The sequence below is a fragment of the Sus scrofa genome, chromosome 16 (assembly GCF_000003025.6).
Source record: "Sus scrofa isolate TJ Tabasco breed Duroc chromosome 16, Sscrofa11.1, whole genome shotgun sequence".
Lineage (NCBI taxonomy): Eukaryota > Metazoa > Chordata > Mammalia > Artiodactyla > Suidae > Sus > Sus scrofa.
In genome coordinates, this window is record NC_010458.4 from 20,173,632 (window position 1) to 20,750,347 (window position 576,716).

Genomic DNA, 576,716 nt, shown 5'->3' on the forward strand with positions numbered 1-576,716 from the left:
CTCTGTAGGATCTCGAGGCTTCCCAAAGTCAGCAGCCCAGCCTGACTTACCCATCACCAAACTGCCCCTTCAATCACATGTTTTCTCTTTGCACACCTTGAGTTAGTGCTCAGGGCTATGACTTTAGAGGTTATCTAAGAAACGGGGGAAAAAAAAGTGCAAAGCCTTCTATTTCACCCCCACAGGAATTCTAAAATGTGTCCCTAATTGCAAAAGGTATGGATGGTTTGCTGGTCAGATAATTTTGAGAAACTCAGAGAACTAAATACTTTCCTTGGGTGGAGCAATTTAGCCTGTTAATGGTTCTGAAAATTCCCAAAGAAAAAGAGACCTCGGTTCTTTCATATCACAGCTAAACAAAGTATGTGTGCTGATGGTGATCACCCATCCCGCCCTCAGGAAAAGTGATCCCTAATGATATTCTGAGAAGCACTAGCTCCTTCTCGGAGCTGTGATTTAACGATGGCATCTCGGCAACTGGCGGTCTCCGTGCAGACACCCCGGCCCCATCTCACCAAGTCTGTAAGTGCCGGGTCTGAGAACGAAATGCTAAAGGCTGGCACAGGCAGGAAATAACACTGATTTGAGGAGAATTCAAATCCAGTACCTAAGCCTCTATAGCATTTTTCAGCTTACTAAGCATTTAAATGTGTATTACTTGCTTCCAATACATTATCTCAGTTTATCCCTCAAAAAGCCTTATGAAGCCGTCAAGATGTGGTTATCTCCCTTTCTAGCTTATGAAGCTGGGGCTCAAAGAGGTGAAATGGTCCGCCTAGCCCCTCAGTCAGGAAATCTCCAGGCTGACACTAAGTGCAGACTCTGGCTGGACCCCTGGGCCAGTGATGCACCTGAGGGACCAGAGAAGAAACAAAATATGGGGGAAGGAAACTGGGGAAAAGAAGGCAGAAAGGACAAAGGCAAGCAGTTCTGTGGGTCACCAAGCCTACTCATGTTACTGTGCCCACACGTCTGTCTACCTCAGCACCTGCTCTTCTCTGGGAAGACCCAGAGCCCCAGGAAGCAAAAGCCTGGACTCAAAAACTTTCTTGCCAAGTCGGAGTTCCTGTTGTGGAACCCAACATGGTGACCATGAGGATGCAGGTTCAATCCCTGGCTTCGCTCAGTGGGTTAAGGATCCAGCGTTTCCACAAGCTGCGGTACAGGTTACAGACGAGCCTCGGGTCTTTCATTGCTGTGGCTGTGACACAGGACAGCAACTGAAGCTCCAATCCAACCCCTAGCCTGGGAATTTCCATATGCTGCAGGTGTAGCCCTAAAAAGAGAAAAAAGAAAGAACTGTCAAGTTCCTGCCAAACATGAATCATGATGGCAGCTCTAGGACATTGAAGGAAGAGACGCCCCTTCCACACCATCCCAGCTGCTGGTCTGGCAGTGAGAAGGCACCTCTCATGCACAAACCAACTCCAAACCAGCCCTCTTCCTCCTCCCTGGACAGCATGTCCCCAGCCTCGCAGTGGATGTCAGTCAGGACTTTGAATCCAGGACTTCCGACCCAGGGTCTCTCATGAAAAGGTTAGGCATCCCCTTCTGGGTCAGCCACGCTCTTCCTAGAAGCCAGGAGAGGAGGAGGAGAAGAGCGAGAAGGAGCAAAGAGGATGAAAATGAGGAGCAGTGATGACTTGACTGGATTCATTTTCCTCTTGAGCTCAAGGGCGTTTTGAGGATTTTGTAAACCCTGGATGCCAACAGCTCAATGATGTCATCTTCTGCTCCAAATGCTTTATGTCAGTTAGTTGTCATAAAGATGAAATTGCCCCTCTGTCCTTAGCGGTCTCTGGAATGCTTTCACCTGTTGGAACAAACTATGATGAATGTAATGAAGACACAGAATGCATCACAAACATGGAAACTCTGACTTGTGCTATCTCTGAAGATGAAACAATACCGGTCATGGCACTGCTGCGCTTGTGCGCTTGTCCAGAAACTTCCATTCCCTGGAGGAAAGATCTCCCAATAAAATTCATCATCCTTTTTGTGTTGAACAACAGCAGGATTTTGCTTCCCGGTCCTCTGACAAGAACCTTCTGGGTTTCTTCCCAAAGAAGCCAGGGTTAAAACAGAAAGATTTGGGAAAGTTATCAGCACGGCTCAAAGCTCACGTTTTTAGGAGGCAGAGAATGACTATTTCTTTGGGATACATCGGCAGTTTCCTACAAGATAGTTAATAAACGGTATTTCTTACTAGAGAAGCAAATCAGATGCGTGCATTAATCAAAAAATGTCTGGAGTTAGGAATGCTGAAAAATGATTAGTTGCTAATCACCCTCCCTACTGCGAATTTTTTTAAAATCTTCACTGTACAAAATTTCCATTCCCTTTTTATAGCCTAATATATCTATTTCACATGTGGAAGACATTTGCTTTGAAATCAAAGAAATGTATTTTTATTTGATTTGTTAGCTCCATGGATGGGGCTAATGACATGACAGAGAGCTGAAGTAGGTGAGATTTTTTTTTTTTTCCTTTTTATGGCTGCACCTGTGGCATACAGACGTTCCCGTGCTAGGGCTTGAATCCGAGCTGCAGCTGCCAGCCTCCACCACTGCCACATCAGTGCCAGATCTGACTCCAGCAACGCCAGATCCTTAACTCACTGAACAAGCCCAGGGATCAAACGCGCATCCTCATGGACACTATGTCAGGTTCTTAACCCACTGAGCCACAATAGGAACTCGTGAAGTTTTTTATCTTTGTTTTTGTTTTTCCTTTTTTCCTCCTCAATTTTTTAATAAAGAATTATATTAGTTTGCTGGAGCTGCGGTAACAAAGAACCATGGATTAGATGGCTTAAAGAGAAATTCATGTTCTCGCAGTCCTGGCAGCTAGAAGTTCAAGATCTAGACATCTGCAGGGCTGATTTCCTCTGGAGACTTGCTCTTTGATGTGTCGATAGCATCTGCTCCATGCGTCTTCACATGGTCTTCTGTCTGTGCATTTGTGTCCTAATTTCCTCTTCTTATGAGGAACTTTTTTTTTTTTTTTTTTTTTGTCTTTTTAGGGCTGCACCCACGGCATATGGAGGTTCCCAGGCTAGGGGTCCAATCAGAGCTGCAGCGCCGGCCTACGCCACAGCCACAGCAACGCGGGATCCGAGCCAAGTCTGTGACCTACACCACAGCTCACCGCAACGCCAGATCCTTAACCCACTGAGCAAGGCCAGGGATGGAACATGCAACCTCATGGTTCCTTGTCAGATTCGTTTCCACTGCACCAGGATGGGAACTCCCCTAATGAACTTATTTTGAATTAATTCCTCTTCGTAGACTCTACCTCCTAACACAGTCATATTCTGAGGTATGTGGGCTAAAACTTCAACACAAGAATTTGGGGGGAACACTGTTCATCTCATAACAGGAATCATCCATCATAAGAGGTCTGTGGGTGACAGTGTGATGGAATGAGAAATCCAATGAGGAATGGCAGAAGCAACTAGATGAGGAATTGTAAGAACAGGCTTCCAGCCCCCGCACGGTTATGTGCTGGTATAGGACCTTGGGCCATTTCCTTACCGTGTCTGGCTAGCTGATCCTTCAAAGTCAAATGAAGAGAGAGAAAATGCCCTCACTGATTTCTTAGGCACTGGGCAAATCCATCAATTTGTCTTGATTGGGTAGACTTCCCAGTTTGTCACGCTTGGATAAAAATCCAGAGAGGGGCAGAAGGAATTACACTGCACTGCTTCCTCGGGGGCTGGTGGGCGAAGTCTGCTCCTGAACCAAAGGTCCCGTGAGAAACCAGTTCCCTGTTTCTTCCACAAGAGCACCAGAGAAAAGGCAGTGCAGTGCTTTGCATGAAGTCTCAGTCACAGCAAGCTCTGCAACAAAGCATGCAAGATCCAATTTTGCACATCCTGCGGTATCTCAACAATGACAAAGGACATGGAACATTTTTAAGACGCAAAGAAAATGCATTTCATTCACCTTTAAGTGAAAAATCAGTAAGTATGGCACCATGAAAGCAAATAAACTGACAGGAAACAGCAACTCCAAGGGAATCCCTATGAAGGCTTGACTCCTATATATACTTCATTTAAAAAATGTAAATCCCAGAGTTCCAGTTGTGGCTCAGTGGGTTAAGACATGTTGCCAGTGAGGATGAGGGTTCGATCCCTGGCCTGGCTCAGTGGGTTAAGGATTCAGTGTTGCTGCAAGCTGCAGTGTCGGTTGAAGATGCAGCTCAGATCTGGCGTTGCTGTGGCTGTGGTGTAGGCTTATTCCAATTCCGATTCCAATTCCAATTCCAGCCCAGGACTTCCATGTGCCACAGATGCAGCCCTACGAAAAGGGGAGGGGGGCAAACGAACAAATGTAAATCCCTAGATGGCTTGAAGCACTGCTTAAAAGTGGGAGATCAGAGTTCCCATTGTGGCGCAGTGGTTAAAGAATCCGACTAGGAATCATAAGGTTGCGGGTTCGATCCCTGGCCTTGCTCAGTGGTTGGACCGGCGTTCGTGAGCTGTGGTGTAGTTCAGACGTGGCCGATCCCGAGTTGCTGTGGCTCTGGCATAGGCTGGTGGCTATAGCTCCGATTCGACCCCTAGCCTGGGAACCTCCATATGCCAGAGAAGCGGCCCTAGAAAAGGCAAAAAGACAAAAAAAAAAAAAAAAGTGGGAGATCTATGGAGTTAGTGAATGTAGCTCCCAGAGGGCCCCTCTTCCCAGACACCTGCCCTGTGCACAGATGACACCTTGAGAGTGGAGCGCTTGACAGCGCAGAGAACTTTCAGCTGACTAACTCCACTGACCCTCACACCAAGCCACCAAGACAAGCTTTACAGCTTACACCACCACCCATATCAGAAACAAAACCAAGCCCTGTGTCCACTACAGCCACACTGCCCAGCAGGACAAGATCCCAGGTATAAACACTGTGTGTGGGTCAAGACCATGGCATTCTGTGAAAAGGAAGGGGCCTTTGCACTACCAACCACCTTGGTTTTCCCGGATGCTGCTCCCAGCTGCCCAGAGTTGGGACTCTCTAATCTGGCTGGCAGTGCTCTATTTTCCAGACCTGGCCCTCTTCTCTGCCCCACTTCGCCAATATTTGCTGAATACTCAAATATGCCAGGTTCTCGGCTAGGCACCACAGATAGAAATAAAAACAGATCCAGATGCAATTGTTGCAAGAGCTCACAGTGGTGAGAGACAAATCAGCAAATCACATCCCTGTTCAGTCCCAGGAATGCCTCCTGGGCTGGGTCCTGAGAGCTACGGAAGCACAGGGAAGGTAGATGGATGCACAGGAAGAGAGGTTGGGGGCGGGGCAGGGCAGGGATGGACGCCTCCAGCAGGAGGTGGTGCTTGAGCTGAGATTTGAAGACCTCCTGAAGGAAGCTGATGATCCAGGTCACACTTAGGAAACATCAGGTCGAGAGGTGGGGGTGGAGGGTGGCCTTAAGGTTGGTCTCAACGTAGGTCTAGGCAAAGATAAGCCAGAGGCTGAAGACTGAGTCCCAACTATACAAGAGCGAATTTAAACTAACTGTGAAGGCCATGGAGTCAAATGAGACTGCCCCGTCTGCTCATTGTAGTGGCACCACCTTAGATGAATTGATTAACTTCACCCTACATCACCTTTCTCACTGTGAAATCAGACTTATAATATGCCTACCTCACAGGGCAGTTGTGTAGATGGAATAACATGAATGCAAAATCCGTAGCGCATGAGTCTTAAGCAATGCCATTCATTAGCATTATTTTTATTGTCGTTATTATTACTACTTTTTATTTCCACATTATAGAATTTTATTTTATTTTATTATTTATTTATTTATTTTTGATCATTTCTTGGGCCACTCCCACGGCATATGGGAGGTTCCCAGGCTAGGGGTTAATCCGAGCTGTAGCTGCCAGCCTACGCCAGAGCCACAGCAACTCGGGATCCGAGCCGCGTCTGCAACCTACACCACAGCTCATGGCAACGCTGGATCCCTCAACCCACTGAGCAAGGGCAAGGATCTAACCCGCAACCTCATGGTTCCTAGTCGGATTTGTTAACCACTGCGCCACGACGGGAACTCCCTATTTTTATTTTTTTAATTTGTACAATGATTTTGATTTTTTTCCATTGTAGCTGGTTTACACTCTTCTGTCAATTTTCTACTGTACGGCATGCTGACCCAGTTACATATACATGTATACTTTCTTTTATCTCACATTACCATGCTGCATCATAAGTGACCAGACATAGTTCCCAGTGCTACATAGCAGGACCTCATTGCTAATCCAACAGTCTGCATCTATTAACCCCAAGCTCCCAATCCATCCCCACTCCCTCCCCCTCCCTCTCTCCCTTGGCAATCACAAGTCTATTCTCCAAACTCATGATTTCCTTTTCTGTGGAAATGTTCATTTGTGCCATATATTAGATTCCAGACATAGGTGATGTCATATGGTATTTGTCTTTCTCTTTCTGACTTACTTCACTCATTATGAGAGTCTCTAGTTCCATCCATGTTGCTGCAAAAGGCATTATTTTGTTCTTTTTAATGGCTGAGTAGTATTCCATTGTGTATATATACCACATCTTCCTAATCCAGTCATCTGTCAACGGACATTTGGGTTGTTTCCATGTCTTAGCTATTTGTGAATAGTGCTGCAATGAACATATGGGTGCATGTGTCTTTTTCAAGGAAAGTTTTGTCTGGATAGATGCCCAAGAGTGGGATTGCTGGGTCATATGATAGTTCTATGTATAGTTTTCTAAGGAACCTCCATACTGTTCTCCCAAGTGGTTGTACCACTACTATCATTAAAGGAGTGACATGGCAAGCTTTGCATTTAAAAAAAAAAAAAATTCACTGATTATTCTTTGCTGGCCTCACCAGATCCATTTTCTTCCTTTCTCTGCCCTGCTATGTCCTGGAAGGCTAATCTGGGCCTCCTTGTGGATGGAGCCAATAGGAGACACCAGCAGGAGTGTGCAGAAGAGAAGAGAGAGAGGTTGGGGTATTTCTTCCCCCAGCTCTTCCTGACTCAGGGCAGCTCTTCCCACTGTGGCTGTGACTCTCCATGTCTTAGATGAGCTCCAGGGCAAGCAGAGCCTGAAGCAAGGACTCAGGTACCCGAAATTTATTTGGAAGGAGATACCAGGACCAAAGGAGCAGGGAGGGTCAGACAGGGGAGGGAGAAAAACAAACGAAGAATGTGACGGAGATCACCACTCCCAGTGACTGCCACGAGCCTCTGCAGGTGCCTCTCACAAGGGTACACGATGCCTCTGGGATGGCGGTCAGAGGGTGGAGACTCCTGTGACCCACCCGGTTTGCTGGGTGCCCCCTGGACTTTCCAGCTGCACGGTCAGGCAAAGTGCAGCTGCAGAGAAGGCCCTTAGAAATAAATCAGAAGGACATGTGCCTCGCTTCTGGTGCAAAGCTGTCAGGCTGAGACACAGCTCCAACTGAAGTTTCAGGGAAGCTGAGGGGATGTGACAGGGACACAAAAGCATTTGCTGTACATGCCAAACACGGCTTCTGCAGGGCCACTTTCTCCTCTGCAACTTCAGGGCCTCCCTTTTTTCTTACTTTTCCTTTTAGGAGTAAAAGAAATACCCCTCCCATGCTAATCTCTGTGCCCACAACTCCTGCCATGCCCTGGGCCCCAATTCTGCTTCCATAAATACTTTGGTTACCAAAGTCCTTCTGTTGGATCATCACAGTGGGCCTCTGCTTCCTGCCAGCATCCTCACAAATACAGACAGATTGTTCGGGCTGCAAAAGCAAGGTGGCCCGGGTGTGGGATGGCAAACGGGAGCATCCGTGAGGGCATTCTTTCAGTCACCCCAGCTGAAGAGGATGAAGGCGTGAAACTCACCCAGGGCAGAAGGAAAGGGCTGGACTGGAGCTGACATTTAAATAAGGCCTCCTGAGGAGTTGCTGGAGGCTTGGCCACCGGGGAAACACAGCCTCGCCCTAACAAGGAAACTTTCCCTGGGACTGGCCCACCAACCAAAGCTTTGGAGCAAACCTGTAATAGTGGATTTTCAGAAATAATGAGATCAAAAGCAGGAAAGTCTCAGGTGTGGGGACAGCATCCAGTCCAGCTTTGCATCATTTCTCCTCAAATCCCCTCCGCCAGCCTCCCACCCTCTGTTGCTATAGGCAGACAACAGATGTTTGCTGAATAAAACTCCATTGCTAGTGTTACTGTCATTCTCATATTTGCCAATAATTGCCTTATAATATAAAGATTCTGTCATGGGCTGAATGTTTGTAACCTGTCCCAAACTCAAATGGTGCAGACTTAACCCCCAGCATGATGGTATTTGGAGGTGGGGCCTTTGGGAATTAATTAGGTTCAATAAGGTCACGAGGTTGGGGCCCCCATGATGGGGTTAGTGCCTTTTAAAGGAACAGGAAGAGACACCAGCACTCACTCTTTCTCCTCTCTCTCTGTCTCCATCTCTCGTGCTCTCTCACTCTCTCACTCTCTCAGATGCAGGGAGAGGATGGCTGTCCAGGTCAGGAAGGAGCAGCAGAATCTGCTGGGACTTGTAATCTCCAGAACTGTGAGAAAATAAATTCCAGTTGTTTTAAGTCACCAAATTTGTGGTAATTTGTTCCAGTGACCATGAGACACTAATACATGGGGGTGGGGGGTGGGGAGAAGATGTTCTAAACTATGTGAAATTTTGGAGTTCCCGTCATGGCTCAGTGGTCAATGAATCCGAGTAGGAACCATGAGGTTGCTGGTTCAATCCCTGGCCTTGCTCAGTGGGTTAAGGATCTAGCGTTGCCGTGAACTGTGGTGAAGGTAGCAGACACAGCTGGGATCCCGAATTGCTGTGGCTGTGGCTGTGTCATAGGGCAGCAGCTGTAGCTCCGATTGGACCCCTAGCCTGGGAACATCCATATGCCGCGGGAGCAGCCCTAGACAAGGCAAAAAAGACAAGAAAAAAAAAAAAAAACTATATGAAATTTAGAGTTTCCAGGTAACACTGGATTTCACTTTTTGATATCTAAAGTTTTCTGGAAGAGCAATGAGTGCTGCTTGAGATTTCCTCTGGGGTAGAAAACACGCTATTCAAGTTTCCCAAGGAGGAAAAGGAAGAATGAAGCTGTTTTTTCTTGTCCTCTTCCAAACTGTGCTCATTTCACGAACTGGTTTCACTTATTCTCAGGATTTCATTCTAGGGCATCTTCCTTCCTTCCACTCCCACTGTTGCCTTGGTTGGTAGTTCTTTTTCTTTTGCTTTTGCTTTTTTGTCCTTTTAGGGCTGCACCCGCAGCACATGGAGGTTCCCAGGCTAGGAGTCAAATAGGAGCCGTAGCCTCTGGCCTACGCCACAGCCACAGCAACGCCAGATCCAAGCCTTGTCTGCAACCTACACCGCAGCTCACAGCAATGCCAGATCCTTAACCCACTGAGCGAGGCCAGGGATGGAATCTGCAATCTCATGGTTCCTAGCTGGATTCATTTCTGCTGAGCCACGACAGGAACTCCTTGGCTGGTAGTCCTGCCAATAGTCCAGGAACCATCCCAGGGCTCCATCAGGTCGCTTGTCCCAACCCCATCCCTCCCCCCAACCCCCACAGTTTTGGAGCTATAGGCCACCCCCAGCTCCACCCCCCACAAGTTCCCTGTGTCTCACTTTACTCTTCCATAAAATAAAATTCTTCTTCTTCTTTTTTTTTTTTTTTTTTTTGTCTTTTGTCCTTTTAGGGCCGCACCTGTGGCATATGAGGTTCCCAGGCTAGGGGTCTAATGGGAGCTGCAGCCGCCAGCCTACACTGGAGCCACAGCAGCTCGGGATCCGAGCCGTGTCTGCGAGCCACACCACAGTTCACGGCAACACCAGATCCTTAACCCACTGAGCGAGGCCAGGGATGGAACCCGCAACCGCATGGTTCCCAGTCAGATTATTTCCTCTGCACCACAACAGGAACTCCAGTAAGATAAACTTCTGATAGTCCCTGTCTCATGGAGCTGCATGGTTCACACAACAAGCACCATGAAGGTGTGGTTTCTGCAGCCGGGTGAGTAACCCTGGTCCTCATTCCTGCCCCAGCCCCAAGGTCCCAGCAGCCAGGAAATGCTGACAGAGCCCAGTCTCTCCCTCTGCAAAAAAGGGACCCTCCACTCCCCGCACTTCTAGGAGTTCCTCCTCAGAAAAGAGGTGCTGGGATTTGGGGCTTATCTTCCCCTCCCTCTATTTGAAGAAAAAGCTCTGTTTCCTTCCAACTAATAATAGCCGTGCTGTGTGGGAGGGAGGGGATATGGAAACAGAAAGTCTGCTGACAGAGTTTGAAATCAGTCTCCTAAGGGGGCTACAGGCTGCGCAGATGCAAAGAAGCCGAGGTGCACCTCGGATAACACGGAGTTTACAGATGACAAGGGGACACCATTGCAGCCAGGGGGTTCAGGGCCAGCACAGCGCCGTACAATTGTGTCAGGCCAAGTGGAGTTGGCGGAGAGAGACGTTCCATGGGGCCTGAAGTGACCTGGAGGCCACATCCCGGCTATGACACATCCCACCTAGTCAAGGACACCAAGAATGCCCTGATGGGGGTTTTGTCTTTCCCAGAGGATGTAGATCCCGGGCATGTCCAGTCATTGGTCTGACGCACATCTTTTGGCAGAGGAATCACCAAATTGTCAAAGTCCGTGACTCAGACCCTGACCAGCTTGGATAACACAGGGGTGTTGCCTTCTGATCGTGCCCCCTTGTCACAGCCGCCCCTCCCCCAGCCCAACCTGGTGCCTCTTTGAGGTCCCCGGGTGGACAGCCTGGAGGAAGCCTTTGCCTTGGTATCCTTGGCGGGGACCTGCTTGCGCGGCAGCAGGGCTGTTCAGAGCGTGGGGAGGGGCAGTCCTGCCAGAGCTCCCTCGTGTCTCCTCTTCCTTCCTCTGCTAGAGTTTGCGCTTTGGAGCATTAATGTAGCCACAGGGACCTCATCATATGCCAGAAGTGTTCCCCCCAGAGGAAATGCAAGTGTTTAACCTGGCGGCTTGCCATAGCGTTCAGCTGGAAGGGGGAGTGGTTCCCTTTGGCCACGCCACCACGTGCTGCCTGAGGCCTTCTGCAGGGCCCAGCACGCACTTTCCCAACTGCAGGGAGTTGTCTGGCTACTGACAGCTCACAGCCAAGTCCGGCTTCAGGAACTGCCTCCACCCAAGGATGCCGTCTCTCTTCGGGGGACAGCACGCATGCAAAGACTGATCGACAGTAGCATATATAAAATAGATACCCAACAAGTTCCTACTGCATAACACAGGCAACTATACTCGCTATTTTGTAATAACCTATAAAGGAAAAGAACCTGAAAAAAATGTGTAAATAGGGCACACACACAGGTATATCAATGTGCTGTACACCTGACACCAGCACGACACAGGAAATCTATTATATTTCAATAAAAAGTTAAAATTAAGAAAAAATGAAGACTGGCCGGTATGGACTACAAACCCCATCCCTCCAGCCTCAGGAGGGTTCGGAGGGTTCTGAGTGTTCTCCAGGGCCGTCCCTGCAGATGTTCTAGAACTCTCTGTAGGACCACTGAGGCCTCTGTCGCAGCTCAGCTTCTCCTTTTGCCCAATGTGAGTCCTCTCCCCCCACCCCACCCCCAACAGAAGCCATTCCCAAAGCTCTTCAGTAGACCCACAGGCAAAGGTCAGAGGCTCAAGGGTCTGTTTCTTGGAGACCCCAGCCTGTACCAGTGTTTCTGCCTGGAGCCTCTCTGATGCCCTCTGAAGCTGGGCTTGACTCAAGTGATGATGAGGTTATGTCCCAGGGGTGGCACCAGAAGGACCGTTTTCTACTTCTGTATTCACAAGACCTCAGCAGGACTGATTCCGGGGCGGCAACTCCCACCCCTCCCCTGCACCCATGTGCAGTGTCCAGGCCAGTTCCTTCCCACTGATCAATGCCAGTGGTATCATGTTTTGATATCACTCCTGCTTAAGCATCTTTCTGATGGCCTGAAGCCTTTCTGGGCAGCTTCCTTAATTTCCATCACAAAAATCTACACAGCTTGGGAATCCAGGTGTTGGAAACAAAGTGCGAGATTCGGCAAAGTCCAAACTCCAAAGTCCCCGCAGTGCTCAAAGGGCTAACCTACATCCTCAAAGGTTTGCAACATCATTCTGGCCTGACTCCATCCACCTTCCAGCCCTACCTTGGCATCGGACCAGCTACGAGAGCCTGGACACCTCACCTTGCTTCACCAACCCTTGGTTTCCTCGTGTGTAAAACAGAAGTAATGAAAAGCACGCTATCACTAAGCCCTTTCCAGAGTCATCTAATCCAATACCTACTGAAGGGGGAGTTCCCCCTGAACAGCCTGGCAGCCAGTTTCTCGGAGACGCCACCCTTTCATGAGGCCTCCCAGTTTATTGCTGGAGGCTCTAGTTCTTAGAAAGTTCTTCTTTATCACAAACTGTAATTTGCCTCTCTGACTTTCTACCATTGGACCTAGGTCTACCTTAAAAAAATAAAAATACATTAAAAATTACATTTAGGAGTTCCCATCGTGGCTCAGAGGTTAACAAACCCGACCACTGTCCATGAGGACTTGAGTACGATCCCTGGCCCCGATCAGTGGATTGGGGATCCAGTGTGGCCATGAGCTGTGGTGTGGATCGCAGATGTGGCTCGGATCCTGAGTTGCTGTGGCTATGGTGTAGGGCGGCAGCTGTAGCTCCGATTAGACCCCTAGCCTGGGAACCTCCATATGCCACAGGTGCGGCCCTAAAAGGACAAAAGACAAAAAAAAAAAAAAAAACAAAACAAACAAAAAAAAAAACCGTTTAAGCTTTGCTCTTCATTGAAAACCTTCAGATACCGCTCTCTTCCCCCACCAACCACCAGACACCAGGTTTCTCTTTTCACGCTCACCTTTCCTTGTTCCTTTTTCACATAAGTTCCAAATTCCCCATCATTCTGATTGTTTTCCTCCAGGAAACATGTAACTTCAGCTTTAAATACAGGACCTAGAATGGAGCCCACTATTCAATTCCACTCGTGCATTCGAAGTAACATTCAACTTACATCAGCCTCTTTACATCCATCTGTTCAGCAAGATGTCTGTATGTTAAATATATCATGCCACCCCAAACGAGACATCTTCGTAGACTCATAGGGTTTAATTGGGTTAGCGTGCATCTGGCTGCAGTGCTAGACACCTAACGAACAGTGGCTCAAGAAACAGATATTTAATTATCTCACAAAATGAAATGTGTAATCAGAGCTTGGTGATTTGGGTTGGATGACAGGCTCAACAACGTTCATCACGGACACTGGTTTCGGTCTGCATGGTGGTGAGACTGCTGTGCACTTCTGAGCACAACATTCTTATATACATTCATATATATATATATTCTGGAGATCCCTTTGTGACTCGGCAGGTTAAGAACCTGACTAGTATCCATGAGGAAGCAGGTTCGATCCCTGGCCTTGCTCAGTGGGTTAAGGATCTGACGTTGCCATGAGCTGCTGTGTAGGTAGCATTGCTGTGGCTGTGGTGTAGGATGGCAGCTACAACTCCAATTCTACCTCTAGCCTGGGAACTGTGGGTGTGGCCCTAAAAAGAAAAAAAAAATATATATATATATAGTGTGTGTATGTGTGCGTGTGTGTGTATATGTGTGTGTGTGTGTGTATGTGTGTGTATATATGCATTCTTGTGTGTGTGTGTGTGTATTCTTGTATAATCACATTAAAGAAAACAAAAAGAGGCAGGCCTCCCTACCCTCCCTCTCTTTATCATGGAGCAAAATCCTCAGAAATTACCCCAGCTGACTTCCTCATATGTCTTATTAACCATAACTAGTGCCTAAAACTAAACCAATCACTGGAAACAGGAATTAGGATTATATACTCAACTGAGTCCAGTCAGGTGTATCCTCCTCTGATAGCCACCCCTCCCCCAACCCCCTGAGTTAGGGGTAAGTCTTTCTGCCCTGAACACGCTGCCAAAGAAGGGAATATACTCAGCTGTGTCTGCCAGAGAAGTTTAGGATATGCAGTCACTGTAAGTTAATGTAACCCCATTGTTCCCATCCTGGCTCAGCAGTAACGAAGCTGACTTGTATCCATGAGGACTGTGGTTCAATCCCCGGCCTCTCTCAGTGGGTTAAGGATCCAGCGTTGTCGTGAGCTGCAGTGTAGGTCACAGATGCGGCTCGGATCTGGCGTTGCTGTGGCTGTGGTGTAGGCCAGCAGCTGCAGCTCTGATTTGACCCCTAGCCTGGGAACTTCCACATGTGGCAGGTGCAGCTCTAAAAAGACCAAAAAAAAAAAAAAAAAGTTAATGTAACCTAATCACATTTCCAGTGATCAGTTTCAATGCTCTACTTAAATGGGGACAGGATTCTCGAAGAAACAATTAGAAAGTTGATCCTTTAAATCATTCTATAATTTTCTAAAGTCTTCTCTGTGTTGCTTGGGTCATGTAGGATAGGTGGATTTTTCTCTTCCAAAAAATAGCCATTCCAATAATTAAAACACTTTTTTCTCCCAGGTTAAATACAGCCAACCCTTTCCCAGTCTTCATTGTATGGTTTTGAAAGCTTGCATAGTACTAGCCATTCTTCTGCAAATGTCCTCAAATATTTCTGCCTGGTGCCCACTAAATTCAGGCTTCCAGTATGGTTGACCAGTATAGCCTAGAACCAACCATCACTTCCCTTGTTTTAAGTTATTCTAGATTTGGTTACAAAGATACTGTATATTTGCTATAGACATATTTTAACAACGTGGCAATGCTTTTAAAGATCACTCTGAGATATGATCCTCTTTCGAATATTTTCCTCCCCAGTCTATCCTGGATTCACCCATATCTTCAGTTTTATTTTCAGCTTCCCACCAGCACTATTCCTCTTCAAAACCAGCTGCCTGAAACCATTATGAGATCTCATATGTGTTTCCAGAAACAGTGCTAACTCCAGACTTGAGAACAATCTCCAAAAGCAGTGGATCTGCCCACTCAATTAATGGGTTCTCCCATTGGCAATTTTGGAATTATCTTCCCTATTTTAGATCCTATTTTTCTATGAATATAGCCCAAGGTCACACGGGCTTTTTAGGTGTCACATTTTTCTAAATCCCCCTCCTCACGTTCTCCTGTGTCGGTATGAGCTTATTGCTAATAACAATAGTTACATGTGCTGCAATTCAGCCACGTCTCCTCCTTCCTGCATTCAATCTGGCTCTGTGGACCTTTAATTTATGCCCATAACATTTCATCTTCTTGGATTCGACCCACTGCTCTAATAATAAAGGTCTTTGCATACTGATTCTGTCATCCAGCAGAGTCAGTATCTATCTCTTAACAGAGTCTAGAAACTGCTGTGAAGAATGTTCTGTAAATGTCAGACAGTCATATGTGAGTCATGTCTGCTGCCAGGAATTTCAGACAATTTCACATTACATTTGTGTCTAAGCCTTTCAAATTCATGACCAAAGAAAGTTGCTTTTTCTGCATCTTCCTCTCTATTTTGCATGCGTGTGCCTTGTGAAATTGGCAAGGAATGTAAAGAAAACAGCTCTTCTAGGAATTCGGAAAAGGTAGGATGACCACAGTTCCCGGTACCTGGAGGCTGGCCTGTGCCATGCTGCCTACCTGTGTCTTCATCTACAGTCCCTTGGGAAGGTTTTGTTTCAGTGGCTTCCCCTCCACCTAGATACCAAGGTCAGCTGCTTTCTCTGCCTTTTTTGCCTGGCCTTCATGTTCCTGCTCCCCCTGCCTCAAAAGACCCTGTAATAGGCTTAATAATGACCCCAGAGATATCAGGTTCTAATCGCTGGTATCTATAAATGTTAACATACCTGGCCAAAAAATCTGACATTATTCTGGATTATCTGTGTGGGACTTAAATGAGATCACAAATATCCCAAGAGGGAGGCAGAGGGAGGTTTTATTTTATTTAAAAGAAACATTTTTTTTAATCTTTTTGGCCACCCTGCACACATGTTAATTTTTTTTTTTTTTTTTTTTTTTTTGGTGTTTTTAGGGCCGCACCCAGGGCATATAGAAGTTCTCAGGCTAGGGGTTGAATCGGAGTTGTAGCTGCCAGCCTACACCACAGCCACAGACAGCAATGCCAGATCTGAGCCATGTCTGCAAACTACACCACAGCTCAGGGCAATGCCGGATCCTTAACCCACTGAGCAAGTCCAGGGATCGAACCTACGTCCTCATGGATGCTAGTCAGGTTCGTTTCTGCTGCGCCACAAGGGCAACTCCAAAAAAATTTTCTTTTAATTATAGTTGATGTATAATGTTATGTTAGTTTCAGGTGTTCAGATATATATACATATATGTAAATGAATTTATACACATATATCTATTTAAGTATATTTTTTCAGATTCTTTTCCCTTCTAGATTATTACAAAATATTGTGTATAGTTCCCTGTGCTCTGCAGTAGATCCTTGCTGGTTATCTATTTAATATGTAGCAGTGTGTATATCTTAATCCCAAACTCCTAATTTACCCCTCCCGCCTCCCTTTCCCCCTGGTAACCATAAATTTGTTTTCAATTTCTGTGGGTCTATTTCTGTTTTGTATTTAAGTTCATTTGTATCATTATTTTTTAGATTCCACATATAAGTGAGATCATATGTATTTGTCTTTGTCTGACTTACTTCACTTAGTGTGATAATATCTACGTCTATCCATGTTGCTGCAAATGGCAGTATTTCATTCTTTTTGTCGCTGAGTAATATTTCATTTTATATGTGTACCACCTCTTCCTTATTCATTCACCTATGGATGGACATTTACATTGCCTCCATGTCTTGGTTATTATAAAGAGTGCTGCAAAGAACATTGAGGTGCATGTATCTTTTTGAATTTTGATTTTCTCTGGATGTATGCCCAGGAATGAAATAACTGGATCATATATGGTTGCTCTATTTTTCTTTCTTTTTTTTTCTGTATTATACATTTTACTTCATACAAATATTTTTAATTTTTTTATTTAAAAAAAGATTTTTTTCTGTGCCCAGTAATATCTTTTTTTTTTCCTCTGTACAGCATGGGGACCAAGTTACACATACATGTATACATAATTTTTCCTCCCATTGTTGTGTTGTGATGTAAGTATCTCGACATAGTTCTCAATGCTACACAGCAGGATCTCATTGTAAATCCATTCCAAGAGCAATAGTTTGCATCCATTACCCCCAAGCTCCCAATCCCTCCCACTCCATCCCTCTCCCCCCGGGCAGCCACAGGTCTATTTTCTAAGTCTATTATTTTCTTTTCTGTGGAAATGTTCATTTGTGCTGTATATTGGATTCCAGTTATAAGTGATATTATATAGTGTTTATCTTTCTCTTTCTGGCTTATTTCACTCAGTATGAGAGTCTCTAGTTCCATCCATGTTGCTGCAAAAGGCATTATGTTGTTCTTTTTTATGGCTGAGTAGTATTCCATTGTGTATATATACCACATCTTCCTAATCCAGTCGTCTGTCGATGGACATTTGGGTGGTTTCCATGTCTTGGCTATTGTGAATAGAGCTTCAATGAACATGCAGTGCATGTGTCTTTTTCAAGGAAAGTTTTGTCTGGATATACGCCCAAGAGTGGGGTTGTTGGGTCATAGGGTAGTTCTATGTATAGATTTCTAAGGAACCTCCATACTGTTCTCCACAGTGGCTGTGCCTGCACTACACACAGACAGAATAGGAGGAGGCAATGAGGTCTTGGAGGCAGAGACTGGAGGGATGTAGTCACAAGCCAAGGGATGCTGGCAGCCACAAGAAGCCATAAGAGGCAAAGAACAGATTCCTCCCTTAGAGCTTCCAGAGGGAGCATGACCTGCTGATAGCATGATCTCAGCCCAATGAAACTGATTTTGTTCTTCCTGACTCTAGAAGAGTAAAAAAGTACATTTCTGTTGTGGGAGCCAACAAGCTATGTTTGTGGTAATTTGTCATAGCAGCCTTAGGAAACTAGTACAGACCCTGAGGACCCCTCTAGGAAATGCTCCAGTCCTGACACTTCTCTCCCCACTGCAGGTTTGTCGGAGTTCCTCCTGCCTCCTCCCATTTGGGGTTGCTTTTATTTGCTGTTATTTTTATCATCCCCCTCTTTTTCTCACAAATACTTTTGCTGCTCCTCATGTTGCCAGCCCACCACATCACTGCTCCTTCACTGCTTTACCGGGAAGGGCAGAATGGCAAGACTTGAACTCCCTCAGGTATCTCTCTCTGCACCTTTTGATTAGGATCAGGCACTACACTTGGAAGAGAACTGCTTAGAGCACAACTCCAGGGGGCACCATTCACATTACAGCCTATGTGAGCAGTGTGCTCTGAGGCCCACCTGGAAGGACACACACACACACACACACACACACACACACACACACTCCTCTACTCTACCTGTCTGAATTTTAGCTTATAAATCTCACTTTGCTTCCTCCATCACTCGGGCTGGAAGTGCTGTTTCTTTTAGGGCGGCACCTGTGGTGTATGGAAGTTCCCAGGCTGGGGGGTCAAATTGGAGCTGCAGCTGCCAGCCTATGCCACACCCACAGCAATGCTGGATCCAAGCCGCATCTGTGACCTACACCACAGCTCAAGGCAACAGCGGTGAGCAAAGCCAGGGATCAAACCCACTTCCTCATGGATACTAGTCAGGTTCTTAACCCGCTGAGCCACAATGGGAACTCCATACAAGTTCTCTTTTCTTATCTTTCTCTCCATTCTTTCTGAAGCTGTGAAGCTCCTTGTTTGTTCTCCTATTAAGGCCTTCCTACTATTGTTCATCTTGACATCACCTCTTAGTGCTGTCAGCTCTTGGGAGATATGTTAGGTCCTATGAGCCTTTGTCCCCCCAGTTAATTTTCCCAGTTGGCCCTCAGTACAGGTGAGACTACATGGCAGTAGCCTGACAATGGGTTTCCAAGACCCCTGGCTTGCTGGCCTTTAAGAGTTATTCAACGTGGACTTAAACTCCAAGTTCACGACGTGTGGGAAGGGATGAAGGTAGGAAAGTCTTAGGTTTCGTGGCTCCTCTGAATTCTGCTCTTTCTTCCCTGTTTCTTCTCCCGCTCACTTCTTTTCTGTGTGACATCTCCCATCGGGCCTCTAAGGACACTGCCTTCTTTCCTCAAAGGACAATGAATACAGGGCTGCATATTCGGGAAAACTTTTCTGATGGTTTGATGCAACCAGAGTGGGCAGTTACATCGTATCTCACACAGCTCAACTTAAAATTGACCATCAGTGCTACCTCTTCTTCAAAGCCCCTTGGTCATGCTCACTGTCCAAGCAAGGCCTTTGGCAGGGTGGCCTTTCTGGGTAGAGTCTGGGCCTCTCCTTCTCTCATGCTCCACTCTCTCTGCCCCTCAGCAATCTTAAAACAGAATTTTTTACTCTCAGTCATGCCAAGAAACTGAGCAACTGCCAGCCTCTTCCGAAGCCCACTCCCCAGCTCCATCGCTTTGCTAACAGTCAGTCAAAGGCTTTGCCGAACAGGCCATTCGAGCCAGGACTCCACCTCTATGCATCAGAGCAGACGTTTGAAATTACAGTTCTTTTTTCACAGACCAATTCCGATTCTTAGTCTGGGATGACCTCCCTCTAACCCCTACTCATTCCCCCGCCCCCGGCCCCCAAAAGAGGCAAAAGGAAGGGCACGTTTGCACTTTGCAACCTTATTAGTTGACTAATGAAGATGAGCCATCCAAACAGTCCATCTTTTGGGACTGGATTTACTTTACCAAGAGATAATGGCCCATGGGACAAGCTCATGCTTTCTTAATCTGAGTGGGCTGGTTTTCTGGGAGGTTTAATCAGAGAAAGAGGAAATGAGCTAATGCAAAACTGACACACACACCCCCCCCCCAAGCCTCAGATGCTTAGGTTCTTGAGTCATCTATGCAATGATTGCCTTGATTTCACCAGAAAGCAGAGAACAGGGAAGAAGAGGGTGTATTGGGTTCCTAGGGCTGCTATAACAAAGGATCACAGATTGGGTGGCTTCAAACAAGTGAAATTTATTTTTCGGGTTCCAGAGGCCAGAGGTCTGAAATCAAGGTGCCAGCCCCAGTTGATTCCTTCTGTGGGCTCTGAGGGAGACTCTGTCGCAAGACCCTCTCCTAGCTCCCTGTGGTTCGCTTGCAATCCTTGACATTCCCAGGCTTGTGGAGGCTCCACTCCAGCCTCTGCCCCCATCTTCACATGCCTTCTTCCTGAGTACATGTCTGTGTCCAAATTTCCCTCTTCTAAGAACACAAAGCATATTGGGTTTAAGGCCCACACTAATCCAGTATGACCTCATCTTAACTAATTACATCTGTAAAGATCCTATTTCCACTCTGGGGTTCTGGGTGTTCGGGAATTTGATGGGGGCGACGATGATATTCAACCCAGCACAGAAAGGGAAAGGAGTATGGTTGGTGGGCTGCAAAATCCCCTCTTCTTTCTCATTAGTTGATGCCCATCCTGAAGCTGCATTAAAAAGCAACATGGCAGATTTCCCCTGGGGTGCATTGGGTTACGGATCTGATGTTGTCACTGCAGATGGCCAAAAAAAAAAAAAAAAAAGAAAAGAAAGAAAAAAAAAAAAAGAAAGAAAAGTCAGCACAGCAGATTCCAGGCTCTCGGTCAGGGTCTGAATGGGTGTGTCAACTCCCACCTTCACTTTGTAGAAGCATCTTTTTCTTTGCCTCTGTCTCCTCACCTATAAAATCGGGATAATAACTGTCCTTATTTCAACGGCTTGTTGTGAAGATCATGTGCATTAATCATGTGGAGTATTTGGACCAGTTCCTGGCACATGGTTTGTGCTCAATAAATGTTACCAGCTGCCTATATTTTCTGAGTGCTTTTTGCTTGCAGGAACCATTGGAGGAGGCATTAGGGACAAAAAAAAAAAAAAAAAAAAAAAAAAGACTTAACCAAAGCTTCAGTCCCAAAGCCATCTAATAGGAGATTTGAACAAGTTAAATGATGCAAATTTGTATATGCAAATGCTAAGCAGTGGGTGGCTTTGCTGGTAATTGAGAAGGAAGGAAGCCTGTGTCTCTGCAGCCTGTGTCGCCTCTGAGGAGAGAATTTGTAGAAGCTCTTTCTATAAGGAGCAAAGCTCTTCAGGCCTCACAAGGATATTCAAACATTATAAAACATTTACACAGGAACGAGCGCCTCCCCACAGATCATCTCAAGCCATCCTCACAACGACTTCAGACAGTGCTGGTCTCATTTTACTATTGGAGAAAAAGGACAAACAGGTTAATAAGTGATTTCTCCAAGGGTGCTCAGCTGATCGTGGTCTCAAAGCCAGGGCTCTTTGCCTGTTGCAGCAAATTCTCAGCTAGACAAGCCCTGGGCCAATGAACCAGACAGCTGCCTTAAAGGAGGAGACATCAACTGCTCCAGGAACGCTGCACAGGATAAGAACAATGACAACAAAGATGACAAAAATGATGACCCGCCTCAATTGATGTCCACCCTGGGATTTTAAAAGTGGTTTGGGAATCTCTGAGAAAACTTTAAAACTTTAAAAATGGGCTTCCAGAGTTCCCGTTGTGACTCAGCGGTAACGAACCCGACTAGTATCCATGGGGGGGGGGTTCGATCCCTGGCCTCATTCAGTGGGTTAAGGATCGGCATTGCCATGAGCTGTGGTGTAGATTGCAAACTGTCTTCCTAAGAAATTCTTCCTCCAGATTTGAGGACCATCCTTGAAATTTTAACTTTAAGCTCCTTTATAGGAGTTCCCATTGTGGCTCCGTGGTAACGAACCCAACTAATTCAATCCCTGTCCTTGCTCAGTGGGTTGAGGATTCAGCACCTAGCCTGGGAACTTCCATATGCCAAGGGCACAGCCCTATAAAGAAAAAGAGGAGAGAGAGATTGCAGAAATATATTTTTAAAAAGCTTTATATTCAGCCTTTCTAGTCATTCATGATCTATAAACAAGTTACTAAAATACAAGGGACATTGCTGTTTATGTAAAGAAAGGAAGGTTGTTGTGTAAATGTCAGAATCCTTCCATAATACACTAACCCTGACTACATAGGTTCAAGTTCCAGCTTCTTCACTTTGGCAATTTACTTTTTTTTTTTTGGTCTTTTGTCTTTTTAGGGCCACACCCACAGCATATGGAGGTTCCCGGGCTAGGGGTCTAATTGGAGCTGTTGCTGCCGGCCTACACCACAGCCACAGCAATGCCAGATCCGAGCCACATCTGCGATCTACACCACAGCTCAGGGCGACGCTGGATCCTTAACCCACTGAGCGAGGCCAGGGATTGAACCTGCAACCTCATGGTTCCTAGTCAGGTTCGTTTCTGCTGCACCACAGCAGGAACTCCCACTTTGGCAATTTATGTAAATTTTCCTCTATGTATAAAATGGAAATAATAATATCCACCTCTTTGATCTTAAATAAAGGATTAAATGAGGCAATATATTAAGGCTTAGAACACTGCTTTATTTGTAGCCCCTCAAATATTAGATTTTATTATAGGTGCACTGATTCTAAAATTTATATGGAACCACGAAAGACCCAAAATAGTCAAAACAATCCCGAAAAAGAACAAGAGCCAGTAGCGTAACACTTCCTGATTTCAAACTATATTACAAAGCTATAGTAATCAAAACAGTTTGCTACTGGCATAAAAAGCAAATAGATCAGTGGAACAGAATCGAGAGCCTCCAAATAAACCCTGGCATATATGGTCAATTAATATTTGACAAGGGGGCCAAGAACACTCAATAAAGAAAAGACATTTAAAAAGAAAGGAGGAGTTCCCGACGTGGTGCAGTGGTTAACGAATCCGACTAGGAACCATGAGGTTGCGGGTTCGGTCCCTGCCCTTGCTCAGTGGGTTAACGATCTGGCGTTGCCATGAGCTGTGGTGTAGGTTGCAGACGTGGCTCGGATCCAGTGTTGCTGTGGCTCTGGCATAGGCCAGTGGCTAAAGCTCTGATTCAACCCCTAGCCTGGGAACCTCCATATGCCGTGGGAGCGGCCCAAAGAAATAGCAAAAAGACAAAAAAAAAAAAAAAAAAAAAAAAAAAAAAGTAAAAAGAAAGGAAAAGACAATCTCTTCAATAAATGATGCTGGGAAAATTAGATATCCACACGCAAAAGAATGAAACAGGACCCCTTTCTTACACCTCGCACAAAAATTAACTCAAAATGGGAATTCCCATCGTGGCACAGCAGAAATGAATCTGACTAGGAACCATGAGGTTGTGGGTTTGATCCCTGGCCTTGCTCAGTGGGTTAAGGATCTGGCATTGCTGTGAGCTGTGGTGTAGGTCGCAGAGTGACTCTCATCCTGCATTGCTGTGGCTGTGGTGTAGGCTGGCAGCTGTAGCTCTGATTGGACCCCTAGCTTGGGAACTTCCATATGCTTCGGGTGAGGTCCTAAAAAGCAAACAAACAAACAAACAAAAAACTCAAAATGGTTTAAAAGACATATGCAAGACCCGAGACCATAAAACCCCCAGAAGAAAACAGGAGAAAAGCTCCTTGACAGCAGTCTTGGCAATGATGTTTTAGAAATGACACCTAAAGCACAAGCAACAAAAGTAAAAATCAATGAGTGGGACTACATCAAACTAAAAAGCTTCGGCACAGCAAAAAAGAAATAACCGACAAAATGAAAAGGCAACCTACAGCCTGAGAGAAAAATATCTACAAGCCACATATATAATACAGGGTTAATATCCAAAATGTATAAGGAACTCATTCAACTCAATAGGTTCTGGAGATTTTTTTTTTTTTTAAAGGAGACAACACGTCTCCTTTCTCCATCCTCTTTGCTGCCACCAGTGCTGTCAGCAGAAGCAAGTTGCCTTGGCAACTTTGGAGCAATGGTTGTTGACTTCAGGACTTTTGTACCCAGCAGAACACTGTCTGGCTCCACACCCTTCCTGGTATCATTTATAGGCACGTGGAATCAGGTGGTTTGCAGAGCTGACTTGAGACTCGTTTAAAAACTGAAAGACCCAAACCAGAGGAGCAAAAACAATGAGCAGAGAAAATCATCCCAATACGAGCTTTTTGCCCTTGAAGGTTGTTTGGCTACCACCCCTTCCACGTCCACAGGGAAGCAACATCCTGATGAAACACTCCTGGAGCGCTGCCAATATCCAAACATCCGTCTCCAAGGCGGCTGGGGCTGAGCTCAATGAGACCCACTTAAGGAGCAGCGGCCTCATCTACTGAACAACGCGCAGATGCGCCCAGGACGGCCCCCATTCCCATTCTTTAGCAGCTTCTTAATTAACCATCCTTTTAGTGAATTCAGCTGTGTGTAGTCCATGAGGCACAGGCATGCTTTAATGAACTTTAAATAATAATTGTTATAAAACCAGCGTCAGAAATTGAGAGACCTCAGCTGAGCCTTTCACGTACAGCCATCAACAAACATCAGCCAAGCTGCCTGTATGATTTACAGAGTTTAAGGACCTGATCCTTTTTTCTCCTTCCTGAGTTTGCCCAGGGAATTTGGGATATCTGCAGAGACTGTCTACATCTGGGGCCCACAGACCCACAAACATGCTGTAGAGAATCAGCACGTTCATCATAGTGGATGGGAAAAATTACAGCTTTATTTTCATTAACCTCAAATGGATTTAGCATTTCCTTTCATTATAAAGGTGGGCAATAGCCCTTATAGAAGTCCCTATAAGCTTTTTCTTAACCAGTAAAAATCAAAGATATTTTCAAATCAACTGAAAGTTGTTGCAGCTATCTTGAAATAACATTTGCTAACGTCACTATGTCTAAAATAAGATATTTATGGGCCCACCCCTAGATCTTATTTAATGCATTCTCCAAAAAAAGCCCATGTATTGTTATATCACAAATGATGAAGCATTGTGATGATAACTGCGTTTCAACCTGATGGCAGTTTGCTTTGTAATCCCTAGGAATTTTATACATTTTATTTATTTATTTACTTACTTTTTAGGGCCGTACCCACAGCGTATGGAGGTTCCCAGGCTAGGGGTCAAATCAGAGCTACAGCTGCCAGCCTACACCACAGCCACAGCCAAGCAACAGGCGATCCAAGCCACGTCTGCAACCTCCACCACAGCTCACAGCAACGCTGGCTCCCCGACCCACTGAGCCAGGCCAGGGACTGAACCCAAATCCTCGTAGATACTAGTCAGAGTTGTTTCCACTGCACCACAATGGGAATGCTGGAATTTTATACATTTTAAATCACTATTCTGAGAAAGGACCCATGGACTTCACCAGGCTACCAAAGGTTCCAGGCCACGAATGCGGTCAAAGACCACCCCCCCCAGCAGGACCTCCTGGTGGGCCTCGTAGCTGGCCCTTCTGCCCATCATCAGCACAGCTTTCTTCTCTCATTTCTTCCTTCTGGTAAGTCTTCCTAAAATACAAACTCATATTGTAAGCATTGGTTAATAAGCTGGTAAGATGTGGCCCCTCAGAGGGCTGTGAGAATGTTAATTTCAAGCTCTTAAAATTACCAAAAAATGCCTTCTCAGTGCAAAAGAATGAAGCCATGCTGGTGACAGCAGGCAGGGGGTTCATTTGAGGGCAGCAGCCAGCTACTCCTCCAGATGCGCCTCCACCAGCCTGAAAGGCCTGGGTCTACTTAAGTCAGCCACAGAGCCTCCAGGCAAGCCACACTCCTTCACTGCCACCCTGGAATTAAGCCCCCATGGGAGGCCTTTCAATTAGCTTTCAACATGAGCTCCCTGGACCTTTGATTGCAGAAATGACACCTGACCAGATTTTTAAAATGAATGCCCAAAAATACATTGCCTTTATGGTCAAAGAGAGGCTGATTCATCAAAAAAGCTCATAGGGCGATAATTCTTTAAAGGCTCCTTGGTATGAAAATTAAGCTCCTGCTTCCCATTTTGCCTTTCTTTTTTTCTCCTCTCTCTCCCTTTCCTCCACCCCTCAATAGCTCTCTCTCTAAGGTGGTGATTTAAGGAACTTTCTTTTTTTTCCTTTTTTTTTTTTTTTTTTTGTCTTTTTGTCTTTTCTAGGGCTGCACCCGCACTGAGGGAGGCCTGGAATCGAACCTGCAACCTCATGGTTCCTGGTCAGTTTCGCTAACCACTGAGCCACGACAGGAACTCCTTAAGGAACTTTCTTGAGTTTCATCAAAGAATGAGTTTGGGGGGATGGTCTGGGCCCGGACTTTGTGGATTAGTGAATAGGAGCCACTTGACTAAAAAGCCCAGGGATAAAAAGTGCAATAAACACAACCACATGCTCTGGGATTGAGGCGACATGTCTAGTAGCACTTAGGGCTGGAGACCAGCCCTCTAAACATTTATGAGGAGGGGGCCTGGCATCCTAGGATTCTTGTGTGCCCTTGAGTGGTGCTGCCTTGGACAGAAATCAGCTGTTGCCTGAAGACCAACAGATCTGACTTTTTCATCTCACATTTATACCTTTTATTTATATTTACAAATAAATATTTATTTATACCTTTTTATTTATATTTTTTCTTCCAATTTCTTAAGATATATTTGACATATAGCACTCTATAAGTTTCAGCTTTACAGGGTAATGATTTGCCTTACATCATGAAGTGATTACTTCAAGAAGTTTAGTGACCATCCATCAACTCATAGATAGAAAAGAAAAGAAAAAGAAAAAATACCTTTTTCTTGCCATGAGCACTCAGGATTTATTTACTCTTCTAACAACTTTTTGGGAGTTCCCATCATGGCACAGTGGAAACGAATCCGACTAGGAACCACAAGGTTTGCAGGTTCAACCCCTGGCCTCACTCAGTGGGTTAAGGATCTGGGATCCAGCATTGCTGTGGCTGTGGTGTAGGATGGCAGCTGTAGCTCCGATTAGACCCCTAGCCTAGGAGCCTCCCTATGCCATGGGCGTGGTCCTTTCTTTTCTTTCTTTTATCTTTTTTTTAAATGGCCCCATCCGCAGCATGTGGAAATTCCCAGGCTAGGGGTCAAATCAGAGCTGCAGCTGCTGGCCGGCACCACAGCCACAGCAGTGCTGGATCTGAGCCACATCGGTGACCTATGCTACAGCTTGAGGCAACACTGGATCCTCAGCCCACTAAGCAAAGCCAGAGATGAAACACACATCCTCACAGAGACAACCTGGGGTCTTTAACCTGCTGAGCCACAACTGGAGCTCCTTTTTTTTTCTCTTTAATTAACTTTTATATGTAACTTAGAGCAGCATTCATTGTGTTGCTCATGTTGCATCCCTAGTACTTATTTATTTCGTAACTGGAAGTTTTACCTTTTGACTGCCTCCATCCAATTCCCCTCCACCTACCACCACTTCTGGTAATCACCCATCTGAGGTCTTTCTCTGTGAGTTTGTTTTTGAAGTATAATTGACCCAGGACACTGTTAGTTCCTGGTACACAACATGTGATTCAATATTTCTGTATATTACAAAATGATCACCACTCATCTCACTCACATTTTAATGACAGAAAAGGCCTTATAGGGACAGACAGGCCATGCTGGTGAGAACCACCAAGTGCTCTGTGCTTGTGTGAAGAAAGAGCACTGATCAGAGTCTAGGGCAGTGGGTCCTGCTCCCTTCTCTGTCCCTCCATACTGGAATGCCTCAGCAAGCCTCAGCCTCATTTGGAAAGAAAAAGAAAAAAAAGAAAGAGAGAGAGACAGAGAGGAAGAAAGAAGGAAAGAAAGAAAGAAGGAAGGAAAGAAAGAAAGAAAGAAAGAAAGAGAGAGAAAGAAAGAAGAGAGAAAGGAAGGAAGAGAGAGAGAAAGAAAGAAAGAAAAAGAAAGAGAGAGAGACAGAGAGGAAGAAAGAAGGAAAGAAAGAAAAGAAAGAAAGAAAGAAAGGGAGAGAAAGAAAGAAGAAAGGAAGGAAGAGAGAGAGAAAGAAAGAGAAAGAAAGAAAAAAGAAGGAAGGAAGGAAAGAAAAGAAAAGAAACTATCCACAGTTACTAGGAGGCTGTGAAGAAATAATGGAGGTGGAAAAGAAGGTAGTTGCAAAAGTAGAATTTTTCTGCTCAAGTGGGTTGCACTTTTATTATATTTTGAAAACATACGTTCTTCATGTTTGGCAAAGCCCTTTTGAAAACCAGCGTTCTTCACAGTTTCTCAGTGATGGGCTTGTAACAGTAAAAGTCCTAAAACACACAAAGATCATGACTCATTTCTTAGGAACACGACACTCTCCTCACTGTTACCACTCTTATAATGTGGAAAGAAATCACTGGGTGAAATTTCCCTTGACTCTGAGATTCTATCAACAGAGTCCAAAAATTAAGCTACGTCAGAGCTACATTATTTTAAAAGATAATCTGGATTATGAACTTTGTCCAATAGGTAAAAAGGGTCATTGTATATTCTTGAGCAGGAGCGTGACATGAAGTACCGTTTAGGAGAGTAAAACTGGCAAGAATGGGCAAGCTGAATGGAAGGGACACGAAAAGGTGATCAAAGAAGTTCAGCAGGGACTCCAACACTCCTGCTGCAAGGAGCTTCCTCTCCGTTGCCTGAGAGCAGAGCCAGCCAAGATAGACTTTCCACGGAGGTGGAAATTTTTATTTCCAACATCGTTATCTCCCAGCCTCTGAGCCTCAGGGTATCCAGCATCTCATGCTACCCTAAGACCTTCCCTAAGCACCCATCGACACGGCTCCCACATTATATAAGAACCCCCTTCCACTCCGCCCCCTCTCCCTCCCCCCATCAGAGCCCTTCCTCTCCAGCAGCTCATCCCTGCTGAGTCAGATGAGCTCAATCCCCGTGTCTTCAACCTATGACTGACAGAGACAGTTACCCCCGCCCAGAAGACGTGTGCTTTCAAAAAGAGAATCCAAGTGCGAACAAACAGATCTGCAATCTGTGAACTCCTGTGCTGGGTGACCTCGTACATGACAGCCGAGCGCATTCTTGGCAGACAGCCTTGGGGGGAGGGGATACCTCCGCAAGATGCTGCCCCGAGCTCCTCCTGCGTGTCAGGGCTCCTTCTCTTCCTCTCCCGGAATTCCCGGTCTAACAGCGCAGACATTCAGATCAGGGGCAGCCAGTTACTCAGAGAAGGCTGGTGCCCCATTTGCCGTCATGGAAGCCAGGCTTCCCTGGGAGAGGCGGTCCAGGTCCTGGGCCAGGCCAGCGTGGGCTGTGGCCAGCGGCTGACATCATGGCCTCGCAGAGGCATAAAGGCAAGGAGGAAGAGGCCACCATGAGCGACAACTTCCCCAGGCCAGGAAGATCCTTGCCACCAGCTAGAACCCTTTCCTCATCAGGGAAAAGGAAGCCCTTCAGCCTTACTATTCTAGGAATCACTGAATTCCTTAAGGTAAGCCAGCAAGGCACCATCTCTGGGTCATTGCAGGTCACCTCCCATTACAGCTAAAAGTGAAAGTGGCCAATTAAGCTGTGACTTCTTAGCAGTTGTCCCAAGGGGCCATTGATTAGCCAACTGATTAACAGATTTCAAGTCTCTCTTCTACTGACTGGTGGATTTTTACCAAAAAGAGAACTCAAAGCTCAGCTCCCAGCCCATCAGGCATTCCGTCTGCTCGAGATGCCAGAATCAGGGATGCAGAACAACTTGTCTAAAGGCAAGTGCTGTGGAATAGAGTCCTGAGTCCAGGACATGCAGAAACATCAGGTTGATCTGGAAAGTTCTTGTGAAGCAGGAGCTGCTTCCCTTTTCGTTCCATCTACCAGTGGGCAGCATAAGTTTTGGGGAGAAAGGGACAGTAAGCAGGCTTGGGGCCAGCCACAGCAGAAGCCACTTAAAATGATATGTCCTGTGGTTGCAGGGGCAGCCTCTCGGGTCCCCTGGGGATCACCCATCCCGCCCCCCAGTCTGAGAAGTATCCTAGCCCTGCCTCAGGGCCCTGGGCCACTGGGGAGCTGCAGGAAAGCATTACAGAGCTTCTCTCAAATGACACTCTCTGTCCCGTGGCTGATGCTGTGGCTGGGGATTTTTAATGGGCCCATAAATTATCTTTACAGCTGTCTCTGTTTGTTTGGAAAACACTGGAGTTATCAGCTGGATCCTGAAAGAGTTTCATTTCACTCTTGAGGCAGGCCTTATTTTTGGCCTGGCAATTTGGAGAGCAGCACCTCCTCATGAAAGGGAAAAGGAGCCAAAAAGACTTGACTTTTCTAAGAAGTTTCACAGACTGCAGAGAGAAAAAATGATGCTGGAGGCGAAAGTCCACCTAACAAGGAAACGCAGGCCAAAGGCAGGAGGCCCCTTTCATGGGTCTCACACTCAGAGGCGAACCCCTAGTTAACATATGGTTGTTCTTTAAAAGTTTGGAAGAAGGGCCTCTGCAGGTTCCTTTTGCACTAGACTTCACAAACGATGCAGCCGGTTCTGTCAAGCCGGTCTGTTTTCTAAGTTCCTCCTTGTATTCTCGAAGGACTCAGGGGAGAAAATGGCCATCTCAGATGTAAGGCTACGAGCCAAAGGCCCCCTGGACACATCAGGCTCCAGGCTCACCCCCAGGTCCATCTGGAACTGGCTGGGCCTCATCTGAGAGCACACATCTGTCCTAGAGCAAAGTCCCTTGTTTGACCTGAGATGTCCTTGCTGGTTCCACACACTCCCCAGCCACATCCTGAATGCCTTTGGACTCTCAGGTAACAGGAGCCTCCTTAGAGGACCCAGAATTAGGGTGAACAGAGGAGTTGTGGTCATTTCCTACAGCTGTTGTAACCCCTTCCCACACACAGGGGAGCTTACAGCAACACAGATTTATTCGCTTACGATCTGGGATACCGGAAGTCTGAACTCAGCCTTAGAGCCTCCTTCATCGAGTGTCTGCCGGCTCCAGGAGAGGAGTCCATCCCTGTCTCTTCCAACTTCCAGGGCTGCCCCCATCCGGGCTCATCGTGTGTCTTCCTTGCTCTCGCCAAGGACTCGATGGTCACATCTCCCACGTTTCTATATGAAACTCCCCTCTGCCTCCCTCAGTAAGGATGCACAATGGGTGCTTTCTGTTGTAGGTTGGTTTGTTTTTTTTTTTTTTTTTTTTGTAATCGTATTTTTTAACATAATAAAGTAGGTCTTTGCTCACATTTCCCCTCGATGAGGCTCCCTGAGACCCTTACACCCACCTTCACGACTCACCCCCTTCCTCTGCGCTTTATCTTTCTCCACGACTTATCGCCAACCAATAATTGTTTTAGTGATTTTCTGTCTCTCCTCTAGAATGTAAATTCTCCTCCAGAACGTAAATTCCATGAGGGCAAGACGGTCGCCTGTTTTCTTCAGTCCTATATTCCTAGAGCCTAGAACAGATAACGCATCACAAGCACTCCGTTTGCTGACTGAATGAATGAAAGCGTTGAAAGAAAGGAAAAAGCATGTCATTTTTACAAGCAAACATCAGAGGCATCCTGTTCTCCTAAGGCAGACCCAGAGGATGCTGACAGTGACACTCCTGTGGCTCAGGTGTCCCTATCAGCTTGGGACAAGGTGTTTGCTATCTCAGTGCCCCAAGGGGGTATTGCTGCCAGAGGGCAGCCAGCCCTTTGCTTGGGCGGTGGGTTTGCGGTGTTACCTGCCCATCCTAATGCTTTAGGCTGTGTGTACAGAGCCTGCAGCCCCTGGAGATTTGCCTCACAACCAGCTTCCCATAACTGCTCACCGCATTGGTGGAAGTGGGCCAGATCTCCTCCCAGCTACAGGGGAACAGCTGGTCAGGGAGCCGTAAACAAAGCCAGGTGCTAACTACTTCCTGCCCAGTAGCGACGTTCAGAAGCTTAGCTCAACCTTCAGCCTCAAGAGTCTGCTGTGCAATCTGTAGCCCTCCTTCCAGAGACGTGAGAGAGAAAGACAATCCCCAGAGCCACCGCATTCCGGATAATCCAAGAGCTGAAACTTTCCCTCTTGCAAAACAGTGTGGGGACTTTCCTGGCCCCAACCACAACTTGGTGTTACAACCAACTGGGGGAAAACCTAAAGATTTTTTGCTTTTGAATCTCTAGGGAAAATGTTGTTGTGTTTATGAGTGTTTTTAATTCAATTTTTTTGGTAAATTGTTAAAATACTATTATGAAACCACCAAACAAAATCCATCAAGCATCATCTCACCACCCCAACATTACAGTTCTCTTTTTCTGAGGTCTACTTCCTGTCCGTGCTGGTACATGCATAAATTATCACATCATTATCATCATGCTGCATACACTGGTTTGCACTCTGGATCTAAAAAAAATTTTTTTTACTAAAAGATGTTTTTAGGAGTTCCTGTTGTGAAACAGTGAAAACAAATCCGACCAGTATCCAGGAGGACGAAGGTTCGATCCCTGGCCTCTCAGTGGGTCAGGGATCGGCATTGCCCTATGGTGTGAGAGAACATGGAAGAGAATCTCTAAAGTCTCAACCGGCCATGCATTGCTGCCACCGCCACCCCTTCTGTGCTCAACCAAATGCCACAGCACAGCAGTTCTCAGACCTTTGGTTGTGTGACCTCATCACTCTCTTAAAAATTATTGAGTACTTCAAAGAGCTTTTGTGGGGGGAGGGGGTGTTATATGTACCAATATTTGCTGAAGTAGAAGTTAAGACTGTGAAATTAAAAAAAAAATATGTATGTATTCATTAAAAAGTAATAATCCTGTGATATGTCATCATAAAGACATTTCCATGAAAAAGTAACCATACTTTTCAAAACAAAGGAAATTTTGGTGACAAGACTGGCATTGTTTTGCACTTTTACAAATTTCTTTAAAGTCAGCCTTAATACAGGACATCTGGATCCTTCATAACTGCTTCTGCATTCAGTCTTTGTAATACATTGTTTTGGTTGAAGTATATGAAGAAAATCCAGCCTCATCCAGATGTGTAGTTGGAAAAGGGAGGAGTATTTTAATAGCCTGTTCAAATAATTGTGGATGTTCTTCTTTGTTCCTCCCCAAATCTTGACAAGTGGGAGTTTATTAAAGATTCGTTGTAATGTGGAACGTGAAGTGATATCAATAAACTTTTTATATCTGTTACATGGAAACGCATTTGTCTGTCTTGCACTTGGGATGGCTCTCTTCCTCATGCATGATGTGGAAACATCAGACATTGGGTACATTGGTCGTTTGGAAGAAAGCGGCTCACTGAGTTAGAGTTTTCTACTGCTGACACATTTCATTATAAAGAATTTTAAAAATCACATTTGTTCATATCACCACTGAGCTCATCAGAAAAATCTTTAAATATTGGGACGCATTCAAGCTCATAGTAAGAACACAAGTTTTCCCCCCCAAAAAAATTTTTTTGCTTAAAACTTGAATTTTCTCATTAGTAACACATGCTATCAGTTGTTTTCCTTGAACTGAGACTCAGTATTCATTTTCCAAAAGATATCTGCCAGATACTCTAATCTCAATAGCCATAGTTTGTCAGTCATTCTGTCAAGTAAAAATGGTGCTCCGTGAAAAATGCAATTAGTTCAGCTTGTAACTCAATCAATTGCACAAGGGCTTTTCCTTAGGACCACCAGTGTCTTTAGGTTTTCAGCAGAACTGCTTTAGACTTGCCATTTCAACACACAGGATATTAAAAAGATGTTCTTGTGTGATCTTGACTCTTAAAAAAATATATATGAGTATGTCATGACAAAAAAATATAATTTTAATACCACACTGTATTAGGGCATAAAGCCAGTGCTTTAATTGATGTTGTGGTGTCAACAGTTTAATCCACCATTGCTTTTGCACCATTCAGTAAGAAATGCAAATAGCACCATGGTGTTATTATGAAGATAATTTGAGTTTACAAACTGAAAGTGTCTCAGAGGACTCCCACCCCCTGCCAGCAAGGGTCTATAAATCAGAACTTGAGAACTGCTGCTCTAGGAAGGCTTTGAGATAACCACTCTGAACAAAAGAATCCTTAACTACTATAGCATTAGCCTCAGACTCTTATCTGGAGAGAGATGAGTGGGGCATATGTGAGTTATAAGGACCCTTTCGATCCCGCTACAACTATTCTAAAAGAGAACTGAGGATCCTTGGCAACTTTTTCCTAAGTCACACCCTTTTCCTCAGCCTTCTGGGTCTTATCAATCTGACGGTAAAAAGAAGCACCTAAAGATATCCCAGAGTGACATCACCAAGACGGCGACATGAGTTGTCTTGACTTTGCTCCCTCTCCCAAGAACTAACAACTATTCAAGAACAAGACACCATTGAGAGAATACTAAACCAGGGTGAGGGGGGGGGTGCTGAGCCTGAAGCAACCCACCCCACACACAACACACACACACACACACACACACACACACACCCAGCACCAGAGAGACCAAGACAGATTGCATTGGAAAGAAAGAGAAAGGGCTACACACTGAGTGCCTTGCCCCTCCCTCAGCATTGTGGGTGGCTTTACAGATACCTCTACTCTGATTTTGCCCCATGGGGACTTCAGGAGAATCTGTGGGGCTCAACCACCACGAATCTAACTGTGATGGAGCAGGGGGGAGGGACTTGCAACAACAAGCATGGGGACCTTGGGATGTGAGTCAACCTAAGTTAAGACAGCAAAGAGCTTGACCAGTTTTAGAACTGCTTCTCCCACTACACCCAGGTATGGAATCTAATTTATATTGCTCCTCCTTGCTGAATACGTCCTTCAGCCTCTGACTAGGGAACCTAGCCAGAGCACACAGGAAGCTGCATAGCTCAATCAACAGCCCTGTGTACAGTGGCATTTGAACAGAGAATGCAGCCCATGGCTCCCCGACCTGCAGAGCAAAACTGGTGAGCTCATCTGACCAGGGAATTCAGTGGACACTCTGGTCTGATTCAGGATCCCAAACAATGAGCTGTCCAGGCCCTAGGTCTCATCCCATTATCCTGCCAGAGCAGGGCAACTAATTCATAGCCCAGCCTAACTGAGAATATAGTGCGCAGTCCTGACCATCTAGTTAAGCCCAACCAGAGACTCAAGCTACTGCAGAGACTCACTTGGTAGTGAAACAAGGCAGCAGTCTCATCCAGCTGTTTTCAGCCAGTGGCAGACACCCCTATCCTCATCCCTCAGAGCTCAAACAGTTGCCTTGCTCCCAAACATACAATTATAGCAGGACACACCTGCCCAAGGACTTTACCAGCAAGCACACTCAGAAGCCCAAACTGAGCCAGTGGAAGAGAACTACCTCTGCCAAAGCAAACCTGTAAAGTTAGGAAGACGAGGCCAGCTACTCAAGTGTGTGGATATCCAATGTAGGGAATCAGAGATCATGAAAAATCAGGTACATAGGACACCAGCAAAGGAAATTAATAAAGTTCCAATAACTGACCATAAAGAATAGAGATCTGTGATATGTCAGACAAAGAATTCAGCATAATCCTCTTAAGGAAGTTTAGTGAACTGCAAGTAGGCACAGACAGACAACTAAACAAAATCAGGGAAACAACACATGAACAAAACAAGTTCAGCAAGGAAATAGCAACCACTAAAAAAGAAAAAAAAAAAAACCAAAGAAATCCTAGATTTGAAAAATATAATAACTGAGCTGAAAAAAGAGGTAGACTTGACCATGCAGAAGAAAGAATTAGTGACCTAGAAAATAGCACATTACCCAGCCAGAGGAGATTTAAAAAAAAAAAAAAAAAAAAAAAGAATAAAAAAGAGTGAAGAATTGCTATGGGACACAATGAAAAGAAACAGTATTTGTATTATGGGATTTCAAGGTGAAAAGAAAGAGAAAATGAAAGAAAGTATATTCAATAATAATGGCTGAAAACTTCTCAAATCTGGAGAGAGAAATGGAAATCCAGATCCATGAGGCCCAAAGGACCCCAAATAGGTTGAATCTTAATAAGGCTACACTGAGACACATCACAATTAAATTGTCAATAGTCAAAGACAAAGAAAGAATTTTAAGAGTATCAAGAGAAAAGAGAGAAGTTACATACAAGGGAACCCGCATAAGACTATAAGCAGATCTTCCAACAGAAATCTTTCAGGCCAAGAGAGAATGGGAAGATATATTCAAAATACTGAGGGAAAATAACCACATCCCAAGTATTGCATACCCTGCAAAGGTGTCCTTCAGAAATGAAGGAGGGATAAAGCTTTTCCCAAACAAACAAAAGCTAAGAGAGTTTATTACCAGCTGACCTGCCTTATAAGACATGCTAAAGGGAGTTCTTTGAGTGGACATTAAAGGACATGAATTAACATCATAAAAACATAAAAAGATGGATGTTAGCGGAACCTACTAGGGTAATCATTTCACAGTACATGTAAGTCAAACCACCACACTGTATACCCTAAACTTACACAGGGGTGTATGTCCATATTTATCAATAAAGCTGGGGAAAATGCTAAAAAAAAAAAAAATTCCATATATTCCCAAGCAAAGACTTTTTCCCTCACCCTCAGCAGAGTTGCCCAAACCACTTACCCCTTCCTCTGAGCTGCACTTTGGTATGTTTAAACTTTCCCAGGGCAGGAAATCCCCACAAGAGAGAACAGCTCCCAGCTTGCCTAATCCCCACCTACCCAACACCATAAATATGAACAAGAGTTGTCAACTCTGGAATGGATAAGCAAGGAGATTCGGCTGTATAGCCCAAGGAACTATATCTGATCACTTGTGATGGAGCATGATGGAGGACAATGTGAAAAAAAGGAGATTATATATATACATATACATATATGTATAAAACTGAGTCACTTTGCTGTACAGCAGAAATTGACAGAACATTGTAAATCAACTATAATAAAAAGAATTTTTTGAAGACATTAACTCTTTGTCCCTTCTTACCAAAAATGAATCCCCTAAGAATTTTATCCAGAAATATGCCCCCAGCTTTTATCAGCATGCAGAAATAGGCAGGAGGAAGCTTAACGCTCTCCCCACACAGTATCTGATGAAGGACGCTCAGTACTAGCAATTGTCCTTCATTGGACACTTGCACTGCTTCTGATAACTCACCATTATAAATAAATATGACAAGGCATATCTTCAAGTATATTTTTATCTTTGAAATATTTTTCTTGAGGTTAATCATTCTACCTGTTGATTTTAGTCAGCAGACTGCCAGCATCCAGCAGGACAACACTTTCATATTATGACATTTGGTTGGCCACTTGGAAATCCTGTGATGTGTGGGCCACACCCTGGAATCCAAAGAGAACTTTCCCCTTTCCACAAAAAGCGTCAGTTACACAAGTCGTGTTAAAGGGTGACCAGAAACTCAGTTACTAAGGCAGGGAGAACCAAGGTAATACTGGGGGCCAGGATCCAAACAATAGGAAATAGTCACAAGATGTAGATGGGAGTTCCCATCATGGTTCAGTGGTTAATGAACTCAACTAGCATCCGTGAGGGTGAGGGTTCGATCCCTGGCCTCGCTCAGTGGGTCAAGGATCCGGTGTTGCCGTGAGCTGTGGTGTAGGTCACAGATGTGGTTCGGATCCCATGTTGCTGTGGCTGTGACATAGACCAGCTATTACAGCTCTGATTCGACCCCTAGCCTGGGAACTTCCATATGCCAAGAGGGTGGCCCTAAAAAGACAAAAGACAAAACAATCAAACAAACAAACAAACAAACAAACAAACCCTCTTCAAATTATCCTCCTTTCCTCCCTGTGCCTATCTGATTCCTGTTGCGACCTACACAAATACAAAGCCCTTCCCCTGCTCTTCTCCGTACCACTGGGAACTATACTCCCCAGGCCCTCTGGCTTCCACCTGAGTTCAGCCAATAAGGACAGTGATGCATATTGGATGGCGGGAGGCAGGGACTGGCTGGTGGGTGTCCCTCTCTGCCTTCAGCAGTGCCCCTGTGGTTCCAGCTTCAACCTGTGACTGGCCTCTGAGCTTTTGCAGCTCGACTCTTTTCCTTTTGCTTCCTGCTTTTGCCAATCTCAGTTGTCTCACCACGGCTCTTCCTTCACCTGCAGAACCAATTCCCTATTTTAAATATTCTTGTCTTAAATCCTCAGAGGGTTTTTGTTTCCTGTTTGGGCCCTGATTGATGTATTCTCTAAGTCTTAGTTTCCTCATCTGTAAAACAGAGGTAATAAAGAGTAGCCAAGTCTGAAGGATATTGTGAGACTATTAATGTGTGAAAACTACACGTAGTGGAGTTCCCATCGTGGCTCAGGGGTTAATGAACCTGATTAGCATCCACGAGGATGCAGGTTCGATCCCTGGCCTCACTCAGTGGGTCAAGGATCCAGCGTTGCTGTGAGCTGTGGTGTACGTTGCAGACATGGCTCAGATCTGGTGTTGCTGTGGTTGTGGTGTAGGCCAGCAGCAACAGCTCTGATTTGACCCCTAGCCTGGGAACCTCCATATGCCTAGAGTGTGGCCCTAAAAGACAAAAAAAAAAAAAAAAACCCTACACGTAGTGTATATAGTAACTACCGAATAGATATTAACCAGTATTTGTTTTCTCAAAGTTTCTGGTGGTCTTTGGGATAAAGTGCATCCTCTGTAATACACCTTATAAAATCTGACCTCTGTCTTCCTTCCAGCTTCCTCTCTACCTCTCTCTGTCTCACATAGACATCCTTGCCCTAAAGAACTTTCAGTTTCTCAAAGTCTTGCATTGCTTTCCATACAAATCCTGACAGAACATTTATCTTACTTGATTATAACTATTTTTTTCTATCCATTTTCTCTGCTAATGCCGTGGAGTCCCCAGTACTTGCTTACCACTGGCACATACTAAATGCTCAATAAACAAACATGTGAAGAAGGAAGGGAAGAAAAAGAGGAGGGAGGAGCAGGGGGGAGAAAAGGTGAGAGGGACAGGAGGGCAGGGGGCAAGAAGAAGCACACTGTCCCAGAGATGCAGCCAACACAGTGGGTCGGGAACCCAAGCCAGTAAGTCACAGGAAGGGCACACAGAATATCCACTTGCCGAGAAGAAGCAAAGGGCAGCAATCTGGATGGAAAACCGTGCAAAACTACACCAACAAAGCAACACACAGTGAGTAGGAAACTGAGATTCGTTCCCAGTCCTGCTAGAAGGTCTTGATTCATTGACTGCAGGAAGAGGAAGCCATTCTGCACAGTAGGAAAGGCAAATGGTATCTGGTTGGAAAAGGCGAGAAGGGGAGCACAGGTTAACTAATGCTAACAGAAAGGTTATAGGGCACTGGGTGTGTTCCCTGAGTTAAGTGCTTTGGGTGGCTTTCATATGTCCGAGTGCACAGGGAAAAGGCACAGCCCTCTTGTGTTGCCCCTTTCACCCTGGAGCGGAATTTCTTGACTGGGCTATTGACACCATCAAGCCAACCAGGTACCTAATCTTCCCTCGCCTTCCCTCCCACAGGAGGGAAGCTGGTGGGCTCCCCCTTCTCCCCAAAGCTGGTAAGGACTGCGCGGGTTCGCTTCACGCTCCTGTTGTGAAAAGGAATGTACAAACAGGGGATGTGATTCATGTCTGTAGACACAGAGTACTCCTGACAGCTAATCAGGAAATGCCTTATGTCTGATCTCGTAAAGTCTCTTCCAAGTTTGGTGGAGGCTTAGGTGGAGCCATCATTTTAAAGTGAGGACTTGTTATCTCTACAAGAACTGATGGTACACGCCCACCACCCCCTGAGGAAACTCCCCCCCCGACCCCCTCCTCCTCCTCTGCCCCACTCCCACCCCCATCTCACCTCCAACACACACACGCACACCCCACACCACACCACACATTCTTTGGAAGAAACCTCACACAACATGAAGTATACTTTAGATGGATGGATGTTGTTTGTTTTCAAGGCAGAATAACAATTCCCTTAATTTATATGAAGTAGAGAGAGAGTGATTTAAAAGGCTTGTAAGAACAAATAAATCCAGTTCTCATCTGGTGCTCAGTAAAAGGGGAAAGGGAAACAGGTAGGGAGAAGAGTCATCCATGAATCAAGGGCATTTTACAACTTGAATTGTGGTTTCCCCAAAAGGAAGTGAAAACCACTCCTCTGATCAGAGAAGCAGAGTTAATTCATTAATAAATGTGTTTTGCAGGGAGGCACCTAAATTAACCAAAAGGGCTAGATGTCAAGGAAATATAAGATCTTCTTGGAACGATGATGGAATCCACAATTTACTGGTGGCAACAGTTTATTGGAAACAATTCCTTCAACAGCTTAACAAAAATGGACATATGCATTTTAAATGAACTTCAGCCAAGGGATTCTATGAGTATAAAACCTTTTCAGGGTCAGGACTTTTGTTCCATAAATAAATAGTGTTTGGTGGATTAAAAAGCATATATTTTTAATTCCTTGAGATTTCACAAGACACCAAATTGGGCTTGTGTACATTTCTCCTTTGGACCAGCAAGAACACTTTGACACACCTCCCCCACTGGGAGAAGGATGGTGACCCCTGCACCCATTCCCAGACTCCTGAGCCCCTCAACCCTGAGGTCACCCACAGCTCAGGATATACAGAAGGGACCTTTAGGAGTTCCCTCTGTGGCTCAGTGGTTAAGGAACCCGACTAGGATCCATGAGGTTGTGGGTTCGATCCCTGGCCTTGCTCATTGGGTTAAGGATCTGGCATTGCCATGAGCTGTGGTGTAGGTCGCAGACATGGCTCGGATCCCACGTTGCTGTGGCTCTGGTGTAGGCCGGTGGCTACAGCTCCGATTGGACCCCAGCCTGGGAATCTCCATGTGCCTCAAGTGTGGCCCTAAAATAGCAAAGCAAAAAAACAAAAAATGAAAAACCAGAAGGGACTTTTAAGTCGAGAGATATTAAATATTTTATTCAAAGCCTTCTCTAAACCACAGATGGAGAATCTAGGAGCTTATTGTAAAACGGGATAGCCTCCTCCCCAGAAAAGAAAGAAAGAAAGAAAGAAAAGATCAGATAAATTTTGCTTCTCTGATCAGAGGGGCGGTTACCACCGCCTCTTGAGGAAGCCTCTCATCAACGGGGTGTATGGATGACGCGCCTCCTGTCCACGCCCCATCCCCATTGTGGAGCGCGATGTAAACAAATGAAGTCATCTTACTCTCGTCCACTCTGGCCAGTCCTTTGGAAGGGTGGCTCCAGCTTTCTCTTATCTCGGCCCTTGTTCCTTTGCACAAGCAGGTCGTAATAGCCCCTCTTCTCCCTCTTTGCTCCTGAAGTCAAAGTCTTCCTGATGCTCTTCTCTCTTTTGCCACGGCCCCCCCCGCAATGACCAGGGCCTCCTTTTGCTTCCACACTGAGGCAAAACTCCTCTTCAGAGGCTCAGGGACGTCCTCGTCTTCCTCAACCTGCTCCCCTCTTACCCCCTCTCCCCCGCCCCTCCTCTAGTTGCATAGGTTTCCTCTCCCTCTGGCTCACTTCTTTCTTCCTCCTCTTTCTCCACTGTCCTCGCCCTCCACGGACGTTCCTTCCCCTCTCTCTGCACAGCATCCCTCCCCATCCAAGCCCGACCTCTCCCTCACCCTCTTCCCCTTTCTCACAGCTTCCTTCAGCAGCTAGAGGTTGTGTGCCTGGTTCAGCACCTGATTTGACACACGGATGGATCATCTTCAAACGGCTCCGTTTGTGTGCGTCTGGCCTTCCACCGTTACGAGAAGGTTTTCAAGGACAGAAATCCATTTCCTCTGCTTTCCTGTGTTGGACTGTAGAAAAAGTTCAGAAGAGAACGCGTAATTCAGGATGGATCCTTCGACAGCATCCCGTGGCGGAAAGGCCTTTGTGATCAGACAGATTAATCTCAAAGCTGCCACCTCCTCATCGTGTAGATGAGATCTTTGAGTCTCCGTTTCCTCACCTAAAATGGAGACACTAATACTTGGCAGAATGGCTATGAGTATTAAATGATGTGAAATATGTAAGGCTTCCTACAGACCATGTGGCCCATAATTAGATGCCCAGTGGATAGCAACAATGTCTGTTATTATGGAACTCTGGAGGAAGGAGGTGGTAAGATTCAATTCTGGAAGTGAGTGCAACTCATGGCACAAGACCCTTGAGCTTTGATCCCTAGCTACTGGGGAGAAAGGAAGCAATGCAGGTTTCCTATCTGCTCAGTGCCAGATGTGGTTGACTCGCATCTGGCTGTGTGAAGATTTACTTTATAAGGTGAGAATGCAAGTCTTGCCAGATGACACCAGCATACCAGCGGCTCATTCTCTGAGCCCAACTCCAAAGCTCCTTGGCTCGGACATAATGCAGGGCCCATTGCAGAGGTCAATGCTGTCATCCTAGAGCAATGCCCCAGAGACAAGAAGCAGACATTTGGCCTTGGCAGAGAGAGATTCTCCAGGCAACAGGGACTAGGCTGGCCCTAGACACATAAGGAAGGGCTCCGTCAATCATGCAATAACCTGGATGCTAAAGGCACATGTGAGAAATAAACAGTAACGGACTCTAACACAGTGCTTCCCATGTGGCTGCATAGCTCTGAGAATCTCTGCACAGCACCTTATTTAATCTTCACAACCACCCTATGAAGTAGCTGCTGGTATTAAGCAGAGTTGTCTCTGTCTACCTACCTGCCAGTCTCTGCCCTTCTGCTCTGCAGCCCAGAGGCTGGTTTGTAATGGATGGCCTCCGCCTGGCTCTTTTGCCCTCTGCATTCTAGTTCAGTTCAGCCACTGGGGGCTCCAGCAGGAGGCACCAACATCCAAGGATGAGAATAATAACCTCAGGGCTGTTGGATGGCAGTGGCAGCGTTCTTGACAAAAAGCCACAGCTACTGTCACACAATCCTCTCCGATGGGCAAATCCACTCTGGTAACATCCCATGGCTGGGGGGCAGGGGTGGGGGGGTAGTACTGGCTCCCTGACTTTGGCAGCCCTGGGGTGCTTCATTGCCCCTTGTGGTTTTCTGCAATCCTGCCCACTTTGGGTTAGAGGTCTCTTGATCAATCTCTTCTCAGTTAGAATCCATCTGTTTCTTGCTGGGACCTTGCCTAATGTAATCATTATCCCTCTTGTACAGGTGATGACACTGAATCCAGGCAAGTTGAGGAATACCAAGTAAATGGTGGGGCTGGGACACAACTCCAGGCACCCAGGCAACCTGGTCCCAGAGTCAGACTCTACATTTAGCTGCCAATGTAGCTTCTGGAGATAATAACCAAGAGGTGACCAGGGAAAGACCCACGATGGCAGCTTGGAATACTCATGGCCTCCCAGGGCCACCTCCCCAGATCAGTCTGGCCAGTTCTCAGGACCCCAAGCTACTAGGGTCACCCTCTGGATGTAGTACCTCACTGGCCATTGCTTCCTTCTCTAAGAAATGTACAAACCCCTGCCCAGTCCATTGTCTGTTCAGGGTGGTTTTGCTTACACCACTTCTGACTCCACATTGGACTGAAGGCTGTGGAAAGACGTGGAGAGGAAGAATCCTGCAGGCTCCCCAGGCCTCTGGCAGAGATAGGGTTTGCGATCCTTCTCTGTTTCTTTCAACTCTCTTTCCCTCCCCTTGAGGATGAGGGTAATTCACAAGGATCCTAATGAAAATTTGGATATGGAAGAAGCCAAGACTTTTGCCCTGTATCTAGGGCAATGTTGACTCAGTTGGTAGGAGCCACTAAAAAGTATGTACACCATTTTGCTTCACATGCGTGTCATTTTTTTTTTTTTTTTTTGGCACGGTAGGGGGCTCCTCTCTGAGTATCCTGCAATCGCATTTTCCTCAAATGCAAAAAACGAAATAAAGTGTTAAATGGATAGACTCACATCTCACTGGAAAAGAAAAGAGACATCCAGATGAATGGCCACTAACTTCCCCTCAGACAGTGATACCAAGCCAAATACTATTCTGCTAAAAATCAAGGAATTCCCATCGTGGCTCAGTGGTTAACAAATCTGACTAGCATCCATGAGGACGCAGGTTCCATCCCTGGCCTTGCTCAGTGGGTTAAGGATCCGGGGTTGTCGTGAGTGATGGTGTAGGTCACAGATGCAGCTTGCATCCTGTGTTGCTGTGGCTCTGGCGTAGGCCGGCAACTACAGCTCTGATTGGACCGCTAGCCTGGGAACCTCCATATGCTGCAGGTGTGACCCTAAAAAGCAAAAAAAAAAAAATCAAAACTTGGTGATGAGAGCTTACAAACTAGACTCATTTGATTTTGAGACTGCCTTTGAAGATATCTGGATCCTGTTTCTCCCCTTTGGCATCCATTACACTGGTGGGATAATTCTTGAATTCACTGTTAATGGTTCAAATCACGGACTCTGAAACCAAACTACCTGGACTCATATTTTGCATCGGCCACTCTCAGAACTTGGATTCACCCAGAAGCTGGACCTGAGATAAGGATTTGGGAACAAGTGGCTTATTGGAGAGGTAAGGCCAGGGAACACCAGTAAAGGAGTGGGGAAGTGGCTCAGGGAACAAAAGACAGACAACACAGTGCAGCAAGGGGCAGGCTACTTAGGGGTGTCCAAGATTCTAGTCCAAGAGCATTCCCTGGAAAAATGTGGAGAATGCACTTTAGAGGCATCCCAGCCAAGGGACAAGGAAGCCAAGCCTTCATCTTCCATCCTTCACTGGCTGAGGGCTACCCCCTGGCAGGTGAATCCCCTGGGATTTCTGGCCTTCTGCCTTGCAAGCCAAGCTTACTCCTGTGGCCATAGAAGCCCTCTGGCAAGAGTGGGGACCTGCTTGCCCACATGGGACCAATGTGAACCAAGGGATGTGGGGGAAGGACCAAGAGCATCTGCTAAGTCACTCCTGTCATTCACACAGATCTACTCATGCACCTGACTTGTCACTGAGCTTTGAAGGTGGCTGGTCACAATTTCTAAGGGGGAAAAAAACAATTTATAAGAGGCACATTAGCCAGATAAGCTATAGTTCCTTCTGCTGAAGTTAGTGCTAAGGCTTTAATTCTGTTATTCATTATCCGGTTCTTCTGCACCACACTCAGAATTCCCTAACCCTCAGCCCAACCTTCTGCAGGTCTAGGTTGTGTGCCTGATGGGATAGGCTCCACCCCCATCCCTGAGGGGTTTGAGCGCCAGGTTTCCATGTCTCCATCAGGGTGTGGTGGCTGCATTGCCCATCTTCACTCTAGAAGCATCAGAGGGGACCCGGGATGTCCTCTGAGATCCAGACACATTTCTTCCTGTTCCTTGGGTAGAAATAAGCCTGCTTCCTTGGGATAATCAGGGTCAATTATTCCTGCCAGTACAAAATTCTTTTTTTTTCCTTTTCTTTCTTTTTTTTTTCCTTTCTTTCTTTTTTTTTCTTTTTTTATTTTCTTACTAAACTACTGACCCTGGAGTTTTGTTTTTTCCTTAATTTTTTATTATAGTTGATTTACAATGTTCTGTCAATTTCTGCTGTACAGCAAAGTGACCCAGCCACGGAGTCTTAAAACATCATGTGACAGACATAACTTTAAATTTAGTGAAGCCCTGATTAAATTTGCATAGACATTCCTCCCACCCCCGTTGACCTCAAGAACCAGGATCTTTAGGAGAAACTGAAGCTGCAGAAACAGGAAGCACAATCTCTCCAAGTAGGGCACCAGGCATGATGTGAGAGGGGGCACTTCCTATTTCTGTTTCCTGGGTCTGTGGCTTCTCCCTCAGGGACACAAGCACTGGGCAATGATTAATGCACACACTGCACCTTGAAGACCCGTGTCCCAAGCCCACAGCATAACGTCCCCAGCTGGTGCCGTAGCTAAGTCTGTACGAGGCCATCCCCAGACTCTATTCAGCCAGCAGCCTCCAGAAGCTGTGGTGTGGGATAGGATCAGGAGATCCTGGGGTTGTGTGACCACTGTCTCAACCTCACTGTGAAGTGGCTCCTTTGGTCTGAGGTGATGGTATGTGGAGTCCCATGCCCATAAACCAGACCTTCTGTGAATCCTTGGTAGAGGCACTGTGGACAGGGATAGTAAATCCTTTCCCACTAAGCATGAGTCTGTCTCCTTCCAAGTGGGATGGGCCTAATATAATCAACTTTCAACCAGGAGTAAGTTTCCTCCCTCAGGGTTGGTACAAAACTGAGAGCTCAGCCTCGGTCTGCATCGTTAACAGGTCAGGCATTTAGAAGGACAGTAACTTGCCCAGTCTATGGAGGGTGTCAGTCAATCAACCCATCTGAAACCCAAGCTTTCAGATGCTGTGTTGGTACTCTTTTCACTGACATGTGCAGGATGCCCCTCAAGTCTTTGTACACCCACCAGACTATCTAGACTCAAGTTGGCCTGGACTGGATACTTCCACACTTTGAAACTCTGCCATGTGTAAAACTATCCCCAAGCCCCTCAACATGATACCTGAGGGTCGGAGTTCCCGTCGTGGCGCAGTGGTTAACGAATCCGACTAGGAACCATGAGGTTGCGGGTTCGGTCCCTGCCCCTTGCTCAGTGGGTTAAGGATCCGGCGTTGCCGTGAGCTGTGGTGTAGGTTGCAGATGCGGCTCGGATCCCGCGTTGCTGTGGCTCTGGCATAGGCTGGCGGCTACAGCTCCGATTCAACCCCTAGCCTGGGAACCTCCATATGCCGTGGGAGCGGCCCAAGAAATCACAAAAAGACAAAAAAAAAAAAATTGTCGGAGTTCCCATCATGGTGTAGTGGAAACAAATCTGATTAGGGCCCGTGAGGTTGTGGGTTTGATCCCTGGCCTCGCTCAGTGGGTTAAGGATCTGATGTTGCTGTGGCTGTGGTGTAGGCTGGCTGTAGCTCTGATTCGACCTCTGATCTGGGAACCTCCATACACCAGTGCAGCCCTAAAAAGCAAAAGCAAAATAATAATAATAATTGTCAACTCTGCAGGAGGTGGAACCGGAACCTTTGAATGCAGCTTTTGGAGACATGCATGTGTAAGAATCATCTCCTGCACTAGCCTCTCGCTTTCACTGTGGTCCACGAAACCTGGTCTGGTTAACCTCATGTCTTTCTCTCCCTTTCAGCTGCCTCTCTGGGCTCTGTCAAGGTCTTCATCCCCTCACTCTGGCCCCTCTTCGCATTCCCACATTTGTACCCTGCATTTGGTGTAACACCCGAGAGCATCTTGTGTCTCGTTCTGACACTGCTTCTCCTCTAAGGCTCTGACTTTGCCCTCTGATTTGAGTTTGAATATCCTCTCTTCCTGCCTCAATTTTCCTCCCTTTGCCCAGCCTCCCACACAAGGGCAATAACTCTGCAGTCATCCATTTTTTATCAGTATAGATCCTAGATGAGGGGGAGGGTATGATTTGTAACCAGCCTACCTGAACCACCAGAGTCTAATTCTCAGGCTACACAGAAGTAGTAATTCAATTGAAAGAAGGCTTGGGGTATAGTTTGTACATCTCATTCCACCAGCCACAACTGGTAGGACCTCCTTTATCTTTCAGGGCCTCTGCACACACTGCACAAAGGGAGCCCACACCTCAAGGTAGTTAAACTGAAATCACAGTAGAAACTCACTAACTGGAAATTGATTCTGAATCAGTAAATCATAGAATCCAGGGCAGAAGGCGTGAGACTGGGTGCCTGGCACATATGAGGGCCCAATAATATTTGTTGAATGACAAAATGAGAGTCACAATGTGTGAATTTTTTGACCCAAGTTTCATTGGTAATTATTCACAATATCGCTCTTGATAAAGGACTTAACACCCCACCACCACCACCACACACACACACATTTTCTTCATGAATAGAGCACAAACATCTCTGTGGTCCCTTCCAGATCTAAAATCCTCTTCTGGAGTTACCTGATGGCTCAGTGGGTTCAGAAGCCAGCATTGTCACTGCTGAGAATCAGCTCATTACTGTGGCACGGGTTCCATTCCTGGCCCGGGAACCTCCAGTAGGCTGTGGGTACAACCAAATTAATTAATTATTTAATTAACACAATTAAAATTAAAATAATAAAATAAAATCCTCTTCTACATAACGGGGCTAAATTTACTTTTGCTGCATCAATGAAACAGCTGTTTCCTTCAGGACACCGTTTCTGTCAGAGAGAGCTTTCTTGATAATTCTTTGTTAAATAGCATCTCTCTCCTTTCCCTGTCACCTCTGTTCTCTTACCCTGTTTGATTCTTCTTCACAGCACTATCAGATATTTTTTTCACTATTTGTTTATCATCTGCCTCCGGCCACTAGAGTTTAAGTGTCTTCAGAGCAGAGATTTCATTTGTTGTGTCTGTAGCTGTGTCTCAGCACCTAGAACAACGTCAGACACGTAGGAGGCTCTGAATACAGAGCCCTTGAATTAATGCATGATCTCAACAAGCTACAAAGAATATAAATTGGGAAGAAAATGTACCCTATTAAGAAATCAAATGTTGGGAGTGCTCTTGACACCATTTTAGAATTATTCATTTGCTTTGAAATTAATGCCATTTTCGGCAAACCACCCCTCTCTGTTCTCAAACCAAGACCCCCAAAACCACCTCCCAGGCAATGTTTTGCAATCCTAGTCCTAATTATTCTTCATCTGGAGGGTAACCCAATGGCACACATTTTGAATCATCAAAATTCAGTCGTATTTGTTCAGGCTGGATTTCCCTGATTACAATGTTTCAAACCAACATGTTTGGTAGAAGAGAGCTGACTGCTACAGGCTGGGCTTCTGCACCATTTGAGGACCTGTTTTAAAACGTAATATCGAGGGCTCCAGGTCTGTGTTGAGACTCCCAAGTTCTATCCTGGCCTTGCTAGTTGTTATCTGAGTGATTGGAGCAAGTGCCTTGGCCTTTTGTCTGTGCTTCCATTTCATCTGTAAAAAGGAGATGATGATTAATTCTGTTTTTCTCCAGTCTCCATCTCCATTCTCTATCCTGATTCATGTTCCAGAAGGTAAACTCTACAGACTGCAGCCCTGGGCTCTCTTGGGCAGGGCTTGGGGAGGCTCTTGGGCAGGCGATTTGAGGGCGACGGGAAAGGGGATCGAAACATCTATATTCCACACCCCACTCCTTGGCGATGGCTGTCTCCCTTGACCACAGCATCTAGCGAGTAGCCGGTCTGCCATGACGAAGGCTGTAACTCCGTCTGCTGACTCTGTTCTCGCCCCTTTTCCTTCCAGCCCGAACTGCTAAGCGTTGCCTGTGTTTGCTAGTTCCAGATACACCTATATTCCTCAAAGATCCCCTTCACCCTATTTGCACCTTTGTAAGTAGCCCCTTTGTTAAAATCTCCTCAGTTCATCTTTTGAGTTGTGCCTTCTGCTTTCTGCCAAATTCTGAGCGAAACAGCGTGAATGCCCAACTAGGCATCAAAAGAGTGAGGGCATGGAAAGCAACAAGAACATTGCCTGACACCTGTAAGTTCTCAGTTCGTGTTAATAATTACTATCTACATAACAAGATGAGAAATTGTACCAGACACCATGTGTGAAAATGCATTGTTCAGAATTGATGTACATTCTGTCTGGTGGCAAAAAAAACTGCCATTGTATATGGTCTTCTATGTAGCGCCATGAGTAAGTTACGAGTTTCCCAGACTCAGATTTCCCGTCGTGGTGCAGTGGTTAACTGAATCCAACTAGGAACCATGAGGTTTCGGGTTCGATCCCTGGCTTTGCTCAGTGGGTTGAGGATCCGCCGTTGCCGTGAGCTGTGGTGTAGGTTGTAGGACGCGGCTCAGACCCCTCGTTGCTGTGGCTGTGGTGTAGGCCGGTGGCTACAGCTCTGATTAGACCCCTAGCCTGGGAACCTTCATATGCCGTGGGAGTGGCCCTAGAGAAACAAAAAAAAGACAAAAAAAAAAAAAAAAAGAATTTCCCAGACTCATGTGGTTGCCCTCAGAATGATAGACGATGATATATATGTCAAAGATAAACACAATACCTGATAACTGTAGGAATTTATACATGTCAATCAAGAGGGGTCGGGGGTGGGACACTTCACAGTGTGTGATCTGTACTTAGTAGGGACACCACACTTGGTTTAATGCTCTGAAGTTGCCATTTTGAAATTCTTAGTAATTTTTGAGCAGAGGAGTCTTGCATCTTCATTTCATTTAGGGCTTCACAATTTACGCAGCCAGCGTGAGAGGGAGGGTTAACTTTATTTTTCGAATCATTGATGTAACTCTGTAATTGACAGTTTCTGCCTTTGTATCAAATATGAACTCATCAACATCTAGCTAAAGGAAAATGAAACTCTCAAAAAATGACATCTGGTGTTAAGACTTATTAACCAATTAACAAATATCTGACAAAGAGCTGGTATGCATTAGGCGTTGTGCCAGTATCTCCCTGAACCTAAAATTTCCTGCTTTGCCGTTTCAGAGCTGAGTTGATCAACATGTGACGGGATTGGAACTGGCCTTTCTGTGAACCTCTCAGTCATATCTGTGGTATCTGAGTCTTGGGGAAAAAAATCCTTTTCTTATTTCATCACAGATCTGTGACTTGGATTTGGACAGTGAATCATATAAACTCAATTAGATGAACTGGCAGCTAAAATCCTCTAATTAAAGGATTTTAAAGTCCAGGGACAAATACCAAATTTGGTCTGGCTTGAGGGATGAGGCGTGACTTTGCTAGGATACCACGTCTACAAAATTAAAAATGCCAAGAAGCACCCAGAATGATTACCTCCTCCAGGTAACAATTTATACCCAGTAGGGGCTCTGTGACCTTGACAGAGGGTGAAAACGTAAAAACAGAATATGGATTTGTCCACTGAAGAAAAAGTGACTTTGCCAGGCATCAGGAAAGCAGGACTGTTCCCAGCACACCCTGATGGTGGCCTAATCTACGCGTGGCCCTTGCAGATATGTCTTGCTCATTCCTCAAGGAGACAGTCATTCTGAATGAAAGATGCTTCCCAAACAACAGGCAGCATGTGCTAACTTCTCAGGTGAAGGAAGGCTAAGAAATGGGCCTTATAGGTTTGGCTGGAATCTAAAGGGTGGAATGGAGAAAAATCTAAAGGATAGAGTGGAGCAGAATCTCAGAGCATGACTCTGGGCTAAGGGATAGGCTTCCTTAAAAAATGAACATTGAATTAGAGCTCTTCTCTCTTGTTTACACATTATAAGAGAAACAGACAAACACACACACACACACACACACACACTCACACACAGAGGCAGTATGCCCACCTTTATAACACTAGTTAATGCCATCTCTAAGATACAATGAAGTTAAAAGATTTAGAACAGATATGGAGGGTGGGGGTGGAAATAGGAAGCTGATAGAGAAGGCTGCTCTCTACTTGCTCAAGTAGTTCTAAAAACGAAGAGACTCATCTAGATCATGAATAAGTTCTCTGGGTTGTTTTTCCATCAGGCTATGTCAACACTTGGTATAGAGTTGATCTCCACCTGGGTTTAGAATGGAAGAAAGAATAAATGAAATACAGTGATCTTGACAACCTCTCATGGATGGGGCTGAAACCAGTGTAGGACATCTCTTCCCCTTCAGAGTCTTTGATATTCTGATACGACTAAGAAAGATGTTGGGAGAGGGCAAAGAGAAACAAAAGTATGATAGGTTCTGGGCTTCGCACTCCCTAGTGTGTTGTCTGTAGATGCAACCATGGGATAAGCCTAAGCAAGCTCATACCATTGGCTGTCTTAAATACCTTTTTTGTCTTTTTGGCCCCACCCACAATATGCAGAATTTCCTGGGCCAGGAATCGAACCCATGTCACAGCAGTGACAACGCTGAATCCTTAACCCCTAGGCTACCCGAGAACTCCTTTAAACAACTTTTTTTTGAAATATGATTTTTTTTTTTTTTTTTTTTTTTTGCTTTTTAGGGCCATGCCCATGGCACATGGAGGTTCCCAGGCTAGGGGTCAAATCAGAGCTGTAGCCACCAGCCTACACCACAGCCACAGCAACATCAGATCCAAGCCTTATCTGCAAACTACACCACAGCTCATGGCAATGCCAGATCCTTAACCCACTGAGCAAGGCCAGAGATTGAACCAGCAACCTCATGGTTCCTAGTTGGATTCGTTTCCGCTGAGCCACGATGGGAACTCCTCCTTAAACAACTTTTGAAAGCACATATAGGGAGAAGAAAAGACCCAAGCCCAGCTGCAAGTCAGGGAGCATCAGCTTGGGAAAACCCCAGAGGCGGCCAGGGGTGGGAAGCTCTCCTGGACCGAAGGTCGATGGTGAGTCAAAAAGGCAGCCTCATAGCTTCAAGACGCCTATGTCTGCGTGAGGTTTTACTGCCAGTGTCATCAGACTTTGTGGCTTTCCATAACTTGCAGCGGGAGATGGTGTGACTAAGGCATATGTTAATGAACCATCTGATAATAGAGGGTACAATAAATATTTGTTGCATGAATGTTGTTGAGTGGGCAGGGCTCTAAGGATTCACATATTCATTATTAAAAATATAAGTGTGTAATTACAGGTTAATTCTTGTCATGAAGACTGGAATATCCTGCCCTGGGTCAGAGGAGAGGGATTCTAAGTTTACCTTGTCTGGGAGAAGCAGTAGTCCTGGTCCTGGATGTCACCCTCCTGTTGCTTATTTACTTCGCCTTTGTGAGGTCTATCCCTTCTCCTCCCTGAGAGAGGACAAACTGTCAAAGAAGCAGAGTTAACGGTGATCTTACCTAAAAGGAGGAGGGAGGACCCAGCACCATCTCCTCGCCTTTTTTTTTTTTTTTTTTTTTTTTTGTCTTTTTGCCATTTCTAGGGCCACTCCCGCGGCATATGGAGGTTCCCAGGCCAGGGGTCCAATCTGAGCTGTAGCCACCGGCCTACGCCAGAGCCACAGCAACACGGGATCCAGCCGAGTCTGCAACCTACACCACAGCTCACAGCAACGCCGGATCCTTAACCCACTGAGCAAGGGCAGGGATCGAACCCGAAACCTCATGTTCCTAGTCGGATTCGTTAACCACTGCACCACGACGGGAACTTTTCTCCTCACCTCTTTTTTCTCCCTCCATCCTGTCCCTTCCTCTCCGCACCCTCTCCCTTCTCCAGCACCACCGTGCCCATCTTCTCTTTCCATCCTCTTAGTTTTCCACTTCTAATCTCCTCTCATGGAATTGTTTTATCATGCTCCTCATAGGTGTTGTGGAGTCAGCTAAATGAGAAAAGTCATAGGAACATGCACAGTCATGTTTTCTGACACATTGGATATTCACGTAATATTTAAATACACTTTTACCACCACCCATCTGTTCCAACATCCTGGGATATATTCCTTGGTCCCTCACATTATTTGCAAATTCCGATGTTAGAGTTTCTGTCATCAAGGTGTTTCTCTGAAATCAACTTCTTGTTCTCCATTATTATCAGCTATTGTTACATTAAAACTGTTGTTAACAGAAAAAAAACAAATGGAAGTTTAAAGAATAAGTTTAAAAAGAAGGAGGAATTTCTGTGGGCAGGGAGGCTTGTAGAAGACTGTATGTAGAATAGGAGTCCCCATTGCGGCTCCGTGGAACGAATCTGACTAGTTATCCATAAGGATGCAGGTTCGATCCCTGGCCTCACTCAGTGGGTTAAGGATCCAGCATTGCCGTGAGCTGTGGTGTAGGCTGCAGCTGTAGTGCAGGCTGCAGACGCAGCTTGGATCTCGTGTTGCTGTGGCTGTGGCGTAGGCCAGCCAGCAGCTACAGCTCCGATTTGACCCTTGGCCTGGGATCCTCCATGTGCTGCGGGCTCAGATCTAAAAAAAAAAAAGGGCAAACTTGAGCTGACTTTTTGAAAAGGTAGAGGGTTCAAGTAGGCCAAGAAGAGGAGGAGAGCATTTTAGGTAGAGGAAATGATGTGAAAGCAGGAATGAGCCAGAAATATAAGAAATATAAGGTGTGAGAGGAGGAAAGCAGGTAGGCTGGGGTAAATGAGGCTCCGGGTAGGAGAGCAGGGGTTATGAAGACAAACACAGTACATGACAGACAACCTGGGGGTGTGTTTTAGTATCAAGACAAGGGTTTGAACTTTTGCTTTGCCTTGGCCAAAGGGCTTTGGGGTACAAATAACAGAAAACCACTCAAATTAGTATAAACAGAGAACATGAGGTAACTTAAAAAAAGGGAGTGGGGGGGTCTGGAGCTGGAGGACCTCAAAGGCAGACTGGGCAGCTGGTCTCCCCAGGGCCTGGAACAGGAATGAAAAGCTCTCAAGGGTTAGTGCTGCAAGTTTCCTAGTGTCGAGCCCTCAATCTACCTCCAGGCAGGCACTTCTTACCTGGGCTTCTCTCTGCATATCTGCCTCATCCTTTTCTCTCTGCACAATGGATTTGTCTGTTCTCTACAAATGTGGTACAGACAACTCATGTGCATATATATATATATATATATGCGCATATATATATATATACTGTCTTTTGTCTTTTTAGGGACACACCCGCGGCACATGGAGATTCCCAAGCTAGGGGTCGAATCAGAGCTACAGCTGCCGGCCTTCGCCACAGCCACAGCAATGCCAGATCCGAGCCACATCTGCAACCTACACCGCAGTTCATGGCAATGCTGAATTCTTAACCCACTGAGCGAGGCCAGGGATCAAACCCCCAATCTCATGGTTCCTAGTCAGATTCGTTTCCACTGTGCCACGACAGGAACTCCTGATGTGCTTATATTTCTTAATTCAAATGACCAGCATCTTCAACTTCCATTTCGCATTTCCAAAAAGCGAATCGGATTATCGATACCTATGCAACAATAGAAGGCATGTCATATTGAATAAGTATTGCCTCTGGGGCCCACCTCCAGGATGAAGCAGCACTCAGAGAAGGAATATGGACAGCAGTGTAGACAGATGCCCCAAAGGATGTCTTCAGTGGTTTCAGAGCAGAATGAATATTTTGGATGTGCACGAAGAAGAAATGGAAGTGATCTTAAGAAGTTCTCAGAGAATGGCTTCCAAGTGAATATTCCTGAGACAGGAAGACCAAAGAGGAGCTATTTGAATCTAAGCATTGAAAACTTGAAATAATGTGGTTATGGTCAACTATTCTCTAGAAAAGTACACTGGGTGCAGCAATTGCAACTTTGTATTTAGTATGAGAGGAACATTTCTTATTCACAGCTCAGAGCTGAACTTGAGCTATTTGATCATATGTATAAACACTATTATATGCTGGCAGTTGATCTCTCTTTATCCAGTGGTTGCCCAACTTCCTGCTTTGAAGTTAGAAGTTGGGATAACCTAAATTAGTAGGGGGAAACCCATAAAATGAATTTGGTTCCATGCTGTCCTATGCTAACTACTGCATAGGACTTTGTGAATTCTTTCTCTGAAGCTGGCCAAATTTGTTTTTCAGCCGTTGCCAGTTAATTTGATTGGTGAGCTGAAGTCATAGTCATCAGTCTAAGCCCACGCATGGGACTGTCAGCTTCGTTCTGTCCCTTGGCCACAAATCATATCCTCATGAGGTTCCATCTTCAGTCCATTTATGGGACAGCTGGGAGAGCAGAGAGCAATGCCCTGGTGTTTGGGAAAAAATTAAAATGCAGGAGTGCCCATTCTGGCTCACTGGGTTAAGAAGCCGACATAGTGTCCATGAGAATGCAGGTTCGATCCCTGGCCTTGCTCAGTGGATCCATCATTGCTGTGAGTTGTGGTGTAGGTCGCAGACACAGCTCAGATCTGGCGTGGCTGTGATGTAGGCTGTCAGCTACAGCTCTGATTCAACCCCTAGCCTGGAAACCTCCATTTGCCCTGGGTATGGCCCTAAAAATACAAAAAAAAAAAAAAAAAAGAAAGAAAGAAAAAAAAGACATAGTCCAATTGGATTAGGGCCCAACCACATGACTTCATTTGACTTTAATTCCCCTTTAAAGGCCCTATCTCCAAATACAGCCATATTTTAAAACCCTGACAGGTAAGACTTTAACATATGCCTTTGGGAGAGATGCAGTTCCGTCCATAACAGGCAGCTCTGTGGTTGGTTAACTCAGGGTTTCAGGTATAGCCTCAGGCCCCCAGAGGTTGCCATCTCTCTGCTCAGTCATCTACCTGTGGGTTTGATTCTCAAGCCACTCCCTCATCTTGGACAGCAGCTGCTACATCCAGATGTGCTCAGCCTAGGAGAATAATCAACTCTCTTCCTGGGTGTCTCTCCATGCAGTCCTATTCAAAAGGACTCAGTGTAAACTTCTCTTTTCTTACCGGCCAGAATCTTTTCATGTGCCCTTGCATAAAATAATTACCAGCAAGGGAGAGAGTGAGAGGGAGAGAGACTGCTGCGATTAGCTTGGGCGAGTCACAATTCATCCCCAGCCTCCCTTGCTTTTTTTTTAAAAGGGGGAAAAAGAAGGTACCTGCACAAAATCAAAGTCCTATGAGGAACAAAGAAAGTGGAGGAATGGAAACCAATATTGTCTGCTCCAACAGTTCACCCTTTTGCTTCTCATGGACCATGTGCCTGAATTTCGCCATGGCTATAGGCCCTGGTGACTTTCAGTCTAGATGCTGCTTATAGAGTCAATCTTTGCACCTGCAATAAAGAGCCCTATTAAGAAATAGCCATTTCCCAGGCTGACTCAGCTGCAATGGGCAGAGTCCTCCAGCTTGTGACTCCTCATCCCCAAACCCGTGACCCCACCCCATGTTTCGCTGCATCCCTTTGACACAACCAGCATCTTCTATTCAACTAGCAACCCCGATCTCAGTTTCCGTGTGGAAGATCAAAGTGCCCTCTCCGTAGCTAGTCACTGTGCAAATACGTATCACTGAGAACAAGAGGAGCTGGATGAGAGAATAAGGATCACTCAGTGAAAACTCATCACCAATATTAAGAAAATAACTTGAAAACTGGGTCATACAAATGGCAGGAACATCATTTACATGTGTTGGTTAACACAGGGCTCATTACCAATAGCATTTAAAACTATTTATTGTTGATAATTAATTCAGTTGAGAAAGACTTTTTTATTGATTTTGTTCTTGTATTACTTGCATAAAAAGAAGCAAATGAGGCGGGGGATAGGAAAGATGTTGTTTAAAGGTACAAACTTGGAGTTCCCGTCGTGGCACAGTGGTTAACGAATCCGACTAAGAACCATGCAGTTGCAGGTTCGATCCCTGCCCTTGCTCAGCGGGTTAAGGATTTAGCGTTGCCATGAGCTGTGGTGTAGGTTGCAGACATGGCTCAGATCCCACATTGCTGTGGCTCTGGTGCAGGCCGGCGGCTACAGCTCCAATTAGACCTCTGGCCTGGGAACCTCCATATGCCTCGGGAGCGGCCCAAGAAATGGCAAAAAAACGAAAAAGATAAAAATAAAAATAAATAAAGGTACGAACTTAAAACCAATAGTAAATAAACCCTAGAGAGCTAATGCACAGTATAGGGAATACAGACAACAATATTGTATTATAATCATCAAGCTTGTTAAGAGCCTAGAACTTAATTTTTCCAACCACTGAAAAAAAATATGCAATGTGATAGAGGTGTTCAATGTTTCAATCATATTATAATATATAAATGCATCAAGTTAACATGTACACCTTAAAATTACGTAATGTTATATGTCAGGTATATTTCAACAAAAATTCAAAGCCATACAAAATGAAAAAGAAATAGAGTTGTATCTTACCACATATTAAAATAGGTTATGACTATATTTATAAATACTTGTGATATTGAAATGCATTTAATACGGTAGCTAATATGAAAATATATACATTTATATAATTTTTTATTTTTTTATTTTACTTTTTTTTTTTGGTCTTTTTGCCATTTCTTGGGCCGCTCCCGCAGCATATGGAGGTTCCAGGCTAGGGATCCAATCGGAGCTGTATCCTCCAGCCTACACCAGAGCCACAGCAACGTGGGATCCGAGCCATGTCTGCAACCTACACCACAGCTCACGGCAACGCCAGATCCATAACCCACTGAGCGAGGCCAGGGATCGAACCCGCAACCTCATGGTTCCTAGTCGGATTCGTTAACCACTGTGCCACGACAGGAACTCCTACATAATTTTTTAAAAAGGAGATTCTTCTGCTCTGTTCTGCCCCACCCAGACCATCCAAGGTTTTTTTTTTTTTTTTTTTTTTTTGGCTGTGGCCATGGCAATGTGGAAATTTTCAGACTAGGGATTAAACCCATGCCACAGCAGCAACCCGAGCCACTGCAGTGGCAATGCTGGATCTTTAACCGGCTGTGCCACAAGGAAACTCCCCCGTAATCTATTTTTAATCTTCCACAAGTCTCTCATTCTCTGACAACTCAATTTATTTATTGAGCTCCAAATGGCTTTGCTTCCAAGAAAAAAAAAGATTATTTTGTTTTGCCCTTTGATGAGCAAACAGCAATGTGTGAGTAAATAATACAGAAATTTTGCTCTCTTCTATATTTCTGCTTAATATTATCAAATTCTTTCTAAACATGAGCTTGCTGTGTCCCTGATCACTTATCTTAAAACTTTCCCTTCCCCAGCTCCTTTGGCAAATGAATGCCATACGGGATTGGATACTTATGTGCTCATATATATTTTTCACCCACATCAACCAATTACAACTTCAGCTTTTGCCTTGGGCATTTGTCTGATAAGCATAAAGCAGAGGGATGAAAGGGGCCGTTTTCTGGCAGGAATTGAGCCAGAAAATGTCAAAGAAGCACTGCTCAGGCACTAGTGAGCCTCGAGGCAAGGAAGAGAGGGGCCAGGAGGGTCAGGGATCTGGGACCCAAGTCTTGAGGTTTAAGCCACCAGGGGAATTAGCCTTGAAGAGGGATAGAAAACTTGATAACTACCTTTAGGTCTTTTTCATGAAGAAACAAAAGAAAATGATAATAAAAATAATAACAGCCAACTTTTACTGAGATCTTATTCAGATGACGATTTCAAAGAAGCATATTCCGCCTAATCAGGAAAGACAAACAGAGCCATCTGAGACTAGCAAGGACTCCCAGTAAATAGTTGCCCCTGGGGTTTTCTAATGCAAGCCACCTGCTCCTCTGTCAATAATGCCCTAGAAGGGATTTCTCTCTCGAAGTGGAATGTTGGACCAGATGATTTCTAATTTTCCTTCACGCTGAATCTATGATCCCTTAAAAGCCAGAAAAAGCTATTTGATGAATGGTATTTTCTTAGAAAACATTTAGTCCACGCTCTGCCACGACACAGAAACACACCCACTCCACCCCCATGGCATCACTGAATGCTCTGCCTCCTCCATTCCTAAACCAAACGGTCCTCTTGTCTCATTCATTCACTCATTCATTCACTCTACGTAAGCGTCATGAGCTCCTCCTCTGTGCCGTGCTAGGTTCTATGCTAGGCACAGCAGACACAAATATGAATAAAGATAAAGGTTTGTGCTTAGGAAGTTCCTAGTCCATTAGAAGAAGCAGACCAAAAAAAAAAAAAAATCAAGTAGATAAATAAATTACACAGCTTTGGATAAGTAAAACAATAGTAGCGTGCACTTGGCAGGGAGTTATGGACTCTGTTTCTGGGGTCATTAAAAGCTTCCCCAAAAAAGTGAGCACGAAGCAAGTTTGATAAAAACATATTCAAATATTCCCTTCAGCAGTATAAGAGGGTTCCCTTTTTTCCACACCGTCTCCAGCATTTATTGTTGGTAGACTTTTTTGATGATGGCCATTCTGGCTGGTGTAAGGTGGTACCTCAAAATAGTTTTGATTTGCATTTCTCTAATAAGTAGTGGTGTTGAACATCTTTTCATGGTTTTTTTGGCCATCTGTATGTCTTCTTTGGAGAACTGTCTGTTTAGATCTTCTGTTCATTTTTTGATGGTTTTTTTGGTTTTTTTGGTATTCAGATATTCCAAGTAGACAAGGGAAGAGGGTATTCCAGAAAGAGAAAGCAGAATGGTCAAGGAATCAGGAATGAAGCAAACACTGAAGTTGAGTAGAACCTTGATGGCCATACTTTTGCCAGACTACGAGATTTGGATATCATCTTGGGGGGGGGGAGCCATAGGCTGACCTGCATTTCAAGAACTGATGATCAGTTGCATCTGTCTACTCTGCCCGATCCACCTCCCCAGGTCTCCTTTCCTGGCTGCTTCTAGTCTTCCCATGCTCGGCACTGACAGCTGGCAGGGAAAAGAGGGTTCAGTGGGCAGTCTTTGCCTTTAGACATATAGACCTCTCTCCGCTGCCCTAGGCACAATGCCTGGACAAATTCCATCCCATGATAAACCTTGCTACTCCACACCCAGACACAGACAGGACTGGACGTCATGAATAACTTCCTTAATCAACCCATAGGTTTTCCTGGGAGTTTTTGTGGGCTGGTCTCCAATTTCTTATTTCTTTGGAAAATAAATGCTACTTCATCTCAGGAGCCATGCTCTGCTTCTTTTTTTTTTTTTTTTTTTTTCATGCTTTGCTTCTTAGTGCTATGTTCCCTCGTTTTGCAGCTAGTTAGGATAGACATTTGACATATTAATGATAAGAGCTGTTGCATGACCAAAGGTTATAAAACTAAGTTGAAAGAGTAAAAGAAAAAAATAGCCCAGAGAGGACTCTTCCCCTGGCCCAGAATAGCTAGGTCAGGATGACTTCATGGGTATTTCGCTTCTAATTTCTAGATTGCAGGATCATTTCAATAAAGATAATGCGGGGTGGTTACTGAGTCAGCCGCACACTTGAGTTACTGCCTGTAGGACTTTGACAATGGGATGAAGAGGTGAGTCACATTTTATTACAGAGCCCTTGTGTCTGATAGACCTTCAATCCATCAGCCCATGAAGAAGTTGAACAAAAGAAAATCTACCCCAGGGAAGCCACGATACAGGGAAAATGATAGAGGGAATATTCCCTTTATCTCCAAGCACTGTTACATCCCCCAAAAGTTATTCTTACCTCATCTATGAATGTTTTAAAAGGCAAAGATGATCTCAAAATGTGAAACATATTGCCAGCCTAATTTAATAGACTCTAGTAAGGCATTTCCCCCCCCTCCCCCGCTTTAAACTGGCAGATTGCGTTGCTGAAATCTTGTGTTAGATCTCTCAGTTGTGAGCAAATGCATAAAAATAGCTTTCCATTCTGTAGCTGGGTCTAAGCCAATTAATAAAAATAAGGAAATGACTCAGTGGAGAGTCTGAGATACTCTATGTTTTAAAGTTCACATTATCCCCCCACATACTCGTTCAAGGATGGCCTTGAGCAAGACCTTAAGGAGGTATAAGATGTTCCCCTCACATGGGTGCCTATGTCCCAGAGAGCCTCCAAAAGAGACACACCCGTCCAGCGAGAAAGACTCATAGGCAGAGTGCACTGTTCCCCATCAAACCACATCTCAGAACCATTCACTGCTCCAGAATTCCTTTTCAACAGCCCTTCAAGTTCTTCTTATTCCACACATGAGAGAACCTCTCAGGATGACCATTTGAATTTAACACCTACCTTTAAACATCTTTTGCATTCTGATTCATGAACTTAGGGCACCCAAGTTCCCCTTTGACAAGAAGGATGCATTCCAGCTTAAAATGTCCACAAAGAGCAGAAGCAATGAGAGAGAAAAAGGGGGTGAAGCTGGGGATAAGACTGCTCCATAGTGCTTAAGAAAGTACCACTGAGAATTCAGAAACACCAGTTGTGAACTTACATGTCCCTGGTGTGTTCTATACAGAGCATCAGCTGTGCCTTAACTGGGTTTATGAAAGAAAGAGCTGAGAATCCTAGGCAGGAGAGGCAGTGATCTAGGATAAACTGAAACTATATAAGCTGAAACTATAATTTCTTTCTTGAGCATAAGAGAGAAGATTTCCTTTCAGCCTAACCATGCAGCAAAACTTAATTAAATGTGACAGGCACAGAAAAAAATTAGACCGTTGGGAAAAAAACGAAAATAAACAAGGTTTGGTAGAAAAAACAAGGGAGAAAAAGCTCAGCAACCATCACCAATGTAAAAAGAAATGTGTTGGAGTTGTGACAAAGGCAACTAAAAAGAGATGTGTGAGTAAGCTCTAAAAGCAATGAAAATGAACGTAGGCAAGGAGCTGGAAACAGAAAATAGGACTACGTGGAAGAGAAAGGGAAAGAGACAGGAGCGAGAAAATAATGTATGCTATTATTCATGAAAAGTGGTTAATTCATATTTAATGCATTTTTTTTTAAAGAATGAGCCATTGTACCATGGGGATTCCAAGGCTGCCCACTTCAGAGGTTATCTAATCCATTGCATTTTGAGATAGGAAAACAAACACACCGCAGACCCAAACCACTAGTCCCTGAAAAGGACTCCCAGCATCTTGGTGGGTGATGGTTCTTCCTGACATTAGAATGTATTCCCGGAGCATCATCCATCACCCACAGGGGAGATTTATCTTCAGAGAATGTTGTACATCACACTCCCACTCACTAGAAAGACTCTGTGGCGCTTATAATAATTTCTAAGAAGTCGATTCTATTCTCTATCACCCCTACAGTACAATAAGAAAATCTTTGTTGATTAAAACTAAATAAATAGGGAGTTCTCATCAGGGCTCAGAGAAAACAAATCTGACGAGTGTCCATGAGGATGCAGGTTTGATCCCTGGCTGTGCTCAGGGGGTTAAGGATCCAGCGTTGCCATGAGCTGTGGTGTAAGCCACAGACCTGGCTCAGATCAAGCATTGCTGTGGCTCTGGCGTAGGCTGGCAGCTGCAGCTCTGATTTGACCCCTAACCTGGGAACCTCCATATGGCACGGCTGCAGCTCTAAAAAGACAAACGAATAAATAAATAAATATGAAGATTCCTATGATTGACCCAGCCTCTAAATTCCAGCTGCACTTCTGGTAGATTAACTTGTGTTTCCCTTTAATTGATTTTTTTTTCCAGAAGCAGGCCTGCTTTGTGGAGAAGGATTACCAATGGCTTCCCTAAAGAGAAATCTGATACCAAAAGGGACTTGGGGATTATGAAGCCTGGTGTTTATAAATCCAAAAGAGATTTGAGCTGAAATTTTTATTTAAAAGGAAGCCAAAGACTATGGAACTGACTTAGGAATAGTCAGACATGGTAGATGACCTCTGCTTCTCTAAGTGACAAAAAGAAAAATCTTAACAAAGAAAAAGTAGGGAGTTCCCATCATGGTGCAGCAGAAGCAAACCTGACTAGGAACCATGAGGTTTTGGGTTCGATCCCTGACCTCACTCAGTGGGTTAAGGATCCAGGGCTGCCATGAGCTGTGGCATAGGTTGCAGTTATGACTTGGATCCTGCATTGTCGTGGTTGTGGTGTAGACTGGCAGCTATAGCTCCCATTCGACCCCTCGCCTGGGAACCTGCGAATGCCACAAGTGCGGCCCTAAAAACCAAAAAAAGAAAAAAAGAAAAATCTTAGAGGTAGCTGGAAGAGAAGAGGGGCAGGGAATGCAAACAAACCAAAAATACTAATGATTGAATAAGGAACAAAAAAGCCAAAGTCTTGCTCTATTTTGTTTTTTCAAACTACAGACTACGAGTTTAGTGCAATTTTTATAAATCCTTGATTCAACACCATGTGATGACACTGTACATATAATTGGAAGGTGCAATCAGGCAAATAGAATACCTGGGCTACCTCTTGGCAATAATCTCTAGGATAATTTTCACCCGTGCTGGTTGCTTAGATGACAAGTTATAAAAACTACCCTCGTTTGTACTCCTATCTTATTAACCATTTGCAATTCTAGAAATTCCATGAGAGTTAGGAAGGAGCCTCTTTTAGATGTGACTCACCACCTCCTACCCATCCACAAAACTGAGTCTCCTCGGGACTCTAAGAACACATCCCCAACTCCAACTCGTCTACACTGTTACTGGAAATGGAGATTTTTTTTTTTTTCCAACAGTTCTCTGAGGCAGTTGGACAAGGATTTCTCAATATGTTCACATCTTTAACTCAGACTACTCACTTCTAAAAAATTATTCTGAAACAGTAGTCATGAACAATTGCAAAAAATAGCTGCATCACAGCACCGTTTAAAATAGCAAGGCGTGAGAGTCAATCTAAATATCAAACCACAGAGTTTAGTTCAATAAACTACAAACTGGGTTAAAATCATGGTAGATTTAATGTGATGCAGTAGTAAAATATATAATGACACAAGAGCATGTTTTCAGAACGTTAAATGAAAAAAGTAACTTAATGCTTCCATATATTGTATAAAATCTCATGATATTTTTTTAAAATATATGTCTGGATACAGTCTATTAAAATATTAATAATGATCATCTCTGGGAGTGGGGCTGTAGGTGATATTGACTTTTTTTTTCTGGTCCTCAGTAATGAAACACTGTTTCTCAATTAATAGTACTCTTTTATAAGTAAAAGCATTAACATCTAAAAAATTAAAATGATTTCAAAGATAAAAAGAGTTGAAAAAAAAATCCAAAATCTTGTAGCCTGTTGGATATGGAAACTGTTTCCCACCTGACCGTGCCCAACACTCTGTTAAGTAGATTAAGCACATATGTGGGAAAAGGGCCCATACCAGAGATTAATATTATTCTCAGGGGCATTCCATATCTTCTTGGCATTTGCGGTTTGGAGCCAGGCCTCCGCCTCATTGGCTTCACCTATGATGGGAACTTCTGCCAGTTGGTGGCACTGCCCTCTGTACCCTGCTGAAGACTGGAGGCTACCTGGCCCCTGTTCACTCCTGACCCCACATTCTGGATCTGCTAGCAATGTGTTGGCCTATCCCCAAGCTCTCTCAGGAGACCTAAAATCTTGGCAGTGCTCTGCCCTGGCGAGATCACTGTCTCTGAGGCTAATATCCTGAGACACCAAGCAGGACCGGCTGCATAATTGGCAGGACTCAGTGCAAAATGAAAACGCAGAGCCCCATGTTCAAAACCTAGTAAAAATTCCAAGAGGGGAGTTCCCACTGTAGCACAACAGGATTGGCAGCGTCTTGGGGGGCACTGGGGTACAAGTTCGATCCCCGGCCGGCACAGTGGGTTAAGGATCCATAGCTGTGCCTTTGGTTGCAACTATGACTCGGATCCAATCCCTGTCCTGGGAGCTCCATATGCCTTGGGGCAACCCAAAATGAAAGGAAAAAAAAAAAAAGATTCCAAGATGGCGACACCAGAGCCTTAACCAAGAACACAGGAGCCCTGAGTGACACTGGGGATCACTCATCCGTGGAACCCCCTGGCACCAGTCTCCTTCTTGTTTCTTATCAAGTCTGTTCAAGTGTAAAGTGTGGGCAGGTTAGGTTGTTCTTGACCCTGAAACAGAGGCAAGAGGACTGTCAAGTGAACTTACTTTCTCTCCTAACACCCAAGAAGCAAATTCCACATCATCATGTTGTAATAATGGTCACACTGTTTCAGAGTATGTCTGTGTCCAAAGGGAAGGGACGAAGGGAAAAGGAAAACCAGGAATTCCCGTCGTGGCGCAGTGGTTAACGAATCCGACTAGGAACCATGAGGTTGTGGGTTCGGTCCCTGCCCTTGCTCAATGGGTTAACGATCCGGCACGTGAGCTGTGGTGTAGGTTGCAGACGCGGCTGGATCCCGCGTTGCTGTGGCTCTGGCGTAGGCCGGTGGCTACAGCTCCGATTCAACCCCTAGCCTGGGAACCTCCATATGCCTCGGGAGCGGCCCAAGAAATAGCAGCAACAACAACAACAACAAAAGACAAAAAAAAAAAAAGGAAAACCATACAACCATCAAACCAGCTTCCTTCCCCTGCCCAGAATGGCCAGACATAGATTTCACACACCCTTGAATTGTTAAACAACTAATTACCAATTATTTAGCAGATCCTTATCTAATGGGGGGGGGGTATCTTGGCCAATTCATTAACAAGTCAAATTAGGAATGTGTTACCAGGAAAGTAATTTTCTGTGATTAGCACTTTCCCTTCCTCCTACTTGAACATTTCAGAAAACTCCACCGCAAGGATCTCACAATGTGGACCGAGCCTCGGGGGGAGGCCAGTGCAAGACTCCATGGGAGGCAGGCTGCAGAGCCTGAGAGCAGGATTTGAGTTCTTTCTCTGTTACTGATACGCTGGGTAGTCTGTGACCAAAGCCTTTATTGCTCTCTGCCTCAGTCTCCTCAATTATAAGCAAAGACACTACTCACAGAGCTGTTGGGAAAATAACGTAAAATAATATAAAGAACCCTGTATGCTTTTTTAAAAAGCCTATACATATATCATAATTATTAGTGAGTTATTATGCCCAAATGACAGCCATTGGGATAGACCACAAAAGGGGAGTGATTGGGTACAAAATAGATATCCTGTTTGCTTTCAGAAGGAAATACTTAGTTTTCCTGTATCTAGGTTCACAGTGTACCTCGGTACGGAATGTTTCTTAAAAAAGGAAAATATCCCTTGTGTTCTTCAGCCAAAGGTATATGAATGCCTTTTGTTCTGGAAATTGGACAAGTCCAATAACCATCCAATCTCAATGTCATTAAAATAGATGATGGGAAAGAATATAATATACATACACATATGTATGTATGTATAACTGGGTCACTTTGCTGTATAGAAGAAATTGGGACAACATTGTAAATCAGTTATAATCGAAGGTGTATTTATGGAGGGGGCCTTGGCTATTGTCAACATTTTAAAACTTATGGGAGAAAATAACTAAATCTGCCCAGGACAAGGCTACTCATGAGTGATACACAAAAACGCACAGTTTTTAACTGAACTCAGATGAATGCCACATAAAAATGCGAGTTATCTAAAAAGGACCAAAACCTGATTAGGCCCCTAGACCCTCGATGTCTGGGGAATCCACACTATTTAAAAAAAAGGAGAGAGAGAGAGAGAGGTCTTTGTGAGGAAAATCTCAGAAACCACTGTTCTAGATGAAAAGATGTCCATTCTTCAGCCTCTTGTAAACTGTACTTATTCATATACAACATGATTTAATCAGCCTTTTGAAGATCCTGTCTTAAGTGTTTCTCAATTTCATTATGAAAACCACATTGTGACAATGAGAAGGTGAGGGCTGAGGGCAGCCAACCAGGACACAGCTTGAGCTTCTCAATCGCTCTGAGCTGGTTGCCTCTCTGTAAAATGGGGGTCACTTCTTCTTTAACGATTCCACAGGTTGTGAATGAGATCAGTAATTCAGATGTGTTCTCCAAATTACAAATACAAGCAAATAGACCAGAGGAGGAAGGAAAAGAGACTCCTATTTGATGGTTTCCAAAGCATCAAGGGAGTAAAAGCAATTTAAATTCCTCTTAAGGTGACCTATAGTCCTAAAACCCAGGGTTTCTAGTCTTAAGTATCAGAGGGACATTATTTTGGAATCATGGACTATTTTGCCTTGAGAACTGAAAGAGAAGCCAGAGAAAGAGTAGTGAACTTGAGTTGTACTTGATGTCAGCTATCCAAAAAAAAAAAAAAAAGTCTACAAAAAATATGAAGAGAGATCTAAATACACACTTCTACTAGTGACGTGGCTGAATAGCAACATATGGATGTCACGACTGGCCTTAAAAATGCCAACCCCCCCAGCAATAAAATTTTCCATTGTTTCACATTTATCATTTGACATTTGGAAGTTCTCAGAACGTGTTAGGTCATAATGTATTAGAACACACTCCTCGCAAGAAGGCTGGGACGCATTTAGAGAGGGATGGGGGGACAATGGGGCTGTCAGTGGGAGGTCTCCTCAGGAGGCATGGATTTCAAGTCAGGTCTGAAGGAGAGGAAGCAAGCTTTCCTAAGCCCTAAACGACAGAGAGCTACATAATTTAACAGACTCAGAGACTCAACAAATATTTACAGGGAGTTCTCTGATGGCTTAGTGGGTTAAGGATCTGGCGTTGTCACGGCTGTGGCTCATATTCAATCCCTGCCTTGGGAGCTTTTGCAGGCCATGGATGTGGCCTGTGTCACTAAGGACCCAGGGCAGATCAAAAAAAAGTCCCCATCCTCACGACCTTTCATTCTACTAGGGGAGATAGGACACTAAACCAGGAAAAATAAATAAGTAAATGAGAGGACTGCAGTTAGTGATTCGTGCTACAAGGAAATGATGAGGAATGTTGGTAGCAAGTGATTGGGAGAGGGAGGCTCTCCTGGGGTGGCCTGGGAAGAGCTACCTGAGGACAGCTGAGACCTGAAGGATGAAAAGAATGAAGATGCAGGGAATGCTACTCCAGGTAGAGGGATCAGCCAGTGCCAGGGCCCTGAGGAGGGCTTGACATGTTCAGAGAAGAGAGAGAAGATAACTCTGGCTGGAGCCCAGGAAACAAGGAAGAGACTGGGATGAGGTGAGGTGGAGGGAAGAGAGCAGCCAGATGGTACAGGGTCCTGCAGGCTGGGGTGAGGAGCTTGGGTTTGAATCTGAGCAGGATGGGAGGCCCCTGAAATATTCAAAGCAGGAAACTGATTACTTTGGCTTTGGTGGTGGCAGGGGAGAGGCGAGCACAGGGAGGAGGAGAGGCAGAGAGACTGGTGGGAGGTTTTGCAGTGACCCAGGTGAGAGTGGAAGTGGAGGGTAGAATTCCTTAGAAGCTCTGCCCTGAAGCTGTTAGCCTATGTGAATCTACTGTGAGCCAAAGACTCCTCTGCAAGAATATCCAACCTTTTCCTGATAATGTCCCTCGAACCGGACCACGTTGGCCATGTGGAACTGGAAGAGAAGGCTGATGGCTAAGGAAGGCCATTTACAGTGGACAAAGTGTGGCTACAGTGGGAGCACCTCCTCAGGCTGGAAATTCTAGAAGCCCCAGGAGCCAGGGAGTGGACCAGGGTGAGGTCCCCAGCTGGGTGATTCACAGTGAGGTTCTTGAGGTCAAAGTGTAGATCAGAGTCAACACAGGGGCCTCTGCAGAAGATCCTGAGGTTGGGGGGTGGAGCTGGCTGGATCTGTAGACAGAGGTGATGCGAACCCATGTGAAAGCGACTACGTCCTACCAATACCTTCCGTTGTCTAATTCACTCAAATTTATTTTTAGTGGTTGGTAGACTCCCCAGAGACACTATATACAGTAAGTTCTAAACCAATAAAAACAACAAAGTGGTAAAATCTCATCCCTTCCTCTATTTCCAATATACTTTCTAAGTCCTTACTCCAGCATGAGCTGACAAGTTTACTTGGCTGCAGAGTACAGTGGAGAGAAAGGAAGTTTTGGTGTCAGAGAGGAAAGTGGTCAAAGCCTGGCTCCACCATAGTCTGGCTCAGTTGCCTTGGTTAAGTCATTTGAACCTCCTTAGTCTTAGTTTTCACATCTGTGTAATGGGAGTTAGTTGTAAGGATTATGAAGACAAGTTGATAAATATCAGTGTTCAATGATAGGGCCAAGGACCCCGATTTCTCTCTCATATGAAATAGATATCTTGTTTAAAAAAAATAATAATCTGGAATTCCCGTTGTGGCGCAGTGGTTAACAAATCCGCCTAGGAACCATGAGGTTGCAGGTTTGATCCCTGGCCTTGCTCAGTGGGATAAGGATCCGGCATTGCTGGGCTCTGGCGTAGGTCAGTATCTACAGCTCTGATTAGCCCCCTAACCTGGGAACCTCCATATGCTGCAAGAGTGGGCCTAGAAAAGGCAAAAAGACAAAAAACAAACAAAGAAACAAAATCTACCTCCACAGATTGTATCCAGCCCTGGTGTACACAAGCATTTACACAAAAGAGGTTCTGGGTGAGAGGATGAGTAGCCAAAGACCTCCCACCCCCAACACTCCAGCCCTGTCGTTGGCATCACTCAACATTGACAAAGACTTAAGGGCAACACCCGCATCACACCCATTTGTTATTTTTTTACCTTCCTTTTTGAGGTTTTGGATGGAAACTATTAGAGTTAGGGAAATGACTGAAATATTTTCCCCCAGTCATGAAATTATTGTCCATATGAAAGTTCCAAGAACATTCAGCAGCCTCAAAGCTCACCAGGGTGGCGAGCCGGCACTTATTTGCTTTTGAAACCTGAACAAGGATGGTTCTTTAAATTTAGCTTCTCACTGTGCCCAGAAATGAAAAATTCCAGCTTGTCACTGATCTCTTACGAAATCTGGAAGAAGCTGCTCCTTTTGTAGGCAGGATTCACATAAAACAGTCCAACTCGGCCTTCATTCCTTTGTTTGTTCCATGTTTGGTTATAATTAAGTGTTTCATTCTTGAAGTTCCATATCCACAGAGCCTTCCTGTAGAAGGAAAGTTATCAGAGGCTTATTTCTGTCTTTGCGAAGCAGGGGAGAGGTCCCCCCACCCACCTCTGTCTGAACATTAAATCAACAGGCGCTAGAAGTTGGATGGGGCCCCATTTTCCAATCCTTTGATATTCCTTCCAATATTCCAGCGTGCGAGACACCGAACCCAAGAAAACAGTATGTAATTTTTTGAATTGCTCTTTCTTTAATGGATACCTGTAACCAGTATTTCCTTGTTCAACTTTCCTCATTAGGTTAGACACTGGAAGGTAAAAGAATGTGTGAAGAAAGAGTGTTTTGAGAAAATTAAATCAAAGTAACTTTTCTTTCTTTCTTTTTTTTAAGGTCCACACCTTTGGCAAATGGAAGTTCCCAGGCTAAGGGTCGAGTCAGAGCAGTAGTCTCTGACCTACACCACAGCTCACCTCAATGCCGGATCCTTAACCCACTGAGCAAGGCCAGGAATCAAACCGAGTCCTCATGGATACTAGTCAGGTTCATTACCCCTGAGTCACAAGATGAACTCCAAAAAGTAACTTTTGTTTGGGGAGTTTTGCAAATAAATAGAGGGGAACGAGATGCACTCAGGAAGGAGAACAAGAAGAAAGATCTGGAAGAGACTGAAGATGTTCCTCTTTTGAGGAGAGCAGAGTCCCATAGTGACTTGAGTTGGGTGTTGTGACTCGGCTGGGAACTGATGGAATGTGGGCGCATCAGTTAGAGCAGGTGGGTCACCCTGCTGAGAAGAGGAAACTTGATTTCTTCCCATGGCCTCCCTTACAGGTGGGGGTGGATCACCTAAGCCCTCAGGAGTGCTGATCCCCTGCCCAACCCAATCCCATAAAAATGGAAGAAAGAGTCCCAGAACGGGAGACTGGAAGGCCCCGGTGATAGCAGCTTTCCTCACCCTTTGAATGATTGCACCATGGCCCCAAATTACAAAGTCAACTCAGGCACCAGTTAAGAGGTATGATTTTAGGGACTTGGAAGAGCCGTCGATCCTCGCATCAACCTGACATTCTTATCAAGAGTCTCTTCTGCGAGTTCCTCATTCTAACTTCCTGACAAAAGGTCTTGAGCTGTCTGGAGGACTAAACACAGGGCTATTACTGCCCATTGGAATTCGAGTATGACTTGGTTTCCCATGTCAAGGACATGAGGAGAGTGTAAACAAGAGGGACGGTGGACTCTGGCGTTTTGGTTTTTTCGTTGTTGTTGTTTTTTTTTGCCTTTTCTAGGGCCACTTCCGCAGCATATGGAGGTTCCCAGGCCAGGGGTCGAATTGGGGCTGTAGCCACCGGCCTACACCAGAGCCACAGCAACGCGGGATCTGAGCCGCGTCTGCAAACTACACCACAACTCACGGCAACGCCGGATCCTTAACCCACTGAGCAAGGGCAGGGATTGAACCCGCAACTTCATGGTTCTTAGTCGGATTCATTAACCACTGTGCCACAACGGGAACTCCAACTCTGGCATTTTGATAATGACCGGTGGGGATGGTCGGGGGTGGATTGCTGCAGGAGCGGACCTAGAAGAGACAGGGGCTGTCCTGCTCAGAACTCTGCTTGCTGCTGGCCTGAAAGACAAGCCCTGTCTTCTAGCATCCGCAAATCAGTCCCTAAGCACTTACTGAGGTCCTGTTATGTGTCAGACACTCTACTGGGTCCTGTGAACGCAAAAGTTATCAGAGCTTCATTCCTCGGATTAACAGATAATTAGGACACCAGATGTTTGCCCAACCCTGCATTTAGTGGCGTCATGATAGGCACAGAGTAATACAGGAACACAAGCCCAGCTCTGAGAGAGAAGTAGAAAATGGTTAGAAAGGCTTCCTGGAGGAGGTGAGAGCTGGCCTTGCTCAGTGGGTTAAGGATCCAGTGTTGCCATGAGCTGTGGTGTAAGGTGCAGACGTGGCTCGGATCCCACGTTGCTGTGGCTGTAGTGTAGGCCAGAGTTATAGCTCCGATTAGACCCCGAGCCTGGGAACCTCCGTATGCCACAGGTGCAGCCCTAAAAAGCAAAAATAAATAAATAAATAAAAATCTAGAAATCACATATGATTTGGTATTACAGCAAAAAGTTATTGTCTACACAGAAAAGTACGGGAACATTCTTTTCCCAACATTAAGAAGGGGTGTTCCTGTCGTGGCTCAGCAGTTAATGAACCCGGCTAGCATCCATGAGAACTTGGTTCAATCCCTGGCCTTGCTCAGTGGGTTAAGGATCTGGCATTGCCGTGAGCTGTGGTGTGGGTCGCAGACGTGGCTCAAATCCCTCGTTGCTGTGGCTGTGGCATAGTTCTGACGGCTACATCTCCGATTGGACCCCTAGCCTGGGAACCTCCATGTGCCGACGGCGCAACCCTAAAAAGACAAAAAGGCAAAAGAACAAACAAACAAAAACCCTTACGAAGGCAGGTATTTATCCCTGGAAGAATGACTAAAGTTCCATATTTTCTCCCAAAATAACAAGTGTTGTACTAGACTCAAGAAAAAGAGATAGGAGTAAATGAAGCTCTGTTACATTTTGTTACTAAGATACCAAACAAAGAATTGTCTACACACACTAATCAAAGCAGCTAAAGGCAGAATAAATTACTAAACCAGAGGAATAGATACAAGAAAATGTCAAAGAGCAAAAGCTGTTGGTCCTGATTCATGCATGGCACAGGACTGCCCTGAAAGCATTACCGCATAGTTTTAAAAGTAGAGTGTTCTTGGGGTTCCCACTGTGGCACAGCAGGTTAAGGATCCAGTATTTTTTCTGTGGCAATGCAGGTTCCATCCCCGCCCAGCACAGTGGGTTAAGATCCAACATAGCTGCAGCTGTGGTGAAGATCACGGCTGCAGATCAAATTCGATCCCTGGCCCAGGAACTTCCATATGCTATGGGTGCAGACAAAAAATAAAAATAAAAAATACAACAACAAAAATTAAAAATACAACAACAAAAATAAAAAATAAAAGTACAGTTCTTTTCTTTATTGATGATCAATTAATTAGCCAACCAATGGTATCTTTGATATAATATAGTATTTGGTTGCAAGGAACAGGTACCCACTCACTTTAGCTTGAGCCCAAGGCAATGTGGTGTTTTGTTTTGTTTTGTCTTTTGTCTTTCTAGATCCGCACCCATAGCATATGGAGGTTCCCAGCTAGGGGTTGAATCGAGCTGTAGCTGCAGGCCTACACCACAGCGCAGCAACACGGATCCAAACCAAGTCTGTGACCTACATCCCAGCTCCCGGCAACGCCAGATCCTTAACCCACTGAGAAAGGCCAGGGATGAACTCTCTCCTCATGGATACTAGTCGGGTTCGTTAACCACTGAGGCACAACAGGAACTCCAGCCCAAGACAATAGTGAATCAGAGCCAAACAAGCTCACAAAAGACAAATGCTTGTGCACATCTCCTTGCCCTGCATTCACTGACATCATGATACCTTGAAATAGTCCATGGTAGGAGTATTTATACTTTGGAAATTGGCAATTGCCATAAATCAGGGCTTTGTTGATTGTTTTCCAAGAGCTGGTTTACCAGCATCTCACAGCCAAAGTGAGGATTTGTGGATTCTACAAGAATGTCCCATGGAAGCCTTGCTAGGGTTTGGAATGAGGTATTACAAATTTATCAAGAATAGAGATAACTTCTTTCTATGTTTTCATCAGTCTCTCCGGAGCTACATGGTCTCTTATCTTTTCTTATGTTCACACATCCCTTCTGTGTCTCTCTCCAGATTTCACGGCCAACTCTGGAACGATCAGGTTGAAGTAAATTCAGGTAATGTGTAACCTGCCTTTTCAAGAACTATGGCTGGGTAGGTTCTCAGGAAGAGGATGTAGGGACTGGACAAAAATGATGAGTATCTCAGGCTCATTCCTAAAGGACGTTTGTTTAGGTAAACAAACAAACAAACAAAAAAATCCCTAAGCTGGAAGGATATAAGCAGAAGTGACTGTTTTTAGAGTTGCTAGAACAAAAAGTGGAGCCCAGATGTGGTAGAAGATGAGGCTGAAGAGATGAGCAAAGGCCTGGCATGGGAGGGTGTGGGCGATGGGACCCTCAGGTATCATTTTTTTTCTTTTTTTTTTTTAAGAGTTTTCCCTTTCTCCACACCCTCTCCAGCCTTTATTGTTTGTAGACCTTTTTTTTTTTTTGCTATTTCTTGGGCCGCTCCCGCAGCATATGGAGGTTCCCAGGCTAGGGGTCAAATCGGAGCTGTAGCCACCAGCCTACGCCAGAGCCACAGCAACACAGGATCCGAGCCACGTCTGCAACCTACACCACAGCTCACGGCAACGCCGGATCGTTAACCCACTGAGCCAGGGCAGGGACCGAACCCGCAACCTCATGGTTCCTAGTCGGATTCGTTAACCACTGCGCCACGACGGGAACTCCGACCCTCAGGTATCATGTTGAGGGGCTTGGGGATAGTTTTACACATGGCAGAGTTTCAAAGTGCGGAAGTATCCAGTCCAGGCCAACTTGAGTCTAGATAGTCTGGTGGGTGTACAAAGACTTGAGGGGCATCCTGCACATGTCAGTGAAAAGAGTACCAACACAGCGTCTGAAAGCTTGGGTTTCAGATGGGTTGATTGACTGACACCCTCCATAGACTGGGCAAGTTACTGTCCTTCCAAAGTCTCCGTTTCTTCATCTACAAAGTGGAGATAAATACACCTACCCTCTGACTACCTCAAAGGGTTGTTAGGAAATGATATAACTATATGGGAACCCTTTTAGGACTGTAAAACAAGATTCAAGCATATGGTATTTACTCATCTGTAAAATGAGGGGGTTGGCCTAGATGCGATCTAATGTTCTAGTTTTAAAGTTCTACAACTCTATTATTATCCTTATTATCTGATGATTATGCTAAAATTATGGGTTTTATGGACATGAAACACCCACCTCTCATCTTGCCAAGAAAACTTAAGGCGAAGCTCGTAGACTTAGAAATACCACTTTCTAGGCAGCCGTTTCCACAGAAACACCAATAACCATAAAGTGATGCAGGAATGTGAATTGTTTGGCTTTAAATAGGAAAAGGAAATTGATTTATAAACCAGGAATAGAACCAAACCCCTAAAAAAGAATACAGTTTCTTTCTGTACATTACACGTAAATATGTAACTTAATCTCCCATTTTTAAAATATTGCTCTTTCAATATCTGCTTTTTAAATCTTGCATATTATGCTACCACTGAATTGCCAACTGATTTAAAAGCGGTTTTAGAAAACTGTGGATAAAACTTGTGGTTTAAAATGATGAGGTCTAGAGATTTTTTTCATGCCTAAATTGCCTGTCGGCCACAGTGTTTAGTGTTCGGGAACTCTCCTGTGCTTTAGAAAAGAAAGAGGAAACACAACCTTCTTTCTAGAAATATATCATCAAAAGTAATGCAGTTAGTGACAGATAATAGCTGGGAACTACCATTGACACTCACAGAGGGCTTCCCATGTGTCAAACACTGAGCTGACTTTACTTGCATCTTTTCATGTAATCCTCACAAAATCTCTAGTGAGGCAGGCACTCTTATTGGTCCCATTATACAGATGAGAACTAGGCTCAGGGAGACTCATTGACTTGCTCAGGGTCCCCCAGTCAGCAAGTGATGGTGCTGGGATTCAAAGTCTAGCTCTAGCCTTCATCCTTGCTATCACTTGTGCAAGCTTGCCTTGAGCTACTTAATATGATTCCCTAAAAACCGTTTTTCCAAAGCAAAAGATTACCTCATGACATAGATTGAGGGGTGGTTAGAAAGGGACCTTATTGGAAATAGAGGCTCTGGGTCTCTTGACTTACAACAGTTAAGAATGAGTAGTGGCAGCCATAAAAAAAAAAAAAAAGAATGAAATTTTGCCATTTACAGCAACACAGACAGACTTGGAAGGCATTATGCTAAGTGAAATTAGTCAGAGAAAGATAAATACTGTATGATATCGCCGATATGTGGAATTTAAAAAATGCGACAAGCGAGCAAATATAAAAGAAACAGACTCACGGAAATAAAGAGCACACTAGTGGTTACCAGTGGGTAGTGGGGAGGGAAAATATAGGGGCAGGGGAGTGAGAGGTACAAATTATTGGATGAAAGATAGGCTCTGGGATCCCTAGTGGCCCAGTGGGTTAAGGATCTGGCATTGTCACTGCTCTGACTCCAGTCACTGCTGTGGCTGTGGCCCAGGTTCAATCCCTGGCTCTGGAAGTTCCACATGCAAAAAAAAGAAAAAAGAAAAAAAGAAAAGAAAAGAAAGAAAAAACAAAGATAGGCTCAAGTTTTATACAACATGGGGAGTATAGCCAATATTTGGTAACAACTGTAAATGGAAAGTAACTTTTAAAAATTGTATCAAAATATTTTTTTAAAAAATAATGAGTGATATGGTCAGTGTTCTCAGCACATTAGAAACAGTCCATGTTTTCCGGAATGGCCAGACTAAAGCATAAGAGGTTTACATGTCTCAAAAAGGCTCAGACCTTCAAAATGCCTTTTGTCCCATAAATAAATGGGGGGCATCCTTATCTCAGCTAGCAGGAATTTGGAGAGAAGGCAGGAAATTGCCGTCCAAAACTTGGCCTCTCCTTAACATTTAACCAAAAAGCATCGATTGCAGCTCTTTCTTCCTATGGTTCAGAATTGGTAAAACTTATGGAAAATGAATGAGACCCTGTGGAAAAGATTCTCTCCCCATTTTCCAAGCAAACTTTTTAAATCAAATATCTTTTTTTTTTCACGTGTATTCAGACACACTTTAAAAATATGCTTGGAGAAAACCAAAAAGTTACATTTGATTCTCCTTTTCTTAGGTTAACCGTAAATGTTGGTGAGGCACAAAAGCCTGTAGTGGAGAAGAAAATAATAATCCAACTCAGTAATAGAGCTCTATTTCTAGAACATAATTACCAAGGAGAGTGATCAAGGGGCAGGCATTTATTGAGCATTTACTAATGCGTGGGATAGAAAATAAGAGCAGTAAGATCTTAAAGATCTCTGGGAACTAAACATTGTAAAAACAAAAAGCACACAAAATTCCTATATAAACTGTGCAAGCAAAGCTGCCTAAGGGAAGGAAAAAACATCAAAGGGATGAGGAATTATGAAGTTGGTCCTTTTGTGCCAAGTCTTTGGGGGTCCTTTCCCCAGGAAGAAATATCCTCTCTAACATCTCTTCACATTCTCTTCCCCTCAACAGATTGGTGAGTTCCCTGCATCTCCAGGTAGAAGATGAGGATGCAAAGAGGAACTAGATCCCACTGGGAAGCTACAACTCCAGCCAGAATTGACACAAAGCCTATCACCTTCCTCTGCATCCCACTCTCCTGTCCAAACAGAACATGACAATGATTCACATGGATATACTGATTGGTCAATGACAGCGCAAACAAAGCTCACTCATACTCAAATGTGACCTCCACCATGCTTTTGCATTTTAAGTCTGTTTCTTCCAACCAGGGATAAGGAGTTTCAGATACCACTGCACAGGTTTTAAGAGGAAGAAGGGGAGCCTAGAGCCACCTCTGTACTGCTTGTCTACCTGGCTCTGAAAGTCTCAGCTCAATGTTACCTCTTCAGAGAACCATTGCAAGACACTGGATTGAGAGTTGGTGTTCTATTGACTACATTCACTGTTTTCTTTTATTCACAGCACTTAGCATTACCATAAATTCTCTCATTCACTTCTTTATTGTATGTTTCCCTGTACTTTTCTCTAAGAATTGTGAGAGCAGAGATCTTGTCAGTTTTGCTTTCTACTCTCTCTCCAGGGCCTAACACACTGACTAGATCATAAATGTTTATCACAATATCATGTTGAATGGATTAATGAGTAAGTGAGTGAGTAAGCAAATGAGTGAATGAATATATAGTTGACCACTTGATTTAGTTCCTCAAGAGTGGTTCCTGAGTAGAGTTCTCATCACCAAAAAAATTATTTTTCCATTTTTTTCTGCATATATATGAGATGATGGATGTTCACTAAACTTCTTACATTATGCTCTACTCCTTAAACTTACACAGTGCTGTATGTCAATTATATCTCAATAAACTGGAAGAAAAAAATAAATTTAAATAATTTTTTAGTAGAATGGTTAGCAGAACACATATGGTCAACTACTCTTTGACAAGGGAGCAAAGAATACTCAATGAAGAAAGGCTCATCTTCTCGATAAATGGTCCTGGAAAAACTGGATAACCACATGCAGAAGAAAGAAATTGGATCCCTATCTACACCACTCACAAAGCTTAACTTAAAATGGATTAAAGTGGAGTTCCCATTGTGGCTTATGTTAAGAATCCGACTGGTAGCCATGAAGATGTGGGTTCAATCCCTGGAATCACAATGAGCTATCACCTCACACCTGTCAGAATGGCTATCATCAAAAAGACTAGAGATAACAAGTGTTGGTGAGGATGAGGAGAAAAAGGAACCCTTGTGCTCTGTTGGTGGGAATGTAAATTAGTGCAGCTACTATGGAAAACAGTATGGAAGCACATCAAGTAATTAAAATAGAATTGCCAGAGTTCCCGTCGTGGCGCAGTGGTTAACGAATCCGACTAGGAACCATGAGGTTGCGGGTTCGGTCCCTGCCCTTGCTCAGTGGGTTAACGATCCGGCGTTGCCGTGAGCTGTGGTGTAGGTTGCAGACGCAGCTCGGATCCCGCATTGCTATGGCTCTGGTGTAGGCCGTGCTACAGCTCCGATTTACCCCTAGCCTGGGAACCTCCATATGCCGCAGGAGCGGCCCAAAGAAATAGCAAAAAGACCAAAAAAAAAAAAAAAAAAAAAAAAAAAGAATTGCCATATGATTCAGCAAGCCCACAGCTGGGTATATAGCCAAAGGAAATGAGAAAAGCTTCTGGAAAAAATATCTGCATCCCATGTTTTATGCAGCATTATCCACAATAGCCAAGATAGAGAAATAACCTGAGTCTCTGTCAACAGATGAATAGGTAAAGAAGAGGTGGTGTATACACATACAAAAGGAAATCCTGCCTTTGCTTGGATGAAACTTGAGGACATTATGCTAAGTGAGATAAGCCAGACAGAAAAAGACAAGTACAAGATGATATCACTTATATGTAGAAGGTAAAAAAAGCTGAACTCAGCAACAGAGAAGGGAATAGAGGGGATTGGGAGCTGGAGATACGGAAAAGTGTTAGTCAAAGGGTAAAAGTTTTAGGGTGAATAAGTTCTTGGGATCTAATATATATAGCATTTTATTTATATGATGGATACTGTTAATAACACAGAATCATATACTTGCAATTTGCTAAGGGAATAGATCTTAAGTGTGCTTCCTATGGGGGAAAAATGGTAATTATGTGACATGATGGAGGTGTTAGCTAATACTACAATGATAATCATAATATTTATTTAAGTGTATCAGATCAAGACATCATGGCCCACACTTTAAACTACACAGTATTGTACATCAATTATATCTCAACAAAGCTGAAAGGAAAAAAAAAAAAAAAGAGTAGTTGGCAGCGGTTTGGAGGTGTCAAGGATTACGTGTTGGTCTCTATGTCCTCGACCACAGGTAGACAAATGATGGGAGACCCTCCTGTTTCACAAAGTAAAGTTTTATTGGAACACAGACACATCCATGAGTTTCCTCATATCCTAAGGCCACTTTTGCATTCCAATGGCAGAGTTGAGTAGCTGCAACAGAGACCATGTGGTCTGCAGTCTGAAAATATTTACCATCTCGTCATTTCAGAAAATATTTACTGACCCTCCACCAAGGTCACTCCAAGAGAGTTGAAACTATTAGGTGCCCAATTTATGAGCTGTTGGAAGTGAAGGAATTCATGCCTCTTCCTCATTAAAAAATGTGTGTCCTCCTTCATTAATGCCCACTACTGTGACAGAGAATAAATCTGACTCCATATTGAATCTATTTTACCTTAAACTTTGTAGTCTATTGCTTTCGCTACAAGTTAAGAATGTTGCCTATAGCCTGAAATATACAGGCTAGCCCATTGCCAAGGCTCTGAGCTTTAAAGGTATAACACTTTTCCATTCACACAGAGATAAAAAGTTGCAGAACAGAAAATAACATTTGTCTTGTCTGAGGTTTACAGGAACATCATGACCTGACCTATGTGGGGTGCAAGAACAAAGGATTCTGACACCAAGAAGTTTGTAATCACCAATCACATCCCCTCCTCTTTCTGTATAAAAGAAGCCTCAATTTTAACTCAGGCAAGATGGTTCTTTGGGGCATGAATCCCCTTTTCTCTCTGCTGGATTTCCAAGTAAATTTGCTGTTTCTTACCCCCCCCACTCATCTCTGCATTGGCCTGTTGTGGGGCGAGCCGTATGAGCTTGGACTCGGTGTCACCATCTTTCAGAATACAATTTTAAATAAAAAACCTTTTTTACTTAAAAATTTTAAAAGTTGAATGGCCTAGAGATAACCTAATGTAATAAATATATGGATTATATTGTGCTGCTGCAACCAACCACCTGAAAAATCTCAGTAGCTTAAAACCGTCCAGTTCATCCCTTGCTCACATTATATGTGCCAGGTGGGTGGGCGGGGCTCTTCGCAATGTTGTCACTTTGGAACTGCAGGCTGATGGAAGCCCAACTCCACTCTCCTGCTACATCTCCCCTAAATGGGGCGGGGGAGAGAAGACCGCACTGAATCACACACAGGATTTTGACATTTCTACCTGGAAGTGACACTACACTTCCTCTCACATTTTATTGCCCAAAGGAAGACTTATGGTCACGTCTCAATTCATCAAGATGAGGATGTATGAGCCCCTGACAGGAACAGGTACACAATACTTGTGGGAACTTTATAATTATCTATAATTATTCTCTAAGTACTTGAGTTAAGAAGAAAAGTAATGGATTAGGATCAGGCTCATGGGTACAAATCCCAAGTAGAACTGGATCCATAGGAATTAAAGCAAGAATGAGGGGCTCCTTTCCTGAGTTCCAGCCCCTGAGGGATCCTGAGAAACCACCAGCTCCAAGTACCATTGTTTTCTTTTTTCTTTAAAAAAACAGAAAAAAACCACTGGCATTTGAGATAAGCTGCAATATTCTATCAGCTATGTTACTAATTTTAACATTTAAAACTCTACTGAGATTGAAATAATCTAGCAAATAATATCAAAACAACACTCAGGAATTTAGAACTCTTTGAATTGCTTTACATGTGTCTATAACTCTCAAGGCTAAGAATGCTCTTCCCATATCCAGCTGCAGTGGGAGTCTCTGCATTCCTTCACAGACTGTAGCATGCCTCTGGTGCAGAGCATAAGAAATATTTGCCTCCCAGAGTTTCCATATCTGGGGTGGGGAACTGTCTGGCCTGGGCTTTCAACATCTTATTCATCTCACTTCTAGAAATCAGTGCAAGCCCTGGAGCCAACAAAGTGAGCATTTGGGGTATGGATGGTGTGGGGATCAGGGGTCAGGCCATAGCTGGGGAAAATCTATCTTTTGCTCTTTGGGAGTCCTGGGTGAGAAAAAGAGCACAAGGAGGAATTCTCTGGAAAGAGAGGAGGAAGATCTTCTTTAATGATCTCACTCGGGCCCAGAACTGAACCAGTTGCTGGCTCAGAGCCGTCCATGAGCGCCCAGGAGAAGTCAGACACTGTAAGTCACTTACTCAGAAGATGAATTTTGACCCAGAAAAGTGAAAGCTTCATGTCCAGTGACAAAAAGCAGAGCCTGTGGATGAGGCTTGCCAATGGAGGGAAGGCATGGACTGAAAAGGGAAAAGTGAGTTGTCATAGTTTGCCAGGGCTGTCATAACAAAATTCTACAGACTGGGTGACTTAAACAACAGAAATTTGTTTTCCTGTAGTCCTGGAGGCTAGAAGTCCAGATTCAAGGTGTTGGCAAGATTGGTTTAGCAAATCCCACAGCAACGCCGGATCAAGCGCAGCTTGAGGCAAGGCCTGATCCTTAACCCAATGAGGGAGGCCAGGGATCGAACCCGCATCCTCTGGAGGCCCCTCTCCTTAGCATGCAGAGTCACCATCTTCCTGCTCCTCACATGGCTGTCCCCGAGTGCACACACACTCTTGCTCTTCTCTGTGTGTCCTCATCTCCTCCTCCTACAGGCACACCAGTCAACGTGGACTAGGGCTCACCCCAGTGGCTCTATTTCAACTTAATGACCCCTTTAAAGTCTCTCTCTCCAAAACAGTCACATTGTGAGGAGCTAGGGGGTTAGGGCTTCAACATATGAATTTAGGGGAGACACAGTTCTGTCCATAATGTGGACTCTTAGCAGGTACATTAAAAATACCTGGGAGTTCCCGTCATGGCGCAGTGGTTAATGACTCTAACTAGGAACCAAGAGGTTATGGGTTCGATCCCTGCCTTGCTCAGTAGGTTAAAGATCCAGTGTTGCGGGAGCTGGGGTGTAGGCTCTGACTGGACCCCTAGCCTGGGAACCTCCATATGCCGCAGGAGCGGCCCTGGAAAAGGCATAAAAAAAAAGAAAAAAATTAAAAAAAAAAACACCTGAAACTCCTCACCCCTGTTCAAATCAATAATGGATTACAATGACTGCCCTAAACAACATCCCGCTTTTCACAAAATCTCCTTTGGCAGAACCTCCCCAACGCAACGCTGTATGTGTGTGTGTGGTGTGTGTGTGCGTGCGCACTTGTGCAACTGGGGTTTTTTTTTCCAAAAGCAAAACAACAAAGACGGGTGAGCAAAATGAATGCGTAGAATCTAGAAATAAGCACAGTGTCATCTAACGTAAGGAATGAATACTTTTTTTTTTTTAAGGGCCACACCTGTGACATATGGAGGCTCCCAGACTAGGGGTCGTATCTGAGCTACAGCTGCCACCCTATGCCACAGCCACAGCAAGGCAGGATCCAAGTGCAGCTTGAAGCAAGACCAGATCCTTAACCCACCGTGTGAGGCCAGATATTGAACCTGCATCCTCATAGCTAATTTTTTTTTTCTTTTAGGGCTGCACCTGTGGCATATGGAAGTTCCTAGGCTGGAGGTCAATTTGGAGCTGGAGCTGCTGCCTATGCTACAGCCACAGCAACACCAGATCTGAGCTGCTTCTTCGACCTATGCCGCACCTTACAGCAATGCCAGAACTTTAACCAACTGAGTGAGGCCAGGGATCCAACCTAGATCCTCACAGAGACAACCTGGGTTCTGAACACACTGAGTCACAATGGAAACTCCTAGACGTACTTTTATTTTTTTTTATTTTTTATTTTATTTATTTTTTTGCTATTTCTTGGGCCGTTCCCACGCATATGGAGATTCCCAGGCTGGGGATATAATCGGAGCTGTAGCCACTCGCGGCAACGCCGGATCGTTAACCCGCGGAGCAAGGGCAGGGAACTCCCTAGATGTACTTTTAAAATAGTTTTTCTGGGAGTTCCCGTTGTGGCGCAGTGGTTAATGAATGTGACTAGGAACCATGAGGTTGCGGGTTCGATCCCTGCCCTTGCTCAATGGGTTAATGATCCAGCGTTGCCTTGAGCTGTGGTGTAGGTCGCAGACTCGGCTCGGATCCTGCGTTGCTGTGGCTCTGGTGTAGGCTGGCAGCTACAGCTCCGATTAGACCCCTAGCCTGGGAACCTCCCATATGCCTCGGGAGTGGCCCAAGAAATGGCAAAAAGACAAAAAATAAAATAAAATAAAATAATTTTTCTACCTGGAGTTTCCTGGATGATGCAAGTAGAAGAAACACAAAACATCCATGATGTCAGACTCAGGATTATAAATTCTCAGGAAAGATCTTTTTTAGTCTTCATTTTTCATGCCTTTGACCAAGACAGAAATAAACACATTTCCTTTTGGCTTCCTTTTGCCAGATGATATGGATATAGATATAGATTTTTTTTTCCCTATTTCAGCTTTTTGCTTGAGACTATAGATGTATGAGACCCCTAGCTTCTTCCAGGATCTCAGTTCTCATCCCATCAGGCCTTTAATCTCCCCCACAGAGAACCAAGTTCCCCAGGTCAGTGGATGCACCTCAAGCAGCCCTATGCTGCAAGGTATTCGGACCACTCTGGTTTCAACCTTTTTTCTTTTTTTTTTGTCTTTGGTCTTTTGTCTTTTTAGGGCTGCACTTTCGGCATATGGAGGTTCCCTGGCTAGGGGTCTAATTGGAGCTGTAGCTGCCAGCCTACACCACAGCCACAGCAACGCAGGATCCAAGCCGAGTCTGAACCTACACCACAGCTCACGGCAATGCCAGATCCTTAACCCACTGAGCGAGGCCAGGGATCGAACCTGCAACCTCATGGTTCCTAGTCAGATTCGTTGCTGCTGTGTCACAATAGGAACTCCTGGTTTCAACCTTTTTTCTTCTTGCTGCCTGTGAATGTGATGTTCTTAAAAGTTTAACTGTGTTTTTATTAACTAAATGTTTGATGTATATTACCTGGTGTTTCTATGTGTTTGCAGGAATTTTTTTTTTTTTTCTTTTCAGAATTTCCAATAAGCCATGTTGCTGGAGGCCAAAGTCCATTCCTAGGCTCTGTAACCTGGGGCTTCTTCAAATGCTTAAGCCTTCTTCAGTTATGCTTGAAGCAATGCGCTCTTGCTTCGGTTTCGTGGAACAGAGCGCCTTCTTTCCTTTGTGCATCTGAGATTCCAATATCCATAGAAAAATTGTAGTGTAGCAAACAGATGCAAGGACTAGGCCTCAGAAAACTGGGGTTCTAGCTTTGAGTCTGCTCCTTAGATCCCTAAAACCCTTTGCAACTTAGTGATTCATCTGCAAAATAGGATAGTAATTATTACCTTACCTTTCTTTTCTTTTTCTTTTTACAGCCTTACCCACGGCCTATGGAAGTTCCCAGGTCAGGGGTTGAATCGGAGCTGCAGCTGCCGGCCTACACCACAGCCACAGCAATGCAGGATCCGAGCCTCGTCTGCAACCTACACCACAGCTCACAGCAACTCTGGATCCTTAATCCACTGAGCAAGGCCAGGGATCAAACTTGCAACCTCATGGTTCCTAGTCAGGTTCCTTAACCACTGTGTCACAACAGGAACTCCTCCTCCTTCTGCTTATAAACAACAAAAAATCAGAGCAAAAAGCAAGGATCGAAAAAGAAAAACAAACTCAAGTACAAATTGCATATTTTTGCACATTAGGAGTTCAGCCCATCTAAAATATTTGAGGTCATTCAGTTCCATTGACTTTGCTCTGTCGCACTCTTTTGAGTTTCTTCAAACTCTTTAAAGATGGTCTGAGCTCCTCAGGCCAGTTTCATCAGAAAAGCATCTTCCTAATTATTCCCTGTTCATCTACCCGTCAGTCTCGCCTTGACCGGGGGAGCCCACCCTGGACATCTCTATGCTCCCTCTTTTGCTACCATGTCTGTCTTTTATCAGTGACCTGTCCCTTTGGAAAGGGCAGTGACATTCTGTCTCAATGGTGGATATGCAGCGGGCACCCCACCTCCACTCCCATTGTGTTTTTCTGCTTCTCTAATTTACAACCCCAAAGGGTTGTTGTTGTTGTTTTTCCTCCAAGGCTTTAATGGGTGGCTACGTGGTGTGGGGCATAGTTCTTTAGATGTGCATCAGGGCTGGGAACCTGTCCCAAATGCAAAATATCAAGCCCTTCTTCAGAGTCGCTGAATCAGGAGCTTTTTAAAGAGATCCTAGGCGATTGAGATGCACATTGAAGTTTGAAAAGCACCATTTAAAAACCATCTTCTTAAAAGAACTTTTTTAACCCAGTAATTTGCAAATATGTTGTGTGTAAGTCCCTTGGGGTGCTCCTTAAACATGCAGATTTTCTGATCCACCCCATGGAGAGCCTGAGTCAGTATTTTTGTGGACAGACTAGTGCAGAGGCTACACTTGGAGAAATGCATTTTTCAACAGAAACCGCAATGGCATATTCCCTGTGTTTTCCATCAACTGAAGTGTTTCTAGCATGTTGTGATTCAGTTCTGACACACTTATCCAGCTATAAGGTCAGTATATTTCATTTTGTCTCCCTTTCAGAAACCTTCTCTAAGGATGCCCTTTTCCCCTTTTTTTTTTCACTTATAAGAGTTGTATTGAAGTACAGTTGATTTACAAGGTTGTGATAACTTCTTATGTACAAGAAAGTAATTCAGTTATACATGTACACACATCCATTCTCTTTCAGATCCTACAGAATAGTGGGTAGAGGTCTCTGTGCTATACAGCCAGTCCCCATTGGCCAGTCATTCCATATACTTCCGTGTGCATATGCCAATCCCGAGCCCCTGGTCCATCCCTTCCTCCCCCCACCTGTCCCCTTTGGTAACCTTAAGTTTTTCAGTCTGTGAGTCTGTTTTTGTCCTGAAAATAAGTTCATTTGATCCTTTCTTTTTATAGATTCCACATGTAAGTGATACCATATGATGTTTATCTCTCCTGTCTGACTAACTTCACTTAGTATGATAATCCCTAGGTCCATCCATCTTGTTGCAAATGGCATTGTTTCATTTTTTATGGCTGAGTAATATTCCATTGTATATTTATACCACATCTTCTTTATCCATTCCTCTCTTAATGGATATTTATGTTGCTTCCACGTCTTGGCTATCATAAATAATGCTGCAACGAACGTTGGGGTTGTGTGTCTTTTTGAATTGTGATTTTCTCAGAATAGATGCCCTGGAGTGGGATTGCTGGCTCACATGGTAGTTTTATGATTAGTTTTTTTTGAGGAACCATACTATTTTCCACAGTGGTTGTACCAATTTACTTTCCCACCAACAGCATAAGAGGGTTCTCTTTTCTCCACAACCTCATCAGCATTTATTGTTTATAGACTTATTGATGATGGCCATTTTGGTTGGTATAATGTGGCACCTCATGGTAGTTTTGATTTAAGTTTCTCTAATAATTAGCAATGTTAGCATCTTTTTTTTTTTTTTTTGGCCGTCTGTACGTTTTCTTTGGAGAAAATCTATTGAGATCTTCCATCCATTTTTTTATTGGGTTGTTTTGCTTTTGGGGTTTATTTTTTTAATATATATATATTGAGCTGCAGCAGGTATTTGTATATTTTCCTCCAAGGATTCCTTAATAAAATCTCCTGGATGTTCAAATCTCTTCAGCAGATTTTCCCAGGGGCAAGGGTACCAGCTCAGCTCTAACTGGTTCATGTTCCTCTTCACCCCTGCCTCCCAGCTCTGTGCACTTGGGGAAGAGGGGCCCAGCGGGCATTCAAGCACCCGCCATGAAAGAAGTGAGCACCCTTTCAATAGAGTCTCTCTGCCTCGACACTGATGGGCAGGGGTGTCTCACTTTTCTCTCTGCACCTGCTGCAGGAGGGGGAGGAAAGAGAATGGTGTCATTAAAAACACGGGGAAAATCTTTTTTAAATGGCCATCTTATTAGATCCCCTCTCACTAGATCCCATCTTCCTGGAACCAGAATGCGCTCACAAACCCCCATCCAAGCTGAATATTCAGTTTGAGTTCAAGTTCTAGTCCTAGTGTTTTCTTGTTAGGTGACCTCGAGCAACTTAAGCATCCCTGATCTATTTCCTCTAAATGGAAATAATAAGAGCATCTACCCCATAAGATTGTTGGGAGAATTCTCAGAGTTAACGCTTGCGAAATATTGCTCTATATTTGCTGCAAAATAAGCACTGATAAATTTTAACATATTATCAAAAGAAAAAAAAAAAGAGGCTTTGGTAGAGAGAGATAGATGCTTCCCCATGGTGGAGTGGTGCTTCGCTGGTCTCCAAACCATGGCACTCATGCCTTTGTATAATTGCTTCCCACTTTGACTTTGGACGTGGCCATGCCATTAGCTTTGGCTAATGGGACCATGGCAGCATGGTATAAGTGGAGGATTGATCAGCACTTGCTCAAGGAAGTGCATCTTCTTGGAATATTCCTTCTTGGAGGCCAGCCACTAGTCTATGAGGAAGCCCAAGAAAGCACATGAAGAAGAACCAACATCCCAGCCAACAATCCCAGCTGAACTCCAACTAGAGACCAACACTCACTTCTGACTTGAGAAGGGAGGCCATTTCAGATCATGTGGCCGTTTTAGAAGCTCGGCATATACCACGGGAGACAGAATAACCACCTGGTTAACCCATAGGACCATGAGAAACTATAGAATATATTGTTCCTCTTTTAAGCCACTAAGTTTTCAGGTTGTTTGTTTTACAGCAACAGCAACCCAATATCCATTCTCCCAATTTTCGTAATAGCAGAACTCCAATCTTACTTGGTATACCCAGCAACTGCTCCCCCCTTAATTTCCTTTCCTTCCTTTCAGAGGGAGGCAGCCATGTAATACAGTTTTGACCAATAGAATTAAGACGTTGGGTGGGGCTTTCAGAAAATGTCCCTAAGAGGGGCAGACCACACTGGCTGTCCACTCTTCCCCTTCTGCCTTCCTGGGATTCAGAACTGATGCTGTAGGTAGGTAAGCTGTTCTAATGATGAGGAAGAAATCTAGAGTATCACAAAGACCTCAGACTGACAACCTTGAGCCACTGGCCTAAACCAAGCAACTTATCAGAATATGAGAAAAGCAAGCCCCTGTTTGGATAAGCTATATTATAACAGACATCGTTATCCCTGTAACAGGCAGCTGATTCCAATGCTCTTGATGTTTCAATCATGGCATCAGTTGCTAGCAGAGGAGCTGCATAGTATCATCAGCCTCAACCCATGCTGCACCTTAGAATGGGATTCCTGTGGGTGGAGATGAGTTGACTTATATTTTGGTTCCCATAGCACACTGTTTCATAATATTTCAGCAGAATAGTATGCCTCGCGTTTTCAAGGGCATGGCTCGCCTGGCAACATGGCTTGGCAAAGGCACAGAATAGTGCTAAAGAAAAAGAAAGCAACATGAAGGCACCTGCTGTCTTCTTTGGGTGACTCTTTTTCCATGGATGTCTAAGGTCATCTCTCCAAATAGGTGGGAAGCTCCTTGCAGGTCAAGGACATGTCATATTTCTTCTTTCTATGTGGATTCAATGTTGTACCTTATATATCAGTTGATAAAGTTTCCATAAAGACTTAGCAAACTGTACCCTAGAAATATTTAGACTATATCCTATGAACATTTTTTTTTTAATCTTTTTGCCATTTCTTGGGCCATTCCCGCGGCATATGGAGGTTCCCAGGCTAGAGGCTGAATTGGAGCTGTAGCTGCCAGCCTACGCCAGAGCCACAGCAACACAGGATCCGAGCTGCGTCTGCGACCCACACCACAGCTCACGGCAACGGCGGATCCTTAACCCACTGAGCAAGGGCAGGGATTGAACCCGCAACCTCATGGTTCCTAGTCGGATTCGTTAACCACTGCGCAACGACGGGAACTCCCCTATGAACTTTTTAAAAACAGTTGTTTTTCTGTATTAGTAATTAAATGTTTTTCTGTATTAGTAATACTTATTGATATTACCTATTTCATTCTTACTCTGTGCCAGAGCCTATTGTACATACTTCATTTGTATTAATTATTTAATCTCCCAAACAACTCAAGAGCAGGTAATAATATTACTCCCATTTTGCAGAAGAAGAAACTGAAACCAAGAGACATTGGATCCCATGTTTCTGTGGCTGTGGCGTGGGCCAGTGGCTACAGCTCCAATTAGACCCCTAGCCTGGGAACCTCCATATGCCCGGGAGCGGCCCTAGAAAAGGCAAAAAGACAAAAAAGAAAAAGAAAAAAAGAGAGAGAGAAAGAAGGAAGGAAGGAAAGAGAGAGAGAAAGTAGGAAGGAAGGAACGAGGGAGAGAAAGAAAGAGAAGGAAGGAAGAAAGAGAGAAATCATTCTGGAGCATCAGTTTCGTAAGGCCCATTGCAGAACGACGACACCTTCTTCACCTAATCTCACTGCTCGAAATGCTGAATCCAGAACCAGGTGCTCCAGGCATGGCTGGAACAGCCAAGAAAGCTGTGGCTCCACTTGATGGTAGTCAAGGGAGAGAGTGTAAAATATCAATGGCTGGGCCCCACGTCAGGCCTCTTCAACCAGTATTCTAGGGGATGGGCCAAAGTAGTTGGTGATTTTGTTTATTTGTTTGTTTGTTTTGTTTTTAGTGCTTGGGGCCAAAGTAATTGGTGATTTTTTTTCTTCTTCTTTTTAGGGCCACACCCATAGCATATGGAAGTTCCCAGGCTAGGGGTTGAATCAAAGCTGCAGCTGCCTGACACAGCCACAGCCATAGCAATGCTGGATCCTTAACTCACTGAGTGAGGCCAGGGATCAAACCTGCATCCCCATGGATGCTAGTCAGGTTCATGCCCTGCTGAGCCACAATGGTAACTCCCATTTGGTGATTTTTAAAAGCAGCTGATTCTAAGGGGCTGCCAAGATTTTGACCCACTGCAGAGGAAGCCAGAAAAGCCACACCTGGCACATTCGTGGAATGACATGCCATGTTATTGCTTCTGACTGTAGAGCTTTGTGAAAGCCCCCTGCTCTTAGTCTTTTGATAATCAGTTACCTTCCTGATGTTTCTGAACTTCTCAAAATGACCTCCCCCCCATACCCTTTCATTGGCAGATATTTTCTGGAATTTCTTTTCTTTTCTATCTTGCTTGCTTTTTTGTCTTTTTAGGGCCGCACCCGTGGCATATGGAGGTTCCCAGGCTGGGGGTCTAATCCAAGCTGTAGCTGCTGGCCTACGCCACAGCCACAGCAATGCCAGATCCTAGCTGCATCTGTGACCAACGCCACAGCTTTGCAGTGACGCTGGATCCTTAACCCACTGAGTGAGGCCAGGGATCGAACCTCATCCCCATGGATACTAGTCAGATTTGTTTCCCCTAAGCCACAATGGGAACTCCAGGAATTTCTGACATGCATAGCAGAACAACATGTCATCATGGATGGGTCTTTGGATTATCTTAAAATGCTCCTTCTGAAAAAGGAGAGGCCAACAAGACTGAAACATTTATTGCCTGTTTCAAGGTGATGACACTGGGGTTCTGGTCGTGGCTTCTCTAAGTCCTCTGCCAGAACTGGGAGAAATAAGGAGAAAAATATGAGAGCTGTTGATAAGCAAAGGTGGTGTGAAAACAAGAGAAGTGGTGGTTAAGATCACTTGGGAGGTGGACATCCCAAACCCTGATTCTTGGCTCCACTCTTTCTAGTTCTAGTATTTGGACAAGTTGCTGGATCTATTTAAAACTCGGTTTCTGACTGTAAAAACAGAATAAGACTGTGCAAGTTGCTGTGAGCATTAAGAAAAATGGCATCTACTAAATGTTCCATCCATATTAGCTCTTAAGCAGATAGTGGTCCATAGCAGTTAGGGGTGAAGGCCCTAGAGCCAAACTACCCTAGTTTGAATCCCTCCACTGCCACTTCCCAGCTGTGTGACTTTAGGCTAGTTACTTAATCTCTCTGTTCCCCAGTTCCCTCATATGCCCAAAGGGGATAATAATGGTACTTACAGGTTTGATGTAAGGATTAAGTTGACCTGAGACTAAGGTGACATGACATCTCCGTTTGCTCAGGACAGCCCCAGTTTATGGCATTTGTCCTAGTATCCTGGCTGGTTTAGTATTTGCCTGCCCTACTTCACTCTCAGAAGTGTCCCAGATTGGATAATAAAGTATACGGCCACAGTAGTTCATGTATATGTCCCTTAAAGAGTGCTTGGTATACACTAGATGCTAAATGTGTGCTAGCTGCTAATATTAGCCCCCACAGCAGTGCTATCCAATAGCAGTACAATGTAAGGCATTTTAATTTTTAATTTGCTAGTTAGCCACATTTTTAAAAATAAAAAGAATCAAATGAAATGAGTGTCAGGAATATAAAACCTAATATATCCAGAAAATCAGCATTTCAACATATAATTAACAGAAAAATTATTTGCGAGATATTTTTCTTTGAAATTTGGTACGCATTTTGGATTTACTGCACATCTCAGTGTGGACTAGTGACATTTCAGGTGCTCTCATGAGGCTAATGGCTTGCATACTGGACAGCACAGTTCTACAGACTCTTCCTATCCTTCATATGACATGTTGGGCCAGGCACCTTAAGACACTCTCAGGCCTGTAGTGTCAAGGTTCAGCTGTAGCTTCTCTGCCTGACTCCTACAAGCAGAGCCCTGATGCAGGGCTTTGGAATGTGTTTTTACCAAGCATCTTAGCCTGACCTCCCAAGAAGGAGCCCAAGTTCACGTAGAAGGAAAGGGTAGAAACCTACCCTTGGAGAAATTTCTGTTGGCTTCCTAGTACGTGGAAAAACCATGGGCTGATCAGTGTTTTCAGACGACTTTATTACTGTGGTCTCATTAAATTATGAAATGCAATGCCGAAGTTATTTTATTAATTTCTCCCATGTCGTAGTTTCTTCCTATTTGGAAACACGGCCAAGAAAACACAAAAGGTGGTTCTTGTACGAATATTTGGGCTTTTCCCCATAGATGATCTGCCTTCAACCTTCTGATTGTGTTTTTGTTCTGTTCCCTGGATTGGGTCCAATATCACCACGTTCCTCCAAATCATGCTGCCTCTAACTAGTCCCAGAAGTGCAGTCAGATCCTGACCAAACACCAAATAAAGGAGAGGGGTACTTTTTGGCTCTAGTACTTTTTGGCCATCTCTATTTCCTCCTTTAGGGACAGCTACTTTTTATTCCAATGCATCTGAGCTTTGGGGTTCCTCAAACGTAAGAAGTTTCTAATCTGGAGAGAACTGATATTTTCCAGAGATGGAGCAAGAAAGAAGGGATGTGATAGTATGTAATTCCAAAAATGAAACCTGAGCCCAACCACTCAATGAGCGTCACTTACGTCTCCTGCTAAATCCTGGATGGCAACTCTCCTAGGAGTTTTCAATCTTGTGGGTACAAGACTAACCTGCTAGAACAGATGCTGTGCTATAATGGGGTCAATATTGCTTGTGAAGGCTCTTCAAACTAAGAGAATGGTTTTAGGATGTTAGAAGCCACTGTAATCCAATGTTCTCTTTCACTGACTGGGAAAGTCGGTCAGGAGAGATCCAAACACCTGGTGAAGTTCAAAGGTCAAGTTAGTCAAACTGGTTCCCTTGCTCTTATTGCTCCTAATACAACACATCATACTTTGGTGTGTGGGTTATTTTGATGTGGGGGTTATTCTCCTATTGAAATTCAACGTGCTGTTCATCCCCAAAAGGCTTTGCTAACTTCATGTGGTTTAGATGCTCAGTTTCCTTGCTGCCACCTCTCAAACCCTTTCACTGGGTCAGGTCTCCAACAAAGGGTGACCTCAATTAGCATTTTCTGAAAGGTCTGGGCAAAAAACAAAGTAAAACAATGAGAAGACAATATCAATCCCCTACTTGACCATCAATCTCCCAGCAAGTGGCAGAACTTCGGCTGTGGTCTGAGGTATGTAGTTTGGCTTTCAGCGGTGGGGGGGATTTAGAAAAGGGTCTTGGAACATTGGATTAACCACAAGATCTCTTAAATAACCATCTCTCGCCCAGAGTTGGATTTGCTGATGTAGAAAGTGGGACTACAGATTCAGGAGAATACAGAAGCCACCTATGGGAGAGACAGGGCTGACAGAGGCAGGTAGGCTCCTAGGCAGGTGGCTGGGACAGGGCCTAGCTATGTAAAAGAGGAAAAAAAAAAAAAAAAAAAAAAAGGCAGCAGCTGCAGCAGCAGCAGACAGGGTTTCTATGAATGAAAGGCTAATGACCCTGCCTGGCACAATTACTGTTTGATATTTTAACTCCTTCAACTATATTAGATGCACAGGTTAACTTTCTAAGGCATCATAGTGCCTACCACACTCCAACACCCACCTTTCCAGTTGCTCCGGCTGGAAGGAAACTGTCCTGCTAAAAGGGGAACAGAAACTTGCACGTGGCAGTATTGTTCCCCAATAAATATCCCACAGTACACCATTCATGTGAACCGCAGTGAAAATCTGTATTGTGGACACTGCCAGCATTAAACCAAAAAGAAGTTTACCAGTTCACATGTCTTTTAGAGGGTGATTTTATTTGAGAGAGATGAAAGGAAGAGTGTACATCTTGCTTTAAATCGACTGTTCATCACTTCTTTAAAGAACCTCTGACCTATGATTTAGAAAGGGAAGGCCATGCAACTAGTCACACACCTTCTGCTCTCTGCTAAGTCACCTGTTAAAGCTAAGACAGGCTGTCCCCTTGGCTTGGTGGTGGGTGGGTGATGAGGGGGTACAGATAACGTCTGTCTCCAAGTCCTAAAGATCTGGCCGAGACATTGTAAATTGACCTCTGGCAAGGAGAATTTCATTTTTGTTGGAATTGCTTTTTTAAAGAAGTTCAATTGATTTAGAGTGGATCTCACCAGAAAAGGTCTCATACTGCTTATTTATTCAAGAAGCTGTCTGCCCTCAGCAAAGGATGTAGAGTTAACAGGGAAAGCACAGGGGTTTTGGAGAAAAAAGACTTTTTAAGCCATAGCTGGTTAGCTTGACCAATGAGTGGCAAAGCTGATCCAAATTAAGTGAGAGGTAGAGAGGTTTGCAATCCCTGGAATTAAAGGAGGAGTCTGTCACCATTCAAACGCCAGGCTCAGCAGCTGGGGAAAGAAGAAACTCTCGAGGGATGTGTGTGTGTAAGAAACTCTCGAGGGGCGTGTGTGTGTGTGTGTGTGTGTGTGTAAAGAAGAAACTCTGGAGGTGTGTGTGTGTGTGGCCAGCCCCCTTTGCATCCCAGACCTCGCAGGGCGGGCATTCCCAGAGGTGTCGCTCAGTTCAGGCTGTCGGTTTCTCCTTCCCAGCGCCTGGGCAACACAACGCTGGGAGTCTTCTCCTGCCACCTGAGGAGTGTTTGGAACAGTCACTCCAACCAACTGGTTCAGTCCAGAGAATATGAGCGTATTCTAGTTTACTTTCTGTTCAAGAATTTTGGAGAAAACAACCGACTTAAAGGAGCTCGGATGAGTGACTTTACAACACCCCCACGACCACAAACGACTTTGGACATTAACCAGAAAGGAAGACTATTCAGGATCTCATCCGTCTTAAACCCGGTGGTTTCCATTAACTTCAGGTGATGAGGCTCAAACAGATCCACGGGGGAGGGTCCCACGATCTGGGGAAAACTGAAAGCAAGCCGCGGACGCCACGGCGCGCGGGCCTGAGGAGGGGGCGGCCGCCGGGCGGGAGCACCTCCAGCAGGTCCCGGCCGGAGCGCGGGGCCGGATCACCTGACTCGCGGAATTTGGGGCCGCGCGGGGGGGAAGGGGAGGGGAATGGTTAGCACCTCCCTCCCCGCTCCCGCGGGATCCGGGTCGGCGGGGGCCGGCGCCGGGCGGCCACGTGGTGGTGCTGCCGCTGCCCCCGCCCCGCCGGCCCAGCCCGGGAGCCGCGGCGCCCACTGACCCCCGCAGCGGGGGAGGAGGAGGAGGGACCGAGGCGCAGGAAGCCGAGCAGGAAGCGAGCCCGGCGGCCGCGTTTTCCTGGGGAAGCGGCGGGCGGGGTGGCGCAGCCAGCGGGGCCCGGGAGCCGCCGCCGTCTCGATGGGGTGAGTTCGCGGCGCTGAGAGTTGGGAAGCTCCCGGGAGCGGGGTCCTCGGCTACGGTCCCCGCCTTTGTGTCTGGGACTCGGATGAGGGAGGCGGCGAGGAGGCGCGGACGGCGCGCCGGGCAGAGGGGCTTGGCGGGGTGGCTGCGAGGGTCCCGTCACCGCTCTCTTGTCCCCGCCGGCCGCCAACTGTCTGCCGAGGACAGATTGAGAAACAGAGGAAGAGGAGGATGGTGGGGGGTCAGAGTAGAGAGGGAGGACGAGCCAAGTTGGGAGAGGGGTCCTCTCCTACCGGCCCCCGCGACTCGTAGGCCGGCTGAGGCAAGGGTGGTTGCGGAGGGAGCGCGGGTGGGAATGAATGACCAGCCCCCGGCAGGGCGTTCTGGCTGCGCCCAGTCAGCTCCCTGTCCCACCTGCCTGGCCGGTCCGGCGCCTGACTCCCCCGGGTCCCCGCTTCTGGACTCGACGCGCCTCCGCGCTGAACTTGGAGGAGGTGGGAGGAAGGCGCGAGCGGGAGACTCGGCGGGCTGGGGCGGCCGAGGGTCCGCTATTGTTCCTTTTCTGACTTCAGGAGCCCTCAGCTGGTGCAAGGGTGCAGGCGACGCCGCTCCGGGCGCGGGACTGACCCCCGCTCCCGGTTCTTCTTGTCCTTTTCCCTAGCGCAGCTCCGAGAAGGGCTGGGAGGAAAGATGCTGGAGTTCGGGCCGACTCCGAGTAGCTGGGACTTGGGGAGGAGGGAGGATGTGGAGCCGAGAGAAGGGCTCCCGCCCGCCATCCACTCCAACCTCTGCTCTGCAGGGTGGGTACCCTCCCTAACCCACCCTCTCTTCAGTGCTGGCTTGGGCAGGTTTTTGTGTCTGTTGTTTAGTTTCTGCAGTTTGCAGAGTTCATCTGCTAACCCCTAGCTGACGCTTTCCTTTGCGTTTGGACCTCGTACCCCGCTTTTGTGAAGAGGGGTAGGCTCAGAGCCGGGAGAGGCTGCAGACAGACTCCATCCAGGCAGACGGAGCCCACGGTAAAGTGGAGACGTTACAAGTGACCTCGCAGCACCTGGGCTGTATAGCCAAGCTTGCGCTTCTCCAAGGAGCCCAGCTCAGGGAAACTTTGTTTCCAACGATTGGGGCAAATCTGCGGACTCAAGGCCGCTCACCTGGACCTCGCGGGTTCCTTTGGCCGCAGGGTCACAGGTGATTTAGTTTGGTCTCTGTTTTCCTTCCAAGGGAGGAGACTATTAAGCGCCCTGGGATGATGGGACCATTGCCAGTTCTCTGGAGAATGTGATCTCAAGACCTGCAGGGCCTGGCAGAGGGAGGAATTGCCTTTATGGATCAGTAAGACAGAAGCTCATCTTAGCCATTAGAGTCTCACCTCTAAGGTTTGAACATAGTTGGAGAAGAGTACATCACAGGGAGGCTGCATTTTGATTGCTCTGACCCCAGCCTGAAGAGTCCTGTTTACAGGTGTGGCTGGGAATTTTATTACTGATGGGTGTAGTCTCATCATGTTTCTTAGTGATGCTTAACCAGTGTCATATCCCCCCCCCCCCGTTGGACTTGTAAGGCAATAGATTTCATGTGAGGAAATTTATCCAGTTGTTGTAATTTTTGACCAGTGCCTGCACAACTTCAATTGGGACAGGTGGTCCCATTTTGAGCTGTATCCATTCATTGAGTGCTTCATTAATGAATTTACGGTATCATTTGCATGCCTTAAATTTGTTCTATGGCTTTTTTTTGGTGGGGTGGTGGGAGTTATAACCCTGTTGAAAGATCTTGTGGCTGTTATCTGTGAAATTGAATGAAAAGAATGGATGCTGGTTCCTGGAGATTGAATGGGAGCATGATGTAGTGCCCCCCGTCTGCTAGTAGTGTACTGACAATGGTTCTGTCTCTGGACTGTCACTTCCATGGCCTCTTTGAGGCAGGCACACCTAGTGTCACTCATGTTCTAAAGGTGAAGATACTGAGCTTTGGAAGTTAGGGAGACTTGACCTTGGAGTTACTGGAATGTGATGGAAGAGCTTTGTCTGTCTGCCCCTCTCGCCTTCCTTTTATCCTTTCTTTTTTTTCCCCCAAATATTTCAAACACACATAAGGAGAACATAGTAAGACTTCCACTTTTTCCATTCTCATGTTTAAGTTGCTAATCTTTCCATATTTGCTTCATATTCCCCCCCAACTGAATAAACTGCAGTTGAAATAGTTTATCCATCCCTCTGCCTCTGTTTCCATCCTCAGGTCACCTTTAATGGGAGGTGCGTATACAAAGTATCCAGAACATGTTTTGGTCCTTCTGTATTACATAGCCACAAAAAAAATCTGCTAGCTTGTGTATTTAACATTTTACCTAAGTGGCAGAATTCTACATCCAGATGACTTGCATTTTTAAGTTTGTCATTATGTGTATGTGTTTGAGGTACATGTAGATCTTCTTTAGCTGCAAGGGAGAATTCTATGTATGAGTAAACTATAGCATACTCATCCTTCCAAGAGAAAATTAGAGTATTTCCAGGTTTTCACTGTTCATACCTTTTCTGCTGAGGATAGTTGATCTTTTTACACTTAAAAAAAAAAAAACAAAAAACAAAACCGTAACAGTGCTGCAGTCAACATCTGAGATGTGTCTCATGCAGTCGTTTCTCTGTTCCACAGTTGTGCAATTGATTGCTGAGCAGTGGCACTCTTAAGTAATGATGCATTTATTCTTTCATTCCTCACCAAAAAGGGTGTGCGTAGGGTCTCGGTTATTTGTTGAATGAAAAGTGAAATTGATCAATTTTTAGCTCTAAGATTATATTAGATGGATTCTTTCATTTTTTTCCCCCCAATTAAAAAAATAAGAGTATCTCTTGTAAAGTTGGAGCATGAGATAAAAGTGTGGTGATGAGTTTGAGATAACTGGCGCTGAAGCTTTCTCTTGGCCGGTTAGCTGGCAGCATAACCGCCTTGGATTACTCACTCAGCCTTCTCTTCTTTATTTCTTCCAGCTTGGAAAGAATAAGGGGCTTGAGTAAGCATTTTCAAAGGCATGTTCCCGCTCTAAGTGTGTGAGAAAACATGGCTGTGTTCATGACATTTTGCCCCCAATTGTAACCCCTTAATCTGGAAGCAGTTGAAGGCGTTTAAACACATTGGCTTCCTCGTTATTCATTCAACTTGCCAGGCATACTCCTGCCTCAGAGCCGTTGTGCATTTACTGTTTCCGCTGTTTGGACGGCTCTTCCCCCGAGATGTCTCCAGGGCTGTGCCCCTTAACCCTTCAGCTCCTTAATCAGACATCACCTTCTCTGCCCACCATCCCCAGCCACCCTCTGCGGTGTGGCCTGCTCCTCTTTTCTCCTTTATTTTCCCCCATGGCACTTGTCTATCACCTTCTAACTTGATAGACATTTATAGCTTCATTTATATCATAGTCTGTTCCTACTAGAATATATGCACCATCGAAGACGGGGTTTTGTCTCTTGTTTACTGTTGGATCCCTAATGTCTAGAACAGTGTTGACCCATAGTAACTACTCATGTTGCATTGGATGCGTGAATTTCATGCTTTCTGTTGTGATTTTCTACTTAGAATGTCTCTTGTAGCACATATGGGATATCCTCAATGGTGCTGGCTGTTCCCCAAGCTGTAATTGAGTGCCCCCCATGCCCTGTTTACAGGTTCCATCAGGATAAAAACCCACGTTCTGATAAACAAAGCACTCTAAATCTGTGCCGTCTACCCCACAAGGCACTTGTGTCTTCAGCTTTTCTGCCAATGTTTGCCAGAGCCTGAATTCAGAGGAAAATGTAAGTAACGTGATGCTCAGAAGCACACCCATCTCTCTTACTTGGTATCTTAGCTTTCCAACATTTTGAATGGGGAAGGTGCAGAACCAAGTGATACTCACTCTCCATTTCAGATAGGATCCAAATAGACTGCAGTGGTCTTGATTAATGCCAGCCACTGAATTTCTAAGAACAGAAAGTGTATTTCTCTAAATTGCTGCAGAGGGTTTACTCATCATTGTTGTGATTTTGTGCATTTATCATGAGGGGTGTGTCTGTGTGTGTGTGTGGTTGGGGGGATGGTGACCTTAATCTGAAGAGCAGGAGCAACCAATATATATAGTAGTATACCCAGAAATACTTCAAGTCATATTCTAAAATTCATCACTTAGGGTATCGGAAACATTTGGTGTCAGTACTGTGTGTTACTTTGCTAGAAGTCAGCTGAATTTTCTCTATGTAGGAGAAATGATGGGTATAGGACTTGACAGAACAAAGCTAAATATATCCAAGGCCTCTTGGGTGTATTTTAAGTGGGTGATAGGGAAAAGGATTCTAGATTGTTACCTCCATTAACTATTTATATAGGTGTATGATACAGATGGTATCCTTTTTAAAAAAAAAAAATCCTTAAGATGCTGAATGATTTAGATTTCTTTTTTTTTTTTTTTTTTAGGGCCACACCCATGCCATATGGAGGTTCCCAGGCTAGGGGTCGAATCAGAGATACAACTGCAGGCCTACACCACAGGCACAGCAACGCCAGATCCGAGCCGCATCTGTGATGCACACCACAGCTCACAGCAATGCCAGATCCTTAACCCACTGATCGAGGCCAGGGATCGAACCCACAACCTCGTGGTTCCTAGTCAGATTCATTAACCACTGCGCCACGACGGGAACTCCAGATTTCTTTATTGCTAACTGTGAGCTGAACAGCGCAGGTGGTTTAATGAAAGATTTTTTTAATCAAATGTCAGTTTCCCAACTCCAGCCATCTACAGTGAACAGACTGTTCTAGCCTTTAACATTAGACTCACTAATGGGTCTCAGTAAATTTAGTCAATATTTTAATAAGTAACTTTGCAGACTTAACCCTGTGTTTTAAAACAAAACATTTTTCTCTTTGAATGAAGTATGACTCACTCTTCCCTTTTCTATTCGGTGTCCAGCAGAGTGTCTGTCACATAGTTGGTGGTTAACATTGAACTACTCATCCCCACCCCCATCCCGGGTCATATAAGCCCTTCATGGTGGTCATCAGATACTAAACTTCTCTAGCCCAGAGGAGAATTTTTTTTTTTTTTTTTGGTCTTTTTTGTATTTTCTAGGGCCGCACCTGTGACATACGGAGGTTCCCAGGCTAGGGGTCTAATCGGAGCTGTAGCCGCCAGCCTACACCAGAGCCACAGCAATGCCAGGTTGGAGTTGGGTCTGCCACCTACACCACAGCTCACGGCAACACCAGATCCTTAACCCGCTGAGTGAGGCCAGGGATGGAACCCGCCACCTCATGGTTCCTAGTTGGATTCGTTAACCACTGAGCCACGCTGGGAACTCCCAGAGGAGAATTTAAACATAATCAAAAGGCAGAGGAGTGGAGATAGTTAGCAAAATGCAGGTTGAAGTTCAGAAGTTGTAGTTTTCCTTTCTCCTCAGGCAATCACATGACCTCTCTAGCCCTTGGTTTTCTAACCTATAGTTAAGAACCGTCTTTCTGCCCTGTCCACCCTTTGGAGCAGTCAGTGTGTCTTGACTGCTTCACCAGTCTTACCAGTTGGGTCAACAGCTCTGGCAGAGTTCACTGATGGGGAGTAAAAGGCCAAGCAGCTTCCTTTGCTGTGTGTCTTGACTGCTTCACCACCTGGTTTTGTGTGATGGGTCAAGACACAGTGCTTCAAGAGTTCCCGTTGTGGCTCAGTGGTAACGAACCCAACTAGCGTCCATAGGATGCTGGTTCGATCTGTGGCCTCAGTGGGTTAAGGATCCAGTGTTGCCGTGAGCTGAGGTGTGACTTGCAGATGCAGCTTGGATCCCATGTGGCTGTGGCATAGGTTGGCAGCTGTAGCTCCTATTCAACCCCTAGCCTGGAGCCTCCACATGCTTCAGGTACGCCCTAAAAGAGCCAAAAAAAAAAAAAAAAAAAAAAAAGACACACTGCTTCACCCACTCTTACCAACTACAGTACCTAATGGGTCCCAGGAAAGTCTAGTTCTTTTGGTAGTTGGTGTTCACTGGAAATATAGTGTCTTGCCTTAAATCCATGACCATCCATGACCCCTAGGGAAGGGGCCTTTGGGGGTTCATGACATTTCATCCCTGCTCTAGATGAACAGAATCCAGGTGTGAGAAGTTGCGGGTAGTCCAAGAAGTTTATTGTGCAGTGGAAGAAAATACACAGTCTCTTATTTTCATTTTTCTTAAATTGATATTTAGTGACCCCCCCCAAAGTTGATCAAGTAACCTAACACAAGCAATTCATCCTGTATTGTATCCGTTTCCCTCACAATTATTACATTACTTGTTTAAACCTCAGTTCAGCTTTTCTTATCCCTGGGAGGTACTGCAGTTGGTAAGAGCAGTATTGGCCTTCTAGGGTTTTTTTTCCTTTGCTTTCTAGATGAATTGAGTTTGCTTTAATCCAGAATGCCTTCTTTTTAAAGAGCTAAATGACTCTACAATTAAGAGCCACTGCAGTATCTCCTGCTTTTCCCTTTCACTGCATCTGTCTGGTTGCTTTGGCTAGCTGAAGTGACAGAAACCCAGCCAGAAAAGAAAGCTCTGGCAGAGCTCACTGATGGGGAATAAAAGGCTGAGCAGCTTCTTTTGCTGTAGGGCAGCCCAGAGTCAAGTGTTCTCCAAGAGCCAGGCCATCTAGCAGGGATTCTCAACATTTTTTCTTTTTAAAGCAGCACCCGAGGCATATGGACGTTCCTGGGCGAGGGGTCAAATCGAAGCTGAAGCGGCTGTACTCTGGCACAGCAGCACCAGATCCCGGCTGCCTCTATGACCTGTGTCACAGCTTGCGGCACCATTGGATCCTTAACCCACTGAGCAAGGCCAGGGATTGAACCTTCATCCTTATGGAAACTATGTCAGGTTCTCAACCCACTGAGCCATGATGGGAGCTCTGGTTGTTAAATATTTTTGAGGAGTTCCTGGTAACAAACCTAACTAGTATCCATGAGGATGTGGGTTCGATCCTGGCCTCGCTCGGTGGGTTAAGGTCTTGTGTTGCTGTGGCTGTAGTGTAGGCTGGCAGCTACAGCTCCAATTCAGCCCCTAGCCTGGGAACTTCTATATGCCCCAGAGCAGCCCTAAGAAGCCAAAAAAAAAAAAGAAAAACAACTTTTTTTGAGTCACAGGTGGACACTTTTGCAAATCAGATACAGTTGTTGGACCATTTTTCCTAGGGTGAAATTCACTGTTATGCAATGATGCTATACATTTGTAATCTTTATCAATTTCAAGAAGTTCACAGAGCTCACTGAGTTAAAAGCACATTTATGAACCTCTTTGGAATGCCCAGCTTAACTCAAGATCTACTGAATGTATCTAGAAAATCTTGTTGCACTGGACCTGTTTGCCTTTTATCTCATAAGGATCAAGAGTACAATGGCAGGAGATCTGTCTTCTCTCATGTGCTCCTGTTCCCCAGACCTGATGACCTCTCTCCTATGTGAGTGAAAAGTAATAATTGTGGGTTTTATACCCTCAATCAGAAAACCAGTCACTAGTTGCTATACCAACCAGTCTGCATACCACTGACCATTTTTAAGGACTGTTTCTATTGGATGCAGCAAGATGCTGTTTAGAGTAATGAAAAGTGAACCTGTAGTATGACTACTTCTCAGAGATGTGGTGAGTTCTAAGCACAAGTCTGGAGGTCCTTACCCCAGGGACAGTATTTCTTGATCTAGTGCTGGACCTGGGCCAAAAGGGATGTGGACCTGCCTGTGACAGAGGGCGACTGGTGCAGGCTCTTTCCACAAAGTGGTTTAATTGAATCGAGTACCTTCTCTGCACCAGTCGCCTTGCTCCTAGGCTGGCAGCTTCTGGAGTTGTGGGCCATCATCTCTTCAGTGTCAGAGTCCTTGTGTGCATGGCAGTGGGATCATTGAGTGATATATGGAAGATGCATGGAGCAACAGCAGTGCCTGCCTTGATGGAGCCTAGAGTTTTCCCCAAGGCTAACACACTTTTATTCCACTGGAGCACAAGGTTGCACTGGGGTGGTGGGGTAGCTCATTTTACAGCTGAGATTGAGTCTAGAGAAGAGAAATGACCCCCTCAGAAAGTAGCCAGTTAGTGAGGGGCAGAGCCAGATATGAACATTAATTTGGCTGCTCTTGGCCCAGGGCTCTACATGTCCTTTGCTGTTTCTTTTGGATGCAGACAGTGACCTTGGGAGTCTCCCGTGTAGCTCGTTAGAATGGTTATCAATGAAGAAGAGGTATAGACCAGGACAAGCTGTATTGGAGGCCGGTGGGGAGTCCCTGGTGAGGCCTGTGACATTGAGCAGCCACAGGAAGGTGTGAAAAGGCCCTTAGCATCCTACTGTGTGAGACCCCCACAAACAAATCTGCCAAGCTTTTTCAGCTGAGCCTCTTAATTTGACAAGAATGCTCACATAACTTGACCGTCTCCTCCCATGAGTTGACCTGTTGGTGATTGATCACTCTGCAAAAATGAAAGGGAGTAGATGATTTTGACCTATAGTCCTTTCCCTGTTGGGAGAAGCAGCCTGTTCACAGTGGCCTCTTCAAGCCACCCCAGAGGGTGTGGGAACGTGTGAGCCAGAAGGTTCGTGGACTGTGGGTTGTATTTTCTTTCTTCCTTGGCTAAGCTCTTATGGGGTTAGGGAGACGCCCCCTACCATGAAGCTAAAAATCTATGTATAACTTTTGACTCCTCCAGAACTTTACTATAAGCCTGCTGTTGGCTGGAAGCCTCACTGATAATATAAATAGTTGATTCGCACATTTTAAATGTTATATGTATTATATATTGTAGTCTTACAACGAAATAAGTTAGAAAAAGAATGTTAAGAAACTAGTGTAAGGAAAAGAAAATACATTTATAGTACCGTGCTGTATGTATTGATACTCTAGGTTTACCTTGCCTCTGAGATGAATTGCCTGTCAGTTGCTGCATCACCGTTGTCTTGTGATTCAAAATACTGTAGCTGTTATAGTATTACTAACACTAGACATCAGAAACGGAAAAGATGTGAAAAAATTCATATTTATAGGTATAATGAGTCACAATAACGAAGACACAGCAGTGTGATTGTTTCATCATAGCCTAGCCTGTGAGTATTGAATGAATCTTTATAAAATTTTTCTGGCATAGTATTATGGTCATATTCATCCAATGTATTGGAAACATTGTTACATTTTTATTTTTTATTTATTTTTTTTTTTTTTTTTTTTGGCTGCACTGCAGCATTTGATGTAGGTCATTGACTGTACTGCCTACGCCCAACTTTTTTATTTATTTTTTGTCTTTTTGTTACATTTTTAAAAACCACTTAGTGTGATAATAGGCCAGTAGGCAGTTTCTCCATTTATTTATTTATTTATTTATGCTTTTTAGGGCCCCACCCATGGAATAGAGAAGTTCCCGGGCTAGGGGTCAAATTGGAGCTACAGCTGCTGGCCTCCACCACAGCCACAGCAACGCAGGATCTGAGCCTCGTCTGCCACCTACATCACAGCTCGTGGCAACGCCAGATCCTTAACCTACTGAGTGAGGTCAGGGATCATAACCACATCCTCATGGGTCCTAGTCGGGTTCATTACCACTGAGCCATGATGGGAACTCCCGTTTCTCCATTTGTGAGAGGCCTACTATATGGTAATATAATTCTTGGCTTTCCTACTATACGGTAATATAATTCTTTGAAAGCAATGTTGCAAAACAGTAAGAAAACGTTAACACATTAATTTTATATTAAATATCATTTACCTTATGTAAGGATAGACTATATCTAAATATATTTATGCACTCATGACATACTCTTTAAAATTTATTATGTTTCTAGGCTACACTGTTCATTGGCGAGATTTTTTCAAATTGTTGCAAATCTCCAAAAAATTTTCCATTATCTATTGAAAAATATCTGCATATAAGTGGACTTGCGCAGTTCAAACCTTTGTTGTTCAAGGGCCACAAACATATGCACTCTGAGGCCCTACATTGCACCATGTCGAGAAGCCTCACGCAGGGCTGGGTGGTGAGTAGCCTATTCTCTCCCCAAGTGAATCTCATTTTGGACCTAATCCACATTCATCACGGATGCAAGTTGCTTCAAATGCGCCCAGAACCTTCTTGAATCTTTGTTTAAAAAAAAAAAAAAAATCCTTGAGTTCCCGTCGTAGCTCAGCATAAAAAAAAATCCTTGAGTTCCCGTTGTAGCTCAGCAAGTTAAGGAGCTGATACTGTCTCTGTGAGGATGTGGGTTCAACTCCTGGCCTCTCTCAGTGGTTAAGGATCTGGGGTTGCCATGAGCTGTGATGTAGGTCACAGACACAGCTCAGATCCAGTGTGGCTATGGCTGTGGTGTAGGCTGGCAGCTGTAGCTCTGATTTGACCCCCTAGCCTAGAAACTTCCATATGCCGCAGGCGTGGCCCTGAAAAGAAAAAGACAATTATTGATTTTTTTTTTGGAGGGGGTGTGGGCTGTACCATTTTTCTCTTTTGAGGAAAAACGTTCCACATGTCTTCCTGTGAGCTTTATTTAAATTGGAAGAAACTTGAAAATAACAGGCATAGATATTACCCAATATCTTTATACCATCCAGGATCTCCTAGGAGTTGTTGGGGTTCTTTGTTTTAAGGAAAAACTCATTTCTGCCACTTGCCTTATGTATCCATCTAGTCAGCAATCTTGATCAGCTCCTTGGCAGTGAGGTTCCTTCTATGCTACACAACTTTAGACCATGTCCGGTGTGCTGTCTGTTGCCTTTTTCTATTGCTTTTCCTCCAAACTCTCTCAAAGCTAGAAAGCAATTTCCTCAGAATGACTCCTGTCCCGGCCTGTCGCCTGGCCAATCTGTTGATGGCTCTGTTACTGTTTGTGCCTTGTTTGGCAACAAGCTTGCTTTTCTTCTTCTCCTTTAAAACAACCCCAGATTACTTTAAATGCTTACCCCTTAGAACAAAGCGGCGTTTGATTCTCATTGCTTTGAAAGGGTGTGTTTATATCCACGGTGGCAAAAGAAACAAAGAATAGCAGCTCACCCTATCCTGGTGGTATCTGATTCAGGCCGAGGTGGCAGCCTGCTGGCAGTGGGTGCTTCTGTGTGTGGCTTCCAGAACAAATTTCACCTGCATCCCTGCCCCCATTCCTGTCTGGATGGTGATTGTTTTAGGATATGTTTTTATTATGATATAGGTACTTTTAGTTGCCCTGACGTAGTATTTCATTTTTTTTTTTTTTTATAGCTTGACGGAGGTATTATATACCACATTAGAATAATTTCTTTTTTTTTCTTTTCTTTTTTTTTTTTTTGTCTTTTTAAGGCTGCACCCACGGCATATAGAGGTTCCCAGGCTAGGGGTCCAATCGGAGCTACAGCTGCCAGCCTACACCACAGACACAGCAGTGCCAGATCTGAGCTACGTCTGGGACCTACACCACAGCTCATGGTAATGCCGGCTCCTTAACCCACTGCTCGAGGCCAGGGATTGAACCTGGGTCCTTATGGATACTAGTCAGATTCATTTCTGCTGAGCCACAACGGGAACTCCAGAGTAATTTCCTAAGGAGTAGAAATGGCCTAATGATGGGGAAGCATCTAAGTATCTAGAAGTTCTGCTTTTCCATATTGTGGCCCAACCTTGGAAACCTCCACCCCAGTCTGTAGTTTGCCAGCTCAGCTAAGTATAAAAATAGCCACTTCACTTGTCTGTAATTATCTTGACATTTTCTGTTATTGACTTGGTATCTTTAGCAAAGCTATATGGAAGAGGATTTTTTTCTGCTTTTGACTGGTAGTTCATTAGATTTTCTTCATTATGTATATGCTGCACATGTTAAATGGACAAAGGAGTAAAAATACTGAAAGAACCACCCTCCCCCGGAATGTTGTGCGGGCACACAGCCAGAAGGAATGCCCTTTCAAATTGGTTCATGCAGACTTCCTCTGTATGTGCCAGGAGTCGATCTGAGGACTGTTCCATCTTTAAAGGCAGCTAATTTTTTAAGTTGTAAGAAGATTGGTCTGTTGGCCAGGGCTTTTTTGTTCTTGTTATTAAAAAAAGCAGACAAAAAAAAACTAGTGTTGTATTTGGGGCTTGGGAGCTGAACTTGAGTTCAGCCTCCTCCATTTATAAATTGTGTCACTTTGGCCATGTAAACTACAATTTCACAGTCTGGAAAACGGGAATAAAAACAATAGCATCTAATTTTGAAGTGGTAGGAGCACTGAATGAGATAATATTCATTTATAATCAAATAGTAAAAAAATTTTTACAAAGGAACATAAAATTTTGCAGAGTAAGTAATGGTAGCTATAGTGGCTATTATTACTATGGCTTATGTTTTTTTTTTTTTTTTTTGCTGTTTAGGGCCACATGTGAGCATATGGAAGTTCCCAGGCTAGGGGCTGAATTGTGCAGTTGTAGCCTATGCCACAGCCATAGCAATGCTAGATCTGAGCCGCATCTGTGACCTATACCATGACTCACAGCAGTGCTGGATCCTTTACTCACTGAGTAGGGCCAGGTATCAAACCTGTGTTCTTATGGATGCTAGTTGGGTTTGTGACTACTTAACAACCCTGGGAGTTCCCGTTGCGGCTATGTTCTGTATCACCTACCTTTAGAGAACTGCTGATAGATTGGCCAGTATGATGGTACCTGCCATTAGAATCTTTAGGAGTAAAGAGAGGTTGCTTTCCATATGTCATTGAAACACGTCTGCTATGACTCTTCTGCGTCGTTCAGAGCCAGGTTTCCCTGTGTTACTCCATCATTAGTCTTTCTTTATGTCACTGGGTGATGTGCACAATGTAAAGACATATTTCCTTCAGCTGTGACCAATCCCATTCCCAATTGTGTTAACAAATTCTTCGGTCCCACAAGACGAGTTGTCCTAGTTCAGTCATAATCTCGGCATAGAGTTAAATGAAGATGGTGATAGTTTGAATGAGGTGATGGGGAAGGTAATTCCCTGTTGAGTCCTTTAGAAACTTGTACAACTGTTGACAGAGAAAAACAGACGTTTTCTGAACCATATATAACAGAGTAATAGTTTCCATAGACGTTTACGTAGTGTCTTGAGTGAAACAGAATCGTTGATTAATCGTTCCTTCTTTATGTGGCAGGGTGAATCTTTTAAACTAACTTTCAACTGTTATATTATCAACTTGCAGGATTTCCTAGATCTAAGCTTTATGATTTGATAGAAAGCGAATGTTAAACATGGTAACATACACATTATTTGCTCTATTTTGTGCCTGCCGTGTAAGTAATAATAAGATGCTGTTATTGCTAATTGTGTGCTGTCATCAGTCTCTGAAGGGAAAAATCTAAATCACCTCTGTCTTAATAGAATATAAAGGAGCCACAAATACAAGCCACCGTAAGTCATCTAAGTTTCTAGTAGGCACAAAATGGAAGATGGAGCAAATGAAATGAATTTTAATAATCTATTTTATCTAATCTATCTAAAATACTGTCGACATGTATTCAATCAATAATATAGTTGACATTCTTTTTTCATAGTAAGTCTTTGAAGTCCGTTGTGTATTTTCCACGTACAGTGCATGTGGTTTGCATGAGTCACATTTCAGGTGCTCAGTGGCCACCTGTGGCTAATGACTACAGCATTGGACAGCACTGGTCTAAGTAATAAGTCATTTTGAAGGTCCTGTACCCCTAGAACCACCTGACACCTAGGACGCCTCAAGAGATGCATGTTTGATTCAGCTTCTCTGTGTCTTTATCCAGTTATCTGGGATTTTGCCCTTAGCTTTGAGCATTTCCTTAGAGAAGGATGGTGGCTCAGTAACTTTATCGCAAACTGATTACACATGGTGTAATGGACGTTTGTGCTCTTGGTTTATAAATCTGTATCTCTCTGCTTTCATGCAGGTGCCACTCTAAGTAGACCTTTTGATTTTGGCTGCACCTGCAACATGCGGAAGTTCTTGGGCCAGGGATCGAACCTGTGCCACAGTAGCAATCAGAGCCACAACAGTGACAATGCTGGACCCACTGTGCCAAAAAGAACTTTGGACCTTTTTTTTTTTCTTTCTTCTAGGCAGGGATTGTCCATATTGGTCCATATTTTTACATCACCTGTATATTTGGCCCGTAGTTGATTTTCAGTGTAGATTAGTAAAACAGCATTAGTTTCTCTTTCCTCTTAAATTACAAGTTCTTAAGTGGCCATGGTATTTTTACTCTGTAAACCCTTGTAGGATCAGGTGCAAGGTATGTGAGTTTGTGGATATGTGTGGGGCATGGGGTGGGAGGGCGTGTGTTTGAAATCTTCATATGGCTGATAGAAGCATTCCCCATCCTTCATGGTTTGTTTTTGTCTTTGCCTTTTAGGGTCACACTCATGGCATATGGCAGTTCCCTGGGTAGGGGTCAAATCAGAGCCGCAGCTGGCACAGCGACAGCAACTCCGGATCCAAGCTGTGTCTGTAACCAACACCGCAACTCGTAGCAACACTGGATCCTTTAACCCACTGAGCAAGGCCAGGGATTGAACCCGCATCCTCATGGATACCAGTCGGAGTCTTTATCCTGCTGAGCCACAACAGGAACTCCTCCCCATCCTTTATGTTAATGCTGGTTTCTCCTTATCCCTAAACACAGAACATGGTTGAAAATTGAAAGATGGGAGGGTCAGGATATCAAATTCAGTCATCAGGAGTTTGTGTTCACTGGGCGGGCAGTTCTGGACTCCCTCACATAGCATAAGCGTGGAGCCGTCTGGGGCTTTTTTTTTTTTTTTTTTTTTCCCACTGTACAGCAAGGGGGTCAGGTTATCCTTACATGTATACATTGCAGTTACAGTTTTTTCCCCCACCCTTTCTTCTGTTGCAACATGAGTATCTAGACATAGTTCTCAATGCTATTCAGCAGGATCTCCTTGTAAATCTATTTTAGGTTGTGTCTGATAAGCCCAAGCTCCCGATCCCTCCCACTCCCTCCCCCTCCCTTCAGGCAACCACAAGTCTCTTCTCCAAGTCCATGATTTTCTTTTCTGAGGAGATGTTCATTTGTGCTGGATATTAGATTCCAGTTATAAGTGATATCATATGGTATTTGTCTTTGTCTTTCTGGCTCATTTCACTCAGGATGAGATTCTCTAGTTCCATCCATGTTGCTGCAAATGGCATGATGTCATCCTTTTTTATGGCTGAGTAGTATTCCATTGTGTATATATACCACCTCTTCCGAATCCAATCATCTGTGGATGGACATTTGGGTTGTTTCCATGTCCTGGCTATTGTGAATAGTGCTGCAATGAACATGCGGGTGCATGTGTCTCTTTTAAGCAGAGCTTTGTCCGGATAGATGCCCAAGAGCGGGATTGCAGGGTCATATGGCAGTTCTATGTATAGATTTCTAAGGTATCTCCAAACTGTTCTCCATAGTGGCTGTACCAGTTTACATTCCCACCAGCAGTGCAGGAGGGTTCGTCTGGGGCTTCTAAAGGGAAAGGATCTGAAAGGCTTTTCCATTAGCGTTGCCAGGACAGTGGTGTGGCAAATCCAGGCTGGCATAGCCCTTGGGGAGTGTGGCCTTGATGACTGAGCCACTGTGTTGGGCTTCGCCTCCAGGTGGCTCATGTCAAATAAGTTTAGGGTGAATGAGAGCGTGTTTGCAAGTCATGTATGTTCAGTGATAGTCAGGAATTAACAGCTCCAAGAATTGTCCTCGGGCCCTGAAGTCTTCTGGTCCAGCTGTACCCCAGCATTCCACCCCCTACTCCAGGGTGGCTTCCCCCACTGTCTGCCCCTCTCTCCTGGTCCCCACCCACCCCCAAGTTTTCCTTAACAGCAGCACAGAGGCTCTCCAGGACCCAGCTGTTATTTTTTGAGGGCTTTGAAAAGTCTAATGCTCTTCATTTCCAGTTACGGCTGGTTGTTTTCCTTGTTGGCTGGCTCCTGGTAGGAGAGCCAAAGGGCCGTGTATACTTTCAGAATGGAAATAGCCCAGAAGGTGGTGCTTGCTGGCCGGGTCTTTCATGGTGAATAAAAGCGAGCTTGGAGGTGGTGCTGGGCGAGCGTGTACTGCCTGGGGCAGAACAGAGCAGGGAGCAGCTAATAGCCAAACTGAATGATAGATATGCGCCCCCGCCCCTAACCTGTGGGTTCGAAGGGGACTTTGCTGGTCACCCCCTGGTATTCAGCCCAGCTCTAGAGGGTGTGTATTTCACTTTTATAGGTTCATAGAGTGCATTTCGCTTGTGACTTCAGAAATGAGCAGATTGGAGAGAAATGCAAGCTTCAGCAGTGCGGCTTAGGTTCTAGGCCCCTCTTTTACTGTGGCATCTGCGGTGACAGCCTGAGCCCGATTGACTAGGTGAGAAGGCAACCAAGGATTTGTCAGTACTTGCAGATTGCAAGCGATGGAAACTCAGCCTGCCCTAGCTTAGAGTAGGAGGAAGAAGTGCCTTGGCTCTTAGGACACCAAATCCTGTGCTAAAAGGATGTCGGCCTCTGGGATCTCTGGATTCAGGGTCATCCCTGGTTCCCTCCCCAAAAGTGCTCTGCACTGGGCTAGGACTGGGTCTTGGGCAGCTGCCAGGCTCACATTTTCCACCTCTCCACCCACCCGAGAGGAAGGTCTTCCCTTCCCTTCCTCTCCCTCTTCCACTCCCTTCCTTTTCTACACCCTCATTCCTTTCACCCTGTTTCTCCCCTCCCCCAGCCCCCAAAAGCCCAGGGAGTGTCTCTGACTAGCTTTGCTAAAGACTCAGTCCCATCTCTCCAAATGGCTACAGTGTCAGACATACCCTGGTTGGAGTGGTGGGGGGGAAGAGGAGGTAGGGGGACAGTTTTCTAGAAGAAGAGGAATGCAGGTGTCAGAGGAGGCCGGGCACTGAGCATCCAGGTCAGCAGTGTGCCTGGTGGCATGTTATGTGAGAGAAAAATGCAGAGACGGGCCTTCGGGTGAGCAGGTGCCCCTTCTCTGTTGGGCTGGAGATGAAAACAGGTGATTTGAATTCATCATGTTCGAATGACATCCAAGTAGCTGGGGGTAGCAGAAATAATTCCTATGCGCTCCATCCTCACTCCTGCTCCTCGGGCATCACAGTTCACAGAATCCAGGTGATTAATGTATTATTATCCCTTGTTCAGAAAAGTATTCGAGGCCCTGGATGACTGGGTAAAGATCCATCAGAACCATTGTGGTCGTCGTAAGTGACATGTCCTCCATTCCAGAATGTGGAGAGTCCACGGTACCCCATTTAAAACCAAGTCAAAGAACCAGTGACATCACAGTAAGCCAGCAGTTGGTGATTTCATCTTTCTAGAGTAAAGCCAAGAATTGAATAAAGCCATCAAGGGAGCTACCCTCTTACTCTAAAGATGTTTCTCATTACCTAACAACTTTGCATATGGACCTCCTTGATCTTTTTAAAAGCATCTTCATCAAGGTATGGTTTACATTCCACAAAATTTGCCCATTTAAGTATGCGATATTGTTCCAATAGTTTTATGTAAATTTATGAAGTTGTAGAATCATCATCACAACTGAATTTTTTTTTCCTTTTTTGGGCACCCTGTGGCACATGGAGTTCCCAGGCCAGGATTATATCTAAGGTATACCCGTGGCAATGCCGGATCCTTTACCCACTGTGCCAGGCCCCACTGTGCCAGGCTGAGGATCAAGCCTGTGTCCTGGTGCCGCTGCCGAGACGTCGCCAGTCCTGTTGTGCCACAGCAGGAACTCCCGCAATTGAGTTGTAAAACATCTCCTTCTCCCCACAAAGAGCTCTCATGCTCATTCGCAGTCCCTTTCTGTTATCATTCCCAGCGCTAGACAACTGCTAATCTACTTCCTGTCTGTGATTTTGCTTGTTCCAGACATGTCCTACACATGGCATCTTGCAGTGTGTGGTCTCTGTGTCTGGGCCTCAGCACGATGGTCTTGCACCGCATGCGGGTTGCCGAGTGTGTCAGTATTAACTTCCTTTTACTGCTCAGTAGCATGTAGTCTCCTGTATGGAAATGCTGCGTTCTGTTTACCTAGTTGATGGATATTGCAGTAGTTCCCACTTTTTCATGATTATGAATCCTGCTGCTGTAAACATTCATGTACACCTCTTTCTGTGTCCTTGTGTTTTCATTTCTCCTGGCAAGATGTGCAAGAGTGGAATTGCCAGATTGAATGGTAAATTTATATTTAACTTCTTAAGAAACTACCCAGTGGCTTGCCACGGTGACTTTTTTGCTTTCCGCATTTTAAATTTTCATCAGTAACATTTGAGGGTTGGCCCTGTTGTTTTAAACTTGGTGGATTCTTTTGGATTTTAAGAGGAAGGAAAGCCAAAGAATGGACTTGAGACGAAGACAGTAAGACCCCTTGCCAGTTGGGGTTGATTGCTAGGTATGTGCAGGGCAGCTTTTTGCTTGAGCGATGAACCTGGTGGTATGTTTAGAGGAAGCTGTTGACAGTGGCATCAAAGATTTGGAAACACATGCCAGAGCAGCATTTTAAGAGATCATCTTAAAAATACCCTCAATGTGAGGGAGAACCACATGGCGTTTCTTAGTCCTAGAGTGATTTTTCTATTCCAGAGGTAGCTTGTTTTGCTTCAGCCCCTGCTTTTCAAATTGGATGGATTTAGGGCGTGAAGTAACCTTGGGGCTTTTCTTTGGTAGGTTTATCAGAGCACATGAGTAGCAAGGTTGACAGCCCAGGTAGTAGCATTACCAGAGCCGCCGCCAGTTTCATATCAGTGCTGGTGGCTGTGACTAATTCGTGGACCAAGGTCGGTCCTGGTTGATGGCGGGTTTCATTTTTAAAGAAGAATGATGTATTTGTTTCTCAAAAGAAATGTCATCCCCTAGATAAAGGCAAGTTGTGAACATAGGGAGGGAGATTGAGATTCTTAGGAGTTTTACTGCATGATTATTATGATACAATGTTTGGTGGCATTTATGATTTTAAAAGAATGTAGTTGTTTTTGAGGGGTGGAAGGATTTGATATATTAAGCGTATTTTAGAAAGGATTCATTGCCAGAATAAAACTGTTGCTTACATCTTTTTCCCTCTTCTGTAGGTTCCCCCCTTCTTTATTATCTGGGCAGTCTTTTAACAAACCTGCACCTTAGTTAATGCATGAGAGAGATGACATAGATGAAAGCGTCCAGCCCATGATGTAATTTGCATGTTTGTTTACTCCTGCCTTTTTTACATTTATCTGGTTTGTTGAATAAATAAGGTACCTAAGATGCAATCATAAAGCAGCTTTGGTTTGTGTCCCACTGACTCTTTAAAATTTATGCAGTGATGTCAGTCTGTCTTGCCTCTGGATGAAACCTATAACTTGCAATTATTCTTAGCTTTAAAAAAAATTCTAGGAGTTCCCGCCGTGGCTCAGTGGTTAACGAACCCGACTAGCATCCATGAGGACTCGGGTTCAGTTCCTGGCTTCGCTCAGTGGGTTAAGGATCCGGCGTTACTGTGAGCTGTGGTGTAGGTTGCAGATGCGGCTCGGATCCCACATTGCTGTGGCTGTGGTATAGGCCAGCAGCCACAGCTCCAATTGGACCCCTAGCCTGGGAACCTCCATATGCCATAGGTGTGGCCCTAAAAAGACCTCCCCCTCAAAAAAATTCTATAGTCAATTTCAATTGCTGCTTCCCAGGCTAGGGGTCTAATTGGAGCTGCAGCTGCCGGCCTACGCTCCAGCTCACAGCAACGCCAGATCCTTAACTCACTGAACGAGGCCAGGGCTCAAACCCACAACCTCATGGTTCCTAGTCGGGTTTTTCCACTGTGCCATGATGGGAACTCCCTAAACACTCTTAAATTTAGTTCTTGGGATGTCCGATTTCAAATAAAAATAGAAATTTTAAATTTGATTTAAAATATCTTTCCTTTTCTCTCTTTCCCCACTTTTCTCCTGCTATCCCACCATCTTCTTCTGTCTTGGTTTGTGTCCTTCCCCCAGGGTTGTGTTGGTGAAACTGGTGGTAGGATCGGGGAGATGACACATAATAGGAACAAGAAAGTTCATACGAACGGTGAGATGTGGAGCAGTGCTCTCTGGGCCTGACAGATGTTTTGATCTCATTCTCACTCTTGGGCTCCTTTGGGGGGTGTTCTGGGCTGGACTTTGTCCTCCTAAAATTCGTATGTTGAAGTCTTAGCCCCAGTCCTCAGAATATGACTGTATTTGTCAGTAGGGCCTTTGAGGATGAAGTTAAGGTAAATAAGGGTATATGGTATCCTTATAAGAAGACATCAGGACACAGAAGCATACAGAGGAAGACCACATGCAAACAAAGGGAGAGGACAGCCATCTGCGGCCGGGGAGAGAGGCCTCAGGATAAAGATCAAAATCAACCCTGCTCTTAGCCTGATCTTGGACGTCTCTCCTCCAGAACCATGAGGATGTAAATTTCTGTTGCCAAAGCAGCCAGATGGTGATGCTTTGTCCTGGCAGCCCTAGCAAACCGGTGCAGGAGGCCTCTGGAGATCCTTCCCTTTCCTTGTTCCATGGCTAGACCATGGCTGGGGACCCCTCTGAGTCCCTGATGGAGGTGATGGACTCACCTCTGCTTTGTTGCTTCTCTGGGAATCCCCCGCTTTCTAGCGCCCACTCCCCCCCTGCAGCCTGCTCCGTGGGATGGGGTCCAAGACAGCTTCCTGCCCTCCCCTGTGAAGCGTCTCTGTCTGGTCTACGGGAAACGTACATCTCTGCTCAGATAAACTCAGCGTTCAGGCTGATCACAGCCTGCACCACTGCTTCTCCTTTCCCGTCTCCACCGCATAGGCCACCTTCTCTGTACCTTTTTAGATTTGTCCAGGTAAGGATCAGTCACCTGTCCAATCCTCCAAGTGGTCCTAAGACCCTTCTCATGAGGCTGATTCGATGTGGAGGGAATCATTGCCTGGTTCTCTGCAGAGGAAAATCCTCCCCATTCTCCCGTGCTCTGACCCTTCAAGACCTTGGGTGTGAGCGAGGGCTCAAGAGTCCTGTTCCCAGTTTGCAGCTAAAGCCTTTGAAGTTGTGCATCTTGGACCGGCTGCTTACTTTGCAAAGATGGGTCTGTGTATCTTTGTGCTTCCACCTTCACCTGTAGTGCTTGTTCGTTCCTCTGTTCTCTCTGCCATCGTGAACTTGAACTTCTCTGAGTGTGGACTCTGGAGAGAGTCCCACTGAAATTAGAGGTAAAGACCTGGCCCGTCTTTTCCTTGTTGAGAAGCTCCTTGACCAGAAGCGGCAGAATCTCATGCAAAATAACAGGTTGGCATGTAGAGGGGAGTCTCTGGCCTGCTGGTATCAGGCCGATAAAATCTCTCTCCTAAGCACCTGCCCCCAGGGTTCTAGCTGGTGGTCCTTGTGGGCTGTTGACTCTTACATTCCATTATTGGAAGGGTCAGCTCCCATGGCTAAGCTCAGCGTGTGGTTGGGAGAGGCTGCAGAAGGGGCACAGTCCTGAGGGGAGAGGGAGGCAGGAGGGAAAGAGGAGGGCAGCCTCATAAGATTCTTAAGGGCACCTGAGTTGATGGTTTGGGTTTTTTTTTTTAAAAAAAAAAAAACTTCTTAGTGCTTTCAAGTACCTGTGAAACCTGAGCATGCTGCCTGTACTCAAATCCCCGTGCAGCTCACCCAGTCCATTTGGGGCCAAAGAGAACCTTGCTGAGGTCAAAGGTGAAGTCTAAAGACTATTTAGGCCCTAACCTGTGTCTTTGTCCTACACGTTCCTTTAGGAAACATTTCCTGATTTTTGGCTTTTTTCTTTTTAGGGCCACACCTGTGGCATATGGAAGTTCCCAGGCTAGGGAATCAAAGCCGCCGCTGCAGGTCACAGCCACAGCAGTGCCAGATCTGAGCCCCATCTTTGAGCTACACTGCAGCTTGCAGCAACTCCAGATCCTTAACCCACTGAGCAAGGCCAGAGATTGAACCTGCATCCTCACGGACACTATATGTTGGGTTTTTAACGCTCTGAGCCACAAGGGGAACAGCAATATTTACTGATTTTTGTGCCATTGGCCGGCACCCGAGGGATAAGCAAAATGAAAATTCTACCTTGAAAAATTTCCATTCCAAAGTAAACAGCCTGAGATGTACATTTTCAAATTTCCCCAAAACTGGTATGGAGACGCTTGAACCCCTCCCTCACGTCCAAGGTCTCAAAGGGTCAGGGCGTGTGGGGACTGGGGGAGGATCTTTCTTCAGAGAGAACTATGCATTGATTCCCACCACACCCACTCAACCTTCGGAGAGAAGCTTCTAGGACTGCTGGCAGAGATCAGACCAGTGTCTGGCCTAGGCCTGGGAAACTTGGGTGGGTGTGCCCAGCTGGTGGGAAAAGCCTGACAAGGTGCCCTTTCCTCATCGACTGGCCCCAATCCTGAGATCCTTTAGAGCCACTCAGACCCCTGCCCCAGTGGTGAAGACATCTCTGATTTTTTCCAGTCCTCAAGGATTTCCACTCTTGGAATTCCTCCAGTAGTTGACCCTTAATAATAGAGGATTTTGTGCCATTCTCATGGTTCCTTTTTTTTTTTTTTTTTGCTTCTTAGGGCTACACCCATGGCATGCGGAAGTTCCCAGGCTAGAGGTCTAATCGGATCTGTAGCTGCCAGCCTATGCCTTGGTCACAACAACTCCGAGCTGCATCTGCGACCTGCACTACAGCTTGTGGCAACGCCGGATTCTTAACCCACTGAATGAGGCCAGGGATGGAACCCGCATCCTCATGGATACTAGTGGGGTTTGTTACTGCTGAGCCACAACAGGAACTCCTGTGCCGTTCTCTGCTGGTACTCTTGGTCAGTTCTGAATCCTCTGTAGTGTCTGCTCAAGAGTCCCCACAAGCTAAATGTCTTGTGTTTAAAAGCTAAGACCAGACCTGCTGTGGATAAAGTAAGTTGAGCGAGGGCAATGGTGCTCCCTGGCCTCTGCTTCCCATTTTATATTCTTTATTCCAGAGACAGTGACCTCGTCATAGGCACAGCCCTTTCTGAGGAGCCCTTGGGCTGGCACAGCTCACTGTGTTGGCCGGGACATCTTTATCAGGAAGGCTGGTCTGGAGAGACCTTTCACAGCAGGGATCTGTTTTGCCAGATTGAGAGCATTGAGTGTTTATACAGCTTTGGGTTAAAAGTCCATGTTTGTTGGCCAGAGATGATTGGCTGGGGAAACAAGTGCTTGAGGGAGAAGAGAGAGATGCTGACGAGGAGAGAAGTGTTTTAATTTTCGTTTTGAACTTTGTTGCATGTCTTCTCCAAGTGCTTTTGGTTTTAAGTCCGATGTTCTTTTGACTTGGAAGAAAAAATCCTGACGTCTGTCTGGCGTGTGCATTCGTGTTCTGGGGTTGCCGAGGATGGAGGATTAGAGGGAGGATGTTGTTATTTACTCTTGCTCCTCTCAGGCTGCAGTGATGCAGAGGGAATTATTTGAAACCACTGCCCTTGAATCCTGGGGTATGGCATCTTGGATGCTAGTGTCTTCTTGTCACTCAGGCAAACGTACACACATACAGCTGCCGTCTGCCTTTGCAGGCTAATATTGTTTCTTAGTGGCCATGGGCAACCTGGTCTTTTCTCTCTTAGATTGTAGCATCGAGGGCTCCCTGCTCACCCCCCACAAGATTTTGAAAGATTCAGTCAATGCTTGAAAGTATTGATCTGTCATAATCTACTTATATCTCTAGGTGATTTTTCATGAAGGTGTCAGGGATGGTATGACTGAGTCGAGAACAGTGGTTTTCCATCTAGTTGAGCATCCAAATCACCTCGTGAGTTAAAAAAAATAAAATAAAATGACAGGTTTCTGAGCCTCACCTCTGATTACCTGGCTAGGGCTCCAAGAGGAGCCTTATGCTCTGATGGAATTGGCAATATTGTCTTATGAAATAATCTTTGGGGAGTTCCCGTCGTGGCGCAGTGGTTAACGAATCCAACTAGGAACCATGAGGTTGCGGGTTCGATCCCTGGCCTCACTCAGTGGGTTAACGATCCAGTATTGCCGTGAGCTGTGGTGTAGGTCGCAGACGCGGCTCAGATCCCGCATTGCTGTGGCTCTGACGTAGGCCAGTGGCTACAGCTCTGACTTGACCCCTAGCCTGGGAATGTCCATATGCCGCAGGAGCGGCCCAAGAAATAGCAAAAAGACCAAAAAAAAAAAAAAAAGAAATAATCTTTGGGTGGTATGTAGGGAGTGGTGGGGGTAGGTGGGAGAAGGAGTGGTTTGAAGACAGAAGACAGGGACTTTTTTTCTAACCCTCTCAGCCGGGGGGGCTCATGGTAGAGAAATTGCTAAATAAAGAGAATTTAGGAGAAATCACATTTTAGTACTAAGGGCATGGCTTGTTAGCTTTTGTTCCTTCTGAGTTCTTTTTCAGTCAGCCCAGAGGTTTCTAACCTGGAATTTTCCTAGTTTTCTTAGGATTGAAGAAGGTAATGGAGGTGATTAGCCTATTAAGAAAAATAAGTCTTAAGTCCCATCCTGTTCAATCTGCCCATGTGAAGCGTACAGTTGAATGATTTTTGGTATGTTCACGGGTGGCGGAGCCATCATGACAATAAATTTAGAACCTTGCCAAAGGAAACTCTGTATCCATTATAATTTTTTTTTTTTTTTTTTGGTCTTTTGTCTTTTTTTTAGGGCCGCACCCACGGCATATGGAAGTTCTCAGGCTAGGGGTCCAATTGGAGCTGCAGCTGCTGGCCTGCACCACAGCCACAGCAATGCAGGATCTACGCCACGTCTGCAACCTGCACCACAGTTCACGGCAACGCCAGATCCTTAACCCGCTGAGTGAGGCCAGAGATCGAACCCGCAACCTCATTGTTCCTAGTTGGATTTATTTCTGCTGCGCCATGATGGGAACTCCTGTTATAAGTTATTTTTAATACTCAAAGAAGTCTAACTTATTAGTTCATAATAAATCTTCTAGGCTAATATCAAGGTTTTTGGATTCAGGATAGAATTAGATAAGGGTAGCTCATGTTAAGCTTTGAGAGTTGCATTATTTTTAAAGAGAGCATGGATTACTAAATCAACCGTGTTTGGATCTAGTCTTTCAGAGGAGAGGACAACAAGCCCATGCATCTCTCTGCCCTGTTCCTTCCTCACTGATGGAGTCACACAATGACTGGTGACCAGTGATGCCAGCTCTGTTTCAGTGACTTATTTTGAATTGAGCAGGGAGTAAACTGACTGACATGACATTTCTGTCCAGTGGGTAGATATGCTTTATTCCACTTGAAGTGCGAGAACTCCATTCAAATGCCGTTTCTCATCTCTGTGAAACCGTTCCTCCTCTTTTTCTGCCATCCAAATTAGACTGCTGGTACAGTTAATTCAGCTTTCACTGCAGCTCTTTTGAACCAAGCATCTTGATTAAGTGACTTTTCCAAGGATTGCTGTTAGCGTAGCCTCGCTAAGTGGATAGATGTCACTTTATCCAGCCCTGGGCTTTGGATTTGGGAATTGGAGCTGTAGGATTCCCGCTGGCCCAAGGAAGGCAAGTCTCTGATGGCCTCACGGTCCTCTTGGGAGGAGGAGGTACTGAGGCGGGGAGCCCAGCATCATTTCAGAGGCAGGTGACTTTTCACTAGTCAGACTCCCAAGGGTTGTGTCCTTTTACGAATACTGGGAAAGCAGTGAGCTATTACTAATTTTAATTACCCCCAGCTACAGTTCTCTGAAGTGACTCTTCCGTGGGTTTCCAGAATGTCTTCATCCTTGACCCCCTATCATCCTGGAGTTAGATGCACGGACCACCCAGCTTTCACACACCCAGAGCCCCAGGAAGACATTCACTTCACAGCTAATACCTCCCTCTGGGAAGTTTTGGAATTAGTTGCTATATTTACTTAATCCTTTTAAAATGAGAGTTTGCATACTTCTCACTGCCAGGCTGGGTGGGAGTGGGTTGGGGTGGGGAGAAAGAATGCCAAAGACAAACACACCACAAAACTAGCACCACACCCACAAACCCCCCCCAGGACCTCAAACAAAAATTGCAACCACCTTTGCCTTGACTGAAGGGACACTTTGGGTGGTTCCCCCTTGGTGGGCTACACGGTTTGGGGTGATCCAAGCCTGAGTCTCTTGTTTCTACCTTTCTACTGCATGGATTTGGCCTCTCTTTTTGGTTATTAACACTTCATCAGAGGGTGGAAGGAACCGAACTCGCAGGATGGTTTCCATTTTCTAGCATCACTTGGGGGAGAACCATGAGGCAATGACATGTTGGGAACATCCGATTGTCATTGTTCCTCCTTGGAGTCATCAAATGAGGAATGTTTTGATGTGAAAAAGAGCTGTTTTATAAACGAGTGCAACTTGGACAAGGATGTTGCCTGTTGCATGTAATGCATTTCTAGGTTCTCAAACCTGTATGCCAAAACTCAACCAAGGGGGATCCTGGGCCCTGCTCCCAAGATTCAGTCTCCATAGGCTGTGACCTAGGATTTTTGCATTTAGCAAACTGTGCCCAGGTCTTTTGGATTCAGATTAAGGAGGGGCCAACTTCGAGAAACAGTGGCTCGGAGTTTGCACTTTGCCGTTTGGGTACCAGCCCAGCCTTCTCTGTGGTTAAGTATGTGGCAATTAACAAGGTGTAATTACAGTGTGTGCGGTTTCCAAGGCAACACGCATTCTGTCACTCCTGCAGAGGCTGGGAAGATTGAAAGGGACCACAGGGAGGCCGCAGTAATGGTGTGGCCTCCAGGGTAATGTCACTGACCGCTGATGTGCTTTATGATGATGGGTTTTTGTACCAATTCATCCAAGGGCCCTGCTTAATGGCAGCAGTAATAATGAAGGTAAACAAATCAGAAGCCAGGGGTCACCGGACACCTTCTGGAGGCGGTGACAGAGGCCTGGGAAGGGATGAGTCCAGCCCTTCAGTTTATATTTCTCCCTGGCTCTGTCTCCTCAGATCAGGTTGAGACGAATGATGGAGGAACAAGCCGACCTCAGAAGGCTTATGAAAAATAATGGTCAATTGTGGTGACTATCTGACCACTCTTCCTTAGCTCTTGCATGGATGGGTCTGTGACTGTCCCTTATGCTCACTTCTGTAAGGCTTGAAGTGACAGTTCTTGAGCACTTACCATGTGATGGAACTTGAACGTAGATTTTTTTTTTTTTTTTTTTTTTTTTGGCCTTGTTGACCTAAATGCAGGAGATCCACACTTGGTACCTTTTCCAAGTTTAAAGGTGGAAATGATCAAGTTTGTACCATATTTTTGCATAGCGTTTTTACTTCGGGGTTATGGTTTTCAAGCTGTAGGACGGTGGAAAAGACATTCAACCATCAGGCAGACCTTGGGGTCTGGTTCTGACTCTTTTTTCCTGCAGAGGTTTTGCAAATGCAAACAGGTTTCTTCACTTCTCTGAGGCTCCATCTCTACCTCTGGAAAATAAAGGGCTTCGACTAGATCAATAGTCTTAACTTTAGAAGGATGACAACCCTCGCGCAGACGCTGATGAAAATAGGAAATTTCTTCCCTGAAAAAAAGTACCTGTATATGGACGTTCAAAACAGTCACCTTCGCTTTCTCAAGGGACCACAGAGCCTTCCCAAGGGAGGTGGTTTCTTAAAGACTTTTCCAGCTCCAGCTCAGAATGGCTGGGTCCCACGAGAAGCTGGGGGAGTCTTTCACTGTTTTGAGTGAAATACCTAAGGAATGAGGTATTTGATGAGGGAGGCTTTGTTGTTTCTTGCATTTTTTCGCTCATCCGCCTTGTGCATCTTCGGGGGTGGGGGGTGGGAGGGGGGAGAAAGCATCCTGAGAAAAATAAATAGGGAATGAATGGCATCTGGTGTCTGACCTGTTTTCCTTATCATGGTTCCCTATGCTGGCCCTTCAAGAGGAGGTGAAGGCTGTAACTATAATGTGTGGAGAGGCGTGAGTTCATGCAGGGATATTGCATCTTGTATGGTGACAGTTCAGCAGTTACTTCAGCTTATTCTACTTTTAATGTTTGGGAAGGTGGGATAAAATGTAAAGTTTTGGTGAATTTGAAGGGTCTGGGGAGTATCATGAACGGAAATAACATATTTTTAGGGCCGCATTCGCAGCACATGGAGGTTCCCAGGCTGGGGTCTAATCAGAGCTACGGCTGCCGGCCTACACCACAGCAATGCCAGATCGAGCCGCGTCTGTGACCTATACCACAGCTCACGGCAAGGCCAGATCCTTAACCCACTGAGCGAGGCCAGGGATCGAACCCACACCCTCATGGTTCCTAGTTGGATTTGTTTCCGCTGCGCCATGATGGGAACTCTGGGAATAACATATTCTTGATCCTTCACAGTCCTTGACCTTCCTAACTCAGCCCCAGTTGTGCCTGAGGCTCCAAGTCTAAGCAGGAGGTGTTCGTTTGGAAACCTAGGTAATTTCCTTTCATTCTCTGCTTAGGTGCTGAAGGAATCTTCTAGATCTTCTAGAGCGTGGGAAGGCTGAATGGGCTCAACATGAAGAGCCTGAAAGCGAAGTTCAGGAAGAGTGACGTAAGTATCCATGACTCGCGTCTGGCTGTTCTCTGCACGTTCCTAGGGCTGCGGGAACCTCCCTCCCACCTTGATAAGGTCCTGGGTTAATTAACTACAGAAACCAGAAGCTCCCCGAGCCCGGCTCAGGGTGGCTTTTGTGAAAGGTGTGCTTTAGGTTCTTTGCTGTTGGTGTTTATGGCTTCCAAAGGTGACTTTTTTTTTTTTTTAAACTCCTAGCATCTGTGCCTTGAAGGGAACAGTCAAATGAAGCATCTTAACAAAAAAAAAATCAGCAAAAATATCTCAGCATTTCTTCTTTTTTTTTTTTTTGTCTTTTTAGGGCTGCACCCATAGCATATGGAGGTTCCCAGGCTAGGGGATGAATCAGAGCTGTAGCTGCAGGCCTACACCATAGCCACAGCAACGCCAGATCTGAGCTGTGTCTGTGACCTACACCACAGCTCATGGCAACGCCAGATCCTTAACCCACTGAGCGGAGGCCAGGGTCGAACCTGCAACCTCAGGGTTCCTAGTCAGATTCGTTTCCGCTGTGCCACGATGGTAACTCCTATCTCAGCATTTCTAATATCCTCCAGGTCTGAGGCAGAGTGTCATTTTTAGAGGGACCTTGTCTCATGAGAATGGCTAAGGAATTTTGTGTTAGCACAGTTGTCTTTGACGTTTAGAAAATGTTAAATTCTGTTAAAGCTTTTGTGATAAAACAGCAATATCTATTGCTGCATGTACTGGAATTCCTGGGGTTCTTCCTCATTTGTTGTTCATTATAATAGACAGGATTTGAGGAACCAGTTATGATGTCAGAATTATGAAACAAAGTCTCCCAGAAGAGAAAAATGGAGAAAAATAACAGCAGCAGGATTATGCATCATGTTGTGGTAACAGAAGGTCACCTCGTGAACCCTGCTGAGATTACATGCCTGTGCTAGCTGCATTCTGGATGCTTGGAGCAGAATTGTTGAATGGGAGATATTCATGGAAGGGTATTAAATGGAAGCCCAGATATGTCACCCTTCTAATGGGCTTGCCTGGCTGTCATTTAACATTAGGTAATTCAAGGTGAACCTGGATCTTATTGCTTTGCTGTGAATAATATGACAGCGTGACACAACCACATTTTTGTAATAAGTGGAAGCTGCGTCTTTTATGGCAACACAAGACACACACACACACCCCCACCCACCCCACTCCCTCTGTCCTTTTGGCTGAAGCTTATCTCCCGAGGCTGCGTCAGGACATGTAACTTACTGCCCTGATAAGGCCCAGACCAGAGGAGATGCTTGTGGAATGACTGCAGAATCTTGTCTTGCTGAGAGGAAGTTAAAGCTAGAAATGCTTTTTTTTTTAGGAAAAAGTGGGCCCTACCTTCTCATTCTTTAGGTAAGTGAGCCAAAATTCAGAGATTGTAAAGTGACCTGGCCTAAGTCATCCAGCTAGCCTTTAGCCAGAGTGAGAGCCTTGGCCCTCTGACTTCCTTAACTTCTTACTTCTACCACTGTCCCAAGAAAGCCCTGCAGCCTCCTCGTTTGCAGGCCCAAGATATGCTGCAAAGATGTGATAGGAATCTGGGTTCTTGTTCATGGAGCCGAAGAATGAACTTCGAGAACACACAGGTAGCAGGCCGAACCCACAGCATATGGAGGTTCCCAGGCTAGGGGTCAAATTGAAGCTAAAGCTTCCAGCCTACACCACAGCCACAGCAATGCAGTATCTGAGCCATGTCTGTGACCTATACCACAGCTCACGCAACACCAGATCCTTAACCCACTGAGCAAGGCCAGGGATTGAACCCACAAACTCATGGTTCCTAGCCAGATTCGTTTCCACTTTGCCACAATGGGAACTCCAACAAGCACTGTCTTTATTACCAAAAAGCAAATAGCTCCCAGGACAGCTGGGTGGGGGAAGAAGAGTCCCCCTCTCTATTGTCCTATAAGGGTTTTTATCCCTTAAAGATGGGGTTTACCAATGTGGGGTCCGGAAAGATGTGGTTTTCTCCCACTGGCCTTGCCCAGTTACCTGTATCAGTCCTTGTCCCATAGGGGTCTCAGGGTGGAAATCTCCAGTAAGTCTCACAGTTTCTTTGCCCTTTTCTTCCTGTAAACTGAGTCACAGGGGGTTAGGGATTAATGTGCATCTGGGCGAAGATACACTCCTAAGTAAACAAGGCCTGTGGGGATGTTACTCCCTGGAGCCCTTAAGCCACAAATGTTAATCAACGGCCATATCAAAGAATGCATCGAAGCCCAGGCTCCTGCACTGACTGCCTGCGTTAGCATTCTGCCTCACAAGGATGCTACAGCCTGCAGACCTCATTTGACTTTCAGTTAAGAAAGAAAACGCAATTAAATGGAAAATGTTGCCCAGTTGAGCAGAGGCGGGTTTGTATGCTATGTGAAGAGGGTAGCAAATATGCTTTCCATTCTAAGGGAGTACAGGTCAAGTTTCTTTTAGCAAAATGTAATCAGTCTAAAGGTCTGTGATATATGAATACGGGCAGGAGAAGTGATGGGAACGTACACTTTTGGTTTAAAAGTTTTAAATTGGTGGCTAAGTAGGAAAGGTGTTGTTGGAATCTAGGTTTTTTTTTTTTTATTTTGGCTTTTTAGGGCTGTACCTGTGGCATAATGAAGTTCCCAGGCTAGGGGTTGAATCAGAGCTACAGCTGCCAGCCTACGCCACAGCCACAGCAATGTGGGATCTGAGTCATGTCTGCAGCTTACACCACAGCTCACCTACACCAGATCCTTAACCCACTGAGCGAGGCCAGGGATCAAACAAACACACATCCTCATGGGTCCTAGTCGGGTTCATTACTGCTGAGCCATAATGGGAACTCCTGGAATCCAGTTGTTAAATAAAAACAAATATTTCCATGAGATAGAAAAAAAATCCCAGTAGTAACACTATTCAAAGCTTTCAGGAATTGGCAGCAGAAAGGCTGGTTTTGGGAGTTCGTGCAAAGGGAAGAAATGTTAGAGGAGGAAGTTGGGGGAGAGGAGGAGAAGAAATTGGTACGATGGGGCCAGCCAGGGTTGGGTGGCTCCCCACATCCATCCCCAAGTGATTCCCAACGCTGCACCACTGTACTGCTAGATGGAGGGGATAAAAGCAGAAAAGAAAACCATCTCAGAGCCCAGCTTGTTCGCCAGCCAAAGAAGCATAAGAGCTCACCAGTAAGACCTATTTACCATACGTCAGGCGCCACGCCAAGCTCGTTACTTGAACTTCATTTAATCTTGCCACAACCCTTATGTGGTAGGTTTTATTGTTGGGCTCATTTTCCAGATGAAGAAAAGGGAGCTCCAGGTCCCTGCCTGGGTTCCTCATGCTTCAAGGTGGACAGTCAGTTCTTGTGCCCGAGTCGCCTGCTCCCAGGGCCCATGTGGCCTGAAGGAGCAAATGAAGGATGGAGGCTTGATTTTATGAAACAGCCGTCCAGGCAGTAGCTTGGAAAAGCGATTTTGGACCTCGGTGTGTAGCCTCGGGCAAATCTCTTTCCTTCTCTGAAGCCCCAGTTTCCTCACCCTGTAAGGCACACACCTTCGGCCTGGCACTCGGGATGCTTGGTAAATATTTATTCCTCTCTTACTCAGAAACCCATGATACACTTCAGAGGACTTCAGCTTTGTGGTGGGCAGACAGGTGCAGACTCGCTCCAGGCTTCCTTTGGGAGGATGGCGACCCCCTGCTTGGGCATCATGAGTGGTCCTCAGAGCTCAGGCCTGGGCACTTAGGGCCTTCTCTCCCTCTGACAACACCTGTTTCTCCCTTTAAGCAGTGGGTTTGAGATGAAGATGATCCCAGGGTGATTCCAACAAGGAAGAAACAACTTGAGTTCTTACAATTCTGCTGTTCTGCGTGACCACTGGGAGTGTTTATTTCTGTGTAAAATGTAAAATAGGGGAGTAGCTTCAGTGCCGCAACGGGCAGCACCAAGACGCAGGTTCATTCCCCAGCCTGGCACCGTGGGTTAACGGATCCGGCATTGCCACAGCTGAGGCATAGGTTGCAATTGCGACTCTGATCTGCTCCCTGGCCTTGGGACTCCACATGCAGTAGGGCAGCCAAAAAGAGAAAAGAAGTGCAATAGGGCAACTGCAAAGTAATATTTTTTGTTTTGTTGATGCAGATGATTTTTATTTCATGTGTGAAATATGTTACTGACTTGAATATTTATTTACTTATTTACTACTTTTTGGGGCCACACCTGCAGCATATGGAGGTTCCCAGGCTAGGAGTCGAATCGGAGCTATAGCTGCCAGCCTACACCACAGCTCCTGGCAACGCCGGATCCTTAACCCACTGAGCAAGGTCAGGGATCGAACTGCATCCTCATGGATCCTAGTTGGGAGTTGGGTGTGTTAGCCACTGTGCCATGAAGGGAACTCCCAAATATTTTTACAATTGAAAATTATTTAAAAATTGCTAATTTAATGGCTAGTTAAAAGTAAAAAGTCAATAATTTTTTTTTTTTTTAAAGGAAATCCATGATAAAGAAGTAGGTGGAAAAGTGTGTATGGTCCGAAGGGCAGAATAATCAGCTAGCAGTTGCTGCCTCTGAGGAGGAACATTAAGAGCTGGGGCAGGGAGGTGGTTGCGGGGGGAGGTTGGCTTTCGCTCTGTGCCTCTGGGGTTTGCATTTTTGGTACGTGTGTATGCATCTACACATATCTCTTGTTACAAGAAACCCAAGTGTTAAACTGTTTATATTCTGTTAAATGAGCCAAACTTATAATCTTCTTTACCCGAAGTAAGTGGTGTCTCTCAAAGAACAGCCCTAAACCCTCAGCCCTCATGCCTTTGTGTGAGGCTGAAAGGAGGAGGGGAAAGAAAGAGTTCTTTGTGTTTCTGGAGGGCGGGTAGGAAGAAGAGGGACAGCAGATCACGTTCGTGCTTTCATAAAGAGAAGGCAGGTGACCTGCTGGCGTGATCACATTTCAGCCAGCCTGTGTCTGGGAGGTCTGCAACCAGATCATTTTGTGGCCAATGGGAACAAAACCCGGGAGTGAGAAAGGATGAGGGTGGCCCAAAGGAGCCCCCCATGGATGGCCTTAAGGTCCTCGGGCTGCTCCAGGACCATCAGATTTCAACTGAGGAGTGTCCTGTCTGGAACGCTTGACTCAGACTGCTCCCGAGTCAAGGGTGGGCTTATCTGTGTGTCCTTGGGGAATGAGCTCAGTGCTCTGGGTTGTGGTTAGATACTGTCCTTGTCTAATTGCTTTCATCCCTAAACGTATGTGGGGAGCCTGCAGGTGACCCACTGAGAGCAAAGAAAGGGAGCTGAAAGCATGTCCTAATGTTGATGACATTTTTCAGTTCCCTTTTCTCACTTTACCTTTTTTTTTTTTTGTCTTTTTGCCATTGCTTGGGCCGCTTCCGAGACATATGGAGGTTCCCAGGCTAGGGGTCCAATTGGAGCTGTAGTCGCCGGCCTACACCAGAGCCACAGCAACGTGGGATCCGAGCCGCGTCTGCAACCTACACCACAGCTCACGGCAACACCGGATCCTTAACCCACTGAGCAAGGCCAGGGATGGAACCCGCAACCTCATGGTTCCTAGTCGGATTCGTTAACCACTGAGCCATGACGGGAACTCCTTTCTCACTTTACTTTGGCCATTCTTAAACTTGGGTTAGATATGGAAAGGGTACAGGAAAAGCATGAAGGATGCTCCTTGTCTTGAAGACCCTCGTAAACTTGGGAGGAGAACACCTATGTGCAGAAAAGAATTGTGGCAAAACACGAATCGTGTAGAATGTAGATATGAAAGGCTCTCCAGGATGTTATAACTGGTTAGGAAATTGTGGGGCTGATACATGCTGCAGGTTTTCAAAGAGGGGTGAATCACTGGAAATGGGGAGGTTGGAGGGAGGTTTAGGGAAGGGAAGCTGCTTCCAGGCCTTGGGGATGGGTAGGATTGGGGATGGTGGTTAGGAGAGGAGGAAGAAACAGACAGGGGAGGCTCGCTGTCCAAAAACCGCCCGTCATATGAGAGTCCAGGAGAATGCCCATGGCATGGCTCCCTGTGTCTTTTAATAAGAACACTATAAATCACTCATTCCAGTGTTAAAAATGGATGTCCTCGACTTTTTGTGCTTATGGAGCAAGCCCAGAGTTCTAAATCGTCATTATTTATTTCTCTTATGACTGCAGTTTGAAAGTAGCTTCTTTACCTCTTTAAATATTTGCAGCAACTAGCGCGCGGTTCCACATGGAAAAATGAGCTGTCATCATGAGGAACGAGGCCAAGAAGGTTGGGATTTCCCTTTGCTAATAAAATGCTCAGGCTTCTGGAATTTCTTTGTAAATGCCAATTTTTAGTGCCTTGAGTGAAATGGGTGGAGGTTGAAGGATGGGAAAGAGGGCTGACAGATCATTGTAACAAAACCTTTCAAACTGCCTCTCTCCTGTGATGGAGGCTCTCAGAGTTTACTTTGTGGGTGTGTGTTTACTTTTATGAAAGATTTGTTCCCAATTATGTTTTCCATTGTGATAGGGAAGCAGTGGACATTCCATTTGAAAGAAGAAAAAAAGGGGCAGCTAGTTCAAAATGGCTGGCTCCGTGAGAGATTAAATTGATGTATTTCTTTATGGAGCAGCTACTAATGATTGCAGCTTTCAGCCAAAGAATGCACACACCCCGTGAATCTTGAGGCACAGACACATCCTGCTAGACAGGAGTTTGAATTTGTTGCCTATTGAGAGAACAGCTCTCATGAAGGTTGATAATCGACATCTCTACCCAGGTGTTTTTAGTCATTTATAATACGTTTTTACAGGAGTTCCCGTCGGGGCTCAGCGGTTAATGAACCCGACTAGTATCCATGAGGATTCGGGTTCCATCCCTGGCCTCACTCAGTGGGTTAAGGAGCTGGTGTTGCTGTGAGCTGTGGTATAGATCGCAGACCAGCTCAGATCCTGTATTGCTGTGGCTGTGGTGTAGGCTGGCGGCTACAGCTCCGATTCGATCCCTAGCCTGGGTCCATATGCTGCAAGTGTGGCCCTAAAAAGACAAAAGACCAAAAAAAAAAAAAAACCAGGTGAGTTTTTATAGATCCCAAGCCTCCCTCCTCTACCACACATGCAGGAAAAAAAAAAGGGGGGAAGGATTTAAAATCCAAGCCTCTTTTGACAGAGGAGTTTTGGCCAAATCTGTTGTAAAGCTAACCTCTTTTTCTTTTCCGTAGACCTGATTTTAAAATACATCAGAAATGACCTTTGAGGGTGGAGGGATGAGATTCTTATAAACTTCTGCAAAGGATTTGCTCAGGTTTGTGTCATGCTACATACTTTCCAGGTCTTGTCACCCTGTCTTAAGTATGGAATCTTCTTGCTGCCTGGTTTCACCTTGTATTAGTTTCCTAGGGCTGCTGTCAACACACATGGAGAGGCTGAAACAATAGCAAGGTCTCGTCTCAGTTCTGTGACTAGAAGTTGGAGACCAGGGTGTTGGCAGGGCTGCTTGCTCGTGGAGGTGAATCTGGTCCATGCTTTGTCTGGTGGTTTCCTTGGCTTTAAGGTGCGTCACCCTGACCCCTGCCTTCATCTCCCATGCTGATCTCTGCGTGTGTCTCCCTTCAAATTACTTTTTTTTTTTTTTTTCTGCTCTAATGACCTCATTTTAACTTGATTACCCAGGTAAAAACCTTATCTCATGAGTTCCCATTGTGGCGCAGCAGAAGTGAATCCGACTAGGGTCCATGAGGATGCAGGCTCAGTCCTGGGCCTCGCTCAGGGGGTCAGGGATCTGGCGTTGCTCTGAGCTGTGGTGTAGGTCACAGAGGTGGCTCAGGATCCCGCATTGCTGTGGCTGTGGTGTAGGCCAGCAGCTGCAGCTCTGATTGGACCCCTAGCCTGGGAACCTCCATATGCTGTAGGTACAGCCCTAAAAAGCAAAACTAAAAAGACCTTATCTCCGGATCAGGGCATATTCTGAGGTACTCAAGACTTCAACTATTCAATTTTGCAGGGTGTGTGTCGAGTGAGGGGGGCTAACACTTCAGCCTCAGGCATACGTACCTCCAGTCCTTTTCTATCCTAGAGCAGCTTCTCTGAAGCCCTGGCATATCACTCCCTCCCCCAAACCCGACATGTGCGCTCATAGATTTTAGCTCCGCAATTTATTCATCTTTTGGGCTATGTTCATGTCTAATAGGGTGAGACTAGAGCATTCCAGTTTTTTGGTGGGTGTCAGTGACACATAACACGAATCACAAGAGTAAACACGTATTGATCACTGACCTACTATGACAGAAGTTAGAAGAGTTTGCATTGATCGAATGCTTACCGCGTGCCAGGCGACACAGCAAATGCTTTCCTTGGATTGCTTACAAAACTGGATCCAGTAAAGACCACTGCTATAAGAGCAGTTTACAGAGGGAGAAGTTAAGGTTGAGGGAAGTTAAGTAACTTGGCCAATGTTGCCCATATGATAAATGGCAGAGAGATCTGAACCCCGGTGTTTCTTCATGCCAGAGCTGGTACTGGCAACAGCTCTAAGTGCTCATTGACACGGGCATTCACCTGCCTAAGTTCCAGAGCGTCAAACTGCACGAAGTGAACTCTGCTCTGTTGCCCGAAGCGTGCAGACCTGCAGAATGACTTCATCAGCGCTATCCACAGTGCCAAAGCTCACCAATCTCAGTGTCATTCCCCCAGGCAGGCGTTGGGGGGGCGCTGGGAAAATCTTGGGTTGCTTCCTGAGAGGCACATGCCCTTCACTGAGCTTTTAAAGCAAGAGCGAAGAGATGCTACTTCTTTCTACTTTTCTGCTGCAGTTCAGGAAACTAATTCTGATTCTCAATGGAGTCCCCTTGCTGGCTCATGCGACCACAGCTTTATTGTTGTTACCCGAGACCGTGATTCTAGGCATTCTTGGTTAAACCTGATACCATTCCACCTGCAGTTGGAGACCAATATGGAACTCAGAGTCTGGCCCCCTAAACTTGGGGAAATTGGATCATCTAATCATCTACCCGAGCAGCACATCATCTAGGTTATGACTTTTGAGCTCTTTATTTGAAATTCATTACTGAATCATTTTGAACTGTTTTTGACCTGGATATTTTCCTTTTGACGAATTCTTTTTTTTTTTTTTTTTTTTTTTGCCATTTCTTGGGCTGCTCCCATGGCATATGGTTGTTCCCAGGCTAGAGGTCTAATCGGAGCTGTAGCCACCGGCTTACGCCAGAGCCACAGCAATGTGGGATCCGAGCCGCGTCTGCAACCTACACCACAGCTCATGGCAACACTGGTCCTTAACCCACTGAGCAAGGCCAGGGACCGAACCCGCAACCTCGTGGTTCCTAGTCGGATTCGTTAACCACTGCGCCACGACAGGAACTCCCCGTTCGACGAATTCTTGTATTTAACTTCTCCTTTGGAGTGATGTAGGAATTACTCCTGGATTCATTCTGCTGAGATTTGCAGGTGAGTTTCTATCCACAGATCTTTGCTGTAAGAGGTGGTGGTTTTCATTTCTATGGCAATAGGTGTCCGTATGAATCAAAGGTCAGTGTCAATAAAGATGACTTTAGTGACTGGCCTTGACTGTCCTTTTGAGTCCCAACCACCTTTTTTTTTTTAATCTTATTGGAATATAGTTGACTTACAATGTTGTAGTAATTTCAGGTGTACAGCAAGGTGAATCGCTTATACATATACACATTCTTTTTTTTCCCATATAGGTTATTACAAACTATTGAGTAGATTTTTCCTATGCTATACTGTAGGTTCTTATTAATCGTCTATTTTATACTGTAGTGTATGTAATTCCCACCCTTCCAATTCCTTCCTCCCCCCAACAGTTTCTCCGATGGTAAGAGTAACCTTAGTTTTAAAATCTCTGAGTTTGCTTCTGTTTTATAAATAGGTTCTTTTGTATCATTTTAAATTATAGTCCACATACAAGTGATATCATGTGCTATTTGTCTTTCTCCCTACCTCTTTTTATTTTATGTTGTCTTTTTGTCTATTTTGAAGGCTGCACCAGTGGCATATGGAGGTTCTCAGGCTAGGGGTTGAATTGGAGCTATAGCTGCCGGCCTATGCCACAGCCACAGCACAGCAATGCCTGGTCCCAGCCACATCTACAACCTACACCACAGCTCATGGCAACGCTGGATCCTTACCCCACTGAGCGAGGACAGGGATCAAACCCAAATCCTCATGGATGCTAGTTGGGTGCATTAACCACCGAGCCACAATGGGAACTCCCCACCTCTTTTTAAACAGGGAAAGTCAGCAGGTTCTGATCAACTTGATTATCCAATTATTAGTTGTTATCATGTGACAATATTTTCACTTTCAGGAAGCACTGCCTGAAAGGGTTTCATGTTTTATTTTCTCAGGGGGCTGAGTGATGTGGTCTCTCTCCCCCTCCTTCCTCCTGGGCTGTCCAGTGGGCTAAGTGACTGGGAGGTGTTGAGATTTATGATGTGGGAAAAGAACAAAAAGTCTGAGGAACCACGTGGTCTCCTGGGATGGGTTTATTTTGAAATATATTTCTCAACGCTGAGAATGTTTCTATGGTAATTTTTCAAACTTGGACTGCGTTTTTGGAGGGTTCCCTCCCCACCCCATGGGAGTCAATGTCCATTCTTTGAAGGGTTGTTTCATAACTGAGAAGCAACAGCATCCTTCTGTGAGATCCCAAAGGACATTATTTATTATGATACAGGGTAAGCTGTGGTAACAAAATACCCTGAAATCAAATGAGACAGAAGTCGTTTTCTTAACAATTTGAGCACTCCAGAGCCAGCAGGATACAGGTCTGCTCCATGGATTCATCCAGGGACTCTGGTTCTTCTCTCATGTCCTGCTGCTGCCCTTCTGAGCTGTGTTGGGCATGGCAGTAGCTTGATGCCATATGGGGCCCTGGAGCATTTGAAATGTGGCCAGTCCGGATTGAGATGTCCCTTAAGTGTGAAATGCACACTAGATTTCAAAGACTTAGTACCAAAGACTGTAAAATGCCTTAGTAATACTTTTTTGTTTGTTTGTTTTGGTGGTGTTTTTTTTTTTTTTTTTTGGTTTTTAGGGCCACACCCGAGGCATACAGAGGTTCTCAGGTTAGGGCCTGAATCAGAGCTATAGCTACTGGCCTACGCCACCGCCACAGCAATGCAGGATCTGAGCTGTGTCTGTGACCTACACCACAGCTCACAGCAACGCCGGATCCTTAACCCACTGAGCAAGGCCAGGGGTCGAACCCGCAACCTCATGGTTCCTAGTCAGATTCACTAACCACTGAGCCACGGCAGGAACTCCAGTAATAATTTTTTTTTAAATAATTATACATTGAAATGCTACTATTCTGGGCATAATGGACTAAAGAAACTTAGAATTCATCCCACCTCTTCTTTTTAAATTTTTTAACGTGGCTACTAGAAACTTTACAGTGATTTGAGTTTTGTATTACGATTCCTTTGGATAGTGCTGGTCTAGGGTGTTCCTTGGGTGTTCTGCCTTTGAGTCTTAAGGAACCAGAAAGGAGGAGACTGAACCTCACGCATCTTCCTTATGAAAGGATGTGATCCTGAACATACATGAATCCTTGCCCTCCCATGGGACTGACAAGGAGCTGAGTCACCCGCCCCTCCCTAGCTGCAAGGGAGGCAGGAAAACACTTTTGCTAGACGGCAGCCTCCAAACCAGCTAAACCTCAGGAGGCAAGAGGAATGGCTACTGGAGAAAATTGACTCAATCAAGTTGAATTGCTACCTGTCCCCCAAAAGACATTGCAGTCCTAACCCCCCTAGTACCTCAGAATGTGCCCTTATTGGAAATGGGGTCTTTATAATCAAGTTAGAAGGAGGCCATTAGGGTGACCACTAATCCAGTACGATAAGGGGAAACGTGGACACAGACCCACACAGGGGAGACCACGTAGTAGACAGAGATAAGGCCAGTGAAGGTGAAGGCAGAGACCAGGGTGATGCACCTGTAAGCCAAGGAAACACCCAAGGTTGCCTTCAGAGCACTAGGAGTGAGGACAGAGGTGTGAAACCAGTGTACCCTCACAGCCTCAGAGGGAACCAACCCTGCCAACACCTGGCTCTTGAGTTTCTAGCGTCCAGAGCTACAAGACAATAAGCTTGTTATTTAAGGCTCCCAGTGAGTGGCACTTTAGGGTGGCAGCCCTGGGAAATGGATGCCCTCGGCGACAAACCAAGGCAGTTTCCACGGTGAGGTGTGCCAGATGTTCTTTGTTTTGATTACTTTTGCCCCAGATGTGAATCTTGGCTGCCATTTGCCCATTGTTTCTTTTCTTCTGTCAGTGGACGTCTGTTGGAACAGGTTGTTCAGGTGATGTTAAGTGCCTTGTCCATGTTCGAAATGAAAACTGCTGAGTGTTGTCAGCTGATGACATGAGGGTGTCCATCAGGCTTTTCCTTTGCGTCCAGTAATACACTGGGTGACCTATTTAATGAGATGTATGATCTACAGGATGCGTGCTAAGTACACTGCTTGCCGTCATCACTTTGGGATTGCTTACACAGATGGGAACTGTCACAATCTGATCCCACACCTTCACAGGAAAATTTGGGAATGATGTCACCAATTATTAACATTATCAATTTAGTTTTAGGTCACACCGAGTGCATGCATTCATTCAGTCAACATGCAATTCATACAACTGTGAAATATGAGGATTCTTAATTCTATCAGTTAATTGCATTTGAACATATATGCCAGTTTGACTTGCTTGAAAATTGGGGCTTAGAATTCTGAGCAAAATGTTAGATTTGTTGCAAAAGAACTTAAAATTGTGGCACTTCCACTTCCTAGATATATAGCTTTATTACTGTAACCTGAGAATGTATTAATTTTTTAAAACCCACATTGACCTCTTCATTTGTACTTAATTTACTGCGGGTTATTTCCTACCGCTATTGCTTGCCAAGCCCTGTCTTTCTCTTTGTGTGCTTGCCCTGTTGGGTATTTGAACCCAAATGCAGGACACTGTATTATCCCAGTTAAATTTTATTTTCTTTGTTAAGTTTGTTCAGTTTCATTTTCTATAAATCTGTTGCTCTGGTTTTTGCATCAAATTCTGACTCTTAACATAATCACACTGAGTTATGCACAAACTTAGTAGGCATGCCTATTTTTTAGTATTGAAATATAGTTGATTTGTAGTGTTGTTTCAGGTATACAGCACAGTGATTCACATATATATATGTGTATGTGTGTATTTTTTCAGATTCTTTTCCCTTATAGGTTATTAAAAATATTGAATGTAGTTCCCCTGTGTTCTACAGTAGGTCCTTGTTGCTTATCTATTTTATACATAGTAGCATGTCTATTAATCCCAAATTCCTAATTTATTCCTTTCTCTTCCGACATGCCTATTTGATCTAAGTCACCAATTTAATAGTTAAGTCACTAATCTTTAGATATGGATATGTAACCAGACCTCAAATAATGTGAATTTAGGCATTGCCCATTTGGAAGATAGCAGTAGCTGTTATGTATATGGCATTGCCATATGTTGTCTGTATCATTTACAGGCATAGTTCATTTTATTGTACTTTCCAGATACCGCATTTTTTACAAATTGAAGATTGCTGACAACCCCGCATCCAGCAAGTCTATTGGCACCGCTTTTCCAAAAGCATTTGCTCACTTCGTGTCTCTGTCACATTTTGCTAATTCTCAGTTATTGCAGACATTTTCATTATTGCTATAGTCATTGTCATGATTTGTGATCAGTGATCTTTTATGATGCTATTGTAATTGTTTTTTGTTTTATAATTTTAAGTTACGTACCTTGTTTTCCAAGACATAATGCTATTATAAGGCCACAGTACTGTGTAAACAGACTTTTATATGTACTGGGAAACTAAAAATTCTTGACTCACTTTATTGCCATATTTTATTGCAGTAGTCTGGAACTGAACCCACATTATCTTTGACATATGCCTGTATGTGATAATTATTGACCTCCTTCCAAATGGGCAATGCCGTAATCCACATTTTTGGAGGTCTGGTTACAGCTGGTCCATTATATTATTTCTCATCTCCGTTCTTCCGTCTTGGCCCAGTTTTATCCCTTACTATCTGTGTGATACCGGGTAAGTTATGTAATCTCTCATCTGCGGTTTTCTTGTTTGTAAACCAGAGTGATACCAGCACCTCCCTTCCAGCATCATTGCAAGGATTAGGGTAATATCTGGCACATGGTAAATCCTCAAGAAATGGTAGCTAATGAGACCTGTTACCCTGATGCCTCACCCAGTACCTGGAATTTGTAGATCTTCAGTGGTGTGTGATTCATGAATGGGTTCAAAGTTTACCAGTTGACTATGATGGACATGCATGAGCCAGTTCCAGCAGTACAAGGCTTGTGGCATTCAAAACAAAACCAGGAGTCCAGGGGACAAGAACATAGGAGTTTAGAGAGGGCTGCATTGCAAAGATGAGCTTGGGACTGGACTTCCTTGATTGGGCAGTTAGGATTAATGGAGGGAAACTGGTACTGGCGACGGAACGTCAAGAGCAGAGGTGGTAGGAGGAGACTCAGGGAAGAGGGAGGTGTACAGAGTAGTCAGGTTGCGTGGGAGGGAGGGGCTTCTGCACAGCATGGAAAGCAGGGGGCAGGGGGTGTAGGTAGAACTGAAGAGTGAGGCTTGAAGCTGATGGCATTTTGGACATTAGGATAATCTGGGGGTTTTGTGTGACCCACTAGGGAAGAGGGCCAGGCCCAGGGCCAAGGCTCGGGTGGTGGCTGCCCTGGGAGGGAAAGGATGTGGTGCCTTGAGTGGGTGTGGGATGAAGAGCAAGGAGGAAACCGCAATTCCTGTTGCTACACAAAGGCCACACCCCACCCTGGGCGTGCGAGCCAAGCGCCAGCGCCCCTCATCTCCTGAGAAATCTGGCGTGGGCTGTTATCACGCTTGCCTTTTACTAGCAGCTTGGTGGGAAGAGACATTAGGAAACTTCAGAGGTTTTAAAAAAAAAAAAAAAAAAAGAATCTCCTTGATTAAAAAAAAAAAAATGTGTAGAGGAGTTCCCTTGTGGGTTAAGGATGCGGTGTTGTCACTGCAGCAAGTTGCTGCCATGGCAAGGATTGGATCCCTGGCACCTGGAACTTCCACATGTTGTGGGCACGACCCCCTCCCCCAAAAAAAGAACAGTGGAGTTCTCTGGTGGCTCAGTGGGTTAAGGATCCAGCATTGCCACTTTAGCAGCTCAGGTTTGATATCCAGGCCCAGAACTTCCCCATGCTGTGGGTATGGCAAAAACAAACAAAAAACAAAAAACCTTTGGAAAATATTAACATTCAGATGCACTTCTGTGCCAGAGATTCATCTAAACAACCGACTGTAATGTGTTTACTCCTCTAACTCCTCTGTTAGAGGAGTACCATTTTAAGACCCATTTTACAGATGAGAACACTATGACATAGTAACTTTCGGTGTGAATTTGCTTTCATGGCTGTAACAAAGTGGTATACGTGGAGTGGCTTAACAGAAGTTCATTGCTTCGCATTCTGGAGGTTGGGAGTCTGAGATGGAGCTGGCAGCAGTTTGGAGGGCTCTGAGGGTAAAGTCTGTTCTAGCCCCACTCCCACTTCAGGTGGTTTTCTGGCCATTTCCTTGGCTCATACACTGCATCACCCAGATCTCTGCCACCTTCTTCGAAAGGCATTCTCGTGCGTGGATCGCTGTCTGAATTTCCCCTTTTTACAAGGACACGTATTATTGGATTAGGGACCTACCTTTCTTCAGAATGACTTCATTGTAACTACTCACATCTGCTGCCACCCTATTTCTAAATAAGGCACCGGGGGTTAGGACTTGAACATAGGACTTCTGATAGCATGCAGTTCAGCATAACACTTGTCCGAATCACCCGGGCAAAGCAGGAACCAGGGCTGGTGCCTGGGGACTCTGGCTCCAGAAGCCACGCCTTCGGCACAGCGTCTGTGATTGCTGCTGTGCACAAGTGTTTGCTGTCAGATACAAAATGATTGCAGCCAGCCAGGGAAAAGTCCGGAATTGGATTTCAAATTCTTCTTTCCATTGTTCAGTGGTAGCTGACCAAAAATAATAATTAAGGATAAACCATGACCAGAACGTGTTTCGGTGAGGCCCACTAGCCAGATTCATGCTGATTGCTTTGCAAGCCTTCGCGCCAGAGATAAGGCAGGGGCGGGGGAGGGGGGTGGGGAATATGGAAAGCAAAGCAGTTAGACCTGTTTTCTGGAAGGATGGGCGGTCTAAAGAGGACCTAAATGCAAAGTGGGACCTGAGACTTGAGGAATGTGTGGGCTGTGTTCTGTTTCTAAAATAACAATGGGTAAGATGTAGACTGGGCCTGGCTGTGCTTGTGACTGGGACACAGTTGTCCCCTGAGTGGTGGTTATGGTGCTGGGACGGGTCTTAGGGCATCAGCTGTGCCCTGTGCATAGCTGGAAGATGGGTTGTTTGGTAAGTTCTGGTGAGCGCTGGGTGAGAAGTCCCACAGTCCCAAGACTCTGGTACCATAGATTCCTGCCTTTTCCAGTGCATTTGGAAAGCCACCTCCACCCTTCCGCCACAGTGAACCCGTGGAGTTAGATAACAGGAGGCAGCCTGAGTTCCAGCGGGCAAGACAAGATCATTGTCCCTGGGAGTTCCCGTCGTGGCTCAGTGGTTGACGAATCCGACTAGGAACCATGAGGTTGCGGGTTCGATCCCTGGCCTTGCTCAGTGGGTTAAGGATCTGGCGTTGCCATGAGCTGTGGTGTAGGTTGCAGACACAGTTTGGATCCTGCATTGCTGTGGCTCTGACGTAGGCAGGTGGCTACAGCTCCGACTCGACCCCTAGCCTGGAAACCTCCATATGCCACGAGAGCGGCCCTAGAAAAGGCAAAAAGACCAAAAAAAAAAAAAGATCATTGTCCTGATTTGTCTGCAGGCAACCAACCCAGCTCCCTGCTCCAGGAGGCAGTGTGAGGAGTGAAATGAATGTCAGAAACTCTGACAGGTCACTGTCACCCTCTCATTCCTCTGGCTCCTCTTTGCCCAGTATTTAGTGCTTTCCCCATGTTGTGGATGGAAACCCAAGGGCAGAGGAGTTTCCTGGGTGGGTTTCCCCTAAGATGGCCTGAACATCCTCTTGGCCACTTCCAGTTGTGTTAAGTGATGTTAACAAGTGTCATCAGAGGGCCCGGCTTGTTAGGGACAGTCCACCTGGGTGCTGGTTTTGTACGTAGGCTGAGAAATTATTTGCTATCTGCAGCTTATTTGCTGAAGTGGTTGAAGAACTACACCAGCAAGACCAGTCATGCACTTGGACCTGATGGAGCCTAACTCACTTGCTTGTGTCCCATGGGTAAAAATTATCTAAATTTAGACCCAGTTTACTGACTAGCATCTGTGCCTCTTTGGTCACGAGAGAGCCTGAATGTTACTAAGAACACAGCCACTCAGGAAGTTCCCGTTATGGCTCAGCGCTAATGAACTTGACTAGTGTCCACGAGGACTTGGGTTTGATCCCTGGCCTTGATCAGGCGTTGCTGTGAATCCGGCGTTGCTGTGAGCTGCGGTGTAGGTGGGACTTGGCTCTGATCCTGTGTTGCTGTGGCTACAGCTCGGATTCAACCTCTAGCCTGGGAACTTCCATGTGTTGTGGGTGCAGCCCTGAAAAGACAAGAAAAACGAGGAGTTCCCATCGTGGTGCAGTGGTTAACGAATCCGACTAGGAACCCTGAGGATGCTGGTTTGATCCCTGGCCTTGCTCAGTGGGTTAAGGATCCAGCGTTGCCGTGAGCTGTGGTGTAGGTTGCAGACTCGGCTCGGATCCCACGTTGCTGTTGCTGTGGCATAGGCCGGTGGCTACAGCTCCAATTTGACCCCTAGCCTGGGAACCTCCATATGCCGAGGGAGTGGCCCTAGAAAAGCAAAAAGACAAAAAAAAAAAAAAAAAAAACACAGCTCCTCAGTACCAGAAACAAAACAGTGCTTAGATCCTAGTTTTGATAGGGCAGCTGTTCCAACTTCATTTAAAGGAGGCTATAACATTGTTATTCCATTTTTTATACATTTGTGAGTCATTGAGCCAAAGTTTGTTCAAAAGAGTCTGAACAACTTGCTTCTTGCTGGGGAAGAATTCTCCAGAATAGTCAGGTAAACTCTCAAGAGAGACACACATCTGTCTTTTTGGCCTTAAAGGAAGGTATGTGGAGGAAAGAACGGCAAGCTGGAGATGGGCACTTGCCATCTGCCTCTACATGGATTAAATCATGAGCCACGGCAGCTGCTGACCCACCCGCAGAGCAGAGCTCAGGGTGGAGACCAGGAGTGAGGCTCTCTGAGCTCGGGGAAAACTGGCAGAGCAGGTCTTCAGATAGTTCGGTATTTTTAGGAGACGATTTTATGAGCCCAATTCTTGCATCTCCTGGTATCTAGAAAAGTACTAGAATCCTTCATGGTGATGTCTGCTCCTTGTGACCAGTCGTAACCTTCATGAGACCAGCAGCAAACCTCTGTAAACTGTGTGCCTGGTTGCATGTACCTCCCCCTTCACCAAAATCACACATATACTGACATATCCCCCTACCTCTTTAGGGCAGCATTTCAGTCTGAAATGCTCCCTCCTGGGCTCTAGTCCTCGTTTTGCCCCAAATAAAACTTAACTCTCAACTTTTATGTTGTACATATTTCTTAAGTTGACAGAATCTGAGACATGGAGTTTTTGTTGTATGATTTCTATTAATAAGAAATGGTGAATAACTCGTATTTTGGAGGAGTGGGCAATTAAATTATGTGACATCCACAGAGAGGAATGTTCCAGAGTTCTTAAAAATACTAAGTTAGGAAGTTCCCATCGTGGGGCAGCAGTAACGAATCCGACTAGGAACCCTGAGGATGCAGGTTGATCCCCGGCCTCACTCAGCAGGTTAAGGATCCGGCATTGCCATGAGCTGTGGTGTAGGTCGCAGACTCGGCTCAGATCTGGTGTTGCTATGGCTGTGGTGTAGGCTGGCAGCTGCAGCTCTGATTCAACCCCTAGCCTGGGAACCTCCATATGCCACGGGTGAGGCCCTAAAAAGCCAAAAACAAACAAACAACTAAGCTATTAGGAGTTCCTGCTGTGGCACAGTGGGTTAAGGATCCGACTGCAGTGGTGTGGCTCGGGTTTGCAGGGGAGGTGAGTGTTCAATCCCTGGCTGGCACAGTGGGTTAAAGGATCCAGTGTAGGTCACAGTCGAGGCTTGGTTTCAGTCCCTGGCCTGGGAACCTCTGTATGCTACTGGTTCGGTCATTTAAATAAAAAAACCAAAAAATACTAAGCTTAAAAAATTATGCAGCAACTGAGAACGTGCATTTGATAATTAAGCGAAGAGAGGTTCAAGTCACAAAATTATTTTACATTTTAATTGCAACAGATGAAAAGCAAATGCATATGACATATCAGCACTTAGAGGGATACTTAGGAAGTAAGGACAGACAAAAATATTTAGCTGTAAGGATATTCACCATGGTAATACTCTCAAATATGTAAATACTATAAACCACTTAAGTATTATAATAAAATTTGGCTGAGTGCATTTTTTGGGGTACATATTACAAAGTCATTAGACATGTTGCAGAAATCTGTTAATGAAAGCTATTTCACATGCTGTTATTAAGGGATAAAAGCAAGTTCTTAAACATATTTGTGATGTTTTAAATTTTTTAATGTTTTTCTATTCCTAGAAAAAAAATTCTGGAAGATATGAATAGGATAAGAGGCCTCCAAGGACAGATCCAAGTTGGGTGGAGCCTGCGGGTTACACAGAAATATAGGGGATTCCTCCTTTTTAAGAAATACCAAAAGATTTTACTTTACAAATTTTACAAAAACAAAACCCCCAAATATATATGTATGTACTCAGTGAGCATATTGCCAGGCCTTGGAAAGGACCCATACAAGTGAGGGGTCCCTAAGGCTTAAGCTTTAGTATCTTCTGGGTAGAGCAGCCTTGGGCCTCGTCTGCATGTTTGCATCATCTTCTTCTTCTTCTTTTTTTTTTTTTTTTTTTTTGGTTTTTAGGGCCACACCCGAGGCATATGGAGGTTCCCAGGCTAGGGGTCCAATCGCAGCTACAGCTGCCGGCCTACACCACAGCCACAGCAATGCCAGATCCTTAACCCACTGAGCAAGACCAGGGATCAAACCCAAAACCTCATGGTCCCTAGTCGGATTCATTTCTGCTGCGCCATGACAGGAACTCCCATGTTTGCATCTTCTGAGCTGAAAGTAGGAGGCAGTTCCAATGTGTGGCATCCAGTGCATCCCAGAGTCCACCCATTAGCTCCTAGGCTCTCTCTTTTTTTTTTTTTTTTTTTGGGTCTTTTTGCTATTTATTGGGCTGCTCCCGCTTGGCATATGGAAGTTCCCAGGCTAGGGGTCGAATTGGAGCTGTAGCTGCCGGCCTACGCCAGAGCCACAGCAACGCAGGATCCGAGCCGCGTCTGCAACCTACACCACAGCTCACGGCAACGCCGGATCGTTAACCCACTGAGCAAGGCCAGGGATGGAACCTGCAACCTCATAGTTCCTAGTCGGATTCGTTAACCACTGCGCCACGGCGGGAACTCCCAGAAGAAGGTTCTTAAGAGAATTTGTGGTGGTTCTTTAATTTACCTTGTTTTAAGTGCATTTCTTATGGTTCAGTCATCCTCCAAGTGCGAGGCCTAGCTCATCAGCATTCCTGGGGAACTTGTTAGAGATGCAAATTCTTGGCCTACCTAACTAGAAATTCTGGGAGTGGAGCCCAGCCAAGCCCCATCCCACGCAATTCTGATGCAAACTAAAATTTGAGGTCCAATCTGATTTAGTAACTGTCAACCCTCACTGTACCTGACAGCCACCTGGAAAACTTTTGCAACTGATAGTTTTTAGGACTCATCCGGGAGCTTCTTTGTCCTACGAGAGAGAACATTGCATCACCACTAAAAGTGAAAGATTTATAGTTTCATGGCAGAGAAATGGAAAGCTGTATATACAGGAATACCTCCATCAGCGTGCTTTGTCCTGTCTTTCCTAAACTCTGCAGGGGATCTGTATCCCTAATTTCTGGACTGGTTGGCTGGTGTTTTGTGTATAGACTCCAGAAAGTTACCTCCTAAGAGTTCATTTCATTCATTAGTGAAGCCCAGGTTCTGTGTGCTCCACTCACTATCTCTAACCTCTCTGAGCCTCTGTTTCCTATTCCGTAAAATGGGAATGTGAGAAAACATTGTGAAGATTAAATAATAAATAAGATCAAAATGCTCAAGATATCCAAATCCCTTTTCCAAATACTTTCTAATTCTATCCCCAGTAATAAAATCATCCATCAAATCTTTTTTTTTTTTTTTTTTTTTTCCCCTGCTTCCACAGCATATAGAAGTTCCTGGGCTAGGGATTGAATCCAAGTTGCAGCTGCAACCTTTGCCACAGCTGTGGCAAGGCCATATCCTTAACTCACTGCTATGGGCTGGGAGCCAACCCATGCTGAAGCAGTGACCCAAGCCACTGTAGAGACAGAGCCAGATCTTTAACCTGCTGTGCCACTGCGGGAACTTCCCAAATTTTTTTTTTTTTTTTTTTTTTTGTCTTTTCAGGGCTGCATCTGAGGCATATGGAAATTCCCAGGCTAGGGGTCTAATTGGAGTTGTAGCTACTGGCCTAGCCACAGCAACACAGGATCCTTAACCCACTGAGCGAGTCTGGGGATCGAACCCGCAACCTCATGGTTCTTAGTCGGGTTTGTTTCTGCTGCGCCACAACGGGAACTCCCCAAATCTGTTTTTAAAAATTTTTATCGAAATACAGTTGATTTACAATGTTGTAGTTTTAGATACACAGTAAAGTGATTTAGTTACACATACACACACAAGTATAGTCTTTTTTTTACATTCTCTTCCATTATAGGTTATTACAAGATATTCAATATAGTTCCCTGTGCTGTACAGTAGGACCTAGTTTTTTAAATCTGTTTTTTAATGTCTAGTAATATGTATATTTTAATCCTAATCTCCTAATTTATCCCTCTCTTCCCCACCCCACCCTTTGGCAACCTTAAGTTTGCTTTCTATGTCTGTGAGTAGTCTATTTATGTTTCTAAATAAGTTTATTTGTATCCTTTTTTTAGATTCCACATATAAGTGATACCATAAATTTGTCTCTGGTTTACTTCGCTTAGTATGATAATCTCTAGGTCCATCCATGTTGCTGCAAATGGCATTTCATTCTTTTTTGTGGCTGAGTAATATTCCATTGCATATATGTATATACCACATCTTTATTCATCTGTTAATGGACCCTTAGGTTGCTTCCATGTCTTGCCTTTTATCAAGTATATTATCACATTTTTAAAAATTGCTTTTTAGGGCCACGCCTGCAGCATATGGAGCTCCCCAGGCTAGGGGTCGAATTGGAGCTGTAGCTGCCAGCCTACACCACAGCCACAGCAACACCAGATCCTTAACCCACTGAGTGTGGCCAAGGATCGAACCCACATCCTTATGGTTCCTAGTTGGATTTGTTTCTGCTGTTCCACGATGGGAACTCCCATCAAATGTATTTTTTAAAAAGTATATTTCTTATATTTCCATATTCCGTAAGCTGAATTTCATGAAGTTTTTAGGTAATGAAGGAATTGTTTTTATCTCCCTATGGATTGACCTCAAGTTTTGTTGATGGCCTGGCTTTTATACGCCATAGGAAGTTGGAAAGAGAAAAGACTCCTGTGAGGGTGGGATAGGGATATTTCTTTGAGACCTGTGTTGTCCCCTCCTGTAGTCACATGAAATGTAGCTAGAGCAACTAAGGGATGGAATTTGAATTTTAAAATGATTGCTCAATTCCGATTCTGGGAACTTTTCAGTTTGGAACAACTTCAGTATGTGAATTGACTTGTCTGAGTGTAAAGTTCGTGACATCTAAATGTACACCAAGTATTTCCGATAAAAATGTGGAATCAGAGAGAGTTCCCATTATGGCTCAGTGTGTTATGAATTTGACTAGTATCCATGGGGATGCGGGTTTGATCCCTGGCCTCTGTCAGAAGGTTAAGGATCCGGTGTTACTGTGAGTTGTGGGTGTAGGTTGCAGATGTGGCTCAGATCTGGCCTTATTGTTTGTGGCTGTGGTGTAGACGGGCAGCTGCAGCTCCGTTTCGACCCCTAGCCTGGGAACTTCCGTATGCTACAGGTGCAGCCCTGAAAAGAAAAAAAAAAAAATGAAGCATCAGAATTGAGATGTGCTATACATGTATAGGATGTTGAAGACTTAGTATGAAAGAAAAAATAAATATAAGAATATAAAATATCCCTTTGATAGTTTTCATGTTGGTTTCATGTTGAAATGCTATGATACTATTTTGGTTATATTGGGTTGTATGAAACATGGATTTTGTCTGTTTCTCTTTATATTTTAAAGGTGGTTATCGGGAAATATAAAATGTGGCTTGCAGTATGTTTCTCTTGAACAGTGCTCTAATAGTGCTAATGACATTAGTGTCTGATGACACTAGCAAGAAATAGCAAAATTGAAAAAGCAAGCCACACACCTGTAGGACAAGTAAAATGATGAAACTGTGGTCCCCCAAGTCATTTCTTTACATTAGCACAACCAGCTCTGTCTTCATGTGTGGGAAGCCTGTTAAATTCGTCTTCGTGAGACCAATTTATAGCCCTTCTCCTTTTTTGCTTTTGATGTGTGCTAAGAACCTCTGTGTTTGAAAAAGTGATAGCCTACCATTTGCTCCCTGAACTTAAGAGGAATTGAGCTGTGGCCGCTGGTTTAGCCCCACTGATTTCAATATGGAGCATCTCCATGAAATGCATTTTTTAAATACTGTGATTTTGGCCTTTGTATGTTTTTCTGTTAAGTGTCCTGTTAGCAGAGGAATGTAATTGTTCTGCCCCAGCGTTTTTTTCCTCTGTCCATACAAGGGAGTTACCAGTCTTGGAATTCAGATTTATAACCACTTCCTTGTTGTTCTAATGCCTCCTAATATACTTTTAAAAAGGACTTGACCTTCACATAATTCATCCTTTTCCTTGAAATGGCAAGTCGCCCACTTTGGCAGCCTTGGCTTTGAATGACCTATGGAACTCTTGTATCTTCCCATATTGAAAGTTGCTTTTTAAACTGAGCACAGTGAAAATTTCTTATATGGAAACGTAAATACAGTATCATGCAAAGATTATTTTCTGCCTTTATACAGCTTTGTCATATTTGGGGGGTCCTTACTCAGAATACCTCTGGCTGAGTAATGGGTTTGAGGCTGATACTTAGACACTTACGTCGACATTTTATTTACCTTATTTATTCATTTGTGTCTTTTTAGGGCCACACCCGAGGCATATGGAGGTTCCCAGGCTAGGGGTCGAATCGGAGCTGTAGCTACTGGCCTACACCACAGCCCCAGCAACAGCAACACAGGATCCTAGCCGTGTCTGTGACCTGCACCACAGCTCACGGCAATGCCAGATTCTTAACCCACTGAGTGAGGCCAGGGATGGAACCTGCATCCTCATGGATCCTAGTCGGGTTTGTTAACCACTGAGCCGTGAAGGGAACTCCCCTAGGTTGACATTTTAAAGACACTTGAGCCATGGAGTTTTGAGCTTGTGGAGGAAATTTTTTTCATTTCAGAGCATCATTCTCGGAGTTCCCATTGTGGCTCAGTAGCTTAAGAACCCGACTGGTATCCTTGAGGACTCGGGTCTGATCCATGGTCTCCCTCAGTGGGTTAAGGATCTGGTATTGCCGAGAGCTATGGGTGTAGGTCACAGACTCGGCTTGGATCCCATGTTGTCGTGGCTGTGGCATAGACCGGCAGCTATAGCTCTGATTCGGCACCTAGCCTGGGAAGCTCCATATGCAGCAGGTGCACCCCTGAAAAGAAAGAAAAACAAAAGAACATCATTTGTGTTGGTGTTTTGCCTGTTGTATCAAGCCTGAGGTACCTCAGGCTTTTTAGATCTGTGTAGTGCACGCTTTGTCCATGGTTCTTATTACAGCAGAAACGCCAGGTTATCTGCTCCATCTTATGGGTGCAGGGGTAATGCTTGTGCCCCTCTGGATATGCAACACATGGTTCTTTGACCTTGAACTGGGTGCTGCGAGTTACGTGTCATGAGACATATCCTCTTTCCACTCCAGGAAAGCTTTTTATCATCTTAACAAGAGGCAGTAACTCAACACTTCCAGCTCTCACTGCCCCCCTCCCCAATTATAGCATATTAAGAGATGATAAATATGCAAAACTTGAGGCCAGAGAGGCAAAGAGGTTGGCTCAGTGTTTTACTGTTTCTTGTGAATGGCGTCAGGACTTGGCAGCCAATTTTGTGGACAGAACTGCGGGCTCTGTTTCCTGATCTCAACTCTGCCAGTTCCATGCGTGAGGCTCCTGCAAGTCCGTTCACCCGCTTGGCTTTCCACATGGGTAAAATAAGATGCTCTCAAAAGTCTCATTAAGCTTTAAAGTTCTGTATTTCCTGTTCAGGTCTCTTTCCAACCCCCTGTGCTCGCATTCATCTCTTCATCCGCTGGTAATTGCTTCTGTAAGAGAGTCGGAATGCAGTACATTTATTTTTTACTGGAGTGGTGCAAGGTCCCACGGGCTTCTGGAAGAAAGGGATATACCTCTTAATTGAAGTGTGTTCAGGTCTCTCACAGAACCTCGTCAGAATGTACCTTCTTCTTACTCTTACCCATGGCATTTCTTGTAATCGCTACTAATTAAGAACAAACAGAAGGGAAAGAATGTGATCCTATTATATAGAGAGATTATAATGACCTTCTTTTGAAATATGCAGGTCTTTTTTTTCCACATTTCCTTAAGCACAGAGCAGAGCTGTAGACAGGAAATCTCTGTCTCTGACCTCTCCAAGGGGAAAATCAAAGCTTTGAAAAAGTGAAAGAAGAAAATAATTGAGGTAGGAAGAGAAAGAGAAAGGAAGAGAAAGGCTCTTTATAGGTCTGCTGTATTTATGAATTTGTTTTATTTCTCAAGTGGAGTAAGGAAAGGTTATCTGGTCAAGAAATTAGGTAGTATAAAAGCTAATCTCCTCCTGAGTTTTATCTAGATATACTTAAAGATATAATTTACTGTACTCTTTAGAAGCACATTTAAAGTAATAAAACAGCTAAGTAGAAAGCAATTTAAATATTTTTAAGAAGTCTGCAGAGTCCTGATTGATCGAATAAACATACCAGCTGTTAAACAGTTGTTAACTAATTACCTTGCATTCTTCATCCAAACAAGACCAAAAAAAACTTTTCTTAAATTTATTCAGAACATATTTCACAGATGGTGGGCAGCTTTGGATTTAGATATTTAGATATTTTGCCAATTTGCAATAGTGGGAATATCAGTAGCTTAACAATAACAACAGCAGCAACAATAAAACTAAGATAAAATTTTATTTTCTGTTAAAACTATGGAGGGTGGGATTTGAATATGAAAGACTGTTACACCGCAGATAAAATTGGATGTCTGAGAGTCTGCCTGGAGCCATTTAGTTAAAACATTGCTAATCAAATCATGATGGAACACTTATTTAGACGGAAATTTGATTTTTCTGAAGTCAGCTTTAGAAAGTCTGTGGCTACTTAATGTCAGTTTCACACAGGATGGGTTCCTATTATTACCAAATTTTGAAGCCCCCTGCCAGTGTTTGCCAAAAAAAAAAAAAAGCTTCACCCATGTAATCTGGCGCAGCTCTTAACTCCTACTGTACATTAAAATTACTTGGGGAGCTTACCAAAAAAAAAAAAAAAAAAAGACCCAAACTGTTTCTTCTCCTTAACCGCAAACCAATTGAATCGGAATCTCTGGAGAGGAGCCTGGGCTGGGTGAATGTCCTGAGCAGAAAGTGTTTAAAACCGCTGATCCAGGAGAGCAAACAGTCATGCAGCAGGAAAGTGGTTTTCTGGATGTTCCTGATCAGAGAGGCATCAGAATGAATGCTCCCATCTTCATTTCCCCCCACCATGTTAAGCAGAAAAACCTCGCTTTCAAAACATCCTGGAGAAAGCAAATGCAGTTTAAAACCTACGTGTTTTTTTGGTTTTGTTTTGTTTTTTTCTTTTTGCCTTTTCTAGAGCTGCACCCATGGCATATGGAGGTTCCCAGACTAGGGGTCTGATTGGAGCTGTTGCTGCCAGCCTACACCGCAGCCACAGCAACGCGGGATCCAAACTGTGTCTGCAACCTACACCACAGCTCATGGCAACGCCAGATCCTTAACCCACTGAGCAAGGCCAGGGATCGAACCTGCAACCTCATGGTTCCTAGTCAGATTAGTGCCACTGAGCCACGATGGGAACTCCAGAACCTACGTTTAAATGCAATTTAATGTCTGTGATTTTCTTTTCTGTGGAAAGGTTCATTTGTGCCATATATTAGATTCCAGATATAAGTGATATCATATGGTATTTGTCTTTCTCATTTGACTTCACTTAGAATGAGAGTCTCTGGTTCCATCCATGTTGTTGCAAATGGCATTATTTTGTTCTTTCTATGGCTGAGTAGTATTCCATTGTGTATATATACCACATCTTAATCCATTAATCTGTCGATGGACATTTAGGTTGTTTCCATGTCTTGGCTATTGTGCCAAGGGGGAGGGGGAGAAGTGGGACGGATTGGGAATTTGGGGTTAATAGATGCAAACTATTGCCTTTGGAATAGGTAAGTAATGAGATCCTGCTGTATAGCACTGAGGGCTATGTCTAGTTACTTATGATGGAGGATGATAATGGGAGGAAAAAGAATATATACATGTATGTGTGACTGGGTCACCTTGCTATACAGTAGAAAAGTGACAGGACACTGTAAACCAACTATAATAGAAAAAATAAAAATATTATAAAAAATAAAAATGCAGTGAGAGAAAAAAATGCAATTTAAATTTTTTTCCAGTGGACTTTTGCAGTTTCTTTGTTCTGCTTTCACACTGAGCTGTGCAGGCAGATTGCTTCAGTCTTAGATCAGGGACCTTGAATTTGACCTTCGTGAAAACATACATTCTCACTAACCAGTTGCATTCGTTTGCTAGGGCTGCCATAACAAAAGTACCATAAACAGAGTGACTTAGAACAACAAAAATTTATTGTCTCATGGTTCTGGAGGCTGGAGGTCTGAAATCAAGGTTATGGTCCCTCTGAAACTTGTCTTCCTCGCTTCTTTGTGGTGGTTTGCAGGCAATCTTTTTCATTCTTTGGCTTGTAGATTAAGTCCAGTCCTCCGTATTCCCTCCAGGTGTCTGTCTCTGTTCAAATTTTCCCTTTTTGTAAGGACACCAGTCCAGTGGATTAGGGTTCACTCCTGTTGACCCCAGTTTAACTTATTTACCCCTCTGGAAAGACCATATGTCTAAATATGGTCACATTTTGAGGTTCTGAAAGTTAGGACTTAAATTTATTTTTTTTCTGGAGAACATGATTCAATCTATAACACCAATATATGAAAAAGAATTTTCCTTTAAAAAAATGTTTATTTCATTCTTCTATTCATTCTGAAGGTATAATTCTTTGCTCAAAGAAACGTCAGGAGTTTCCATTGTGGCTCAGCAGGTTAAGAACCTAACATGGTGTCCCTGAGGATGCCAGTTTGATCCCTGGTCTCGCTCAGTGGGTTTAGGATCTGGCATTGTCATGAGCTATGGTGTAGGTTGTGGATGCGGTTTGGATCCATGTTGCTGTGGCATAGGCTGGCAGCTGTGGCTTTGATTCGACCCCTAGCCCTGAGAACTTCCACATGCCGCAGGTGCAGCTATAAAGAGAAAAAGAGGAGTTCCTGTCATGGTGCAATGGAAACAAATCTGACTAGGAACCATGAGGTTGTGAGTTTGATCCCTGGCCTTGCTCAGTGGATTAAAGATCTGGCGTTGCCATGAGCTGGGGGTGGGGGGTGTAGGTTGCAGATGCGGCTCGGATCTGGTGTTGCTGTGGCTCTGGCATAGTCTGGCAGCAACAGCTCCAATTAGATCCCTGGCCTGGGAACCTCCATATGCTGTGGGTTCGGCCCTAAAAAGACCAAAAAAAAAAAAAAAAAAAAAAATCAGACAAAATTTCCCTCTGTGGAAAGGTCATGGCAGATAGAAGCAGTTTCTGGTATCATTTGGGTCCTTCCACCTCAGCAGATTTTTTTCGTCATTAGCCCAGGCTAGATGGCAAATGAAATGAGAATGCCCTATCAGTTCCAGGGTTTGTTCATCACAGCAAGTTTGTCCTTGGGGCCCTCTTAGTTCCAGAACTGCTAGGATGGTAGAATACATGGTCCTCATACATTAATTTGAAGGAAATAAGTGTTACTGGACAGGATACAGGAGTACAAAGTCAGAAGCAGTTGACTTCTAAGTGTTACAGAGTGCATTAAACCTTTGATCTGTAACTTACTCCCCCCCCTTTATTGGCCACCCCACAGCATATGGGGTTCCTGGGCCAGGGATCAGATTGGAGCCACAGTCGTGACCAGTGCCACAGCTGTGGCATTGCTGGATCTCTTAACCTACCGTGCCAGGCCAGGGAGTGAACCTGCGTCTTGGTGCTGCAGAGACGCCAACGATCCTGTTGCGGGAACTCTGATCTGTAGCTTTACCTTAATCCTCAAAGAGAAACCCCTCCACCCATAGGCTAAAGGCCTTCAGCCAACATCATACAACCTTACTGGATTCTCCCTGACACGCCACAGGGCACCCCAGAGCCTGGGGACTCTGCCGCTTGTCAGACTTGCATCCCAGTGGGTGAAGTGCCACTGACAACATTAGAAAACAGTTGTTCTAAAGCTTTCTATAAGGAAATGGGCTGATTTTGTCTGATCATGTTAAGAATCATAATTCAACCCAGGGCATTTGAAGATCTAATAGGCTTTTTTAAGGTGATTCATGAATGGGGGGCGTCCCATCCAGCCAAAAGTGCATTCGGAGGGATTGTCCAAAATGGAAGGTTTTTATAGGAAGAAGGGGCATGGGCCTGTTAGCCAAAGGAAGAGAGGATGGTTTTTCAGGCCAGGACATCATCATCTTGGGAGAGAGAAGGCACGGGCAGTGGTGACTCTTATGCAAATGACTTGTCTTCCTTTGGGGCAGGGGCTGATGGAAGGACCAGGTGGTCCACGTTACCTCATTGATGCTGATCAGAAAATTCCAGACTGGTTGATTAAGATTACATGTCTGATGAAGGTCAGAATTGCTGTTAAATATTCAGTCTAGGTTTGGTAGCACAGGTGATGCCATTTTGGGTCTGTGGATTTTTTTCTTCACCAATCCTATTTGTGTGATGGAGCTGGTTGGCTAAAGCACTTGGTTGCCTCATTGCTTTGGTATCATTCCTTAACGCTGAGGCCCCCTTGGTCTCGTCGTCCCTGTGGGCTGGGCTCTCGGAGGGAAACCGTGTCAGGATGAGGAAGAACGTCCTTGTCTGTTGCTGCTTGAGCTTGGACAGACTGCCTCTGGGGCCCCAAGGCTCAGGAACTTGCCGAGACTGCCAAGTGGGTGGAAGATTAGATTTCAGTGTTTCTCAAACTTGCTGATGAAAAGAATCACCCAAGGTGCTTGTTAAAAACAGGGATCCCTAGGTCCTTTCCCTGGAGATTCTGGTTCAGTAGGCTGGGTGGAGCCTGGGAATCTGTATTTCATTTTCTTTTCTTTCTTTCTTTGTTGGCCATCCTGTGGCATAGGGATTTTCCAGGCCAGGGATCAGATCGAAGCCACAGTTGCAACCTTTGCTGTAGCTGCAGCAACGCCAGATCCTTTAACCCACTGTGCCTGGGATCAAAGGGTCCTGGTGCTGCAGAGATGCCGCCGATCCCTTTGCACCACAGCAGGAACTCCAGAGCCTCTCTCTGTCAATGAGGAGCTTCTCTCTCACCCTCCACCACTCACACATGCACATGATTCTTGTCAATGAACTTGAAAAAATACTGAATTAAATGGCCTCTGACCAATATCCTAAGATAAGAAGACCGTCTTATTCCTTCTTCTTGGCAGAGATTTCTAGATTTCCCAAGATCCACTTTCTTCTTCCTTCTTAGTAATAGACATTCATTTTTTAAATTTGGGATTCGGTGTGCTCAGCTCAAAGACCACATTTCCCAGGCTTCTTTGGGCTGGTTTGGCTCTGTGACCAGATATGGTCCATGAGACGTTGATGTGAAGAACTGGGCAAAGTCTCCATAAGGCATCTGATCACTCTGCTACTGAAAGCTCCGTGGTTTTTTTGCCTCTTCAAGCATCACCATCTTTTGTTTTCCTGCCTGGGATGAGGACTCGATGGCTAGCATTCTTGCTGCCATTTTGGGCCCCATGACCTTAAAGATGGTAGCCTTGTATTAAGTTGAAGGAACAGAGAGAGAGAGCCCTAGTCTCAACTGTCTGTGGGGCTGTCTTGTCCGCTCTGGACTGACTTCTCTCAGCCTCTGTTTATATAGAGAGACTTCTATCTCGTTTAAGCCACTGTTATTTTGGCTTTCCTTTCCTCCACAGCCGAACCTAATCCTGACCGATGTATCTATAAATTTGGACCTTTTGAGTTTCCTCTAATGCGGGGCCAGCTCAGCAGGATGGGGCTGAAGAACGGGTGCTGTGGAACTAAGGAAAAATAGTTAACATAAAACAAGACACAGAGACATTTATCTTAAGTAGAGGTGGGAGCCGGGGGACTCAAGATCTCAGGGACCAAGAGCGCCGCCTCAAGAAACCACACTGCTTTTATTGTGCTCTTTAGATGAGATCAAGTGAGGAGTGGCTATGGGTGGAGGATACAGGGCTTGTTTACTATTATATAAGTTCTTTTACTATTTAAAAAGCCACTTAGGTGGTAAAAGGTTAAGCTCTTACTCTGACCTCTAGGCACATAACAGTTCTTAAGCTTAAGTCACTTATGCCTTTAGGTCTTTGTTCTTAAGCTTAAGTCTTTTACCAGTACTGTGACTGTCTTTCCAAGCAGGAAGATGGGATAAAGTAAGACAAGAAGATGGGATAAAGTAAAGAAGGACAAGATGGAGTTTTCAAGGAAACATGTCTTGCAACACTCTAAGCTAAAATCACCTTACTTACCAAATCACCTAATTGCTCTGTGTCTCTGCAATGGATTTCCTGAAACTAAAACCTGCCTTTCCCCCTCTCCCCCATCCCAAAAGGGTTAAGGGAACAATTTGGAGTTTATATTTAAGGACCCTCCGAGTTCCAAGAGGCAGGAACAAGGTCCTTGATGGGGAAATGAGTGACAGCTGTATCCTTAGTGACTCAGGGTCTCAAAGAAAAGTTTTCAGTTGACAGGTGCGTGAAGGAAGGTATACAGGTGAGAAGTAGAGGGGATTGGAGGGAATGAAGACAGAGCTTCCCTTCTTTCTGATTTGCCATTTTACAAGTCTATCTATAGAAGGAGGTCAGTCCTCAACAGTTTACATGCAAGTGCCGTGTAAACTGTCAAATGTCCTGCATATGTTATTTACTGAGCCGTTGTTATATACGGGATGTCGTTGCAGATACTTTAGGACAGTTCCCCAGGTGGCCCTGCTAAACTTTAATAGGTGTTATAAGTGAGAAAAATATCCTTGTGTCAGATAAGTTTGGAAAATGTCCTGTTAGGAAAAGAACTAGGTTCTTTATTACAGGCCTGCTTGGTGTACCTGAAGCTGTGAATGTACACTGTAAATGCCTAAGAAAGGGGCTGGGTGTGTGTGTGTGGCGGGGGGGTAGGCCACATGGTAATATTCTTTATACCCCTGGGTGTTCATCTTGAAGTCAAAATAGGCTTGGGGAAATGCAGCTTTATAGGGGGAACCACATAATATAGAAAAGTGCTCATTTAGTACCTGCCAGATGCAAGTTCCTGGATCCCTACATAAAATGGGAGGCCTGGGAGTTCCTGTTGTGGCCCAGCAGTTAACGAACCCAGCTAGTATCCATAAGGACGTGAGTTCAACCCCTGGCCTCACTCAGTGGGTTAAGGATCTGGCGTGGCTGTGGCTGTGGCGTAGGCTGGAAGCTACAGCTCCAATTGGACCCCTTGCCTGGGAACCTCCATATGCTGCAGGTGTGGCCCTAGAAAGACCAAAAAAATAAAAGGGGAGGCATGGTTCTTGCTGCCTTTGGGGAACCTGCACTTTCCATGGGAGGCAGGAACTTTACATGTAGAGAAGAAAGAGTGAGTGAGTGATATATATTAAAAAAAAAAAAAAAAAGTAGGCTTTAAAAGTTCAGAGGAAGGTACAGTCTTCGCCAGATGAAATTTATGGTAAATTTAACAAACATTTCTGAGCACCTCCAGTGAGATGTGAAGATGCTCTATTTGAATTTTATTTTCTTGTTTGAATAATGAGTTTTTAGTTCTGTTAAAACTGTGTTGGGAGTTCCCTGGTGGCCTGGTAGTTAAGGATTTGGCGTTGTCACTGCTGTGGCTCAGGTTTGATCCTAAGCCTGGGAACTTTTGTTTGCCTTGGGTGTAGCCCAATAATAACAACAGCTGTGTTAAAATCCTTCAGATGACAACTGTAAATGTAATAAAATCCACTGAGTAATTATAAATAAATAAAAAAAAATTCTAAATCCTTCAGATAGATTTTTAAGGTTCAACTGTAAAGACTCCATTACCAGATTTCTCTCTCTCTCTTTTTTTTTTTTTTGGACTGTGAACAAAGCATGTGGAAGTTCCTGGGCCAGGGGTCAAACCTGCACCACAGCTGCAGCAACGCCAAGTCTTAACCTGCTGTACCGCAGGGAACTTCCTCTTTATCATTTTTAAGCGTCCATTAATAAATCCTCCTCTCCTTGATGGTTTCTGTTCCTCAACCTGTGATTTTTAAAAACTTTTTAAATTATAGTTGATTGACAATGTTGTACCAATTTCTGCTGTACAGCAAATTGAGCCAGTCATTCATGCGTCCGCACACACGCGCACACACACACACACTTCTTTTCTTATACTGTCTTCCATGCTGCGCTGTCCCAAGAGATTGGATAGTTCCCTGTGCTACACAGTAGGACCTCATTGCTTATCCATTCTAAGTGTAATAGTTTCATCTACTAACTCCAGACTTTCAGTCCATCCCACTCCCTGCCCTGTGTTCTTTAGGATAGCTTTGAAAGTCACATTAAACACAAGTGAGATTTGTAAAATTGTTGCGCATTTTTAGCAAGGCAGTCGTGTAAACGTGGCATTGAGTTCACTGGAATAGGAAAGTGGAGGGAACCAAAATTAAGTTTATGTACTTTCTAGTGAACATTCCAGCCAGGAAGCCCAAAGAATGATTTTCTATTTGATTTTCAGGGCTGAGTGGTTTCACTCTTTTCTGAAGTCAAAGTCATAGAATTGTGATCATATGTTGCCATAAGTAAGAAATATTGGCCCAACTAATTATTGGACAGGAAAGGAGGCAAGAGCTCCTCGCTTTAAAAATCTAGTAACATATAATAATAATTAACCCTCTTTTGTTGAGTACAGGAGCCAGGAGTGTTTAATATGCAGTTAGCAATGCCATGTCCACATACCTTCCTGGCATTGTCAGAAATTCTTAGCCTTAGGATTCTGTTTTTCATTGACTATTTCTGTTCACCTCTCGGATAAGGGGCATGGATGGTGTTTGCTGATTCTATTAAGATTAGAACTGCAATAAACCAACCTTGAAAACAACACACATGTAATGAAAGTCACCCCCGCTATCAAAGAAAAGGTGAGCTCTGAAAATTCTCCTGACATCCCCCTACAGGAATGTTGTTTTGTTGGGGCTTGGGGGATATTGGGTTAGCCAAAGATAAAAGGATTTTTGAAAGCACCTGCTATTGCACTAGTTGATTATATATCATGTTTCTACCTTTGCAGTGAAGGTGATATTATGCCATTTTACAGAAGCAGCTGAGACTCAGAGAAGTTCAAACTTTTCCCAGGAGGTGGCAGGGCCGGGGATCTGACTGCAGGACTATCTAATGTAAATGCCGTCATCTCTGTCTCAGCAAAGCACAGTAGCTGCATCTTCAAAAACAGATCTGAAAATTGTCTGCCTCTCATCATGCTGACTGCTGCTACCTGGTCCAGGCGACAACTGTGTCTTAACCAAATTGGTCTCCAATGATCCTTTTTGTCACCCCTGTGCTCAGAGTTCTTTTGGTGGCTTCCCATCCCACTCCAGAAAAGCAGTCCTTTCTAGCAGCCCCCCTCTTGTTTATTCTGCTCTGGGCTCCTGAGCCCACCCTCTCTGCCCCAGCCTTTCACTTGCTGCTCCCAGCCTGGAAGACTTCTCCCCAGGCCTCCTCAAGGGTACTGTCCTTCGGGTCTCTGCTCCAGTGTCACCTAGAGAGCTCTTTCCACCTCCCCTCAGATCACACCTTCCTGTCACTTCCTATCCTCATTTCCACCTTTTTTTTTTTTTTTTGTCATTTTGCCTTTTCTGGAGCCACTTCTGCAGCATATGGAGGTTCCCAGGCTATGGGTCTAATTGGAGCTGTAGCCACCGGCCTACACCAGAGCCACAGCAATGCGGGATTCGAGCCGCGTCTGCGACCTACACCACAGCTCATGGCAACGCCAGATCCTTAACCCACTGAGCAAGGCCAGGGATTGAACCTGCAACTTCATGGTTCCTAGTCAGATTCGTTAACCACTGTGTCACGACGGGAACTCCCATTTCCACTTTTTAAACATTTATCACCCGCGTTACCTGCTTATCTGTGATCACCTTCTTTTGGACCTGTTTCTTACCCCAGAGCAGCAGCCCTATGAGGACGTAGGCTCTGGCTAGTTCACTGCTGGATCCCCAGCCTGGCGTGTAAGAGGTCCTCCATCAATCTCTGTTGAATGACTGAATAAATGGATGAATGAATCACAGTTACCTCAGTGATAAATTAAGGCTGTTATTATCTGCCTTCCCAGAATTATTACAAAGCCAGACACTTTGAAGGAAATGAGGAAAAAAAAAAAAAAGAGAGAACTTCCTGGCAAAGATGTATGTCTTTGTATGCAATATTTGGGTAGTTGCAGTACAGTACAAGAAAAACAGCCATATTTCCTGTCTCTAGGGATTTGTAATCTGTAAAGTACTCTGACCCTGGAAATGCCTGATAGTACACATCTGGAATTGTTTGTGGCAGAGGATGAGGCACATAGACAAATATTCTGTATTATGGGAAAGGCACAGGCTTTACCGGATATATATGGACGGAGTCAAGTGCTCACATCCTTTGGATAAGTGGGAATGTGGACATGATAATCCAGGTGAAGCAGAAGCTCTCTGGCTGTGACCAGTTCCACAGCGGGACCAGTACCTCCTGGGTCAGCAGCTCTGCCTCCATTCAGAAAATAAACATTGTAAAGTCAGAAGGTCCGTGGCTTTTGTCATGTGGGAAGCTAATTATGAATCTGGGTTCATTTCTTAAAATATCTTCCCTCCCACGTCTTCTGTCCTTCCACTCCCTCCTCTTGTTTTCTAGTTCTTTTTCTTAGAAGGAGAGGGAGAGAGCCTAGGTAGACCAGATATCTGTCTGCGAGACTGTCTTCCTCTTCTGCCTTCCGCTAAAGTTGGGAGGTTGGTGAGGCTCTAGTAGAGAACGAAGGACTCTTGGAGCTAAAGCTTCATCTCTCTGGTTGGGAGAAATGTCTTCTGGCTGCTGGTGGCCAAGATGTGAATTTTAAAGTTGTACACTGTGTGTGTTTGTAGGTGTGTGTGTTTAATGGATCATAGTTGTGCACTTAGATGAAAGGCATACCTGGCTTTGATTTATGAATTAAACAGTGGTCAGTTGGTAGTTCATTTTAAGACTTGATTTTGAAGAGTGACCACACACACAACAAAATCTTTAAATTGTTCACATACCTAAAGTTAATAAGACTCAGGATTTTTGACAGCACATTTCTCATTTTCTTCTTTCTGCATTTAACCAGGGCTAAACTGCTCACAAAGAGAAAATCACAGGTTTTGGGAAATAGGCAGCAGATAGTTTTCCCAAAAAAAAAAAAATCAACAGTTTTAATAAAACCTGGTTTCATGAATTGGAATTTCTTAGTTGTTTTGGCCCCAACTTCCTTAGATATTGTAATTCCCCTCCTTTATCTCCCCCATTTGGGGAAGAAAGAAATCCGTGTGGAATGCAGTGATTTAAGAGCTTAGGGCAGTGGAGAGTAGCCTGGGGGTGATCACATGGTAGGACTTGCCTCCCAAAGCCAGGCCTTCTGGAGGGTCTGAATGCCGATTACTGCAGCTAAAGAAAAGAGCCCTGGGAAGAAAGTGCTTCCCACCGGCCCCAGGCCTGCCCGGTTCTCACAGGCTAGAGGTGGCCCCGTGCATTTTACTCAGCATCCCCTGTGAATGTGACAGCAAAGGATTCTGGTGAAGTTGTCTGTCTTTCCTGAAAGAAGGCTTTCTAAGGCGCATCAAGTACCCGCATTCTTGCCTCTTGAGCACTGATGTGAGTGGAGCGGGGCCCCTATTTCTCAGGGAGGCAGTGAACTTGCTCCACCTTCCCTGACTGGCAATACAGTTGTTCCCCATCTATCACCACCACCCGCTCCCAGCCCTAAGGGGAGCAGCATGCTTGCTCAGTAGGCTGTCCTGGAGGACAGAGACAAGGCGGGACCAAGAAAGGTCCATTCTTCTCTGCTCGCCACCCCTGTCACTGGCTTGGGTGTGGAAAGTGAGAAGGTGCATACATCATCATTAGCTGAAGACGGCAAGGACAATTAGCAAGTTAATGAATTGTGGTGGGGGGCGGGGGGGACCCTCTCCTCTCCTCTCAGTGCCCACTATTTAAGAATGATGCCTTGGTCACCAACATTGATGGAATAGTGGTCATTCCCACCTCTGCGTTTTCCTTTGATAACCCACTTGTCCAACTCACCTGGCATGAATGTTAATTCCACACATGGAAGTGTATGGTTTGTGGCTCCCAGCATTTTTAAGCATTAAAAACCTGTTCTGGTACGTGTATAGAAAGTGTATTGAGGGAGTTCCCATTATAGTGCAGTGGAAACCAATCCGACTAGTATCCTTGATGCTGGGTCAATCCCTGGCCTTGCTCAGTGGGTTAAGGATCCAGCATTGCGGTGAGCTGTGGTGTAGGTTGTAGACACGGTTGGGATCTGGTGTTGCTGTGACTGTGGTGTAGGCTGGCAGCTATAGCTCCAATTTGATCCCCGGTCTCAGAACTTCCCTAGGCCACTAGTGTGTGCGGCCCTGGGGGGAAAAAAAGGAAAAAGAAAGTATATTGACTGTTAACATCTAGTAGTTGTTCTGTTATCCATTAGTTGAGAAGATACATAGTCAATACCAAAATCAGTGGAAACCAAGACCCATAATGTGTGAAATGAATTTAAATTGTAATAGTTATGGAATTTGCTATACTTGAAAAGCGTGTGTGTGATGGGGGGTAAGAGGGCATGTTCCATATAGTGCCTAGTGTTCATGGATTAATGGAACTTGTTCCTTGTCACCAGTTGAGCCCTCCAGTCTCAACCCAGGGACCAACACCCCCAGTTTGGGCTCTACTGGGAGAGTAAAAAAGATGGTGTGTTTTTGAGTCAGACAGATATGGGATCAAACGTCAACTCTATCACTGCCTTTGTGATCTACAAAAGGTACTCAACATTTCTGTGCCTCAGCTTCCTTGTCATTCGATGGAGATCACACTGAAACCTCACAGGGTTGTGGAGGAGTTTTCCAAACCCAGTTTGGAGCTCCTCCCTTCCAGTTTTGGAGGCATTCAAGTTTTAACCTTTTCGCCTACGTGACCCGGTGCCTGGCACAGGGAAGGTGGCACTTAAAATGTTTGTGTTTCTGCTTCCTGCCCACTCTCTCCTACGTACAAGACAGACCCAAAGCCAGACATGTCTAAAATCAAATTAATCACTTAATTTTTTCCGCCCCTGGGTATTAATGTTCATTCCAGTTACTAGAGCTGTTTAACAAATGACACTACATTTAGCAGCGTAAAACAACACTTACGACACTCATAATTCTCTGGACAGGGTACACGGGGCGGCTCATTCCTCTGATCCATGATGTGGGACTTGGCTGGAAAGACTCAAGGGCTGGGGGTGGGGATTACCCGGTGGCTCATCCACTCATTGGCTGGAGGCTGGGGCGGCCTCCTACAGAAGACCTTGGTGGAAACTTTTGGCCTAAATATTTCTGTCCCCTCCACGTGGACTGGGCTTCCTCACAGTATGGTAGCTGGGTTCTAAGAGAAGCATCCTGAGAGAAAGCCAGACAGGAGGCACATCACCCTTTATGGCCCAGCCCCGAAAGTCACGTGGTGACACTTCTGCCACATTCCAGCAATTGAAACATCATGTGTCCTGCCCAGATTCAAGGGGGAGAGAAATAAGACTCTGCCTGTTGATGAAGGTGGCAAGGTTTTGGAAGAGCATATGGGACCAGAAATCTTGCAGTGCCTTTTTTTTTTTTTTTTTTTTTTGGTCTTTTGTCCTTTTAGGGCTGCACTCGCAGCATATGGAGGTTCCCAGGCTAGGGGTCGAATCAGAGCTGTTGCTGCTGGCCTACGCCACAGCCACAGCAACACCAGATCCGAGCCGTGTCTGCAAACTACACCACAGTTCACGGCAATGCCGGATCCTTAACCCACTGAGTGAGGCCATGGATTGAACCCGTGACCTCATGGTTCCTAGTCGATTCGTTTCCACTTCACCACAGTGGGAACCCCTTGCAGTGCCATTTTTGAAAAATGTAATCTGCCACAGGAGATGACCAGTTTATAAATTTCCAGGTGGAGGAGCTCCCAGAAAGTTCTAGCACTGGTTTTCCTTGTGTTACTGCAATAGCACGCCAGCAGGTGCACTTTCAAGAGCTGAGACCTGAACATAAGGGCCTGGCGTGTAGGACTTTGAACTCTGTCCCAGGACGGGGATTACCTTCTAGCATCGACCTGAGCCTGGGTTTTCATCTAAAAGCTGCTGAAATGTCCAGTTGTCAACGACGTGTTGGTACCTGAACTTGAAAGCGTAAGACACACCTGGGAAACCAGAGAGTGACCCTTTTCTTCTCCTACTGCCATAACCTTACTTATTTTCCTGAGAAGAGCAGAGTTATCTCTCCCTACCTTGTCTCTGTTGATTATAGGTCGTCAACTTTTTTTTTCCCCCTGAGATTTACTTTAAACTCATTTAGATTGTTCTAGAAAAGTTGTAATATTTGGAAGGCACCTCTGGAGGAGAAGGGTTGACTTCTACCCAGGGATAAGTGTTCTTTTGGATATTATCACTCTCGTTTTTTCCAGTAAACAATCATTCATCTCTCCCTTTCCTCTCAGAACTTATTTGCAAGTGAGATATCCTTAAATCTAAACAAACTAAGCTCTCAGGATTATGAAGCCAAAAAGAAATCTTGTAGAGAAAGAGTAAACACAGAATTTAAAAAATACGTAGAGATTTCATAGTTTGATTATGTACAAACCAGAGAGTTGAAGGGCAGGGATGAGGGGGTGAAAAAAGTTGTAGGTGTTTATCATTTCTATGGAGTAGAGTTAGTCTATAAAATGTCCCATTGCTTCCAGACTCTGCAAGTCAAAGCTGACTCAGTCTCAGATTTTTAAAAATTTGTCAAATGAAAATAATAGTTATGTCGACTGAAAAAAAAAAAAAAAAAAGCACAACCTAAAAGCTGAGAATCCTATTTTATTCAATGGCTCTTCTGAGCTCCTCCAGCCCAGGAGACAGCCTCTCAGCTCCAAGAAATTGCTCTGAAGAGGTAAGTGAGGAGCCAGGATTTATAGGAGATTTTTTGACCAAAACCAGGTGGTCTGATATCAAAAGATCATGGTTAATTAAAGAAAAACAGATTATCTCAAGGTAATGAATTGAGAAATTTTCTATGTATGGGCAGGTGCAAGACTCTGGGCCCATTGCAGTCCTTCCTTTGATGTGCACCTCAGCTATCCAGGGCCACATCCTGTGCTTTCCCGCCTGAGTCCCCTCAGGGTGGCTGCAGTGGCTGAGGGCTTGGCAGTAGGCAGCCCTTTTGTCTCCATCCTGAGTTCCCTCAGGGTTCACTGTGTTTGGGGTTGGGGGGGCTCTGTCATGGCTTGATGGCTGAAACATCCTTTGTTTACTGATATGACAGGTAGCATTTTTTCTTTCATAGCTCTATGAGGTCTCTCTGGGTTCTGTGGGGGTACACAAGGGATAACAGGTGGGGTCTTTGGAAGTGTACACGTGCTCTTCACGTGTGAAGTTCTGGCATTTTTTTCCTACTAATCAGAGGTGGGACCCTGACGTGGTCCAGTGCTACTGAGAGAAGCGGGACAACCCTGCCTCCCCAGGCATTTCCCTCCCATTTCTTGCCCTCTTCCTCTTTTCTTCCTTCCACCTTTTTTTATTTTATTTTATTTTTTGTCTTTTTGCCATTTCTTGGGCCTCTCCGGCGGCATATGGAGGTTCCCAGGCTAGGGGTCTAATCGGAGCTGCAGCTGTCAGCCTACGCCAGAGCCACAGCAACGCAGGATCCGAGCCACGTCTGCGACCTACACCACAGCTCACGGCAACGCCGGATCGTTAACCCACTGAGCAAGGGCAGGGATCGAACCCGCAACCTCATGGTTCCTAGTCGGATTCGTTAACCACTGCGCCACGAGGGGAACTCCCGAATTTTTTAAATTATCATTTCCCCAATGCATTTTTTTTCCTACTCTACAGCATGGTGACCCAGTTACACATACATGTACACATTCTGTTTTCTCCCATTATCATGCTCCATCATAAGTGACTAGACAGAGTTCCCAGTGCTACACAGCAGGATCTCATTGCTAATCCATTCCAAAGGCAATAGTCTGCATCTATTAACCCCAAGCGCCCCATCCATCCCACTCCCTCCCTCTCCCCCTTGGCAACCACAAGTCTATTCTCCAAGTCAATGAGTTTCTTTTCTGTGGAAAGGTTCATGTGTGCCATATATTAGATTCCAGATATAAGTGATATCATGTGATATTTCCACCCCCTTCCTTACCTCTTTTCTTCTTTCACGTCCTACTACCATTTTTTTCTTCCTCTCTCTTCTCTAAGGCCTTCAGTCTCCATTGATGCCTGCAGTTATTGCCTGTTGGATTGAGCCCAGCTTGCGGTCAAAACTCTGCCTTTAATATATATTTACAAAGATTACACATCGTGCCTAACACATCATGCCTGGCCCCAGGCTTAAGAAGGTTTGGTAACTGATTTTATGATTACTGTCTAGCCTGTGGGGAGCCTTGCCCACGAGTCAGGCTCAAATGACTAAGCCCTTTCCACTTTCTACACCTGAGCAAGGTGCAAGATACTGTCCGTGTGGAAAATCAGTGCCTAAAATTCAGAGTGTCTGCCTTGAGGCCTTGGACTTGGGGCTCTTATATAAAATCATCTCTTTATTTCCTCTGCCAACCAGTGTCAAAATATATTTGCGTGCTTTCCTTTTCTAAAATTTTTGGCTGCCCCGAGGCATATGGAGTTCCCCAGGTCCAGGGTTCAGATCTGAGGAACAGTTGCAACGCCAGATCCATTAACCCACTGTGCTGGGCTGGGGATCGAACCTGCATCCTGGTGATGCAGCGACACCACCAATTCCAATGCACCACAGTGGCAACTCCTTTGCATGTTTTTCTTGATTGGACACTCTTGACTGAGCCAAAGAAAAGCTATCCCTTAGTTACTTTCCCCTCAAAGTGAGTTCTATATATGCTGTGTAGCCTAGTGTTAAATCAGATTTTTTTTTTTTTTCAGATAGGCACTCTGTTAAGGGCTGAACTGTGCCCACCATCCCATTGTATGTCGGAGCCTTAGAACTTCAGAATGTGGAGTTCCCATTGTGGCGCAGAAGAAACTAATCTGACTAGTATCCATGAGGACACAGGTTCAATCCCTGGCCTCGATCAGTGGGTTAAGGATCCAGCGTTGTGGTGAGCTGTGGTGTAGGTCACAGACATGGCTCGGATCTGACGTTGCTGTGGCTCTGGTGTAGGCCAGCAGCTGCAGCTCCGCTGCAGCTCTGATTTGGCCCCTAGCCTGGGAACCTCCATATGTTGCTAGTGTGGCCTCAAAAAAAAGAACTTCCGAATGTGACTGTAGTGTGAGATAGGCATTTAAGGAGGTGATTGAGTTAAAGTGAAGGCATGGGGGGCCCTAACCCAGTCTCCCCCTGTCAAATATATGTGGACCCACAAGGGACGGCAATGACGTCGCACCTAGAGGAAAGCCTGCATGAGGACACTGCAAGAAGGCGGCCACCTGCCGGCCAACAAGAGAGACCTCAGCGGAAAGCAGACCTGCCAGCACCTGCATCTCTGGCTTCCCAGCCTCCAAAATTGTGAGAAGATACATTGCTGTTGGTTAAGCCTCGCTCGTCTATGGCATTTTGTTGTTATAGCAGCCCTAACGAACTAACATGCCCTCTGATTTTCGTGAAAATTTGCAAGGCCATGCTTGTATACTGTGGAACCAACCTGATAAATATAAACTAAATTCCACTTTTGTAGCACAATGGTAGAGCTCCAGCTGCCGGCCTACACCACAGCCACATCAACGCTTTGTAAATATATATTAAAGGCAGAGTTTTGACCACAATGAAGTGGTGATGGCATGTATTAATCAGGGTTTTTCAAAGAACCAGAACTGAAAGCTCTCTGTGTGTGTGTGGATATAAATGTGTAAATGTGTGTGTACGTGCGTATCTGTTGGTCTCTATCTAGAAATACTAAGGAATGGGCTCACAGAGTTGTGAGACTGGCAAGTCTGAAATCTGCAGCTCAGGCCAGAGACCCACTGCTATTGCAGTACCACGTCTGAAGCCAGTCAGAAGGCTGAGTTCCCTTTGCAGGAGAATCTCAGTCTTTTATGATCTTCAGCTGTTTGGATGAGGCTTCCTGGATCCTTACACAAAATCCACTGATTTAAATGTTAATCACAGCTTTTAAAAATACCTTTAAAAATGTTGGTCATAGCGCTTAAAAAAATACCTTCACAGCAACATCTAGACTGGTGTTGACCAAGCAGCTGGGCACTGGAGCCTAGCAAGTTGACATGTCCGGTTACCCATCATCTGGTGATAATGCAGAAGTAGCAACCTAGGGAGTTCCCATTGTGGCTCAGTGGTAACGAACCCAACTAGGATCCATGACAATGAGGGTTTGATCCCTGGCCTCCATCAGTGGGTTGAGGATCTGGCATTGCCATGAGCCGTGGTGTAGGTTGCAGACGCGTCTTAGATCCAGCATTGCTTGGCTCCGGTGTAGGCCGGCAGCTGCTGCTCCTATTTGACACCTAGGCTGGGACCCTCTATGTGCCAAGGGTGCGGCCCTAAAAAGACAAAAAGAAAAAAAAGTAGTAACCTAGTTCACCTTAGCAGAAAATTGAGATTTCAGAGGTTGATTTAATAAAAGCTAACTTTCAAATAGGTTTTTTTTTTTTTTTTTTCCCTGCCACCCCGTACCCTTCGGTATGCAGAAGTTCTCAGGCCAGGGATCAGTCCTTGAGCCACAGCAGTGACAACACTGAGTCCTTAATGGCTAGGCCTCTAGGGAACTCCTTGAAGAGTATCATAAGCAATGATGTGCTTTGGCCATGTATTGACTTCATTTGATCCTTTCAACTATACTTACTTTCCCTTCCAGCTTTATTGAGATATAATTGACATACAGCCATGTTCAGTTGAAGGTACCCAGCATAATGATTTGATTTACATACATATTAAAATGATACCCACATTTATGTTTAGTCAACATCTATCATCTGACCTCTTGATTTAATGCATGAGTGCATGTGTTAACCACACATTCAATCACGATGGACTCATTACCCCTCAACTTCGGTTGATGATACTGACATCAAGTGTGATGTTGCCTGTGGGCTGGTACTGACACAATACTTCAGAATTTCAACACTCTTGCTACACTTGTTTTATAAATCACTTGGTCTACACTCTTTTTTTCTTTTTTTTTTTGTTTTTTTTTTTTTTTTTTTTTTTGGTCCTTGGTGTCTTAAGCAGAGTAGAGGAAACTGGTGAGACTGGTAGTTTAATATTCCATGGAACTTTGTAGATAACCCTACTTTGCTACCGTGGGAATTCCTGCTTTCAAAAAAAAAAAAAAAGCAAGCTGTATTTGAGGAATATTGAGTTTTACTTTTCTTCTGTACTCCTACTGTCCATTCGATTGAGGCTTAGAAAAGGAGCCATCTATTAAGTGAGGCCGCTTTTTTGAGACTGGCTTTGGTAGAAGGAGAGGTGGGGTCTCCTAGGCAACCAAACGTGTGAAGCATAAATGCTCTCCTTTTAAAAGGGCCTGGGTCTATTTAAATGTGTTGGTAACTGTTAAAGAAGAAATCATTAAATCCCACTACCACCAATTTCATTGTGATTTAAATTCATCCCAGCCTTTCATTCTGGCAGAGAACTAATTAACACCCTAATTAGTTAAGAGTGCTTTAAAACCAGGTCACAGGACACCCCTTGCCCTAGAAGGGATTGGAAGTTTTCTTTGGGAGCAAGTAGAAATAAATCTATGGGTAGTTTACCAAAGGATTCAAATCATTTAGAAATATACCTCTGTTGGAGTTCCCGTTGTGGCGCAGTGGTTAACGAATCCGACTAGGAACCATGAAGTTGGGGTTTGATCCCTGGCCTTGCTCAGTGGGTTAAGGATCTGGCGTTGCCATGAGCTGTGGTGTAGGTTGCAGACGTGGCTCGGATCCCGAGTTGCTGTGACTCTGGTGTAGGCCGGCGACTACAGCTCGATTGACCCCTAGCCTGGGAACCTCCATATGCCACGGTAGCGGCCCAAGAAATGGCAAAAAGACGAAAAAAGAAATATACCTCTGTTATAAAGCCTCCATTTTTCTTTCAGGGTCTGTGATGTAGGGGTCATGGAGATAAATTTTAAGCTTTATATAACTTAAATAGCTTTCTAAGTCTGTGACCTGAATGTATTTCACAATGCAGATTCCTGAGAGATGCTAGAAAAAGATATTGAATACTCACTATATCTTTGAAGGAAGGTGGGGGGGGGGCAATTCTGAGCTTAGGAGCATTAGAAGTGTCCCAAGATATACTTAAATTAGAAAGTTTAGGAGTTCCTGACATGGCTCAGTGGTTAACAAACCCAACTAGTATCCGTGAGGACACAGGTTCCATCCCTGGCTTGGCTCAGTGGGTTAAGGATCCGGCGTTGCCATGAGCGTGGTGTAGGTTGCAGATGTGGCTCCGATCTGGCATTGCTGTGGCGTAGACCAGCAGCTACAGCTCCGATTGGACCCCTAGCCTGGGAACCTCCTTACACCATGGGTGTGGCCCTAAAAAGACAAAAGACCAAAAAGAAAAAAAGAAAAAGTTTTAAGTTCCCTGGGTAGTAAATGGACATAAGGGCAGACTGCCTCACTCCACCTCCCGTTTAGTTGGCAACTTACAGACTGGGAAAATACTTCTAGCAAAAAATGGTCATCAGTCTTTATTATTGTCAACCTGTCAACTTGGTTCCAAATAAGCAATACCAGCAGGTAGTTCATAGCCAGCAACTTAACACAGCAGAAGTGTTCTCACTCACCAATAATCAAATGCTGAAATTAAAATCAAATGCCAAAAATGTGTTGTAATACAATGGCGGACATTTGAATACGGACCAGATCTTTGAGAGGAAGGAATTATTGTTAAAAGTCTTAGGTGTTAAAATGTCTTTTTTTTTTTTAATTAAATCACTTTCAGTTAGAGATATACACTGAAATAGCTGAGAGATGAGATTATATGATGTCTGAGATTTGCTTCCAGGTAGTCTAGGTTGGGAAGGGAGGGAGTAAATAAAAGCGTGGGAGAGGAAACAGAACGAGGGAGAGGAAAGCGGTATTTGTTAAAGCTGGGTGATAGGTACATGGGGATTCTTTATATTCTTTTTTCCTCGAATTAAAGAAAATAAAATATTTTAAGTATTTATAATAAGTTAAAAACCCCAAACTCCATTTAACTTCGAAAAAGAGGCCACCAGACATTTTGGTGCCTTCCGAAGGCAGTGCATAGCACCTTCTGTGACGTATTTATTGTGGCCAAAATGTTGAACTTGAATCTGATCAAGACTTGAGATCCTCCTGCCCATTGACAGACAATAAGGGGACAGGGGAACATGTGCTAAATGTCATTGTGAGATGCAGTCAGTACAGACGCTGTGGCACAGTCGACCTCATTTCTTCAACAAGTACATTAAAGAAAAAGGGGGGCTTGGAAGGGAGGGGAACCTACTGATGAAGAGTCTGAAGAGATGGAGCCACCATTTACAACGTCAGGACCTTATTTGCAACCGCGTCTCAACAAACCAAGAAAAATGTATGAGATGATAGGGAGAATTTGGATTTTGTCTGGATATTTGATGTATTAAAGCATTAGTGTGATTTTTTTTTTTTTCTAAGACTTGATGTGGTGGCATGCTAGTGTTCCAAAAAAAAAAAGGAGTTTTTATCAGTTGGAGACATATACTGAAATATTTATGGAAGCTGGGCTCTGTGGTCTGGGACAACTTCAGATGATCTGGTGAGGGAGGTATTTAAAATGGGAATGTAAGTAAAACGAGACAGACCCCAGCTGATAGTCACAGAGGAGGAATATAAATTATTTTCTCTACTCTTGGATCTATTTAAATATTTCCTCTTAAAAATACCATTTCGCTCATTGTTCTGTCATTGTAAACATTTTCTACATTGATGATACCCAGCGCCATCGTACTCTGCCGGTGTCCTAATTTACAGAAAGCAGTTTTATCTAAGATTATTTTGAAAACTGTACGCATAGGTATGTTTCTGGCTGTGTTCTGTTATGTCACTTCCCTGAAAATAACCTAAATATTCTGCAACAAAGGAATGTTTGGTTAATTAAGTTTTTCAAAATAATTTACGGGATTTCCTGTATCCTATAAAATAGCAATGTATTGCCCTATAAGGTTGGCTTTTGATACATTAGAATAAAAGAAAGCAGGACAAAAATCAGTTACGCTAGAAAGGAGATACTTAGGAAAATTGAAAGGAGATGAAGCTGAATGTTTAACTTCATTTTTAGCAGAGTATCAAATTATGGGTGTGGATGTTTTTCTTGGGGGTCTGTAATTTTCTGTTATGAGGTTATATTTTGTTTTTAAAGCCTTAAGATAAACAGATTAAAATGTGTAATGTGAATTTCGAAAGTGTACTCCCCAACATGTATTTAAACTTCATAATTTATCTTCGCCTAAGACAAAGATACTGTCTTTACTTAAAGAAAGTAATGTCTTGGGGGTTTATTTTATAGTTTAAGTGAATGGTAAGTTAATTTGCAGTTATACGCTCTAGAAAACTCTTCTGTAAGATGTTCATTTGCATATTTGTATGTGTACTTAATTTGTTTGGGATGAGCAAGAGTAAGTAGCCTTGGTACTTCTGACCTGTAGGGGCTTTTTGCATTTTCTAACCCGGTACGTGGAAGCTGTTGGCAAAGTTATCTTACAGATTGCTTTTCCATTTTCTAGTTTGTTGGCACTCAGCTGCCTAACTGCTTCCCTTTTGCAAGACCAAAAAGAAGAAAAAGAAAAAAAGGAAATAGCACATGGCATCTTGTGAATAGTTTGCGGAAAAAAAGAATTTAAGGAAATGACTAGTCAAGTCGCTGATAATCTCGCAGCCTTTCTTTGTAAAAATGTGGTCATCTCGGCTCCTGTTTTGAGAAAAGACAGTTCAAAGCACTGGGATGGCATCAGCTGGGTGAAGTTTGCCTGGCTTCAAGGCAGAAAAGTTGAAGATTAACCAAATGACGGGTGATCTGACCTTCCTGAAGCCCAGACAGGGCCAGGGTGCAGGTGGGGCTGAAGGTTGAGGATGGGGAAAGCACTGCTTCACCCTCCCGCTGTTTCTGGCAAGGAGTGAATCACAGGCCCCGGGTGGAAGTGGCCCCTGCAGATGACTGCGTAAGAAAAAGCAGCAGAGTTTCCCTCGTGGCGCAGTGGTAACGTCCGATAGGCCTGAGGGGGGGGTTGCCTGCCAGGGGCGTGGGGCCGGAGGGGTGAGGTTGCAGACGGATCGGACCGCTGCGTGGCTCTGGAGGGTGGCACAGCTCGATTCCCTAGCTGGACCTCCTATGCGCAGGAAGAAAAAAAAAAAAAAAAAAAAAAAGAAAAAAAAGAAAAAGCAGCAGCCCAGCTCTCCAGATTGCCCGAGCCTGGGGCCGAAGGTGCAGCTCTGGAGCTGCCCTGCTGCAGGAAGGTGGCATTTGGCCATGTGCTGAGTTCTCTCCTGCTCTGCAGTGATGCTGAGCTGCCACCCATAGACCAGTGCCCAGGAGGGGCCTGATTCTCTCCAAGCACCCAGATCAATTTGGCTCATTAATTTGTAGTGTGTGTCGAATTACTAGGGTGAATTTTACTAAGACAGTCCTGAGTTTCTCTGACTTTAGGAAAGTACTAGTGTTTACCATTAATTTTGCAAAGTATTTATCCTGCTGTTGTAATTTAAAATTGTTCATATAGATTTTTCAGTACTTAGAGGATTCCCCCCACCCCCCACCCCGTCCCCATATCTAGAAACAATGATAATGAGGCTAGAATTGACCCACACAAGTCATTCCTGGCTTCTTCCTGTAGCCACCCGCCCTCTGCTGTGCTGTGTGCTGTCACTTCTCTGTGTTTAATAGGCCCCATGGGCCTTGTGCCTGGGTTTCTTGAAACACCAGCTCTTCATCTCAGTTTAATTGTCAAAAGTGTGTGTGTGTGTGTGTGTTGCTAAAATTTAAGGGAGAAAAAAAAGATTGTTTCATCGTACTTAATTTCCAGAATTCTCAGAAATGCATCAAGGAGGCAGGTGGAATAAAACAAGATTCTCTGATAAATCCAAGGCCCAAGGAAGTTGAAAGAGTTCCCTGGAACCGCACATGCTCCCAGAATCTCACTTCCCACAGTGCAGGGCCTTGGTGGGTCTTGTTCGCAGCTCTGTCCAGTGCGCCAGAGGTGCGCAGGCAATACCTGCTGAATAAATGAACCAACAAATGAATGAATGCATGGGCCAAGCCAGCATCTGAACCCAGGCCTGGGTCAGTGCTGCGGTGCCCCTGCTGAATATGTGCATCTTCCTGGGCTTGAGCTGTAACTGATCTATTGACCTCTCTCAAGTCCATGAGGTCTAACGCCAAAAGGGTCTAGTTCCCTCCAGCCATTGCCATCAGTCATGCCCCTTGCATCTCCCTTTCCTGTCCCTTCCCGGAGTGCACCCTCCATAAACTTCCAGAGAGAAACCAGTTTGAAAACAATCCATCTCAAACAATTTAAATCATCTCAAAGCACTGGAAATGAGGGAGGGAGTCTGGGGTATTCTCCCCTTTCCCTCTGCTCATTGGGGTCCAGCCCCCAATCCCTCGCCTGCCCCTGCCGGACTGGGGACAGAGAAGAGGCACAGGGCATGGGAGGGGGATGAACATCTCTGGACTTACTCAGTGCAGCTTTTGTAGCCTTCTTGATGGTCAAGGCTGTTTCTCTGGCCAACAGCTGCCCTAGAGCATGCCCCAGGTTTCAGTGCCCTGTAGTAGCCTCTCTCCGTCAGGGTACCAGCAAGATGGCTCCAGTAAGGCTTGAGCCTTGCTTATATAATGTGGCATCCATTTGCGCCCTGAGAAACTCAGTGGTCCTTGCCTCTCCAAACTCTGGGTGTGTCGGCTACTTCCCTGGTTCTGCTTCCATCTGCCCCCCTCGCCTTTCCCTTCTCTGTTCTTCCCTCCCTCAGGATGCAGGGCAATCAGCTAATCCACTCCTTCGGTAGATGGATGGCCAGTGAAAGGGATGTTGGTTTTTCCTTCTGGAAGGCATCCCCCATCTCTACATGATTTTCATTTTTTTTTTTTTTGGTCTTTTCATCTTTTCTAGGGCTGCACCTGAGGCATATAGGGGTTCCCAGGCTAGGGGTCTAATCGGAGCTGTAGCTGCCGGCTTATGCCACAGCCACAGCCACAGCAATGCGGGATCCGAGCTGAGTCTGCAACCTATACCACAGCTCATGGCAATGCCAGATCCTTAACCCACTGAGCAAGGCCAGGGATCGAACCTGAAACCTCATGGTTCCTAGTCAGATTCGTTAACCGCTGTGCCACGACAGGAACTCCATCTACATGATTTTCTTGATACCCACCAGTTGTTGGGGATGGGGAGGGAGCTGGGCAGCTGGGGTGTCTGGAAGCATGAGTGCTGCCCTCCCCTCCCGCCTAGTTCTGATAGAGACTGGGAAGCTAGGATTAATGGGCTGCCTCTGTTACCTTTTAGTAACTTCTGGAAGAAGTATACAACCCCAGTTGTTCTTGAAGATGGATCATTTAGTGTTTTTTTTGTCCTCAGAAGTGGGCTTTGTCTCTCATGCTAAGACAATAGAGAAAATCCTATTGAGATTTTATCATAGGTAGTTCCCATCATGACTCAGTGGTTAACAAACCCGACTAATATCCATGAGGCGTGGGTTCGATCCCTGGCCTCAGTGGGCGAAGGATCTGGTGTTGCTGTGGGCTGTGGTGTCGGTCACAGACGTGGCTCAGATCTGGCATTGCTGTGGCTTGTGGTACCGGCCCAAGACTGTAGCCCTGATTCGACCCCTAGCCTAGGAACCTGCATATGCTGCAGGTGTGGCCCTAAAAAGACAAAAAGACAAAAAATACATAAATTTTATCCTAGACACTTAGGTGTCAAAGACATTTTGGTAGAAGGTGAAGCACTTAATGTCGAGTGATGTCATGGATGGTCTGAAGGGTTAAAAAGAATTGGGCCATTGACTGGCAGGCCAGGAAAATTCCAGCAGGATTTGTGCCTTATTTCATTTACTCTTGAAATCACACATACTATAGAGATATGAGTGTTCAAAGATGTTCAAGGCAGAGCTGTTTATAGCCATGAAAACCTGGTGACAGGGAGTTCCCATCGTGGCTCGGCAGTTAGCGAACCCGACTAGCATCCATGAGGATGCGGGTTTGATCCCTGGCCTCGATGAGTGGGTTAAGGATAAGGTGTGGCTGTGGCTGTGGCGTAGGCCGGCGGCAACAGCTCCAATTGGACCCCTAGCCTGGGAACCTCCATGTGCCTCGGGTGCAGCCCTAAAAGGATCAAAAAAAAGAAAACCTGGTAACAACCTAGGCAGTCATTACCATTTTGGTGGTACAAAACTTTTGCTGTAGTTTGCTATGGATATGGGAAAGTGTTCAATTTATATTACCCTGGTAAGAAAAGCAGGTCATAGAACAAAATATTTGTTTTATGTATTAAAAAAGAATAAGGAACAGGTATAAAGATTTAACAGGTTTATTATTCTTGAATGATAGAATTCAAAGTGAGTATAAATTCTTTTAAATTCTCTGTAGTTTAACTTTTCTGCAGTGAATCTTGCTTACATGTATTCAAATGTTTTTAAAGGAATTGTACTCTTAGCTTAATGAGAAACTAAAATATGCGCTTGTATCAGCTCTTTTTATCTTTTACGTGGCCTACACCCATCATTACTGAAGAATTTATATAGTTCTTATAATTTCAGAACTTTAAGGCTTCAGAAAAAAATGGACTAACATTTTTTTTCTCTTTCTTGGCCTGATAACGATTACTTCATTCCATGATCTGGCTTATATTTCAACAACTCAATGTCCTAAATATTATTTGGCATTCATGAAGGCATATGGTGATTTGGAAAAATGCCTTTCTTACAATATAAATTGTACAAGTAACTTTAAAAATTATGTTGTAGCTTTCATTTTGAAGACAGGAAAATGTGAACACTCTTAACTCGTAGAAAGAGCCTCCAAATGCTATTTGTCTTCTATCGTGACTGTTGTGTAATTTATTGGAATCACTGGAGTGTTTCAGGGAAATTAATTCCACTGGGTTTATTTCAGTGCCTAGGGCTTAATAAATTAGAATGGGGCTTTAGCATGCAGAGGAGTGTTGCATCACAGGTCTGCATCTCTTGATGCAGGTCTCCTTGGGCATCAGCCTGTAAGCTCTGTGGGTTAGGAACCCGGCTCTGGGTCCGATTTCCTGCGGGCCCCCCCCCCAAGCCCAGCACCGTACATGGTACATGATACAGATGGTCGTGACAACAGCAGACATTTGCTCAGCACTTAATATGTGCAAAGCACATCTACTGTGTGTTTTCAGGCATATCCTATTTAGCCCTCAAAGCAACTCTCTGAAGAAGGTGATTTTTAACCTTTTCTGCAGGTGAGAGGAGGTGCAGAGCTGGAGTATAAGTATATTGATATCTGAGAAAAAGGCAGGTATTTTGGATGCTAAACTGGCCTAATGTGCCATTGTATGGACACACCTTGGAAAGGCTTTGGATTAAGTAGATTGAAATTCAGGTGAAATGACAGCATTTTCATAAAAGACTCTCCAGTGTGGGTTTGAATACATTGAGATGACAGAAAAGGCACAGAAATTCATTGGTGTTACAAGAAAACTTTGTAAGAATGGTCTTTAATGGTCACCATATTTTACTTTATTATCTAAAGTAAACCCATAGAATCCTCTCTATCTATGTCTTAGTACTATAATTGGTATGGTCAGGATTCTAATAGCACAATTCAGAGGTAAGAGAGGCACACACGTAATTCTAATACTAGTGCAGGATGTGCTGGGGGTAAAAGTGGTGGCATTTAAGCTGGGCTTGAAAGATTTTTGACGAGGAAAGTAGTACTAATTAGCATAAAATTTTGGAGGCAGATCTGGAGAAAGGTTTGTTTTTTTATTTTATTTATTTACTTATTTATTTGGTCTTTTCTGTCTTTTAAGGGCGCACCCGAGGCATATGAAGATACCCAGGCCAGGGGTCAAATTGGAGCTGTAGCTGCCAGCCTACGCCACAGCCACAGCAACTTGGAATCTGCACCTCGTCTGCGACCTACACCGCAGCTCACGGCAACCCCAGATCCTTAACCCACTGAGTGAGGCCAGGGATCGAACTCAAGTCCTCATGGATACTAGTCGGGTTTGTTAACCACTGAGCCATGATGGGAACTCGGGTTTGGTTTTTAGAAGCACTGTGGGGAATCATGCGGTTACCTGAATGAATATCTGTTCCTTCCAAGATCACCATCTCCAGCAGCTATTTAGGTAAAGAGTATATTGGAGGAAAAGATGGTGTCTTGAACTTTGTCCAGTCCAAAGGTTTGCTGTTGAGTGATGGCAATCAACATTGCAACCTCGCTTTCAAGTTCAAAGATGATTGACATCTGCATTGTTTTATAGCCACAGTAGCAGTTTTCTTCCTTTTGCTACACAACATTTATGTTAATTAAATCTTCTAGATTTGGGGTTTCTTATTTCGGTTCATTTCTTGCTCACGTGGACCATGGCTTTGAAAACTCTGAGCATTTGTAAGGGTGCCCTGCCACTCTGGGTATCTGAGAATGAGTTTCTGTTTTCCGCACAGCAGAAGGACTGTTTGTCAGACCTGCGGTGTGATGCTTGGTTCCTCTTGAAAAACTGGTGATGGCCACTGCCGCTGGTGTTTAGAGTTTTGAGAAAGCTGAGCCAGCCTGATTTGGGGAGACTTTGAAAATAACCTGTTTTCTACTTGGGACACCAGGAGCATTTTTTTTTCTTTCTACCTACCTACCTATCGAGCTATGTTAAAGTATAGTTGATTTAGGAGTTCCCATCATGGCACAGCAGAAATGAATCCAACTAAGAACCATGAGGTTGTGGGTTCGATCCCTGGCCTCGCTAAGTGGGTTAAGGATCCGGCGTTGCCATGCACTGTGTTGTAGGTCACAGATGTGGCTCGCATCTGGCATTGCTGTGGCTAAAGTGTAGGCTGGCAGCTCTGATTGAGCCCTAGCCTGGGAATCTCCATATGCCACGGGTGCAGCTGTAAAAAGACAAAAAGACCCCAAAAAAAAAAAAAAGTATAGTTGATTTTACAGTGTTGTATGGAATGGTTTTTCTTCATCCTTTAAATTAAAATTTCAACAAAATGTGTTTCAAGATACTGGTGGTCTCTTTCCGCCTACTCTCCTCTCACTAATTCTAGCTATAACTTTGAGAGTCACTTAAATTTATAGAAAAGCTTTTCTTTAGCTCAGGTTTTTTTCTTTTTCTCACTCCCATGGCATGCAAAAGTTCTCAGGCCAGGGTTCAAGCCTATTCCTCAGCAGTGACCTGAACCACAGCAGTGACAGCGCCAGATCCCAGATCCATAACCCACTGAGCCACCAGGGAGCTCCAACCTTCTTTTAAATTTATTTTTAAGAGCTCTTTTTTGGGGGGCTGCATCCGTGGCATATGGATGTTTCCAACTTAGGGGGTGAATCAGAGCTGTAGCTGCTGGCTACACCACAGCCACAGTGGGATCCTTAACCCAATGAGCGAGACCAGGGATCAAACCCGCATCCTTACTGGATACTAGTTGGGTTTGTTAACTGCTGAGCCACAACAGGAACTCCCCAACTTTTTTTAAATTAATTTTTTGTCTTAATTTTGCTTAGATTTCTATATCATATATTGCCTTGATCCATTTTTCACCTCTTTCTTCCTCTCCTTTGTATTGTCTTTTTTCTTGTCCTTTCAAAACTCAATGTGTCTTTTACTTTAAATTTCCTAGACTCCTCAGTCTACACTTCACTGTTTCCAACACATTGTAAATTTGGCATCTCCATGCTGTCATCTTTGATTCCAGATTGTTCTGTGGAGCAGCTTCGTAGACATGTTTTTCTCCTGATTTTAGTTAAAAGCGCACATTAGAAAACCTCTCCGGTTTCTTAGAGAGTAATTCTTTCTCACAGGAACAAATGTGCTCTGATTTCTCAAAGAAATTCACCTCTTTGGGGCTTGCTGGAGCTGTTCCTGGGACCTGTGCAGTTTCCGGCAGCTATTAGCTCTAGAAGGAGGGCTCTGATCCTCTAGAATTGAGGGAAGAGAGGGGTCCTAACGGATGTTATAGGATTCCTGTTCATATAGTTTGATCTGAAAAACAAGTAGAAAGGAATCTCCAGATGTCATTCTGCTCTTGGCGGTTTCAGAAGCCCAGCAGCCTGAGGAGTGAATGAATCTGAGGCGACTGCGTGAAGAAGCTCTGGTCAGTGCCAGGGTTCAGTGTCAGGGGCAGCCTGGAATCCACTCAGGCAGCGCCCCCTTCTGGGCTGAGCGCGGTTGTCTGCCTTCAGCACTGGCCACATGTGCCTGCCACTGGTGGCCTCCCATGTTTTTTAAGTGTCCTGTTGGCCTGTGGTGCACTTTGTGGTGACACTGCGTGGTCACCCTATCACACTTTCTCCCTCTGAATTAGGCACCGTGAATGGAGTTTGTTGGGGTCTCTTCTAGGCATCTTCCTGGCAGGCAAGAGGGCAGCTTGTTGTCCTCATGGGTCAGGTGGCCTTTCTTCAGACTTGTCCCATCTGACCTAAAACTCCAAGAAATTCCCTGACATTTCTGGCTTATGGGTATCATCTTTCTATAGTTTCCTGTGCAGGAACAAGTTTTCCCCTAAGTTATTTTTTTTATTTTAAAATTTTTTTAGGGCTCACCTGCACCTTATGGAGGTTCCCAGGCTAGGGGTGGGATTGGAGCTGCAGCTTCTGGCCCACGCCACAGCCACCCCAGTCCCGAGCTGTGTCTGCAGCGTACACCACAGCTCATGGCAACACCAGATTCATAATCCACTGAGCAAGGCCAGGATCAAACCTTCACGGATACCAGTAGGGTTTGTTACTGCCGAGCCACAATGGGAACTCCCTAGTTTTCCCTTAATTCTGGCTTCTGCAGTTCATTGTAATGGGCCTCCGATAACTCCTTCAAGGTATTTTAAGACATTGATGAATTTTCCTGAGGTCCAGACCACTTTAGGAACTTAGCTGAGAGTTGCAGCTGGAGCTTCGAGCCTTGGGGACCATCTGCAGAGGATCTCATCTGTGCTTTAGCCAGCTATCAATCCGGGATTGGCCATGGGAATGTAATGTGCATGTGAACACCAGCCAGTAATCCTAGAGGAGAGAACTGTTCCAACTAACAGGGCATTCCCTTAGGAGTGTGACTAAGAACCGCATTAGCTGACACGAACCGAATGCTTACTCTGCGCCAGACCCTGTTCCGAATGTCTTGCAAATATTTGATTCACTTAATTCTCATAACTACGCTCTGGTAGAAGTGACTCTTATTTTATTTATTTTACAATCGAGGCACACTGGAGTTCAGGAACTTGGCCAAGGTCGCGGTGCCAGAACTGGTCTGTGACCCCAGCTAGTCTGGCTTCTGTTTGTTTGCCTCTCCCCCACCCCCCAGCACATGGAAATTCCTGGGCCAGAGATCGAACCCAAGCTGCAAGTGCGAGTTATGCCAATCCTTAACCCACTGTACTTGGCCAGGGACCGTAACCCATTGTGCCACAGCAGGAACTCCTGGGTCCATGCTTTAAAGCACTACATCAGTTCCAATAACAGGGCATGAAATTGGTGGTCTGATAGTGTGAGGAGTTTGGAGTTATTAGCATAAATAAAAGGGAGTCCGTTGATGCCAGGCAGAGCAGGGAAAATGTCAGAAATGTTAACATTTACATAATAGCAGTGACGACAAAAGATTGTCTTAGGAGAATCATGAGAGCTGGCTGCTTCCTCAGTATTTTTAGTAGCCACATTATTGTCTTTTAAAAAGCCCAGTGCTTAGCTGGAGTCTTTTACTCATGCAAATATTCATTCACTTGAGCAGCGTTTATTCATCACTGCATATGTCATCCTGGCGCCAGGTTCCTGGGATACAGGTGTAAAAGCTGCAGCCCCTGCCCTTGAACTTACCGATCTATGGGACCCCAGCAGATGAATACCAAGTGACTTTCAGTAGACGTGGACCGTGAGTGATAATAAATTGCGTGTAACATGCCTCGGAAAATGGACCTTCAGAATTTCAAGAGCATCCGTGTTGTTTATTTTTGATGTCAATGTTTTATCCGTCGACGCCTGCATTTCCAATGTGTATGTTCAAACCGCAGGTTCCTGACATCTCAATTAGGACCCAAGACCATACACGAGACTTGCAGTATTGCATAACTGTTTCCCCTCGTTTGGTGATTCTGGCATCAAGATGCAAATGTCAAGATAATAACGTTTGAATAGTTGCGGTGAAGGCGAGAGAGTGTCTTGGGAGAATTGTGAGGGCTGGTCACTTCCTCAGTGTCTGTAGTAACAACATCATCTTCTGGTGATTTTCCCTCTTTTGGTGATCTTGGTCTGTTTACTTGGCACTTGGCATCTTAGCTGAATCATAAAACTTGAAGATAAGCCCTTTTTCCTGGGACTCCCTTGTGGGCTCTAAAAGGATAATGAATGAGGCTTTGCAGATGGGAACCTCCATGAGTTTTCCAGGGTCCTCGGTAGCTGTCAGTGTCCTTGGTTTTGGCTTGTAGCTCTTGTTAAAAAACATGCAGTTTAGGGTTAGGTCTTGTCAGGCTTCCCTTTGGGGGGGCCTTTGGTCTTGAGGGGCGAGGGAGCCAGTGGAGCAGGAGAGCTGTCTGGAAGCCTCAGCAAGAGCGAATGCATGATGAATATCACGGCGCCTCGTCTTGTGCTCTTAAAACACTGCTCTCTGCCTTTAGACGTCAGGGAGAAATCATTTCTTGGAGCCAGATTTTTCCCCTGTGGGTGGATATTGGAGTTTATTTGGGGTTGGCTATTATTGGAGTGTAGAAAGGCTATAACAGATATGCCCTTTCTTGAGAACTACAGGAATTTCGGTATAAATAAATCAGTGGTATCTCTTGCCTCCAATATATTAAAATGTCCAGACGGTTTAAAATTAACCTCTGATAACATGAGACCACATGCTTATGTGTGTGTAGGGTTTTGATTATTTAAGTCACTTTCTGGCTTTTGAGGCTTCCAAACCCAGTTGCAGGCTAGCTAGAAATTTGGAATGGTAGCTATGAGTTGGAGCACTGGAATGTTCCCTCCAAACTGGAGAAGGTTTATTTTAGTGTATTGATTCATTAAAAAATATCTGGTTAACTGCCAGAAGGGGCACTATGGAAGAATACAAAGCTTTCCGCCATCAGGTACAATCTGCTTGGGGAGTCAAGTATTTTTCAGTGTGCCTTTAGTTTCCTCATTTATAAACTAGAAGATGAGACAGAGGGAGTTAAAAGACTTTTCCAGGCCACACAGTTTTGTAAGTGGCAGAGCCAGAGTTTGGACCCAGGAACCCGGAATCCAAGCTCTTAGCCTACGCTGTATCGTCTCTCTCTGTAAGACATGAAATGGGAAAACCATATACTTTGAATGCTGGTGTGAAACTTCATTCCAAGGAAGGCAGGGAGCAGCTCTGTGCCTCCTTGGCAGAAAGAGATGGTAAGATAAAAATAAGAGAGGAAAATTACTTGAGTGGTTTCATATAGAAGGGGAAAGAATAACTTGGATTCTGGAGCCCAAGAGCTCGGCGAGAGCAGAGAGTCCTTAGAAAATTCCAAGGACTTTAGGAGCTCTGTAACAGAAACAGGGGTGGAAATCAGATACATATTTCTCATTATAAATCACAATATCACAGGTGAACTTCCCACTAACCAAGGCCTAGGAATCAAGACAAGGGTCTCATCCGAAGGAGGGGAGTGATTGGATTCAGGTCATTTTCTCTCTGGGGGGTGGCAGAGGCCAGAGGGAGAGCTGGGCAAAGTGGAACTGACAGTCTGAAACTGGATTCAGAAATGGGTATGTGTATTTGGAAGGGCGCTTTAGCTTATGGGGTCCCTTGTTGGTTTTGGCAGCCATGGACATTGTGTATAAAGAAGTGGGTAGGAGCGGTAGGCAAAAACATGTAACCATCAGAGAAGTTGGCCTGGAAGAAGGGAGGACCGGGGGTGGGTGAGGGACTGGACTGGCAGTAGAGAGGCCAGTTAAGGGCAATTGGAGTGTCCCAGATAAACAGCCAGCAGTGTCAGAACCCCCTGGTTCTCTGAGTGTCTGTACCTGACAGTGTGCCCAGGAACTTGGCAAAGAGGGCCCATCTAAAGTGTCCAGCATGATGCCTGGCAAAAGCAGGAACCAGAAAGGTGTTTGTTGAACTGAACTGGATAAATTAAAGGCATTGATAGAGTTGCCTGGTGGCTCTGTGGGTTGAGGATCTGGCATCGTCACAGCTGTGGCTCAGGTCACTGCTGTGTGCAGGTTCAATCCTTGGTCTTGGAGCTTCTGTGTGCCGTGGGTGCAGCCTCCCCTTCACCACCTCCCACCCCAAGAAAAAGGCCTTGACTGTAGGATGGAAAAGAAGTCAATGCAAGGGAAACTGTAGAAGCAGTTCGCCGGAGAGGTGGAGGGAGAGAAGAGCCAGGGTCTCTGGCCTGACTGGTAATATGATTCTAGTACCATGTATAAAATATGGGGTTTTCCACACCCTTTCCAGCAGTCCTCCGACGCCAGCAGGGTGTCCTGTTGTTCCACCCAGTTTTGACAGAATCTACCCGGAGATAACAGATTCCGCAGATTAAGGACTCTGTCCCACCAGCCTGACCCCACTTGAGATGCCATTCCCAAGTCCCAGTCGTCACCTGTACTTTTGACCACCTGACCATGAATCAGAGGTTCCTGTGACCTCCGCTTTGGGTTTGATGATCTTGCTGGAGCAGCTCATAGAACTCAGAGACATTCTATTTCCTAGATTTCTGGTTTCTTATAAAAGGATGTAACTTAGAATCAGCCAGATGGAAGGCACACATAGGGTAAGGTATGGGGTACAGGCCTGGAGCGTGCATGCCCTCTCTGCATATACGCATGTTCACTAACCTGGGGGCTCTCCAACCCTACCCTTTCAGGGCTTGTGGAGGCCTCTTTATATAGGCATGCCTGGTGAAACCATTTGCCCTTGGCAGGTGATTAAACTTCCAGCCCTTTCCCCCTCCCCTGAGGTCAGGGAGGTGGAACTGAAAGTTCCAGCTCTCTAATCTCAGGGTTGTTTCTCCTGGCACCCAGCCCCCATCCTTAGCTGTGGTCCAAAAGTCACCTCATTAATATAGCGAAAGACACTTTTTTTTGTGTGTGTGTGCTTTCACTACTTAGAAAATTCCAAGGACTTTAGGAGCTCTGTAACAGAAACAGGGGTGGAAATCAGATACATATTTCTCATTATAAATCACAATATCACAGGTGAACTTCCCACTAACCAAGGCCTAGGAATCAAGACAAGGGCCTCATCGAAAGGAGGGGGAGTGATTGGATTCAGGTCATTTTCTCTCTGGGGGGGTGGAGGGGTGGGGGGTGCATCCTGATTGCCTTTTTAATTTTTTTGGGGGGGGGCTCTCCTGTGGCATATGGAGGTTCCCAGGCTAGGGGTCTAATTGGAGCTACAGCTGCTGGCCTACACCACAGCTACAGCAATGCGGGATCTGAGCTGAGTCTGCGACCTACACCACAGCTCATGGCAACACCAGATCCTTAACCCACTGAGTAGGGCCAGGGATCGAATCCACATCCTCATGGATACTAGTCGGGTTTGTTACCGCTGTGCCACAATGGGAACTCCCCCGTTATTTTCTGTTTTAATCATGATGTGTTTTTTCCTCTAAAAATTTTGGAAAACTTAAGAGACGTGGGTTTTTAAAAATGTGGCAGTCCCAGCAGGCTTGAGGTAGATGCTTCACACGGTCACCTGACTGCAGGCTCACCATTCTTGTGTCCACAACTTGGTGACTGTGAACAAACAGGAACCAAATCAGTGTCATCCATGGGTCCTCCTGGGACAGTTGCTGCAGACCCACCGTCAGTGGGGATGGAGTCCTTGGCAGGCCATTCTGTGCTGGTTGAGCAGCGCTCTTTCCGTGTGTCATCTCTTAGATTCCTCGGGCTGCCACACACTGGGGGGCTTAAAACAACAGAAGTTTATTCTCTGACAGTTCAGGAAGCCAGAAGTCCAAAATCAAGGCATAGGCAGGGTCGGTTCCATCCCGGGGTTGTGATGGAGAGACTGGACCATGGCCCTCTCCTAACATCCACTGACCACTGGCAGTGTTTGGCGTCCTCTGCTGGGAGACACATCACTTTAGCCTCTGCCTCCATCCTCACATCGCCTTCTTCCCCATGTCTCTGTCCTCACTTCTTGTAAGGATACCAGTCATTGGATTTGGGGCCCATGTTTATCTCAGAATCCTATTTTTCTTTCTTCTTTTTTTTGGGTGGGAGGCTGCACCCACAGCATATCAAAGTTCCCAGGCTAGGGGTCGAATTGGAACTGTAGCTGCTGGTGTACACCACAGCCACAGCAACATGGGATCCCAGCCACATCTGTGACCTACACCGCAGCTCACGGCAACGCCAGATCCTTAATGCACTGAATGAGGCCAGGGATTGAACCTGCATCCTTGTGGATACTAGTCAGGCTCCTAACCCACCGAGCCACAATGGGAACTCCCTCAAAATCCCATTTTCAGTTAAAGTCACAGTCTGAGGTTCTAGTGGACATGAATGGGGGGCATTATTTGACTCACTGTAGTCACTTATGACTTACATACACATGGCTAGGGTTAGGGGGGTTGCCTTGGCCTCCCACCCTAAACTTTGGGTCCTCAGATGTTCTCTTAGTCCCCAGTCAAGAAAGGGAGTCATTGGCAATGTCCTGGTCCTGGGATCGCCACCTACCCCCATTGAAGATTCCAGCTTACACCTGTTGAACTGACCAGTTCCAAAAGGGAGAGCATATATGGGGGATGGGGATGGGGTGAAGGGAAGGGGGTGGGGCAGCAGAAAATGCAGAGCAGGCTGATCTCTTAGAGAATTTGTAACTTCAGGAGTTCCTGTCGTGGCGCAGTGGCTAACGAATCTGACTAGGAACTATAAGGTTGCGGGTTCGGTTCCTGGCCTTGCTCAGTGGGTTGAGCCGTGAGCTGTGGTGTAGGTCGCAGATGCAGCTTGGATCCCGAGTTGCTGTGGCTCTGGCGTAGGCCGGTGGCTATGGCTCCGATTCCACCCCTGGCCTGGGAACCTCCATATGCTGTGGGAGCGGCCCTAGAAAAGGCAAAAAGACAAAAAGAAAAAAAAAAGAATTTGTAACTTCAAAGACTGTTTCCATTGCTTGTAGATTTCTTTAGCTGTCATTTTGTCCCTTGGTAATCAGTTAACACCTATCTAGGCATAATGCCTGGTCAAGAGACCACCCTGATCCCCTGCTCTGACCATTTGGACACTTAAAGTACACTCAAGCATTTGGCTGAAGACTTTGTGGATGAAATCATTCCATCTGGATACTTCATATGAAATCTATATTGTGCCCCTTGGGTAAAGAGCAGAGCTCAGGGGTTGTAGCTGCCTATTAGGCTCGAATACATGCCAAAAATTCTTGTGGCATGCGCTTGGATTATAGCCAGTTACGTCCCCAAGTGTCCTGTCTGTGTGCAAGAAAAGCCTTGCTCAGACCTTTGGATACTCATTGTTACATGTCTCTCCCTTTAGGCAGGGAGCATTTCTTTGAGTAAATCAAATCTCATTTATATATGATACATAAATATATGTAAGAGCTTACTACTCAGAGGACTTAACTGTGAACATGCTTGTAAATAACACTTTAAATGCTTTTGGATGACTATAAATTCCATATATCACATTGAGTTTGCTTTAGGTGTGGTTCCTGCTAAGAGGGAGTTCCCCTTGTGGCTCAGTGATAACTAACCCCACAAGTGTCTGTGAGGATGTGGGTTTGATCCCTGGCCTCGCTCAGGGGGTCAAGGATCCGGTGTTGTCGTGAGCTGTGGTGTAGGTCATGGATGCAGCTTGGATCCCGCGTTGTTGTGGCTGCGGCTGTGGCTGTGGTATAGGCTGGCAGCTGCAGCTCTGATTTGACCCCCAGCCCAGGAACTTCCATATGCCGCAGGTGCAGCCCTAAAAAGCAAAATGAATGAATGAATGAATAGATGGGACTTAGAGCTCAGAGTTTCCAGTCTCAGTTCCCCCAGACTGCAGTCTGTTCTTCTACCTCACGTGGTAAATGCCGCTGCCGGCTGCCTTCTTGCCTGGTCTTCCTCTTCCTTCCTGCCTTGATCATGTGTGAGGGGCAGGACTGTGCGGTGGAAAAGGTACGAAGGTCTGGGGTTCGAATCCTGATTCTTCCACTTACTGGCCTTGTAACTTTGGGCAAGATACTTGTATTTTCTCATCAGTTGGTTTCCTCATCAGTAAAACGACGATGGTGTATTAATTTCCTAGAGCGGCCGTACTGAACGGCCATAAACCGAGTGGTTTAAAACAACAGAAATGTGTTGTCTCGCAGGTCCAGAGGCTTAAAGCCCCAAATGAAGGTGGCAGCAGGGCCCTACTCCCTGCAAAGGCTCTAGGGAAGAATCTTTCCTCACCTCTTCGAGCTTCTGCTGGTTGCCAGCCTTCCTCGGTTAATGCAGCGAGACTCCAGCCTCTGCATCTGTCAGCACACAGCCTCCTTCCCGTTTCCTCCACCAGTCGCTGGACTTGGGCCCCACCCTCATCCAGAAAAACCTCCTCTTAACTGGGTTACAGGTGCAAAGACCCTCTTTCCAACGTAAGATCACATTCTGGGGTTCGGGTGGTGGTGGGGGCGTGAGTTTTGTAGGGACGCCCTTCGAAAGCCAATGTTGGTTCTTAGAGCGACGTAAATGGAATCTGTTCCTGAGGGCAGCTCGACAGGCACAGCACACGGTAGAAACTCAGTCAGTGGTGGGAAGCCACTTCTTTCTTTCTTTTTAATTAATGCATTTATTACATTTGTAGTTGTACAGTGATCATCACAGTCCATTTTTATAGGATCTCCATCCCACACCCCAGCCAAAAGCCATTTCTTTATAAGGCTCGACCCACGGACCATGCACCCTCCCCACTCCTTGCTCTGTTGACAGTCACTTTTTGGTTATGCTGGCCCACCCTCAGCTCACTCTCTTCACCATCTTTGGGGGCTCTCTGGCTGTTAGCTCCTACTTTGCCTTTCTGCCAGCATTTTGGGAACTCTTAACATTCATCTAAATGACTCATCAGACACCCTGCCTGTGGTCTATAGGACTCTGCCCTTGACTTTGCTGTCATCCATCCCTGATGCCGCAGTCATTCCAAACACCCACCTGCTGGCATCTCCTGTCCTCTTGACCTTGGCATCTCTGCTCTCCCTGTCTTTCCAGTCTCCAGTCCTGGATCAAGCTACCCACCCCTTGCTCCCATCCTACCTAACGCTTCTAGTGAAAAATCACCCGACACCACTAAATGCCTTCTTTATGGAGTTATAATTCCTGCTCTCAGCTGGACCTTCAGGGCTGCTTGAAAACCCCGTTACTCATTCCAAGTGGGTTTCCTTTCTTACTTCCCCCAGGAGCTATTGGGAAGGCTGGCTACTGGGAACATTTTTCAGGCTCCTTAGCCCCCCACTGGCCCTGCCCACTTTACCGCCTGCTTCCTGAAGGAAACAGAAGCCATAAAACATGAACTGATGTCCTCTCTCCCACTGTGTCTCTCCTCGCCCTTCTCGTCCTCCTTCTTTCTCAGAGGCAGAGCTAGACTCTAGTTGACAGAGATCAGCCTTCCGCCTGGGTCGAATCCTCACTTCTGTGTCCCACCCCTCATACCTGTACTTGTCTCAGTCTGTAAACACGCTTAACCCTGCTCATCCTAAAAAGTGCCTTCATTTTAAATTGACCTGCTTTAACTTTCTTCTCTTGTGAGAACCGAGAATAACTTTACCAAGAGTTTCCTAACCTCTCTGTGCCTCAGTTTCCTCATCTGTGAAGTGATGTGGTACCTACTTGTGGGCTTATGGGTGTTTTGTTTTGCTTTGTCTTGTTGGGGCCGCACCCGTGGCATATGGAGGTTCCCAGGTTAGGGGTCTAATTGAAGCTGTAGCCAGCTGTAGCTGTGGCCAGCCTATGCCACAGCCACAGCAATGCCAGATCCGAGCCAGCATCTGCGACCTACACCACACCTCACAGCAACACCAGATCCTTAACCCACTGAGTGAGGCCGGGGATTGATCCCGTGTCCTCATGGATGCTACTCAAGTTCATTTCCACTGAGCCACGACAGGGACTCCATGGTGGGCTTATTGTTAATATTAAGTTGTATTGGTATTAATATTATTAGGTAGTATTGCTACATTTATATAATGTTCTATAGCATTTACATGATTATATTTATGTAATATTACGTAGGAGCCATAGTATAGTTCAGTAAAACTATACATTTTTAGTTACTTTTGATAGTATCTTTTCTGGGCTTTTAGAGGACTCAGTTTCACAGAGCTGGCTGAGCACTGACAGATGATAGTGTAAGCAGCTATTTGGTGTACTTTTGTCCCCAGAAGTATGTAAACTCCTTCGGGGTCAACATTATGTCATCTCCATCTTTTGATCTCTAGGACTTTGCATAGTACCTGATACACTTTTATATCATATATACCTGGTTGATGTATGTAAATAAAATAGTTGAGTGCTTGGGCCCAACTGAATTGGATGGAATCACTTTTCTCCCTGAAAGGTCAAGCCAGCTTTACCCATTTCCAGACTTATCTGGAGGCTGGTTTTACCTCCTGTGACATGGTTTTGGAATATAAAGTTTGAACACTGGTCCGTGTAGTCAAAGAAAGGAATTTGATAGGATCATGGAGCCTTTCTGTGCCCTTGGAGACTGAGACAAATGCATCAGTGGAGAAGGGGTTAATCAAGAACTGGCTTCCAAGGTGGAAGGAAGAAAAACAGAGCTGTTCAATGCAGCTCTGAACTGAGCCTCTACCATCTGGCAGGCAGTGGGCCAGGGGCCAAGGCTTTATGATGAACAAGACAGATGCTGGCCGCTGGCCATGCCCTGGAACTCCCAGTTCAGTGAGAGGTTGACAGACTTTTAAAGATACTTTAGAAATACTAATTAATTGCCAAATACTGTAGAAGAGAAACATGGGAGACCCTGGCCAGGGGAAGTAGCCTGGTCTTGGTGACTAGCAGTGAGTGGGGGGGGCAGGCAGCAGTGGGAAGGGTAGTTTGTGCAGTGGGTCAGGCAGGGGCACCAGCTGTCTCTGGATGGAGGTGCTTATAATTATGTATTCTGTCCATGACACGGCATTCAGCGTTTCTGTGGAAAAGACCTTGGCCATCACTGACACAGTTCATTAAGGGGAGGCTGACAGATTTGGGGGTAATTGGCAGAGACCCTGTAACCTCCATGTGTGAATAATCTGACATGAAAATGAAAGGAGAAGGGAGCACATTTTTGGATGAGCTTCCTTGTTGGTCTGAAATGACTGGCATGATGTAGAAAAGCTCTTTATGAAACTGCTGGGCTTGTTCAAAACAGAATTGTGAGATTTAGTGAGTCCTGGTATATGGGTAATTTCCTAGGTTTTCTGTGGACGCTCAAGACAACAGCCTTGGAAGGCCTCCCTTGAATCAATTCACTATTTACACTCTCTACTAAGTACATCTAGGTTTTTCAATTGTTGCGTCTTCTCTCCATTAATGTACACGTTACTCATGGCAAGGTCTACTTCATTATCCAGCCGAAAAGCCTTCCTTGCCTCCGAGCTGAGATTTGTTCCTCCTTTTTATTGTGTGGATTCCCTGTTTCACCCCCTTTGCCACTCTGATGGCTTCTTGTCTTGGCATATTTCTCATATCGTTCTGCTTTACCTCTGAACCCGTATAGAAAAGTCAGTAAAGACCATGCCACTCATGCAGAGGCACTAAGTATGTACGTCAAGAGTGAATGAACAGATACGTGAATGTCCTATCTATAGAATTTTTAACGTTACTTTGTACCTAGTAGGTAGGAACCTGATAAGTACTGGCTGGTACAGTCAACAGGGGCAAAAAAAAATGTCATCTGGCCTTGATATTTTCTGGTTTTTTGGCCTCTGTCTTAAAATATGAGGTATGTGCTGTTTTTTTTTTTTTTTTCCTGGATGGTACAAACCTGAAACCTTCCCAGTGGTGAAAACACGGTCTACTTTGTCTAACTTCCATCCTAGCCTAACTGATGATTTTGGCAAAACAGTCTACTCTCCGTAAACTAGAGAGAGAAATGCAGTGTTTCCAAAGATAATCTCTCAAATAGACGCCTCCAGATGGCTGCTCAAGCTCCATCCAACAGAAGCCGTGCGGATTTTTGATCCTTAGAGTTTTAGCATCTTTCCTAAAAGTCAAAGAAACTCTTTCTCTTCCTGCATCGCCCTGTGCCACTGGATGATTTTGGTTTGGTTGGTGTATCCCAAAACTCAGACCTGCCCACTAGCCAGATGCCTGTGACTACTCAGTTTCCACTGGTTTTTCAGTTCCCAGTGATTAAACGAAAATAAAAGAAGATGATGCCACGTCTGGCCAAGGGCAGACGTTGCCAGTTGCCAAAGCCCCAGCGTTCATCACACGGTTGACACAGTGTCTGCTACCCTCACAGGAGGCTGGCGGGTCTTTCAGAAGGCCAAGCTGCAAGGGGAGGGAAGCTCTTAAGCAAGAGAGCGTCATTTGGAAATGATTTGATGAATAGGACACTTACAGGCCAACCCTTGGAAATCCCACTTGTGATATATTAGCAGGAATGTTTGGAGCCCACATTGAAGGTAAGATCTGTGTTTCCCACATGCTGCCCTTCAGAGCTGACACATTACACATGTCTCCAGAGCGTAACATATGGCTTCCTGAACTTGCAAATGTGGCCCAGTTGCTCTGTTGAAATAGCGTCTGTTTAAACAGTCTCCGAGAAGTGAGCCATAGGCCCTAAAATAGTTAATTTCATGTCTGTGAATGTTTTCTCTAGAGCCCTTTAAAATGTGATTTTTGTTTAAGGCGCATCATAGAAAATTTGCAGATTTAATGCATTATCTGCATTAAAGGGTAGCGGGCCATCAGTCCTAAATTGTAAAGACTCTCAGAGCATGAACCAAGAAAAGGAGCCAGCTGTGCTGGCTCACCTAATTCAAGCCTGATCGTCATCACCATTTTGGGTGTCTATTATGTGCCAGGCCCTTTGTGGGCAAGATCCTTAACCCACTGAGCGAGGCCAGGGATCGAACCTGCAACCGCATGTTCCTAGTCAGATTCATTTCCACTGTGCCACGTGGGAACGCCTATCCTTGCCCTTAATAACACACCTCGTGGTGGAAGAAAATCCTTTCAAGTAAACTCTGCTGATTCTTAACATAGGTTCCAGTTGTCCTCAAACGTTCAGTGAGAATCACAGCACTCGTTGAACCTGGGTGGGTCCACTGCTCTCTCCCCACCCCCCACCCCAGATCACTGGGCTGGGACTCTCCAGGTTGGGGCCTGGGAGTCTACATATTTAACTAGTTCCCAGGTGGTCCCTGGCTGAGAGACACTGGGTTCACCAGATGAATGGAAAATGCATGAATCCTTGGTGGGGAAAAGATTGGAAGAAAGTGTACCCATGATTAAAATCTTGCAAAATTAGCCTGAGAAAGAAGTTAATGGAGTAGGAAAGTTGAGGGAGCTGGATTTGTTTAGGCTCTTAAGAAAAAAAAAAAAAAAAAAACAAAAAAAACCCTGAAACATGATTAAGTAGTTGTTTGCAAAAGGATGAAAGAGTTTTAGAAATGAAAAGAAATATTTGCTAAGTCAGATTCAGGCTAATCAAGAAGAAGAAGCTCCTACTAAAATCAGATGCTGAGCATTTCCTCGGCACCACGAGAGTAAGAAATAAAGGCAGTCGGTGCCTCGAGGGAGCCGAAGACAGGGAGACAGAGCACACACTGAGCTGGTGAACAAAAGCCAGGACAGGATGTTTTTATCCAGTCTAGACTGTGGGCTTCAGTGGAGATGCGTGGGTGGCTCCCTTGGGAACTGAGGGAGCAGAGAAGCCCAGAGAGGCCACCAGGAAAGGTGGTAGCTGGGCTTTAGCAGGGGATGAGATGATGGTTTTCTGAAGCAGGGCGCCCATCATGTCTTAATTGTGGTTCCCAGTAAGAAACACATTTTATTTATTTTTATTTATTTATTTATTTTTCTTTTTGTCTTTTCTAGGGTCACTCCCTCGGCATATGGAGGTTCCCAGGCTAGGGGTCAAATGGGAGCTGTAGCCACGGGCCTATGCCAGAGCCACAGTAACTCGGCATCCGAGCTGCGTCTTCGACCCACGCCACAGCTCACGGCAACTCTGGATCCTTAACCCACTGAGCAAGGCCAGGGATCGAACCCGCAACCTCATGGTTCCTAGTCAGATTCGTTAACCACAACGAGAGCTCCAAGAAACACATTTTATATCACCCCCCCCCAGTATACACATAAACTGAAATTTCATAGAACATTTAATCTTATTAAACATCATTGCATTTGATGGTTAAAACTTTTTTTTTCTATTTTTTTGTGATATGGGCTTAACCCACGTATAGGTTAGAAACACTGTCCTAAGGGGCAAGGTGCCCAGTGTGGAGGCAGAGCTGAGCCTGCCCCAAGAGTAGGGGCTTCCGTGGGAAGCAGCGAGAGGGGATATTGACACAATGGTGGTCTCAGGAAGCCTTCCTCGATGCCGGCATCTGAGTGGATTACTTGGAACATTACGGCAAAAATGTCACACTTTACCCCTCCTGTGATCTACTGCTAAACCCCAAACTCTTCGGACACTTATCCCAAAACTGAATTCTCATCTTGGTGGGTGTTGAGCCAATAGATTCGACCAAGTCAAAGAAGTATTTATTGCAGCACGTAAGGAGACCCCTGGATCTTTCCCAAAGCAGGGTCTCCCCAACAGTAAAGTTGGGGAAGTTTTAAGCTGAAAGTACATGTATGGTCATGAAGGGGCTTGAGCAGAGGAGAATTCAGTAGAGTCTGGGTCAAAGGTTGATAGGGTCCTAGCTTTAGTTGGTTGAAGCCAGGAGGGTCAGCGTCACCATTCTACCTGCCGCCTGGGTAGGGGGTCTTAGTTTCTGTAAAACCCAGAGATTGTATTATTATGTATACCCCTGGTGGAGGGACCAGGACTCTGCTCTATCACTGCACTGCTATTTGAGTGCCTTGTCTCTATTCTTCAATGCACTGTTCCCTCGAGATAGGTAATTAGTGAGACCTGTTCAAGGGCAGGCATTGTGGCCAGCCTCAGATCGTGGGCTTAGGCCAAAATGGGTTTGCTTATGTCAAGAAAGCCATTCCTGGTCTCTTTTTCTGGGGCTTCTCTAACCTATCTGCTTAGAGCACCAGATTTTGGAGCCGGGGCGGAGTCCTTCGTATCAACAACCAGTTCTCTAACTTTCCCAACAAAAAAATTGGATGTCCAGCGATTCAGTTCCATTCTGACACTACTACCTGTAGCTGGCATCAGAGCACAGGTTAAGGTCTCAGTCCCAAAGATTGCCCCCGCTTGAGATGCCAATTTGAAGTCCCGGGCCAACTTATTTATGATTGACCAGCTGTAAAGTCCAAGGGTTCCCACACCCCCTCATCAGGTTTGATAATTTGCTCGAACAGCCCACAGAACTCAAGAAGGCACTTCGTTTACTATCCTCAGTTTATTATAAAGGGTACAAGTCAGGAACAGCCAAATGGAAGAAACGCATAGGGCAGGGTCTGGTGTGTGTATGTGTATCTCCAGCACCACCACCCTCCCAGCACCTCGATGTGTTTCACCAGCCTGGAAGTTCTCTCGGAACCCTGTGCCTTAGGAATTTTTAGGCCCCTTCCATGACAGAGGCGTGATTCATGAAATCATTGGCCATTGGTGACTGACTCAACCCCCAGCCCTAAAGTTGAGGAGTGGAGCTGAGAGTTCCTATTCTAATCACCTGGTTAATTCCTCTGATAACTAGTCCCTGTCCAGAGTCCATAGGGGATTCTGGCCATCTGTCATCTCCTCATTTACATAAACTCAGTGTGGTTGAAAGGGGCTGATTATGAATAACAAAAGATGCTTCTCTGGGCCCTGTCATTCAGGAAATTCCAGGGGCTTTAGATGCTTTTGTGCCAGACAAAAACCAAATATATATTTCTTATTATAGCACAATATCGTGATCTATTTAACTGACCAGCCCTATCTTTGGACAGTAGATTGGCCAAGATAACTTGTGAAGTTTCCTTTTGTTGCTTGATTTCAATTTGTACCATTCAGCAGAAGGATGGAGCTGGGGAGAGAGGCATTTTCTTCTGGATTCCCAAGAGCAATGACATGAAAAGTGTTTACTAAATACATATTTTGTCCCATTTTGTGACTGGCCATGGCATTTCCGGTATAGAACATAGCACTGGATAGAATAGTTACATTGAAGAAGAGAAAGGGACTGTCTCCATGGACAAATTTTGGGGTTAATACATTTAATTAAGTACATTTCATTTATTAACTAAATGTGTTTTTTTGGGGGGGTTTGGTGTTTTTTTATCTTTTTACCATTTCTTGGGCTGCTCCCACGGCATATGGAGATTCCCAGGCTAGGGGTTGAATCGGAGCTGTAGCCACCGGCCTACACCACAGTGATGCAGGGATCCGAGCTCGTCTGCAACCTACACCACAGCTCACGGCAACGCTGGATCCCTAACCCACTGAGCAAGGCCCGGGATCGAACCCACAACCTCATGGTTACTAGTCGGATTCGTTAACCACTGAGCCACAATGGAAACTCCTATTAACTAAATTTTTGTATGTGGGCAGCCATGTTCTCTTGGCTGCTTCTTCTCTAAGAGAAAAATAACTTGTGGCTTACACTGAGGAGAGATTATAAAACTGAGTCCTGCTAAAACCCAGTTCCTCTGCCACATTTCTGATTAACCTCTTTATGCAGAACTTTCTTCCCTTTCTTGTCCTTTCCTATTTCCCTCAGGATTGAGGAGCATCCCAGGAAAGAGGGGATTGAAAAATGGCAGGACCCTGCAGGGTGCTCCCACGTGTAAAAGCCTTGCTGTGTCCCCCATTTCTTGTGTGTAGGAAAAAAGGCTTCAGCCTCTTAGATCTTCCCTGAGTTTCAAAGAGCAGACTGAAGCAGTTACTAATCAGGGAAGTGAAGGGGTACAGAGCAAAGGAAAAGCAGTCAAGAAACAGTAGTTTGGCAATAAAACAGTCCTAGTTCCTCCTGAAGCAACATACACAACAGTCTGATCTGTACCGCAGACTGTTGTGTACCGCAGGTGGAGGGTGGCGACTACTTTCTGAGATGCCAGACTGGTCTGAACCAGAAGGTAGAGGATTCCTGGAACACCACTGTGTTATCTCACAACCAGCCAATCAGAAGGAAGCCACAACCCCTACCACCCTCACTCCAAAAACTGCCTTTCAGAGTTCCTGTCGTGGCTCAGTGGTTAACGAATCCAACTAGGAACCATGAGGTTGCGGGTTCGATCCCTGGCCTCACTCAGTGGGTTAACCTTCCTCTGCTCCAGACTCCGATGTCTTGGTTCGTTTGGCCTAACTGGGCACTGGTGCACAGACTTGGGTTTGACAACAGAGGTAAAAGAGAATTTTAGACCTCGAGGGATATGCCATTGACCTTGCCTTCCAATGAGTACTGGATGGGGACTCTTTCTTGCTATGTCCTACGGAAACTGAACTCCCTAAGGATCCATGTGTAACTAATTTTAGGGAGCCCCTGCAATCAGATTTTTCTCTACGCAAGATCTGAGTGCCTTAGAGGCACTGAGAAGGAAAATCCTTTCATGTGGGCTTTCTTTGCTTAAGCATTTTCACTCACGTCCTCTGAGATGTAATATCCTTTTGATCTTCCCAATCCAGTTTTAATTTGCTCAGTTTAAGTTAGGGAAGGATCGTAAAAGACGACACTAATACTGCAGCATTTGGATAATGTAGGTGGGAATAAAGGGTCCTCAATGGCTTCAGTAAACTTTTTGTTTTGTTTTGTTTTATAGCTTGTAAAATGTAGTCTGGGGGATATAAGCTGCAGTCTGTTTCTTGGTGCTTAGTCCATCTTGTTCAGTAAAGCTTGCTGTTCTCTAACAAATGCTTGTTCCTTGGGCAGTATATTTATTAAGTTCCCCTTCCAGGAGTTCCTGTCGTGGCTCAGTGGTTAACGAATCCGACTAGGAACTGTGAGGTTGCGGGTTCGATCCCGGGCCTTGCTCAGTGGTTAAGGATCTGGCGTTGCCGTGAGCTGTAGGGTAGGTTGCAGACGCGGCTTGGATCCCGCATTGCTGTGGCTGTGGTGTAGGCCGGTGGCTACAGCCCCAATTGGACCCCTAGCCTGGGAACCTCCATATGCTGTGGGAGTGGCCCAAGAAATGACAAAAAAAAAAAAAAACAAAAAAAAAAGTTCCCCTTCAGTAGGAGGTCTGGTTTAACCTAATGTCTTCTTTGTGCGGAAGCTGATTGCTGTGGGAGAAGCGTGAATGAATGGGCCCAGACACGTTCGTTCTTTGTTAAAAAATATTTATTTAGGATTTCTGATGCTAGCGGTTAGCTCCTGCGTCTCACGCTGGCTCTGTTGCTGCTGTGCGGCGTAGGTTCAATCCCTGGCCCAGGAATTCCCACATACTGCTTGTGTGGCAAAAAAGAAAAAAAAAAAAAAAACAAGAGAGAACCTGAAATAAACGTTGCAACTCATTTAAAAAAAAAAATTATTTAGAGCCCCTCATGTAACGCTGCACTGCTCTGTATGATAGCCACTGGTGAGTAGCCCTTGAAGTCTGAAATTAACAGGAAGAATGTGGTTCCTCAGTCACACTGATCACATTTCCAGTGCTCACGAGCCACATGTGGCTAATTCAAGATTGGTATTTGGGGCCAGATGATTCCATGCTGAGGGGAGAGGGCTGTCCTGTGCACTGTAGGGTATTTAGCAGCCTGGATGCTGTAGCCCTCCCTAGTCTTGACAATCAAAACTGCCTGTAGAGGTCGCCACATGTCCCCTGAGAGGCAGGGTCACCCCTGGTTGAGAATCACAGGCCCAGTAGCTGCCATTTGGGACAATGAAGATATAGAACATTTCCGTTACTGCAGACAATACTGTTCTAGAATAATTCCCAGCAGAGTTTGGTCTGGGGCATTGTATAGATTAAACCTTTTAAGCTTTAGAGGAATCACAGTGGTCCTCTAGTCCAAAGCCTTGGGCAACTGAGGCACAGAGGTTTTTTGTGTGACTTGAGGTCCATGGCATGTAGGTGTCCATCTAGAGTTCTGGGCTTCCTACAGCCTAGAGGATAGACTTCTGATTTCCATTCAAACCCACCTCCTTCTTGGACTCAGTGAAGGCCGTGGGGGAAGGAGAGAGTCCTGAGAAATGGGCGGGGTCCAGCCCTGAGCCTCTCAGAGAACCAAATTGCTGACTTGAACGTTGATTGCACCTGTTTTACTCCACCATAGCCTGTGGCTTTCTCTAAACGTCCTGCCTGGAGGCCAGGGTTGGAGGGGGAGTGCTGGGGACATCTGGTAGACCCTCCCTTGCTCTCTGAGAGGGCACCGTCTTTATTGGATTTCCCAGTTCTATCAGTGCAGACAAATATGAGCACACTTCTGGGCCCATGGAAGAGTGTATAGTCCTGTAAATGGTTCCCTCTTGTTAGCATTTAACTCTTCAGCATCTTCTCTGTGTCTTCCATGGATCACCATGCAAGTGGTCCATGGCAAAGCCTTTCGCATGAATTGCCTGGAGATTCTTCGGCACAAGGAAGCATAGGCCCACCCTAGAGACCTGTCCGTAGATAGTGTTGAGAAGGGGAGAACATTCTCTTTCAGGGTAATGATATACACAGCTGGAGGGGCCAGAAAGGACACTTAGCAAGAGGTAGGGTGTGGGGGTGTCTGGAGGGCAGGCTGGGCCTGCAGAATTTCCCAGGGGCTTGGATGTGTCCCAGGATCCTTTCTCCGTCCGTGAATCCCACATGCCCTATACACCTCCCAATGACTCTTCCATCACTGAGTTTATTCTCTCCTCTGCTCTAAATCTTCAATGGCTCACTACTGCCTTTTCACATTGGACACTTCTCAGTACTCAAGGTTCTTTTTGCTGTCATATTGAGACCCTTTCTTTCTTTCACGGGAATAGAAACCTAGTTGTCATGCATCTGAAGGCTTTATTGTTACAGCGTTTCGCAGAATTATTTTGTCGGGGCTGACGCTTTGCTCAGGGCTGTTTGATGTGTGATAGCTTGTGGAGGAGGAAGTTCTGTTTCTGGTGATACTCCATTGAGCGCGAAGCCTAGACAGCTACTTAAAATCAGCAGCCAACTCAAAACTCTGAGTCCAGTAAACAGACCTGACAGAGTGCTAACAAAAGCAGGTGGAGAAGCGTGCGTGCCTACACCCTCAGGTAACCTTGGGCTGGTGGCTAGTTGGTTCTGTAACACCATGAGCCCAGTGAGCTGCAGACCAGGTCGAAGGTCAGTGTTCCGAGGAACCAGCTGGACATAAGCTAATGTGTAAACTGGCCTCTTGGTCTTTTTAAGTTGAGTTGTCGTCCCCGTTTTAGCTGAAAGACGTTGCTTTATTTCAGAGCTTGGTGTCTGGCTGCTATTTCATCAAACTGTGGATGTTTTCTTTTGGGAAACCAGTCTTTCTGGGTGTCTCCATGGTGAAGGGAAAGGTATTTTTTCAAGTTGCCCATTTGGGGGCAGGTGCTGATTTGAGCCACAGGAGGCTGGGGAGCAGGAGGACCAGCTGGCAGGTGGCCATGGTCACGGTCACTCACTAGCTCTGCATCTCTCTTTGCTCCACAGACTAACGAGTGGAACAAGAATGATGACCGGCTGCTGCAGGCTGTGGAGCACGGAGACGCGGAGAAGGTGGCCTCACTGCTGGGCAAGAAGGGGGCCAGCGCCACCAAGCATGACAGCGAGGGCAAGACCGCGTAAGCTAAAGCAATTGTCTTTTAACTGCCCCTTCTGGGTTCTCACCATGTTCCCTGGAATTCTCAGGATCCCTAGGGGAGCTTTGCAAGTGCATCTATGGGGGACTTTTGGGCAATTGATGCGCCCCCCCCCCCCGCACCCCAGCCCCCTACCTTGGAGTATGTAGGAGGATATTTTAGTCTAGTTCCTTTCTCTTCAAGTTCCAGATTACTCATTTGGGCTTTACCTTGAATGGCTGCACTTGTTCCCAGGTGGAACCAAAGATCTCACCCAGCTTGCAACCACTTAATTGATAGGTGGGAAACGAATTCTTTCCCCGATTAGAAACAGCATAAAAGAGAAAATGATTTTTTTCATAACCTTAAACCTTATTATGTATATTATTCCTTTTAAAACCCCTTCCTTCACATGGATCTGTAAATACATAAATAATGAGTTTTGCTTATGACTTGCCATAAGCTGTGCTCTTGCCCACCATAATTAAAACTGTATATCTAAGTATTTCTATGTCTGTCTGTCTGTCTGTGTGTGGGGTGTGTATTTGCTTGTTTATTTGTATGCATCCATCCTTTCTCTGGTCATATTATAGATTATTGACTTTATAGACTTTTCATCTGGACTCCATCACTTAGGAGCTGTGCAGTCCTTGAACCCCAATTTCTTCACTATACAGTGGAGATGATAGCATTCATCCACTAGGGTAGTTAGGAGAACAGAACAAGAAACTGACATTGGTTGGTTGCCCTCAGAAGCAGGCCGTGAGGTGGGGATTTGAATGCAAGATAATATTTACAGCCCATGCTCCCCTGGAGCACACACAGTAGGAGTGTCTGGGACAATGAGCGTGTAGGGACCTTAGCCTAAAAAGCATGTTATCGACAGGTTACTGCTCTGGGCAATTGAGACTCATTCCCACTGAGAACGTCTGGGAATCTGCCCAGACTTAGGGCAGGGGGTGGCCAGCTATGGCCCACTGTCTGTCTTTGTAAATAAAGTTTTATTGGAATGCAGCCATAGGCATTCCTTCAGCCTTGTCCGTGGCTGCTTCTGTGCTGCAAAGGCAGATTTGAATAGTAAAGCAAGGACAATAGGGCCCACAAAGCCTAAACATCCTAACTAGTTTGCTTACAGAACTAGCTTGCTTACCCCAGGTTTAGACTATGCCTCAGAGTTAATCCCGCTGAAGGGGTAAGGAAACTGGGGTATCTACTCCTGATCCCCTGTCCCTCCAAGGTTGAGTGTTGCTCCTATGGGCCATGACACTCATGGCCAGAATGTCTGAGAGGGTGAGGGCAGGGCACCCATAGCTATAGGTACTGTTCCTACATCACTGCACAGCACCAAGCCCACAGTAGGCCCTTGTAGAGCCAAGTCTCTTCCCTTCTTGACCTAGGTTAGTAGTGCTCAGTCCTGGCAGCTCAATCCTGGCAGTTCCAGCCCTAGAATCTCCTGGGGTGCTTTTTTAAAAAAATTGGTGCCCACCTCAGATATTTTGAATCTTTTGGTCTAGGGAGAGGCCCAGGAATCAGTATTTTTTAATGTATCCCATGGGGGTTCAACCAGAGAGAACCATTATCTGGAAACTAGGTTGATTCTTGGAGTTCCCATCATGGCTCAGCATAAATGAATCTGACTAGGAACCATGAGGTTGCAGGTTTGATCCCTGGCCTTGCTCAGTGGGTTAAGGATCTGGCGTTGCCGTGAGCTGTGGTGTAGGTTGCAGACACGGCTTGGATCCCTTGTTGGAATGGCTGTGGTGTAGGCCAGCAGGTACGGCTCTAATTCGACCCCTAGCCTGGGAACCTCCATGGGCCGCGGGTGCGGCTCTAAAGACAAAAAAAAAACAAAACACCTAGATTGACTCTAGATTGAAGGATAGGTATCAAGCATACAAGGCACACTGTCTGAAGATTGTTACATTTTAGCAGGTATTGTCCATTTAACCCCTCTTCTCAGCACCTATTGGATCCCATAGCATAGGCACCCACCCTGCTGTTTTGGAAGCTTCAGGATGGCTTATGAGGCTGAGCTTTCTGTAGGGACCAGGCTAGTTGGTAGACAAAGGGAAGAGGAGAGCATTCTTGTTCACGGCAGAACCTTGTCCTCTGGGAGCTGGGCTTGTCCTCTCTGCCAGTCACCCCAGGCTGAGCACCACCCCACAGTCTGGGTTTGACCTCCTCCTTGGCAGAGGCCTGTCTCTCAGGTGTAGGCACAGGGCCATATCCCTGCGAGCTCTGACTCAGTTCTCAGGACGCCCAAGAGTAGGGGGCTTTGGGTGTTGGCTGATATTTTGTTGTGTCACTTGCCAGCTCAACAGTTAGGTGACTTTTTGTTCTTATCTCTCTTGGACTCTAGATTGTAATTTCCTTGATAGATGGTCCTCTGACCTTGTAGTTTGCTGCTGTAATTATATCATCTAGCCATCGGCTCTCTTTGTAGTGGATAGTCAATAAATATTTGTTGGATGTGTCAGTTAACCTCTTCCCATGATGCCAGTGCTGCCTGAGCCACTGTGGCAGAGGTCACACCCAGGCCTGTCTTGAGGTGTTTGGTGGCAGGCATGGTGCTTTGGTATTATTTGTACAATGATACAGCTTTCCTGGCTCTTCCCCCTCTCATTCTGGCTTTGCAAGGTGTCTGTACAAGACAACCTTTTATAGCTACTCCGGAGGAAGGGGACAGAACTGTTTGGGATAGTTTCATCCAAGACAAGGCTCACTTTAAAAAGATGGAAAAGTTTGGATTAGCAGCTTCACCACAATCGTGACCACCTTAATCAACTTGTGCCATTTCTTTTAAGACATTTATTATTATAGAGTAGCTGGCCAGACTCTTTTGTCTTCTCTCTCTCTCTTTTTCAGTATAAAAATACATATCATAACATTGACCACTTTAACTATTTTAAAATATACATTTCAGTGGCATTACGTCCGTGCAACCACTGTCATCATCTCGTCCCCCAATTTTTTTCCCTCACCCCAAAAGAAACCCATACCCATTAAAGAGTGACATTCCTCAACCTCCCCTTCCTCTCGCCCTGGCAACCACTGATCTGCTTTCTGTCTCTATGAATTTGCCTGTTCTGGCTATTTCCTATAAATAGAATCATGCATACAGAGCCCTTTGTCTCTGACTTCTTTCACTTAGCATAATGTTTTCAAGGTTGGTCCTCATTGTAGCATGAGTCAGTATTCATTCTATTCACGTTCAGCTATAGAAGTGCCCACAGCGGTTATTAAAAAAAAAAAAAAAAAAAAAAAAAACACAAAAACAACACCTCCATTTGGAAGATGCTAAAACTAAGGCCCACATGATACAGCTCTCCCTGAATTAACTCTAGAACCAATTCTATCATCTGTATCTTTGCACTTACAACCCACCTTTGCCTTCAGTGACACTTAAGGAGAAAGCTTGAGGAACTCTACAGAAAAAGAAGAGAAGAGGTCATTATTTTTTCAAGTCATCATCTGCCAACATTTCACTTCTCTGCTCGAGCTATTCCTTTTGATGATTAAAACTATTAACTGATAACCATAAGAATGTAGTTTTCAAAGGCACCGTGGAATTAAGTCTATCTGGCTTCACATTTTCATTCACATCTAATAGTCTTGGTATTGAGAACAAGGCGGGGGCGGTGGGGTGGGAAACCATCTCTCCTTCCCTCTGGTACCATGTGATTCTGGGGGGCCAGGCGTTCTGCTGTCACAGGGAGCCCCAAGCAGGGCTCTTCCCTTGGCTTCAGGCTTCCCGCTGCTGGAAGCCTGCACTCCTGGGTTCGGGTTAGTCTAATCTGTGCCTTCCTGCCTGAGTGTACCTGTGTCTCCTTCAAGCTCCGGAGACTCCAGTGTTCTTGGTTCTGTTCTTCCCAAATGCATTGGTGTGGTAGCAGGTGAACTGAGAACTGTCCTAGCAGCCATCCTGAATTGATGACAGACCAATGCGGTGCATCCGTCCTGCTGGAGCTCTGGGCTTCACCCAGCCCCGTGGGGCTTGCAAGGCCAGTGTTTAATGGTGGATGGGTTATCGAATGTTTTGCACGTGTTTCCAAAGGGTATGACTAGATCACACAACTGAAAGTTAGATCCTTGACAGGACTTGCCTCATTCTCTGTCTGCTCGTGAAGGTTTACCCTTTGATTTATTTATCTTTTTATTTATTTTTATTTCTATGGCTGCATCTGTGGCATATGCATCCAGGCCAGGGGTCGAATCAGAACTGCAGCTGCAGCTGCAGGCCTATGCCACAGCCACAGCAACATGGGATCCAAGCCACGTCTGCGACCTTCACCCAGCTCACAGCAATACCGGTTCCTTAACCCACTGAGTGAGGCTAGGGATCAAACTTGCATCCTGGAGTTCCCGTTGTGGTTCAGCAGAAACGAATCTGACTAGCATCCATGAGAATGCAGGTTTGAGCCCTGGCCTTACTCAGTGGGTTAAGGATCCAGTGCTGCCATGAGCTGAAGTGTGTGGGTCGCAGACACAGCTCAGATTTGGTGTTGCTGTGGCTGTGGTGTAGGCCAGCAGCTACAGCTCCGATGCAGCCCTAGCCTGGGAACCTCCACATGCCGCGGGTGTGGGCCTCCCCTCCCAAAAAAATAAAAACCACATGCTCATGAATACTAGTTGGGTTCGTAACCCACTGAGCCACAACAGGAACTTTACCATTTGATGTATATACACCTCCATATCAGAATTGGTTTGGAAGCGCTTTTCTAAGAGTGTTTGGGATAACCCATTTCGTCATTTTGCCTGATAATGCACAAAGTGTTCTTACTGTCCGACAGCCTAGCATCCTGATCTTGGCTTTCCAGGACCTCCTGGTGGCCCTGCCCGACCTCAGCTCCCTGTTCTCTCGTACTTCCTTCCAGAGGAGGTGGCGCTGTCTGCCCCCTGCCCTCCCTGCACGGAAGCCCATCCATATGTTTGCCCCAGGTTCTCTGGTTCAGAATGCCTTCCTCCCTGATGTGCTCAGTCTTTGGATTTTTCTTCTCTTTGAAATACTAGAATCTTGATTTAGAGCTTGATGTTGTTACAACAGCAGACACCAAGCTTTAAGAAGATCTTTGTTTTCTGCATGACTTGAATCTCTTGCAACACACAGAAGCTCCCTGAGGACGGATATTGTGTGATTTGGGTGGCTGGCTTGGTCTCTCCCACTGTTCAGGCACAGAAGAGGCATTTGGCTGGTACTGGTGGAAGTGACCTTGCAGCATGGCGCTTACGGAGAAACCCACTGTCTTTGGTGATAGCTCACAGAGAGCTGTTGGGGTGAATTCACTAGATGTCCAGGAGGAAAAAAGCTGTCCTGGTGAACATCACAACCTGGCGCTTGCCTCTCCCAGCTTCCAGTGCCCTTGCAGTAGAGAAACACTCAGCCTTCGCTACCCAGAGAGCCAGACGACCCCGAAGGTCCCAAGAATGAGGGCGCCCTCTTGGCAGACATTCTCCAGAAGCCCCATAACCCAAGGTCAATAACCAGATGGGTGGTTGGTCAATTCCTCAGACTTTTCAGTTTCTTCCTGGAACATTTCCTTTAGGGAGAGATAAGAAACCTTGTCTGAAAATGCCCTTCCTCTAAAACACTGATCAAAGAGAGGTTTTCGAAAAGCAAAAGCAAGTGGATGGCTGGAATTCATTTCGGAAAGAGTGCAAGAAGAGCGGTGCGTCAGGTCAGAAGAGAAGAAAATAGAGCAGGGCCACGAGTTGCAGCTGCGGGCTGTGTTTATGGAGTCCGGCGTGGCTTCCCTTGGCCCATCTGTTCTCTTTCCACAGTGGAGGTGAGGCAGTGGGAGGGTGCTGTTGCCTTAAGACCTCTCCCCATAGCACAGTCTAATTGTTTCAAGATGGTTTGCCCCACATTTGGATGTGCACTCAATTAAAGCTATGTGTGTTTGCTTTAGGAACAACCAGACTAAATAAAATCACTGCTGGGACTGTCGTTTTAAAGAAATACCACCCAGGCATGTGTGTAGAGAGATAGATACGTATGTTGTCTGCATCCAGAGCCCACGTTTCAGAAACCTGATCTTTTTTTGGCTTCGGAAACAAGAACTTGCACGAGTGTTTTTAGATGACTCGGTGGAACGTCCCTATAAAATAGGGGAGGGGGGCCATCCATGAATTCTGCAGCTCAGGATGAGAAAGGGCTTCTCTGGCCAGTGACTTACTTACTACGCTTTGCCTCTTCCTGTTTTCTCAGAATAGGGACAGAGCACTTCAGCCTTGGAAATCAAGACCTTACCACCTGGTCACCTTCCTCCAGCTCCTCTCACACACGGCTGCCAAATTCATTCTCCTGAAACTACTGTGTACTTTATGTGTCACTGTAGCCTCCTTCCCAGCAAAATCGCCTTCCAGGCAGAGTCACCCTGTGTCCTGTCTAATATTAAATCCTGTTAATATTTGGCAGCAGGATGAACAGAGGCTGTGATGGCTGCATAGCATCTCTACTCTGCTTTTGGTCAAGCCAATTTTTGAAGGTGACGGAACATCTGTCCCAACCGTGCAAATGTCCCCCCAAGCGTTTGCTTTTAGTTGGGAGGTACTGCAATGTTCCAAACTTTTTTGCTTAAAATGTCCCCAAATCTGCCATAAGCACATATAAAAGGAGGAGAAACTGTGGTCCTGTCTGTAAGATGCAGAGCATCTGACCGAGAGGACAAGACCAGTGGACGTGCCGGGGCATCACCACGTGCTAAATCATAAAATACTAACTGGAAGGGGTTCAAGATGGGATGAGGTGGCGGAGCACCATGATAGCGAAGGACGGCTTCCTGCCTGAGCTGTGCTGGAAGGCACGAGAGAATGGGTTAGAGGATGTGGGTGGGGGCAGGGGAAGCGGAGGACCGAGGAGGTGCTGGTAACGGCGTGGATGGAGGTTATCCACCGTGGTCATGGTTTCCTCCCCTTCCTTCTGAGCTTATCCTGGCAGTTCAAGGTCACGGGCCCACTTGACACTACATCAGTGGCTCTCCACCTGACTCCTACTAGAATCACCTGGACAGCTTTGAAAAGTGCAGGGCGTCCCCCTCAGAGATACCTGTGTAGTTGGTGTGAGCTGCAGTCTGGGCATGGGGTTGTTCCAGGGTGGCTCGAATGATCAGCCCAAACTGAGAACCACAGCGCTAGGCACTCCGCACTGAAACCCCAGGTTCTGAGGCCAAAGCTGCCCAACACGTTTTTGCCCCGTGATGGGTCCAGGTGGGCTCCCACCAGGAAGCCCGGGGGGATTTTTTTCCAGCATACGCATGCACATGCACACACACACGTACACATGAGCTTGTGCATGGAAATAAAATTAACTGTTCTTTAGAAGGAATATTTGTAACCAGGGACGTCATACAAATTGATGAGAATGGATTTAGGGATTAAGAACGACACTGATTAAAATATTGGTGGGATCACAGGCTTTTCATTTAAAACCTGTTTGCAAAGCTGGATTAAGTAGATTGAGAAGGAAGGATTTTAGACACTCGCATGGCTCATTGTTGCCCAGGGTTGCAGCGGTCTGGCTTTGCCGCTCCTCCCGGGCCTCCTGACCTGCCCTGTTTGCAGAGGTCAGGAGAGCCTGGGAAATGGAGTTGGCTGTGAGCAAGGGCGGAACAGGGGCAGATGGTGTGGCTGTCAGCTCACTTGCACAGTGACCTCCTCTCAGTCCAGGAGGGCAGAGAGCACCTAGGGCGGGAGGTTCTCATGCTGGCCACCACCGGACGGTTCCAGGGGTGAGGCCCATGAGGTCGCTCAACTTGTGTGGGCCCTTTGGAAACACTCCTGCTTCTTCACCTGTGTCCCTGAAATTCACACCTTCCAAAATGTGCCCCCCCCCATTTGTTCCTGTTGTGGCTCAGCAGGTTAGGAACCCAAAACTAATATCCATGAGAATGCAGGTTTGATCCCTGGCCTCCTTCAGCTGTAGCATAGGTTACAGATGTGGCTTGGATCCAGTGTTTCTGTGGCTGTCGTGTAGGCTGCAACTGCAACTCCGAATTGAACCCTCCTAGCCTGGGAATATCCATATGTCTTGGGTACAGCCCTTAAAAAAAAAAAAAAAAAAGGCCACCCCCCCAACTGCCCATGCTACTGAGTCTTAGGTGTCATTCAAGGCCTGTCTTAAATGTTTGCTGTCTCTTTCATGAAGCTCTTTAACTACTTTCCAAAGTAGCTGAGCTTGCTGTTAACCACTGCCTCTCTTAAACCATCTCAGATGTGATGGGTCTTGGTTACTTACCTGTGTATTTATCTTCTCCCTGTTTTTAGACTGTCAGGCGTAGAGCTCAATCTTACCCAGTAAATAAGACAAAGATTGTTATTAATCGTGTTAATATTGAGTGCCCACCTCTGGGCTAAGGGCTTTCATTGTGTCCTTCATTCAACAGATAATTTGTTCTCTCACCCCCCCCTTTTTTTTGGTCTTTTTGCCATTTCTTGGGCCACTTCCGTGGCATATGGAGGTTCCCAGGCTAGGGGTCCAATCGGAGCTGTACCCGCGGGCCTATGCCAGAGCCACAGCAACACGGGATCCGAGCCGCGTCTGCAACCTACACCACAGCTCACGGCAACGCCAGACCCTTAACCCACTGAGCAAGGGCAGGGACCAAACCCTCAACCTCATGGTTCCTAGTCGATTCTCCAACCACTGCGCCACTACGGGAACTCCCGTGTCACCCCTTTTAAAGACCACGTCCATTTCCCTCAGCTATTTCTCATCGGATGCTCTCCGTCATCCTGGAGTAGTTCGAGAAAAGTGTGGGTCAGGAAGATTTGGGGATTGGTACACATCATTCGTTTGAGGCTCTACGTACCAGAGTCTGGGGGATGGGGGTGTCTGTTGTAAATATAAGGACAAATCTTTTGCCCAAAAGGAGCTTTCGTACTGCCCAAATGCTGTTTGCAGACTGCATTTGTGAAACTGAATCATAGCGAAGAAAAAGAGCTCCCGCTTAAGAGTCATGGGGTTCTTAGTTCTGACTCTGTGATCTTTCATCTCAGCACCTCCTCTCGCCTGTCCCCAGGAGATCTTTGTCCCCAGAAACAGCACGGCTGATTCCATTCACACATCGTGGGCACTTGAAGGACAGTAATGCTGTTTTTACAGCCTTTCTTTTATGTCAGTCACCTTTTATGACAGCTCTCTGAAACACTGAGTAGGAGAAGGCTACATGTTTCCATTTCTCAGTTCCTAATCAGGCAGGGATCAGTGTCCCTGCTGCAGCTGCCTTTGAAATAATTGACAGCCTGGCAGGTCCGGCACTTCCCTGCCTGAGGCGATTGGGCCCGTAGCTGATCCCTACTGGTAGAGGAGAATTTCATTTTTCAAGGCTTTTTTGACGAGAAGCTGTGAGACAGGGATGCATTCCCTACCCTCAGATTATAATCTGCAAAGGGCATCCGAGACTATTAGTATTAAGGATTGTCCCACAGAAATATTCCTTGTGTGGCGAAGCCTCATTTGAGCTCAGTGACCTCATTAGAATGTAGATGTTGGAACAAATAAAGGCCATAAGACCACTCATAGGTGCAGTTGGAATCAGACTTGTAGAGCTGAAAAAGACTTCAGCGACCAGCTGAATAAACTGTGCCTGGTGACTGTGGGTGACTTGATTGTCCCATTCTTAGGGATGGCAGGATTGAGACCAAACCCCAAGAGTCCTGACTTTTGGTTCCTGCTTCTTCCTACTTTGCCAGTGGTCCTAAAAATTGAACATGCATCAGAATTACCTCGGTGGGGCGGGGGGAGGGGGGAACTTGTTAAAACACAGATTGCTGGGCTCCTCCCCTGAATCTGGGCAGGATCCTAAGAATCTGCATTTCTCACAAGCTCCCAGGGATGCTGCATGTCTGGGGGGGGGCCCACACTTTGAAAACCACTAGATGACATGATGTTGGGAAGCAAAATCCAGCTTATGATGACACCATGGAGGACCCAGCTTCTCTCTCAAGTACCTATATCACAGCCTGAGAAAAACATGGTCGTGCCAGTTTACAGATGTGCCTTAGTTACAGTAGACTCAGACACTTCAGATGAAAATAACAAAATCAAAACTAAAGATTTATATTATTCCCCCCCCACCAAAAAAAACCAGTCACTTCTCTGTGCTAGGACAGTTGCAGTAGGCAAGACAAAGTCCCTGCCCTCATGGAAGGCATGGACGATACAGGCTTACGGGGCGGACAGACAGTCACCAGGTACCTCGGTAATGCATCAGGAGGGCTGAGGAAAAAGCGGCAGCCAGGGGCCCCTTTGAATAAACCTGGGAAAGAAAGGCCTCTTTGAGCAGAGCCTTTCATTTAGCAGATTCCTGGATGGAATGAGGTGCCAGGCCACACACTTTTCTGGAACGGCTCTCCTAGTGGAGGGAACAGCAAGGCAAGTGCCCAGAGGTGCTTGATGGGCCCCAGTGATGGGGAGAGAGCCAGAAGGTGGGGTCATTGGGGGGAGCCAGGACCTCCTCATGTAGAGCCTGCAGTGCCAAAGGAAGGATTTCAGATTAAATCCTAATTCTAAGATACTTAAGTTCCCTGATTTGTTTTATTATGATTTAATAGTGTTCTTCCCCCTCCAGAAAGATGTCTTACGAAAGGAATGCAGTTGAAGCGTAGGCGATTTTAGGTGTTTGGGAAATGCTGAAGCTCTCAAAGGATTAGGAAGAGCTGGTTGTTATCAAGAGGTATTTGAATCTCCTGGACCGTGGTGACCCCTCTCTTGGAAATAAAGGGCTTGAAAAGGAAAAAAGGGAGATATGGTTTTAGCAGGGGGGAACGGCTCTTAGAATCAGGGCAGAGCAGTCAAGTCCTCATCTTTTTTTTTTTTTTTTTTTTCTTTTTAGGGCCACACTCGTGATATATGGAGGTTCCCAGGCTCAGGGTCAAGTCAGAGCTGTAGCCACCGCCCTACCCCACGGCCACAGCAATATCAGATCCGAGCTGCTGCGTCTGTGACCTACACCACAGCCCATGGCAACGCCGGATCCTTAACCCACTTAGTGAGGCCAGGCATCGAACCTGCATCCTCACAGATGTTAGTCAGATGTTTCCGCTGCGCCACGGCAGGAACTCCACGTCCTCATTTTTTACACATTTCCTAACTTCTCTCAGCCTCAGTGTCTTCATCTGTGAAATGAAGTTGTAGGGCCAGTTTAATCCTTCTGGAACCTTCTAATACTCTGGAATTCTGGGTGTGTCTCATGCTGGTAGGGTTTGGTGTGTGGTTATTTATTTGAGGTTTGCCTCATTTGAAGAGTGAAGATTGGTTGCAGAAGCAGTGGAAGGGATTGGAGGTTGATGGCGGTGGCCCACCTGCTGTGTTCCCAACTTCGCAGGGCTGACCAGCTCTTTTGGGATCAGGAGTTGGGGTGCTCGTGAAGGGCGCCAGGAAAAGTTTGGTTGGAGTGAAATCACCTATGAACGAATATGCCTAAAGAACATCCCAAGTCTTCTAAAAAGAGCCTCGTGAGTTTGTATTTTCTCCAAATGTATATTTCACCTAGCAGTCAGAAACCAGAAGAGCTGTGCTTGTTATTACTCTGATAGAACTTGCCTGGCCAGCCATCATGGGCTTGAATAGCAACAGTTCAAATCCCCTTCGGGGTAAGACCCTTGAGAAATATCTCTGCCTTGTCCTTGCACAGCTTGCTGAGTGGTTTTGTGGAAATGAAACCCCTGTTGAAGGGGTGCTTGAACTGCATTCTCCATTTGAGACCACTGGCAACCCTGATCTGCCCCAGTGAGAAGCGTGTATTTACTTTTGGGCCAATACTTCCCTTTTTTTTAAGTTTAAACTTTGTTTCTTAGGAGTTCCCTTTGTGGCTCTGCGGTAATGAACCCAACTAGTATCCATGAGGATGTGGGTTCAATCTCTGGTCTCACTCAGTGGGTTAAGGATCAGGCATTTGCCATGAGCTATGATGTAGGTTACAGATGTGGCTCGGATCTGGCTGTGGCTGTGGTGTAGGCTGGCAAATGCAGCTCTGATTCCTCAACTCCTAGCCTGGGAACCTCCATATGCCGTGGGTGCAGCCCTAAAAAGACCAAAAAACAAAACAAAACAAAATAACAAAAATGTTAAAAAAAAAAAAAAAAACAGAATAAACTTTGTTTCTTAAAGAGCGGCGCATCCACTAAGCTTTATTATGTGATGTTTCCCAGTTTGCAGTGATTGAACAACTAGTGCGGCTTCTCAGCTTGATGATGAAGAGCCTTTTGCAGGCAGAATGCCTAGGTCAGGATCCAAGCCCTTGTCCTTATTAGTCCTGACTTTGGGCAAGCTTCCTCGGCTTCTCTGTGCCTCAGTTTCCTCCTCTGTAAAATGGGGATGATGGTAATTACCCCTCCCAGAGGCTGGTCGGGGGATGTAATGAGATAAGTCGGCACTAGGGCCTTGTGTTTCCATAGATCAGATGCTCTTACTATTGATGCTGATGTTTTTTTCGACGGCCCAACATGGCTTAAGAGGTGAGGGAACTGAAGGAAGTACCTCAGCTACGGTGACACAGCAACAAAACAGCAGGCCCGGCTGGGCTGTCCTGTCTCTTTCTGCTGGTTCTTCCCTCTGCGCCTTCAGGCTACCACCCAACTGCTGTCCTGGGGTCCTCAGGGTCTTCTTGGTCTTCTCTTGGGGGTGGGGGTCAGCGGAAGAGAAGGAGGGAGGGGGGTGTGGAGGGGAGGGAGGGAGGAAGAAGAAGAAGGGCGGGGTTGGGAGCGAGAGATCAATCGGGAGCCACAAAACTCTTAAGCCCAGAAACCTTGGGAACTTTCCAAGTGACAAAAGCAGAGAAATTCCATATATCAGTAGGCAGCAAAGGGATCAAAGGAACAGGATGTAAATCTTCAGGCCGCTCCCTTTGTGCCTCTTAGTTACCCCTCTGTGGAAGGACCCAGCTGAGTTTTGTAAGCAAAGCTAGACATTTCCTATTATAATGAAACTTAAAATAGCACAGATTCCCTCTGGGTGGAACACATGCACAAGCTTGCTTTCAAGGCCAAGGGGATCATGCTTTCAAAAGAACTTTGAAACTGTAGGTGCCTTGGTAAAGATGAAGGTGTGAGGGTCCTACCTCGTCCTCCCTCTAGAGCAGTGCTTCCCCAAAGCCATGTGCTCATGAGTCAGCTGGGAAACTGAATGTAAACCTCAGCTTTTGAGTCAGTGATGTGGGCTGGGGCTGAGAGCTGCATCTCTCATGAACTCCTGGTCCATGGACCATTCTGAGTATCCAGAACATAGGCTATTGAAGTGCTGTCACTTTGGCTGCACGAGAATCAGGACGACCACCCTGCTGTCTCCCTGAGCCGTGCCCAGTGTCCCTGTCCCTAGGGCAAAAGGGTAGATAAAGGCTTTTATACCCCTCCCTTCTCCACTGAATTCTTGACCTGTTTAAATGAAGAGATAAGCCAGAGAGTCCCTCATAAAATACATGCCCGTAGCCTCTGGAGTGACACTTCTTATCTTTAAAAGGAGAGGCCACCCTTTTTAATGAGGAGTAAAAACCTGCAGAGACAAAGCTGACGGATGTTCAGACTTTGGTTTGCATTCACTCATATTCCTCTAAGGGGAAATTTCAGCTGATAATTAAGCTGAAGTAGCTCCCCCCAAGGGTTCATTAAGAAAGCCTTAAAAGTTTCTTCTGTGGGCCATTTAGGTGTAATTAAAATTCTCATCTCTGAAGTTAAAATTTGCCAGGCGAGAACAAGACTTGGCTAGGATGTGGACAAATTCGATCCTTCATGTTGTTGCTGGGGGTGTCCCTTGGTGCAGCAGCTTTAAGACATAGTCTAGCATTTCCTTGAAGACTTTAACACGGTTACCATGTGGCTCAGCAATTCCATTCCTGGGTCCATACCCATTAAACTGAAAACAGATGTTCACACAAACACTTGAACCCAAAATGTTTTAGCAGCATTATTCATCATAACCAAAAAGTAGAAACGATCCAAATGTCCATAACCGATGAATGGATAAATAAAATGTGCTTTATGCATCCAGTGGAAGGAATGAAGTACTGCTTTGTGCTACAACATGGATGAATCCTGAAAACATGCCAAAGAAAAGAAGCCAAGTGCAAAAGACCGCGTATTATATGATTCCATCCTGATGACATGTCCAGAATAGGCAAATCCATAGACACAGAAAGCAGATTAGCGATTGCCAGAGGTGGGGGTAAGGGGTTGGAGCATGGGCTTGAGGAGTGAACGCTAATGGGTATGAGGATTTTTTTTTTTTTTAGGTTGATGAAAATGTTCTGGAATTAGTGATGTTGGTGGCACTGCTTTGTTTTATACTCAAAACAACTACATTGTACATTTTAAAATGAAGTCACATGCCGTAGAATATATTTCAATGAAGAGATTGGAATCTGCTCATGTTTCTTCAGTCTTTAATTTGTTTTAATTGAATTTATAGCTCTGGAGTTCCCGTCGTGGCTCAGCGGTTAACGAATCCGACTAGGGACCACGAGGCTGCGGGTTCGATCCCTGGCCTCGCTCAGTGGTTAAGGATCTGGCATTGCCGTGAGCTGTGGTGTAGGTTGCAGACGCGGCTCGGATTCCGCGTTGCTGTGGCTCTGGCGTAGGCCAGTGGCTACAGCTCCGATTTGACCCCTAGCCTGGGAGCCCCCTCCATATGCCTTGAGTGTGGCCTTAAAACCAAAAAGAAAAAAAAGAAAAAAGGAAAAGAATTATAGCTCAGCATCATGCATCTGTTTAAATGGTCATCACAAAATTTCTCAACCTGGGCACTGTTGACATTTTGTCATGTTGAGTTATTGACGGATTAGACTAGTCAGGGAACCGTGTGTTGTGGGGAGATGTTCTGTGCATCCTGGGATGTTTAGCAGCATCTCTGGTCTTTACACTTTAGATCCCAGGAGAATCTATCTACCCCTCCTCTGTGAATAATCAAAAGTGTCTCCAGATGTTGCCAAATGTCCCCTGGGTGGGGGCAGAATCACCCCTAGTTGAGAACTGCTGGTTTATCTTGAGTCTTCCTACCAAAAGCCGAGATCCATGAGGATTTTCTTTTATTCACCATGTGTTTCTCAATACTTAGAACAGTGTCTGGCACATAAACACCCTCATATCATAGTACATATAGGAGTGAATTAATATGTGTATCTATAGCTGGAGTAGTTTATGAAAATATATAAGCATAGACCTAGATGCCCACCTGCAGTCCAGACCAGCTCCCACCAGGCACCTGGACTGCCACGCTGAGGATGCCCGCGTTTACCAGTCACTGCACGAGAAAGGAAACCTACTCACTGTCATTTCCAAATCCAGGTTCTGTCAGTGACTCATTGCAGTTTCCCACCCAACCTTACCCAACTTTCCACTTGAGTATTTTATTAAAAGTTGGCTCTGCTGCTCGTTCACATTCAGAGCCTAAATGCTAATGACTTGTTGCTGCCAAACTCTGCTTTGGGGATTATCACTTCTGTGGAAGGTGCCAAAATGTTAGCAGCTCAAGTGTGAGCATTAGACAAGGCTGGTCTTGGATTTTTTTTTTTTTTTTTTTTTTTCTGTCTGCAACTGTCTACAACTCTCTTTTTCTGGCGTTCTTCCTCTTTTTTCTTTTTTTAATAAAGTGTAGTTGATTTACAGTGTTGTGCTCATTTCTACTGTACAGCAGAGTGACCCAATCATCCCTATGTATACATTCCTTTCCTCATACCATCTCCCATCATGCTCTGTCCCAAGAGATTGGATGTAATTCCCTGTGCTGTTCAGTAGGCCCTCATTGCTTTTCTAGTCTAAATGTAATAGTTGCGTCCACCAACCCCAAACTCCCTGTCCATCCCACTCCTTCCCCTCTCCCTCCTCTCTCTCTCTTTCTTTCATTGCTTCCACAGTGGTGGTTCCCACCTAATCTCTGCTAGCCTGTCTTTTCTGAACATTGAGACAAATCCTTTTATTAAGCAGCGTGTCCCAGACTCTGCCTTGCCTTGTGTGGATGCGGCTGTAGTGACTGGTGACATTTTCTTGGGTGTTTACTTCATGCTTGATGTTTTGCTACGTACTTTAACGTATACCCCATTTATTCCTCACAGCCCATTTTATAGATGCGGAAACTGAGATACAGAGAGCTCTTGCCCAGGATCACGCATTACTGATAAGCAGCAAAGTGCAGATTCACACCCAGTTAGTCTGAGCCCTTAAAGATTGTGTCTCGCCTCTCCAGTATCCTGCTTTGTGTTACACTTTATCATTGGACTGCCCATGCCTGTCCCTCCTCTACGCTTTAGTAAAGCTGTAAGCTTGGAAGTTTTGTTTAATTGTTAAAAATCGTGGCCATTTGGAATAAGGACCAGATTTTCTGATGTTAAAGCTGTAAAATGACTGGATATCCAGATGCAACACACGATCGTGTAATGTTCCCACCTTGCCTTTCTGTGCAAGGGCGTTTACTCCACTCATGATTAAGAGCTTCTTCTAGGCACAGGGCTGGGGATATGAGAGAGGGATGACAAGGCTTTCTTCTCCAGCAGCTAAAGGAGAATTGACAAAATGATGCTGTTCTTTTTGCTGGTTGTTGGTTGGGTTCACGTGTAAGGTAACTAGATTGAATGCATACGTGGTACGGAGCTCAGATGGAGCTGGGCTGTTAGGAACCTGCTGACAGAGTCGTCTCATTGTAATATTTGTGCTTTATTTCTTCCGCATTTGTACAGCTTGATTGCTTTTTTTTTTTTTTTTTCTTTCTTTTTAGGGCCTAACCTGCAGCATTTGGAGGTTCCCAGGCTAGGGGTTGAACCAGAGCTACAGCTGCCAGCCATGGCCACGGCCACAGCCATAGCCATGCCAGATCCTAGCAACATCTGCAACCTATACCTACAGCTCACAGTAATGCCGATTGTTAAGCTACTGAGTGAGGCCAGGGATCAAACCTGCATCCTCATGGATACTATTTGGGTTTGTTACTGCTGAATCACAATGGGAACTCCTGTACAGCTTTCTTAAAAACAAAACAGCCTAAATCAGTACACTGACCATGTGGGTTTTCCTTAATGTGATGATTGATTTAGCAAACTCAGACTATATATATTTTGTCCCAGAATAGATAATGATTTTCTTTCTTTTTTTTTTTTTTTTTGTCTTTTTGCCATTTCTTGGGCCGCTCCCGCAGCACATGGAGATTCCCAGGCAAGGGGTCAAATCGGAGCTGTAGACACTGGCCTACGCCAGAGCCACAGCAACGCAAGATCCCAGCCGAGTCTGCAACCTACACCACAGCTCACGGCAATGCCGGATCCTTAACCCACTGAGCAAGGCCAGGGATCGAACCCGCAACCTCATGGTCGGAACCATGGTTCCTAGTCGGATTCGTTAACCACTGAGCCACGACGGGAACTCCGATAATGATTTTCTGACTAAAATTCTATAGCAAGGATATATGATTAAATAAAAGAATACTTCAAGGGTATCAGAGTATTTAATCAAAATGTTCAATAGATACCAAAATAACTATGTCTTGATAGTTATTCTTTCTTATTTTATATTTTGCTTTTCTAAATCTAGCCCACAGATTTTTTTTTATGATAGAACATGGTATACAATAGTATATGTAATGTATATTGTAAAATACATTTTAAATACAGTAAGAGAAAGTATAGAATATAGTATAAGGCATTGAGGATTTTACTAGACCTTCTTTTCTTTCTAATTCATTGCTGAAGAACCCTTGTTATTTCTCCGGATATGCCCATAGAACTTTTAAGTTTTCCCAGTTTTAGGGGTTCCTGATGTGGCTCAGTGGAAACGAACTTGACAGTATCCATGAGGACGCAGGTTGGATCCCTGGCCTCTCTCAGTGGGTTAAGCCGCGAGCTGTGGTGTAGGTTGCAGACATGGCTCAGATCCCGCATTGCTGTGGCTGTGGCTGTGGCGTGGCTGTGGCTGTGGCGTAGGCCAGCGGCTACGGCTCCAATTTGACTCATAGTCTGGGAACCTCCATATGCCTGGCGTGTGGCCCTCAAAAGCAAAAAGGAAAGAAAAGTTTTCCCAGTTTTAGAACAGTCGTATGATATTTGTGTGTGCCCATATGTGTTGTGGATGGAGTATTGGTTCTTTTTTCAAGATCAGATCTGAAGTTTAAAATCTGAATGACAAGAGTTCCCTGGTACCTTAGCTGGTTAAGGATCCAGCACCGTCCCTGCTATGGCTTTGGTCACTGCTGTGGCACGGGTTCCATCGCTGGCCTGGGAACTTCTACGTGCCATGGGCACGGCCAAAAACAAACAAAAACTCTGAATCATAGCCTTTCTTTTTTGCATCATGGGGCATTCTAGACTGAGTACTGGCGCTTGTCAGTTGTTTTTCTTATCCTTGGGACAGTGTATCTTAAACCTTTTAAACTGGCTCCTCCTTTGGCCTCACACTATATCTGAAAACTCTTTTGAAGTCACACATCATATTCTGTATAATTAAAGTGATTTGACACATTCTTCTTCAAAGCATGTTAGCCAAAAATGCCCAACTATCTTAAATAGTCAATTCAATTTCATGCAGAGTTGAGATGCTTTTTTATGGCAGTGGGTATGACGTGCATTTATTGTATTAAACACTGGGATGTACCATGGTGAAAATACTTAAGTTATAAAAACCGAAAACAAAACCCTAGAGAACAGGTTGAGTATCACATACTCAATGTACATATATATAACTTACCTGCATTAATCCTGCCCCCACATTGGTCTCCTTAGGATGTCTGGGCACCAACTGGTTCATCTGAAAACTTTCATTGAAGTAAAAGGTCAAATATTTCTTTTTCCAGTATGTCCTGTATTTCAAGAAAACTAAATTGTCATTGAGGGGATTTTTTTTCCCCCTCCGGAAGAATTCCAACAAATAAATAAAAAGGAAATAATAGATTAGGCTGCCACCATTTTACAAACCCCAAATCAAAGGATAATCCAAACGGCGACTGTCAGCGCTTGCTCAGGTCACAGAAAATGAGCCAACTGATACTGTATGTCTCCAGTAACTATACACGACATCACTTTGGAAGTAGCCTTCCCAAAAACTGAACCTGTATGAAACCAAGCCTCTAGCCCTAGTTACAGTATGTTGACTTTTTTTTTTTTTTTTGGATTTTGATTTACACAAATAATTTTAAAATGATTACCTTTATGAAGCCGTTGGAAATGTGAACACCAGTGCTTAAAAGTTTGGCATTACTCAAGAATTATCGTTAACCATCAGGTGCGGAGTTCCTGTCCTGGTGAAGTGGAAACAATCCAGCTAGCATCCATGAGGATGCGGGTTTGATCCCTGGCCTCGCTCAGTGGGTTAAGGATCCGGCATTGCCGTGAGCTGTGGTGTAGGTCTCAGACGTGGCTCATATCTGGCATTGCTGTGGCTGTGGTGTAGGCCGGCAGCTACAGCTCCGATTGGACCCCTAGCCTGGGAACCTCCATATGCCTCAGGTGTGGCCCTAAAAAGACAAAAATAAATAAATGTTTCAGGTGTGATAATAGTATTATATTTTTGTAAAGAGCTATTGTATTTGAGAAATATAGAAATATTTATGAATGAAATGAGATTTGCTTCAAAACAAAAATGGCTCATAAGAATATAGATGAAATAAGATTCACATTGAAGTTAGACTTGGTATAGGATACAAAGGATTTCACTGCATTATTTCTACTTTGTAAAGTGCTTATCTTTTAAATACATGTATAGAAAAATTTCGAGATGAAAAATATAAATGATAATCCAGTTGTGTGGGGGAAGGGTTAGAGAGGGTGAATTTATAGATTAATAAGATCTGTGACCTTGAGATGTTGTCCTTGGTTGCTTTTTGTTTTGGTTTTGTTTTTAGCTTAAAAAAGATACTGTAATGAACATAGAAGTATATTTATCTTTAAAGGAGTGTTTTCATTTTCTTCAGATGAGTACCCAGGAGTGGAATTGCTAGATCGTATAGTAGTTCTATTTTTTGTGTGCTTTTTAGGGCCATACTTGAGGCATATGGAGATTCCCAGGCTAGACGTCTAATCAGAGCTACAGCTGCTGGCCTGTGCCACAGCCACAGCAACACCAGATCCAAGCCACGTCTGCGACCCATACCACACACAGCAATGCCGGATCCTTGACCCACTGAGCAAGACCAGGGATCAAACCTGAAACCTCATGATTCCTAGTTGGATTCGTTTCCGCTGTGCCACGTTGGGAAGGCCTGTATTTTTCATTTTTTGATGACTCTCTGTACTGTTTTCCATAGAGGCTGCACCAACTGTAGTCCCACCAATACTGTACTAGAGTTCCCTTTGCCCCATACCTTTGTCAGCACTTGAGATTGGTTGTCTTTTTGCTAATAGCTGTTCTGACAATTGTATCTTACTGTGGTTTTGATTTCCATTTCCTCGACGAGTGATATTGAGCATCTTTTCATGTGTCTGTTAGCTATCTCTATGTCTTCCTTTGGAAAAATGCCTGTCTAGATCCTCTGCCTATTTTTTAGTCTTTTTTTTTTTTTTTTAAACATTGAATTGTATGAGTTCTTTGTATATTTGGGGTATTAACCCCTTCTCAGATTTGTTTTTTGCAAATATCTTCTTTCATTCAGTAGCTGGCCTTTTTGTTTTGTTCTGTTTTGCTTATAGTTCTCTTTCCTGTACAAAAGTTTTTTAGTTTGATTAGGTCCCATATGATTATTTTTGCTTTTTGTTTCTCTTGCCTTAAGAGACGTAATCAAAAAAATATTACTAAGATTGTCATCAAAGAGCATATTGCCTAAATTTTCTTCTAGAAGTTTTCTATTTTCAGGTCTTACCTTTAAATCTTGAATCCACTTTGAGTTTATTTTTGTATATGATGTGACAAAGTAGCCTAGAGGGCTTCTTTTGCAGGTAGCCGTCCAGTTTTCCCAACACCATTTGTTAAAGAGGCTGTCCTTTCTCCATCATGTATTCTTGCCTCTTTTGTCATAGATGAAATGCCCACATACATGTGGGCATAAATGGCTGTCATCATTGTCTATGTCTCCAGGGTGAGCTCCAGTCGTCTCCTGCCTCTCTGGGAGACTCTCCAAGATCAGCAGGTGGGCCTGACCCAGGCTTCTTTCAAATTACTTCTTCTGCCCTGGATCCCAGAGCATGTGAGATTTTGTGCACATCCACAGCCCTCTGCTCCTTCTGACAGTAAGCCTGCTGGCCTTCAAAGCCAGATATTTTGGGGCCCCATCTTCCTGGTGCAGGACCTCTGGGCTTGGACCCCTCCCTTCTTGGAGACTATCTTTGCAGTTGTAATTGTCCTCCTGTTTGTGGGCTGCCTACCTGGAGTCTGGGTCTTCACTCTACCACGTCTCCGCGCCTCCTACCTGACTCCTTGTGGTTCCTCCTTTACAGCTCCGGTTGTCGACGATCTTTTCTACTTGTGTTCTCGTCTTTCCCATCGTGGCGCAGTGGTGAACGAATTCGACTAGAAACCATGAGGTTGCGGGTTCGATCCCTGGCCTTGCTCAGTGGGTTAACGATCCGGCGTTGCCGTGAGCTGTGGTGTAGGTCGCAGATGCGGCTTGGATCCCTTGTTGCTGTGGCTGTGGCGTAGGCCGGCAGCTGCAACTCCGATTCCACCTGTAGCCTGGGAACTTCTCTGTATGCCGCATATGTGGCCCTAAAAAGCCAAAAAAAACCCAACCAAACAAACAAAAAAAACCCACCAAAAAAAAAAAAAAAAACATTTTTAAGGCTGACTTTGCCCTTATAAATATTTAATCACATAATATCCACAGGAGCCTAATCGTCCATCCTGTGGATGCTCACCACACACAAAATACCCAACACTCGGGTCATTCAAGGTCCCGGCAGGAAATGGGTAGCACCCTCAAATAGGAAAATTGATGCACGTTTAAGAAGAGAACTGTTTACAAACCTGTGGTCAGATGAAACCAGCAAGGCTGGGAAAGCAGCCCTGGCTGGTAAGAGTGGAAATGTATTTCACCACCACCGTCACCACCCACACCTGAAGAGGCGAGAAGAACATTCAGAAAGAGCTGCAGCTGTCACTTTGGAAGACCTGGGCCCCAGGGCTGTGAACTCCACAGAGGAAGGAGAGGAAGGCAGCTGCTGCCAGTGTGCGGCCCTGCAGGGAGGGGGTAGAGGGGCCCTGAACTCTTCCTTCTCATCTCCCGTCTCTTGTAAGTGCCTCCTATTGGTCGATCCCAACCAGAAGCCAAAGGACGAGGCAGCCCATTGGATGCAGTGCACTAGAGAAGCCTGCCTCCAGGATAATAGACCCAAAGGGTCAAGATGAAGGGCAAACCTGGAGGGGCAGACAGATGATGCACAGCATTAGGGAGTGGTATTCCCTGAGAGCAGACCTATATATCCTGTTTCTTGGCTTTGCTCCTTCCTGTTTCCTGGAAATGTGTGCTTGGAGAGAAGGAGCGATGATACATAGTGGAGTTCTTTGTCTGTCTGGAAAGATGAACCAGAAACTTCTGGATAAAATGATCAACTCTTCTCAATGTCCTGCTTTTTTATGCTTATCCCAATGCCCAGTGTGTTTTAGAAGGTAGAACAGCAGTTATAAGTGACATCAGACTGCAACAAACCCCTGGAACTGACTCTTCTTTCCGAAACACTGCAAAATATGGTATGTTTGGTTGAGTCACATCAACTAAGAATGATTTTACTAGCTAAAATATTGATATTAGATTTTGTAATATAAAAGGACCAGCTCTCCTTATAGAGTTGGCTGTTTCTAATTATTTATATTTGTACTTGTTCATTTTATCTATAAGAGTAGTGAGTGCTGAAATTTTAGGTAAAATATATGAGGATAAAATTGTGAATTGGGAAAAGACTCTCACTGTCTTTTCCTAGGACACAATGTTTGGCAAGAGCGTAGTTGGAGATTTCCCAGAATAAAAGAAAAAGTCACTTCCTGATCTAAAGTAAAGAGAGAGGGCAAAACAATGTCTCATTCATGAAAACACACACACAATTTATTTAAAACATATGCATTGAAACCTTAATGAACTGGATCCCTCAATAAAGTAGACATGAAAGATGGGTTGCTATACGCTGAGCCCGGGGATTCATTTTATTTTATTTTTTCATTTTTTAAAGTGGTATTGAAGTGCTGTTGGTTTACACGATTGTGATCATTTCTGTACAACAGAGAGATTCGGTTAAACATGTACACACATCCGTTCTCTTTTATGTTCTTTTCCCACCTAGATGATCACGGAATATCGGGTAGAGTTCCCTGTGCAATACACCAGGGAGACTTCGTTTTAAAAAGCAACATGTAAGAAAGTTTCTTTCATCAGATTGGATTGGATATTGAGTCTGACTCCCTAACGCCTCACTTCTCTGGCCTTGTCATGATCACTGACTTTCCAAATAATGATCCTGAAACCCCACAACTCCCATATCCATAGACCAGCTCGTCGAGTTCATTAGGCCACATTTATCAGGTGCAGTAGTGGCCTACAGTGATGTTATATTGTCACCTGTGTCTGCAGCATTGATCCCCTGTGATTACAGTATGCAATCCAGAGGTAATCCGAGAAGACTCAGAGTAGAAAAAACAGAACTAACCTCATAAAGAGAGGTTAGTAACTAGAAGAGGCACACGGAGAGTTTCTGGGGTGCCAGCAGGAGGTACGAGGAGGGATTTGGGGTCTCCAGCCATGTTCTGTTTCTTCAGTATGAACATAAGAGGGGCCTGCTCCACCCGTTAAATTTTAGCAGGTGCTCCAACTATAATAGGTGTAACTCTCTTATGTTAAACTTCAGTCAAAAGTTCTATATCTGTACACACTTGTATGTTGTGTGGTGGGTTTGTGTGTGTGCATAATGTGTGTTCATGTGCTAATTACTAATCCTGGTACTTTTATCTTTAGCCTGGGCTATGGCTGCCCCCTTGTCCAGATCATTTTGATTGAGTGCTCCCCTAGTCATAGGAAATGCTGAGTGAACAGCTTAGAAGCAAATGCATAGACACTAAGACAAGAAGATAGGGAGTTCCCGTTGTGGCTCAGTGGGTTACAGAGTTGACATAGTGTTTGTGAGGATGCGGGTTTGATCCCTGGCCTTGCTCAATGGGTGAAGAATCCAGTGTTGCCCCAAGCTGCAGTGTAGGTTGCAGATGTGACTCGTGACTCGGATCCGCTGTGGCTGTGGTCTAGGCTGGTAGCTGTGCTCCGATTTGACTCCTAGCCTGGGAGCTTCCATGTGCTGGCCCTAAAGAGAAAGAAAAAAAAAAAAGAAAAGAAAATGAATGTCAATAAATATTAGGGTTTAATAATCTGGGACATGCAGATTAATAGATTGGAGAGCAGAGTTCAGTAATTGAGGTGGTGATTTCCTGTCCCCAAGAGCAATTAAATTACGTTAACATATCCTGTTCATAAGGCTGGGGAAACCTGAGTTTAGAAACCTTCCACTACGATCAAAGGGTTCACTGCTTAAAGATGAACTTTACTTACTGTCAAGTTAAGTTACCCCAGCCATGCTGAAAACAGAGATAACATTGTACTGCCTTTTAGGGAGGGTCTTTTGGAGAAGCTGGATTTAATCAGGAATTCCATTTACACAGGTCACCAGCACATTCCCAAGTCATTCCATATGATCAAAGTTTCACTGTAATGTGTAATCACCTACAATGTGGGTTTTGACTGTAAAGAAGCATTACGCAGAAATTGCTGCTCAAATGCAGAAATAGTTGCTGTGACCAGAGCCGGGTAGATTAAAATGAGAGAGTGTTAGTGCTAGAGGGAACAGCAGATATCATCTGATTCAATCCCCACACTTTACAGTGGAGGAGATGTAAGCTCAGAGAGGTTAGACTGACTTCCCCACGTACACAGCCGATGAATGGCCGATTAGCCACCAGACCTGATGTATCTGCATTTGCTGACCTGCCCACCTTCACTCAGCCTTGTTCTCTGGAGCAGAGGTGTGGGGTCAAGCTGACTTGGGTTCACATTGGTCAAGCCCTTGGATTTGCTAGTTGGGTATGACCCTGGGCCCCTGTGACAAGTCCTGTCCTGTGAAAAAATATGCCTAGTTATTAATTCAGAGGTACAGATACTAAGGTGCTGCACAGCAAGTATCCTGAGAAGGTAACTCCCTAAAACAGAACTGAGGCAGGAGGAGACTATGAGGCTCATTAACCCCCTTCTCTAGAAAGGAGGCTGAGAAGAGGGAAGACCTCCAGGGTGGAGATCTTCCCATGGTTTTTGCCTTCTCAGCCTCTGGGCCTGAATGCCCAGGGGAACTGTGCTTTTCTTCCGCCTGCAGAAGTGCCCTGGACCCTTGGCATCTTTGAGGATGATGGGTGTGGCATTAGGATGTTATCCTTTTCTAATGGCAAGTCTAAACATGCTGAGTGCAGGTCGTACTCCCAAGTGGCATTGAGTAGTGGAGCCCAGTTGTGGGCTTTCGTCAATGCTGTTTGCACCTGACTAAGTGTAGACACCTGCCATCTAATGGAGGCTGTGTTAGGACTCCCCTCAAAAGGCTTTCATGAGAATGAAGAGAGATACTGTATTAAAGTAGATGGTAAGATAATGTATGAAAGTGCGTAGTTGGCACACATTAGCTACTTAACAAAAGTTTTGTACACCGATTGTTATTTATCTAGAACACAACAATGAACTTGACCTTGCTGCTATCCAAGAACCTTGAACATCGTTTGACTTAGACAAGTTTTTCTTTATAGAATGGATTACTTAAAAAGTATGGCTTTGGTGAAGCCCTAGACAACACAGGAAAAAGTGATGAATTACCTATTTTAGGAATTGAATCCAGTTGGGACTCTTTGGCTGTTGTTCCCTAAAGAGACAAGGAGTATAGTTGAATCTTACTTTTTTTCAAGCCTGGTCTTTAAGGTGAAAGACCCAAGATCTAGCTTCTAGTCTCTTACTTAGTAAAAAGTGTCAGTGGGTAAATTATCAGATGGCTTTGAGCGTCCATTTCCTCATCTTTGAAATGAGCTTGATAACGATACCTACTCACTAGGTGGTTGTGGAGCTCAAATGAGAGAAGGCATATACCAAGAGGTTAAAAAAAAAAAAAAAATCCAACAAAAAACCATCATTGGAGAGGAGCTCTGAAGAATGGAAATCTTAAGGCGATTGTGTTGCCTCTTTTCCAGCTTTCATCTTGCTGCTACGAAAGGACACGTGGAATGTCTCAGGGTCATGGTTACACATGGCGTGGATGTGACAGCCCAAGACACTGCCGGTATGTAGTTTTTATCTTTAAAGTTGGCAGGCCAGCAGGAGGGTGGGTATCTTAAAGGTTAATTACATGTTCATGGTGGGAATTTTATGGTCTACAGATAAGCTGAAAGTCTCCTCCAATGGCTAGGTTCTGACATGGTTTCATTATTTGTGCCTTTATAGGGGTTTTCATCTTATATGTGGTTTATCAACTAGAAACTTTGTGCTTCTGATCCGTCATTAAAAAACTTTATTTTTGGAGTTCTGGTGTGGCTCAATGGTAACGAACCTGGCTAGTATCCATGAGGGACATGGGTTCCATCCCTGGCCTTGCTCAGTGGGTTAAGGATCTAGCGTTACCATGAGCTGTGGTGTGGGTTGCAGACACGGCTCGGATCCCGCGTTGCTGTGGTGTAGGCTGGCAGCTACAGCTCTGATTTGACCCCTAGCCCGGGGATTTCCATATGCCGTGGGTGTGGCCCTAAAAAGATTTAAAAAAAAAATCATTTTCTAAACTTATATGTATGAGAGTTCCTTGGTGTCTGGTGGTAGGACTCAGTCCTTTCACTACCTGGGTTCAATCCAATCCCTGGTCTGGGAGCTGAGATCCCACATGAAGCCACTCATGCCATGGCTGGAAAAAAAAAAAATATATATATATATATATATGTGTGTGTGTGTATGGTCCATACAGCCCTTCCTAATTTTTGTTCATGAATCATGATATGAAGTAATGAATAGAGTGAATCCTGTAGGCACTCTTTTCATCATCTAGCTGAGATGAGCTGTCTGGACAGAAGCCATGATCTTCATATGGACCAGCTGCCAGGAGGGGAGCAAAAGGGGACAGGGGGAAAGGGGAAGAAAGAAAAAAATAGCGCGCACACACACACACACACACACACACACTCCAGCTCTATCCTCTGAAATTCAGACTCCATCAGGGAAAGGGGAAGAAAGAAAAAAAATAGCGCGCGCGCACACACACACACACACACACTCCAGCTCTATCCTCTGAAATTCAGACTCCATCATCTGAACATTTCCAGCCAAATGGCAATTTTCGTAAAGCTCCCAAGTGATTCTAACGTGAAGCCAGTGTTGCTAAATGATGATCAAGGCACATAGTGAGAAAAGGAAGCGTACTCTTACCTTTGAACGTTGTTCTACAGAAGGGAGCCCCTGGGGTCCCCAGTCTGGGATTCTGTCCCTGTTGACCACACCAAAAGACCGAAGCAGCTACTGCTAGCTTTTCAGTTCTTTTTTGTACTTGAAAACCTTTGTCTTGTAATAGGGTTTTGTTAGTTTTTGCTGAAATAGGAAATCAGTCTATTCTGTAGTCTTTATTTAGGCTTTTCACTAATCCATAATGGATCCCTTTCCATGTGCCCCCGCCCCCCAAAAAACTACCACTGACACCTCATCATCTTGGAGGCAGTTTGGTCAATCAGGTAGGTAATTGCGAAGATACAATTATTACTCAAAATATGGTTGGAAAACTTGCGTTTCCACATTATTTTCAAAAAGTCTATGGCTCTCGAAATAAAAAAAAAATCGCAGCATTTGGGACTCTTTATTTTTGAGAATAGATTTGTTTTTTTAAGGACAGGCCAAGAGCCACTTGAAGTCAAGTCAGGTAAATGAGGTGACAAACTGGAAAAACCATTTTTGGTCAAAAATAGGGAGTGATTGACGTAACAGAATGATTTTCCCAAGTCACAGAAAGCTCCAAAAAAATATTTTGAGAAATGGCAATGCCAGTGGAAGATTGAATGGTTTCCTTAAGTGACTCCCTTGAGGGAAATACTAATTTATGTTGCTAATTACAGTCGCCTTAATCCCAGGACCCAGTTATTTTGTTTTTAAAGTTTATTGTTACTGCTTCTGAAGTCATACTACCTACACAGAGTATGATTGGTAAAGTCCCCGTGATGAGAATATACGTCCTCCTAAGTAGATAGACTTTCTCTCTAAGAAAATCATAATCTCAAAGAATTTGTTAGAGTGACTCAATTGGAGCTGTTACACAGTCTTGTTTCGCTGTATTTGATGTTAAGAAAGATTAGACAGGAGTCTAGTTATTTCATAATGTATTTCGTAACATCGTAACCGAATGTCTCTCCCCCATGTTTTGATTAAAGGGGGAAAGGTTTCTTTAATACACGCTCATTGTAGAAAATTTGGGAAATGCAGACAGCTGTCATGAAGATAACCAGTGCTTCTGCTCCTATCAAGAAGAAAACAATTGTACTGTTGTGCTATATTTCTTACCAGATTTTTCTGGCACATTTGTACATAGCTGAGATCACAGTACATAATGAACTCTACATTCTGCCTTTAAAAAAATTATCATTCCTGCACTGAAAGCTCTTAAGAGAGTTTTAGGAGTTCCCTTGTGGCATGGCAGGTTAAGAATCTGGCACTTGTTACTGCAGAAGCTCAGATTGCTGCTGTGGCGTGGGTTCAGTCCCTGGCCCAGGAACTTCCGTGTGCCGTGGGTGTGGCCAAAAAAATATATATTGTTTTCAGTGGCCATCTAACACCATGTGGGATTTGCTACCCCAGCCCCAATTCAGTTTCTGAGAACCTGGCGAGTCAGACACCGAGTCCTAGACCCCCCATGCAGTGCCTGCTTCTTTGTGGACTGAAATGATGGTGCCCTCCAATAGGCCACACTGGAGGGGATGCTGCAGACCCATTCTGGACTCCTTCTGGGCTGGTCAGTGGAAACACTCCTTTTTTTTTTTTCCACCTCTAATCAAAATTGGTGGAATCCACAGCACTTTGTCGCCCCAGACCATGGTCCAAACATTCCATGAGTTGCAAATATCCCACATCTGCCAGTCACTTCTCTCTCACCTGACATCTTTAGCAAGGACGTCAGCACTCTGGTCCCGGGCTTATTGCTTGGCTTTGGTCTGAGTGAGACACTGACTTCTCGCAATTTCTTGAAAGCCTGCAAAGAGAATGCAGGAAAAGCTGCAGGAGTAAGTGTGCATGGCAGGTCTGTTGTGTTATCTAGAGCAGCACTTCTCAGCCTTTTCTCTGTCACCACAAAACAAGATACACGTGATGGCCTTTACGGCTCGCGTCCTTCCCGTTGGTTATCTCACCTCCTCCCATCTCTCCCTCTGAAGAGTGTGTGTCGGAATCCACAGGACGGACAAGGACATTTGTCACCATGCTTTAGTGGTCTTTTGTAGCCCCAAACACTGGATGAATGGGTGAATTAAATGGCTCCGCTGTTACAGGGATTGTCTTTTCAGTAAACCTGCCTTAAGAATTGCCACATTACTTCTGAGATAGAGTCCTCCTCAATCCCAACACGCACCAAGAACTTGCACAAAAATCTGTTACCATAAACTTACTAACTGCCCTGAAGAGTGGCTGAAGGGAACAAAAAACTGCTTTCAAAATATATTATTACACTGACCTTTTTTTAATCCCTTTTATCCATAAAGCCTAGGATAGTTTTTAAACTGGTTATTGGATTTGAAGCAAAGCATTCTTGGCATCTATTTCTTTTCTTTTCTTTCTTTCTTTTTTTTGTTTTGTTTTATGGCTGCACCTGCAAGATATGGAAGTTCCCAGGCCAGAGATTGAATCCCGAGCTGCAGCCACAGCAACACCAGATCCTTTAACCCACTGTGTGGGATCAGGGACTGAACCCACACCTCCGTAGCAACCCAAGCCACTGCAGCTGAATTCTTAACCCCATGCACCATGGCGGGAACTCCATCTCTTCCTTCTTTAACCGCTATCCTTCTACACCAGATGCTTGGAAGTCTGATGAGAGAATTTTCATAAATGCTTTACAATCTTAGGAACAAAAGGGTAAGGCCGTGGCTATAGGAACAATATAGCATCTCAGTCGTCATGTGAGGTGGCTTCTGAGGCTTAGGTGAGATGGCATGTGTGACCCTCTTAGTAGCGCCCAACCCACGGGGAAGACTCGCTGCCTTAGGCTTCTGTGTTAGATTATTGCTTCATCGCCCACATCACCTTTATTCTCTTTCAGACAGAGGCTTTGAAAGGTTTCACATATTTAAAAAACAAACAACAGAAGCTTTGAATATCACCAAGCCACCTGTTCTCACGGTACAAATCTGAAAACTCCTCACATTGGGGGAAGCTCATGACTCATGTTTTTGGTTTGGGGGGGGTGTCCTTATTCCTTATTGCCTGTTTGCCCAGTAAGCCATAGGCGTATATGTAGCCTTCAGCTGGGAGTCTGCACCTAAGCTCATAGCGCTGTCTTTGAACAGGACCTAGGTTATTTATCCAGCTCCTTTCATTGCTTTGTTTGTGCTTATTCTTCTCATACGTAAGAAGTGGTATTTCTCTCTGCTTCTTTAAAATCACTTCTCCCAGATTCCGAGGTTTTCCAAGGTATGTTTTTGTCTTTCGATGCCTGTAGTTAACACCCAGAAGAATGAGATACATTCTTAAACAGAAGCATAGACAGAACATTGGAAAAAATTTTTAAAAATCTTCTATTTTTTCATTTGTTTTTGGCCACTCTTGAGGCATGTAGAAATTCCCAGGCCAGGGATCGAACCTGCATCTGCCACAGCTGCAGCAGTGCAGGATCCTTAACTGGCTGCACCACAAAGGAACTTCTGATTCGTCTGTTATCAGTGCTTTTTTGTTTTTTGTTTGTTTGTATTTAGCCATGCCTGTGACATGTGGAAGTTCCCAGGCCAGGGATCAAACCCACACCACAGCCAGGAACCCAAGAGGCTGTGGTGACAATGCCGGATCCTTACCCTGCTGTGCCTCGGTGGAACTCCTATCTGTGCTTTTTTGAAGCCTTAGCTTCCAGGCTCCCATTATTGGCAAGTATATTCATTTGAAACAATGTGACCCAGTGGCTAATTAAGATAGGCTTTTTCTCTCTCTTCTTCGAAAGTCCCAGATTGGTGCGGCAGCTCAGCTCCACACAGAGGGACGCAGACTTGGTTGCTCCACCATCCAGGATGTTACCTTGGTTCTGATGGCCCAGGATGGCTCTGCCTGAGGCTGCATCCCAGCAGTGGGTGGAAGGGCAAGAAGCCCAGGACCAGAGGACACATTCAGATCCCACTGGATGCAGAATCATCTGGAGCCATACCTGGCTTAAGGGAAGCTAGGAATTCTGGGCAGCAGTTTGTCTAGTTAAAACTGTAAAAGGTTTTAGGGAGTTCCCATCTTGGTGCAGTGGAAACGAATCCAGCTAGGAACCATGAGGTTGCCCATGAGGTTTCGGGTTTGATCCCTGGCCTCGCTCAGTGCCTTAAGGATCTGGCGTTGCCGTGAGCTGTGGTGTAGGTTGCAGACGCAGCTCGGATCCCTCGTTGCTGTGGCTCTGGCGTAGGCTGGCGGCTACAGCTCAATTCGACCCCTAGCCTGGGAACCTCCATATGTCGTGGTGTGGCCCTAAAAATACAAAAGACGAACAAACAAACTATAGAAGATTTTAAATGAAAAAAAAAAAAAAAAAAAAAAAAACAAAACTATAGAAGCTTTTGCTGTAGAAGGAGTGGGAACAGAGATTGAAGGATGATGTGCAATTTCAGTCACACTCCATACCTTAAATTTTCTCTGATCTCTTTGCCCAGAGTGAGGCCTGGGGTATGGAAATATCATAATGCACAGAGGTCTCAGGAAGGGAAACTTGAGAACCTTACTCTTTTGTAGGGTTTCAGGTATGGGTTTAGCTTGTGTTTGCATTTCTGGGTGGCCCTCCATTTCATTATGCCCCTAATCCCGCTCAAATAGGACACCACCTGAGGACCTGGAAGGTCATAGTCATCTTAAAACTCAGGTCCTTTAGTGGGTGGGACACTTAAAATGTAAATTGCAAAGATAGCCCATTGAGTGTATTTTGTATTTTCATTTGAAGTAAAACCAAAAAATGATCGTATGATTTTTAGTTATTGTTCACATGTGTGTTTGGGATGTCAGAGGGGCCAGCCATATACAGTGACTGGCATCACTGGCCATGAAAATATTTCAAATGACACACACACACGAAAAAAAAAAAAAAACTTTTGCTTGTATATAAAATACTATGCAAATTTATTTTTGTACATTACAGGATGATTTCAAAACTCCATTGAATAGTATGAATGGTTATTAGAAATACCTTTTTCGACCTCAAATATAATCTGAACCGTTTTGCTGTACACCAGAAACTAACACAATATTGTAAATGAACTATGCTTCAGTTGGAAAAAGACGAATAAATAAAAATTTTACAGATACCTGTTTTATGGAGTTCCCGTTGTAGCTCAGTGGTTAACGAATCCAACTAGGAACCCTGAGGTTTCGGGTTCCATCCCTGGCCTCGCTCAGTGGGTTACGTGAGCTATGGTGTAGGTCGCAGATGTGGCTTGGATCCCGCGTTGCTGTGGCTGTGGTGTAGGCCGGTGGCTACAGCTCCAATTAGACCCCTAGCCTGGGAACCTCCATATGCGACCCTAGAAAAGACCGAAAAAAAAAAAAACTTTATTCTCTGGTCTTCTCTCCCCTGGGACTATAACTAGGTGAATAGAGTTGTGCTCCAGTGATTAAAAACTTGCTATAAAGGTAAGGATTTCTAAGAACAGTGTTGTTTAAACATATTTAAAATTGTGAATAAAAACCAAATGAATTGATGCTTTTATGTTTCTATTCATCATTCTGAAACTCTGGTTTTTAAGTGGCTATTTTAAACTTTATCTAGTTGATTATCATTTAATTCCCTTTATTTTTATTTTTATTTTTTTTGTCTTTTTTGCTATTTCTTTGGGCCACTCCCGCTGCATATGGAGGTTCCCAGGCTAGGGGTTGAATCGGAGCTGTAGCCACCGGCCTACGCCAGAGCCACAGCAACGCGGGATTCGAGCCGCGTCTGCAACCTACACCACAGCTCACGGCAACGCTGGATCGTTAACCCACTGAGCAAGGGCAGGGACTGAACCCGCAACCTCATGGCTCCTAGTCAGATTCATTAACCACTGCGCCACGACGGGAACTTCCCCTTTATTTTTCTAAATGCCTCTTAATCATCTGAAACTATGATTTCTCAAACTTCAGCTTTTTGGTGTCTGTTAGCTTTGTTGTGTCTTAGGACTTCATTGATTTAAAACCAAGTACCCTGCACTTAAAGAGTATGCCCACATGCCCCTCAGTAACCCCTCCACTGTCTAAGTTAATTCTCCGTTTCTGTAGAGATCTCACACCACTGCATAGATGGTGACTATCAGAGGGAGTTTGGGGGAAGGTGTTCCATGGCCACAGTGGCTGGGCCATTCTTCTTAGACTCAGTAACAGGATTCTTAAACCACCTGGAATAGCCCACAACGTTTGACTTATAAATAGCAGTGCTCTTTTACTTACAGGCAAAATTCTGCTGAAATGCACTTGAATTAGGGTCGCCCTGCTATTTTCCTGTAGGGAAATTGCTTCCTGACATTTCAGACAGATCCACAGCTGAAGGGGGCCAGACTTATGCACTGGTTTGTTACCTTGAGGTTCTGTCCCTGCTATAATATATTCTCTCCAGAACATTCTGCCTTTGGAGAGAGAATTTTATTTTAATAGTAGCCGTGAGAGACATCTCACTCCAGGGGATTTTGCATCATTTGAATTTTGAGACAGTTTTAAGTGAAAAATGCTTTTGTGCTCCTGGTTAGGAAGACACATCATAGGGCCAAGGAATAAAAGAATTTTGTTTCTCTAGAAACACAGCACTTATTTCCAGATATGACTAGAACACTCGGAGTGAAAATGAAAGCCTGCTATTTATTTATTCTGTGACGAGTTGTATAAATCTCCCTCCCCTCTTGTCTTTGGAGAACCGTGCCTTTTTCCAATGGGTGCTGTTTGTGTAGAATAGCTTTTGTCCACAGGACAGACAAAAGTTAATGCATCGCATGCACGGCATAAACAGTCTACTTACAATCAGGATGGCTTCCAAAAGTTCAGCTGTAAGGCATTTATTTAAAACACAGAATGTGCTTGTCCTTAAAGCACTGGTAAAAAATGATGGCTGAGGGCAGGCTAACCCACCAAAGCCTCTTTAATGCATCCTGCGAGTGAGCTCACTGATTGTGTGTTAGACCTCCTGAAAGCAGGGGAGCAAGGGGAAGAGAAGGGCTTTGTCTTCCTCCTCCCAAGGGTCTCTTTCCCTCCTTTCCTGATCTTCCTCATCCTCCTCCATTTGGGGAGGGGGTCACGGCATTCCCTCCTCTCAGTGTTCTACCCCCATCAAAGAGCTGCCTTCACACAGACCCTTAAAATCTCTGGGCAGCTGGTCTCAGAAAAGAAGGAATCTGAGCTTTTGACCTCACCCATGATTTTGTGCAGCTCACTGTGGTCCTAAAACCCTTTTACTTTACTTTTTCTCATATAACTTGGTTCTTTCTTTTTAAAAAAAAAACTTAATTGGCGTATAGTTGACTTACAAAGTTTATTAGTTTCAGGTGAACAACAAAGTAAATCAGTTATACATATATCCATTCCTTTTCAGATTCTTTTCCCATGTAGAATATATCACACTACTGAATAGATTTCCCTGTACTATACAGTGTCCTCATTACTTATCTATTTTATATATGGTAATGCAAGTATGTTAATCCCAACTTCCTAATTTACCCCTGCCCCATTTCCTCTTTGGTTTCAAAGTCTTTGAGTCTATTTCTGTAAGTTCTTTTGTATCATTTTTTTATTAGTTCCATATATTAGTGATTTCATATTTGTCCTTCTCTGCATGACTTCACTTAGGATGATAATTTCTAGGTCCATCCATGTTGCTGAAAATGGCATTATTTCATCCTTTTTTATGGCTGAGTGATATTACATTGCCTGTATATACTATGTCTTCTTTATCCAATTCTCTATTGATGGACATTTAGGTTGCTTCCAAGTCTTGGCTATTGTAAATAGTGCTGCAAACATTGAGGTGCATGTATCTTTTCAAATTATGATTTTCTCTGGATATGTGCCTGGGAGTGGGATGATAGTTCTATATTTAGCTTTTTAAGGAACCTCCATACTGTTCTCCAAAGCACCAGCTTTTATTCCCACCAACAACATAGGGGGAAAACCCTCCAATTTTAAATATACTCTTTCCTAGCCATATGATTCTCAAATAATTAGTGGATTTCCAGTCAGTGTTATATCACAAAGACTAATTCAGAAAAGAGAAATGGTATTTGGAGACTGAACCACATATAAAAGAAATATGTTCCTCTAAGCCAGTACTTCTCAACTGGGGTGATTCCCACCCACCCAGGGAATATTTAGCAATGTCTGGAGACACTTCTGGTTGTCCCAGTATCTTGCAGTGCACAGGATGACCCACCTACCATACTTTCAAGTGTCAGTAGCACTGAGGCTGAGAAACATGCTTCAAGCCTGTTTGAAAGTATGGGTTACAACCACTATGGAAAACAGTATGGAGGTACCTCAGAAGACTAAATATAGAACTTCCATGTGACCCAGCAATCCCACTTTTAGGCATATATCCGGACAAAACTTTCCCTAAAAAAGACACATGCACCCCTATGTTCATTGCAGCACTATTCACAATACCCAAGACATGGAAACAACCCAAATGTCCCTTGACAGATGAATGGATTAAGAAGATGTGGTATATATACACATGGAATACTACTCGGCCATAAAAAGAACAAAATAACGCCATTTGCAGCAACATGGATGGAACTAGAGATTCATACTAAGTTAAGTAAGTCAGAAAAAGAAAGGCAAATACCACATGATATCACATATCTGGAATCTTAATATACGGCAAATGAACCTTTCCACAGAACAGAAACTTGTGGACTTGAAGAACAGACTTGTGGTTGCCAAGGGAGAGAGGGAGGCAGTAGGATGGACTGGGAGTCTGGGGTTAGTAGACGCAAACTCTAGCACTTGGAGTGGATAAGCAATGAGATCCTGCTCTGTAGCACAGGGAACTCTATCTAGTCACTTGCGATGGAACGTGATAGAGGATAATGTGAGAAAAAGAATGTATATATATGTGTGTGTGTGTGTGACTGGATCACTTTGCTGTACAGTAGAAACAGAACACTGTAAACCAACTATAATGGTAAAAATAAAAGTCATTAAAAATAAAAAAAGAGCGTGGGTTGCTTACAGGTGTTATATCGTAGGTATCTTGGGTCAAACAGTTTGCAAACTGCAGGGTTTAAGAGTTTCCTAGGTATCACTGGGTTGGCTCACAGTGGTAACTTTGGTTCCTTCCCTCCAAACCCCTCTCCCAGACATTTGTAATGAACATACATCTAATTCAAATTAACACTTCTGTATCGAGAGCCTACTGTGTACCAGCAGTGCTAGAGGCACTTGGGTTGCAGAGCTTATATTCTGAGGGGGAAAGAACAGTTAACTCCCTAAGAGTCGGGGGAGTGGGAGAAGATCGAGGCAGGAAAGGAGTGTTGGAAGGTTCTGGGTGCTACGAAGGACAAAGAAATGGAGCAGGGAGTAGGAAGAAAGAGGGTGGGGGAGGAGTTGGAATTTTGAGCGCCGAGGTCAGGAAAGGGCTCATCCAGAAGGTGGCATTTCAGTGGCATCTGAGGGAGGTGAGAGGGCAGATCCCAGAGGAAGGGGAGCCAAGCCAAGCAAAGAGCAATTGTCAGAGCCCTAGGGTGGGAGCCTGCTGGTCTAGTAGCCACACCCAGGCTGCCCCTAAGCCCATCTTCCATAGAAATTCCACAGCCCATTAGGTCAGGGCAGGGGTTGGGGGGAGCTGGGTGTAGCATTAGAATTTCTTTCTTTCTTTCTTTCTTTCTTTTTTTTTTTTTTTTTTTTGTCTTTTTGCCATTTCTTGGGCCGCTCCCGCGGCGTATGGAGGTTCCCAGGCTAGGGGTCTAACTGGAGCTGTAGCTGCCAGCCTATGCCAGGGCCACAGCAACGCAGGATCCGAGCCTTGTCTGCGACCTACACCACAGCTCACGGCAACGCCGGATCCTTAACTCACTGAGCAAGGTCAGGGATCGAACCCGCAACCTCATGGTTCCTAGTCAGATTCGTTAACCACTGTGCCATGACGGGAACTCCAGCATTAGAATTTCTTAATGTCATCTGACCGCAGAAAAGTCAGAAGGTGTCACGTTCTGTGAAAGGAATGTGAAAAGATGCTGCTTTGCTAGTGGGTTGTTTTTATAACCTTTATCCTTCTTCTGCCTAAGGACTTTGAGTATCTGAGAACTCCATGTAATTTGCATACAGAGCTGGAGCACATGTGGAGGAGAGAGAAACACGGAATCAAAGTGGGGTTTCACGTGGGTGTGGGGTGTGCTGTCGGCTGGCTTGCTGGCTGCCTCTGCTGGCTTCTGAGGCCCAAGGCAGTTGTGGCAGTTGTGTCCTGCTGTGACATTGTGGACGTGGGGCATTCACCACCCCTGCTGACACCTGAAAGCAGAACTTTCCAGCTGCATCCTGAGTCTCCGCAAGGTGCTAGCCCAGAGCTCAATTGTACCCAGGAGAATGGCAGCTGGTGTGGACCCTGAATGCTACCCAGGGGGCAGGAGGGTCTGTGTCCTCCCCAGTTTTGTCACTGAACTTTGCAGATAAGAAGTGGAGGCCTTAACTCCCAAGAGCAACAATTCCGTCTTTGTTGGAGCACAATTTATTTCCTCATAGTTGTCTTCATTATGGAGATAAGAGATTTTAAATGTGCGGTCGTTTTCTTCCAATTTTTTTTTTCTTTAATCCATTTAGGACACAGTGCTCTGCACCTCGCAGCCAAAAACAGCCACCATGAATGCGTCAAGAAGCTCCTTCAGGTAAAATGGGACAACTGAAAATTATGAATGTGTCATTTTTCAAATTGGAAAGTAATCTTAGGTGTGAAAGGACAAACACAGACAGGTTATCCCTGAACCTCGGTTTCCTAAGAAGCTTCATTATTAAAATCAGGTAGCCAAGAAGATCACTTCTGTAGCAACTGTACTCAGAGAGAAAAGGATCCTAATAAAAATTTGGAGTATCTTCCTGGGATCCAGCCCCTTCACCCCTTTATCCACCTTTTTTTTTCCCCCCTACCCGAAGGATTTGTACCATTTAAATAGTCAATTTAAGAAAATTATTTCCATGCTGTTGGAAATCCTTCCAACACAGGATCTCGCATATCCTAGTAATTATTTTCTCTCTCACTTACTAGTAGAATGCAGCTCCTCTTGAGAGGCAAAGTTTCAACCACCATTTCCTTGTATGTAACTTGAGGAGCTTTGGGTTCTCAGCTTTTGTTCAAGTTCTTGGTTTTATTCTTCTTTATAATTTTAGGTCATCTCCCTGGTTTGATAATCCTGCCAGGAAGCTTACACCCATCACTTAGGGTGACACCTTCCATCTACCTTCAGAGATGAGTGTTTCCCGAAATCCCAAGAGCAGCGTGTACAGTAACTTCCAGCTGTTGCCAGTCAAAATGCAAGCTGCCCGTTTTCAGGAACAGCACAGTGCAACAAGATGTGTTTGGAGTACTGTCTGTTCCCTTAAGCTGCTGTCCTGGCCTTCCCAAGCCCTCTTTGGGACCCAGCATCTTGCTTTAATTTGCCTTTGCAATTCTGATGCAGAAATGTGGGCACATTCTTCAGCTTGTCCTGCTCCGTTGATCACACAGCTTCTTGTCTTGCATTACATGATGCAAGCTACCGCCTGTGCTAGGAATGCTTAACCTTAGCAGGTCTTTGAAGTGAAATTCAAGAAACAGAGATCAACATCTGTGATGATGATTTTTATTATGAGGCTTCTCTCTAAAGACAATTGCAATAGAACTTTTCTTTTCTGCCTCCTCTGGGTCTGGGCACTCTCTGGATAAATGAACATCATGGACTTTCCTGAGGGCCCTGCCGCCACACCTTTGGTCTTACCTTCATTTTTTAAAAAAACTTACTTGTATTTTAAATCGCCATTCCCAACCTGGTGTAGCTATCCAGACTTTGCATCTGGCTCTGATTTGAAGGAAGAATGAACTTGACAAGCTGGAAATCCACAAGGACCAGATATTCTAGCCTCTAATGTAATTTTATATCTGGTTATGCAAATGGATTGGTTTTGCTCTGGAATCTTTGAAGCCTTTAAACAGTTCCTTGTGCTGTTCTAAAATTAGGCCAAAGCATGGCAAGTCGTAACCCAATCTCCATTCTGCTCACCACTGAAGGGTAGACAGACATTTCCCTCTCACGTTGCCTGTTCTCTGCAAACTGTCTGAATGCCGTTCTTTCTGGAGAGTTGTTAAAACCTGAGGCTTTGATGTTCTCGTAATGGGCTGCTCTCCTTGGGTCCCATACCCCTCTGGTCACTTCTTCACTTCTCGTTTGGCTGCTCCATGCCCTCTGATGGGACCGCCCTTCACCCCTGCATCTTCTGCACTGACTCTTCCCTCTGGCCCTTTGCTCTGACTCTCTGTCTGCTGGAGAGGCTTCCCTTCTCCAGTGGCCACCATCTCAAAGGTCTCCCTCCTTGAGGCTGTGAATGCAGAGAGAGCCTTGTGAGACTCTTCACATTCAGATGGGCTCTCTCCCTCCCCAGTAGCCCACTGCTTCCCCGACGAGTGTTCCCTGGGCGCCATGCACTGTGTTAAGCAGTGAGTATTTACTTACAGACAGAGTAGCCCCTATCCTGCCCGAGCTTGCCATCTAATAAACAAAGGCACACATATACATGACAAATTGCACAACACCAAAAAGAAAACTAACAGAGTACTGGGAGGTGGGAGTGGGGGGTTGTTCAGGGAAGGGGAGGTGTGGGGGGGAGGTGATTTTTTGCTTTTTTTTTTTTTTTTTTTTTTTTTTTTGCTTTTTAGGGCTGCACCCATGGCATATGGAAGTTCCTAGGCTAGGGGTCACATCAGAGCTACAGCTGCCAGCCTACACCACAGCCACAGCAACACCAGGTCCAAGCTGCATCTGCGCCCTGTAGCAACCCCAGATTCTTAACCCATTTAGCGAGGCCAAGGATCGAACCTGTGTCCTCATGGATACTCCTAGGGTTCATCACTGCTGAGCCACAACAGGAACTCTGAAGAGGCAATTTTTAAGCTGAAATCTCACTGGTGCAGAGAGCCAAAGGGGGAACATTCCAGGCACATAGGACAGCAAGTACAGAACTGAGGTGACACAGGTTCGATCCCTGGCCTTGCTTAGTGGGTTAAGGATCCAGTGTTGCCATGAGCTGTGGTGTAGGTCGCAGAGGCAGCTCAGATCTGGTGTGGCTGTGACTGGCGGCTACAGCTCTGATTCGACTCCTAGCCTGGGAACCTCCATATGCCGGAGTGCGGCCCTAAATGAGCCAGGGAGAAACGAAAGGCAGTGAGCAGGCCTGAGGCGAAGGGAATGAGGAGAAAGAGGGGCCCAGGGTGTGGCCTTTTGTGTGTCATGATGGGCAGACAGTGCTTCATCCAAGTACAGCGTAGAACCCTGGAGGGCTTTGCAGTAAGAGCGACATTCACAGTTTAGAAGGAGAAAGCAAACTGGAGCTCCACTAGGTGAGCAGGTGCCGCCTCAGACCACAAAGTGCTAATAGAGAAAGAGCAGACCATACGTGAGGGTGTGTTCTGGAGAAAGAATGAACAGGATGTGGTGGTGGATTAGATGTGGGAGGAGGAAGAGGAGAAGAAATCACAGGTGACGCACTGGCTCCGAGGCTGGACCGATGATGGTGCTGTTGACAGAGGCGGGGAAGCCTCGGGGAGGGGAAGCCAGAACTTTTGGTCGTGCTGCATTTGAGGTGCTCGTGAGACGCCAGGGGAAAATGTGGAACAGGCAGAGGGTTGTCAAGCCTGGGGCTCAGAGATGCCATCTGCATCTCTGTTTGTTTGTTTGTTTGTTCTTTTTGTAAGTTAAAATTAAGTATTTATTTTATTCCACTCCATTGAGGCACAATATTCCTGGTTAGAGTTTCAGGGGCACCCAGCCATGGGCGTACAAATGCTGTGTAGAGATATGGACAGCCCAGCTGTCTGGCTTTGAATCCTGGCTCTGCCTCTTACTGTGACCTGGGCAAATTACCAGCTTTTTGGTGCCTCAGTTTCCTCGTCTGTAAATGGAGGTAATACTAGTATCTACCTAGGGTTGTTAGGAGCTTTAAAAACAATTCTTTGAACAGTGCCTGGCACATAAAGCTAATACTTACACAGTAGTATTGTTGTTTCGTCAAGATATACATTTCAGGAGTTCCCAGTGTGGCTCAGTAGTTAACGAACCCGACGAGTATCCATGAGGTTGTGGGTTCAATCCCTGATCTCACTCAGTGGGTCAGGGATCCGATGTTGCTGTGAGCTGTGATGTAGATCACAGCCGTGGCTCGGATCCCGCATTGCTGTGGCTGTGGCGTAGGCTGGCAGCTGTAGCTCTGATTTGACCCTTAGCCTGGGAACCTCATGTGCCACGGGTGTGGCCCAAAAAGACAGGAAAAGAAAAAAAAAAAAGATATATATTTGGGAGTCGCTGGATTCTAGATGGGATTTTGAGCTGTGGGTGTGGATGAGATTACTGAGGAAGAGAGCTTAGAGAATGCACACGAGGGAGCCCTAGGGTGCGTGTTTGCCTAAAGGGAAAGGGGTGGCCAGAGCAGCATGAAGAACACCAGGATGGGATGTGCCAGGCAGGATTCCAGCAGTGATGGGAGGGAGCTTTTGGAGAAGAGGGAGTGGATTGCAGGTGAGAGGTTGGTAAGAGGAGGACAAAAATGTCTGTCATTGGCAACATTGAAGGTGACAAGGATCAGGCCATCTCCATGGAGTTTTGAGGGCAGACACCCAACTACAGTGAGTCCAGGAATGCATAGCAGCTTGTGGGGGCAGAATGTTGGTTTGGAGAAGGGGGTAGAGAATTGGGGCAGGACAGGGGGAAAGGTGGGATCCAGATGGAGAGCTCCTCAAGCATGTTTGTCAGCTGGAGGGGATGGTCTCTTGGTGACAGAGTCGATGTAAGAGAGGGGCCAGTCAAAGCAGCAAAGAGGTGATGGGTCCCCCGTGTCATGTTTCCTTGGTGATGCCTCTGCCTCCACAAGACCCTAGAGCACAGCAACTGGGACTTCTTCATGGTTATGCTCTTCCTAATGAGTCACATCTCACCTTGCAGGAAAAGAATGGACTGAATAGAAGTGTATATTATGTGTATTTATTGACTTTTGTCTTATAGTCTAAATGCCCAGCCGAAAGTGTCGACAGCTCTGGGAAAACAGCTTTACATTATGCAGGTAATTCTCACTCTCTTATTTGTCTTCTGCCCTAAGAAACACTAAGTTTTCATTTTCCTTATTTAAGCCATTACTGCTACCATATTATTCCTGATGTGGTTTCCTGTTATTCCCAGACATGATTCCTGTTTTCCTTAGTTTGCGAAATGTGCAGAGTTGACCTGAGGCATACATCTAGAATTCATCAGTCACCTATCAAATAATGAGTAGAAATTGTCATGGTTATTGTATTTTAATTGATGTGAAGTTCTTGTTTAAGAGAGATTCATGAGCCTCTGAAGGTTTCAGGTGATGTGTGATACAGATTTTTTTACTTGGGGGATCCAAAGGAACATTCATCCATTTTATTTATCACCATTGGATTTTACCGCCTGCCACACAGCTTAAAGTGACAAAACATGGATATTGAACTGTGGGAGGATTCGATTTACAAATTCTTCTAGTGCTGGTTGTAGAAAAGCCAAGTCCTAGGAAAAGCTAAACCAAATGTTTGCCTAAAGGCAACTGGCAGGCACTGGCTGTAGGTCTGGAGGGCACTGAAATTAAACAGATTTCAAACACCGCTTCCTTAACCATCCTGACGTCATTTCTCTTCAATGCAACCAAGTAACCCGTGCAAACTGGAGAGAAGGTGACCTTTCCTTCCTGGAAGTGTTTGATGCCCCTGGGTGTGAGAGTAGCTTTGTGATCGGCTCTGCTTTCTGTGTCTTTCTTCCCTCAGCGGCGCAGGGCTGCCTTCAAGCTGTGCAGGTTCTTTGTGAGCACAAAAGCCCCATAAACCTCAAGGATTTGGTGAGTACTGGGTGACCCACTAGAGGTGGAGATGGACACTGGTTTCTAGAGCACCATGGGCTCCTTGCCGGAGTCATGAAGACCTTCGAGACCCATGTGTTTGGCAAAAATCTATTGCTTTCTGACTTAGGTCCTCTTATGCAGAACAGATTTAAGAATTATCCCCATTGGTCCCTAAACTGTCAGTAGAACATCTTGCAGTGTGCACTTCTTATATTTGTTTCTAAGGATAGACATGTGGTCTGCCATCAATATTAAATATTACTAACTATTTCTTGATTTTAAAAAAACAAAATGTATGCCACACCCACAGCATATGGCATGGAAGTTCCCAGGCCAGGGATTGAATCTGAGCCACAACGGCAACCTGCACCGCATCTGTGGCAATGCCCCTCCTTTTAGCCCCATGCACTGGGCCCTAGGATCGAACTCGCTCCTGTGCAGTGACCAGAGCCACTGCAGTCGTATTCTTAACCCACTGCACCACTGTAGGAACTCCAAATTTCTTGATTTTTATGAATAAAAAATAAGTCTCAGTAGAAGTTCTGTTATTTTCTTTCTGTACCCTGTGTATCACCTTGGTACTCCTGCAAAGAGTTTCCCAGTTTTAAAGACCACTTCTAGCCTATTTCGACCTTGCTGTTTTAAGTATAAATTGACATGCCTGTGGCTCCCAATTACAGGGTTAAATTACATGCTGTAGCATGGGACTTGGCTATGTATATATTATATCTGGTGGGGTATTGTGAAGTGAGCATTTAGGATCTGTAAGTAAATCCACACTCCCTGAATCTCTGTACTTTATAACCAGAAGGTACTATGACCTCACAGATGATTTTTTAGAAATTCTGAAGTTCTACTTTGAGTGCACACTTAATTTTTAAGCAGCAACTGTATTCTTAAAACTCCCCATTTTAAAATAATTGGATAGACGTTCCCAACAGGATGGGCAGCATCTCTGGAGAGCTGGGATGCAGGTTCGATCCCTGGCCAGGCACAGTGGGTTAAGGATGCCATAGACTGTGGGGCGGCCAAAACAAAAAGAAAGAAAGTAAAGAAACATGAAGTAATTGGATATATTCTTACTTTTGCCTACTTGACCTTAAGATCACTGTCGACCCCATTTGTGGAGTATGTTCAAGGAAAGAGCAGAACAAAAGGTTCTCTTTATGGTTTGCACGATTTGAGTCAGGCTCCCCTTCATCCTAAGGTTATGGAAATTGTCTCCTACAAATTCTTGTCTTGTCTTCATTCATTTTATCCTGCAATATTGAGATTCCTAGACCATCTTACATAGTTTATATGAGTCCAGGATCTAGGTTTTTTTCCTAAAGGAATTGCTCATTGTTATAATGTCGTAACCAAGGCATTCTTTGCGTCGATCTCTTTATTTCGTCATGTGTCAATAATAGACAAATGAACTCTTAATTCATGTCATGCTCTGATACATAGTAAGATTATGAGAGGGGATGCTTTCTGAGAAGACAGCGATGGAGTAGCAGAATACTAGGTTGCATGTAGTTCACTCGGAAGAAACTGCTTAGAGAGCAGTGGGCTTGTTCATGGCATGTGGAGACAATTCTTCCTTTCTCCAGGACCATGGAGAACCACTTCTCAGTAAACACGATGTCCTTGCCTTGAGCCTATGCGTGTGTCCCACTGCCTCTCGCGTCACCACCAGACTGAGTGAGAGTCGAGGGATCAAGCACCAAGAGGCTGAAATTCCATGAGAAGGGCTGCTCTATCGACATGTGATGCCGGGCTCCGGGGGGGCACAGACTATCTTGGGCAGTGAAATATCAGAGCAGCAGGGCAAGTCAGGAATAAAGTGTAAAAGGAGTAGGGACCTTTGCAGTTCTGGCTTTTGATGTCTTAGTTAACTCCTTAATCCGAATTTGTCTCCTAGGATGGGAACATACCACTGCTTCTTGCAGTACAGAACAGCCACAGTGAGGTCTGTCGCTTTCTCCTGGATCATGGAGCAGATGTAAATTCCAGGGACAAAAACGGAAGGTACCCTAGAGTGAGAAATGATGTGATTTCAATGATAGCCATGTTCTGAGATGCTTCCAAAATATCACAGCTGTATTTTTGGATCATTTGTTTTCAAGCAGCTTTCACTTCTTTACTGTTTTCTGCCTTTTGGGATAATTATGAATCTGTTTTGACTTAAAAAATATTCTCCCCAGACCTCTGGGAGCATCACTGCTGACTGTGTCTGTGATGAGGTTATTCAATGCAAAAATGAATAGACCATTGCCTTTGACTTTTCATGCAAGATAAAAGGAAACATATTAGTTGCATTTTAAAAACAGTCTTAAAAATGTTTGAAGTTCTTTAAAATATTTGATTTGAAAGGAAGACAAGATGTGCCCATCGTATTAAATTCCATCATGTTCAGAAGACTATGTCTATATCATTTGACTGGTATTGTTTATGTTTTGACTTAGTCTGAAGTTTTATAAAATAACTACCCAATTTTATTTTGCTAGCATTGCATTTTGAATTTCCTAGAAGATTAAGTATGGTCAGGTTTAGCTGCACTTAATCGTCTTTTCTTTATTTTTAAGGCAAATGAAATGATTCCCTGGCACAAAGTTTTCACATTTTGTTAGTATTACTGTGTCGTCTCCTTCTTCTTTAGAACTGCTCTCATGCTGGCCTGTGAGATTGGCAGCTCTAACATCGTGGAAGCCTTAATTACAAAGGGTGCAGACCTAAGCCTTGTAGATTCTCTTGGACACAATGCCTTACATTATTCCAAACTCTCAGAAAACGCAGGAATTCAAAGCCTTCTATTATCAAAAATCTCTCAGGATGCTGGTATGTGAAAGAAAATAGCCAGTGTTGTTTGAAATGTATCCACTCTGTTTTCCCCAAGGGGGTAAAGGAATTTATGTAATGTATATTATTATTCTTTTAAATATATTCTAGAAGAAAAACAAAGTGTTGAGTATTGTGTATGTTGTGTGTGTGTGTGTGTGTGTGTGTGTGTGTGTGTGCGCGGCGTGTTCAGATCTTCCCATCCAAAGTGGATATGAGTCATTATGGTTCTTAGAGTTTTTTTTTTCCCCCCACTTTTTCCTCTCTAGATTTAAAGACACCAACAAAGCCAAAGCAGGTATTTATCTTTGGGGGGGGAGAAGTTTTTTTTGTTGTTTGTTTGTTTTTTTTTTTGTTTTTGTTTGGTTGTTATTGTGGGAATTTGAAAATGTTCTGATTAAACTACTCAGTGGTCCATTAGAAAAGGGATAAAGAGTGTGTTAAAACTACTTAAGGAGTAAACTGTTTTGGAATCAATGACTTGCAAGGTGGAAAATGTTTTCTTGATGATTTACCCTGTTTCCAAAGCATGTAACTGTAAAGTTGCTACTTGTATATTTCTTTTTCTGGAATGTAGTAATATTTCCTACTGGTATGAAAATGTTTGATGTGATTTTTAACTCTGAGAATAAATGGCAGTAGTTTATCTGCTTGTAATAAATAGCACATGAACTATTGGACTCTGTCCTTAGCCATGTTAGATATTTAATGAAAATAAAGAGATTTAGCATTTTCCTTTTAATTAGAGCTTTTCTGAAATGTCATTGGCGTTATGCAGATAGAAATTGAGAAATTTGCCCTGTTATTTTGGATTTTTCCTAAAACCATAGTCACTATTGTTTATTAATGAGATGTGTATTTGGCTGTTTTATTAATTTTTACACCAAGATTCTTGAAAAAATTATCATAAATAGCAAATACTCGATACTGAGTTTATTTTTACTAATTGTGTTAATCATTTCTCTATAACCTTCAGAGCTGAGATTTCCTTTTTCTCCCATATTTACAATCATTCCTTGGTATCTGCAGGGGATACCAGAATCTGCATATGATCAAGTCCCTTATTTCAAATAATGTGTAAAGTTGACTGTCTGTCAACTCGGTTCTGGGATATGCAGATGGTCGAATCTGTGGATGTGAAACCTATGGATATGAGGGGCTCACTATACATTCTTTAAGAAAAAGAATGGAGTAATGAAAATGTCAGGAAAATACCACTGGTTTGCATAAGACGGGAGCTAGACTATGAATGTATTCTGGGTCTGAATCATGGGAAACAACTCCTCACCCTCTACTTTTCCAGTTCTCCCCACCAACTTAATCTGGTTTTGTCTTGTGTTGTTTTTTTTTTTATTATTATTATTATTTTCTTGCTATCAAAGCATGGGCTGCTAGAAGAAAACTTGGAGCATGCATATTACTTGTTTTTATGTTGATAGCAGATTTCAGATCTTGATAAAGTAAGAAATGCATGAACTGTTGAGGTTTTTCTCATTTGTTTGATGAAACTATTTGCTCAGACTTTACTAACCTAACTAACCCCCCTCCATTCATTGGACTATGATAACTTTCAGCATGATCAAGTCTCTAAAATAAGCTCAGAGAGAAGTGGAACTCCAAAAAAACGCAAAGCTCCACCACCTCCTATCAGTCCTACCCAGGTAAAAATAAAAGCCAACTGACAATGAGAAAACATATAAAAACAAAGCTATAATTTTGTCCTTTTGTGTTTAGGCCCAAAAGAACGGTTTTAAAATTGACCTTTAAATGCACATTTAAAGTGTTTTTTTAAAAATTTTTTTAGTGCTTTTAAATTACAAATGGGGGTATGAAGAATTTTGATTATGAGTATGGAAATAATGTTGATTCTTACTTATTTCAAAACTGAAGAATTGAACAGTATTTTTTTAAAAGCCTCAAAATGCTCAAAATCTATGACAAACTTTTACCTTAAGGTCATAAGCTCAGTCTGTTTTTAGAGCTCACATTAACAGCTCTAGTAAAGTGCAGGAGAATGCATTGCTGCTGAGACATTAATTGCAAATGAAGTTTAATTGGTTTATTAAACAGTGTTAATAAACGTCTGCCTTTCTAATTACATTCAAGGTTGACTAATAGTAAAGGCACTTTCATTTCTGAGCTTATAGTGATTACTGAATAGAAGAAGCTTGGCTATCTATGAAATGGTAAAAGAAATAAAATAAAAGGCCAGAGTTTGTTATTAAAAGAATCATAGGCCATAAAAAGAATAATCCACATCAGATATTTGAGAGAATAATCTTGTTCAGTAAGTAATTTTACATATGTTAGCATATCATTAATAATAATCTCAATCCGCAATAGAAATTGTAGAGAATTTTAAAGTTAATTTTGGTGAATATAGGTGCAAAGTTCCTTAGTTAGTACTACTCTGCAAACTTTCAAAAAGTATTTGAGGTAGCTGAATTACACTGAAAATATGTTACCCGTGAATTAATTGAAACTAAGGATAATGACTGTTAGATTTATTTGCTTTGGGTAAATAGGCTAATTCTTTGGCAGTGAAGAAGAAAAGACTCTAGAGAAGGATTCTTTAATGACGGTTTTCATTTTTTGTTTTTAGTTGAGTGATGTGTCTTCCCCAAGATCAATAACTTCAACACCACTTTCAGGAAAGGAATCAGTATTTTTTGCTGAACCACCCTTCAAGGTATTTCTCTTCTGTGTCCGACTTATTGTTGAATTTTAAGATACATAATAGACTTGACTAAGTTATACAACCCCTGGCAAAACAGAATACACTTCTCAGTTTTCATCATGAAGCACCCCTTGATTATTTTCCCTGGCAGGGATTCTGTACAAAAAGAATAGAATTCCTAAATTATATTCATTAACTAATATGTAATTTTCTTCATTAAAAAGGGGACAAAGATAAGAACTTACCTAATAGCCAGTCACCTTACCAAATTGCGAGAGGATATAATACCAATCAAAAAGAAGGAAATGTTGGTTATTCTCTGATGTTTTACTCAGAAGTAATTATATTTTTAATCAAATTTTTCCTGACTATAAAAGTAATTTGAGGAGTTCCCGTCGTGGCAGCGGTTAACGAATCCGACTAGGAACCATGAGGTTGCGGGTTCGGTCCCTGCCCTTGCTCAGTGGGTTAACGATCCGGCGTTGCCGTGAGCTGTGGTGTAGGTTGCAGACACGGCTCGGATCCCGCGTTGCTGTGGCTCTGGCGTAGGCCGGTGGCTACAGCTCCGATTAGACCCCTAGCCTGGGAAACTCCATATGCCACGGGAGCAGCCCAAGAAATAGCAACAACAACAACAACAAAAAAGACAAAAAGACAAAAGACAAAAAAAAAAAAAAAAAAAGTAATTTGAATTTATTTTAGAAATTTTTTGGAAAAGTCATTAAGTCATATTCCACCCGAATCTCCAAATTTGTGGTTTTGGTGTTTTAAGGAATGGGAGAATATTTCAGTTTAATATCTATTTACTTGATAATCACTAGGAAATTATACTTGGAAAAAAACTAAAATTTATCATTGTTAAAGTGAAATTGCAATGGCATAATTGTATATTTATTTCCCCATCTAAAACATACTAAAAATAAATTTTCTTTCAACTTAGATGCACATTTATTTGAAAAAAGATTCTTTCAACCTATAATTTGCCTTGCTTTAACTAGATTTGATTAATATGCAAGGCAAGGAGAGGAACTTATGTTTATAATTACCACCGTAATACTTCTAATATGATTATGGCTCAAAGGAGGCAGTGTGTGCCAAAGAGTAATATTACAAATTGTGTTTTTCAGAAATAGATTATAAAAAGACTTTTACTTCTTTTAAAAAAAAATCACAAAAATATTTTTAAAAGGACACCATTTAGAATGGCTAAAGTATAAAATGATTAAATATATCAATTGTTGATGATATGGAGGAATTAGAACTCTCATACTCTGTTGGTAGAGTGTAAAATGATACAGCTACTTTGGAAAACTGTTTGATAGTTTCTTTAAAAATTGAACATACACCTAACATGATCTAGTCATTCACTCAGAGACATCTACCCAAGAGAAATTAAAATGTATAATCTCAAAAAATCTTACATACAAATTTTTATGGCAAATGTATTTAAATAGCCTCAAACTAGAAACAATCCAAATATCCTCTAAGAAGTGAATGGATAAAGATAATGAGATATATGCATATAATGGAGTTACAGCCATATAATGGAATATTACTCAGCCATAAAAGAGAATATGGTGTTGGCCCAGGAGCATCATAGATGAATCTGAAAACCATCATGGTGAACGAAAGAAGCCAGGTTCACGGAAATTCATTCCCCGTGACTTCCCGTTGATAGGAATTCTAGAAAACATAAAAAGGAGAGTAGAGGTGGTCTGGGAATGGGCTGGGCACGGATTGGCTATGATGAGGCCTGAGGAAACTTTGAAAGGTAACGGGAATATTCTGCCTCTTGATGACAGTGGTAGTTCCGTGGATGTGTATCTGTCAAAACTCCTCAAATTATAAGCTTTCAAAGGCTGTTCTTTGTTGTACCTTCATAGAGTTGAAAAATTCAAATAAGCATATATTTTTAAGTGAAAATACAGCTTTTGGAATGATAAGCACTTGCCTAAAGTGAGCCATTTTATATTTAGCACTGGAGCCATTACAAAAGGCTCCTTGCCTGGAAAACTCTCTCTCTTAACATAGTTTATGGCTCATTGAGATGAACCATAGTAATTCTGGCAGGTGGCTGTATTTTGTTTTGGAATGAGACTCTCTCTGGCTTTGAAGTTAAAAGAATGTTTCCAGTATATGAACAGACAGGTATTGAGACCTAGGTTTAGAGGAAGTCTTTAGAGGACTGTCAATCCACAGCCATAAGCATTTTATTCCTTATAAAATTACCTTTATTTTTCTTGACCAGTCTTATTTACTGCCATTTCTCTTAGAAATATTAATAATATGTTTGTAGTTAACTTATAAAATGATATGGGCTTGGGCTGTGGGATGGAAATCCTGTGAAATCAGATTGTTCGATCATTATACAACTACAGATGTGATAAATTCATTTGAGTAATAAAAAAAAATGGTATTGCTAAAAAGTACTTCTAATGTATTTTAACCAATGTATTACTCAGATAATTCAAATTTCTATTTGACTTTGTTATGAAAGTAGTATTTACCATCTAAATTTCAGCACAGGAGTGTCCGTCATGGCTCAGTGGTTAACAAATCTGACGAGGGACCATGAGGTTGTCGGTTCGTCCCTGGCCTTGCTCAGTGGGTTAAGGATCAGGCATGGCCATGAGCTGTGTTGTAGGTCGCAGACATGGCTCAGATCCCACGCTGCTGTGGCTATGGTGTAGGCCGGTGGCTACAGCTCCACCTAGACCCCTAGCCTGGGAACCTCCATATGCCATGGGTGCGGCCCTAGAAAAGGCAAAAAAAAAAAAAAATTAAAAAGATAAAGTTTCAGCACATAGCCCATTCAATTAGCTATTGCATACAATTATTATAATCTTAAAAAATATTTGTACTATACTTTCTGAATGCAATTTCTAAAAAATATTTTGAGAATGTATCCTCTGGAAACTTCTGAGTGTTTTAAAAATTATACTTCAGGAAATACTGAAGTCACCTTTCATTCACTTACATTTTAAAATATCTTTCCTTGAGATTTTCTGTTTTTCTAGTAGGGTAACACCAACTTGTGTAAACTCACGGAGGAAAATTTGCTTGATTCTTTTGTGGAGTGTATTCTTTTTCTGAATATACATTCAGGAATGTTTTTCAGTCATGTTTGTGTTCCAACAGGCTGAGATCAGCTCTATACGGGAAAACAAAGACAGACTAAGTGACAGTACCACGGGTAAGATGAAGGGGCGTCTGTATTTGTTCCTTTGACTAGTTTCTGCTTCATGTCCCTTTAAGAGAGCAAGGGCCAAGCAGAGGTACCCGTGTAGGCAGGTTGGAGAATCTGGGGTGCCACAGTAATGACCCCAGTACAGCCTGGGCTGATTCCCTACTCGGGAGGTTTTCACCTGGATTTAAGGAGTCCCTGGCTTGGGTGTGGAAAAAAAAATAACATCTGTCCCCAGCTAAACATTGGCACTCCCCTTCAGTGATGAATACAAACAACGAGCCCTGGTGGTATTAGCAGACCAGTGACTTTGACACCAAGAAATTCACAGATGATATCATATCCCCTTACTCTTAGGACAAATATCTTGAAACATCATTTACAGTATCTCTACTGGAAATCTTGACAGTTACTAGGCCTACTTCCAGATCTTGTTATTTGGTGTGTTACAAAAGAGGCTCTCCAGTCACTCTCGCCTGCACATTCTATTTATGCATTTTATTTAAAACATTGCTCTGAGCTGAGGTCCATAGACTTCAGGTGTCAGCCAGTGGCCCTTCCTGCAACTGAGCAGCAGGTTATTTTCTGGTGGGAGAATCAACTGAGCCGGGGCATGGCTGCCACAATCTAACTTTTCTACTTTGGATTTTAAAAAGATATGTGCAAAGAGTGTTGATGAAATCCCACATGATCATATTGTCTTCACCAAAATAGGGTTTGAGTTGTTGTATTGAGTCTATCCAGTGACTTTACCCTCTAAGAATGTAGTATGCTACCTTCAGAATCAATTTTAAATGTAGAGGAGATTGTTTCAAAGGCCCCCTTTTTCCCCCTGCATGTAGTTCCTTAGTCTACTATGCATTTCATATGTGTTTGGAGCCCTTAACTTTCAGAATTTAGAAATATTAAGAAATAGTCCCGGCAGAGAACAATGTTACTGTAACAGAGCAGCTATTATATTGGATACTTTAAAAGCCATCCATCCAGTCTTAGAAGTAATTTTTGTTGCTTAGAATTACCCTCATGCTCCCAGTCTTCTGTTTCCTTCCAAGCTGGCCAGATTCTTTGTCAAGAACACTCATAAATCTGTGGTTTAGGCACCAGACATCATAAGTAAGACATTGTATGAAGAAATATCACTTGTGTATCCTTCTAAATTAAGGTCAGAGTTTTCATCCTTGCATTAAATGGCTGTGAAAATTTTTGAATAGCAGTAAAAATCACAACAGTGCTATTCATAGTGTGGTCTCTAAACTGTGGCCAGTCTAAAATAAATGAGGAGGAAGTTCCCTTGTGGTGCAGTGGATTAAGGATCTGGCATTGCTACAGCTGTGGCACAGGCTGCAACTGTGGTGCGGGTTCGATCCCTGGCCCTGGAATTTCCACATGCCACAAGTGCAGCCAAAAAAAGTAAATAAATAAAATAAAAAACAAAAAAATAAATATCTAAAAATAATAAAAATAAAATAAATGAGGATTTTGTACCAGAAGTCATAGAGCCAAGCACACTGTTTCGTTCATCCACCTGGAATTTTTTTTTCCATAGGAAAAGACTTTCTGGATGGGAAGCAGTGCTGTGAAATACATTCTGAAGCACGTTTCTTGTCTTGTCTCAGTGAGAACTTTGAGTTGCACAGCTTTAGATGTTATTTCAGCATGATGAGCAGGAGAATGTCTAACAGTTGTGGTTTACCAACAGTGTTTACTGTGGGATTCAGAGACAGCTGCTTCATGCTGGGGTGCTCAGCAAATGCTTTAAGGAAGAGGCAGAGTTTGACATGGGTCTTAAAGGATGCTTCAGAGGTATCTAGTCAAAGAGATGCTATAAGGGTAGTCATATGGATAAAGAAGATTAAAGAAGCAGCCTTGTGTTGAGCACACAGAGTGCGTGATGGAAACTTTGAAAGTGGGATAGTGGAGAAAGACATCATGAGTCATAACCCTGAAAAAAAAAAAAAAAAAATAGATAGGAGCCAGATCCTGGAGGCCTTAATCCAGATAAAGGAATTTGGAGATTATTTTTAGAGGGAGAGTAATTAAAGCTCTTGAACCAAAGGGTTGACCCTATCAAGTGTGTTTTAGGAAGATTAGTCTGATAGGGTTGTTGGTAGAGGCTACATTTGCGCTGGAAAAGGGAGAGACAGAGGAGAGATTTGTTCAGAAGCTGTTTGCAGAGTTACCAGGTATGGTGATCAAGTTGGAACTAGAGTGATGGAGGTAGTAATAAGAAGTGACCCAGGTTCCAGAGATCTTTCTATGAGGATTCATAGAATGGACTGTTTTAGGCATGGAGGAAAAGAAAACAACCAGGTTGCAGACACTTAATCCAAGTGAACCGAAAGTGCGTGGCCAAGTCCATCAGGTCTCCGATGAGTTTATTTGCATCCTGGCATCTACTATTACACTGGGGATACCTGAGTAAGGTTACCCTGGTACTTGAGAATTCATCTGTCCAGCTGGAAGGGACTTTCCTTCATTGTCTGGACAAGGAAGAACCAGATTGGGTAGAATGTGTGGGTGTTAGAGGTCAGAGAAATAACAGTTCAGGTTTTTTTTTTTTACGTATTATTTTAAATTGTCTTTCTCTTTTCCAAGGTGCGGATAGCTTATTGGATATAAGTTCTGAGGCTGACCAACAAGAACTTCTTGTCCTGTTGCAAGCAAAAGTGGCTTCTCTTACTCTACACAATAAGGAATTACAAGATAAATTACAGGTAGGAAAATAGATTGCTCCCAGTCTACTCTATAGGGTCGAACTATTGGGTTTTTCAGGGTGAGTCAGGTAGTATTTTGTTTTATACATCTACATTAGTTTCTTCTTTTTTATTTGTTTTGTTTTTATTTTTATTTATTTATTTATTTTTGCTTTTTAGGTCCTCACTTGCGACATGTGGAGGTTCCCAGGCTGGGGTCGAATCGGAACTGCAGCTGCCAGCCACAGCCACAGGCTGTGAGAGAGGCCAGGGATTGAACCCGCATCCTCATGGATACCAGCCCCAATGGGAACTCCCTCTTCTTTTTACAACATAATTAGCCTTAAGCATTTTATATAGTTTCAAATCATTTGTTACTTGAGAGAGGAATTCATCGCCTCTCTTCTGGTCAATGGCTAAATTGGTAAATTGTATATATAATTATATACGTAATGATTTATATATAATATGACAACACATATATATATGTTCACACATATATATGATTAGCCATTCATTTGGTAAAGTTGATCATTTAGCAGATTTAAGAACTTGGTAAGATGTAGCTGTCCTGAGCCCATCGTCTCTCTTGACAACTACAATAATATAAGAAACAAAGGAAAAACTTGAGCCAGAGTCTTTACCCCCGAAACAAATCTCATGTTTCTAAAGTGGCACACATAATCTATCCTGATAGAACCCAGAACCAGCTTAGTGTCATTCATCCGGCTCTCATGTCCGGGACCATATTTTTTTCATGGGGCAAGAGGACGTGTGTAAAATCATCCCGCTGCCCTTGTGTACATAAGGTTCAAATTTGCCCTCTCCTTCCAGCCGCTTGCTCACCTAACCACACCTTTGGGTGCCCTTTCCCTCTTGCCTTTTCCCCAGGCCAAAGCACCCAGGGAGGCGGAAGCAGACCTGAGCTTCGACTCCTACCACTCCACCCACACTGACTTGACCCCATCCCTGGGCAAACCGAGGGAAACCTCTCCCCCAGACTCCAAATCATCTCCATCCGTCTTACCACATCCCTCGAGTCAGTCCTCTCTCGATGGCGATGTCAGGATCCAGCAGCTGCAGGAGGTTTTACAAGACCTGCAGAAGAGACTGGAGAACTCGGAGGCAGAGAGGAGGCAGCTGGAGGCCGAGCTCCAGGCCCGAAGGACAGAACCGGTGTGCGTAAACAACGCGGAGATCTCAGAGAATGGCTCCGACCTCAGCCAGAAACTGAAAGAAACCCAGAGCAAGTACGAGGAAGCCATGAAAGAAGTCCTGAGTGTGCAGAAGCAGATGAAGCTGGGTCTGGTCTCGCTGGAAAGCGTGGACTCCTACTCCCATCTCCGGGAGCGAAGGATCCCGGAGAAAGAAATCGAAGTCCTAAAGCGGGATCTCCGGTGTGCGCTGGAGGAAAGCGAGCGCCACCAGGAGAAAGTGCGAGAGTTAGAGGAGAAGCTTGTCGAGAGGGAGAAGGGGTGGCGATGAAGCCGCCTGCGGAAGAGGTGGAGGAAATGAAAAGTTCATATTGCTCGGTTATTGAGAACATGAACAAGGAGAAGGCTTTTTTGTTTGAGAAGTACCAAGAGGCCCAAGAAGAGATCGCCAAGTTGAAAGATACGCTGAAAAGCCAGACGAGCCCAGAGGCAGGCGACGAAGCTGGGGACATGAGAGAAGCCATGAACAGGATGATCGACGAGCTCAACAAGCAGGTGAGCGAGCTGTCCCAGCTGTACAAAGAAGCCCAGGCCGAGCTGGAGGACTATCGGAAGAGGAAGTCGCTGGAAGAGGTCACAGCTGAATACATCCATAAAGCAGAGCACGAGAAGCTGATGCACGAGACCCGCCTGTCCGGAGCCAAGGCGGAGGAGGCCCTGTCCGAGATGAAGTCGCAGTATGCCAAAGTGCTCACCGAGCTGACCCAGCTCAAACAGCTGGTGGACGCCCAGAAAGACAACTCTGTCTCCATCACAGAGCACTTGCAAGTGGTGACCGCGCTTCGCACTGCCGCCAAAGAGATGGAGGGGAAAATAAGCAGCCTCCAAGAGCACCTGGCCAGCAAGGAAGGCGACGTGGCGAAGCTGGAGAAGCAGCTCCTGGAAGAGAAGGCCGCCGTGATTGACGCCATGGTACCCCGGTCCGCCTACGAGAAGCTCCAGTCGTCTTGGGAGAGTGAAGTGAGCGTGTTGAGCTCAAAGTTAAAGGAATCGGTGAAAGAGAAAGAGAAGGCCCATTCGGAGGTGGCCCAGCTGAAAAGTGAGGTCTCGCAGATGAAGAAGGACAAGGAAAACGTGCAGGCTCTTTTGAAATCCAAAGAGCAAGAAGTCAGTGAACTTGGGCAAAATTCCAGCACGCTCAGGAGGAGCTTGTGGAAATGAAGAGGCATTCCGAGAGCTCTTCAAAAATGGACGAGGATAAAGACAAGAAGGTTGGTGAGACCCTAGCGCTGTTGAATTTCTAGCTGATAAACCCTGGGACCTTCAGCCTTCATTTGCTATTGTTAACATGTTTACTATTTGTTGGCACTGACCTGTCGAGAATGCTCAGAGGCTCCACATATGAGTCCGTCTGTTCCCAAAACCACATTAGGAATAGCAGGTTGGGCGTTTCTTTTTTTTTTTTTTTTTTTTTTTTTTGTCTTTTTGCCTTTTCTAGGGCCGCTCCTGCGGCATATGGAGGTTCCCAGGCTAGGGGTCGAATCAGGGCTGTAGCCACCGGCCTACGCCAGAGCCACAGCAACGCGGGATCCGAGCCGCGTCTGCAACCTACACCACAGCTCACAGCGACGCCGGATCCTTAACACACTGAGCAAGGCCAGGGACTGAACCCGAAACCTCGTGGTTCCTAGTCGGATTCGTTAAACCTCTGCGCCACGACGGGAACTCTGACATTTCTTTAAAAAAAAAAAAAAAAAAAAGCCACTCTCTTCTACTACTCCCATTATACTGAAGCATTTTTATATGTGTGGTACACCTTTTCCCTTGAAAAATGATTTTACAGAAGCACCACCAAGTGTCAGGGATCAGAAGTGAACCCACTGATTGCAAAGCACCTGCAACGTTTTGAACTTCCACTCTTAGAATCCAGACAGATTCCTCTGTCATATGGAAACCCAAATACTCCCAGGCTGGCTAGGGCTTCCCTAAACGGCATGAGCTTTTGCCCGAGTCAGTATAAAAACCCTCCCTGGCCCTCGTTTTCCAGAGTGTACAGGAGAGGAAGGAAGGAATGTGGGGATCAGGCGATTGGCAGTGGGCCAGGCCTGGGGGAAGGAGGAGAGCAAAGGGGGAGGGTAGGACGGTTGTGTGCCTGGATCTGCTCTGCACCCCCAGGCTCCTGGGTCACATGTTCTGAATGATACTCATTACAGAATTATTTATCTCTTATTCCTTTGCCGTAATGCATGTTTCAAAAAGAACTTCCAAAGCTGAAGGGGCAGGGGCCTGAGAGGAGGTAGGGGGTTGTCTTCACGACAAGGCGACCTGTTGGCAATATCAGGGTTCCCCAGACTTACTCCTGCTTGCCCACATCAGCAATAGCGAATCAGGCACAGCTGTCTCCACATGAAGACCGCCTGAAGTCCTGTTCCTGGCTTGCTTTTCCAACCGTACTCCTTTTAAAGGTGAAAAGAAGAAAATCAAGGTCACGGCTTTTGTTACCTTCATGCCCCCAAATACAGTCTATAATCCCCGGGGCTCTTGTCTGCAGGGGATGGCCTTAGGGGGCTTTGTTGGTTTGCCTGATTTTTATCTGGTTTTCTCTGTTTCCTTTGATGGGTTGACTTGTAAAAAATAAAAAGGGATCGTTCCACTTCCAGAGACCAGTACAGGCAGGGTTCCCCACTGAGAAATAGCTGGCGGGTGGCCTCCGCGGACATGTTCTCGCTACTGATCGAACTTTCCTTTCTCGCTAGATAAACGAGATGTCGAAGGAAGTCATCAAGCTGAAAGAGGCCCTGAACAGCCTCTCGCAGCTCTCCTACTCCGCCAGCTCGTCCAAGCGGCAGAGCCAGCAGCTGGAGGTGCTGCAGCAGCAGGTCAAACAACTGCAGAACCAGCTGGCTGTGAGTGGGCCCAGTGGGGCTAGGGGTGTCGGGGGTGGCTGGCAGATGCACTTGGGCAGGTGGGAGTGAGCCCAGAGATGCCCAGCCTGGAGGAGCGCTGTGCTTCGGAGGGTCATTGACTAAAGGCTGCTTTGGTGAAGACCAGGGTGGGAGCTGGTGGTTTTCCCAGGCCTGACGTGCAGGGAGATGGGTACGAGGTATCGATGTGTTGGTGGGAAAGAAGGAGGCTTCTCTCCTGTTTGCTCTTTACCTTCTCCCTGTTTTTTCTTTTTTCTTTTCTTTTTTTGGCTTTAGGGCTGCACCCAAGGCATATGGTTGTTCCCAGGCTAGGGGTCACATCAGCCACAGCAATGCCAGATCCCAGATCCGAGCCGAGTCTGCAACCTACACCACAGCTCACGGCAACGCCAGATCCTTAACCCACTGAGCAAGGCCAGGGATCGAACCTGCCACCCCATGGTTCCCAGTCGGATTCATTTCCACTGCACCACAACAGGAACTCCTTTTTGAGGTTTTTTAAAAGTCTCCTGAGCTCTTGAACATTGCCAAATTGTCTCTTTCTAGGAATGCAAGAAGCAGCACCAGGAAGTGATATCAGTTTACAGGATGCATCTTCTGTATGCCGTGCAGGTACGGTGTCTGGGGATCCTAAGGAGGTACCACAGCAAGTGTTGCCCAAATGTCCATCACGAAACCAGGAGAACAAATGAGAATTCGAGGAGACAGCTTTTCACTGGAAAGCTTTAAAATGCCTTGTGCTTTGCTCTGGCTTTTGTGTCCGGAGCCCTGTGCCTGTTAACCTTTGTTGAGAACTGAGGGGAGGGTATGGCTGTCCCCCCCACCCCACCCCGCATCGGGAGAGGGAGCCTAGGTGTTTTGTTCCAGGCAGGATGATATTCTCAGAGCTGCGGGCACCATGTCACTCCCATGACTGTTGGTGCCCTGGCTGGCTGGGCTCACATTTGCAACCCAAGACCCCAGGAGCTCTTTGCCAAGGATTCTGGTGGGAGACCCAGCCTCATCCTCCTCTGGAAGAAAAAGACTGGGGCTCTCTCTTTGACTCTCTTCCTCCTAGAGATGTGGGAACGGGGCAGAGCTAACATTTCCTTGGAAGATCAGGGGGTGAAAGCCAATGACCCAACCACTGTCTCATTCCCTGGGTGACACAGAGTCAGGAGTTAGGTTCTAATGAGTGTGGTTTTGTTTGAAACCTTTTTGACATTTATTTTTCTAACAAGTGGTTTAGTTTTTCAGCTTTCAGCCTCCCCTCTACCATCTATCATTTTTCTGCATGTTCTGTTTTTTGTTATTGTTTGTTTGTTTGTTTTGGCAACAAACAAACAAACAAGTGAGATCTCAGTTCCCATACCAGCGATTGAACCCAGGTTGTAGTGGTGCAAGCGCGGCATCCAAACCTCTAGGCCACCAGGGAACCCCCTATTTTTGCATCATGAAGCACCTGTGGGGCCGAAGCCCCTTTGTTCACCTCCTTCCCCCCTTCCCTGGTATCCTGTGGAATTTACATCCAAGCCATGATGTCATATGTTATTCTAATGTGTGTCTCTCATTGGAATTTCCTAGGGCCAGATGGATGAAGATGTCCAAAAAGTACTGAAGCAAATCCTTACCATGTGTAAGAACCAGTCCCAGAAGAAGTAAAGCCGATTCCTTGGCAGGACGCTGGGCCCTTGTTGTCCACCCTTGTGTTAGACCTGGAGTTGTTGGCAACCACTGCCCTTGTTCTCCTTGGTGGGGTCACTGTGACCCACATGATAGAGCTTCTTCCCTTCCCCAAAGGCTTCTTTCTGAGGACGGGTCCCAGGAGAAGCCTGTACTCCCAACAGCTTAGAGACTCCAGAGCAGCAGAGGTGAAAGGCACTGTCAAGCCCTTCAGATTTCAGAGCAGGGATCAGCCACGCCCAGGAGCCCTGTCCCTGTGCTGGGGCCGGCATCCTCCTGGGTCCCTCCCATGACCGAGGGGCTGTGCCGTGCAGCACAGCAGGGCTCTTGCTGCTTTTGGGTCCCATCCCCAAACATGACTCAGTTTTTAACCAAATTCGTAAGGCACTAGCGATGCCGTGCGTGCTTTGAGCCTGTGGATTTAAAAACTCTGGTTCCACCTTTTTCCCCCCATCTGCCTTGTATTTCTCATCACCCTGCGCCTCCATCTTGGAGTCTGCTGAGCGCTACGAACTTAAATATGAAGCTGAAAAACAAAAGCAAGTTGTCCTTAAAAGTTCTTTTTAAGTAAATCGCTGACCTACTGCAAATTTTCTATGCAAACTGGCCTCCTGCTGTTGGTTATCCAAGAAGCTCAGGAAATCCAAACATTTGTGTTTCAACAAGGGACAGTAAACTGCATGTTTACAGCCAAAAGAAATGCCTCCTAGTTTTTAACCTCAATTTTTTTAAGTGTTTTGTTTTTTTTTTTTTTCTCTACAATATTTTTATCGGCTCTTCCAGATGCTTTCCTATCTAAGTCCCTAAATAAGTGAAACTTACATTAGACTGTATTAACAAAATACTTTTTAGGTAATCATGCTTAAGACTTTTTAAAAAAATATAACCTTTTCCTCAGCGGTTTCAGCCATAACAAAAGGTGGTTTTCTGCTCCAAACTCATTATGAGCTGCCCCTAGACTTTCTGCGATCGTGTTCTCAGAACGGTAGCACAGCGCTTTTACCAGCTGATGATTTTTGAGTGCCCCCACTCTACCAGCATGTGTAGGTTATCTCTGGAAGGACACTTAGTACCCGTTTTTCAACTTTGAAAGGAAAAAAAAAATCCTGGCAAACATTATGGTGCCCAGGTGAGGTCTGGGGAGACAACATTTCTGGTTAAAAATGTTTCTCACTTGCTCGGAGCTTCCTTTACGGCCTGTCTTATGGAGGGACGTCCGCGGAATACAGAAATCCCTAAAGTCGGGAACGGCAAGTGTAGGCTGGCTCTGACGGGGCTGCCTGGGCTCCCAGGCCACCTGGCAGCATCGGGTGACGTGGTCATCTGTATTGGACGAGGACCAACAACAGGGAAGCAGAAATGGCTTTTGAGCTTGGTGTTACTTTCTCTGAAGCTGTTTATAGTTCGGCAATTTCGAAAATGCTCCAAAGAAGAATGTGAAAGGGCTTTCTGTCACAGCACTTAAGAAAACACACAACCACCCCCCCCTCCTGCCCCAACACAGAAATGCTGCAGAGTGTAAAACTTGAGACGTTTCGTAGGACCCCTGACAAAGTGTAGCCTTTGATCTTGTTTCAGGATTGCATATTTATTACAAGTACTCTGGTTAAATATTGAAAAGTTATATGCTGTAGTTTAGCATTTTGCCTTTGTAATTTACAGAAAGTATTGCAGAAAATAAACATCTGTTTCGTTTTGCATCTCTGTTGTTGATGTGGGCGCCTCTGCAAGCATGCCTGTGTGGCTTCTGAAGATCAGCTCGGTAGCATTTCAGGGCAGTGGTTTTTATAACCTGCATTATCCTCAGCCGGTGTTCACAGTCCCTCACACAATGTGTGATGTCATTTCCGTTCTCTAGCTCCTGGGGTCACCTTGAACTTTGTCCCAAGCATCAACCACTTCCGGGCTGATTCAAAATTACCTCTCAGGAGTTCCCATTGTGGTTCAGTGGGTTAAACACCCAACATAGTGTTTGTGAGGATGTGGGTTTGATTGCTGGCCTCACTCAATGGGTTAAGGGTCCAGTATTGCCGCAAGCTGCGGTGTAGGTCACAGATGCGGCTTGGATCCCGAGTGGCTGTGGCTGTGGCTAGGCCAGCAGCTGCAGCTCTGATTCACCTCCTAGCCTGGGAACTTGCTTTCATTTGCCGCAGGTGTGGCCCAAACAAACAAAAATTGCCTCTCAATTGATAGTCTTTAAAAAAAAAAAAAGATTTAAAAGCTTACATTAAATTTTTTTTTCCTTTTTTGGGAAATACGTACACATGGTTTTTAAAAAATCAAACCCATTCTCCATCACATTACAAGGATAATTTGTTCCTGAAAAAACTCCAGTAGGGTGAATTCTTGCAGGGAAATCATAATTAAAACAGCAGATTGACAGTGAAATGGGTACAGCTCTTTCAGCAGCTCACATTATTCTTCATAACAACCTAACAACCATCTCCCTTCATTAAAGCCATTTCCCTTCACTCACAACACCATTCTACTGCCTCTGCTTCAGCTCCCGTGGCCACTACATACCATATACACTTATTTGAAGCTTTAGTCATCACAACCCCAGGGGAAAAAGGACAAAAGAAATCAATGAAAATAATGCAAATGGTGCATGAGGTGATTACTGTTTTAAATTATCGAGTGCATGCACCCCAAAAGGAAAACTCCAGCCATTCAGATCAGATGATTTCTTGGTGACACTCAAATGAGCACTTAACCTGGATAAATCCAAAGCAGTCTTCTTAGATGGAAAGAACTGCCTCATATGCCAATGTCAGGATATAAAAAAAACTTTCAGAGTTCCCTTGTGGCTCAGTGGGTTAAGGATCTGGTTTGTGACAGCAGCAGCCTGGGTTGCTGTTGTGCTGGTTTGATCTCTTCTCTGAGAACTTCCACATGCTGCATGTGCAGCCAAAAAAAAAAAAAAAAAACCTCATACTGTGATGATTAGATATTACAGAGTATAATTGTAGGGTAAAGGATAAACTGAAAATAAATCTCTCCTATTCCTGATTCTTAGTTTACCTCCCCAGAAGCAACAGCTGTTTCTTGAGTGACCTAAGACATTTGATGCCTGTAAGTACATGTAGGCATATCTTTTACTCTCTTCGTGTGTGTGTGCTTTTAAGGGCCTCACCCATGGCATATGGAGGTTCCCAGACTAGAGGTCGAAACCGAGCTACAGCTGCCATCCCAAAGCATAGCCACAGCAATGCAGGATCCAAGCTGCATCTGCAACCTACACCCCACCTCATGGAAATGCCAGATCCTTAACCCTCTGAGCAAGGCCAAGGATCGAACCTGCAACCTCATGGTTACTAGTCAGATTCGTTTCTGCTGCACCACAGCAGGAACTCTTTACTTTCCTCCTAAATACAGAAACTGTATACACTCTTCTTGACCATACTCTTTCCAGTTAAAATATCTAGGAAATTGTTTCTTGTCAGCACACACATCTCATCCTTTTTAACTGCTGCATCGTATTCCACAGTTTGGTTGTGCTACATTTTATTAAACTAGCTCCTTGTTGATGGACATTTAATCTGCCTCCAGTATTTTACATCCCTGAAAATGATGACTATCCTATGTACGAATGTGTTTATGCATATGTGTGAGGATTGTTTGGATAATTTTCAAATTGCCCATTTTCACATTAGCTTCCATCATGTGATACAGGAATGCAGAGGAAAAAAGTAGAATAGTGCACGGATCATTACAGTAAGTGAGAAAGAACGGGCTTTTTCTTCACATTGGTTTCATAAGAGTCATCAATTGTTTTTCTTACATAAACTTTCAGACAGACTCCAAAGACTTTAATAATTAAACCCACCCCTTCTTAAGATAAACACATCATATGCCGTATGGGGAAGATGCACTCAGAACATGTTGACACACAGCCATTCACAATGTGGCCTAACTGCAGGATGCTGGGTGCTGACGGCAGTAGAAACACCATCCAGCAAAGATGGGGGTGATGCTTTCTGAGCAAGGTTAAGAGAGACTTCCAGGAAAGAGTGAGCTGGAAAAAAGCAACAGACTAAGGCAGTCCCAGGAGCAATCTCTGTTCACCTGCTCAGGGCAGAGAACTGTTAAACATTCGGGGAGCGTGTGGCGTATTTGTGAATCAAAGGACAAGAGCTCAACTCTGAGGATCGCTGAAGTGGGCTCTAGGTGCTGGTTGTGGGAGCAATTGACATGGGTTGCAGCAAATGGAAAGGCTCCCTTGAGTAAATCCCCAAGAGATGGAGATGGGTGGAAGGGGAGAAAAGAGACATTTCTGCATGGTCGCTATAAACCAAGTCCCCAGAAAGGGAAGAAACAGTATTTTAAGAACTTTGACTTGTGTATCAGATTGATAACAGAGGATGTGAAGGGGAGAGAGAGGAGCAGGACACAGCCAAATAATGCACGCTTTTAGCAAAGGAGGTGGGTAGTAAATATTACTTATGTGTCACCTCCAGATGTTTTCTTTCTTTTATTGGTGTTTTTGGCTGAGCCCATGGCATTCAAAAGTTCCTAGCCCAGGGATCAAACCCACACCACAGCAGCCACAGCACTGGATCCTTACTGAACCACCAGACCCCTTAGCACTGGCCTGAGTCTGGCTGGAGGAAGAGGCTTTTTATCTAATTCACACAGGAGTCGCTACTTATTCTCTAAGCCACCTGCCTTTTTCTAATTTACAGAGCTGTCGTATCATTTACTAGCAGCCCTATCTTTTTCTTCACCTGGTAGGATAGAAACTCCAGGAGAGTAAAATCTTTGTCACTTTGCCATTGCTTCCCTAATGCTTAGAATGAAGAGCATCGGGCATGTAGTAGGTGTTCAAAAGGTATTTGGCCTTGGGTGGATGGACAGGTGCATGGAGAAACTCACAAGTAAATGGAGTGCCAAGAGTCTGTGTCACAATAAGAAGTTCCCAGGCTAGGGGTCGAATCCTAGCCAGGGATGCTGCGGGAATTCAGAAGGAAGGCATCTCGCCCAGCCTTGAGAGGCTGGAAGATGTGTTTTAAGAAATTACACAGTTCAAGAGTGTGTTTATTTGGATTTCCTTGTTGGGTTTCGCAGTTCCTGGGTTTGGAATAATTTGAGGACAATCACACTCGACTGGGGGGTCAGAGGAGTCTAGAAACACCCTCTAGACCTGCTTCCTCTGTGGCATTTCTGCAACAGCAATGCTCACCACAGGATCGATGGAGGGAGTGTGTGTGAACACGCTGTGAACGCACCGTCCCCAGATTACTAGCATTCCATTCCAGAGTTCCTGAACAGAACAAAAGCACACCTTCTACTAAGACTGGAGGGAAAGGGGTGGGACACAAACACTGTACAATGAAGAAGGGGAGCAGTTGTTGGGATGTGATGACCAGGGGCTGGAACCGGCTGAAACCAAGGTGGCTTTGAGAATAGTCTGTTCATGACCTTTAGCTCCTATACCTTCATTGGAATACTAAAAATCACTCCACCTTAGGCCATGGCAGTTCAAGAAGAACCATAAAAGGCCAAAAAGTGGGCAGTGGCCCGATTCCTGGAATATCCCCACCCTACGCTGAAATAGCAAGACTATTCCTCCCACTGGTTAGCCTATGAAATAATTTAATCCAGGGAGTTCCGCTGTGGCTCAGTAGTTACAAATCTGACTAGTATCCATGAGGATTCGAGCTCGCTCCCTGGCCTCACTCAGTGGATTTGTAGGAGAAAATGTCCCAATAAAAATGTAGAAAGGAGAGCCCGGCCATGATGACTAAGGAAAGTCGAGCCAACTGTCCCAACCACCCCTCCCCCACACATCTGCTTCTGTAAACTTGTTTCTGCATCTACTGCCTTGCCTGACGTCGCTCTGGTCCAACCAGCCAAGCATGGACCCGGCAGAGGTAGCCCATAAAAGCCTTGTGAAGCCCTTCTTCGGGGCTCAGATGCCGGAGAGCAGAGAGCGATCTCCTCTGAGCTTGCCGGTGTAATAAGCCTGAGTTCTCCAACTCTGCAAGTGCTCACTTGGGTTCTCGCTGGGTGAAAGAGCTGATACACTGCAGCCACAGGGGTGCGGAGCTAGTACACTAAAGCCAAAGGGCTGTCACTAGAGCTGGTATACTACAGCCACAGGGCTGTCACCAGAGCTGTTACGCTGCGGCGCAGGGCTGCTGGGCAGCTGCTGTTAACAGATTAAGGATCCAGTGTTGCTGTGAGCTGTGGTATAGGTTACAGCTCGAATCCTGTGTTGCTGTGACTGTGGCCTAGGCCAGTAGCTACAGCTCCAGTTCAACCCCTAGCCTGGGAACTTCCATATGTCATGGGTGTGGCCCTAAAAAAGCAAAAAAAAAAAAAAAAAAAAAAAAAAAAGGAAATTAACCCATAAAAACCTAGGACTCCAGGACTCCATGCTGTGGGGTCGCTCTCCCTTTCTGGGATGGTCCGCATTCTGCCTAAGGAGTATGTATTCCTCTAAAGAAACTTGCTTGCTCTTTACTGTGGCTCTCTAGAATTCTTTGCTGAGTGAAGCCTGGAAGCCTCACTTGGTGGCCCATTCTAGGGACTCCTGCAAGTCCCAGGACACGACCTCTCCTGCAACACTCTAAGTTTACATTTGCAGCCAAGGTTAAGAGGCAAGGAGAGGGGAAAAAAATGGCACAGAGGTTTAGCAGTCTAAGTCTTTTCACTTGATTTCTAATTTTACAAATGAGGGCAACTTGCTTCTGGTCAGAGCTAATTAAATGAAGGTGGAACCAGAGTGTCAGCTGTAGCAATGGGAATTTAGTGCCTGCTCTGGTACCACTTCACTTCACAAGGATTGCAAAGCAAGTGATCAGGAAAGAGAAGTTACATGGAACACACTTAGAAACAACCAGAGCCGTTTCCTAGCTGACAGAACATTTAAAGTTTTCAATTCAATGAAGACCAACTTGTAACAAGTGTAAGGGAAATAAGAGAAAAGGAAACCTTTTCATCCCCATACATGTTAAATTGTTCACAGAATCACAAAAATCTGTTGTTTACCCTCACAGAATTCTGGAAGGGGTTTTAGAAAGCCAGTGGTATAAGCACTCTCAATGTACAGGCAACAAAACTGAGTTCTCCCGGCTGTGACTTGCCCCAGGGCACACAGTCCAAACCAGAACCCTGACATCTTTGAAGCCAGGCTCAATGCTCTCATCATTGTTTGTGCTAAGGGTTCTTTAGGAAACAGAGTAAAGGAGGTGAGCTTCTTCCAAAATTTTAGCTCAGGACTTAAGGGTAGATTCAAACCTTAATATGCCATCCAGGTTTTACTTAAGAAACATTAAAGCAAACTCCTTAAAGTAGCTCCTCCAACCCAACTCCAGAAAGGTTATCTTGGCAATTTTGGATCAATAGCAATTAAAATTCAACCTCAGAACTGGAAAGAACAAACACTAAATGTAAACACCACGGGTCAAGTTCTTGGTAAATATTTTCCTTCTCTCTCTACCCAGCTTTTTTGTTTTTTTGAAAATGAGGACATACCAGTTCCAACTTGACTTGTCACAGGCTCCTAATTCATTGTGGGGTTCATGACAGTATTCTTGTGTTTTACAAGGTTGTTGGAGCCAGTGCGGGTCCTTTGGGTATTGACCACAAATGCCCTGCACCTGTCAGATCTGAGTTGTTACCACTGTATATATTTCATGCCAGTGAAGATGGGTGGGATAAGAATACATGGTGCATAACTTCGGGCTATGTGGTGTTTGCCAAATGTGTCTTCTACCCTCAAAAATATTCTCTGAACTGCTGATCATTAGCAGAGCTAGTGATCCATTTCTTAAGCTACTCACTTCCTGCAGGCCACTTCCCTATCCATGCAGAGCAACACAGTGCCACACTGTCAATAGTTCAATCTGAGCCTTTCCTCCAGGGCCCGGAAAGCCCCAACACCTAGGGGAACTGCGAGGGTGCAGGGCCCGTGGAGAGGCCCGCGGGGGTCACAGGGTGTCGCCGAATACAGTCCGGCAGGCATGTCATGTAGCAGCCTTAAATAAATCATAGAGCCCGACACCCTTTCCATCCTTCCGTGGGATTTATCTCCTCTTCCGCGTCTTATCTCCAAGAGGTAAAGTCCCTTAGAGAAAAACAATAGTGGACGGTTCAGCCTCAGCCGAGAAGGGTGGGTTGAGCCTAAGGTCACCCTAGTCTCGCCTGCTGGGACCGGAAAGCGGAGGGTGCCGTGGCAGCTGCGGTTGGCTGCAGCCGCCTGGGATTCCGCCTGACCGGAAGTGCCCCGCGTCGCTATGGCTACAGGCGCGGATGCTCTAGGCGCCGCCGGGAGCGTTCCGTTCCCATAGCAACCCCATTATCTCGGAGCCAGAACCAGGGCGGCAGGCTCCAGGGGCCGAAGAACCTGAGCGTCTGGCTTCCGCAAGGCAACCCTGCGGTGCCTTTAACGAGGCCCGCCAAGGTCAGGACGCTGAAGCCGCCCGAGGAAGCCGACCTGCCGGGCTGAGGGAGCCGGGAAGGCTAGCTCCGGGCCGTGGCTCTTCTGCCCTCGGCCAGGTACGCCGTGCGACCCCCTCGCTGGCTTTTCAGTCCAGAGCCTCTGCTGTCATGGCACCGCTCACAAGAAAAAGCCAGGGGAAGCTCGGACGGTGCTCAGAATGTGGCGTAGAGGTTTACGAAGTTAAGGCGAGGCTACTGCCGAAAAGAAGCGGTTTGCACTTGAGAGAGGGGTCATGGTTTGGTGTTAGAATTCAGGGCCAATGTGAAACTTCATAGGAACAGAATTTAGGAGGTTGAGAAGTCAAAACCCCTCGCCCTGGCCACAGTTTTGAAAGTAGAGATTAGAAAAACAAGTTAATCCTCCCTTCTGGTGTTTAGATTGTGGGTGTTGTGAAGCCGGAGTCAGAGAGCTACTCTGGGCTCAGGTGGGAGTGAGTGACATTGTGCAAGGTGAGGTGAGGAGCGACTTGGAGGGTATTGAAGTTTGGTATATAACTCAATTTGGATTTGATTTAAGCGGCAGGGATAGCCATGAGGAGTGAATTTAGCAAATAATTATAAATGAAATTTTTTGCCTGGGTTTCCACCATTTCCCCCATTAGCTAACGAGAGCAGCCAAAATATACACATGTGTTTTAGTTCCTTAATTAGGATCATCTACTAAATAGAATGCCCTAAGGATACAGAGAAGGATTAATAAGCACACTGTTAGTAGCGAGAGCTGATTTTCAGCAAAAATAATATCTGACTTTAGAAGATCATAGTTCTGATGATTCAGGAGCTGTAAATGTCCTGGCTTAAAGGGGTAAAAGGGCCAGGGATTTTGGAGGTAAGGTGGAGTGAAAATTAGATGGAAGAAATTTAATTAGGGATTTAATTTGGCAGATGTCTTTAATTTCTGCTTTCCAAGGTTTCCATACGTGAGTGTTGTGGGTGTAATCTATTTGTGGATTTAGGATGGGATATACATGGGAAGTTTCAGTTTAAGGCTAACAGCATCCAAGAAAGGGAAAATAGAGCAGACTTTTAAATGTTTTCTTCCAACGCTGACCTCACATGTGATTCTTGTTAGGAATAAGATGCGAGCCAGTCCCATCCGCATCCCAACTGTCAGCAGTGACACCGACTGGGATTTCTGCTTCCATCTGTAAGTACCACAGGACCTTAGCGTCACAGTCACTCACTGTCCTGAAATGCTGAGCCCTCCACTTACGGCAAACCTTAGTGAGAAGCTTTGTATGCATAGTATATGGAAGAGAAGATTGAGCTTCTGTGTTCTAATAATGGTTATGCCATAATAGCCATTTGTACTTTTGTGACCTATGCAAGATGAAAAACAAATGTTTTTTCCTAACATAAGGGAAATTTCAATTTTTATATAAAGATCAGTTAATTATAACAAGATGGGTAAAGTCATGGAGAATGAGATATAACAAAGCTAATGAGCAAATTAAAATTGTTTCACAAGGAGTTCCCATCATGGTTCAGTGGTTAATGAACCCGACTAGTATCCATGAGAATGCGGGTTCGATCCCTAGCCTTGCTCTGTGGGTTAAGGCTCTGGCATTGCCATGAACTGTGGTATAGATCGCAGACGTGTCTCGGATCTGACGTTGCTGCGGCTGTGGTGTAGACTGGCAGCTAGCTCCTCTTAGACCCTAACCTGGGAACCTCCATATGCTGTGGTTGTGGCCTTAAAAAGACAAAAGACAAAAAAAAAAAAAAAAAAAAAAAATTGTTTCACAAAATAAAGAGACAATAAAGGGAGTTCCTGTTGTGGCTCAGCGGGTTAAAAATCTGACATGCTAGCATTTGGTTCTATCCCTGGCCTTGCTCAGCGAGTTAAGGATCCAGTATTACCGCAGGCTGTAGCGTAGGTAGCAGATGTGGCTAGGATCCAGCTTTGCTGTGGCTGTGGCGTAGGCAGGCAGTTGCAGCTCCAATTTGACCCCTAGCCTGAGAGCTTCCATATGCTGTGGGTGCGGCCCTAAAAAGAAAAAAAAAAAAAATCTCCAGACATTGCCAGATGTCCCCTGGGGACAATATCACCCTTGGTTGAGAACTCTTGCTCTCTAATAGATGCAAACTATTGCATTTGGAAGGGATAAGCAATGAGATCCTGCTGGGTAGTACTGGGAACTGTGTCTAGTCACTTTTGATGGAGTATGGTGGAGGATAATGTGAGAAAAAGAATGTATACATGTATGTGTGACTGGGTCACTTGGCTGTACAGTAGAAAATTGACAGAACACTGTAAACCAGCTATAACGGAAAAAAATAAAAGTCATTAAAAAAAAGAACTGTTGCTCTGTATTCATGCTATGAGTAGAAATACAATGAAAGCCACAAATGAGTCGCACATGTCATATTAAAAATTTTACTAGTAGCTATATTAAAAAAATAAAAACAGATAAATTTAACTTTAATACTGTATTTATCTCAGTATATCTAAAATATTATATAAAATAATTAATGAAGTATTTTATATTTTTTCTTCCCATTAAGTCTTTGAAATTCAGTGTGTATTTTATACCTGCAGCACAGCTCAACTCAGATCAGTGACATTTCATGTGCAAAATGGCCCCACATGTGGCCAGTTGTTAACCTATTAACATAATGCTATACCATCTCATAAAATATCTTAAGGTTAAGGGTTATATACATTTAAAAATTGAAGTTAAAGATGTAGAGTGCTCAGTAGAATATCTTAGAAATAATCAGATAATCCATATTTCATTTTACTAGTCAGAATTCATATTTATGATGGCAACATATAGAGCCAATTAAATCCTGGCAGATTTAACCAGCCTAATCTTATTCTGACTATTCTAGCTATCCAATCGGGCAGTATTCTCCAGGCATCTTGTTATTATTATTATTATTTTTTGGCTGCACCCACAGCATGTGGAACTTCCCAGGCCAAGGACCAAACCCATGCCATAGCCACAACCTGAGCTGCTACAGTGACAATGCCAGATCCTTAACCCACTGTGCCACAAGGGAACTCCTCCAGGCATCTTTCTTACCTTTCATAGCAAGATGTTCAAAGCTAGTTCAGGGCTTCACAGTCGCAAGTCATTTGTCAAGACTTCAATGTTTCTTCTTCCTTTGAGGCCCTACTATTGAAGACCATTGCCTTTGTTCTTAGATTATTTTCATCCAAGGCTGAATTTTAAATATTTAGGGCTTGGAGTTCCCATTGTGGCTCAATAGATTAAGAACCCTATTAGTATCCATGAGAGGATGTGGGTATGATCCTTGGCCTTGCTCAGTAGATTAAGGATCCCATGTTGTCACAAGGTGTGGTGCAGGTCACAGACGCAGCTCGGATCTGGTGTTGCTGTGGCTATGGCATAGGTTGCTAGCTGCAGCTCTGATACAACCCCTAGACCAGGAACTTCCTTATGCCACAGGTGTGGCCATAAAAAGCAAAAATAAATAAGTAAAGCATTTAGGGCTTATGATTTTTAATATCCAAAATCAGCAATGTCCTCAGTGACCTCAATAGATTGAACTTCTGCCCCAGGTCTATGAAATATGCAGCCTAAGAAAACCTGTCAAGGAATTAAGTTCTCTTTCTGTGAGTTTTCTTTTCTTTTTAGGGCCACACCTGTGGCACATGGAGCTTCCCAGGCCAGGGGTCTAAGCAGAGCTATAGCTGCCGGCCTACACCACAGCCACAGCTACGTGGGATCCAGGCACCACAGCTCACAGCAAGCTCAGATCCTTAACCCACTGAGCAAGGCCAAGGATCGAACCTGCAACCTCACGGTTCCTAGTCAGTTTTGTTTCCTCTGCACCATGACGGGAAGTCCTCCTGTGCATTTTCTTGAGTTGTGATTTCTTGACACAGTTTCCCTCTATCTTTTTAGGCATCCTAACGATCTTACACTTTGTTTTCCCATTCATTTGTTCATCATTTAACAAGCCATCATTTGTTTTTACTGTGAGCCAAGTATCAGGGTCCCAGAAACAAATGAGACTCAGCCCCAGCCCTGGTGGAGTTTACCTGCTAGACGCAAAGAAGACTCAGAAGCAAAACAAATTTAGACCATGAGACAATAGAGTAATTCACACTCTTGTAGGAGTTGGAGGAAATTTTTGCAAGCCCTGTAGAGGGTGTTTGTCCTGCTACTCCAGTGTAAGACTTCCAACAGAGGTGACATTCAAGCTGAGTCTTGAAGGAAGAGTATGGAATTCACCGGGCAAAGAAAAGGCAAGTTTAGCACCTATCTTCCGATCACATTGCCTTGCCAGCCTTCCCCAGCTTTTCCATCGAGTCTGCATGTCTTCTGAAAGCACACTTCTGTTTGTGGGCAGAAGGCAATCATGCTTGGGCCTTGGCCTGAACCTGAAGAAATGTTGCTCTTCTGTCCACATAACCTGGTTTGCCCACATGCCTAGATAAATAGAGGTTATTTAGAGCAAGACTCTGGGTGGATGTTAACATGTCATTTTTTTCAAACCTAGTTTGACATTTATTTTCCTTCTGAATTTTCCTTTTTATTGTTTTTTGAGAGCAAACATTTATTGCTTAATTCGATAGTGGAAAAGGAAAATAAATTTTATTCTAAAAACTAGGTAATCGTTGAACTTTTAAAAGCTGTATGAATACAAAGAGAATTCCTTTGGGGGACTTAGAATTCATTACAATTTCTGTTGTTGCTCTTAAGATCTTAGAATTCTATATCTTCTGGATCACTTTATTGATTTTCTGGTAGAGTTAGGCTATGGTTATCTCTTTTGACTCGTATCTTTATCATACCGATTATGTTCCGTATTGGGGTGTAGAGGTGGGCAGAGGGTGCTGGGGAAGAGGGAGAAGATTTTTAACCCACTCAGCCCTTTCTCAACCCCCTTTCTTCCCGCTAATATAACTGAGAAGGCCATTTCTCTTATGAATCTAGACTTGACTCAATGTGGGTTCCCTCCCTTCTCCTTGATGGGACCACATCCTCATTAGTTATTATTTATGTTGAAGCTTTTAAGAAATGCAAAAGAGAACCTGCGAAGTTCTGACCTCAAAATATTAGTTCCCTCCTAATTTCACTACATGTAGTTTTCCCTGATTTGGATCAGACTTTTAGAATATCGAGAATCTTGGAGAGCTTCCAGTTTTATACACTCAGGTCATGGAGCTAATAAAATAAGAATAGCTAATGTTAAAATAGCATTTATTAATAAGCAGGCACTGCGCTAAGCGGTTTATGAGTGTTATCTGATTTAATCCCATAACCTCATCAGGTTAGTATTCACACTGACTTCATTTACAGAGAAGCAAATTAACATGCACTTAGGATCATATGGTTGGTAAGCAGCAGAGCTGTGACTCTGCCGTAGCTGGATGGCCCACTAAATCTGCTTCATTTGAACCACCACACTGCTATTCTAATTATGGGCTTTGTGAGTTATATGTGTTTACTATCTAGCTCTATTCTTCAGGTCTATTCTATTCTATTTTTTGCTTGTTTAGAGTCGCACCTGTGGCATATAGAAGTTCCCATGCTAGCGGTCGAATCGGAGCTATAGCTGCCAGCCTACACCACAGCAATGCAGGATCTGAGCTGTGTCTTTGACCTACACCAAAGCTCATGGCAATGCCAGATCCTTAACCCACTGAGCAAGGCCAGGGATCAACCCCAAGTCCTCATGGATTCTAGCTGGGTTTGTTACCACCGAGCCATGATGGGAACTCCTCTTCAGGTTTACTTTAGGGATCATATCCCTAGCCCCCAGCTGGGAGGGCTCTGCCCTTCAGTTCTGCCTGGTTTGAGAAATGCAAAAGTCAGACCTGATTCCATGTCCCTCTCTGGTATCCACAGGTCACAGCAAACCAAGACCCCAGCACATGAGCGAACAGATGAGCTGTATTCCACCAGTGGGTCTGGAGAGAGCGAAGAAGACAACGCTAGAGCCAAGAAGGAGAAGGACATAGGCCCTATGTCTCTTCCCAAAGAGAAACTGGCCCAATCCCAAAGAAAATAGCTCAGCTGATCAAGGGAAAAATGGTAAAACAAAAACTCACTACGTTTCCTATTTAAAAATATGTCTATGACTGGAGAAGCTGTTCCCTAATTGCAGATTCAAGCCTGTGAAGTAGAAAAAAGTTGTTCTATTTCTTTATAAGTGAGAGAAAACAGAGCAGAGCATAGTTAGGTAGCCAGCTGCCGTTCTGACTGCACATGGGTCACTGTGCAAGCTTCCTTGGAGCATTTGTGCTCCTGGCTTTCAACTAAAAATTAACATTTGGTTCTTCTTGCTGCTGCGTGATTACCTTTAATTAAAAAACATTTTTTGATTTCTCCTGAAAGGTTTCAGGATATCATCTTTGGGGTAACAAGGAAGGCCAGGAATAGTGAGGCAGAAGGCTGAGAACAAGGGTTGCCAGGCAGAGTCTAGGCTCAGGCCTGGCAAGGGTACCGGAAGATGCCTGTGGTTACAGTAGAATCATAAACAAACCAGAGGACTGGAAGTGGGTGGTCACAGCGGAAGTCAGAGAATCCAGGTATCCATTTCTAAGGGCAAAGCAATGACTTGGGAACCGGGAGCTCCGAGCAAGTGTTTAGCAAGTGTTCAAAATCCAGGAACTGAAGAGAGCATGACAGTGATCCTCATTATTAACACACAGGCACCAGCCTGCTCCCAGAGCAGCACCTATCACCAGAGGAGCTCATACACTGACCTCCTGACTTGCTGGCCATTCCTGGCCAAGGGAGAAAATGATCTTAAAGTACATGTGTGAAACAAAAAGTTGGAGTTCCCCTTGTGGCTCAGCAGAAACGAATCTGACTAGTATCCATGAGGACACGGGTTCGATCCCTGGCCTCGCTCAGTGGGTTAAGGATCCAGCGTTGCTGTGAACTGTGGTGTAGGTCACAGATGTGGCTCGGAACCCACGTTGCTGTGGTGTAGGCTGGCAGTTGTAGCTCCGATTCCACCCCTAGCCTGGGAACCTCCATATGCCCTAAAAAGACAAAAAAAAAAAAAAAAAAAAAAAAAAAACTGACCTGACACAAAAAGTCTGCAGGTGGCTTGGGAAAGGCTGAGAGGCACCTCAGAGGGATATGGTAGAGGCTGGTACCTCCCTGGGTGGATATATCTGTAAATCACCCAGAAACTTGCAAAGGCCAATCATCCTGGGCTGGATCCATTAGTCTGTCATACACCCAGGCTAGAATGATCACTCCTAGGAAGACAAGTACCAGCTGCCCTGGAGTGCAAGTGTGGGCTTTTGAGGCTTGGCACCTCCTTGACCACTTGGATAATGACAGAGGTTTAGATTTAGGAGTTAAGTCTAGCCCCGCCCAGTGCTCTCAGCCCGGAAGGGCGGGGGGATTGGTGGCCGCAGCAGCAGCAGCAGCAGAAGAGCTGGGCTGAGCCCTGTTGGTTGTCTCAGTTTCCCCAGGGCAGGAAATGTGGGGGTGGATGAATACAAAATGTCCAGAGCCAGGGTGGAACTCGAGACTTGGCACTCCCATTCCAGTGATTTTTCATGGTATTATGCCTCTTCCTCAGAATAGAACTTCATATTTCCTGTGTAGTCAGCCCATGGAGAACTCTCAAAAATTCGGGCTGAGTGGATTGTTTTAAAGCATGAGGGAAAAAGCTCCTCCAACATCGTTCACTTCTGTGTCTTTGAGCTGGGAGCAGTGACGCGTGAGGTTAGGAAGGAGTCGAGGATCAGGAGGGAGCGGCCCTCGGACCACTGGGTCTGTGTGTTATTATTCTGTGGGGGGGTTACGTTCAGGTAACACACAGCTTTGATGCTGACTCACTTTTCTTACAGTAACTCCATGAGGTAAGTGGTATAGATTCCAAAGAGGAAGGAAGCTGGACCTCAGGGTGATCTTGCCCCAAACATCACAGTCAGTAAACATTAGAACCAGGGCTGAACCTCCAGGCATTTGCGTCCCTGAAGTGCTGTTTGTACCTTGCCAGGAAACGAGTGTCTGACTCTGTCAATCAGTGCAGCCAATTGACAACTTTTGTAAAGGTACTGACATTCATGACTTGAAGATGCACTTCTGTGATTTCTGAGTAGGCTCTGCTTCTGAGTTCTACAGGGCCAGGGGCTCTTTCCCTCCATCCTCATCCTTGCCAATAGGGAGATGATTCATTCAGCAAACACTGAACGAGGACCTCTTCTGTGCACAGAGGAATAAGCTGTTCTTGAGGAACTTATTTTCTCTTTGAGAAGACAGATAATAGACAAAAAAATAATAGTTAATGCAATAGCAATGCCCTGAAGAAAAAAGTAAATTGGTAATAGATTAGCAAGTGATGAGGAGAGGCTCTTTTAGATAAGGTGGGAGAAAGGCCTGAGGTGAACCAAATGAAAATGACACGAGAGGAGAACGGTGTGTGAGCGTGTCCTAAGCTGGGAGAATAGCAGGCATAAAAGCCTGGAGTTTGAAATTAACTTACTGTGTTCAGGAACATTGGATATGTTTAAAAATTCATATGTTTAGAGGAGAGTAATGATTATAATAAACAACTACTATTTGTCACTACTGGGGGATGCTAGTGAATGAACTCATTATTTCGAAACCTGGGAAATAAAGGGAAAAAGTAAATCCTATATGCTGTCCTTCTAATATGAACTGTACTATTGGGTAACTGAGAAGTAAATGAGTGATTTCTTTTTATAAAGTTATTCCAGCTAACATAGGAGGAATGAATGATAGAATTAGGATATTAGCATTTTATAATCTTTTATTAATTAATTCAGAGTCGAGCCTTTATCAGAAAGAGACAATCAGAGTTTAGGGTGTCTTCTAATGGTAGAACACATGAAGTAGTTTTGCTTAAAAAAAAAAAAAAAAAAAAGCTAAAGGTAACCCAGCTCTTAAATCCAACAACCAGTATAAATAAATGCAGGATGGAGAATGGAGCAAGTGACACCATAAGGATACAATCAACAACATTTACATCTTTGGGAAATGCTATAAACCACATAACTTAGTTTCTTCAATAAGCAATTGCAATAAAAAAGAATTAGAAATGGAGATGGAACCCAGGGATAAAAAGAGACTCTGGAGACGGATCTCAGTGTGTGGAAAATCAAACTGCAAAAGACATGTTAGATTTATGAGGTTAATTATTAGATTTATGAGACCAGGTATTTGATAGTAGGGAATCCTTGTTAATATTTTTGTGTGATCGTGATTTTGTGGTTAGATTTCCAAGTCCATAGCTTTTGGAGGTACTTAAGGATATATGAAATGATTTAGTATATTTGATTTGCTTCAAATCATAGAGGAAGAGGTGGGCGTGTGAGGAGCCATAGACACGAAACAAGATTGACCGTGAGTAGCGACTGCTGAGGCTGGGTCACTATGCTCCATGCCGTTTTGGTGTATTGTTAAAGTTTTTGACAATAAAAGGTTGAAAGAAGTCACTCCAGCTCTGAAGCAGCAACTAGACTGTTGTGGGGGTGGCAAGAGGGGAGGCAGTTAGGAGGGGTTGTTGTGGTGACCCAGGTCAGAAGGGCTTAGTTTTAGGACTTCGGAATAATGTGGAGCCAACAGGACCTGATGGACTGGCTGAGGGATAGGAAGCAGGGGAGGAGAGATGACGACGACAGTGGACAAGACGTGAGCTGGAGATCAATCGTCTTCCTTTCCCAAAAGCCTAATGACTTGTTTGCTGTCTGCAGAACATCCAAGCGAACAAGGAGCTGATTCGCTGCGTCATCCTTTCTCGGATCATTTTTGGGGAAGAACACTGGAAATGCGCACAGGCGTTGGCCAGCCTGGCTTATGGCTACCTGACACTGAGAGGTACTTGGTCCCCAGCTGAGCCTGCGCACAACCACAGTGGGGGTGGGGATGACCGGGGGAGGGTCCGTCCTGTCCCCACCTCACACCTTGTCAAGAGGAGCGAGAGTCTGCGGATGGGGCAGGCCATGTGGCAGGCGTCTTAGACATAAAGGTAATGGGGGGAGAGAAGGCAGAGGACAGAAGACTGGAGAACAAGAGCTTTGGGAGTGGGTAGTGGAAGCAGAAGGAGCCAAGTCAGGGAAGCCAAGAGAGGAGAAAGGATTTCAAAGGGAAGTGCAGTGTGGTTTCATCAGAGGTTTCAGGTGGCAGATGAAAGTCAAATGGGGTGAAGGCTGAAGAGTCACCGGACCCACGGATTGGCAGCCAACCCGTCTCTGACACTTGGTTTTGCACTAAGGAGTATACTCCTTGGCCCCTGAGAGAGCCCAGATTCGGGGAGGCAATTTTGGAAACGTTTTCTAAAGTTCAGACTTGAGGTGATGGCAACCTGAACCTGAGAGGAAGGTACCAGAAGAGCTTGAGGGGAACATTTGTCTGAACCTGGGGCAGTCCAGACACTGCCTCCCTCTCTCTGGAGAGATCACTCTGGGAGGTCTGTGAGAGGAGGCGGGCCCTCATCTGAAATCAACCCTTTCTGTGAACAGACACAAGTAGACTTTGAGTCTTGCTTTTCCAGGGAGATTCCAGCTAACTCAAGATAGATACACAGGTCCCGTCACAAAAGATGGTGGAAACACCACCCCTTTCCCCGAATTCCCAGTTCTCCCTGCCACGTGACTGGAGAACCCCAGTTGGGTAGTAGGTTGGAGGGGAAGAAAGTTTTCCTGTAAAGGAGGTTTTTGTGCGTTTGTTTTTTTTCCTAGATGAAAAAACAACTTCCTGATGAAGTGCTCCCATAGTAGAACAGTGCCCAGATTTGAACCCAGACTTTCTGAAGCCGAACCTAGAGTTGTTTTAGAATGGGTTATGATCATGACCTTTCCTTGAGAAGGGCCCAGGGCCTCTCATTTCAAGCTTTACCCAGTCTCTTAAAGTCTGTGGTCCTTAGAATAAAACAACGAAAGCTTTGAAAAATCGCAAACCTTCAAGAGGGATGAAGTGCTTGCTGAACTCCACTTAGTTTTGTTGTCATTAATCCTGAAGCTGTTTTAAAGTGGATGGAATTTATGAGCCAGGCTTCCGTGCAGACAGGACGTAGGCATCTGTGTGTGTTCCCGCCCCGCCACACACATGCATGTTTTACGGCCATCAGACCTGCCTGCCTCATTTCCCTGGGAGCTTTTTCCGGGACTGGGTGTGGGAGGTCAAGCCTGAAGGCTGACTTCCCTCAATAAACCTATTTAATGAGACACTTGTATACGTGAAATGCCATGAAGAGGACTCTGGGAGCTGTGAGGTGCAGAAGGCAGTTTTTGCCTGCAGAGAACTCGTGTGGCAGGTGAGCTACACACATGGACACCTAAGACCCAAAGCACCAGAAGGCAGATGCCATGGAACTGATTTTAATACAGGAAGTTCGGTTCCTGGCTGAAGGTAGTAAGATTCAGGAAGAGGTGCCATGCAAGATGATCCCTTAAAAGTGAGCAGGGGGAGTTCCCTTTGTGGTTCAGCAGGTTAAGACCCTGACTGGTATCCCTGAGGATGTGGGTTTTTGACCCCTAGCTTGGGAACTTCGATATGCCGCAAGTCAGCCCCCAAGAGACCAAAAATAAAATAAAATATAATATAATAAAAATAAAAGCAGAGTGGGTAGGCAGAAGATGTGGTGGATGTTTTTGATGAAGAGTCCCAGAGGTGGGATTTCTAGCTTAAAAGATAAAGAGAGCAGCCCAAGAAATGGCAAAAAGACAAAAAAGAAAACAAACAAATAAAACAAAACAAAAACTGCTGAGAGGAAGGAGAGGAGAGGGAGAAACAGAAAGGCAGACCCTTAAAGAATGGACACATTAATGGAAGGGAATCAAGGACCTTGGTAGAGTGATCAAAGACTCAATCAGAGGCGTTCTTGTGTCTCAAGGGGTTAAGAACCCAGCATTGTCTCTGTGAGCATGCAGGTTTCGTCCCTGGCCTCACTCAGTGGGTTAAGAATCTGGCATTGCCACAAGCTGTGGTGTAGGTCACAGGCGTGGCTCAGATCTGGCATTGCTGTGGCTGTGGTGTAGGCTGCAACTGCAGCTGCAGCTCTGATTTGACCCCTAGCCTAGGAACTTCCATATGCTGCAGGTATAGCCATAAAAAGAAGGAGAAAAAAAAAAAAAAGACTCAGAGAAGATTTATCAAGGAGAACTGACTCAGTGCAGTGCCTTGGAAGCCAAGAGAAGGCCAAGCAGGTAAGGGTGTCTGACGCTGCTCTGGGATGGGGCTGCAAGAAACTGAGATGGCCTTTATCCAGCCTCAGGAGGTCTCTGAGGACCTCAAAAGAAGTGTTTTCTGCAGAAAGGTTGGAGCAGAAGCCAACAGGGGTGAGAGGAGGACCCAGGCCAGTGGACTACACTACATGCACTTCATGCCGCATATGACGGGGATGGGGCAGGGAGGAGGGTAGCTGGGGAAGGCAGAAAAGCCACATGAAGATAACTTTATAAGAGGAGCGAACCTGGGAAGATTTTAGGCAGTGAGGAAGAGCCACTTAGGGAGTTTTGAAGGCTTTAAAACATGGAGCAGTTGAGGCAGTGGGGTTCAGGAGTCCGTAAGAGAGGATGCGAGGCCTTCGTGAAGAGAGACTGTAACAGGCTGTTGGTTGCTGAAACAGAGTAAGGGACACAGGAAGTGGAGCTCTGTCACCAGCTGACCTGGCGAGAACCCTCCTGAGCCTAGGGCTTCAGTGGTTGAGAAAAGGGCAGGCTAAGAACAGGGTGGTTATTCACCTTGTGACCGCTCTTTCCAAGGGTTCAAGAAGGAGAAGACAGTAACGTGGACAAGCAGTTTCTGATCTTTTGCCTGTTATTAATGAAGCAGCGAGTTAGTCTGTTAGCTTGTTATTACTGGGAACCTTCCAAGTACCTGTGACTCTACTATAAGTGTTGCAAAATAAAGAAGCGTAGGGAGTTCTCTGATGGCCTAGTGAGTTGAGCCTCTTGCATTGTACCGCTGTGGCTCTGGTTGCTGGTGTGCGGCCTAAATTCAATCCCTGGCCCAGGAATTCCCACATACTGCCTGTGTGGCAAAAAAGAAACAAACAAACAAAAACAAAAAAATGAGAACCTGAAATAAATGTTGCAACTCTTACTAAAAAAAGAAAAAGAAGCCTAAGTCCTCCTTCTCTGTCTCTAGACGCCTTCTCTGTCTAGTTGATTAAAAAGTTGGTAGAGGAACAACAGGGAATGATAAAATGATCTGATCTGCAGGAAGCCTGGTACCTTTCTGAAGTGAGTGGGCATTCGAAAATGCAGCCTTTCATAGAGATTCTTTGAACAGGGTTTTGAAAAATGTCCAAAGTACCTAAGGAGAAGCATAATAAACTGTTTAAGAGGAATGGACCCTGGTAGTGATGATAACAATAATGCTAATATTTATTTCAACTCATTCCTATGTGCCAGGAACTATTTAATCCTTTTTTCACAATTAATTAAATTAATCCTTCCAAGGAGTTCTTGTCTTGGTGCAGCAGAAACGAATCCGACTAGGAACCATGAGGTTGTGGGTTCGATCCCTGGCCTTGCTCAGTAGGTTAAGGATCCGGTGTTGCCACGAGCTGTGGTGTAGGTCAGCAGACGCAGCACGGATCTGGCGTTGCTGTGGCTGTGGTTTAGGCTGGCAGCAACAGTTCTTGTTAGACCCCTAGCCTGGGAACCACCATGTGCTGTGGGCACTGCTCTAAAAAAGACAAAATTAATTAATTAATCCTTCCAACAACCCTACAAGGTGGAAGGTATTTTCATTGCCATTTTATAGGTAAATATACCAAAGCCTAGAGAAATTAAATAACTCAAGTAGTAAGTGTCTAAGCCAATTCCGTACCTGGAAGTCTGGCTCTAGACCTGTTCTCTTAAACACTGTGCCATGAGAACTTCTTAAATCTAGGTGATGATCAGAGGTGACATCAGTAGCCTCCAAAAACTGAGTAGCTCTGAGCAGAGTCTCTGAGTCAGAGTAACAAACATCAGTGGTGGAATCTCATCCCAAAGTAAAGTAAAATGATTGACAAATTTGGTGGACAATCTCTGGACCCCTTTTCCAGTTCCAGTATGTCCTTGTGGTTTCTGAATCTCAAGTTCCAAAAGTGCTGCCACCCTGATTTAACTTTTTTTTTTTTTTTTTGGCTTCACCTGTGGCATATGGAAGTTCCTGGACCAGGGATCGAACCCCATGCCACAACAGCAAGCCAAATCACTGTAGTGACAACTCTGGATCCTTAACCCGCTGAGCCACAAGAGAACTCCCTGATCTTTACTTTTATGGTTGCTGCATTGTTGGTGCCAGGAGAAGTCCTTGGCTGGGGAGGCATGTAAAGGAAAATGACTGGGTCTCCAGCAGATGTTGGGATCGGGGAGGTAGAACTTGAAAGTATTATACGTATTCACAGAAATAGAAAAAATGGAGTTCCTCTTGTGGCTCAGTGGGTTAAGAACCTGACTAGTCCATGAGAATGTGGGTTTGATCCCTGGCCTTGCTCAGAAGGTTAAGGATCCAGCATTGCCACAAGCTGCAGCATAGGTCACAGATGTGGCTCAGATCTTGGCATAGCGGCTATGTTGTAGGCCAGCAGCTGCAGCTCCAATTCAACCCCTAGCCTGGAAACTTCCATATGCAGCAGGTGCGGCCCTAAGAAAAAGAAAAAAAGTAGGAAAAAAACTTTAAAAAAAAAGAAGGGAGTTTTGATTCCCCCACACACACTCTATGGCATCATAGAGTTACTTTGGAGACCAGAGTGGATTCTGGGAAGGGTACAGAAGTTATTTTTCTTTAGGGCTGACTTTACTTACTTATTTATTTATTTGTATTTTGGGCTGTGCCCATGACATACAAAAGTTCCTGGGCTGGGATCAGACCTGTGCCACAGCAGTGACAATGCCAGATCCTTAACCTGCTGAGCCATGAGGGAACTCCTGAATGGGCTATTTAAAATCAAGATCCTTGTTCCATTTTCTTAAGCCCCATTGGTCACCGGTCCGCTTTGTCATCAGAAGGATCACAATGTGGGCAGGGAGGGGGAGCATGGAGGAGTGAGAGAGGGAACTGTATGATTAATTAGCTGCTGCCTTTAGAGGAAAACTTCCTCTTGAGGATATCACAACCTGCACTGGGCCCCTGCACTGAGTGTGGGGTGAGGGGGCAGACTGGCAAAGCTTCAGAACAACGTTCAGATTTGTTTCTCATTCAGGAGCCCAGAAGCAGTGTTTTGCTGATATGGGGGTGGTTTTCAGTAGCTTATCCACTTTCATCTTTTTCCTTCCTATAAACCCAGGGAAGCATCTCAGTGTGGTTCCTTCACTCCTCATTGACACACACCCAAGGGCCCAGCTGGTTGTGGAAAACAGCCTATTGATAAAAAGACTCTCAGTTTTGTTACTTACTGTCTTGGTCTGATGTCCCTGCAGGTTTTCTGTTGGTGCTACTATCTCAAGACCTATAAAGACTCCTTATTACCTCACAGATCAAGTCTGGCTTCCTCATCTTGGCATCTGAGACTCCATTTTCCATATTCGATTCACACCTTAGGTGTCTTTCCATTTAAACCTCCCTTCAGTCACACTGGTCTTTTTACAACCTTCCCTAACCCTCCAGTATCTCCCAGCCTCGCCCTACCATGTACTTGGGTGTGCGCACACATGCTTGTTCCGTCTTTAGGGCCTCAGGCTGTTCACTCCAGTTCTCATTCTTCTCCATCCGTCAGAGATGGAGATGGAGATTCTGCTCTTCAGGAAGGAGATGAGTCCCACTTCCTGTATAAAGACTCGGTGTCTCTCCAGGTGTGGTCCTCGGATGGCCTACATCCGTATCACCTAGGATAGTTGTTATAAATCTGAATCCTTGGCTCTCACCTTAGTGACCTGTGACCCATAACTGCTGGAGGCCCAGGAATCTGCATTTTAGCAGGGCACTTATGATGCACCGTGCAGTTTGAGGAGCCCTGTCCTCTGGTAACGTGAGAGTGCATGCTTCCCTTCAGTTGAGATCCACAGAACAGGCATCTCTGAGAGTCCCACAGAGACTTCTTGGCTTCTGGGTCACTTAAGGACTCTCCCAGAGAAACTGTGTTCTCATTTTTGCTACTCCCCAAGAAGGACCTGCCCATCTGGAGCATATGAGGGCTACAGGCCTCGAATGCAGCCCTTTCCAGTCGCTTCTGTGGCCGCTGACTGCCCGCATACTGTGAAAGCGGGTCCCGAGGGCCAGGGGAGAGCCACCTGAGGGCTGGGGCGTGAGGGCAGCTGGGGCCCACTTGCAGGGGTGACTGTGTTTCCCAGACCCTAGAGGCTGCAGAGCGGAGAGCTGCCTGGGAACGCAGGCGTGGCGGTCCTCCGTGTGGTGAGGGGCACTCCGAGGACCCTGTCTTCTCGGCTGGCCTCTTCTCCAGGGCTTTCCCCGTCCCCATCAGGGATCGCTAGACATGAGCCAGGCGGAAAGAGGAGAGTGAACGGAATGCGCCCAAGTTTCCCTCTGTTAACTGGACAAATAGCAGTTCAAGTAAGTGCCCAGCCTTTAGTTAGAAAATGGGGGGAAACATGCCCCATGTTCTGTCTAGAGGGGGTTCGCATTCCCTTTGTCTTCTTAGGGACCTCACTGCAATTAGAAATTAGATCCTGCATCTGTATGTGTGTGCGCGTGCATGTGACCAGCAGCTTCATCTTGGATTGAAAAAATCCCCACATGGAAGTAACTGTATTCATAAGTCCTTTCTTTATAGACTGCCTTTTCCAGGAAGCTCGAAGCATAGCACTCTGTGGCATACACTAGTTCTTCCTGGACTACCTCCATGTGCTTGTTAAAGGGGCAGCTTCCGTAATTTTGTTGTCATTCTACATTGGAGGATGGAGCTTTGTGGGTTGAAAAGGTCACGGGCAGGAGCAGAACTGCGGATGGACACACAGCTTCTACTCCTGTCTCCATCAGTGATTTCCAAATACAGCCCATAGCCGGATACCAGGATGGCTGCATAAGAAGCACAATTCAAGATAGAGGACCAGGAGTTCCCATCATGGCACAGTGGTTAATGAATCTGACTAGGAACCATGAGGTTGCAGGTTCAATCCCTGGCCTCGCTCAGTGGGTTAAGGATCCGGCATTGCCATGAGCTGTGGTGTAGGTTGCAGATGTGGCTCGGATCTGGTGTTGCTGTGGCTCTGGTGTAGGCTGGTGGCTACAGCTCAGATTGGACTCCTAGCCTGGGAACCTCCATATGCCGCGGGTGTGGCCCTAGAAAAGACCAAAAAAAAAAAAAAAGGACAAAATACAGAGGCCTGGACCCCATTCCTCTAGAGGTTCCAAGTCAGTAGGTCTGGGGTAGGGCTCAGGAACCTATGTTCTTTACAAGCATTTCAGATCACTCTAATGCACTGCCAATGTGGGGAACCCACACTAAAGACCATGTGAACCCCACCCTGCCCACCTAGCCCCTCAGGACTGTCTTTGACTGAAACATGCCTTTTTAATGTTTTTCTTCTTGCCATCCACCCTCAAACATCCCCAGGCCTCCCAGCTCAGGCCAAGAAACATGCTGAGTCCGCCAAGAACACACTGCTGACCTGGAAGGGAAACACGGCCTTGGACAAGGAAAAGGAGGAAATTCTGGAAGCGCTGGTCATGCTCTACTACACTCTGGGGGTGGCCTGGCTCCTGCAGCGCCAATATCCTTTCCTTCCCAGAGGGGTCTGGTGATCGGGACCAGGGGCCACTCATGCCACGTGGGTCACCTCACCCAGGGTGGGAGATGAAACCAGGGCTGGGAGCTCCATTCCAACATCCGGGCCCTCTCTGAGCCTCTGCTCTCCATCTAGAAAGGTACAAATGTTTCTCTCTGTTCATATGAGCTCTGAGTGGAGCCACGGGAAGCTTCTCACAAGGGATATGTCCCTGGCCAGCTGAAGGGTTTTGGAGTCTGTCCTGCTCTTCACTGCCCCCCCCAGACAGTATGAGCAATGGGGACCCGGGTGGTAGTGTTGGTGGTGGTGTAGAAAGACAGAGAATGGATGGCAACTTAAAGCACTGTTTGTCAGACGAGGCTGCACATTGCAACTCCCTGGGGAGCTTTAAGAATTACTGCTATTTGGGTCGCACCCTAGAGAATCTGATTTAGTAGGTCTGGAGTGCATCTGTTCATGGTGACTTTTAGAAGTTCCAGGTGATTGTAACATAGAGTCTAAACCTTCTGATTTAATGTACTCTTGATCATTGCAGTTTTTCGGAAATGCTCTTGAGAACACTGCCTGTGAAGCTGGAGGCCAAGCAAAATAGACAAAATAAATGGTTCTCCATATTTCCAGGGGGGCCTGTCCTCAGAAAGCTTGTCATTCTGACAGCCTTTTGGTACTATCTCCATTTGAAAGTTGTTCAGGGTATTTCATCTTTATGAATAATCTTAAACCCTCTTTGAGCCCCTGTGTCCCCAGTCTTCCCTCTCCACGTTTTTGGTCCTGATGCTTACCTTGCAAAATCTGATACGCTTCCTTATCCTCTTGTGCCCTTAGCAGAAGGCTCGTGAAAATGTGGAAATAGAAGGATATTTGGGAATTAAGGGGATTTTCTTTCCTGCTATTTGCCTCGCGCCAAAAACCTGCTTTGCTTGGACTTTCTAAATGACCCAGAAAGTCCCTTTCAAGAGAATTAGTTCCTCTCTTTTACCACTCATAGAATTCATTGGGAAGAATGAATGACTGTTGTCACGCAGTAGATGCCTCCAAGGAAATCTAGTGTCATTTACAGTTTCCGTTCACTCCAAACGCACACCACCCATCCTAGCCCTGGATTCGGGTAACACCAGAGGACACCCAGGGCCCCACTCCTTTTCTAAAGAATGCTCCCTTCTCGATAGTGTGTACAGCTGGAAAACAGAGGACATAGGAGAATGCCTATTTTCAAATACTGTTTCATTTTCCTCAGGGGTCCTTTTGTTTGCTTACCAACTGCTGCTCCTGGCCACTGGGGGAATTTGTGTACCTGGCATTTTCCTTGACTGTTTCACTGGCAGAGAGGCTTATTTCAACCTGCAGCAGTCAGAGAGAAACATGAAGGAGCTGAAAGAATCGTATAAGGGAGGTGTCGGTGGGTTACAGGTCTCAGAGAAAGACCTAACAGTTGCTTTGGGCAGGTAAGATCTGGGCTTAGAGAAGCTTGAGCTTTGATGAATAAGGCCTTGAATTACGTGATTGTTCTGTATTCTCGATATAAGAAGAGATAAATGTTCAGAGCAAAAGAATCAGAGACTCAAATCATAGTAAAAGAATTTCATAGTTACCAAAGGCAGACAATGTGGTCTAAACTTTATCCTCTCGGCCACCGCTGAAGTAGCTGGTACAATTATTACCTCATTAGAACGAGGACAAGGAAACTGAGCTGAGGTTAAATCAACCATCCAAGGTGACAAGCTTTAAGTGCTAGATCTGAACTTGATCTGAATTTACGGACTCTCAGCCCTTCCTTGTGCTACCTCTCATACTTATTTGAAAATTCCATTTTTTTTCCCTGACTTGCCACCTACTTTTGTCATTAAGTAGGACAACTTAAAAGATGAGGAAGGAACACTTAATGAAGAGGATTTCTTGGAGTTATGCATGGCGTGTGCATTTTTAAGGAAAGTTATGTTCCATATGGAAACAAACTGCATGGAATTTGTTCAAGCCAAAAAGAGACTTAACTCTTTTACAGCTGAGTTAGGGATCCCCTGAGAATCAGAATATGTAAATATGAATGTGGGCCCATCAGATTATCAGAAGAAAAAAAGAATAATAAAAAGTTGACTGTTCCCTAGATTTTTTTCAGATAGGCTCACGTTCTTGAAAGCAATCTGTTTCCAAAATTGTAAGCCCTTGGCATGGTAGGGCAGATGATGGAGCGGTAAGTAAATGAAATACATGAGTCATGCCTGCCTCTTCTAAACAACCATGAATCTAGAAGTCAAATGGGAAACAGCAGGGAGATGTCCAAATGTCCAGAGCTAAATCAGACTTTCAACTTAAGTCCACAGGGTCGTAAATGAGTGTTCAGTGAATATCTACTGCTGTCGCATGGGGCAATGACTAAGGTTTTTGTGCTTATGTGAAAGATGGCCTTGTTCCTCTTTCAGAATAAAGTTGAACGTGCACATTTCATCATCCACTGGACCCTGTTAAGTATCTTTTTTGTGCATGCACTGTTCTAAGTGTTGGAATGTTTACAAGCATAACTATATCCTAGACATTGTTCTAAGGGCTCTACACAATTTATTTTCCTCAGTCTTCTATCACAAGCCTATGAGGCATATGTATTTTTTCTTTTTTTTCCTTCCTTCTTTTCTTTTCCTTCCTTCCTTCCTTCTGCCCTCCCGCCCTCTCTCTTGCTCTCTTGTCTTTTTAGGGCCACGCCTGCAGCATATAGAGGTTCCCAGCCTAAGGGTCAAATCAGAGCTGTAGTCGCCGGCCTATACCACAGCCCCAGCAATGCCAGATCTGAGCCTCATATGCAACCTACGTCACAGCTTTCAGCAGTGCTGAGCCACGATGGGAACTCCAGGGTTTTTTGTTTTTTTGGTTTTTCTTTTTTCTTTTTAGGGCTGCACCCAGGGCATACGGGGGTTCCCAGGCTAGGGGTGTAATCTAATAGAAGTGTTGCCGCTGGCCTATACCACAGCCATAGCAAACGCCAGATCCGAGCCATGTCTGCGACCTACACCACAGCTCACAGCAATGTAGGATCCTTAAGCCACTGAGCGAGGCCAGGGATGGAACCTGAAACCTCATGGTTCCTAGTCGGATTCGCTTCCCCTGTGCCATGACGGGAACTCCCAGATATTTTTATTTTTGACAGGTAAGAAAATTAAGCCAGGGAAAAATTAAGTAACTCAAGGTGACAAAACTAAGGGGTGGGAGAGCCAGCACTGGGTCATCTGAGTCCAGAGCTCACCTTCTCTGCAACACTGGGCTCCATCTGATACTGACCCAATAGCCGTAGGGAAAATCCTTCTTCCGACTGGAAAGGTGGGGAAACGAGGCCAGATTGTTCAGGCCAGACGTCTTGGCTAATATCTCCCTACGAGTTCCTGATGAAAGGCAATTTCATTCTATAACTTTTGCTCTTATGGTCAAGGGATATAATGGTCTGATTGATCAAAAAAATACTTTTGTGTAAAGAATTATCAGATAACTGGCCTCATATATTCTTTGGACTGAAAACCCTAATCTTTAGAGGACGGATAAAACTTCCAGGTTAAAATAAATTGTAACTATTGCAGAATGCCTGATCTAAAGTAATTTTATACATGTGCATATTTTTAATTCAATTTGGGAATATAAAGATGGGGGCAAGGGGTGAGGGGGAAGAAATATTGATTGTGTATCCACTATATGTTAGGTGATTTTACATATAATTTTCAATATTCACATCAGTCTTGAAATTTAGGTATTATTTGGGGGGGGGGCATCCTTTTTTCTTTTCGGTCTTTTTAGTGCTGAACCTGCAGCATATGGAAGTTCCCAGGCTAGGGGTCAAATTGGAGCTGCAGCTGCTGGCCTACGCCACAGCCACAGCAACATAGGATCTGAGTCACTTCTGTGACCTACACCACAGCTCATGGCTACACCAGATCCTTAACTCAGTGAGTGAGCCCAAGGATCCAACCTGCATCCTCATACATATAGTCAGGTTCGTTTCTGCTGAGCCACAACAGGAGCTCCAAATTTAGGTATTTTTAATCTCATTTTATTTGGAAGGAAATGTGGGCTCCCGGAGTTTGCCCATAAAGCTCACAACTGTGAGAACCAGCTTTGAACTACCCATGTTCTTCTCCTTGTGTCTTGCTATTTCTGGAAAGATAAATCTTAAATTCTATCTGATTATCATTAAAAATTACATTATCCATTTTGTTTTGAAAATTTGAAAATATATGAAGAGAAAAAGTCAATTGTAATATCACTGCCCAAACATAACTGCTATGAACATTTTAGTTCTTTATATATATGTGTGTGTGTGTATGTGTGTGTGTGTGTATATGTATATACATAGTACATATACACACACACATATGTATATGGCAGGATCATAAAAATGTTTTAAGTACAGTTTTAGAACTTTTTAAAACAGTACGTTTTTGTCAGTGGAATCTGGGGGGTAAAATACAGGCTCATAGGACTTTGTTTACAGCAGGGCTGGGCTTTGAATCAACCACTCAGATGATTGGCCTATGAGGGCCAAATTGTTTAGTTCTTAGAATCAGTTCCTTTTGTGTCTACAAAGCAAGTGGCCTCTCTGTGACTTTCCATCTGTTTCCCTTTTCTTATAGAGCCTCCTTGGCCAACGGCTGGTTAAACCTAGCTCTGACATACTTTGAAAAGGCAATTGGCAACGTTATTGCTGCTAAGGGGGATAGGACGTCAGATCTGGTCAGTCTTTATGAGGAAATTGCCCAGATCGAGCAGCTGAGGCGGAACCATGACCAGGCCATCCAGTACTTGCAGCGGGTAGGTGGTTGGTTGGATGGAGCCTGGCCCGGTTCCCAGGCTTGGGCTTCTCAGAACAGGGGATGGGATGGATTTTCCTCCAGATTGCACAAGAGACCTTCCTCAACCTAAATGACCTGGACAGAGAACACCTCCTCTGTGGGCCCCTCTGCTGCAGGGCCTGATTTAAGGCAGCTTTTCCCTCCCCATCCCTCCCTCTCACCTCTGTGCCAGAAGAGGTAGCCAGGGGGTCTCCCTCAGGGAACAGAGTCCTGGGGGCAAGTGAACTGAAGTCCCAGCAAACACAAAGGGCTTTTTCAATGAAAATCTATGATATTTTGATGTAAAATGCTGTCATTTGTCCTTTAAACTAGTCTAGCTGGTTGTATCTCCAGTTCTAAGGTTAAACTAACAAAAGGGTGTTTTACTTGGAGCTAATTTGACAAATTCCAAGGGGAAAACAAAATAAAACATATAAAGGAATGCTGAGTCTATCTAATGAAAACAGTGTAGAGCGCTTTGTGTATCCTGTACTTCCTTGAAACTGTTAGAAACTGCTGATTAAATTCACCTTTTCCGTCCTCACATGAGAACCGTTCTTAAGATTCAGGTGTCTCCCACGGCGAAAACCAGATCAGAATACTGGATTTCCTCTGTCACCGAAAAGGCACAGTGCCATCCAACAGTATCTGTGTATGTAGACAGTCTGATACTGAAGAAGAATCTGGAAGTTCCCAGTAGAGCGATGTTAGGAAAGGCTGCCCTGAAGGCAGAGTCCACTGCCTGCAGGGAAAGCCAGTCTGGTTTTTGTGTCCAGGATTCTCTTAAAGCAGCGGTCATACCAGCATGGATAAAACAATAAATAGTGTTTCCCAACAACAGAAATAATGGTTCAGATTTATAGAATGCTTTCATTATGTGCCCTTGAGGATATATTAATTCATTTAATCCATGCAAAAATCCTATGAAGTAGGCACCATTATTTTTTTAAATATTATTTTAAGGATGAAGAAACTGAAGCAGAACGAATTATAGCTCAAGTGGTATAGCAAACAGGTGGGGGGGCAGGATTTTTTTTTTCCCTGTCCTTTTAGGGCCACACCCACGGCATACGGGAAGTTCCCAGGCTAGGGATCCAATCTGAGCTACAGCTGCTGGCCTACACCACAGTCACAGCAATGCCAGATCTGAACCGCATCTGTGACCTGCACCACAGCTCAAGGTAATGCCGGATCCTTAACCCATTGAATGAGGCCAAGGATTGAACCTGCGACCTCATGGGTGCTAGTCAGATTCATTTCTGCTGAGCCACGAGGGGAACTTCATGGAACTTGAACTCAGAAAATTTGACCCCCAGAGCTTGACTCATAACAACTCTGCACTGTGTCTTAGCTCCAAAGCATCTGATAATCTTGGGAGCTCCTTGAAACACCTCATGGTGTTTGGCCTGTGAAATAGGAAGTACAGGTGGCTCTTTTCTTGGTGGTGGGTATGGGCTGGATGCTTTCTCCTTTCTCTTCCCAAAGAGCAATAATAATAGTAATAAAATCTATACCTCTTTAGTGCTTGCTAAATGCCAAGTGATGTTCTAAACACTTTACATATATACATTTAATCTTTACAACAACTCTTTGTAACAAATACTATTTTCGTCACCCCTGTTTTACATGCAAAGAAAATAGTGGCTTCCCTTACATCACAGTAAATGGCTGAGCTAGGATGGGAACCCAGGCAGTATGGTTCTAGGATACACGCTTTACCAGACTTTCTGTTTTTGTTTTTGACTGCACCCACAGCATGCGGAGGTCTCCAGAGCCAGGGACGGAACTTGCACCACAGCAGTGACTCGAGCCACAGCAGTGACAACTCCAGATTCCTTAACCGCTAGGCCACCAGGGAACTTCCTTACTAGACTCTTTTTGATACTGAAACTTTGAGAGGCTGAACTAAAGTTAGGATTTTATTTTTGCTATGAAACCCAACAAAAATAATAATAGCTAACATTTGGAGGTCCCACTGTAGCTCAGTGGGTTAAGAACCCAACTAGTATCTGTGAGTGTGAGGGTTCAATCCCTGGCCTTTCTCAGTGTGTTAAGAATCTGGCGTTGCTGTGAGCTGCGGTGTAGGTCACAGATGAGGCTCGGATCCTGTATTGCTGCAGCTGTGGTATAGAATGGCAGCTGCTCTGATTTAACCCCTAGTCTGGGAAATTCCATATGCTGCAGGTGTAGCCCTAAGAAGAAAAAAAATAATAGCTAACATTTACTGAGCACTTACCATGTGATGGGCGCTATGTCTAGTGCTTTGCATGTGCCATCTCAATCTTTGCCAAACCCTAATCAATGGAAGCTATGTATTCCTTCTACATGTGAAGGTGAAATGACTTGCTCAAGACTCATAGCTTGGGAAGTAGTAAAGTTGAGACTCAGAGTTGTCTCTCATCCATCTCCATGTTTAGATATATATCAGCTCTCAATCAACCAGCAATTCTGTGGGAGCTACTATACAATCCACAAACATTGTCATTTGGGTACTTACCTTGTCGTGATTTTCTCTGTTCCAGGCCCATTCTATCTGCGTTTCTTTGTTTACTGAAGTCAGCCCCCAAGCTGCGCGGGCAAGCACCTTACTAGCCAAGGCTTACGCCATGTCTGGAGAAGCCCAACACAGGGGTAGGTAGAAGAGGTGGCCTTGCAGATGCCACGATTTCCCTCCTGGTCGCAGGAGGGAAGCACATTGGCGAAGGGTCTATTTAACAATGTGGATAGATTTCAACTGGCTCTTTCTGCCTGTGATGAAAAGATAAGGCTGGACACCATTTTGCACAAAATCATTTACCCAAGAATTTAGACACAGTAATAGCTCCCCAAATTAGTTGGAACATCAAAACCAGTAATATCATCTGATGTTTATTGTCTTTATTCCTTTAGCATCTGAGCAAAACTCACCTGCCCAAAGAGTAGGGATTATATAGGCACTTTTGTATTTTCCCATGTTAGTAAATAAACTTTTTGTTTAGTTTTTAGAAGTTATTTGGATATTTTGAATATTATTTTCTTTAGCATGAATGTTCACTGAAGATTCTTATCCTGTGTTTTCTAATTATATCGCTCCTTTAAAAAAAGTTCCTTGTGTACACTCACTGCATTTGTACTCCATCTATATGAGTTTTTAAAAACAGTCTTCATGGTTATTAAGGAATTTAATCTATTTGTGAATGTGTAAAAGTTGTTTTTAGTGAGAAAAAGTTTATGATTATAGAGTTGGGAGATTTCAAGGTCACTTTATTATTTTCTTGCATACTCATTTTTAGCTTTTAAGAAAATCTGGGAGTTCATGCTATGGCATAGTAGTTTAAGAACCTGACTTCAGCAGCTTGGGCAGCTGTGGCAGCTCAGGTTTAATCCCTGGCTCAGCACAGGGGGTTAAAGGATCTGGTGTTGCTGCAACTGCGGCCTAGGTTGCAGCTGTGGCTCAGTTTTAATCCCTGGCCTGGGAACTTCCATGTGTTGCAAATATGGCCATAAAATTAAAAAAAAAAAAAAAAAAGAGTTCCTGTTGTGGCTCAGCAGAAACAAATCTGACTAGCATCCATGAGGATACAGGTTCAATCCCTGACCTCACTCAGTGGGTTAAGGATCTGGAGTTGCTATGGCTGTGGTGTAGGCCAGTGGCTACAGCTCTGATTCAACCCCTAGCCTGGGAGCCCCCATATGCTGTGAGTGCAGTCCTAAAAGGCCAAAAAAAAAAAAAAGAAAGGAAGAAAGAAACTCTGGATCTTTACCTCATAGCACCCACTAAATTCCAGATGGATTAATGTTTTTGACATTAAAAATAAAAAATATAAATTAACCAGAATAAAATACAGTATTGGAATAAAATGTACTAAAATTAAAAATTGGAAGAAAGAAGAACTCTGAGCACACAAGGATATACCAGAAGAGACTGATAGGTTTAATTATAAAAATCTAAAATTTATTCATGTCATGAAATGCTAGAAATAAAATAAAAAACAAACTCAACCAATGTGAGAAGATAACCTGAATAGGCCCTAATTATTTAAAAAAAATTATAATTAACTTTCTGAGAAAGAAATCTCTAAGCCCAGATGATTTCACTGGGTAATTCTGCTTAACATTTAAAGAAGGAATAACACCCATCCTACATAATCTTTTCCAGAAAATTGAAGAGGAGAGATTACTTCACAACCCATCTTTTGAGGCTAGCATCACCCTGATACCAAAATCAGGCAAGGGTGTTAGAAGAAAAAATAAAACCAAAACAAAAAACTATAAGTCAATACCTTTCCGGCACATGGATATAAAAAGTCTTCAACAAAATACATAGCAATATATAAAAAAAGAATAACACGCCATGATCAAGTGAGGTTTTTTTCCCTTGAGAATGTCAGGCTGGTTCAAACCTGAATTTGTGTGTTTTACCCTATTAACAACCCAAAGACAAAAAAGCACCATAATCTTATCAGTTGATGCAGAAGAAGCATGTGATAAAATTCACCATCCTTTTATGATGGAAGGAGAACTTTCTCAGTCTGATAAGAGGCATGTACAACATCCTACAGCTAACATCATGTTTAATGACAAAAGACTGAATACTTTCCTCTGAAGATCAACAACAAGGGAAAGCTGTCACTTACTCCTCTTAGTCAGCATAGTACCAGAAGCCTTAGTGCAATGGGCAAGAAAAAGACACATAGCTTAGAAGAAAGCTATATGTATCTCTTGGTACATAATACAACTGGCCAAGGAACATACCATTCCAAGGAATCTATAAAACTCCTAGAACTAGTAAGTGAGTTTAAGCTTATCAAGATCAACACACAAAAGCCAGTCAATGGTTCTATATTAGCACTGTACAACTGGAAACGAAGGTTTTGTTTTTTTGTTTTTGTTTTTTTTAATATCACTTATAATAGCCCTCTTCTCCCAAAGGAAATACTTAGGTATAACTCTAACAAGAGATGCACAGGGTCTGTGTGCTGAAACCTACAAAATCCTGATCAAAGATGTCAGAGATGACCTAAATAGGTGGAGATAGACTGTGCTCGTGGATTGGGGGATTCAGTATAGTAAATATGTCAGTTCTTCCCAAATTCCTCTATGGGTTTAACTCAATTACAGTCAGAATCCCAGCAGGAATTTTATAAATAGAGACAAGCTGACTCTGAAATTTATGTGGAAAAGCAAAGAAACTAAGAAGCCAAGACAATTTTTAAAAACTTGGAAGAATCATACTTCTTGATTTTAAGATTTCCTATAAGGCAACAGTTATCGAGTGAGTATTACTGGTGAAGGGACAGACAAAGATCAGAATCATTGGATCACAAGGGGAGTTCAGAAATAGATCTAATTAATGGCCAATTAATTTTTGACACGGGTACAAAAGCAATTCAGTGTGTAAATGATAGTCTTCTCAACAAATAGTATCAGAATAATTGGTATCCATATGCTTGAAAACCCCTAAAACACTCTTATATTGTATATAAACATTAACTCAAAATGATTTGGTGTCCTAGGAGTTCCCATTGTGGCTTAGCAGTAACAAACCAACTAGTATCCATGAGGACATAGGTTCTGTCCCTGGTTCTGCTCAGTGGGTTAAGGATCCAGCATTGCTGTGAGCTGTGGTGTAGGTTGCAGTTGTGGCTGGGATCCTGCATTGCTGTGGCTGTGGTGTAGGTCAGCAGCTGTAGCTCCAATTCGACCCCTAGTTTGGGAACTGCCATGTGCTGCATGTGTGGCCCTAAAAAAAGACAGAAAAAAATCAGTATCCTAAATGTAAGAGCTAAAATTTACTCTACAATAGTCAAGAAATAATATACAACAACAGAGATACCAATATTCTCCTATCAAATTTTCAATATTTTTTAAAAAGAGAACATTTAGGATTGATGAGAGCAGTTTGATTACAAACTCCCTGAAGGGCAGTTTGGCAGGATGTCACACATCTTAAAACTATGTGTATTTTAGACCTACAATGAGATCAAGTTTTCATTCATCCTATGTGAAAATTTTAAAAATTGGAAAATATCTAGTATTTGTCAGATGGTGGGTAAACAGATTGCTCATTCATAGCTGGTGGGAGTGATAGTGTAAATCAATATGAAATTCTGGGGCCAATTTGACAATATCTAGTAAAATTGAAAAGGAAACATGTATAAGGAAGTTCACTGGCATTATTTGTAATCATGAAAAATTAGGAAACAACTCTTATCAATAAATAGAAGGAAAATTTGGTATATTAACTAGATAGAATTCTGTAGTGTTTAAACGGGCTAGATTTTATAAACAAAAGAGAAGGTGAATTTTTTTTGGTTGCACTCCCAGCATGCAGAAGTTCTTGGGCCAGGGATCGAACCTGCACCACAGCAGTAACCCAAGCCACAGCAGTGACAATGCCAGAATCTTAGCTACTAGGGCACCAGGAAACTCTGAGAGAAGGTTAATTTTTAAAAACAGCATTAAGGAAAAAAATAACTTGCATTTTTAGGGCACAGAAAATACTATTGTTTTATGGTTAGATATATGTAAACATGAAAAGTGAACTGCAAAATAAGTAAAACTGCCTCAGAATGTGCATCGAAATGTAAACAGAAGCAGAGACTTCTGGCTATGGTTTTGTGAAGAGGTCTGTGTATTCTCTTAACACCCACAGCGCACACACGCGCGAACACACACACACACACACACACACACACACACACACTGTATAACATGATTAAAAACAACCACCACCACCACCATTTCAGGGCACTGGAACTAGAAAAGCAAACAACACATTGCAAAAACTGTTTGAGCTTTAGGCGATAAGAGTGTCTTCCTGTCCCTCTTGCCTGGGGTGCTCTCATCCATCCACGGCCCCAGCTCAGTCCATGAGAAGAGCAATTTTATCAGCATGGGGCTCGCCAAGAGATCCAGCAGCTTTGCTGGCCGAAGAGACTGCTGATTCACTTTAGTGCAAGGGGGAAACACCTATGGATATATCAGGTAAAAGTGGTTAACTTAGTGGGAAACGAATTGGGGAAAGCCTGATATTTGTTAGCTTGAAGTTGCTGTACTGGTTGGTGTCAGTTGCAGGCCAGTCAGAAATTTTAACCAGAAGAACCTGGGAATGAGAGATCCATAGAAGGGCTAGATAAGCTCCCCAATGTCCCTGACCCACTGAAAACTACATATACATGCAGGGGACTCTGGAAAGTCCAGGGGAAATTAAGAACCAAAGGAGACTTGAAATGTGGTAGAGCTTTAAATGCACCCCCCAGTCAACACACAGATAACTCACAAAGCCAGAGTCTGGAGCTACTTGAGCACAACCTCTTCCCAAGTCAGTGGGTCAACACTAAGCTATGCAGACACAGGGTCACCCCTGGGACTCCAGACTAGAAAGAAAAATACACATTAAAACCTGAGCAAAGACTTTCAATTTCTCGTCCAGTATGTAGGAGCTTGGACAAACTGAAAAATCAACAACTCTTCTTAGATCTTTCGGAGAAGGGAGATCACAGAGCAAGCTGATGCCCCTGAAATTAGACAGGCAAATGCAGAGGATCCCAATTTACCAGAACAGATACATATCTTCATAGGGATGAGGACTGGGGTAGGAAAACCGGAACTGCAACTGATAAACTTCTGGAAGCTCAGTGTGGGCAAGTCTGAGAGTTAAAAATTCCAAGGGTATTCAGTCATAGGGGAGCCCCCACACTTTTGTGTTTTATCTCCAGGAGTTTGACCACATTCTCAAAGTGAATATTGCAGAAAAATCCCCCGTTGCTTCCAGAAGGGAGTGAGGAGGAGTAACCATTTGAAAATATACCAGAGCGTTCTGCTTAACAAGGTTTGTCTTCAAGAGAAACTACTTTTACCAGATCCTAACTATTGGGTTTTTTGTTGTTGTTGTTTGTTTGTTTTTTTCTTTTGGAGCCTAACCAGTCTGGGGACATGGAATTGCCCAGCTCCAGTCTCCTCCATCCTATGTACCTGCGGGATGGGGAGACTGTGAAGTTCACAGTCCAGAGGCGTGGGCTCACCAAAAGACTGGGACCCCATGAGAGGACTCTAAAGAGTTTCCCTTCCCGCAACCCCTTACTACTACATTACTAAAGGCCTTTTTAGAGCCTTTTATCTAATACATCATGACCAGCTAGCAAGAAAAAATTACAAGGCATACTGAAAGGCTAAAACCCAATTTGAAGAGACAGAGCAAGCATTAGAACCATACACAGATATGGCAGGTATGCTGGCATTATCAGACTGGGAATTTAAAACAACTATGTGATGTCCAAGGGCAGAAGGTGGATTTCCTAGCTCAAGAAGACAGAGAATTCACTCTTCCTCTGCCTTGGTGGTTGTTCCTGTTTTATTTGGTCCTCAAAAGACTGGATGACACCCTCCCACATTGGTGAGGGTAGACCTTTACAGAGTCGACTGATCTGGCTGCTAAGCTCTCTTGAAGACACCCTCACAGACACACTCAGAAATAATTTTTTTTTTTTTGGTCTTTTGTCTTTTTAGGCCTGCACCCATGGCGTATGGAGGTTCCCAGCCTAGGGGTCTAATTGGAGCTGTTGCTGCCGGCCTACGCCAGAGCCACAGCAATGCCAGATCTGAGCCGTGTCTGCGACCTACACCACAGCTCATGGCAACGCTGGATCCTTAACCCACTGATCGAGGCCAGAGATCGAACCCGCAACCTCATGGTTCCTAGTCGGATTCGTTTCCGCTGCACCACGACAGGAACCCCAGAAATAATGTTTTCCTAGCTATTTGGGCATCCCTTAGCCCAGTCAAGTTGACACAAAAGTAACCGCTCTTTTTCAACTTGATATGTGTGCATAGTAAACATAACCCCCAAATAAAGACAATGACAGAGTCATAATTCCAGCTGACATGATACAGCTATCTGAGATACAATTGCAAACACCCTAACCCCTTCCTCAGAAGAAGAGGTAAAGTTCTTTTAGGATGTTTACTTGTCTTCTGGTATCCCATAACTTGAAAGTATGATGTAAAATCAATGATACTTAAATACTGGTATAAAGATAATACATCTTATATAACGTAAGAGAATAAAAGAGGGAAGAAAACAAGGATATTTGCTTAATATGTGTATATATATATACACACACAAATGTATCCACAGCAAAATAAGGAGGAAATACCCATTACAATTACAGTCCTCATTTCTGTAACTGTTATGTGGTCATATGTGGTATTTATAACTACCTTTTTCTACCATTCATTGTATATTCCTTTTGTCTTTAGCAAGCACCTCAGCTGGTAATAGTTCTTTACCTGGTGAGGTGACTCAAACCTTCATTCCTGAAGGTTCTGGGTCTTTACTAATCTGGCCGGGATTGGGATGTTGTAGTTTCCCATTGACCTTAATCACAAGGCATAGCGATACTATAAGAAGCCCTAAGGGATCTCCTGTATTCCAGTCTCCATTGTGGAGAGGTACTTTGATTTCCCCTTAGTGGTCCGGATCAGTCACCCCAGTGAGCACAATAACTCCTTTCCTTGTCTATTGATTCAAAGGCATGAGGAACCCAAAGTGGTCGGGTGTTGGTCTTAACTTCCAGTTCAGTGGAATCATTGCTGTTTTTCCTGGTGGAAGCATTTTCTCCTCTGGAACTAAGACCTCTAGGCCAGCAGAGCATAAAGTTATGGGAACAGAAAGACTTTTGCTAGTGGGTCATGAGTACTAGTGAGAGATGCTACTCACATTTCTACCCTTGATTCCTAGACCTGTGAAAACTCCCTATTAGAGAAATAACACCATATGCTGGATCTGATTCAGAGAATATACAGCTTTCTGGAGAGGCTTGACCCAGCCTTGCAAATTATTGCCACCTAGCTGACACTGTAACTGAGTCTTCAAAAGGCATTCCACTATTCTATCAAGCCAGCGGCTTGAGGGTGGTGGTATCCATCCTAAAGTGGTGAATTCCTTGAGCAGGGGTGCATTGCCACCCTTCCTGTGCCGTGAAGTGAATTCCTTGATCCGAAGAAATATTGTGTAGAATACCATGATGGGGAAAAGGCAGTTCTGTAAGTTCACAGATGGTAGTTTTGGCAGAAGCATTGCATGCAGGAAATGCAAGTCTGCATCCAGAGTGGCTATTATTGCAGCTATCTGCCCCTTCCATGATGGAAGTAGTTTAATAACCAATCTGTTACCAGGTAGATGGCTGATAATCTGGGGAAAGGTGCCATAGTGGGAGCTCAGTGTTGGTCTCTCTGCTGGCAGATTGGGCATTCAGTGGTGGCCATAACCAGGTTGGCCTTGGTCAGTGAAAGTCCATGTTGGTACCAAAGTCTGTATTAGTCAGTGTTCTTGAGAGAAATATAACAGTGTATGTAGATAGAGATACGTAAAAGGAGCTAAATTGGCTCAATTGTGGTTATGGAAGATGAAAAATACCATAATCTGCCAACTGCAAGCTAAAGAACCAGGAGCACTGGTGGCAAAATTTAGTCTGAGTCTGAAGGTTGAGAACCAGGGGGAGCAGATAGTGTAAATCCCAGTATTAGGCCAAAGGCCTGAGAACTGGGGCATGTGGTGGTGGTGGGGGAACTGGCATAAGTCTTGGGGTCCAAAGGCTCAAAGGGCAAGAGTAGATGGATTTCTCAGCTCAAGAGGAGAAAATTCACTCTTCCTTTGCCCTTTTCTGATTCTGTTCAGGCCCCCAATGGATTGGATGATTCCTACCTCTTTTGGTAAGAGTAAATCTTCTTTACTCAGTATAAATTTAAATGCTAATATCTTCCAGAAGTACCACCACAGACACACCATAAATTCTACTTTTCTCTTTTATTTTCCCTTTTTGGCTGCCTGGTAGCATATAGCATTCTCAGGCCAGAGGTGTCAGATCTGAGCCGCAGTCATGACCTAAGCTGCAGCTGCGGCAACGCTGGATCCTTAACCCACTGTGCTGGCTGGGAATTGAACCTGCATCCCAGTGCTCCCAAGAAGCCACTGATCCCCTTGCATCGCAGCAGGAACTCCCAGAAATTATGCTCTACCAGCTTATCTGGTATCCCTTAGCCCAGTAAAGTTGACACATAAAATTAACCATCAAAAGTATGTATTTTGGTGGCAGGGTTATATTGGAAATCTCTGTTATCTTTCATTCAATTTTGCTGTGACTGTAAAACTGCTCTAAAAAGTTATTAATCAAAAGCAAAAATGAAAAACCAAACATACAAATAACACCAGAGCAAAGACATTAGCCTCCAAACTCCATGCGGAAGACAGATTTTGTAGTTTACTTAAAAAAAAAAACAAAACCCCACAAAGATGTATCAGAATCTGTTATTGCTCCTATATATTATCTAAAATGTACAGTTGTCAACAAAAAAGAAACAAGAGTACAAAGATATAGGAATCTGTGACTCAAACAAAAAAAGATCATCAATAAAAATGGACTCTGAGTGGGCCAGATGTTGGATTTAGCAAAGATGTCAAAGCACCTGTCATAAATATGTTCAGAGAATTAAAGGAAGGTGTTTGAAGAATTAAAAGAAATTGCTATGAAAATTACTTAGTAAATAGGAAATCAATAGAGAAATATAAAACTACTTTTAAAAAACCAGCTAAAATGGAAATTCTGGAGTTTTAAGATATGGTAACTGAATGAAAAATGTGTTAATGGTCTCACCATCAGATCTGAGATGGCAGAAAAAGGTAGAGATCGCTCAAAGGTAAGTCACTAGAGAAGGTCCAATCCAAAGAACAGAGATAGGAGATACTGAAAAGAAATGAACAGAGTATAAGATGTCTCTGGGAACACAGCAGATGTCTCAACACTCATGTAATGGGAGCTCCATAAGGAGAGGTGAAAGAATGAGCCAAAAAATCATCTAAAGAAATAATGGCCCCAGAGTTCCCAAATTTGTTTTGTTTTGTTTTTTTGTCTTGTTGCCTTTTCTAGGGCGGCACCCTCGGCATATGGAGGTTCCCAGGCTAGGGGTCGAATCAGAGCTGTAGTTGCCGGCCTACGCCAGAGCCATGGCAACACAGGATCCGAGCCGTGTCTTCAACCTACACCACAGCTCATAGCAACACCGGATCCTTAACCCACTGAACAAGGCCAGGGATTGAACCCGCAACCTCATGGTTCCTGGTTGGATTTGTTAGCTTCTGAGCCATGATGGGAACTCCAAGAGTTCCCAAATTTGGTAAAAATGTTATCCGCAGATCCAAAAGTCTCAATGCCAAGTAGGGTAAGCACAAAGAAAACCACAACTAGACACATAGTCAAATTGCTGAATGGCGGAGAAAATCTTAAAAGCAGCAGTGGAAAAACAACTCTGTACAGGGGAACAATTTGATTAATGGTTGATTTTTCATTAGATAAATGGAGGCCAGAAGGCAGTGGAATAACATGTTCAAAATACTGTAGTAAAATTCAGCCAAGAATTGTACATTCAAGAAAACTGTCCTTCAAAAATTAAGGTAAGATAAAAACATTTCCTGATAAATAAACACAGGATTTGTTGGTAGCGGTCTCGCCCTAAAATGCTAAAGGAAGCCCTTTGGCTGAAAGAAAATGACAGCTGATGGTAACTCAAATTCACAGAAAGGAATGAAGAGACTTGGAACTGATAAGTATGTAGATAATTATTATAGGTTATATACACAAACACAAATTTTCATCAACTTGTGAATGTGTAAACAAAACATTATATATGCTACTCATCAATAAAAAGGAGTGAAGTACTAATTCATGCAATAACATGGGTGAACCTAAAAAACAGCATGCTAAGTGAAAGATTCTAGCCTGAAAAGACTACATATTGTATGGATCCATTTATGTGACATTTCTAGAAAATGCAAATGCATGGAGATGGAAAGTAGGTCAGTGATTGCTTGAGACTGGGGCTGAGAGCCAGAATTGACTGCAGCCAGCCCTAAAGAGCTATTTTGGGGAGTGATGGACGTGCTTTAAAACTGGATTTTGATCACGATTACAAAACTTTATAAACTGACTATAACTTTATCAGATGGTATAATTACAATTTGAGAGTGTATGGTACACAAATTGTACCATAATACAGTGGTAAAAAAAGATGTTAACATTGCTTTTCCTAAGTGATGTGTATGGAGATAATTTTTATTTTCTTCTTGTTTCTCTGCATTTTCTAGACTGATTACATAAACATCTATTATGTTTGGAATAAAAGATAACATTAAGAGTAAAGTTTTAAACAATAACAACTGTGTATTTAAAGTTCTTTTAAAACCAAAACTCATCCTCTCTCTCTCTCTCTCTCCACACACGTGTACACTGAATAGAAACCCCAGTAAACAGCAATCTCCATCAGACTTTAATTTAGCTAAAAACATGGTCTTGCATTGTACTTGGGAGTGTAATGTGGTGGTTATTTGGGGACTTAGGATAAGACTCTTCAGACATAAGCTTTCTTTTCCTACAGAAAATCCATGCATTTCATGAAGAGAATAAAAATCAGGTCATCATCTGATGCCATCAAATTATATCTCAGACTTTTTGAGGTTTTTATGAGTCCTTGAAAGAGGACGGGCATAGGCTTTAAGCATGAAAATGTCTGATTAATTGAGCCAAAGCTGAAATTAGATACTTGTAAAGGCTAGCAGCTTGCCTTAGATAATTGTTTTTCTTTTTTTGCAGATGCTGTTGAAATATATTTTTTAAAAAGTATCACTGCATATCAAACACCATTGGGCCCAGAGGATTATGAAACACTGAACACCATTGAAGAATTTTGCAAATGGCTTATCCAAAATGGGGAAAAACTGGTAAATATCATCAGCTCATAAATGTAATTGCTAGATTTTTTATTGAATAGGAACAGCCTTTTTCATCTTATAATTCTGAAACTGGAGTGCAGAGAAGGCTCAGGTTAAGCCAGAAATAAAAATAGGACTGGTGCAGCTTTCAATATTAGTTGTAAAAATTATTTTGCTGGAGTTCCTGCCATGGCTCAGTGATAAACAAACCCGACTAGTATCCTTGAGGACACGGGTTCAATCCTTTGCCTCGCTCAGTGGGTTAAGGATCCGGCATTGTCGTGAGCTGTGGTGTAGGTTGCAGATACAGTTCGGATCCCTCCTTGCTGTGGCTGTGGTATAGGCCAGCAGCTATATTTCTGATTTGACCCTTAGTCTGGGAATCTCCATATGCTGCAGGTATAGCCCTAAAAAGACAAAAGTAAAAAAAAAAAATTATTATTTTTTTTGTATCTAGAAACATGACGTTCTTCAAATCCAGGTCATGTATGACCTCTGGTCCTGTACATTTAATATTTCAAGTCAAAATTGGCTTTCACCTTTGGATATAACTGATAGTTTCTTTTTTCTCTTGATTCCTTGTTTCCTTCTCAGTTTCTGGTCTTCAGCTCTTTATTAGCTAAACTTTTGCTTTCACACAAAAGTCATAGAACATGCTTTTGATTGCTGGCTTTTTTACTTGGAAGTCTTTTGAGTCTAAGCTCTTACTCAAAAACTTTGGACCTGAACTTTATGTGTTGAGTCAGCATGAAGGCAATGAAGACCTTTATTCATCATGAGATCCCACATGACTCTGATCTGACCAACTTTATTCTTCCTCAGGCTTGTGAGAAACAGACAGGAACCTAGCATGGTCTCATTGGTCATGTGAAAGCCATTTAAGAGTAGGGCTCTAGACACATAATAAGTAAGAATTTTTTTTTCGAGGAATGAAGAAAAAACTTTTCTACATTTGAACATTTTTATAAATGATGATATTTTCTTTCATCCTATTTTAATTGCCACTTGTAAAGGCAGAAAAACCTTATAGTGGTTTGCAACATTTTTTTTTCTTTTTTTTTTTTTTTTTTTGGTCTTTTTGCTATTTCTTGGGCCACTCCTGTGGCATATGGAGGTTCCCAGGATAGGGGTCGAATTGGAGCTGCAGCCACCAGCCTGCGCCAGAGCCACAACAACGCTGGATCTGAGCCGCGTCTGCAACCTACACCACAGCTCACGGCAACGCCGGATCGTTAACCCACTAGCAAGGGCAGGGATCGAACCGAAACCTCATGGTTCCTAGTCGGATTCGTTAACCACTGCGCCACAACGGAACTCCCTGCAACATTTTTTATAGTGGTTGTGATATTTTCTGTTGGTTCAGAAGATTAAGTTGAGATAGCAAAGCCAAAGATTGATCTAATATTTTAATTTCCAAGATGTAAAAGTTCTTGGCCAGCATCTCATGGCTTATCCTTGTTATGCTCTGATACAATGAACATCATGACTTTGTGATAAGACACCAGTAGCAATGCCTAAGAGCTCTCTGCTTCTAACCAAGTGAACCAAGCTCCTAAGCAGAGATGCAAAGGCACCTGAGTGCCAGGTGGCTCTGCATCTCAACCACAGGCAGGACTGTGGACAGGTCACCTTTGCTCCTAGAAAACAAGCTCCATGAGGGCAAGGGTTTCTGCCTGTTTTATTCACAGCAGTGTCCCTAGTGCCTAAAGCAGTAACTGGTACATAGTAGGTGCTTAGTAACTGCTGAATTACTTTGCTGAATTTTATTTTATTTTTTTTTATTATTATTATTATTTTTTGTCTTTTTGCCATTTCTTGGGCCGCTCCAGTGGCATATGGAGGTTCCCAGGTTAGGGGTCCAATTGGAGCTGTAGCTGCCGACCTACACCACAGCCACAGCAACGCGGGATCCAAGCCACGTCTGCAACCTACATCACAGCTCACGGCAATGCCGGATCGTTAACCCACTGAGCAAGGCCAGGGACCGAACCCACAACCTCATGGTTCCTAGTCGGATTCGTTAACCACTGCGCCACGACGGGAACTCCTATTTTATTTTATTTTATTTTTTTTTATTTTATTTTTTTTTGTCTTTTGTCTTTTTTGTTGTTGTTGTTATTGTTGCTATTTCTTGGGCCGCTCCCGCGGCATATGGAGGTTCCCAGGCTAGGGGTCGAATCGGAGCTGTAGCCACTGGCCTACGCCAGAGCCACAGCAACGCGGGATCCGAGCCGCGTCTGCGACCTACACCACAGCTCACGGCAACGCCGGATCGTTAACCCACTGAGCAAGGGCAGGGACCGAACCCGCAACCTCATGGTTCCTAGTCGGATTCGTTAACCACTGCGCCACGACGGGAACTCCCTATTTTATTATTATTATTATTTTTTTTTTTTGTCTTTTTGCCTTTTCCAGAGCCACTCCCGGGCATATGGAGGTTCCCAGGCTAGGGGCCTAATCTGAGCTGTAGCCACCGGCCTACACCAGAGCCACAGCAGTGCAGGGTCTGAGCCACATCTGCCACCTACACCACAGCTCATGGCAACGCCGGATCCTTAACCCACTGAGCAAGGCCAGGGACCAAACCTATAACCTCATGGTTCCTAGTTGGATTCGTTAACCACTGCGCTACAACAGGAACTCCCGTCAGCTGCATTTCTATATACTAACAATGAACAATCTGAAAAGGAAATTAAGAAAACACTCCCATTGAATTTCCCATTGTGGCTCATCAGGTTAAGAACCTAACTAGTATCTATGAGGATGTGGGCCTTGTTCAGTGGGTTAAGGATCCGCCATTGCTGAAAGCTACAGTGTAGGTTGCGGATGAAGTTCAGATCTGGCATTGCTGTGGCTCTGGTGTAGGCCTACAGTTGCAGTTCTGATTTGACTCCCCCCTGCCCCCAGCCCAGGAACTTCCATATGCCATGGGTGCAGACCTAAAAAGCCAAAAAAAAGAAAAGAAAAAGAAAACACTCCCGTGTATAACAGCATCAGAAAGAATGAAATATTTAGCAATAAACCTAACCAAGGAGGTGAAAAACTTGTACACTGAAAAAATAGGAAAATAATCTATTTACATGCATGTTTTCCTATTCTGAAAAATGCAAATATAATATAGAGCCTTGAAATTCCTAAATTATTGGCAGTGTTTCCTAGAAAGCAACAATTGACATCCTTTTTATGTTTATTCTGACAGGCTACGTATGAAGGATTTTGATTACATGTTCAAACTCAGTTCCAAAGAAATGTTCTGTTTATAAATGTCAACATAGTTAATACAGGTGAAGGGTGATGTGCCATTCTTGAGGATGCCAGCAATAACTATACCTCTTCACTCTCTCTAAAGAAATCACATTGGGAAATCCAATGAGTATAAGCAATGTTGTTCTATGAATAACTTCCAAGATATACTTAACTTTTCTCTAAATCATATATGCTGGAGAGTAAGTAGTTAAGAGTGAGAGCTGAGCTGAAAGACAACCAGCTTGGACTTAAAAAAAAAAAAAAAAAAAAAAAATCCAGGAGTTCCTGTTGTGGTGCAGCGGAAATGAACCCAACTAGGACCCATGAGGTCTCGGGTTCAATCCCTGGCCTTGCTCAATGGGTTAAGGATCCAGCATTGCCATGAGCTGTGGTGTAGGTCGCAGACATAGCTCAGATCCCATGTTGCTGTGGCTCTGGCGTAGGCCAGCAGCAACAGCTCCCGATTTGACCCCTAGCCTGGGAACCTCCGCATGCTGCGAGTGTGGCCCTAAAAAAAAAATCCAATATAGGGGAGTTCCCTGGTGGTCTAGTGGTTAGGACTCAGCACTTTCACCACTGTGGTCCAGACTCAATACCTGGTCTGGAAACTGAGATCCCACAGCAGGCCACTGCAAGCAGAGGCCGAAAACAAAAAAGTGCTAATATTCCGAAAGAAAGGGAAGGAGAACTGCTCCAGACTAAAGAAGACTAAAGAGGGAGTTCTCATGTGGTTCAGTGGGTTAAGTTTCTGGCATTGTCACTGCAGTGGCTTGGGTCACTGCTTTGGCAGGAATTTGATCCCTGACCTAGGAACTTCCACATGCCACAGGTGCAGCCAAAAAAATAAAAAGTAAAAATAAAGAAGACTAAAGAGAAGTTCCCTGGTAGCCCAGTAGTTAAGGATTCAGTGTTATCACTGCTGTGGCTTGGGTTCTATCCTTGGCCTGGGAACTTCCATATACTGTAGGTGAGGCCAAAGGAAAAGAAAGAAAGAAGACTAAAGAATTCGAAAACTAAATGTAATAATGTGATTCTTTTTTTTTTTTTTTGTCTTTTTGTATTTTCTAGGGCCACACCCATGGCATATGGAGCTTCCCAGGCTATGGGTCTAATTAGAGCTGTAGCTGCGGGCCTACGCCACAGCCACAGCAACATGGGATCCGAGCTGTGTCTGCGACCTACACCACAGGTCATGGCAATGCTGGATCCTTAACCCACTGAGTGAGGCCAGGGATTGAACCCACAACCTCATGGTTCCTAGTCAGATTTGTTAACCACTGAGCCATGACAGGAACTCCTGTAATATGTGATTCTTGATTGGACATTAGATTATTTAAAGTTATAAAGAATGTTATTAGAAAATGGGAAAATTTGAATATGGAGCATATATTAATATATCAATGTAAAAATTTTTGAGTGATAGTATTATTATTGTAGTTATGTGGGGAAATGTTCTTGTTCTAAGAAGATACAAGCTAAAGTATTTGGGGTGAAGTATCTGAAGTACAACTTATTTTCAACAAAAAATGTGTATATATTCATATATATATAATGTTATCTAATACATATACATATAATTTTTTATTATAGTTGATTTACAATGTTCTGTTAATTTCTCTTTCTCTCTCTCTCTCTTTTTTTTTTTTTTTCCTTTTAGGGCTGTACCTACTGCATATGGAAATTCCCACGCTTGGGGTGGAATTGGAACTGTAGCTGCCAGCCTACACTACAGCCACAGCAGTGCAGGATCCTTAACCCACTGAACAAAGTCAGGAATCGAACCCTCATCCTCATGGATACTGGTCAGGTTTGTGACCTGCTGAGCCACAATGGGAACTCCCTATACATAAAATTTTTAAAGAGAGAATGCAATAAAGCAAATGTAGCAAAATGATAGCCATTAGTGAATACAGGCAAAAATATTATGTTTATTCATTCTACTATTCTTTCAGTTTTTCTAAAGGTTTGAAATTTTTTTTAAAAAGCAGTTTAAAAAAAAGAGCAAGGGCTATGGAATTCACACTGTCTGGTTTGAATCTTGATACTGGTAACTCTAGCCTGTGTGATCTTAGGCAAAAACCTTAGCTTTTATTAATTTCCATTCCTTCATCTATAAAAAGAGTAAATTTCTCTCATAGGATAGTCATAACGATTAAATAATATTATACATATGCATTAATTATTATTATTAATTATAAGCTTGGAATTTAACTCTTTATGGAAATATTACTTAGGTGACACGTCACAGCTGACTGATCCTGGTGGGTTATACCACTGTGGAGTAGAAGGCCTCCTACAGAAAGTTCATGGAATTCAGCTGGCATGCTCCTTCAGAACTACCAGGCTAATTAAAAAATATGTGTATTTTTTATTCCCTAGGAGGCTTACAGATTGCTAAAGGCTTCACTGAAGTCTCAAGTCATCCACTATGGGGACTATCGTGAAAAAGTGGCTGAAACGTTTTATAACATGAGCAGCATCCACTTTGCCAAAGGAGAGCTCAAAAAAGCAATTCAGCTGCTAAGGAAGGTGAATACTGGCTGGTTTTGTTACATTTGCTCCTAGGCCTATAAGCACAATATGAGGAGAGAGAGAGAATTATGTGTGTCTGTGTGTTTTTCCTTCCCTTCCCTCTCTCTCCTTCCTTTCTTCCTTTCCTCCCTCCCTCTCTCCTTTTTTTTTTTTCTTTTTTTCTTTCTTTCTTTCTTTTTTTTTTTTTTTTTTTTTTTTTTGTCTTTTTGCCATTTCTTGGGCCGCTCCAGTGGCATATGGAGGTTCCCAGGTTAGGGGTCCAATTGGAGCTGTAGCTGCCGACCTACACCACAGCCACAGCAACGTGGGATCCAAGCCACGTCTGCAACCTACACCACAGCTCACGGCAATGCCGAATCCTTAACCCACTGAGCAAGGGCAGGGATCAAACCGAAACCTCATGGTTCCTAGTTGGATTCGTTAACCACTGCGCCACGTCGGGAACTCTTTCTTTCTTTCTTTCTTTCCTTTCCTTTCCTTTCCGTTCCTTTTCCTTTTCCTTTCCTTTTCCTTTCTTTCCCTTTCTTTCTTTCTCCCCCCTCCTCTTTCTTTCTCTTTCTCTTTGTTCCTTCCTTCCTCTCTCTCTCCCTCTCCCTCCCTTCCTTCCTTCGAAGTGTTCTCTTTTGAAAATTCTTCATTCTTAAATGTGCTGAGGGAGAATAGGACTAGAGAAGCTTTTGTTGTGTCCATGCCTGGACCAGAGTCTTGAGAGAGTAACACCCTAATCCTGGAATCTTGGTATGGCGGTAGCAGAATCTTGTGGAAGCACCCAAGATTGTGTTGAAATAAGGAACACTTTGTGTAGCCATCCTTACCCAAGTACTGGTTCCCCTTCCAGGATGCTGAGACAACCCTAGAAGTCATTCCCTGGTAGTAAGAGGTAGCAAGAAATGTGACCACAGTTGTTCAACCAGTCAATATACTAACAGACCAAGCTAATGACTTGGTAAGATTGGTAATGATATCGCTACACAGAACCCAGATATGTTCAATGTCAGAGGAAAAGTTGGTAAAGGTCAACTAATATTCAAGAGGGAAGAGTCAAAAACAATCTACACATGTACATTGGTAAACATCAAGTCTGAAGATATTTTTTTCTGATTTCAGGTTAAATATAATCAGAAAATAAGTACGAAAATATTAAATAACAGGAGAAAGAAAACTTTATTTTGAAGATTCAGAGAAAAATATTCCCACCAGCAGAGTATGAGAACTACAGTTCCTCCACTTCACTGATATTTGGTATAGTTACTGCTTTTGATTTTAGCCATCCTAATAGGTACGTAGTAGAATCTCACTGTGGTTTTAATTTGTGTTTTTCTTGAGCATCTTTTCACGTACTTATTTTTCATCTGTATATCTTCTCTGGAGAAGTGTCTGTTCAATCTTTGGCCCATTTTTAAATTAGTTTTTTGTTCTCATTGACTTTTAAAACTCTTTAATATATTCTAGATACAAATTTTTTACAAGATATATGATTTGCAAATATTTCCTGCCAGTCTCTAATTTGTCTTTTCATTTTCTTAATAATGTCTTTTGAAGAGCAGATGTTTTAAAATTTAATGAAGCCCAACTTATCAGTTGTTCTTTTATGGAGTGTACTTTTGGAGTTTTATCTTAGAGGTCTTTGTGTAACCCAAATCACACAGAGTTTTCTTCTATGTTTCTTCTAATTTTTTTGATAATTTTCACATTTAAGTCTATGATTCATTAGGGTCAATTTTCCTATATGATACGAGGAATGGATCCTAGTTTTTTTATCCAATTGCTCCAGCACTACTTTTATTAGGAAAAAATCCTTCCTCTACTGAATTATTTTTGCACCTTTGTCAAAATCAGTTTGTGTATGTGTGTGTATGTGGGATTATTTCTGAACTCCATTCTCTTCTGTTGATCTATTTGTTTATCTTTATGCCAGTAGCACAACGTATTGATTATTGTGGCTTTAAAACAAGCCTTGAACTCATTTGTCCTTTGTTTTTCAAAATTGTTCTGAGTATTTTAGGTTCTTAACATTTCCATAGAAATTGTAGAATCACCATATCAACTTCTACAAAAAAAAACCCTACTGGAATTTTTATTGAAATTGCATTGAATGGTACAGATCAGTTTGGGGAGAAATGACATCTTAACAATATTGAATCTTCTCACTCATAAACACATTGTGTCACGCCCTTTGTGTAGTTCTTTAGTTTTTTCCAGTAATATTTTGTAATTTTCAATGTGCAGGTCTTGGATATCTTTTCTTAGATTTATCTGTAAGTATTTAATATTTTTCATACTATTGTAAATGTATCATTTTTGAATTTCAGTTTGATTGTTGCTAGTATATAGAAACCCAGCTGATTTTTAAATATAATAATCTGGTATCCCATGACTTTGTTAAACTCACTTGTTAGTTCTAGTAGCTGTTTTGTAAATTCCATCATATTTTCTACATTATTATGACATCTGTGAAAAAGTTTTACTTCTTCCATTCCAATTCAGATACATTTTATTTCATTTTCTTGCTTTATGGCACTGGCTATAACATCTAGTACAGTGTTGGATAGAAGTGGTGAGAACAGGTATCCTTGTCTAATTTCTGATTTTAGGGGGAAAGAATTTAGTCTTTCATAATTTGGTTTGATATTAGCTATAGATTTTTTCACAGATATCCCTTATCAGGTTGAGGAAGTTCCCTTCTACTCCTGGTTTGCTGAGAGGTTGTTTTTTTGTTTTGCTTTATTTTGTTTTACTTTGAAACCACAAAAGGATGTTGGATTTTATAAAATTGGAGGTTGGATATTATAAAATTCTTTTTCTGAACCTATTGAGATAATCTGTGATTTTTCTTCATGGTTAGTTCCTGTTGCTGTTAGTATACTCATTTTTCTTTTCCAGTGTTGAATATGTTATTAATCCCATCCAGGGTATTTTCCCTATCAGACACTGTAATTTTCAATTTCCAGAAGTTTGAGTTCTTAAAAAATACTATTTTCCATGTCCCTACTTAACTTCTTTAAATACATGAAATAAAGTTCCATTAACCATTTTAATATACTTCTCTGTTAATTCTAACATGTGTTAGTTCTGGATTGTTTTTTATTGATAGGTTTTTCTGATTATGGATCACATGTTTCTCTTTGTATGCTCTGTAATCTTTGTTTGGATGCCAGACATTGTGTATTTTACCTTATTTGGCATTGGATATTTTTGCATTCCTGTAAGTACTTTTTTTTTTTTTTTTTTTTTGCCTTTTTTGTCTTTTTTTTTTTAGGGCCACACCCACAGCACATGGAGGTTCCCAGGCTAGGGGTCTAATCAGAGCTACAGCTGCTGGCCTACGCCAGAGTTACAGCAACCCCAGATCTGAGCCGTGTCTGCGACCTATACCACAGCTCACAGCAATGCAGGATCCTTAACCCACTGAACAAGGCCAGGGATCGAACCTGCAACCTCATGGTTCCTAGTTGGATTCATTTCTGCTGCGCTATGATGAGAACTCCCAGTATTCTTGAACTTTGTTCTGGAACTCAGTTAAATTAGAGTTTGGTCCTCTTAGGTCTTGCTTTTAAGATATGTTAGATGGGACTAGGGCTACATTAAGTTGAGGGCTAATTATCCTCCCTTACTGAAGCAAAAGTCTCAGTACCTGTGAGTCCTCCACCCAAAGCTCCACAACAATGAGGCTTTCCAGTTTGGCTGGTGGGAACTTTACCTGGCCCTGTATAAGTATTGGACACTTTACCTGGCCCTGTATAAGTATTGGACACAGTTTCCTTCAGTACCTTCAGATGATTTTATTCTCAAGCCTTGGACAGTTTTTGCACATGTTTATGTTAGTCAGGACTCCGGTGAATACAGTCATCCTTTGGTACCTGCCAGGGGATTGGTTCTAGGATCCCCGCCCTTCCCCTGCCCTCTGCCAAAACCAAAATCTGTAGATGCTCCAGTCCCTAGTATAAATGTTATAATATAGTTGGCCCTCTGTATCTGAAGGTTCCCATACTAAGGGCCAACTGTACTTGAAGCGGGTGCACAAATATATATATTCTTGTTCTTTTTCTGTGCAGCCGTATCCTCTCTGCTACTCTGCCTTGAGAGTCTTCTGAGACTCTCAGCTCCATATCCTCAAAGCAGGAAGCTCCCCTTCCCTGCATCACAGCCTGGAGATGCTCTCAAAGCAGTAATCTGGGATGATCATGGGGTTTATTTCACTTGTTTTCCCTTTCTCAGAGAACACTGTCCTTCGTTGCCTAATGTTCAGTGTCGTGAAGATCATTTCAGATATATTTTGTCTACCTTTTCTTTTTGGGGGTTGTTTCAGGTGAGAGGGTAAATCATGTCTATAATTCCATTTTGATTAGATAGAGAGATCAGCAATAAAATTTAAAGTGGAGGCATTCCTGCTGTGGTGCAGTGGGTTAAAAATCTGACTGCGGCAGCTTGAGTTGAGGGTTCAATCCCCAGCCCAGCACGGTGGGTTAAAGGATCCAACAAGGCTGCTGCTCAGATTCAGTCTCTGGCCTGGGAACTTCCATATGCTGTGAGTGGGGCCATTAGATAGATAGATAGATAGATAGATAGATAGATAGATAGATAGATAGATAGATGATAGATAGATAGGTAAAATTTAAAATAGAAAACTGCCTAAGAGTTTTCAGTGTGAGAAGTGATCAGTGTGAGAATGTAATGCAAATTTGGGACACTAGTTTCATTTATAGCCATCTATTTGGTTAAAGCTGTTTGGAAAATCCTGATGGAGACCACTGTTGTAGCCCGGTTTTAGATAAGCATTCTGTCAATTCTCAGCCCTGTTACTTTGGTCATCCACAGCCACATATGGTAGTGGAAACTTCAGCAAAATTGAATGATTCACATACAGCCGGAAGGAGACAGGGCCTTCAATTCAGACTCCTTCCTCCTTGGTAGAGAATTAAAATGTAAACTTGTGACATCTCAGTTCCACGGGTGATCTCCTGAGTCTGGTTTATAATTAAGATGCTTGAGATCTGATTCTTTTTAATCTCTTATGTTTCTCACCTCTGCTACAGTGCCTGATGATTCGAATCCTTATATATGGAAATGAGCACAGTGAAAGCCGAAATACAAAACTCTCCTTTCCCTAAGGCAGAGGTGAGTTCTGACCCTGGCCATCAACCAGGTCTTCAGTGTGGACATAAGATAGATGGTCACTCCCTGGTTTATTCATTTAGTGGTGATTCACCTCTCTTATTCTTGCTAGTAAGGCAGAATGCCAACCTATACTGTGGATTTGGCCAAATCCTTTACTGTATCTAGTTAATTTCAAGTACTCTCTCAGAACCCAGTGTGATAGGGGTTTGCTGCAACAATATTTAGTACTGATATCTCTTTCAATGCTGAGCATTTATAACCAAATTCTGCAAGACAGTGTCTCAGCTAACAGCTTATAATAGATACAATATGGCTGATAACAATGTAAGTGAATATATTAAACTTATTTTTCTTGCTGAATGTAAAATCAAAGTCCCTAAACATAAGGAAAGTTTGAGAGGGAAATTGTTGTCTCCAAAGTTAATAATAAAGAATCTCTGCAGATTTGTTTTTAAAAATGTTTTGTATTTCAGCCAAGAGAGTGTTTGGTACAGACCTGCTCCTTTCTTTATTCTTGGCATATCATTGCTGTTTGCTCATCTCAGAATAATGTTTATCCTACAGTGTTCTTTTGTTGAATATATACTGACCTCGTAAAACTGAGCTGGGTCCTATTCATAAAGTTTTTAATCCTCACAAATACCCTACATGCTAGTTTTCATTTGACAGAAGGGAGCCTACTATTCTGTAAAGGAACATGCCTGAATTCACTTAAGTCTTAGAGGTTTGGACTCAAGCATGTGTGATCTAAAGGCCATGTGCCTCCTCCTAGAGCCCTCTAACAAAGACGGCAGGCATCATTATGGCGTGAGAGTTAGGACCCTGATTGCATTTCACTGGAGGTGGCTCACAAGTGGAACTTTCTCACTGGGCTGGGCAGGTGGGGTACAAGATGGGCATAGAGAATACATTTAGCCCGTCCTTGTCCCCACCTACCTCAGTCAGAGCCACACCTAAAAGAGGCCGAGTGGAAGACTGTCTCCTGTTTCACCTTATCCAGGAGAGCACTTCTCTAGCGTCTCTCAGTGATGCCCACAGCAGGAGGGTCTATGGGGAGCTTTGCCTCCTGCCTGCTGGTGTATTTAAAAGTATATTTCCTTAGTCAGTAGCCATAGCAAAATTAATAGCAACTATAATGTAGAACTCCTTCCAATTCCCTGGCATTGTAAAATACATATACTATTTATTTCTGATTTATAAATAACCCTGTTGTGTAGGTGTTTTTATCTTTCCTGGGCAGGTGATGAAAATGAGGCTCAGAAAGTTTGAATATCTTATTTAAAATCATCTAGCTGATAAGTGTGATTAGACTCGAACCGAGATCTGTCTTATTTCAAAATATGCACTGCCTTTCTCTATATAATAGGGATTCTGACTTTAAGGAGTTTGAGAATACATTTGGGGACACCTGTTCAGCAGGTCCACCTCCAGAGCCTCATTTTACACAAGGGAAACTGAGAACGAATATGTTCAAGTTAAATTACCCAGGGGGAGGTAGAGCTGGAATTTGAATCTGCTCTCTGTAGGCAATGGAGCTTGCTCTCTGAAGGCAGACTGTCTGGATTTTATATCCGGCTGTTATCCTCAACTCTCTGACCCAGGCGAAGTGACTTAACCTCTCTCAGCCTCTATTTATTCATCAAAAAGTGGATTTTCTGAAAACTCATGAGATCAAATAATAATACAGCACTTAAATCAGGGCCTGACAGGTCTTAAGTAGTCAATGAATGTTGGCATAAGAGTAAAATAATAAGAATTATCTTTCTGAGATGCTGTAGAGAATAGGTCAGAATGTTTTGTAAGAAGCTTCTATCACCCTATTACTATTTCACACTGAGTGATAGGCAAAGAATATATATTACTGGAGTCAGCCCTGTCAACTTAACCTGCTTCTGACACTTACTAAGTATGTGACCTTGGGAAAATCACTGAACCTCTGAGCCTCGGTTTGTCCATCACTAAAATACAGAATATATATATATATATATCTCCTAAAGAGTTGTACATTTTAAATAAAATAACATATATAACATGTATAGGGCAGCGCCTGACAGAGTATGTGCTCAGTAAATGTTAGAAAAACACCCTTCCCTCTCCATTCTTCTGTAGTACATGGCCTTCTGTTTCCAGGGCAATGGGTCAGAATATTTGGAAATCGGGGTAATTGTTAGGCAGTATGACATTATGTTTGTACATTTGAGACTAAGAATTTGAGTCTTTGAACATATCTAAAGTACATTTTGTACTCTGAAGGTAATAATAAACTAAAAGATTTAATTTCAGACCAGAAATGCATGTTTCCTCAAAACTGGGACAAAAGGTCTACTCAGCTTGTGTTTAAAAAGAGAAACTTCAGAATAGCTGGAGTGAATGCATTTCCTCGGTAGCTTGAGGTTGCTTTTCCCTCAGGTCTCTTACTGTTCCTCATTCCTAAATTAAGAGGCCTTGTATAACCCAATTCAGACCCCAGGTAGTATGAATTTCTTTTGGTTCTTAGAGACTAACTCTACTTTCTGTAAATGACAGTGAGACCTAGACCTACCAAACTATATGGTTGGGGAAAAAAAGAGTCTTTGGAAGGACTCTGCTGTAGCAGAAGTTGAGTCAGTGAGAAGTTGAGTTAGTTTCCTTTCCCTGAAACAAGCCCATGTCTCATTCCTTAAGAACTGCTGAGCAAAGCCATAGGAGTGGCTGCCAAAGCCTGGATGTCCCCCCTCTCTGCAAAAAAACCCACCAAACAAACAAAAAACAACCCTCCCCAAAAAACCCCCAAACCCCCAGTGCAGGAATTATTGTCTTTGATTGAGCATCTCACTGGAATAATCACTCCCAGATGTCCTGGACTCTGCTAGTTTTCCGATGTGCTCTTGTGCTTTCCACCCCCCTCCGGAAACGCAGTGACAACTCTCACTGGACTTTCATTGCCAGGAGCCCAATTTCTTGGCTTCTGAAGCCTCTGCAAAGAAGTGAAAGCAGAACTGGCCCCTTGAAATAGGAGTTAATTCCAAGGTTGGATGTTGTTGCAAGGGCCTCAAATAAGAATTTAGTGTAAAGAAAAGGCATGGAAAATCTCAGATTTGGAAGTAAACTCTGAGATTGGTCTGACTTTTTACCTAAATCACAAATGGCCTTCAGTTTTAATCATTTACATATAAACTCCCTCAAAGCTCTAGAAATATGAAGATGTTTTCCTTTAGGAAAATAGACACCCATGACCAGATTCCAAGTCAGTCTGTAGCAAAGCTTTCACAGAAATGTAAACAGAGAGGACAAGTAATACACTGTGAGGCTGGAATGTGGATAGTGACTGTGTGTGCATTGTGGGCAGGGGCCTGAGTCTTCAAAGAAAAGTAACATCTCAACAGGTAGAAAAGCCAGAGGAGGGCATTTCAAGGAGCACAAACAGCAGCATGATGGCACAGAGAGACTTGAGAGTTCCGAGGAAAAACAAGTGGCTTTGAGTTGTTGTAGTTGAAGGTCTATGAGTAAGAATATGCTGGAGATGAGCTTCGAAAGCTAAACTGGGGTCGGATTGTGGAATATTTTATGTGCTGTGCTAATGAGCTTAGAATTTATTCTGTAGACAGAAGGTAAAAAAGAGTTTTGAGCAGGATGTGACATGATCAGTTCCTGGCTTTAGGACATTAACTGTCAGCCATGGGAAGGATGGATGAGACCTTGGGAGATCGCAGAAGTCAGGAGACCAGTTATGAGGCAGATACAATAGTCCAACAGAGAGGTGTTGAGAACCTTAAGTATCTAAAACCATGGTAGAAGGAGCATGGAGATGATGGGTTGAGAACAATTTGGAGGTAAGACCTTGAACCAATAGATGTGAGCCGTAATGGAGGCAGGGGTCAAAGGTGGCTTTGGAGTTTCTAGCTTGAGCAATTGGATAAATGGCAGTGCCACTGAATGACAAAGTATTGGCAAGAGGAGGTCATCTGGAAGGATGGCTGAGGGGTCTGAGGAAGAAATTTCTGTTTTGGATGTCTTATATTTGAGGTACCCACAATACATCTGCTTGGCAATGTCTAATAGGCTGTGAGGACCAGAGATTCAAGGTACATCAGAAGTTAAAGGAATGGGTAAGAAACTCATGGATTATGTGTATGTGAAGTGAGAAAACTTAGGAAGGAACTTTGGAGGACATTTACACTTATTTTGGAGAGAACATGTGTGGTGTTTTTGAATCAAAACAGAGAGTGCTCAAATGTGAGCTTTCCCACTTACAGTGAGACTTCCCGTCTCTTCCTTTCTTCATCTAGAGAAATGCAAATGATAAGAGCACTCTATTTTAAGGGCTTTACTTAATGTATGGTACATAGTAAGCTTCTGTGAAATGTTTTTTCTTCTTCTAGTTAATTTTTTATTTTACCAAAGGAAAATATAACTTTAGAAACCAGATAGTCATAGAAACTTATTATAATGCAAAATGACAGTCCTGCCCACCTCCTTCTCCCCCCCCCCAGAAGGCATCACTTTAGCCATTGTTTCTGGTCTTCCCCACATACACATGTACACGTTTCTCGATTCATCCCTTTTGACCTTCTCTCCTGTCCTCCTGATGAAGAAGTTGGGGACCTGCTCTTTCGCGTCCCCGCTGCCCCATCCTCCTCAGGATGACATTCCCTATCGTAATTACGATGACTGTATTATATAGGGTCATGCAGAAGGAGGAACTGGGAAGGAGACTCAGGAAGAGGTTTTAGAGAATGAGGAGAGTAAGGAAAAAAACCAGAAAGGAACTCATAGGAGGAGAACGTTTCAGACAAGGGAGTGGTCGTTGCCATTGTCACAAAAGACATGAAGGGACAGTGCAAAGAGGAGGGAATGCAAATGTCAGTTAACACCAAACAGGATGATTTCCATTCTCATACAGTAGTAACACATTCACAAAATGAAATACCATTTTCACCCTACTGTATTTGTGGAAACGAAAAATACAGGTCATATAAACCCAGCTGTCAGGGGAGGTATGGGGAGATCAGCGCTCTCAGTATCCCGCTGATGGAACTGGTGGTTGATACATATATCCACATATGCCCAGCTCTTTTTTAATATCTATACACATGTACATATATATGTACACACATATGTATGTATTCCATGTCGGTTTTTCTTTTTTTGAGTAGGAAACACTCAGTGTCCACCAGTGGAAAAACTAGTACATGTTAATGGGCCATATAATCAGGTCCATGTTTATAACCATATGATATGGTCATTCAAAAGCATGAAATAGAGCTTTGAAGAGTTATGGAAAAGTAGCCCAAATATACTGTTAGAGGTAAAAACACACACAAAAATAGATTTTAGTATTATAGTATAACCCATAAATAGATGCAAATATGTAATTAATGAGGGTAATGGTAATCTCTGGGACATGGAATGCTGGGGCTTTCAATTTGTTATATGACTTTTTAAAACAACAAATATGTATTACATATCTAATAACAAAAAAAAATTAAAGGTTATTGAATACATGTCAAATGTTGAGACAGTCTAGTGTGGTGCTAAGAGAATGGATTAGAGCCAGATGCCCGAGTTATAATCTGTTATTAGCTGCTTGAACTTGTCATGAGTCATGTTCTCAATTTCCTCACATACCTACTTCATCAGGTTGTTGTGAGTAAATGAATGTAAAGAAAGCTCAGAAGGATACCTGACACAGAGTGTGGGCTAATTAGAGATGATGATGGGAATGATGAGTAAGCCAATACAGACAAGCAGAAAATCATCACCGACATCCAAGCAGGCTGTACTGCTAGAGCAGATTTTTAAGATTACTGTTTGTCTGTGCCTGATGAAACACCTCCCCAAAACAGGAACTCACTCGTTACCTGTCAGGGTGGCCCCTTCCATGACTGGACAGTCCTAAATGTTAGAGTACAGTAGTCAAGGTCATGGACTTTAGAGTCAGACAGATTCGGGTTTGAACCCAGGCTCCTCTACTTCCTATGTGCCATTAAGACAAGTTATCCTAAGCCTCAGTTTTCTCTAATGAGGATTAGAATAGGACCTGTAATATGGAGAGATAGAGTGAAGGACTTAGCATGGCCATCTGGTATATGGGAAATAATAAATATTAGCTATTTTTGTAGTTCTAGCTAGTCATTCAGACTCACTAGGAAGTACAGAGGCACAGAGCATTAACTTCATCTTTGTCCTTTGTAGACAGCTCTAGGACAGCTGCATGCTGAAGTTATTTTGGTGTAACTTTTGATGTCTCTTAAGCTGTAGAAGACAAGAGGAGCGGGGAAAACCGTCTTTTTCTCTTTACGGGGGTGGGGGGAGAGGGAAGGTGCCTTAATGCCCATTAACCTATTAGGGATCTGTCTTCTTGGTCATGTGAACCAATATGGCCCTTTCTCGGCTGAAGAACTAGGGAGAAAACACCAAAGAAAAGTAAGGTGAAAAAGGAGGATCTGGGGTGATTATTTCCAGAGAGAACTGCATTAAGTGGGAGAACAGGTGACACGCTCGGTAAATTTTGTGTCAGACGAAGAACCAGTCAGGCAAGACCTTAGTGATGTAATTTATGCTCTGTAAGCTAGATTGTTTCCAGGCTGCTGCATTCTTATTCTTTTCCTATCATTTGTACGTATTCTAACACTGCCTCTAAAAAATTAAAGGAGAAAACATTTGGCCAAACCTTGGTATATGAATGGGTAGGGAGCAAATCTGTTCTAACATCCAGGTGTCAAGGGGCAGCAGCTTTTCCAAGTTAAGATTTTAGGAATAGCTAGTGGCATTGGGACAGATGGGGAAGTGAAAATTGAGGAGTGTGAGCACCCCACCCCTAGGTCTCCCTGAAGGGGGACAGAGGCTACTAAGTCACAGAGAGCCAGCTCAGGGTACCCTGGCTTTAGCAGAGCAGTGGGGGAGATGGACAACTAACAGCCACTCTGCCATGCCCACAAAAACGGACTGATTAGGAGTTACAGCATGGAGAGCAAGTGCGTTTCACCTCACGGGCCCACTGGGAATGGTTTCCTGGAGAGATGCTTGAAGTTCCAGAGCAAAAGGCTGGGTCTGATGGAGCTTGATTTATTAGTATTGTTTGCCATGCACTATAGCTGGGGAACAGCTAAACTTCCGCCATGAGTTTGCTAAGTACAGTAAAAAAAGAGTAGTATACTTTAGTCAAGGCACCTCCCGTGTGACTGAGTTCCAACTCTGTGGTGAGAGAGCCCTGTGCCCTTAAATTCCTTAAACATGCTGAGCCTCGCCTTCCTCATCAACATTCCTTCGACGCATTTATCTAGTGAGCTCTAACTCACTAGGTGCGGGTGGTAAGAAAATAGTATCAAAAAACATGGCCATTACTGTTGAGGAGGTAACGATCTAGAGTGAGAGACAAACATGGAAAATAGTGAAAATGTGCCACATAGATTCTGTAGTGGAATCTCGGGGCGCTAAGAGCAGCAAGGAGAGGCAGTCTAGGGATGCTGGGGAAGGCTTCACAGAGAGGGTTGCATTTGAGTTGTTTCTTCTAGGGCGAGCAACAGCTCATCCAGGTGGAGAAGATACTCTCTCTGCAGAAGCACAGAGGCATGATGGAGGGCGGCACTTGGAAGGAATGGCAGGTTCTTCATGGCTGCTGTACAGGGCAGAAGTGCCTAAAGGGTGTTGCCGGGAATGCTGATTCCAAGGGGTGGAAGGAGGAGAAAGGCTTCATGGCAGAAATCAGTGTAGGGAAAAAACCAAACTGGATTAAACAAAGTGACATGGGTTCATTTCCCAAAAGACTTCTCAGAATTTTTTACATACTAAACTTCCCTATTGGCATGTTGGGAATAAATTAATTTTTTAAAGCCCCCCATATTTATATACACCTGAATACACCTGAATTCTTTCTGAAATGCTGATTTAAATTTTGGCAAACAAAACCTTATTTAGAACCAAAAAGGAAACATCTTAGGTTTGGTTTGGTTTTAAAGCACATGCTTGAACTGAGGGCACAAGAATATTTTTGTAGTTTGGTAAAGAATTTGGGCCCCACTTTAGGATATAATAAATTCTTTATGAACAATGCCTATCTCACCAATGAACTATTTTATCTGATCATAGAAACATAATTTTAACACATTCCTATGAACTAATTTTTCTTTATGATTCATGGTGGCTAAGAGCTCCAAGTATGGGTGTTCCTATTTGGCTCAGTAGGTTAGGAACCTGACTAGTATCCATGAGGATGTGGGTTTGATTCCTGGCTTTGCTCAGTATATTAAGGATTCAGCATTGCCGTGAGCTGTGATGTAGGCTGCACATGTGGCTCAGATCCCACATTGCTGTGGCTGTGGTGTAGGCCAGTAGCTGCAGCTTCGATTCAGCCCCTAGCCTGGGAACTTCCATATGCCACAGGTGTGGCTCTAAAAAAGACAAAGAGAAGAAAAGAGTTCTAAGTCTGGGGACAGACAAGCCTGGATTCAAACCCCAGAACCACCACTCTCTGGCTACATGTAATCCTGGTTTTCTTATCAGTAGGATGGAGATAAGAATAGTACCTATCTGTTAGTGTTGCTGTGAACATGAGATAATGTACGTAAAGTGATTATTATAATAAATAGTAGCTATTTTTCTATTTAATGAAACTGGGCTTTGACTTTATTACCTTCTAGCTACTCGACTGGCAATGAAGGAAAATGAGATAGGGTTAGAAACTATGAAAAACTGCCACCAAGCTGGTGTGGAAAACATTTCGCTGGTTAACATTCCCTAAAGTGAACTAGAGTTTAGCTCCTGGAAACAGATAAAGTCATAGACAAGACAGTCTGATACAATTACTTAAATGCAAAGATGATCTCTACATGATGGAAGTCAGTGTCATTTCAGTGACCTGATGATTTCAGGCAAGGGGAATCCTGCCACCTTGTGGTGGGAGAGCAGTAGGCCCAAGGCTGATTTCTAGTTGGTGTCCTTAGCAGGGATCCCTCTCAGATCTTTGTTCACCCCTAATTTTATGAGGCCCCTGGGAAATTCACTCAATTTGTGCCTATTTCTTCTTCACATTTGGAGTCACATTATCTTTTGGTTTACTGACAAGGAAGTTAGAGTGTCATTTAGCTTTCTATATTTTATACGGTCCAGTAGTAGACAGAATAAATCAGTCTTTAGTGGGACTTGCATATAAAAAAACCTTAAGTTGCTCATAAAAATTTGCATCTCATATTTCTGTGGAATAAATGCTTTTTAAGACAAACAGGGGCTATGAAAACCACACGTTGTATGCTTGAGGTCTAAACAGAAGGCAACTAAAGAACACTTAATAGAAATCGGGTTTCTGGATCACAGTCTTTTGGAACGGATTACTTCTAACTACTGCCCAGTATGGAAACATACTGGCTGGAAACAGGGATGACAGATCCTCTTTTTAGCACTTATAGTGCTGGGGTAGAATCTCTCTGCTCAGGAGAAGAAATCACCCGAAAATCATGAACAATATAAAAGGCCCTAAACTAGATAATTTTTTTTTAATCTGCGATTAAAAGCAATCCAGGTATCTTAGATATCCTTGGCTTGCCATCTGAATCAAGGGAACTGTCCCCTGCTCCTTAGGGAGAAAGCCCAAGACTCCAGTACATTTTCAAAGTCTATTAGAAGAGTCGGTCTTTTGTGGGGGTGGTCACATGGTGAAATAGTTGCCTCAGACTGAGTTCAGCTCAATAAGGCAGTGATTGGTGCTGGAAGGAGGAAGAGAAGGCAAGAACCAAGAAAAATACACAAATGGTTTTCTCCTTTCCTCTAGGTCTTCTGTTATTAGTAAAGAGAAAACCTCTGTACAAGATAACCAACAATAAAGCCTCCCTTGTTGATAACAAAAATCCTGGACCACAAAATATATTTATCAACACTGATAGCAGTGGCAGATCAAAAACAGAACCAAGGACTCTGGGGGAAAAAAGGTCCACTTAGCAGCAGCATTACAGGTAAAATACCCAAGAGCCCTAAGAAACCAGGATCCTGTAACTTGGGGGGAAAAATCAGACGCATGCTTTGTTTCTCACTTCACTGGGATTCCCACTGTATCTTTCATTTCCCTTTTTCTAACTCTAATTTCATTCTTTTCTGTTCTGACTTAAAAAAAAAAAAAAAAAGCAAAACTCTGCAATGCCTAAGTAATTTATTGGTGACCATTTTAAGTACACTATTTGTACGTATCTTTAGTCAAAACCCATTTGAAGTCACTGAAACTGCTTTGCGAGGAAATGTTTGCTCTTGTGAAACTCTGGCCTGATTCGGTTTACTGAAGTCATAAAATGTTCAAGTCAGAAAGGCCATTTTGATTCTTATACATGAAGAAACCGGGGCAAGAGAAACGGATTAGAGTCGGCCTGGTGATTACACAGCAGGCTTCCTGAGCTGCAGATGATTACTCTTTCCATCCCTCTGCGCTGCCGCTGCCACACTGGGTGAAAAAGGCTTGTTTTAGGAAAGGAAGCTCACGGAGATTGTGAAATAAATCCTGAGGCCCGGAACAAGTGTATATCTAGGAAATTGGCAATTTCGAATCATGTTCCTGTGTGTATCCAGAGACAGAGGAGAAATCAGATTCGAGTCTATACCATGAAAGACTTTCATTTTTCCCCTTGGATAGCTCCTTAGTTACCTGAGCTGGTTTAATGGAGCTCAAACTCCTGTGCCTATACGGATCCAAGTGTGCCTCTAACAGCACTCTCTCACTCAGTGCTTAGGGAACACATTTTGGCTCTTCGCTCAAGCAAGTATTTTTTCATTTTAGTCATTTGCTCAGTCTGTAAAACCCAGTAATCAGCCAGTACTCAAGGTCTAGTAGTAAGCAGTGTTCTGCTATGGCAGAAACACATATATACCAGGTAACCCACCGGCTTGTCCACAGCCTGGCAGGCTTCCTCGTGGCAGCTGCCGCTGTCCCTCAGCTTATGCCCAGGATGCTCTAAGCTCGGCACCCAGCACCCAGGTCTCAGGCTGCAGCCCTGGCTGAAGGCACCTTTGTTCCACTGACTTGCTCTGGTCACCTAGTCTGTCACTGCAGATTTTAGCCGTGTCCGGAGATGGGACTGCTGTTCTTGCCCAGAATATTCTGTATCAATTAAAGCAGCCTTAGAAGAGTTGCTGCCATTTTCACATATCCAGTAGAAAGTGGATTTTCACAACCACTGTGATAAAAACAAAGTATCAGAAAGAAGTAGCCGTTCAGACTCCATTTTGGGTGGCACTAAAATCTTAATTTTACTTACTTTTTGTAAGACCCTAAAGTCTTAACATCTATAAACAAACTTCTATCAGTAAAACCATAGCATTGTAAAATAAAATATTATGGTACAACCTTGTTTCCTTTGAAATTATTTTTAACATTTCCAGTTTTTCTTTATTGACAGTATAAAGCTGCTAACTGTCCACTGTCTGAGATTTTGATTTTAAAATGTTTTATGAAGTGGTTGTAATAAGGAACAGTAGTTATAGTTTTAATATCCTCATATTTGACAGACTAGAAAGTTATCACCTATGTTGAAACTGTGCTGCTGCAGAGACAATGCTGTATCCTTAACCCACTGTGCCACAGTGGGAACGCCTACATTCTTTTAAGTTAGCTATTGGGCACTGAAATTTTTGAGGTAGATGAGGGTTAGCTATTTTCTTCCAATCTCTATACTGAGTTGGGGGAAAAAAAAAAATCAAGCTCAGCTCAAACTCTCCCACATAACAAATGTTAACAAAACGTTCATTAGCAAGCATGCAAAAATTTATGCAAACTGTTCTGTAAGCTCAGGGAAGCCTTACTTCTGTTTTGGCAGTTTACCCACCACATTCCATGGAAGATCCACTTAAGGCAAACTTGACAATAGTCCAGAGATGGGATTTTCCTAATCCAGTCAGCAACGAGCAACGAGCAACCAGAAGTCCCTAGACAAAATGGCAGGAAGTAAGACCATTTAGAGGGTCAAGCCACAGGCCTTACTAGATCTTATATCCTTTCCATGTGAGGAATACCTGAATTCATATACCCTGAGTACTTCCAGTTTTACCAATGAGAGCCACTACTATTAACCATTATACTGATCAACGAGCTATTTTTTCAAAAAGAAAACTTACTTCAAACATTTATTCTGATTATCGAAATCTCTGGCGGTGACTGAGATATGGAAGCCAGAAAACACTTCTAACGGCTGCCTGTGGCATCTCTGTTTAGAGAACTAGCTGTTGACTGCTGGGGCAGGAAATCCATGTTAGAGCTGCCAGCTGCTTCAGAGGCGCATGTAACATGACACATGTATAAAAACACTACTCATACGTAACTGGGAAAAAAGAAAATGCCATACAATATCCCCAATTCCACAGGACCCCACAGACTTTGTTTCAGATGGGACAAGGCCAGCAGTGTGAAAACAGGGAAGGGGAAAAGGGAGTTTGTACTGTCCTGAAAACTCCCTCACCTTAAACTGTAGGAAAGGCCCCATGCTGCCCTTTCAGCAATTGTAACTACTTGATAGCACCAAAAATTCTGTGGCTTCTTATAAAAATGATTGTGTGACCAGACTTATTTTTATTAGAACAGAGAACTTAACAAATCATTTTATTTGTATTATTTTGAATCATTTCATCAGTTTTAGGTGGAAGCACATCAACATCAAGCAGGGAATAAACTAATTAAAAACCTACCTATTCATAGTAAGCACAATTTTTTACTGGAAAGAATATGAGATAAACTTCAAAAAGGCAAAGGTAGGAGTTCCCATCGTGGCGCAGTGGTTGACGAATCCGACTAGGAACCATGAGGTTGCGGGTTCGGTCCCTGGCTTTGCTCAGTGGGTTAACGATCCGGCGTTGCCGTGAGCTGTGGTGTAGGTTGCAGACGCGGCTCGGATCCCGCGTTGCTGTGGCTCTGGCGTAGGCCGGTGGCTACAGCTCCGATTCAACCCTAGCCTGGGAATCTCCATATGCCGCGGGGCGGCCAAAGAAATAGCAAAAAGACAAAAAAAAAAAAAAAAAAGGCAAAGGTAAACCTTAAAAATAAGATTATAGTCTTCTAAATGTGACATGAACTGAACTTGTCAGTCACCAAAGCATCCTGCTCTGCCTGAGAAAGCGCTCCCCCAGTGGTCTGTCCTAGGAACTTGAGCAAAGTTAAACTAGTAAATTTCTAGATCAACTAGAACACGCATGTGTAGAAAATTCTTTATTAAATCACACCTTAATGTTAGGGTGACTTAGAAAGAATTAAATTTGTTACATTCTGAATTCTAAATAACTCAAGTTATGTGCAGTTAAAATAACAGTCTTAAATGTGCAAAAATGTCGTCATTAAATTGATAGATATTTTAAATTCTTCATAGGTTCAACTTTTGAAAAATACATTTGATCAAAAGAAATTCAGAATTAAAGAACTGGAATTACATAGTGATCAATAACCCCAAAATGGAGGTTCTTCCATCTAACCAGTATTTATTCTAGGCACTATTCTAAGCATTAGACATACCAATGAACAAAAACCAAAAACAACTGCCTTATTTTAAATTTAAAGGAAAACTGCAGTCCTTGAAATGTTTACTGATTAAATATTCTCATAATTATGCTTTAGATTTGTTCTGTTCTTGGCATTTATCTAGACAAAAAAATATCTGGAAGTTTATCAGACTCAATCATGTCCCTCTTCAACATATACTATACTTTATTCACAAAATTCCAACTTCTTTAGTAACTGCTGGGCATCCTGAGACTGCTTTGAGAATGATTAGTTTTCGGGTACTTAATCCCAGGCTAGATACCTGGGACTGTACAAACTATACTCGGGCCTGGGAACAGTGCCCAACAGTGTCCTAGAGGAGCTTTTTTCCCTGAAGTTCTTTGCTGAAATAACTCTCCAAAGGCCAGAAGTACGTGCTCACTGAGAGACACTGCGCTGTTGTCATGTGGTTCAGAAACCTCATTAAATTGAATTAAATTAATTAATTAATTTTTTTTAGGACTGCACCCAAGGCATACGGAGGTTCCCAGGCTTGGGGTTGAATCAGAGTTGTAGCTGCAATGCGGGATCCAGGCCGCATCTGCGACCTACACCACAGCTCATGGCAACGCTGGATCCTTAACCCACTGAGCAAGGCCAGGGATCGAACCCGCATCCTCGTGGATACTAATCAGATTCATTTCCACTAAGTCACAACAGGAACTCCCAAAAACGTCATTTTAGTTATATGTTTTTTCTACTAGAAAACAAGTTTGATAATTTCAGTAAATATACTTTATTAAATAATATCTACATATGACAAAAATTATTTCATTGACAACTGCTCAAAGTGTAAAATCACTTAATAACTGGTTTTGTACACCCTGGTTTGGTTGAGAAACTCTTATAGGCAAATATAGGGTAGCTAATAAGTACTTACTATACCAAACAGCTTTCAGAACAAGATGAAAATCTGTAACTCTGAAGACTGTTTATATCTTGTTCATAGTTGTCCTCAAAAATGTACACTTTAAAAACAAATCATATATTCAGACTTGTTCGGAGATGCCTAAGTTTCAGAACATTTGTGAAGAAATCATAAGGCAGTCACTTTAATGCAATTAAATTGCCATTTTTAAAAAAAATTATCTTTTAAAACAGTGGTTCTAAAACTTCAGCATGCATCAGAATCTCCTGGGGGGTGGGGGAGCTTTTTAAACTACAGATTTTTTTCTGGCTCACCCACAGAGTTGCTGACAAGTTTCCAGGTGACCTAGGTGTGGCACTTTGAGAACCACTGCTTTAAAACGGGTTCTTCAGAATTCCAATTGGTAAGCGATGCCCATATGCCACTAGAACATTTCAGATATGGCTTTATCAAACTTTAAAGTTTTAGACTCTTGGACTATCCTACTTTAAAAAGTAAAACATAAAATGTGTTCATCTTGACTCATAATGATTCCCCAAAATTCAAAAGACAGAACCACAAGCTAGTCTGGTACTGGATATTCTGTGATTACGTGAACACATCACTTACCAAATATACAGCAGTTATTAAGGGACAGGGACTTTACTCCTGTCTTTTCCATGCTTCTTCCCCGTAGACGATCCAGTAAGAAATCATGAGTATTATACTCAGAACAAGAACATGACCTACCCTGAATGTGTACATAAATAAATGGCACAGTGAACTGCCATACTTAAGACTCAGATTCAGGAACTTCTTCGTCGGGACAGCAGTAATATTCCACAAAACATATCTGTCCATCTTCATTTCTAATCATATACTGCAATGAGAGGAATCCTCGGTTATCTGTCCGAATAGATACCTTACAAGACAGGACTAGCGCCTTTGTAGAGGGTTTCAATAAAGATATTTTGTATCTGTAGGAGAGCAAATAAAATGCTGTTATTTGGACACACTTAAAGCAGTGTTCATAATCCAAAGTAAAAGACAAAAATTAGCCAAGAACTACCAAGTAGCAAATAATAAAATCAAATACTTGTCCAATTTGCTAATACTTTCTCTTCATTTTAAAAATTTCACCCACTATTATTACAACCCCAAATCCCCAAGTAAACCCAGCAATCTGTTTATTTTTTAAAATGCTACATTTTTAGTAACACGTTGAAAGTTTTTAAAAATTTATTTAATAGAAATGTGGTATTTAACCCGACTTTCATCACCGATGGCAACCTCTGTATTAAGAACCGACAAAGAGGAAAACAAAAAAAAACAGAAAAACAAAAAAACGAAAACTGACCTGTTGACCTGAGTCTGATTACAGTGAAATGATTCCATCAAATCAGAATCTTTGGGATAGTCAAGGTGGGAGCTTCCCGCATTCCCAAAAGTAGATAACCTAGAGTGGAAAAGGAGAAACTCATTTATTCCTTGGTGCAACAAAAAGCCACATTAGGATCCAAATAAGAAAACACTTCCTCAAGAAGCTCACTCTGGGAGTGAAACAGGTATGTAAAGACCTTCCGACAAGACACTTAACAATTACACAAGATGCCTGTTGGTGCAACAAAAAGCCACATTAGGATCCAAATAAGAAAACACTTCCTCAAGAAGCTCACTCTGGGAGTGAAACAGGTATGTAAAGACCTCCCGACAAGACACTTAACAATTACACAAGATGCCTGTAGGATGCTATAGGGAGTAGGGGAGAGTAGAGGAGTAGGGAAGAGCTGGCAACTAATAAATGGGTTTGGGAAAAGTCACAAAAGGTATCCAGCAAGTTTGTCCCAGTTTCATGGCCTTAAGTCTACTCTGATACTGTCTTTTCTTCATCCTTAGCTTAAAAATAACATCCAGGGGTGAGCTGAGGAGCAACAGACAGCCCTGATCCACATCAGCTGCAAGCCTGGGGTTCTGTTACTTTTGACGGCCACACCAAGCAATTAGGGCTTTTCTGTATCTCAGACTGCCCCTCAGGTTGTCTTGTGGTTTTCTATGCTTGATAATATCAGCAGTGTAGACAATTTGTGAATGAATGTTTGTATGTTTAGTCTGCAGAAACTCACCGCTCATTTGCTGTGGGGCTGACACATGAGTGAGCTCTCTATGAGCATAGCAAGAGAAGACCTAGGGGCTGGGGTCCCCCAGGAGCCTCTTTTCTCTCTGCTAACACAACTTCCTTCCTTGAGCTATGTCATCCATGCCCAGCCACGATGATGGTTCCCAAATGTAAATTTCCTGTCGAGATGCATCTCCTGAGCTTGGATGTGTGTGTCCAACTACTCCCTAGTGTCATAGGCTCCTTAAGTTTAACATAGCTAGAAAAAAATATTTCAACTTCCATTTCCCCACCACTAAACAATTTCCCACATGGGAGATGAAAGATAGCATGATCCATCTAGTTGCCCAGGCTGAATGAGATCATTTAGATGGGGAGCTTCTGAAATACTCTGCTTAAGTGCCTGGAACTTTCATTCACATCACTGCTTAAGTAGGGCTGCATCAATTTCTATTCTGGTTAACATTTTAACCAATCTTGCGTCAAATTTTTAACTGTCTAACCCACAAGAAGGGCCTGCAGTTTTTCTAAAGTAGATACAAAAAAAAAAAAAAATTACATCTCTCCTACTGTATGTACTTAACGCCTTTCTCTTTAATATTCTGAAATATTTCAAAAGGGAAGAAATACTAAAATTCTCTAAATTGATTCTAATCCTGCAGAGAGTTTTGCCATTTCATAATTTGTTGGGTAAAAATATGAGAAGCATCTTGATAGTTGTGGACACTGTGTTGCTGCTGAAAATTGCCCTCTCTGAGGAAGCTCACCATGACCATTCCTCCCTAAGTTCTCAGGAAATCGTTCCCTACGGATCTATGTACATTACTTTGGAACTTAATGGCTGTAATGTTCTTCTCTCTAAGCTGTTTCACACATATCCTCTTCATCTTGACTTTAAGCTGTTCCTTCCTGTGGTGCTTAATAAGGCAAATATGCACACAGTTAGTGATCAATGGATCCTTACTGAATGAGCCGTATAGAGTAAAAACCTACTTCCTTTCTCATCCTATACTAACTTGAAAGAGAGATACTATATAACACAAACACCTTTTCCAAAAGTTTAAGTCCAATTTTCTTCATGATGCAACCTACCTACAAGTTACTAGTATAACATGGAAAGACCAGTGGTTTATGAACTAGGAGACTGGGCTACTCTTCTAGAAACCAACACTACCTATGAAGTTGTAAATAGCGAGTTCAGAGTTCCTGTCGTGGCTCAGCAGTAATGAACCCATGAGAACGCATGTTCAATCCCTGGCCTTGCTCCAGGGGTTAAGGATCCCGCCTTGCTATGAGCTGTGGTATAGGCTGCAGACACGGCTTGGATCCCATGTTGTGGCGGCTGTGGCATAGGCCCGCAGCTACGATTTGGCCTCTAGCCTGGGAACTTCCATATGCCGTGGGTGTAGCCCTAAAAAGATGGAAAAAGAGAAAAAAAAAAAGTAAAAGCTCTCTAAAGTTCTGAAGATTCCAATATCCTGGATAATAAATGTTCTGCACCTAAGCAAATGTGTAAGCAGGGAGATGGTGTAAAGGAGATTAACCACACTGCTTAATCAAGTACCTGAAATAAGGCTTATCGGGAGACATGGTGATCTGTAGGACCTCACTCGTCATATCCAATTCAGAAAATGCTTCACGGAGCCCCTCTGACTGCAGAATGATTTTATTAATAACATTGGTGCTGCAGAAGTCAAAATCCAGAGTCTCCTCAGGCTCTTGAGTATTGATTTTACAGACTGTCACCACTCCTCCTTCTTCCAGAAATAGCATCAAAGGGTAGCCATAACCTTGGTAACACATCCGAAGTGCAGTTAAAGTTCCTGCAATGAGATAAATCATACTTTGGGCTTAGTTTTATAGCTCTGGGTTCAGCTTCTCCCCAAATGATACATAAAACGCAAAAATATTTTATCCTGCCCAGTTTCTAGCACGTATGTATGCATCTCTTTATAAGAAGGAATCACATCTTGGAGTTCCTGTCGTGGTTGCAGTGGTTAACGAATCTGACTAGGAACCATGAGGTTGCGGGTTCGATCCCTGGCCTTGCTCAGTGGGTAAATGATCTGGTGTTGCCGTGACCTGTGGTGAAGGTCATAGATGCAGCTCGGATCCCGCACTGCTATGGCTCTGGTGTAGGCTGGTGGCTACGGCTCCAATTCCACCCCTAGCCTGGGAACCTCCATATGCCACAGGAGCGGTCCTAGAAAAGGCAAAAAGACAAAAAAAAAAAAAAAAAAAAAAAAAAAAGAAAACTGGGAATCACACTAAAATGTAACTCTTTGATTCACTGCCCAAAAACCACCTTAGAAATAGCTAGTTGATTACATAGACAACTTCAGGAAAGAGAATCTCTATGATCTATATGGCCCAGTATTTCATGTAATAATTGGTGTAGAATAATTTTTTTTTTTTTTTTAATGGCTGCTCCCGCAGCATATGGAAGTTCCCAGGCCAGGGACCTTCGCCATATCCTTTAACCTACGGTGCTGGGCCAGGGATCGAACCTATACCTCCACAGCAACTCAAGCCACTGCAGTCGGATTCTTAACCCACTGAGCCACAATGGGAACTCCTAGGCTATGCTATTGTGTTTTTTTTTTCCTTTTTTTTTTTAAAGTTTTTTTGAAGTATAATTGACTTACAATTAAAGTGATAATTTATGCTTTACAACGCAATGTTTCAGTTAATACATGTATACATATATCCACTGTCTTTCAGATTCTTTTCCCACATAAATTATCACAGAATATTGGGTAGAGTTCCTTGTGCTATACAGCAGGTCCATGCTGTAGACTATGGCTTTCTTAAAGTTTCATTTTGCGCAATGATGCATTTCTTTGATATGACAGATAATACACAGAGTATTTACTGTGATAAGGATCCTTCCAACCTTTTTTATTAGGAGATAATCTTACATTTCCTTACATGTTAAGATCTAATTGGGTTGAAGTTGGTTAGGGCTTTACCTCTGCAAACCACAAGAGAGGAACGGGAACATGACAGGACACGCTAGCTCCTCTCCCTCACTGGATGGACAATCAGAGTGAGGAATGGGAGAAGGCAGGTGCTTTTATGGAAACCAGTTGGGGAACACTGCATTAGAAAATGTGTACTTTTAATCAATTCCAATAATAATGGGACAGTACAATTAAAATATATTTCCTAGAGAACCATTACTGAATTTTCCCTTTCCTGCAAAATAAAATCATTCTTCTGGGGATTCCTTGTAGTTTTTATATCTATAGCAACCAAATTCACTATTCCTAAAATATATATAAATATTTTAAAGGAAAGCAGCATTTAAAGAAATAAACACAATTTATAAACAGGGTTTAAAGAAAAGAAAGAACATTTCAAACACAGTTAACTGGGAGTCAGGAGAAATGGTTTCTCTTTTTCTCTACCACTAACGTGGTAATTCTGGACAAGTTAGGAAAAATAAGCAATTAAAACATATTTCACAATGTTGAAGATATTTAACTGTGATAAACCATAACAGAAAAGAACATAAAAAAGAATGTATATGTATGTGTAACTGAATCACTTTGCTGTATAGCAGAAATTAACACAACATTTTAAGTCAACTATACTTCAACGAAAAAAAAAGACATTTAAGATATGTTCAAAATCTTCTTTTGATTAGTTCCAATTTAACATCCTAAAAGCTTTGTAAATTAAAAAAAGATGAATGTGGAGTTCTGTCGTGGCTCAGCAGAAACAAATCTGACTAGTATCCATGACAACACAGATTCGATCCCTAGCCTGCTCAGTGGGTTAAGGATCCAGCGTTGCTGTGAGCTGTGGTGTAGGTTGCAGACGTGGCTCAGATCCCAAGTTGCTGGGGCTCTGGTGTAGGCTGGCGGCTACAGCTCTGATTCGACCCCTAGCCTGGGAACCTCCATATGCCTTGGGTGTGGCCCTAAAAAGATTTAAAAAATTAAAAAAAGATGAATGTAAATGCTTTTCCAAGTATGAAATGAACTGTAAGCATACTTTCTATTAATATTGTGAAAAATCAGAATCCATGATTGTAACAAATGAAAAATGAATTGGTAATTAATTTTCTAAAGTAAAGTTTATATTACTTATATTCTAATAACTTCTCCTGTATTTTTCTGACCATTATGTATAATGTTTTTATGTTGTTATAATGATAATAAAATAGTTCACCTGGCACAGGACTTGATCCAAAAATAGATAAACAGTCTAAAAGGACGGTTAAATTAATTCGAAAAGTAACAGACTCTTCTTGAACTGTAAACTCTTGAAATATTCCAGCCTATGGAAAAAAAAAGTGAAAATGTATACGTATATTAAAGAATGAAACTCATATAAGGTTCTGAATTTCACTTTATATGTTTTTAAAATAACAATATTGTGCTAATACCATGAAAATAATTTTTGATTACCAAGAAAAACCTCTTAAACTTTTTCAACTGTGATTCATTAGGTGTAAGAATGATTTTGGTCCCATGCAAAACTTTATGAAAGGTCCTTCATCTAGCTTCGAGGAGCTAAACTATCCCCCACCTGACTCTCCCTTGTCTTCTCTGTGTGCCCATAAACTTGGCTAAGGTTATTCAGACACTAGTCAATCAGACAATGCACGAGTGATACTGGTCTTCAGCTTCTTTTGAGGACAGAAACCATGTCTTATTTATCCCTCTATACCCAAGGTCATACCATGCACTTAGGTGTTCCAAAAAAATTCTGAACTAAATCTGAAATCCTATCTGAACTATTCAAATATTACTTTTAAGAGTAGATTATACTATAACCAATAAAAGGGATTTTTTTTTTTTTTAATCATAGGGAGGTAGTGGTAAAGGGCATATGCTATGGAAACAAATGTCCTGGGTTCTTATCCCAATTCAGCTGCTTGCCAGCTGTAGGACTGTTGACAAATCACTTAACAGTGTCTCAGTTTCCACATACGTAAAAATGAGAATAATAACAGAACCTACATCAAAGACTATTCTCTGAGGATTAAATGAGTTAAACATATAAAACGCTCAGAAGAGTGCCCGGCCTATAGTTTAGCTTAATATATTCTAGACATTATTATTATTATTAACCATTATCTCTGTTAAACAAGATTGCAGAAGAATTTGTTACCAGGAGAGAAAAAGAATTCAAGTAATGATATTTTGCTCTTTAACTTAAATGATATCAATTAAGACCTTCATTGTCTGGGGTGAAGAATATCACTAAGTCCCAGGCTTAAAGGTGACTACTTTCATACCTGAATAAAAGCATTTGCTTGCACACACTTTGCATTTTCCACTGTGACCTTGATTCCATTTTTAGTAGCGAAACAGGTGGCATGTTCTCGGAAATGAATAGCCTTCAAGATAGTGGAGAGATTCCTCACGTTGTCGAGGCTGGCCACTAAACTGTAATCACTCTCATCTGGGATCTGTTGTGTTAGGAGGGGCATGGTTCACTGCGCATTCCGCCCGGAGAGCGGCTCCTGATGCCAACACCTGCTCCCGCTGGTCGCGGAACACCTGATGAGATCAGACAAACTCCCGTCAATGCTGGCTAAGCCCGCGATCTCAACCTGCGCTGAGCCAAGTGGAAGAGGCCTGGACGGTGAACTCGACCGACCAGGGATTGAACCCCACTTCTGCCACTTAACTGTCTAACTTTGGGGGAAATTATCTCTTTAAGCTACGGTTTCCTCGTCTTCAGTAAGACGACAGTAACCATGAAAAACTGAACGATGAAAACACCCAACAACAACAACATCATTCTACTCGGGCCAGCTTCGCCACGCCAAGATGAGGCTGCGTATCACCAAAGAGTCGGTTTTGAGCTGTCCACGCAGCCAACCTCGTCCCTAACAGACAAGGGGTGGGGGTGGTCCTCGGATCCTCCAAAAGCCCCAGACAACGCGGCGCACCAACCCGCCGCGGGACTGCACCCGTTTACTAGTCTCGATATGCCAAGCGCCCAAACCCACCTTTGGGGTCGGGACGCAGCTCCCTGGCAGCCGGGGAGGAAGTGGAGCGGCTCCCGCCACTTTTTCAGACCCGCCAGCCCCGTCAGCACCGTCACCACAGAGATAGACAAAGCCTAGAGAGTCTGGCATCCGGTACCACAGAGACCGGAAAGAGGCACCTAGAGCTGGAGGACTGCCGAGCCCAGCCCCGGGACCATAGAGATGGGAAAGCGGAGCGAGCGGCGCAGCCGGAAGGAAGGCCCAGAGAGAAGCTGGGGAGCAAGATGGCGGGAAGCAAGATGGCGGCAACCAAGAGGAAACGGCGTGGAGGCCCGGCTGGTCCGGCGAAAAAGCTGAAAAGAAGCGAAAAAGACGCCAAGCCGCCTGCTAAGTCAAGCGAGGTGGCAGAGGAAGCGGAGGAGGAAGATAGAAATCGTATTCCGGGCCCGGTTTGCAAGGTAGAGTGGGCTCTGCGGCCGCGGCTCCGCACGCCTTCTCTGAGGCTACCTATTTGATTATGGCTCTGCGGGTTTCGGAGTTTCTGAGGTGTTCCTGGAGGTCGTTTTCAGCCCTTCCAGCTGGACTGGCTACCAGGTTTATAGCTAAAGCTTGGACACATGGCTGCCCTCCTGGAGGCGCGGGCTGAGCACCTGGGTGGGCTTCAGAGCTTTTAGAGGGTCACAGAGAAGCGACTTTGAGGGTCTTAATTCCAGCGTTTAGTCTTCCATTTACTCCCCTATTGTTGTTGTTGTTGGAGAGTAATAGTTTTACCAATTAAAGTTATTCCTCGCTATTGAGTGTATCCCTTAGAGTAATACTTCCATATACCGACATAGTTAGGTATGGTTAGTTAGGAATCCTAAAGCTTGTTATGTGGCCCTTTAAAAAGTTCCTTTTCTTGGGATTGTGAATTTGACTTGCTTGATCTCGGGGTAATGAAAGCTAGACAAGATAACGTGAGCTTTTCTTGTATTCATGAAGTTTTAACGTGCCGGGCACGGTGAGAAGTTAGGTTTCCCCTGCCTTGGGATTGCAAAACTAGAATGTGACCACTTCAGTTTAGAAGGAAACTAGGAACTTATATGTTTTTTGCTCAAAACAAGGTGAGCACAAGTTGCTGCTAACTTTAATTCGACTGAGAGCTCCTTAAGCCAGGTCAAATATTGTGGAGACTAGAGTTAACATTTGTTTCATAAACTTCTCTGTCGACCTTCAGCTTTGCCAGATCTCTGTTTGACACGCTAGCGAGTAATAAATGACCCTTAATGGTTTGGTGGGGTGGCAAGCATTGGGAAAGGAGTGAGCTTTGAGGAATGAAAGATGAGCTTGAATTGTAGCCCTGCTCTTAACAGGGACGTTTTGAGCTCTTTTCTCACCTGCAAATTGAAAGGAAGAAAATATGATTTGCTTTTTATGAAAAATAAGCAGACTTCTGTTAGATTTTCAGTAAATGTTAAGCGTTCTCTTTTAGGAGCTAGAAAAAATACGATAAGGATCTATGAGTTGAGTTATAAATGAAAATTCTATTTAAATGAAGAAGATAAATATTGCTCTAGAATAAACAGGTTAGGGATTATGAAGGATTTGATTTAGCCTTTGAGCTAGATCCTAAGGTAAGAGCAAAATTCTGATTTTCAGAAAGGGGAAGGAGCAATGCAAGGGAGAGGCGGAAAGGGGAAGAGAGAGGGAGAAACTGATCAAAGACGTTGAAGTATACAAAGTGCTGAAAGTTTAAAAAATACAGCCAAGTTGGCTAGGGTGTAAGGTTGATTTGGGACAATAGTCAGGTAGAAAAAGTTAAGCAGGTGCTAGTCTGCCATATCTACTGGAGGAGCTCCTGGATGGGAAGACTAGCATTAAGGAGATGAGGAAATGATGTGAGATTTTAAGAATCTGAGTGAAGGCAGTATCAGTAGAAGATGATTAAGAGTTGTTGCTAACAGAAGTTGACAGCATTTACTAGTGCTTATGATATGAGAGAATAAAGGAAAGTGGAAGATTCAAAGTGTGGGGGATTGAAGTGATGGTGACATCATCAGAAAAATAAATAGCAAGGTAATTTACCAGATTTTAAAGTTTGGTATCTGAAGTTGAATTTGAGGTAAGTCAGCTTCTTGGGTATTAGGGCCAGAAAGAGTTCCTTACCTTTATGTAGAGTTGACAGTTGAAACTGGGAATGATTTTGAGAACTCTGTCCTGGAGAGATCAGGAATTTAAAAAGAGGGCTAAGAAAGAATCTTTAGAGGCAGGAGGACAAATTGGAGATTGAAGAAGAAAAAAAAAAGAAAGAAGGCCAAGAGTATATCTGGGTAAAAGCTGGGTCAGTGAATGCCACTGAGAGATGAATTAAAGGTTAAGGTCAGAATTATTTGGCTTGCTACTTGCAAGCTTTTATCTTTAAACGAACAAATGAGATAGATGCACTGTGAAATTTTAAATTTTTTCAAATTTTTTTTTCCTTTAGGGCAAGTGGAAAAATAAGGAACGGATTCTCATCTTTTCTTCCAGAGGAATAAATTTCAGAACAAGACATTTAATGCAAGACTTGAGAATGTTGATGCCACATTCTAAAGCAGGTATCTTTATAGCATAGACTTTAAAATTTTGTATTTATGGGGAGTTCCATGGTGATGTAGTGGTTAGGACTCAGTGCTTTCACTACTGTGGCCCAAGTTCAATCCCCTAAAACCTGAAAACGTTGTATTTATGAACTCACCTATTTATATATATTTTCACTTCAAGTCGCACTTTGTTCAGCCTTGTCAGATAAAGAAACATGACTTTTCAGAAGTTTATCTGTTCAGTGCCAAAATTTTTCCAATTATTATTTTGTTAGAAATTCTTTGAAAAATTCATTAAATACTCTCTTGACTTGCTTAAACAGATATCCTAACTAGCTAAACATTTCTTAAAGGTCCAGGAATGCCGTCATTGTAATGTTCTCAGAGGTCCTGAGCTGGTTTGCCCTGAATGATTCAGGACTGCCATGTATTGCTTTCTGTGTTTAAAAAAACGGTTGTTATTAAAATCTTAATGGGCTTGGAGTAGGATTTCAGGCACATTTAAATTGGGACTCAGCCTACTCCTAAATGGCAAGCTATTCTTTTTAGCAATGGGGTGTCTTACAGGCACATGAAGAGCATCTAGGTTGGGGTTTAGAACTGTGACAGTGCCCTCATGCAGCAATTTTTTGTGTCTTTGTGGGGAGGTGCTTTTGGTTTTAATTCTAGGTAATAACGTAGTTCTTTAGACTAGTGTTTTTCAAAGTGAGGTGTGTTGTTATATCTTCAGATCTCTGAAACTAATAAGGGAATTTTTATTTATACTATTTCCTAAATGAGTGTTAATTAAACTGAAGTTGTAAAACACAGTTTGTGGTTTGTGAGAATTTTCCAGTCTTTGAAAGTAATTAATAGAATTCAGGCATACCTTTTGTTGTGCTTTGCTTTATTCTTCTTCTTTTTTTTTTTTTTTTTTTTTCTGGCAAATTGGTTTGTGGCAGCACTTCATTGAGCAAGTCTGTTGGCACCATTTTTCCAATGGCATTTGCTCACTTTCATCTGTCACATTTTAGTAATTCTTAAATATTTCAAACTCTTTCATTGCTGTTATATTTGTTATTGCGATCTGTGATTAATGTCTTTGAAGTTACTACTGCAACTCACTGGAGGCTCACCAGATGATTGGCATTTTTTTAGCAATAAAATAGTTTAAGATTAAGGTATATACATTGTATTTTTAGAAGTAATGCTACTGTACACTTAAAGACTACAATATAGTATAAACATAACTTATATGCACTGGGAAACCAAAATATTTGCATGACTTGCTTTATTGGGATAGTCTCTTTGTTACAGCAGTCTGGAATTGAACCAGCAGTGTCTCTGAGGTATGCCTGTTCACAAGTCCAAGAAACACTGCTTAGAGCTTTATAATTCTTGAAGACTATTTTTAATCACTTATTTTTACACTTAAAAAGAATAAGAGTTTTAGCCTAGGAACTTCCATATGCCATGGGTGTGGCCCCCCAAAAAAGATTTTTAAATCGTCGTGTGTTTTCAGGTCTAATCATTTTGAATATTAATAAACTCATTTAAACTGAAGATTAAGAAAATACTTAATATAATTTCCTAGAAAGTATGTGTGATTTGATTGAAGTAGCTTTGAAATCTTTTATTTGTCTTTTTCTTTTTATAGATACTAAAATGGACCGTAAAGATAAGTTATTTGTGATTAACGAGGTAATTTAGAACATAATTAAAATATTCTAACAGCACTGTATTTAGGAACAGAATATTTTGGAATGCTAAAAATAGTTCATTAAAAAATATTGTGACTTTTAAGTTGTTTTGTATAAGAACCTCAAATTTTATTAACTTTAATGATCTGCCTTCTAAATTTTTATAGTACTTATGTCTGTTTCTTACAGTTTAGTGCTTCAGTATATATTATTTTTTGATCGTTCTTAACATTTGTCTTCTCTTAGTAAGCATATTGAAATTTCCTGAAGGCAAAGTATTGCTGAAGACTAAACTTTCATTTTAAATCAGATTTTTAAAAACTCAAAAATATTTAGCTCTTTAGCTATTTGAAAGGCTTCTGTTATTCATTTAGCACAAGTTTTTGAAGCTCTGCTCTATCCTGGCATTATTCTTTGGAAACACTGTGTAAAAAAAAAACACCTCTGTTGTCATGGAGCTTAGATTCTAATGGGGGAGATAGGCCCTAAACAAGTAGTATAATTTTGAGTGAAGATCAGAGAAATCAACAGGTTATGGGTTGCCAGCATTAGAAGCTCAATTGGAAAACAAGCAACTTAGTGTAGTTGTGTTTATTTGCAGACCAGTAAAAAACAAAAGCATTGGACTGAAGAATTTTTTTTAGTCTCAAGTAGTTTGGAATTTAAAATTACTATATTATTAGTTTATGAATATTAAAATAATTCAGGCCTTCATTCCTTTATTGCTTTTGTGTACTTCTTAGTTGTGACTTTGTAAGCCTTCAAGATGTTGAAGACTAATTCGAGAAATAGATTTTGTATACTCCTGCCTTTCACCAGTCCCTTAAGTGATTTTACAGAACCAAATCACAGAAATGGTAGTACAGATGAGGAAGAAAAAAACCTTAAATTTCTTGAACTTAAAACTACAAAGCTGAAGAGTTAAAAATCAAAGTAACTAATAAAAAGGATGTTTTTGGTTCTATAACAACTGTATTTTCCTTCTGGGGCATCTGTTTTAGTGTTCGTAGTTTGTACACATAGTTCTGTACTGCAGTCAGAAGAGGTTCCCAGTGATCAGAAGTGAGACCAGTTAAAATGCAGGCCAAACGAAGTAGCTGCTTTCACCAAAGAGGTGGGCAGAGCACCTGGTGTACCTTCCTGTGGATAAATTTACCTAGATTTAGACCTTCATAGCCTGTTAACCGGCTAAAGTATTTTTGGAGGCATCTAAATATTAATTGCATTAATAGCTTTAATTATTTTTATTATCTTCATTTTTCTATACTTTGTTCATTTAGGTTTGTGAAATGAAGAACTGCAATAAATGTATCTATTTTGAAGCTAAGAAAAAACAAGATCTCTATATGTGGTAAGAGAATGTATTAAATAAGGTTTGGGAATGTGTGAACAGTAAAAGCACATGGTGTCTTTTAAACTGAATCAGTAGTAAGCTTTTACTACATTCTAAATTCTAATTAGTTGAAAAGGCTTCTTTTATATTTTTAGGCTTTCAAATTCACCCCATGGACCATCTGCTAAATTCCTTGTTCAAAATAGTAAGTTGACTCAATTTAAAAAAATGCATGAGAAAATTGAAAATAATCTTTGGGAGAATGTGCCAAAGTTATAATAATTTTTGTTGTTGTTTTTCTAGTTCATACCTTAGCTGAACTAAAGATGACTGGAAACTGTTTGAAAGGTTCTCGGCCTCTCTTGTCTTTTGACCCTGTAAGTTTCTCATTTAGTGTATGAGTCTAATTTTCTTACTCTGAATGGTTTTTTAGTGGACGTAGTTGTGTAAGTCACCTTAGTTAACATTAAAAACACAACCGAATTTTAAACAAAACAAGATTTGCTGTTATCAAAAAATATGTTCACTTTGTTTTTATAGGCTTTTGATGAATTACCGCATTATGCTTTGTTAAAAGAACTCCTAATTCAGGTAAGTATCTTTCCTATAAGCTTTTTAGTAAAATATTGTTAATGAGCGTCTTCCTTTTAACTTAGCTATCTAAAACACACCTGGTACATTGGACAATGCAGAGCTAACATGTCCTTTTTTCCACTAGATCTTTAGTACCCCACGGTATCATCCTAAAAGCCAGCCATTTGTGGACCATGTGTTTACGTTCACCATTTTGGATAATAGGATATGGTTTCGGAACTTTCAGGTTAGCTCTAACTAACTTTTAATTATACTTTGAAATAAACAAGGATCTATACATACAGTGTTTTATAGACAGGAAATACAAATGATAAATTCTTTTCTTTTAAATAGCTTTCTTTTCCCCACACACTCGTAGCAAATACCTACTCTCTTATAACTTAAGTACATGTCTGTCAGCCCATAAGGCATATGGTTTTATAATGTATTGAGTAAACTAAGTTTCTCTCCCAAGAGGTTAGAATTTACCAGTGGTAGCATGGAGTTAAGACTTAGAGAGGCCTGGATAGCTCAGTCGGTAGAGCATCAGACTTTTAATCTGAGGGTCCAGGGTTCAAGTCCCTGTTCAGGCGCTTCCTTCTGGAGTTCCCATCGTGGCTCAGTGGTTAACAAATCCTACTAGGAACCATAAGGTTTCCGGTTCGGTCCCTGGCCTTGCTCAGTGGGTTAAGGATTCCAAGTTGCTGTGGCTCTGGTGTAGGCTGGTGGCTATGGCTCGGATTAGACTCCCAGCCTGGGAACCTCCATATGCCACAGCAGTGGCCCAAGAAATGGCAAAAAGACAAAAAGACCAAAAAAAAAAAAAAACTTAGAAAAACATGACCCCTGTAGAAAGCATTTGATGAGAACTATCAGATGAATCATAACAGTGATAATCATTCAGGAGAGGTGATTCTGGAAATTTCAAAGCAGGAGTTTGGAAAGATAATAAGTCTGCAGAAACACGGAGAGGTGGAAGAGAAGAGCAGGACAATTTCAGACAGCATATGAAGTAAACTGGGCTCTTCTTCTGCATGTGTGTTGTACTGGGTACCTTGCAGTGTGAGTTAAACTTATCCCTTCCTTAACCTTTAAGGACAGGCATACCTGAGCCAACAATATTAACATTTGTAGTTCAGGAACTGCCTCTTAATTAATTCCACAGTCAGTAGCCACTCAAAAATAAATTTTGACATGTATCCTTTTATATACCTTTACATATAATTTGAATTAGATTTATAAAAATAATGTAGGGGTTGATTTGAATTTTAAGAGTACCCCACAGAGTGCTTTAATACATTTTGTTATTGAGGTTGCAGTTTTAAATATTCATTTAACCGGTTTTTCAAGAAGACGTGCATTGTGAGAAGATACACACTACATTGAAATGACTCAATTTTAAAAGAACCTACTGAAAAAACATATTTTCCCATGACAGTTATCTGTCACCAATAATATATGTCAGAAATATTGATGAGTTGGCACTTGCCAAGTTTCGCTTCAGTCTTTTAGGCACATTTTTAATGAGGATGTAGCCAGCATACTTTTGAGGAGTAATGTATCCAAACCCAAAATGAAATGTTTCTTTTTTATTGAAGATCATAGAAGAAGATGCTGCTCTTGTAGAAATCGGACCCCGTTTTGTCTTAAATCTAATAAAGATTTTCCAGGGAAGTTTTGGAGGACCAACTTTGTATGAGAATCCTCATTACCAGTCACCAAACATGGTAAGCTGTTTTTGTTGTTCATTAGTGTCTCAGAACTCTTGGGCCAAATAATTTTCGAGTAATTATTGTTCTGTGAACTATGAAACTGAATTTGGTTTTTGCAACATACTGTCTTGCACAATACTGCTCTTTAAAATGATGGCAGGGTGAAGGGAAACAGGGTTCTTCCTAAGCAAATGTTCTTGCCTCATATCAAACGTTTATTTTTACTTCGAAAGCACCTTCAATATTTTTTTGTTTCTAGCATCGGCGTGTCATAAGATCCATCACAGCTGCAAAATACAAAGAGAAACAGCAAGTGAAAGATGTTCAGAAGCTGAGAAAGAAAGAACCAAAGACTATTCTTCCTCATGATCCCACTGCAGATGTTTTTGTTACGCCAGCTGAGGAGAAACCAGTAGAAATACAGTGGGTAAAACCAGAGCCAAAAGTTGATTTGAAAGCAAGAAAGAAAAGGATTTACAAAAGGCAAAGAAAAATGAAACAGAAGATGAGCAGTGGGAATGCAAAATGAATCCATGAATAACTAATTGTTTTCAGTTTTATATTTATTTTGTATTCAATGTGTACATATTTTTATTACCCAGTTTATGTCTAATTAGTGTGGCATTTAGAAGAGAAAAGTTAAGATTTTTGTGGCTGGGGGGGTGTCCTATGTTTTTCTAAATAAAATATCACCAGAACTCATCACTTAATTGTTTTTCTTTTCAAAACCTTTTTTGTGTTGTTATAAATTAGCACTCTTAAAGTTTAACCCTGCTTTCTTGGACTAAAATTTTGAGTATAGCAAATTTGAAATTCTAACAGATTTATTGGGTCATTATTACTTGTAAAACAGCATTGGCGCTTTGAGGACATCTTTTCAGCTGATAGAGTTGGTGGGGTGGACTGGAAGAAAGGAAAGCATCTTACACTGGTTTAAGTCCCCGAGTCACAAATCAATAGACACCAGAAAAGCCAGCCTCTTGTTCTGTTTTCTTATCTACAAAGAGAGTATGATAAAAATACTTAGGTTTTGCAAATCAAATGATTAATACATGTGTTTGACTTTTTGTAGATTATAAATTTAATTTAGAAGCAGTAGGTGTAAATTACTTATCAAATTAGCAAAAGGAAAAAAAAATGAAACATGTTAGAAAGCACCGGAACATTTGAATTTCTCCCCTTATGAAAGAACTTTATTTGAAGCAAAGAGAGTACCAGGTTTACCACCCTGGAGGTAGTTTAGTATCAGGGAAAAAGATTGTAGGTGCAAATGGCCAGGGACGGGATTGGGTCATGCATGTGGTATTTTTTTACCCCACTTATTTTTACTTCATGTTAGTCATTTTCCCAAGTCTTTGCAACATGATTAGTAATTACACATATTACACTCTGACAGCTATCCAATTAGTCCCTTATTGTTGGATGTTTGAATATTTCAGTTTTATCTTACTTTCTCCAGTGCTTACAACAAACATTTCTATATATACTATTCTGTGCAGTACTTGTGGTTTCCTACAAATAGAACTCAGGTGAAAAGTTAGGACATTAAGACATTTTGATTGTTCCCTAATGCTGCCCTTGCTAATGGTGAGATAATCTTTGTCAATTTGAAAGAAAAAGAAGGAATACTGTTTTTGGGGCCTGGTAATTGCTTTTCTTTTGTAACTAATCTTGTTTTTGTTGGTAGTCATGAATTTGTAAGAGCTCTTTTATGTAGTAAGATTTTTCTAGACAGCTTTTCTAGTTTGTCACTTGCGTTTAATTTGGTCTTTATTTAGATCTATCTGTAGGCAGATTGATTAGTTTTTCCATTTTATTTTTTCATCGTTTTCTGTTAAGAAAGACCTTGAATATACAATTAGGCTACTTTATATTGAAATTGTAAGGTTACTTGTCTTGAAGTTTAAATTAGGTAATTCAAGTCAGATTGACTTGAAATACTTATATGTGACAGAGCAAAGCTGGTTAAGTGCAGAGGAAAAAAAGATTTATTTAAGCAATGGGATATAGGATGAAAAGACAGTTGTATTCAGGATTCATTTTTAAACACATCTTAATTATAGGTTATAAACATGAATTGTATCAAGTTGTGAGTTTGAAAACACAAAAGTTAATGTTTTTTGAATGTGAGGAGTTTTAGTGGAACTTCCAACTTGATTTTATTAGTTTCCATGTAGAGAGATTTTCCTGTGCCCAGTTATTTCTCTTTAATAGTTATTTATATGAATGCCTCATTTGAATGTGAATTCCTCATCCCATGTTCATGTGGAATTCAACCTGTTTAATAAAGATCTTCCTTTAGACTGGTATTTATGTCCAGTCTAATTGTCTTTAAAATTTCATGCAGTATGGAGTTCATGTTGTGGCTTAGCAGTAAGGAAACTGGCTAGTATCCACGAGGATGTGGATTCGATCCCTGGCCTCAATCAGTGGGTTAAGGATCTGGCATTGCCACAAGCTGTGGTGTAGGTTGCAGCCATGGCTCAGATCCCATGTTGCTGTGGCTGTGGCTAGGCTGACAGCTGCAGCTCCTGGGGACTTACATATGCTTTGGGTGTGGCAGTAAAAAAAAAAAAAAAAATTGATAAAAGGTTATAGGCAAAAATAGATCCCTCTTAACTCAGGAGGAAAAAGGCCAGTGACTCAGAGATAGCAAATCCAGATGGAGTTGGAGGAAGAAGAAATCCTTTCTTTTTTCACTTTTTGTCCAATTCTGTTCTCAGATGACGAAAGATCTTGTTTTTTCTTGCCCTCAAATTTCTCAATCCCCACCTATTACCAGTTTACAAGCCAAGTCCATATAGTATACATAAGAGGCCAGTGTATGAATTTTGAGTAGTGAGTTGGTTGGACAGTGGTGTGCCTAGAAACTTAATGAGGTTCAGAGTTGGTGTGCTTTGTGCAGGAGGCAGGGTGTTAGGGAAGAAAGGGACAACCTTCCTAAACTCTGGGTACCTCCACCCTGAACAATAGATACTTGTCAGCAACAGAGCCAACCCTTGTCTCTAATCATGAGGTTGACAAATATAACCTACACCTAACAACTGATATGTGTAAACATTCTACAGTACAGTGAAATATATTGGTGTATGGAGGCATCTTAATGACAGGATACTATTTTGGCACCATATCAAATTGGAACAGTTATACAGATCTTACATAATACAGTGTATCAGATCAACCAAAACCTACTGGATAAGTACTATCCCTTAACTGCATTCTTAACCCGAACTAACCTTGGAAATGTATGTTGAGGCCAGAAAGTTAGGATTAAAGAGTGACGGATGGGCCAACACAATTTCATTCAAATTGGTGGTAAAACAGTACTGTTATTTTAAAACAATTAAACTAAATTGTTTCAGTTTAAGTCATCTTATTTACTGTTACTTCTTATGCATATTGGTCACGATAAGCAATATTACAGATCTCAAACCGAAGATAGTTAAAAAACCTGGTTTCCATCCAACCGAATGCTGTCTGATTAGCTGGGGAGGCTTCGGCAAACCACTTGGCTACTTCGAGCCTGAGTTTCCTCGTTTGTAAAAGCAGGGCTCAAGTAGAGAATTTATATTCAGAAACTACAAGATGTTTTCCAGAATCTTATCCCACCCGTCTCAGCTCTCAGGTCGGCTGCCAAGTTAGTGTCACTCACCCTGGCTGACGTCTGTTCCCCTCACAATGACACCACCCATGGCCCCACCTCCTTCCGCCGCGACCCCGCCTCCCGCCTCCCTCCTCCCGCGGCCCTCGCCCCGGCCCCCCTCCTCCCCACGGCCCCGCCTCCCTCCCCGCGCGGCTATTTCCGGCGCAGAGCCCGCCCCCCGCCCATGCGGAGTCGCGGTCGCCGGCGCCGCCCCCTCCGCGCTCCCGCGTGCCGCAACCCGCGCCGCCTTTCGCCGCCGCGCGCCGCCGTCGCCCCGCGCCGCCGTCGCCGCCGCCGCGCTCGCTGGCTGGCCCGGTGCGGGCGCCGGGCTCCCGCCGAAGAAGACCACCAGCGCCGACACCACCACTTCGGCCCGGGTCCTGGCCCAGCCCCGGGCCCCGGCCCGAGCCCCGCGCCGGGACCGGCGATGAAGTGTCACTACGAGGCACTGGGGGTGCGGCGCGACGCCAGCGAGGAGGAGCTCAAGAAGGCCTATCGGAAGCTGGCCCTGAAATGGCACCCGGGTAACTACTCCGCAACCGCTGCGGCCCCTCGCAAAAGCCTCGACCTTAGCGACCTTTCGCACCCCTCTCCCCGGCGTAACTCGGGGAACTTGGCTGTGCCGGACCTATCCTCCCTGTAACTCCCCTCGCCCTGGAAATCCTTGCCTCGCCCGGCACCCGGCCAGGTAGCCCCTGCGCAGTCCTGGTGATGAGCGTCTCTGCCCCTCGGCCTGCGCAGCCCTTCTCCCCCAGTTCCCCCAGGCTTCACTGGAGCCCTGAGCACCCCATCCCTCCCAGACGCCCCCGGATCCCGCCTGGCCATTGGTGGGGAAAGATAACATCCTAACGACTTCACCTGTTCCTCGCATCCTCGCTTCGCAGCTGGCTCCGAGCGAGGAGTCACAAGCTGTTAACCCAGTCCTGCTTCAGGCTTGACCCTTGCTGGAGTCCCCTGAGTTTCCCTAGGCTTCTCCTCGGCTGCCCTTAACTTCATCAAGGAATCCCAACTACTTAAGTGTAATTAAGACAAAGCAGCTAGTAAAATGTCTTTAAATAGCTATACTTTTTTTTTTTTTTTTTTTTTTTTTTCCTTCCTCTCGGTAGGCCGAGTGAGCTGTACTTCACTTCGGGTGTTCTGCAGATTAAGAGTTTTAAGTTTAAGTTTAAGAGCTAAAGTTTAAGAGTTGAAGTTTACATGTTGATTTAGAAGTGTGCTTTCTTTGGATGTTTTATTTGGTTGTAGTCCAGGCTTCTGTGACTTTTGTGAAATAATCCTATCTTCTAGACAGGGTGACTAAGACAGTATTTGTTATCTCAGCTTTTTGAGGTTCATAGGAGGCTTTCATATTCGCACTGATCTGTAAGCATGTTTAGTCTCTTGAAATGCTAAAACGGAGACCTCAGAGCCTTGCTTGGAAAATTTGCCTTATGCACAGGAAAAGTTAAATATGGGTGCAAACAAAATAGTGCCATCTATATAATTGGTAGTTGAGTTAAAAGAACAACTAATAAATGCCCCAGGAGTTCAGGGGAGGGAATTTTCACTGTGTACTGAGAAGCAGGGAGGCTTCACCTTGGCAGATGAGCATGGACTTTAGCAGATCCTAGAGGAATGGGATTGAGAGAAATGAATGTAACAGTGTGGGAAAGAGTGCTTTGGTGGACAAGAGATGGTCCAGGGGACTGAGGCCGTGTTTATTGGAAGACTGAAAATACAGTTGAGAGAAGAGCTGAAGGGCTCAGGACCCAGAGTCAGAGGGTCGTGGGTATGGTTGATGGGTTAGGGAATAAAGGTGTGGACGTGTTGCTTACAGTTGTAATGATTACCAGCAGAAGAACTAAAAAAATCTGATATATATTGGAAGCGAAGAGGTAAAGAAGTTAATGTTCATTACAGGAGGAAGTCATTAGCTATATCCAAAATTAATAAGTCCAAAAATAGTGTAGGAGCATATTGTTAGAGTAATAAGGGCTATCTTTAGAAATCAAGTTAGGAATTCCTTGACTCTCTGGGTGGGAAAGGGTGAGAAAGAGGATTAATGCTTGTGGCCAAATGCATATATAATTTTGATGACAGTATTAAAATGTGTTTTGAGGAGTTGTTGGAGATTAGATTATAAAGGGCTTTGAACGTTTCCTAAGACTGAAATTTGCTTTTCCAGTAATGGAGAGTTGAGACTGGTTTTATTGAGATGCCTTGGGAAGGTACTCTCCAGGCAGCTTAGTAGATTTAAGAAGGGCAGAGACAGAGAGGTAGAGTCCACCCTGGGCACTTCTGGGCCCTGGGGTCAGTGGGAGGGGTAAGACCCAGGTTGAAGAAATGTTGTGAAAGAAAAATTATCAGATTTGGGGATTAGTTGGAAATTATACAAGGTAGAAAGGAAGCATGCAAATGTTACTAAAGTATCAGTTAACAACTTTGAAATAAACGTGTTAGGAACTAAATGTGAGTATCTTTTTTTTGATGTTATCAGAATTCATAGCATCCTAAATATCTTGGTTTGAAGATGGCTATACATATAAAGGATAAATATTCTCTCAGGAGACACATGATTTTGACACACTTTGCCTTGCTGGTTCATTAATTTAAGTCTGTCACTCAGCAAATGTTTAATTCATTCTCTGTGCAAGGTACTGTGTTGTTAGATGTTTCCAAGGTTGACATCTGGGCTGTGCTTCAAAGACTTTCAGATAGAGAGGCTGCCTGTTTTCTCTGTTATATAAGAGGTTACCTTTATTTCCTTTATCGAGGACCTGAAAATAATTTCCAGTAGGGTCAACAGTCCTGCCTGGTGGGGTCCCTCCTTGTGAAAACCAGGCTTTCAGTAATTCACCTGATGACTGGTCCCTGAACACCTTGCTGTGGAGTGAGATGGGAGTGGTCCCTGCCCTGGCCCTGCTGTCCTCTGGGAGATACAAGAAAACAGGCAGTTTCAATCCAGTGAGGTAAGGGTGGTATGAGGGCAAATACAAGGTGCTTATGAGCACATGTAGCATCCTGGACTGGGTTTTTGTGTGGGTGCGATAGACGTGTGTCCCTGCAGAAGTAACATCTAGGTCGAGACCTAAAGCGGGAAGTTAGGGAATATAGGAGGTGGGAGGCAAAGGAGATCATGGCAGAGTCCAGGAAGGGAAAGAGGTGAGCCTAGCTAGGTGAGCAGGGGCCAGGTCTTTTTTTTTTTTAAAGTATGTTGATTTACAGTGTTGTGTCAATTTCTGCTGTACAGCATTGTGACCCAGTCATATGTGTGTGTGTGTGTGTGTGTGTGTGTGTGTGTTGTGTGTGTTTTTGCATTCTTTTTCTCATACCATCTTCCATCATGTTCTAGCCCAAGAGATTGGACATAGTTCCCTGTGCTCTACAGTAGGACCCCATTGCTTATCTATTCCAAATGTAATAGTTTGCATCTACTAACCTCAAACTCTCCCCATCCACCCCACTCGCCCCCTCCCCCTTGGCAACCACAAGTCCGCCCTCCCTGTCCATGATTTGTTTCTGTAGATAGGATCATTTGTGCCATATTTTAGATTCCACATATGAGTTATATCATACGGTATCTGTCTTTCTCTTTCTTACTTTTTTTTTTGCTTTTTTGGGACTGTACCCACAGCATATGGAGGTTCCCAAGCTAGGGGATGAATCGGAGCTGCAGCTACTGACCTACACCACAGCCACAGCCACACGGAATCTGAGCCATGTCTGTGACCTACACCACAGCTCTTGGCAATGCTGGATCGATCTGCAACCCACTGAGCAGAGCCAGGGATCGAACTCACATCCTCAGGGATCTCATGGATACTAGTTAGGTTCGTAACCTGCTGGCCACAATGGGAACTCCCTGTCTTTCTCTTTCTGACTTTCTTCACTCAGAATGAGACTCTCTAGTTGAATATATGTTGCTGCAGATGGCATCATTTTGTTCTTTTTTTTATGGCCGAGTGGTATTCCATGTGTATATGTACCACATCTTCTTAACCTGTTCATCCATTAATGGACATCTTGGTTGTTTCTGTGTCTTGGCTATTGTGACTAGTGCTGCAGTGAACATAGACTTGCATGTATCTTTTTGAATGAAAGTTTTGTCCTGATACATGCCCTGGAGTGGGATTGCTAGATCATGTGATAGTTTTAGAGGCCAGGTCCTGAAGGCTGTGGTAAACTGGATCATGTAGATTGGATTTTAACCCAGGTGCATTGGGAAGCCATTGGAGAGTTGAAAGCAGGGGAAAAGATTGGTTTGTGTTTTTCAGGTGTCTTTCTGGCTATAGTGGGGAGAATGAATTGGAGAGGCCAGGCTGGACGTAGGGAGACCAGAAGGTCTAGACACTGACGTGACCAGGATGATGCTAAGTCCTCCTGGTGGAGACTGAATCATGTGCCGAAATTCTCAGTAGGGGGAGTGGTTGGGAGGTGAAAAGACAGTGAGAAGGAAGGGAAGAATGAGGGATGGCCAAATGGTCTGAATCTCGAAGGAATGCTGGTTTGTACTCAGGGGTGAGGAGGGGACCAGGGACCAGGAGGATGCCAGCTCCACCAGCAGACCTGCCGTGTCAGAGCTGGGCTGCAGGAAAGTGGTGTTCTCAGGGAGCCTGGCCTCAGTCAAGGCCGTGCTTAAAAGGCGGTCCAGGAGTTCTTGAAGGTACTGTAAAAACATTGGGGAGAAGGTGGAAGAGGGCATGAGTGGATCAAAAGAAAATCACGAAGGATAGTGTGAGAATACCTTTTAAACCTCAATGACTGGATTTGCAATACCTGTGGCATTTGTATTTGGCTAATAATTAAGGTGAACTTTCCATTTTTATGATGCTTTTTAACTTAGCACAGTCATGCTTTTAGATCTCAGTTCAACCTCCTAGTCAACCAGCTATAGGTGTATTTAAGTGAAATATAAAGCTATATGACAGAGTGAAAATATTATTTAAGAAGGAAGCTTCAGTAAGCAGTTAGATCTACTTTCAGATGGTACATTGAGGGGTTTTGTGTTTAAAAGCTTTAGCTCTCACCAGACTTCTTTGAGGGAGGAAAGAAGGGGGTGGGAAGAAACAGGACAACAAAGTACAGAACAGATTAAAAGGTGAAGAAGAACCACCCACCTTCTTCCCCAGTCACCTTTTTGTCTCATGTCAGAAGATTTAGTGGCTGGCTTTTTCTGCCATTCTGCTCTGATTTGAACTGTGCCTTTTTTGTTTATCTGACAAAAATGTTACAAATAATTGGATGAAGACGTAGAAATCGTGAGCTGGACTATCACCTTGAAGGCGACAGGTATCAGGATTGTGTTCGCCTGCGTGTGACAGGAGGCTGGCAGTCATTGTCAAACCAAGCAGTCATTTCATTTTTCTCATGTAACAAGAAATCCAGAGGTGGCCCATGTTGGTAGCTCCAGCTGCTTGATGAAGCCATCAAAGACCTGCTCCACCATCCTGACCGTAAGGCTTGAGTCTTTGCATCCATTGTGAGCAGTTAGGCCTCAGAGAAGCTCATTGCTCTCATGTGGAGGTGCAGAGAGAGGCAGGCGAGCCCCAGTGTAGCAGGTCTCCTCCATGAGGTCCTTGAAGTCTGCTTAGCAACTGTCACGTGGGGCCTCGCTCATCATCTGAAGTGGCAGCTGGGGAATCCCAGGCAGAGTGCAGAGTAGGAAAGGATAAAGCAGTGTGTGCTGGTTGCCTTTCAAGGAACAGTCTTAAAAGAATACTTCTATAGATTTTATCGACCAGCACTTAGTCACATGTTCATGTCAAGCTTCAAGGGAGACTGGTAACTGAGTCTTTATGTAGGAATAGGTGCCCCCATAAAATCAAGATTCGGTTGTTACTGGAAGAAGGGGATGAACTGGCGGTCTCTGCCTCAATCCTCATAATCCACCTGCAGGCAGTATAATCTGGCTTTGGGCAGAACATGGGGTGAGTTAGGGGCACAAGGTGAGTTCCACCCAGGCCCATCCCTTTCATCAGGAAAAACAATACTTCTCCTGGGAGGCCTCACTTAGACTTGTGTTTATATCTGGGTCACCTGATGACTCCAACATCAGCAAAGTCTGGGGAGGTGAATTTTTTAATGGGGTAGGTTACCACTGTGAACAAAATCAGGGTTTTGTTAAGAAGAGGAGAATGGATATCAGGCAGCTAGTAATATTTGTCACAGAGCAGTAATAAAAATCTAAAATACGTAATTACAACAGGATACTCAGTGTCCTGTATTTAGAACCCACTCACAACAGGGCCACAATAAGATGGAATTTGATAATGCTCATTGGAAATAACAGAAAACCTGGCCACAAACCTAGCTTAAGTAAGTTAAAAATTTATTTTTCTCAAAGGAGTTTCCGTTGCGGCCCAGCAAGTTAAGAACCCAACGTAGCCTCCGTGAGGATGCAGGTTCGATCCCTAGCTTGCTTAGTGGGTTAAGTGTCTGGCATTGCCACAAGCTGCAGCATAGGTCGCAGATGCAGCTCAGATCTGGCGTTGCTGTGGCTGTGGCATAGGCCGGCAACTGTGGCTCCAATTCAGCCCCCAGCCTGGAGACTTCCACATGCCGCAGATGCAGCCATGAAAAGAAAAAAAAAAAAAAAAAAGAATTTATTTTTCTTACCACAGAAGGCTTGGAGGGAGGTGCCTGCTGGCATTATTCAGTGGCTAAGTCATGTCACTGTGAATCTCTTGATGGTCTCCAATGGCTGTAATGTGCACGTATAAGACAAGAAGAGAGAGGAAAGAAATACACTGATAGACTTCTGTTTTCATCTCATTGGTCAGAACTTTGTCACATTCCTAGCAGCAAGGGAGGCTGCTAAAAAATAAGCAAGTATTTTAGCTTACGCATCCTCCACAGTAAAGGCTGCAAGAGAAAAAGGAGGGAGAGGTGTTGGATGATCTTTAGTGTCTGCCACAGAATGGAGTAAGTGCTACATTTGAGTTAAAAAAAATGTTATACAGTTATCAGTTGGCTTGTCAGTAATCAATGTGAAAAATATTTGAACCTTTGTCAGCCATAAATTCAGTATGACAATGTGCTATTGTTGCTAAAAGCTAATGTAATTAGAGTGATAAAGGTAGAATGTTAAGGAATTAATGGATGGCTCCTTGATCGTCCCTGTCTGTCTTTGCCTGCGTTTGCAGTGTTTGCAGTAGAGATATTACGGTGTGCTGTAAGAAATGAGAGATTCGTCCAGAGGAGAGGCAGGCTGGGAGATGACCATTAGTTTTCTTCAGATGGACTGCTCCGACGAGGGGGAACTAGACCTGGCATCTATTACTTCTCCGACCGCTAGGCTCCTGTGATGGAGTTTTTGTTTTTTACTTTTTTCAATTACAAGGGACCATGATTCTAAAATAATATCTAAAGCTTTTTGTGGTGAAGCATCTTAGCAAAAAAGAGCTACGGCAAATTACTTGATAAAGTGTTGTCACTGTCACTTGTTGAGCAGAAGTCTGCTTGAAGAGCTTGGGGCTGTGTAATAACTGATAAGCAGAGGTAGGAGCCCTTGAGGGCCTTGTTTTGAGACTTCTGTTATATTTTTTCTTAGAAGGCAGGTATTGAGTTTTAGTTTAAAGAACATTGATGTACTCCATGGTAGAATCAAAAAGCCCGCTTTCTGAGTGAATTAGTCATCTGTGGCTGTATAACAAATTACCAAAACTGAGGGCTTAAAACAAAGAGTCAGTAAATTCATGCTGTGGATTCACAGTCTCTGGGGATTGGAATCAGAATGGTGGAGCTGGGTGGTTTGGCTCAAGGTTTCTCACGAGCTTGAATCATTGCTGTCTGGGAAAACCCACTTTCTGTGGGCTGGAGGGCTCCATCTTCCTCATATGGGCTTCTCATAGGCCACCAGAGTGTCCTCATGCTGTGGCAGCTAGCTTCTCCCAGGGTGATCCAAGAGAGTGAACGCCCAAGATGGAAACTGCAGTCTTTCATAATCTAATCTTGGAAGCAGGGTCCTTTCCCATCATTACTTCTGCCACCTGCTTTCGGTCACACAGACCCACCCCAGTGACGTGGGAGGGGACAACACAAGGGTGTGAATGCCAGGAGGTGCGGGTCCTTCGGGGCCATCTTGGAAGCTGGCCTCTGCCCTGAGGCAGAGATGCTTTCTGAACTCCTTGGTTAAGAAGGCACAGCTGAGGGAAAAGTAAGTGGTCAGGATATATTTTTTAAACTTTATGAGCTTTATTTTGCTATATGTTGATAACCTTAAGGACAGTAGTAAGGACAGATTAAACATAATCTAGCACTAAGTAGTAACAGCCTCTCTATAACTGATTTGATGTATATATTTTGTTCCTTCTAAAATGAAAATGTGTACTACTCAGGGTTTCTGTTTGTGGATATCCAGATTGAGTGTTCAGTGGAGCACTGAGATTTAGAGAAAAGCATGAAATGTCCACTCAGGTTGACACTTGTAACAGGTCCTGATTATCTGCTACCATCCGTTTTCTCTACTTTTCCCTAGTTGTTTTTCTTCATTTTGTACACTCATCTATTTATGGCATTTGTGATGGAAGAGGTCCCTTGTAGATTCTGTCCTCTACTTTTTTTTTTTTTTGGCTTTTTAGGGCCGAACCCACGGCATATGGATGTTCCCAGGCTAGGGGTCAAATCAGAGCTGCAGCTGCTGGCCTACACCGCAGCTAGAGCAACGCGGGATCCTTAACCCACTGAGCGAGGCCAGGGATCGAACCCACATTCTCATGAATACTAGTCCAGTTCTTTTCTGCTGGGCCACAACGGGAACTCCCTGTCCTCTACTTTCTGATGACTGAATTTCTGTGCCTTTATTTTAACAGATAAAAATCTGGATAATGCCGCAGAAGCAGCTGAACAATTCAAACTAATCCAGGCAGCGTATGACGTGTTGAGTGACCCTCAGGAGAGAGCATGGTGAGCATGGCGCTGGCCTCCTGGTCTATCTTGTGGGGAATGGTGATCAGTGGAGTTTTTTTTGTTTGCTTTTTTTTTTTTTTTTTTTGGTCTTTTTGCCATTTCTAGGGCCGCTCCCTCAGCATATGGAACTTCCCAGGCTATGGGTCTCATCGGAGCTGTAGCCACTGGCCCTTACCACAGCCACAGCAGCACGGGTTGGGGATTACCCGGTGGCTCATCCACTCATTGGCTGGAGGCTGGGGCGGCCTCCTACAGAAGACCTTGTGGAACCTTTTGGCCAAAATATTTCTGTCCCCTCCACGTGGACTGGGCTTCCTCACAGTATGGTAGCTGGGTTCTAAGAGAAGCATCCTGAGAGAAAGCCAGACAGGAGGCACATCACCCTTTATGGCCCAGCCCCGAAATCACGTGGTGACACTTCTGCCACATTCCAGCAGTTGAAACATCACGTGTCCTGCCCAGATTCAAGGGGGAGAGAAATAAGATTCTGCCTGTTGATGAAGGTGGCAAGGTTCTGGAAGAGCATACGGGACCAGAAATCTTGCAGTGACTTTTTTTTTTTTTTTTTTTTTTTTTGGTCTTTTGTCCTTTTAGGGCCGCACTCACAGCGTATGGAGGTTCCCAGGCTAGGGGTCGAATCGGAGCTGTTGCTGCTGGCCTAAGCCCACAGCAATGCCAGATCCGGACCGCGTCTGCAACCTACACCACAGCTCATGGCAATGCCGGATTCTTAATCCACTGAGCAAGGCCAGGGATCGAACCCACAACCTCATGGTTCTTAGTCGGATTCGTTAACCACTGTGCCACGACGGGAACTCCAGTGGAGAGATTTTTTAAAAAATTTAATATGTTAAGCAGTTTGGGGTGTGTTCTGAAGTGCCAGTCACCTATTATATAAAATGCAGGGTTTGGGTAGGAAGGAACCTTCGAGATGATTATTCCAACTCTGATTTTATGGACGAAACAAAGTTTGGCAGTATTAGTTTTAATTTTGATACTTCTGAAGTGACTCACTGAATAAGTTCTCTTTAATGTCTGACAGATTTACTGATATTAGAAAAGAATGTTGTCTTATCCTTAAAAGACAGATTGAGTGGTTTCATCAAGAATTATAATCTTTTCCCGAGAACTGCTTATTTTATGTGAAGAAATTGAGTGACACCTCTACATCCATGATCGATACTTTAACTAATGATGACCTGATAATTTAATGCCATTTCCAAACAAAAATTTCGACACTTGAAGTTCTGCGTTTCTAGGTTCTCGATGAACTTTTTCCTACAAAGGAATCGGTATTAAGTCCTGACAGCTGTACAAGATCTTACTGTTCCAAAGAGCAGGTGGGTGTTCAGTTCACCCGCGTTAGTGTACAGCACGGCTGGCTATCAAGAGAGGCTGTAAAGAAAACTCTTATTAAGTTGTCTTATATATATTGGAGTCCCAGTCGTGGCACAGAGGAAACAAATCCAACTAGGAAACATGAGCTTGCAGGTTCAATCCCTGGCCTCGCTTAGTGGGTTAAGGATCTGATGTTGCTATGAGCTGTGGTGTAGGTCGCAGATGCAGCTCGGAACTGGTATTGCTGTGGCTCTGGCATAGGCCAGCAGCAACAGCTCTGATTAGACCCCTAGCCTGGGAACCTCCATATGCCACAGGTGCAGCCCTAAAAAGACAAATAAATAAATAAATAGTCTTGTATATAAAAATCAGAGAATCCTAAATTTTTCTCTTTCTGAGGAATTTGGAAATCTGGCCTTAGAAATGCTTTTTGCCTGCTTCTGGAAATTTTGAAATTTTCTCCTGCCTTCCTTCTGGCCTAGCCTGTTCTCTAGATTTGAGGTTATTTTCCTGTCCTGAGGATTCCCTTATCTTTTTGTTTAAAGCTCCTGTCTCTTAACTCTCCTGGAGGCAGTACTGCACTCGTGGGCCTTCCAGTGCAGGACTTGTTTTGAATTCTAGCTCTGCTGCTTATTGGCTTTATGATTGTCGACAACAAGTTATTTAATATTTCCGAGCTTCAGTTTCCTGTTATATCGAACGAGGATGATAACTAACTTTATGGAGTTATCATGAGGGGTAATTGTATGTGTGTGAAGCTGCTATTGCTTACATAGACATTGGAAGAGTGCGATTCTGGTACATGTGGGTGAGTTCCCAGATCCCAAATGTGTAATTAGTCTGTGGACCAGATTATATTCACTATGTCTTACTTAGCACAGTTTCTTCCCTGTGAAAGTGCAGCTACCTTTCTGGGAGAGTCAGGGAAATTCCTGGGCTGAATTTTAAATCCCCCTCTTCGTATGGGCTGGTACCATATCACACCTATAAGTTACTGGGAGTTGCCAACATAGTTTTAATAAACAGTTCTGTGCAAGATTATTAGGTCTTTTTATGTTGATATTCAAATATTTTGGTTGTGGGGTTGGCTACATGAAAATGTACAATAATTACATTTTGACTGTTTCAGAGTCAGGACTCCTTTTGAATTTTTATTTATCCAGCCTTCACTGATGTTTCTAACGTTTCTGTTTAGGTATGATAATCATAGAGAGGCTCTGCTTAAAGGTGGGCTTGATGGAGAATATCAAGATGACAGCTTAGATTTGCTTCACTACTTCACTGTGACCTGTTACTCTGGTTATGGAGATGATGAAAAGGTATGACATGAACTCACTGATAATTTCTTATCAGGCACTTAAATAAGACTCTTAGGTACAAAGAGGATTCTTAAAATTATTCTATAGTAAAAAATACAACAATGTTCATTTTGAAAAACTGAAAAACATTGCCATCACATTTAAACTGCCAGCACATAGAAGACTTCATTGGAAATCTAAATGTACTTGCAGTGACAGAGCTTGGGTCTCTAATTCTAATTTTTTTTTTTTTTTTTTTTTTTTTTTTTTTTTTTTTGGTCTTTTTAGGGCTGCATCCGTAGCGTACAGAGGTTCCCAGGCTAGGGGTCAAATCAGAGCTATAGCTGCTGGCCTGCACCACAGCCTCAGCAACACAGGCAGGATCCAAGCCTCGTCTGTGACCTACACCACAGCTCATGACAATGCCAGATCCTTAAACCACTGAGTAAGGCCAGGGATCGAACCTGTGTCCTCACGGATGCTAGTCAGATTTGTTTCTGCCAAGCCACAGTGGGAACTCCATGGGATTCTAGTTCTTTAACATTAAAGTTGTTCATGTTACATTTTAAAAACTTATTCTGTGATTAGACTACAAAAAGGTGAAGAATTTGTGTTTCTGTTACTGTTTTTTAGGGCTTTTATGCAGTGTATCGTAATGTTTTTGAAATGATTGCAAAGGAAGAACTAGAATCTGCTCTAGAAGAGGATGTTGAGGATTTCCCAACTTTTGGAGACTCCCAGAGTGACTATGATACGGTAAAGAAAAATTTGAAATTGGTCACCATTTTGTAATTAGTGTTTATCAGTGTGTCATTCCCCCACTTCTTTAATTTTTTTGTTTTTTAATTATTTTGTTATTGAAATATAGTTGATTTACACTGTCGTACCAGTTTCACCTGTACAGTAAAGTGATTCAGTCATACATATACGTAATTCTTTTTTCTATATTTTATCAGTCTGTCTCAGGAGATTGGCTATAGTTCCTTGTACCCACTTCTTTCTTTCTTTTTTTTTTTTTTTTTTTTCCTTTTCTAGGGTTGCTTCCGAGGCACATGGAAGTTCCCAGGCAGGGGTCGAATCAGAGCTGTTGCTGCTGGCCTATGCCACAGCCACAGCAACGCCAGATCCGAGCCATGTCTGCAACCTTCACCACAGCTCACGGCAACGCCGGGTCCTCAACCCACCGAGCAAGGCCAGGGATCGAACCTACAACCTCATGGTTCTAGTTGGAACTCCTCTTTCTTTCTTTATTGTTTTTTTTTAGGGCCATACCTGTGACATATAGTGGTTCCCAGGCTAGGGGTTGAATCAGAGCTGTAGTCCCCGGCCTACACCACAGCCACAGCAACGCAGAATCCGAGTCATGTCTGTGACCTACACCACAGCGCATGGCAGTGCTGGATCCTTACCCACTGAGCGAGGCCAGGGATTGAACATGTATCCTCACGGATACTAGTTAGGTTTGTTACCACTGAGCCGCAATGGGAACTCCCACTTCTTTTTTAGAAAAAATGAGTTCTAGTCCTTGGTCCTATCCTGTTTCTCTCTTCCTCTCTTTTTCTTCCGGATCACATCCCCTCCTTTTAGTTTTCCCTGTTTATTGATCATGGTCCCACTTTGTTAATTTCCTCATCAAATTTATTCTGAAGAATGATTTATTTTGCAAAGGCTTCAAAGGACTGCCTTTTCTGTTGATTAGTAGTAATGCTATATATATGAAGAAAGAAGTTAGGTACTTTGCATCAGCAATATTGGCGGCCTTGCTTTAAAAACTCCTAATAAAAAAACTAGCATTATACCTCTTTTCTTTGTCACTAGGTAGTCCATCCTTTCTACGCTTACTGGCAGAGTTTCTGCACGCAGAAGAACTTTGCTTGGAAAGAAGAATATGATACCCGACAAGCTTCAAACCGCTGGGAGAAACGAGCCATGGAGAAAGAGAACAAAAAGATTCGAGACAAAGCGAGGAAAGAGAAGAATGAGCTTGTCCGTCAGCTGGTAGCTTTCATCCGCAAAAGAGATAGAAGAGTGCAGGCCCATCGGAAACTGGTGGAAGAACAGAACGCAGAGAAGCGAGGAAGGCCGAGGCCATGAGACGGCAGCAGAAGCTCAAGCAGGCCAAGTATGTGGTGCTGGCTGGACCCTGTCTAGATGTAGGTGCGGGTCACAGGAAGCGTCAGTGGATGCCTGGCGTGGTGCTTTCCTCATCCTGGCTTCGTCCTTCTCTACATCCTGGCGTTGGACCGTGTCTTTTCATCTACTGTGAAAAAATGTTTCCTTTGAGTTGGATGTTTTCCTTCAGGATCCCTTGTTCTCGAGACCCTTTACAGACTCTAGTAATGTTTAGTGATAACTAATGCTAATTGAATTCTTATTCTGTACAAGGCCCTGTTCTAAGTGCTTTCATCACAACAGCTTTATGATGCAAGTTCTGGTTTTCACCCTCTTTTGAGGAAATGAGGCAGAGAGGCCCAAGATCACATGATCAGTAAATTCCAGAGGCGGGAATTGGACCCCAAAAGTCAGTCCAGGGCCCTGCTTTCAAGCACCATGCAATACTCTGCTTTGTCACTTTACTCCTCAATATTTAGTTGTCTTAATGCCTTTAAAGTTTTGTTGTTTTGAGTCACTGTAAAAGCATTGTGCCCAGAGCACTATAACATTTCATTAAAAAACTATTTACTTTTTGAAAATTCTCCCTACCTCATCTTTGGAAAGTTAGCACTTTGCTTAACACTAATGAATTAAAACTGCCTGAGACTTTTAATAAGTTGCTAAGAGTTATGTATTTCGAAACCCATTATCTAGTGGAGCAATTAAAATCAACCGATTAACAGAAAACAGATTTAAGAGATTTTGCGCATTACAACAAGCACAGGTTTCAAGTTTGTAAGCACTGGTAATTTGGGAGGAAGAAGCTCTCTAGGGATGGATTTTAAGCCTCCAAAGTAAATAAAACCAATGCAAAGACTGTGCTGTGTATGTCTAGACTGGCAGAGCAATACAAAGAGCAGAGCTGGATGACGGTGGCCGATTTGGAGAAGGAACTCAGGGAGATGGAGGCGCAGTATGAAAAGGAGTTTGGAGATGGATCAGGTGAAGATGAAACAGAAGAACGGGAGCTCAGAGATGGACAGGACGGTAACTTCTTCCATTCATTAAGAAACCCTGGGAAGTAAATGGTCTTGGGCACAGGGGTTGTGCACTCAGGGTGTTTACAGGTACCACAGAGGGCTCAGGTGTGAGACAGCAAGGAATGGGGGAACCTCAAGAATACCTCGGTTCCAGCCAATTGTGGTCCATTTCATGTTTGTTTGGTTTGTTTTAAAGTGAGGTTGGGAGTTCCCGTCGTGGCTCAGTGGTTAACGAATCTGAGTAGGAACCATGAGGTTGCAGGTTCGATCCCTGGCCTTGCTCAGTGGGTTAAGGATCCGGTTGCCGTGACCTGTGGTGTAGGTTGCAGACACGGTTCAGATCCCGCGTTGCTGTGGCTCTGACGTAGGCTGGTGGCTACAGCTCCGATTAGACCCCTAACCTGGGAACCTCCATATGCCATGGCAAAAAAAAAAAAAAAAAAAAGAGGCTGGAAATCTGGATTTTTGTCTGTCATCTCTCAGTTTTTTAATATGGTGGATGATTGAAATGAAAAAGTTTGGCCTGGCCAAGCAAGGATAGTCTGTGAAAGTAGTATAATTGCCGCAGTTTTATCAACAGACTCTTTTCAGACCATGTTTTACACTATTTGGCTGCATAAATATATTGAGCAGTGGACATATTGTCAGGTGCAACTGATTATTTTGTTAAAAATGCAGTTAAGCAAGTAGGTTAAGTTTTAATAGCACTCTTTCCAGAGAAGCTGATGCACAGGAATCTATCTGGTCTATATAAATAGTCTCATTTCTGACTTGTAGAGGGGCTCTTCTTGGTGTCTGAGGTGGGTCTTTTTTCCCTGCCCCATTCGAGCACAGGCATGTGACTACCTGAAAAGGAGAGGACTGGGCGTTGTTGAGAGTAGCCATCAGCATACCCGATTGTCCCTGTCTCTGTCTATCCCAGGAGAATGAAATGATCTAAACATAGTTTAATCAGTTTTACCGGTCTACAGCTGCGGTTTTTCAGACCAAGAGCTCAAATGATAAAATGCCAGGCTTTTCTTTAGTCCCAGTGATTAGGAAATGAAAGGTTTTCTTAATGAAGTAGAAGTACTATGTGTGAAAGTGCTTTGAGAGTTATAAAGCACTATATAAATGTGAGGTGGCATAAGTAGGTAGTTTCACAATTTATAATCTACTTCCATTACAAGATCTTGCTCGATCCTCACCCACATCTCTTAAATACAGGTTTTGCTCATATAATTATCTCCATTTTGCTGATGAAGAAACTAAGACTGAGAAGCTTTGGCATATGCCTGGGAACATTTTTTGATCCAAATTTTTACTTCAAATCCAGCTTTAATTAATTCTTTGAAAGCGTACACATAATTGGAAAATATACTAAACATTGGAGGTGTTTTGATCACTTATGATTTCAGTGAGAATGTCCTTCAGAATCACATTACCATTACCTACAAAAAAACAAACTGTAGAATATAGAAGAAATACCTTGAGATCTTTTTGATCCCATAGTAAATCCGAAATGACAATTCCTTTACTTGTTTATTTCTTTTTTTTTTTTTTTTGTCTTTTTAGGCCTCACCTGTGGCATATGGAGGATCCCAGGCTAGGGGTCAAATGGAGCTACAGCTGCCAGCCTACACCACAGCCACAGCAACACGGGATCCAAGCTATGTCCATGAGCTACACCACAGCTGACGGTAACGCAGACTCTTAACCCACTGTGCAAGGCCAGGGATTGAACCTACAACCTCATAGTTCCTAATTGGATTCGTTTCTGCTGCGCCATGATGGGAACTCTGTTTATTTCTTATAAAGATAGAATATGGGATTGTGCAAAGACTTTCAGTTGAACTTTGATTTTGGAGTCTTATTGATAGTAATTACTCCATTGTAATAAAGCTTCAAGCTTATAAAAGTCTGTAAAGACAATGTTAAACTTTACATGTATATACCCTTTTATGGCCTTTTCTTTTCTTTTTTTTTAATGGCTATACCTGCAGCATATGGAAGTTCCTGGGCCAGGGCTCGAACCTGAGCCACATTTGCAATGTACGCCACAGCTGCAGCAATGCCAGATCCTTCAAACCACTGCACTGGGCCGGGGATCAGACCCTTGCCTTCGCAGGGACCCATGCTGCTGCTCTTATTCTTAACCTGCTGCACCACAGTGGGAACTCTGACCTTCTTGCTAATAGTGATGGAATGTCATAAGCTAAGCTTATTTAAGCGTTTATGAGTCGTTTACGGTTGTAAATGTGTTACATCAAATCTTGCTCAAGAGGTAAACTAAAAAACCTTTGTTGAAAAACTGCTTCCTGGTAGAACAATGAAAGAGCCATTTTCTTCTGAACTTAGCTCACACCCAGGACTAAGAATTTTTTGAGCTGCCTTCTAAGTAGACCTATGAAAAGAATTTGAAAGGAAAAGTGATCTGTTTGGAAGGCTTGCCTTATAGTTCAGTGCTGCTTTAAAAGGCCAGATCCTGATAACATTGTTTTTTCTTGGTGAGGAAATACACAAATTTTAGTTTCTGATATGTGTGTGACTTTCCATCCTCGCTCAAGAGCTGTAACTTGTTCATATGTGTTAGATGTATGTTCTGATGGAACAGGATTCTTACTGTAGGCTTTCCTCTCTCATAGGGAAAGATAGCGATGAGGCTGAGGACGCAGAACTTTATGATGGCCTTTACTGTCCAGCGTGCGATAAGTCTTTCAAGGCGGAAAAGGCGTAAGTATAATATCTTTGAACCCACTTCTTCTTTTATGGTGAAGTGTCACGCTTTGAAAGTCCTAAAAAATGCTCCAGCAGTTGGTCGCTAGCCCTCACACACCATCTTGGGGGCTGTCTTCCCAGCAGGGGAGGAAGGATTTGTACCAGCAGTTAAGCCTGTTGTCCTGATTCTTACTCAGACAGTGTTCCTGTGTAATAGCTGCTTTTTAATGTGTTCGCTATCTCAAATGTGGCTTGTTTTAGTGTGAAAGGCAAGGTCACATGGGCAAGGGGGCTAAACCCGAGCCCCCCTGTGGGTGCAAACTCACTTCCAGCCAGCATGGTCCCACACAGGCCGTTGCTGCCAGCCCGAGAACTTCAGCTGTGTCCTGCCGTATTATATTTGCTGAAGGGGAAGGACTTTATCTTAAGGAAACGATGATGAAGAGAGAAGTATTAAAAAGGATACGGTCATAAAGAGGGGGAAAGAAGATGGGAGAAAATAAGAGCAGAATTAGCAAGGGAAAAAGCAAAACATGGGCGGTGCAGAAGGTGGTTAAAGGATGGAAGTGGGGCTGAGGGAGTCATAGGCGGTGTCACTCTGTCACCCCAGGGAAAAGGGACCGAGTGTCAAGGGGACTGGTGTGAGGCAGACAAGTTAGAAGTAAGCAAGAAAACACGAGCAATGGTGGGGATTTTAAAATGTATTTTTTATTTGGAAGTAATGTCAGAGGTTTACAGACAAGTTGCTTGAACAGAATATAGAATGCCCGATTCACCTGTTGCTCACATTTTGCCCTATTTGCATGTGCTCATGTTCTCTCCACACACAAGACAAGGGTTTTTCTGGAATAATCTGAGAGTAAGTTGCATACATAAGTACATAATGCCTCTTTACCTTTAGATACTTCAGTTTATACCCCTTAAGAAATAAGGACATTCTCTTATATAATCACAGTAGAGTTGTCAACTTCAGGCAATTCATAATTGTGATGTGGCACTTTCAGCTTATATCCCTTAAGAAAAAAGACATTATCTTGCATAATCACAGTAGAGCTGTCAACTTTAGGAAATATATAACTGTGATGTGGCACTTGTATTCCATTTACTGCCCATATTTCACTTTTGTCAATTAATCCTTTATTAATGTCCTATGTAGCATTTTTCTCACTTCAGTACAGGATCCGGGCTAGGACCTCATATTGCATTTAGTTATTTGGTCTCATTTAATCTGGCCCAGTTCCTCTGTCTGTGCTGTGGAGATTTTGGAAGAATACTGACTTTTAAAATGTTTTTTTGAAGAGACTATCTCTCCTTTTGGGTTTGTCCGTTGCCTCATGATTAGATTCAGGTTATAGATTCCTAGCTGGAATACCATGTAAACGTGTATTGCTCTCAGGGCTTCTATCGGGAAGCACCAAACATCTCTCTGCCTCTCATTGGTGGTGATCATTTTGATCATCCAATCAGAGTGTTGTCTTAATTTCCACTGTACATTTAGTATCTTGCAACATATTTTCCCTTGCAGCGAGTTTAATTTGTGAGGAGACACTTTAAAGCCATGCACATATCTTATTCCTCATCAAAATTTCCTTCCTAGATTTAGCATCCATTGATGATTCCAGCTTATACCAATCTTCACTGTAATTGTCTCAAAATAAGGCTTTTCTGGTGCCAGTGCTACTGCATCATTAGTTGTCATTTGACCTTCTGTTTTACACCACAGCATTTATCTATCTGTCTGTTGTCAGTACGAATTTATGAATTGCTTTATAATTCATTGTTGTCCTTTTCATATTCAAAGTTTTCCAGATGTGATGAGAATTCCTTCAGCCTAGTTCCTGTGTCTTTTGACATGTCCCATCATATTTTTAGGGCTTATTTTTTGGCACAAGATGTTTCAACTTTCTCTAAGGAACCTTGGTCTTAAGGAGAACCTTAGTAGGAAGGAAGAGTAGCAACTCCAGCTAAAAATCCAAATTTGTACAGGATAAGATAAAGTGGATAGTGACACAAGTTTCCTCCTTTCTCTAGTAGCTTAAGTGTTGTCCCCTCTGTTCTGTGAAGTGTTGTTTGGTTCCCATGGGGGCACTGAAATAGACATTGTTTGTGGAGTTTCAGGTGGATGGTGGAGGTCTGTCTGAATTCACATTTAGGGTGGTGGGAATGCGAACGGAGATGCCTCTCGAAAAAAGCAAAAGGAAGTAAACTCCTCTTTTACTTGAAGCCCTCACATCACCACTTGGCACATCCAAGGGGTCTTCTTTTTGACCTTAAAATCTTGCCTTGTAATATTCCAGTTAGCAAGCACTTCGTGATTAAGAGGGATCAGTGTAGAAAGCTTGAATTCTAGGAATTAGAAAAGAAGAACTAGAGAGAACTTGACATGGAAAAAGGAGACTTAGGTAGATAAAAGGACAGAGGGAGGGGTAAGGCTAGAGTACAGGGAAGAAGAACGGAGTCCTGGACTTCCTGTGTGCTTGATGCCTATGAAGTCCTGTGTCTCTTCTAGTATCACTAACCTTTAGCTAAGTTAAGGGGAAAAAGTAAATTGTAGCTCGATTGGGCACACGCGAAGGAACCCCACTGCAGTCACTTACATCAGCTTGTTCTTTCAGCATGAGGAATCATGAAAAATCAAAGAAGCATCGAGAAATGGTTGCCTTGTTAAAACAACAGTTGGAGGAGGAGGAAGCAAATTTTTCAGGACCTCAAACCGATGAAAATAGTCTGAATGCCAATTCTGAGGAAGAAATGGAGGATGCACCAAAGCAAAAGTACTTCTAAAAATGTTGCTACACCTACTTAGCACATTTAGCGATTGCGTTTAAGTATTGCTTTATTGTAAAGAAGTTATTCTGTCATGCTGATATTTTCTGCATTTCTTCTAGTTAAGAGAACTTTATAGTATTGAAATGGGTAGAGATGCGATGTCAGATATAATTTTTACAGAATATATTATGATGGTGTTAAAAGAAGTTTTACACCTATTTATTACCTGTACCGAATTAGCATTGATATGCTAATTACTATGAATTGAACCACTGTTATTTTTTCTAAAATGATGTGAATATTTTCTTCTCCTTATAATGCTTTTTGATATTAAATATTTTTTAGTATTTTACTTCTCTTTATATCACTTGTATTTTAGTATTGTTTCTTTTCTCTTAGTCAAGTATTTGACACTTTGATTTATATTTGTCCCTAGGCTTTCTAAAAAACAAAAGAAGAAGAAACAGAAACCAGCACAGGTATGTTGAAAAAGTTTTGTTAACAGTCAATGTTAAATATAAAGTTAGAGTGCTCTTGTTTATTCGTATAATCAGTATGAAGGAGAGGGTCTTTTGCTCCCTAATTTCATGCCAACTGTAAAACGGTTTTTTAGTGCTTTACTCTGTTACATGCATGTGACGATTTATCTAATTACTGGTTGTCTGTATGTTTAAAAATTTTGTGTGTGGAATTCTCAAAATAAGAAAATTAGCTGAGGGACCATGTTTAATAATATCTGGACACGTGTGATGATAAAATCTTTAACTCAAGACAACAGTTCAAATCAGAAATATATGAAAATCTGGGGATTCATTATTGCATATCCAAGTTTATTCTTCCAACAATACAAATGAAATTTTGGAAAAGGAACATTTGTTTGGAAACTTGTAATGATTTCTTGAAAAACAATGTTTGTTTGTATTACCCGAAAATTTCAGTAGTTTCACACTGGGGATCCAAATTTAAATCTCTATCTTAAGAATTATTTTAAATAGAACAACATGTGTGTTACTCTCGTGGATTTTTTTGAACCTGTAAAACAAGCTTGTTTTTATTTTGTTAAGGGTATTTGGTGGTTCTACAGGGAATAGAATTGATTTCCGTGTTATTATTTTAATACAATTTTATTATATTAAGTATTAAATGTTAAATGTAGTTTTTTGGAAAATTGGAAATGTTTTTAAGAAAACTTATGTACTAATTTTTCATAAAATTTTAGATTTAGCTTTTTTATACAAATAGTTATAATATATTTGATAGTTTTTATCATTCCAGAAATGATACATGACACACGAGTTAATCACTGTTAAAATTGTGCCTTGGAACTTTTTGCCCCAATTATAAAACTACATAGCAAATTGTATGTTCCTCTTATAAAGTGACTCATATCTTCCACCCAGAGGCTTTCTAGTTGTTAGTTTGGAACACTTTCTTCCTTCTTTGAGTGTGCCAGAATCACTAGAATAAAGACAAAATAGAATGGGATTTGCCTCTAACTCAAGCCTATCTCATCTTGAGTCATGAAGAATAGGTCCTAAAGATTGCAACAGTAAATGCATGTATTTATATTTCCTTACTAAGGAAAATGCGTCAGTTTACCAGCCCATGTTTTCCCTCCAAAGCTATATGTATTTCTTGATGGTACCTCTGTTTTATGGTTTCTGATTACATCATGGAGAAAGCCCCAATTCAGACCTATGTAGCACTTTCCCCAATATTTTCTAAGCTCTTTTTTGAAGGGAGAGGTAGTATGGAAACATGCATGGGTAGATTAAAGAGCAGATACTGAGAAACTTAAGACTGGGAGTTTTCTGTATTGTCAAAAAATTTGCATAAGCCATAAGCACTGTAAAAGGAAACCCAGAAAACTGAAATTGAGTGTAAACAAACAAAAACAAGCTGGCAAGGAAGAATTAATCCAAGAAGCTTTTGAACACTGTGCTCTGAACAGCATCCTCGGGATGTTCTCTAAAGACAAAATTAACTGCAAAGGAAGTCTTGCCCTTTTCTTAGTAGATGTCTTGATAGTATTGCTGTGGTATTATTGAAACTATTTTGTGTATATTGGAGGACAGAGCAAATGAATAAATATGTGATTGTTGGGAACCAGATTCTCTTGTGGGGAGAAGGGAAATACAGGTATAGACTGAGGGAATGAGAGGGAAAATGTTGGACTGGAATTGGAGGTATCAGTACGAGCTCATGGTATTAAAAAAATAAATAGTATGTGCGTGAGCAACACACACTGTGAGGGCCCAGAAGCAGTGATACCCCACTAGCAAAAAGCACGTATCTTGGTTTCTAAATCCCCTTCCCTAGTAAAAGGAGGCAGGGTTTGGTCCTTGAAGAAATGACTGATTTTAGAGCAGAGACAGGGAAAGTACAAAGTGAGCCTGGATTATCTATGCTGGAAAGTAAGGGAGTAGTCAAAAAATTGATGGAGATACATCAGAAGTACCCAGGGGTCAGCTTAAGGGTTTGTTAAATATGGGAAAATTTGAGTTCTAAGAAGAATAGTGGTGATAGATTTTTACACATTGGTTTTATTTTGAAAAAATCATGTATTAGAGTTCCTGCTATGGCACAGTGGGTTAAGAATCCTGCTGCAGTGGCTTGGGTTGCTGCAAAGGTGCAGTTTTGATCCCTGGCCCAGCACAGTGGGTTAAAGGATTCAGTGTTGCCTCAACTGTGGCTCGGATTCAGTCCCTGGCCTGGGAACTTCCATGTGCCGCAGGTGCAGCCATTAAAAAGAAAAAAATAATGTATCTATATTAAGTCTAAAAAAAGAGTTGGAGAAAGGAGATGGAAAGGCTTCATTACAACATTATGAATTAGTACAAGTGCAAATGACAGGACTAATAGTAGCAGAAAAATCACTGTTCTGCATCTACCCAATGTAATAAATGGTTCACACAAGAATTATCCATATGTGCCAAATTCATTGAGTAAATAGTTATTAGGGAACAGGATATTAATACAATCTCAAAGTAACACTTTGCACATTACTCATTAATTAACAAAGGAAAATGGTACTTTACAGTAGAACAATCTGGCAATACCATCTTACCTGAATGACGAGACTTCAGTCACTGAAAAATGGAAACTGATGTTTTGCTTCCTGATTAAAATGTACTGAGAAAGACACAGCATTATCTTTATAGTATTCCTGCTAGAAATGTTTAACCGGAGCCTAATCATGAGGAAATAATTAGACAAAGCCAAACGTGGAACATTCTATAAAATAGCCGTCAAATTGTCAGTATCAGGCAAGACAGAACAATAGAAGGGTATCCTTCTCAAATAAAAGGAGATTAAAGAGATATGACAACTAAATGCAACAAGTGACCCTTGATTATATCCACTATCAGGGGTTACAAAAAAGGACGTTATTGGAAGGTGAATATGGGTCGTGTAACATAATGTCAGCATTAAATCTGCAGGGTGAAAAGGGAATTATGGATATGTAGAAGTTTCTGTTCTTAGGTGATAATCTGCTAGCAGCTGCCTTTTACAGTTCTGGGGCGCGGGGGTGAGCAAAGGAAAATGGTACTTTACAGTAGAACAATCTGGCAATTGTGTGCGGAGAGAGGGAACAAGGGAAGAAGAGAGGAAGAAAGCAAATGTGGCCCAATGTTACCCCAAACAAAAACAGACCAGTTGTACTTATAGAAAGTGTTTTCCAGGTGTTTCTTCTCTTACAATGCCTGTTTGTTGTCATTTTCTTTTTTTCCCTGACTCTAAGAGTTGCTTACTGTAGATCATTTGGAAAATATGGAAGAGTATAAATATCATCCCTAATTCTTCCTGTAGATACTACTTTTTTGAATTAAATTGTACTCAGATGTTATATATAATTTTCTTTTTTCCATTTTTACTAACATGTATTTTTCCACGTAATCGAATCAGTTTCTTTGAAGACATGACTTTTAAGAGCTTGGTAGTTTTCCTTCATATATGCAACCATCGACTTACTGAATATTTGAATTGTTTCCAGTTTTCCCTGATTTAATTATTTCTGTAATGGAGATTCATGTTCTTAAATTATTATCTGCCTCGTCTTTTATTTCCTGAAGATACTCTCCTATCAGAGTGCACAGGACATTACCATTGTTTATTATATTAAAACGTAATAATAGAAGCTAGTAGTGTTGGAGTTTTTATTTTGTAATAGCACACCTGTTTTCTTACCTAGAATTATGATGACAATTTCAATGAAAATGGAACTGGAGAAGGAGTAAAGGTTGACCTGGAAGATAACAACCTAAATCAAGACTGTGCCAAAGACTTGGAAGACGGTCCCCAAGAAAATGTTGGTGTCACAGAGACTGTTGAACTGTGCGATGACCCCAAAAGCGAAGCTAAAAGGTGAGTCAGAGTCACGTGCTGTTCTCTAATTACTTAATGCTGGTGGTGTGGATGGCTCTTATTTATCAAATAAAACCTCCTTTCATGTGATGGACTCTGGGGGTTCAATGTATCTGTGACTCCTACACACATGTCCATCTACAGAGGGCGGTGTTGGGGAAAGAAGTTGGGCAGTGTGCTCAGACAGTTCAGCCACACGGCTGAAAGCAGAAGGAAGGCACTTGGCCTGGATTTTGATTCCCGTACCCTGCGGAGGCTCTTATTTTGTCCTGAGTCAGTTATCCTTGGCACTCACCTGAGAGCAAGGCTGCAGATGAGGCCATACCCCCCTCGCCCAGAACATCACCGACTGAACCTCCAAGCTAGGGCGAGTGGGGCTGTTTCATGAGGACAGATGTGCATGACGTGGGGCCCTCAGGCTCTGGAAGCCTGGGCATCCCTTGCTGCTCAGGCCACAGTGTTTGGCCAGGGCCCGCCTTCCTCTCCTTGTCAGACTTTCTCGCCTCCTCCTCCTCCTCCATTCCTCTAGAGCAGAGTAATGTCTTATTCCTTGAGGGAAGGTCTGAATAGCGGGCAGCATCAAGTCCCTGTCACAGGACCATGAAGAAGGAATTCAGATGACAGAGTGAGGTGGGAGCCAGAGTGGATAATGCTCAACATGGGAGCGGCAGTGACAGGCGTGGGGTTTAGATGCCACGGATGAGGGGAGATGCTTGGAGTAGGCCTGTGGCTGTAGGAAAAGGAGGACGAGGAACTACATGAACGGGGAATGTGGACACTTTGGAGCGTGGGAAGCTGGAAGGGGAGGTCACAGGCTACTCTGACGCTCGGTGTGTGTTCCCATTTCACATATGAGGAAACTGAGTCCAGGTTAAATGACTTGCCCCAGAACCAGAGCTGGTCAGTCGGGTAATGCCCTCTACCTGACTACTTAAAGGACCCAGTTCAGCTAGCTTCTTGGGGCTGCTTGGGTGCACGCGGGGTGGGCCAAAAGGCAGGGCTCCAGGCCCCCGAGTACCTCCTTCATCGAGAGCTAAAATGCGTTCATTCATTTTCCATGTTACCTCAATGTGGGAATTCATTTGGGGAGGAAAAGGGGCTCTCATTGCTCAAAGTGAGACTTGGGTTGAGCTTTCTCACTTAATGATGTGAGAAAAAGAATCGGAGCCTTCAGGTGACCTCTTCACTGCTGAGGAGGGGCAGGGCTGGGAGAGAAACCCCTCCCCGGGTGGGGTGGCCTGACCCCCAGTGCCTTTCTCTGGGGCCTCTTCTCTGCAGAGCACCTAGTGAGATGCTCTTCATTAAAACACATGGGTGTATCCAGAGTGCATTGTAGTTTTAATTTTTAATTTTTTCTTTTAATTTTTTTATTGAAGCATAGTTGGCATACAGTATTATTTTAGTTTCAGGTGTACAGCACAGTGATTTGACGTTTATATATACATTACGAATTGATCACCACAATAAGTCTAGTAACCATCTGTAACAGTTACTGCAGAATTATGGAGTGTACTCCTCTCTGTACCTTACATCCTCTCCAGAGTACTTTTTAAAAATAAGGTCTTAGATACTAGCTTCAGAGATGTAGCTGCTGTCATTCATAAAATGGTAAATTGTACTTTGGGAATTTTATCCTAAGTTTTCTTGGATGTGTTTGTGGCCTGAGATATTTTGTAAGTTAGTAAATATTAATCTGTTGCCTTTTATGTCATTGTGTTATTTCCTTGATGCCTTCAAAGCTGGCTGAATACTGCATAATATTGTGGTATACTCCTAATCAGCATCTTTTAAATGTAAAGACCATTTAACTTAATACAGACTCTTGGGTTCTGCTGGAAGAATAGTATATACTCATAAAGTGCTTGGCAGCATTGTAACTCATTGTTTTTAACCCACCCTGTCTGTTCCGTAAATGTAGTTGCACTTCGATTTTACCCTAAGAATTTGGTTACCACAAATGAGGGAAAGTATGAGAGGATTAAGAAAAATGAAAATTCATAAAGAAGATTAAGTAGAGGCGGGCTCTGGAGTTACAGCAGAATAGGAAGAAACTGATTTATACTGGCTGGCAGTTTCTGGGTTAAAGAATGAAAGAGCAGAAAAACCCAACAGCTCAGCAGAAAGGACATAATCTTTTTTTTTTTTTTTTTTGCCATTTCTTGGGCCGCTCCCGTGGCATATGGAGGTTCCCAGGCTAGGGGTCTAATCGGAGCTGTAACTGCCAGCCTACACCAGAGCCACAGCAACGCGGGATCCGAGGTGCGTTTGTGACCTACACCTCAGCTCACGGCAACGCCAGATCCTTAACCCACTGAGCAAGGCCAGGGATCGAACCCGCAACCTCATGGTTCCTAGTCGCATTGGTTAACCACTGTGCCACTACGGGAACTCCCTGACATAATCTTTTGATAAAAGAAATATTTTTACATTTAGCAGATTTAATTTTGTGAATACATTACCGTCTCTTCATTTTTCTCATTTCTCTGTGGAACTGATGAAGTGTTTGTCATAGACTGGATCAGGTTCAACAGGCTGCGTCTTTGGGGAACCACATGTAATGTTACAGGTGATTTGTGAGTACCACTGGTTGGCTCTGAAGGTGGTTTGCTGCAGTAAATGGAATATTGAGTACTTAGCATTTTAACATAAGATGCTGTATAAAGGTTCGGAGATATTTTAGGGGTCTTGTTTTAGCTGTTTTAACTTAGAAGCAAATTCCTTAGTTTTTCTGTAAAATTTGATGTCCGATGTCATCTCTAAAGTTGCTTTTTTTTTTTTAAAGCTGTTGATTTGAGACATGAAAAATAATTCACGTGGCCATTAAAATTAATTAATTAGCCTTTAAAATGTGTGCCAGTTGTTTGAGTCTTCCTGGGAGCAGGATGACAGATAAAAAGGGTACATTATTATTGGATTTAATTATTAATGAATAGTTAAATTGGATTTAATTATTCAGTAAATAAATGAATTCTTTCATTTATTTTCCAGTGTTCCTAAACCCAAAGGAAAGAAAGCCAAAGATACAAAAAAATCTGTCAGAGTACCTGCTGAACCACAGGCAATGGTAGGTCAAAATAATACTGGCAGCTCTTCAATGGACCCTGTTGTTTAAATTCCTAATTCTAATTCTGAAGATCTGAGTGGGTATTTGGCAAGCCCTTCTGCACCTGCTGCCTAGGTGTGGACCCACCAGCAGTTTTCCTTAATAAGCGTAGAATTTATATATGTGCCGCTATCAGTTTTTTTCTTTAAAGTAAACAGAAGCATATTGAACATACCAGATTGTATGGTTACTGTTCTCTTTCATTACTTTGAAATCTAAAGCCCTGTCCATGTGACACATGCTACTGAATGTCTCAGGACCCTTAAAGTTGATGGTATAGGTTAATGAGATTCAACTTCTAAGAACCGCCTTCTTTGAGCCTGTCTTGGTAGCTGTCTGTTTTGTTAAAAGACATTTATTTTATAGTTGTTTGATATTTAATTTCAACATGAAAACCAAAAACACTGCTCTCAGATAATAATACTTTGCTGTATGATTTTTTTTTTCCCTCTTCTCAGAATGATGTGCTTATCAGCTGTACAACCTGCCATAGTGAATTTCCATCCCGGAATAAACTTTTTGACCATCTAAAGGCCACAGGTCATGCAAGAGCACCTTCATCATCATCTTTAAACAGTGTAACAAATAATCGAAGCAAGAAAGAGAAACGTAAAAACAGATAGAAATTCTGCCATGCTCTTTCTTTTTGATTGTCTCTAGATTTTGAAACCAAAAACTGAACTGAAATCACCTAAAGAGTTAAAATTTTCGTGATCTGCAATTTATTGCATTGTGGAAGATTATTTTTTATCTTGTAAACATTTTTTGTTTAATATATATTTTTTAAACATTTCATTAGTGATTGAATTCTACTTTTGCCATCTGAGTTGACTTGAATGTCTGAGAACAGGTAAATATTGTAAAGTATGCATTCTTGACTTCTGTTGGCTCATGTGGACTGAAATGTACAGGGAGAATTAAATTATTTTAACACATACAAATGCCACTTCCTGTCTTATTTGGGGAATTTTGCATTAAGTATTTTTATATGATTCCGTGCTTTTGTGTTTTGTGATGCTTCATGGTCTGTTGAAGACTCAGAGCGTTTTGGAATTGTCATAGATTTTCTCCACCTAATACCGTGATTCCAGTTCTGACTTTAAAATTTATTTCTAAAATCCCTGTTGTTGTTTCCTGCATTTTTTCCCCTCAAGGACAATGAATGACAGGTAGAAACCATAATTGAACATATATGGTGGTTTTTCAAGAAGAGTATTTCTTCGAGATATAATTATGTTGACTTAGTTTGAGATTTTACTGGTAATTATCAATAAGGTCTGTCTTTGGCTTTTTGCTCTGATTTGAGTCATGGAGATGGAATGATTAATTTATACGATGCTTCCTCCTCAGGCACCGTGACAGCTGTGAAGCATTATGGATCAAGGTAGCAGATGGTTCAGAATTTGAAGCGATTCTTTAACAAGGATATTCCGCCTTCGGTTTTATTCACTAATTTGAGAAGTTTTTTTTTTTTTTTTTTTTAACTTTTTTTCCCATCATTCAATGAAGAGAAACTTGTTTTAATGAAAGACTTTTCAGTAGGGCTGATATTTATGCCATCTATTCTGTAGCAAAGATGAATTTTAAATCAAAAGAAATATGGAGACTGTTTATCACTAAGTGTGGTCAAATGGATCAGTGATGAGTCAGGTTTTAGGATGGCTTAAATAGGCAGTGCTTTTAAGAACTCGAAAATAACTTTGAACTCCCTAGCTTGAAATATGTACTTGCTGTTCAGTGACATTCTCTCCTTATATTCTTGAATCTTCAAATGAAGCAATCTTCAGTTACGCATAAGCTCTAACTCAGGCAGGCCTCATGGATAGTATTGAGGATGTGGACAGTTCTGTGTGATGGACTTGAAAATGTGCATTTACACCTTAATTTTAAAATTTTTTCTTTTTCATTTAGAGAGATATTTTTTCCCTTTTTTTAATTTTTTCTTTTTCATTTAGAGAGTTTTTTTTCCCTTTTTTTAATTTTTTCTTTTTCATTTAGAGAGATTTTTTTTTCCCCTTTTTTAAATTTTTTCCCTTATTTCTATCTAACTTCTATGGCTAATTCCTCCTAATTATTTTGCCCTCCTTCTTGGCCCTTTAGGGGAAATACCACCCAGTTTTCTACCTTTGGTCTTTTCCTCCTGGGCTTCATCTGAACCCTCACCATCCCATCCTCTAATTTGAACTAGATGAATTGGCCATAATTATGAATAGGAGCATTAATGAACGGAAGGGCGTATTAGTCACATGTTATTTATTGTACAGTAAAAAATAGGGAGTCGTCTGGAATGGCAGAGAATGTCCTGCAGATGCCTTTCAGACCTTGCTTGCTTTCACTTGTACCAACCATGCAGATATATTTAATTTATTCCTGCCGTGTGTGAGGACTGATCGGGATTACTCATCACTTTCATTCTAATTGACAAAAATTATCCATCATTTTTAAGAGATTTTCATCAGTTGTGACTGGAAGTTAGATTTCATTTTGAATCCTGTGTGTGCAGATGCTAGTAAGTCATTTAACTTCTCTGGACTTCATTTTCCTTGTCTCTAACACAGTTCTTAGCATAACGGTATTGTCTGCGTTTATCACACAGGGTTATTATAAAGATCAAGCAAAGTAGTATATATGAATTTTTTTTTTCCATTTTTGGCTGCCTGGCAGCATATGGAGCTCCCAGGCCAGAGATCAGATCTGAGCCGCAGTTGCAACCTAAGCCTCAGCCTCAGCTGCAGCATCGATGGATCCATAACCCACTGTGCCAGGCCGGGGATCGAACCTGTGTCCCAGTGATCCCAAGATGCCACGGAAAATTTTTTTTAAATACAAAAGCTTTAAACACAATATTGTTGAATTTTAAGTGAGTTAGAGCTTTTTCACTTAAAATATTTGCAGGAAGAAGTATATGTGCTAAATTAAATGTGTTTTACGTTTTATGGGCATTTCCTTCCTAATCAACTTCTGAAGAGAAATACAGAAACAAATATTATACCAAAGGTAAACTCTTATTTTTGGTGAATCACAGACAGTCGATTTTGTCTGAGACAGAACAGAATGTTCAAAAATACCCAACCACATATTTTGCATTGATCTTACAGCTCAGCGATAACTACCATCGTAGTTGGAGTTAGCTTAAGTGTGGAAGGTGCATAGCTTGAGGGCTTTGGAAGGAGAGGGTTAGGGAAACCCCATGTTTTCCCTCCGTAATTTATTCAGTGATACCAGCCAGGGTTCTTCATAAAGCCCAGTGAGACTTTTCCTGTTTCAAAATAGGAACGGTATCCTTATCAAAAGCACAACATGACAGGCAAGTAGGATTGCATCAAAAAGAAAACTTCTGTAGAATAGTAGGCACCATTAGTAAAAAAGACAAGCCTCAGACGGGGGGAAATGTGTACGGTACATATACCTGACAAAGGATTGGTATCTAGATTACGTCAAAAGATGAAAGAACTTCCTGGAAATCAGTGAGCAGATGACAGCCATGCATTAATACAAAGCAGTTCTTAAACTTTTTCATATCAAGACCCTTTTACATTCTTAAAAATCGAGAACCCCAAAGAGGTTTCGAGTCTGTGGGTTATATCTATTGATATTTATTAAAAATTAAAATAGAGGAATTTAAAAAGTTAATTTATTAAAAATAGTACATATTAAATAACAGCTATGGAAAATAACTTTTTCCTTTTCTTTTTTTGCCACACCCATGGCGTATGGAAATTCCTGGGACAGGAGTCAAATCTAAGCCATAGCTACAACAATACTGGATCCTTCTTAACCTATTGCACCGGGCCAGGGATTCAACCCACACTGTCGCAGGTACAACACCAGATCCTTAACCTGCTTCCCCACAGCAGGAATTCCAGAAAGTTTTTTCCAAATGAGAGTTTAATGAGAAGAGAGGCATTTCTTTTACATTTTTGTCTTTAATGTCTAGCTTACTAGAAGACAGCTGGGATTCTCAAAGCTGCTTCTGCAGTCAATTTGTTGCCGTATGTTTTGTTTAAAGTATATTAAGAAAATCGAGCCTCATGCAGATAGGAAATTGGAAAAGGAAGGACCTTGTAGACCCCCTGTATCTCCTAGCATCTTCAGACCACACTTAGAGCTGCTGCATTAGAAAAAGGGGTAAACTATATAAACAAAATGCTTGAGTAGTCAAAAACTATGAAATGATGATCACTGTCACTGAAAATCAGGAGCTACGACGTAATTGTTTCATGCTTTCAGATTGGCAAAAGGCAACAAGTCTAACGAGAATAAGTGTTGTGAGGATGGAGAAATGAGAACAGTTGCTTCAGTTCAATGACGTCTTTGAAAGTTGATGACACAGACCCCTTGACCTGCCAAGTCCAGGGGTGCTCCTGGGGTCTCACTTGTCGTGCGGGCAGAGCCAGAACATGGGCTCCCCCTAGGGATTGTGCTCAGGGCCCACCCCAGACCTGCTGTTGAGGATCTGCAGTGATCTAGGCTTCTCAGGTGACTCAGGCTCCTTATAGCTGAGAAGCAGTGCTCTCAAGGACCCATGCACCTATCTACAGGGAGACGTAAGGTCAGAGCTAGATTGCTTCTATCTAGGAAAAGATGGAGATGGATCCTAAATATCCATGAACAAGAAGATGGATAAGTTGTGTCTTACTCGTAAAATGGCAAATAAGCAGTTAAAATGAGTGAAGCTGGGAGTTCCCTGGTGGTCTGTCTAGTGGTTAGGATTTGGCACTTTCACTGCTGTGGCCAGGGGTCAGCCCCCGGTCTGGGAACTGAGATCCCGCATCAAGCTGCTGCATGCTGTGGGTTAAAAAAAAAAATGAACTTGATATGCAGTATGGCTAGCTCTTGAAAAATTATTGGATGAAAACAAGCTGTCAAAGGTGACATGTATGCCACGTATACAGTTTTTAAAAGTACTGTTGTTATTTATAGAGCGAAAACACAGAAACATCAATGGGAAACACAGCATTCAGAAAAGTAGTTGCCTCTGGAAAGGGAGGGAGAGGAATGGAGTGGGAATGGCAGCAAATGGGCCTTACCTGAGCCGAGACTTCTTTTTAAGATCTGAAGGAAGATCTTAGCAGTGGTTAATTCTGGGTGGTGAGTAGTGAGGGTTTGTTACTTTGGTTTTCGTGAAATACTTCAAACACCCAGAGAGTACAAATTAATGTTCCACTTCTTGCTAATAGAAAGTATACTTGCACAAAAGGGGAGATAAAGGTTTCAGGTCTACATTTTATTTCTGGCATTTTCCATAAGGTCATTGTGGCAGAGGTTATTACTTGTCTCACTATCTCTTCTCCCCTCTCCCTTCTAATTCTGATTTTCACTTGGGCCCAAGGCCACCTAGAACATAAAGATTACCTTCCCAGGCTCCCTTGCAGCTAGATGTCTCTGGGTTCTGGCCTGTGACCCAAGCAACTTTGCAGACATGTCCTTACAGGTATGGGATGTCCTTGTTTCTTCCTCCGCTGGCCTAAGTGAGCTCCAGCCCCTACCTGGACCGTGAAGCCTCACAGGGCAGAGCAACTAAAAGCACAGGCACTTCAGTCCTTGACACCCTGAGGGACCCAGCAAGCCCCAGACGACCAGCTGGACTTAGAGAAATAAACTGCATTGCCGTTTATTTCTCTAAGGGTTAGGGGTCTGTTGTTTTGCACTTCTTGTCACAGGCGACTCAAGCACTGACTGCTGCTCATTTTAGCACGTGTACAGTTCTCTCCCCATATGAGGGGTCTGGCTTCAACGGGGCTCTTCTGAAAACCCGAGCTCAAATGCAGTGGCAACATCAACTATGTGATCTTGGGCAAGTCATTGAAACTCTTCAAACCATAAAAAAATGTTTTAATCTATAAAATAGAGGTGACATCAACCTGGGAGAATTGTAATGATGAAAGTTTTTAAGTGTGACCACCTTGCCTGGCACTTAGTAAGCATCCAGTAACTGTTAACTTTCGCTTATTTTCAATAATCTCTTCTGCTTATAATTTTCTTGTTTTATTTGTTTACTTTGGTTTCTGGAATAATTCAATGAAGTAATTTGGAGAAGAATCAATGATTATATTGATCCTATGGTTTATCTATATCTATATATATTTTTTTTGTCTTTTGTCTTTTGAGGGCCATACCTACAGCATATGGAGGTTCCCAGGCTAGGGGTCCAGTTGGAGCTGTTGCCACCAGCCTATGCCAGAGCCACAGCAATGCCAGATCCGAGCCGTGTCTGAGACCTACACCATAGCTCAGAGCAATGCTGGATCCCTAACCCACCGAGCGAGGCCAGGGATTGAACCCACAACCTCATGGTTCCTAGTCGGATTTGTTTCCACTGCGCCACAAAGGCAGCTCATATATATATATAGTACTGTTGCATATGTTGAAATTATTTCTGGCTCAAATGGAACAATTTTTATAGGCTAAAGCTGAAATTACAGTATTTCAATGTGGTGTGACACCATGAACTGTCTTGACGATCAGTGATCCTAATAATGTGAGAAGACTCAGTGCATTTGTACAGATAATTACTTTGCCATTAAAATGAGTCAGGGCCCCAACATCAGTTATGTCCTTTCAGAACAAAGTGTCTTCTGAAAATACAAAAGGCTCAAATTATCCTTTGCACTAAAAATCGTTTGAATACCGCTCAGAGAAAGTGTCTAACAGTTGCTAAAAAGAAAAAGGTCAGGGTATCTCTCAGCATTCAAATAAAATGGTATATAGTTTATATATTTCTTCAGGTACTTATTTTCAAATCTAATAACAACTCACACTTTTGTAGGTGAGGTAGCAGCCGTCTCAGCACATATGAAGCAGAATTTCCAACAGTTCCAACCAGTAGCGGAATCGGTCCCTTGTGATGTAGCAAACTCCCTGTTCCTGTGACCTTCTAGTCAGGGCTCTCTGTTACAAATGTCGCAGAAGGATGCCCGCTCATGATGGGGGGGTGGGTCCCCGAGTGACAGCAGGGTCCTGGGCTGGGGATCGTTGCAGAGGAGCCCAACGGCTTGATGAGGTCTCTGATAAGCAAGCTTATGCCACCCTCCATCTGTCCTGGCCATTCGGGCTCACTTTGAAGCTCTTTCCTTGTTTTTAGGACACCTCTGTTTGCAGTGAGGACGTTGTAATTCCCACAGTGAGATTTCTAATCTGCAGGATTGCTCAGCTGGGAATTCTCTTTGAGTGTCTTAGAGGTCATGCTTCTGTGTTCCTGGCAGGACTGTCAGGGACCATTTGTCATCTTTACTTTAAGGTTTGACCTTCATCGTTCAGAAAGGAACAGCTGCTTTTTAAAAACTGACTTCATGTTTATTACTTTGAAAATTGTGTGTGGTTTTTTAATAATGGGATTATAAAATGTTCTTTGCAAAACATTCAGAATAATAGAAGAAAAACACCTGAAATCGCACACATACCAGCATTTTTCTTTGTACTTCCAAAACTGTTTCTAGGCAGCTAAAGACCCCTTTTTTTCCTTTTTAGGGCCGCATGTGTGGCATATGAAAGCAGGCTAGGGGTCGAATTGGTGCTGCAGCTGCCAGCCTGCACCACAGCCACAGCAACGTGGGATCCGAGCCACATCTACAATCTACACCGAAGCTCATGGCAATGCTGGATCCTTAACCCACTGAGCAAGACCAGGGATCAAACCCCATCTTCTCATGGATACTAGTCAGGTTCGTTACTGCTGAGCCATGATGGGAACCTCCTAAAGACACTTTTTTTTGCTATTTCTTGGGCCGCTCCCACGGCACATGGAGGTCCCAGGCTAGGGGTCAAATCGGAGCTGTAGCCGCCGGCCTACACCACAGCCACGGCAACGCCGGATCACTAACCCACTGAGCAAGGGCAGGGACCGAACCCGCAACCTCATGGTTCCTAGTCAGATTCGTTAACCACTGCACCACGACGGGAACTCCTAAAGACACTTTTTTAAAAACTGAACTTGTCCTCTAAATAAGATAGTGTTTTATAGAACTTTTCCATTCAGTATGCACAAGTTTGATGTCACCTGTTATATATCAATATCATTTTAAAGGCTGCATGATATATGAGTATATGTGGTTGATATCATTGATGGTCATTTAGGTTTGCTAGTTCTTCACCAGACATTCTGATGGACGATCTTATACTTGACTTTGTATGAGGCCTCTTGTATTTTATTTTCTCACTTAGGATACATTTCTAGAAGGGGGAGTGTTGAGTCAAAGGGTTACCCCAGTGTTGATCTGCCCTGCCAGATTGCCCTCCCCCCAAAGTGTATCTGCTAATACTCTATTCACAGTAATTGAGAGAATAACAATGTCAGCGTGGCAAGGTCAAACCATGAAATGCTCTACAACACAGCTTAAAGAAACACGATTTTAAACTTGGGCTTAACCTTGAAAGAATTGAACATAGTTTTGAGTAACACCATTTTCTTCTGAATAAATAGGCCTGTCCTAGGATAACTGCTGTTGGTTGGGGACAGGCTGTGACATGTTCTGTGCAGCCATCTGTGACAGCGTGGGAGCCTCACAGCAGCCTCATGCCAGTTTCACATTATCCAAGACCAGCCAAATATTTAGGCATTTACTGAGACTCCAGAATGTTTTATTAACACCGATGATGAACTATCTTAATCATTTCAAGCTTTGCTCTGTTTATTTTTGAGCCTTCTTGGTACCTTCACTGAACAAATAGCAACAAGTTAGCATCAGCCAGCGCTGAAAACATCTCTAGGGCCTGGTCCTCTTTTGCTTTAGCAGTCTGTGTTAAAGGGAGCTATCCCCCTGCTCAGGGAGCCTCCCCACCAAATACGGTGGAGGGGGGCAGTTAGAGATAAAGCCCTCTCTCTCATTGTTTTACAAAACCTGTACTGCATGCATATGCTTTCTGTCCAAACTTGCGCAGGGTTTTGAAAGGGTGGTGTCAGCGCAGGTGGCAGGTCACTCCAAAGAGATTGAGGAGAAGACTTGTCCTAAGTGGGCAGGCCCATCTGCAGGCTCTTTATTTATTTATTTTATTTCTCATTTTTGGTCGCCCCGAGGCATATGGAGTTCCTGGGCCAGGGATCAGATCCGAGCCGCAGTCACAACCTAAGCCACAGCTGTGGCAGCACCGGATCCTTAAGTCATTGTGCCAGGCCCAAGGGTCGAACCTGTGCCCCTGCACTCCCAAGATTCTGCCGATCCTGTTGCACCACAGCGGGAACTCCTGCAGGATCTTTTTAGCTGAGATGTGTGTGTTCTGCAGCCTGGGCCACTTGGAGAGAAAGCTGTGCAGCTGGAGAGAGCTACCTTCTGTGCTGCTCACCCGCCTCTGGAGATGCCTTTAACCCAGGCATCTCTGGCTTCCAGCGTTCAGTGCCCTCAGGTGTCTAGAGGTGGGCCCAGATAAAGCCTTCCTGGGACCTTCCTGGTCCTGCTGCCCAGGGACCCTGCCTTCCTCACGTCTTGGATAACAGTAAGTCCTCAGAGATGGCAACAGTTGGAGAATCAAGGTAGGCGTGCGAGGGAGCCTTTTGAGGTGCCTCAAAGCCAAAAGGCAAAGATGATATTTCTTCCACATACACAGAGGATCAGCATGGAGAGAGTAGGGGTCTTGAAGTTAGATCCACAAGGTTTCAAATCCCAGCTCCAAATTCATCAGGTTTGTTAACTCTGGCATGTTCCCATCAGAGCTTTCAGCCTGTTTCGTAAGTTGGTGGTTCAAATAATGCGATATGTTGCAAAGAGCCTAGCAGCGTGCTTGCCGCACAGATGCCTGTTAAATCCTAGCTCGCGCTCTATTCTGTTCCCTTTTCCCCCTGGAGTGTCCCGAGGAACATGGATTTCGTTGCCAATCCCCCTTTACCCAGATCTCCCTGTACAGAGTGTCTTCCTCTCTGAAATTGATCTCAAATTCCTCACCATTCTGTGAGGACCCAGAACACTGGCCTGCCTTGATTTCATGAGTGCCCTTGGGGCCACTGCAGAGGCAGTTATGACCTCCTCCAGTCCCCAGACCCAAAGTCTGCTTCCTCAGTAGCCCTCAGGGAAGGGGCTGGACAGGACGGAAACATGTTGAGAATGAAGCACTTCTACTAGAACTGGAAAGCGTTTTGCTTTGGAAATGTCACCAATCCCCTGACACCCTCAGCTGAGAGTAACCATATTTAAAAGCCAAGAAAGGAGTTCCCTGGTGCCTCAGCAGGTTAAGGACCTGCTGTAGTCACTTCTATGGCTCAGGTTCAATCCCTGGCCTGGGAACTTCCACCTGCCATGGATGTGGCCAAAATAAAAGCAGAGAAATGTCCATTCTATTTTTTACACTTGTTGTTAGGCTGTTTTTGCTGTCCTGTAGAGCACAGAGCTGTACGCCGTAGGTACAGCCCTAAAAAGAAAAAAGAAAAAAAAAAAGATGCAGAAATAAAGTGGGGATTAGTGTTGATGGCAGTGCCAGTGTGGGCCTGGGTGGAGAGGAATGGCCACTGCCCTTAGGACAGGTAAGAGCTGGGCAGAGTCCAGAACACAGGAGGTCCTGTTCTGCACACCCCCTGCTCAGTTCTGGGTGCTGCGCTGACAGGAAGCCACCTCGGGCAGGAGTACTGGAAGTGGCAATGTCAGGAAGAGTGGGAAAGCTTGGGAACACCGATTCTAGGATATAGTGGGAATTAATTAAATATACTTAGCCATTCTTAGCTGGAGAAATGACACTGCAAGGGAGTCAAACTAGGAGTGTGTTTTGTCCCCCACATCCCACCTGTCTGAAACCGCTCCCTCTTCTCTCTGCTTTTCCAAATCCTACCCTTCCTTCAAGCTGTACTTGAAGACACACCCCTCGGATCCCTGGGACCTGCGGGGGGAGAGCAAATGGAGCCCCACACACCATATGTTGAAATGTTTCAGTTATAAATCAAGCTGACAAAGTATTGAGTTAAATATGCTTTATCCTCCTACCTTGGTCATTATAACTTAGAAGCATCCAAAAGTTTAGGTTCAAACTTTGCGTTTGCGGATTTCTTGCCTTTCCTCCCAGAAAGAGGTGGCATGGAAAGACATGACCCCTGACCTCTCAGTCCCCCCCCCCGACTTCCCACCTTCAGCTCCATTCTGCCTTGTGTGTATCTGCATAGAAATGCCAGCTCTCCTGTCCAAGCTCCATCTAATCCCCTGCAACCAGCCTCGCCAGGAGGAGACACACGTAGACCCTGCATATGAGCCTGGAGCCACTTGGCCAGGGGATTCTGGACTCCCAGGGTCCTGGAGAGTCCGGATTATGGTCTAGACCTCATGGTCATGTAGATTCCTTATTCCCTGGAGAAGGGCACAGTCCAGGGAAGGCCGGAATGGGACCCCTCTAAACCCGGGGACTCAGAGCGGGAGTCCCTCTCAAATGAGCTTTGGGGCAATATTTCATTCCTTTTCCGTGAAGCTTTCCCAATATCTCCTCAGTCTCCATAAGTTTTTCTTCCTCTGACCTCCTCCTCTGTTTGCTACTTGCTCTCTGCTGCTCAAGAGCAGAACAATGGAACTTTGGAAGGATACACCCCTTCCTTACCAGCCTATGGCTGGGGGCCAGCCTCTGAAATCACACAGCAGGGAGGCCAGGAGGCACACAGGGGTACTTGTGAAGGCTGATACCTGCTTTGACCCCCTGATCCTTTTTCAAATGGAAACTTCAGCTTCATAGACCCAGTGTCTTATTTTCTTTAAAACTTAATTAACTATCAGTTTAATTCTTTATCATCCTATCAGTATTAGCACAGCTGTACTTCAGGAGAGAATGCGATAATGCCCCCCAAACCTACCACCCTTTGGGGAGGGAAGCCCCTAATAATATCACTATGCATTTTTAAAAAATGAATCTATTTTGGGAGTTCCCATCGTGGCTCAGTGGAAATGAATCTGGCTAGTATCCACGAGGACACAGGCTCGATCCCTGGCCTTGCTCAGTGGGTTGAGGATCCAACGTTGCTGTGAGCCGTGGTGTAGGTTGCAGATGCGGCTCAGATCTGGCATTGCTGTAGCTGTGGTGTAGGCTGGCAGCTACAGCTCCAATTTTACCTCTAGGCTGGGAACTTCCATGAGCCACGAGTGCAGCCCTAAGAAGAAAAAAAAAAAAGTGAATCTATTTTGTAATTTTAGGAATTGATTCGTTACTCCTATAGAAGGCTTAAGGCCCAAAGCTTTATTTTTAATGCATAGTGACTTTAGTAAGTCAAAATTTCCCCTTCATCTTAATCTTTTGTCATATGTGCCACAAAAACTTCACGATAGGATGAAGGCCCATGAGACTCCCTTTCTAGTTCATCTGTACCACTCCAGCATCCTTACAGCCACTTAGGTACACACATGTTTGCCGGGAGACCTTGGAACTCAGGGGTGAATGAGTCTGCAAAGCCCTTAAGCCAGTTCAGAACATCCACTCACTTCCACTCTGTTTCCAGGAAAGAAGGTATAGACACCCCCTTACCGTGCCCCGCTGCTGCTTTCCATTGCAGAGAGTAGCACCACACGGTGCTGCTAGGGATCTTCCTGCTTCTGGGTCTAGTTCAACCTCCTCACTTTACAGATAAAAGAACTGCCTCGGCTCCTTTCTTGTTCAAGGGATTGCAGACTAAACGTCTGGTGTTAGGAAAACCATCCGTGAAGAAAAGACACGAGTTCTCTGTGCTGCAGTGAGCATTTTTCTCACATAGGTATGGAGAAGGGAGGCCTATTTGCTTTAATGCAGCTAAATCTCTTTGTCATTCCATTCATTTATGCATCCTAGAATCTCCCTAGTCACCCTTTACTTTGTCCTCACTGGAAGAAGTGTTCTCATGCATGGACAGCTTTGAACATTTTTTTGAAAATGGTAAAGTTTGCCAAATGAACCATTTTTAAGTGTACAATTCAGTAGCATTAAGCGCATTCACAATGTTGCATGGCTATCACCTCTTGCCCAGTTTCGGAACTTTTTCATCATCCTCAAACACAAACCTTGGACCTATTAAACATAAGTTCCCACCCCTTCTCCCCTGCTCCCCCCAACTCTTGGGCACCTCTGCTGTACTTCCCATGTCTATGAATTTGCCTACTCTAGGCGCCATATATAAATATTTGCACTGTATCCTTCGGTGACTGGCTTGTTACAGTTAGCATAATGTTTTCAAGGGTCGTCCGTATTTCAGCATGTATCAGCATTTTCTTCCTTTTTAAGATGGAATACTCTTCCATTGTGTCCATAGGCCACATTTTGTTTATTCATGCATCCACTGGTAGCACAGGAATTGTTTCCATCTTTTGGCAATTCTAAACTATGCTGCTATGAACATGTTGTGCGAATATCTGTTTGAATTCTTGCTTTCAATTCTTTTGGATCTACACTCCAAAGCAGAACTGCTGAATCATACAGAAATTCTATGTTTAACTTTTGGGGGAACTACCACGCTGTTTTCCTTAATGGAAAACATTTCCACCAGCAATGCACAAGAGCTCCCATCTCTACATATCCTTGCCAGCACTTGTTATTTTCTGCTGATTTTTTTAATTTTAATAATTGCCATCCTAATGGGTGTAAGTGGTAGTTCACTATGATTTCGATTTGCACTTCCTAATGGCCAGTGATGTTGAGCGTTTTTTCATGTGCTTATTGGTCATTTGTTTATCATCTTTGGAGAACTGTCTCTTCAAGTCTTTTGCAGGCTACAGTGCCAGAGCACAAGCTTGTGCATAACTGGGGCGTCTGTCCTCTAAGACTGTGGCCCTTTTAACCGCAAGCAACACGGCAGCACGGAAAAAAAGAGTCTTCCGCCCATTTCTGAAGTGAGTGTTTTGTTGTTATTGTTATTGTTGGATTGTAAGAGTTCTTTATATATTCTGGATATTTAGCCATTATCGGATATATGATTTTAGAAACATGTTATCCCCATTCTGTGGGCTGTCCTTTCACTCTCTTAATAGTGCTCTTTAATATACAAAATTTTTAAATTTTGAATAGGCCCAATTTATCTATTTTTTCTTTTCTTGCTTCATCTAAGAAATCATTGCCCAATCTGATGTCATGATGATTTTTTTACTTATATTTTCTCCTAAGAGTTTTATAGTTTTCTCTTAGGTTTAAGCCTCTAATTCATTTGGGAATAATTCTTGTATACATTGTAAAGGAAGACTTGAACTTCATTCTTCTGCGTGTGGATAATCCATTTTCCCAGAACAATTTGTTGAAAAGATTATCCTTTCTGCATTGAGTGATCTTGGCACCTTTGCCAAAAATTAATTGATCATAGGAGTTCCTGTCCTAGCACAGCAGAAACAAATCCGACTAGGAACCATGAGGCTGTGGATTCTATCCCTATCCTCGCTCAGTGGGTTAAAGATCCGGCGTAGCGGTGAGCTGTGGTGTAGGTCACAGATGCGGCTGGGATCCAGCATTGCTGTGCCTCTGGTGTGGCTACAGCTCCGATTAGACCCCTAGCCTGGGAACCTCTATATGCCACAGGTGTGGCCCTAAAAAAGACAAAAAGACCAAAAAAAAATTAATTGATGTATATGAGAGGATTTATTTTCAGTTCTCTATTGTATCCTACTTGTTTATATGCGCAACCTTAGGCTGGTACCACACTCTTTTCATACTGTAGCTTTGTAGTGAGTTTTTAAATTAGGAAATGTTACTTTTCCAACTTTGTCCTTCTTTTTCTAATATGTTCTTTTAAAACTGTGTACCTAGGCAGCATGCAATTCTGAAAGATATTTTCAAGAGTGGCACAATCTAAATCTGTCAAACTTTAATACAGAAACTAAACTGTTTTCTTTCCTTTCTTTGCTGCATTAAAAGGGTTGAATGAAAATACACCTTGCTTCTTTGTACCAAAACCCACCTCTTCTCTTCACAATCTCTCTGGCAGGTTCCAAGGGTAAGGCAGAAGTTGATTCTGGGTGGAAAGGTTCTGCTTGAAGAATTGTGAGAAGAGGGGACCGGGTAGAGGAAAGCAATGCTCCTGGAAAGGAAGGAGCTCCCTGCTAAAAAGAGGATGGAGGGGAATTCCTGTCATAGTGCAGCGGAAACGAATCCGACTAGGAACGATGAGGTTGCGGGTTCCATCCCTGGCCTTGCTCAGTGGATTAGGGATCTGGTGTTGCTGTGGCTGTGGTGTAGGCTGGCAGCTACAGCTCTGATTCGACCCCTAGCCTGGGAACCTCCATATGCTGCAAAAAGACACAAAGACAAAAAAAAAAAAAAAAAAAAAAAAAAGAAAGAAAAAGAGGGTGGAGGGGAGGCTATTGCTCAAAAGAAGGAATCAGGGGGCTTACTGGAGATGCTCCCAGGTCTAAGAATTGACTCCAAGGATGTTACCAAGAATAAGGAGGACCCTTGTGCCCAGGTTGGTGGAACTGAAACAGGACCACCGAGGAGCATGAGTCAGGCCCCTGGGGCCAGAGCCTGGTGTGTGGCACTGCCGAGTGGAACCAGCTGGACACCATTTCAGCTGGAACAGTGGTTTTTAATGACACCTCACTACATGGAGGTTCCTCGTCCCCAGTACCATCACAGGAAGAAAAAAATTCCTAACAATATTTTATTTTGGCATAATTTCACTCTCTCCTCCTACCTCCTTGCTTTTTAAAAATGTGCCTCAAGTGGCAATCAGTGATGCCTCCAAGTTGGGACTTGTAGCTGGAGCAGAGAAAGAGTTAGGTAACAGGAACCGCCGGCCGCTTAACTCTCGTGTGGGTAAGGATGGGGTAATGACTGTCAGGCTGGGCAATGTGACAAGGAAGGGGCAGAGCAATGAATAGGACAAGAAAGTCCCAGAGTGTGCCAAGGGCCAGCAAGGAGACTCCCAATCCTCCATGACAGCCAGGGCCGGGCAGTTAGAGGAGGCAGGAAAGCTGTCATCAGGGGGAATGAGGCAGCCCAAAAGGATGGCAGGGAGGCAAGAAAGAACCAGAGCTTGGTTAAGCCTGGCTTGGCAGGGGGTGGGGGGTGGGGTTCCCGTTGTGGCTCAGTGGAAACAAATCTGACTAGTATCCATGAGGATGCAGGTTCGATCCCTGGCCTCACTCAGTGGGTTAATGACCTGGCACTGCCATGAGCTGTGGTGTAGGTTGCAGACGTGGCTGGGATCCCACGTTGCTGTGGCTGTGGTGTAGGCTGGCAGCTACAGCTCCGATTCGACCCCTAGCCTGGGAACTTGCATATGCTGCGGGTGCGGCCTTAAAAAGCCAAAAAAAAAGTACCAGCCACTTGTGGCAAGAAGGTAGTTGATTCAGTCATTACCTCCTGAGGCCAGGGGAGCAGAAGTGCTCCAGGGAGGAGGAGGAGAAAGCAGGAGGTACCCAGGGGAAAATGTTCAGGGAGTGGCTGATAATGTGAGTCTGTGGGCCAGAAGGAGGTTGCCCTGGAGCTGTGTTTGACAATTCAGCATCTAGCTAGTAAAGCCATCATGGAAAATGGATGAAATCACCCAGGTAAAGTATACGGAGATGGGAAAAAAGGTTGAGATAAAAATCCCCGGGGTACAGCAGCATTAAGAGAACTAATGCTTGAGAACAAAACAAAAACCAATGTGTGAAAATGACAAGGACTAAAGAGGTGGGAAGAGAATGAAAGGCTGTGGGGAAAAAAAAAAAAGGGACAAGAAGTGACCAATAGTTTCAGCTGCCATAGAGATGCTAAGCTTTTCTGTTGAATTTGGCTGTTGGAAGAATATATTAGGGTTTTTTTTTCAGTGAAACAGAAACAGTATGTATATAGCTATGTATATAATGATATAAATTTGTGTATACAGTGTCTAGCGATGCATATATAAAGCTATGTAACTATAGCTATAGCTCTATATGTTTTCTATATCTAGATTATAAGGTACTGGCTCATGCAGCTATGGAGGCTGAGAAGTTCCCTGGTCTCTCTTCCATGAGCTGGAGACTCAGGAGAGCCAGTGGTGCAGTTTGAAGGCCTGAGAGCCTCAGGGGCTGATGGCATAGATTTCAGTGGGGGTCTGAAGGCTGGAGAATGCTGAGGGCAGGAGGAGAAGGATGTTCAAGCTTACACGATCAGGCAGAGAGGGTGAATCCAATCTTTCGAAGTCTTCACACACTGTATGATGCCCACTCACCTTGGGAAGGTCATCTGCCATCAATCCAAGTGCCAGTCTCCTCCGAGAACCCCTCACAGACACACCCAGAAATAATGCTTATAAGATAACTGGCATCCCATGGCCCAGTCAAGGCGTCACATTACAATTAACCATCACAGGAGTTAGAGTCACTTTTGCACGAATAGGTTCATGGAAGTCAGCCTGCAGGGTACTGAGGGTGGCACTGAGGAATTGATGTGGCAGTGCCCCACACGTTTTCCTCAGCAGCATCACTTTTAGGAAAGGATAGATGCTTCAATATATTTTTTCTTTGTATGGCTGCACCCAATGGCATATGGATGTTGCCGGGCTAGGGGTTGAGTCAGAGCTGCAGCTGCCGACCTACACCGCAGCTTGCAGCAATGCCGGATCCTTAACCCACTGAGCGAGGCTAGGGATCGAATCTGTGTCCTCACAGACACTACATTAGGTTCTTAACCCACTAAGCCACAACGGGAACTCCAAGAAGATTTTTTTAAATGGGAAGGAGGGGTGCGACTTTAGGCTGAGAGGAAGAAGAAAGAGGAATGTAGAAGCTGAAAACCCAGTAGAGAGTGATACATTCAAGCAGCAAGACCACAGAGACTATACAGGGTTGGGGGAGGTTCTTGTAAAATAATAACCTGACTGGGAAGGTGGTTGTTGACTCTGCGAAGGGTGAGAAAGCCGTAGCAGGTGAAGGAGCCTGGGGGCTCCGGGAGGCAGCAGTGAGACCGGCTTGAAGCAAGATCTTAATTTCCTTTAATTTCCTCAGGAATTAAACTTGGGCAGCCTGGTTGTGAAAGCCAGGAATCCTAGCTGCTAGACCCCCAGGAGTTAGAGGCTAAAAACAGAGCTGCCCTGGTCTTGCCTCTGTTGAAACCAAGAATGTCTTGAGGAGGCAGAAACTGTCAAAACAGGCGCAAAGTTTATTATTTATTATAAGCACAGCACATGTGGGAGAGTACAGGGAAACAGTTTAGAAGCAAACAGGCCACTCAGGCGTATGAATGCCCCCGTCAGTGGGGAGCAAGCCAAAGGGATGATTTAAATCACTTATATATGAGTTTCTGTCGCGGCTTAGTGGAAATGAATCTGACTAGCAACCATGAAGACTCAGGTTCGATCCCTGGCCTCCCTCAGTGGGTTAGGGATCCAGTGTGGCCGTGAGCTATGGTGTAGGTTGCAGACGCAGCCCAGATCTGCTTGCTGTGGCTGTGGTGCAGGCCAGCAGCGACAGCTCCAATTTGACCTCTAGCCTGGGACACTCCATGTGCCGTGAGTGTAGCCCTAAAAAGAAAAAAAAAAAAATCACTTATATAAAGGCAGTTTTTCTGGGTCTTTGTTCTCCTATCCCAATTGTCTTGCCTTGTTTCTCACATCCGATTGAAGCCAGGTCCCTCCCGATATGCATGTGCATCTTTCAGCCAAGATGGATTCCAGCGCATGGGTTTATGGGAATAGTCACAGCACTTATTATGGGGTAGAGCTCTCTCCTTTTTCACCTCCAAGGAGCCTTCCTGAGCATGTGTAATCAGGGTCTCCCTGACCCCAAGGATGAGAAAGATGTGACCTTTTGACCTTTTACCCAAGCAGGGCTTCGCCCTCTCTGCCCCTGCCATTACCTTTCTTTCCAAGCGTCTGCAGGAGTCAAAGTCCAGCTATTTACTCTGTTCCTATTATTATATTTGTAGTGAAGTATAAATAGGATAGTTGTAAATGTCTAGCCTGGAGCCCATCCATCTCCTGCCTCAAGAGACATGGTGCAGCAGCTCTGAGACAGGCTGGGGCCAGCATGCTGGGCACACAGAAACCAGAAAAAGATGCAGGGGCACAGGCTGGGGCTCGACCCAGAGACAGAGCTGTGCGGAGGCCTTAGATGGTAGGTACTAAGCAGGAGTGTGTGATCAGAATCCTTGCTGGATATTTTCAATGTCTTTCTGATAAATGACAGTCATTTCTGAGAGTGAGAAGGGCAGGGGTGTGACTGGGGGCCTGAGGAGAGCTCAGAGAACCGTAACCCTCCCCCTTGGAGAATGAAGGAGAGACCCCTGGGAAGCTGCTTGATCCCTCCTGAGGCTATTATGGCCACACAATCCATCCAAGAGTGGTTTCCTTTTCTAAGTTTATCTTTGCTACTTTATTACCAACATTCTAAATGCATATGTATTATATTTCTTTTCTTTTTTTTTTTTTTTTTTGTCTTTTTGCCTTTTCTAGGGCTGCACCTGTGACATATGGAGGTTCCCAGGCTAGGGGTCGAATCGGAGCTGTAGCCGCTGGCCTACACCACAGCCACAGCAACGCGGGATCCAAACCATGTCTGTGACCTACACCACAGCTCACGGCAACGCCAGATTCTTAACCCACTGAGCAAGGGCAGGGATCGAACCTGCAACCTCATGGTTCCTAGTCGGATTCGCTAACCACTGTGCCACGACGGGAACTCCTATATTGTATTTCTAAATACATATGTCTTTATATATTTTGTGCTTCTAATTATGTTTCTATATATATTTAATATTTCTGAACACACACACACACGCCTATCAGATGGCTAACTGTTAATTTCAGATGAGCTATTTGCTACCATAAACTATTGGTGAGACTGTAGCATCTATGGATAAAATGCACATAGCACCATTGTGAGTTCGTTTTTGCCTTTCTGGGAGGGGCGCTGTGTCAGGACTGACGTATATGAGGATGGAGAAGAGAAAGTCACCCTGCCAGGACTTTAGAGTCGGTCAGGGGATAAGATGTTTATGCAGGAAACAACATTATCTCAAGGTGGTGAGAACCAAGTTCAACAAAGGAAGTTCTGTATCAAAAGAAAAGTGATTCAAATGAAAGAGTTAATATTAATTGAGCAGCTGCCAGTACATTTGCTTATTTTATTTTATTTTATTTTTTTGGTCTTTCTCTCTTTTTAGGGCCGCACCTCAGCATATGGAGGTTCCCAGGCGAGGGGTCCAATCAGAGCTACAGCTGCCGGCCTACACCACAGCCACAGCAGTGCAAGATCCATGCCACATCTGCTACCTACACTGCAGCTCAGGGCAATGCCGGATCCTTAACCCACTGAGAGAGGCCATGGATCACACCTGTGTCCTCATGGATGCCAGTCAGGTTCATTAACCTCTGAGCCACAACAGGAACTCCTGTATTTGCTTATTTTAAACCTTCCCGCAAGGGTTCCTCTTTTTGGACCCAAGGACGCTTCAGCTCAGAGAGGTTAATTTGCCCGGAACAAATCAAGTGGAGAGCTTACACAGGCTCCCTCGGTGGCATCGTTTTTTTCTCATCTAATTCCAAGTTTGTGTTTTCATTAGCTGCCGTCTGCAGGGACCCTCCCCAACCCGTTCTTGCTTAAATGGTGTGCTTGACATCTCCTTCTGTTTTCTGCGCTGGATGACCAGCATGCCTTCAGTTCTGCCAAACTCTTCTTCCATCTGCCACCAGTCAGACCAGGTCATCCCACCTTTATCTGAACTCAGCTTAAAGGGACTGGTGCAACTGGGCCCTGGTTCTGTGTCTACACTCTTACTAAGTGAGGTGGTCCTATGGCTTTTGTTGAGCTTCTTTGTGGTGGTGTATTCTGCTATCTCCCTGTTTAATGGGCAGAGCTGTACCATTTTTACTGCTCATGCCTCTGGGGAAATGAGGCTTCAGCTCATTTAATTAACTGGAGCTACTGCAGGGTCCAGAGTCCTCAAATCTGCTTCTGAACCATGGTTGTGATGCTCCGGCCTTAAGTGACAATGGAGTGGCCACTGCTGATGTGATTTAAGTGGGGTTTACAGGTGGAAGAAGAGTCAAGCCCTCTCATAGTTTAGAGCTACCCTGTGAGGTTACGTTGAATTACTAGAAAGTTTAAAAAATATGCCGATGTAAAAGCTGGAGCTTTATAACACCAGGACATAGTTTATCACTGTATTATCCAATGTTATTTGACATCTCTGTATAATAACTATTATTGATGGTATAACCAAAGCGTGCTGTGTTTTGGAATTACGCCCTCCTGAGTGGATTGTCATTTCAAAAGTTTTTAAACAGCTGCCAACACTGTAATGTTATATTCTCATGACATGATTAACTGTCAATATGTGGTTCCTCGTGTGGGAAAAAACGTTGACTCGAGTCGAGTGTTCCTTATCTCCACTTTAGGCAGTTTCAACATGAAAGGAAGTAAAAAAGAGCTTGGCAAGCATGTGGGCTTCTGGCCTTATGTAAGCTGGCTTACATCCCACCTCCTGTGGGCAGAGCAGAAAATGGAAGGGCAAGAAATGGTGCTAAACTCCTACCCATGGTTCGTTCCAGATGGAAAGAACAGGAATCCATCGTGCTTATACACCAGGGAAAGAAATGAATGCGTGCCCTACGGACACACTGTTTGCCCTGCCTGCCCCAGGCCTCCCAGGGCTTACGCATCTTAAATCCCCAGCTGCTCTTCACGAACAGAGGAGTGATTTCTCCTGATCCACAGGCACTAGGATGGAGTCATGCAAACTTGGTATCAAGAAATGGGACCCAGGACCTGGCTTGTTTCCGAATTCCATGGCTGGCTTTTGCTCTACAAGGGCTGCTGGAGGTGGGAGACGAACGATACACTCCTAGATGTGCAAAATCTTCTAAGACACAGGAAGCCACATGGAGAATGTCCTGCAAATTTATCTGAACGCTTACGTCCCTCAGCCCCCCCAGTTTTTCCAGGAGAGGGTGTCCTGGTGGGGATCTTGGTCTAAGCATGAAAACTTGTTTTTTTTTTTGGTTTTGGTTTTGTCTTAAATTTGTGTCTTATTGTTTTCTCTTTATATTTTACTAAATGTCTAAATGGGTATCACAAATAGTGTTTTCAATGTTTCTCCCTTTTCCTTTGTCGTAAAAGAAAAGAAACATGAAAATGGGAAAGCTGTGAAGAATAACGAGGAAGTGTTGGCTTTCTCATCCAATGTCCCCAATTCTGTAATTTCCACTCAAAAGAGAGGAAGAACATTCACTGTAGAGTGAACTATAGAAGCAAAGCACCAATGTGCATGATATGGGAATAAAGAACAGTGGGAATAAAGCTTGAAAACTTGGTCTGGGGCCAAATTGTGAAGGCTTTTGAATGCCAAAATAGTTGGAGTTTGGACTTTGTTTAATGGGCCATTTGGAGCCCTCAAAGGCTTCAAGAGATGAGAGATGCGATCATATTTATACCTCAATTAAGTGACTTTGAGATCAGTATAAAGAATAGATTGGGAAGGAGTCCAGAATCCCAGCTAGGAGGCAGTTTAAATAGTTTAGGAGAGAAGATAACACCCCACCCCCCACACCGGCAATTAAAGCAGTTTTGGTATAAATGAGCCACATTGGGAAAATTATGTTGGAGAAAAGTATTTGTGAGACTTAGTCATATAAAAGGCAAAAAGATAACTTGGAGAGAAATAATACCCTAAATTACAAGCCTGAGACAAAAGTCTCATCATTAAGAATTCATGGCAGGGAGTTCCCATCGTGGCTCAGTAGTTAACAAATCGACTAGGAACCATGAGGTTACGGGTTTGATCCCTGGCCTCGCTCAGTGGGTTAAGGATCCGGCGTTGCTATGAGCTGTGGTGTGGGTCGAAGATGTGGCTGGGATCCCACGTTGCTGTGGCTGTGACATAAGCTGGTGGCTACAGCTTCGATTAGACCCCTAGCCTGGGAACCTCCATATGCCGCAGGAGCGGCCCTGGAAAAGCCAAAAAAAAAAAAAAAAAAAAAAAAAAAGGAGTTCCCGTCATGGCACAGTGGTTAACGAATCCGACTAGGAACCATGAGGTTGCAGGTTCGATCCCTGCCCTTGCTCAGTGGGTTAAGAATCTGGCGTTGCCGTGAGCTGTGGTGTAGGTCGCAGACGTGGCTCGGATCTGTGTTGCTGTGGCTCTGGCGTAGGCTGGCAGCTACAGCTCCGATTTGACCCCCAGCCTGGGAACCTCCATATGCTGTGGGAGCAGCCCAAGAAATGGCAACAAGAAAAAAAAAAAAAAAAAAAGAAAAAGAATTCATTGTTAGGAGAGCTACTTAGTGTGTTTTGTGTTAGGACTTTGAAGTGTCCTTGTGACGTCCACGTGAAGGTGTCCAGACAGCTAGGATCTTGGAATTGAGGTTTAGAAAAAAGGTTGAGTATTTGGAAGTCATCAGTATAGTCAAATGGGAGACACAGAGGGAAGAAATGGCCCAGGACAGAAACATGTGGTGGAGGAGTGGCCAGGGGAGACTGAGTAGGTACCATCTGAGATAGAAGGACCACACTGCAGAAGCCAAGATATCGTATTCAAAAGGGAGCAGTTGGTTGGAAAGAACATTCACAGGAAACTTCGGCATTGGCCATAAGGAAGTCACTGGTGGCCTTTTGAGAAGGCAGTTGCCAAGGAATGAGAGGAGAGAACTGTTCCCGAAGGTTAGGTTCTTGTCTTGTTGCAGAAGGAATTCAGAAGCAAGATGGAAATTGAGGAAGAAAAGGGAGGATTTATTTAAGTGAGAAATACATCTCTTCAGGAGAGGTGGGCAGAAAGGCAAGCAGCTGCCCTGGGTTTTTTGGCACACCGGTTATATGGGACATCCAATTGTATGGGCAGGATATTCACTGGGAAGGTGGGGTTTGGGGGTCTTATTCCTTAATTTTCACCCCTGCGCCACCCTCCAGAAGGGAAGAGGAGGGATTTTTGTCCTTATTTGGTTTTATCGGAAGTGTCATGGCGTCAGTGTTTGATGGGTACTTCTTATCTGCATAGCTAATTTTATTATAATTTTATTATAATAAGGGCACAATGAGCAACAGGTTACATTGCTCACTGGAGAGCAGTTACATTACCCTGGAGAGTCATGCCCTTTTCCACCTTTCTTTGTCTGCCACCAGGACACTTATCACCCAAAATATGTGGTTTCCTATCAGTCTGGAGGATCCGGCTTTTTCTTTGTTCACCCATAGACTTTGCTGTTTGCATGATGCATGGTTTCCTGCCATCTGGCCCTGTGCCCACCTTTTCTGCTCATGCCTAACTATCTGCCTGCTCTAACAGAACGAGGTCCTAGTTGTTGAAGCATGGAGGCTAGGAAGTCTACTGGAGCCCAAGAGTTGCTCTTGGGGGGTTTTGTAGTGAAGAAAGAAGGGAAACGCAGGTGGGAGGAAAGCACTTGCCATTTGCATAGTTCAGTAGTTGGCAAGCACTTTATTAGCTTACTTGATTCCCAAGACAACTCAGGAGGTAGGAAGGACAAGTATTGATATGCTTGGGGAAAAAATGAGGTTAAAAAGGGGTTAAATGTCTTGCCCAAGGTCATCTCCAGCAAATCAATGAGTCCGAAGTCAGGTTATTTGGCTTATAACCCAATCATCCAATCATCTTTCCACTGTGTCAAAACAATCGTTTCTAAAGTGTTGGCTCTGTTTGGATATTGGATACCTAAGGGCATTGAGCTCCTTGTTAAGGGGTTTTAATCTTATCCAGGGGACAGTGGGGAGCCACTGGAGGTTTTGTGCAAGGGAATGCCATGCCTAAATCAATGCCCAGGGAAGTCAAATCTGGCCGTGATGTCTCAGTGCAATGGACACCTTGCGGGTAGACCCTTAGGACATGGCTTCAAACAGGAACACAGCTTAAATAAACATTGAACTGCACACTGAGAAAGTTACTTCCTATTCAGTTCTGTGGATCTTCTTCCACTTGTGTTAAGGAAAAGGTCTCAGCTTGCCAGTATTTTTTAACAGCCCTCAGATACTCTCTAAGCTCCCTTTTGAACAAAGAGAGAACAAGCCTCAGGCTGAGAACATCTGCAAGCAACTGTGTTTTGCTACGTGGAATGACACTGTTTGTGTTCATTCTATTTTATGATCACTTTCCAGTTGTGACAAGTAGTACTGATTTCTCATTTATTATAATTATAGAAATGTTACTCTCAAATACATCTAAGTAAAAAAAGTCAAATAAAGGGAAAATGTAAGTCAATTTTAAGACAAGTGGTGTACACATATGGCGAAAAAACCCCACTATGGATGTGCATCCTAATGACTGAAGTTTGGGAAATTCTGTTCTTGGAGACTATTGCAATGGGAGTAACAAGGGTTTAGTCCAGGTGGGATGATGGCAGTGGAAACAGAGAAGGCTCTGATGGGAGTTATAGGAGAGGACAGCTATGTACACAGGGTATTTTCTGCATTGTTTCTCAGGATGCTTATGGCTGCAATGATAGAAAACTTAAATCCAAAAGGCTTGTGGAGTTCCCATCATGGTGCAGCGGAAACGAATCCAACCAGGAACCATGAGGTTGCAGGTTCGATCCCTGGCCTCACTCAGGGGGTTAAGGATCCAGCATTTCCGTGAGCTGTGGTGTAGATCTCAGACACGGCTGGGATCTGGCATTGCTGTGGCTGTGGCTGGTGGCTGTAGCTCCAATTAGACCCCTAGCCTGGGAACCTCCATATGCCACTGGTGTGGCCCTAAAAAGACAAAAACAAACAAACAAACAAACAAAAGCCTTGTGCAATGTATTGATTTATTATCCCATATAACAAGAAGCCCCAAGGTAAGGTGGCTCCAGGATTGGTTAAATCAGTGCCCACTGACATCACTAAGGACTCAGCTTCCTTCTATCCTCCAACCTCAGCAAATAAGCCCTGGCCACAATGTGGCTGCATGGCTGGAACAGTCCCATCCTGATATAGGACTCTTCAGTGCAAGAAAAAGGACATCTCTTCCAGAGATGAAAAGCAAAAGATGAAGAAACTTTCCCTGAAGGCACCTCCATCAAGAGATTCTCCTTCAGGAATCGTGTCACATATCAGGCCTAAACTGTTACCACAAAGGGAATCAAACGACCATAAGTAACCTAGACTAATTAGGATCTACTTCTGAGCTAGGGAGAGACACCCATTCCTAAAGGACGGCTTTCTCAGGATAACAGAGGCTCCGTTAACAAATACGACTGCGAGGCAGTCAACTACTTACAACTAACACCAGTGGTTCTGGAATTTCTCAAATTCACTCTTGAGCCTAAGTGGGAAGTTCTTGAGGCTTGTGATTTTTTTATTTAAAAGGTATTTATTTAGCTCTTCTCTCCATGTGTTGGATTAAGGCCGAACGGAATACTTCCACCGCAAAATCGACTTCTGGTTTAGTGATGCACATCGAGGGTGCAATGCGGAACGTCTGAGGAGACAAAGGAAATACAGCAACAGGGTGTCATAGACTCCAATGCGACTTCAAGGAAACGCCCTGGACTAAGAATCCAATGTTTTCAGGACATTCCTGTATGGCCCTCAGGGGCTGGTCTCCTCCCTCCCCAGTGCTGTATCCAGGCCATTCACTCTCCAGTCTTTTTATTTTACTTATTTTTTATTAAAAAAAATTTTTTTGGCTGCGCCCATAGCATGTGGACATTCTCGGGACAGGGACTCAAACCTTCAGCATCAACCCGCGTCACAGCAGTGACAACTCCAGATCCTTAACCCACTGAGCCACCAGGGAACTCCCTCATCCTCTATCCTTGTAAACATTGTAGCATCATCTGCTCTGCCCCTTTTCGTTTTTGCCACCTGCTGGTCCTTCCCCCACTACCACGAAGGTCTTAGGCCCCTATCCACACTCCACGTGTGCCATCACCGAGGTTGACTCCGTGTTCCTGTGGGTCCCTCCGTGACCCAATAAACTGGCGTCTCAGTTCTGGGACTGCCACCACTCGTGGAACCTGCATCTGTACCCCCTGCGCCTGCTGCACCCAAGACCCGTGCCACGAGCCCCCTCTTCACTAGAAAACCTCCAGTTTCTGATTCCCATTGCTCTGCCTTTTCATGAAACTTTAGTCCCCTCATCCCGCCATTACCTTCAGCTCTGTCACCCCACTTGGCTCTCGGCCTCTCTTTCCTACGCAGCGTGGAGCACACGGTGGGTGGATGATGTGAACTTTCCCCTTACCCGCCCCCTTGCCTTGCCGGCATCTCTCCCCTTCTGCTGCTGCACCCACACGGCAAAGCCCCAGCCCGATCGGGCTGTAATTAAACTGCTTTGCTCCAACCTCGAGAGCTGAGAAGTGGTGGAGAAAACCACACCGGGCAGACTGACATGGCCAGAAAAGCAGCCCTCTGCTCTGCTGGTGCCCTGAATGGTTGCACCCTTCCGTCACCGTCCTTCCTCTTCTAACTGCCATTCTTCTCCGTCTCCTTGCTCAACCCTGTACCTCTCACTCTGCCTCATTGACCATCTTGCCTTGTGCCTCTCAGACGTTGGGAGGCAAGACCTGTCTATAAACCTGCTTGTTCCCACATGGATTCTTTATTTTTTTTTTTTGTCTTTTTGTCTTTTTGTTGTTGTTGTTGTTGCTATCTCTTGGTTCTTGGGCCGCTCCCGCGGCATATGGAGGTTCCCAGGCTAGGGGTTGAATCGGAGCTGTAGCCACCGGCCTACGCCAGAGCCACAGCAACGTGGGATCCGAGCCGCGTCTGCAACCTACACCACAGCTCACGGCAACGCCGGATCGTTAACCCAGTGAGCAAGGCCAAGCTATTCTATCGGATTCGTTAACTGGATCTACATGGATTCTTTATTTTTTTTATTTTTTCTGATTGGAGTACAGTTGATTTCCAAGGTTGTGCCGATTTCTGCTGTACAGCAAAGTGACCCAGTCATGCATATATATACATTCCTCTTCTTATATTATCTTCCCTCATGGTCTATCCCAAGAACTAGACACAGTTCCCTGGGCTGTAGAGCAGGACCTCATTGCTTATCCATTCTAAATGCAATAGTTGGCATCTACTAACCCCAAACTCCCTGTCCATCCCACTCCCTCACCTTCCCCCTTGGCAACCACAAGTCCGTTCACCACATCCCCGCCTGTCTTCTTGTATTCTTGCCTGAAGGTTCAGAGAACGAGGTGTGTCTACTATTCAACTCCAAATTTGCCACCTGTGCTTTTGGCCCTTGATACCCCATCAGCTTCCCTCTGGGAAACATCCCTGTGTTCTCTCGCATCCTGTCTTCTCGGCAACTTCCCCTCAGCCGACGAACAAGCAGGTGGAAAGCTCTCCTAACCAAACCAAATCCAAATAAGATTGGGTTGACCCTTCTGGTCTGTCCAGCTACAGGACAAACACTATCCTGCCTTTTATCAAACTTACTAAAAAGACCGGTCGATGCTATTGGCCATTTGTTTTCACTCTGCCCTCCCTCAGTCTGGTTTCCAACCCATCAACCTTCTGGCTCCACTCTGGCTAACGCTGCCAGTCGCCTGCGAAGTGCACCACCCAGTCCTTCGCCTTCCTGGCCGTTTCGGCTACACTTGGCACTTCGGCCCCTCCCCCTTCCAGCACCTTCCACTCTCTTGCTTTCCTGACTCCACACTCTCCTTGAACCTCTCCGCCCTGTTTTGTCTCCACCTGGGTACTTCTATTCCATCTTTCCTTTAAATGCTGGTGTGACCCAGATGTTTATCCTCATCTTGCTGGACGTCCCACTAGACGCCATCCCAGGAGATTTCCTCCTCTCATCACTTCCGTGCTGATGACCCCCAAAGAGTGGTCCTCAGTGGTTCTTTCCTCTGAGCTGTGGACTTGTCTATAGAAAAAGGGAGCAAGTTCAAAGCTGAACTCATCCTCGAGCTCCCTGTACCAAGTCAGAACAAGGGTTTCATTCTTGACTCTCCCTCTTCCTTCATACCCAAGTTCCCTGCATTTCACTTCCAGATTGTCCTTCCAGCGTCTCCTCTATCCCTACTGCAGCTGTTCAAGTTCAAACAGCATCATCAGCCCCCATCTGGGCTCCTTGCCTCTAGTCTTGTCCCCTCAGGTTCACCCTCCTCAGAGGACAGAGTCGGGAATCAGAGTGCCTGAATTTGGATCCTGGATCTGCTTGCCACTTACTAGCTGTGTGATGTGGGTAATTTACGTAACCTCTCCGTGCCTCTTTTCCTTCATCTATAAAATAAGGACAATCATAGTACTTATTTCATAGGCTTGTTGAGAGCATTACGTGAATCAATACATGGAAAGTGTGTGTTGACAAGTGGGAAGTCTTCTCGCCATTACGAAGCACTGCCTTGAGTCTCCAGCTCCAGCCGTGCTGGCAGCTCTTCGCACGCTGCCATGTTTCTACCTATGCTTTGAGTGTTTATCTCATTCTTTAAGGCTCAGCTTAGCCAGGAAGTCTGGCTTAGGAGTCTTTTCTCTTTCCTTCTATACCACCCCTTTTATAGCTATCAATGCGCTTACTATATTGTGTCATAATTTTCTGTTTATGTCTTTCTCTTCTGCTGGCGCCATGGAAGAAGGGACGCATCTTTATCATCACAGCTCCAGTATCCAGCATAGCAACAGCTACCTAGCACTTAAGTGTGTGCTGGGTAACTAAGGTAACTAAGCGAGTAAACAATGAATTGGTTTATGTCTTTACAAGTTGCCCATCTTAGGGTTTTTCCATCATTAAATTGCTCTGTTTGATTCATACAGAACAACATCTGGAGCAGGACTAGAAAAAAACTCACTGAGCATTTCCCAGCAAAAGTGATCAATCTGGTTTTGTTTGCTATGTTTTTTTTTTTTCTTTCCAGTTTGGGTTACTTTACATTTTATTTTATTTTATTTGTTTTATTGAAGTATAGCTGATTTGCAAAGGGCAGGGACACCCCAGGTCCCAACTGTGGGGCTGCACTTGGCTTTCCCAGGAAGGGGACAGGGAAGAGCTTGGTCTCTGCCTCTCCCAGCCTGAGGGCGAAGAGCACCCAGAGTGGCTGATTTTGAGTTCTGCGTTAGGGACCCAGCCAGGGTGGTCCCCACCTCTCCTGCAGGGTCACCTGGGCCTGCCAGCACTGTGACGTTACTCTTGGCTACAGCGGCCCCTGAGGCTTAGCAGGCTTGGGGTTCACAGAGTCAGAGCCCAGGGCTGGGTTAAAAATGACGAGGCTTGTTCTTCCAGGGATTAGAACTAATTCAAACATGAGACGCACTATTTATGTATAACTTATAATACCATGTGACCTATCCTGTGAGTCCGCTGGTTTTTCTGCACGGCTGGTTTCTGCCTTGTTGGACTGTGCTCTGTATCTGTTCCAGAACCTTGGTAACCAAGCCATTTAACACAGCGCCCTCTAGTGGCCCAAGGGCTTCACTGTCCCTTTGTTTTGAAATCTGAGCACTAAGGCTAGAGGAAATTGAACTGGGTCCTCAAACATAGACATGAAGAAAAGGGACCAGCATTGGGACATCAAGGTGATGCCTACCTAAACTGATAGGTAAATACCAGCCTTTTTCTTACCTGAGAAAAAATGCCACCTCTGCCAATCAGCAGCCCCATGCATTTGCAGTCCATCAGGATTTGATTTACTTCCTCACGGGAAGAGGCTGGCGGCTTGTCTGTAAATACATTTAAAAAATATTTTATATCTGGCGTTTGAATAATTAAAGACATTATTCCCTAGAGAAGCAAAAAGCAACTCAAGCAATCAATGCTCTTCTCTTTCCCTCAATCGCTCTCCCCTTAAAATTAAATAAAGCCATTAATTGCTGGATCGGATGTCTTTTTTAAGGGCTGCACCTGCGGTATATAGAAGTTCCCAGGCTAGGGGTTGAATCAGAGCTATAGCTGCTGGCCTACACCACAGCCACAGCCGCAGCAACACTGGATATGAGCTGAGTCTGAGACCCACACCACAGCTCATGGCAACACCAGATCCATGACCCGCAGAGCGAGGCCAGGGGTTGAACCTGCATCCTCATGGATACTACTTGGGTTTGTTACCGCTGAGCCACTAGGAATGCCTGGATCAGATTTCTCTGGAGAATATGTTATTAAAAATATTTATTTTTATCCCAATTCATCCCAAATTCCCAAAGGCAAGATGAAGCTGAATGTAGAATGCCAGTGAATCTTGGCTCTGCAGATATTACCCCTGGGAGCTTGGTCCTTTCATAGCTGTATTTGGAGTCGACTTTGTGCGGAAATTCTCCTCTTCACATAAAGGGCTCACTTCAAAGTCCAGGAAAAGGCTCAGAACGAATGGCTAGGCTTTCCCTGGGCTGCAGCACAGCCTGGGCAGCTGCGGTGGGGCTATTTGTTCCCATCTCCTCTGCTTGTGGAATTTTCTTTTCTTCACCCATGACTTAATCCTCTTGGGTCAGGAAAGGCAAGCGCTTCTGGGGCCAAGAGGCTGATCAGGTCACCAGGCATCTGAAGGTGGTCTCTACCTGTGGGCCCAGACATGCCGGTACCCCTTGGATGATACTGAGCTGGGGACTTCCCAGTCTGTGGGCACAAACGTTCCCGCTAATAGTCATTTCAAGTCCGACTGTGTGTCTACATTACCTGGATGCCTTTTCCAACCACAGACATTTAGGTCTCAGGCCAGGCCTATCCAATTAGAATCTCTGGGCAGGGTTTAGGCATCCATATTTGTACAGCGCTCTTCAAGTGAGTGGGCTGAGCACCGAGTGCCCTCACCCTTGCTGGTCTCTCTTCTGTGGCACAGCCCTTGTGGGTATCAGCCCTGGGTCTGGCTCGGTTTTCAAATGCATAAGGCATGATCCCAGCTTGTGACTTTTTTTTCGTTTTGTTTTTTTTTTTTTTTACCCCTTTCAAAAGGCCATAGCTGAGGCTTATGGAAGTTCTCAGGCTAGGGGCTGAATCAGAGCTGCTGCTGCCAGCCTATGTACGGCCACAGCAACATGGGATCTGAGCCCCATCTGCAACCTACACCACAGCTCATGGCCACGCCGGATCCTTAACCCACTGAGTGAAGCTGGGGAGTTGGGTTCTTAACCTGCTGAGCCACAAGGGGAACTCCCACCATGACAGTTCTGATGAGCATCTCTGTTTATATGCCACAGGGAGGTTGACTTTGGATCAGTGGGAAGGGACGAACCCCTCCTCTCTTGCTGGGCTTTTCCGGGTGGAGCCTGGACTTGGAGGAGTCCAGACACCGTTAAGGAGCTCTGGGTAGGGGCTCGGATGGACTCTTCTGAGCCTTAAAACAGCCCCTGACAGGGCCCCAAATTGAAGATAAGTATGTTATGGCTGTGAGCCTGGGGCCTTGCCCCATATTACTCTTATTTTCCTGTTGTTTTCCTTTAGCTTTCAAAACTTGTTTAAACATTTCAGCTTTATACTGGCTCTTCTGTGTGGTCTTAATGGGAGAGCCTTATATCCAGGGGCTGGTCTGAATATTGAAAGAATTGAGCATCAACCCTTCTAAACTAGGGGGTGTGATGAGATCAAACAGGGTTACCCCAGGGACAGCCGGGTCCCCATGGACAAGAGTGAGGGTGAAGGGGCTGGTCTGCCTAGTCCTTCCTGCTCAAGATTCCCTGGTGTCACTCCCTTCAGAGAATCTGGCTTGGATTTTACGGAAGACTGGGACAACTTCCTTCTGCCCTGGACCTGAGGGGCCGCAGGAGAGACAGTGGGAAAGATTTGCGAGATATGGCAAAGAAAGAATCAACAGCACCTGACATTAGAAATAAGGAGAGAGAAGGAGTCACAGGTTATTTTGTGCTTTTGAGGCTGGGGAACTGGGTGAACAGAGGGGAGTGAAAAACAGGGAACTTGGGAAGAATCACTGGCTTAAGAGAAAATGCTAGATTCTATTGTCATATTGAGTTTGAAGTCACAGTGGTGACATCATCAGAAAATCACCTTCCTCCCTGGGTACATGGGAGACAAATCCATTCACACGCAGACAAATACAACCTCTAGATCCCATTTGCAGCAACATGGATGGAACTAGAGATTCTCATACTAAGTGAAGTGTCAGAAAGAGAAAGACAAATACCATATGATTTCCTCATATCTGGAATCTAATATATGGCACAAATGAACCTTTCCACAAAAAAGAAAATCAGGGACGTAGAGAACAGACTTGTGGTTGCCAAGAGGAAAGGGGTGGGAGTGGGGTGGACTGGGAATCTGGGATTAACAGATGGAAACTATTGCCTTTGGAATGGATAAGCAATGGGATCCTGCTATATAGCACTGGGAAGTATATCTAGTCACTTTTGATGAAGCATGATAATGTGTGTGTGTGTGTGTGTGTTGTGACTGGGTCACCTTGCTGTGCAGTAGAAAATTGACAGAATACTATAAACCAGCTATAATGGGAAAAATAAAAATCACTATAGAAAAAAAAAAAAACCCAAAGATCTTTTTTTTTTTTTTTTTTCCTTTTCTAGGGCCACTTCCCACAGCATACGGAGGTTCCCAGGCTAGGGGTCTAATTGGAGCTGTAGACCTGGCCTACACCACAGCCATAGCAATGCTGGATCTGAGCCACATCAGTGGCATCAGAGCCACATCAGTGGCATCAGATATCTGAGCCACGCCGGATCCCTAACCCATTCAGCAAGGCTAGGGATCGAACCCACAACTGCATGGTTCATAGTTGGATTCGGCAACCACTGCGCCACTATGGGAACTCCAAAAAAACCCATAGATCTTTAACATCCTCACCCAAAACCATCACCACAACCTGGCGCTTCTCTCTTACTTCCACTAGCTCTCAGGGCCCCCTGCCCTTCCTCCAATAATTTGCTCCCTTTCTTATATTTCTTTCTTTCTCCTTCGTTTTCCTTCTTTCCTTCCTTCCTTCCTTCAACAGTCGCACCTGTGCGTATGGATGTTCCCAGGCTTGGGGTCAAATTGGAGCTGAGGCAGCCTACACCACAGTCACTGCCACACCAGATCTGAGCCGCATCTGCGATCTACACTGCAGCTTGTGGCCACACTGGCTTCTTAACCCACTGAGTGGGGCCAGGGATGGAACCCACCTCCTCATGGCTACTAGTCGGGTTCTTAACCTGCTGAGCCACAACGGGAACTCCCTTTATATTTCCAATTCAAAATATTCAGTCCTCACCGATGCTCTTTGCCAAGCCTGGCAAAAATAATACCAGCCCCCTTTTCCAAAAGGTCTTCCTCACTCTCCCGGAACTCTTGACAACCCGCTAGCATTCTGTGGATACTCGACCCTCTTGCTCATCGCTAATCCACCTTCGCTGAGTCTTGCGGTCCCCGTGTGCTCTCTCGCTAAGAACCAGGCAAGTGAGCTTGCAGCCGCCGAGTGCCACCGTAAGCTGCAGAGAGTGCGGCAGGTCAGAACCTACCTTATCCTTCACCATCTCTATTCCTATCATGAGGCCTTTGCCTCGGACATCTCCAACAATGTCGAATTCATCCCGCAGCTTAGCCAACTTCAGTAACAAGTAGGTGCCCACTTCTCGGCTGTTCTCTTGTAGGTTTTCGTCTTGAATCACCTGTTGAGAGAAAGCCCCCAGGGACCTTGCACTTAAAATGTTTTAAAACTGAGAAACATGGAGAAATAAATGTATGGGACCCTCTTTACAAAAACTTGACCAGACAAACGGAACTCAACGTCTGTGTGGCCTCTTGTATGGGATGTATGGACCACAGGAAGGTCTGCCGTAAGGAGAAAAAAGTTTTGGTAGAGGGGATGCTTCCCCCTTCCCTTCCTCATCTTTAGGGGTGGGGAAAAATTTAGGAAAAAATAAAAGAGATATCACCATGTGGAGCTCTGTGTGGGCCCAGAGTCAGGGAACATGAACATACAAAAAGATTTTTACCTACTTCTGGAGCTCCTGTTGTGATGCAGCAGAAATGAATCCGACTAGGAACCATGAGGTTGTGGGTTCGATCCCTGGCTTCGCTCAGTGGGTTAAGGATCTGGCGTTGCTGTGGCTGTGGTGTAGGCCAGTGGCTGTAGCTCTGAATTGACCCCTAGCCTGGGAACCTCCATAGGCTGCGGGTGCAGCCCTAAATAGCACTTTTTACCCACTTCCGCTCAGAGCAGAGAGCTGTGATTAGTGACAAGATACAAGCAGTATAGTACATTTATAATCAGCTGGTAATAACTGCAGGACTCCAGGCAGAACGTGATGTTTTTAAGACCTGTTTACCTAAATCCTATCATCTCAATTAGTCCAGGTGACACAGTGCTTAAAAAATAAGTTGGCAAGGTCAACAGAATGAAATAAATGACATATCCCTTTCCTTACTTTCTCATTTCAAGATGTAATCCTATTTGAAGATGCTTATTTAATTATCAAGGACAGCTTCTCTTTATTTATTTTTCTATAAAAATGCTTTTAAATTAAATTTTTTTTTTTAGCTTTTTTTAGGGCCACACTTGCGGCATATGGAGGTTTCCAGGCTAGGGGTTGAATCGGAGCTGCAGCTGCCAGCCTAGGCCACAGCCACAGCAACACAGGATCCAAGCCACGGCTGCGACCTATACCCAGCTCATAGCAACGCCAGATCCTTAACCCACTGATCAAGGCCAGGGATTGAACCCAGGTCCCATGGATACTAGTCAGATTTATTACCGCTAAGCCTGCATGGGAACTCCCTAATTTAATTTTTTGAGTAGGCGGATCATGTGCCTCATTCAAATATCAGAAAGTACAGAAGTGTAGAGTAGAATGAGCATCTCTGACCCCTGCTCCCCAGCTACCAAGTTTCCCCACAAATAACTACTGTTACTGATCTCTTGGACATTCTTCCAGAAATATGTTACCCTTATTTAAGCAAATGCTATTATGCACATTAGCAAGGGCTGAACATTTTTTCTCCACAGACGAGACCCCAGGCAAAAATCAAGGGCTGGGGTGAACAACAGCTGAATCACCCAGTTGGAACTGCAAAGAACTTGCTTTGTGGTCTTTTAATTTATGACAGTACGACGGAAGTAAGGAAGAATATACAAGACAGGACCCAAATTAAACTGACATCACGATAGCCATGGGTAACTATCCATAAAATATCACCACTCAAATAACAAAGGAGGGAGTTCCCATCGTGGCTCAGTAGAAACGAATCGGACTAGGAATCATGAGGCTGCAGGTTTGATCCTTGACAGAGCTCAGTGGGTTAAGGATCCGGCATTGCCATGAGCTGTGGTGTACGTCGCAGAAGCGGCTCGGATCTGTTGTTGCTATGGCTGTGGTGTAAGCCGGCAAACGTAGCTCTGATGGGACCCCCTAGCCTGGGAACCTCCATATGCTGCAGGTGTGGCCCTAAAAATAAAAAAAAAAAAAATCGAAAAACCCCCCAAATAACAAAGGAATTTTCAGTGGCTAGAGGAATTCTGATGTTTTCCATGAGTGTGAGGTCTATTTTATATTATTTCATACCAAATACATTAAGCACTCACAGTAAATCTTAAAAAAGGAGGAGGGGCAGAATAATAATTGGAGATCTAACTTAAATTCATGGACTAGTAATTAACTCTTCACTTTAATTATGTAATATGATCAACTTCTGTTAATGGGCATATGGTTGTTTTTCTTTCTTTTTTTAGGACCACACCCGAGGCATACGGAGGTTCCCAGGCTAGGGGTCAAGTTGGAGCTGAAGCTGCCAGCCACAGCCACAGCAACATGGGATCTGAGCCACATCTTGGACCTACACCACAGCTCACGGCAATGCTGGATCCTTAACCCACTGAGTGATGCCAGGGATCAAACCCGAGTCCTTAGGGATACTAATCAGATTCTTTTCCACTGTGCCGTGACGGGAACTCCCTCAAATAGTTTTGAAATGGCTGTTCTATGAGATGAGTGAGGTTGACACGGCTGTTGGAATGTACCTCAAGCACTGCTGATCCAATGGCACAGGCCACGGGGTTCCCCCCGAAGGTGTTGAAGTGAAACAGGCATTTGGCCAAAGACTCGGCAATCTCTAGGGGAGAAAATAAAAGGTGGGTAAAGAGTAAGACATTCCCATCTATAATCTCCCATCATGGCGTTGGGACTATATTTATTTTCCTGTTGTGTATGTAGGCATATTTCATGGCAACCAATTCATTCTTCACTCATCAGACAGTGGATGTTACGGATGGAATTGTTTATCCCCCACCCTCCATTCATATGTTGAAGCCCTAACCCCTAATGTGACAGTAATTGGAGGTAGGGCCATTAGGGAGGGAATTAGGGTTAAATAAGGTCATAAGGGTGGGGCCCTAAGCCAATAGGATTGGTGTCATAAGAAGCAGAGACACCAGAGCCCTCTCTGGCTGCAGGATAGGACATGTGAGGACATGAAAGCGATTGTTTGCAAGAAAGATTTCACCAAACCCCAACTCTGCAGGCATCTGGATCTTGGACTTCAACCTCTGGAACTGTGAGAAAATAAATGTCTGTGTTTAAGTCACCCAGCCTGTGTTATCTTGCTATGGTAGCCTGAGCTGATGAATGCAGTGGATGAGGAAAAATTCCTTATTTACTCAATGAGAAGTTTAATAATAAAATCTCTAATGTGTTGTGTGAATTGAAAAGTACTTTAAAACTTGATTTATGGGAACATACATAAAACTTTCAGTAGCTAAACATTTTTTCTGTTTCCCACTCTTGGGAATAAGAAGGCAATATTAAAATAAAATTGCATATCAAGGATTTATTAACACAGTTTCTAGATTGTTTCAGGGTGAATATATGCTCTGTTCATTATACTTCGCTGTCTAGATCCATGTTTTATTGCCTTTATTCATATAGCAGAAACAGTGAGCTATCATAAGACATTTAATTACCTGTTGGAGCCTCCTGAGTGTGCTTACTATTGGTGGGAAAAACAAGTGAAATAATTTTAAGATTTTCAACAATACATAGTTCATAAAATTATTTTCTGTAAAACCTCACTAAAATGGGAAATACATTTTACAGAATGTACAATACAATCTCACTTAGCTACTTCGTTGATGAACAACAGAGAAAACTGTCACTCTGGACCTTGAGTCTATAGCTTATTGCTGTGACAAGACCAGGTCAGAATCTCCTTCAAGAATATGCCTCCCAGCGTTCCCATTGTGGCACAGTGGTAATGAATCTGACTGGTATCCATGAAGATTCAGGTTCAACCCCTGGCCTTGCTCAGTGCGTTAAGGATCCAGGGTTGCTGTGAGCTGTGGTGTAGGTCGCAGATGTGGCTCGGATCTGGGGTGGCTGTGGCTGTGGTATAGGCCAGAAGCTGTAGCTCTGATTTGACCCCTCGCCCTGGAACTTCCATATGTTGCTAGTGCATCATATGGAAAAAAAAAAAGATAAAAAGAAAAAAAAAGAATATGCTTCCCTTGAAACTTCAGGGCTGGGTTCAGGTTGGTTAACAAGGATCTCTTATGTTGGTCTGTGGTGCCACAGTTGCCTAGACATTGTCAGTGCGGTGGAGCTCTGCACTTCATTTTGGGGCTGGGAGTGTTAGCCTTCCTTACAGCAAGACCGAAAAAAAAAAAAAAAAAAAAAAAAAAGGAGAGAGAGAGATTGGTTTTCTTTCATCTCTTCCACACTCTGGTAGACAGAACTGTTTTCCTTTTTCCTTGCTTGGGAAATGCATGAGGAGTTCCCATTAAGGTCTCCAGTCCACACAAGTTCCAATACATATGTTTCTACCATTGTGGACGCAAGAGACCCAGAAGTCGACCCACGCTGCCCACCGTTCCTACCTGGAGATGTCACAACTGCCGCCATGGGAAAGCCATTCCCAATCCCCTTAGCCATGGTGACAATATCTGGCAGGACGTCATGGGTTTGGAAGCCCCAGAAGTGAGAACCCAACCTTCCAAATCCTGTCTGCACCTGATGGAAACAAACCCCAAGTCACTGGAAACCTTTTAAGGAAATCTGGTTTTCCTGACCCTCCCGTTTCTTCTCTTTCCTCCTCTTCCATCTCCTCAACGTCATCCTCATCACCATCCTGGGACTATTGCAGACAAGGCACTGAATCCGTGCCTGAGCTTTTAGGCACCAAAAGCCATTTACCACTAACATTGTGTGACTCTAGACATGTTTCTTTCTTTTTCTTTTTTTCTTTTTTTTTTTGGTCTTTTTGTCTTTTTGCCATTTCTTGGGCTGCTTCCGCTGCATATGGAGGTTCCCAGGCTAGGGGTCGAATCGGAGCCATAGCCACCGGCCTACGCCAGAGCCACAGCAACACGGGATCCGAGCCACGTCTGCAACCTACACCACAGCTCACGGCAACGCCGGATTGTTAACCCACTGAGCAAGGCAGGGACGAACCGCAACCTCATGGTTCCTAGTGGATTCGTTAACCACTGCGCCACGACAGGAACTCCTAGACATGTTTCTTAAGTCCTGTGTACCTATGTTAACTCTGTTGAGCAGAAACTCTGCAGTGATACATCACAGGGCTGCTGGGGGGGGGGTCACGTACTTAATGCCTGTGCAAAAGACCGTGATGATTAGCAATCCTTAATAAGGCTGATACTTATACAACTACAGGGTGATAAATTCATTGAATATAAATAAATAAATAAATAAATAAATAAAAAAAAAAAAAAAAAAAAAAAAAAGGCTCTCCTGTGTGTAAGGTGGCAGGGGAAGGGGAGAGGCTGTGTCTGTCCAGGGTGGATGAAGCGGGAGTTACAATGATGCGACTCTGCCCAGATAGGCTGGTATCCTCTTTCCCTGTGGTCTCCTTTTCTTCCTGTGAATTAGTCATGAGGGGAACCTGGCTAAACCACATAACTCAGGGTGGAACTGCGTTGACCTTCATTGTTTTGTGCATGCTATTTGCTCTTTCTAGAAGACCCGCTCCCTGCTTCTTCCTCTCATTAATGCCTCTTGTCTTTCAAAACACAGCTTCCTTGGAGTTCCTGTCGTGGCGCAGTGGTTAACGAATCCAACTAGGAACCATGAGGTTACAGGTTCCATCCCTGGCCTTGCTCAGTGGGTTAAGGATCCAGCATTGCCGTGAGCTGTGGTGTAGGTTGCAGACATGGCTCCGATCCCGCGTTGCTGTGGCTGTAGTGTAGGCTGGTGGCTACAGCTCCGATTAGACCCCTAGCCTGGGAACCTCCATATGGCATGGGAGTGGCCCAAGAAATGGTAAAAAAGACAAAAAAAAAAACCCACCCACCCCCACAAAAAAAAAACCCCCAAAAATACATCTTCCTCATTACCTGGCCAGAAGCTTGGCTTGAGCCCATTAGGGCCCCTACTCAAGGCACTAGGTTGCCATCGGAACCTCTCACCTCGCACTATTATCACCAGCCTTCATATCTAATAACAGAGAGGGTGTCTTATTTTTCTCTTTACCCACAATAGCTAGCACAGTCTGATCAAAATAGACAGTGTTCAGAGAATGAATAAAGAAGCGGTAAAAGCGCCTATGTGAATAAAGCCACGCAAACATTTCCATGTAAATTTCCGCCAGAGTCTTTTTGGTGATGGTCCCAGCCTCTTGGTCTGTCTTGATCCCTCTATACCTGCCTGCACTGCAGGTTAGGGATAGAGGTACAGGTACTTGAAGCTGATTCTGAAATGCACTTCAGAGAGCAAGGGTCCATGGAGTTCTTGTCCTGACTCAGTGGTAACAAACCAACTAGTATCCATGAAGATGTAGGGTGGATCCTGGCTTCACTCAGTGGGTTAAAGATCTGTCATTGCTGTGAGCTGTGGTGTAGGCCGGCAGCTGCAGTTCTGATTTGACCCCTATCCTGGGAACTTCCATATGCTTCAGGTATGGCCCTAAAAAGACCAAAAAAAAAAAAAAAAAAAAAAAAAAAAAGGGAGAGAGAACGAGTGAGAGAGCAATGTTCCTGCCCTGCTCCCTCCAAGGTGCTGCCACCAAGATGGATTTCTGGGTCACAGTTAGAAAGAGTGAACAAGGCAGGAAAAGGCTTAGACTTGGGAGTCAGACAGCACTGGGAGCGAATCCTGGGTCTCTCACTTCCTAGTTATGGGCCTCTGGACAAGCTGATGGATTTGACCAAGTGAAATAAGGTAGGAAGAGCTCATGGGAAATCCATCCATTTTGTCTTCCTTCTCATCTTCATTTTTCACTTCATCTATCGAAGTTCAATAAATGGTGGAAATTGAGATTGTTTGGACAACACATGAAGTCGTGGAGGACAATGAACCATGTTTAGCCACCTAGGAAGTATCAGTCTCACAGAATTTTCAGTCCAACAGAGGTTACTCATTCTAAAGTTCAGAAACTCAAACTCAGTTCAGAGCACATCCTTGTTGAGAGAAGCAGGCTGGGTCTACCACAACGAGAGTGGATGGGAGCTATGGGCACACGTGCCCTGCCTAAAAGCAGTCAATTTCAAATTTAGACCCAGCCCATGCCAGCCCAGCAAGGACTGACTGCCCAATCTGGCCCCAGCAGTGGCCAAATTTATTTTAGATTCCAAATTCCTCACTTTAAAGAAGAGTTCTAGGAGTTCCTGCTGTTGGCAAAGTGGATTAAGGATCCAGTGTTGCTGCCACTATGGCCACTGCAGCTAGATCCTTGGCCTGGTGGCTTCCATATGCTATAGGTGTGGTTAAAAAAAAAAAAAAAAAAATCACTGGGTACCAGCACTGGCCCTGCCCTCAGCCATCTTCTGCTCCTTCCATTTCTGTGTTCCTTTTTCTTATCTTTTTTTTGTTTTCCATAGCCATTGCAGGACTATGCTATTGCTTTCTATATTGCAGGTTTTCCCAGTGGTTGGTGTGGCCTTGGAGTCTGGCTGTGCGCTTCTTTGAGCTCTGTCCCTACTAACTGCATGATTTTGACAGGCGAATTAACCCTCCTGGACTTAAATTCACTCATTTGTAAAACGGGCATAACTACAACGAGGCACACCTTATAGAATTGCTATGAGCATTAACCAAGTTCACACATACAAAGCACGACAGTGCCTGACACCTAGTCAGGGTTCAGGAAGTTCTGGCTATTCTTATCTTTAGCGAGTCATTAGGACAGTGCTTCTGAAAGTCACCCTGTGTTGGTTTCCGATTAGGTTGTTGAAAATAATAAAACACAAAGCATAGGAAATCCTGAAATCCATTATTTTCTTTGAATTTAATCTCCTTTCCCTCGGATTAACCCCATGGCGGCAGCTTCACGGTGGCTGATTCCAAAGGTTAAAGTTTGCTCTCTTCACTAATGTAGCTAATGGTAAACTCACTGAATAGGCTTTTCTTCTTCTTTTTAAATAGCAAATTAACTTTCTTCAGGACTTTGGTTCATATTCTCTAAACTTGCAGGGCGGGGGAAAAAAAAAAAGGCGGGGGTGGGGGGATGGACAGGGTAGGAGGACCTGGCCCAGGCTTCCATGTGCAGGGCACTGGGGGTCTTCCTGGGGACCACAGAGACCTGGCTGTATGAGAAACTTGCAAAGAACTCTGCTGGGGGGCAGCCCAATGTCTGTTTAGTTGAGGAAAAGTGTTCAGGCAAAGATGGCCAGACTGCACCAGGTGTGATTCATACCCGTTCTCCACCTGTTTTCAGTGGTCACGCCACGTGGTCATAGAACCATGATGGGTCACCCGGAAACCAGATGGGAGCCCTTCGGAGGCCCTGCTGGTTGCCCTCTCACCTTTTGCTCTCCATGGCCATTCTCCGAGGCAAAAGGCTGCTTTCTTTGATACGCCCCAATAGGAGGTGTGATTATAAGGTGAATTAGCCCCTTTAGGAAAGACCTAGACTAGAACTCACAGAGCCAGTGAATTTTATTCCCTTCAAAGCATCCCCGTAGAGGTACAGTATGTTTATTCCAACAATGCTGTCCTAACTCGAACTCTTTTATTTTTTTAAATTTAATTATTTAATTCACTAATCATTTTCTTTTTAGGGCTGCACCTGTAGCATATGGAAGTTCCCAGGCTAGGGGTCGAATCGGAGCTACAGCTGCTGGCTTACGCCACAGCCACAGCAATGTCAGGTCTGAGCATCGTTTGAGACCTACACCACAGCTTGCAGTAATGCTGGATCCATTACCACTAAACAAAGCCAGGGATTGAACCCACATTCTTGTGGACACTATGTCGGGTTCTTAACCTGCTGAGCTACTATGGGAACTTCACAAGCTCTTTTAGAAAAAAATTTTTTTTGAAACTAGTTTTTGAAAATCTATGATGGTGGCCCTCTTCTAACTTAGAGGTTGGACTTTTTAAAAACTATGATTTCCAAACAAGTTACTAAGGTTGGATAAATGCTTCCAGGCTGGTGAATACTATTTTGGCAAAAATGAAAATGAAAACTTGGTTATGACATTGAACTAAATTGAATCCCTGATGCAATCCCTAAATGGGAATTTAAGAAGATGTTGGGGGAGTTCCCGTCACGGTGCAGCGGAAACGGATCTGACTAGTATCCATGAAGATGAAGGTTCGATCCCTGGCCTTGCTCAGTGGGTTAAGGATCCGGCGTTGCCATGAGCTGTGGTGTAGGTCGAAGATGAGGCTCAGATTCTGTGTTGCTGTGGCTCTGGCGTAGGCCAGTGGCTACAGCTCCAATTTAACCCCTAGCCTGGGAACCTCCATATGCCACGGGTGCAGCCCTTAAAAAAAAAAAAAAAAAAGAAAAAAAGAAAAAAAAAGATGTTGGGTGAATGGCAGCATCCCCTGTGCCTGTTAGCAACTCACTGGAGAGATTTCAATTTAGTGTTTAATTTCTGTTGTATCTGTTTAGATGGAACAACTAATCCACTAATGACCTAACCAGGCAACCAGCCAAAGCTTCATTAACTTATACCCACGTCCTGGAATACCCACAGTAGATGCTTTCTGCTTGGACCACAGAGGAGGGTTTAACTCCCTGTATTTCTCCCATCCCTTCTGCACTGCATCGCACCTATTTGGTGGCCACTCACCTCATCTGCAATGCACACGCCTCCCCGCTCACGCACCAGCTCGAAGGCTTCCTTTAGAAACCCTTTCGGGTACTGAACCACTCCACTCACCCCCTGCAAAAGGCCAAACCAAGAAGACCTATGATAAGAGTACAGCCTTTGAAAGTACTATAAAAAATGAAGCTAGATTATTATCATCATTAGAAATACCAGCCATTGTAAAAACAGTCTCTAGAGCTGATTCAACTATGGACGAAAAGAGGGGCTATTACTCTTATGCCATGCCTTCTGGAATATGGTTGCAAATATCTTTTCTCCTGAGATTAGAAAAATAGTAGATTAAAGAGATTTAGTGGGATTATAGAAAGGCTCCCCCTGACAGTATGGGGGATAAGTAACTAAAAATTGCTGGAGTTTTCTTGTTGTACAAATTTAGGAATTCAATAATTTCATCTATCTCTCTGTTCAGTCTGGGAATGCAGGAGATAGTTTTTTCAAGATCAATTGAAAACCAGGGATTCTCTCTCTCTCTCTCTCTCTTTTTTTTCCCAAGGGAATGAACTAAGTCTGGAAAAGGACATGGCAATGACCACTTAAATAATTTGGAATTCTCTAGAAGAGATGAATAAAAATTCTGATACTTTATTTCGTTTTGTTGCTAAAATGTATATTTTCAAAGTTGTACAGGGTACGTAGAATTTTACAAAATTAAGAAGAAACATTTGGAATGTATTTTCAAATGTCTGAAGCCTTAGTCAACACTTTGCTTTACAAAGGTTCCTGTTAACTAGTCCCCTCTGAGCTGGATTTCTTAACAGCCAAAAGGTAGATGGGCCACAGACCGCATTTCCAAAGTGCACCCTGAATTCTAATTTCAGCAGGTTATTGAGAATTTGAATATTGCTCTAGGAGTTTTACTTGCCACCTGTACTGAACAAGTCTCATTCCTATTATGGCTCCTTTACAAGCAGGGAGAAAAAGGCCACCATTATGACACACATAAAAGTGACCATAAAAACAAGACAAATGCTCTTTACCACTTTTTTCCCCCATGAGGTAGAGTTCTGGCATTCTTAAGGGGAAAGAAGGCTTCTGTTTGAACAGAGAATGTAATGATGCAACTAGCATTCATAAAGCAAAAAGCTAAAACTCTGATCATTTAAAACTGAGCTCAATTAATGTTTAAGGTTTATACACCTACTTGAATTGGCTCTGCAAAAAATCCAGCAATGGATTTGGCCACAGAAGTGCTCAGGGTGTCTTTGAACTGTTCAATATACTGGTCTTTGGCTTGGCAGCAGTCTGCACCAAACAAACAGACAAAACACTGCATTTGAACGGCATCCCAAAGAATGGGGGAAAGCAGAGAAAGAAGAAAACAGGAGAGTAAATGGGCCTTAGAGTCCCTCAAAGACATACTGAACTGGGAGAGGAGGATATGGATTCTGAAGGGGGAACATTCTGTTAGAACCACTTGTACTTTGGTTTGAGCAGCAGACTAGCACAGCCACAAAGGCATAAACAAACCAGTCATTTCCATCCAGGAAGCAATGTCCCAAAGTTATCGTTGAGTCTGGTATAGAGGGTTTCACCTAAGGAGATCCAGATCCTCTCAGCTGGGTAGATTTAATCCACATGTAATTGCTGTCTGGATTTAATCTATTTGAAAATAACTCTGTTTACCTTTTATTGCCACTTCAACCGATGTACAATTTTAAAGCTACAAAATATCTCAGTCTTTACTGTTAGTAAATAGGTTTATAGAATAATCAGAATTCAGTCTCAAGAGGAATGTCCTATAGTCAGGTGAGTTTCATCCACTGAAATGGATCTAGCTCTCTCCTCTGAAATAACTGGAATAACGAAGGTCCCAGATCAATTGTATCCATCTATGACCAACCCTTCGGAATTCTTATCCACGCCAGTCATTTGGTTCTAAACAGCACCACACAATCTCGGAATCCAAACCCATATCCATGAACAGCAGAAGGGATGCAGAGGGAGATGGGGATGTGATGAGGGTCCTGGTGAGAGCAGCCTGGGAGGCAAGTCACCGCCAACCATCACGATGCCTGCTTAGAGGCGCCATGTGGCCCCGCCTCCTGAAGGCTAGAGACAAGGAAGAGAAACCTTCAGCTACTGCCTCAAAAAGGAAGCATATTTATATTTTATGCTTCAGCTCTTCATTAAAAAGTGGGAAAAGTACTACGTGACCCCGAACATACTTTGAGGCTACACGTGATGTTTGGGAAAGTGTGCTGATGGAGGTACCTCATCTTTAGTTGGAATTGAGGGTTGGGGGTTTGAAGAAGGAAGTAATGAATTGAATATCAAATCCAGAAAGCACATGTTTGAGCATCACTTATGTGTTTTGATGGGCAGGATATAGTAGACAAATAGATCTATGCCCCAGCGATGGAAATGGCCTATTTTTATTAAGAAAGGAAAAGTGAATGGGAGTTCCCATTGTGGCTCAGCAGTAACGAAACTGACTAGTGACGTGGGTTCGATTCCTGGCCTTGCTCGTGGATTAAGGATCCTGCGTTGTGTGAGCTATGGTGTAGTTTGCACACATGGCTCGGATCTGGCGTTGCTGTGGTTGTGGTGTAGGCAGACAGCTGCAGCTCTGATTCGACCCCTAGCCTGGGAACTTCCACCTGCCACAGGTTTGGCCCTAAAAAAGCAAAGAAAAAAAAGAAAAAAAGAAAAGGAAAGAAAGAAAAGAATAGAAAACAGCCTAAGAGGATGCTAAGGGCTAGATTGGACATATGTTCAAAAGATATAATTTGGGAATTTAGCAAAAGCCCATTTGTAACTAGAAAAATCAAAGGGTAGAGCAGAATGAATTCCAGTGGCTTACATTTGGACAAGACCAAACCATGAAGAAGGCTTGAACCTGTGCTAGATTTTTCAAGTTCAGAGAAGGGAGACATTATCAAATGTCATCAACTTTCCCCTTGCATTTTCTTCACTGGCTTGTTTCTCTAACTCCACATCAGGCCGCCTCTGGAGAGAGACTTGGGGGTAGCGGTGTTGCCATGACAACAAGGGAAGGAGCGTGATGCTTTTCTGGTGCTCCCCAAGTCACAGCATAGAGAGTGAAGCATTTTTATTTTAGCGGTGGTCTAGAAAACATTAAACAGAGTGAGGATCCAAGAAAGAACAATTCTTTTTTTTTGGTCTACTGACTTTTTTTAGGGCTGCACCCATGGCATATGGAGGTTGCCAGGCTCGGGGTGGAACTGGAGCTGCAGCTGCCAGCCTACACCACAGCCACAGAAATGTGGGATCCAAGCTGCATCTGTGACCTACACCACAGCCCATGTTAACGCCGGATCCTTAACCCACTGAGGGAGGCCAGGGATCGAACTCACGTCCTCATGGATACTAGTCAGGTTTGCTAACCACTGAGCCACGATGGGAACTCCGGATGCATTTATGAACATATGTGAATCTGCCTTTTTACAGCAAAGACCAAACTCCTCTCAGGCCCTAACAATGCTGGAGGAGGCCAAAATCCCTTTTTTGTATAAAGACACCATATCAATCTTGTCTATTGAGGATACGAGTTAAGAAATGGATTGGCTCCAGATGTGCCAAAGACCACAGTTCCGAGAAGCAGAAATGTCTGCCTGTCACTATCATTTAGCCTCTAGATGCTGCTAGAGAGACCCCACTGGGCTTCTGGGATTTTCATTTGACCTGAGGGTGAGGAGAAGGTCTCCAAGAGGGCGGAGTCGGAGAGGATGAGGTGAGAGGGACAGGGAAGGCAATGACCATGACTCGAGGCTCTGTGCTGGTGCTTTTGCAGTTGGATCTGTGCACATCTGTGAGATGCATCCAGCTGATTCTAGTTCTTGGTGCCACATGGATGTGTGATACAGGCATGGCTATGATCTGCCTCCACTACAAAATGCACCCTCACTTGGACTCGTGAAGGCTTTGGGATAAGGGCTGTGGGGCAGGTGTAGATGAGAAACAGAAGCAGAAGCTGGGACTTTGCTCACCGCTGAGCCACGGTCAGACTGAGGGTCCCCAGGTCTCCTGCCTTCACGTGTCTCCTGGATCTCGCCAGCAATGCAGGAATCATTTTAAACCTGGGTTCATTCTGCTGACATATCAGTGTGGACGGGGTGATTGTGGGTGGGGAGCACTGGCTTGGAGGGCAGAAGACTGGGGGTCAGGTCCTAGCTTTCCAGCTTCCTAGGTGTGTGGACCTCTGTTTGCTCAGCTTTCGAATGGAGGGTTTGAATGACAGCTTTACACTGCCTTTCCGTGATAAGCTCCGGCACGATGGCATCTTTCTTTGTTCTGCAGCTAGCTCATCCTTTCATCCTCCTACCTCTGTTTTGCCATTATCCCATCCGAATTTCAAGCTGGCTGTGACTTTTCTTCCTTTGCAAGCTGATGTTTAAGGTGTCCACGTGCATTCTTCCTCTCCGACCGGTGACTCACACTGCTCCATGAAAGGTCTTTTGGCTGGAGCATTTCCTGCTTTTCTCCAGGGATCCTGCCCCATGATGATAAGCATGAGGGGGGCCTTGCCGATTAGCAAGGGACAGGTGCTGTTTCCTTGCCTCCTCCCCTCCGGTGAAGAAGAGGTAAAGGATGCAAATAGCAAATCAGTGATGAATAGCAGCTCTCCTTGTGAGGCTGCCTTTACAACTCCTGAAGAGATGTCCGCCGCCTTCAGAAGTGGCCTTAGGTTTTGACAAACACTCTCACTTTGGCTGAGTCTCTGGAGGGGAGCTTCACTGAAGTTTTTGCTGTTTGTTTTTTGTCTGTTTTTATGGCCGCACCCATGGCCTATGGAAGCTCCCTAGCCTGGAGGATCGAATTCAAACTACAGCTGCTGGCTTACGGCACAGCTATAGCAATGCAGGATCTGGGCCTCATCTTCGACCTACACCATAGCTCACAGCAATGCCGGATCCCCGACCCACGGAGAGAGGCCAGGGATGGAACCCGCATCCTCATGATTACTAGTTGGGTTCATTTACCACTGAGCCACAGGGGGAACTCCTTGACTGAATTGGTAAATAATCCCCACCCCACACCCACCTTGTTTTCTTTTAAAACTGGTAGCAGAGCTATTGATGGGAGAGCTACAAGAGCCCCTGTAAGGAAGCAGCAGGTGATGGTCTGATTTCGGCTTAGCTCTGATAGCAGGAGATGCAGAGATGCTTTTCCTGACAGGATAGGGCGCTCGGATGCCACAGGGGGTCGTAGGCCTAAGAAGTGTTGGTTCAACGAGGGGTGACTTCTTAGTTGTGTTTCCCTTGGCTTTTTCCTTTCCCACTTTTTGAACTCTGTTCACTCAGGAATGGTTCTGCCTTTCTCCATATTCCTGACCCCTCCTGACCTCCCACCCTGTGCCTCCCTCCCTGCCCCGCTGGACCTGGTGCACAGCTGCATTCCCTCGTTGTTTGCACTGGAGAATCTCGGCAGTGGCTTCCTCCCCAAGGCCCACGGAAAACATCTGGGCACATTGTCTGCAAAGGACAAAAGAGGGAGTCTGGCAAGATATGAACACCAGGCAGCCAAGTGGGGGCAACATTATGGTCCCAATCAAGGCAAAAAGTTTCCTTTCTTTTTGGCTGTGCCTGAGGACTGCGCCACAGCAATGACCAAAGCCACAGCAGTGACAATGGCAGATCCTTAACTGCCACCAGGGAACGCTAAGAGGAGTTAATCCGATACTGAGATTCCTCCTTTACTCTTCTCCCACTTAGGACAAAAACCTCCTATTATGCTCTGAAGAGATAATTTTTTTCTTGGAAATGCATTATGTGGGCACTCCACAAAGGAAACTGATTTCAATGTCAACCTTGGAAACAATTTGCTCTAGAGTTGGTGGGTAGGGGCATCTGAAAGGATAAGAATAATTAGGTATCTGATTCTGGGGCTGAAAAAGTGGGGCCAGTGAGTGGGAACAGAAGGTCGGTACAAGGATGAGTCTATGGAAATGCAAAGCGCTGAGAATTTATCTCAATGCAACCACTGGCAGTTTAGCTGATTTTTATTTAAAAGCAAAAACAAAATAAAAAAAAATCTGTATCATTAACTATTACTCAGACTCTGAAGGTCTTCCTAAGAATCCTTTCCCTTAAATGGTCTTTAGTTCCATCAAGTCAAATTGAGCCCTGATTCATTATAGGCTTTATATTAATTTCTAATCCTAAGGCCTGGAAAATCTGATCAAAATGATTCCACCCTCCTGGCAGTCTTTAGAGAAATGAGACAAAAATCTCAAGACTTACGGATCGGCAGCCCATCCCAGTGGGGATTCTCATTTTGTAGAACCCTACATTGGTCAGGCCAATTGTGTAAGGACTGCACCCATGGTAGGCTCCTCTGCCGAGAGAAAACAGTGGGAGGACTGGTGAAGTATATTTTTCTTTGACCCCTGGCCTGTGGAACCCTGGGTAGGACAAAAGAGAAAATCCATAAAGGGTGTGGAGATGAAAGAGAACATCACAGACATGCAACCCCAGAGGTCTCTAAGTAATCTCTAAGCCCACGCCGGATGAATTTACTTATTTCTCTTTCCTTCAGGTGTCATAGATTTGAAGTTGTGAAAGGAATCCTGGAGACCACCTGGCCAAGAACTCTGACCTTAGACCTGCCCTGCTCTGGTGCTCTAAAGCAGTGAGACAGGTCTTTTAGTAACATGCCAGAAATTATACATTCAATGAGTCTGAAAGGAGTCACTTTGAGAAGCCAAATATTTGTTTTGTGTTTTTTTTGCTTTTTTGTTGTTTGTTTGTTTTTGTCTTTTTAGGGCTGCACCTGTGGCATATGGAGGTTCCCAGTTAGGGTCCAATTGGAGGTGTAGCCACCAGCCTACTTCCCAGCCACAGCAACTCAGGATCCAAGCTGTGTCTGCAACCTACACCACAGCTCATGGCAACACCAGATCCCTAACCCACTGAGCAAGACAGGGATTGAACCCGTGCCATCATGGATACTAGGTGGGTTCATTAACCACTGAGCCACGGTGGGAACTCCCAAATATTTGTTCTTGTGATGCGGCTGTTGCTCAGCATCTTTAGGGATTTCTCTTCAAGGGCTCATAGGCCACTTTAGTGGACATGTAGGAAACACAGGTCTTGGAAGTCCCTTTTGGGTCAGCAGGTTAAGGATCTGGGGTGACTTGTCACTGCTGTGGCTGGGGTTCGATCCCTGGCCTGGCAACTTCTGTATGCCTTGGGTGAGGCCAAAAAGAAAAAAAAGAAAAAAAAAAAAGGAAATATAGGTTTTGTTTCCTTTTCTTTTTGAACCTCAGTCATAGTTAGTATAAATTGTCCTACTCTTCAGTCTTGGTTTTAAACAAATTGTGGCAATTCACCAAGCATCTAAGACAATTAAGACTATTCAAAGGAATGGCTGTGTATCTTTTAGGACAGAACACAAACATATACTGAAGCCTAGTAACACCATGATTGCTTTGGATAAATCAATACTTGCCTGGACATACACAGTTTGCAGTGTTTATTTACAACTCAATCACAGTTCTTTCTTATTCTTTATAATGCTTTATTATTACTTATTGTCCCATATTTCTTTGATAGCAAATGTTCAGGTCTGTAGTCACTGCATATGCATTTTATATGCGATGTGGAGCATTGGATGTGCTATGGTAAACAAATCTTACAGAAATCGCATCTTTGAATTTAGACAAAAATTATGGCCAGAATAGTGAAAGAATGGGACTATTTCTTCATTTCATCAACTTTTACTGTGTCACTCCTGCCTTTTTTACATAATCATTATTATAAGAGTCTGTATAAACATCCTATATACAATTACACAGTGCAGGCAAAATGCAAAGAAAATCCCTAGTTTTCTACTCTTTTTTAATGCTAATAAAGCCTTTAAGTGTTTATAATGAGTGTATACAATTATTTTTCTCTTTTTTTTTTTTGTCTTTTTAAGGATGCACCCATGCATATGGAGGTTCCTAGGATAGGGGTCAAATTGGAGCTGTAGCTGCCAGCCTATGCACAGCTACAGCAACACTGGATCCAAGCCGCGTCTGGGACTTACACCACAGTTCACGGCAATGCCAGATCCTTAAGCCACTGAGCAAGGCCAGGGATCGAACCTGAGTCCTCATGGATGCTAGTCAGACTCGTTTCCGCTGAGCCACGATGGGTACTCTGACAATTATTCTTCTTTTTAAAAATTTTTATTAAATTATTGATTCTCGAAAGTCTACCCAAAGGAGTGGAAACATAGGGTTAGAAATGCATCCTCTGAACTTAAAAATAAGGTGAAAAATGGTACAGCTGGCACCATGAAATCAGTATATGGCTCCTTATCATAAGCAAATGGAAATATGCCCAGTGTCATCTGGCAAAGTCATGAGTTTCTTGTGGTACGGACCAGTCATTCTTACTTGGCATATGTCCGTAGTCAATACCACATCTTCAACATTAAAAAGCGATCATGTAACCTTGTTAATTCCACCTGAGAATCTAGGATGTAACTAGGACTCCAGACTCTTGCTTACGTTAGTCAGTGGCCCCTACCTTGGATCAGGCCGATTTGGATGGTATTACCCAGTCATAAAACTCATTGGACTGACCCTACCCTCAAGACTATAATTCTAGAAAATCCTAGAAAAACATTGCTGGAAAGCCCCTCTCTTGCCCTAGGCTATATTTCAAGATAAACATTTACTATTGGAGTAAGTCAAGGTTCAAGTTGAATATTCCAAGGTGAAGTTACCTGAAAGAAATGATGTCTGTGTTATTTGTGTGTGCTCTGGCCATCAGCATGGCTAGGTCATTGGCTTCTGAGCCACTGTTCACCAAGAAAATGACCTGGAGCAAAAAAGGAGACACGTGGTCATGAGACACCAATTCATTCGAAATGGCTGAAGGGGTAGCTCCCAGCCTCTGATTATTAAGGAGAATTCCCCTCAGACCAGCAGCCCCATCGTTTTATTATTATTTCAATTCTACTGAGTAGCCACTCAGCACTAGAGATACAAAAATGGCAGAGGGACTGTCCCAGCTGTGAAACATTCTGGACTTTCATTGGCTTACTGGATGCCCTGCAAAATGCTGAGATGGAGAGACCTGCTGAGTTGTACAGGGGTTGGTGGCCAAGGGGATCTGAGGACTGGGTCTCTTGGCCCTTGAACCTAAATCACCCCACAAGATTCTGAAGGTTCAGGATGAGGCAGATTCCCTGATCCTACAGCCCCAGAGGATATCCCAGTCTGTCTCTTCAGTGTATGTGAATGTCGAAAAAGCAAGCAAATGAACAAAAAAATGCAGTTCATCCTGGTGAAAGAAAGGGGAGCACTGAAGGATACTGGTCCTCCAGGCTCAGGACCAGGAGGCAGGTGCGGTGACCTTGCCCACTTCCTTGAATCTGCAAGTGCATGAACTCACCTGTTCTGAACTTAGATTGCAGCCATGTCGACTTTCTTTATCTCTTGAGATAATATAGTAAATAGTAAATAGGGTACCTAGCTAATACAGTAGAATAATAATAGCTAATATCAGGTATGGCAGATTGTTCTACATATGTATTAACTCACTGAACCCAGAAATGCAAACCTTGGCCAACATTTTAACATCTCAATTCAGTTAAAAGGTCAGTCATTTCAGGGGCATTTCCCTTGTGATGCAGCAGAAACCAATCCGACTAGTATCCACAAGGTTGCTGGTTTGATCCCTGGCCTCGCTCAGTGGGTCAGGGATCTGGTGTTGCCATAGGCTGTGATGTAGGTCACAGGCACGACTCGGATCCGCGTGGCTGTGGCTCTGGCATAGGCCAGCGGCTACAGCTCCGATTTGACCCCTAGCCTGGAAACCTCCATATGCCCCAGGTGCAGCCCCCCCCCCAAAAAAAAATTCAGTTATTTCAGATGCAGAAAAACATCTCATTTAACAAAAAATATCTAAGTGCATCTTGGTTCAAATGAACTTAATGGTGCATTAATTTTCAAAAAAAAAAAAAAAAAAAGGCTCCACTCTTTGTTAAAGAAGAAATGACAGTGCAGATGGGGTGTGGAGCAAAGAGGTGAAAACTTCCTGAGGAACACAGGAAAGCGCCAGGAAGGCTGGTGCTCCCGCTAAGTGCTTTCTGCAAAGACGTGGTGATGAGGAGAGTGGCCAAGGAGAGGCAGCCACCTGGAGTGACAATGTGAACCTTGGCTGCTTTCACCAGCAACTCCTCAGTCCCTTTCTCTCCTTGGCTGCTTTCAGATCTGGCTATCACCTCCCTCATTTCACACGTTCCATCACGGACCGGACTCTACTCCCACACTCTCACTTCCTAGGCAGGCTTCCCCAGGATCCTGCGACTATTGTCCTTTGAGCTGGGACCATCAGACCTTCAGAGGCTCAGGAAGAAGCGCTGAAAGCTTCTCTGCGTATTCGTGGATGGGAGGGTGGAAGAAGACGGGGCTTGTGTGCCACAGGCGGCCAAGCTGCGTTTGTGCCGCGGCGTTTAGTTTCCTGGATGAATGGAAAAGCAGAGTTACCCACAGTGCCCACGCCCATGTCCCTCCCAACACTGGCCCTTGTGAACTCAAACCAAAGGCTGTTTCCCAAAGACACTCAAGAGGCTGATTTCATTTGCTCACAAGAAAGAGATCGAAATGCCAGAGATCTGGCAAGGTGAAGTGCCACCTCAAAAGATAATGAATTCCTCAGCACCAGAAGTGTTCAAAAGAGACTAACTGCTTGCTGGGCATTTTAGAAGAGAAATTACTAGTGTAGAAGAAGGAAGTTTGAACTTGTAATCTCTTCTGATTAGATTTTCTTATTAACTACCCTTTGGAGAGTTTGGAAAATAGAGACAATTAGATGTAGTCCTGGGCATCTCCCCATGTTTTTTCTTTTTTTGTCTTTTCTAGGGCCACTCCCACAGCATATGGAGGTTCCCAGGCAGGGGTCTAATGGAGCTGTAGCTGCTGACCTACGCCAGAGCCACAGCAACGCAGGATCCATGCCACGTCTGCAACCTACACCACAGCTCACGGCAATGACGGATCCTTAACCCATTGAGCAAGGCCAGGGATGAACCGCAGCCTCATGGTTCCTAGTCAGATTCGTTAACCACTGCACCACAACAGGAACTCCTCCCCATTTTATTCTAAAGAATTATAAGTCTTGGAGTTCCTGTTGCGGCTCAGCAGAAACGAATCTGACTAGTAACCATGAGGATGCGGGTTGATCCCTGACCTCACTCAGTGGGTTAAGGATCTGGCGTTGCCATGAGCTGTGATGTAGATTGTAGACGCGGCTTGGATCTGGCATTGCTGTGGCTGTGGCATAGACTGGAGGCTACAGCTCAGATTCGACCCCTAGTCTGGGAACCTCCATATTCCACAGGCATGCCCTAAAAAGAAAAAAAAAAAAAAAGGAATTATAGGTCCATCAAGCACATGTTTACAAGATCAACAGTTTTTCCTTTAAAGAAGATTCCAGGAGTTCCCTTGTGGAGCAGTGGGTTAAGGATCCAGTGTTGTCACTGCTGTGAGCTGAATTGTTGCTATGGCATGGGTTCGACTGACCCCCAGCCAGGGAACTTCCACATGCCACAGGTGCAGCCAAAAAAAAGAAGAAGATTTATTTGGGTCTTTGTAGTGATCAGTGATGGTGAACATTCTGTAACCACAATTGTGAAGGATCTGAAGGTTCACATTGCAGGACAATAGAACTAAGGGTAGACAGTTATGTGGGACCTGACTTGGAATGCTTTGAAAAGACAGGCCACAGTGTATGAACTTGATTTAAAGGAGAGAAAATGCTAAAGTCTGTTTTTATTAAAAACTGTCACACTTAAAATCAGTTCAGTGGTTAAACAATTTTTTTCTTTTTGCTTTTTAGGGCTGCACCCACGGCATATGGAAGTTCCCAGGATAGGGTTCGAATCAGAGCTGTAGCTGCCGGCCACAGCCACACCAGATCTGAGCCACATATGCAACTTATGTCACAGTTTGAGACAATGATGGATCCTTAACCCACTGAGTGAGGCCCGGAATTGAACCCGTATCCTCATGGATACTAGTCAGGTTTGTAACTGCTGAGCCACGACAGGTACTCCCATGGAGAGAGGAGTCTTTAATCGATGTCTGAATCACTAATGTGATCATTAGCCTGTTTTCCATATATTCTTCTGGACTGAAAGTCCAGAAATGTTAGGGATACTCACGGGTGGCAGTGACCAACGCTGACAGTGACAATCCCAGAAAAGAAATCCAGGTATCTGTTTCCCTCATAATCAAAGAGCCACTCCATGTGGCCCTGATGGAGCAGCAGAGGCTCTGGGAAATAGGCCGTCTGCACAGGAGAAAGGTGTTGCTTGTGAATGTCCAGGACTCGGCTGTAGGCGATCGACTGCAGGGGGCAAGATGTCAGAGTTCAAATCTGCCTTTTCCTGGTACCCACGTGGCTTACAAGGTAACAACAGGTCACTTTAGTCTGGCCTCCCCACCCACCCAGTACAGGGTTGCTGCCCTCGCTGTCCAGGGTGGCTATATGCCTGCAAGTGACTTCCTTGCAGGACAGACACCCCAGGCCCTTCCTCTCAAGTGGAGGAAATTATTCATACAGCTCTTTTGCCCATTTCTAGAACAAGCATGAAGAAGGGGCTGGAATTTTCTACCTCTCAATGAAATGCCTTGGCTAAGAGTTGATTTTTGCTGTGGGAAAAAAAAAAAAAAAAAGACGTTCAGTAAATGTCTGAAGTAATATATTTTTTCTGCCTTTTTTTTTTGAGAATAAAAAATGAAGTGCTGGTGGTGTTTATGTCTGTAGCTATCAAGCCTCGGTCCTATGGTTCTCTTTCCTAACTCTATTGATGCTACAATCGCTTATGGATATTATGTAGAGTGAAGGAGAGAGAGAGATGGGGCAGGGAAGAGAGAGATGAGTGTAATATACATAAGCTTGGGATCAAAATGATCACTTTCTGTTTTTTTGCTGGAGGATGACTCGAAGATCAAGTCTCGCACTGCCACACGACTAGCCGAATCAAAACAACATGAAAAGCAAGAGTATGTCATCGCAGTCACGATCTGTGTATTTCTGTGTATCTATGCTTATATCCCTGTAATGCACATGTTGTCATGGACAGGCTCTTCCTTGTTCTCTCTCTCTCCCTCTGTTGGTCCCCCATCTCTGCCTCTATCTGTCTCCCTCACACACCTGCCTCCATCCATAGGCTACCACTGAAGGGAGTGAGAGAGTTCCCATGCTCTTGATGACTTAATGGATAGGATATCTGACATGAATGGCTCAGTGGCAGGCAGGGACATTTGTGGGTCCTTCTTGAGGAAACAATTATTTTAGTCCTGCCAGGAAGAACCACCTCTTTGGGGTTTACCTAAAGCCCTGACTCTTACCTGGTATCTTTCAGGTGTGAAGTCACACGGAGGCATGATGGGCTTTGTATGAAGACCGAGTTTGGTCACAGATGTCCAGAAAGCACCTACCGAGAGTGAAGTGAGTTAGGACCTCAACTAAACATCACACGGACCTGTTTGTAAAAAGCATCTATAGTTAACCTGAATCAAAGTCCCTAGGCAATTCTATTTACTTCTTAGTTTAAATAAAATCACTTAAATCAGCCTTTACTCAGGCATTTTGTGCATAGAACACCTAAATAGACATTTCTCCAAAGAAGACATATAAGATGGACAATAGGCACATGAAAAAATGCTCAACATTGCCAATTGTTACAGAAATGCAAATCAAAACCACAGAGTTATCACCTCACAGTGATCAGAAATGGCCATCATTAATAAGTCTAAAAATATCAAAGACTGGAGAGGGTGAGGAGAAAAGGGAACTCTCCTACACTGTTGGTGGAAATGTAAATTGATACAACACTCTGCAAAACAGCATGGAGGTTCCTCAAAACTAAAAATAGAACTACCCTATGATCCAGCAATCCCCCTCCTTGGCATATATATAGACAAAACCATAATTCAAAAAGATACATGCACCTTTATGTTCCTAGCAGCACTATTCACAACAGCCAAGACATGGAAGCAACCTAAATGTCCGTCAACATATGAATGGATTAAGATGTGGTACATATATACAATGGAATATTACTCAGCCATGTAAAAGAATGAAATAATGCCATTCACAGCAACATGGATGGAAATAAGTGAAATAAGTTAGAAAGAGAAAGGAAATACCATATGAAATCACTTACATGTGGAACCTAAAATATGGCACAAATCAACTTATCTACAAAACAGAAACAGACTCACGGACTAGAGAACAGACTTGTGGTTGCCAAGGGGAGGGAGTGGGATGGACAGGGAGTTCGGGATTAGTAGATGCAAATTATTACATTTAGAATGGATAAGCAAGGAGGTCCTACTGTATAGCGCAGGGAACTATATCCAATCTCTTGGGACAGACCACGACAGAAGATAATAAAAGAAAAGCAATGTGTGTACATATATATATGACTGGGTCATTTTGCTGTACAGCAGAAATTGGCACAACATTGTAAATCAACTATACCTTAATAAAAAAAAAAAAAGGAAAGAAAAGAAAAACAGTACAATGGAATGTACAAAAAAGCTTTAACTCAATTTTATTGCTCATGGAAAGAAAAATCATTCATTTTCTGAATTTTAGACAATGATTTTTACCAGAAAACATTAAAATTATTTTTGAACAAAACCAAAAAATTATATTTATAAATAAAACGTCAAATTCTGACATAAAAAACTGAGTTATTTTAATAATAAATTTTCTAGAGAAAATGAGTTCCTCTCTAATCTAGTCAGGAAAGGCATAGAGGCTTTTGGGGGAGGTCATGGCTTCTCCACTCTGGTCCCTCCCAAGTTTGGGAAGCTCCTCCATCCACCTGGCACGTTGACCCCGATTCTTGGTTCAGTTGACCAAACTCTGCCAGGGCAGGGTGTGGCTGCAGCACATGCTTTTTGTTAATAGAGGTGCCTTCTAAGTTTGGAGCTGCCTGGACCCTGAATTCCAGTGCCTATCTCAGTTCCTGGTACTGGGTGCACTCTCAGTAAACAAGGAACAAATGGCTGTTGACTATTCTTGTTGGAAATGAACAGAGACCAGTACTAGGAAACATACCATAATAATAAATGCATACAAACTTATCTGGAAGCCAAAACCTTCCTACAAAACACAGCAATGCAGAGTCCATGACCACATAAGACCATGGCAAAGCCAAGATAAGCTGGACCAGAGGAATCATTAAATATTTGGAGTGAGAAGGAAACTTAGAATTTGGGGAGGAAGTCAAAATTCTCACTTTGTAGACATGGAAACCAGCCTGAAGTTGTAAATTAAGATCATCAAGCTGTAGTTCCCATCATGGCTCAGTGCAAACGAATCTGACTAGCATCCATGAGGATGCAGGTTGGACCCCTGGCCTTGCTCAGTGGGTTAAGGATCCAGCATTGCCATGAGCTGTGGCGTAGTTCAAAGATGTGACTTGGATCTGATGTAGCTGTGGCTATGGCATAGGCCAGCAGCTATAGCTCCATTTAGACCCCTCCCCTGGGAATCTCCATACCCTGAGGGTGCGGCCCTAAAAAAGACACAGACACACACAAAAGACAAAAAAAAATCAAGTTTGTTCGTTGTAGAACAAGAATAAAACTCTGAGTTTCTGATTCCTAGCCTGGTACTCTTTCTTTCATCCAACAGCCACCTCCACCCACCCCTTCGGCAAAGATTTTGACCCCTCTGTAGCCATGGGATGGAATAATGGAATCAGAGAACATCAGAGCTGGAAGAGATGTCTAAGATCCTTATAAGGGCTCTTGGAAAAGAATGCTGCTGATTTTGAGGATTCAAGGTCAGTAGGGAGATAATTTTACAGGTGGAGAGAGCTGAGGAAAATGATGTCGCTTGTTCAGCATGAATGTTTGAATCCATCGATATAACACTGGTGTTTTGTGTGGCTGTGAAGTCACTGTGCTGAGAAACACAATGAATAACTGTGGTTTTAAATGAAGCTGGAAAGTACTGGCTCTGAATATGTTTTCTTTTAGAGAGATCTCATTCACTTTTCTGCCCTAAATAATCACGATGCCATTAATTTGCTCTTACTTTAAAAGCTAGTGGCTCTGAGGTATCTATACATAGAAATGACCAAAAAAAAAAAAAAAGAAAAAAAAAAAGACAGCTAAGTTTTCTGAGAATTTCACCTTTTAGAAAGCTTTTCATTGTGTCTCTCTACATTCTGTACATTAGTTACTCTCCTGAGATGGGGAAAAAAACTGAGTGTTTCTAAGAATTCAAATTCTCTTCACTCCTTCAGTGTCATTTTTCTCTCTGCAAAATTGGAGTTAACCACTGAGGAGGCTGAAAGGTCTCTTGACTCCAAAGTTAAAGGAAATTATGAAAGCAGTCTGGAGGGGGAAGACAGAGAGTTGGAAAGATTCTGCACAGAAAAGCTTGAATTTTAAACGGTCAAGGTAGGTATATTCATTAATTCATTTGTTTATTCACCAACCTGATAGGAATCGGATAGTGGAATGAGGGCTCAAAATGAAATACACAGAATTCTGCTTTCAGGAAGGAAGGAAGGAAGATTAGCAAGCAATGTCAATAAGTGAAATAGGTCTCCCAGGAGTTCCTGTCATGGCTTAGTGGAAACGAATCTGACTAGTATCCATGAGGATGCAGGTTCAATCCCTGACCTTGCTCGGTGGGTCAAGGATCTGGCGTTTCTGTGAGCTGTGTTGTAGGTTGCAGATGTGGCTTGGATCTGGTGGTGCTATGGCTGTGGCATAGAGCAGTGGCTACAGCTCCGATTTGACCCCCAGCCTGGGGACCTCCACTTGCCAGCGGTGCTGCCCTTAAAAAGACAAAAAAAAAAGAAAGAAAAAAAAAGTGAAATAAGTCTAGACAGCATCTTACACTTACATGTGGAATCCAAAACATAAAACAGATAAATGAATATAACAAAACAGAAAATGACTCAGGAATGTAGAGAACAAATTGTGGTTACCAGTGGGGAGAGGGGAGGAGGGGAGGGCGAGAAAGGAGTAGGAGATTAAGAGGTACAAACTACTAAGTATAAAATAAATAAGCTACGAGGATATATTGTACAGCACAGGGCATACAGCCAATATTTTATTGTACCTTTAAATGGAGTATAATCTATAAAAATATTGAAACTGAGTTGTACACTTGAAACTAATACAGTAGTATTAGTAGGTCAAATATACACCCCCCCCCTTTTTTTTGGCTGCTCCTGTGCAATATGGAAGTTCCTGGGCCAGGGATCAAATCCGAGCTGGAGCTGTGACCTACGACACAGCTGTGGCAATGCCGGATCCTTAAGCCACCACGCTGGGCTGGAATCCCACCCATGCCAAAGCAGTGACCTAAGCCACTGTAGAGAAATTGATTTCTCTCATTTACTTTGTCCACAGGAGTATGAAATTAACAGATAGACATCACTATTTTGTATAAAATAGATACACAACAAGGATTTACAGTACTGCACTGGGAACTACATCCAATATCTTATCATAACCTATAATGGAAAAGAGTCGGAAAAAATACATGTACAACTGAATCACTGCTGTATCCCTAATATGATATTGTAAATCCACTATTTCAAAGAAAAAAAGGAAGGCCTTCAAGTTGGAGACCTCCCACCCTCTTGCTAAGTGGGTAATTAGAGTTAATTTTCCAGCTGCCTAATTCTCACCAACAGGGTTCCACGCTGATAAGTCACCTTAACTTGGTTTTCTTTCCCCGAATCATAGAGTCAAAAAGTGAAAATCTCTGGGGCAACATAAATGACAGAAATCAATTTCTGTGGGCACTGGAAAATTCTAGGAGAAATTTCTCTTTGTAATGACAAAGATTTTTCTAATATCCACAATCAGTTTTCAACACAATGGGAATTGTCAAGAGCTTTTCAGTCTTTCGAATAAAAAAAAAAAAGATTATAGGAGTTCCTGTTGTGGTTCAGTGGAAACGAACTCGACTGGTATCCATGAGGATGTGGGTTCCATCCCTGGCCTGGTTCAGTGGGTTAAAGATCTGGTGTTGCTGTGAGCTGTGGTGTAGGTTGCAGACACGGCTGTGGCTCTCATTCAACCCCTAGCCTGGGAACTTCCATGTGCCGCAGGTGGGACCCTGAAAAAAAAAAAGGTTTATAAACTATTTGAAAACACACAATGGACATACTTGGTAGAACACTAAGGGACTCTATTAAAAGTGTTAAGTATGCCTTATTTCTGCATAGCTTATTAGGTAACTTGAAAAAAACTTGTCACTTGGCGATATCGCATTTTTTTTCTGCCAGTGAGTTAGGCAAGGAATATTGTATCATTCACCTGTGAGCTGAGGCCATGATTAAATGTGAGGTGTTTGCAGTTGGGAGCCCCCCACCCCCCAGCTGCCGCCACCTGCTATAAGACTGCAGGCCTGAGATGCCACCTCCTTGCTCCCTTCATCAGCTGTCCCATATTTGGCAGGAAGTCATGGATGACGTTAGTCCTTGATTGAACTGTGTGCTCTGAGGGACAGGACATAACACCAGGTGCCTGTCTCTTGCCAAAGAAGCCCGGGGTGGGTGGGAGCCTCTGAAGGGTGAATCGCATGTCCCCTCATTTTTTGTGGCCACACCCTCGGCACATGGAAGTTCCCAGGACGGGGATGGACCCATGTCACAGCTGTGACCGGAGCCACAGCAGCGCAACACCAGATCCTTAACCTACTGAGCCACCAGGGAACTCCAGATGTCCCCTCTTTCGCATCTAAGTCTTGAGCAAAGTCCCCAGCTGGAGGCCCCATCAGAGCCCCGTGTGCTCCGAGGCTGTTGCTGATATTCTCGTGGGGTTTTCCCTGGCATCTTTTCATGTCCAGTCCTGCCCACCTCCTCACCTTCCTGTTGATTTTACAGTCAGCCCCTCCGGCCTTCCCTCTGAATCTGTATCCTTCCAATAAATGTTCTTTGGCTTAAGGTGCCACTGTTCGAAAGCAAGGCTCTGCCTGATTCTTACCTTTTGGGGCTTTTGAAGGTGGCCTTCCCTGAGCCCCTGCAGCCCCTCTGCTGGGCTTAGATCAGTTCCGCAGATGGCAGCTAGGATGGCCTAGTGGAGCAGGCAGGACACCTACCTTTAGGGCTAATTTATATATTTTTCTTAGAAAAGGCATTGCAGAAGGCTTGGGAAGTTCCTCACCTGGAAACAGGCATTATTCGCAATCCATTTGCCCTCCTCTGCACCCTTGCTTGGGGGAGAGAAGGCAGCTGATAGCAAAATGGTGCGTTTGAGCACATACCCCACCGCCTAGACATGTCGTAAATTGAAAAATCTTTAGCTAATTAGTGAGGAAGAAGGCATGGCAGCGAGGATTGCGACGCATTTTTATTTCTGCATATCTGACCATACTTAACACCGGGTAATCTCCCTTTCTAACAGGGCCCCTGCCTTTCCCTCCCCCCATTTTGTTTTTCTTTTTCCTCATTGTGATTTGGTTTTATTCATATCATGTATCTCTGCTGGATTTTTTTTAACATATTTATCTGTTTATGCTGGGTCTTCTTTATTGCATGAGGCAGAGGTTTTGTTTTGCTCACTGTGGCTCAGTCTATGGCACAGCTGCATGGTAGGTGCTCAAAGACTTACTAACTAAATGTCTATTTGTACCAGCAGGTTCTTAAGAAGGGTGTGTGCAATGAATGTGTGTTTGGATGAAAAAGCAAGCAGGCAGGTATTTAGGACTAGTAGGTGAGAAAGGAGAAGCCAAGTCGTACAGGTTTTTTTTTGTTCTTTGTTTTTCTTTTCCTTTCCTTTCTTTTCCTTTTCTTTTCTTTTCCATTCTTTTCTGGTGCTGTACCTGAGGCATATGGAAATTTCCAATGGGTTGAATCAGAGCTGCAGCTGCCAGCCTAGACCATAGCTACAGCAATGCCAGATCCAAGCTGCATCTGCAACCTACCCGAAGTTTGTGGCAACACGGATACTTAACCCACTGAGTGAGGCCAGGGATCGAACTAGCATCCTCATGGATACCAATCCGATTCTTAACATGCTGAGCCACAACAGGAACTCCCAAGTCCCACAGGTGTTTGAAAGGCAGGTAGAGTATGACATCTATGTCTCTGGGTCATGGGTTTGCAAGATGACTTCTCCCCCGTAGTTTCCTTGATGGAGTTACGTGGAGTCTGCAGTGACTTGACCAAGATCTCTAGGCACCAAACCTCATCAGCCACTTCTAAAATTCTTGCTGCCACCATCAGCCCAACTCCACAACCCTCAAGGCTGGGGTAAGAAAGGGGAAAGGCACCTTCTGGGCAGCAGAAAGGGTGTTTTCTCTTGCTTTGCCAACAATCAGCACTTTTAGGACAGTGTCTCCTTTACGGAACGGTAAGACTCAGCGTATAATTCTAGCTCCCTCTCAGAAATGTTGGAGTTAAAAAATGTTCTGGCAAAGACCCATGACCTTGAGAAAAGAGAAATTCAGAGAGGACTGGAAGAAGAGTTGGTAAGAAAGGGCGTGGCCCAATTACTGACTTTGGAGTTAGATAGACCAGGCTTTAAATCTGAAGTTGTCATTTTTATGTTTCTCCTTTGACCACATTTCTTACTTATCCTTTATTCTTCTATCTCCTTGTCTGTGAAATGGGATAATAGTGCACCCTAAGAAGTTTAGCTGAAGATGAAAGGAGACGACACTTTTAAAGCATCAGATACATATTAAGTTCCAAAGAACTGCAACTGATAAAGGCAGAAAAAAAAAAAAAAGCAAATAGAAGAGGAAGGAAGGAGAGAGGAAAAGGAAAGATGAGAAAATAAAGATAAAACTAATCAGTAGGGATGGAAAAGCATCCCCTCTGTCTATTTAGGGCCTGTGGGGCATGGAGTCTGCTTATGCTCATTTGCATCAGGAAAACTGGTGAGGAGGTGGTGGGCTTCTAGGTGAAACAAGATACATGTGCAAATCAGGAACACATAGGCCACATATGTATATACTAAAAGACATGAAGCCACCATGGGTTGGCTACCCCAGGTTTCCTCACATTTTCTGTTCCAACTGGAGAAAGAGGAAAGCCTGAGTAGAAGAAGGCTCAGGGTCTAAACTTGGCTTGGGTGACTTTGGGTAAATGATTGCACTTCTCTGAGATGCTGTTTCCTTGTTAATAATTGAGGGAGTGGCACCACCTCTGGGGCCGTGATGGAAATTTGTTGGATGCTTTATGTCTTTTTTTTTTTTTTTTTAATTTTTGTCTTTTTATGGCCACACCCACGGCATATGGAGGTTCCCAGGCTAGGGGTTGAATCAGAGCAGTAGCTGCTGGCCTACATCTCAGCGACAGCATCTCAGGATCCAAGCCATGTCTTCGACCTACACCAGAGCTCACAGCAACGCTGGATCCTTAACCCACTCAGCGAGGCCAGGGATCAAATCCACGTTCTCATGGATACTTGCCAGGTTCATTACCACTGAGCCACAAAGGGAACTCCCATTTTATGTCGTTTAAAGTCGTTCTCGGATTTCCCGTCGTGGCGCAGTGGTTAACGAATCCGACTAGGAACCATGAGGTTGCGGGTTCGGTCCCTGCCCTTGCTCAGTGGGTTAGCGATCTGGCGTTGCCGTGAGCTGTGGTGTAGGTTGCAGACGCGGCTCGGATCCCGCGTTGCTGTGGCTCTGGTGTAGGCTGGTGGCTGCAGCTCCAATTCGACCCCTAGCCTGGGAACCTCCATATGCTGTGGGAGCGGCCCAAAGAAATAGCAAAAAGACAAAAACAAACAAAAAAAAAAAGTCGTTCTCCTCAAGCATCCGTAGACTACAGTTAATACTTTATTTTGAATTGCTTTCCTTTCATTTCTTCGTTCTATTACTGCGACTGTTTTTATTTCAAAACGGTGTACAGTCAGGTTTTATTATCTGCGAATTTCATTTCAGGAGGAAGGGAAGCATCAGAAAATACTGGACATGAGAAGGGGCACGGGGTCTGACAGGGTGAGGTCTAACCCACAGGTCTTAGGTGACCTGTCTCTAAGACCCCATCTAGGTCGAACATTCCAGAAGTCCACGCAACAGGCTCCAGCGCTCAGCCCTGCCCCTCTCACTGACCCTCTGCTGACCCTCGCCCCCTGGTTTCCACTCACCATTCAGGGAAGGGCCCGCCTTGGGGGTCCTGGGAGATAAGGTCTGCAGGTGCAAAGCTCTCAGCAGATGTCTCCAGGCTACAGTCATCTCTCACTGTCAGGAAGCAGATCCCCGTGGAAGCAGGTTGGAGAGAGGGCTCCACGGCTCACTGACCAGATGGACTTTGAGATCAGGACGGAAGGGGAGGAGCTGCCAAGGGCGGTCCTGGAGGGGCGCCAGCCTCCACTTCCGGTGTGTGGACCCGGAGCTTCCAGGACTGGCAGCAGTGCCTTGAGGGGAGAGTGTGTGAAACGGGCTGGGGGAGGGAAAAGACAGGGCAGGCAGGCAAAGCAAAGGTTTTCTGGATTAATTTGTTAGTTTCGTGTCCATCAGGGTCTCATCAGGATGAGCGTTTCTCTGTGCAAGGGTGATGGTGTGGGGATGGGGCAGTTTATAGTCGAAGGCATCAGAAAGTGAGAAAGGAGAGGAGAAATAAGAGAGAGAAGGAAGAAGTGCATGAAGTGAATGGATAAAGACACTGGTATTGGAGAACTTGGACGAAGACCAGAGGGACAAGTGCGGGGGGGGTGGCTAGTCCATGGGGCACCAAAGAGCTGGGCTGAGGAGTTAACGGTGCTTTATTTTTATTAACATTGTAATTTCTTTTTTCTTTCTTTCTTTTTTTCCTTTTTCTTTTTTTTTTTTTGGTCTTTTTGTCTTTTAGGGCTGCACTCGCGGCATATGGAGGTTCCCAGGCTAGGGGTCTAATCGGAGCTGCCTGTCTACCCCACAGCCCCAGCAATGCCAGCTCTGAGCCTTGTCTGCGACCTACACCACAGCTCCCGGCAACGCCGGATCCTTGAGCCGCTGAGCGAGGCCAGGGATCGACCGGAAACCTCAAGGTTCCTAGTCGGATTCGTTTCCACTGTGCCACCACGACGGGAACTCCCCAACATCGTAATGTCTTAAATTTCCATTTGTCACTCTTGTCCTCACATCCCCACCCCCAGCTACCCCCCAGTCTCCATAGGTACTGTTTTTTGTGTTGAATATATACTTTTTGTTGATACATATGTATATATTTTTGGCTGCTCCTATGGTGTGTGGAATTTCCTGGGCCAGGGTTTGAACCCGTGCCACAGCAGCCATGTGGACTGCTGCAGTGACAATGCCGGATCCTTAACCTGCTGCGCCACAGGGGAACTTCCTGTTGGCACGTATTCTTGTGTATTGTTTGGGGTGAATACATTTTTTTTTTGTTTGTTTGTTTTTTTTTTTTGTCTTTTTGCTATTTCTTGGGCCGCTCCCGCGGCATATGGAGGTTCCCAGGCTAGGGGTCGAATCAGAGCTGTAGCCACCGGCCTACACCAGAGCCACAGCAACGCAGGATCCGAGCCGCGTCTGCAACCTACACCACAGCTCACGGCAACGCCTGATCGTTAACCCACTGAGCAAGGGCAGGGACCGAACCCGCAACCTCATGGTTCCTAGTCGGATTCGTTAACCACTGCGCCACGACGGGAACTCCTGAATACATTTTTAATTGTAAATATGGGTGCTTTTTTTTTCACTCATGTTTTAAAAATCTATCCAGTTTGCTGTGAGTGCATCGCTTGCAGCTTTCCAACTGCTCCAGAGGGGGCGTCCACGTGCCTTTACAGGGCAGTGCCTAAGGCTGGGAGGGGGACAAAGGCAATTGGAGCTGGAAGGGTGAGGGGATGTTGGTTTGATAGCTGGCTCCCGTGCCCACAGGCAAGGAGAGATGGAAGAAAGACGCAGGCCACACCAGATAGAGAAGTAGCTGACCTAATAAGCGGGGACTCACTTAGGAGGCTTGTTTTGGGAAAGCAGATCTCTGCACCTGACCACTGGAATCTTAAAATTCTATATAGAGGGCTTAAACTGGGTTCAGTCGCATACCCTGAACTCAGATGAGCTGGGTTCAGTCGAGCACACTGTCCGGTAGTGTACACATTAACTCTCTCGAGGCTGCATCTTTGAAACAGCCCCCACTATGGGAATGATTGATGGGGCAGAATGTACATTCCAAGGACAGAGGACGGGGCTGAGCCTCTGAGCACCTGGGGTCACATCTCCATTTCCTCCTCCAACAAGAGTGGGGCTGCATGGATGCCATGCCAGGTGGAAGTCTTTCATCACTCTTCGCTGTAGACGATTGGCTTGGCCACATCCTGCTTTGACGACTGGGGAACAACCTTTTACCTCAAATGGCCACCACCAGGGCACCAGGTAAGCACAGAAAGTGTTTTCAAGTCAATGTCAGTTGTCCCCTTTTGCATGGGCTCCCAGCTTCCAGCCCATTCTGCTTTGGGGGCTGTAGGAAGTGGTTATGTGATCTGGCTGGTCAGCTGCTGTGAGAATGACCCATGTCAGCAAGGCCAGGGGTGACACAGCCTCTCCCTGGGGGTGCCCAGCTTGTCATGCTGTGGGACCGAGGGGAGAAAACAGTGAGTTCCTGAGGTCTGGCATGAGTTCCTCCACTCCCCGGGCAGTGAGCTCTTTTGCCTCTGTGACTTCTGTGGACTGGATGCTCCTTTGATTGGAGATGATTCTTGGGCTGTAGTTTGTTATGGTAAGAGGCATCCAACAGCATCAGGGGCTTCCTGGAGTGGGGAAGCAAAAGGACATTCTGAATATCTTCAGAGTGAGAAATTGTACTTTCTTTATTTAAAAGCAAAAATGCTTACTTGGATTGCTGTAATACAATATGTGCTTTTCGTGAAAACAACAAACTCAAGCCTAGAAAAGCATAAGGAAGAAAGTAAAAATCACAACAAATCTGACCTTTAGGATTTCCTGCCGTGGCACAGTGGGTTAAAAATTCGATTGTAGCAGCTCAGGTCTCTGCAGAAGCATGGGTTCCACCCTCAGCCGGGCTCAGTGGACTTCATAAAAAAAGATCTGACTTTTACATATATGGAAATTTTTCCCTCTCCAAACCTATTCCTAGGGACACTGCCTGTTGGTAATCTGGTGTGAAGTAGACACTTTTTCTTTTTCTATGGCCACATCCAGGGCATATGGAAGTTTCCCGGCCACAGGTCGAATCTGAGCCTCAGCTGCAACCTATGCTGGGTCCTTAACCCACTGCACCACAGTAAGAACTCCCTGACTCCTATATTTTAGTATAAATTCTTTCAGAAATTTTTTTATATGTGTGTATCTCTGTGTATACATGTTATTTCATAAACTGCTTTTTTCAATAATACAGCTTTTCATTCAAAAATTATAGATCTGGGGAGTTCCCTGGTGGTGCAGCGGGTTAAGGATCCAACATTGTTATTGCTGTGGCTCGGGCTGCTGTGGTTTGTGTTTGATCCCTGGCCCGGGAACTTCTGCTTGCTGCAGGGGAAGCCAAAATAAAAATGAAATAGAAAAACAAATAAATAAAGATCTGAACCATCATTCCTAATTGCTTCATTGTGTTCTGTGTTCCTTCCTCACCTTCTGGTATCTCAATTACGAACATATTACAGCTTTTGAAATTTCCCAGAGTTCTTGGAGGTCCTGTCTTGTTTTTATCCACCCTCTATTTCCTCACTGCATTTTATTTATTTTATTTTATTTTTTTCTTTTCTAGGGCCGCACCCGCAGCATATGGAGGTTCCCAGGCTAGGAGTCTAGTAGGAGCTGTAGCTGCTGGCCTATGCCACAGCCCCAGCAACCCCAGATCCGAGCTGCGTCTGCGACCTACACCACAGCTCACAGCAACGCCGGATCCTTAACCCACTAATCAAGGCCAGGGATCGAACCCGAAACCTCATGGTTCCCAGTCGGATTTGTTAACCACTGAGCCACCACGGGAACTCCCTCACTGCATTTTAATCTGGGGAATTTCTGTCCCTTATCTTCAGAGTTCATCAGTTATTTTCTCAGCAGCGTTCAGTCCACTGATGAGCCCATCAAAGACATCATTTATTTCTGTTACTATTTTTGGTGTTGTGTTTTTGATTTCTAGTATTTTCTTTCAATTCTTTCTTAGAATTTCCATTTCTCTGTTGATATTACTCATTTGATATTACATAATGTCTGCCGTTTCATCAGGGCACTGAACATATTAATCATAGTTATTTTAAATTGTCTGATAACTCCAATATTTGTGTTGTAGTTGAGTCTGGTTCTGACTGACTCATCAGACTGTATTTTTTCCATGTCATTTTAGTATCCCTGGTAACATTTTTTTTTTTCTTTCTACCACTGCACCTGCGGCATATGAGAGTCCGTGGGCTGGGGTCACATCAGAGCTGCAGCTGCCAGCCTACACCACAGCCAAAGTAACATAAGATCCAAGCCACATCTATGATGTACACCACAGTTTGTAGCAATGCCAGATCCTTAACTCACTGATAGAGGCCAGTGATTGAAACTGCATCTTCATGGACATTTATGTTGGGTTCCTAACCTGCTGAGCCACAGTGGGAACTCCTCCCTGGCAACTTGTTAATGAAAGCTGAATGTGATGTATTAGGTAATAGACCTGAGGCACATAAGCTTTTACTTTAAGGTTTTATGTTAATATAGTTAGAGGCTGGGTTGTGTTTAATGTTTTCTGTAACTGTAGGTGGTAGAGGATTCAAATTCCTCTAGTGTCCTTATTTTGTCCCCTATATCTTAGGGCTTCCTTGCAAAATTCTCTTTAAATAGAGCCATGGCAGCTCTTTCAGCTGTAATCCACTGTTATTATACTGGATGGAGCTCTAAAATCTTTAAAAAATATTTATTTATTAAATTTTTTAGGGGTGCACCCACAGCATATGGAAGTTCCCAGGCTAGGGGTCAAATCAGATCTGTATCTGCCAGCCTATGCCACAGCCACAGCAACGCCAGACCCACGCCGCATCTGTGACCTACTCCACAGCTCACAGCAATGCCAGATCCTTAACCCACTGAGCAAGACCAGAAATTGAACCTGCGTCCTCATGGATACCAGTCGGATTCATTACTGCTGAGACACAACAGGAATGCACTATACAGGAGCTCTCAAATCTTATGATTAGACCTCAATATTTTAGTGGGTCCGTGTCTTTAGATTGGGCCAGCTTCTTAACAAGGGTTTCTCTGGAAAGTCTCTATACAGTTAAAAAAATTCTACCCTCTATCCTCTTCCCTGGCTGCAGGTTTCCCAGTCTGTTTCTTTGAAGCCCTTACCCTTTTGACTATTTCTTTTTTTCTCTCCCTTAGGTGTGGCCAGCAGCATAGAGGTAGCTGGAGTCGGGGTGATGCCCTTCACAGCTCATATAGGGCCCTGGCCGAGTCGTCTGCCCTGGAGATGTCACAGTGAAGTTTCTGCGCATATCTCTTGATCATGACTCCTCCCCAGCCAGAGCAATGAAGAGCTTTTCACCATGAGAACCTGGTGATGTTGCAGGGTCCTGGAATTTAGGGTCCTCTCAAACACTGGCAACCAGGGGGTTTCCCATCCCCAAGCTAGTCCACCCTCAGCCTCTAGCAGTTTGTCAGAATTACTGTTTCAGTGTTTCTGCCGGTCATGACTCCAGGTGAAGAAAGGTCTTGGCTGTACCTTTGAAGATTTGCCTGTCTTTCTGGATTTTCAGAGTGACATTTCACTCTGCATCTTCACTTCTCTGATGAGTTCAAGAAAAGTCAATGCTTTTCAGTTTGTTCAGCTTCTTCTTATAAAAATGGAGTGATATCTTCCAAGACTTTTACGTGTTGGAGAACCTGGGGGTCTCCATATATTTTATTTAGTGAGTCCCTGTTGATGGACAACTATATTTTCTCTCCCCCCCCCCCCCCCCCAATTTGGACAAATCCTGGAAGAGGATTTCTAGGTCAAAAACTTTCAAAAATTTTTTTATAGCCACACCCTTGTCACATGGAAATTCCTGGGCCAGGGATTGAATCTGAACCACGGCTGCAACTGTGACAATGCTTTAACCCACTGCTCTGGGCTGGGGATCAAACTCACACCTTCACAGTGACTGGAGCTGCTGCCGTCAGATTCTGAACCCACAGAGCCACAGCAGGAACTCCTGTGTACACATTTTAAATGGATTCCAATAAAGTAGCATCACATTTAATTCACCTAACATGGCACAGAACTGTTTTCCCCAGATGTTAGGTCTTTTGATGGTTTTCGAATTATACTGATATCCACCGAATCCAGTGAATCCACTGAAAAAAGGATGAGGGGGAAAGTTAAGTTCCCTCCAGATGTAGGAGGCATTTGAAATAGCAAGCCAAGATCTTCCTCTGGGTTCACAGATAAAATGACTATTAAACAGAAATGATCCCTGTTGGAGTTACCTTCATGGCTCAGTGGTTAACGAGCCTGGCTAGCACCCATGAGGACAAGGGTTTGATCCCTGGCCTTGCTCAGTGGGTTAAGGATCCGGTGTTGCCGTGATCTGTGGTGTAGGTCGAAGATGTGGCTCAGCTCCTGTACTGTGGCTATGGCGTAGGTCGGCAGCTGAAGCTCCAATTTGACCTCTAGCCGGGGGACCTCCATATGCTGCCAATGTGGCCCTAAAAAAGATGAAAAAAAAAAAAAAGAAAGAAACAAAGAAAAAGAGAAAGAAAAAAGAAATAATCTCCGAGTTATAAGGGACTTTAGAAGACAGCTGCTCTGTTCTTTTTGTTACCACTCCTTCAAGTAGATCAGGTGTAATTTTCTTCCTTTTATAGGAGACCAGAGATGATGAGGAAATACCCCATACCGACAGGACATTCCTCAAGAGACTTGCCATCTCTGTTTCCCAGGTAATGAATTGCTTTGAAGATACGAATATATTTCACCAGCTAGGAAAATGTTGGAATTTCTCCTTGAAAAAAAATAATTGGGAAATGAGAAAACATGGGAATTCTGTTGTCATGTTAATAATTACAGGGTTTTTTAAATTTGCACACAAGTTCACAGATGATTCACCAGTGAAATCCTGAGTGAACTTTGCTCTTTGACTCCATGGCTTCTGCCAGTAACAGAGCAGGGTCTGTAGGAGTTGCAGAGGGTAAATAACTGCTTGCTTTTTTTTTTTTTTTTTTCGTCTTTTTGCCATTTCTAGGGCTGCTCGTGTGGCATATGGAGGTTCCCAGGGTAGGGGTCCAATCGGAGCTGTAGCTGCTGGCCTACACCAGAACCACAGCAATGCGGGATCCAAGCGGTGTTTGCAGCCTACACCACAGCTCATGGCAACACCGGATCGTTAACCCACTGAGCAAGGCCAGGGACCGAACCCTCAACCTCATGGTTCTTAGTCGGATTGCTTAACCACTGAGCCAGGTCGGGAACTCCAATAACTGCTTTTCTAAAGTGATTCTTTCCCTCTCTTAACTCAGGAGTGATGAATTGAAGGAAAGGGCATTTTGGAAGGATTTCATATAAAATCCAGTTTACACGAACCCTCCTATTAAGGGTGAGCAGACTCTGAAGGAGGTCTTCAGATTGAGGCGCAGAGATGGCAGGTGTTTTGGGGGGAAGAACTGCATGGAGAGGAGGCTCAGGCACTGTAACCCCTAGAGTTTCAGGCAGCACTGATTTTCTTGAAAAATGGTGCAAAATCCTTTAATTTACTTATGAGGATGAACTCTTTGAACAAGGCTTATTGGGAGTCATCAGTCGTAATGTTTTTGAAAAGTCATTTTGGTGAGACCTGGGGACACAAGGGTTACTTCAGCCTTCCCACCAGACGGCATTCCCCAGGAGAGCTGAACACATGTCCACAATGCTTCCACAATCCCAGCACAGTGCCTGGCACACAGTGCCCATTAAGTGTTGCTCAGCAATGTAAAAGGCCAAGTGACTGACAGATCACTTAATTGAGGGAGAGTTAAAAGGGGGGTCTTGGACATTCAAGTTCTTTTTTTTTGTTTGTTTTTGTTTTTGTTTTTGTAGAATGTATGGCAAAAATATTTTTGTGCCTAGGCCCCTTCACAGTTGGATCTCTCCAGTTCTTCATTCCCTTGAACTTCATAACCAAAAACACACTGTTTGTCCCAATCATAGCAGGATGAGATCATTAGAATTTGACTCACTATGATGGGGGTTGATCTTGTGTGGGAGAAGCACTGCCCTAAACTTGGACTCTCAGATACAGTGAATTATCTGACAAGGATATTTAATAATAGCCCATTTCTACAATGGTTGTTACCGAATTGTTGGAATTAAATGGCGAATTGCAAATAGATTCAAATTGCAAAGGAAAAATGAGGGAAGGGTGCATGTGATGAGGAAAAGGGAAGTGACTTATTACCTAGAGGAAAAAGCTCGCAAGTAGAATGAGAAAAAAATCTAGCCATATGCTGTTTATAAAAGAAACACTTTAAACATAATGACTTAAAACAATTAAAAGTAAAGAAATGGAAAGAGATTCATCAGAAAATTGCCAAGTGGGATTTGAAGAAAGAAAGCTAGTGTAGCAGTATCGTAACAGAAAAGAAACAAAGGTTTTAAGAATCATTAAAGAAGGGGAGTTCCTGTCATGGTTCAACGGTTAACGAACCCGACTAACATCCATGAGGAGGCAGGGTTTATCCCTGACCTCTCTCAGTGGGTTAAGGATCCGGTGTTGCCGTGAGCTGTGGTGTAGATCACAGACACAGCTCGGATCCCGCGTTGCTGTGGCTGTGGTGTAGGCTGGTGGCTACAGCTCTGATTGGACCCCTAGCCTGGGACCTTCCATATGCCGTGGGTGCAACCCAACAACAACAACAACCAAAGAGTCATTAACTATAAAGGGATCATGTTTAATGATTAAAGGAATAATTTGTAGGAATATTGAATATTTAAATGAATATACACCTAATAATATAGCCTCAAAATATATAAAGCAAAAATTGATAGAGTTCCAAAAAGAAGAATTTCCATAATCCTAGATTTTTAACTTATTTACGAATCACTCAGAAAATTATCTTCAGCAGCACAACAGATGAATTTTATAAATGCAAATTTTTTAAGTAAAATGTTAGAAAATTAAATGCAGCAAAGTTTGCAAAAATACATCATGACTTAGTAGAATACGTCCCAAGAATGTGAGGGTAATTTTACATTTAAAGTATTTTCTCTAAATAAATTTTCTGTAATAATTTACATATTAGCCGAATAATAGAGAAAAGCCACATTATCACATCAATAGATGTACAAAAAAATTTTGAGAGCCATGAACACCAATTCAAGATAAAAAAAAAATTATCAGCAAGCAATGAATAGAAAGGAGTTTCCTTAACATAACCGAAGGTATCTGCAAAAACCTTCGGAAATATACTTAATGGTGAGCTTTTAGTAGCATTTTCTTTAATGTCAGGAACAAGAAAGAATGTCTTCTGCTTCTATTCAACCTCATACTGGAAATCCAATCCCAATAAATAGATCAGGATAAAGAAACAGAGGTATAAAGACCAGAAAAGAAGAAATAAAGTTATGACATAGTTGCAGAAATAGTTGCAGAAATGGAAAAATCCAAGAAAACCTACAGATTACAGCAACTAATAAGTAGAGTTCAATAATGTTTCAGGGTATAAGATCAACAGTAAAAAATCAGTAGCTTCTATATACAGGGAACAACTACTTAAGATAATTTTTAAAAATACCATTTACAAAAGAAACACAATATTATGGTGCCTAGGAATGAATCTAATAAAACACGTGTAGGGGTTTATGAAGAATGGCATAAGTCTTTGTTAAAGACAAAAGTAAATGAAGTAGTATACCATGTTCATGACTAGGAAGACACAATATTATAAAATGTAATTTTTCCTAAATTCTACTAATGACAATTTAATTCCCAGGACAAGTTTTTAGGAAAGTTGATAGGATTATCTCAAAATGTATATGATGACTAAATGGTCCAGAATTGCCAGAATAATTTTGAAGAAGGTATGGAAGTATAGGAATTAATTTACCAGTTAGCAAGACTGCAGATAATAGATCAGGGGAACATCAAAGCAGCATAAACAGACTGCTGGACTGGAACAGAAGCTCAGATGTAGGACTCCGGCTGATGTAGAGACTCCGAAATGACAAAGATGCCATAAAAGATAAGCACGTCAAGGATGAGTCATTCAGATACAGAGTGGATTCATTGGGGAAAACAGCAGCAGTGAGTTATTTTATGCTCATCAAATTATCAAAAATTAAATATCTGACAATACCAGGTAATGATTAAGGAGGGACTTGAAACTCTTGCACTGCTGCCTGGGTTAGACATGGGTACAATTGCTATGGAGAGCCATTTATCAATATTGAGAAAATGTTAAGATATGTGTCCCACATGATCCAGTTAATTTCACCTCTAGATGTATATCCTGGAGAAAGTCTTGCAAATACTTAAAATGTGAACCTTGCATAAGAATATTCATTGCGGAGTCACTTATCATAACGGAAATGGAAAGTTGATCAATACAGGGGTTAACAAATAAATTGTACCTAACAGCAGATAAAAGCACCCATCTGGAGCTATTTGGATCTCAAAAACTCCATGCAGAATGAAAAAAAAAAAAAAAAAAAAAGACACGTAATGGAGTTCCTGTCGGGCTCAGTGATTAATGAATCTGACTAGGAACCATGAGGTTGTGGGTTCCATCTCTGGCCTCTCTCAGTGAGGTAAGGATCCAGCGTTGCCGTGAGCTGTGGTGTAGGTCACAGACGCAGCTCGGATCCCGAGTTCCTGTGGCTCTGGAGTAGGCTTGGCAGCTACAGCTCTGATTTGACCCCTAGCCTGTGAACCTGCACATGCCTCGGGTGCGGCCCTAGAAAAGGCAAAAAGACAAAAAAAAAAAAAAAAAAAAAGACGCATACTGATATGTGCTGTTATCTATTAAAATTCATAAACTCCAGAATAATTATATATATTGTTGATCGATATGTATATATGAAGTAAATGAATCTTTTAAATGGCCAAGGATACACAACAGCTGCAGGATTGTGGTTACCACGGGAGGGGCGCTAGAGAATTGATTATCGACGATGCAGATGACGGCATCCATCCTGTCTCATTTATTAAAAAGAAAACGTATGGAAGAGGTATGGTAAAACGTTAATATTGTGAAATTTGGGTGTTGATAGGTGAATCTTTGTTGATCATCTTCCATAATTTCCAGCTGTGTATGAAATATTTGATGCAATAGGTGAAAGGTTATAAACAGGAATTACAACTGGAGTTTTAAGTGAAGACATATGATAATTCTAGGTAGGCAGAAGCAAACAAAAGACAGTGTGTATCTCCGCACTGTGAGACTTGTGGATGATGCTTCATTTGGGAAAGTGGGTTGTACATTGAGTTTGGAAGCTCTCATCTTGATTGTTCATGGTCGTTCACGGAAGGCCCAAGGAGCTTCTGAATGCTTCCAAGCATGTTTGCATTTTTAAGGCTCAGGTCTTGCAGATGGCTAAAGGCTGGGGGAACTCGAGGGCAGTGGCAAGAGAAGATGTAGAATTTAGCTGTGTTGGAAGCAAGAGGTCAGTTTTGATTTACAATTAGTAGGAAAATAAAATAGAGAATATGTTGAAAGAGGAGCACAAAAATGTGTGCCTGGAAAAAAAAAATGCCCCGGTGACTGTTCTAAGCCAAATATTTTAGCATGTGTCAGTGCTTTTTATTTCCAGAGAAGCTTATTAGACTGTTGTTTTTTTCCTTCTTTTAAAAAATATATCTGAACAAAGTTTGTTGAAACAAAGAAAAAACTTCCCAAACTTACATTATTCATAAAATACGTGTTTCGCATATGTAAAAAGACCCTCGAAAATCATTGCTTTGGAAGTAGTTTATTAATTCAATTTAAGCATTGCAAAAGCAGTTGTTCTCAAAAGGATTGAAAATGCATCATGAAGTTACATAGTTCATAACAATACCAATACTGATCATGTGAAGCAAAATTACTGGCAAATGCCATTTAAGCTCATTTTATAATTATTAATTGTTTATGGAGCGAATGTGTCACTTTAAAAATGTACCTGTGATGTTTACAAATTCTTTCAAACACATTTATAAATACAGTAATAAAAAGTCCTGAGCTCCCTTTTCTTAAACCAACTGACATCCATGTGGTGTTTGATTTGACTGATAGCCTCTAGCTTTTACTTAAAAAAATATTTTATCACATTCATAAAAATATCTGTGCTTCAACTCCATTTGTAAGTTTTAACACCAACTTGATCATAATAAGAGAAAAATGCTTAACACTTGTATGGGCAGCAGAAGCTGAGGGGCGAGATGAGTTGGTGAGGTTGTAAACAAAAGAATTTAGGCTTTGAGATCTCCAAAACAGAATATGTTTTACAATATCAAGAATGGGTGTAGTCTCACTTGCATTCTTGGGAAGGATTCTCAGAAGTAAATCTTCAAGGATCCGCTTCCCTGGTTGGTTCTATTGGGGGCTTTTCAATAACCCCATTTCCTCTATTCCAGCCCTACTCCCCAGCCCCAAGACTCCAAGATTTCTGCTAAGCAGATATGACATCTCCCAGCTCCCCAAAATAGGGGGGATTTGGAATGTGTACAACTTGGTAGGTAAGTTGTAGAAAATTTGGTGGGTTAAGGTTTCAGATATGGGTCCGGCAAGATGTGGCAATATACAATTTCTATTTTTTTTTTTTAGGAAAGCACATGCAATGCTTTTGCAAAATTAGCTATGACTTGACAGCTCATCATTACTTGTATGAATGCTGTGTCTAGTGGCTGACACTCCAATTCAAGCTTAAAAGTAAAAGGGGGTCCTGTAATTAAAGGCAGATGGCACCCCTGTAAGCATGGGGGGAGTCAGTGTTTCTTTGAAAGAAGCCAAGTTTTAGGGATTGAAACTCTTGTAAGAAATTTCTCATATGGGGTAAGACATGGCATTAGAGAATTTAGGAGGCAGAGAAGCATCGATAAAGCAAACCCTATATCATTCCATGATGCTGTAAGACAACTGGGCACAGTATGTAAAGATTTCTAGATCTTGTACATTAAAAGTGAACGGGTATCATTTTACACTTAGTCCAATGCATTTTGTCAGAAAAGATGTTTTTAGTCATATGGATGAATCACACTGTTCAGAAGCATTCCATTTTTTAAATGGCTTGGTTTTTCCTCTATTTCAGAATATTTAAATGGGCTTCTATATTCTGAAGCCCATGTTCCTGGTTCCATCTCTATTGTTAGCAGCTTCTTGTGTGAGGGATGGGGAAAAGGGGGGAAATTATGTTTTGCAATCATAGGAAGGGGGAAGAGAAAGGAGGAAAATTGTTTTGGTCCAATTTATATAAACAATTTCTGGATAATAGATTCTTTAGCAGCAAAAATCCATCAAGAAAATTGTTTTGGCCATGCATGTGTTATTCTGTTCATTCGCATATCAAATACAAAATAAATAGAAGAAAGGGAGGCAAGGGGAATAAATGTTTATTGAGCCAGGCACTGAGCTGTGTATGTTCTATAACACGAATAGAAATAGATTGATCGTATCATACTGGGATGATTTTGTTGGCAAGCATTGTTTCTGCTGTGTGGTAAAAATGAAGAGGTTTTTGCAGTAGCAGTTAGCATTAGCTCCCATACGTTGACAGGGATTTAACTGTCCATGTTGCCCCTCAGAATGGAAGGGGACAAATGAATAAATCCATGGGAAACAGAAAGCACAATGGGCAATGACCAAGGTGTAGAGAATTAAAGATGCAAGATAAATCAGATGACTGTAGTCTTATATAATCCTTTAAGGCTCAAAAAATAGGCATTACAATAGTTCATGTAGAAATGAGTTTTTAAAATCAAAACAAGGTTATTTCTGATATATGGCTAACTTTTCCCATGCCATGTGGCTAAAATCAAATAAAGAAAAAAAATGTATTTCTAGGGGTTTTAGACCAATCAAACCATGAGAAATATCATTGTCATGGCTTTGGGTAACCACCTTGAGGTGACTTACAGTTAAGAAAAAAATCTGCATCTAGGGTTTTCTTGGTTTTTCATCTGGTGACTTCCTATATATTCTTTCTGGCCCTTCTTCGTCAGCCAGTTGGCATAAAATGTAAAAATAGTTATTGAGAAAACCTAGCATAAACTTACAGACTGGTCGATTAGAAGGTGTCTTCTCATGTAAAAACAAAACAAAACCCCAGCAAATTATTGTAACAATCACTTCTAATTTCCCCCATAAGGTTGAAGAAATTTGCTTGGCATTTTCTAGGGAAAGAGAAAAAGCAGAGGTAGTGGTAGCTTTGAAATTATGGAACCTTTTTGCTATTCCACAGCCTTCAATTCAATATGGCTTTTCAGAAGATGCAGATCACCTAACGGGCTGGTTCTAGGTTGCTTTGGTTTCCGTGTGAGATATGTAAATTGTTTGAAATGACTGATCAAGCAGAAAAACAAGTCTTATGATGCAAATAACACCCAAGAAATATCAGAGGTCACATGAAGCAAAGCTGAGGGATTGACTTTTAAAAAATCGTTGGGTTGTACTTTAAATACTTAGCCCGATCAACTGTACAATGACAAATTATACTACTTCTAGACACAGATTAAGAAAAAAATGAGTACATTCACGGTTTTGATGGAAAGATATGATTACATTTTTTTTGTTTTGTTTTCCAGACATAGACACAATCATATTGAAACGCATATGGACAGATTCTAAGTCATTAAATAATTATTGTCATTGGTATTACATGGTGAGTTTCACAATAGGAGGATTATAAATCTCGATGTGTCATACAGTTTTTGAACCACATAAAGCAATGTCGTAAAAAATCATACAATAGTTATTTGAAATTCAGAATGTCACATGGTGGGTACATCAGCTGAGAAGAGTCAAAGTATGAGATGTGACATCTTCCATTTCTAAATGGTAAATAGCTTTGAAGGAGGGACATAAGGACAAGAAGGGAGGTAGCTACTTGTAAAACTTCAAAATTATTTTATCGGAAATTTTATAAAACAAATTTTTGTTCAGGGGAATCTTTGTTACATAGTTTTTCAATTTCAGCTAGCATAACAAGATATTTTCCCTTCAGGATTTGTGGAATTTGCATGGAAAAACCCAGGCTGAATTTTTTTTAGCCTTTAAGTCTTTTATTAATCTTATGACTCACTTATTATTTTTAAAGATTGGGGAAATAAACTTTTAGAATGGATTGAGCTAATGGAACATCAGACTGTATTTTGAAAGGTATTCAGGTCAAGTGTCATTTGATTGTAATTATTAAAGGTTATTTTTGATATGACTACTTCAGTAGCTGAAGTTTTTAGAGTTAATTGTTTTTTCTTTTTAATCCGCAGCAGGTAAAAAGTTAACTAATAGACTGTGATTATCTAAGGGTCTCTGTTCTTTGACCACAACCACATGAACAGTATGTGTTTTTCCCTTTATCATCTCCATGCTTCGTGACATGAAATCAGAACATCAATCAAAGGACTCAATGTGGACAAAGCAGTGGTGGGCATTTCTTAGCCATAAATTCAGCCCACTGAATAGATTGTAGAGTCGCTATGTCCAATAAAATTTGGGTGTAGCAGGCTACTCTCAGCATTTCACGGAATCCTGAGATGCCCAAACATTTGGGAACATCTTGTTTTTCTATCTTTTTCCTTTTATTGAAATAGATAACACCTGATAGTCTCAGATGAAAAAAAAAGTCACCTTCCCAAAAGACACAAATCTAGAGAGAGAACTGCTATTTGATTGGCAGATGATATAGCTACCGATCATGAAGTAAGTCCAGGCCCTAATTATAAATAGAACTCCTGGTTAGATCATAAGCTCTCAAGCAATCATTTTGTATTCTTAAGTTTCTGCTTAAGACTTCCATGACTGAGTCTTGAGTGTAGCTTGGATTTATTGATGACCTTTGAATGAATGAATTGAGCTAGGACCTCTAAGCATGCGTGCGTGAGAATCTCTAAATGAGGTAACCTGTGACCCTCGACCAGGGCCTTGATATCTGTGTGGCTGATTGACATTAGATGTAGTCCTTTATAGGACCAAAGCCATGGTTTGGGGATAGTTTCTTGCAGATCCTATGATTGCTACTGCACATAATGAACTCTCAGAAAAAGCAGAAACCCTGGAGTGACAGAATAAAAAGGCTACAAGATGGACAGCTAAGAAGAAGAGAGGCAAGGATGTGAAATGAAATCAATCTGACCTGGAAGAATGATCCCCATTTTTCTCTTAAGCATTGTTACAGCCACAATGTCCACTGCTTTAGGTAAAAGGCACATCAGCAATATTTCCCTGCACAGTCCCTGGGCCTTTTACAGAAATCCTAGATTTTACTTAGATCCTGAGCATCAAAGACCGTGAGAACCAGGAGGAGTCAGAAATATTTTAGACCAACCCACTTATTTAATAGGAGAGGGGACTAGTGGCTAGAGTTGAAAGGACTCGCCTAAGGTCGCACAGCCTGCTCAGTGCAGCAGGGTGACCTGGACCTGGAAATTGAGTGCTCAGCCCACTACCTTAGCAACAGGACACAGTTGTGCTTGAGCTGAAAAGGCAAAAAGAAACTCGTTCACTGAAGTACACGGGAGGCTTTCATCAATGACAAATCTACATTAGCAACCTTGCAGATGGTAACCAAGAGTCATTTTCATCTTTCTGCATGTGTGTGCAAATTCCATGGTGCATGCATTGTCCTTTTCAGGCCCTGGCAGGCAATTCAAAGCCATTCTGAAGTGCATTAACATGTCTTTAAATCGAGAATCTCAAGTAAAAGGGTGACAGGCTTATTTCAAAAGCCTAGCCAGAGTCAATTTCTTATCAGACAATGTAAGTCACATCAGCTCGGTGATAATTCAATGAAACAATACATTAAAATCCACTCAATAGTTGCTGATTGGCCCAGAGACCGTTTCAGTATTCCCCTTCTGGTTTCTTCATTCATTTATGTACACTGTAAAATTCATGTTCAAATTGATACGCTCTTCTTGCAAAAAGAAAAGAAAAGAAAACAAAACAAAACAAAAAAAGGCACTTTGCAAAATGTGTACAAATCTGTTTCTTTCATGTCTATTCTAAGGAGACAAGGAAATCACTAGAGGCAGGGCAAGTCTTTCTATAAGTGGTGGGCAGTGGTGGGTAACCAGAGAAGACCCAGACTGGGGAAGGGTCCTCCCTAATCCAGCTGTATCCTGGAGCTCAGGTGCCTCTGGTTTGCCCTGTGGATCCTCCCATTCATTTGGGTCACAACAGGACAATCAAACTCCTATTGCACAGATGATAAGGGATTGACCAACTTTGGACCAAACCAGTGAAAGCAAGTTATTGTAGTACATAACTGCCTACCCGGATAGGTCTTAGGCACTTAGGAGAATGCAGAGTCTGTTCCATGTCAGTGATATGGTTGATTACACCTTGTGCTCATTGGAGATGCCTTATACCCATTTGCTAAAACTGACCAGAGCAGATTTTGCAGTCTAATTCATGAGCTTCCATAAATCACTCATTGGCTATCCTGTTTCCATGTGCTTTGTAACTTGAAAATTAAGTGCTTGTTTATAAAAATAGGAATTTTTATAAATCAGAGCGTAAGGCTTTTAAAACCAACTGTACAACAGTGGTTCATAATCCATGAGAGAACAAACAAACAAACAAACAAAAAACAAATCAGAATCAGCAGCCAGATACAAGAAAAGAGTTTGGGGGTTGTTGGATTCAGCAAGGAATAAGCATGGCTTGGTTCAGTAAAAGGTCATTTTTCTAAAAATTAGAGCTTCATTTGATATCTTTAAAAAAATCTCATGTTTCCTCTTTCTACATACATACTTGCACATAACCTTTAACTATGATTTGTACCTACATAATTTATTAAAAATGCATGTGAAAATATGGTAAGAACAAGTGGAACTGATAATTTGAAAGTGAAATAAAGTGAGCATATCTCTGAAGAGGATTTGTATTTCTATGATAAAGGGCGATTCTTTTTAGCTTAATTATCATCCAAGGCATTGGTTAATTATCTTTGCTGGACGCTAGGCAGTGAATCATGGAATCAAAGAGCCAGAGTTTAAAATGACATTAGAGATTATTTGGCCTGACATTTCCTTCAGAGGAAACTGAGGCCCAGAAAAGGGACTTGATCTAAGGCAACATAGGACTAGAAGCTGAATCTCTGGACCCCCGATCTCCATCCTTCCATTCAGCTAGGGGATTCCTTGATAGAAAAAAGGCTGGATCGCGGAAAAAACATACTTCACTAAAGAGTGCTAACTGCCCAGAGAATTGTAATCTTAGTTTAACTTAATGAATGGCAGTAGTTTACTTACTAATTGGTGTTTTGAAGAGTTTAGTTCAAGTTGAGACGTTAGCCATAACATTTTTTTCCATATATGCCAAATGATATGGTAAGAGCATGTTATTTTTGAATTTTCATATGATCAGAGAGATTGATGTACATCGTGGAGGAGATTGGACTATTCTGGGAAAGGTTTGGTCTGTATTGGCTTGAAGGGCAGGGTCTTTGGCCAGTGCCTCTCAAGCTGGAATATATTCCCTGGCCCCCTTAGAAGTTGTGCAGACTTTTTCAGGTTATTGTCTACCACTAAACCACTAATAGATTTTAAAAATGGTGTCTTCTTCCAGGATTGTTCAGTGCAAGTCAAACAGACTCAACCTGTACTTTCCAAGAGAGGATGACTCTATGCACTGAGATAACCGTTAGGGGAAGTGATCACGAGGGCCATGCTTCTCAAACTTCACTGTGCACATGAATCATCTGGGGAGCTCAGCAAAAGGCAGATTCTGATTCTATAGGTTTGGGGTGGATGGGGGATGCAAGTATGAGATTCGGCATTTCCAAGCAGTGCCCAGGGATGCTAATGCAGCTGGTCCTCAGACCATGTTGTGAGTGGCAAGAATCTAGGGGACTGAATAACCTTGAGCAACTTTCCCAAATAGTCCCCTCACTCTTAACATGATGTTTGTATATGGGGAGGATAGAGACTCAGATTTATTACTTGTGCAATTCTGGAAGCTCTGGCAACATGTTCACTTTCAAACAGCACCCACCTCTGAGTCTAGTTCCTATCAACATGGACTCACCGGGGTGGAACAGCTAACTCACAAAGGGAGCTCAAATTCTCTGTGTCCTAGCTGGTAAGTGGACATGGAAATGGATGTGCTGTTAGGGGAAATGGAAAGTAGAGGCAGGCAATTGGATGAGTCATGGATGGGCCCTTTAAAAAGGAGATTCAGGGTTTTGACTGCTTTTGGAGAGCCTGCCCTTGGAACGGACTTGGGGACTCTAACTACCGTACCCTGCTCTTTGTAGCTGTTCTCACTCTTCCACAGATGCCTGGTTTCTTGGAACTTCTATTTGTACACTTCTGACATGAGTGCTGTCTCTGCCTCTGCCAAAACTTTGCAAATGGATCTACTCCAGAGAGATACGAACTCCTGGCTTTGCCACAAATGTTTTTTGCTGCCCAAGACTGCTCAGAAAAACAAAACAAATTCCTCTCTCTAAAACAGTATGTTAGATGCCACTGCTTTGCTTTTTTATCGTAGTTTTATGGATATTCATCCAGAGAAGAGCAGAAGCCCCCAGAAAAGCCCTAAAAATGCAGGAGAAGTAATTTCTGGTCTGCGGAGAGCCCTAAAACTCCAGCTCGGTGATTGTTGTTTAAAGTATTCTGGAGATAAAAAGAAGCAGATAAACTATACTACACTGTGTTGGAAATTTAATATTATCATTTACTCCATATTCCTTAGTGGGCCTTGGGTTGGTATGGCATTTTATTTCACAAACGGGGACCACATATACTACCATGTACTGTAAATACTCATTATAACCTCACAGGAGAAAAATACTGTACCCACTGAATACGTAAACAGCTGTACTGAGAAATAGAAAATAGTCTTTTATTTTACCTCAGTGATAGAAAAATAGTCTTCAAAAATACATTGTTAAACTTACGGGTTTATATTAAAGTAGAATTTGTATGTACAATAAGGCAGTACTTTCGTTGGCATCCTGCTGTGATTATCTTTTAAATTAAAGTTAGTCTCATGGGATTTCTTTTCCACTAACAGAAGACTAGGGTATATAATAAATTATTTATCATGCTGAAATGAAGCAGGCAAACATTTTAGAAGGCTTCACCACATGAAACTCATTTGCGTCTTGTGTAAGAGAATTTCACTTTCGAAAACAATGTTCTCTAGAAGCTTCAGCATGAAATATAATTTAGGGGGACAAATCCATGCTTAACAAATTCAAACTAGTTTAAGGAAAAAATCAGAGGCGTCCTTCTTACTTGGTCATGTGTCATTAAGGTAATAGAAGGGATGTAAACAATTCGTCAGGTGTTCTAGAATGCACTTTTTACGTGTATTTGGTTAAGCCTCATAAAATGAAAGGGGAGTACAAAGGCTAAGCAACTGGTTTTCATAGCATTTTCCTCATTATCTACCATCTTCTTGCAGTAATTCTATTTCATAGCCTTCTGCCACATACCAAACCATGAAAGCCTTTTCCAGAGGCTACACCTATTGGCAGGGCCCCTCAAGAATACTAAGCGATGTGCTGTTATTTCACTGAACACATAATCTTATCATTCATAGCAAAAAGTAAATCTACGAATCACAGGCAACAAAATGATTGGTTCTGGAATCAGCTGTTGTGGAGAAAGAGGCAACTGGTTGAAAATGGAGCATGAAGAGGAGTGAACTGTGAGTTTGGGTAGTGTCATTCTAACCCCATTTTCGAGCTTTCTCTGGTAGAGTGCATTTCACGTAGTGCGACCTGAAAAAAACCCCACCTTGTAACCCATCATCCCATGAACCAAGCTCTCACTGAAAGGAGTGCATAAAGCCTGCGGGATCGAGGTAATCCAGCCCACCCAGCGGGTGTCTGCAGTGGCCCGGGGCCGTGGTGAAGCTGGCCAGGTCTTTCGCAGCTGGATTCTGCGGCCGGGATGGCGGGGTCTCCTTGGTTGGTTCTTCAAACGGAGCCACGTTTCGAGCTCGCGGATCCTGCACTAACACCAGGATGTGGTTATCCATCACCCGGGACACCTGGGCGTATTCCTTGCTGGTTTCAGGGGCGCCAGCCTTCTCCGGCCGGTCGCCGTTCTCCTGCTGTTTTGGGAGCAACGCCAGTGCTCCATCTTTGCTGACCTTGTGTATCTCCACGTACTCCATGGGCTTAGGGGAGACAAAGGGCCCCTTGTCCTGGGGCAGCAGCCACACTGTGCCTTGGTCAGTCTTGGAGTGGAAGCTCTCCGACTCCTTCTGCTCGGTTGCCCTTCCTTCCCCGCCAGTCTCGGTGGTTTTTGGAGGGTTGAAAGCATGTCGGTCCGTTTTTTCCAGCAAAGCGGCGGTGGCCCCTGCGGTGCCCAGGACCAGCTGACCCACGTCGGCAAGGTTGTGGTAAGAAGATCCCGGATCGTGCAGGATCGGGGGCTGCGGCAAAGGCCAAGTCGAAGACTTGGATCCATCCGCGTGAAAATAGAGCAGCTTGCTTTCCACGCTTGTGCTCTGAGGGTCCTGGGGACGGGGAAGGTTTGTTTCAGGATCCCCTGGCTTCTCGATGCCCTCGGGAGTGTGAAACTTGGGGGGATTGGCCCGCGGTTCATCGCACTTTTCGGACAAAAGGGAAGGGCTGTCACAGCTGCCCCGGCCGGAATCGCTGTCGGGATCCAGGTGTGTGGGCTTCCGGCCTTGGCTCGGGTGTTCCTTGGAGTGGGCTGGCATCAGCTGCTGGTCCTCGCTGTCATCCACCTCCAGGAACTCCACCAGCAGGTCCTCGCAGTCGGAAGTGGGGGGGAAGTCTTGGCATCCCAGGGCGCTCAGAAGCTCTTCGGACTTGCCTTTCTGTTAAAGACACAAGGCAAGACAGCTGTCGGCTTCCTAACATCCCACTACTTACTACTCAGCTAATATTTCTCTTTAAGTCAATTCATGATTTTTCACTTAGTCTTTCTTTAAGCAATAATGAGCATGAGTTGAGTGGGCAAGTAGTATATGTACATCCAACAGAAATATGGCTGTTGAATAAGACAAGCTTGGGAAACATCTAAAGCGGCAGTGTTCATGCGTGCACTTGGCACCTGGGGATTCACTGACTCTGAGATCTGGTTGCTGGCCTCCTGACCTCCCACCCTACTTTCTAGAGTCTGGAGGTGGTAAGCTGGTTCTTGTCTTTTCCTTCTCCTCTCCCTCCTCCTCCCTTCTCTTCCCATCCTACTCTTTCTCTCCTCCCACTCCATTTCCCCTCCTCCCCCTCAGTCCCCCGCTGCGGCCCATATTCTCTCCATCTCCTGTTCTGCTTCCTCCTCCATTTAATCTTCAGCCCCCCCCATGCCCCCTCCTCCTGCTTTTCACTCTTCTCCCCCATCCTCTGACTCAGGTCCAGGACTGTTGCCTAAATCTCGGCTCTATCACTTATTAAAGGATCTGTAACTTTGGATAAGCTGTTCTGTGATCCTCAGTTTCTCTATTTGTAAAATGGGAAAAGTCATACCCATCTGGGAAGGTTCTTTTGAGAATTAAAGGTAATGTCCTTAAAAATCCCAGAACTTTTCCTTTTTCTTTTTTTAGACTCAAAAAAGCAGTTATTCCATCATTACGTCTCGGTGGCTACGAGGTCAAATTGTGAGCTAAACAAATCATGTAGTTAGCTGAGCTGTTTATGCTGGGTCTACGAAGGTAAGTGCTAGAGATGGGGGAGCAGGTCATATTTGCCATCTGCATGAATGCAGTCAAGCCAATCCCCTGGGACTCACGTTTCACATTACTGTGTTTTTGACCTCATGGTGGCTGGGTCAGGTGACATAATGCTCAGGTAATTGCTTTTCTATACATCAGTGTTAAGCTGAAGGTCAAATTGAAACTATATATTTCCACCTGCAGCGAAACTGAAAATGTTCTAATCCTTCTTTTCATTCAAAACACATTTAATTCCCACTTGAATGTGTCTAAATGGGCCCTGGCAAATGCCAGCTCCGTTGTACTGAATCAGTCTCAACTGGGCACTCAAACTGAGCAGAAATCGCAGCAGGAACAGGATATTCTGTTCCTGTGTCTTCTGTACAGAACATTCAAGTGGGACCTTATACCAAAGGATGATGGAGGGGCTGGTGGGAGAGCCCTCTTTTGTGTATGCATCAGAACATTCACCCTCAGAGTTCCCATTGTGGCTCAGTGGGTTAAGAATTTCGACTAGTATCCATGAGGATGTGGGTTCATTCCCTGGCCTCGCTCAGTGACTTAAGGATCTGCTGTTGCTGTGAGCTGTGGCGTAGGTCAGCAGCTGCAGCACCAATTCAGACCCCGAGCCTGGGAACTCCCATATGCGGCCAATTAAAAAAACAAACAAAAAAAATCACCCTCTTTCTCAATTGATTATTTGTACGAAATGTTTATGACTGTGCTTATAAACAGACCTGCTAAACATAGCAAATTTTCCTATATTTTTTTTGGTTTTCTTTCATTGTCCTCTGACACTCAGTATCTGATAGTAAATACCCTGATGCCGCCCTCATCTTTCTGTAAACACACGTGCTGAACAGGAGGGACAGCTGGTCCTCGAGGATGGGATGGCTGAGCCGGCCAGGCTAAACTGATGGGTACTGTGTGCACGTATATAACGAGAAAGCTAACAGAGCAGCCAGTCACAGTACATTCTCCACTGCTGGCACTTACCTCCAACAGATGGGTGTCAAATCCTTTTATTTTTGGCCCTGGAACTGGCGGAAGGATGCAGGCCACCATGCTATAAAATAATGTAAGAGAAAAGATAAATGACACATGTTCCCACCTTGTGATCTTCGAATAGCTGCTACAGGGATATGGCAGGTAGGAATTAGGGTTGGTTCTGAGGCTATGTGAAACTAAATGACATGCAATTTTCATGATGTGAAACTAATCAGTGGTGAAGACAAATAATAATTATAGAGGCCAGCATCACAGTGAATTCTGGCTAATTGAGGAGGCAGATTCTGAAATTACTAGTGGGATTATTTGCTGTTCTTGTCAGACGTTTACTACTTCACAACTGCGCTACTCCCTTTGGTAGAGAGAAGATCAGTTTCAAATGAGTCTATTCTGTTTTTTTCTAGCACTGAGAAAAGGTTTTTTTTTTTTTTTTATGGCTAATGCAGCTAATGGCTAAAATGAGGTGCTTGAATTATCTGTAGGTTTCCATCATTTTTGTCTTGTCTTTTTTTTGGCCATTATCCCTGAGAGCCATGAATGGGAGGGGGGTTGATAGACAGAGAAGTACCTATAGCCCTTCAAAGCCACTGCCCAGATCATAATCAAACAGACGACAGCAGAAAGAATAGCCACGAAGATCCACATGGTTGTATCTTTCATTGAGAAGTCTAAAAAGCAAACAGACAGAAAGCTTTGATCATTATTACAACATCGCTAACAAGTAAACAAAGAGAACTAATAAATAAACTTATGAACATAAGCCCCCTTCCCAACACCTCTTCTGATTTGAACAACAATCCAGAGTAGTATTAACAATGGGTTTAATTTTTTCCAGTATCGTTGAATGTGAATATGTTGCATATATTTACGGAACTCTAAACATTTCAAAATCCTTTAAAATGTTGTTTTATTTGATACCTATAGAGGAAATCCAAGGGTCCATGGTCAGTTGCAATAATAATACAAGCTAACATTTATTAAGTTCTTAGTAAAAGTCATACGGTGTTAAGCTCTTTATGTACATTGCCTGTAAATGTAAAGATGAGGAATTAAGACTCAAAGTGTGGTTTATCCAGAGGCATGGAGTTAAAAGGTTGCACTATGAGATTTGAATCCAGGCCTTCTGTCTCCAGTCCCTGTGCTTTTATTTATTAGGAACCAGAGCTGGACTAGACACAGAGTCTTATGGCCTGTAGTTTAGTGTTCTTTCCTGTGGGCAGTACAAGGCCTGACACTTTGGCCAGGCAAGTTTTTGCAAGAGCTAGGCTTCACCACACAGTTCTAGGGAAGACTTTTTTTTGTTGTTGTTGTCTTTTTTTAGGGCCTTACCCATGGCATATGGAAATTCCCAGGCTAGGGAACACCGCAGCCATAGCAACATCAGATCCAAAGTGCATCTGTGACCTACACTGCAGCTCACGGCAATAGCAGATCCTTAACCCCCTGAGCGGGCCAGGGATCCAACCTGCATCCTCATGGATACTAGTTGTGTTCATTACTGCTGAGCCACAAGGGAACTCCCAGAACTGGCTGTCTTTTATATACTGGGCCTTGACTAAGAGACCAACATATAATTGTCATCAGAGACTGAAAATCCGTTCATGCCTTTCCGATTGGGACAGTGCCTTACAGATTCTGGGAGAATTAGATGACAAACTTGACCAAATGACAGTGATGGGGCAGACGGGGAGGGCAGAATGATGGTGCATCAAGACCTCTGCCACTCCAAGCTCATGTCTGTGGACATCCTGGAAACAAGTCCTCACTGCCAGGGACCCAGGGAGCAACGCCACCCTTCCAAATGTCTAGGTGTTGGGTGGAGAAGTGATAAGCCCACCTCTACTCATTTTCTGGCTGAGGCACATTTACTAAACTCATGTCATTGAAAAAAATGTTTAAGAATATCAGCAAGATACTCACCATTAGGTATCTGGATGGAGCTCTCTGGCTCCACTCACTCCAGAATCCATGGTCCGGCTTGCAGCGAACCTGGACAAGGTATTTCTGTCCTGGATACAAGCTGAGAATCTTAAACTGAGTCTGCTGCCCAGCGAAATGAGTCTTAGGAGAGACAAGGAAATCAGAAGTCACTCTGACTTGGGTTATGAAGAGACATTAGACTATGGGAGGAGTGAGGCCAGATGATTACACTTAGAAAATACCCTGTTCACACCATCGTGCCCTCTCAGCCCATCCCTTCCCCCTGGTAAACAGCGCTCTCACAAAAATCACAAGGTTTTTCTATCTCTCCATTGGGACCTCTCTTTCAGAAAGACAAATATTCTGCTCCCTACACCCTACCTTCTAAATTCAATATTATTTTGTAATCTGTAATAATTGCTTCAAGGATTATTATTATTATTATTATTTTGTCTTTTCTAGGGCTGCACCCAAGGCATATGGAGGTTCCCAGGCTACAGGTTTAATCAGAGCTGTAGCCACCAGCCTACACCAGAGTCACAGCAATGCGGGATCCAAGCTGCGTCTGTGACCTACACCACAGCTCACGGCAATGCCGGATCCTTAACCCACTGAGGGAGGCCAGAGATCGAACCCGTAACCTCATGGTTCCTAGTCGGATTCGTTAACCACTGCGTCATGATGGGAACTCCTGGCTCAAGGATTATTTATTGGTGTAGAGCCATCAGGTGGAAGAGAACTGGGCATCTATGAACAGTGAAATGACTGTGCATAAATTTAACATGACTTTATAGTGAAGGGATGAGGTTAATGATCTCCTTGATCCTGGGGTCAGTTTTAGCATCATTTATGGCAGGTTGACCAGGTAGTTTCTGTTTCCTGATGTGGTGAAATAAGAAGCAGGTCATATCACCTCTGATGTTTTCTTGCCAAGAATTGTTCAATTTGGAGTTCCCTTCGTGGCTCGGTGGTTAACAAATCCAACTAGGAACCATGAGGTTGTGGGTTCGATCCCTGGCCTTGCTCAGTGGGTTAAGGATCTAGCGTTGCTGTGAGCTGTAGCTGTAGGTTGAAGATGCGGCTCAGATCCTGAGTTGCTGTGGCTCTGGTGTAGGCCGGCGGGTATAGCTCCTACTAGACTCCTAGCCTGGGAACCTCCATATGCTGCAGGAGCAACCCCAGAAAAAAGCAAAAAGACAAAAAAAAAATTGTTCAGCTTGTATGCAATCAAGTCTTGAGATCTAACGTCTGGTTACAGGAAATATGGACAGCGAAATTAGCTAAATAACCTCACAAAGAGCCAATCAGACACATGTAGAAGGTGGGACAGTCTATGGGTCAAGTGGTCCAGTCTCCTGAGCATGTTGAGACTGAAGGGATATATCAGCCAGTCACAATGTGGGATCCTGGAGTGGAGTCTTGTTTGGACAAACCAGATGTTAAAGATACTTTTCTGGGAGTTCCCATCAGAGCTCAGTGGTAACGAACCCAACTAGGATCCATGAAGATGTAGATTCGATCCTTGGACTTGATCAGTTAAGGATCCGGTATTGTCGTGAGCTGCGACATAGGTGGCAGATGCGGCTCAGATCTGGCATTGCTGTTGCTGTGGTTGTGGCGTAGGCTGGCAGGTGCAGCTCTGATTGGACCCCTAGCCTGAGAACTTCCATATGCTGCAGACATGGCCCTAAAATGACAAAAAAAAATTTGGGGGAAGCAATAGGGGCGATTAAAATATAGACTGCTCATTAAATGATATTAAGGAATTAAAAATGATATTAAGGCATTGTAACTAATTTTCTAGGTATGATCCTATCATTTTGGCTATGTTTAGAAATATTCCCCCTTTAAAAGAGACATATACTAAAGTACTTAAGAGCAGAACATCATAATGCCCATAATTTACCATATTGTTTCCTTACAATGAAGTATTTTAAAGGGAATAAAAATGTCATTGGCCATAGACTGGTTACATGGAGATTTTTTTCCTGCCACTTAGTGCCATTAATTCCTCCATAGATGTTTAGACCTAAGATAGCCTGAAGGAGATGGGTTGGAAACCTGGCAGAAGAGGGTGTTCAGTGCAAGGAATTAGTCCTGGGAGGGCTGTGAAGATGGCCCCCATCCAACTCAGAGGATGGGAAAAGGCCCCCCCCCGCATGTGGATGGGTCACATCAGCATCAGGAAGGCAACATGGTGGCCCAATAAATAGGAGGGAGGACCTGTTCTCATTTGCGGGGCTTCCTCTTTGCCTAAGGACGTGGTTCCTTCCAAAAGCTTCCCGTTGACTCACCTCCCACTCAGCTGTTTTCTCAGGTTGTAATCGAATTTCATACTGGAGTGTGAGCCAACCAGATCTTACGTCAACCAGGGTGGGTGGAAGCCATTTGATCCACAGATATGGCTTTTGGTCTTCGGGCTTTTTTAATTCCAAAGTCAGGTTCACAGGAGGGTCTGGTTCAACTGTAGAAAGAAACTCCATATGTAGTCAAAAATGGTAACTGATCTCAGAACTATATGACTTAGAGACAGCTCTTTCTACTCCACCATGCTCCACCATGGTTGAGAGACAGCTGGTATTGGAAGTCAGGCGCTGGTCAGCAGAGTTGGGATTAAGCCGAAGCAAGTGAGTGGCCTAGGGTGCAAAAGTTAAGGCGGCACAAATGGCCAACAAGTGCATAAAAGACGCTCCATATCACTAGTTATTCAGGAAATGCAAATCAAAACCATGATGAGATACTATTTCACATCCACTGGGATGACTAGAATTTACAAAATGAAAAATAACAAGTGTTGGCAAGAATGTTGGAGGCAATACATTTTCCACTTGATGTTATGCTTAATTTTTGTGTCAGTTTGACTGGGCTAAGGGCGGTACAGATAGAAATAAAACCTTATTTGTTAAAAAAAAAAAAAAGAATGTTGGAGGCGTTGGAACCCTCATACATTGCTGGTGGGAAGGTAAAATGGTGCAGCCACTGTGGAAGGAGTCTGACATTTGCGCAAAAGATTAAATATAAAATTAACATGTCACACATCAATTTCACTTCCAGATACATACCCAAAAGAACAGAGAGCAAGCGTTCAAACTAAAACTCATATAGGTTGAGAGAAAGAATGTATGTATTTGTATGACTGGATCACTTTGCTGCGCAGCAGAAATTGGTACAACATTGTAAATCAACTGTAGCTTAATAAAATTATTTTAAAAAACTCATACATGAATGTTCATAGCAGCACTATGTACTGTAGTCAATAGGTGAAAACAGCCCAGATGTCCATCCATGGATGAAGAGATAAATGATATCCATATGAAGGAATAATATTCAGCCATAAAAGGTAGTAAGGATACATGCTACACCAAGGATGAATCTTGAGAACATCATGCTAAGTGAAAGAAGCCAGATACGAAAGGCCACATATCATATATATGATTACACGTATACTAAATGTCCAGAATAGGCACAACTATAGAGAAAGAAAGTAGGTTAGTGGTTGCTCTGGGGCTGGGGTCATGGGGGGAATGCAGAGAAACTTCTGAATGGGTATGAAGTTTCCATTTGGAGTGATGAAAGTGTTTGGAAACCAGATCGTGCTGATGGTTGCATAACCCTGTGATGAACAAATACCACTGAACGGTACACTCTAAAATGGTTAAAGCAGTCCATTTATGTCATGGGTATTTTACCACAATTCCAGAAAACTAGGGAGGCACTTTTGGGTCCCTTCAAGTGCAGGTCTGTAAGCGCCTCCTCTTACTGAGAGTGAGGTACCTAGGGTGCTGGCTTGACTTAGCTTAGTCTCGGTGGCGATGGCCAGTAACATTTCCCCCTTGGGTCAGGCTCCATTCCAAGGGAGAGAAGAGCAAGTGTAACTCTGGTGGACTTGGCACCATAACCTACAGTTGCCTAAACAGCGAACTTTAGAAAACACGCCACCAGCCCTAATGCTTAGATGTTACTAAGTACATACCTAAGAAAAATGGTTTTTAAATGGACTTATGAATTAAACATCAGTGATTTGATATGCTTGAAGTTAAACACAAGACTTGCAGTTTATATAAAAGTGCAAGTAAAATGTTCAAGATGGATCCTTGAGGAGTTCCCGTCGTGGGGTAGTGGTGCGGCGGTTGACGAATCTGACTAGGAACCATGAGGTTTCGGGTTCAATCTCTGGCCTGGCTCAGTGGGTTGAGGATCCGGCATTGTGGTGAGCTGTGGTGTAGGTTGCAGATGTGGATCAGATCTCGAGTTGCTGTGGCTCTGGCGTAGGCCGGTGGCTACGGCTCCAACTAGACCCCTAGCCTGGGAACCTCCATATGCTGCGGGAGCAGCCCTAGAAAAGGCAAAAAGACAAAAAGACAAAAAAAAAATGATCTTTGAAAGCAAAGTTTCTATGCCTCAGCATTATGGACACATCTTTTATTATTTTGAAAATCTGGTCCAACACATTCTTTGACCAGAGAACTTGTTTTCAAGAGCCTGTAAGAATTTCATCTACACATTGATTTCACTTTTTAATTGTACTACTTTTCTTTAGAGATCCCTTTTTAAAAACTTTTAAATAATGATTTTTATTTTTTCCATTATAGCTGGTTTACAGTGTTCTATCAATTTTCTACTGTATAGTGTGGTGACCTGGTTACACATACACGTATAGATTCATCATAAGTGATTAGACATAGTTCCTATGCTATACAGCAGGATCTCATTGCCTATCCATTCCAAATGCAATAGTCTGCATCTATTAACCCCAGACTCCCAGGCCATCCCACTCTCTCCCCTTCCCCCTTGGAAACCACAAGTCTGTTCTCCAAGCCATGAGTTTCTTTTCTGTGGAAAGGTTCCTTTGTGCAGTATATTAGATTCCAGATATAAGTGATATCATATGGTATTTATCTTTCTCTTTCTGACTTCACTCAGTATGAGAGTCTCTAGTTCCATCCTTGTTGCTGCAGATGGGCATTATTTTGTTATTTTTTATGGCTGAGTAGTATTCCATTGTGTATACATACCACATCTTCCTAATCCAATCATCTGTGATGGACATTTAGGTTGTTTCCATGTCTTGGCTATTGTGAATAGTGCTGAAATGAACATGTGGGTGCATGTGTCTTTTTCAAGGAATGTTTTGTCCAGATATGTGCCCAAGAGTGGGATTGCTGGGTCATATGGTAGTTTGACGTATAGTTTTCTAAAGTACCTGCATACTGTTTTCCATAGTGGTTGTACCAGCTTACATTCCCACCAACAGTGCAGGAGGGTTCCCTTTTCTCCAAACCCTCTCTGGCATTTGTTTTTTGTGGACTAATTAATGATGGCCATTCTGACTGGTGCGAAGTGGTACCTCATAGTAGCTTTGATGTGCATTTCTCTAAAAATCAGTGATGTTGAGCATTTTTTTCCATTTTTTTTTTTTTTTTTTTTTTTTTTTTTTTTTTTTTTTTTTTCGTGAGCATATGATTAGCTATTTCGAGCTGTAGCCCCCTACCCCACACAACCATCCCCTCCCCCCCAGCTCCGCCCCATCGTTCCCCTGCAGCCCCCCCCTCATGCTTCGATTCTACCATGCCACGACTCTCATTTTTTTTGATGGATAAAGTTCATTATAGCAGTTGCACATTTTAGAATTTCTCTTGCTTTCACTGTTTTGACCCCAAATGTTACATATTTTAACATTTAGGGCAGAATATTTAAGGGCCAGGCAATTTAAGAAAAACCCCTTGAAAAAGGAATTATTTGCATTTAGCATTTTAAAGACTTCATATCTCAAGTAGGTTTATATGACTGGAAATTATTTTATTCCTACTCGTCAGTGGGGTTATTTTTTATTTTTTATTTATTTTTTGCTTTTTAGGGCTGCACCCGAGACATATGGAAGTTCCCAGGCTAGGGGTCTAATTGGAGCTACAGCTGCTGGCCTACGCTACAGCCACAGCAACTGCCCACTGAGTGAGGCCAGGGATTGAACCTGCAACCTCCTGGTTCCTCGTCGGATTCGTTTCCTCTGCACCACAATGGGAACTCCCTTTTTGATTTTCTTAAACTAAGATCAAATTTCATTTCCACCTCCATGCTCATTGCTGTGATTTGCTGAGAGGAGACAGTATTCAAACGTGTACCAGTTGATGTTGGAAGCTTTTCTAGGTTTTTTTTTTTTTTCTTTTTTGTCTTTTGTCCTTTTTTAGGCCTACACCTGTGGCATATGGAGGTTCCCAGGCCTGGGGTCCAATCAGAGCTGCAGCTGCCAGCCTACACCCCAGCCACAGCAATGCCAGATCCGAGCTGCGACTGCAACCTACACCACAGCTCATGGCAATGATGGATCCTCAACCCACTGAAAGAGGCCAGGGATCGAACCCGCAACCTCATGGTTCCTAGTTGGATTGGTTTCCACTGTGCCACAAACGGGAACTCCAAGCTTTTCTAGTTTTTGAGCCAATGGGAAGATGTACAGGCAAATACCTGAAAGTCCTAGCCTGATTGTCCTTGTTGGTTGGTGTTAGGTAAGTCAAGAAGATTTGAGTGACCTTGAACCAAATTAGCTACTCCTTAGATTATTATCCAACAGGAAGGCTAACCCAGTCCTGGCCAAGCCATCTCTTGTTCTAAGATCCCCTTTGTCACCCTGCTAAACCATCCAGGCCTCTGCAGTTATGCCTCATTGCCCTGCAGCTCAATGTTAACCAGTTAACCATGCCAAGCAAGAAGCAGCCCTCAGGTTGACTGTTTTACTTTGCTAATGACTTCTTCAAACATGGTGGTTGTGATCTTGGCCTTCAGCCTTCTGTTCAAGTAGCACTATTTACTCCCCAAATTCTTTATTTTTATTTTGCTTTGCCTTTTTTTTTTTTTTTTAGGGCGAACCATGGCACATGGAAGTTCCCAGGCTAGGGGTTGAATTGGAGCTGCAGCCACTGGCCTATGCCACAGCCACAGCAGCACCAGGTCCAAGCTGCGTCTGTGACCTACACCACAGCTCATAGCAACGGCGGGATCGATCCCTATGACAGGGCAGGGAAAAGGAAAAAAAAGGATACTATGTAAGAAAAGACAATGGGCCAGGGGGCAATTCCTGTGGGTGGAGAAGCAGATCAGCTCCTTCTAAGAGTTGCTACTCCATGAAGAAACTCTGTCTTCCAGGGAGACACATCCCAGAAGAAAAGTCCCAGCTTGACATGGGTTGGGGGAGGGCTGGAGGCAAGAATTGATGAGCGAAGCATAAATAGAAAACTCCCGTTGGGTGCAAGAGGATGGAAAGGAGGGTCAAGAGAAGACCCAAGAACAGAAGGATCTTACTCTCTTACTTCTACGAATAAAAATTGGTTTAAAACACTCAGCTGGGGACTTCCGTCATGGCTCAGCAGTTAACGAACCTGACTAGCATCCATGAGGATGCAGGTTCAATCCCTGGCCTTGCTCAGTGGGTTAAGGATCCAGCGTTGCCGTGAGCTGTGGTGTAGATCACAGATGTGGCTCAGATCCCGACTTGCTGTGGCTGTGGTGTAGGCTGGTGGCAGCTACAGCTCAATCAGACCCTTAGCCTGGGAACTTCCATGTCTCGGGTGTGGCCCTAAAAAGACAAAAAATGAACGAACAAACAAAAACACTCAGCTGCCAGGGACGTTGTGAATTTCCTCATCTTTCTTTTGGGGTCTATCCATAAGCCAAGAAGACTCAAAGTGAGTTTGAGGATCAGTAGATTCTTGTCGGAATAACAAACTCCTCACCCACGGCCCCTCCCCTTACCTATGTAAGTCACATCCACGTAACGTGGATCCGAGGAACTGCTTCCCATCTGGTTCGTGGCGTTCACTGTGATGATGTATATTGTCCATATGGAGGTGTGCTTCTTGTTGAAGTAGCAGGAGTTAGGGCCGCCAGTTTTGTAGTCTGGACATTCATGGGTGAATGTTTCTCTGCAACAAGTAATATGTTAGAAGTGAGTATGAAAGTGGTCAAAAGGGTCTAGTTCTTTCTTTCTCTTCCTTCCTTCCTTCCTTCCTTCCTTCCTTCCTTCTTCTTTCTTCCTTCCTCCCTCCTTCTTTCTTCCCTCCCTCCCTTCTTTCCTCCTTCCTTCCTTCTTTCTTTCCTTCCTTCCTTCCTTCTTTCTTTCACTTTTAGGGCCACATGCACGGCATATAGAAGTTCCCAGGCTACGTGTCAAATCAGAGCTGCAGCTGCCAGCCTACACCACAGCCACAGCAACTCGGGACCTGAGCCAAGTCTGGACCTTCCCCACAGCTCACGGCAATGCCAGATCCTTAACCCACTGAGTGAGGCCAGGGATCGAACCCGCATCCTCATGGATACTAGTTGGGCTCGTTACTGCTGAGGCACAATGGGAACAGTCTCTCTTTTTTTCATAAGAGATCAATATGACTGGTTCTGGGAGAAAGAGGCCTTCCAAATGCAAAAGCAAGAGCTGAAGAAGGGCTCTCCAATCTCCTAGGCCCCTTGCATGTCAGCTGGCAGCAAGACAGAGATGAGAGTGCTGGAGAAGGAGGAGGGGGAGGGTCCCCAAGAGCCTTGACGGCTCTGTTCCGCATCGACCCTTCCTTCCGCAGGTTTTGGTGGGCTGTGCCATATATGCCTCCTGCCAATAAACATTTGAGTTTCCCACGGCCAAGGCACCACCATGCCCAAGGTCCTGCCACTGGGTCATCTCAGCAAACTGGGACCCTGCACATACACACCAGAGGAGCTGGGGGTCGGGGGAGGGGGTGCCCATGGCAGCCTTTATTGCATATGTGTGTTGAATTACACTTCATTAGGAAAAAAGAGGACAAGGAATATAAACTGATCAGGATACTTCCAATTGCCCTACATCAGCTGTAGAGAGAAGTGACTGTGAAAGGAGCTATTCCAGGCCAGAGAAGCTCTAATGTTCACATTTAGACTCAGAGGCCCAATGCAGGGCTCACCGCACAGGTGCTTATCCCACGTTGGTTGCTGGTTTGAGCTCCTGAGATCTGTCTGCTTGACATCCCTCTGGGTCCCAGGAGGGAGGTCAGCTTTGTGTGGCACCAAGTGGAGTCACTTGGAAGTGGCCAGTGGTTCCTACCAGTAAATCTTTTCCTCCTTGGGGAAGGATACAGGCCTCCTGGGATTTCCAGGAGGGTCTCCCTGTAACTGTGACTGAATCCCTGCCCATAGATGACCCCATTTAGTCTGCACTGCAATTTTTTTTAAATCTTTTTGTCGTTTTCTAGGGCGCTCCTGCGGCATGTGGAGGTTCCCAGGCTAGGGGTCTAATTGGAGCTATAGCTGCTGGCCGCACCAGAGCCACAGCAACGCGGGATCCGAGCCGCATCTGCAACCTACACCACAGCTCAAGGTAACGCCGGATCCTTAACCCACTGAGCAAGGCCAGGGGTGGAACCCACAACCTCATGGTTCCTAATGGGATTTGTTAACCACTGCACCATGACAGGAACTCCTGCACTGCTATTTTAGCTCCAAATATGCCTTCTGGGAGATAATGGGTCCTGGATCCATGGATTTCCTAGAGAACAATCCTTACCTACTTTTTCCCTTGTTGGGCTCTTTAATTTCTTGCACATAAAACAAGTTCAAAAAGTTCATATGCTCTGGTTGTCAAGGATTACGGGATAATCCTCTTACGTCGCCAAAGTAATGATTATAGAAAAATGATAAATGGCACAAGGTTGATAGATAAGCATCTAAAAGTAATGAGCACGTAGGAAACACTTATACCGTGGCCTTGAGCTATAACCTAAGCTTACGGCAGGCAATGGAGACATTGCTGGACTTGCTGCCTTGGCAGTGGGTGAGTTCCCAGCAAAGGGCTCAGCAGGGACATTAAGAGGATGATGTGGGCTCGGATGTTTGACTCCCCTCCCCCTGTAATATGGGCCTTATCAGTGTCCATCCAGGAAGCATGGCAGTTCTTTTTAAAAATTTTTTTTTGTCTTTTTGCCTTTTCTAGGGCCGCACCCGGGGCACATGGAGTTTCCTAGGCCAGGGGTCCAGTCGGAGCTGTAGCCGCCAGCCTATACCACAGCCACAGCAGGTGGGATCCGAGCTGCATCTGCAACCTACCCCACAGCCCACGGCAACACCGGATCCTTAACCCACTGAGCAAGGCCAGGGATCGAACCCGCAACCTCATGATTCCTGGCCAGATTCGTTAACCACTGAGCCATGACGGGAACTTCAAAGCGTGGCAGTTCTAACCCAGAAGCAGTGTTCCTCTGGCCCACAGAGAGAGAACACTGTGTGGTTTGTTGGGAGACACGCGAATGCTTACCCTTCCTTGTGGTAAGTCAGCGTGTAGTTGGTAGGAAGTCCTCCATCCGCCCCCGGCTTCCACCAGCAGGTGAATGTTTCCTTTTCGGGAGAACGACATTTGAAGATCTCAGGTTTTCCCGGAGGTGACTGTCCTAGAAAAAGCCAGAAGCCACTGGAGTCAATATGAAGGTCCGCTCAATGACTGGACCATTCTGCTGGGACAGAAGCAGATGGGTGGGGGCCAGGGCAGGGATGACATCTTGAGGCTAGTGGGTGTAGGGTGCAGGGCTCAGAAGTGCCAAGGCACCCTCCACCACACTCCTCTATGGGTGGCCCTCGGGTTGGCATGATTCAGAAAGAGAGCTTAACGGTGGTGTGTGTGTGTGTGTGTGTGTGTGTGTGTGTGTGTGTGTGTACCGTGAGATGGAGCTGCCAACAATCTAGGATCAGTGACTAACTGCCAAATTTCAACATCAAGAGGGTGAGGGACACATACGGACTAAGTAGGATGTGGCACATCCGTGATCCCTCCGAGTCCAGAGAGCGAATGCGTGCCCACAGCATCAGGGTGACCACGAAGGAATTCTCCCCCAGGCACAAGCATCCTGTGGACACTTGCGGGTCCTGTGTTCTCTGGACTTCTTCCCTCTCTGCTCCCTCATCCCCTTCTCTCTGCCATTCCCCCATGATGAGCCCAATCGGGTCCTTTGTTTTTTCACTGTTATCCCCAGGGCTCTGCCCTGAGCTGCTCCCTCTCCACCTCCTGTGTCCCTTCCTCTTCCCCTTCACTCTTCCTTGGTTCCGTTCAGCTTTGACCTACGATTCTGTCTCACAGTCTGTCTGCCCATACTTCTTGCCTCTGTTTCTGTATCTTGGTTTTTAGTCCCTTTCTGCTTATGTTTCCCCCCCTCTCCCTGGGTCTTTATGTAGTGAGGTGGCAAAGGGCTCCCTTGTAATTCTTGGCTCTTTTGGGAGTAGAAGGCAGGGGAACTCCTGGGGGTGGAGGAGTGGGTAGCTGCTCTCCTGTTAGAGCTACCCTCATCATCTCAGAGCTGTATCCAGTCCCAGCTGGAAGCTTAGATGGGCTGAAAGAGGTGATATAGAAAATCCAATGTCAAGGGGATGGAGTTTTTGAGTTGCCTAATCCCCAAAGCTCTTGGGGAGTGGCTCCCCTCTTCCGTCCCTTATCTGTCAGGTCCAAAGAGGAGAAGCATGGGCCTGAGTCTGCCTTGATGCTCTCGGGCTGGGGGTCCAGCTACGTGACCCCTGGTGATGCTCCTTTTGGTACTTAGTTTGGGAAGTTGGGAGCAGAGAGGAGAGCTTCCGGGAGATGGTCTGAACCACAGGGGCTTCTCTGTTTTCTCCCACACCTGTCCTTCCTCCCTCACGCTGGCTCCTGGGCCCAAACTGCTAGCAGACCAGCAGATCAGAAAGAGCAGGGCTGGAGGAGAACACAGCTGGGAAGAGGAGGTACTAGGCGAAACCAGCCAGAAAGAGGAATCCAATGGAACGGTATGACGTGGTGCACGGGCTGGGGCCGAGGATGCCAGGTTGGGCCAGCTGGAGCCCAGCCAGCTCCTAGCCACCCCCAACTCCCCCCCCCCCTGCAAAAAAGTAAAAGGTCCTTGCCAGCCAGTCTGGGATTAGTTCTGCCAAAATCTGTAATATTGCTTGGACATTTCTTCAGAATTTCACAGGGTAAAGTGATTTTTGTTTGCTTTTTGTTGTGGCTGGGGGAATAGGTGAGGTAGAAAGAAAAGTTGATTTTAAAAAAAGCACAAGGAGTTCCCATCGTGGCGCAGTGGTTAACGAATCCGACTAGGAACCATGAGGTTGTGGGTTCGGTCCCTGCCCTTGCTCAGTGGGTTAAGGATCCGGCGCTGCCGTGAGCTGTGGTGTAGGTTGCAGACGCGGCTCGGATCCCGCGTTGCTGTGGCTCTGGTGTAGGCCAATGGCTACAGCTCCGATTGGACCCCTAGCCTGGGAACCTCCATATGCCGCGGGAGCGGCCCAAAGAAATAGCAAAAAGACCAAAAAAAAAAAATAAATAAATAAAAATTAAAAAAGCACAAAACCTTACGGCTCGATAATGAGCATATTCAGAAGCCGGTTAAGGCAGATGTTGATTATTTGAGTACTTCAAGTTTCCCTATGGGTTATACTGATCTCTGTGTTTCTTTTTTCTCCCTCCAAAAGCTGATTTCTCTCCTGTTTCACTGGCTTTATTAATGGTACCTCTGGGAATCTTGAGAGGAGGGTAAAGTTGTGAGTTTATAATGAGTCAAATGTTCCATTCAGTGGGACTATTTAGAGGAGATGGTTACTATTAATGGACTGTCCCACTATCCCTGTAAAATGCACACAAACACAGGTGTACACACACACACACACACACACACACACACACAGAGAGGCACACACAGGCACATATGCATGCTCAAATTGAGCCCACATCAGAAACACACCCCAACACCCCGAAGGAATAATATACAGAAATACACACTTGTAGAAGTACACACTGGTACTCACACAAACATATCCATAGAAACATACACCCGCAAATGTACATGCACACAGGTATGCACAGAGAAGCATTTGCAACCAGGCACATATAGGGAATACACACCTGGGTATATACAAGTATACACACCCAGAAATACGCAGGGGTAGACACATGGACATGTATACACACAGGCTTCACACTCTTGTTTAGCTGTGGATTTCATTTCCCCCCTTAGCACAGATAACAGAGTTGGCTCTATTCGTCTCCTATCATGAAACAGCAGCCCCTTACATCTCTTTACAGTTTCTCACACACTATTTCATTTTGAAGTGGATGAAACATCACTGTCCTTCCCCTGAAAATGTGTAAATCCAGAGAGGTTAAGTAACTGGCTCAAGGTTGCACAGCTGGTAAGGGACAGAACCTGGACTGAAACTCTGGTCTGTGGTTGGCAGAGCTGTTTGCCGGCTCTCCCAGAATGAGGATGGCAGCCAGAGCACAGGGACGAGATTTTGCATTAACTGCATTCCTTCTTTTGCATTAATTTTTGCATTCATTTTCATGCCCCAAATATTCTATATAGTTTAATAGTAGTAAATGACATGGGCATTTTCATTCCTTTTAATTGCACTGTAATGGATTCTCCCCCCAGCTCTCAAGAAACAGCCCAGGGAATGAAAGAAAACAGGACAGTCTCTTACTTACCATTCAGAAGGCTGATGTTGAGAAAAAGTAGCAAAATGAAAACCACTGTGGATGGCACATTTTCCTTCATGTTGGCTCCCTTCTCTTTCCACAGGCAGTGGGTCAGAGGTTCACTGAAAGAGAAGACACCGGGTAACATTTTTTGCAACGGACAGTCTCGTTAGGCCCATGCACCACTTTATTCTGGGTGTTTGCAACTGATACTTGCTCCTTGCTGAACGTGAATACCAAAACAGGAGGAAAGGAATGTAGGAAAGTGTAGCAAGGGATGGCTTGGCTCAGAAGCATCGCTGCACACATGCTGGGCAGACTTCCACCACCAGAGGTCATCAGATGACAACATTCAAGGGCAGCTGAACTGCAGCTGGCGCCTCTACGCACACCCCAAAGAAAAATTGTTTCCTTTGCACCCCACGGTTCCCCAACAATAGATCATCCATTTAATGTGATATAGATTATGCACCCTACAAGAAAACTGTTCTGGAAGGACTTTGATCCACCAGCCCAAAATAAACCAGGCTGAGAAGTCAGTGCGTTCCGTTGAACTCCAACCTGGCCTCAAGGATGCCAAAGGGTCAGGGGGCCTTTTCCCTGCCGCCTCAGGTTGAGAAGACTCTGAAAGCCTTCTGGTCTCTGGGCATGGCCGTGAACCACACAGCGAACTCTGAGAACCTTCACAGGTTTTCTTTCTCCCCTTTGGAAAAGCCCCATAAACAAGAATGACAAATCCCAGTAATAAAGTCGAGTCCCTTGGGTTTGGAGTATTAAGCACATTTTGAATCTGCAGGGGTTGAGAGTTTTGAGAATTTTATTATTAATATTATTATTTTTACACCTTGGAACAACTTTCAAAGCTTTTACATGTCCTTCTAAGAAAAAACAGGATTTTAGACATTTGGAAAAGCCTCATTAGTCTTTCTGGACTCCAAACAACTCTCAGAAAACAATAGATTTGATGAAGTAATTGTAAATTCTCGGAAACACATGGCTTACATTTTCCTTTTAAATTATGTGGTTTTTTTTTTTTTTTAAATCGGGAAGGGCATCCTGGGGCAAGGCTGCCCATCAAGGGACTTTGGAAGTGACTGAATGTTGTCTGATGAGCCCTGAAAAGACTAGGCTCTGTCCATGTCTCCTGGCCAGACGGTGGAGCTCCCAGCGCCAGCTGGACACCACCTCACCAACGACTTCTTGAAGCCTTCTCCACCTGCTACTACTCTGTTTGAGACATGCTAGAAAATAGAAATCTTAGTGAAAACAGAGGCTCGGGGTACACAGATGCCAACAAGTGCCTCTCTTATACTGGGGCTCCTGGTTCAGTAATGGCTCCTGTGAAGTAGCCAGGATGTCATTCTCCAGGGTTCTTTTTATGTGCTTCTCCAGGATTCCTTCCAAATGCCCTCAAGGTTGCATCTGGAGTTCCAGGGCCAGGGAGCAGATCGGAACCACAGTCTGGACCTAAGCTGCTGCTGCGGCAATGCTGGATCCTTAACCCACTGTGCCGGGCCGGGGATGAACCCACGTCCTAATGCTCCCAAGACCCTGCAGATCTCATTGTGCCACGACGGGAACTCCACCAGGGTGCATGTTCTAAACTGCCTGCTCTATCTAACTTCTCAGGGGCATCTAATTAGATCAGGTTGCTAAAGGCTCATGATGGATTTCAAGTCATTAAACTCTCACAATAGCCATTACCACACCCCCCTTTTCTGGCCATGCCTCACAATATGCAGAAGATCCTGGACCAGAGATTGAACCTGTGCCATAGCACTGACAACAGCAGATCCTTAACCAGCCAAGTCACGAGGGAACTCCTGCTGCCATGCCCTTTAAACAGATGAGGAAATTAAAGTGTAGAAGGGTTTAGTAAATTGTCAGTCACATGCTAGCAGGAGAGAGAAATCTGGCAAATCTGAGAGTGTCCGATAAGTCATCTCGATTCATAGACAATGTGTGATTAATGTGCAATTATCCTCCATCTATAGGGGGAGACAGTGGAGACAAGAGAGACTGAGCCTGGTGAGCAGCACCCTAACCTGGAGCAGGTGTGGAGGTGGGAGCGGCCAGGGCTTGGCCAGCTCGCCAGTCTTATGCCAAGGATTTCAAACCCAGCTGTCCTCATGAAGCCAGCTTCCCTGGGTCCAGACAGGGCTGAAAGAGTTCTTTGTCCTGGTGACCTGGTGATCTCAGCCTGGATTGGGGAATGGGAACTCAACCCGGACTGGGGAATAGGAACTCAACCCACTGGCTGAAGAATATCCTTTTATTGATACTTCTTTGCTCTTCGGGGCACCATATCAAAATTCTTGAGATTAGCATGATATAAATCACACCTCTGGGGCAGGGTCAGGCAGCCTTGACCAACTAGGGCTCCAGGTGTTTTGCAAAAGAAATGCCTGGATGCGGAGCAAGGTCGGGCAGGCAGGAGCAGATATGGTTCTTACTTTTGTACCCTGGTACATTAATCTATGCTCAGAGAAATTCTCCTACATAAAGTTTTCCAAATAAAAGTGCTTTCAGGAAGCATTTTATAAACCAAAAAGAAACAATTTCCTCTGGGATTTCCTAAGATATTCTGGAATGTGGTGACTAGCCACCTGTACTTTCTGATGCCTTGAAACTCCTGTGTCAGGGAATTGGACATACTCAAGGTGGTCTCATTACTGTGTAGCAATGATGATTCCCAACTCATCTTGCATCTTACTCTCCACAGGGCAGACATGGTGGGGTGAGTAAACCTTCAGAGAGGAAGATAAGCCCAACTGCCCACCCCTGAGGGTGCTAAGCTGAATGTGAACCTGATCATCTATTGTGGTTTCTTCCCACACTAGGCACACCTCCCACTGTCCACTGACTGTCTTTTATGGCTGGTGGACACTGGGCTGGGGATAAATTTGGTTTTTATCTCAAACTAAAAAGAGAGCTACCATATGATCCAGGAATCCCACTCCTGGGCATATACCCAGACAAAACTCTTATTCGAAAAGATAGATGCGCCCCCATGTTCATAAGAGCTGAGGCATGGAAGCCACCCAGGTGTCCATCAACAGCTGAATGGATAAAGAGGATGTGGTGTATATATACAGTGGAATACTACTCAGCCGAAAAAGAACGAAATCATGCCATTTGCAGCAACATGGATGCAGATAGAGCTTATCAAACTAAGTGAAGTAGGTCAGACAAAGAAAGACAAATATCACATGATCTCACTTATATGTGGAATCTAAAAAATGATACAAAACAGAACCAGGCTTAAAGACATAGAGAACTGACCTACAGTTATCAAAGGGGAAAGGGGGGGAGGGATAAATTAGGAGCGTGGGATTAGCAGTACAAATGCTGTATATGAAACAGATAAACAACAGGGACCTACTGTATAGCATTGGAAATGATATTCAATATCCTACAAAAATCCATAATGGAAAAGGATCTAAAAAAGAATCTATAATAGTATCTATATTTATACCATATCTGAATCACTTTGCTGTACACCGGAAACTAATACAACATTGGAAACCAATTGTACTTCAATTAAAAAAAGGGCAGGGAGTTCCCGTTGTGGCGCAGTGGTTAACGAATCCGACTAGAACCATGAGGTTGCGGGTTCGGTCCCTGCCTGCTAGTGGGTTAAGGATCCGGCATTGCCGTGAGCTGTGGTGTAGGTCGCAGACGTGGCTCAGATCTGATGTGCTGTGGCTGTGGTGTAGGCTGGCAGCTGTAGCTCTGCCAGGACCCTAGCCTGGGAACCTCCATCTGCTGCGGGTGCAGCCCTAAAAAGCAAAAAAAAAAAAAAAAAAAAAAAAAAGTGCAGATAACAAAGAATTTTGTCTCTCTTAGTCCACTTCCCCAATGCAAGGAGAATCTTGATCAAGATTATTCACCCCAACGGGCTGGAACATTTAAAGAGCATCCGCAGACTGCTCTTAGTGATGGTTATAGTGATAAATGGCTCCAAGTGTTTGGACTCCAATTAGGAAAAAGTCAGCTCCATACCGCCACCCAAGACAATTATCTTGACTTCAGTCCTCAAGAGCTCCCCAAGTGTGACTATGGTTTAAAAATTCAAGTATTAAAACCATACTACAGGTCTGTAGCAAGTCAGAGGCCCCGTCGCCCCATTGCCCATGACAAGTTGCCTTGGCTTCTTCACTTCCGAAACCTCAAAAACTCTCCCATCTTTCTGCTCCTCCCATTATCTTATTCAAACAGGCCTTCCTCGTATGCTTTGTCCCACTGGGGTATGACCCCATAAAGCCCCTTCTCCCTCCCTTTTGCTCTGCATGGATGCTGGTCCTGTTCAGATTCTCTCTGTCCTCACCCCCTTCCACTAAGCCAAGTCTCTTCTGCACAGGCCAACAGTTGAGAAACGGTCTGGCAGTGTCCGCTCTAGCAGCTAGCTGTTCTGAGAAACAAGGGCCACTCTCCCAGGATGGAAAAATCAAGGCCACAATCCCCTAGCCTGGGCTGATCCCACTCTCCCCAGAAGGGGGGGCATGTCGTAGGAGAGGAGGCCACTGCCCCCTGAGAGTTAAAAATAACAGACCTGATGTTGTGGGATCTGGCACTGTGGCTGTGGCGTAGGCCAGTGGCTACAGCTCCTATCCGACCCCTGCCCTGGGAACCTCCATATGCTGTAGCTGTGGCCCTAAAAAGACAAAAAGAAAAAAAAAAAAAAAAAAAGGAGAGAGAGACCCGAGCTTTCCCTCTCTACCCTCCGATAGGGTCCTTCTCTGTATTCTGACCAAAGAGAACACAGTTCTCACTTTGTCTTGCCTCATCCGCCACTGGTGTCTCAATGTTCCACTCAGGTTTTTGACTCAGTTCCCCTGACTCTAAAAATGGACCCAGCACGCTGGGCAGGGACTCTTAGGGCCTACCTAGTTCCTGTAAGCCTGATGCCCATGGACAAGCAGGAATTTGTCGAGGTTTGGATTTCTTTATTTATTTAAAAAATTTTTTTTGTCTTTTGCCTTTTCTAGGGCCGCTCCCACAGCATATGGAGATTCCCAGGCTAGGGGTTGAATCGGAGCTGTAGCTGCCGGCCTACGCCAGAGCCACAGCAACGCGGGATCCGAGCCGCGTCTGCAACCTACACCACAGCTCACGGCAACGCCGGATCCTTAACCCACTGAGCGAGGCCAGGGATTGAACCCGCAGCCTCATGGTTCCTAGTCGGATTCGTTTCCGCTACGCCACGACGGGAACTCCTAGATTTCTTTAAAGATTGTCACATGCATGATATGCACAGAGCATAGGAATTCTGCAGGATGAATGATCACAAAGCGGATATGTTTATGTTACAACCAGGTCAAGAATTAGAAGACCAGTAGCAACCCAGAAATCCCCCCGGTACCCCCATCTCTCCCCACCTCCTCTCAACAGGAGCCACTCTTCTGACTTATGACACTGCAGATGAGTTTTGCTTACTTTTGGCCTTTACAGAAATAGAATCATATAATGTGCATTTTCTGAATGCGTGTGGCTGGCTGCCTTCAGGTCACATTGTTGTATGATTCATTCTTGTCCTTACATGTAATTTTACAAAATTCATTTTCACTTCTCCTCGTTCATCCTCATTTATATTACGTTGAAGGGAAGACCACAGTTTATTTCCTCATTGCACTTTTTTTTTTTTTTGTCTTTTTTTAGGGCTGCACTCACGGCATGTGGGGTTCCCAGGCTAGGGATCTAATCGGAGCTGTAGCTGCCAGCCTACACCACAGCCACAGCAACGTCAGATCTCAGCTGCGTCTGCAACCTACACCACAGCTCACAGCAACACTGGATCCTTAACCCACTGAGCAGGGTCAGGATTGAACTCACAACCTCATGGTTCCTAGTCAGATTTGTTTCCGCTGCACCATGATGGGAACTCCTCTCATTCTACTCTTGATGGACATTTGAAGTTTCCAGCTTTTGGCAAACTTTGGATTTCATGGACTGATCCAGACGCTAATGCCGTGGGAGCCCTGGGCCCATCACACCCGCCTTGCCCTCCTCCCCAACTTTGGTCCTCAGCCATGAATGGTTAGGACATTTCTTAAAAATGCAAACAATCTCATGTCTTGCAAACACATTTGAAATACATCCGCTCACCCTTTGAAAGGTTAGGAACTGTGTTAGTTGCTTTCTTTGGGGACTGCTAAGTCGGGGTCCTCTCCACTGGGGCTCGTTACCTGTTGCTCCACTGGTAGGTGACCTGAGGCTAAGCTAATGTGGACAGAACTCCACTGGTACACTTTGATTTCCAGGAATCGGGCTTGTCTTTCCAATACAGAATGCCAGCCTTTGGTGTGGAAAACAGGACATAATCTGCTCAGGGCAGGGCGAGCAGCAAGGGGAACGAGCTACTTCACATCAGGCTCAAGATTAAGGTTGGAAATGCTGTAACATTTTGTGATGATTGTTGTACACCTCTAATGTAATAAAATTCATTAAGTAATTAAAAAAAAAGATTAAGGCTGTTACACAAGCTCTGCCCAAAGTCAATGCTCAATGACAATAGAAAGAAGAAGCGAGTCAATGAAGCCTGAAAGGGGAACAAGCAGCAGAAGAATCTAAGATAGGGGATGAAACTCTGCCTACAGAACTGGTCCTGTGTGAATGCTATCAAACAGGAGAGTTGGAGCCAGTTTAGCGTTCTGTCTTTGACCGGGGAGGCTGAAGAGGTTTGAAGAACAGGGCAGCCACTTTTAATGCAGACATTGAATGTTGGGGGTCCCATGCTAGCAGTACCCTGGCCCAGCAGCAGGGAGATGAAGATTTGAGCTCTTTCTGTGTTGCATGCAAGTATACGCCTACAGCCATGACGTATTTATCCGTTCATAGCCCAGAAATCGTAGTAAATATTTGTCTGTGACTTTTCACAGCAGAACCTTCCATCCATTATTGGTAGGTTTTTATCACTGCAATTATCAAGGTTCCGTTGTATTGCTTCTCAAACAGTCTTCCATCTCATTCTTTGCTCTGAGAAGTCCTTTGGTGGAAAACACCTGACACTTTCCACACGAGAGTCACTTCTATATAAAATGACCATCACAGCAGAGCCCAGAAGTTCCATCAGAACATCACGGCTGGGTGGAAGTGATTGGAAATCATAGAGGACTGACAGAAGATATCCATCTCTGGTTCCAGAACCTCCTCCCTCCTCTCTTGTGAATCCCAGAGATTTTACTGAGGGAAGGACTCTTTGAAGGCTCTCTGTTCTGTGACGACGCCTTCAAGGTGTGCTGTACGCTGAAAGAGGTGGACAATTAGCAGATAACGCATTTGTCCAAATGGGAGCTCAATCAGGGTTGGTCCCGCATCTGGGACTTCAAATAGAAAGATCTCCTGGCCCCTAACCTAATTGGGGTAAATCACCACACGGTGATGGATGTGCCTTTGCAGCGGAGTCACTTTAATAAAACAGAACTTTTTTTTTTTTTTTGTCTTTTTGCTATTTCTTGGGCCACTCCCGCAGCATATGGAGGTTCCCAGGCTAGGGGTCCAATCAGAGCTGTAGCCACCGGCCTACGCCAGAGCCACAGCAAGGCGGGATCCGAGCCGCGTCTGCGACCTACACAACAGCTCACGGCAACGCCAGATCCCTAACCCACTGAGCAAGAGCAGGGACTGAACCGCAACCTCATGGTTCCCAGTCGGATTCGTTAACCACTGCACCACGATGGGAACTCCAAAAAACACAACATTAAATGCTTCCCCCTCAGCTGGAGGCACCACTTCCAAATCCAATTACACTGACCCCATTCACTAGCCACAGCATCCCAGCAGCATCTTTGATCTGAGACAGGCTTGTTTTCACTCAGTCTGCTTGGCTTGAAGGCAAGAATAGGAACTGGGTGAGTTTCAATTCTCCTTCATCAGTGTACACTTCAAATAGCTGGAAAATACCCTTTAGCCTGATTTTCAGAGGAACTAGTTCCACATAAGATCATCACTTAAGAAAAATTAAAAAACATCCATAAGTTGTACATTATGTTTTGCAGTTTACAAAGCTGTTCCACAGACTTCACATTAGAACCATGAAGGGAACTTCTTTTTTTTTTGCCTTTTGTCTGTTTTTTTTTTTTTTTTTTTTAGGGCCACACCTGCGGCATATGGAGGTTCCTAGGCTAGGGGTCTAATGGAGCTGTAGCTGCCAGCCTACGCCAGAGCCACAGCAATGTGGGATCCGAGCCTTTCTGCGACCTACACCACAGCTCACGGCAACGCCAGATCCTTAACCCACTGAGCAAGGGCAGGATCGAACCCGCAACCTCACGGTTCCTAGTCGGATTTGTTAACCACTGAGCCACGACCGCAACTCCTTTTTTTCTATGTCTGCACCTGCGGCATATGTGCACATTCTGGGCCAGGGATCTAATTGGAGCTGTAGCTGCAGGCCTCCACCACAGCCCTGGCAGCACCAGATCTGAGCCACATCTGTGACCTATGCCGCAGTTGTGGCAAAGCCAGTCCTTAACCCTCTGGTTGAGGCCAGGGATCGAGTCTGCATTCTCACGGATATCATGCGGGGTCCTTAACCCGCTGAGCCTCAATGGGAACTCCCACAGAGTTTTTAAAGAACTTTCACATCACGGCGCATGTTATCTGTACAATAATCCTGTGCAGTGGGCAGGAAAGCAAGTATTGTTCCTCCTGCTACATCACTGCTCCCATTTCAAAAGTGAGGAACTGGAAGCTCAAAGGGGTAAGTGGTTTAAACCAACAATCTTCTTGTGAAAACTTCCAGGGTGCTTAGAACGGTGTGGTGATCAATTGGCAAACCCTTGTGTGGGATGCACTAGATGCCAGGCACTGAGATGTAAGTACCACTTTACAGATGAGGACACCGGGGCCCAGAGAGGCTCCATGAGTTGTGCGAGGTCACACAGATAGGGAAGGACCTCTGCAGCTGGGCTTCACGATCTGTGTTTTCGACCACAATGCTTGTCACTTCTGATGGCTCCAAAGGGGCAGCGGCCCCTACCTTCCAGAAGCTGCAACCCACAGAACCCAACACCGCTGTGGCCTGGTGGACAGGTCAGAGGACCTTGGGACCCTGGGTTCTGAGATAGCTAAGGCATCCTTCTTTCTGATAAAGGCGCTTTCAGCACACTCCCCCACCCCAAAAGCAGCTCTGATGCAGGGTGCTGTGGGGCTTTAGGGATGGATCTTCAATAGCAGTAAGCCACTGCTTCTGGAGTCTGTTCTGGGGACCACTGCCCATCCCAGATATAATGGATCAAAAATTCTGGAGGGTGGGACCTAGGAAGGGGCATTTTTTTAATTAAAAAATTTTATTGGAATAAAATTGTGTAACATTAGCTAAAACCTCTATCAAGTGATGTAGTGATCCTTTCTTTTCTGTGATGGGAAGGACTAAGATCTCATCCCTCAGGAGCTTTGAAGTTTATAACATGTTGTTGTCTATAATCACGATGCTGGGCTTTGGACCTCCAGGCTAATTTATCTACGGGTTGCAAGTTAGTACTGGAAGAGGTTTTTTTTTTTTAGGGGGCACTCACGACATATGGAGGTTCCCAGGCTAGGGGTCTTATTGGAGCTTCAGCCGCCGGCCTATGCCAGAGCTACAGCAACACGGGATCGAGCCGCGTCTGCAACCTACACCACAGCTCACGGCAACGCCGGATCCTTAACCCACTGAGCAAGGTCAGGGATCGAACCCACAACCTCATGGTTCCTAGTTGGATTTGTTTCCCCTGTGTCACGACGGGAACTGCAGGAAGAGGTATTTTTAACAAGCATGTAGGTGCTTGTGAAGCCCCAGGTCTAGCACAAAGGATGAGGCAAGGCATGTCCTGGTTATGGGGGTAGTACTGGATCCTCTTCCATCCTCTGGGCCTGGAAAGGGCATTTTCCTAAAAGGACTGACCTGAGCTGGGTGTTTCTTGTGAGGAGGGCTTTGAAGTCAAGGGACCCTGCCCAGGGGAGCAGCCTCCTGCCAGGGAGCAATCGCTACATTTTCAGGAATGGTGTAAGTGCGCTGGCTACATTTGGTAGCTTGACATCAGCCATAGCAGGAGGATGTATACCTTGGAAATTGGCAAATGCTATAAATCGGGATTCTTTTTCTTTTTTCCTGGGAGATCAGTTACAGTGTACCCCCTAACTCCATCTTGCTGGGAGAGTCTCCACATGTTAGAGAAGGACGTGGGGGGAGTTGAAACTTTCAGCCTAAGATAGGTTTGCAAGGGACCCTTTCTGATGGGGAGAAATCCAAGCTCCCTTCCCTCCTCCTTCCCCACCTGAGCTCACTTAACCACGCCCTCAGGGAGGCCGGGTCAGGTGAGACTCCGCCCATTACTGCCTCTACTACCTGGCTCCTTTCTGTTGACAATGGCACCAGAGGTTAGCGTGGCCTCCAATCGCTTAATAAATTAGCTTTCCAAATATGGTACACAGAGCCAAAATAAAAATCAGTCAATCAAACCAACAAAAAACCCTGCAACCATAACTCAGCTCACCTTGACTTTGTAAGTGCGCCTCCTGCAGTAGCCTGGGGCTTCTGTGATAGAACACTTTCAGCCTGTGTCTGTCTACATAGCCCAAGCCAGCACCTGGACCAGCCTGTCTACATTGCCCACATTTCTCTGCAGCTTGGGGCCCTTGAGCTTTATCTTGGGCTTTGGGATGAATGTCCGTCCAGTGAGAGAAGCCCAGGGAAGGCTTGCTTGGGTCCTGTTCTGCTCCTGGTACTGGAATCCTCCCTGGGCAATTGTCAAGACCCTCGTTCTTCCATGATCAGGCCCATCAGACCCTGGATCTCTGTCTGGTGCCCAGATTAGCGGCTGACTCCTAGGGCTGGCCTGCATCCCCACATTCTGTTGGCCTCAGCACCCACATGGTGTAGCTGGACTGTCTTTCTAATGCTCGGCAGGATCCCTGATACTGTCTTTTTGCAGCTCAGCTTGTCATCTACCCACCCCCGCCCCTTCTAGTCTGGCTTCTCCTGAACTGATCCCTTTCATTCCTAGAGGGCAGGAAAATGCATTCTTGGGATCAACCAGGTTTAACCTCTGCACCCTTCCAAAGGCTCCACACGTTCTCATTTACTCGCTGCTCAGTAATGCTATTAGGTCTGTCTGTTTTCACATCTGGCTCACTTCCCTGTGGAACAAAGTGTGCACAGCCTTGTCTAACACACCCATGCTGGCAGATATATTAATACTTACAGCCCAAATCACCCCCCTTCCTCCCACCCCACAGCCCAGAATGAGAACAATTGCTACCATGAGACCCATGCACAGTCCCAGAAAAAAAATCTCATTTCAAGAGGACATCGTGGTTGTGTCCTGTTCCACCTTGAAGGAAACCCACTGGTGGAATTGGAAGGGGCAATAGCCACATGAGGGAGGAAGAGGAGTGGGGCTCAGCCTGAAGGTCAGCTTGAGTTATGCCAGGGGCAAGGGTGGCCAGGCCAGGTATAAGCAATGTTATCTTTTTTTTTTTTTTGATGTCTCACTGGGATAACTAAATATTCTTGAGCCTTCATTCATTCATCCATCAAATACTCATCTCCCTCAGCGCCTTCAGGCTTTTGCTCAAAAATCATCTTCTCAGCGAGACCTTTGCTGATCACTGTTTTCAAACCCATCTCCAGCACCGCTCTACGCTCCGCTGCCCCACCATCCCGTTCTCCATAGCACTTACCATCATTGGACCTATGATATTTTTCCTCATTTGTCTGTTGATGGTGAGTCTCCTTCCATGAGACTGTAATCTTCTAGCATTGAGATCCTGCTGTATAGCACTGGGAACTATATTTAGTCACTTATGATGGAGCATGATAACGGGAGAAAAAAGAATGTATACATGTATGTGTAACTGGGTCACGATGCTGTACAGTAGTGAAAAAAAATGTATTGGGGAAATAACAATAATAAAAAAAAAGACTGTAAGCTGCACAAGAGAAGAAATTATGCAGGACAGTGCCTAGGACAGTGGCCTGAATCCCAGTGATCTCAGAATGTGCAGTTTTGTGTATGTTTTGGAAAACACATTTGTCAGGGTTTAGTGAAACAACATCGGCCCTTCCAAGGGAATTGGTTTCCTTTTCCTGAAATCACAGTACATAAGCAACCAGCGCATCCATGCTGGAATCCTCCCATTTCTCTTCCCTTCCTAGTCTTTAAGAACAGGGATTTTGGAGCTAGACTGAGTTGGACTCCTGTTTTGCCATTTATTAGATCATAGGCAACTTAACTTCTCTGTGCCTTAGTTTCCTCATCTGTAAAATGGGAATAATGCAAGGGCCAACCTCTCAGAGCTATGATGAGGATTCAGTGAGTTGATATTTGTAATGAGCTTAAAACAGTGCCCAGCCTACAGTGAGAGCTATATGAATGTTTGCTAAAATTCCTCCATTCGCCCATGGTGGACGGCTTCTCCTTCCTAACTCTCTCCTACCCAAGAACTTTCTACAGAAGGAGGATGAAGAGCTAAGGTAGAGTGGCTTCCTCTCCACGGTAAATGTTGCAATTAGAATTTCAATGGAGCCAATGGGGGTGCGAGCAGATTGGATTATAATCGGCAACTATTTGTTCCCTCCAAATCAGAGGATTCCATACCCCTGTCCACGTCCCTGGCCAAACTCATGTGTAAACAAAGAAGAACAAAGAGCTTGCTTGCCACTCAAGTCTGCAAAGATTAAGTCTCAACCACTGCAGTCAATGACTGACAGTGCACCCCAAAGGAATTCAGGATAAAAACCAGGATGAGGCAGTTTGGTTTGGAAAAACAGCCCTTGGATAGTTACATGTATAGCTCAGGAACATTTTTAATGAACCCACATTCTTGCATCTTCCTATACAAAGAAAAGCAATACAATCAGAGATAAGATAGCCATTCTTTGTGACCAGCAGTAACTCCCCCCTCTTCCCCGCCAATTCTTACCGAAATACAGTTGATTTACAATGTTGTGTTAGTTTTAAGTGTATAGCATGGTGATTCAGTTATATATATAAATATATTTAAATTTTCCATTATGTAGGTTTTTTTTTAAAAGGCTACACCCTTGGCATATGGAAGTTCCCCAGCCAGGGATTGAATCTGAGCTACAGCTGTGACCTGCGCCACAGCTACAGCAACACCAGATCTTTTAACCCACTGCTCCAGGCCAGGGATGGAACCGGACCTCCACATTGACCTAAGCTGCTGCAGTTGGATTCCTAACCCACTGCACCATATTGGGAATTCCTCTATTATAGGTTATTACAAGATATTGAGTATAGTTCCCTGAGCTATACAGTAGGTCTTACAGGTTATCTATTTAATCTATGTGTATTTCAGCAGTAATCTTTTACAAGATTTATGGATATATTTCATAGCTCAAGTGCCTGTATTAACTGTCTCCTCCTTCACCCCTTCAGAACAGTCCCCAGAGTTACTGAGAGGCTGTCTCCTGGGCTTTTGTCCTCAGTAAGTCCTTGAATAAACCTTAACTCACAACTCTTACATCATGTGCTTCTCTTTAAGTGCCCGATGGGAGGTGTATACATTTCATCTCAATGATTTTGGACTTGGCCACGTGAAAAGCCCTTGTTCTCCATATGCCCTCTGGATGTCCCCCATAATGGCTTCTCCCTCCAACTGGCTTCCAGAAGGAATAAACAGGTGGAGCCCAGATAAGCCCAGCTGAGTCCAGCCAATCCCAGCAGAGCCAGGGCCAACCTATAGCTGAGCCACAGTCCTACGTAAAGTGATCAAAAAGCAATGTGTTGTAAGCCGCTGAGAAGGCACCATTTATTGCCACCACAGAACTGACTAACACAGGGCAAGAACAGTAGGAGGGGAACATATGTTTTGTGAGGCTGTTCAGCCAAGATTATTTTTTCTGGAGTTCCCACCGTGGCTCAGCAGAAATGAATCTGACTAGCAACCACGAGGACACAGGTTCGATCCCTGGCCTTGCTCAGTGGGTTAAGGATCCAGCGTTGCCATGAGCTGTGGTATAGGCTGCAGACGTGGCTTGGAGCTTGAGTTGCCGTGGCTGTGGTATAGGCCAGCAGCTACAGCTCTGATTCAATCCCTAGCCTGGGAACCTCCGAATGCCATTGGTGTGGCCCTAAAAGGACAAAAAAAAAAAAAAAAGATTATTTTTTCCCACAGGGACATCCCATGTGTGATATATATATATATATATATATATGAATGTTCTGTTCAGCAAAACACAAAGCAACTTGACTTTGCTGTAAAAATAATTACTATCATATTGATAACAACCTTGTTATTATGTATATTTTAGTTTGCAGAAATGTGGGCTTGGGAAGTGAGAAGGGAAGTGAAAAATAACATAAGAACATAAATTGTTGACCAACTAGCATTGCCTCTCTGGCTTCCTGTTTATTTGTCTCAGGAGGAAATGAACAGCAGGAGTTCTAGAATTACCACATTTGGGATACGAAGGGAGCCAAAAGACTTGAAAGGGTTCTGATTCGACCTCTTCCTTTTATATGCTGGGCCTCCAAGGCCTGGCGCATTGGCCAAGTGCTTGATGGGAGAGTCTTTAGAGCACTGAGAGCAGGATCTGAGACAGTTATAATGTCTAAGAAGAAATTCTCAAGAATGTGTCAAAAGCGTTTTTCCTCTAATTCTTGCTTTTTCCTACCACCTTGGTTAAAATTCTGGGAGACCATTCACAGGAGCAGTAACGCTTAGAGTGTCCACCAGAATGTGGTTCTCCTTTTCTTTCTGAGCATAGAGTTCAAGTTTACCTCCATGACTCCCTGTAGTTAGGCAGAGTCAGGTGAATGAGTTGGCACCTCTGAAAGTGGGCAGAAATGATCTACTTCTAGTCTAGTCCTGGTCTATAAAATAGTCGCACATTCTCTCTCTGTCCACTACTGGCCAGGGGAAGATGGAATTGAGGACATTAGTCTTAAGGGCTCAGTACAGCCCAAGGAAGGAGGGTCCTGCATCCCCTGCTGATGCCCACGGGACTGTGACATGGGTGAGAAACAAAGCTTTGGTGGTTTAGCTTCGGAAATAGAGAGAGGTTGGGGGTTATAATGACTAGGCTTGAATAGCATGACTAATCCAGGGACAATCAGTGCCGCTTAGTTTAGATGGAAGCTACTATATTTAACTGACTAGAAGAGCTTCACATAAGAAGGAAGCCTCTGACATCTGGCCTATTGCAACTGGTCCATCTTGAAAACCATTATCCAAGTCTCGGAGTCACCTCTGCCGTGCTTCCTCTACATTTTCAGCCCCCCCACACCATCACATTCATATATGTTCCCAGGTGTTCAACAACACTTGTTGGATGATTGACTGAATATTTTTTGTAAAGCCACAGATAGAATGTTATTTTGATTCACAAATCCACTGAAAGATCACTTGACTTTGAGCTCTATAACACCTTCTTCCCATTAATCAATAGGCCCTCCATAGCATAGGTATGTTCTGAGACCTTACGGATTCCTGCAATAAAGCTGTTCATGTTCATTAATTTGAGCTTAAGGACAGATGGATGACAAAGCCAACTGAGTTGTGCTTGCTGGATAAGTGAGCTTTGAATAGAGCGATGCACCCCTGTATCCTAAAGTAAGACAACTGCACCTAGAAAAATAGGATATGCTATGCTTAACATCTTAAAAGGCAAGTGCTACTGTCAGTTATAAAAGAATCCCTCGGGAGTTCCTGTCCTGACGCAGTGGAAATGAATCCGACTAGGAACCATGAGGTTGCAGGTTTGGTCCCTGGCACTGGCTCAGTGGGTTACGGATGTGGCATTGCCTTGAGCTGTGGTGTAGGTCGCAGATGCAGCTCGGATCTGTCCTTGCTGTGGCTGTGGCATCAGCAGGCAGCTGTAGCTCTGATTAGACCCCTATCCTGGGAATCTCCATATGCTGCAGGTGCAGCCCTAAAAAGACAAAAAAATAAAAAATAAAAATAAATAAAAGAATCCCTCTATCGATTTCTTAATAAGTCTACCATTCCATTAGTGTATATCAGCAAACAGTAGCCCATTTGGTTGCTAGGCTTTCTGGGCCAATGTATTTGCATATGGAAACAGAGTGGGCCTATGCAAACGTCTGCATATTTGGCTACAATGACATTGACCTGGCAGAACCCAGGAAATCATTGCTGACTCTTTTATAATAATAACATCACCTCTTGGCACAACCTGTAGTTGATGGTGTGTCTTCCCAACAAGCCTCTCTGAAACCACCAAGGGAAAAAAGGGATTAGGAAGTCAATATCCAAGAGCTCAAATTTCTCCTTATTTTTGTACACAGTCTTCTTGGAATATCATTCATAGCAATTTTTCACCCTTGATCTGGCAGATCCTTGATCCATCCATGCTTCTCAACTCAGTCTCAGAGACAAAAATCAATTTTAATATTAGGACAAGGATATAATTTGGAAGAGAAGTTTGCCGCTTTGTAGATACCTCCAGTTCTGTCAACTGCCAACTTAATTACAAGTCAAAATAGAAGTGGCTTGGGATGATTTTCTTGGGGGTGCCTAAGAAACCCCAGGGGAAGAGCCACCCCTGGGTTGCCTGAATGCACTTCTGAATGTCCTTGATGGCTTCGAAGACCCATTATAATCCTCACCTTTTCTTTCAAGCTCTGCATGTGCCAGGCACACAGTGCTCAAGTGGGGCTAGCGAGTCAGCATGGGAAGAGCAGCAGATAATGTCGAGTTATTATTGACAGTTTAGAAGAGAGGTTTCCTGCTTAAGAAGTCTTCAGTGGCCCTTCCATGCTTACTGAAAGAAGGATGAGCAAACCCAGTGTCACAGCCTCCAACAGGCCACCTTAGTTCTCCCTCTTTGCGCATCTGGAGGTTCCATTTAGCCCTGTGTCACTTCATAGAGTAACAGGAGTGAGGATTTTTGTGGGTAGATAGGGACCACATTTCACAGCAGACGCTGGGCCACGTTCCTTATTAAGCATCTCTGCTTTTCCCCTCTGAAGCTCTTCTCCCTGTCTGTTGCCATGTCTTGCTCCTTAATCTTCCTTCCACTCTCCTCTAAAGGCTCCTCTAGCATATCCTGAATTCAGTATAGATAGCCTGTGATAAGTCATAGCGGGAAAGAATACGAAAGAGAATATACCAATGTTTAACTGAGTCACTTGGCTGCACCACAGAAATGAACACAACTTCATAAATCAACTATACTTCAATCAGATAAAATTAAAAAAAAAAAAAAAAAAAAAGAACCTCTATAGTCCCAAGCCATCCTGCTCTCCCTCAGCTTGCATGTCTCACAGACTAAAATATCAGACTGGTATCTAGAGAAATTAGAGCCTTCAAGTGTTCCCCAGTGTACGTACGCCCCATGGGGGTCTCAGCCTTCCCATCACGTGGCTTGTTGTCAACTTTGCCCCAGAGAAATGGCTCCCTCTCTCTGCAGGCACATGGCTGCTGGGAAAATGTGATTTCTCCATGTTGTTTCAGAACCCCCTTGGAAAGCCCGACTGCTCTGCATCCTCGCTTTCAGCTTTCCTTCCTTTGGTGAGGGACTTCCTTAGGTCTTCCCAAAGTGGGGGATGTTCTGGGAGTGCCCAGAACTTGACTCTATCATAGAACTGATCATGAATCCTGATTTATCTTTCTTCCCGAATCTACCTAGGCTGCTAGAAGCTCATTGATGCCAAGAACTGTGTCGATCCTCATACTTAATCCAAAGTTCATGCACAGAAGGGACTCAATACTTTTTTTTGGCTGCCTTGAGGCATATAGGGTTCCGGGCCAGGGATCAGATCCCAGCCACAGTTGTGACCTATGCCACAGCTGCGGCAAGGCCAGATTCTTAAACCCACCGTGCCCGGCAGGGATCCAACCTATGTCTGGCGCCACAGAGACACTGCCGATTCCATTGCGCCACAGTGGGAACTCCTAAATGGTTTTGAATACATGAAATGTATTGAGCATCAGTTGCATTTAGAGGGAAGTTGGTAAGGATTTCATTTTCTAATGGGCTGTAAATCTTTGGCATATGTGGCTGAGAGAGGTAATGCCTTGTCTATCTTGGGTGATCTAAAAATCAATAATAATGGCACTGTCTTTTTTAATAGGATTTCCAATTTTCAAAGTATTTCCTTTTAAACTATTTTATTTTATTCTTTTCCCAATCCTGTGAAATTTCAGTTTGGTATCACTGAGTTTGCCAACATTTCTGGCTGTTCAATGGTAGCGGCGAGGCTGGCACCTTATCTTTTTGGTGTAAGTTTGTATAATCTTTCTGGTAATATGTATTATAAACCTTAAGAATGTAGGTATACTTTGAATTAGAAAATACACTTTCAGAACTTTATCCCAAATGAACAGAGATATGCAAAAACAATTCTGTACCAAAAAAAAAAAAATCTTCCCAGTGCTATTTATAAAAAGAGAATATATGGAAAAATATAAATAGTGAATCATAAAGACTTATTTAACTAGATTGTGGTATAGATATACAGCCAAACATTATTTAATCCTTCAAATCATGTGATAAAAAGTCTAATGATACGGAAACATGTAAAAGAATAAAGTTAACTGGGCACAGAAAGCCTATTTGTCTTCAATTCTAATTATGTCTCACCACACGTGCACAGAAGAAAGACTGGGAATATATACATATATACACTGATATATTAGCAGTGGTTATCTCTGGGGAGATGATTCTAAAATTAAAAATATTACATTTGTGGAGTTCCCATCATGGCTCAGTGGAAACAAATCCGACTAGGAACCATGAGGTTGCGGGTTCGATACCTAGCCTTGCTCAGTGGGTTAAGGATCCAGCGTTGCTGTGAGCTGTGGTGTAGGTTGAAGACTTGGCTCAGATCCTGCATTGCTGTGGCTCTGGCATAGGCCAGCAGCTACAGCTCGGATTGGACCCCTAGCCTGGGAACCTCCATATGCTGTGGGTCCAGCCCTAAAAAGACAAAAAGACAAAAAAAAATTACATTTGTAATAAAATAAAATATTCCTAAAATACCTAAAATAAAACCAAAAGTTATTATTTTGGTAACTGAGGGAGGAAAGAGTCTCAATAAAAATTTTAACACCATAAATATAATCCCCTAATGAAAACCTGGCATTTTGTGGTGTCAGTACAGGAAAAAAGTCCTCCCTGGCGTGGGACACAGAAATTGCTTGTATGTGTTGCAGCAAAATCTTCAGCTGTTGACAGCCAGCCTCCTGTGTGGATCAGTGTGTGTGTGTCTGAGCATGCACCCCATCGCTGGTGCAATCCAGAAAGATTTCAACAGTTCTTTATGTCCCCCTCACTTGTTTTTAAGAATTCCCTCCACTTCTCAGAAGTCTATTACTATGTCCATCTCAGGGTTATTTAAAATCCCCAGGGGCAACTAGCCATTATTTGCCATCAAACCTCTGACAAGTGGATGAGAGGCAATTTCATGGAAAGACTCCTTTTGCAGAGCCTCAGAGAGGATGCGGTCATCTTATTAAAGAGAAATTGGAGAAGTTCAGTAGAGTGCTCTCTGGGAAGCTGGTATTTGCTTGACCCTGGCTCTCAGCTTCCGGTCATCCTTGGTACCCAAATCGAGAGGAACTGGACATTTAATGTGTGGAAACAAAGGAAAGAGGGTGGAGAAAGGAGGAGGATCTGAAAGTCCAAAGAGTGGCAAGGAAGAGGGGCAGCTGGTGCGCTCAAGGTTAAAGCCCCACCCCCGTGCTTCTGCGCCAGAAATCCAAGCACCTCCACGACATCTGGAAACAACGGCTAATGTCCAAGTTCTCTCTCCCCTCACCCTGCTCCATCTCGTACTAGCACATCCAGTCTCCACCTGATTTAATCATCCGTTCTCACCCATGTACAATATGTTCTTTCAAACTTCCTTCTTCATTCAAAGCATCTGGGTGACTTAGCCAGCAAGATAATTACGTCTCTCTCTTACTGGCTTCTATTTACTCTCTTTCTTCTTTCCTTTTACACAGCTTCCCTCAGGAGACCTCTCTTAGCAGAAAAGCCACCTGTCCAATCAAAATGTTCATCGCCAGGGACCTGAGCTAGGCTGGATCTGGGGGAAGAGCAAAAAGTACTCCCAGTGCAGATGCATTGAGTGAAAATGGGAGGAGGAAGGAGAATGAGGATTCACCCCCTTTTAATGAATTTTCAGAAAAATTCAGGATCGATCTAGTTTAGTGGATGGAACACTTATCCATCCATCCATCCTTCCATCTGTCCATCCATCCTCCATCCACCATTCATCCATCTTTCAACAAATATCCACCGAGCATCTCTAAAGCAGCAAGCATGGGTGGGGCCCTGAGAATACAGCCTTGTGTTAAAGCAACCCTCCTAATACTTGGGCTGGCAGAGACGAGAGAAGCTAGGAAAATACGGTAATGTTAATAACACTAGTATTAAGAAGGAGCTCTGCAGGGGCCATGGGAGTCAAGAGCGAGAGCAGATCTGACCTGCTCAAGGAGGCTGGAGGCTTCCCTGGGGAGGTTGCTCTGGGGATGAAGAATAGAAAGTCTCTCTTCTGGAGTTCCCATCGTGGCGCAGTGGTTAATGAATCCGACTAGGAACCATGAGGTTGCAGGTTCGATCCCTGGCCTTGTTCAGTGGGTTAAGGATCCGGCATTGCCGTGAGCTGTGGTGTAGGTTGCAGACTCGGCTCGGATCCCGCGTTGCCGTGGCTCTGGCGTAGGCCGGTGGCTACAGCTCTGATTCAACCCCTAGCCTGGGAACCTCCATATACCACGGGAGCGGCCCTAGAAAAGGCAAAAAGACAAAAAAAAAAAAAAAAAAAAAAAAAGAAAAAAAAAGAAAAAGTGTCTCTTCTTTCTTGATTCACCGTCCTGTGTGTAACTGGGTATGGCAGAGGCTCTGGGCTGCTGTTCCCCTTTATTTTGGCACACAGAGCCCAGTTGTGTCAGCTATCGGCAGTCCAGCCCCAGGGGATGAGGAGTCTCAGTCTAAGGGGACCATGGGAATCTCATTTCCCATTTGTCTGTGATTGGTTTGCGAGTGCTTATTCCACCCTGTCATGGCCATTGAGATGTGGCAGAAATCTTCTGGGCTCTGCTGCCAGATTTTCCTCCTTGGTTAAAAGAGACAGGGGGTGGGGAGGGAGGAGAACCCCCCCCCCACCCCCATGGGAAGCATCTAGGTCCTTGGTGAAGCTGTGAGCTCATAAATCAAACCTGGGACTGGTATCCTCAGGGATTCTTCAGTGAGTGTTACATACCCACTGTTTTGTTTGCTTTCCACTAGGCTCTGAGCTTGGGGGATGATTTCATCAAGTGTGGCATGGACAGCTCAGTGGTCTGGTTGGTGAAATGGGTATGTTTTCCACTCTAGTGGAGAAGGTGGAGGTTGACTGAGAATATCGGAGAGTTATTTGTAAAAGGAAGGAAGAAAGTGGACTGTGGCTGGGGGTATCACTTTCTTGGGTGCATTTAAAGCAATTACATCCTCTCTAGTGCTTAATCTAGTACATATTCTTTTTCACATTCTTTTCCACTATATTTCTCATAGGATATGGAATATGGTTCCCTGTGCTGCAGGACCTTGTTATTTATCCAGCTTATATATCACGAGTTTGCATCTGCGAATCCTGAATTTCCAATCCTTCCTTCCCCCACAATCCTGCCCCTTGGTAACCACAAGTCTGTTCTCCCTGTCTATGAGTCTGTTTCTGTTTTGTCGATAGGTTTGTTTGTGCCCTATTTTAGATTCCATGTGTAAGTGATGTCATTAGTATTTGTCTTTCCGCCTTACTTCACTTAGTATGATAATCTCTAGGTCCATCCATGTTGGTTCAAATGATATTGTTTCATTTTTTTAATGGCTCAGTAATATTCCATCCTATGTGTGCAGCACAGCTTCTTTATTCAATCTTCTGTCGATAGACATTTGGGATGTCTTGGCTGTTGTAAATAGTACTTCTATGAACACTGGGATGCATGTACTTTTTTTTTTTTTTTTTTTTTTGCTGTTTTTTCAGGGCTGCACCCACAGCATATGGAGGTTCCCAGGCTAGGGGTCCAATTGGAACTAAAGCTGCCAGCCTACGCCACAGCCACGGCAACACCAGATCTGAGCTGTGTCTGCCACCTACACCACAGTTCATGGCAATGCTGGATCCTCAACCCACTGAGCAAGGTCAGGGATCAAACCTGCAACTTCATGGTTCCTAGTTGGATTTGTTTCTGCTGCGCCACGATGGGAACTCCCGAGATGCGTATAACTTTTTGAATTAATAGTTTTGTCTACATATATGCCCAGGAGCGGGATTGCTGGATCATATGCTAACTCTTTTTAGTTTTTTGAGGAATCTCTGTACTGTTTTCCATAGTGGATGCACCAATTTACATTCCCATTAATAGTGTAGGAGGGTTCCCTTTGAGATGAATTTCTTCTAATAGAAAGTGTCAAGAAGGTCACATCTGTCCTGCTTTTCTCAGTCAACTATTGTGAGGATGCGTTAATTAATATTGTGAAAATGCATCAGGAGATTGCAAGGGCTATGTGAGCGTGAGCCAGTTATAGCTAAGGGGTGACAGTTCCTCCTCGGATCTCCCACACCCCTCAGACCCTCTGGGGGGAGGTCTAATTCTGGGTGGAGAAGAGGCTCTTTTTCGCTGAATGTCTTTTGGTCCAGGAACTCCCAAGGGTGAACTCTTAGGTACTGAGGGGCTGTCATGTGCCAGGGTGATAATTTCCATTTGGCTGGGAGCCCAGTGACTCTGAGGCCCTTTCAGGTCAGGAGGCAGGACAGAGTCTTTTGCTTCACAAGGAGGCACAGAAGTTACCGTCGTGGCTCAGTAGTTAACGAATCCGACTAGGAACCATGAGGTTGTGGGTTCGATCCCTGGCCCTGCTCAGTGGGTTAAGGATCTGGCATTGCTGTGAGCTGTGGTGTAAGTTGCAGACAGGGCTCAGATCCCGTGTTGCTGTGGCTCTGGAGTAGGCTGGTGACTACGGCTCCGATTCGACCCCTAGCCTGGGAACCTCCATATGCCACGGGAGTGGCCCTAGAAAAGGGATAAAGATGAAAAAAAAAACAAAAAACAAAAAACCAAAAACACCAAAAACCAAAAAAAACAAGGAGGCACAGATCCCAGGGACCACACACAGGAGGAAATGGGGCCCAGAGCTAACCCCAGTCCCTCCTTTACTTGCAAGTGTCAGCGTCATGAACTTGGTGGTGGGGTGGACGTGTGTTTGCTCAGGGCTGGGCCCTTAGCAAAGCACACAAAGTTTGCCTGTGGTGCCCTTTTGCTTTCTCTGGAATTCTATTCTCTCTCCCACTCTTCTGTAGCCTTCCCTACACAGCTGGTGATTTTAGGTTCCCTCTGCTCCCCAGACCTCTCCAGTGGCAGCACCAGCCAAGTCTAGAGGAGTCGTGTGCTACAGAAAGTCCAATGAGGATGGAAATGGCCTATGTCTTCTCTGTCCAATATGGCAGCCATACCACGTGTGGCTGCTGAGTATTTGAAATGTAGCCATGTGACTGAGGAACTGACTTTTTTTAAAATTTATTTTTTATTTTTTTGGGGGGTTTTTGGCTTTTAGGGCTGCACCTGTGGCATATGGAGGTTCCCAGCTAGGGGTCGAATCGGAGCTGTAGCTGCCGGCCTACACCACAGCCACAGCAATGCGGGATCTGAGCTGCATCTGCAACCTACACTACAGGTCACGCCAACATCGGATCCTTAACCCACTGACTGAGGCCAGGCATTGAACCCGCAACCTCATGGTGCTAGTTGGGTTTGTTAACTGCTGAGCCATGACAGGAATGCCAAGGAATTGACTTTTTAATATTATTTAATTTTAAAGAATTTACATTAAAATAGCCACATGTGGCCTGTGGGCAGAGTATTGGACCGTGCAGGTCTGGAGCTGAATACCAATACCTCAATCACTTCAGTCTTTCCTCTCCAATGAAAATTAACCTGTCCCATGTCCCAATTCCAAGGCCCTCTTAAAGAAGCACCAACAATCAATCTGAATCCGATTAACAAATTCTTATCCATAAATTAAGGTCTTACCCCTCTTAGGTAAATGCGTAGGTTTTGAACAATGCCATATTTCAATCAGTGCAAAAGCTCAAATGATAAGAATGTGAAGGACGCTGGCAGGCAAGCATGGTGGGTGAAACGATTCTCGGCCTAGCGTTTTCGACTCACTTCAAAGCGTGCTCTATGGGTCTATCTTTCCCCATTCCCTGGGCTGCTCCGAAGTTCCTCCAAGTGTCTCGCAGTCTGGGAAGGGTTAAGGTCAAAGGGTGTGGATGGGAGCCTGGGAAAGAGATGGAGGTGGGAGGGTTGGAACAGGCAGAGCCCAAAGGATGCCAAGTGCTTGCAAAAGAACCTGGCATACCATTCAGAGTGGCATTCTGTACCACCCTGGGGAGGAGGTGCTGGGGAGAGATTGTTACGGCATGGTCAATGCCACTGGCACAGGACTGAATGGATAACAGTTCCAAGAAACCAGAAACCAGACCGAAGGCCACAAAATGGACTGTGGCCCTATCTGGTGGGGTCTCAGGAATTGCAATTCTCCTCTTAATTCTAATTCCCCCCTTTCAGATTTTTTTTTTTCCTTCTGAATTCTTTTATGAACATTACTTCCTAGACAGTCTTTACACCCTGAAACTGAACAGCATTTCTGTTGCTCCTGGACGACCATAGGACTGCTTTCAAGTTCTTGCCTGTGTTCTCAGATGCTGGCATCAGATGCAAATACTTTCACACCAAACTCTAGGTTGGGTAATGGGGTAATGGGGGTAGTTTATGAATAAGTATACACAGAAATAAAAAAGAGTGGCCAAACATCCCTGGGACTTTACAATGCAGTCCAGACCACGCTGTGCTTTTCTCTTCCTCATGGAGGGAAGGGCTGCTCACGTATTCAGTGTCACCCTGCCTTCTCTTATTCGCCTTTCATTCAAGCACGTCTCATGCGGCATTTGGCCACAAGGGGCAGAGCCCAGAAAGGAGAAAGCAACTCAGAGAAGCCAGTGATCTGGCTGGGTTGATTCATGGGTTGCAATGTTACCAAATACTCCGGGCTTTAAGCCCGAGGGTCTTGTTGTGCCAAAACATTTTGACAGCTTATGACATCCCTTCTGCCAGTCCTTGCTAATGTTTCCTCTGAACATCTTATATGTCAGTCTTTTTGCATGCAAAATAAAAGTTCTTGCTGGGTTGAGGGGACTTAGAGCAGGGGTTTTCTTTCTTTTTTTTTAATTTCTATTTTTTTAAAATTTTTATCTTTTCATATTTATTGGAATAGGGTTGATTCATTACAGTGTTATCTTGGTTTCAGGTGTACAGCAAAGTGAATCAGTTACACATATACATATATCTGTTCCTTTTCAGATTTTTTTTTTTTTGTCTCTTAGGCCCACATCTATGGCATATGGAGGTTCCCAGGCTAGGGATCCAATTGGAGCTGTAGCCACCGGCCTACACCAGAGCCACAGCAACATGGGATCCGAGCTGCCTCTGTGACCTACACCACAGCTCATGGCAATGCCAGATCCTTAACCCACTGGGTGAGGCCAGGGATCAAACCCACAACCTCATGGATGCTAGTCGGGTTCGTTAACTGCTGAGCCACAATGGAAACTCCTCCTTTTCAGCTTCGTTTCCCATAAATGCCATCACAGAGTATTTGGAGTTCCCTGTGCTATACAGTAGGTCTTTGTTACTTATCGATCTGTATATAGTAGTGTGTATGTGCCAGTCCTGAGCAGCGGTTTCCTATGGGGGTGATTTTTGCCTCTCTCAATCCAGGGGATGTTTGGCAAAGTCTGCAAATGATTTTATTATCACTACTGGCAGTGGGGAGTGGCGGGGGCAGGGGTTGTCCTCTCTGGAACCCTAGGCAACATCTGAAGTGTCTTTGGTTGTTACAGTGGGGCGGGGTAGTAGATAACTGGCATCTAGTGGGGACAGCCAGATATGTTACCAACCATCCTACAACATGCAAAACAGCCTCCACAATGAGGAATCATGTGCCCCAGAATGCCAACGGTGCTAAAGGTGAGAAACTCTGCCCAGGCTTTGTTCTTGACCCTGAAGCACCAGATGGTCCTCAAAGGACCGTCACTTTTCATTGGAAGATGAGGAAGGACCCTGGGGTGGTATCAGGAAATCCCAGGATAGTTTCGGCCAGAATTCTTTTTTACCTACAACCCGGTCAATTACACATCTTCCTGGGTCCTTAACTACCTCTGAAAGAGCGAGTGTACCCTAGGGGTACACACTTAGGTGGGTCTCAGAGGGTCTAGATTCCATTAATGTAACATACACAGAGGGAAGACCTGAGGCTTAGTTTCTCCATCTGTCAAATGGGCTCATAATATCTGATTCCTATTTATCAGCTGGGCCTGGTATTTCAGGGAGATAGAAATGGGGCATGGTATTTGAGTTGGCACGGAGGGGGAATACGTGATTTACATACACCTACCCAGCTCCAACTCCCAAATGACAACGGGCAAGGAGACAATGGGCCACAGACAACAGTAGGTGGGGACAGGCCACCAACAAGTTGTGAGGCCCCAGCCAGCACTTTGTGCTTAGGTCTCATTGGGTCATGGGGCCAGGAAGTGACTTTCCTTGCCCACAAGAGATGGGGAAGAGTCCAGCATATACGAGTCTCTCCATAAGGACTGTTGATGGGCTGGGAGGGAGGGGACATGCGGCAGTGACAATATTAGGGGCTGAAGTGGGCCCAGAAAGCAATGGCAAGATGTTAAGTAGAGCTGCTTGGGAAAATAAAAGAAAACACAATACTTCTCTTTCTTTCTTTCTTTCTTTCTTTTTTTTTTTTTTTTTTTTTTGTCTTTTTGTCTTTTTGGGGCTGCACCTGGGGCATATGGAGGTTCCCAGGCTAGGGGTCTAATCGGAGCTGCTACACCACAGTCACAGCAATGCTAGATCTGAGCCGCATCTGTGACCTACACCACAACTCACAGCAATGCCAGATCCTTAACCCACTGGGCGAGGCCAGGGATCGAACTTGCAACCTAATGGTTCCTAGTCGGATTCCTTTCCGCTGCGCCACGATGGGAACTTCAAAAGAAAACACAATACTTCTCTTTCTGATTGTAAAAGAATAGCACAATCATAGTTGATAATCTCTCAAGGACAGAAAACTAGACGGAGAAAATAAAAATCTCCCATGATTGCACCATGGGGAGATATCAGCTATTAAAAGGTTTGGCATTTTCTCTGAGGAAAATAGAGAAGGGTTTTCCAGGCAGGACGGGCTGGGGAGATGGAAAAAGTCTCGGGCAAGAGCAGAAGGCGGCGATGCGGATGCCCGCAGGTTGGGATTATTCTGTCTGTGAGCCAAGAGAGTGGAGGCCCAGCCTGAGGCCCGGTGAAGTGGCCCGTAGAACAGCTGGGCGGTGTGACAGAGGGGCACAAGTCCCCCTTACCTTCAGGGGTCATGTGGAAAGCATCCTTCATGTTTGCCTCCATGAACCAAAGAGTTCTTTAGCTGAAAGAGGAAGTGATTCATTTTAGCTCAAAGATGACAAAACCGGAGATGCCATTTCTGACTCACTTTGCAGCGACAGTATGACTGAAATCACTGCATTTCTGTGATGGCCTAAGACAGCTCTCATTTTATTTATTTAATTTTTTTATTTTTGAGGAAATAGTTTTCTTTCTTTCTTTCTTTCTTTCTTTCTTTCTTTCTTTCTTTCTTTCTTTCTTCTTTCTTTCTTTCTTTCTTTCTTTCTTTCTTTCTTTCTTCCCTTCCTTCCTTCCTTCCTTCTTTCTTTCTTTCTGCACCTACAGCATCTGGAAGTTCCCAGGCTAGGGGGCGAATCTGAGCTGCAGATGCTGGCCTACGCTACAGCCACAGCAAAGCAGGATCTGAGATGCACCTTTGACCTACACCACAGCTCACAGCAACACCGGATCCTTAACCCCCTGAGCAAGACCAAGGATCGAACCCACATCCTCACGGACACTATGTCAAGTTCTTAACTTTGCTGCCATAGAGGAAACTCTGGAAATTAGTTTTCCTGCAACTTTATTATGAAAGAATTTCAAACCTATAGAAAATTTGCAAAAATACTAAAAAAAACAAAAAACAAAAACCAAAAACCAAAACCCCCAAAAACCTCATACACCCTTTACCAAGATACCCTAATTGTTACTTTTACCACATCTGATTTCTCATTCTCTTTCTTTTCTATGTACACAATTTTTTGGTTGTTATTTTTTTTAGGGCTGCACCCATGGCTTGTGGAGGTTCCCAGGCTAGGGGTTGAACTGGAGCTATAGCCTCTGGCCTATACCACAGTCACATCAATATCAGATCTGAGCCATGTCTGTGACCTACACCACACTACAGATCCTTAACCCACCGAATGAAGCCAGGGATTGAACCTGCGTCCTCAAGGATGCTAGTCAGACTTGTTTCCACTGAGCCACAATGGGAGCTCCTATACACAATTATTTTTACTGAACCACTGTCATGATGTCTCTTTACCCCATATTTCAGGGTTTTTCTAAGAACAAGGGCATTGCTTATATAACCACAACGTGGTGATAAAAATCAGAGAATTAACCTTAGAGTTCCCGTCACGGTTCAGTGGTTAACAAATCCGACTAGGAACCATGAGGTTGCGGGTTCGATCCCTGGCCTTACTCAGTGGGTTAAGGATCCGGCATTGCTGTGAGCTGTGGTGTGGGTCGCAGACTCGGCTCGACCCCGAGTTGCTGTGGCTCTGGCGTAGGCCAGTGGCTACAGCTCCGATTCGACCCCTGTTCTGGGAACTCCATATGCCGAGGGAGCAGCCCTAGAAAAGGCAAAAAGACAAAAGCAAACAAACAAAAAAAAAAGAGAATTAACCTTGATGTAGTTCTGTTATCTAATCTACAGATCTTCCCCAAACATTGCCAGTTATCCTAATTGGGATTGGATTTCATGAAATTTGGCCCCAGAGACGCTGAATGAAGTTTACTGACATATGCGGTCACGGCCATGGCTGAATTGGGAATTTGGCCACACCAACTCAAAGCCTGAGTCTGAGTCTATCTCATGGATTTGTATAAACATTGGCAGAAGAGTGCTTTCTGAAATGTGAATCATTTTTGGTTGTGACATGTTGTTTTCTGGGCTGTTGGGTCTGGGCTGGGCTGTGCTCATGGGGAATCGTGGTTCCCAGCTTGATCCTTCCAATGTGTCTGGCTCCAGGTTTTGTCTCTGAGGATTGGCTGGCCTGGGTCTGTGAGGTATGAAGTGGCAACTGTTAATAGTATGGATCTGAGTTAGAACAAACGTGACTCTGAGACTTGAATAAGAAATAAGCTCCTCTCTGTCCTCTCTGTTAACTTGAAAAAAAAAAATTTGCTTTCATGTATAGGCAACAATTCCTAATTTAGGGCTCCATTTCATCCTGCACATTCCATGTGAAAACAAACAATCGAACCAGAGTAGCAAACCAAACAGTACTCGCAAATAATTTCTATGTTTCCAAAATCCAGAATCCTAGGGATTAACTTTCAAGGAATCAGTACTGAGTATTCTCTGTTTGACTCCACCTGTGGGGGAGGAAGTGGCCAGCAGGCAGCCGTGGACGGCTTCCAGTGGCTTCATGCCATGGGGAGTCTTTGTCACACACCCCACTTCCTCAACATCATCCCCACTGGCATAATGAATGGGAAGCCCAGACATCTTTGTAGTAAAAGCCTAGGATGTGACGAGACCGTGTGAGTGGAAAACAGCTAGTCCCAAGGCGGCAGCAATGTCATGTCTGGTGAACCCAGAGCTTGTCACACAACTGTCTGGGGCAGCATTCTCAGAAGCCACCCATTTTTCTCCAAAGGGTACAGTGATGCTGGATTTTACATTTTTAAATTCTGAACATGCTAGAAGGTAATTTGGATTTGGGAAATCCTTTCAGGACCGAAAGCCCTCTCTTTGATAATACTCTACTTCTGTTTTTTTTTTTTTTTTTTTTTTTTTTTTTGGTCTTTTTGCTATTTCTTGGGCCGCTCCCATGGCACATGGAGGTTCCCAGGCTAGGGGTCTAATCGGAGCTGTAGCCACTGGCCTACGCCAGAGCCACAGCAACGTGGGATCCGAGCCGCGTCTGCAACCTACACCACAGCTCATGGCAACGCCGGATCGTTAACCCACTGAGCAAGGGCAGGGACTGAACCCGCAACCTCATGGTTCCTAGTCGGATTCGTTAACCACTGCGCCACCACGGGAACTCCTCTACTTCTGTTTAGAAAGCTCCTGCCCTGCTCTGCTACCTCCCAGATTAAATCCCCACCTTAGTACCCTTTTGTAGGAAGCCCTGAGGGATCAGCGGCGGCTGGGGAAGGGTGCAGAGCAGAGTATCGGGGAGGGCTGTGTAGACGGTGGAACAAAAGCCACCGTAGTCAGGGCTCTGGGACAGGAGGCCGTAAAGGAGATGGTGGTCCTTTCATTCATTTCTGCAGCTCATCAGACACTGACTGAGGGCCAGGTCTTGGGCTCACTTCATTCATTCATCTATGTATTCATTCGGAATTAAAACAAAAATGCCTGGCACACCATTTAGCCCTTGTCACTCTCTATCCTCACTCCCACAGCTATGGTTGGCCTGCTCTGTGCCCTGTGAGCTGACTCCTGTGACTCTTTGGTCCTCCACCGCTTGGGTCCCCCCCACGGCGGGCAGAGGATGGAGAAGCGCACATCAGGGTACCTGGTTCCCCAGCTCCCTGCCTTCCTCCCGGCTTGGCTCCAGCAGAGGTTGTGTCTCCAGGTGGGCAGCCCTCTCCAGGGCTCCAGCTGCCACTGGGTCCTGGGGCAACATCCCATCGTCCCCACTCCCCTCTAAGCACAGAGGGGATGGGTCCCTCTGCCCTCAGGCATGTAAATAACATACCTTCAGCCCTGCTGGTCCATCATCTTTTCCCTTTCTGACCCTGATGATACAGCCCTTGAACATATGCTGATTGTTTTGTTGCTTTACAGCTGAAGATGGAAGTAGACAGTATCCCACTAGCTCACCTGTGCAGGGGGGGTGTGCATAAAGAGCCTGGGATATCTCAGAGATTTAGTCCTTTATAGACGTCACTATTGCGTCTCAGTCAAAGACGACCTGGAATTCCCGTCGTGGCGCAGTGGTTAACGCATCCGACTGGGAACCATGAGATTTCGAGTTCGATCCCTGGCGTTGCTCAGTGGGTTAAGGATCCGGTGTTGCCTTGAGCTGTGGTGTAGGTTGCAGATGCGGCTCGGATCCGCGTTGCTGTGGTTCTGGTGTAGGCTGGTGGCTATAGCTCTGATTCAACCCCTAGCCTGGGAACCTCCATATGCTGCGGGAACGGCCCAAGAAATGGCAAAAAGACAAAAAGACAAAAAAAAAAAAAAAAAAAAAAGATGACCTGATCTCTGGTCACGTAATTGGAAATAGGTGTCCAGAATAAGGGAGGTGATGAGTGCCACTTCATTCTGTCTCCAGTTGCTCCCACTTAGAGTTCTAGGCTCAGTTCTGGGCTTCCCACTTTAACAGGAGACATGTTTGTTGTCTTTAAGTGTTTGAAGGTCTGTCACATAGAGCAGAGATTGAATAACTATTTCTTCAAGAGCCAATAGTAAAGATTTTTGGCTTTGTGAGCCACACATTCTCTGTTGCAACTACTCTGCTATTGTGCAAACGCAGTCACAGACACTATGCAAAGAGGCTTGATTACCTTCTAACAAAACTTTTTTTTTTTTTTTTTTTACGAAAATAAATGGTGGGCTAGATTGGGCCTGTGGGCCCTACTTTGCTCACTTCTGATGGAAAGAAAGGGGGACAAAAAGGGATTTATTCTGGGTTAGAAGTTAGATTGATGTATAAAAGTCTTCGGAAGGTAGATCTGCGCTCATTTTAAGGAAGATCTTTCTAAAGATGATGACTGTTCCCAAAGAGAATGAGCTGATTCATGAGGCCTTAGGTTTCTTATCATCAAAAGTCTTCAAAGGAGGAGCTGAGTGTTGCAGAAGAAAATAATTTTTTTGCCAAGCACGGAGAGGAAATCGGAGGATGTGGGAGGGGACAGTACCATATACAGATGTGTTCTCAGCACAGTACCACACACAGCAGTAAGCCTCCTAGGTTGTATATTCTTACACGGAAGAGACTGTGTCAAATCGATCTTGTATCCTGCCCACTCCTGAAAGCCTAGGATCGGTGGGTGGGACCAATACATGTTTTGTCAACTTGGCTCTTTAAGTACAATCTTGTTGACAGAGTAATTCATTGTCTTTAGGACAGTCAGCACTTCTAGTTATGTTCAGTCAATTCAATAACATCTAATATGCTTCAATATTGAAGATTTTCACTGAAAAGAACAGGTCTAAGAGTCAATATTTATCAAGTTCTGAACATAGGCCAGTTACTGTGCTGAGAACTGTACATGCATTATCTTATCTAATTCTCCAAAAACCTAGGAGGTAGGCGCTGTTAACTCCACTGTATTGATGAAGAAATTGAAATTCAGAGACGTTTCTTTTCTTTTTTCTTTTTGTCTTTTTAAGGCTGCACCCGCGGCCTGTGGAGGTTCCCAGGCTAGGGGTCCAATTGGAGCTGTAGCTGCTGGTCTACACCACAGCCGCAGCAATGCTGGATCTGAGCTGTGTCTTCGACCTATACCTCAGCTCACGGCAACACTGGATCCTTAACCCACTGAGTGAGGCCAGGGATCGAACTTACAACCTCATGGTTCCTAGTTGGATTTGTGTCCACTGTGCCATGACGGGAACTCCCAGAGAAGTTTCATAGATGGGAAGTAGCCTAACCAAAAATTAAACTGGGATCTCTTTGATGTCAAAGGCTGTGGTCCAACTACAACTCTATCCTGCTTCTCATTCCTTCATTCATTCCATCAATATTCAACAAACATTGATTGGCTGCCTGCTATTTGCCAAGTACTTTTTTTTATCTTACTTTTTATGACCGTATCCATGGCATATGGAAGTTCCCAGGCCCCATGCTGCCACAGAGATACCATCTGATCCTCAACCCGCTAGACCACAGCAGGAACTCCCTGCCAAGCACTTTAGATGCTGAGACAGAACTCTGATAAACAGATCAAGTCCAGGCTCTAAAGGAACTTACATTCTGGGTGGGATACATGGGGGGCGGAAATCTCCTTATTTAGGAGATATTAAATGGTAATTCTGGAGCTCCCATTGTGGCTCAATGGTAATGAACCCAACTAGTATCCACAAGGATGCAGGTTTGATCCCTGGCCCCGCTCAGTGGGTTAAGAACCCAGCATTGCCATGAGCTGTGGTGTAGTCACAGATGTGGCTCAGATCCGGTGTTGCTGTGGCTGTGGTGTAGGCCGGCAGCTGTAGCTCTGATTCCACCCCTAGCCTGGGAACTCCAGATGCCACAGTTTCACCACCTCCCCCCGCCCCCCACAAAGTAACTCATCATATGAGATAGAGATTGAAAAGATGATTAATCAATATTCCTGTCCACACCAGAACTTCAGGTATAATGCTGATGAGTTTATCCGAGCTCTTATTTTTGTACTGATATTGACCCAAGTACGGTTTTTTTTTTTTTTTTTTTGTTTTTTGCCTTTCTAGGCTGCTCCCCGGCATATGGCTAGGGGTCTAATTGGAGCTGTAGCCACCAGCCTACATCACAGTCACAGCAACACAGGATCCGAGCAGCGTCTGCAACCTACACCACAGCTCACGGCAACGTGGATCCTTAACCCACTGAGCAAGGGCAGGGATCGAACCCGCAACTTCATGGTTCCTAGTCAGATTCGTTAATTGCTGCGCCACGACGGGAACTCCTGACCCAAGTATTGTCAAATTCTCAGATGCACTCAGAGATTCAGAAGGAAGCTTCGAGTATTTTGGCAACTGATACAGATGGCTATGGTAGTTTGCAGAATGTGAATGACGCCCTCAAAGGGAAATTAACCCCGTAAAGCACTCAGGAATCACTCTTCGAGGGCAGGCGGAATCTGAGCATCGTCAAACTGGGGGACTAGAGGCAACAGATGAAAAGAAGTGGAAAAAGCCGGTTTAATTAACACAAAAATAAAGAAGAAAAAATAACCTTGGCAATGTTCCATTTTTTCCCTTTCCTGAAACACAGAAATATGAAGAGCCTGAATTCTAACTCCCAGCTCCAAACATCAAAAAAAAAAAAAAAAAAAAAAAACAATCTTTATAACAATGCTACAATACGGAGAACTTCTGACCCTCTACAATACAGAGGAAAACACCCTCTAAAATACAGAGGAACTTGGGTCAAGGGAGTGGACCTTGTTTAGAAGAACTAGAGTTATCAGGGTGCCTGGAAATAGAGGGAACCAAAGGGAAATCCCAAACTTTGATTGAGGCTGACATTGAGTGAAAGTGAGCAAGAATGCTAAGGTTCAAACATCGCACAGCCAAAAAAGTGTCAGGTCCAATAGGCAGATGCTGATGAGAATGGGAGACAGAGCCCAAAGGTCAGGGCTGAAAAAACACTACCCCAAGGAGGAAGTAAAAGAATTCAGACTTTTCTCCAAGTCTATGATTTTCTTTTCTGTGGAAACATTAATTTGTGCTGTATATTAGATTTCAGTTATAGTGATATCATATGGTATTTGTCTTTCTCTTTCTGACTTATTTCACTTAGTATGAGAATCTCTAATTCCATCCATGTTGCTGCAAATGGCATTATTTTGTTCTTTTTTATGGCTGAGTAGTATTCCATTGTGTATATATACCACATCTTCCTTGTGGCTGCCTAGGGTGAGGGAGGGAGTGGGAGGAATCGGGAGCTTGGGGTTAACAATGCAAACTATTGCTCTTGGAATGGATTTACAATGAGATCCTGCTGTGTAGCATTGAGAACTATGTCTAGATACTTACATCGCAACACAACAATGAGAGGAAAAACTATGTATACCTGTATGTGTAACTTGGTTCCCATGCTGTACAGTGGGAAAAAAAAAAAGAATTCAGGACTTTGTGCCTCTTTGGGTGTAACAACAAGGGATGGGCTCGGAAGGTCTAGTTAAAAGCACAGGATAGGAACTGACACATAGCAGTAACACGCTGGCAATTCCAGAATTCCTTTGAAAGGAGATGGCACAGTGATTTTCCCATTAGTGAGTCCTCCCAGCACCAGCATAATCTTACTCAGAAAAAAGGCTAGAAAACAGAATGGTGATAATTAGTTAACATTTACTGACTGCCAGACACAGCTTTTAAGCACTTTAATGCATTGTCTCATTTACTCTTCACAAGTACATTTTAAGAAACAAGCTCCTTAATAGAGACTTAATTAAAAAATGATTAAAGGCATAAGTGACATTCAGAGGAAACTATAAAATGGCATCAGAAACAAGCACTAGTTATTTATTCATTCATTTGTTTCCTGGACTATTTCTTCAGCCACTAGCGATCGATAGAGCACCTAACAAGTCCTGGGTGCTATTTAGGGCCTGTGATTTTACTGGATGGGTGCTTTTACTGATTTCTGTCATTGTTCACTGGAGAGGCAGTAGAGAGAGCAAGGGACAGCGAGTGGGAAATAAGTGTGGTTGTAGCCTTGCCTCTGTCTGTTCCTGTGGTCTTTGGACACGTCAGTTTTCTTCTCTGTTTAAGGTCCTCAGTGTAAAACAAGGTACTGAGGCCAGAGGATACTCGGGGTCTTTTAGAATTTCATGTTAAAGTCTGCAGTAGCTTTATAATACACTGTCATTTATAATGAACATCCACTTTTAGTCTATCATTATACTGTCCCACACCCTTCAGGTAAATAATCATACGACGAAGCTTTGGCAAAATCTGTCAGGGCTTGAAGCTTTAGCAAAATCTGTCAGGACTTGAAGCAAGCACTCTGCTCTTTCCATTAGAACCCTCTGCTATCTGTGTGTGAGTTCATGCTTAGTTTCCAGAAGAGGTGTAAGAGAGCCGGGTGCAGATATTAGAGGAAAAGGAAGAAACAGAGGAGATACAGAAGACAGAAGTTGTGAGTTGGAAGATGTGCCAACACTCAGGGGCTTCCTGTATTGTCTCTGAAGCCATGGAGGGCTGCTATGATGGCTGAGCAAGTGGGTCCAAGGGCACAGGAAGAGCAATCCTCTAATTGGAGGGAATTATATGGAGGTAGATTCAAGTTCAATAGTAGGGTGGTGAAGTGCCTCCCTGGACACTCGCCCCTGTCCATTACTGAGCAGAACTACAACAAATGGGTCATATTGTAAGGCAGATGCCCTGGACTCAAGAGGCAGAATAACGTTTTAATGATTATTATGCCCCAAAGATGAAATGGGTCACTCTGGTAGGAGATCAGCTCCCTGTCACTGTGGATACTTATGCAGAGACCACATGAAATGCTAGAGGGGTTAGGGACTTGGACTAGGGGCTTCCAACTCTGAAAAGCTATGATTCTGGAGACTAGAAATGCTGTGATTCTGGGGCCTGGAGTTTTAGAATTGAAGCTGCCATCTATCATCTCTATTCTAGAGTTTAGATATTCCTGCTATCATCTGTTGGGAAAATTCAAGGTCCTTTTCCAGCTACTACCATTCAGGATATGTTCCTCAATTCATTTCTTTCCAGGAAGTTCCTTGTATGGATCCCTGGCAGCATATCCACCCTGACCTCCTTCCTGGTCTTGGTGTTTCCAATCTCTCATTCATGATGAATATCTAGGATGGAGGCTAGAGCTGAAACCAACCACTGTGTTGGGCAACGCATTGAAACTCTAGACCTACCAGTCCATAGATTAACAAGGTGACCCTTGTGTTTATCCAGTGTCCTTATTTTCCAAGGTGTTGGCCATCCACCAGCTTTATCTGAAGCACGTAAGTCAACTGGCTTCCTGAGGGTAATCACTTTAACAAATGAAAGGCTGTAAAAGGCTAGAAGTTTTATCATTGTGAAAACATGTCCCAGGTCACAGTACAGCAGAGCCCTATCTAAAGCAGGTTACTTCAATCCTTTGAGGAGTAAGTGGAAAGTAAATAAAGAAATATTATCAATGATTTAAAAAGAACCAAAGTCCAGGTCTCCTTGATGGATCAGCAGGGGAGGGTAGAGTTTAGAGCTGGATTTTACAAGCATGATAGCACCCAATCTGGATCACTTAAAAGCAAAGTAGTTGTTCTGGTCTGGTGAATGACCAGGGCATGAATGCAAGTCTGCATAAATTGGCCAACACTCACTTTGAGTGGGGCAACCAGGGGTTGGATGAGGTGGCCACCAGCAGGACCTGAATGATAGAGCTTTCTGCTTATTTTAGCTCCGAGACCTCAAGTATAAATCCACTTTCTCAGGAAAGCTTGGAGCATCTATGATCTAGGGTTACACTCCTAATTAAAAGGACAATACAAAACAACTCCCAATGACAAAAAGAACTTAACCAGAATTCTCAAGAAATTGGTTTAAGGGAATTCCTTCATGGCTCAGTGGTTAATGAAATCTGACTAGGAACCATGAGGTTGTGGGTTCGATCCCTGGCCTTGCTCAGTGGGTTAAGGATCTAGCATTGCTGTGAGCTATGGTGTGGGTTGCAGACGTGGCTCAGATCCTGTGTTGCTGTGGCTCTGGTGTAGGCTGATGGCTACAGCTCCGATTCGACCCCTAGCCTGGGAACCTCCATATGCCATGGAAGCGGCCCTAGAAAAGGCAAAAAGACAAAAAAACAAACAACAAAAAAGGAATTGATTTAAGAATAATCCCCAGTTGATTGCAACAATAAGAACATTCTTAAAATGTTACCTTTGCCCTGATGTCTAAATCCCCATGCAGGGGTTTACGAAAAGTTCTTTATCATTTGAAGCCACTAATACTGTAAGTGGGAAAGAATATGCTCCTTAATTAAAATAGCCATTGTGATTGTGGTAATCTGCACTGAGAACATCTTTTTTACCTGGAAATATGAGAGAATACATATTTCCTGGATTTAGACCCCAAAGCTTCGAATTATTTAGGATTAGTAGCCAAATTGTGTAATCAGGAAGGCTGTTTAGAGGGGAATGTTAGAAGGAAAATCGGTTTTAATTTTCCTGTTACTCCAGCCAGTTGGGGACCATCTAGATGCTGTTTGTCTCTGGCCCCTGCACCATTTTCTCCCTCACTCTTGGGGCAACACAGCTCACGACCCTCGTGGAGCAGCGAATAAGGAGCATGAGTGGATGCTGACGCTTCTGCTTTTCAGTCTACTTGTTTGCTTGACTATCAGATGTTGCCTTTTTTTTTTTAGGTAGTTGAACTTGGCAGAATGATCAACCGTGCTTCTGTTTATTCTTTTGTTCCCAAGGCTGATTTAAAATGCTGTTAGTGGGTGAGTGGTGATGGGAATGGCGACATCTTAAACCAATAAGCTGAGAACTGAAATATCAGCACGGGCCTTGGAGACTAATTCCCCAGCCGATGGCATGAGTCAGCGAGCCTTCTTTAATCTGGAAGTGCCATGTGCAGTGTTGTTTTAGTTCTCAGAAGCCAGGGGGACTGGCTTCCCAGAGTTGGGAGAGTAGAGCTTCTAGCCAGATGATGTGCTTAACTTTAAGGTTCTTTAGGCCAGATTTTTTTTTTTTTTTTTTTTTTTTTTTTTGGGCCACACCTGCGGCAGTATGGAAGTTCCCAGGCTAAGGGTTGAATTGGAAGTATAGCTACCAGCCTACACCAAAGGCACAGCAACATGGGATCCAAGCCATGTCTATTACCTACACTACAGCTCATGGCAACGCCAGATCCCCAACCCACTGAGAGAACCCAGGAATCAAACCCGCATCCTCATGGATTACTAGTCAGATTTGTTTCCGCTTCACCACAACGGGAACTCCCCCCATGTTTGTTCTAACAGCTTCATTCCTGTGTTTCCTCCTCATTAGTTGTTGTGACATTATTTTCCAAAGTGGTGCAACTGCACCAAATCATTCATTTTTATTAAAACAAATTCATGTGTGTTATCACAGCTAGATCCCAGTATACAGCATATTGGCAAGCATGGTTCATTGCATATAGGCGCCATGGCCCAATGGCTCTGTAAAGAATTTGAATCAGACCAAAAGGTATCTAAAAGTGACTTGAGCCATTTTTAGCCCTGTGACCTTGAGGAAGATGTGTTAGGTCTTGGAATCTCAGTTTCTGCGTCTGTAAAGTGGGGATACCTTGTGCTACCTTTTCAGACTGTTGTGAGGATTCGATGCCCAGTATCCAGGAAATAGCAAAGTAATGAACACATGCTAGTGCTCTGAATAGCTAACACCGACTGCACATTTGTTACATGCCAGGAATTACGGGAATCCTCAGAGTGGTTCTAGGAATTAAGAACCATTATTATCTTTGATTTGCTGATAAGGACAAGAGAGACAGGTCAAGTACTGGCCCAGCATCACAGAGATATGAAAAGGCCATGCCAGGATTCCAGAGCCCTCAGTCTGGGCCTGTTCCCCAGGGAAAAAAGAGTGGGAAGCAAGGATTGCCACCTTGAGAAAACACTCGCTTGAATATGGATCCCAGGGTGACATCTTAGACATCTTATTTGCTCCCTCTTGCTCCTCTTTTCCATGCTTCCTCATTCATGCCTGAGTCAGGAGCGGGGAAAGACAGAAAGTGATGCCACAAGACAGTGTGCAGCCAGGCGATGCCTGGCAGACCAGCTATGGAGCTTGGTCTCAAGCTCAGCTGTGAACGTACTGGCTGAACACAAAGACAGGGGTTATATTTGACATGCACTTTTAGTAAAAAGATCCCAAACATTCTAAAGTTATTTTATCTGAAGGGAAGAGTGAACACTCCAATATACAGATCCACTCTACTAAGATGATTGAAGTGCACACGAAGAATTATTATGACCTTATTAGATTATTACCACGAGGCCATTCTGCAAAAATCTACTCTTCACAAACTGGATCAAAAATCATGTTTGCTCTCAATACTAGAGTCCTTTAAATCTGAGATATTAAGATCAGGAACTGTTTCATTAACTCATACCTTCCGCAAAAAAGGTGTTCAACTCAGACTGCAGAGATCTTAGCAACTTACTCTTTTAATTAAAAAGTAGTGCGTTGTCCATCAGCGGATGAAAGGACAAACAAAATGTGGTATAACTACAACGAATCTTATTCAGCAGTAAAAAGGAATGAAGTACAACATGGATGAACCTCAAAAACACGATCCTGAGTGAAAGAAGCCGGTCCCCAAAGACCACTTATAGGATGATGTAGTCTGATTCCATTTATATGAATTGTCCAGAACAAGCAAATCTACAGAGACAGAAAGTAGATTAGTGGCTGCCAGGGGCTAGGGGCAGGGGGAGAAAGGGGCAATGCGGTGGGGCTGCTAATGCTTCCTAAGTTCCTTCTGGAGGTGATGAACTGTTTTAAATTAGGCTATGATGCTGGTTGCACAACTCTGTAAACATATGGAAAACCACGAGCTGTATACTTTAAAGAGGTGAACTTTATCGCATGTGAATTATAATAAAGTTCAAAGGAAATGGTACTTGCAAAAATGATAAAGATATTTTTATGTTCAGCAACCTCATTATTAGCAATACTCTTTTTGAATAAACAGTGTTGAACATGAAATTATTTATTCCCTTCCCCCTTTTCCCTAAAGAACCTTAATTCATCCTTTTTTTTTTTTGGTCTTTTTAGGGCGCACTTGCGGCAAATGGAGGTTCCCAGGCTAAGGGTCCCATTGGAGCTGTAGCTGCTGGTCTATGCCACAGCCATAGCAACTCAGATCTGAGTCAAGTCTGCAGCCTACACCACTGCTCACGGCAATGCCAGATTCTTAACCCATTGAGCAAGGACAGGGATCAAACCTGCATCCTCACGGATGCCATTCAGATTTGTTTCTGCTGAGCCATGACAGGAACTCCAATAATTGGTTCTCACTTTTAATCTGTCCATCAAGTAGTTGACTGTTGGGAAGCTGGAATTCTAGATAGTTGGCTTTCTATCGAGCTGCAGCTTTCAAGTCAAACCTTCAAATCTGCCTCCATCTTTGGCCCCTTCCCTGTGTCTCTTTCTTTCCTTTCCAAAACCTCACTGCCCAGGACCCAGTGTTCCAAATCAGAGCTGACCGAGAACAGGGCCTCCAGATTGCAAGGGGAACAGAGCCAACTCTTAATGAAAACAAAGCATGATAGACAGAAACTGGTGAGAAAGAAGAGAGGGTGCATCATCCTTTTGGATGTTGGTGGTGAAAATGTAGGCAGCTTTGATTTCAATGCATGCACCGCAGCAGGAGTTAAACCAAAACTGGGATGCCAATGACGAGAATTCCAAAAATTCACGATTGGCATCGATGCATCAAGAGAAAAAAGCTCTTTGCTTCATGTTCTTGACTTGCTCCTTTACTATAAAACCAAGGTAATGGCACCCGTGAATCCTTTGAATAGCAATCCCAGGCCAGTTTTTAAATATTGAGACTCTTGTTGTCCGCTTATGCTCCTTTGTGCCCAGGATCTGAGCCATGTGGATCTAAGCAGCTCTGACAGAACCTTCCTTTATATTCCATGCCTCTGGTCCAAGGGGGTTAGGGAGGATTTACACAAAAGCCGAGGGATTAAGCCACTCTTGAGCATATATTGGACAAAACTACAATTCAAAAAGATACACGTACCCCTATGTTGACTGCAGCACTATTCACAATACCCAAACAAGGAAACAACCGAAATGTCCATGGACAGATAACTGGATTAAGAAGATCTGGTACATATACACAAAGGAATACTACTCGGCCATAAAAAAGAACAAAATAATGCCATTCACAGCAGTATAGATGCAACTAGAGATTATCACACTAAATGAAGTAAGAAAAAGACAAATACCATATAATATCACTTATATGTGGAGTCTAAAATATGGCACAAATGAACCTGTCACAGAATAGAAACAGACCATGGACATAGAGAACAGACTTGTGGTGGCCAAGGGGGTGTGGGCAGGGAGTGGGATGGGTGGGGAGTTGAGGTTAATAGATGCAAGCTAGTACATTTACAATGGATAAGGAATGAGGTTTGCTGTGGAGCACAGGGAACTATATTCAGTCTCTTGGGAGAAACCATGATGGGAGATAATATAAGAAAAGGAATATAGAACAGGGTCACTTAGCCGTACTGCAGAAATTCACACAGCATTGTAAATCAACCATACTTTCATTAAAACAAATTTAAAAAAAGTCAAGGGATTAGCCATGGCAAACGTAGAGCTGGGGCTCAAGTGGTTTTAAGACCGGGGGAGGCCCTAAAATCTGGAAAGATTCCAGTATCTTGGCCGTATCACCCCCTCCATCATTACATCATATAATGATAAGTTTTGATCATTTTAACCACTGTTAATTTTTTCTCCTTGGAAACATATTTTTCCCTTCTGCCTCTTCCCTTCTCACGCCATCCTGTCAGTGACGGTGGTTTAACCCCCTTACTCTCCCAGAAAGCAGGTAAAATGCCAAGCAGTGAGGTGAGAGTATGGGACTCTGCAGGCACACTTTTCACACTGCCCCCCCCTCCTACCCTGGAGGAGCCAAATCTCACCCAGAGAGAACAGGAGGGAGGGAGAAAGAGGGAGAGAGAAAGAGAGAGATAGAAGACAGCTTGTGGCACCAGGAAATCTGCCTGGAATCTAAGAAGAAGCCCAAGGACTTACCCTGGGCATGACACAAGACAGACGAAGTTGGGACCCTTGCTTCAGAATGCAGAGAGCGAAGGAAGGCGTACCCCCGCTAGATATATTGAGGGTGTCTGGTAAGTTCATTCCTGGCTCCAAACATCCTTAGTGAGCTGTCCGTGCAGCTCTGATAAGCACCAACCCATTTGCCGATTACCTCTTGGCAAGCTGACTCTTCAGGCAGATTAATGTTTGCCTTATGATACATAAGGCCCTGTCCCCTCACTGCAAAAAAGCAATAATTGGCTGACTTGCTTGTGACAGTGGTTTGATTTGCTTCGTTTGGCTTAATTTGGTTTACAGCTCACTTGCCACCGCATCAAAATGGCCAGATGCAAAGCAGTGGCTGGTTTCTAGCAAAGCAGAGAGGATGAGCCAGGCAGAGGGGGAAGAACAGAGAGGGGTAAGTGGCAAGGCAGGAAGGGCAAGCACAGGGGCAGAGTCATGGCTCCAGTGTGGCCCTTTCCACCGCAAGCTGGAACCTACCCCATCACTGTGTGGCCAGCAACTGATCACTTGGGTTCTGTGAAGCATGTGACACAGGATGGGACATGTGTTTCTGAAGGGGCTGGCACCGGCCACAGAGGTTGGACTGTTCTCTCAATCCTTCTTGCCAAAAATCACTTTCCAGACAGGAGTGGGTTTTTAGCTCCAATATTGTGTAAAGTCAGGAGCCTAGCCACATCCGTAGATGCTAACAGAAACCTTCTCACAATGTCATTTGTTTGGAAGGTGTAGTGGGTTGAATCATGTCCCTCCCACGCCCCCCCCCCAAAAGATGTTAAAGGCCCCCAGTACCTCAGAATGTGACCTTATTTGAAAATAGGGTCATGGGAGATGCAATTAGTTAAGATAGAGTCATATTGGTAAGAAGCAGAGAAGAGACACACAAGGAAAATGACCTGTGATGATGGAGGCAGAGACAGAAGTGATGCATCTGTAAGCCAAGAGATGCCACGACTTGAGGGCCAGCCCCGGAGGCCAGGAAGAGGCAAGAGGGAGTCTACCTGTAGTCTCAGAGGGCACATGACCCTGGTGAAACCTTTGTTCTAGACTTCTAGCCTCCGTAACTATGAGAAAATACATTTCTTTTGATTTCATTTTTTGTTTTTATTTTGGGGCCACACCCATGGTATACGGAAGTTCTTGGGCCAGGGAGCGAATCTGAACTGAAGCTGTGGCCTAGCAACCCCAGATCCCTAATCCATTGCACCATGGCAGGAACTCCAAGAAAACGAATTTTTGTTATTTGAGGCTGTCTTGTTGTGGCACTTTGTTACAGAAGCCCTGAGAAACTAATACAGGCGGTTTGTATCTGGGCGAGCTGGCGTGTGTGTACAAATACCTTTTCAGTGACCAGTTCATGCTTCTTTTATGTGCCAATATAAAGTTTGACTGCATTTTAAAAATTAAAGTATAGTTGATTTACAGTGTTGTGCTAATTTCTGCTGTAAGTTTGATGGCCTTTTTAAGTGGTGGAAATAGCTGGGATGCATGGGGTTCCAGGCATCTGACCAATGTGGACACAGCGCACGTCCTGTTCTAGGGTAGCATCTATGCCCCTTCCAGTGGGAAAGTTGCTAATGTCCATCAGAAGCCAGTGATGTTGCTCTGGGTTCACAGCTATGAAGTCTTATTAATTTTTATCTAAAGGACAGCTCTAACCACTAGAAGGAGCTTTATTTATTTTTTATGTATGTATTTATTTTTGTCTTTTCTAGGGCAGCACCCGCAGCATATGGAGGTTCCCAGGCTAGGGGTCGAATCAGAACTACAGCTGCCGGCCTACACCACAGCCACAGCAACGCCAGTACTGAGCCGTGTCTGCGACCTATACCACAGCTCATAGCAATGCCGGATCCTTAACCCACTGAGCAAGGCCAGGGATTGAACCTGCAACCCATAGTTCCTAGTGGATTCGTTTCTGCTGCGCCACGATGGGACCTCCTAGAAGGAGCTTTAAGAATGATTAATGAGACTTGGATACTGGACAGATGAAAACAAACCCCACGGGACCAATGGTGCCAAATGCATATTTATACTTTTGGTACTTCCCCAGCAGGAGTGGAAGGGGGTCATGCAACCTCACCTTTCAATCCTCATTCTGGCTTTTATGCGGCTATTAGTGTGCACCCCAAGCAAAGTATGAAAACCTCTCAGGGCTTTCATTTTTTCCAGAGGAAATTGTTTTCAGCTTACTGTCCCAGCCAGATACATGGAAGAAAAAGGTGACTTAATTCAACCTCCATAGTGCAGATTTTCAAGAACAGCTTTGCGCAGCCTCTACAGCATCTAGTCTCCTGCCTCTGTGACCACAACACTCAAGACCACCAGCACCTCCTTACTCCAGGCTCCTGACTCCTTCTTCTAGATTCCACCTTCAGAAAAGTTGTCAGTTCAGAAGGCATCTTGTGAGGTCTGGATTTACTACGGGTATATTACCTTATTTTATTATTTATTTAAAAAAAAGCAAATTCCAGACATCAGGTTATTTTACCCCTATCTATTTCAGTTTGTCTTATCTAGCACCGATAACCATATGCTCACCTAACCATAGTATTATTTTCATGGTCTAGCAAGACTGATCATAATCCCTTTCTATCATCTAATATGGTCCTGATTATATTTTTGCGACTCAAAATAGGGAACAAACTGGTGAATTAGTCTGTAATTCTGTTATTTTATTTTATTTATTTTTTTAAGGGCCGCTCCTAATTAAGAGCTTCTTCTAGGCATAGGGCTGGAGACATGAGAGAGGGAAGACAGAGCTTTCTTCTCCTGCAGCTGAAGAAGAAGTGTCAAAAGGACTCAGCTCTTCCCGTTGGTAGTTGGAGTTGGGTTCACGTGTGAGGTAACTAGATTGAATGCATACGTGGTACGGAGCCGGGATGGAGCTGGGTTGTTAGGAACCTGCTGAAGTTGTCTCATTGTTTCGTTTGTGCCTTTTTTCTTCTGCGTTGCTTCCTTCCTTCTGCCCTCTCTTCCTCTTTTCCTTCCTTTTTAGGGCCGTGCCTGCAGCATATGGAAGTTCCCAGGCTAGGAGTTGAATCGGAGCTGCAGCCACTGGTCTATGCCACAGCCACAGCAATGCAGGATCCAAGCCACGTCTATGACCCACACCGACCCACACTGCAGTTCATGGCAACGTTGGATCCTTAATCCACTGAGGGAGGCCAGGGATTGAATCTGCATCCTCATGGGTCCTAGTCGGGTTCTTAACCTGCTGAGCTACAACGGGAACGCCTATAAATTCTTGGTTGGAAGGAACCTCAGATAATCAGCTTCTACTAATACCCATTCAAGGCAGAAAGCCACATGTCTTGCATCCAAATGTCACTGAACGTTAGTGCATAATGAGGGATTCTGGCGATCACCCAGCTCGGTCTCTCACTTGACTGATAAGGACATGGAGGTCATGAAAAGTCACATAACATGAATGCTCATGTGGCAAGTTAGAGGTTGAGGTAGGATTGTGACCCGTTCCTCCGATCCCTATTTCACAGCAGACTATATCTTTAGCGGTAAATGTTGCAGGCTTCTTCCGAGAGTCGTATGTATTATTTAATCCCCAAGTTATTGCCTCAGGCTCACTAAATGGCCAATTAACTGCACTTTAAGCTTGCCTCCATTGTGGAAATACTGACCAACCAGACTGAATTTTTTTTCTGTTCATCTGCCATGCTTTTAGAGATCATTATTTATTTATTTTTTTGTCTTTGTCTTTTTAGGGCTGCACCTGAGGCTATGGAGGTTCCCAGGCTAGGGGTCTAACTGGAGCTGTAGCTGCTGCCTATGCCAGAGCCACAGCAACAGGGATCTGAACCATGTCAGCAACCTACACCACAGCTCACAGCAATGCTGCATCCTTAACCCACTGAGCAAGGCCAGGGATCGAACCCGCAACCTCATGGTTCCTAGTCGGATTTGTTAACCACTGAGCCACGACAGGAACTCCTAGAGATCATTATTATGTTGTATTGCAGGCTTTTCCTATGCGACTGAACAGCCCTAAGTCTGATCCCATCCTCACAGAGTTTGCTTTCTCTTCTTGAACTAGTAAAGGTCACAGGTGCCAGAGCACGAAAAACGTCTTGCTCAAACAAGGTCATGCTCTCATTTTTGCACAGTGGGCATGAGAATATGCCATCGAAACAGAACACACTCAGAAACAGACCGTGGAGTCTTAGCTATGTTTACGGAAAAACAAATAACAAGACTCTTTACCCACGAAGATGAAATAGAAACCAGGAAGCTGAGGCAGAGGCAGAACCAGGTGAGCTCTTGAAATGTTTGCTGAGATGGTGCTGCTTGAGGGCTTGAGGTGCTGCTTGAGAGCTTCTGGTGGCTACTTTCTCTCAGATTATCACACAAAGATCTGGTACCCTGGAAACCGTTTTGCTCTCTATTGACTTTGGAGAACGAGCTAGTAAATAGTTAGAAAATCCCCAGGGTCCAAAGTTGTGTCTGGGTAAATTAAAACTTCAGATTACAAGGTTGAAGGTTAAACTGACAGCCCCAAATCAGTGAAATAGATTGTTTGAACTCCCAGATGCCAAAATGCTAGTCTGACTGTGTTTCTTTTTCTCTCTTTTTTCTTTTTTAGGGCTGCACTAGCAGCATATGGAAGTTCCCAGGCTAGGGGTCAAATCGGAGCTACAACTGCTGGGGTCAAATCAGAGCTGCAGCTGCCAGCCTATGCCACAGCCACAGCAATGCCAGATCTGCACTGCATCTGTGACCTTCACCACAGCTCATGGCAATGACAGATCCTGCGGTGGACCTAGAAATTATCATGCTAGGTGAACTTAATCAGACAGTGAGACACAAACATCATATGCTATCACTTATATGTGGAATCTAAAAAAAGGTCGTAATGGGACAGATACTGACTCACGGACTTTGAAAAACTTATGGTTTCCAAAGGAGACAGGTTGGAGGGGGGAGGGTGGGCTGGTGGTTTCGGATAGAAATGTTATAAAATTGGGTAGTGATGATTATTGTACAACTATAAATGTAGTAAAATTCATTGAGTTAAAAAAAGATGTGGTACATATACTCAATGGAATACTACTCAGCTATAAAAAAGAACAAAATAATGTCATTTGCAACAACATGGGTGAAACTAGAAACTGTCATACTAAGTGAACTAAGTCAGAAAGAGAAAGACAAATACCGCTATTGCCTTTGGAATGGATAAGCAATGAGATCCTGCTGTACAGCCCTGGGAACTATATCTAGTCACTTATGATGGAGCATGGTAGAGGATAATGTGAGAAAAAGAATATATATATGTATGTGTGACTGGGTCATTTTGCTCTATAGTAGAAAATTGACACTGTAAATCAACTGTAATTGAAAAATAAAAATCATTAAAAATGATAAAGCTGAAAAAAAGACAAGTACTATATGATATCACTTGCATGTGGAATCTAAAACATGCACAAATGAACCTATTTGCAGAACAGAAACAGACTCATGGACATAGAGAACAGACTTGTGGTTGCCAAGGGAGGGGAGGGGGAGTGGGATGGACTGGGAGCTGGGGGGTGGTAGATGCAAACTACTACATTTGGAGTGGATAAGCAATGAGATCCTGCTGTATAGCACAGGGAACTACATCCAATCACTTGTGATGGAACATGATAGTAGATATGAGAAAAAATGTGTATATATATATATATATATATATATAACTGGGTCACTTTGCTGTACCGAAGAAATTGACAGAACATTTAAATCAAGTATAATAAAATTTAAAAAAGTGTCTTCTATCACATCCTTTTTTTTTTTGGTAAAAGTGTCAAGAGAGCAGTCTAGTCTCAGGGCTTTATTAAAACATCCTCTAAGGCAGTGGCTCCTCAAATCTGTTGCACATTGGACTCAGGAGGAAACCTTAAAAACACTGATTCTTGGCTCCTCTGCCACCAAAGATGTGGATTTAACAGTGTGAGGTGCCACCTGAACTTTAAAATTCTAATGGGTGACAAAGTTTGTGAACGACTGTTCTGAGGTCTTTTGGGGCATTGGTGTGATGAGTCTTTGTCGCCTAAGCCATCTCCGTGACCTTGGATGGAGGAACATGCTTCCCCAGCCCCCGCCTCTGGATCTACTGACCCAAAGAAGAACCATCCATTCCAGGCTACAGAAATACAAATACAAATTAATGTGCTTTAGCATTTGGTATTATTTTTCCTTAGAGAGCTCTGTTCTGTTGCTTTTAAAAGTGAAAATCACGAAATAAATACCCCTTTACTCTTCTGTCAGACAGACAAAATTCTGTCCTCAGGAAGCCAGCTAAGAGAAAAGTGACAGGGCAGAGAGGGTTCAGAGAGAGAAGGAATGAGAGGTACACAGGATCAATCCAATCTCTCCGTTGCCTCTTGGCTTCCTCAGCAAATGCATTTCAGCCTGTCTTGATCTATGAGCTTCTTGACCCAGTTTTTAGGTGGATTAGCTTCTGGTGAGAAAGTAAAGGCAGCAAGGGACACACAAGTGCCTCGCTTTGGATGTTCATTCGATGTTACTGGTTTGTTTCTGCTTCTGCATCTGAGCTTGTTCTGTCTTGATTATGTGAATCCTGTAAGCCCTGACCCCTCTTGCCTGACCCTGGGTTACCTCCCCTGCTCAACTCCCGAACCCGCATCACATGCTCGGAATGCTTGTCCTGGCTGCACCCCCCGCTTTGTTTAAATCGACTCCATGCTCTTCTTGCTTTTCCAGATGACCTGATGGCTTCTCTAGCCAGAACCCAACCCCTGGATTTTCTTCTCTCATCTTAGTTAGCTATGGCCATTGTGATGCTCCAACCCGTGCCTGTTCAGAGGGAGCCTGCTGGGGTGGCTAACACTGCTCCCCACTGGCATTTTCCATCTCCTGGCGGATCTGACCAGCTATTGCCCTGGACTGTCAGGGACCACGAGGGGGTCTGGTGGGCAAAGCTTTGCCCAAACAAGAGACAGGAGGGACAATCAGATGCCTTGGGGATCTGAACCAGGAAGTGGAACAGGAAAAAGAGCAGCAGTAAGAGTGGAAGTTGAGAAGTTATGAAACAGAGAGACAGCAGAGGGGCCATGATTCCAGAGCAAGCTGAAACCACCAGCAAACTCAAGTGGTGAACGAGCAGAACTCTGAGGTAGGGAAATAATACGTCAACTTAACATAGAAGAAGCACTTTTGAGATTTTTTTTTTTTTTTTTTTTGGCTGCACCCGTGGCATATGCAGGTTCCTGGGCCAGGGATAGAACTCATGCTGCAGCGTCCTGAGCAGCTGCAGTGACAAGGCTGGATCCTTAACCTGCTGCCCCACAGGAGAACTCCTACTCTTGAGAATTTGATGAAAGCCATCTACTGCCCCCTTTCCAAACCTTGCCAAACACCCACAAATAAATAAATGAATGAATATGTAAAAGGATCATATCTTGTAAGCATTTGTGGGAGTTTATGGACTCTTTGAGGCCCATCCATGGACCCCCTGGGGGTTCACAGAAGCCAGTTTAAGGCACAAGGTAAAGAAGTTAGTACGTGGTTGTGGGGAGAAAGGCAATAGGTCAGGAGGAAGATCTCTCTAGCACAGAGTTTCTCTACCTCGACACTGCTGACCTTTGGGGCTGGATAGATTTTTGTTGTGAGGCTGTCCTGTGCATTGTGTGTTGTTAAGCAGCGTCCGTGGACTCTGCTCACTGGATGCCAGTGCTAACTTCCCAACAATCACAAATGTTTCCAGATCTTGCCAAATACCCTTGGGAGGTAAACTTGTCCCTGATTGAGAATTATTGCCCTAGAAGCTGACCATCTCATGGGAAAGGCAGCATCAGGGTAAAGGCTTATCAATGTCAGCTCCTGAGGTCCTTAGAACAGAACTTGGATCTGGTTTTTCCAGTCCTTGAGAGACCCAGTCATGATTATTTTCCTGTCCCTGCTATGGACTGGCCCACCCTATAACTCTCCAGCTCCCACTGGAGCTGCCCTGGCCACGGGAAACAATTCAATGGTTCTCAAACTCCAGTGCGCATCAGAGCCACTTGGAAGGCTTCTTAAAACACAGATGGCTAAAATCCACCCCCAGCGTTTCTGACACAGATTTGGGGTGAGGTCTGAGATTTTATAGTTCTAATAAATTCACAGGTGATGCTGAGGCAGGTGGCCCAAAGTCCACAGCTTGAGAACTATGACCCTACTGGGAAAAAAAACCACACCTCCTTAAGACTCTTCCTTGAGCTCTTACAGAAGAGGTAGATGGCTATAAGACAGTCTGAAAAAAAGTAACATCACACCAATGACTGTGAACCCATCTTGCAATTTCTACTGCTGGCTACTGTCAGCAAACCTTCACTGAGGATGTGAACTTAGTGTGAGGTATACTTGATCGTCTATTTTACAATCCTCTCAACGACTCGAAGATAACAATAGCTAATATTTTACTCACAAAGAAAATGAGGCTTGGAGGTTCGTGCTTAGTCTGGAGTCCGCACAGTTTTCAAGGAACTGGGCTGTCATTTGAACCCAGATCTGTTTTTATTAGTCTAAACTTTCTCTACTTTTTGAGACTTTTTTTTTCTTTTTAAAGCAGCACAACTTGCTTCTCTTTATGGAAAATCTTTATGGGATCTCAAAGTACAAAACAGATAGGAAGAGTTGAAAGGCAAGAAGAAAGAGCAAGGACCAGTCCTACTGTTTGGCTTCCTGTTTGTACCTTGCAGCCCCTTTGGAGGCAGCGGCACAGAGGTCTAGGGCTCCTAGAAATCCAGCAGGAAAGTCACTGTCTTCCATAATTTGGTCTTCCCTTTAGGTCACATATTTCAAAACAATCTCTTTGAACAAGGATCCGGTTAGCTGATCGTCCACATATTTGAGTGTATATCATGAAAGGCTATTCTCTGACTCCAGAGAAGAGTACTATCATCAAATGACAAGGCAAGACAAGAAGAGAGATGTGGGAACAATTACTTTAGTGCGTCAGCTCCTTTAATGGAAGGATAGATTCCTTTTTGGTGGAAGCCGACCGGTAGGAACAATTTTAAAGTATTAAAGTTTTGGAGTTCCCCTCATGGTGCAGCAGAAACAAATCCGACTGGGAACCATGAGGTTGTGGGTTCGATGCCTGGCCTCGCTCAGTGGGTTAAGGATCCAGGGTTGCCATGAGCTGTGGTATAGGTCGCAGATGTGGCTCAGATTCCTCGTTGCTGTGGCTGTGGCGTAGGCTGGCGGCTACAGCTCCGATTAGACCCCTAGCCGGGGAACCTCCATGTGCCACGGGTGTGTCCATGAAAAAGACAAAAAGACAAAAAAAAAAAAGTATTAAAGTTTTAAAAATATTAAAATGTTTAATTCCATTTTTATAGACTGAAATAGCCGCTTATTCTTATACACACGTATTTAAAGAGAGGAAAGCTTGAAAAAAAAATTGTTTAAAAGTATAATGGCTCATCCGGGGCTGGGCTAGGGCTAACCCTCTGGCTTGAGGCTTGGACCTGTTTGAAACTGTTCTGATAAAAACTGTAAGAGCTATGCAGCTAAGAGCTGGTGATTAGAGAACTGCTTTTAAAGCATATCATGTTAGTCCCTGTTTTGCCAGATGAAAAGGGTTCTGGAGCTAGGCTGCCCAACAATGCGAATATACTTTGCAGCGCTGAACTGTACTCTTAAAATGGTTAAGAGGGTGAATTTTATGTTATATGTATTTCACCAGAATTTTAGGCATCACGGTAACTATAACATTCTCATCGAGTACACAGGAGGCTGGGAAGTTACTTATTTAGTGACTTGTTTGCTGTTTTGGTAGGGGGAGGAGGGGAAGGGGGATTGGACATTTATTGAAAACAAGACATGCCTTAACAGAGATATTTTGGTTTTGTTAGTGATTTGCAGGGTCAGGTCAATGAAATTTAAAAATTGTACATGAGCAAAAGCATCCTCTGTAGAGAATCAAAAGGAAGAGTATCTGTACCTTTACTCATTTCCTATTTTCAAAGATGTAAACCTCATTCTGATTAGGAGATAAGATGGCACAAGGCAAGAACAATTGTATGGTTCAGAGCAGATTCCTGGATCATTCAGAAATTCTTAAAAGTTCCCTGTTACTGCTGGAGATTACTTTATGTCAATGCATGGGAGAGGTCATTAATTGTTTTATTTGCTACTGCTATTTTATTTACTGCCAAGAGAAAACCTTTCCAGTTAAATCATGATATGCCAAAAAATGTAAAGAAGTATCCCAAATTCAAAGATAATGTATGCAAAAAAAGTTGATGTTAGAACTGAAGGTGTATGGTATAAAGAAGATAAACCCGTCATACTTAATTAATAAAGAAAGTTAGCCAGGAAGAAACATACAAATAAACAAGTTTCCCTTGGGGACCTAAGATATAAGTACACATTTCAAATATTACAAGGAGCCAAAGCAAGAGATTAAAGATAAAGTAATGAAATGACTGACCCTATTAGAATATGAAATATTCTAGCCCTTACTAATCCATAGACTAATTTGCATTTGAGAGATGTTTTAATAGAAATGATGATTCAAAGACAGGTCTTGTCAGGCTAATTTGGAAATTGATGTTGCACATATATTTTTTCCTTAGTAGCCCATTAATTCTTCAAATAATTTCAGATATACTTGCACTGCATTTCAAGAAAGACACAGAACAGAGAATAAATTAGAGAAGTAGAACAAATGAAAAAAGTATGGTAGAACTGAAGTATCATTTAAAAATGAGTAGAGAAAATAAAGGTGATTGAAAAAACTTAAGCAGTTAAATTAAACCATGAACATTAAACAGTTTTTTGAAGAATTAGGATTGATACATAAATTTCTGAGTTAATCTCAAGTTTATAAGAAAATTAAATTAAATTCTCCATCCCCACCTCTGAGCATTATGGTTACTCAAAACTTCAGTGAAAAGAAACAATACACTATTAGGCTCATTACAGGCTGGAAGAACCAGATACAACTCTTTCAGGACTTGAATTTTTTTTTTTTAATTCTTTACATTAACAGGGTGGCGGTGGCTCCTTATTAATTTGATTCAACCTAATAAATGAAAGGAAAGGTCTTCTGAACCTCTATTATGCTTGAAGCTTTTCACGTCAAGCTAGAGATCTTTTTTTTTAAGTCTATAATAATCCTTTTGAATAGTCATAAGAGATCCAAACAACCTTCAAAGCCCATATCCATCTGCCAGTTTTATAATCAATTGTACTGCGGCATTTAGCATATACAGCCCCTATTCATAGGAGTTATTCACTCCTGAAGAAACAGGATAGGTAATAACTTTAATACTCCTTTGCCTGGTTGTCTCCTCTTTAGATTGCAATATGAATAATTCAACTCCTTTCATCAAAAGCGAACACTTACTCTATGTATGTAAATGTCAGTTTTCTGGGGAATGGAAAGAATATAGGTAACATATAGTCCTGTCCTTGATGGACTTTGGCTTTATTACATGGGGGGAGGAGGGATGACAACTATATGCAACGACTACAATGCAAAGCAGAAAACTGTGAGGGCAGCTATCCAGCTACATGGTGTGGGTCAGAGCTTGCTCTGATTGGTCAATGGCGATGCAGTTCTGTTTTAAAATACTCCGATTACATCTGAATAACCTTCAGCAAATGAGGCAAGCTGCCCATCCAATATTCCTTCTCCCTTTCTTCCTTATCAACACAACCCTCATTCTAAGTACAGTGCATTAGTGTGCCCAAGCAAAGGAAAGAGCATTTCCCATACTTCCTTGCACCTGGGGGTGGCCCCGTGACACCGGTCTGACCAATGAGATTTAAGCAAATACCACTAGGGCAAGCTTTTTCAAAGAAAGCCGATTCAGCCAGCCCTTGACTTGCCCTTTTTGAAGTCCCTTCTTGCCCGGAGTCCAGACTCGAAGCTACAGAAGGAGCAGCTGTCTTGAAACCATGGATGGCTAACAAGAAAGTCTGAAGGAGCTTGGGTCCCTGATGCCCTCTTTTGACTACTACGTCGACCACAGGCTGCCTACCTCTGGACCCCTTAATAACTGGGAAATAAAAGTCCTAATGTGCTTTAGTTCCTGGTCAGTCAGGTTTGGTGTGATAAAATTCTAACACAGTACACCATCCTAAGGTTTGAAATTAGGATATTCCACATGATGCCACAGAGATCAGGAAAGTACTACAAAAAGGACAGGACTTTATAAAAAGATAACATTTTAAAGGTGGAAGGAGCCACAAAAATCATTTTGTTTGTGACTGGGGCTGAGCAAAGTTCAGTTCTTCGTTCCAAATCCCACAGCTGGTTAAATGGTTAAATGTGGCTGAATTGATTCCCTTGAAACACAACGGCAACCATGAAACATTGCAGAAGGTGTGCTAATTTGAATGGATGAGTATCAGTTTGGGATATGTGTAGAAATACTGAGAAAAGGCTAGTAATTCAACAGAAGGCTGGTGATAAAACCAGATATCATCCTTGCCTCCTTAATTTCCAATCTCCCAATACAATTGATAAATTTTATCTTCTAAATTATATCCTTTATGGAGGCTTCCTTAACTGTGCCCTCCATCCTCAATTCCAAGTTGGGCACCTTGGCTCTAGAGGGCTCTCTCACCCTGCACTTTGTATATATCACAGTGCTTACTACATTGTATACTCATTTTCTCTTCCTGGTCCTTATTCTCACCATTCCAGGAGGACAGAAATCACAGCCAACTGTGTGACAAGATACTGTTTAGCACTTTGTGGTTCCTCAATAATTTATTCACAGGCCACACTTGGACTTGGAAAAAATGGCAATTCTCTAATGCTTCATGTTTTCACTGGGGGTGTAAGTATTTCAGTTCAAACGACTTTTGGAAGCTGGTACCAACCTATGGGAAATCTCTTCGGAAGTGAATAGGCTGTCAACCAAAAGTTATGAGACATAAACATCTTTCACAGAAAGTAGCACATACAGTCTCAAGGGGTGGGGCTCCTCGGAGCCCACGTTGAACTGAACATCACAAAATTTGGGCTTTCTGAGATGGATTTGTCAGCTGCGTTTACACATGATGTACCAAGTATATCTAGGATTTTAATGTAAGTCATCCAGCAATGCAGAGAGGGGATGCTGAAGTTATGTTGGCTCCTTAGGAAATGAAAAGGAAGGGTGACAATAGCTCTAATGGGGCATCTTAAGCCAAAACAAGAGAGAAGGATGCAGAATTATCTACTGCAGTTGGTAATAAGCACAGTTGGGTAATTAAAGAAACCGTCTGGATTTCCAGGATGGGCATTCCTAAAAGGACCAATGATTTACCCAATGCTTCTCAATGAAAAGCACTGAGGAAATCACTTGGAAATCTTCTTTACAGTCTGAATGTTAAGCAAGGAATAGCTGTAAAATTTAGCTTCAAAGCAAGTTTTAAATTCTTCGGAGTAAGATATTTGTTTACCTATGCAAATTCGGAATAGAGAGGCAGTTTTAAGCAATGGGGTCTGTTATGGCGTTGGCGTTGGAGAATGTTAAATCACAAAGGGAGTTGAGGACAGTGCCTATGACCAAAGCTGTACTGGTTTTGAATCTTGAGGCCACCACTTACTTGCTGTGTGACAGCAAGTGAGTCACATAACTTCTCTGTGTCTCAGTGGCCTCATCTGTAACCCGGAGTGGTGACCATACCCATCACATAGGGCTGTTGTGAGCATTAAGTGTAATGCAACTCGCCTAAAATGCTTAAAACAGTGCCTGGAACATCATGTCACCAATAAAGGTCAACTAGCATCGCTAGGTGCATATTAACAGGGTTTTCTGTGAACTGTTGGTTTGATCTCATAAAGGTAAAGGCAATAGAATAAAAAAAAAGACCACAAATGTAATGACTATTCAAATTAGCGATTTAGATCAGGGGTTGGCAAACTTTTTCTGTTAAGAGCCAGATAGATATTTTTGGCTTTGTGGCCCATGGCATTCCCCTGCAGCTCTTAAGCTCAGCTATTTTGGTGTGCAAACAGCCACAGACAATATGTAAAAGAATAGGCATGGCTGTATGCCAAAAACACGATGAAAGTTTTTTTTTTTAATATAAACAGATGGCAGGCAGGATTTGATTTATAAATTGTAGACTCTGCTTTTGTCCAGACAGAGCCATCTTTTGGAAACAATAGGTACATATTGTTTTCTGCCTGAAATTCTTTTCCTCTCCTGTTTGTGCGATGGGTGCCACCTGATCACCTTTTACACACACATTCACACATCCATGAATGTGCGAGCACACACACCATTTGCTTTCTTCATAGCACACATCACAACCTCTAATATCTGGCATATTTTTGGTCCATCTTAAAATTTGTTTTCATCATCTTCTTATCTGAATGTAAACTTGAGGATATGGGACCCTTAATTCCCAGGGCTTAGAACAACAACTGACTTATCCATAGCAGATTAATACATATTAATAAATAATTAAATGAAAGAATTACTGACTACAAAGAACTAAAACATTCTGACAGTTTAAATACACATAAATTACGTGCTACTCTCAGTAAAACACATTTATGTAATCACTTCTCTCTTTTATTTATTTATTTCTTTTGTCTTTTTGTTGTTGTTGTTGTTGCTATTTCTTGGAGCCAGAGCCACAGCAACGCGGGATCCGAGCCGCGTCTGCGACCTACACCACAGCTCACGGCAACGCCGGATCGTTAACCCACTGAGCAAGGGCAGGGACCGAACCCGCAACCTCATGGTTCCTAGTCGGATTCGTTAACCACTGCGCCACGATGGGAACTCCTGTAATCACTTCTCTTTAAGTAAACTGATCTATGTATCTACTTTCAATATTCTGGGTCTTCAAATGGAGCATCCTGCCCCAAATCCATGGGCCCAATCATGCTCTGTTTCCAGTGTACCAGTTTACTCATGGCTGTTGATTGAAATATATGTTCTGGAGAGCTCTCTGAGTTCTCTCATTCATTATTTTTATTTTTATTTCTTTTGCTTTTTTTTTTTTTAGGGCCACACTGGCGGCATATGGAGGTTCCCAGGCTAGGGGTCCAATGGGAACTGTTGCAGCCAGCCTACACCACAGCCACAGCCACAGTAATGCCAGATCCGAGCCGCATCTATGATCTACACCACAGCTCATGGTAACACTGGATCCTTAACCCATTGAGCGAGGCCAGGGATCGAACCGGCAACCTCATGGTTCCTAGTCGGATTCGTTTCTGCTGCACCACAATGGGAATTCCTCTCATTCATTATTAATCCACTTGTATGTAAGGCATCTATTTCATGTTCTCTTTTGTCTTTAGCTGATGCCACTGTTTTTTAAAAAGTTTGAAAAAAAAACCCTGTCCCTGGATCAGACGCTTTCTCTTTCTCATTGTTCTGTGCTTGGTATTTAGCATAGAGTTCCCACTGTGGCTCAACAGGTTAATAACCTAACTAGTATCTATGAGGATACAGGTTCAATCCCTGGCCTCGCTCAGTGGGTTAAGGATTCGATGTTGGTGGAAGTGGCAGTGCAGGCTGCAGATATAGCTTGGATCCCCTGTTGCTGTGACTGTAGCATAGGCTGGCAGTTGCAGCTCTGATTCTACCCCCAGCCTAGGAACTTCCATATGCCGCAGGTGCAGCCATTAAAAAAAGAAAGATTTAGCACAGTGTGTCAGGAACACAGTGTTTAGTAATATGTATTTGTAAATCCACAAATGAATGAGTCTACATTAAGGTATTCTACAACATTCTAAGGTAAGAGTACGAGCAGAAGGGAAGGGGCTGTACTATCTAAAAACACTGGTCAAAGCAGAGAAGAATGTACTGTATGTGTTGTGTGGGCACCAGAAAGTGAGAATAGGAGGGATGTAAAATCAAATTTTGAGGTAATCTTGCCATTGATTTTTTGCATCATTTACAAAAGATGGAGAGAGTTCTGGGAATAATAATAAAAAAAGAGCAATGGGAACACTGTGTGTCTCAAATTACCATATGCATATTATTTACAGCGTGATGAGGCAAGTAATGAATATATTAGGAGAACAGCATTCAATCCCTTTGTATTCGTGATAGAATATCTGTCCTGTCAAATCACACAGTAACGAATAGGATGGGTTGTGGAAAGCTACTTCTCACATTAGCCTGATCCAGCAGGTACAGAAAATTGATTTCATAAACATTATGCTGGTAACAGAGCATGGGCTCTCTGGCTGCACAGAAATATCACCTGGATTTTTTTTTTTCTGACACTTCTTGCTGGAGCATCCAGTTACCCCGAGGATGATTTAATGAACAAAGCAAATAAAGGCAAGAAGAGAAATGTCACTCTTGAAGGTCCCCTTCTCTGATAGATTCATGGCAAGAAAAAGTGGACAATGCATCATTTATGTCAACTGCACACTACATGGTTGCCTTCCTACCTGGTTAAGGGAAGAAGTCCCCGCTTACAAAGCTCTTAAAAGCTCAAGGTTGCAGGAATTCTTGGAGGTTGCCTATTCCTACCAAGTGAACCCTATAAGCACTTTTTGTGGTACACTGTACATTAGAGGATTCTTTGGAACTCTGCTTGAGGATTTCCATTTTTTCCTCTAGGCATCTACTCTTTGCACACACCATTACTGTTGCATTCTTACAAGTGAAAAAAAAATGTTTGCCTCGACCTTTATGAAATGTTTGCCTTGATCTTTATGAACATCTTGAAAATGGATCTTACTCCACTCTGGCGTCTCTAAAATTTGCTAAGTGTCTGGTTCATGGCAGGCTCACAACATATGTTTGCTGACTGAATAAAACAGTAAATAAAATCTTTTTTTTTTTGTTTTTTGTCTTTTTAGGGCTATACCTGTGGCATATGGAGGTTCCCAGGCTAGGGGTCGAGTTGTAGCTGCAGCTGCCGGCCTACACTACAGCCACAGCCATGCAGGATCCGAGCCGCGTCTGTGACCTAAACACACAGCTCAAGGCAATGCCGGGTCCTTAACCCACTAAGCACGGCCAGGGATTGAACCTGCATCCTCATGGATGCTCGTCAGATTCGTTAAACACTGAGCCACTAAGGGGACTCCATAAGATCTAATACTTCAATATGAAATTTATTTCTCTGCTTAAAAACTTCTACATTATAAAGGACGTAAAAGTAAAAAAAAAAAAAAAAAAAAAGAGCTACATTTCTATTCATTAATGACTAAGGCAACTGGAGATGAGATAGAAAAACAAAAGTAAGCCCCCATCATAGCATACTTGTCATTTAAAAAAAGTTGTATTTAATTGTGTAAGAACCCTCAGCATGAGATTTACCCTCTTAATATTTTTAAGGTGTGCCGTACATTATTGTTGACTATAGGTACAATATTTTACAGTAGTTCTCTAGAATTTATTAAATCCTACTTGACAGAAATTTTATACCCATTGATTGGTAACTGCCCAAGTCTTCTCCCCCAGGTGTTGGTAACAATTGCTCCTTCTCCTGACTCCATGAATTGCACTATTTTGGATATCTCATATAAGGGGAACCATGCAGTACTTGTCTTCCTGTTACTGGCTTATTTCCCTTAGTGTAATGGCCTCAGAATTTATAAATGTTGCAGCATATTGCAGGATTTCCTTCTTTTTAAAGGCTGAATAGAATTACACGATATGTATATACTACATTTTCTTTACCTATTCAACTGTTGCTGGGCATTTAGGGTGTTTGCACATCCTGTGATTAGAGCTGCAACAAACATGGAAGGGCTATTGTCTCTTCGAGGTTCTGATTTCCCCGCTTTTGGATCTATACCCAGGAGTGGGATCCTCAAATCATATGATAGCTCTATTTTTAATTTTTGGAGGCATCTTTATACTGTTGTCCATAACAGCTGCAACAATTTGCATTCTCACCAAAAGCATGCAAGGGTCCCAATTTCTTCACAAAAAAGTACAGCCAACTAATCTATGACAAAGGAGGCAAGAACATACAATGGAGAAAAGACAGCTTGTTCAATAAGTGGTGCTGGGAAAACTGGACAGCTACATGGAAAAGAATGAAATTAGAACACTCCCTAACACCATACACAAAAAGAAACTCCAAATGGATTCAAGACCTAGATATAAGACCAGACACTATCAAACTCCTAGAGGAAAACATAGGCCAAACACTCTCTGACATAAACGACAGCAACATCTTCTCAGATCCACCTATCAGAGTATTGATAATAAAAAGAAAAATAAACAAATGGGACCTACTCAAACTTCAAAGTTTCTGCACAGCAAAGGAAACCCTAAACAACACAAAAAGACAACCCACAGAATGGGAGAAAATCTTTGCAAGTGAATTGACTGACAAGGGATTCATCTCCAAAATTTATAAACAACTTCTGCAGCTCCATACCAAAAAAACAAACAACGCCATCCCAAAATGGGCAGAAGATCTAAACAGACAATTCTCCAAAGAAGACATACAGATGGCCGAGAAACACATGAAAAGATGTTCAACATCACTCATTATTAGAGAAATGCAAACCAAAACCACTCTGAGGTACCACCTTGCACAAGCCAGAATGGCCATCATCCAAAAGTCTATAAACAATAAGTGCTGGAGAGGGTGTGGAGAAAAAGGAACCCTGTTACACCATTGGTGGGATTGTAAAGTGGTGCAACCACTGTGGAAAACAGCATGGAGATTCCTCAGAAAACTAAAAATAGAACTACCATTTGATCCAGCAATCCCGCTCCTGGACATCTATACAGAGAAAACCATGGCTCACAAAGACACATGTACTCTAATGTTCATTGCAGCACTATTTGCAATAGCCAAGACATGGAAACAACCTAAATGTCCATCGACAGAGGTGTGGATCAAGAAGATGTGGTACATATACATAATGAAATATTACTCAGCCATCAAAAGGAATGAAATACCAGCATTTTTAGCAACACCGATGGACCTAGAAATTATCATGCTAAGTGAAGTCAGTCAGACAATGAGATGCCAACATCAAATGCTTTCACTGACATGTGGAACCTGAAAAAAGGACACAATGAACTTCTTTGCAGAACAGATACTGACTGACAGACTTTGAAAAACTTCTGGTCTCCAAAGGAGACAGTTTGGGGGGTGAGGGGATACACTGGGGTTATGGGATGGAAATCCTATAAAATTGGATTGTGATGATCATTGTACAATTATAAATGTAATAAATTCATTGAGTAATTAAAAAAAGTACTTTTTTTCTTTTTTTTTTTTTTTTTTTAATAGCCATGCTGACAAGTGTGAGGTGATACCTCATTGCAGTTTTGATTTATGTTTCCCTGATGACTAGGGACATTCTTTTTATACATCTTTTGGCCATTTGTATGTCTTCTTTGGAGAAATGTCTATTCAAATCATTAGCCCATTTTTCTTAATGTTATTATTTTTTGTTATTTGTTTTTGGTTTGGCTTTGCTATTGAATTGTTGGAGTTCCTTCCAAAATGTGGATATTAATTTCTTATTATATATAGGGGAATATTTTCTCCTATTCCATAAGTTCCTTTTACATTCTGTTAATAGTTTTCTTTGCTGTGCAGTAGCAGTTAGTTTGATCTAGTACTATTTGTTTATTTTTGTTATCTGTGCTTCTGATGTCATATCCATGAAATTATTGAAAAGACCAATGTCACAAAACTTTCCCCCATGTATTCTCCAGGAGTTTTACAATTTCAGGTCTTAAACATAAGTCTTTAATCCATTTTGAGTTGATTTTTGTGTATGCTGTAAGACAAGGGTTCAATTTCATTCTTTTGCAGGTAGATATCCAGCTTTCCCAGAACCATTTGTTTTGAAAAGACTATTCTTTCCCCAGTGTGTATTCTTGGGATCCTTGTCAAAGACCAGTTGACTACGTGCTTGTGGATTTACTTCTTGGCTCTCTATTCAGTTTCATTGGTTCATATGTCTGGTCTTTATATTTTGATTGCTGTAGCTTTGTAATATATTTTGAAATCAACAAATGTGGTACCTACAGCTTTGTTGTTTCTCAAGATTTATCTGACTATTCACGATCTTTTGTGGTTCCATATAATGGTAGAATTTTTTTTTTCTATTTCTCTAAAAATGGCCATTGGGATTTTGACAGGGATTGCACTGAATCTGCAGATTGCTTTAGGTAGTATGGACATTTTAACAATATTAAATCTTCCAATCCATAAACATAGGATAGCTTTTGATTTGTTCATGTATTCTTTACTTTCTTTCATCAGTGTTTTTTAGCTTCAGTATATAAGTCTTTCTTAGGTTCATTCTTAAGTATTTTATTCTTTTTGGTGCTATTGTGAATGGGATTATTTCCCCAATTTCCTTTTCAGATAGTTTGTTGTTCGTGTATAGAAACACGACTGATTTTTGTGTATGCTGCTTTTGTATTCTGCAATTGTACCAAATTAATTATTAGTTCTAATGGTATTTTTATGGAATCTTTAGGGTTTTCTATATGCAAGGTCATATCATCTGCAAACCTAGACAATTTCAATTCTTCCTTTCCAATTTGGATGCCTTTGGTTACTTTTTCTTGCCTAACTGTTCTGTCTAGAACCTGTAGTACTATGTAGAATAGAGGTGATAAGAATGGGCATTCTTGCCTTTTCTCCTGATCTTAGAGGAAAAGCTCACGGTTTTTCACCTTTGATTATGATATTAGCTGTAGGCTTTTCATATACAGATTTTGTTATGCAGAGGTACTTTCCTTCCATTCCTTGTCTGTTGAGAGTTTTTATCATGAAGCATGTTGCATTTTGTCAGATGCTTTTATTACATTTATTGAGACAATTGCATTTTAATCCTTTATTCTGTTAATGTGGTGTATTACATTAAATGATTTGCATATGTTGAAACCATCACTGCACCCCAGAGATCAATCCCATCTGCTCAAGGTGCATGATCCTTTTAATGTGCTGTTGGATTCTCTTCGATTTTATTTTGCTGATGATTTTTACATCCATATTCATCAGGGATTTTGGCCTGTGGTGTTTTCTTGCGGTGTCTCTGGGTGGCTATGGTATCACGGCGATGCTGGCCTCATAACACAAGTTTGGAAGTGTCCCTTCTTCTTCAATTTTTTAGAAGAGTATGAGAAAAACTGGCATTAATTCTTCTTTAAATGTTTGGTAGAGTTTACCAGTGAAGCCATTTGGTCCTGGGCTTTTCTTTGTTGGGCAATTTTTGATTACCGATTCAGTCTTCATACTAGTTATGTCTGTATTCCGACTTTCTATTTCCTCATGATTTAGCCTTGGTGGATTGCATGTTTCTAGGAATTTATCAGATTCTTTTTAGATTATCCAGTAGTTTGGTGTATAATTCCTCATAGTAGTCTCTTATGCTCTTTTGCATCAGTTGTAATGTCTCCTCTCTCATTTCTTATTTTATTTACTTGAGATTTCTCTCTTTTTTCTTAAGTAGTCCAAGTAGGGGTTTGTCAAAATTTGTTCATTTTTTCCAGAGATCAATTCTTAGTTTGATTGATTTTTTTTCCTGTTGTTTTTGCATTTTATTTTTTATTATTTTTAAACGATTTATATTTTTTCCATCATCATTGGTTTACAGTGTTCTGCCAAGTTTCAACTATACAGCAAAGTGACCCAGTCATACACACATATATACATTCCTTTTCTCACATTATTCTCTGTCATGTTCTACCATAAGTGACTAGATATAGTTCCCAGTGCTATACAGCAAGATGCATTTTATATTTCATTTATTTCTGCTCTCAACTTTTTCCTTTCTTCTGCAAAGTATGGGTTTAATTTGTCTCCTTTTTTATAGATCCTTGAGACGTAAAGTTAGGCTGCTCATTTGAGGTTTCTTTTTTCTTAATGTATGAGTTTATTGTAAAAAACTTCTCTCTCATAGCACACTCAATATTTTCATGGAATTTTACGTTTCAAAGGTCAGATCATGCAATGGTAGCCTTGCGATGCTAGGTTAGCTTTTACCTGCTTTTAGCCTTTCCTGGGTCACAGTGGCATAAGTCTGATTTCTTTTGTCTCTCCCTTATTAGTTTAAGGTTTGTTTATTTGTTATTCACCAATGAAAGAGAAAAACATTAGTGGGAATTGGCTTCACAGTGTTTCTGAGTATATTTTATTCACAATATAATCTCCCTGCAATGTGCATATTGTTTTAATACACTGAGAGTTAAGACCCTCTCATAAAGGTCTTTTCATTCTTAAACGCCTTTTCAATTTTGAAAGATTTGGTTATATTCAATGCCTAGTGCAGTTATGTCATCATTAAGGGAGCTAGCGAGCCCAGATACTTTGTTTTTAGCTCAGGCTACTGGTGAATTCTAAATCACTTTAGAAGCTGATTGGCATCTTTGGCTGGTTGAGGAAAATAGTCATAGTGAAATAAAACAACTAAAATGGAGAAGGAGACAGTAGTTGCCCAGGGCTGGTTACTGCATCACTCACTTTTCCCAACTCTCATTATTCCTAAGTACTACACATGTTGACGGAAGATGTCATATAATGAATATCAGAAGGAGGAGCCTGGAGGAGGAAAAGTCATGCACAAAGCAGCCCGCTCAGTGCGAGTTAGAAAAGCTGGGTTCCATGCTGAAATGCTTTTCAAAATACAACTAGTGCAGATGGTATGGGAATGCTGTTGAATGGAGGGAGATTTCTCCCAAAATTAATTAGGAGATACTATCTGCTTTAAGCATGGCTGCTCATAATAGACCACATTAAATTTCCTTAAGCTATTGGTGGTATGAACAAGTTGATAGATAACCTCCACAAATCCCTCATCGTGATCTTCAAATCTAGGACGAAGGAATTCTTACAAAGCTGGACTCGCTGAGTCACTGCCAGGATCTTTCTGCCAACCCATCAGTCAATGTGACATGTTTAGTACCATCTACTGTAAAGGGACTGCACTAGCCACTGGTGGGGGGTACAGTAAGGAGCATAGATAGATGTAATGAAGGTGGTACTTGTCTTCAAAGAACCTGCAGTGTAGTGGGAAACAGACATGTAAACAAATCACTTGCAATTCAGGTTGCTAAGTGTGTTTTTAAGTATAGTTATTTTGTTTCTGACTGTACATCTCCTTGTCATGTGCATAGTGTTTCATTACATTGGAGAATAAGTTCCTCCCACAAAGGCCTTTGCATTCCTAAGAAGAGACATGCTTTAACAGAGCCCTTTCTTAAACACTATTGTATTTGGCATATGGGTGGCAATCTTGTTTCCCAACTGAGGTTTGGGAACACCTCAGTGGCTTCCCCATGTGTGTGCCATCATTATACCTCCTCCTGGGGCCCCACACATGCTACCAATGGTCAGTAGTGTGGAAACTGAATCCCTCTCTCAGCAGGAAAGGATGGAGGTCTCAGAATATAAAGGTGATGCAGGACGACCCCAGTGTTTGTCTGAGAGCAGTGCTTCCGCCAGAGCAACTGTCGGATTAACCAGGGCAATTAAGGTAGCTTTTTTTTTTTTTTTTTTTTTTTTTTTTTTAAAGCAAACCTAGGTTATGCATTAAACCTTTCTGAAGCAAGACGTCTTTCACCCGTTCGGAAAGGAGCTGGAGAAGAAGAAAAGAAGAGGGAAGAAGTAGAGTTATCCAACTGGCCTGGGAACAGAAAAGAACCTCCAGCCTCTTTATCACACACACACACACACACACACACACACACACACACACACACACATCATACTCCGGTCTTTAAACTTCCCCTAAACTTCCTGGGACCCCCGAATAGGAAAGAATGCAGCAGAGAAGGGTAGAGGCTGATGGAAGGTCCAGCCCCCCCTGCCCACCGCCCCAACACTGCCTCATCTGCCAAGCCATTAAAAGTCAGTGCCTTTTGTCTCACCATAGGTCACTAATTCAGCATAGAGTTTTCTGTTTCACAATTTGTTATCGTAACTCAGCTAGAGAGTATAGAGAAGATTTAACGCAGTCATGGCAGGGGAACAGCCACAGTTGGGACAATGATGGGTCAGGTCGGTGATTGGACCTACTGCCAGGAGACCTGCTTTTCTGTTGCCAGTTCTTGGATCATCAGCTTTTTCTGAGGGTAATTGCTTGCTCCAGTAGCACTGTCTCCAACTGTGCCTGAGGAGCACTGATTTCTGCCCTCATTTCTGGAAGATGAAACACTTTCTCTGGTTCATGTGAGATTGCTATCACTGTCATTTCAGAAATTCTTCTTCTTATTATTATTTGCTTTTTGCCATTTCTTGGGCCGCTCCTGCGGCATATAGAGTTTCCCAGGCTAGGGGTCGAATCAGAGCCATAGCCACCGGCCTACGCCAGAGCCACAGCAACGCGGGATCCGAGCCGCGTCTGCAACCTACACCACAGCTCACAGCAACGCCAGATCCTTAACCCACTGAGCAAGGCCAGGGATCGAACCTGCAACCTCATGGTTCCTAGTCGGATTCGTTAACCCCTGAGCCACGACAGGAACTCCCCATTTCAGAAATTATTAAACCACGGTTTTAAAAAGCAGTTTTCTTTCCTGTGTTTAAATGAAACACAGAGACAGTGCAACCATTTTTCACTCAAAGGAGATGTTGACACTCAGAATGTATGTCTTGAGAAGGCAGAGTTTAATTGAGGCTGGGTGGTAGTGGGACTCATGATGGCTAAGAGCAATGATCGTCAGATGTACTCAGGGTCCATTGGGAAAACTGCTTTTGTAAAAATCAGAGCCAAAATAAATGATAAATTTCAAATCCGAAGAGGCAAACTTCACCACAATTTAGAAGAATCAGAATATAAAAGAAATTCAAAGCACAATTGACTCCCTGAAAAAAAGTCTCAGTGTATACTTGGACAAATATATTTTAATGCTCCAAAAAGAACAGACAATCAACTGTGGTTAAAAAAAAAGAAAAGAAAAACAAGAAAACAAAGATGTGCCAATACGTATGGAGCTCCTTATGGAACCAGCTGGATAAGAAGACTGTCATAGGGGGCACGTGTCAATGCATTTATTATGGTAGAATTGTAAGAGAACAACTTTTTAAAATTTTACGAAGCAGTTCCCAAGGTGGCACAGTGGAAATGAATCCGACTAGGAACGATGAGGTTGTGGGTTCGATCCCTGGCCTCACTTAGTGGGTTAAAGATCTGGTGTTGCCTTGAGCTGTGGTGTAGGTCGCAGATGTGGCTCGGATCCTGTGTTGCCGTGGCTCTGGTGTAGGCAGCAGCTGTAGCTCCGACTGGACCCTTAGCCTGGGAACCTTCAAATGCTACTGGTGCGGCCCTAAAAAAGAAAAACAAACAAAACAAAAAAACACTTTATGGGAACAATATGTAAGGTATATTTATGTTTATAATATAGATAGGGAAACAGCAGAGAATTAATCACAGGTTTAATTTCTTTCACTCATTTTTAAAGGAATGAGCTTGGAAAAGTATTTTGGCTAAATTCTCTGAATATACAGCACTAACGATAAGTTACAATCTCTTCTCTAAAACATATCAAGTTGTCTTTTCCTTAAAAGCACTTATTTTGACCTTAATTATCTAGAAAATTGTTTCAATCTCAACTGCACTTTGGGTAAAATCAGTCTTTAGATGTGGATCAACATCCTTTAAATACTAACAATATTCCAGCCGTTCAATTTGGGTTGAACTTTCAGGGTTTGGATTTTTTTGCAAGTTAGTGACACGTTTTGTGATGCCAATAAAAGGGGTATGTTTGGGCTCCTAGCCCCTCTTGAGGAAAAAAAAAAGGCTTAATATTTTGTGCAGCAGAGAGCCACTGCTTACTGCAAATTACCGTGTGAGCAGAGAGAAGCAAGGATGGAAAGATTGGGCTTTGAAGCTGGACAGATTTGGGGTGGAATTCCAGTTTCACTGCCGATTGGCCATGTGAACTTCAACAAGCTTTACTTTTTAGAAGGTTGGGGGTTTTCTTTTGTAAAAGAAAAATAATAACATTTACCTGATAGGGTCGTTGTGAGCACAGGGCGCATAGTATATGCCCAATAAATACGAGTTCCTTTCCTTCTCTCAGAGAAGGGAGCCATCTTAGAGGCCATTTAGTTCAAACCTTGATTTTAAAAGAGGTAATTTTTTAAATTCATATTTTACAGGGATTTGACATTTCTAAGAAGGGAGATCCTAGTTTCAGATTTTAAAATGCCATTATCCACTTAAGCACAAAAAAGAAATAAATTACAGGTAGCATGCATGGTTGGAAATTTTTAAAATTATGCATATATGTGGAATTTTAAAGATGAAATGCATATATACATCAAATACATACATGCACACAGAATTTTTTTAATTTTTGAGAACTTACTAGTTCTTACTAGCCTTCAATAGTTTCAGAAGAGTGCAAGAAAATGACCTTTAAAAGTATAGCTTTTGGCTGTAAAATGGTGTTTTGGACTCCAAAGCACCAACTGAGTGAGGTTGGGAATCTTTAGCCACCATGATGTAACTAAAATTCGTAGAATTCAACTTGTTGAGCTGCTTCCTAATTTCCTTTTAGCATAATCACCATCATCTAGCTTAGTTTACATCAGACTGACCTTAAAAGACCTGTGCTTTCATTAAAAGACAAAGTCATCATCAGAATACCTATTGTCAGCTTTGCTTGTGGTTTTGATAATATCTCTGTTTATTCCTTGTGGCTCAGCCAAATGTGGTATGCTAGATCTGAGGGCTAACCGGTTGACCTAGTTTGGAAGACCTAAAGAAGCCATACAGTTTTAGTAAATTAAAACCTATGATAACAATTCCATAAATAACCAGTTTACACCCAGCTCACACATACTAGCAGACAACTAAGCTTCTCATATAATCTCTACAAGGGTTCTTGTTATTTCACGTGCACTTCAAAAGTTATGGGTCTCTGCTGAAGAGTTTAGCAATCCTAATTTTTTTTTTTTGTCTTTTTAGGGCCACACCCATGGCCTATGGAGGTTCCCAGGCTAGGTGCTGAATTGGAGCTACAGCTGCCGACCTACACCACAGGGACAGCAACGCAGGATCCCAGCTGCATCTGCAACCTACACCACAGTTCACAGCAACGCTGGATCCTTAACCCACTGAGTGAGGCCAGGGACCGAACCTGCATTCTCATGGATGCTAGCTGGGTTTGTTAACTGCTGAGCCACGACGAGAACTCCCAGCAATCCTAATTTTCAATTTTACCATCTACTCATTTATGTAAATACATCTTGAAGATATTTTTAGTGTGCACCTCCAATGATCTCCAGTTTTTATATTTCCTATTATTTGCTTTTACACAAGAACTTGCCCTAAGTTCTCAATAAATTAGAAAATTTCACTGGGACATTCCATGGTACGATTTGCTGCATGGATCAACCAAGGGTGATTTTCTACACACCCAAGTCACCCAGGAAGACAGCCATCCAGGCAAAAATACACCATCCTCCTTCCGTCTCTCATAGAGCTTAGTTTTTCCTCTTTATTCTTTCTTGCCAGAGACTGAGGATGGTTCTGTGGTTTTCTAACAGAAACACACATTTTCTAATTGAAGACTGAAGCACAAATGGGCTCCAAACAAAGCGCCTGTTGGCTTTTGTTCCTTTCATTGTTGAAACATAGCTTATGAGCTCTGCTTCGGAAAACAGCAGACTTCTGGCCAGACTTATCCACTGTTTACAGCCCTGTATTTAAATTTCCTTTGAAACAATAACAAATGGAATCATGCTGTCAGACTAATGATGTGTGATAGCTCTAAACTGGATTTGAGCCATTTAATTTATCATACAGTTTACTGCCATGGCCGTGTCCGATTAATAGTCACCATCTGCATTTTTTGGAAATATAGCCGCATCCTCAATAGCCTGTCATGAAATGAAGGCCTGCAAAGGGGATGAGAGATGATGAATATTGAAAGAAAAAGGGTTTTGACTACAGCAGTGTATGAAAATGATAAAACTGATGATTGTTGGTGGTGAGGAGGAAAAAAGTCTTATGTCCTATGCTTTGTGGGGGGGCAGGACCGTGGAGGATCTGAGAGGGACATCCCCCCCCCATAAGAGTTGGTGACAAAGCAACTGAAATTTCAACTGGATTTCTGGAGTAAAATGATATGCTTGGGGAGGGGGGCGTTGAGTTCTTTCCAAGAACTAGCTACTGATGTGTTGCACATGGTAGGAATCTAAAACTTATTTGCTAGATGGATGAAGGAATGAATGAAGTGAGCACAGAAGAAAATTATGGGGTTTCGCCAGACAGGTAGTATCTCCAAGGCTGTGATAAACACTCCTGCCATTTGCCAACATTTCTAGATCTCTAATCTTTCTGGGCACACAGGAGGACACACTTGCTTGTTCCACTGAACTTAAACATGGCCATGTGAGCCATGAAATGGGAGTAGACATGACCTTTGTTCCTTTCAGGTGGTGGTTATCTAAGAGTTGGTATGTCATGGTTCTTGCTGCTCGTGCCCTGCAGCAGTGGTGGTGGAATCCTGAGTTGACATGGAGAGGCTGCAACATGAAAGCAGCAGCTTGGATTGCTTAAGCCAACAAGATATCTGCTCTGGAGACCTGCCTGGATCCACAGGAGACGTTGAGCAAGAAGTAAACCCTTGTGGTTGTAAGCCAATGCCTGGCAGATGGGATATTCCAAAGATGATCAAGATGGCCCATAATACCTCCCACTCAACATGTGCTTCTTCAGTGTGAATTTGCTACTCTTCCATCAAGAGGCAGACTCTACTTTCCATTCCCTTTGATTTAGGTGGTGGAAAAGATGTGACCTCTGAGTCCATGTCAGAAAGGATCAGAGCATTTTTCAGAGCATTCACTCTCTCGGAACACCTGCCCTCTGCATGTTCCCACTCAGAATCCAGCCACCACATAAAGCTCAAGCCCCCCACAGTATCCCAGCTAGTCTGTGTCATCTGAGGCACCAAACATGTGAGTGAAGAAGCTTCCAGACAATTTCAATCCTCAAACAACTGGACAATTCCCAAGCGAGACCTCAGAGTACACAGCAGATACAAGACCTCAGCCCTGGATCTAGTTTTCTAACCTAGAGAATTTGTGAGCATAATAATTTGATTGTTCTTTAACACCACTAAGTTGGGGTAATTTGTTATAAAGCTGTTGGTATGTGGAACATACCAATGGAATATGTTTGTTATTACGCCATCCTACGACAGAGGTATTTTTTGGAAAGTCAAGCAACATGAACAACAAAGTAAGATGAACAGTATTATTATTATTATTTTGTCTTTTTGCTATTTCTTTGGGCCGCTCCCACGGCATATGGAGGTTCCCAGGCTAGGGGTCGAATCGGAGCTGTGGCCACCAGCCTACACCAGAGTCACAGCAACTCGGGATCCGAGCTGCGTCTGCAACCTACACCACAGCTCACGGCAACGCCGGATCGTTAACCCGCTGAGCAAGGGCAGGGAACGAACCTGCAACCTCATGGTTCCTAGTCGGGTTCGTTAACCACTGCGCCGCAACGGGAACTCCAGATGAACAGTATTTTCAACGTTTCAAATAGCAGTAACTATATGGTGCCACCACTGAGGGGGCGTTGTACAAGCTTAATCTGGGATCCATCCTCCCTGACTATAAACCACATTCCCAAGACCTCATTCACACAGGCAAGGTGTAATAATCTGAATTTACTGGTGCACTCTAGCTATTTTTATTGTTTTATCCAGGCAAAATCTATTCTGCAAATCACCGTATCCTTCTGTGCCTCAAGGAAACAAAGGTTCCATTGCAAACCGTTACCTATGACAAAATGCTATGAAGAAAACTGGGAGGCTCATTTGTGAATCAACTGGTTGACATTGCAGAAATAGCTGGCGTCTAAGCCAGCCCTGTTATTTGTACGTTTCAGATACTGCCGTGTAAATATGGGAGTCTTGTTAGTCAGTGTTGCTCTCCTCCCTTTGAATTATTAGTACAAAAAATTTTAACAACATGATAAGAACTTAGGAGTTCACCTCACATTATATTACGAAGTGTGGACACAGGGAACGAAAAAGCAAAGAAGAGAACTGCTAACATTGCATGCACCAGTATTGACGAATTAGCTTAATTTTAAGGTTTTACAGTTCAGGAGACAAATGGACCCCACGCATCCGCACTAGCAAGCACTGGCTGAGGAAGGTCTGTTTCACAGCTTCTTAAATTTGTGGGCTGATTTCATGACTCATAATGTGTTAGGAGATATGGGTCCCAGAGAAAAGAAAAATGTACATTATTAGTTTGCAGAGCAGGCAAAATAAGTATTCCAACAAAGGAGCAAACCAATCCGGAGCAAGAGACGGACTCTACACAGAAGATGATTTATTTTTTTTTTTTTTGTCTTTGCTATTCTTGGCGCTCCCATTGAGTCCAGCTATCGATCTGCTGTCCACTGCCTATGCAGCCACAGCAACCGGATCCGACTGCGTCTGCAACCTACACCACAGCTCACGCATCAATCATAACCACTGAGCAAGCAACCGAACCCGCACCCATGTCCTAGTCGGATCGTAACCATGCCATGACAACCAGAAGATGATTTTATACATGACGACCTCTTGTCATTCATACGTCACTCAGAGCAAGAAGCCAGTATGGAGAGAAGCAAGTAATAGCCCACATCCTAGGGTTATGGACAGATTCACACAACTGATTCTAGGGGATTGGGAAGGGCGTGGGGCTTGCCATTGGTAAGACCTGGAATTAAATAAATTAAATTGCAGCTCCTCTATAAGCTGCTGTTTGACCTTGAGCAAATGACTTTTCTTTGTCTCTGTTTCCTTATCTTTATTAGTGCCATGCTCTGATCAACTGAGCTAACTGGCCACACTCTGATTCCTTATCTTTACTCTGAGGATAACACTTTCCGTCACGCAGGATTATTTTGAGGAGGGGAAATCAAGTGTATCAAATACAATGTCTGATATATTGTGAACACTTTATAAAGGATGGTTATCATTATCATATATATTTTATTTTTTTTGCCTTTTTGCCATTTCTTGGGCCGCTCCCGTGGCATATAGAGGTTCCCAGGCTAGGGGTCGAATTGGAGCTGTAGCCATGGGCCTATGCCAGAGCCACAGCAACGCGGGATCTGAGCTGCGTTTACAATCTACACCACAGCTCACGGCAACGCCAGATCCTTAACCCACTGAGCAAGGCCAGGCAGGGATCGAACCTGCAACCTCATGGTTCTTAGTCAGATTCGTTAACCACTGGGCCACGACAGGAACTCCTCATTATCATATTTTAGTAACAAAGATAATTAGTAGCAAGCTCTCCAACACAAAAGGGTTTTGTAAACCCTTGGATTACAAAATCCTGCCATCAATTTGCTTCTTAGCAATTTGCTGAGAGAGCTGCCATTTGGATTTAGGCAAAGCTTTGGATTGCCCTCCTGTTTGCCTTTCATTGTGTTGCTAAGGCAAACTCACCTGGGACCTCCTCTCTCAAAAAGCTATGTAACGACCAGTCTTAAATCTGGCTGTTCAAGTTTGTAGGTCAGAGCTATGGATCCTCAGTTTGAAGCCACACAAAAGCCACAGGCAAAACTGGCCAGTAAGCAGTGATTCCCCTCTGGGCTTTCATCAACAATAGTGAAATGATTGTTATTATATAACAAAGGGAGGAAGTGATCTGCAAGCCAATTATTCATAGTCAGTGCTGCATTCTAAGAAATTCTTTGATTTGCTCTGGGTGGGTTGCTGCTTTTGTCATTATCTTTCCTTTTTCCATTTCTTCCTTATCTCTCTGCCAGCTATCCCCTCCCTGTCCATCCTTTTACCCCAAACACACACACACACACACACACACACACACACACACACACACACCCCATTTATGCAAGACCATGAGAAGCCAGCTGCCTTGCCGCCATGCAATCCTCAGGACCCAAGGATAATGGTTGCCCATTTGGTTACATCTGAAACCAAAAGAAATCCAAACCCCAGGTACCATCCTAGGTTGATTTATTTACTGCAGTGCCTGTTGCTATGTCTTGCCTCCAGAGAAAGACCTGTCAACAGATTTCAAAACCAGTCACACGGAGCTGATGATTCCTTTCATTGGGTTTGATACCTCTTTTCTCCAATCCCAGAGGATTTGTTGACAAATGACTGCAGTTTACCAAGAATGGATTCTAAAATTTAAGATTAAATAAATATATGTGAATATATTTTCTTCGCCAAACAGAGAGAACAGTTTCCAGGTAGAAGACTTGTAGAATTATAGATCTCTTCAGCTGGAAGACATCTTTAAAGTAAAGGAGTCCAACTTCTTGGTTTACATTTGAGGAGGCAAAGATTCTGAGGGCCAGCACTGGAAGCTTAAATAATTTAAGATGTAGAAACTCTTGGAGGCCATGAAAATAATGTCTCAACCGTTTTAGTGCCTGAATACTTCATGACACATTTTAAGCTGTGCAGTTATGTAGTCTCATACCTTCTTACTTTTACTTATTTATTATTATTATTTTTTGGGGGGGTCACATCTGTGGCATGTGGAAGTTCCCAGGCTAGGGGGTGGAATCAGAGCTACAGCTGCTGGCTTGCACCACAGCCACAGCAATGCCACACAACTCCACTTTTGTGACCTGCACCACAGCAAATGGCAACACCAGACCCTTAACCGCTGAGGGAGGACAGGGATCGAACCCTCATCCTCATGCATACTAGTTGGATTTCTTACCACTGAGCCCCAATGGGAACTCCACTTTTACTTATTTTTAAAATGTATTTTTTAGCCTCTGCCATCATCACAAAGCATTCGCGATTATGTCCTTCCAATACAAAGAACATATTACTATTAGCAGGGACGTTTGCTTTTTGAACTGTCATCTCAGTGGCGCTGATGGATTTACCCTCTCTTGACTGATTCATGTTGTTTTGTGAAGCTCAGTGAGGTATGTGGCCAGGACATGGAGTGAAGCTAATTTGTGAACACACTGAAAAGAGCACCTCATTAATTTCGGAATATAACCAGCTGAGCTAACTGGTTACACTTTGTTCACATAAACCACAGCTAAAAAAACCCAACAAAAACCCATCATCAACTGTTCATAACACAGAAGAACAATGAACAGAGGATACATTATAATGAGGGTAAAACCAAATATGTGTTTAACTAAGCTTCTGCTTAAATAGAGGCATTAGTATGGAATGACACTTGGGAATGGAGGCTGTTTTAGAGCTGACAGAATGGGCACCCAACATCCTCAGCTTTAAGACGCGGGAACCGAGGCTGAAAAGAATGAACGAACTTGCGGAAGATCCCAAAGCGAATAAGGGCCACCCACAGGACTTGAAGCCAGGACCGAGAGTTCGTGCCACCGGACCATAGCAATTTTAAGGGGTGACTTATGGATGGAAGGCACAAAATGAAGTTCAGACAAACGAAAGATAATTCATGATTTTCGAACAGTTCTTTCCAGCTGTGAATATGAGTGTACTAAAGAATACCCACACTCACGTGTTTGTACACATGGCGTGCACTGGAAGAACAAGTATAGTTCACCTCCCTTCTCGTTCAGCAACTTCTGTTTCTACTGTACTTCAAACCACCCAGGTGCTTTTCTTTGACCGCCGCCAGTAACATAGTTTATATCTCTGTTACTGCAAAGCACAATAAATGAAAATGTTGACTTTATCTTTCCAGTTGCTCCAACGAAAAAGTCTTGGAGTCATTCTTGACTCCTCCTCCCCTCTCTCTCTTTCACGCCACAGCTAGGCCATTGGCAAACCCTGTGGACTCTACTGGAGACAGAAAATGCAAACTCCTCTCACTTTCTTCATGGCCATGGCCTTGGTCTCAGTGATCACCATCTGCCTGAGTCTGGCTCATCTCCCTGCCTCTCTCCTTAGCCCCTGCGGCCTATTTCCATCATAGCAGCCAGTACAATTCTTTCAAAACACAAGGTAGATGCTATCACTTTTCTGTTCAAAACCAGTCAATGGCTTTCCAGCTGGCACAAAGTGAAAGTCAAGGTTACTGCCACGAGCTATAAGACTCTAGGATCCGGCCTCTAGGCATCTCAGAAATCACCTCCTGCTAGTCACCATCTACTCACTGGGGGCTCCGTGATGCTCCTGGAACCTACCAACATGTTGCTATTCAAGGCTTTTGCACTTGGTATATCTGCACAGTGTCAGCATCATGCTCTCCTCTAAAGTCCTCCTTGGACTGCTCGCTCAGCTCCTTTTGGGTCTTGGCCCCAGTCTTCTGAGTCAGTGACTTCTCCACCAGTTTTGTCCTTTGACCTAAGCAAGAAGGTCAGCTGTCCTGGGTCTCCCATTTTAGAGGACCCTTCTTGTGTTCATCTCTTCCCAATGGGGCAAAGAGTATGCAGGGCTAAGGTGAGGTGCTTGATTAGGGCCCCCTCCCCTCTTCCCACTTCTTGACAACACTCTGAGGACCCACTGTTCCCTAGCCCAATGGCCCTGAGCCTGCCTCCAAGACAAGGCTGCCAGTGGGCACACTCCTAAGCCTGAAAAGAGGGCCAAGAAGCAGGTGTTTATGCGGTGTGTGGTCAGAACTTGGACCTGCGGGCTGAAGTGTCCACATGCATGCCCTTGGGAGCCCCTATGCGGCAGGAACTTGCTGGCGGTAAGGAAAGAACAACTGGGAGGGACACTGGTCAAGGGCAGAACGCTTCCCTTTCTGGTCCAGAACTCCTCAGGGGGTGGGGTGGGGTGTCTGAGAACACCAAATTGGAGCACAGCCTTCTAAGATGTAATGAACGTAGACGGTCGAGGTAGGCTGATGGTCCATATTTGATTTCAGCATAAAGTCCTACATTTGTACTTTTCCCCTAAGTCCTGAAAATATTTTGGCCATGTCTGGCTTTCGGTGACCATCCTGTAATTGTTTCCCTTCCCATGGCTACTCCACATCACTCCTCCTTTCTTTTGATTTATCTCCTTAGACATTAATCACCATCCGACATTCTATTTGTTCAGTTTATCTCTTACACAGAGAATGGAAGCTCCATCGAAGGCAAGAGTTATTTTCTATTTTGTTCATTGCTATCTCCCTAGTACCAGAAATAGCCCTTAGCACATGATAGACACTCAGTAAACATTGTTGAATGAATGAAAGGTTGATGGCTATCCTCTAATGAGCACCTATCATGTTACTAAATGTATTATGTCATTTAAAATGGATCCCATGGACTTACTATAATAAACTTATTCTTATTCCCATCTAACAAGGTGGCCTGAGAGGGTTGAAATCACTTCCCTGAGGTCACACAGCTCCCAAAGCAGAGAGCCAGAATGAGATCACAGTTCTCCCCACCTCCAAAACCCATGTTCTCTCCACCATATTGCCTTTGGATAGGCTAAGATCCAATATCAGATTTAGGAGACTTGTGATGCCAGGATTTCCATCCCATTTGCCAGGCTGGCTGACTCTCTCTTTAAACTAAGAGCACTGAATTGCCAAGCGACCTTGAAAACGTACAATTTTTTTTTTCTTATAGCAATTTGAGTTTGTTTATTTTCTTTGTTTAGCCTGGACAGGCAGTGATGATGTATAATTACCTGGGGAAATTCACATAAACATGGTGTTTGGACTGAAAATATCTGGAAGGAGAATAAATATTTTTTATTAGTCAGATGTACTTAAGATGGGCTACTTTCACAGCCATTCCAGGTGGGGGTCAGGCAATGATAAGTGGTCCATAAAGCAGACCACATTTTGGAACAGAGGCAGAGATTGGGGAAAACAGGACGACACTGCTGTCTTTCCCAATCTTAGCTTTAGTCATAACTGTTTTCATTTAGTTAAGACTATGAGTACTTCATTCTTCGAGGGCCATGTGGATGGTGGGTTGAATATGATGGAAATATTCACAGATGCCTCAATGGGGCTGCTTCTCACCAGAGCCTCCTCAAGTCTTGTGACTGCCTTCTTTCTCCCATCAGGTCTCATAACATCCCCAATCTAGCTCCTGGTTCAAAGCCAATCTAATGTTCCAGGATATTGTCCAAGCAACGTCCTGCCAGAGGGTCTTGTCCCTGGATACATCAACACCAGGCTGCCCTTTTGCTGCAGAATGTCTTTTCAAGCTTTCCTTTTGAATCACAACCTTTTGAGCTAATGTTGGAAATCATAACTTTTCTCTGGATTCAGATAAGATCTGATATTATTTCAGAAGCTGTTGAGTCCTTCCACGCCAGATTTTTTTTATTATATTATATACAGTATACAATATATACTATGTTATACTATATGGTATAGGAGCAACCTTCCCTACCATTTTAAAAAACATTGCCTCTCTTCCTGAATTCCATGAATAGCATCCATTCACTTTCTGCATATGCATCGAGAGCCTGCTATGTCCTCTGGCTGGAACAAAAACTTGAAATAAAATGTAGTCACCACATTCACAGTATTGCCAAACAGACTTAACATGGGAAAAATACAAGTTATCGAGGGACAGTGATATTTTAATTGGGCCTTTTTTTTTTTTTTTTCACTTTTTAGGGCTGCTCCTACAGCATATGGAGGTTCCCGAGCTAGGGGTCAAATCGGAGCTGTAGCTTCCGGCCTCCGCCACAGCCTCAGCAACACAGGATCTGAGCCGCATCTGCGACCTACACCAGAGTTCATGGCAATGCTGGATCCTTAACCCATGAGAGACGCCAGGGATCGAACGCAAAACCTCATGGTTCCTAGTCGGATTCGTTTGCACTGTGCCACAAGGGGAACTCCATATTTGGGCTTTTTAGTGTAATAAAGAAATGATATCTAAGGTGGCTGAGCTCAGCTTTCCCCAAAATGTCAAAAACACGAATTCCTTTATCCCTCTGAATATGGAACTTTATGTAGCTGGAGTAAGGGCAATATCTTGGATCTAAAAGACGTACTTTTTAGCAGATCTGGGGGCAGAACTCACTGGCAGTCCAAATTTGTAACAGCACAATATCTTCTTGACTTTCTGTGCAAGGCATGGACTTCTGGGGGCCTCATGGACACCGCCAGGGGGCTGAGGCACAGATGTCACCAAACCCAATCTGCATGAGCACTTCCTGGATAAGATGCTTCCTCCAGAAGAGGACCTGACCTCTTCCCTTAGCAGAGCTGAGCTCAGGGGCTCATATGCCACATCCAATGTGAGCCCAGAATATAGATCTGGAAGGTGGACATGGGATCATTGGACGGGGACTCTGGATCTTCATTCAGCCAAAGCCTCAATTCACTCATGAGTGTCTGAGCTTCCAAAACCCTCAGCCTTCTACCCTGAGTCCACACAGCCTCATCCTTGAAAGCCCTGGCAAGCCTGAGAAAGGCAGGGGAAGAACCACAGAGTGAACTCCTGATGACTTTCTTTCTTTTTTTCCCATGGCCTGTAATTTCCTTTCTTGAAAAGTCATCTGTCTTCATATTTTAACATGGCTTTGGGTGAGTTTTGGCAGTCCTTAAAGGCTATCTTGAAAATCCTTTTTTGGGAGTGTGTGTTATCTAATACCTCCTTCCCAACTGAGGAAGGTTCTCATTCATTTTCCATTAAAACAGTCACTGAAAATTCATTATTTTTCACTATGGTCTTGCCATGGCATGAGGCTCCCCCTGTAAGCCAGCCATGGGCTAGCTCCGCATGTTGGATATTCTGAGAACCTGTGGGTTTTGCTGAAAACCACGGTGCTTTCATCAGAATTGGGGCCAGCTTCTATAAGGCGGTGATCTTAGTACCTGGCCCCGGAGTCTGGGTTCTGTCTGCATCCTCACAAGAGCAGAAGGAGATGAACTCATCCTTGGCATCTCTGACCCACAGCGGAGTGGCTCACCAGCCTTTTGAGCAACTGTCACAATCTACTGTACCTACTTGGGCATGAGCTGTTTACAGGCTGCCCTCCTGAGCTAGACAAGGAGGGTACTGAGAGCAAGAGAAGATTGCTTTCTTTTGCTTTTTTTTCTTTCTTTTGGTTTGTCTTGTTAGGGCCGCACCCTTGGCATTTGGAGGTTCCCAGGCTAGGGGTCTCATCAGAGCTGTAGCTGCTGGCAGAAGCCACAGCCACAGCAACGCCAGATTCAAGCCACATCTGCGACCTACACCACAGCTCCTGGCAACGCCAGATCTTTAACCCACTGAGCGAGACCAGGGATTGATCTGGCATCCTCATGGATACTACTCGGGTTCGTAACTGCTAAGCCACAATCAGAACTCCTAGGGTCTTTTTCATTTGTGTTACCTCAGACTCTAAGCCAGTGAAAGGAAGGAAAGAAGACCAGGGAATGAAGAAAGAGCAAAGAAACATCTAGAGATACCTGGGGATTGGCCAGGGAGCCTCTGATTTGCTTACTGTGGACAAAAGTCACTCTTGCTAGGAGTTCCCGTCATGACGCAGTGGTTAACGAATCCGACTAGGAACCATGAGGCTGCAGGTTCGATCCCTGGCCTTGCTCAGTGGGTTAAGGATCTCACGTTGCTGTGAGCTGTGGTGTAGGTCGCAGACGTGGCCTGGATCCCGCGTTGCTGTGGCTCTGGCGTAGGCCGGTGGCTACAGCTCTGATTAAATCCCTAGCCTGGGAACCTCCATATGCCACGGGAGTGGCCCTAGAAAAGGCAAAAAAAAAAAAAAAAAGTCACTCTTGCTAAATACAAACGAGTAATTTACCAGCATGGCATAACAGCTTTGGTTTTGTGTCTGTCCTCCATTCTTTCGTTTTCAGAACTTCCTCCTGCTCACTCCCCATGATTCCAGTGAGACCAAACAGGTGAACACAGGGTGCACACAAGCCAGTCAGAATATTCCTGCCTCCTGGACTCATTTCTAGGTCCAAGAGTGTGTGACTGAAGCAGGGACATCGGGGTCCTTTCACAGAGACAGAGAGAGATGCTGCAGGGTGGGGATGGGGGTTTCCTTTTGAGACTGTGAGCTGCAAGGACCCTATGAGTCTTTGAGAGAGGCCACAGCCCATCTTCCTTTCCGCAGAGAGAAAGCTTGTCAGAGCACAGAACCAACACGGATGAAAGCAGAGAGAAGAGAAAGAAGGGGAAGGAGAGATGATGTTTGTTGCTTGGATACTGAATACAACCATCTGAAGATCAACCTATCATTTTTTTCAGACTTTTGAGCCGATGATATATATATTTTTTCTGTATTTAATGTTGTTTGGGTCCTTTTGAGTTAAATTCTATCACTTGCAACTGAAAAGTCTTGATAACTGTAAATCTTCTAACAGGTAACAGCGTACCCATATCAGTGATTTCAGTGGGCAATGTTGTCTTTTGTCTTTTTAGGGCTGTACCTGTGGCATATGGAGGTTCCCAGGCTAGGGGTCTAATCAGAGCCACAGCAACGTAGGATCCTTGACCCTCTGAGCGAGGCCAGGATCGAACCAGCAAGCTCATGGTTCCTAGTCGGATTCGTTTCTGCTGTACCACAATGGGAACTCCTCGGTGGGCAATGTCGTAAGTGGTGTGAGTGAGTGCTCCTCAGAGCCTGGTACCTCATGGAAGGCGTCTGGGTCACAGTTCTCATGCCCGCCCGCAGCCCCTTCATTCTGTGGGGGCTCCAGCCAGAAGTCACCACTGTGGCAACTTAATGTCCTGGCATCCTTCAGCCTTCTCTTGGCTTCCAGAAAAGTTTCACAGCCCACTCTCCTCCTCTGAAGGCAGTCCAGTCAAGAAAGAAAAGAAACAGCGTACAGCGTTCTTCCCTGAGCTCAGACCTCTGGCCCCCATCCAAGTGCGAAAAACCACAGACCTGCATCTGCTTCTTCTCAACCCAGAAAAAACTAGAGTGTTCCCTGAGGGCAGTCCACCCTATGGATACAAACAAATCGTGTCAGCAGGAGAGAAAGGCCATGGATTTCAAGGGAATGTTTGGCTGTGACAGCAAGTGAGTAAACAGATGAGGCCGTCCAGAGAAAGGGCCAGCAGAGCGCCTACTGATCCAAGGAATGTGACAAATTCCTGAGGTGGTTATTTCCTTTCCTGGTAAATGTGTAGTTAGGGATCTCAGCAAGGAGTCTGGGGGAGTTTTCTGTATTTCCACTAAAGCCACGTTAAGAAGCAACATTCATGTTTCCTTTCGCCCGGTGTTCTTAAGCACACCCAAGCCACCAACACTTGGCGAGGCTGTAACTGGCATTTGTGGTTGGGTCTGTGTCAGAAGGCATGCTTCCTCCTGCTCCTTTTTCTCAGCGAGTCCTGTGACTTCAGTCTTACCTACAATGACTTTTATTAAATAAGGCACTTGAGGGACAAAATGCAAAAGTGACCTCAGTTTAGTGTCTAATGTGCAGAGGAAAAGTGAGGGAGATCTGAGGTTCTGGGGTGTGGCCAGAGAGGATGGCTACTCCCGGGGACATAGAATCAACTATCTCTGATGCTGACATTTGTTATTGTACAGTACAGATAAGTGAGCACTGCCACCGGGCTAAAGCTAGCCCACCATGTCTGAGGACACTTTATATATATACACACACACTTTTTTTTTTTTTTTTTTGGTTGTACTTGTAGCATCGGGATGTTCCCAGGCCAGGGATCGAACCTTAGCCAGGGCAGCGACCTGAGCCACAGCAGCGACAATGCTGGATCCTTAACCTGTTGTGCCATGAGAGAGCTCCATTTTTTCAACAGGTGAAAAAAATCCAAAATGGAATAATATTTGGGGCTGGGTGAAAAGTCTACCAAGTTCATATTTCAGTGTTCACTGACAAAGTTTGAATGGAACACAGCTATGCCTATTCTGTCACATACTGACCATGGCTGCTTTTACGCTCCGATGACAGAGTTGGGTAATTGTGACAGAGACCACATGGCCTGCAAAACCAAAAAAAAATGCACTATCTGGCCCATCGCAAAATTGTTGGCCTACTCCTCTCAATAAAGATCTTTCTCCCAAAGCTATGGATCATATGGCTATCCATAGCCAGCCACATGGTACAACAAAAAAGCAACCAGGGCTTCATGCCCAGATACCTGTGTAAACTTAGAAAGTGATTTAACTCCCATAGAGCCTCATTTCCTCCCTCTGGTCCCTTATTATAGAGCTGTTTCCAGCTCTAAAATTACTTGATCTCGGCAAGGCCTGATGTTAGTTGCAAAGGGGTGGGCTGGATGGCTTAGACGCCCCTTCATCACGACCACAGATTGATGCCTAGGGAAGGGGTCTCTGCAGCATCGTTGTTCCACAAAAGGATGTGGTACTGCATGCTTAAGAGGCATTCTGATCCCTAAAAATCATAACTCTATCCACGTGACTTCATTTTCAAGATTGTGGCCCCAATTACAGAAGCCAAGTGAAGCAGACAATTAGAGGAACTGGCTAAATGGTACCCAGCTTGGCAAATGCTCTATCCTGAAAGTATAGGATTGTGATGTCAATCATAGAAGATGCCTTAAATCCATCTAACTGGTGAGGCTCCTTGCTTCACCAGGCAAGCCTCTTTTCATTTTCCGAAGGGGCAGGACTAATTTGGGATGATCTGGATAAATGCCTGGACTGTCCCTTTGACTTGGTTAATGAAGATCTGGCCAGAAGCAGCACCCCCTGGCAGCCCAGATCCATGTTGGAAAATCCAACTTGCAAGCAATAGATTCTTTTCCTCGTGAGCCTTCGAACACTGTTGACTTCAGTCCTGTTCCAAAAGTCTTGTGAGAAAGAGAAAGCTTGATGTTTGCCAGATGATACTTTTTAAAGCCAATTTTCCAAGACTTTAAAACCCTTGAGCAGCTGTGGTTAGCACCTAATCATATTCTTTTGTGAATGGGACGCCTGGTCAAAATAATTGGCTGTCACTTATCCAGTGAGTCTTGTGCATCAAGAAAAATCCTGGGCATTTAATTCTAACATTTATCCAACCTTTTACCCTTCCCAATAACAAAAGGCTTGTTAACAATTGTGGTGAGGGAAGTTCTGGTTACAACTGAGAGTAGCGTGAAATAAAATCTATCTGGGCATTACTCTTTTCTAAGCTTTGATCTCATTTTACCTTCCTGATAGATCACAAAAGATCTCAAAGTCAAGCTTAGCCCCCCACCCCCAACAAACCACAATGCGCAAACAGCCCAAATTAATTGGACCCAACCTTGTCTTTAACCAAAGGAGCCTACTGGCCTCTAAGTACCTTTTTCCTATTTTTCATCCATGTCTTGAGGAAGTGTATACAAGGATTTTTCCATTCCAAATAAGCAAGAATACAAAAGCAGCAGAAAAATGAATTTCACTGAATTCCTATCGTATGAAACTCTGTGAGAATACTAAGTACGTAATTACACACTCAACCTTTTGAGGAGGTTCTTGCTCGGGACTGCTATTTCAGAACACAACGCTTCTCAAATCAAAGAGGTTCAGCATTGAGAGGGATCTCAGAAGAGAGTGGTCCAGCTGCTGTGTACTCCAGATGGTGGAAGGGAGGCTAGGGAGGGGAGGGACCTGCCCAAAGTGAGCAGGACACTGGTTGGAGGACAGGATTCAGCTCCTACTTCTCCATATGCCCAGTCTCTGTATATACTGGGCTGGTTCCTCTACCCCACCTCCATTTGGACACCTCAGAATGGAAATGATTGAGTGTTTTTAACACTCACAGCCATGAGAGTGGGAAGAAGGTGCCCTGATATATTGTCATGGACACTCTAAGTGAACGTGCCTATATTTTCTACCAGTGGGTCTTGCTGGGTCAGACTTTCCTCTGCAACGGGGAGTCTTCTGGTCTTATTTGCACTACCCAGGCAGCAAAGCCCCGAGCCTTCTAGAAAGCCTGCCAGAGTGATGGAGGATTTGTTTTGCCCAAACACCAGAACTCAGCAGATCCAGATGAACACTGTTTCCTGAGGAGGAGCTCAGGTGTGAGACAGTGACGAAGGGAACCGAGCACTGGCTGCAGAAAAGAAGGGCTTCTAGGAACACGAACATGAGCTGAAGGACGGAGGGCTTTGTCTCCTTTGAGTTCTGCTCAAGGTTTATCCCTGGGTGGACTGTGCAAGGCAAAGGGTCAGAAACAGGGTAAAGGCTACCTGGGGATGTACTTGCCTATATGAAGCATATGTATTCCAGAAATCTTCATGTAAACCGAATCATAGATTTACACTATTTTATCAGAGAAGGTCTCTGTTAAGTTTTTAATGCTCCTCAAGTACCAAAGTTGTCTCGCCTTTTCAACTTACACATTCTCTGGTCCTAGCATCCCCGGGTTCATCCACGCCTTCATGCCTGCATCAAGTATTTACTGACAGCTTACTATGTAGAAATATCATACAAGGACCACTGTGAGAGAATTAAATTAGGAACCAGTATCAGAGAGGTGACTAGAAAATCCCCAAGTCTTTGTAAATGAAATATTTACTTTGAATAAACCCATAAGTCTAGGAAGAAATCACAATGGGAATTAGATAATATTTTGAACTGAATAATAATGGAAATATCTCATTCCAAGAGAAGTAAGGAAAAGCCAAGCAATGGTTGTCTTTTGTGAGGAAAAAATATGGCAGAATTAAATAGCCCTGGGAGTTTGGAAGATCCTGTTTTATTTATGGTGCGGCTATATCATGGGGGGCACTACTACAGATTTGCTTAAATGAGGCCACAGATTCCAATTTTACATTTCCCTTTATACACCCAATATGTAGCATTGATATAGGACTTCAGAAAAGCCCACAAGTTGGTCCTCCGTTCATATCCTGGGTTGGATTGCTAGTCGATACGGATCCCACACCCCAACTCTGGGAAAGCAGGATCTTCATGAAACTCTGAGTGATTGCAGAGGCAGAGCAAATTCTTTTTCTCAAGTGCTTAACTGAAAACCCTTCATTAAATGATGCCCAAGAAACTAATTCTAGTGAGAGGTGGTAGGTCAATAATCAATTAGAGGTCTCCTAATGAAGATACCATCCCACACTAGCAACACAGCAAATCAGTCTCATATCAGTTTGATTAGCGCTAAGGTTTGCATAGACTTTTCTTCCGGGAAGAATAACAAGGAATGGAGTGACCCAAGGCACAGCATGGATGCCGGTCAAATGTAGAAAGATAGTATATGAGTCTCCACCTGACTATTTAACTATTATCCATACTCTAAGTAGAAAGATCTTATTGTATTAGAGAGTCAAGTCTTTCTTCACTGGTTTACCACTAAGGCAAAAATACATTTCATGCTTATAGGTATCTTGGTGTAGGAGTTGGGTCAATATAAAAACATTCCTTTCCTCACACCAGCTTCTAGTTTTTGAGAATGGTCCTGGAAATCTCAAGACAATGGACACCTTGGAACAGCAGGTGTCCTAGTGATATCATTTAATAGTGAGGACCAATTCACGGTAGCGTGAGCTTACCAAGAGCTTAACCACCAAGGAGCCACATGGCACATTCCCCCAGACCCCATGATGAAAACAGTACCTCTTGTTGTGGCCATTGTCACCTTGGAGTGTGTGGTCACTGCAGCAAGTTTAGCAAGGATCCTTGTGAGGACACATGTGGCTGACTGCTCATCCATGACTGATCTCTACTCAGTTACTGATTTAGATCTCTAGAATTGGCCTCCAACTTGTTTCTTACCCTAGACTTTCTCAGTTATCACACACTCTTGGACATCACCTAGTATTCACCAAGCAACCCAAATCATCACGCGGGTTGTGGTGTGGAATACTCTCCACTTCTACATGCCCGCTCTCTCCCAATGTCTCTTTTCCTTGCAGAGTCTGCATTTAGCCCTCTGACATGCAAGCAGCCTGAGGCACTGCTCTGAATTCATCTACAGCATGAGCTTCCTGTGCGCTGCCTGATGTTTTCGTCCGAGGCTCAGTCTCCCCGTGATAGAATATTTATTTCAGAAGCTGCCACTTAATTCCCTAAGCCTTAGTGTCACCGAATCTCACTAAGGAAAGCTGATTCACGCAGGTTCATAAAAATGTAAATTTTGGCTCAGTCAAGAGGTTCTGCTGAGAACACACAGTTGTGATCCCATAATCCATCATTTGAGAAATCACCCAAATTGAAGGGAGAGGGTGGATGCTACATGCTACGATACAAGCAGCAGTGTGTGTGCTGTGGATTTTGATTGCAAAATTTGAATCTGAGGAAAAGAACTGATCATGCTTCTGAGAATATACTTCAAGCATCATTAGAAGTTCATCACATGCATTAAGTGATGGGGGCCTCCATGAAGCCTAGATTGAGGCAAGTGGATCGTAAGGACCAGAGGACAGTTCTTTCCACTCTTTTATTTGGTGGCATTGGCCTGTTTGTTTCAAAAGAGAAATCTAAAGCCTCTGCCTATAAATGCCAGAAGTAGATGAACTGACCTCAAAATTTAATATGCTCTAAAACAGCTTATAGGGAGCATAGGATGAGTGCCAGGATCAGGGTCTGAGACTAATTTATTTAATCAATTAATTAGATAACTATATATGTATACATTTACTTTTTTTCTTTTTTTCTATGTGGCATATGGGAGTTCCCAGGCTAGGCGTTGAATCAGAGCTACAGCTGCTGGCCTACGCCACAGCCACAGTAACACCAGATCCAAACTGCATCTGTGACCTACACCACAGCTCAGGGCAATGATGGATCCTTAACCCACTGAGTGAGCCAGGAATTGAGCCCACATCCTCATGGATACTAGTCAGGTTCATAACCTGCTGATCCACAATGGGAACTTTCTATATTTTAAAAAATTTTATTAAAGTGTGGCTTATTTACAGTGTTGTGCCAATTTCTGCTGTTCAGCATAAAATTAGAAATGAAAAAGAAGTCACAACTGACACAACAGAAATACAAAGGATATAAGAAACGATGTGCCAATAAAATGGACAACCTAGAAGAAATAGAAAGATTTTTTTCAAAGGTACAACCTACAAAACCTGAACCAGGAAGGAATAGAAAATATGAATAGACCCATCACAAGTACTGAAACTGAAAATGTGATTAAAACGACTTCCACAAAATAAAAGTCCAGGACCTGATGGCTTCACAGGTGAATTCTACCAAACATTCAGAAAAGAGTTAACACCTATTTTTCTGACACTCTTCCAAAAAATTGCAGAGGAAGGAACACTTCCAAACTCATTCTTTGAGGCCACCATCACCCTGATACTAAAACCAGACAGATACCACAAAAAAGAAAAATTACAGGACAACCTCACTGATGAACATAGATGCAAAAACCCTCCACAAAATATTAGGAGACTGAATCTAACTATATATGAAGAGGATCATACACCATGATCAAGTGGGTTTATCCCAGGGGTACAAGGATTCTTCAATTTCTGCAAATCAATCAGTGTGACACACCAATCAACATACTGAAGAATAAAAACCATATGATCATCTCAATAGATGCAGAAAAAGCTCTTGACAAAATTCAACACCCATTTCTGATAAAAAAAAACTGTGCATAAAGTGAGAATATAGGGAACCTACCTCAACATAATAGATACATGTACATGGAGTGTCAACTAGATGCCAGGCACCATTAGAGGCTCTAGGAATAATGCATTTGTATTAAGCAAATGGACAAAGTCCCTGCTCTCCTGAAGGTTTACAATTTGGTGGGAGAGGGGAACTGCCTACCAGTACTGAAGAATGGATTTAGTTTCCTCCGTTCTAGTTTGTTTCTTGTTTGTTTACTTGTTTTTCCTTGTGACTTTTAAACAGAATCTCATTTTACCCCCAGAAGATGTCGAGTCTCTTAAAACGTCTTCCCTACTGTTTTCTTTTCTTTTTTTTTTTTTGTCTTTTTGTCTTTTCTTGGGCTGCACCCGAGGCATATGTAGGTTCCCCAGCTAGGGGTCGAATCGGAGCTGTAGCCACAGCAACTTGGGATCTGAGCCACATCTGCAACCTACACCACAGCTCACAGCAATGCCCCATCCTTAACCCTCTGAGCAAGGCCAGGGATTGAACCTGCAACCTCATGGTTCCTAGTCAGATTCGTTAACCACTGAGCCACAATGGGAATTCCTTCCCTACTGTTTTCTAAATGAGCTCTTAGTTCTACTCATTCTAGGAGAGATCTTTTAAAGGACTTTTATTTTGAAAAAAGGAAAGATTGATCCCCCCCCCATATAAATAATCTCATTTAAATGTATGTTTTGAAACACTGGGGTTTCTTAAACCAGAGCTGAATTCCTGCAGGGCCCCTATGCTGGTGGGACTCCACTCTCCCCACAGTTCCTGCAGCAGCAAGGGCTCCCTCCCCAAACTGGATGGGTCCTGCTGACCCCCACCCATAGTGGAGCCTGGGTTTGCTTTCACTGCTGGAAGCACATTCACCTCCAGGTTGACAGAGAGGACTTAATTTGTTTTGAGGAAAATGTTAGCATTTTCACTGATGAAGAAATGAGTTCTGGTTCAGGAAATCATTCCATGACAAAAGTAACCACTTCATTTTTGCTTTAACCTTGCAGATAAGAAGAAACTTTCTGATACTTAGGTGGGATTTAGAATTAACTCCCCTTCCTTCCTTCCCCCCTCCCTCCCTTCCCTTCCCTTCATTTGTGTGTGTGTGTGTGTGTGTGTGTGTGTGTGTGTGTGTGTGTTGACATGTATGGCTTGTGTTTGTTGCTGCAATTGTTCTCAGGATAGTCTCCAGAAAAAACGAGCCTTGAAAAAACTTGACGGGTTGGCAAAGCGTATCTTATTCCCACTCTCTGCCCCCACACTTTTTGCCCTTTTGTCCTTATTCTAACCATTTCCTACCCCTCTTCTCCCAGCCCCTTCCCATCTGTGGGCTATTTATCAAGTCTTGGTCCCCAGGGATGTTCCCATGGATGTCGGCTAATAAAATTCAGTAACTTTGGGGGTGGGCTCATCCTTACGAGGACCTCGGACGATCTGAAAATCCTTCACTGTGGTGGTGGGATGGCAGGCAGAGAAAAGGAAATTATTTCAGGCAGAGGATCCATTCATCACCTGCTTTTTCTCTTCCTTAGCTTTATCTGGTTCCTCCGGGAGCATCATTCTAGTGAAGGAGAAACAGCTACAGGTTTGCTGGACCCAGAACAACTTAATTCGAAGCAATGTGGCAGAATTATTGAAGAACTCAAGGGCAAGACTGGCCTGAAGTCTGTGGCCATTTATTTAAAGAAAACATTAAGAAACAAAATGTAAAACCTTGCCCTCCTCACAAGCTGCTGCCGAGAGTGACCTTCTGGTTCAGAAGTTAAATTCTTCCCAGGTTCGATCACTTTGCTGTACAGCAGAACATTGTAAATCAACTCTAATACAATTTTTTTAAAAGAAAGAAATTTCTTCCCAGTTTCTCTTTTATTTTTGGCAAAAGAAACCTTTCTGCCTCTTATCTCTTCAAAGAGACATGTCACATTCAACTGAAGACACACCAGCTGATGTTTCAGTGAACAGATTGCGAAGGAAATGGGAAAGAAAGAAACGATTGCTACTCTGCATTCCTTTTGAGGATAGTTTTTTGTTGATTTTCATTTCCTATGTTGACACATGCCGCTCTGGTTTATTAATTTTTTAGGCTGAAAATCAGGTGACTCGAAACCCCTCTAATTAACTTGTTCATTCCTGTTGATGGGTGTTCCCATGTTTTTCTTTTCTTTTCTTTTTTCTTTTTGTCTTTTTAGGGCTGCACCCACAGCATACGGAGGTTCCCAGGCCAGGGGTCTAATCAGAGTTGTAGCCGCTGGCCTACACCACAGCCACAGCAACTCGGGATCCGAGCCACGTCTGTAAACTACATCACAGCTCACGGCAATGCCAGGTCCTTAACCCACTGAGCAAGGCCAGGGATCGAACCTGAAACCTCAAGGTTCCTAGTTGGATTCGTTTCCGCAGCACCATGATGGGAACTCCTATGTTTTGCTTTTATAAATGATGCTCTGGTAAACCTTATCTCACTACCATTTTGCTCCACGCACCCTCTTTCTTCCATCTCCTTTTCCTGGGAACCTCTTTCCTCTGCCTCACATTCAGTCACTCTGTTTGGGTTCCATCTCTTGGCTCCTATTGTCTGACCAGGCCCTGGTTTCCAAAACCTGTTTGGGGAACTGCCAACTTGACTTTGCCCTTTGGAATTCCTCCAGGATGGGGCTCTTGTCTCTGTCCTCTAGCTTCAGACTGCAGATTATGGGTAAGAGCCCCACCCTGAGCACCGCAAAACCTATGGGACTTGTCATACCTGGACCAGCTCCTACCTGGATCCTGCCTGACGAGACTGGAAGCCCAGGGAAGCAAGAAGGGGTCTGACTTAGTCAATGATGGATGCTCAGCTCAGGCACAAGGCCTGACAAGTGTATAACTGCAAGAGAGATTTTGAGGTTGTTTTATGATTTAGCAAATTAACTTTCATTACTTTTGTGTATCAACCACCATAGACATAATAGGAAAGCTAGCTAGATTAGATTAGACAGATAACACATGTACTCCGATGTTCACTGCAGCTCTATTTGCAATAGCCAAGACATGGAAACAACCTAAATGTCCATCAACAGAGGAGTGGATCAAGAAGAGGGGGTACATATACACAATGGAATATGACTCAGCCATTAAAAGGAACGAAATACTGGCATTTTTAGCAACATGGATGGACCTAGAAATTATCATGCTAAGTGAAGTCAGTCAGACAATGAGATGCCAACATCAAATGCTTTCACTGACAAGTGGAACCTGAAAAAAGGACAGAATGAACTTCTTTGCAGAACAAATACTGACTGACAGACTTTGAAAAACTTTTGGTCTCCAAAGGAGACAGTTTGGGGGGTGGGGGATACGCTGGGGTTGTGGGATGGAAATCCTATGAAATTGGATTGTGATGATCATTGTACAATTACAAATGTAATAAATTCATTGAGGAAAAAAGATTAGATCGATCGATCGATCGATTGGTCTATGATGGGTCCAGTACCTAGTGACTTTAGAGTATACATGCGGATGCCTCCGCCTGAGGGAGAATCTGTGGAACAAGAGGAAAAAGCCTTTCGTAGGCTTTGCCTCCAGGGTTTCTAAGAACAAGCCTTTGAAGTGTTAGCATTTCAGAGGCTGTGCCACATCAAACTTCTCTGCAGTGATTCCTCTCTTACTCAATGTGCTTTCTCCCGATGAGAAGACAAATCTTTTCATGTAGGACATTATGTGTTGGTAAGACTTCAAAATCTGCCCCTACTTTCTTGGTAGGATCAGAGAGTCCACTTTCTCAAGCAACGTCCTCCCACACTACTTCCTCCTCCCTCCAGTTTTTCTCTTATCTATGGTCGCGACACACAGAGGAAGAGAGTACTGAGAAATAAAAGGCAGAAGAGGATTTAAGTCTCACGAAACAGGGACACAATGTTAACATTTGATGGTATATTCTTCAAGAATTTTCTACATGTCAACATACAGATGTAGTCATCAGATACTCTATTATTTAAGGTATAATAGTATATATGCTGTGTATATATATATATATTATAAACAACACACACCCCCTCATCGTGTACACTTGCCTGATTGTTTTCATAAGCCTCAACTTAATCTCCCTGGGTACTGTCTCTTATCACTGGATTCTTTCACAATCTTCTTTGACTCATCCATCTCTTTGCTTATAACATCTCCCAATTGCATTTTTCTCATGGCTTTCACCAAATCAAGAATTAATTTCACTATATGCCAATGAGCGTTAAAAACCATCAATGATTCCAAGTTTAATCTCTTTTTAACCTTCCTTTCACATTTTTAAAAATTAAGAACCACAATTCACATGCCTCAAAATTCACCCTGTCGAAGCACACACGTCAGTGCCGGTATGTTCTCAATGTGAAGCATCCATCATTGTAATAAATTTAGGACATTTCTATCACAACCAAAAGAAACCCTGAAACATCAATGGTTACTCCCTCCCACCAGGCCCTGGCAACAAATGATCTACTTTTTGGCTCCATGGATTTACCTCTTTTAGACATTTTATATAAATGGAATCATCAAGTCCATGGCCTTTTCTGATCGATCCTGTCACTTTGCATACATTTTTTTTTTTGTCTTTTTGTCTTTTTAGGGCCACACCCAAGGCATATGGAGGTTCCCAGGCTAGGGGTCTAATCGGAGCTACAGCTGCCAGCCTATGCTATAGCCACAGCAACTCGGTATCCAAGCCGCGTCTGCAATCTACACCACAGCTCACGGCAACGCCGGATCCTTAACCCACTGAGCAAGGCCAGGGATTGAACCCGAAACCTTATGGTTCCTAGTCGGTTCATTAACCACTGAGCCAGGATGGGAACTCCCTGCATAATGTTTTTGAGATTCATCTACATCCATAGTATGTATCGGTATTTCCTTCCTTTCTATGGCTGAATAATATTCCATTGTCTGGATCATTACATTTTGTTTGCCTACTAATCTATTGATGGACATTTGAGCTGTTTATTCCTTTTTCGTTTGTTTTTGTTTCATCTTTTTAGGGTCGCACCCTCGACATATGGAGGTTCCCAGGCTAGGGGTTGAATTGGAGCTGTAGCCGCCAACCTACACCACAGCAACTGGGATCCAAGCTGCATCTGTGACCTCCACCACAGCTCATGGCAACACCCGATCCTTAATCCACTGGGCAAGGCCAGGGATCGAACCTGCGTCCTCATGGATACTTGTCAGATTCATATCCGCTGCAGCATGATGGGAACCCCTGCTTCTTCCTTTGGATAGTGTGACTATTCTACCATGAACATTCATGTACAGGCATTTGTTTGCATATCAGTTTTCAAGTTTGGGGGTTACATACTTAGTAATGGAATTGCTGGGTCATGTTATAATTTTATACTTAACTTTTTAAGGAACTGCCATGTTGTTTTCTGAAGTGGCTGCACATTTTTACATATCAACCAGCAAATAATGAAGGTTCTAATTTCTTCACATTCTTACCAACACTTGCCATTGCCTGTATTTCAATCACAGCCATCCTAGTAGGTATGAAGTGGCATCCATTACGGTTCTGATTTGATTTCTCTAGTGAATAATGATGTTGAACATCTTTCCTGTACTTATTGGCCATTTGGCTATCTTTTTTTGGAAAAATGCCTCTTCAGATACTTTGCCTATTTTTAAGATTGCTTTGTCTTTGTATTGTTCCAAGTTTAACCTTATTGAAACCAGACTTTTTGCTACTCAGTTGCCAACGAAGCCTTCAGGAAAGATGATA

The 576,716-nt window shown here is 43.9% G+C and overlaps 7 protein-coding genes, 2 long non-coding RNA genes and 1 other non-coding gene across 14 annotated transcripts; 7 read left to right on the forward strand and 3 right to left on the reverse strand.

The window, feature by feature from the left end:
• On the forward strand, nt 95,097-262,215 carry RAI14 (retinoic acid induced 14). Its single transcript, NM_001128462.1, is given in 20 exon segments — nt 95,097-95,201; nt 123,555-123,646; nt 200,121-200,251; nt 226,349-226,437; nt 238,125-238,189; nt 242,549-242,606; nt 243,328-243,398; nt 245,305-245,411; nt 246,043-246,221; nt 246,491-246,519; nt 247,796-247,882; nt 248,824-248,910; nt 252,037-252,091; nt 254,678-254,796; nt 255,667-256,249; nt 256,252-257,114; nt 257,117-257,200; nt 258,686-258,835; nt 259,400-259,465; nt 260,417-262,215. Coding segments are annotated over 19 exon segments (2,937 nt in total). The 5' UTR covers nt 95,097-95,201; nt 123,555-123,610; the 3' UTR covers nt 260,495-262,215.
• On the forward strand, nt 267,622-317,938 carry TTC23L (tetratricopeptide repeat domain 23 like). The gene is given in 12 exon segments (XM_021076626.1): nt 267,622-269,014; nt 270,030-270,104; nt 274,780-274,928; nt 274,931-274,965; nt 278,613-278,736; nt 286,370-286,526; nt 287,861-287,986; nt 291,152-291,329; nt 293,872-293,980; nt 304,978-305,105; nt 310,722-310,871; nt 315,911-317,938. Coding segments are annotated over 11 exon segments (1,299 nt in total). The 5' UTR covers nt 267,622-269,014; nt 270,030-270,036; the 3' UTR covers nt 315,986-317,938.
• On the forward strand, nt 297,003-303,752 carry LOC110257218. 2 transcript variants are annotated; one of them, XR_002339526.1, is made up of 3 exons: nt 297,003-298,315; nt 299,050-299,162; nt 303,681-303,752. It is a non-coding gene; the product is annotated as an uncharacterized LOC110257218 (long non-coding RNA). The 2 variants fall into 2 exon arrangements; XR_002339525.1 differs by lacking the exon at nt 303,681-303,752 and adding an exon at nt 302,010-303,302.
• Nucleotides 318,220-338,567, reverse strand: RAD1 (RAD1 checkpoint DNA exonuclease). 4 transcript variants are annotated; one of them, XR_308376.3, is made up of 8 exons: nt 338,407-338,541; nt 337,687-337,951; nt 336,615-336,723; nt 334,006-334,264; nt 331,683-331,781; nt 331,076-331,302; nt 327,779-327,878; nt 318,220-323,664 (listed from the first exon to the last, which is right to left on the reverse strand). XR_308376.3 is itself a non-coding variant. In XM_003133878.4 (7 exons), the coding sequence occupies exons 2-6, from the start codon at nt 337,879-337,881 to the stop codon at nt 331,119-331,121; spliced, it is 846 nt and encodes a 281-aa protein (XP_003133926.1). In that variant the 5' UTR covers nt 337,882-337,951; nt 338,407-338,541; the 3' UTR covers nt 322,085-327,878; nt 331,076-331,118. The 4 variants fall into 4 exon arrangements, 2 of the variants coding, with proteins under 2 accessions (XP_003133926.1, XP_013840189.1); XR_002339523.1 differs by having other exon boundaries at nt 322,085-326,511; XM_003133878.4 differs by having other exon boundaries at nt 322,085-327,878.
• On the forward strand, nt 325,623-330,555 carry LOC110257217. The gene is made up of 2 exons (XR_002339524.1): nt 325,623-328,697; nt 328,973-330,555. It is a non-coding gene; the product is annotated as an uncharacterized LOC110257217 (long non-coding RNA).
• Nucleotides 338,650-346,948, forward strand: BRIX1 (BRX1, biogenesis of ribosomes). The gene is given in 10 exon segments (NM_001244824.1): nt 338,650-338,843; nt 340,850-340,961; nt 342,583-342,626; nt 343,906-343,976; nt 344,114-344,163; nt 344,262-344,335; nt 344,499-344,549; nt 344,677-344,778; nt 346,130-346,258; nt 346,503-346,948. Coding segments are annotated over 10 exon segments (1,077 nt in total). The 5' UTR covers nt 338,650-338,669; the 3' UTR covers nt 346,773-346,948.
• Nucleotides 345,052-345,124, forward strand: TRNAK-UUU. Its single transcript has one exon. It is a non-coding gene; the product is annotated as a tRNA-Lys (tRNA).
• DNAJC21 (DnaJ heat shock protein family (Hsp40) member C21) lies at nt 350,139-378,417 on the forward strand. The gene is given in 13 exon segments (XM_003133880.4): nt 350,139-350,410; nt 358,676-358,769; nt 361,306-361,429; nt 362,042-362,164; nt 363,227-363,479; nt 363,482-363,530; nt 364,398-364,549; nt 367,167-367,254; nt 369,855-370,013; nt 370,445-370,487; nt 374,201-374,373; nt 377,362-377,437; nt 377,935-378,417. Coding segments are annotated over 13 exon segments (1,596 nt in total). The 5' UTR covers nt 350,139-350,313; the 3' UTR covers nt 378,100-378,417.
• Nucleotides 403,030-443,377, reverse strand: AGXT2 (alanine--glyoxylate aminotransferase 2). Its single transcript, NM_001244884.1, is given in 15 exon segments — nt 403,030-403,699; nt 407,798-407,872; nt 407,875-407,895; nt 411,634-411,783; nt 414,132-414,223; nt 415,980-416,112; nt 421,137-421,229; nt 422,317-422,417; nt 426,514-426,607; nt 427,376-427,469; nt 429,846-429,940; nt 431,464-431,587; nt 433,290-433,474; nt 434,482-434,567; nt 443,215-443,377. Coding segments are annotated over 15 exon segments (1,539 nt in total). The 5' UTR covers nt 443,303-443,377; the 3' UTR covers nt 403,030-403,591.
• Nucleotides 463,937-482,250, reverse strand: PRLR (prolactin receptor). The gene is given in 9 exon segments (NM_001001868.1): nt 463,937-464,959; nt 466,790-466,859; nt 467,370-467,469; nt 468,722-468,747; nt 468,750-468,862; nt 471,016-471,185; nt 476,471-476,640; nt 478,992-479,124; nt 482,181-482,250. Coding segments are annotated over 9 exon segments (1,875 nt in total).

Coding starts and splice junctions, on each gene's coding strand:
- RAD1 (XM_003133878.4), bottom strand. CDS start 337,881: ATGCCCCTCCTAACACAACAGATCCCAGATGAGAGTGATTACAGTTTA. Junction 336,724..337,686: donor AAGCAAATGCTTTTATTCAG/GTATGAAAGTAG, acceptor TTTTTTCCATAG/GCTGGAATATTTCAAGAGTT. Junction 334,265..336,614: donor TGGATCAAGTCCTGTGCCAG/GTGAACTATTTT, acceptor ATCTCATTGCAG/GAACTTTAACTGCACTTCGG.